General features: G+C 38.0%; 4 protein-coding genes, 2 long non-coding RNA genes and 1 pseudogene across 12 annotated transcripts; 4 read left to right on the forward strand and 3 right to left on the reverse strand.

Annotated features, from left to right (window-relative positions):
* The first annotated feature begins 27,142 nt into the window (after positions 1-27,142).
* PSMD11 (proteasome 26S subunit, non-ATPase 11) lies at positions 27,143-65,006 on the forward strand. Of its 4 annotated transcripts, XM_051992402.1 has the most exons (15): positions 27,143-27,354; positions 28,707-28,865; positions 30,785-30,886; positions 34,863-34,987; positions 40,630-40,701; positions 41,221-41,278; positions 43,544-43,738; positions 45,133-45,277; positions 46,282-46,342; positions 48,310-48,372; positions 49,788-49,913; positions 50,656-50,691; positions 50,911-50,962; positions 52,240-52,382; positions 52,507-54,172. In XM_051992402.1, exons 1-14 carry the CDS (start codon positions 27,342-27,344, stop codon positions 52,380-52,382), a joined length of 1,350 nt encoding a protein of 449 aa, XP_051848362.1. In that variant the 5' UTR covers positions 27,143-27,341; the 3' UTR covers positions 52,507-54,172. The 4 variants fall into 4 exon arrangements, with proteins under 4 accessions (XP_051848362.1, XP_051848363.1, XP_051848361.1 ...); XM_051992403.1 differs by lacking the exon at positions 28,707-28,865 and having other exon boundaries at positions 27,154-27,354; XM_051992401.1 differs by lacking the exons at positions 27,143-27,354; positions 52,507-54,172 and adding an exon at positions 64,764-65,006 and having other exon boundaries at positions 27,368-28,865.
* On the reverse strand, positions 53,866-57,143 carry LOC127558979 (uncharacterized). The gene is made up of 3 exons (XR_007953046.1): positions 55,648-57,143; positions 54,724-54,839; positions 53,866-54,517 (listed from the first exon to the last, which is right to left on the reverse strand). It is a non-coding gene; the product is annotated as an uncharacterized LOC127558979 (long non-coding RNA).
* Positions 57,601-63,332, forward strand: CDK5R1 (cyclin dependent kinase 5 regulatory subunit 1). Of its 2 annotated transcripts, none has more exons than XM_051992406.1 (2): positions 57,601-57,770; positions 59,102-63,332. In XM_051992406.1, the coding sequence occupies exon 2, from the start codon at positions 59,261-59,263 to the stop codon at positions 60,179-60,181; it is 921 nt and encodes a 306-aa protein (XP_051848366.1). In that variant the 5' UTR covers positions 57,601-57,770; positions 59,102-59,260; the 3' UTR covers positions 60,182-63,332. The 2 variants fall into 2 exon arrangements, with proteins under 2 accessions (XP_051848366.1, XP_051848365.1); XM_051992405.1 differs by lacking the exon at positions 57,601-57,770 and adding an exon at positions 58,582-58,726.
* A 363-nt stretch (positions 65,007-65,369) lies between the features above and the next one.
* Positions 65,370-461,530, reverse strand: MYO1D (myosin ID). Of its 3 annotated transcripts, none has more exons than XM_051992392.1 (22): positions 461,157-461,530; positions 338,590-338,798; positions 331,245-331,338; positions 329,825-329,990; positions 328,197-328,250; positions 322,695-322,790; positions 322,057-322,173; positions 319,762-319,965; positions 314,549-314,694; positions 314,354-314,468; positions 308,641-308,811; positions 300,064-300,134; positions 297,061-297,135; positions 293,482-293,614; positions 281,445-281,611; positions 268,867-269,074; positions 227,288-227,511; positions 220,194-220,338; positions 218,851-218,955; positions 207,142-207,255; positions 183,311-183,465; positions 65,370-68,122 (listed from the first exon to the last, which is right to left on the reverse strand). In XM_051992392.1, exons 1-22 carry the CDS (start codon positions 461,249-461,251, stop codon positions 67,966-67,968), a joined length of 3,021 nt encoding a protein of 1,006 aa, XP_051848352.1. In that variant the 5' UTR covers positions 461,252-461,530; the 3' UTR covers positions 65,370-67,965. The 3 variants fall into 3 exon arrangements, with proteins under 3 accessions (XP_051848352.1, XP_051848351.1, XP_051848350.1); XM_051992391.1 differs by lacking the exon at positions 322,695-322,790 and adding an exon at positions 325,190-325,285; XM_051992390.1 differs by lacking the exons at positions 322,057-322,173; positions 322,695-322,790 and adding exons at positions 324,552-324,668; positions 325,190-325,285.
* On the reverse strand, positions 135,343-135,904 carry LOC127558980 (uncharacterized). Its single transcript, XR_007953047.1, has 2 exons — positions 135,582-135,904; positions 135,343-135,517 (listed from the first exon to the last, which is right to left on the reverse strand). It is a non-coding gene; the product is annotated as an uncharacterized LOC127558980 (long non-coding RNA).
* LOC127558977 (SAGA-associated factor 29-like) lies at positions 407,971-408,985 on the forward strand (annotated as a pseudogene).
* A 30,416-nt stretch (positions 461,531-491,946) lies between the features above and the next one.
* Positions 491,947-495,162, forward strand: LOC127562008 (histone H2A.N). Its single transcript, XM_051997406.1, has 3 exons — positions 491,947-492,457; positions 493,222-493,364; positions 494,890-495,162. The coding sequence occupies exons 1-3, from the start codon at positions 492,451-492,453 to the stop codon at positions 495,070-495,072; spliced, it is 333 nt and encodes a 110-aa protein (XP_051853366.1). The 5' UTR covers positions 491,947-492,450; the 3' UTR covers positions 495,073-495,162.
* The last annotated feature ends 11,975 nt before the right edge of the window (positions 495,163-507,137 follow it).

Genomic DNA, 507,137 nt, shown 5'->3' on the forward strand with positions numbered 1-507,137 from the left:
TAAAAATATTTTCATCTTAAGACATTTAAAATGTAAAGCAGAATTTTTTTTTTTTTTTTTTTTAAACAGAGGCTTTGTAAAAGCATTGAAACCCTGTATAGGTTCACTTGGTCGGCCACATTTATCTGCTCAACTATTTAGTCACTTTTTTATTGAAAACTTTATCGTCATTTATTTGCAAATAGTCCTATCAAATATATTGGCTTAGCCTGGGGAAACAGGGATATGTATCTGTTGCTGGTAGTATGCTGAGCCTGACTAATCTCTTTTGTACTATGCTGAGCTTACTGATACTCACCTGCTAGTACCACTCTGAGGGATGATAATAGTATATAACAGGAGCGCTTTGTTTGGAGTTAGTCTGGCTTCAGATTCCTAGTCTGCCACTGAAGAAATTGTTTAGCATCTGTGAAATGAAGTTTTCTCATCTGAGGGGATCGGGGCTTCTAATTCCTAAGAATCCTTTCCTACTCTGAATCTATGCTTCTGTTAAACTCTTGGTCAGGTTCTGAAAATCCTAATTAAATGATATTTCTAAAGAACATTGTAAACTTAGTATGAGGACATAAGCTTTATATTTAAACTAAGTGACTTATTTAGAGATAAATTTGCTTATTTTTGAGTCATTTCAGTTATGTCCAACTTTTTGGGATCCCATTTGGGTTTTGGTTTGTTTTTTTTGCAAAGATAGTGGAGTGCATTGTCATTTCCTCCAGCTCATTTTACAGATAAAGAAATTGAGACAAACAGGTTTAAAAGACTTTCCCAGAATCACAGAGCTAGTATCTAAGACCAGATTTGAACTCAAATCTTTCTGATTCCCGGCCCTGTTCTCTATATGACAAATGATCACTTCCTAGTATAGAATTCTTAGAGCCCAGAGAGAAAGGGAAGATATTAATTCCCAATACTGAATATGAAAGATCTGGATGAATCACTATGGCGTACTGTTAAACGGCACTAATTTAAACATTTTAGTGACAAGGGAGAATCCATTTCTTTGGTTATGTAGAGAGTAATTTGGAACACTTTAGGAAAGTTAAAAATAAAGTAGATAGGAACATTGTTAAATTGTTCTTCCTATAATATATTGCACAGTATAATATTACATCATCTGTATTTTATATGTAATATAAATGTGTGTATGCACATTTTATATGTATATCTTTGTACTTATTTGACATAATAGCATCACTATACAACTGTAATACCATAAGCATGCATATTCCCTCCAAAGATGAAGACTACAACTCATTTACATTGGTCCATTCTGAGCATCTATTGTCTAGGATCAGTCTGGGGTCTTTCCTTAACATTTTATCTAACAAGGATACTACTGGAGCAAGGATAATAATCATCTGTCCATTTATTTTGTCTGTCATTACTATATTATCAATTCATATAGTTATACTGTAGTATAACCTCTTCATTGCATAAAACCTGACTTTTTATATTGAAAAGTATGAAGAAAATGGATGAACTGATCATAAAGTAATGACAAGCATAATATAATGTGTGTATGTGAGAGAGAAGTCCACAAAAGGTGCAGACTAAAATTAAATGATCAGAAGCATAATTTAATAAGCAATTTGGAAGTATTCCAAACAGAATTTTTTTTTTTTTTTTGGCTGAAGCAGTTGGGTTCATACAGTTAAGTGTTTGAAACCAGATTTGAACTCGGGTCCTCCTGACTTTAGACCACTCTATTTACTGCACCTCAAATTCAATTTTTAAAGTGCCTGCTATCTGCAAGATTAGAAATTGAGTAGATGTATTTATTGTATCGATTATATCCATTCATTGATCTGGATGTAAAAAATGTGTTCAGGGTTCTAATAAAAGTTATTTAAAAACAAATCTCAATCAGGTAGTTTAAGAAGGATACCAGATTCAGATATTTATTTGGGTGCTAATGTAAATTGTGGATTTAGAGCTTCTTCCCTTTAAGATATTTTTTGAGGAAGGTGAATGAGTTTTAGGTACCAATGGGTATTTATTACTGTTATTTTGTTTCACTTAAAACAGATATAAAGAAAACTTAAGACTTCCCAGTAATCGTTGGTTTATTCTCCTATTGTAAGCCTTTGATTACAAATCCTGGAATTTCTTGAGGGCTGCATCTCAGTAAATTAGTGTCTTTAAAGTGCTTTTGTAAAATTTAAAAACCTGTAGAAATAGGAGTCATTATTGATCCAATTGGATTGGATCCAATTAACAATAGTTAATCCAATTGATCCAATTGATTGGAAAGTCAGTGAATCTAGATTCAACTCTTTCTTCTGAATCAACATGTGACAAGTCTTTAAATCTTTCTGGGCCTCAATTTCCTCATCTCTAAAAAGGGGATTTGACTGGATAAAGTCCTTTCAGTTCTATATCTGTGGTTTTATTAAACATAATATCCTTACCAGAATCATTGTGCAGTAAATTTTATTTTAAAAAATTGTCATTGTAAGTAGTGTCCTAGGCTTCCAGAATATTTTAAATATTCGTATCAGTCTTAATGTTTTTAAAGAAATGGGCAGCATGTTCTCCAGTTGTTAGTAAGAAGAAATATTTTCTCCCTGATATTGGTTGATATGGGAGGAATTATTGTATTATCTCAGACTCTTGAGTAACCTTAAGAATGTGAGTTCATCAGGTAAGTCAGTTTAATGTGAACAACATTGTCAGTATTTTGAAGTGTTTTGTCATGGTCGATGCTTCTCCCTCCCCCCAATACAGACTAATGCTCCTCCATTGGCTCACTGTTTAACCTTGGAAGTGGTGCTTATCTTCATCTGCAGGTGACTTGGACTAGATTTGTAAGGTCCTATCTGCTTTAGCATCCCGGATTTCTACATTAGAACTCAGCTGCTTTTTATCTAGGTTTAAATTTGTAGTTGGTCACATTTTCCAGGCAGTAAAATGAATATGGTTAAACAATTAGATCCAATAAATCAATATAGTTAGCTACTGAATAAATTTAGTAGTTCATGTTTATAAGGTGGACCTTTCCAGGTAATGCAGATCTTGTACTGAAGCTCTTTTTTTTGGGGGGGGGGGGGAGGGAAAGCATTTAAGGTATCTGATTTTCAGTCAGCACACTGAGATTTGAATCCAGTCCCTGCTAACTCACTTGTTTTATCTCTGGAAAACAATTCAGAAACCTATCAGATTTTAGAAGGAATTATGATTGTGGAAAGATTATGGTATGGAATTGTATTTGGAACTGGAGAACTTGGATTTGAATCATGTGTTTTCTATCTAATAAGATTTATCACCTTGTAGAATACTTAATGATTTTTGGTAAGTACAAGAATGTGCAAGGTTCTAACCAAATCTGAGTCGCCTGAGAGACACCTTAGCAAAGATGAGAAAGAACATGGAAGATCAAAGATTCAACACAACAAAACAGATAGGACATTAAGCTCCATCTGTTCCAGATTTGCATAAAACTGTTCTGCAGAGTTTTCATCTGAGTTTTCCAGGGTGTCCAAAGTTAACAGGGTCTTGAATTTCATCCTAGCAAAGGCACAGCAGAAGACTAAGCCAGCTCCCAGATAGTTGTGTGAGGAATTGGAGAAGCTAAGGCACCTAGGAAGCACCCACCTTGGACACCCCCAGGAGCCTCAAGCCAACAATGATCCCTGATAAGTTTTATCTCAAGGATAGAGGTCATGTCCAGTGACTCTACCTGAAAGAAATGGAGGTGGGCTCAGCTTGGTGCTCGTATTGAACCACCAAGAGGTAAAGGGGGAAGACTATGATTAATGCAGAAAAATGGAGCCTAATCTAAGGACGCTATCCTAAGTCAGGGTGAGATAAGGGAACGAAACAGGTACTTAACACACCATCCAGATAGTCCTGGTCTTGACTCACAGTCCAAATCCAAGAACTAAGGCTGGAGATAGATGTTAGCAAATAGGAAAAAAAAAAAAAAAACAAATACAAAGAACAAGTACTGTAGGTTAAGAGAAGCTCAAGAAATAAACACAAAATAGAGTGACTCCATATTATATAAAAGTAGACTTTTTGAAAGAATGGATTAGCTTTTTAAAAGTAACTTTTTTTGTTAATTTATCCCTCCCATTTCCTGTCTCCTTACTAATATTGAAAAAAAGTAATTTTTTGAAAGCCCCAAATAGTGAAACAGATACTCACTACATATCTGCATAATTCAGCAAAATATATTTCTATATGTCTATTCTAATAGTATATTTGCATTTTAAGTTAATCACATCTCTTTAAGGAGATGAATGGTATATTCTTTTTTCCTCACTGTGTTGACCAGAGTTCTAAAGTTATTCAAAATTGTTTTTATTCCCTATGATATTACTAGGTAAATTTTAATTGTTCTAGTTCTGTTCACTTTGCTCAGCATTGATTTGTAAAAATCTTTCTAGTTAACTCCATATTATCATTTGATAATGATACTATATCATGTGGTACAATATTCCATTGCAAAATATACCATACTTTGTTTTAGCTAATTCCCCCATCTGGAGGATATCCCTTTAGTTCTGATTTTTTTACTTCTGTGGTAAGAGCTACTATAAAAATGTATGTAGAGCTTTTTTTTTTTTTTTTTTTTTTTAACCTTTGGAGTATAGGCTTGATAATTCAAAGAGTATGCAGAGTTTTCTAGTGTTCTGGAAGAGGTTCCAAGTTGCTTTCTATAATGACTACCAATTCATATCTCCATTATCAGTGTACTGAGCAAACCTATTTTCACATAGCCCTTTCAATATTTGTCATTTTCCTCTTTTGTAATCATCATCAGGTATGAGCTAAAGTTATTTTAATTGCATTTTCTAGTTATTAGTAATTTATTACATTTTTCCATATGATTGTTTTGGGTTTTTCCTTTTTTTGAAAAGACTCTCCAAAGAGTGGATGGGAGAAATTGAGTAAGATAAAGAAATTGGAGCTGTTGAGGAACAAAAATGGATAGCTTAGAAAATCTTAATCAAGTAATGTTCCCTGAAAAATAGAATGGAACAAATAGAATTTGATAATTTTGTGTGATAAGAAATATTGGAATACAGTAAAAAAAAAAAATAGAATGTGTAAAAAACCTGTCAAAAAAACAAACACAAAACTTGACCTGAAAAAAACCAGATGAAACTATTTACTTTGTTTACATGATTAATCAAAAAACCCTATGTTTCATGTTTCAAAAAATTATAAATGAAAACTGCTCAGAACTATGACAAGAGGAAAAAGTAAAATCATTCTACTGGTAGACATAAAAAAAAAAAAGTTAAAAATACAATATCCAGAGCTTGCAGGGGGAAAAATATTACAGGCATCTAGAAACAATTAAGATAGCAAAATCACACAAGACTGAACTACAATTATGATAAAAGAAAGAAAAGCTTGTAATATATACCAAAGCAAGAGAAGAGTCTTGTAATCAAGAAGTACAATATATAAACTATAATTCTACAGGCAAAAAAATTAGATCTTTATAGAATTGGCAGACTTAGATTTCTGATGAAAAGTCCAAGACTAGATAGATATTTTGAAATGCAAACATTAGAAATGAGGAATCTAGAAATATAAATATATTTGATTGAAAGGGACTAAATAATGGTTTAGTGCTTTTTTACCTCAGTCTTTGAACATTGTTAGTAAAGGATTGATTGTAATTAAATACAAAGTGCTTTTTAAAAAATAGAACAAACAAGCAGGGATTTGAGGAGATAGCACCTAAACTGTGTTTTGTGGGAAGCTAGAGAGTCTGAATAAGGAGAGAATGTATAGTCCAGTTATATAAAGACACGAAGAAGAGATATGGAACACTCTTTGGTCAGTTTGACTGAGAATTCCCAGAGATTTAAAAATTTTTATCTTGGGCTGGTAGGTGGCGCAGTGGACACCACCAGCCCTGAAGTCAGGAGGACCTGAGTTCAAATTTTACCTCAGACACGTAACACTCCCTAGCTGTGTGACCCTGGGCAAGTCACTTAACCCCAATTTTCTCAGGGGAAAAATTTATTTTAGAGGCAATAAGGGACCACTCTGATGTGATTGGATCTGTTTTTTAGGAACATAATTTTGGCGATTGTATAATAGGACAAAAACTGGAAAGTAAGGAGAATAATTTAGGGAGGTGATGGCTGTGTGAATGAAGAGGAGGAAAGATGCAAGCAGTATTGGAGAGATGAAGTTGATGAGATTTGGCAATTGATTAGATAAGTGAGGGAGAGAGAGGAAAAAGTGATTGTGTTTGAAGCCTTGTACCTGAGTTACTGGCAGCTAATTGGCACCATAGTATGTAGAGCACTGGTCCTGGAGTCAGGAAGATTAATCTTCCTGAGTTCAAACCTGACCTCAAGACACCTGGGCAAATCATTAACCTCATTTGCCTCAGTTTCCTCACCCATCAAATGAGCTAGAGAAAGAAATGGCAAATGGAGTCATAAGCGTTGCATGTGACAGACCAACACAAGCTCCATGAAGAGAGACTGTTAATTTCATTTCTGTACTTTATTAGCAAAATCATTGCCAGCTGTATGATACAGGGGATTGAATCTGACCTGGAATTGGAGAGGTCTGTGTTACAATCTAGATATAGATGCTTACTAGCTGTGTAATCATGGTCAAGTCACCTGACTCCTATCTGTTTCAATATCCTCATCTACAATACTATTATTAGGGTAGAGTAAAAACAATTATTAAATGCTATCTATACTGTTTATTGAATAAACATTTTTGTAAAAACTTTTGTAAAAATATTTTGTAAAAAAATTTTTTGTAAAAACTGTAGTCAAAGGTATTATCCATCCAACCTACCTAAAAGCCCAGGTTTTGTAATGCTAAATACAGTGAGATTTATGTAACTTTTTTTTTTTTGCATTAACTACTAAAATGCCGTAAAATAAGTTCATTTTTCAATTGCCCTAACTTGTAGGTGTCCAATGTGCCGTTTTCTGTTTTTTTAAACAAATTTTTATTCATCTTGTTTTTAAATACACCATTGTTAAATTTTGCATTCTTCTATGCATTTTTCAATCTATGTAATCTAGGCATAAATCAAGTATAATGTGGTGGATAAAGAAAGGGGTATGATGAAGTAGAAAGAATAATGCATTTGGAATCAGAAGATTGAGAATTATTAAATCCTAGCTCTTTCAGTAAGACTTGAGCTTTCTGACTACGGATAAGCTACTAATCTCCGAGCTTTTTTCCATAATTTTTGCCTAATAATTTTTTTATTAAAGCTTTTTATTTTTCAAAACATATGCATGGACAATGCTTTAACATTAGCCCTTGCAAAACCTTATGTTCCAATTTTCCTTCCCTTCCCCTACACCCTCCCTTAGATGGCAAGTAGTCCAATGTATGTTAAACATGGTAGAAATCTATATTAAATCCAACATATGCATACATATTTATACAATTAGTGTGCTGCTCAAGAAAAATCAAATCAAACCAGTAAAAGAATAAAATGTTAGCAAGTAACTATGAAAAGAGTGAAAATGCTATGTTGTGATCCACACTCAGTTTCCATAGTCCTTTTTCTGGATGTAGATGGCTCTCATCATCACAAGAATGTTGGAACTGGCCTGAATCATTTCATTGTTGAAAAGAGCCACGTCCATCAGAATTGATCCTCATATAATATTATTGTTGCCATGTACAATATTATACAATATGTACAATAAGTCTCTCCAGGCCTCTCTGAAATCATCCTGCTGGTCGTTTATTATAGAACAATAATATTCCATAATATCCATAAACCACAACTTATTCAGCCATTCCCCAAATGATGGGCAGACACTCAATTTCCAATTCCTTGCCACTACAAAGGGAGCTGCCACAAACATTTTTGCACATGTGGGTCCCTTTCCCTTCTTTAAAATCTCTTTGGGATATAAGCCCAGTAGTAACACTGCTGGATCAAAGGGTATGCACAGTTTGATAACTTTTTGAGCATAGTTCCAAATTGCTCTCTAGAATGGCTGGATCCATTCACAATTCCATCAACAATGTCCCAGTTTTCCCACATGCCCTTCAAAATTGTCATCTTTTCCTGTCATCTTAGCCAATCTGAAAGGTGTATAGTGGTATCAAAGAGTTGTCTTAATTTGTATTTCTCTGATCAATAGAGATTTGGAGCACCTTTTCATATGACTAGAAATAGTTTCAATTTCTTCATCATTTGTTCATAACTTTTGACTATTAATTGGATAATTTACCTAATTCTCTAATACGGTTGTATGACCCAGTATTTTTTTTTTGATAAATAGCATTTTTTCCAACTTAAATGTACAGATAATTTTCAACATTTTTTATAAGATTTTGAGTTACAAATTTTTCTTCCTTCTCCTTCCCCCAAGAAGGCATAGTGCAATCATGGAAACATTTCCACATTAGTCATGTTATGAAAGAAGAAACAGGAAAAGAGAAAATCCATGAAAAAAAAATGAAAAGAATACACTTCAATCTGCATTCAGACTTCATAGCTCTTTCTCTGGAATTGGACAGCATTTTGCCTCATGAACCATTTTGGATCGTTGTATTGCTGAGAAGAGCTAAGTTTATCCTAGTTGATCATCAAACAGTGTTGCTGTCACTAAATAAAGAAGTGGTCTGGTTCTGTTCATTCAGCGTCAGATCATGAAAGTACATCTTTTTCTGAAATTTGCTCATTTCTTAAAACATGGTATTCCATTACATATATCACAGGTTCAGCCATTCTTCACTTTGATGGACATTCCCTCAATTTCTAATTATTTGCCATTACAAAAAAAGGTGTTATAAATATTTTTGTACATGTAGGTCCTTTTCCCTTTTTTAAATGATCTCTGGGATAGAGACCTGGTAATAATATTACTGGATCAAAAGGTAAGCACAGTTTGCCCTTTGTGACTCAATATATCTATATTTTAAATTTCAATTGTAATTTTTCTGAAGACATGTAAAGATAATTTTCAACATTCATTTTTGTAAGACTTTATGTTCCAAATTTTTCTTCCTCTCTCCCTCCCCTCCTCAAGACAACAAGCAATCTAAATTAAGTGTGTGCAGTTCTTTTAAATATATTTCTGTATTTGTCATGTTGTGCAAGAAAAACCATATCAAAAGGGAAAAAAAAAACATAAGGAAGGGGAAAAGACAAGGTAAAAATCCTATGCTTTGATCCCATTAAGTTTCTATAATTCTGTCTGGATGCAGATGGCATTTTCCATCCCAATCTACTGGAATTACTTTTGAATCATTGCATTGTTGAGAAAAGCCAAGTCCATCACATGATCATTACATAATCTTGTTACTGTATGCAGTGTTCTCTTATGTTCATTTCATTCAACATTAGTTCATGTAAATCTGTTAAGGCTTTTCTGAAATTAGTCTGCTCATTTCTTATAGAACAATGATATTCCATTACATTCATAAATCATAACTTATTAGCCATTCCCCAACAGATGAACATTTAATTTCCAGTTCCTTGCCAACAAAAAGGGCTGCTACAAACATTTTTGCACATTTTCTCTCTTTTATGACAGTTATGGATACTACAGTGAAAGTGCTAGACCAAAGGGTATGTACAGTTTTAATAGCTCTTTAGGCTAGTTCCAAATTGCTCTCTAGAATGGTTGGATCCTTTCACAATTCTACCAATGATACGTTTTCCAATATCCCCTTCAACATTTATCATCTTGTCATTTTAGCCAATCGGAAAAGTATGAAGTAGAACTTCAGAGTTGTCTTAATTTACATTTCTCTAATAGTGATTTAGAACATTTTTTTCATATGGCTAGAAAAGGCTTTAATTTCTACATCTGAAAATTATTCATATCCTTTGACCATTTATCAATTGGTGACCCAATATTTCTTATAAAATATATTACCAATACTACATATTATTAGTATCATTCACCAAAACATTTACACATTTATTGTAGGCCCTGGCAAAAAAAAAAAAAAAATCCCTGTCCTCAGAGTAGCTTATACTCCAAAAAGGCAACAAATACATTTGTAAGTATTGCATATATGAAAGAAGTGGCATGCAAGCTCACTGTGTGTGTGAGACAGAACATCACTGAAATGCATTTGACCAGTATAGAAATTCATAAGTTGGCCTAAATAATTGCTAGGGTTCCTTCCAACTCTTATGTTCTGTGATCTTTATCAGGTTGACCTTTAGAAGCATAACTGTTGAACAATTTTTTGTATGTGTGTGGTGGGAGGAGGGAGATTACAACAATGATTCTTATGTAGAAGGACCTTAGCTTTGGGGTTTCAGCCATTGGTTGTATGTGGGTCAAAATGAAATTTTTTTCTCCTGACACTTTTATTGTCAATATTTTTGTAGGAGTCACATGTGTGATCTGTATCACCAGCTCCACCAGCTCAAGTTATTTAAGAAATCATTTAGAAGATGTTATAGTAGAGCCTTGGACCTTAGTTCAAATCCACCCTCAGATATTTTAACATTTCCTAGCTGTGTGACTCTGGGCAAGTCATTTAACTCCAATTGTGTGTCGGTCTCTCACACACACACATAAGAGAAATAAGTTATGGGGTTCTATCAGTTCCCCAGTCCATATGTCAAGATCCAGGCATTATCCATCATATTAGCTTTCATTCATCTTAAGAGTTGTTTAAATATAGATAACATGAGGTAATAATAAAGTTTTTGGTTTTATCAACTTTAAACTACTAAAGTATTTTCAGTTCCAAATTCTCTTTCTCTCGCTACATCCTCCCCCACCCATTGAGAAAGCAAGAAATGTCATTTGTTATTATCTTTTGGCAGGGGAAAAGGTTCTGCTAGCTTAACCAGGGTGTTCTTTATCATGTTATATTTATGTGAAATGTTTAGGGTAATTATTATGCAATAATAATGATCCACCAGCAAACAAGGCAGAAGCTTAAATAGCAAAGCATTTAATTGGGGCAGAATAGCAAAGTATGAAACAAAATCAAGAGAACCATTTGACTCCCTCTCCCAAGCACCATATACAAAGGGGTGCAGATATGCTAGTAGGGAAGGGAATTTGCTTTTTTGAGGAAGATTGGTATTTTTTGAAACATTTTTCAGAGGCCAGAAGAGATTTACATGAACTGCTGCTAAGTGAAGTGAGTAGAACCAAGGAAATATTGTACACAGTAACAATAAAATTATGTGATGATCAACTGTGATGGACATGACTCTTTTAAACAATGATATGATTTGGGCCAATTCCAATAGATTTGTGATGGAGAGAGCCATCTGCACTTAGAGAAAGGATGGTGGGAACTGAATGTGGATCACAACATAGTTTTTTCACCTTTGTTGTTTCCTTGCTTTTTTCCCATTTTTCTTTTTTGATCTGATTTTTCTTGTGCAGAATGATAATTGTGGAAAGAATTGCATGTGTTTAACATGTGTTAGATTGCTGTCTGGGTGGGGAAGAGGAGAAAATTTTGGAACACAAGATTTTGCAAGGGTGAATGTTGACATTATCTTTGCATGTATTTTGAACAAAAGAAGGTGCTATTAAAAAAAAAAATCCTCAAACCCTCCCAAACCAAAGAAGAAAATGAAAAAAAAACATTTTTCAGGATTCTGTTTTCTGGCAGTCCACTATGCCTTGCTGCCCTTCCAATCTGTTTCTATTGCTACCTACTGATATACCAAGCTGCTATGATAGAAACTTGTTTGTTAAGGTTAACATGTGATAACATTTTAAGGACAACATGCCATCTGTGAAGCTGTAATCTTTTATCAGAGCAAGAAAATATTATTTCTTTTTTGTGGAACCACTCAGGCTAACATGTCTGAGGGTATTACTCAATCACCTTTTATTTAAAAGGTTTCATCTTACCTAGCTGATATACAGCTAGCTAGGTTATCAAAACTTTTTTCTCCCATCCCAGCCCACTCTCCAGTAGAAATTTTCCCAACCATCTGTTTGAGTTCATATGAGTGAATCTCTTTTCATTCGTATCAGTCTTGTCCCTAGCCTCAGCTATATAATTTACTTTAAAATTTCAGTTAAACCTTAAGAATGACTTATAAGATTGGTTACCATTGCCCTACATACTGACAAAGATGCCCCTTTTAGAGCATTTCTCCACCTGTGAAATGGTTCTAAGATTTAGTGGGTTCTTTGTAAGTCACAGTAACCAAAAGCTTATATAGTTCGGGGGTGTTTTTTCTTTAAAAATTTAAATTTTTTGTATTAATCTATTTTCTTTCCTCCTACCCTTTCTCGTAGCCAATTGGAAAGCAAAAACAAGACCTTTGTAACAAATATGCATCATCAAACAAAATAAATTCCTTCATTGATTGACAATGTCCAATTTCTTTCTATATCTTGAATCCATTACTCCTCTCTCAGGAGAGTGTGGATAACATTGGCCATCTTTCCTCTAGAATAGATTCTGTTGTGCTGTTGATTCTAGTTCTTAAGTCTTCCAAAGTTGTCTTTTTAATGCTATTGTACAAATTGTCTTTTTGATTCTGCTTACTTTACTCTGCATCAGTCATGTAAATCATGATAATTTTTGCTGAGGATATAATAAATCATTTCCCCACAAAGTCATGGTATAAGTTCAGGTGTGTATAATTTATCTTGTATGAAGCAGTTGGGCTTAAGTGACTTGCCCAGCTCACACAGCTAGGAAGTGTTGTCTGAGGCCAGATTTAAACTCAGGTCTTCCTGATTCCAAGGCCAATGTGGTATTCACCATCTAGGTGCCCTGGTCATTATAATTTTTGAGGGAAACCATTTTTTCTTTTTAAAAGGACATCTTTACATGGATTTAAGTGTATGATCTCATCTCCGTGTCCTAGAAGTGAAGTAGAATGGTTTTATCTTCATCTGAAGACGGGGTTGCTCAAATGCTGCTTGCTTGGAGGCATATAGTAAGAGTAAAAGTTATATTATAGCTGGGATTCACCAGTCTATTTCTGTTCCCAAAGGTGGGGAATATACTTCAATATAGGTATGTGACTAGTTAAGGCTGAATCATCACTGTGTATATGCAAAATGCAAATATTTAAAATGTACTATGTAAACTTTAAAGCATGCATAAATACTAACTAACAAATTGCTATTTTCAGTAAACATAGAAAAAGTGAAGTTGGTGATTTTGTGCAGCTCACCCTCACTTAAATCCAATTTTTTTGCATGTCATGACATCATCTCCCTGATGGCCTGGTCTTCTTTGAGAGAGAAGGACAAAGAGCAACAGCAAACAACATTTAGGTTGGCAATACCTAATGCTATTTCAAGGAATCTCATTCAAGTTATAACCTGCCCCGTTATCCCAATAGGTTCCATAAATACTCATTCTAGGAAAAAATCACAGTTGAGCTTTGTTCTAAGATGTTAGGGACCAGAATTCATGTGTTGTTCAGGATCTTGTACCACGTGGTTGTCCTTTCTCTTTCTTTGTTTCTCTCTGCCTCTGTCTCTCTCTTTCTCACACACACACAATATCTCACCGCCTTCTTTAAAGGCAGCATTTTCAGAAAGGCTTGTAGTTTTGAAAGCTTTGGTGGTACTCAAAATCTACTTCCCAAGCCCACTCAGCACAAGTAGGCATTCCAGTTTCAGGAGGATTTTAGATTTAGGGTTATTTGAACAAAGAAAGCTATGGACAAGTAAGTGTAACCCATTCACTTCTTCCCCAAGACAGTCATTAAGAATTACCTGGAGGTGACTGCATGTACAGACTTCACTTCTCCCTTTCTTCCAACACAGTTCTACTTTATTGCCCTCCAGTTTGTCTTTTGAAGAATGAAGGTAAAGAGAAATCAAGAAAAGGGGACAAAAACATTCTTTTATTATAATCTGTCAGCAAGAAAAGGGTGATTTGTACTACAGGTCTGTTCTCATGAGTTCTTGCTAGCTATTTTGGGGACAGCTCCAGTTGTTGGAAACCGATCAAGATCTCAGTAAAGAAAATCAGTCAGGGATTGTCAGTGGTCCTCTTATCAAAGTTCCAATGTGTTTGTCCACACTTTGGAGAAGTTCACTCAGACTGGGATGTGAAATAGAAATGAGAATCGCTTTCATCAAATTTCATAATATTGCTGTGAATAGCTCTGAAACTTGTGTGTATTTTTAATGGCATATTAACCTTGAATTATAGAAATAATGGAATTATCCTTTCTCTTCCTCCAGTGAATAGAACATTGGACCTAGAGTCAGGAGGACCTAGCTTTAAATTTGGCCTCCTACCTGTGTAATTGTAGGCAAATCACTTAATGGTTCTCTGCCTCAGTTTCCTCACTATAAAATGTAGATAACAATAGCACCTGTCTCACAGGGCGGTTGTGAGAATCAAATGAGACAAGACTGGAGAGGGTTTTTTTTTAACAAATTAAAGTGTTGTGTAAATGTTCTTTTCCTTCTTCATTATGGAAGAGGAGAGTTCCCCTTCAATAGAAGTGACAGTTGGAAACCATTCTAGTTTTAGGTATAACATTAGATGACATAGAGCATTTTAAGGTTAATAAAGCACTTTCCATATATTATTTAGTTTGTGCCTCGTGGGAATTTAGGTAGTGGTTTCCCCATTTTGCAGTTGATGAGGCTGCAGATACCTGATCAGATTTAGCCCAGAACTCACTAGCTCAAGTGATCCATCAAGTCTTCTGGAAGAAGAGATTATAAAGCTGTTTCACTATTCCTGGTCACAGAAAAGAGTATCACAGAGAAGTCCAATTGCTGTTTTATTTGCCTACTCAACCATTCTCAAAAGCCTCTAAGGCATTTAAAACCCTTTACAAACATACTCTGCCTCACCTCTACAAGTTTATGAGGTGTTCCTCTGCGCCACAACTGCATTCCAGCCATAATGGACTTCTGGCTGTTCTTAGTAGTAAGTGTTCTTTGCTCTGTGCCTTTGCAGAGGCTGTTTCCTATAGTGGGATGGCATTCATTCCTCCTCTGCACTTCATGGAAACCCTGGTTTCCTTTGAAGCTCAAAGTGATACCTTCTGTACAAGGATCTTCCATTTGATAGTGTTCTTCCCACTTCCCATGAACCTACTTTGTAGTTGCTTCATATATATATTGTATTTTTTTTTGTGTGTGTACGTGTTCTCTCTTCTCCTCTCTATCCTCAGTAGAATGTGAACCACTCATAGGAAACTTATTTTTGTTTTTGTAACTATAGGCTCTTGTTTTCTTACCTAATTGATCAATTAAATAATGAAGATACAGACAGCAAGCATTCAATAAATGATAATTGAATTGAATTTTGTAATCCTTGATTCTACCATTTACCATAAGCTTTCTGCTCCTGATTTTTGTCAATTTGAAAGTTTCCATTGGTTTCAAGAATCCATTTTGGGCCATTGTAAAAAGCATCTTTTTGGCACCCTAGGCCTAGACCATCTAGTCCCTGCTGTTTGAGTAACTAAAATGAAGAAGTGAGGAATATGATCTGCAATCAAAAACTCTCCTTTTAAAGGATAATGGGAGCTAGAAGATGAAGTCATTATTAATCACTTGAGGAATGGAGTCTTTCAGGAGTCAATCCTCTCAATAAGCATTTGTCAGTCGATTAAAGCTAAAGAGAGTTGGTGCTGGAGATGGCATAGAGTGGGTACGATGAGCTGCCACAGCTTTTTCATTGTTTTCTTCTTGAGCATGCTCAGGGAGTCAAAGATGGTAACTAGGCTTTCTGGTGGGAGAAGAAAGGTTTGGGATAGGACAAGTAGACTAAGGTGGGGGCCAAAGGAAGAACTGATTACCCTTTCTTTTTGCTCATCACCTTAAAACTCTAAGCTCTGTAACACACTAGCACCAAGTGGTTAGGTTTCTATCCTAGTACAGTTCCTGGCAGGTCACAGGCATTTAATCAATGTTTGCTGTTGAATGTAAAAAGTAAATGACTTAAAATACATGTTTTTGTTTTATTTCCAATTCTTCTTGACACCATTTGTAGTTTTCTTAGCAAACTTACCAAAGTGGTTTGTCATTTCCTGTTCCAGATCATTTTGCAGATGAGGAACTGAGGCAAACAAGGTTAAGTGATTTGCCCAGAGTCTCACAGTTCTGATGTGATCAGATTTGTACTAATGAAGAATTTTCCTGTACCCAAGCCCAGTGCTCTATCCATTGTCTCATTTAGCTGCTTCCCAAAAATCCATGTATTACCACACTTTAAATGTCTAGCATATTGTCTTTTTTTTTTTTTTTTAAATTGAATTGTGATTTTTTTCAAGAGAACTCATAATGCAGTCCATCTGCTTTAGACCTTATAGTTTTAGAGAATTTTCTGGAATTGAGAAGTAAAGTCACTTGCCCAAGGTCAGTTTAGTTCAGCAAACATTTGCTAAGCCCTGGGTAAATGTTGGAGACAGAATTTGCACCCAGGTCTTTTGGTTCATTGGCCACTATATTATCTCTCCACATGTTACTAATTATAAAAATGTTACAAAACAACATCCTTTTTCTCTTAGAATATTAGATCTGCATTTGGAGGTTTGCATTTAGAGAATATAGTTTTATCTTAGTTGCTCACCCTAATTTCAGAAGTTTAAATGAATGATTTTCAAAATGTAAGTGTACAAGTTTTGTGCCCTAGAGGCATTGTGGTATCCTGAGAAGCTAGTCTGTCCTTTCACTTAGTATAAAACTTATCAGGTAACAGTGTGGGAAATGCTCAAGTCACCAAAAGTTGGAAGCTATTGCTGAAATGTATATGTATACATGTGGATAGGATCTGTCTAGGCTTACAGCTGCCAAGACGGTGGCCATGTGTGTTTGTGAGAGGGGGAACCCAAATACTCACCCATCACAAAATGATGCTGTCTCCAGCACATAATGTTCTTGGTGGTTTTCTGAAGGTCTTGGAGCAGCCTTTGTTTCAGTAGAGTAATGACCACAAGAATAACCAAGTCCAAATCCTTTATTATCTCCTTCACAATCTAGTTTCCTTGCCTGAGGCCTGGGCTAGCTTTCTAGAAAGCCTTTCAGACAGACCTTGGTCTCAATAGGGGAAGTACAGGAGGTTAGCCCCCATGGTGGTGTGAGATGAAGTGAATGAATCTGGCTCTGAATCTGAGTCCCTTCCGAGTCTGTGTCTGGCCCTTCTGAGTCTGTCTCTGGTTGAATTTATCTCAGCTTTATATGCTCTATTTTGAGTATAAATCAATCATATCACTAGGACACCATTGTAAGATTAAATCAATCATACTGAATTTTTAAATTTTATTTTAAATAAGAAGAGGCATTGTGGCTATAGTAGAGAGCTGGCCTCTAGGTCAGAAAAATTTTTTAAAGTCATTTTAGTCATGTGTGGTCCTCTGTGACCGCGTTTGGGGTTTCCTTGGCAAAGATACTGAAGTGGTTTGCCATTTTCTTCAGCTTTTATACAGATGAGGAAGCTGAGGCAAATAAGGTTATATGACTTGTTCAGGGTCACACAACTAAGTGTTTGAGATTCGATTTGAACTCAGATCTTTCTGACTCCAGGGTCACTGTGCCACCTAGCTGCCCTAAGCCAGTAGTACTTGGGTTTAAATTCCTCCTCTGATGACACATACTGACTACATGACCTTGAAGAAATTGGCCTCTTAGTGCCGCAGGCTGTTCTCCAAATTATTTTGCAGAGAAGAAGCTGGGCTGTGTTGATAGAAGGAATCACAAGTTTGCAACCACAAAAAATAAACAAAATGATACAGAACGCTTGCTGGCCCTACTGCTTGATTATATTTGATATGGGGCACATTTGCCCTCTATGACAGTGTCCTCATTCATGCAGGTGGTTGGACCAGAAGATCTTGAAGGCCTCGTCTATTTTTAAATCTTATTACCTCAGTTGAGGGGGAGAAATGTGCCATATTCTCTTTCAGTAATAGTCATACTTAGTGACACCTGGTGGCAGTTGTTTAGACTGCAAATTTAGAGGTACTTTTACCAGAATATCCACATATTCTTTTCAGTAAATATTACTTGACTTCTGATGCTTGATTTCCACTCAAGCAACAACCATTTTATTTCAGGTTCTCATCACCAGCCTCCAAGATTTTACAACAGCTTCCCTTGGTCTCTGTGCCTCAAATCTCTCTTCAGGCATCTTCCACTTTGGGACTAATATAATTTTCCTTTAGCACAGAGGCTTCCTGTTGCCTTTTGGATAAAATACAGACCAGTATACTATGACTTCAACCTACTTTTATAATCTCCTGTCTCCATTCTAAGATCCAGACAAACTGGCCTCCTTCCCTTTCCTTATACACTCCCTGTCATTTTGTAGTCCACCGACCTTTCGTCTAGGCTCCCTGAACATTAAGACGGTCCCCACTTATCCTGATCCTGGACCTTCCTTTGAGTGTCTCATTCCTTCTGTTCCCCTCTCATGGGGCAGATAGCTTTTTGCACTACCACCCTGCCATGTACCTCCTGCCTCTCCCCAACTCCTCCCTCCTGAGGGTTGGGGATCCCGGTTATGGATCATATAGTGTCTGAAGCTGGATTGGAACTCATTGGATTGACTCTAGCCCAGCTCTCTTATCTACTGAGCCATTTAGTTATCTCAATGTAAGCAACAGCATGATGCAATAGGAATACTAGGCAGTTTCTTGCCTTGAAAGCAGAAAGTCCTGGCTTTAAGTTTTATCTGACACATTTTGGCTATGTGACTCTGGGCAAGTCACATTAACCTCAGTGCTGTGGGCAACTCTCCTAGATTATAAGTGACAGAACATGTCTTCTGTCTTGGGAGTTGGAATTCCATCATCTAGGAGTTCTCAGTTTCAGTGAAACTAAAGTCTAGTTCCTATCCTATGTATGTCACATAGTATTAGGTCTTCAAGCCTATATCAACCAATCAGTCACTCCATAAACTAAGTGTTGACCATTTGCCAGGCACTATACTGATTGCTGCAAATACAAAAAGAGGTGACAGTTCCTGCCCAAGGAGCTTATATTCTAATTTAGGGAGGAGACATCATGCAATACACAAACTATGTGTTGGATCAATATGAAGTAATTAATGGGGAGGCACTAGAATTAAGAGAGGCTGGGGAAGGCTTCCAGTAAATGAATGAATTCTAATTGGGACTTAGAGATATCCAGGAAGGTGAGTAGAGTAAGAGAGAGCATTTGAGTCATGCAGAATTTAGGGACAGTGCTCACAGCCAAGAGATGGAGTGTTTTGTTCATGGAACTGCCAAAAGGCCAGTGTCACTGAATCAAAGAATGTGTTGGAGAGTAAGTTGGAAGAAGCTTGAAAAAAAGTTGAGAGGCTAAGCACTTTGAATGCCAAACAATTACAACAATAAAATATGGACCTGTCCATAAAAAGCTTTTGGTTTAATGTAACTACACAAGAATTAGGATAAGAGTGGCTCACTATTATTTCCCTTAAATTCTAAGACAAAATTGTTGAAGTTAAGTGAAATGGGCATGGAACAAGCTCAGCTTTGTCCCTTCTGGTGGTGGTCAATCACCTGGAAGCTTTGGGACTTCTTCCAGCTGTATGGTGACCCATTGTCGAAAGGATCTGTTATTTCAGAATGATGTAGCAAATACTAAGTATTTGCTTTCCTCACCCTGTGGCAATAGCAAGGGATGAGATGATGGTCTAGCTCACTCTCTTGATTTTGACTCACCTACATGACAAATATCTAGTATGCAGGAAGGCAGGGGGCAAGTTGTGTTCTTCCCTTTTCTCCTACCCACCATCTGAAGCTTGGACTCAACTGGAGCCTTTTCTGTTTCCTATTTCCTTGCTTGAGTGGGATGCTTTGTGAACTCAAAAAAGGTTCAGAAGTCTGTGTGTTGGCAGCAGAATCTGCCAATTTGGAGATGGTATTATTCACTAGAGCATTTGAATGTGGCAGCAGCAGGTGTAGGGCTGTGGAAGCAGCTGAATTTAAAATTCAGAGGAGGATCAGGTTGACAGTGGATAGTATGGAAACTAGGTAGAATGTGAAATGCCTAATTAGCAGATGTGCAAACTGCTTTATATTCTGATGAAGTTAAACATTTGCTTTCTAATGTATATGGTAGTTATAGTTATTTACATGGTAGTTATAAGTTGCTGAATTCTGTTCAAATAATTCTGTTAATGCATACTTGGATTTTTTTATGCTTTTCATTCTTTTTGTGTGCGCAACTAAATTAGCTCTCTCCTACCCTGATTCATATTGCTTATTGAGTATCTTTTTCATTCTTCCCTGTGAGGAAACCCAGACAGCAGCCATAATAGAAATATTAAGTAATTTCCCCGTGTGGTACTGGGATAGATAACTTAATGAGTTGAGAAGTATAAAAGAGAGACTAATTTCCTCAATAGAAGCAGGTTCTCCTGGAACTGAACCCCACCAGAAATTGTATGGCTGATTACAGAATAGGGAAGGACAAATTGCCACAGCCCTCAACCCCAGACCCAGAGTACTAGGTAAGAATACATGAAAATTTATTTTGCTTGACTATATTTTTTACAAATGAGAGTTTACAGGGGGATTTCAGGGACGAGAAGCTAGTGATAATAATTCCAAAAAATAAGGGGAAAAAGTGCATCAGTGAAGAATTTTAAGTTTAAAAAGGAATAGAGCAGAACAGGTGTTTCATATGCCTTGTGATTTCATATGATTTATTTTACTGTAACTTGTATGTGAAAATATTTATGTTTATTGGTGTTTATCAAGTTCAGAATAGCAAAATATATATATAAAGCCTTATGAAATTCTCTGCTTTCATTGTAATGAGAATCTGGTTCATAGAAGATTGAATAATAAATATTTGAGGTTTCCTGTCAATATTATAACTATCATCTCCATATCTGTTTTGAGACTATCATCAGGAAAGTATTGTACATATTCTCTGTCTAGGCAGTTTGTTGTATATGTCTACAATGTTTTGTTTCTTTATCATGTCTCATTAAAGTATTTTCCATGTTTGCCCCTTCATTAGCAAGGCAGCACATATATTTGTAACACACATTGCTATTCTTTCTCCTACCACTGTTTCTTTTGAATAAGAACCCCTTCCACTGCTGCATTCTCATTATGAATCCTATCCTGAGACTTATTCTTATATTTGCCACTTTGTATTAAAATCTCAAGTTAATTTACTTTGAACAATGTTACTAATAATATCTTCCCTGGGATCTGTGCTGATTAATGTTATTATTTTTATTATTTTTTGGCGAGGCAATTGGGGTTAAATTGGGTTGCACAGCAAAAAGTGTTAAATGTCTAAAGCTGGATTTGAATTCAGGTCCTCCTGACTCTAGGTTAGGTTCTCTATCCACTGTGCTGTGTTTAATATCATCAAAGGCTTAGATGAAGACATTGATGAATACTTACCCTGTTAAGTAGGGAGGACAAATTGTACATTGTAAAAGTCAAGAAAATGATACTCTGACATTTGTACTTGCCCATAGACAGTTAGTACATAATAAAACTGGAATTTGACCATGACTTCTAACTTCCAGATGCTTGTTTTCTTTGTATCACCTCTCTGTCAATTGGTATGTAAACCTGTGAATTCATAAGTATTTTTCTTTCCCAAATTATCTCTTTCTGTGAATTACTGGGAAGTTTTGCAACTATTTTTCATCCTATGTATGTCTTGATTTCGTTCCTCATTCATGGTATCTAGTTTTATAGTGTCAGCTAAATATATCTTTCATCTTAAGTTAATTTCATTAGTTGTGGACTCTACTGATTTTTCTACTAAAGGTGATACTTGGTAGCAATCAATCAGTCAGAATTTATTAAATGTCAACTTGGTGAAATACAAAAGTGAGACAATCTCTGCCCTCAGGGAGCTTACAATTTACTGGACAAGACACACCATGTTCACAGATAAATAAATAGAGGATATATACCCCAAAAATGCAGGGATTATTGAATGAATGATTTGGAAGAAAGGCATAATTAAACTTAGAATCATCAAGAAGGTCTGTCAAGCACTGAGGGTGTGAAAGTTGCAACCAGGAAAACCCTATTATCTAAACACACACACACACACACACACACACACACACACACACACCCTCCCTCGCATTTTGTGAGTCTCATTTTTCAAGTTTGTATTTTTATAGTAAAATTTACTTGCTACAGATTTTCCCAAGCTTCCCATAATCCCAAGTTTCCTGAGGAACTAAAACCCCATCTATTTATTTTAGTTACTTTTAGTTGATCAATAAAAAAGATAACAAAAGTTCATTTTGATTAAGGATTGAATAAATGATTGCCTTAAAAAAATAAAAACTCATTGAGATATGCTATGCATGTTTGTGATTGTTCCTGTGACTTAAATAAATTTTTAAAAAAGCCATGCCAGACTTGGTTCCTTTCCCTTTTTGACAAAGTTACTAAACTGACAGATTAGGGCAATATTATTTACATATTGTACCTAGATTTTTGCACAAATTTTCTGAATCTTTTATGCTATTTTTAAGCATTAGATGAAGAAATGCAGGTTATTTCATGGAGGTAAGGTGGATTCAGAGCTGGTTAAAAGATGAGACTGAAAGAATAATCATTAACGGATGAATGTCAGTTGAGAGTAATATCTCAGAGTGTTGTATGATCTATCCTTGGATTTGAGCCATTTAATATTTTCATCAATGACTTGGATTAAGAAAAGAAATGGTATGCTAATTGAATTCAACAAATATTTAAGTATGTGCTATGAGCAAGGCACTGTGCTAAGTGTTGGAGATCTAAAAACAAAAATAAAAGTCCTTGATGTTGGAATCCTTACAAAGTGTTAAGAACAGGTTTATTGTCCCAAGGTGAAAGTTGGAATAATCTGTCTTGCGTCTGAGAGAGGCCTTCTGGCTCTTCCAGAGTGCTCTGTGTCTGTCCCAGAGTGCTCTCTGGCCCTAAGAGCTTCTTGCTTATATGAGCTCTCTAAAGGTGTGAACACAAGCATTGTTTCTATCAATTCTACTTAGTACTTTTTTTCAAGTTCTGGCCCATAACATCTCCTTGTAAGATCAGATCAATCATACTGAACCATGCTAAATTAGATAATTATTGTCTCTATCAATTCTAATGACTTAACAGCTTGTAAGGATTCTAACACTTGTGTTTGGGGAGTTAACATTCTTCTGGAGGGGTAGTGGTGCTGATGGTGGTGATAGAACCAACATCTATTCAGATAAAAAAATACAAAATAGTTTGAGAAGAGGGAGAATATTGACAATTGGCGAGCCAGATGAAGAAAGGTTTCTTGGATGAGGTTGAATTGGACATGATCCTTAGATTTGCAGGTGATGAAGATGGGAGGGATAACTGATTGAGAAGCCAGGATTCCTGAAAGTATATTAAAACAAGGAGCCAAGTGGAATAAGAGGGCATTTAATAGGGATAAAGAAAAAGCTCTGCATTTGGATTAAAATAATCGGCTTTGCAAAAACAAGATGGGACCAGATACCACTAGATCTTTCTCAGTGACTTTATTGCTTGCTAGAGTCGGGTTAGGGTTAGAGTTGGGAGGTGCGAATTTAGGGTTAGGATTAGTGGGCTTCAACATTATAGAAGCATATAGCACCGAGGCTCCTTTCTTTTTCACACCTTTCCTGATCAGAATGTCTTTGAACTGGATTGTTTCTGTCTTCCAAGAAGTTTTGAATAATTTTTGATGTGTGGCAGAGAGACACTTTGTTATAAAAGAGCCTTTCAATGTTTTTTGTCCCTAATCAATTTCTCATAATTAACAAACGAACGTTAAACCCAATGGATTTACATAGTCTCCATCTTTCAGTCAATTACAAAATAGTCAAGATTCAGTCCATTATTGAATATTGTTTTCAAAAGCCAAAAATGTTCTCATTGTGATGTAAGGGATTCAGCACACAGATTGCAAATTTAAGGTTTCTTTGTGACTGTTGATGTTTTGGAGATGCTACTGTTTGTTGGTAAATCCCTGGAATGTTGCAGAATCTCTTGGAAGAGATATGCAACTACTCAAAAGAGTTTGGCCTCTTCACCCATGGAGGAAAAATGGATGATAAATATCTGTTACTAAGATTATGACAGGTATTTGGATGGAATAACTGTAAAGCTCTCTATCAACATGTCTAAGAACGGTAGACTGTAGATTGTAGAGCAATGTTAGTCCTGGATTTGAACAATAGAACAAGAGTGGGCTGAATTGCCTTTAGGAAACTACCAAAGGCTGTTATAATCCCAAGCTTCCTGAGGAACTAAAAGCCCATCTATTTAATACCAGTGTTCTACCAGCATTTCTATATAGTGGCAAGGTATGGAAATATGTGATTGAAAAATTAAGAATGAATATCACACAGAAGGCAGTGGAGAAGCATATGGTGGGTGTGACCAGGTTGAGATACATAACATGGACCTTTGAAGAAAAAAGATGTCATCCTTACATGAGCTGAATGCTAAACGAAGTGAGCAGAACCAGAAGATCATTGTACCTGGCAATAACAAGATTATATGATGACAATGATGAGAAGATTCAGACCAGTTCCAATGGTCTTGTGATGATGAGAGCCATCTGCACCTAGAGAGAAAACTGTGGGAACTGAGTGTGGATCACAACATAGTATTTTCACTCTTTTTGCTGTTTACTTGCATTTTGTTTTCTCATTTTTTCTTTTTTTGATCTGATTTTTCTTGTGCGGTATGATAACTATAGAAATATGTATAGAAGAATTGCACATATTTAACATATATTGGATTACTAGCCATCTAGGGGAGGGAATAGGAGGAAAGGGGGGAATTTGGAACACATGGCTTTGCAAGAATCAATGTTGAAAAATTATCCATATATATATTTTGAAAATAAAAAGCTTCAATAAAAAATAGATGTCATCAAAGAAGTATATGATGGGAAGAGAAGATAGACTGGTTATGTGGTGTGTAAGGGATAACAGGTGGACAACTAAAATGTTCCTCTCACTGGGGCCTTGGATGTCAGGGGAAAGTAAAGTTTCTACCACTTAAGGCATGTCTCCACTGATGAACAGATAGGCAAGAGTTACACCGCATGGATGGGATAGATCTGCAATGTTTTAGGAAACATATTGATAAAGTCATAGATTTATTTGAGTATCTGGGGATTTCCTCGTAAGAAATTATTTCCCCATTAAACCTACTCTTCTTCCAACCATTCCTATTTCTATTGAGGAGACTGTCATTCTTCTAGTCATCTATTTTGTAAATTTGGAGTTACCCATGACTATTCCCTTTTTCTCACTCCTGAAGTCAGATTCATTGGCAAATGTAATTAATTCAATCTCTTGTACTTCTCCATTTCTCTCACTCATATGGCCCTCACTCGAGTTGAAGCTTCCGGTCTGCACTATTGTAATCAAATCTTTTATTTTTTTTTTTTTTGCTGAGGCAATTCAGGTCAAGTGAGTTGCCTAGGGTCACACAGTTAGGAAATGTTAAGTGTCTGAGGTCACATTTGAATGCGGGTCTTCCTGACTTCAGGGCTGGTGCTCTATCCACCGCGCCACCTAGTTGCCCCAGTTGTAATCAAATCTTAATTGGTCATCTTACTTCTAGTCTTTCTTCACTCAGCTGCCAAAATAGACTTCTACGGCTCAAATTTGACCCTGTGACTCCCTTGCTTAAAAATCTTTCCCACTGGCTATAGGGTAAAATACAAACCCTTTCCCCGCCTCCCTTTCCAGCCTCATTCCATACTATTGTTCACCTTTGCACATTCAGTATTCCAGCCAATGTGGAATACTGGGTGTACTTTGACCATGACACTCTTATTTTCATGTAGTCACACAAACAGTTTCCAGGCCTAGAGGACATTCATTCAACCATTTCTCTAAAAATCCTTCTCTTCCTTTAAATCTCAGCTCAGGTTGTCTAGAAAGCTTTCTCTGCTTCCTCTTCCATTTTTCTTGCATTTATTGGGATATGTAGTTGATGAAATAACAATTCTGTTATTAAAATACGAACAAAACTTACATGTACATAGGTCGTTTCCTCCTTTAATTTAAACTTTGTGAGCAAGGACTGTTTCCCACTTTATCGTTCAATCTCCAATCCCTGGCATGGAGCAGATCTTTAATAAAGGTTTTCTGAAATGTTTTGTTGACTTGAGAAGCTGAAAGGAATTCAGAGGGCAGTTCAAGTAGATGGTAAGTATTCTGGAGACCGAGCCACATGAGAATCTTGTTGAGAAACCTGGCAGATTCATCCTGGAGAAGAAAAGATGGAGGAAGAAGTCAGAAGAGGGCATTAATAGTTTGAAGAGCTGTTATTTTGAAAAGGGAACTTATTAATAAGATCCTGAATTAAAAGCTGGAAGGGACCTTGGAGGTCAACCCTCAGTTTACAGATGTTCCAGGCACAGTGCTAAACAATATTATCTCCTTTGGTCCTCACTACAACCCTGAGAAGTAGATACTATTATTTCCCCCATTTCACACATTTGACAACTCAGACATATAGAGTGTGGCTTGCCCAGGTCACACAGCTAGTAAGAGTCTCAGACTTCATTTGATCTATTTGATCTCAGTATTTTGTGCTTTGTGGCACCTATGATGCCTCGAAACTAAGTCCAAGAGAGGCTGTCTTGGAAGAGTTTACTCAATTGGCTAGTAAGCATTGTGAGCAGGATTTAAACTTGAATAGATAGAACATTTAAATGCTTCCTCTGTACCCTCAGTGCTGGTGATACAAATAAAAGCAATCAAGACTGTAGAGCCTGCCTCAAGTTATTAATAATCTAATAGAGTATGATAGTTTTATTATATTGCTTTTTAATCAATCAACAAATATTAACTGTGCTGAGAGTACAAAGAATGGCAAATCCAGCCCCTGTTCTAATGGAGGAAGCAGCACATAGAAGTCTGTACCTACAAGATACAGATGGTACAAATGGAAGGTAATGTCAAAGGGCAGGCAGTAAAAGGTGAGGTGAGCAGAAAGCTGGGATTTGAGCTGAGTCTTCAAGGAGACCTGAGAAGTCAGGAAGCAGAGATGAGAAAGGAGAGTATCCTAGGAAGGGAAAAGACAAGGGATGAAGGGTCATGTGTGAGGAACAGCAAAAGGACCAGAAAGTCAAGGGTGGTTGATTCACAGTCTATGGAGGGAAGTAAAGTGTAAGAAGACAAAGTTGTTGAAGGACTTTTAAAAGATAAAAGGGGATTTGATTTGATCTTGAAGGTTAAAATAGGGAGCCACTGGAGTTTAGTGCATATGTATGTGTGAGGAGTGCTGTGAGCCTTATTTGGTCAGATATGGGCTTTAAGATCACTTGGGCAGCTAGGTGACAGATGGACTGGAGTGGTAAGAGACTAGAAGGCTGAAGCAATGGTGTAGGCAGCTGGGAAGTGATAAGGGCTGGCCTTAGGGTGGTGGCTAAGTGATCAGAGATAAGGGGGCTTCTAGGGAAATTGTGAAGGCAGCAAAGGCAAGAGATTGGGTATGTGGTGTGAGTGCCGTTGAGTCCACAAGGATGACCCTAAATTGTGAGTTTGGGTGACCCTGGACAGTAAAAAGGGGGGTTGGGGTAGTGGAATCAGTTCAGCTTTGGACACAAGAGAGTTTGAGCTGTGTCTAGGATATCCACCAAGAGGTAATGGGAGGTATATTGGGCAGAGATCTGGGCCCAGTATTAAGAATGGGAAAGTCATCTGTATGGGTGATACAAATTGTGAGTTAACCAAAAGAGAGGGAGCAGGATCCAGGACAGCCATGACGGGGAGATCTACCATTAGTGGGCATGACCTGGAGGAAGGTCTAGCCAAGGAGAGAGTTCATTACAGGAATGCAAAAGGCCGAGCATCTAGAAAGGACTGTGGGGGAGACAATGGTGGGGACGGGAAACTGGAGAGAAGGCAGTTTCAGTGGCGCGAGGACGAACGAAGAAGAAAATAAGGGGGAGGAGAAAGTTCAGTTTAGTGTTTGGTGCTGGGTGCCGGGATAGATTTCCTCAAACTTGGGGGGCAAACATAGATCTTCGTGTTCACTGGCTTTTAGCACTTCCTTTAATTATGGTTTTTAAAAAGCTACCATAGTCTTCATCAGACTGAGATGAGTGGGGAGGAGGAGGGACAAGACACAGAAAAGACAAAGAAGATAGGAAGTCGGCTGCCCCTAAAATTAATGAGCTTCCCGTTAATGGAGGGGATGTTGTCCAAGGGAACTCCTGGAAGGCAGAGACGGCCCTTTGGGATTCTTTCCAACTTGGCGGGTGTTGGGGAAGTTCCTCCTCTGGGACGCGCCAGTGGCTGGCCATCCTAGTGAACTGCTCCAGTTGCCCAGCGCTGAGTTGCCGTAGCTCTAGAAGCGCACTTGGCTCCCTCGCTCTATTTCGCGCGCTCTTCCCCCCTTCCTCGCGCAGTCCTTTGCCCCGCCCCCTTTCCCCTCCCTCGCGCTCCTCCTCCCCGTACCTCTTCCCTCTCTCGTTAGCGTTCCCCTCCCTAACACTTCCTCCCTCTCCCTCGCCCCTCCCTCTCTCCCTCGCTCTCGCAGCCCCCTCCTTCCCTCCGTCCTCCCCCTCGCCCCGCCCCCTTTCTTTCCTCTCTCTTGTTCACGTTCCCCCTCCCCGGCACCTCCTCCTTCCTTCCCGTCTCCCGAAACGCGCCCTCCCTCGCCCCGCCCCCCAACCCTACTCGCTCGGTCCTACGTCGTTCTAGCGCCCCCTCCCCCTCTTACTAAAGCCTCGTCCCCTCCCTCTTTCTCGCTGGTCCTCGCGCCGTCCCTCGCTCCGCCCCGCCTCCTTCCTCCCCAAGTCCTTTCCACTCTCTCCCGCCCTCCCGGCCGGACAGACGTCTGCCCGGCGGAAGGACTACAACTTCCATGATGCTTGGGGAGGCAGGGGGCGGGCCGGCCGCGCTGGTGTTTCCGGCGGCGGCGGCGGCGGCCGGGGACGGTGTGAGAGGTGGTAAGATGGCGGCGGCGGCGGTGGAGTTCCAGAGAGCCCAGTCCCTGCTCAGCACCGACCGGGAGGCCTCCATCGACATCCTGCACTCCATCGGTAAGCGACCGCTCCTCGCCCGGATCGCCGCCGCTGCCTGGGCGCGCGGGCCAGGGCCGGGGCCGGGGCTGGGCCGGGGGCTCCGGGCGCCGCTGCTGACTCACGGTGTGTGAGGGGGCCGGGCTCGGCCGGGCCGGGGCACAGGCCGCGCCGCCGCCGCCGCTGCCCGGAGGGAGGGAAGGACGGGTGGAAGAACGGGCGCACTGAGGCCCCGGCGCCGCCGCCGCTGCTGACTCACTCCAGGTCCCCGCCGAGGCCGGCGGCGGGACGGACCCTGGCACGGACTCTGGCGCGGACGGACGGACGGACGCACGCGCGCTCTCGAGGGCCTCCCCCGCGCGCGCCCGCCGTGACTTTGGCCGCTTCGGGGGCCCCCTTCTCCCGAGTCGTCCAGGTCACCCGGGCCCGGGTGCCCCGCGATCTGGGGAAGCCGCCAGGGATGCCCCGTGCCCGAGATCAAAGGATCCCGATTGATGGTGCAACAAGTAGCCCGGCGACTGCGGAGCCTCAGCGTGGTCACCTTCGGTGGCCCGAGGACAAAGGTGCCCCCGACCTAGTGTGGGGTGCAGAGCACGGTCCTAAGGCTGGATGGGGGGGGGGGGAGTGAGCAGCCGATGAGGCGCACCGCCCCCTCTTAGGATAGCTCTGGAGCTGGAGCAGCAAGCCAGCCCACCCCCTCATTTGACCCAGGAGTAAACTGAGGTCCCAGTAGGCCGGGAGCCGTGTCCAAGGTTACATAGTAGTGAGCATCCGAGGCGGGATTCGAACTGAGATCCTCCCGATTCAAGATCATTCTCAGCTGTTTTGGAAGTTTTGCGTCCTGCCTTCGGAGTGTGGCAGGAACAGGCTCAGCAGTTTCAGGTGTATTGTCTGGGCTTCATCCTGTATTCACCAGAGACCCAGTTTGGGAGGGATTGTGGTGACAACACTGTAGTTATGGGTCCTGGGCTCCGGTCCTAGGGAAGAAGGTTGACTGAAAAACGTCTCTGAATAGAGTAAACTTGAGACCCAGTAGTGACACTCAGCTGCACTCCTGCTCCATCATGGTGCATCTACTCTTGGTTTTGTCAAGTCATGGTAGCCTCTAAATCAATGGTAACTTAGTGGTAATAATTATTCACTGATTGATAGTTAGGGAATAATACTTTTTCTTTATCACTTGCTGGACTTTTTGTTCTGCTCTGATAAAGAAAGCACTAAGTTGTTTTTAGCACAGTCTGAATCTTTTACGGAAAAGCCCTGCTCAGTAAATGTTGTGTAGGTCGGACACAGAATCTTGCTCTACAGGCTGACTTGTTTTTGTTTTGTTTTGATGAAGTGCTTGTATTATACATACAGGACTTTTAGCTTTCCTCTTACCTGGCCAGCATTTTTTATGTTAAAGCTCTTTAGTACTCTTAGTATTTAGCACCTTACGCATTTTGATTATAGTTTGGTGTCTGCTGAGATGTTAATTATATTGAGCATATTTTGTAGTATTATGTTGTAGGAAATAGTTTTTTATTATCCTGCCTTGATCAACTTAAATCTGTGGCTGGCATTCCTATGGTGGAGGGGGCGGGGGAAGAGGGAAGAAAAGGGACTTCCATTTGAAACAGAAAGAAAGTTGGTGTTTTTTTTTTTTTTTTTTAAACAGGTTTCCAGAGTTAAACTTTGTATCCAACCTCTTATCTTTAAATAGATTGAACCTGAATTATCTAACAATCTAGTTTAGAATTTACATTGTTTTACTTTTGTAATTTAAAATTTTTCACTTAATCCTGGGATAGTATATTTCATTAAGTTTTTCTTTAAATTAATTTGTACCTTACTCATTTTGTTAGGTAGTTAAGAGTGAAGCGAACAAGAGCTGAGTTTGCTGAGTGTTGGGTCTCAGTCTTCAGTCAACATTTCAAGGGAGTTTTGCATTTCTCTTTTAGTGAAGCGTGATATTCAGGAAAATGATGAAGAGGCAGTTCAGGTCAAAGAGCAGAGCATCCTGGAGCTGGGGTCGCTTTTGGCCAAGACCGGACAGGCCGCAGGTAAGTGAGACAAACTCCAGTGACTTATCTTGGTCTAGGAAAGCATTATACATATTCTGTTTAATATCAATGTACATAGAAGAGTATATACAACTCAGCTCTGTGGTCACATGGTATGTTTTATGAACTCTTTAGCAGGAATTACGTAGGCACTTAACTCATGTAGACAGTAAACTTAGGTCAGAGTTTTGTTCCGGGGTCCAGAAGTTCTTACAGTCACAATTGTTAAGTTACCATTTTGCGTTTGGTGTGATTCATAACTTTTTTTCAGTGTCTTTCCTATTCTGGGACTTCATATACTGATCACGATCTCAAGAAACAGTGTTAGTATGTTGTATGATGGGCTTTCGGACCTTTAGCCTTGACTGTAAAATAGCTGGGATTTCGAATTTCTGTGTGACTCATCATCCTTACTGGTACAAAATGAGTAAGCTTCTAGTTGGACAAAGCTTTCCTGAAACTTCTACATTGGGACTCAGTGCTCCTCTGACACTGCTCTTGGAGTTAGCTCATTGGCCTATGAGAATGACTTCGGGTTCATTGAGAGATGTTGCAGGCACTGGTCCTGGGGTGCTCTGGAGCTCAGAGAGTGGTGCTGCTCCTTTTTTCAGATAGAGACATTCCTGAAGTTTGAAAAGTCCTGCTCAATTCTTAGTGAGGAGTTAGAGATAGGACAGCTAAATCAGGTAAGTGCTGCTAACTTTAAAGGAAGTTTGGCACCTCTTTAAAAAAATAAGTGCAAAAAAGTAACTTCAAAAAAGTAACTTCGTTAGTGATTTACTCAAGATCATAATTCAGTGTTTAAAAGTTGATCCTGTAAATTGTCACTTTCCCTTGATTTTGATACTTTGAATTGTAGTAGAACGGAACTCACTTCATACAAATGGGTTCTGTTGGTAGCTATAAGACAAAATAATCTACAAGGTACATTTTTGTGAAATTTGCTTCTTATTCTGCATGCGACTTAACTGTGCTTGTGTAGTCAGTTTTCAGTTACAAGAATTGTTAGAAAATTTTAATCTCAAATCAGCTTGTTTCTGCTTTTGAGCCACTTCTCACTGTATTCAGTTGATTTTAAAGAATAAAAACTGATATGAGTATTTGTAAAATTAAACCATAATTAAAATAACAATGTCTGTTTTGAGTTACTGCCATCTGTTAACCTGAATAATGAAGAATTAATAGTATAAGACATACTATTGTCAAACACTTTTCAATAAAAAGGATTGTAACTGATCCTTAAAGTTTTTTGTTCCTTCTATTCTCTCATCTGTCCCATTCACTCTCACTTAACACTGAGACCTGTGAAGTTGGGAATGGTGAAAAGAATAAGGGTTGCTAGAAAGTTTGCTGTTTCTGGGGTCATAGTTTGGCCAATATGACTAATATTAGTATATATTCTTGTGATGAATCTTATTTCATTGTTGTGTGTGCAGCTAGATATATTCACAACTTGTTTCTTTTTATTCTAAACTTTTTGTAGGTATGGTAAGAACCATATTTTTCTATCAATGATTCATCAAATACTTAGGAGATTCTATATGCCTGCTACTATATGAAGTACACATGACGTGACACATTCCATACCTACAAAGATTTTAGAGTCTATTTTGGGGACTACAAGCATCTGTGAATCCATCAGTGAACAAGGCAGTGTTTTATGTGTCTGCTTTACATACTACCAACTTTGTCCCAGAAGGTATAAGCAGCAAGAGGAAAGCAGCTACTTAGGATTTAATTCTGAACAACAAAATTTGATGATCTGGAAGTGATAGAATCTTGGGGGAAAGTGACTGTGCCATTTGGGAGGTCAAAATTTCTAAGGAAGGAACAAGTAGAGTGAGAGGCATCTGGGAGATTGTCATGCGAGGCGGGAGGGCTGAAGGTATTGTAACCCAGCATAGAGAAGTGACTTCAAGGAAGTTATATTTTTGAAAAATGAGGCATGATTTCTTACTAGGGAATATAAAAAGAAATATGGTTTGGAATGGTTGAGAGATACTAAACCATAATAGCTGGTCTTTATTAGCTCCTCTGTCCCTGAAAACACACTGGTGAAGCGGATACTACAAGTGATACTGTTTTACAGATGAAGAAGTGGCTGAGCAACTTTAAGTGACTTGCCCTGGTCACACATCTTGGGTTGATTTAGACCCAATTCATTCTTGATTTCACTTTCAACACTACATTATTTCTTGTAGGAAGTGGGAGGAGAGAGAGCTATACATCAGATGAAGGTAATCAGAATCTTCTTTGGCTGAAATGTAAATTTTAAGCCAATATATTTAAGTAAAATAATTCAGTCAATGTGGAAAAAACTGTTTAGTAGTTTGTGTGAAAAAGACATTGGCTAAATATGAGCTAGTGCAATTTTGGGGTATAGGAATACACATTTTAAGTGTGTGAAAAGAAATTCACCTCAAGGGAGGTTTACTTCTATTGTACTCTGTGCTAGTCAGATACCTGGAGTCATGTATCTTTTGAATATTACACATGAAAGTGGACTGGTAAGGACCTGGAGAATTCAGAGAATGGTGGCCAGTGGAGTGAGAGGGATCTGGGAGATTGTCATGTGAGGGAAGGGCTGAAGGAATTGTTACCCAGCGTGGAGAAGTGAGAGAAAAATTTCATAAGTGCCTTCAAATAGTGAAGATCTGTTATTTGGAAGAAAATAGTAGCTTAGTCTTTAAGGTAACAAATTTAAGGACAAATTGTGGAGAAGCTTTAAGTATGCAAATTTTTGATTAAGTATAAAGAACCTTCTAACAATTAAAACTGTCTAGTGAGCCAATCTAGTGAATTCCCAGGCCCTGGAAATATTCAGAGACTGACTGTCAGGAAAAGGATTTCTATGTTGGGTGAAAAGCTACTTTTGAGGTCCTTTCCAATTCAAGGAGTGGGTTACTCTGTAATAAAGCACTGAATTGTGTAGTTTCGACAATAAATAAAAAAGGTGTTTGGAATGATCATCAAGAAAGACCTCAGGGGAGGCAGGAACTAAAGCAAGTCATCAGATTTTCAGGTGGGAGGAACATTGTAAACAAAAATGTGAAGAAGGACCTTTTAGGAGGCAGACCTTCCTGAGAGCAAAGCCGGTTGGGCACTTGGAAGAATCAGACTCTCGTTCTTTGTTTGCCAAGTCTCTGTAGTACCTAATAAACTACCGTACAATATGTTTTTGTGATACACTACTAATACAATTTGTAAATAGCTAGCATATGCTAGCTATTTAAGTCTTGACTAATGAGGACCCCAAGGACCTAGTGGTAAGAATAGAACTTGTCCCTGAACTGGAAGGATAAGGTTTTTCTTGATCTGCAGAGAGAAACATTAAATTGAAGACTCATTATTTGAGCTCTGGATCCCCTGGATTATGAATCAAGGTGGTGTTAGTTTGTAGTCTAGGTTTCTGTAGACTCTTTCATTGAAGTGAAAGATCATTATTCTTGAGGTTTTTGGCCGAACCAATTTCGAAGTTTTATACTTTTTATAAGCAAAACTCTTGCTTTGACCTATTTTTTTTAAATAAAAACTTTGTAACTGATAATACTGATCATTGTTTAAGAAGGCTTGTGTTTGACATTTTAAATGGAAAGTTTTGAAAGAATGTCATAGCTGTTTAAAGGTTGACAAGCAGGAAGATAACTAAGAAAAGAAGTGGTATTCCCCAAAGAGGAAGAGAGTCAAGAAATTTCAGAGGTAGAAACGATAGAGGCTGACCAGCCAGCCCGACCCATCCCTGAAAAAAAAAAATATCTTTACTATTGTAGGGTATGCTGCAGCTGAAAAAACTTCATAATAAAAATGAGAGACTTAAAGATGACAAGTCACCTACTTAGCTCTCATTTCCAGGTTGTGGGGAGATCAAGTTAGAAGAGATTAGAAGGAAGAGGTGGGGCCTTCTGGACAGTTTGGTATTTGCATTACACCTTGAATGACTGACAGTTTTCTTTTTTCTCATTTGCCTTATGTACAGAGCTTGGGGGGCTCCTGAAGTATGTACGACCCTTCTTGAACTCCATCAGCAAGGCGAAGGCGGCTCGTCTGGTCCGATCCCTGCTGGACCTCTTCCTTGACATGGAAGCAGCCACAGGGCAGGAGGTGAGCCACATTGATTGCAGGGAATAAAGAAAGAGAGAACCTGTTTGGTTGAAGCTGTTTGCTTTGGCTGTGGTGCCGTTATAGAAGCGACAACTGGAAAGGCAGACTGGGGACTGATCACATCAGTATCCCTTTGTTACAGGGTATTTGATACTTTGGGTCTGTTCCATGCTTGGCTTTGTAAGTGGAGATTGCCAGTGGTCCCTAGAATCCTCATTACATCAGGGTCAAAACCAGATTCTTGTCTTTGAGGTATTGTATTTTGCTGTGCCTTTGTAGTGTTTTCTGCTTCTGTGGAACCTTTCATCATCTGTCACAAAGCTTCTTGGGAACACTAATTAACTCTTGCCTTGTATCTTTTTGGAATATTTCTCACCTTGGCTCTGCCTTTTACTGGGCATCAAGCATCTTTCTGTGTGGATCTCTACAGGAGTGATTCTTGTCCATGAAATTAGTCTAAGGGCTGTAATGAAATTAGACTTTTGGAGGCCAGTGATCCTGTTTTCACACTTCCAAAGGTGACTGCCAGTTTTTTTGTTTTGTTTTGTTTTGCTTTGTATTTTCATTTCAGAAAGAAAGAAGTGAACAATTACAAAGTCACAAAGCAAAAATCATGCTGCAGGCGCTTATGGGTTCATTTTGGCTGCTAGTTTCTTTTTGTAGACCTGATGCCATTGGAGTCTGTTGTAGAGGTAGAGCTGATTAGTGGTCTTGGGTTGTGGAGATAAATTGTAATTAGTTTCTCTGTGGCATAGGAGAGAAAGGAAAAGTCTCATTTATTTATAGGGCCATAGTTTTGAAGTTCTAATGGTGAAAGATTTGTAGAAAAGTTTAAACCAGCAGGACCTCATCTTGAACTCCCAACTTAAAAAAAAAATGAAACAAAACGATTTCTTGTTGTGACAGCTCACTGAAGTCTAATTAATATGTCAGGTACTCAGAAGAAATTAATTTTAGAATAATTAGTTGCCAAATTCAATTATATTGTTTTTGGCAGGGTCATATTGTGTAGTAAGCCATTTTGTTTACAGAACTTCTTAAATGCTTATTTTTTGGATGAAAGTATAAAAATGTATTTTGATTAATTTCAAATAAAAATAGCATTGTTAGAAATAATCATATGTTCATTGACTTCCAGTGACCCTCTCTTATTCTTTTTTCGTTAATTAAATGGTGTCATTTACTTGGAATATCAAAACTTAATATAGGCCGATGGACTTACTAAATGCAGTGTTAATTTTGACCCTGCATAGCAGAATTACACAAACTCATAGAAGGTTTTTTGCCATTGCTAAGTGTTTTCTTAGAATCTTTGACTTTCTTTTCTTAGCATTGAGCTGACTCATTGGAAGGCATAGTAGCATTTGTTGAATGAATTGTAAGAATTCTCATGCCAGTTTTGATGAGAGATTTCTTACCTGAGTTATAACTTGGATTTTTCCTGTGTCATTCATTCATTCAGTCAACGAGTAGGCATTTATTAAGCACCACATTCCAGGCATTGTACAAAGTGCTGGAGAGTAAAAGAAAGGCAAAAATCAATTCATGCTTCAATGAATGGATAATCTCATGAAGAAAAAAGTAAACAACTGTGTACAAACATAATTTATACAGGATAAAGTGGGCTTAGTTTTGAGGAAGGTACAAAGAGTAAGGACTGGAAAAAACTTGGAGAAAGTGAGGCTTCAACTGAAACTTGAAGGAAACTAGGAGGTAGAGATGAGGAAGGAAAGTATTCCAGGTATGAAGATGGTCTGTGAAAATGCTGGAGTTGGGAGATGAAGGAGTATCATATAAGAAACTGCAAGGAGGCCAGCATGTTCAAAGAATCTGTGAAGGGATGAGAGATAGAAGAAAGCAAAAGGGAGTGAGGGCCCAGGTTGTAAAGGTAGGAAGGAGCCATTGGAAATTATTGAATGGAAAAGTAAGAGTCAGATTTGTGCCTTAAGAAAATCAATTTGACAGCTAAGTGACCACTGTAGTGGGGAGAGGCTAGCAGACCAACCAGCAGTATATTTTAAGTCTTGTTAAACTTGTTAAACAGTTAGCTTGTGTGGTAATGAGGGTGGAGAACATACCAGAGATAATCGGGAAGGTAGAATTGATAGGACTTGGCAACCATTTGGATATAGGAATGGGGAGGGAGAGAAAGAAGCTGAAGAGACCGACATCTAGATTGAGAACCTCAATGACCTTGACAGTGAGAGGAAAGTTAGCAAGTAGAAAAGCTTTAGGGGAAAGAATAGCAATTGTTTTGCACATGATAAGTTTAAGATGTCTGGGACTTTTGATAGGCAGCTAGAGATGTGATTCTGGATGTCAGGAGAGAGTGTCGATAATGTTTGAGAATCATCTGTTTGGAGATGATAATTGAATCCATAGTACTTATTAGATTGTCATATAAACGAGTATTGCTGGAAGAAAAAAGAAGGTCCAAGACAGGTTTGGGAGACATCCACCATTAGTGGGTACAACCTAGATGAAAAGGAGCAAAAGGAGACTTAGAAAGAGCAAGTGGATAGGAAGGAGGAAAAACAGGAGAGAGCAGAGAGTATCCAAGGAAAGAGAAAAATCAGTTTTGTCAGAGGCTACTGAGAAGATTAAGAAGATGAAGATTGAGAAAATGACATTAGATTGAAAAATTAAGCGAACATTAGAACTGTAGAGGCAACTGTTAAATTATGAAGTTGCAACCCAGATTGCAGTAAGAGAGTGAGAAGAAAGGAAGTGGTCAGAAAATTTAGCTGTAAAAGAAAGGAGACACAAAAGACGATAATCAGTGGGGATCGATGGATCAAATGAGAACTCATTTCTTTTTTGGATGGGCTGAGGGGGACACGAACAGGTTTGTGAACAGGAGGGAAGCAGCCAGAAGACGGAACAGGTTGAATAGAAGGGAGAAGATGGTGTGGAATGCAATCGTGAGTGTGTAGAGGGTTTTTCCTTGGTCTTCATGTGAGACAGAGGGAAAGAGAAGGTGGGAGTATCTAGGTGAAGGTGTGAACTGAGGAAGAGAAGGGGAGAAGCCACGGGTTTCAGTGTTTTCATTGAACTCTGAGGCAGAGTAGGTATTGGAGCTTTGGCAGGTTTGAGGAGGGTTGAAAAGGTGTGGAAGAGCCACTGTGGTGCTTGAGAAAGTGATTTAGTTAGGGAGGTATAAAAGGATTGCATTGTTGTGGTGAGGGCCCCATTGAGATTATGTCACATGAATTTGTAGTGGATTCCTTCAGTACAGTTCCCTGATCTTCTCTGGTTTCTGTAGGCATGAGCAGAGACAGAGTAGTAATAATCCAGGTTTGGAGTTTGGTGGGTCAAGATCTTCAGTAAGATAAAGGGGCCCAGGGACTTGAGAGAGGAGGAGGAGGACATTATGGACTTGAACTGGGCCACTAGGGTAACATTGGGGAAGAAGAAAATGTAGGGTGATGGTTTGGGAATGAACTAAGAAGTGAAGGGATTGGAGATTATATTGAGAATGAAGAAAAGGTCAGAGTTGCAAAGCAGAGAGAAAGGTGGAATGATAACAAATTATGAGATAAAAGAATTTAAGAGTTCATGAATGTGGAAGTGGAATACATGGGTTATTAAGTGTCTTGTTGGCCATCTTTTTGTGTAGCTGAAGTGAGGGGAGCAGCTAGTCATGGGAAATCAATAAGCTGAGGAATTGGAAAGTTAGGGTGTTTGAGAGAGTCTCTGTATATGTTGAACTCCCCTTGTCTAAAGGCAGGAGTGAAAGTGTAACTAAGTTTCTGAATCAAAACACCTTTCTGTTTAGAAAAAAAAATTTCTACTTAATAGGTTTTTTCCCCCAATTACATGTAAAGACATGCAATTTTGAGCTCCGAATTTTTCTCCTTCCCTCCCTTTCTTGCCTCCTTCCCAAGATAGCAAGCAATATGATATAGGTTATACAGATATAGTCCTATTAATCACATTTCCACATTAGTCATGTTGTGTAAGAAGACTCAGAACGAAAGGGAGAAATCATAAGAAAGAAAAAAACAAACAAAAAAATTGAAACTCATATGCTTTGATCTGCATTTAGATTCCAAAGTTCTTTCTCTGGATGTGGTCAGCATTTTCTGTCACTTGAGTCCCTTGAAATTGCCTTGAGTCATTGCATTGCTAAGAAGAGTTAAGTCTATCATAGTTGATCATTGCACAATGTTGCTATTACTCAACACCTTTCTGTTTTGATAGTTATTTGGAGTGGTGGTTTTAGAAAATCAGGATTAAGTAGCTTCTGAAAAAGCTACTTCAAGTTTTTGTCAGTTTAAAGCAGTGACCAAAAGGTATCCCTAATAAAGAATTAGAGCTAATTGATCTCATCTTGCTGGAGAAGTACTGTGGTATTGGGTACTTTCAAAATGTCACAGTTATTTGCTAAGTTTAGTTTTTTGCCTGTGATTTAATGACCAATGAGCAGTCTCATGGAATAAGGACTTATTTTTTTAGCCTCTCTCCTTCTAGTGGTTCTTCTGGAATCCCCAAATGTGGTGAGAAATTATTGTATTAGATAAGACTAACCTTTTGATATATCTGGAATTATGTGATGGTTCCTAATTAAGAGTCGTGATACATTATACAGAATCAAAGTGATGAATGTTTTTGTTCTTAATGCTGGAATAAATTTGAAAAAGTTAATGCTAACAGTAGAGCCAACAGCAAAACCATTAACCCTCTTTTTGATCCTGTTTCTGTTTGAAGTTTAAGAGTCTGTGTTTGTGGTAAAATCCAATGATCTGTATCTTTTTCCTCTGGTTCTAAAGCTCATTCTGCCTCTTGAGTCTTTCCTCTGTCCTATAAGTTCAGCTGCAGTAGTTCTTCAAATGCCAAAATTTATATCACATATCTGCTTCTTAGAGATTGGTTAAAAAGTAGTTAATCTCCAACGTTGCCTCAGTGTTTTTTCTTTTGCGAGGTCATTGACATTTCTTTGCCTGGGCAATTGATGCAACAGGAAATGCAGATGACTTTTAAATAAAACTTGGAAAAGCTTTTTTGGGGTAAATTTATTAGAAAATTTTAAAAATCTATTTAAGAAACAGCTAAGTTTGGTATGTCCACAAGAGTGCCTATGAATTGGCTAGTTGTTCTGTCCAGAATATGAAGGGGAAATTGCCCAGCTGGGCCTTTTGAGTCTTAGAAGCAGCTGTTGGAAACAAAAGTCTTTATGTTAGAGCTGTGACTCTCTGCTCTTTACTCATAGTGTATGGACATTTGGAGGAGAACATTTTTACTTTAGGTATTCATTGCAAATTTCTAAGACTTGCCAACTCTGGAAAGGTTCCTCAGAACTACTTCTAGATCCTTTCATACTGTTTGTGCTAAAAGGATCTCAGCAGGAAAGGGAAGTGGATTGGTAGGGTGCTAGAGCTGCCCATTTACAAAAGACTACTATTTAATCAAAATAACTTTTAATAGTTAGAAAACAAAAACAGCATAGTAGGACCCCATTGTAACATAGCTTGTTACATGGCTTGAATATCGTATGTAGTGAAAATCTGGGACAGAAACTAGAAAGCATACACATAGTGTGTAGTGATGGGGTTTGGTCCTACCCCTCATATTAGTTTTATGAGTCAATTGTACTATACAATGGGACTTAGGATTGTTGCATATGTTTTTTCTTCCCACTGTAGGTTGAGTTATGCTTAGAGTGCATTGAGTGGGCCAAATCTGAGAAGAGGACTTTCTTACGTCAGGCTCTGGAGGTATGTGCCAAATGGACTGTAAATTAAAAGCCTGTAAGTGAGACATTGGCCTCAAATGTACTCAATGTATTAAGTTGATTTCATAGTTAATCTTTCTTGAATATTCAAAAGAAATTTAACCTTTTTTTTTTTTTTTACAATCCAGATCTCCTTTATTTGGGAAAATTATAGATTCTAACAGGATGTTCTGCTGTGAGGAATGCTTGAGTGATTAACTTGTCAGGCACTATACTGCTTTTGGAATTAGCATGATAAACATTTTACCTTTCCTCCTTAGAAGTTCAAGAAGTTCAGTTCAAGTGTTGAACCAGTTTCACTGTTGGGTCCAGATTTGGTAGCACTCTAGTTGCCTCGGGTACTGAGTCTTCCTCACCTTCTGAGTTGCTGCTGTTAATCCTATCACTTGTTAGGTTGAAATTGAATGTCCTCAGCAGGAGTTACATACTCATTATTAGCACTCTCTGGTTCCTTTCTCCAGCTTTGCCCTCCCTCAAATCAGTCCTATTTTTCTTTTTTCAGGCGAGGTTGGTATCTTTGTACTTTGATACGAAGAGGTACCAAGAAGCATTACAGTTGGGTAAGTGATTTTGCAGAAAGCAACAGGATTTGTATTAGTTCAACATGTAACATGTAAAACCCTTGGAAGAAACTCCCTCTCCCCTTAACTTTTTAATTTAGGGATCTCAATGATTAGCATCCTGATGAACCCAAGTTTAGAGAAGCAAAGACTGATTCTTTCATTAAAATTTTTCCTGAATGTAGATCTTTAATTTGCACATTTGCCTCATCTCTGACTCTAAAGGAATAATGACATCTTTTTCCACATTTGTGTTTTTAAAAATCCTACAGACTTGGGACAAGGAAATCAACAAGGTTTAATGGATCTCTGCTCATTGCTTTGTATGGAGCTGCTTCCTTCCTTCCTTGTGCAGTCAGTTACTGTTGAGTCCATGAAGCCTTCATGCACTCTAAGCCTTAGCATTACGTGCTTTTGATTCTGGATGGTTTTGAGCTGTGTGACTTGTCACGGGAGAGACTTTGATGATGGCAGTGGAAACATTGTTGGGTTTGAGATCAGACGACCCAGGTCTGAGTAATACCTCTGCCATTTACAGTTTGTCTGATCTTGAGCCACGTCACTTAATAACTTCTCTGGGCATTAGGTTCAACTATAAAGTGAGTAGATGGAGGAAATTGCCCTTCAGGTCTTTTTTAGCTCCAGAGCTATGATCCTATGATCCAGATAGAAAAGAATGTTTTCTATAATTCTGTGGCCTCTTGCAAAGGCAGATGGGAGTAGCTGTTCTGGAAAGCATCGTTATTTGTGGGTTTATAGTTAGTTCAAATGATTGTTGGGGAAAATGAACAGGGATTGTGGGGAGAAAAAGATTGGTTGTGATGTCTCCTTATTTCTGTGTCAGTATGGCCTAGTTATCACTGATGGCCTGGTTAACTGATTGTATGAGAATTAGAGCAAACACTTTAGCCAGTCAGTATAATGTAAAGTGATTTATTACTTACCATCTGGAGAACTAGCAAACTACACCTCGTGGAGGCTCCCAATGAGTCCTGATTTCTTGGCAAACTATGGAGTCCCAGCCATCCCTCATTCTGATAATGTAGGCTCATAGCTACTATATTCATACAGTGCTTTTAAGTGTGCAAAACACTTATATTTTCTCATTTGATCCTCACAACAGCCCTAGGAGGTAAGTGCCAATATCTCTGTTCTACAGATGAGGAAACCAAGGCTGAGAAAGTTTAAGTTACTTGCCCAGGATCACACAACTAGTAAGCGTTTGAAACAAGGCTTTTAACTCAGGCATTCCTGTTTTTAAGTATAGTCCACTTTGCACTGTGCTACCTCATTGGGATTTCTATGTACATCACCTTCCTCTTACTTCTGAACTCATTTTGAATATTTTATTTTTTATTACTTCCATAGCTGTTAAGGCCAAAAAGATTTTAGGCCCCAGAATTGCCTATTTGGATCTGGTTTCCTTAGATGGAGAGGAAGTGTTCTTTGGAGGGACAGTAAGCACCTGGAAAATTTCCCTGTCGTCTCAGCCTTTGGTTCATTGTTTTCTCATGTTTTCTCATCCAAAGATGGGGGGTGCCAAGTGAAATTAGGGGGTTCTCACAGGTGAAATTAGGGGGTTCTCACTATCTTTAAATCCTAGGATGGGCCTGTTAATGAGTTTAGGTTGTCATTAGAAAATACAGGGTACTCTCAAGAGCATAGATTCATTAGGAAGCTCATCCTTTTTCTCAGCAATGTCTCCTTACATGCTGCTTGTTGCTTATGGGCCTTATAGTTCTGTTTTGGGGTCCAGGCAAGACCTTGTCTTAATCCTTTTTGTTTTCCCTGCCTTCCTTAGAGTAGTGTCTTGTACGTACTGAATCATCAGTCACCAAACATTTATTAATGTGTGCTAGGCCCTGTGTTGAGGAGATATAGAGTTTAAAAGGGACCTGGTAGGAAAATCAGAGAAGGATAGCCAGAGAAAGACATTCTGAGGTCTGGAGGCTATGGCCCCAGCCTCCTAGCTAAGAAGCAGAGGGCAGTGAAGAGGTGTAGTCCCAGGGCTGTAGGGTTTTAGAAGGATGATGAGGTTTTCCTAATGAACTTCCTGGGTCCTGGGGAAGAAATCCGAAGGCCTATTAGTGACCAAACAAATGAATGTATAAAGATGGGGGTGTGGAACTCCTTTTGTGTTTTGGTCAGGCCTGAGCCTGAAAAGGAATTTTCTTTGGGAGGAAGAGAAGCAGCACTTAATCAGTATTTAATAAGTGATTGTTTGAAAGGAATCTAATAGATGGTTATGCATCTTTTACCTGCTAGGTTCTCAGTTGCTGAGAGAGTTAAAAAAAATGGATGACAAGGCCCTTCTGGTGGAAGTGCAGCTCTTGGAGAGTAAAACATACCATGCCCTGAGCAATCTTCCCAAAGCGCGAGCCGCCTTAACGTCTGCTCGAACCACAGCAAATGCCATCTACTGCCCTCCTAAGTTGCAGGCTACCTTGGACATGCAGTCAGGTAAAAGCCTCTCACCTTTCTTGGGGAGCCATTGTCTTGGATTTTCAGTGATGCAATTCTAACTCACTTCTTTTTGATGATTTCTCACTCTTTCCATTACAGGAGAGGGGAAGGGAGGAGAGAGAAACTCTTTGCCATTTTGCCTTATTGGTTTACTTTGTTTTACTATTATGAGTTGGAGAAGAGGGACCAATTAATTTGACTATTTGAGGAGTACTAGCATTTTGCAATTCAGTTCAAATTAAAAAAACCCAAACCATTTCTTAAGCACTTAGTATGTGTGGAACATATTATTGCACCATTCCTAACTACCTGCGAGGTATCTACTACCTCCTCTTACCTGACCAATGTAATTTGAGCTCTCATAAGTGATTGGCCAAGGAGCTTCATGTTTAGAGGAAGAAACTAGAAATTAGATCCCAGAATTCTAGCTTTGGTTAAGCTTTCTATCTCAGAATCATTTAACTCACATTAATGATCGTTTTGAGACCATTTGAAAGATGTCTTTTGCCCAGCACAGACCTAAGCCCTGCCACCTTGTTGTACGGAACTAAAGGACTGAAGATGGTGGGCAGCTGCCAGATATGGGGAGTGGGGAATGTGACAGTGTTTAGAGATCCTGGGAGGGAGTAGCATGAGCAGTCTTGCTTGCTGTTTGGCCTGTGGTGACCAACTGAAGGCTTGGCTGGCCCTGCTTGAGCAGGGTCCTGTGGATGTCACAGACCAGTGAGATTTCTTTGCGGGGCACGTTGTGTAAGGCAAATGTCTTCTTAAATGGGGAAATATGAAGTTGAAGGCTTTCAATTTTCACTCAAAATTCCTAAGTTATCCAATAAAAATGCAAGTTTCAGAAATAAATTTATTTTAAATGAATTTACAGGAGCTGTATCTCAAGGAAATCACAAAAGGACCCACATGTGCAAAAATGTTTGTAGCAACTCAGGGTGGCAAAGAATTGGAAAATGGGTAGATGCCCATCATTTGGGGAATGGCTGAATAAAGTTGTGGTAAATGAAGATAATGGAATATTATTGTTCTATGAAAAATGATGAACAAGCTGAGTCACCTTGTCTACAGATAAAATAAAAACATTATCAGAGATTCTGAAGGCTAACCAAAAGTTACTGTGATCCTATAATTTCTCTCCAGCTTGACCCGTGTTTACCCATGACCCGAAAAAGTCTCACTGACCAGTTCTGGAAGTCACATTCTATATCTTTAATTAAATTTGACTAAATTAAAATGTACTAACTTCTTTTTTAGCTCTCTCTTTTCTGTCTTTGGCTGTGAGAGTGAGACAATATCAGTTTGTCTTACTGATATAACTTTTATTGTAAGATCCTGTGTAAAAGCTGAGTGAGCTCCTTTTGATCCGAGTCTTCCTTTGTGCCTAGGTATCATCCATGCGGCAGAAGAGAAGGACTGGAAAACAGCATATTCTTATTTCTATGAGGCATTTGAGGGCTATGACTCCATCGATAGCCCCAAGGCCATCACAGCACTGAAATATATGCTGCTTTGCAAAATCATGCTCAACACGTAGGTGATCGAACAGATGAGATGTGGGAACGACTGTATGTGGGGAAAGAGGGGGCAGGCAGGGCAAGAGGAGAAGGTTAACATGCTCTCCCAGCCTCCATTGTTGCTTAGGGCATGCCTCTCTGGTGGGCAGTGTCCAAAACTGTTACCGAAACCTGTGCTGCACAATTTTTCTTATATGGTAGATATCTTGTGCTGAACATTGGGTAAAAAATTGCACTGAAGATTGAGTCTGAGAGTTGGGATTCAAGTGTTAGTTCTTCCCCATTCTGAGTCTTTCTCCTAAATAAAATGGGGGGGGAGAGAGGAGGAGAGGGTAGCTTGGTTTAGATCACACTTTGTGATCACAGGATTCCTTTACATCAGTAACAATTATTGAGCATCTCCCCAATATGAGAGACATTATCATAGTAGAAATTAAATGTCTTTCTATTATGAAAAGAGTTTTGACTCCATGGATTCCCGGAAAGAGACTTGGATACCCTTAGAGGCCTTCAGATCATACTTTGAGAATGTCTGGTGGAGATTCCAGCTTGGAATTCTGTCGAAGTTAGCTGAGGCCTGCTTGCTTGGGATTATTTTCCAGAAGCCCTGGGCTCATACTGCTTGGAATGAAGATAAGGAGAATTTATAGCAGAATTAATTATGATAGCTGATCAAAAAGCATTGCTAAAAAGCTCCCAAATGCTTACTCTACTGAAATTAAAATTGTTATAAAAATTGAAATAACTACATTTCATTTTATAATGGTTTTGTTGTCATCTGATTGACCTGTTAACTCTTGTATTGTCCAAAACTTCTTTCTTCAGTGCTGAGAGAAGTCATAAAAATTCAGGGGCTCATTTGCATTTGTAATGAACAAATTAGATTGAGAGTCTGAGGCTGGCAAGTCTAGTCTTGCAACTAGGACTCAGGGGGAATCACACTTCAGATAAGATCAGTGCTTTGAATGTTCAATAAGGTAAGTGACCCATTAAAAGGATGTCTCCTTTTTTTTCCTTCAGGCCAGAAGATGTTCAAGCCTTAGTGAGTGGGAAGCTCGCACTGCGGTACGCAGGAAGGCAGGTAGGGAAGACCTATTATGTTCTTGGTGAGCCCCCTATTGGTGAGGCTCAGAGCTCAATTAACTTAGACACATTTGGAAAGGCTAAAAAATTTGGGCAGTGCCATGTTCTTTCATTCCCTCAGCAACTCTTTCCTTTTCCCTCCTCCCCAAACTCAAGCTATTGTGACTTTCTCTGATTCTTGTCCAGCGTCTCGTGTTCTTAAGAAAGTGGCCCTGGTCTGTTGTGATTATAAGTTTGAGTAAGTACTGGGATCACAAAACAGGCCCATATATGATGAGCATTTGCCCCAGGTCAGGCCAGCCCAGTCACTTTTATCCAAACCTTCATCCTTAATGGCTTGGTCATGGTAGCTCTATGTGTTCAGCCTGTGAAATCGTGGATGAGCCCATGGTGATCCAGCGTGCTGTAGAGACCTCACTGATGCTACTCTGACCCCATGATCTGGTGCATTAGGGTTACTGTACGTGCAGCTCCCCAGAAATATTGCTGCTGCTGGTGCCACTTGGGGAGCTGTCCCTCCCAACTTAGTCTGTACCTTTTGGCTGGGTGTGATTAAAAAAGAAAGGTGACACTGATTGTTCTTGTGTACAATAGCTAAATCCTGGAATTGGTATGAATCGTTTTCTTGGAAAAGTGATATCTTAATTCTTGTTAAAATTGTGTTCTCATGTCTGCTTCTGTGCATATCTCCCCATTTCCATCTCTGATTTGAAGAACCCTCTTGGTCCTTTTGGACTCCAAAGTCAGATGAGAGAGCTGAAGGTGATCTGTTGAAGGGATCACTTTGCTCTCTAGGGAAGCACAGATGGCATAATCAAGAATTTTTCCTCTTCTCCACATAGAACTTTAATTGACTTTTGATCAGGAACACTTTAAGAGATGCTTCTAATGTCAGCCACAACCGCACTCTTTATTAGAGTGGTGAGAGCCTCACCACATTTAAATGTTTATTGGCAGTAAATCACCCAGATTCAGTATAATGGACTGGACATGTTCTCTTCTCTTTTCTCTAGCTCTTCTCTCTTCTCCTCTTCCTTTTCTCCTCTCACACATACCCACACTCAAAAAAGATGGTTAGAGATGGATAGAGTGACTTTCTGGGTGGGTCAGGAGGAGACTCCTTCTGTATGATTCTTTATTCTAGGTGATTTGACTTTAGGGCAAAAAAAAAAGGTCATTTTTAACTTTTTCCTGAAAAATAACTTTCCTTGTCTTCTTATATCAGCTTTCTGCTGAGAACAAAATACATTCTGACTTGCATTGTGGTTGGGTAGGTGGCTTTAACACCTAACAAACAACCTTGTAAGATTTTCTATAATCTGAACATAATGCTGTTAGCCCAGATATAAAATAAATATTCACTTGGAGTAAAGAGTGATCATCATCCCAGTGTGGGTAAACTTGTTAGCACTGGATCTTGTCAAGAGCTAATTTCTTGGTTGTGACAGCTTATCCTAAGTCAGCCCTCCAGTAGCTTTTCTAGCAAGTAGAATAGCACCAGTAACGTTCCTGACCTTGGATTAAACCCAGAATTCACTCTATCCCCTAGAGATTATGTAGTATAAATCTAAAAGACACAGATAGAATGAAGGTAGATTTGAGGGAGTAGCCTGGCTTTGCCATCCCTGCTGCTGGTCTTTGGTTGATTGGGGAATAAATTGCTTACTCTGCTAAAAGAATTATTCCTATTTTTAGCTCTTATCTATTCCTAAATCACCTGAGATTATTGATTTTAGGGAATAGTGGGCATGTCATTTGTGTTTTTACTTTCACTGAGGTCGTGTCAAATTTCTCTTATTGTGTCCAGGTTTGGAAAACCAGATTGAATGTTCTGTCTTTGTAGTCAAAATTTTTATAGAAATCACACTGCCAAGAAAAAAGAGAAGAGGGAAACCCAAGAGATTTGTGTTTGGATGAGTATGTGAATGTGCAGAAAGATCACCTTGACTCTCTCCTTCTTTGCAGACAGAAGCATTAAAATGTGTGGCTCAGGCTAGCAAGAATCGATCGCTGGCAGACTTTGAAAAGGTGAGCTAATGGGTAGTACCAGACTGGGTGGGCATGGACTTTTGAATAGTGAGGTAACGCAGTAGCTAGGTGCTGGCTCAGGAGTCAGAGGATCTGAGATCAAATCCTACCTCAGATATGTAATAGTTTTGTGACCCCAAGTGAATCACTTAATCCTGTTTGCCTCAGTTTCCTCATCTGCAAAATGAGCTGGAGAGGATATTAAATGGCAAACCCACTCTCACATCTTTGTCAAGAACACTCTTTATGGGGTCATGAAAACTGAACGGTTAGACATGACTGAAAAACAAAATGGATTTGAAAGATTGCAGCAGAAAAGAAAGTTAAAACTGTGGTTTGATAATTATGAGTAAATTGGCATCTGCTTCTAGGTTTGCCTTACTGAAAGAAGCCTTGGTGGTACTATTATGGTGCCAATACATTTTCATAATCCACAATTCAACATTGCTCTTTCCCAGAGCAAATAATGATTTAAATGGAAGTGATTTTTTTTTCAAAGAATAAATACTTAAAAGATTTTTTAGAAGTTAAGCTTTTTCATGAAAAATCTGTTGGAATAAAGAGTGACTCAGGCATAGGCTAAACTTTCCTGTTCCATTTCCTTTGGCCTCAGGAATTATCTTCATCTCTTGTGATCCCTGTTAGGTATCTTAGCTCCAGAAAATGATTGACCTATTCCTTAATAAAAGAAGAAATTTTGAAGAGTAGACAAAGGCAGAAAAGCTTTGAGCCTCAGAGTGAAATCCAATGCATCCTGAATGCACGTTAGATAGCATGGTGTAGACAGCGAGCCTTTGAGCCACAAAGACTTGGGTTCAAGAGCTACCCTTCCTTTTCACCCAAGTTGAATACTGACTGTGTGGCCCTGGGCAATCACCTACTTTCTTGTGCTCTGGGAAAGGCTCTAAGATGCAGAGAAGTGCTGGCTGACCTGCCTTGGTGGAGGACTTTTCCTCTCTTGGAAGTTCCTTAAGCCAGTGTAGTCAGAGAATCAGAGCCTTAGCCACATAATGTGTTGTTATGTAAAAGAGCTTCCATGTCATAAGGGATTGCAGTTATTGGCCCTGAAAAGTTGATTGGGACCCGTGAGCTCATTTCACTTTTATTTAAGCACTTAACCAAATGCTTGCTGTTTGCCACTATGTCCTGGGAATACAAAAACAAAAATGAAACAATCTTGCCCTCAGAGGGCTTACATTCAGTTAGAGTGGGAGATGCCGTGTCCATGTTAAGACAGAGTACATCGATACAAGAGACATTGTTGGGAGGACCGCACCCAGCCGTTCTGAGGGGTCTTTGGTCAGTGTCTTTGGACTGGAAGCCGTTTCTCCTCCTGGGGGATGAGAGATCCAGACTGAGTGGGAGTCAGTGGTGACTTTCATTGTCATTCTGTGTTTGTGGTGTTTCTCCCGTAGGCACTGACGGATTACCGGGTAGAACTCCGGGATGACCCTATTATCAACACTCACCTGGCCAAGCTGTATGATAACTTATTGGAACAGAATCTGATCCGGGTTATTGAACCCTTTTCCAGAGTCCAGGTAAAACTCTCCTAAAGACAACAAGCAGTTGAGGGACCAGGTGGGTGGAAGTTACATGCGGTCAGATGGCATGGAAGACAGACCTGGACAGTCAGGTCTCCAACCGCTCCCAGGGCTCACCCATTCTCCAAGCCACTGGTGGTAGCTTTTGGACTAACACTGGTTGGTATGCCCTCTGGAATGAAGGACTCTGATGGTTCAAGATGGTTCCTTGGCTGGATCATTGGGAAAAAAAAGGAGGGGGGCGGGCGCGGGAAAGGGCACTGTGCAGCCAAACTGTTTCAGAAAGATAGGGAGGCTGCTGCAGAGTCAGACCTGGGGCTGTCTGAGTACTTGGGGGCTAACATTGTAAGGGAGAAATGTTTCACATCTTAGAGGGTGATAAACATGCACCTAGACAAGACAATTGGAGGCTCAGTGAGAAAGAACAGTGCCCAAGGCCTTCTCTCTTTGTTCTGAAGTGAGCAGTTTGACTCCTGGGGGCTCCTCTCCATGTAGGCAGTCTCCTGGGGCAACTTGAAACTTCCAGTGTTAATCACTAAGTTCAGAAGGTAAGGGAGGCCCAAGTGGGTCCAAAACCATCCGAGGACAATATGATTCTAGGTCGGCCTCGGAGGATGAAGCTGTAGAGAGCCACTGAGTCAGTGCTGCCCTGCTTTTCCCTCTGTCCCCTTTGGCTGCCTGCTTCTGGTTTTGGCATAAATTTCTACTTCAGAATTGATGCCGTTCCCTTTCTTTTTAGATTGAACATATATCCAGTCTCATCAAACTCTCTAAGGTAAGTCAGCGACGCGGAAGACTTCTGAAGCCCCCTTGGGAGAGGGTTTGGGAGTGGGAGGAACAGGTGCCATTTGTGCCTGCTTGGGCCTTCCCGCTTCTCTCTGCTGCTGCTGAGGCCTGCAGTTGCCTTTGGCCCTTTCTATCAGTTGTGCACAAACCTGGGTTGTCTGGTTAGTGTCTGCAGACCTGTCTCCTTAATCCTGTGCTTTGATTTTAGGCCGACGTGGAAAGGAAACTGTCACAGATGATTCTTGACAAGAAATTTCATGGTGAGTGAATGAAATGGGGCCAGGGCACTCCTCCTCCTTTTCCTCCTCCTCCTCCTCCTCCTCCTCCTTCTCCTCCTTCTCATAATAATAATAATAATAATAATAATAATAATAATAATAATAATAATAATAGCAGCAGCTGACATTTATAAAGTGCCTGAAAGTTTCGAAAGCCCTGTACATAAGATTACCTCATTGGGTCCTCACAACAACCTTATGAGGTAGAGGCTATTATTACTTAGCAGGTTTTCCCTATGCTTTTTTAAAGGTATATATCCCTCATCCTCCTCTGAGTAGCAACAGCTCTGGTGTATCGAATGTTGGATTTCCCCCTTCACTCCCCTCACATAGTAATTTGTAAGGCAACTCACATTCTGTTTGGCTCTCTGGTAGCGAGGCCTTGTTTTCTTGACCAGATCTCTCTTGAGTGTTGACAAGAAAGGGCCAGGGCAGTGTTGGTCTTTAGGCAGAATGTATATGAAAGAAGTATTTGTAAGCTGGATGGTGGTTGGGGCGATGTCTGAGGCAGAGAGATACAAATTTAGCTGCTGGAGTTTGATATAAAAAGCCAGACTCTTAGCTCTGGCCACTCCGTGAGTGTATACAGCATCACCTGTGCTCTTGGTGAGGCGACGTGGCATTGAAGCCAGGAAGATCTGGGTTGAATATCAGACTGAGGCACATAGGCCCTGGGACTCTGGGCAAGTAGCCCTTTTAGTCCCCCCAAGAGGCAGATCATATATGACAGTGAAGGTGCTTGAGAAGGGGAGTCACAGGCATAGTCCTTAAGGAGTGGAAAGTGTCAGGTTCCAGTCTTCGTTGGAGAAAAGGTTTGAGGGGAATGAGTGTCCCATAGGTGTATCACAGTAAGCACACCTCTCATCCTAAGATGTTCTACACCCTGAACACTCAGGAGTGGTTTAGGCTAATTGTAGATGAGAAATCTGGGATGCTTTAGCGAAAGAGGAGGAGATTACCACAGTGTTATCTGTGCTGTCCACACCATGACAAAGCCATGGACACTTTCAGTAATGAATTGAATGGGCTTTAGAGTTTGGCTTGGTCCTCTCATTTTTTTTTTTTTTTTTTGGCTGATTTTATAAGATATAGAATGTGGGTATGCTTGATCGGTAAATATGTCAGGAAGTCCAGTGTGAATGGGATACCTGTGTGTGTCCATTTCTGGAGAAAGTAGTGGTAACTAATTTGCTGATGTGGAAATCTCCCATAATGGACCGTGTTTCTTACCTTAGATACTTTTGTTGTCTTTCCTGTAGGGATCCTGGACCAGGGGGAGGGAGTCCTGATTATTTTTGATGAACCTCCAGTAGATAAAACTTACGAAGCCGCTCTGGAGACGATTCAGAATATGAGTAAAGTAGTGGATTCACTCTACAACAAAGCCAAGAAACTGACATAGGTGAGTGCTGGCTCCGGGACCAGGGCTAGCGACAGTGTCCTGTCTTCTGCCTGTCGAGACCAAATGCCTCCTCCTTATGCCCCTGCGGCTTCCCCGATTGACACTGCTCTGTCTTCTCTTGCAGAGTTGGATTTGGTAGCTGTCGTTTGGAGAGTGTGTGTGGCAGGAGAGTGAAACCTTTGGGGAAAATGCTAGGAGATTTTTTTTCTTTTTGTTCTACTTTTCGCTCGGAAAGTTTTTAAATTTCCTCATTCGGTGCATCTGTATTCCAGCCGATAGGTGTGCCAGTTTCCATGTAATCTTTACTGGCCCAACTTGGGAGTGGGGAATATTGTTTAAAAAAAAAAAAAGAAAAAAAAGAGGTTATTCTAAATAAAAAGAAAAAGGCTTACACTACCTAATAGCTGTGCTCTCTGCCTCCTGGGAGAGGGCCACAAAGGCGGCATCGTGGCCACCCACCAGGGTACAGGCTCCATCCGCTGGGCTGTCTCTCTCCTCCTCTTGTCAATTGGATATTTGCCGACCGTCCAAAGCAGCCAACTTTATATTCTGTTTGTACTGAACCAAAACAAGCGACGGTGTGTAGACTGCTCTTTTCTTTTCTATCGGAAACGAGGCATCTCGATGTTCTTTCCCCCTGCTGTGCTTCCCCACCCCGTGGTCCCCCAAGAACGCCGCTCCAGCACCCTGTCCTGAAGGGCCTGGCAGCTCCAGGTTGCGGGGCTTGGAGCCGGCCTCCGGCACGGCCACTCGAGGGATCATTGCAGGCCCTCCAGCCCCCTGGGGCCTGCTGTGCATGTGGCTCTTATTCTTTTTAAAACTCGAACAGAAAAACTAGACTAGACTTCAGTGTTTTAACGGCCCCCTCTGCCCCGGCACACCCCACGCCTCAGTCAGTAGTGGAGGCCGTCTGATGTCTCCTTCCTCCCCTCCTTTCTCCCGGCAGTCTCTGCGTGGTGGAGAGAGGCTATTCTGAAATCGACCGGCTTCTCTCCGTCTCTTCTACTCCCCTTTCTCCTGCTGTCAAATGGATTTATTCCTTTTTTAAAACAATGAACATTGGAAATGAGACTGTGGGGGTGTCTTTAGGGTTTTTCCTTTTTCTTTCTTTTTTTTTTTTTTGTAACCATTTTTTGGGGGTGGGGTGGGAATGGGGTTTCAAATAACCTCATGTCACCCTCCCAGGGAGCTTATTTATTTACCTCTTAAAAATCAAATTGGTGGGAGGCGGAGCACTGTATTCCAGCATGTTTTGTTTTATGATGAGATTACTCAGCAAGGTTTTAATGCCATTTGGGCAGTGTAAGCTTCTGCATCTTTGTTGTGCTGAATTCTCTTATTCTTCCTCATCTTTCTCACCTGTGCCCATTTTCTCTCTCTGGTCTAATCTCTTCTCATCTCTTCTGCCTCCTCCTCTCCCCTTCTCTCTTTCCTTCTTTCTCCTACTCTCTGGCCCTTTTTCTCACCCAGATTTTCTTAATAAATTTATATTTTGTAAAAGGATTTTGTTGTACCCAGTTTTGCATCTTCACTTAATCTCTGACTGGCTATATTCCTTTTATCTTCCCGTCGTTCCCCTCCCTGCCCCTTCTCCCCTTCCTTTTCTCCCCAGAATCATTTCTTTTTGTTCTTACCGTCACCTTTATCCTTTCCTTATCAGTCCCTATCATGTCCAGTCACTGTTTTGGTTTTGGCACCATCAATATCAAATGTACAAACGGTTCTTGCTAACCAACACCAGGTATATCTGATGTTCAGATGAGTTCCAATAAAAAGAATTTTTTTTTCAACCAGTGTCATTTCTTGAGTATTGGCAACCCAGAGTGCCTGCTGGGCATTCGGAAACCCTGACATGTCTGGATGTGAATCTTGAGTCCTTGGTGTATTTCTGATCAGAAAAAAAAAAAGATGTAATTCTGTTAATAGGACAGTGGATGACGAAGGGTTCATGGTGAGATCAGTGAGCCCAAACCAGGGTATGGGAAGAAGCTTTTAAACTGAAAATCCCCGATGGTGAGCAATCTTTTCATCGAGACTCCTGGAAAGCATTATTTTCCAACCTCATTTAGCCACAGAATCCTCTTGGGCTTGATGGAAACTTGTACATTTTGAATCCAGGAGTATTGGGGTCGGGTCTAAAAAATGGAAGAAATGAAGCATATTTTCATACTAAAAAATTGACATGTCAAAAACCGTTTTTGATACATAATTGCATGTTAGAAATAATTTAGATGGGAAATATATATCAGAATTTCTCATATAACTCCCATTCATGTTTTGAACATACTCTAAAGGGAATCTCTGGGGAGGGTGTGAGATGTTAAGTCAGTCGAATTCTCACCAAGTATCAGGTATCTTCCGGACTTGTCTTAGGTTTCCCCTCTCCTTATTCAAGTCCCTAGCCTTCTTCATTCTTTGTTCCTCTGTGGGAATTTGTCCGGAAGACCTATAAGTTAGCTGGGGAGCAAAATTAAACTTTTGTATCCAGTTCAATACAACAGGTCTTGAATTGTGAGGTCTGGGAGATTGGGACCAGACTAATCTGTAATTCCGCTTTATTGTGAAGGGCAGGCTGATGAGGCACTCCATTGGGTATAAACCACAGGATGCTCTGAGGGGAACAGGGTGCTGTCAGGGAGAAGTGGCCAAGCCGTGTGGCTCATGGGATGGATACATGTGGCATTTCCGTGGCGAGTGCTCCAAAGAGCCACTAGATGGCGTCCTAGGATCCCAGTAGGAACAGTGCTCTGGAGGTGTGGCTGGGAGGGGTAAGGGAAGCAAGGAATGGTGAAGGGCTTCATTTCTTTCCTGATTTATGGAGATGGGCCTCAGGGAGCTTAATGTCCTGTACTCTCGAGAGAGGCTAGGGAAGACAAAAGCAGGCCCAATAGACAGTTTTGCCCTGGGGTCTTTGATTCAGACATTTCTGGCTGCATTGTAACTTGTGTTACTTTTTCTAGATCGTGTGTGTGTGTGTGTGTGTGGTACGTATGTGTTTTCACAAGAAGCTGTTGTGAAGAGTGGGCTCAATTCCACCGAGGCGATACTAGGAGAAATCAATTAGAGTTGTTTAAGGGGCATAAAAGCCAAGGTTGGATTTTAACAGGAGAGTGGATAGTTTTTTGGACAAAGTGGTGGCGTGCTGACTAACTCTTGTTCCTCTGCAGGCAGGTAGATATAGAATGTGGAAAGACTTCTGGAATTTGAATCCGAATCTGGGAAGACCCGGGGTTTGTTGGAATTTGGGTTTTACTACTTGATTCACCTTTGGGAACTTGGGGAAATCACTCCACTCTTGGGATCTCATTTTCTTCCTCTATGCAATGACTGGACAAGATTATATTTCCAGCTCTTGATTCCTATGAACCTCTGAGGCAGTTAATCCAGTTTCTTCCAAAGGTGCCAAATCTTTTAATAGCTTAGAAAACAACACAAGACTTTGGGAGCACCCTATAGAATTTAGAGGACAGAATAGGTTATTTTTTATTTACTTTTTTTTGGGGGGTGGGGTGGGGATAGATCGTGAAGGATGCCTATTTGGAGAAAGCACAGATTCAGCCTAGGAATGTCTCATTCTTCTAGGTCAGGATGTTATGGGATTTGAAAATGTCACAAAAACAATCCTGATGTGCTTAGGGGCATGTGAAAAAGGAACCCTTTCCCAAGGTGCCTTGTGAGAAGATTTGGAGGGGAAAAGGGAGGGTATTTTATTTCAGAGTGTAGAAATTCATTCTCTCTTGCCATTGAATTGAAAGCAAACTCAAGCTTGTAGAGCAGTGAATTCTAATGTAGCTGAATTTCATGGCAAAATCAATAAACTTTGCATATTTCATCATACCTCTTTCCTAATTTTGACCCCCTTAGATTAAAGGGACAGACCTGACACTAGGAAAGTAGCATAGAAAGGGGTCTGAGGCATAAAAGTCAAGAGACCCCGAGTTCTAGGCCTAGTTTGGCCCCTTCTAGCTTCTCATTGGGTCTTAGTTTCATTATTGCTAAAATGAGTTTGGACCAGGTTACTTTTAAGGTATTTTTTGGTTCGGTTCACATATTATTTTTTAAAAAAATTAATAAATTCATTTGTGATTTTAAAGAGAGGCAGTAGGGTCTGGTTTTTGTGAAATAAAGAGGAACAGACTATTGTCTGTTGCTAGTTGAAAAAGATGGTGATTAGGAGCTGGACTTATTTCATTAGTCTTGGGAACCTCCCTCTACCAATACAATCAATTTAATGGTCTTAATTAAGAGTTACTTAGAGCAAGCTAAGTGAAATGATTTTTTGATTCACACCTCCATACCTCTCAGAGTACTTGAACTCAAGGCTCTTCTCCAGACTAGGCTGGCTCTCATACCACACACTGCCTCTGGACAGCAGCATAGAAACACCACGTGAGCTCAAGGCCTTAAGACTCCTGTATTAGAAACCTCCGATTTCACGTTCACATGGGAGGCTCAGGGTTATTAGCTTCTTTGCAAACATGGTACACATTCACTCGGATTTTAATTTCTGGGTGCCAAGGCTTGGGCCTATTCTAGTATATGCTATAGAAAATCTAGATTTGTACCTGAATTCTTTATGAACTGTTCCTCAAACTACATTTAGCCTCCTCTGACTGGGTGGAGGCCCTGTCCTATTGTGAGTGACAAGGGATGCTCTAAAGAGATGGGGAAGATGGTGCTTTATTTGCAGGGTCATTGATATAGGGGTGGAAAGGACCTTAAATGTGTTCAGTATTATGTGAGGAGCATCTTGCCAGCTGCTGTGAGATTGTGTGTGTGTGTGTGTGTGTGTGTGTGTGTGTGTGTGTGTGTGTGTTTGAGAGAGAGGGAGGGAAGAAAGGAGAGAGAATGAGGGAGAGGCGAAGGGGAGAGAGAGAGAGAGAGACAGGGAGGAGAGGAAAGAAGAGAGAGAGACAGGGACAGAGAGAGAGAGACAGGGACAGAGACAGAGACAGATTGATTGCTGGCCCAGGGTCGGTCTATTGTCTCAAGCCCAGCCTGCCCAAATTCTGAGAAGCTCGTAGCCAGGGAGCCCCACCTCGGCTCTTGCCTCTCGATTGCAGAGGGATCATCGATCCCGAGCTGGAGGAAGCTCACCCATTATCTGACTTAGCCCCCTTATTTTAAGGAGGAACGCTAAGCCCCGAGAGAGCGGGAGGCTCCCGGGCGCTCTAGAATCCCTCCAGCGCTCTTTACGGACGCATAGGTTTCGTCTCGGAGATATCGTAAAGGCTGGAAGTAGGGAAGGGGTTTTCCTTTTGTTTTTGGAGAGCTTATGAGCCAGGAGAGCCCAGTACAAAAGACTCCAGCGCCCGTAGCCCGGGCCAGATGTTCTTCTTCGCTAACCCTTAACGATCGCCGGCCCGGCTGGCCCGAGAGGCTCTGGAGGTGACAAGGGCGGGGAGGGGTGACTTGGAGGGGAGAGGGAGCCCGGCGGCCCGGGCTGGCGGGGCTGCTGCGGGGAAGGAAGCCCCCAAAGCCGGCCGAGGGGACTGCGCCGGGGGCTGGGCCCCCCTAGCTCGCTCGGTCCGGTCCCTCGGGCTCCGCCTCGGGTGGGAACAAAGGCGGCACGTGCGTGGGCGGGGCGGGGCGGGGCGGGGTCTCCTCGGTCGCCGCCGGGGACCCCTGGCCCATGCGGCAGCTGCTGCGGGAGCTGCGCCGGCGGCCAGGGGCGGAGAGGAGGCGGAGCCGGGGGGCGGGGCCGGGGCGGGGCCGGGGCCGCGTGCTGCTGCTGTCACCGCCTCCTCCGCCGCCGCCGCCGCCGCCGCGGGTGTCTCGGGATTCTGAAATGGAACGCGGACACTAGAGGCGCCTCCTCCGGCTCTGGCTCCGGCTCCGGCTCCCGCCCCGGCCTCCGAGCGGCGGCTGCGAGCCCTGACAGCGGCCACGGCCACGGCCACGGCAGCGGCTTCCCCGGCGGAACGAGGCAGGCCCGGGAGCTGGCCGGCCGGCGCGTGGGCAGGGCGCGCGGCCCCGACGGGTCGCTGGGCTCCGGGAGCGCGGCGGCGGCGGCGGCGGCGGCGGCGGCGGCGGGGGGCTGCGGGGGACGGCGGGGCACGGCGGGGGGCGGGGCCGGAGCCGTCGGCTGCAGAACCTTGGACAGAAGCTTGAGCCCGAGCCGGGAGCCCCGCGCGCCTCCGCGGCCCCGCGCGCCTCTCCGCGGCCCCGCGCGCCCCTCCGCACTGCCGCCGCCGCCGCCCCGGCCGTTGCCCCTGCCTCTGCCGCCCCTGCGGGCTGGCACAGAGGGAGCGGCTCCGGGTGCGCACTGCGGAGGGCGGGAGCCGAGCCAGCTCCGAGCAGGAGCCGCGCTGCGCTGTGCTGCAGCTGCGGGGGCTGCTCTCTCGGTAAGCTAAGCTCCGCCCGAGCCTCCCTGGGGGGGGGGGGGTCTGAGGAAGGGGAGTCCGGGGTGGGAGAGGGAGCGGCGCCGGGGCCCCCCGGAGCGTTTCCCGGATGGATGGAGGGATGCAGCCAGGGATGCAGGGAGGGAGGAGGGAGGGAAGATGCTGCAGTCAGTGGAGGCCAGACAGAGATGCTGCGCCCGAGAGGGCTGCGGGCAGGGCTCAGAGGCTGGCAGGGGGCCCCCAGGAGCTGGGGAGGGGAAACCGGCCTCCGGTTGCGCCCCAGTCTCGTCTCCCAGTGCTTCCCTGTGGAGCAGGGTGGGCGCGGAGCGGCCCCAGCCTTCCCGGTGCTAAGAGAAACCATCTTGTTTTTCTCTGCAGATCTGAAGGGGGCCGCAGCCCCTCCCTGAGTCCCAACCCCCAATCCAGGGGCACCTAAGGAGTGGGTGTTCTTGAACGGGGTTCCGGCCCTGGCAGGCAGGGAACCCAGGTGGACTGTCCCTGCCTCGGAGCCTCCGGTTGTGCTTCCCACCTGACACCATGGGCACCGTCCTGTCCCTGTCCCCCAGCTACCGGAAGGCCACGATCTTTGAGGATGGCTCAGCCACAGTGGGCCATTACACTGCTGTGCAAAACAGTAAAAACGCCAAGGACAAGAGCTTAAAAAGGCACTCCATCATCTCTGTCTTGCCCTGGAAGAGGATTGTAGCTGTGTCAGCCAAGAAGAAAAACTCCAAGAAGGTCCAGCCCAACAGCAGCTACCAGAACAACATCACCCACCTGAACAATGAGAACCTGAAGAAGTCTCTCTCCTGTGCCAACCTGTCCACTTTCGCCCAGCCCCAGCCCGCCCAGCCTCCGGCCCCCAGCGCCAACCAGCTTTCTGGTTCTCAGACTGCTGTGTCCTCCGTCAAGAAGGCCCCCCACCCCAACTCCACTGCTCCTGGGACGCCCAAGCGGGTCATCGTCCAGGCCTCCACCAGCGAACTCCTGCGGTGCTTGGGGGAGTTCCTGTGTCGGAGATGCTACCGCCTGAAGCACCTGTCCCCCACGGACCCAGTGCTCTGGTTGCGAAGCGTGGACCGTTCGCTGCTCCTGCAAGGCTGGCAGGACCAGGGTTTCATCACACCGGCCAACGTGGTCTTCCTGTACATGCTCTGCAGGGACGTCATTTCCTCCGAGGTCGCCACAGACCATGAGCTCCAGGCTGTCCTGTTGACCTGCCTGTACCTCTCCTATTCCTACATGGGCAATGAGATCTCCTACCCATTGAAGCCCTTCCTGGTGGAGAGCTGTAAGGAGGCATTTTGGGACCGCTGCCTCTCCATTATCAATCTCATGAGCCCCAAGATGCTCCAGATTAATGCTGACCCCCACTACTTCACTCAGGTGTTTGCTGACCTGAAGAATGAGTGCAGTCAGGAGGACAAGAATCGGCTCCTTATCGGGCTCGACCGGTGAATTCCACTCACGCGTATGCGGCTTACGGGAACAGTACATTTTTTAATTTATTATTAAACACACAGTTTTGTGAACATATGTGTCTAGCAAAGCCACCGAAGGGCCTCCCTGTTCTGGGCCTCCCCCACCCCTGGTTTAGTCCAGCCCTGGTCCTTAATTTCTGACTGCTCTGGGGAGCGTTTTTGTCTGGGAACCTTTGCAAAGTTTAGGGGCTGATTTCCCAGTTGTTTTCTGGCCACTGGAAGCTTGCTCTCCATAACTTTGAAGGATTGACTATTCTTGCCCCTCATTACACCCCTTTTGTCCCCCTCCCTTTTACCTGGTCTTGGGAATAGGGTGAGATGAAGAGATGTTGAACTTTGAGATGGAGAGGCCTTAGCTTATCCCATAGAGACCCCTTGTCCTAGAAATGGACTCTTCCTGCCTGAAGTCCCCCTACTCACCCAGCTCTACCCTTACCCCTCCCAATCCCAGGGAAGGGGAAGAATTCATTTCCCCAAGTGGCAGCTGTGTCAGGAATGACCAGGGGACTTCTCCCAAGGATACCATCCTGGGCCTAATTAATACATTGAGCTGGAACCTCTCAGTTCTTGGCTGCCCTGGAATCAACTTGTAGCCCACATCACTCTAATGTAACAGAAAATGGCTGATAGAGGGAGGAAAATCAGTCTTGAAAAATTTTTTTAACCGTATGTTATTGCTGGGTGTTTTTTTTTTTTGGGGGGGGGAGGGGAGGGTGGATTTCTCAGAGTAGGAAAAGGGAAAGCCTGTAATTTAGAATTCCATTCTCCCTATCTTGCTTCTTATTTATTTCAGGTCCTAGGTATTCATTCCTGGCTAGTGAAGCCAGCCCAGCTCATTAGGCTCTCTGGATTATGATAGTAGTTTTGTGAGTCCCAGTGAAAGGGGTGGGACTGTGCTTAAGGACACTTGTCTTTTTATTGTTTTTTTTTTTTCTTGCTGAATAATTTATCTGAATATTTCCACTTAGTCACCTGGTGTGTCACACCTGGGGATGGGAGATACCGCTTTAGCTGCCTGGCAGCAGCCTGGCTCCCTTGTGGGAAGGCCCAGTGGACTCTTGAGTTAGTGCTGAGCTCAGGACTGGTGCCACTTGCAGGTCTACATGGCACAGAGTCTACAGAGCTCAAGCAGCTGGTTCAGTTGATCTGGGCCGGCCCTGGAGTCAAGGTGCCCTGCTTCCCTCCTCGCCCCTGCCAATTTCAAGTTGTTTCCAAACAGCTTGTGCGAAGCCCCCACGGGTCCCAGGATGGGAGTTGGATCTTGTAGACAATTATGAAATCTGGACTCACACCCTGATGGCTCCTGGAGCCTGTGTGTTGACAGTGTGTCATCTAAAAGCACTGGTTCTCCTCTTCTCCGGTGGCTGCCATGGACACCAGTTTGTGACATTGTCGATGCTCGGCTCTCTGTTTAGTAGTTTGGGACTTTGGGGACGACGGAGAGGAGGGAGCAAGTCTGTTTCAGTAACCCCTGCCATGGCTGGGGAGAACAAAGGTGGCTAACACTACAAAAGATTCTTCTCTTTGGCCTGGCAACCCTGGGGAAACTTCACCCTGTTGGTGCTGGATTCTTACAGAATAGGAGATAAAAGGTCTTTTTGCTTAGGGTCAAATAGAACACTAATTAGATGGCTGCTGGGGTCAGCAGCAGGCACTCCTGGATTGAAAAGTCAAAATGTATTTTTTTTTTAACAAAAAGAAAAAAAGAAGAGAAAGCTGTGAAATTGAGGCCTTTGGCTTATGATGTCTGGAGCAGGCAGCCAACTTGAGTCAAACTGTGGCGTCCGGAGGGATGTAGGCGAGGGTGTCCGGATTACACAGGTAAGGAAGGAGAGTGTCTGCCCAGCCTCAGCGTCGAGGCCTAAACTGAGCCATTAACGTGGATTGTAAGATACTTTTTGGACGTGGAACTGGAAGAAGAAGGAGTTTCTGCAAAGTGACCAGCATGACGCTTGGCTGCACAGTTGGAGTCTCTCCTTTGATGGACTCTTCCTGGGGCTTGTTCCCTTTCTGCTCCCACATCATTGGTGTGGGACCCGGACTCCCCCTCACGTGGCACAAAAGGAGGGAGCTTTGGGTGCCGAGGAACTGAAAGAGGAATGAGGGTGACTTGTTTCAATCCTAAGTCCAGCTAGCAGAGCCTGGACTGAGACTCTCTGGTTGAGCTCCTTTGATTGGATTTCAGTTTTGGGTCTGCTTCCTTCTCTTTCCCTGTATTTATTTATTTTTTTTCCCCTAGGGAAGGAGGAGGTGGAGGTGCAAATTTCAAAGGTAGTTGGGGGGCCTAAAGGAAAAGAAATCAACCATGTAGTTAAATCATTGTAAAGTATATTTCTTGCCCCTCTCCTTCCCTGCACCAATCACCAGTGTTGTGTAAAGGACCAACTGATATACTTGAGTGTGCAAGCAATGAACACAACTGACATGCTGCTATGAAGAATACTTTTAGAACAAAAAGAAAAAAAAGAGAAAAAAAGAAACTAACCAACAAAAAAAAAAAAAAAACAACAAAAAAACCCCTTTCTTCTTTGTTGCTTTTACAGTGATCTTGTGCATGCAAACAGGCGCATTCTGTGTCTTCAGAAAATAATCTTAGAACAGATGGTTGTGAACATTTACACCCATGCACAAACCAAGTCAGAGGAATCTTTCTCAGTATCTGGTTTCTCTCCTTTTTCCCCCTTCTTCTTCCCATCAGCCCTGGGGGGGGGATCGATGGATTTCTTAACCATGCAGTTTTTAGGGTATAGTTTGGTTCCAGAAGTTGTTAAACTTGCAATGAAAAAAAAATGTGCCATTTCCCCCCTTCTTCCTCTTCTCCCCCTACTTGAAATGATCCACAGCTGTATATTTGAAACTGCTAATTACCCATGTGCGTGCGGTGTATGTTGGGTTTTTCTTTTTTTAGTGCAATTTCCTCTGTAGATCTCCTTTGACCAAATTGTGGGTGTTGTTAATATTAATTTATATTCGTCTCATTTTGTATGTATGTGTAGCGTGTTTGTAAGTATGTGTGGTTTATAATCTGACAAAGTCATGAAGCTCAGTCTGGCTGTAATTTAATTCCTTCCCCTTATTTTTATTTATTTTTGTACCGTGCTGATTAAATAAAATGCACTGACCATCCATTATGCAGCTGCAGGTCCCTCTCTGTGGTTGGTTATTCAGGGTATGTGTATGGGTGGGGGAGAGTGGGGAATTGATTCCCTCAGCCTTGATCTAGGGAAAGGGAGGGAGTCCCAGGGAAAGGAGGGGACGCAGCTTCAGTCCCCTGGGCTTTGATATCTGAGGCAAGAAGGCCCGGATGGAGACATGGGATCTCCAAATGGACAGGAAAGAAGGAAGGGAGGTATTTCCGAGCCATTTGACCTGGAGCCAAGTGGGAGTGAGGGGCTACCCCCATGGCTGAGCAGCTGTTAAGGAGGTTTAAGGGCTGGCTCCACTCAGCCTGATGGGAGGGAGGGTGACACTTGTGTCTGTCTCCCATTCTGAGACTTGGGTCTGACCGCTCCAGGTGCTGCTTGCTTCCCCGCACTGTTGGCTCTTGCCATTTCCTTCTTCCCAGGGGATTCTCTGTCTGAATCGGATTTGAGTCTCTTTGATATGACCCTCCTGGGTCTGTCAGTTCAGTTCTAGCCATCCCTGAGAGATAAGCTAAAATCTAGGTCTAGGAGTCTCACTATGGCTCCATAACCTGGAGGTTAAAGGACCCGTGATTGTGGCCACATTTCCAATCCTGAAAGCAAAAATGGGGATAAGGAAAAGCCCTTGTCTTCCCCAGTTCTGATAGCCATCATTTACTCAAAGTCCTTAAAACATTTCAATGAAACCATCTGCCTGCCCCTCTAGGAGAAGCACCAAGGTAGAATTAAGCTCCTGCTCATCTTTTTTTTTTTTTTTTTTTTCCCTAAGACTCAGCTTCCCCTGGGCTGGTGGGTAAGAGCAGTGCATGAGGAGCTCCCCCTCAGCCCCTCCCTGCCCTCAGCATCCCCACTCTAGGCGCCAACACAGCTGGATGGCACTGATGCCCACATCTGAGAGCCGCAGGAGAAGGCAGGGAGCTGGTCTTTGTCTGAGAGGTACCAGGCTTTCCCAGGGCAATCCTCATTACGAGGTAACTGAGGGAGGGAGGGAATAGCAGATCCAGCCTTTCCACCTTCTTGCCCCCAGTTTCCCCTCTTTTCAACCTCATAAAATCAGGTTTATTTGCTTTTCCTCCTTTCCCTTTGTGCCCACTTTGCCTTGATGGGGGGCTGCAAGGTAACGGCTTGGATTTCCTCCAAAGCTTTCCCTGGTGTGTTCTGGGAGGAATTGGAAGCAATTTGGGCCCATCCTTTTAGTGTGAGAAGATCCTCCATCCTTCAAATGGGTTGTTGTCATAAAGGGATTGGAAAAAGGGACTCTTCAGAGGAGAGACCTCAGCAAAGTGGAAGAAAGAAAGCTGCTGAATTTAGCACTGTCTTTATTACCTAACTTTATTCTTTCATTTAATCTTTTTGCTGGAAAACCTCAGACAAACTTAATTCTCCATTTTGTGTAACCTGCCTTCTGTCTTTCAGATGACTGGGAGCTGGCCAGCTCCTTGAGGGCCAGTCTGGATCCTGTCATTCTTTGTTTTTGTAACCCCAATGCCTGGTACACAGTAGGTACCTAGTAAGTATTTGTTGATCTGTAACCCCCAGCCCCATTTAAAAATGACACACAACTGGAACAACCTTAAAAGTATAAGATTCAGTGCTTTATTGATTGCTTTTTGTGGTGAATCAAAATGGGCTTTGGAAATAAAGTTAATTCAATGAAAATATTTGTTGATCTATAAGACACCGCCACTCCCATTTAAAGATGACACATAAGCGGACAGAGGATCAGCCCTGAAGTCAGGAGGACCTGAGTTTAAATCCAGCCACTTCCTGGCTGTGAGAAGTCACTTAACCCCAATTGACCCAGCGAAAAAAAACAAACCAAAAAACCACGCATCTCCACCCCCATTTAAAAATGACACATAATGGGAACAACCTTAAAAATAAGAATTCAATGTGCTATTGCTTTTCATGGTGAATTAAAATGGGCTTTGGAAATAGTTAATTTAATGAACTTATTTGTTGATTTATAAGACACCCCCACCCCCATTTAAAAATGACACACAACTGGAACAACCTTAAAAATAAGATTCAATGCTTTATTGCTCTTTGTGGTGAATCAAAATAGGCTTTGGAAATAAAGTTAATTTAATGAAAATAGGAATATATGCACCACCAACAAAAAAAAACAACTGCATTTAATTTAATCAGAGAAACACTTCATTACATACAATCAATCACCATATAGATCCCTCTCCTCTCCTTCCTCTTCCTCCCTCCACCACTGTCCAGATGCAAAGGCATGATCAGAGCTTGCCCTTTGGTCACAGTTCCCTGTGACCCCATCAGAAGCCAGAGCTCATCTGAAAGCCAGGTGCTTTCCAGCCCCGATTGCTGCGTCCCAGATTGGGGACTCTGGCGCTGGGCTGCAGAACCAAAATGGATCTGCAGAAGGGCCGGCCTCCCTTTGTTTTGTTTGTCAGGAAGAATTAAAAATAAAAAATCCGAAAGGCCTCCTTCACACTGGCCTAGAAGAGGATGGCTCGTTTTAACAAATTTGGGGAGCACTTTAACAAATAGGTAATTCAAAGCAAGATACTTGGGTGAATATATGGAAAAGAGAAAGTTTCCCATTGGTCTCTTCTACAATTGGCACCACTAAGAGTTGCTAAACTTTGGCCTAGCAGGCACTGGCTATTAAAGCAGAGGTGAGAGGTTTGCCTCTATTTGCTAATGGTTGATATGGCTTCTTTAATAAGAATTAAAAAAAAAAAAAGACAAGAAGAATGCCAATGGGATTCCTTATTGGGGAATCCCATGCAGTGCAAATGTGGGTGGTCACCTCTGGGGTTGCTCCCGTGCAAGGGTGACGAGTTTAGGGTCAGGGGGCCAGCAGGTATTGGGGCTGGGCTGCCCAGAGGCACTTGTGGGACAGAAGGAATGCTGGGGGTGGGGAAAGGATCTAGAGGAACCCGGGTAAATGGGGAAAGAAGACTTTGTTTTTCCGCCCCACTCCCTATCATCCAAGCTCCCAGGGCCTGGTGACTTAGTCCTGTTCCCAGATGCAGAATCCTGTTTTTTCCTTCTTTTTGGGATGCTAATGAGCCATCCCTCCTCCCTTAGCACTGTCTTGTATGGTGGCATCTGAGAGCCCCGTCCCAGGTTTAATGATGGCAGGTTTGTGCCACTCCCAGGGTTGTTTCAGAAAATAAGACACTTGGGAGCCTTGGAGGGCCGTCCCGCCTGCTTGGGTCTGAAAGGTGCGTACTCGTGGCTGGGCACGGGATGGCAAAACGGTGGCATTTCTCTGGGACAATCTCTCTTTGCCTGGTTTTGTATTATCAGGCTTTGTGCAGCATGAAGGGTGGGAGTCCTGGCCTGGCCAGCAGTGCCGGGATCCATCACTAATCTCGAATTATTAATGAATTACTTATTAATCTCTCCCCTTTCCATAATCCCATAATGCTACTTCCCTCCTACCCCATTCAGAGATTTCAAAATAAGCCCCAAACCCAATTAGAGCTCCCAGCCCCATCCCTTCTGCTCCCCCCAGCTCACGCCTCTCATCAGGACTCCAGACCAAAAGGGTTTTACAGGAAAGGCACGTGATGGAGAAACCCTCGCACCAGAAAAGGCTGAGACGGTTACATGGGAAGGAAAGAGAATGGTTCTTAGCAGCGCCCACTCGTGCTGTCGGACAGGTGGGCGAGAAGGCCTCTGGGGGAGGGCAGCCAGCCTGCTGTGAGCTTCGTGGGCAGGTGCTGCAAAGTGCAGAATCTCCAAAGTGGGCCCTCGGCCCTGTCTGCGCTGGGGAAGATTCAGAGCGGGGCTTTAGGTTCTGAACACAATGGCTTGGAGCTGCTTCTTGCCAGTGAGAGGCAAAGCTCCAGGTATGGCTTTCAGTTTCCCATCGAGCCTGTGGGTCCCGAGCCACATCTCCCAGGTGGGGATTCCTGCCACCTGGACATCCTGGCAGGGGACGGGAGGCTCAGAGGCCCCAGCTAGGTGGGCAGCCTTCAGTTTCAAGGCTGAGCTGGGGGGAGGGGGACAGCTTCCATTTCTTTGATCGACTCTCTAAAGAGCATCTTTTGAGATTTAGGGAATCCTTCTGCCCATCCTTTTCTAGGGTCACCGGTTAGAAACAGCAATCTGTCTCCATGCAAGGGCAGGCTTAGGGAACTCCCGTCACCTTTAAGTGGCTCCTAAGCCGCCATTGTGCTTTGGGGGTTAGCCCCGATTTGCTTTGGGTGAGCTTTCCCCTCCTTCCCCTCCCCCCAGCTCTTTGGTTTCTCAAGTGGGGTGACAGAAGCTTGGGAAAGGGGAAGTTGGGGATAAGGGAAAGGCAGGAGGAGAAAAGTTCCCTCTCAGGAGTGGTCCTGGGTTGTCGGGAGGAGGGGGGGGAGGGAAGAGGAAGTGCAGCCCTAGAGCGCTCCCCCTCCCCGAAAGCCCATTCAGAGCTAATTTCTAGTCAGGTTGCCTGAGCTACATTAGCAGGCGATTCAGCAGATTAGATTGGACTCTATTATGCTTAGCAAGGACAAAAAGCTTCCTGGGAGTCTGCTCCCTAACTTGCAGGCTAGACTGAGGCAGGCGCTGGGCACGGGGGCTCCCGGGGCCCCCGCCGCTCCCCCTCCCCGCCCCTCCCTCCCTGTCCAAATCTCCAGGCGGCGGGGGCGGCCAGCTAGTTCCCCGGCACGCTGAGGGTGAAGCCCGAGCGGCTCTTGGTGAAGTCGGGCTCCGGCTGGTTGATGCGCGTTTCCACGGAGACCGTGCACTTCTTGCCGTGCAGGCTGCACTGCACCGGGTTGTTGACAGTGACTTGTAAATGGCGCTTCTCGCTGAAAGAACAAACAACGACAACAAGTGAGCCCCCGAACCCACGGACCAGACCGGCAGCTTTTCAGGGCAACGCCCCCTCCCCGTCCCCAGCCCGGCGAGTTTCCGCCAGCCGCGCTGGGGAGGGGGAGACTGAGGGAGGCAGGGGGGCTCCCAGCGGGCCCCGGGGGAGGCGAGGTCAGCCCTCTCCGGGGGTCGCGGACAGAGAGCCGCCGGCTGGCCCACAGCGAGGCTCTAGGAAACGTCCAGGGGCTGGCCCGGGCTGCGGGGGCCGGAGAGCGCCCAGCCCGGCCGATGGAGCAGGAGGCGGCCTCCGACAGGGCGTTCCGGGCTGAGCCGCCACATGGGCCTCCCATCTGACGGGGAGCAGCCTGGGGGGGCAGAGCCCTGCGGGGAGCCAGATGGCTTCTCTCCGGAGAGGGAGGGGGCCCGGGCGGGGCTCGCTCCCGCCGCTCGCACGCTCGCAGCAGTAGCGTTTGGGCCTTTTTAGCCAAACCGTCCCGTCTCTTCCACCTCCTCCCAATTGTTTGGGCCGGCTCTGCGGCCGAGAGCCCGAACAAGGGCACGGCCCCTTTGTCCCGCTGGAGCCGGCCGCCGCCGCGGCCACAGACACGCAGAAAGAGCGGGCGGCGGGGACCGAGGGCCCGCTCTGCTCCCCGGCCTAAGGCCTGCGGAAGGAGCCCTCCTTTCCCCTCCTCGATCCCGCCGAGCAGCTGTGCCCGGAGTCAGACCTATTTTTTGTCTATGGCGGAGGCCCTGGTGATGTCAAATTGTCGCCTCAGTCAAGCTTCTCTCAGCCGCTGGAATCTCGGGTTAGGCTTGAGGGGAAAGCGCTGAGAAAGGCCGCCCTTCTCGGGGTACAGAGAGGGACCCCCCATCACTGAATATACTTAAGCAGCTTTGGAACAAGACAAAGAAACTTGTCAAAATGGGCTGAGACCTGAGGCCTTCGGTCAGAACGCGGGTGGGGGCTCGGTGGGGCTTTAGTTTGCAGCGTAGAACCTTCTTGTGTGTGAGAAGGCCACTGGGGTCGGGACTGGTCCAGGTCCCGCAGCTAGAGAGTGTCCGGGGTGGTATTTGAACTCAGGTCCTCCTGTGACTCCAGTGCTGATGCTCAACCCGCCTGGTATGGGACACGGATCTCCCCGCTCTAATGTCTCTAATTATTTGCAGATGTATGAATGTATGTGTGTGTGTATGAGAGAGAGAGAGACAGAGACAGAGAGACAGAGAGACACAGAGAGGGAGACAGAGACAGAGAGACAGAGACACAGAGAGGGAGACAGAGACAAAGAGAGAGACAGAGACATAGACAAAGAGACAGAGACAGAGAAACACAGAGAGGGAGACAGAGACAGAGAGACACAGAAAGGGAGACAGAGACAAAGAGACAGAGAGAGACAGAGAGGGAGACAGAGACAGAGAGACAGAGACACAGAGAGGGAGACAGAGACAGAGAGACACAGAGAGGGAGACAGAGACAGAGAGACAGAGACACAGAGAGGGAGACAGAGACAAAGAGAGAGACAGAGACATAGACAAAGAGACAGAGACACAGAGAGGAGACAGAGACAGAGAGACAGAGACACAGAGAGGGAGACAGAGACAAAGAGAGAGACAGAGACATAGACAAAGAGACAGAGACAGAGAAACACAGAGAGGGAGACAGAGACAGAGAGACACAGAAAGGGAGACAGAGACAAAGAGACAGACACAGAGACACAGAGAGGGAGACAGAGACAGAGAGACACAGAGAGGGAGACAGAGACAAAGAGACAGAGAGAGACAGAGAGACACAGAGAGGGGGACAGAGAGGAAGAGAGAGAGGGAGACGGAGACAGAGATCCAAGCCAGGTCTTCCTCTGGGTGTTCACCTGGATTCCCTGAACTGCACAGAGCTTTGTACCAATGTATTACAGCTCTGGGGAACCTGGGTTTTAGCTGGAGTCAGGGACTCTACTTTCTATCAGTTGACAGATACAAAACCTCTTAGCAGAAAACAAATTTCAATCATAGAACCTTAGAGGAAGAAGGGACTTCCAAGGAACTTGTAATCCGCCCTGTATCTGTTCTGAACAAGAATCCTTTCTACAGTATCAACCAATTCATCAATAAGCATTTATTAAGCACCTAATGTAAGATAGATACAGGCAGAACACCAGGGCTAAAAGTGCAAAGAAGGAAACAATCCCTACTTACAGTGGGCTTCCTTAATGAGTTAACAAATGGTCACCATCTTGGGTCTCACCCCGCCTTTGCTTGCAGAACTCTGCCATGACAGGGAGCCTCCCACCTCCCAAAGCTCTAAATATTAGTCTTTCCTTTTGTGCAATGTGCCATCTGCTACTTCTACCCCATCTTGCTTCTAGCGCCAAAGTGAATACATTGAATCGTTTTTCCCACGTGACATCTCTTCAGATACTCAAGTACCGCCTTCATGGTTCCTTGAAGACGGCTTGTAGCTGGCCTAAACAGTCCTGATACTTTCAGTTGATCACCTGAGGCCATCCTCTTACCAGCCCATCCCAGTTGTCCCATCTTCTGTATGTTCCCTAGCTTGTCAAGTCCTTCCTAAAACATGGTGCCCAGAATTGAGCAAAGTGTTCCAATTGTGGTCAGATTAGGGCAGAGTGCACTTTTTTCATCCTAAACACTTTTGGGGGGATAGCTTGGTACTCAGGAAGACCTGAGTTCAAATATGGCCTCAGACATTCATTATCTGAGTAACTCTGGGCGTGGGAAAATCTTCTTCTTCTTTCTTTTTTGTTTAAAAACATTTTTGAATATTAAATTTTATTTTCCTGGAAAATAGATCCAGGACAGATAATATAAAAACTACTAGTCTACCTATTTTCCTTAATTAGTGAAAATCAACCTTCTTTTCTTTCCCCTTCCCCCACTGAAAAAAGAAATAAGAACAAAACTCTTATAACAGATATGGATCATTGAGAAAAGCAAATTTCTGGGCAAGTCATTTAACCCCTGCCTGCCTCAGTTTCCTCATCTGTAAAATGTGGATAATAATATCTACCTCCCAGTGGGCACTGAATAATATTTGTAAAATTCTTTGTAAGCTTTAAAGCACTATATAAATGCTAGCTATAACTATCATTATTATTAAGGCAGCACTCCTATTACTTGTTGTTAACATTTGTATAGCACTTTAAGGCTGGCAAAACAGATCATTTCATGTGATCAGTTAAAACAGGCTAACTCCTGAGCACTTATACCAGGTGAGATGCTGGGCTGGTATCCTTGGTACCCACCTCGGGGGAGACAGTGGTTATAAATTAGACCTAGTGTCTGCCCTCATCAGGCTCCTGGTCCAGTAGCTTTCAGTATCACTCTAGGTCATCTTGACCACTGAGCTGGAGAGTTTGGGTCTGAAATCCTCAATGGCCACTTCTGCTGTAGCAATAACAGGCCCATCACAAAGGGCTGACCGGTCAGGGAGCTCTCCCGGCGAGTGGAAGGCCCTGCAAATGGCAGCAGCTCTCCACATCCTCTCCGACGGTTCCGTTGGGTCTCACTGAGAACAAAGGGTCTGGAAGGTGACCAGCTCCCCAAACCTGGAGCCGGTTTTCTCTCAGTGCTCCGCGGGCGTGCCGATCAACCGGGATGGCAAGAGAAGCCTGGGAACCGTAGGGTGCGTTCATCTCCCTCACTGTGTGTGCCGTGGGGGCAGAGGCCAGGCCATAAAAAGACATGTGGTTCTCACATTGATGGGATGCCAGGTATTTAATACCGAATGAGTTCTTGCTTCAGTCAGCTGCAGCTAAAATCTTGGCTTAGGGAGTTATTTTTAGCCAAGCCTGGCCACAAAAATAGCAAAGCCCATCAAAGGCAGTGACTCAGGCATTTTTCCATTAGAGCTTGGAATGGGGGCCACCTGCCTCTAGACAGGTAGACTCGGGAGGGCTCTAGCCTCCCCCGCTCAGCCATCAGCTGCCAAGCCGGCCACTGGCACCGGCCACAGAAGGCAAGCAATGCCTGGGGACCCTCCTGGGTCCAAGACAGGCCCCACCCAGTAACCAGAGCACAGGCCGCCATGACCCCTCCAGCCCCGCCAACCTGGTCTCCTGGTCCAAGCCCAGGCAAGCAACGGTCATTCTACAATGTAGTTCATTTACACCTGGGTTTTCTCAGCTTCAATTCAGGGCAATCGCTTCCTTCATGATGCTCCTCTAGCTCACATTTTTTAAGAACTTCACTTCAGCTTTTATGGCATCATCCCGGGATCCTAGATGGAGAACTGGAAGGGCCCTCTGAGGTCACCTGATCCAACCTTCTCATTCTCTTCTTCAAGAGGAACAGGTCAGAAAAGCCGTCATGTCCATAATCACACGGGTAAGAAGTGTCTGATGGAGGCTAGAATCCGGGCCCCTAATTCTGAATCTGGTCTCTTCCAGGGAACCAAGCTGGGGTCAATGGCTTATATATTACTTGGAAAGAACCATGACTTCATAATTATGTATTAATGATCAGCATCCTTTCCATCCAGCCCTGGTATAAGGGATTGTCACAAATGACTAATTTGCTGTTCCTCCTTCTCCACCTAATTTTCTGTGTCATAGTCCTAGCTATGTCTTAGAAAGATGAATTGAGTTGTGTGGAAAATGGACTAGAGAGGGGAGAGGCTGGAAGCAGAGGAAACAATCAGGAGGCTGTTGAAATAGTCCAAAGGAGAGGTGATGAGAGCCTCTATTGTAGCAACGTAAAGAAGAGGATGTCATAATTACATATTTTAATGCTCAGCATCCTTTCTATCCAGCCCTGGCATAAGGGATTGTCACAACTGGCCAGTTTGCTTGGATAGGTGAAAGATCCGTGAGTGGATTGGCTTTGGCGGTGAGGGAAAGAGTTGTTAATAATAACGATGGCTAGCATTTATGTGCCTACTAAGTGCTAAACACCTGGTTTAGCCCGTCTGCCAAGATGGCTTAGTGGGTGTGACCACGTTTCTTGGAGCCCCAAGTGAAAGTTGCATGAAGCAACAAGAAGAGTAGGTGATGATCCACTGCAACGGACTTGGCTCTTCTCAACAATGAGGTGATTCGAGGCAATTCCAACAGACTCGGGATGGAAGGAGCCGAACTATCTTTGCATGTATTTTGAAAAATAAAAAGCTATTATTATTATTAATGAAATAAAACTGGACGAAGGTGGACACCAGAGGTGAACGGACAGCTCTTTGGCAGGAAGGACCAGTAGCTCTGGGGTGAGGGTTTGCTAAACCTTTCTAGGGCTGCTCATCCAGGTGGGAGAAGGATTAATTATTCAACAAAAGAGATTGAGACCAAGGGTGAGCTCTGTTCCGCAGCTGCCCTTGAGGAGCGGCCCATTGTCCTGTTGGATGTTTGCCCTTTCTGGGCTCCATGTTCTGGAGGATCTGGAAGCAGACCCCCCCCCTTTTTTTTAGCAGAGTCTCAGAACAGGTTAGTTGCGAACGGGAAGTATTCTGCCTCGGCTGCTTCCCGCCACAGGCATCTCAAACGGGTCAGGCCGCTTGTCATCCTCACAACCTGGATCCTTCAATCACAGGACACTTGCCCAGCAGTTTGCTTTCCACAGTCCTGCACAATTATGTTCTTCACCCGGAGAGACTTCGCTGCCAGCTTATACAGGGAAACCGATGCGCGCGTCCAGTTGGCAACCAGGAGACGGAGTGGCGAAGGCCAAAAGCCGAGCGGAAGGCTGACAGACAAGTCCGTCGTTTGGATTGATCGTCTTTTGCTGAGTGGATTTACCAGGCAGGGCCCATGGAGAGGATTTCTGGGCCCCCTGAGGAAGCCTGTACCCTCACCAAGTGGGAAGAGAAGGGGCAGTTCAGAAACCAGGAAAACTACTCTAGAAACGGGAGCCCCCTCACTTCCCAACTGTAAGGTGGGAAGAGGGGTGCAGCAGGCACCAAGGCAGCCTGGGGCTCCTAGAGCTCTACAGGGCTGATCTGCAGGTCTTCCTCCCCACACCATCCTCCCGGCTTATCATTAGGAGGCAAAAAGTTGGCTTGGCTGGGACTGAGAAGAAGGGCAAGTTGGTGCCTCCTCTCCTTAAACCCTTCAAAATGAGACGAAGGAGTTACTCGTGTCTCTGCTGGGGACTGGGCAGAGGCTGGTCGGCAGGCAGGAAATGGCCACACCAGGAAGGGGACTTCAGGTCCCTCTCCCTCCAGTGTCCTCATAATAGCATCGACCAGGTGTTTCTTTAGAGCTTTTTCATGGGGAAAAAAGGTTTTAGGGGATTTGGGGGAGAGGCCTGTTTCTCAACTCAGAGAGAAAGACAGAGACAAAGAGAGAGAGGGAGAGATGGAGACACACAGAGAGAGGAACAGACAGAGATGGAGCTGAGGGAGAGAAAAGAGGAGGAAGAGGGAAGGAGAAAGGAAGACAAGAAGAGATGGAGAGGGGCGAGAGGAGGAGAAGGACCGTGGTTTCCTTTAGTAACTTGGAAAAGCAAGTGACAATAATTGATTGATGATTATGTTTGTGTTCCCTCACTTTTACTTGTTCCTAATAACTTCAAGAATCTGCTCTAAACTACGGTGGCCAATTTGTCCAATTCCCTGCCCCTTCTTTTTGGAGGGACGCCTTTGCTCCATGTTTGACAGGACTCCAAGGGTCAACCCTGCATTTCTTTACACTTTCATATAATGTGTTAAGCCTAAACGTGTTTCGACACTTGTGGTGTGTCTGTGTGCGATAGCAGACAGAGCAGAGAAGGGGAAGTGCCGGGTGTGTGTGGAAATGGCCCTAAGATAAGGAGCTGGAGGACCTTAGGCACTGGCTTCTCCCTAGGTGGGGAGTCTCAAGTGGTCAGAAGTTCTGTAGAAAGGAGCCTGTGGCTCTGGACCTCCAGCCCCGGAGCAAACAGGAGCCTCACAGACCCTTACCCAAGGTTCTTGGAATTTCTACATGGGATGGACTCCTTTGGGAGTAGTCTGCAGAACCAGGGGGGCCCTTCTTGGAATTATATTCTTAAAGGTATAAAATAAAATACACAAGATTACAAAGGAAGCCCATTATATTAAAACGTAGTCCTCAAAATCCCTTCCCCTCACCAGATCATGAATCCCAGGGTTAAGAATCCTTGATCTAGTCCAACCTGTACATGAACAGGAATCTCCTTCAACAGCAACAGTTTTCAAAGTGTGGTTTGGGGACTCCTGGGGTTTCCCAGGATTCTTTCAGGAGCCCATTAGGATGAAATTTATTTTCATAATAACACATCTTAATTTTTAATACAATAAGTATTGACGGATTTAACCTATAAAAGCAAAAGCAAGTTCCCTGCATTTTCTCTGGCTGTCTCCCATATCTGGAATGCTCTCCCTCCTGTGCTGAACTCCCCGGTTACCTTTCAGCTCCAGCTAAAATCTCATCTTTCCAAAAGAAGCCTTTCCTAATCCCTTTAAGTTCTAATGCTATTTCCTATTTATTTTGAATAAAGCTGACATTGTATATGCTTGTTTGCATCTTGTCTCCTGGTTAGGTGGAAAACAGGGACTGCCCTTTGCTCTTTTATTTGTATCTCCAGAGCTTAGCACAAAGCCTGGCTTGTAGACAGCTCTTTAAATTTTTTTTTTTTTAATTAAAGCTTTTTATTTTCTAAAACGCATGCGTGAACAATTCTTCAACATTAACCCTCGCAAAACCTCGTGTTCCAGTTTCCCCCCCTTGTCCAACCCCCTCCTCTAGATGGCAAGTAGTTCAATATGTGTTAAACATGGTAGAAACGTATATTAAATCCAACAGATGCATACATATGTATACAATTCTTTTGCTGCACAAGAAAAATCAAATCAAATTGGAAAAAAATGAGAAAGAAAATAAAATGCCACCAAACAACAACAAAAAGAGTGAGAATGCTATGTTGTGATCCACATTCAATTCCTACACTCCCCTCTCTGGGTGTAGATGGCTCTCTCCATGACAAGATCATTGGAACTGGTCTGAATGTAGACAGCTCTTAATAAATGTTGTCCATTTTATTATTAACATTATTCAAATGCTTAATAATAATGTTTATAATAAATGTTGATTGGTTAAAAGTGTTTTTATTATTAACATTATTCAAATGCTTATTAATAATGTTTATAATAAATTTGATTGGTCAAGTGTTTTTATTATTAACATTATTCAAATGTCTATTAATAATGTTTATAATAAATGTTGATTGATTAAGTGTTAAGAGTCCTGATGAGGAGGTCCTGGGTTACCAGGAGGTTGGTAGAGAAAGCCTGGAGAACAAGAAAGAAGAAAGCCTGAAGAAGAAGAAAATGATACTCCCTGAGGCAAGCAAGGAAGGACACTGATGGGGATCAACTCAGCCTTACAGTCCCACCCCTGTGGAAGTCTTGGGTAACCCTACCTTACTGTTCCCAATCAGAAAGCCAAGTACGTCAAATTCCCCTATAAATCTGTCTATAGCCCACATCATCTTTGCTGAATACCCTGCTGTAGCATTTTGGTATCTTTCTCTATCTTATAGTTAACTAACTCTTTTAGGATTCTCAACTCCTCTATGGATTCAGCCTGCCAGTCAATACCATATTCTCACCTGATGGAATATTTCCTTTTTCCTGGCTAATTGTGAATTCCACTAGGGAACTTGTCTTTTCCATTGTTGATTGTTAACACGCTCCCAGATCTATTCCATATTTACCATTCCTGGTGTCTACTATGTCTCTTCATTTTGTCTATGGGCTCTTATCCTAAATAAATGTCCCTTTTGGCGAAGAGAATGGTCATTATGAATTTGTCACATGTTTATTTTGAATAAGGGGTTGTTGCTACCCTGACCTCATCCCCGAGACCAACAGTTTTAAGCACCATTGGACTACAACGTCCTAGATCAGTGGCCATCTAGCCTTGAAGATCTCTAGGTATTACTTCTCACAGCAGCCTTTTCCACTGTTGGAGTTGGAATTTCCCCTCCAATTATTAAGCAGAAAATAGCTTTGATGCGCTTCTCCCCTTTCCATTGTTCCTAGTTTTTCCTGCAGGGGCCAAGTAAAGGAAACCTAATCCCCTTTTCACAAGATGGCCCTTCCTGTTCCCTGAAGACTCTCTTTGACTTAATATTCCTAGTTGTTCCTAGTATAATATTTCTGAAAGCCCATGGGTTTTGCCAACTAAGTTAGCTCCTCTAAAATTGCTTTTGGGTAAGTCCCATGACTATATCATGTTCCCTCTTCTTGAGACACACAACAGCTTGTCCATGTCCCTTCTAAAATATGGTGTCCAGATCGACATGATATTAGCAAGATGGGTCAAGGGTCAAGATTGGAAATTCATCAAAATCCCTTATTCTGGTCAGTCTGCTTTTGTCACAGTAGCTGAAGATTCCATCCTTCTTTGGGCTACCATTTTTAAGTCCTCAACCCTGCAGCATCTCTCCAGCACCCTGAGTCACATTCTAAATGGAGTTCAGGAATCAAGTGGCAAAGATCTTTGGAGATCCTGGCATGCAATTACTGAGGCTTGGTGACAAATTTCAGCTGGCAACTAAGGTGCTCTCTCATCCTCTTCCGAATGAAACTTGGGTGCCAATTTTCTATTAATCGTTTGATCCATAGCTTCTAATAGAGATCATTTTTCTTGTTAGACTAAACTGCAATCATTTTTCTTTCTCTTTATCGTCCCAAGCTTTCTTTGATTTTTTTTCTCTCCCTAAGATAGCAGAAACAAATAGACAAACCCCTATACCTGTTTTCCTCTTTCCCTTAGCATACTTCACAAATATCACTTCATTCGAGCTTTGCGCCTCCTGAGGGTCACACGGAGGGATGTCTCACCCTTTTTGAGACATTTTTAGTTGTCTACCAAGCAAAAGGCAAAACTACTTTTTGTTTACCAAATCAACATTTCTGTTGTCCCTTTTACTGAAAGACTAGAGAATACATTTTCTGCATATGTTTTCTCAAACTCCAGTACATCCTGAGCCTTCCTCGGGAAACGGCCCACACAAAAACTCAGCAGTTTCTTTGCTCTGCTGGCGCCTCCAAATCTGAGCTAATATCCTCACTGACAACATTTAATAATAATAATAGGAAAACTCTTTAGTTTGCCTCAGTTTCCTCATCTGTAACATGGGGATCCTTATAACACCCATTTCCCAAGGTGGTTGTGAGATCAAATGCAATAATAAATGTGAAATGTTTAGCATAGTGCCAAGGACCAGAGAAAGTGCTATATAAATATTAGCTATTATACTTATTATTGGCTCTTGCTTAGGGGCAAATGAAAATCAGACCAGCTTACATGTGTTAGAAGAAAAGACATAAAGAAACTCTAATAAACTCAAATTCCTTCCTTCCTTATGTCCTCCCTCCTACTCCTTCTCTCTCTCTTTTCTTTCCTCCCTCTCTCCCTCCTCTTTCTTTTTCTCCCTCTTTCCCGCCATCTCTCTCTCCTCTTCCTTTTTCTCTCTTTCCTTTCTTCCTTCCTTCCCTTTCTTCCCTTCTTTCCCTCCATCTCTCTCTTTTTTTCCTTTATTTTTCTTCTTTCCTCCTTCCTTCTTTCTCTCCATCTCTCTCCTCTTCCTCTCTCTCTTTCCCCTTTCCTCCCACCCTTCCTTTCTTTCCCTCCATCTTTCTCTCTTTTCTCTTCCTTTCTTTCTCTCTCCTTTCCTCCTTTCTTCCCTTCCTTTCTTTCCCTCCATCTCTCTCTTTTCTCTTCCTTTCTTTCTCTCTCCTTTCCTCCTTTCTTCCCTTCCTTTCTTTCCCTCCATCCCTCTCTCTCTTTCATTTCATTCTCCTTTTCATTTTCTCCTCCTCCTTTTTTTTCCTCCTTTCCCTTTTTCTCTTTCTTTCTTGGCATTTCCCATAAACTCTTATCTTAAGGTGAGAAGCTGTGTGTGAGTCAGGAAAGGCACTGATTAGCAAGTCTGGGAGGGCCAATGCAAATCTCATTGACTGGTGAACGTTGGGGGAATCCAGGGGGCTTTTCTGTTTGTTGCAAGATGAGTACAGTGTTTTTTCCTGTTCGGCTACAACCGTTGCAGTGAAATGTCCAACCTGGCACCAAGTACGGGCAGGTGCTTAAATAAATGCTTTTGGAAACGATGACGCTAGCAAACACATTTCCTTACAAACCCTGGATTTATAATTTAGAAGCTTTTCTCCCCCTCTCCCCCCATGACGGTGTCAGTGAGAGGAAATCTACTCCTTGTTGTTCCCTCCAATGACAAAGAGCTCTTGATATTGACTTCTGCCCACTTCTGTATCCCACTTCCTTTTAAAAAGTGCACCAAAAGGCCCCGATGTTGATGTCAAACCACAGAGAGCATCTCTTTCAACACCCGGCCTTAAGGAAGTCTATTTTGGTATTTTCTCAGCATCAGTGAGAATGTTTTTAAACTGTTAAATTTTGAAACCAAAACTCCAGAGCTCACACAATTTTGAGAGTGATGGCTTTGCATCACCTGGTCCCCAGGAGCTCTTAAAAATCTGGTAAAGGGGAGTGGAAAAGAAACTTTTTATGCAGAAAAGGAAAGTTCCTACCCTCCTTAGCCCTGGAAGGGAGGAGGGAAGAGGAAGTGTATCTCATGTTTCCTGACCCTTAGCACATCCTGAGTCTTCAATAGTAAACATCCTTGGTCCAGATGACATATATCGGTAATGGGCTGAATGCTCTGTAAAGAACTGACTGGAGAAATGAGAGGATCTTCTCCAAAGGAGGGTCAACATGAGCTGGAACAATGAGTAGAGACCAAGGTCCCAAAATAGAAATAAGGCTATGCCTGAAAGAAACCAGGAAATTGGGACATACTGTACAGCTTTCCATATAAGGTGGAGTTCACTTTATACAATGAGTGCTTGTGAAAAGTTGTGTACAACAGAATCAGGTTTCAGGAAACCCATCATTTTAAGAAGCGTATTGTGAACCAGAATCTTTCTGTAGGGAAACAATCACTCTAATTTAGGAGCCTATTTTACAAAACCTAACTTTCAAAATGAAGGTAAGCCCATGTCCTATGTAGTCCTTAAATTCTGGACAGAGATAGGCCCTGGGCTTGTGTATCTTTCTATAGGGTAAATAATCACTCTAATTTACTACTTTATTTACAAAAATGAACTTTCACTGGATTTTGCTCAAAATCAAGGTAAGCTTATGTGCTGTGCAGTCCTTAAACGCTGGACAGAGATAGACCCTGGGCTTGTGAACCAGAATCTTTCTGTAGGGTAAATAATCACTCTAATTTAGTACCCTATTTTACAAAACCTAACTTTCAAAATGAAGGTAAGCCCATGTGCTGTGTAGTCCTTAAATGCTGGACAGAGATAGGCCCTGGGCTTGTGTATCTTTCTGTAGGGTAAATAATCACTCTAATTTACTACTTTATTTACAAAAATGAACTTTCACTGGATTTTGCTCAAAATCAAGGTAAGCTCATGTGCTGTGCAGTCCTTAAACGCTGGACAGAGATAGACCCTGGGCTTGTGAACCAGAATCTTTCTGTAGGGTAAATAATCACTCTAATTTAGTACCTTATTTTACAAAACCTAACTTTCAAAATGAAGGTAAGCCCATGTCCTATGTAGTCCTTAAATGTTGGACAGGGGATGGGCTCTGGGCTTGTGAACCAGGATCTTTCTGTAGGGTAAATAATCACTCTAATTTACTACGTTATTTACAAAAATTAACTTTCACTGGATCTTGCTCAAAATCAAGGTAAGCCCATGTGTTATGTAGTCTTTAAATGTTGGACAGGGGATGGGGCCTGGGTTTGTGATTTTCTTGATTTAGACCTTAGACTATGGAGAATTCTGGAGTGAGGAAATTCCCTTGACCAGTTTGGGATGGTGCTTTTGTTGCAACTCCTGCTCTTAAAAAATTACCCAGAGCTCTAAGAAGTGACCTGCCCAGTACCATACAGCCAGAAGCTAAAGCAGGCGGGAGTTTCTTCAGTGAGATTTGGGATGAACTACCTAATTTGAAGAATGTATAGCTCTGTCTGACAGCCTCTGATTTGATTGGCGTGGGTGACTCTCAGGAGAGAAATCCTCCCCTCTGCCAATGGGAATTGGTTCTACATTTGCAATTTATACTAAGAGTTGAGCAGATCACTTCTATATTAAGTGGGTTTCTAGGTCCACATTGCCAGTGTGGGTCAGAGGTGAGACTTGCACCCAGGACTCTCTGGCTTCCAGGTCACACTGCTGCGCTGGGTACCAGCTGGCCCCGGTTTCTGGAATCCTGACAAGGAGGGCTTCACAGCCAGCCCCAGGCAGACCTTCCAGAGGCATCTCGGATAGCCTCGGCCCAGGGTTTGCTTTCTAGTCCCAGCTGGCGTTCACTGCCTTGGGGGACTCTGCTCCCTCTGGGTTCTGGGAGGGTTGTTAGATAAGAGAGGAAGGAGTCACACCTGAGCTGGACCAGTCCCAGCAGGAGTTTTACCTGGAGGCAGCAGGATGTACAGGGTGACAAGTCACTGCGGGGGATACTGGCTTCTTGTCATTCACCACTAATGGTACTGGTCCCCTAGCAGCGGGGACCCCCTTACAGTATCTTGGTGGTTCCTCCTCACTTCTCCCATGAGAATTTTATGCCCAATTTGCAGATGAGAAGAGTGAGGCAGAGGAAGATGAAGTGACTGGCTCAAATTAACTTATTTTCTTCCCTACCATACCCCACTGCCTGTAAGGGCAAAGAATACTAAGGGTGGATGGATATAATTGTGACAAAGCTCATACCATATATTGAATTATTTGCCATTTAAGGGAGGGGGTGAGAGGAAGGGGAGGAAAATTGATACATCAGGGTTAATGTGAAAAATTATCCATGCATGTTTTGAAAATTAAAAAGCTTTAATAAAAAAAGTTATATTTATACAAACACATTTGGCCCCATGCAGTTCTCTTTTCCCAGGATCTGCCTTTTTTCAACCCTATTTCATTCTTTCTTTTTTTAAAAAAAAATTATTTTTATGAAAGTCTTTTAATTTTCAAAAGATATGCATGGATAACTTTTCAACACTAATCCTTGCAAAATCTTATGTTCCAATTCCCCCCCTTCTCCCCATCGCCTCTTCTAGACAGCAAATAATCCAATATATTCAAACCTATTTCTGATGCTTACCTGTCCTTAGGTTTCATCTAACCAAAGACTCTCTACGTAGCTTTGTAGGGAGAGGGCATTGATGGGTTTTGCAGACTGATTTCACTTCCTCATTTCTTTGACTGGCCTCCATCTTGTGTCTAGCTCTTGAAGGGATGCTGGCTTTTGAGGTCATGTCTCTATGGGAATAAGTGGCCTCTATCATGTTTTGGGATCCTGTTTTGGCAACTAATAGACCTCTACTTCCTCTGCACTTTAGACAACTCTAGTCTGGTGGTTCTTAACCTTTTTTGGGGTCATAGACTCCCTTTGGTACTCAAGTGAGGTTTATGGACCCTTTCTTTGAATAATGTTATTTAAAAAAAATTTTTTTAAACATTTTTGTTTTTATTTACTATTATTATTAAATAATGTTCTTAAATGCATAAAATTAATACATATATATATATTTACAATTACAAATTACAAAGGAAAGCTGTTATATTGAAATAAAGTTATTAAAATATTTTTTAAAAATAAAGAAGATCATTGCTCCTAGTTAAGCCTCCTGATCTAGAATGAGATGCTGAATGCAGAGCTGGGTGGCACCTTGGCATTCTCCCGCTTCGCTCTCCTGGGCCAAGCCACTCCCTCACCCTTACTGAATCACCCAACTTCAATGGAGGGCCTAGGAAAAAGCTGTTTAGCTTTTGTTGACTGGACTTCTCTCCCTCACTGGGACAGACAGTGATGACTACCATAACTGCCTCTATAAACTTTGGAATCTGAGCCTCCAAATATTAAAATTAATGATTTATAATATATAATTTATTCTTTAAATCATATTTTATTTTTCCCCAATTGTACACAAAAACAGTTTTTACAATTAAAAACTTATTTTGAGTTCTAAATTCTTTTCCTTCCTTCTTCGCTTTCCCTTAAATGGTAAACAATCATATAATTTATACAAAATTGATGCTTTGAAGAAACTTTGGGGAAATAATTTGAAAGGATAATTTCATTTCTTTAGACTAGGGAAAGAGCATCAGAATTCTAAATAGTTAGATTGCGGTGCAAGTATGACAAACCTTCAAGGCAACCTAGAGGCTTTCCGTAGGTCATAAAGATTCTAAATGAAATTGAAAAGAGAAGTCACTGAAGTATATAAGAATAATATGGCCAAAGGGTGGCATTTCTCAGAAAAGCTCAGGTAAATCCCTTTTTAGTTAAATTTCTTTTAGTTTGTTAGATTTAGGTTTGCCTGGGGATCTAGCCCGCCAAGATGAGCTATAGAGAGCAGTATTTTCTCTAGCGAGTGGGTTAATAGCTTGGAGAACGTAATCTCCGGGGTCAGCTTCTAACTCTGAAATTATGTGGCTTGAAGTGATAAAGACAAGCTGAATCATGGTGTGGTGAAAAGAACATTAGGTGAGGAGCCTCGGCTTACTGGCGGGTATCGGACCAGGCGACTCCCCCCCTTTGGACCTCAGTTTCTTAATCTGTGAATTAGGGTGATCTGGTCCCGATCCATTCCAGGGTCTCAAATCCCCAGCGCCGTTTTCTCTCGCTGCTTTCGCCCATTCTGTCACACACGCTTTAATCTGTCATAAAATGCTTTTCTTTTCCCTTTGTTGAGGCTCTTTCCTCCTTTGTTCTATTAGTGACATTTTAAATCTTGGTTATTTCCTGCCCACATTTCTACCTCCTTTCCCCCTCTCTCAGCCGTGGTGCTAACAGCACTTCCCGATTTAGCACCATCTGTGAACATTGCTAGCGTGTTATTTGCTTGCTGTTCACATCATTAATGTTCTTGCAGGCTGAATCGAACTCAGTCCCAACAGATCCTCCCTTCTCGCTTCTAACAGAAGGTGATTTGGAATGACTTATTAGGAACAACATTTTATATCATTGATTCTATTCCTTCTCATCAAACAGCATTTTGGGTTCATTCTCTTCCGGGGCTGGAAGAAGAAGATGTAGGAGAAGGAAAGGGACTAGTAGTTCATCATTTTTACCCTTAATAACTCAAAAAAGTTGATTATTTAAAGCAGATCACATCTAGACCCAATCCCTGAAAGGCTCCTAAACAGAGACAATATTTCCATAGGATTCTGGGCTTGGAAGGTAGGTAGGTGTTTGATCACTGTTGAAGGCTGAGGAACAGAATCTTGCCATGGAATTAGATCTTGTTGGAGACACAGACGTGACCGGGGGCTCCTGGAATCAGTGCCAGTGGAAAATACACTCTGAGAAATACTTGGAGCAGGAAAAGATTCCGGCGTGAGCCTGGGAAAAGCCTGTGACTGTTTTCTGAGGTCCAGCCTTGCCGACTCTGGAGAACTTATCCCCAGGGGCTTAGCCCGCAGGTAGTACAGGTGACCCCCAAATGCCTTCCTCTGACTCCCCGTACAATCCTGGCAGGTCACTTAAACTTGTTGGGATCTCAGTTTCCTCCTCTGAAAATAAATGAGTTGGACTAGATAGTCTATGAGTTTCCTTTCAATCTAAGTCAATGATCCTATGAATCTTTCTTCATCTGCAAAGAGATGGTGACAGAACGGGGCAGATGAGTGACTTTGATATGTGAGAGAATTGTGAAAACTATGGTGGAAAATAAGAAATTCGGGAGGTCAAAGTCTTGTAGGTTAACTCAGAGAAGTTTTATGCTTGTAAATTATGATTATATTCTTCAGAGAAAGAGTAGAAGGACATTGGATTTGACAAGCTCCGAATACTATTATCTAAGAAAAGGAGGTGACATTTTTATCAATGAATTGGACAAAGGTATAGATTGGTATATGTATCAAATGGGCAGATGACATGAGACTTTCACACTGGAAGGAAGAGTCAGGATTCAAAAGGATGTTGATAAACTAGAGCACTGAGTTGGAGCCAAAAAGATGTAAGTCAGTAGGAATAAATGAGTACTAAAATAAGCGAAAATGGACAGCATCAGGAAGATCTGAGTTCAAATGTGGCCTTAGGCATTTACTAGCTATGTGACTCAGGGAGAATCACTTAATTCTGTTTGCCTCAGTTTCTTCCTCTGTCAAATGAGCTGAAGAAGGAAGTGGCCAACCACTCTAGCATCTTTCCCAAGAAAACCCCATGTGGGATGATGAAGAAAAGAACACAACTGAAAATACTTGAACAACACCACATCTGGACTCTGCCCAGCTCAGCACCTAAGGTACGATGTGAGGAGCCTAAGAAGGGAAGAATCTGATTTGATTTACTCAGAAGAAAACTTTGAGGAGAAACAATCTGAGGCTTTTCTAGATGCTTTGAATAATGGGAGAATGTGAGAAAAGGAAAAGATCCCATAAGCTCTCTGAGGAGACTTTGCACCACAGCAGGTGCTCAGTTAGTGTTTGTGGAATTGAATTTAACTGATTTTTAGTCACTGCTTTTACAAAAAAGGAGGGTGAAGAGGGAGGAAGTAATCAAGAAGGTATTAGCAACTATTGACTTTTTCCCTTGCTATAAAATATTTATCAGAATAGTCTGTATACATTGAGGATGCCCTTGATAAAAACCTGAAAAGTGGATGGGAAGGTCTTCAAAGACATTTTTCTATTGCATTCCTTAGCTTTTCAGCTACTCAACTGACAGAGACATGGAGAATTTAAATCTTGGCTAACGGCTTCTTTTTTTAATAAGGGGAAAGCTTTTGACTCGATAGAACAGAATGTAGGCTTGTGGGCTCTCTACAAACAAGGTGTTTATCACCCATAGGTTAAAATTATGTAAGGTTGTAAAGATGTGGTTACAGAGACAACTTATAAAGAAAAGTAAATTGGGAGGGGGGTTATATATGTGATGTTAAGCTATGGAGTTTATAGTCTCATAAAGCTATACTTGGCAGAACGGAGCTAAATTACAAATTTCCTACTCAATGAGAGGGAAGTTCTCCAAATGGTCAGTGATTACCTTAATGTTATTCAGCTCTGAAATACTCCAAAGGCTCTACAGTGAAATCCATAGCAACGGAAAAGAGACAAAGAATTTTAGAGGATGATATACAGCTGGATGGCAGACCCACAGAAAAGATCCATCATGGGGGATGCAATCCCCCAAATTTTAGTATTGTTTTAAAATTTAGTAACATCTATAGTTTGGATGGGGTGATATGGATGGATCATAGCATCATGGATCTGGAGCTAGAAGGAAAATCATATCCCTTCCAGTTCAACTCCAACATTAAACATATGGAGTAACTGAGGTAGAGGGAGCTTATGACTTGCCCAAGCTCACACAGGTAACAATATTCAAAAGCAGGATTTGAACTTAGGTCCCCTGGACAAAGATCTAGGCTTGGAACTGTACAATAGAAAGAAACACGTCTGGAGTTATTTTAGGAAAATTCGTATTACTCCCAATGACCCCTCAACTATTAGTTATGGCAAAATCTCATTTCTAACACTCCTATTTTCCTGATGAAGCTATGTTGCTGTGAGTCAAATATTATCATCTTGGAAGAATCAAAATTACAAGTGACCCATTGGGCCAAGGAAAGACAGACATATGGCAGATTTCAATAGCCTGTGATGTCTTATTGGTGATGCTACATGATAGAAATAGCAACAAAGAAATCAATGGAGACAGGTACAAGCAGTAAAATAATTTGGGATGTTCATAAGGGAGGGAAAAATCAAGGCCACCTGTCTCAGGGCTACACAAAGGTCTCAGGGTGAGAAAAGTTTCAGAGGAGAGTTTCTTGAAGGATTTCCACAGAAATTTTATGACAGACTTGGCTAAGGGGAGAGGAAAGGAAAGCTCATTGTTAAGTGCCTACTGTGCTACATATTGTGCTTATCGGTGTCTTAGTAAGATACTATGATATCAAAACATTTCATTTGATAATTGATAAGAATCCGATAGGCTGAAAAGTCACAAATGGAATTATCTACTCTCGTGGATGATATCACAGAGACAAAGGAGAAAAGAATGCTTGTTTTCCCTTAAAAGGAAAAAGAAAAGGACCTGTAGATACAAAAATATTTACAGCAGTTCTTTTCTCAGAGCAATGAAACTGGAAACTGAGGGGATGCCCATCAATTGGGGAATAAATTGTTGATTATGATGGAATATTATTGTTCTATACAAAACAATGAGCAGGATGCTTTTAGAAAAACCTGGAGAGTCCTCCATGAGCTCATGGAAAGTGAAATGTACTGTGCATAAAGTAATAGCAATGTTGTGGGATGATCAGCTGTGAATGACTTTGCTATTCTCAGCAAAACAATGATCCAAGACTACTCTGAAGGACTTATGATGAAAAATGCTATCCATCCCCAGAGAAAGAGCTGATTGTGTCTGAACACAAATTGAAGTATGCTTTTTTTTTTTTTTTTTTTTTGGGGAGGGGGGAAATCTATGTTTTCTTTAGCAACATGACTTTTATGGAAATGTTTTGCATAACTTCATATGTGCATTCTCAGTGGGGGTGGGGAAGGAGGAAGGGAGAGAAAATCTGGAACTCAGAGTTTTAAAAACAAATGTAAAAAAAAATTATTTTCCATGTAACTGGGGAAAAAAATATTAAATAAAGACAATGCAGGCCAATTGTAAAGACCTTTAGTGTCACTGTAAGGTCCTATTACTTATGCAATTTCAATATATTTTAGCAGACTGTACTTTCCTTAACATTCTGAACTTTACATCTGAGGCAAATGTGTTTATATTTTGGTAATTTGAACTCATTGTATTCTTTGCAAAGAGTTAGATTGTAATAATAATTATCTTAATTCCACAGGATAACTCTTTTATCTTTTTTTAGAATGTCTTTGAGATGGTGGAGAAAAAAAACAGATGGTAAAGTTAAGTAATGAAATGTTGAACCTTTGCTTAAAAATAGAGATTCACTCCCAACTGAGTGCTGGGATCAGTGGCTACCTAAAATGGCGATGGTACAAAAACAATCAGAAAATAGAATGTATATGGTCACCATTAGGCTCCCAACTGAATAATAATAATAATTATAAACTCCATATGGTTAATTTTCTTATTAGGGACTTAGCTTATCAAAAGTGTTTGCCAAGCCTGGCAAAAGGCTGATCATCAATGAATATTTGTTAGACATTTTTGCAGTACAGTTATAAAACATGAAAGAGTAGGAAACCGCTTCAGAGACCATAGTAGCAGGAAAAAGACAAGACCTCTAAATTCTATAATTTCTAGGGATGATTCCCAAGAGAATCTGTGATTCTAAATTTGGTTAACTGAGAGTCACTCAGTTCTCACTATCTCAAGCCCCCTTTCCCCTATCCACAATTATATTCATCAACTGTCAAAGAAAATATCTTATTTCAAGACTGTTTTGAGGACTGAAGTCCCCATAGAGATTCCCGAGAACCCCTTTTTCCCCCTTTCTTTTGAGAGATTTGTAATGCTCTTTTTACTGACCAGAGACTCGGGTGAACTTATTTATATCACAGTTATAGCACTCCTCCCCTCAAACCTGACATCCTTCTACAAAATTCAACTCAGCTTTACTGTTGCTCAGCCTAGCAAATTACTCATCATCAGGAACATTTATTAGAAATAACTAGTATGAAGTGAAATGAGCAGAACCAGAAGATCATTATACTCTTCGACAACGATATTGTATGAGGACATATTCTGATGGAAGTGGATTTCTTCGATAAAGAAAAGATCTCACTCAGTTTCAATTGATCAAGGATGGACAGAAGCAGCTACACCCAAAGAAAGAACACTGGGAAATGAATGTAAACTATTTGCATTTTTGTTTTTCTTCCCGGGTTATTTCTACCTTCTGAATCCAATTCTCCCTGTGCAACAAGAAAACTGTTCAGTTCTGCACACATATATTGTATCTAGGATATATTGTAACCTATTTAACATGTATAGGACTGCTTGCCATCTAGGGGATGGAAGGAGGGAGAGGAAAAATCGGAACAGAAGTGAGTGCAAGGGATAATGCTGTAAAAAATTACCCTGGCATGGGTTCTGTCAATAAAAAGTTATTAAAAAAAAAAAGAAAAAAAAAGAAATAACTAGTATGATAAACTAAAGCTGTAGAGACATGCAAAAAAGAGAAATGATTGGTGAATTTGATACTATGGGGAATCAAGGAGTTTCCAAGTAATTTGCATCTTTTGGAATTAGGAGTTTATACCTGCTGTTCTGTTCACTTCAACTTTAACCCCAGCTCCAATTCTCTACCAAAACTACTCTTTCAAAGGCACCATCTTTCCTCATCACCAAATTTATTGTCATTTTTGCAGCCCTTATTCTCCCTGACCTTTCTATAACATTTAACAATGGTAACTACCCCATATTCACTCTTAGCTTTTGTGATCATTTCCTTTTAGTCTAATTACTTTATTAATTGTTTCTTCTCTCTTATTTTTTCCCATCTTTTTTCTGTCTCTTTTTTTTCTTTTTTTCCACCAAAGGTCTGTAATTATTCTTCTTCTTTCCCTCTCCCTATCCTAGGACTTTATAACTATCTCAAGTTTGGATCCTCCATTCCATTTCCATTCCACCAAGTCTGATTCAGGATTTTGCTGACTCTTGTCAAACTGGTTTTTTTTTTTTTTTTTTTTGGTCCCTGGGCTCTCCTCCCTTCAGTCCTTTTCATAAATAAGGGCAGCAGCCTAGAGTTGCCAAGCCATCTATCTCATCATCTGAATAAAAATCTCTTAAGTATATCTGAATGTCTGAAATGTGGTCATCCAGCTTTTGCTTGAATTAAAAATACCACGTGAGGGGGAACTCCACTACTGCTTAAGCTCATTATAATTTAAACTTACAATCACATCAATAATAAACTGTCATTGCTGGGAATCAAACTCAGGTCTTCAGGACTCAAGAACGCTGCTCCTTCTATTTTACCCTGCGGCCTCTTGTCCACCATATTATTTCTCCTCATTTGATCCTGAAACAAATCTGAATTTTTTAGTTTGGGTTTTAAGCCCTGTTATCTGACTGTAACCCACTTCTGTGGACATGTTGCATACAACTGCTTACTTCTCATCCACATCCTGTCAAACTGGACCATTTGGAATGCTACACCCTCATCTCATTCTTCCCCACCACCGTACTTTTGCTTACACTGTCCCCTACATCCAGTGTGCTTTTTTCTCACATTTTTCCTTATTGAAATTTTTTTAATCCTTCCAGGCCTAACTCATATGCCAGCAACCTTCTTGATGATCTCCCCCTATATCTTACTGAAACAATCTGTCCCCTCTCCTAGGGTTTTGTTGTGAGTTAAAAAAAAATGTTTTTATATTCTATTTTGTATTTATTTATGAACATTTCACATCTCCCTTGTTGTAAAGTTAAGAATCAATATTCAGTTGTTTTTTTTTAAAGATTGAGTCTTAAAAATCTTTTAGCACCTTGCATAGTATTTTGTACACAGCTGCTAAATATAATAGTTGAATTGTAGATAAACGAAAAGCAAATTTTTCTACCATCTAAAGCAGTTTGCTAAGAGAACAAGGTCCCAGGTACCCCTTTTCTTCACCTCGTTGCAGAATGTAAGCACTCTAGTTATATAGCTCTTTCCCCTGGGAAAGTATTAACCCTTTGTCTGTTCCTAATGGAAATTCCACCCCTCTCCCTTATGATGCTTTTCGAATGGACACAACATGCCATGGAGCTTTGATTTTCTTTTTCCTAGGCCAGGGCATCTATTTTGGGGCTAGAATGACAGACGTGCTAGTGGCTAGAATCCAACTCTTCTTGGAGGAGGATCCCACATCACAGGACCCTTCTTCCACACTGGCCTTTTAGCTGGTAGACACATCAAAGATACAGTGGGATTTGCTTTTTTTTCTTCCCCCAGAAGGAAGTTGTCTGGATCCAGCTTAGGGTGTGTGTGGCTGGAAACAAGGGTGTGTGTGCTCTCTTGCCACATCTGCACTTTTACTGCCTGTCTAAAGAGTTCTCCTTCTTTTCTTCATCATTGGTTTAAGAGCAATCTCTATTTTCCTCCTTCTACGTCCACCAGGAGACCGCAATCTGAAGGATTCCCAAGTACTTTCCTCTGAATTGGACCTGACCTTGAATATCTCTTTATTAAAAAGCCAATTGCTCTGGATATTTCTATGGGCAGTTCAGACAATTTTTCCTCTTGGGGCTGTTGATGGTTTTAGGGATTTCCAACATCGTCTTGGCTCCTGGTTCTAAGAGCACAATCCACCCATAGTGACCCAAATTTACTGGTCACATTTTCAAGTGATTTATCCTATAAACTTGGTTCAATGGGCTACAAGGTCAGAAGGGCCTTGGGTAGGACCCCATTCTACAGATGAGGACATAAAAGCTCCAGAAGTGGGGCAGAACTCTGCTGGAGTCTCCTGACTCCAAGTTTCCACCTTAGAATTCAGGTATCCAGAACCACTTCTCCTTGATCTTTGGCCTTCACTTATTTCATCTTATTTTGAGAAAAGTGCGTTCTCAATGACACACTGTTAAGGCTGATTGCCTATATAAGTGAGTTGATGAAAGAATCAATAAGTCAATGAAAACTCCACCCAAGCATTTATCAATAGAGAAGGCAACTGCTGTGCCCAGGAACGCTGGTACATCTGTATTGGCGTTTGACAGGTTTGTTCTCCTCCTGGCCTGGTAAATCAGAACCCTTACTTAATATTTAGGCCAGCACTGCACAGACCAGCCTGAAAAAAAGGCTTGTGCCCTGATTAGACAGTTTTGTGTTGGTTTTAAATGGCTGTCCTGGGAGAATACCTGGGGGATTTCAGGGCAAAGACAAGCTCTAGGAACAGAAGAGAAATGACAAAGTAAATAATACCCCCTGTGTTACTGATCAAAAGGGAATGACACATCTCATTTTTGCAAATGAAAAGCAAATGTAAATTTTATCTAAAGGTTTTGAGTAGGCCCATGACCTTTCCTCATTCATCCTCTTTTCACCTTTGTGGGTGTGTTGGGGAATGAAGATCATGAGGGAGTAAAAATGTCATCTTTACTTGGGATGAGCAAGAGGAGTGTTCTGTTCTTTGCCTCTGTCTACACAAATCTCTGCTCAAGAGGCCTTGAATTTTCATAACTTATAATAAGACTAAGAATAACATCATAGGGAGAATCCAAATTTTCAGAAACTTGAGAGTAAACCTTGTTGATGGTATACCAACATTTTCTCAACATGAGGGTCAAAACTCTGGTGGAAAATTGAGGAACCTGCAGATGTAGTTCATTTCTAAAAATATAGAAAAAAATGATTGATGCTTTTGGTTTTTGCATCACATTCATTTCTGAATACATCTTTTTTTTCCAATTTTTTTCAATCATATGAAAATTACTAAAACAACAATCAAAAAAATCCCCCAATCAACTAAAATACTATTAGTGCATCCACTAACAAATGCAATATTCTATATCCATAGTTTCCCCATTTCTCCAGGGAAAAGAAGACTGTTATGAATGTTTTCATCTCTTCTCAGGAACCAAAATTGGCTATTATTATTCCATAGAATTCATTTTAATTTTATTTTTCTTTTAATTATATTGCTGTTGTCATTACATGCATACACTGGATCTGTTTACTCTTTATCAGTTTATAAAAATATTCCCATGTTTCTCTGAATTTCTCATATTAATTTCTTTAAATTTTTTTTTGCTAATTTTTTTTCCACTGGGAAAAAAGGGGGAAGGGGGAACCAACCTTTTAACAAATATTCACAGTCGTGCAAAACAAATTCCTGCATTGGCCATATCTTATTCTGCATCTTGAGTCTGTCACTTCTACCTCAGGAAGTGGGAAACATGCATCCTACTCTCATTGGTCCCTCTGGAATTGAGGTTGGTCACTGTTGATCCGAGTTCCGAAGTCTTCAAAGTTACTCATTTTTACATAGTGGCTATAATATAAATTATTTTCATACTTCTGTTTACTTCATTCTGTAACAATTTATGCAAATTTTCCCAGGTTTCTCTGAAATTGGCTTTTTGGTCATTTCTTACAGCATGTTGTGAGTAAAATTCAAAAAGATCAACTGAAACATGATTCTCCTGGCATGATATTTCATTAATAGGGAGCTGCTGGCCAATAAAAGGGTCAGTGGCTTGCCTCCACTCCTGCCAAAGACCCCAAGCTGACTAGTTTTTTATAAGGTTAGAACAAAGAATAGAGACTCGGAGGCAGGGGGTGACATCATGAGATTGAGGACAGTATGATTAGCTGAAGTAAGGGGAATAATATGATTGGCTGGAAGTTGAGAATTGTTGGTCTAGCAAAATCCTCCTCCTCTCCTATGACTAAGAAATGTTCATTTTTTGAGTCTACCTACAAGATCAGAAACGGCGGACCAGAATTCTTGGGATAACAAACTAGATATCTTCAAAAACACCAGATCCAGCTCCCTACCATCCCTGTATCCCCCCAAAGAGCAGAATTTGAGGCAAGAATGGTTTGGTTTCTAAATTTAATCCATTACAGGCCAAATGAATTTCTGCACTCTACAGAGACAAAGAACCCTGACTTGAATAAATTTATAGGACAAAATCAGTTAATTGTGAATAGGATCAATTAAAAATGATAATCAATTTAATCTTCTCAACACAATACTATATATTCATTATTTCTTAAAACACAACAATAAATATTTCGTTACATTCATCTGCTATGATTTCTTGCCAATCGATGGGCATCCACTTTGTTCCTGGTCTTTACTATTATATGAAGGGCAGCTATGAATAGACCTTTTTGTCTTTGATTTCTTTAGACTAAAAGCCCAGTGGTAGGTCAGAAGATATCTTAGTTGTTTTCTTTTGATTTCATTCTCAATTATTTTCCAGAATAATCAGAATCAATTCACATCCACCAATGATGCATTAGAATGCCTGTCTTCCTGCAGCCCTTCCGTGGTTCAATATTAATTTCCATATTGAGTTATCTTTTGTCAGTTTTTTGAGTAAAAGTTAGGACTGCAGAGAGGTGCCAACTTTGCACATAGTTCATTAATACAATCTCGATTATCTTTGTCCTTTCCATCCCTTCTTCTGTCCATCTCTTTACTAGCTATTATTTCTTACTGAGAAGCAATAAAAGGACATGAAATATGATGGGATGAAAAAGTTGGTCAGTTACTGAATATAATCATCTACCTACTTGTTATGTGAATGACTGACACATAGTAGGTACTTAATAAATGTTTATTGAGTGACCAATGGATTAGTTTCCTAACTCTAGGAGCTTTTATTTCTTCATCTATGGATTGGGGTCCTACCCAATAAAAGGCCACTTTTATTGTTAGTTTCCTCCTTGCTTTAAATATCTGCCCTCGCCAAATTACACTCCACCTAACTGCCAAAAATGATATTCCTAAGGCGGCACGCTCTCTTCTCAAGGCTCCCTTTGCATCTGGGGCCATCTGCAAGCATCCTGATCTTTATTTTGCCACTGACCCAGATGGCTCTGGTGACAATCCTCCCTGACTTAAATCCAATTCCCTTGCAAGTCGTAACATCACGTCATAGCATCACTTCTGTGATGTCCTGGTCCCCTTGGATAACAAAGGACAAACACAACTACAACTACAAATTTGAGTGGCTCTCTAATCCTCCATGACCAATGGAAATTCCTTTGTTTGGTACTGAAGACCCTTTATAATGGAGACTCAGTTTACTTTTCCAACCTTTTTTTTTTTTTTTTTTTTAACCCATTACACACACCCTGTGGTCTAACATAGCTGGCCTTCTCACCGGTCCTCATATTTGGCATTTTTTTCCTGTCCCATGCATTTGCAGGGACTCTCTCCCATACTCAGAATTCCTTCCTCCCTTACCTCTGCCTTTGTGAGAATGTTTTGTCTCCTCCAAGTTCCCACCTTCTACGAGACCTTTTCTGAATTGTGTTTTCTCCCTTCCCTGCCACCTCCTAGTGTTTTTCCTCTAACGACTTTGTCCACTGTGCATTCACATATCCCTGCTGTCTCCTTTGAGGGCAGTGAATGTTTCATTTTGCTTTAGTATCTCCAGCTCCTGTCACACAGTAGGCACTTAAAAAATGCTTGTTGATTGGTTGATGAAATATGATTTTTTTTAAAGAATGTGGTGTGAAGAGATCACATTAATATTTATTCTTAGGGGCAGCTAGATGGTGCAGTGGATACAGTATCACCCCTGACGTCAGGAGGAAGGACCCGAGTTCAAATCTAGTCTCAGACACTTAACGCTTTCTGGCTGTGAGACCCTGGGCAAGTCACTTAACCCCAATTGCCTCAGGGGGGGAAAATTATCCTTAGATCACAGTGTGGACCCATGTCCTATGGTAACACTAAAAAGCACTAAACTTGGGAGTCAGAGCTGAGTTCCAATGTAGATCCTGCTGCTTATTAGCTTTCTAACTCTGGATGATTTATTTAACTCCCCTGAAGTTGTGTTTTCTCATATGTAAAATGGGTATAAACAACAGGCTATAAGAAAGTATTTTGTAAATCTTAAAGAGAGAACGACAATTCATTGTTTAGTGTCCCTGTGAGCAGATGGCACTATGGCTGAAGCCTTTTCTGTATGTCTTATCCTGGCCTGGGGGTGACCAGGCAAAGTTCTACCTGAGGAGTTCAAGCTGCAGGTGCTTCTCTCGTGATTCCCCCAAGGAACTGACCGCTGGCGGAGGAGCAAGCTGACTGGGCTGGAGAGACTTAGGATCAAGATCACTCACAGACCTGATGCCGATTTATTTTGGTTCCAACAATTCATGGCAACTGTCAACCGAGGGATAGAGGGGGCTGCAATCTGCCTACGTGGAAGGGACACAACATTGATGAAATAATGGATCCTGGATGCTAATGAAGGGGAGCAGAGCAGCCCCTTTGCTTAGGTAAGGAAAGAGCATCACGAGGAGGGGCTATTAGGCTCCCATAAATAGGAATCAGCTAGAAAATTTGAACCAGTGGTCCTCTGTTGCTCTTAGTGAAGGAATTATAAGGAGGATGGTGATTGGCTCCCATTGTTGGGAAGTCCCCTAATCTCTTTTGTTTACTCACAAAATGGCAATCCTGTGCTTGTCTGTTCCTGCTTTTGTTCTCTATCCTACACTCAGACCCCTGAAGGCTCCCCCTCCCCGACAGAGGCCCTTCATCTCCCGGATGGGAGCCCTGAGTCATGCCGGGACCGGTGACTGGGGTTAGGAGAGCCTTGGAGCAGTCGGCGGCGAGCTGGGATTGGAATTCTGCTCTCTTGCCTCCCACTCCTGTACCGAGAGGCTCTGGGCATCAGCAACACAGCTAGGAATAGAAGCCAGGAATAAAGGCTTTTCCTCCCCCTGCTCTCATCGGCACCATGTGACATCCACTCCCATTCAATGGGAAGAAGCGGAGGGGGAGCAGTAAATCTCCTCGGACCTTTTAATTGTTGGTTTTCATTCCTATGTGCCACATTTTACTGTCTGCAGGAAAACAGCGAGTGTTCGGCTGGGAAGGGCTGGAACGGGGCAAACCACGGGGGTAGGAACTGTCTGCTGCCACTGACACCTCTCTGAGCCCCACACACGGTTTCCTTAGGTAGCCATCTGCCTTTCCTGTCTACTTAAAATCTCCTCCACTGGCTGGATATCATAGAAAGAAACCCAGCCAAGTGAGATAGAAGGAAAGGGCAGGGGCAGTCTTGTGAACCCCATGGACCTGCTCAAAAAAGCGATTTTAAATCCATAAAACAAAATACTCAGGATTGAGAAGGAAACCAGTAATAGTGAAATAAAGATGTCATTTTTTTTCCCTTTCCAAGGTCACAGATCTCTGACCCATGAATCCATGGAGAGCTTGTGAATCTGTGGGCACAAGGCTATAGATCTATATCAAGAAAGGTTCTGATGGAACGAGATACATATTTCACGATAAGGGTTTCCATTTTTTATTGTTAAATTGGGGGAGCAGGGCAGTAACTGTGGATAATACATGCTGGCATAAATTTTATTTTATTTTGAAGAAGGGTCCAATTCAACAGATTCAATTCTAAGATGTGCAAAGCCCCACGGATGGGGCAGCATTTTGAAAAATAAACCATCTAGGAGAAAATCTGGGCTCCTGTTTGCAAGCCTGTAAGAAGAGGGGGAGTTTGAGGAGCAAAGTCCTCGGCGAGTCTGGGGGAGGGGAGAGGAGGAGGGGGGCATTCTGGGCAGTGGCAGCCTGCCCCCCCCAGCTAACCCGGGGGGGGGTCTCTAGTTTTTGTTTTGCCCACCCCAGTAGCACCCAGAAGTGCTGGCTCCCCTCCCGGGCCGTGCATTCTGGGTGTGTGAAATTGCTTCAGCCCCACGGACAGCTGTGGGGGTTCCTGCCGCTGCCTCCGTTGCATTCTGGACACATCCTGCTCGGGGGCGAGAGAATAGAGCCCGAGTGTTCAGTGGTGAGCTCTCTAACAACCTGGGAACATCTGCTGCCGCAGAAGCTTATTCAGCAGAGAGCATCCCTTGCACCGGAGGGCTCCCCCTCCCCCGCTCCTCCATTATCCCAAGTGTGCCACACGGCAAGACAGAGGGAGCCGGGAGGGGGGGAGGGAGTAGGGGTAGGGGGGAAGGGGGGGGGGGAAGAAGAAACAGACAGAGAACGCGAACGCGAGGTTGGCCGGGGTGGAGGGAGTTAAGCGGGGGAGGAGCTGAAGCTGCCGCTTTTAGCTCTATAGCTGCCTCGGTCACTATGGCAACCTGGACATTAACGATTCCATCTGACATTAGGATTCTGCCGCCTGACTGGAGGGGGGGGGTGCTGTGTACAGTGGGCAGAAACATGTGCGCTCCTGCGCACGCCCACGGAGGAGGCCCTGCAAGCGCTGGCTCATTTGAGTGTGTTGTTTTATGCCTCATTAATGGAGCCTCCGGAGCCGCCCCTCCTTCCGCTTGTTTTTGTTTATCTGCCTTTTCTGGGGAAGGTGATTGTCTGGGGCTTGGAACCAAGGGACGGGGCCAAGGGGAGGCTGTGGATTTGGCCAGAAGGAAAGCAGAATGCGCGTTCGGTGCAGTGCAGGGCTGGCTTAGAAGCGGGCGCGCGCGTACACACACACACACACACACACACACACACAATCTCTCTCTCTCACACACACACACAAAATCACACACACACAATCTCACACACACACAATCTCACACACCCGCCCCGCAGCAAGAGCAATGAAAAAATCCCCCAAGAAACGCATCCTCGAGGCAGGTCTCATTCAGGAGGAAGAGAAAGGGAAAGGGCCATCCCTCCAGTCCCTCACAATAGGATGATGGGGAGGGGTCGTAACCTCTCTATGGAACGGGATCCCTGTCTCGGGATGGCTGTGCGAGCTGAATAAGATATGTAGGATGACCGAGGGAACCAATGATCCTGACACAGTTTTCAAAAAACTATTTAAAAAAGTGCCCGGATGGATGGGGATCTTGAACAATATTGGCTCCCCGCCAGAGCCTCCCCTTGCCAGCCCCGCCCTGAGCCTTTCCAGGTCCCTTTTCTCAGCGAGGCTACTGGTCCCGGAGCCGAGGCGGGGGTCCGCCCGAGGCCACCCCCAGTTCCCCTCGGCCTTTGCCAGCATTGTCTCTCCACAAATGGGCGACGAGGCAGAGGGAGGCCCGGGGCCGGGACAAGGCTGGCGGGAGGGGGAGTCTGTCCCGGCGCATTGGGGAGAGTCAGCTCAGCGCCAAGCTCCGGGTGAGGGAAAGCCCAGGCCGGGGGCGTGGCCGCAGGTCTCCCAAACCGGCCCTCCAGGTTGTCAGCGTCCCGGAACTGGGGCAGGGGCCCCTCCCAGCAGGCGGCTGTGGCACAAGTTACTCCCGGCCCGGGAGTGTAGCGGCGACGGCCGGGCTGCAGACTGGGGAGGGGGACCCCGATGCCCCGGGACTCTTTTAGCTTAGATCTGGGGACGGACCCCAGAGACGTTACATCCTGTACCACCTCATAACCACGCCGCTTCCTCCAAGGGACCAGAGGCCGCTTTCCTTTCTTTATTCAGAAACCCAAACCCCTCTTAATCTCATGGCTTGGCCGCAGTAGTTCCCAGGCCTAGCCCCCTTGGTCAGTGCCTAAGTCCAGACTGACTCGGATTGGATGTAAATGGCAATATTTCTGCTTTGGCCCGAAACCCTAAGGGTCTCCCCCTCCCAGAGCTATGCGTTTATTTTTTAGACTAGGAGAAAAAGGAAATTCTTTGTCTCAATTAATAACTAATCACCGAAGGGGGGGCGGCCTCAGTCCGACTGCATCCCAAGCCATGGCCAGTCATCCCGATCTGGTCGCCGGAGGGGGCAGGTAACTGCACAGCCCCTCCCACTTAAATCCAATTCTCTCGCCTGCCCCGTTTTGGCCAGAAAGAGGAATTCCCCTTCCGGGACTGATCAGGTGAAAGAGGCCATCGTTGGCCTCCATCACTGAGCGACCACTCCCACTTCATCCGGATGGACATTCAAATCTGGCCTCAGACCCTTAACACACTAGCTGTAGGACCCTGGCAAGTCACTTAACCCAACTGTCTTGCAAGGAAAAAAAAAAGTCAATAAGCAAATGTTTATTTAAGCAGCTATTATGTGCCAGGTACTATGCTGAGACTGGGGGGGAGATATGAAAAGGGAAGACATCCCTTCCCTCAGGGAGCTTACATTCTATTAGGGGAAGACAACATATGAAAAAGGAGAGTGGCGGGGAGAAGGCACTTTTATACTCCCCATGTATTTTATGTATAGCCTTTGTGGATTTTATTTTATATATTTAAAAACATCATTCTGAGGATGGGTATAGACTTTAGCAGACTGCTGCCAAAAGGGTCCAGGACGCACAAAAAGGTGAAGATCCACGACTCTCTGTTAATAAGAGTCCAACAGACCCAAACGGTTCCTGGGTCATTTTGGAAGCGACTCAAACATTCTAGGGTAGAAGGTCTGGTGGTCGAGATACTGCTGCTGCGGGTAGAAGCAGAGTAGGAGCTTCCCACCATTTCCTGGAGGAATCCCCAATTGTTGTCCTCTTAAAATTCTGTTAGGTTTCCTTTCAAGTTATCTCCTAACTTTTTACGGTACTTAATGAATTGATTTGATATTATATCCAACCACCTGTAGAAAAAAGTCTCTGGGTCTCAAGTCTTTAAGGGTTGGCTAGAGCACTGAGGGAATTTGCCCAGATTCAGCTAGGAGGTATGAGAGGAAGGACTTTCTCCATCTGAGGTCGGTTCTCCACCCCCTGTACCAGACTGCCTCTGAATTCCTTCAATGATTAAATTACTTTTATTAAATGTATTTTTAAATTTAATTTAAAATTTAATACATTTACATTTATTAAATATGATCCTTAAATTTATTAAACACACTGTGTGAGATGCTAGAGGGAGAAAAGAGGTTTAGGGAAGGGAATCTTTGCTGTCATGGAACTTATGGTCTCTTCCCTTTGCAAATGAATCCTTAAGCTGGGTTGGGGAGGGATGGAAGATGGTCCTAAATAGAATAGCATCTCATTTCTTAAATCATTGAGGTTTTCTTTAGTATACTTATCTTTCTTCTCTCTTTGTGGTTTGCCTTCTGAACTCATCATTCAACTAAAAGTCCCCTCTCCAGACACCCATGATATAATTGCCCAATTTAATGGTCTCTTCTTGTCCTTTTAAACCTCTGTGCAATTTTCGATGGCTGTTCACCTTCTTTTTCATCCCACTCTTCTCTCTTGGGTTTTTTCCCTTTGGGGGGGAGGAGGGCACAATTTTCTCCTGTGTCTCCTCTGATCTGACCACTTTCCACTCTCCTTAGATGGATTTTCATTCAAGTTTTGACCATTAACTGAGAGTAACTGCAATTTACCTTGTGTATATCTTATATGTACAAAGTTATTTGCATGTTGTTTTCCCCATTAGACTAAAGGTTCTTGGGAATAGGGACTGTTTTTGTCCTTTTTTTGTATACCAACACAGCCCAGTTCCTGGTACATATTAATGTTATACAATTCTCTTTCTCTCCCTCTTCCTGCTTTTTCTTTTCCTTTTCCTTCTCCTCCATCATCATCATCATCATCATCATCATCATCATCATCATCATCATCATCATCATCATCACCATCTTCCACCACCATCACAACAACAAGCATTTGCACAGTGCTTGAAGGTTAACAAAGAGTTTTCATGAACATTATCTTAATGTATCCTCACAACAACTCTGAAAAGTGGGTGTTATTATTTTTCATATTTTACAAAGGAAGAAACTGAGGCAGACCTAGTGGGTCGAGTGACTTGCCCACGCAGCTAATGATCAGCACAACAAGTCTTCCTAACTCCAGGTCTGGCACTCTGCCCTCCATGGTTGTCATTCAGTTATGTCCCACTCTTTGTGACCCCAAAGATCATAGATGTCAATGCTGTTCATGGGTTTTTCTGGGAGATAGCGATCGCACAACAGCTGGTAGTTACCCTTTCTGGGACTTCACCATCCTGATGGTTAGAAGTTCTTCTAAACCATGACAACCCACCTACTCCTTAGAAACAAATCTAAGATAAGGCAAGAGAAGCCAAAAATACAGCCTTGGGGATCTGTATCCTAGAATGAGGTTTTTTTTAAAAATCCTGCTTAAGCACAGAAGCTTTTATGTCTGGTGTTTTCAGGTGATGGCCACATAAATCCTGCTTCCTTCCCGTAATCAGATATGGATTACCCATAAAGGGGGATTCTGAATGAAGTTAAATGAATTTCAAATGCTACTGAGCAGCTCTTGTTTTGGGGATCAAAGTGATAATAAAATTTATATCACAGTGAAAATAAAAAGGGGACCAATAATTTAGAAGGTCTTTACCAGAATGCCTTACAGATATTGATCAAATGTTTTACAAGATACAAAGAGTTTTTCAAATACTTGATCTCATTTAGAACTCAAAACCACCCATTGACGTCGGTAGGGTCAACATAGGAAATCCGATTCCCGTTTTGTAGTTAAGAAAATCCACAGGTCAGAGAGGTCAGGTCAATTGGCCACCACCGATTGCTCAGTTTGCTAGTGACAGAGGTAAGGGTCAGTTATACTTATTGTTCTCCAAGTGGAATAGAATTTGGAGAAAGCAAACTGCCTCGCCTAGGATGATATTGCAGCAGATTTCGACATTAGCAGCATCAGAGAAAATGTTTGTGATTTCTACTTTGTTCAAATGTCAACTTAGGCTATCTAGACTAAGGGCAAGCCCAAGCAGGCACAGCACATTCAAAAATCTATTTTTTTTTAAATAATGAAAAGTAGCTCCCAAGCCACCCAAATGCTAATTTTAATGAGATGCTTATTAATAGCTAGCATTTCCATCATGCCTTAAGGTTTGCGAAGCACTTAGAAGACTGCTTCATCTAGTTATTGTTGTTGGTCCTTGGTTCTCCAAAAGGACCATGACATCCTGGAGGCGACACCATGACATGCAAGTGGACTGGATTTAAGTGAGGGAGGCGTGCAAGTCACCTGCCTCACTTTCCCCTCCAGAGCCATCTGGGACCAGTGGCCAGATAGAGATCAGGATGATGGAGATGGCCCCGGATGCAGTGGGAGACCTTGGACTTTTTAAGCTTAGGTCTTCTACAGGTCTCAGTCTGACTGAGGTCATAATTGTTCAGTGATTAAGGCTAGGCAAAGAACGGCCTTCACCTAGTCAATCAATCAATCTGGAAGGGGAAACTCCTCAGGGTTTCTGGCCAAAACCAAAATGATTTTGTTGTTATTGTTTCTGTCTTTTTATCGCTAGGACTTAAAACAGTTAGTAGGTATGATTGTTTAATTAAAATTTTAAATTAGCTAGTGAATACATTATTGGGAACTAGCCTATCTGATAAACACTCCTTGTTGCCCAGCAGAGAGAAGAATCATACAAAAAGGACAGGAAGATTTTGGTTAGTGATGAGGGGGAAGAAAGTTTTGATCATAAGGTATACTTGCTCAGTCTAAGGGTCTCAGTCTGTGCTAGAAACACAAACAAGAGAAAAAAAAATGTTTTGTACTGACAGGTGTGTAAAATTGCAATGATTTTCCTAACATAAAGAAAAGCATCCCTTTGTTAACAAAAACTACTTCTGTCATCAATGGAGCATACTTCCTGCTGGGTCGGCTTACTTTCTGGCCCCTCATCCCATCTGGTAGAAAGTCTCAGTTTCAAAAGTGCAGAAGTCTTCCTTACAGTTAGAGTTGCAAATCTTTTGTGATAGAGCTGAAATGGCCTCAAGTCTGCCATTGACCCTACAACCAAACTGCTCATTTCACTATTTTTTCTTGGTACTTGTAGAAGTAGTAGTAATAATAATAATTCACATTTACTGAATATTATAATATATCTAAAGATCTTGCAAGTAGTCTGATAATCCTTACTACCCTATTAAAAGAATAAACTGTTGGTTTCTCATTTTTTCCCCCCTTTTTGATCTGATTTTTCTTGTGCAGCATGAAAAATGTGGAAATATGTTCAGAAGAATTGTACATGTTTTATCTATATTGGATTACTTGTTGTCTAGGGGAGAGGTGTGGGGGGGAAAGGAGGGAGAAAAATTTGGAGCACAAGGTTTTGCAAGGATGGATATTGAAAACTGTCTTTTCATGTGTTTTGAAAATAAAAGAGATATTAAAAATGTAAAAAAATAAAAAATTGAAAAAAAAAAAAAGGAAAACAAATGTAAACTGAGCCTTATGACTTGATCACAGAGCTGAGGAGAGATTTGAACCTCCGAATCTAGTGTTCTACTCTGCAGCCCAACAACTGGAGACAGATTAGCAAATAAACCCAGAATTCTGGATCTGAAAACTGTTTATTTGGGTGAGGACTTGTTCTTCCTTTCTGTTTTCTGGCTTCTTTCAAGTCCCAGCTAAAAGCTCTCTTTCTGTAAGAAAGAAGCCTTTCTGAATTCCCTTAATGCTAATTTCTTCATTCTTCTGATTATCTCTTATTTATCCTGTCTAGAGCTTGTTTGTGGATTGTTGTTTGCATGTTATTTCCCCATTAGACTGTGGGGTCTGTGAAGGCGGAAACAGCTTTTGCCTCTCTCTCTCTCTCTCTCTCTCTCTCTCTCTCTCTCTCTCTCTCTCTCTCTCTCTCAATTAGCACAATGCCTGGAACACATTAAGCACTTAATAAATGCTTATTAACCTTTGGGATAAATTTAACACCTATAAAACGGGGATTTATGATCATGTCATCTGTCCTTAGGAATGGTAGCAGAAGCTGAACCTCTTGCTCCAACCTCCTAAGTGGGGGGCTGTGGCCATCCCACCCAAAGGTGTTATTCTAGGCCCGGTTTTACATTTCCGTGTGTTTTTGGCCTCCGTGATTTTTCAGAGCCCGGTACAATGTGACATCCATCTCTGTGAGGAACTGCTTTATTCTTTATTTGGTGATTATTCTGCTCCTTTCAATTTCTCACTTTGTCTGAAATTCCTTTTTTACTGTTCACAAGATCTCAAAGATAATCCATTTTTTCCCTTTCTGGGTACAAGGAGTGATCATTCAATGTTCCTTTTTAGTAGAAATAAATATGGGGGGGGGGAGCAAATACCTGAAAACCGGCATTAACACTGTACATAGGCTAAACGTCTTTCTGTCAAAAACTGCATTTTCTCCTTCTGGAAGGGAGAGTCATCCCAACCTTTAGGATCCACACTCCTCAGTTCTGAAAAGAGCAGATCTTTTCCCTGACGCTGGCAGGGAGGACGTGGGCACCTGCTCAGTGGGTTGCTCACACACAGCTTAACAAATCCCTTTTGGCCCCTCTGGCTTCCCCAAGTGCTCCTAAAGGTGCTAAGCTGCTCTCCAGCCTGCACACCCCCAAACGGGAGAAAGACAATCCCGGGAAAGGGGACAGCTTGCAGGAATGGCCCGGCACGCCCCCATTTCGGCTCTGCTTTAGCTCTGCGCCAGTGACAGCAGTTAAAAAAAGCATTAGCAAGAAAAAAAATAAAAAAGCATTAGCTGAGGAGGAGAGGGGCCCACTGCTTCTCAATTAGGCAGAGCGGCCTAATTTTATACTTCCCTTTGTTTTTCCTTTTATGTGCACCTGCCTTTCTTTCTTAACCTCCCAAGATCCCTCCTTCATCAATACCCTACGTCCCTCTTTATGTCAATCAATTCATCAACAGGCCTTTGTTAGCCACCTACTACAAGTCAGGTACTGTGCTTATTCTTGGGGGGAAACCAGGGTACCTGCCCCCAAGGAGCTCACATCCAGGGGGGAGAGGGACAGACAACATGCAACATACTTATAAGATATGTATACAATGTAGTCCCAGAAGGAAGAGGCCATTGGTGTCGGGGATAAGAGAGAGGAAGAAAGACAGAAAGAGAGAGAGAAAGAGAGAGACAGAGAGACAGAGACAGAGAGAGAAAGAGAGAGAGAAGAGAGAAACAGAGAAAAAGAGAGAGAGAGAGAGAGAGAAACAGAGACAGAGAGAGACAGAGAGATGGAGAGAGAGAGGGAGGGAGGGAAGAAAGGAGAGAGGAGAGGGAGAAGGAAAGAGAGACAGAGACAGAGAAATACACACACAGAGACACACAGAGACAGAGAGAGACAGAGAGAGAGAGAGAGAGAAAGGAGAGGGAGAGAGAGAGAGAAATGGGGAGAGAGAGAGAGAGAAAGAGGAGGGAGAGAGGCAGGGAAGGAGGGAGGGAGAGAGGAGAGGGAGAAGAAGAAGAGGAGAGGGAAAAAGACACAGACAAAGACAGAGAAACACACACACACACAGACAGAGAGGGAAAGGGGGGGAGAGAAACAGAGAAAAAGAGAGACAGACACTCGGAGAAGAGGGGTAGGGGGAGAATGAAACACAGGAAAGGCTCCTTCATTTCTTTTCTCCCATTTGCTCCTTTCCAGAACCAAACATTAATTTAGCTAATTCCCTCTCAAGGCCCGGCGGCCCCTTTCCTCCCCACTATCACAATGTTGAGGCTTCTCCAAGTCACTGGGCAGTTTTGAGCTTAAACCCTTCCAGCCCCTCTGCAATCTCCAAAGGTTTGTTAACACAAACTAAGGGGTGGAGATCGCCTCCCTGAGTAAAATAGAGAAGAAAATGGGAAAAGATTCCGCTGGACAGTGTCTGGATAACTGGATCACTCGGACGGCTTCATTTAGGGATGTGGAATTGTACGGACAGGGCCTAGGAGAAGGCCGGATGTCCCCATTCTGAAGGTCGGGGTGTGCGAGCACATGTATGTACCCGTGACAGGAGGATGTCCGTGGTGCCCGTGTGGGGCACGTGTGTGTGTGTGTGTGTGTGTGTGTGTGTGTGCGCCCTCCTTTTCCTCCCCCTCAAACCCTCTGGCCCGGGTCAACCTCTTCTCTTTCCAAATGGATTTGTGAGAAAGGCTTGGGGGGCTGCCATTTGCATCCTGAGGATCTGTGCCCCACGCTGTGCACGAGCATTCACACACCTACTGCGGCCCAGGACTAGGTACTGTACAAGTATTGTCCCATGGGTATTTGTAAAGCAGGGGAGCATCGGAGGCTGGATTTTGCCCCAGGCGGGGGTTGTAGCCATTGGACTACCTGGCCACTCCCTAACTGTAAGAATCAAAGGAAATGGGGCAGCAGGTGGCTCAGTGGGGAGAGCACCAGCCCTGGAGTCAGCAGGACCTGAGTTCTAATCGGATCTCAGACACTTAATGCTTCCTACCTGTGTGACCCTGGGCGAGTCACTTAACCTCAGCAAAAAAAAAACAACAACAACAAACCAAAACAAACCAAAAACCAAACAGACAAAAAAAGGATCAAAGGAAATAAGAGATGTAAAATGCTCTGTGACCCTTAATGTACTTTATAAACATCAGCCAACTCTGGTGAGAGCCCCAGCCTGAGTTCCCTTACTCTACATCCCCCTCCACCTTCCCCAGGCCCCTCAGGGTAAGTTCCTGCACTTTCTCTTCTTGGTCCCCCTGAGGGGCCGTGGCTTCTGGCCCCCCCTGGTCTTAGCAGGGCTAAGGGGGGCCTACAAGGGGCCCCCTACTAGGCGGCCAACAGGAGAACACTATGGGCTTCCCGGAGGCCTGCGGGGACGCACCTTGGGCCGCTGCATCTGAAGAAAGTGTTCCCTGGAGCCCTGGTCCACGTGTGCCTGGGTGGGTGGTGGGAAGTGGGAGGAGCGCATGTGGCCTGTGATTCAGAGCTCCCGAGCGTTATATAAGGCAGGATGGACAGATCCGAACAGCCAACACTTAGCATTCATTTGTTTGAACACGGCGGTTCCTGCAGTGCCGGGATCAAAACCCCCAATTCAAACGCACAGCCTGACTCCTAATCAACAGCTCCCCTCCTCTGAACTGCCATCAGCCGTTCCCTTTTCTCACAGAGACGTACCAGAAAGAGAAGCTGTGAGCAGACAAAATTTGGCCTTATCCCACGTCCTGCTCTCTTAATCCCAGCTTCCTCAGGGTGGGCTCCTGGTGAGCATCAGGGACAAACGGTGGGAGGAAGAGGGAGGGGGCGTCAGGGAAAGGCAGATGGAAAGTCGGGAGCATTTTAGGAGGAACAATCACCTTTCCCTTGAAACCTAAGGTCTTCTCCTAAGGGTCCCAGCCATCCCCTAACTCGGGCATCCTGCACCCTGAAAAGTGAGGGGAGTGCGATATTGTATTTCTAGTTCTACCAAGGGTAGGGCTCAGGGCCTGTTGGGGTGGAGGTGGGAGGTGCCCTCAGAACTGATCCTGTGGCTTTTGGGGCTGGGTAGAAGTGGGGTATGTGGTATTTCCTTGGGAGGAACCCTTGGCACTGGAAAGCTAGAAAGGCGAGGGTGAGGTTCAGAGAAGGAAGTGGCCTTTTCTGGCTTCTTGAAATTTACCCTAAGAGACAGAAGCAAAGAGAACCTTCAATTTTCCTTCTAATTTGTCCAGCGGTATCCAGTCCAGTCAGTCAGTCAGTCAGCCGGCCTTTCCAGGTTCTCAGGTTAACCAGGATGTGGCCATTGTCAACATTCTCTGCATAAGTGATGTGAAAAAAAGCCTTGTGGATGTAGCCGAGCTCTCCCAGGAGCTCTCATTAATCGTGTCATCATTTGGCATCAAAACTAAAATTTTATGGTATGCACCAAGCACAAATAGCTATGAACAATCCAGCCAAGCCAGTCCACCAAAAATGGCTGAAAACACCAGAGAATGAGGGCATGTCGAAGGAACTGCAGCCCCCTCCAGGCATCCACCTCAGCAACGGATGGACAGCTCTCAGGGAGGTCATGGATCAGAGCCATCGGAGCCGTCGGCACTAATGGCCAACGGGAACATCAGAGAAAGTGATGCATTATTAAAATCTTGCAGAAACTCGTGCTCTCAAGAGGGATGCTCTTAGAAACACGTAGAGAGAGATTTGGATTGAGCTAAGGAGAATGCAGGACTAGTGGAAAGCCAAAATGAAGAGTTCTGGGCCATGCCGATCACCAAATGAAATATTCCATACAGCCTTTCTGGGGTGGATCCGTTCCTATTTCTATACCTACTCTTTAGGGTCAACCAGAATCTCCTTTTTCTAGCTTTTTTAGTTGTAAGCCCAGTTCATTGATCTTCTCTTTCTCTATCTTATGCAAGTAAGCATCTACAGAGATAAAATTTCCCCTAATAACCACTTTGGTGGCATCCCACACATTTTGGTATGTTGTCTCATTATTATCATTCTCTTGGATGAAGTTAGTGATTATGTCTATGATTTATTGTTTCACCCTTTCATTCTTTAGCATTAGATTATTTAATTTCCAATTAATTGTTCCACCAGGATCTCCTAATTCCTAAATCCACTGACCTTTCCTCTATTCTCATTCTCCAGTGTAGAAATGGAGATGGAGAAAGTGTTGGAGTCAGAAACTCTTGGGTTTCCATTTTAGACCCTTACTAGCTGGCTGACTCTCTTAAGCTCTTCGTATCTCAGATTTCTCATCTGTAGAATGATGACTTCTAAGTTTCCCTTTAGTTCTAGATCTGTGGCCATGGTAGCCATGGCCAACCATATGACATGATTGACTAATCCATATCTCTCTCTCTCTCTCTCTCTCTCATTCTCTCTTTCTGTCTCTCTCTCTTTTCCCTTCCTTTCCTTTCTCTCCTTCCCTTTCTCTCTGTCTCTCTCTCTCTTCCCCTTCTTCCCTCCCTTCTTTTCTCTCCTTCCCCAAACCCCCCTCTTTCTCTTTTGATGAGGCAGTTGAAGTTAAGTGACTGGCTCAAGTTTACACAGCTAGTGTCTGAGGCCAGTTTTGAATTCAGGAAAATGAGTCTTTCTGACTCCAGTTCTGGTGCTCTATCTACTGCACCACCTAGTTGCCCAAACTCTGAATGATTGTACCAGTCTCTCAGTCATCCAGCTCAAAATTTAGATGTCTTCAGACACCCCCCTTTCATTGTATACCTCTAATCAGTCACCAAGTTCTGTTGATTCTACCTCCAATGAATTCATTCCCATCACCACTATTCTAGTTCACACGTTCATTACCTTGTGAGGGAATAAAAAATAATCTAATTGATCACTTAAGCCTTTAATTTTTTCCTTCTCCAATGCATCCTATATAGTGTCATCAGAGGAACTCACCTAGTACATGGCCTGATCGTGTACCTCCCCTCTGCTCCAGACTCTCTAGGGATTCCCCTCTACTTACAAATAGAGTTCAACCATCATAGCTTAGAAACTGCTGATTGTATTGTTTCACAGCCTGATATTAAAGGTCCTCCACAATTTGGCTCTCTAGATTTTATGTTCCGGCCAAAATGAAATATTTATGACTCCCCAATGTCCTCCCACCTCTACGCTTTTACTTATAACCTCCCTTGTTTTGAGAAAAAGTTGGGGAAGAAAAAGGTAGATTCAGGATGACTTGTACCTGAGTAAGGAGATGATTGGAAGGGAAGAAAATACTGGGCTGCACTTCCACTTCTAATCCCTAATGAAATCCTTTCTGTGCCCTAAAAACAATCCCAAATGCTTCCTTAAGTTTTACATATGGAAAAATACCCTCATCCCCTCCAGTTTGAAGCGGTCTCCCCCTCCTTTGGATCACTGTAGCAATTTCTTTCTCTCTCACAGCATTTAAATTTCAGATTTCTTTTAGGTGGGTGACTCCTCCAATGACAGACCCAAATCCTTTGAGCATTAGCAGGCAGATCTCACGAGTGGTTGTGACTAAAATAGACCATCAGCTGGTGGCCAAGCTTATGGCCATGAGCCTCTATGATCTTAGCTGAGCCTGGGCTCTCAGACCAGAGACATGCAGTCAAGCTCTGGGGCTGGATACTTGAGCCATTTTTAGCCTGGGAGGTCCTATCAGAGCTTACAGTTCCTGAGGTAGCTTTTGAGAATTCAAGGTCACATGCCTGTCATGATAGGGCATCTGAGCAGGAATGTAGTGGAAGTTTGAGCACCAGATTTAGATCATGACCAATCCTGCCTTCCTCATCTTTTTTCTTAGTGCAGGGGCCAAAATAAGCAAAAGCATCATACTGAGTGGGAGGATGGGGGAGCAGGGAGTATACTTCAGTGGATGTAGTAGAGACAAAGATTTAGATAGAAGTATATAAAACAGATAAACTGTAATGGGCTGAGGCTTGAGTTGATGCACTGGGGTCCCAAGCACGTGAGGCTAAATAGTAATTGGACCATAATATGCTTGGAGAAAGAATGGCCCTGCCCAATCTTTGTGCAAGTCCTAATGTGTTGTATAGGAAATGACAATTTTGGTGAGTGGAGGCAGGAGAGTGGAGAGGGAAGCGGAAAGAGAGACTGCTGGCTGGTGTCTTGTCACAGCTGCTCACAATGCTATCGCGACTTCCCTTCACTTCCGATCCCCTTTTCAGCTGCAATCCCCCTTCACCTCTGCTGGCCGGCTTCCTGTCACAGCTGCCCATAGTGCTATCGCAATCCTTCTTCACCTCTACTGAGAATAAAGATTGAAGATTTTCCCCTTAACCTGAATTCCTGACTCCGGCTGATTTTAAATACATGGTCATCACATTTGATGCCCAACGTGGGGCTCGAACCCACGACCCTAAGATTAAGAGTCTCATGAGATGGACTTTTGAAGGCAAAACAGGAGTTTTTACTCCTTTTATAGTTGAAAAAATCCCCATCAATCTGTGGGGAAGAGAAGTTTTACAGCAATTAGGGTTAAAAATGAGTACTTCAGTTTTTTAAGCAGGGCTGCTGTTGAAGGCCTGTCAACACTTTCACTTGTTCCTATCCATTGGAAAATGGACACACCAGTGTGGATAGAACAGTGGCCCTTAGGTAGCAATAAAATTCAGGCCTTATTAGATATAGTACAGGAGCAGCTTGACCAAGGGCACTTAAAACCTTCTCTAAGTCCTTGGAATTCCCCAGTGTTCATTGTAAAAAAGAAATCTGGAAAATGGAGGATGCTCACTGATTTAAGAAAGGTGAATGAGCAGATGGACTCTTCAGCCTGGACTCCCATCTCCTACTCAATTGCCTAGAGAATAGCCTCTTTGGGTCATAGATATTAAGGATTGTTTCTATTCTATCCCTCTGGATAAGGAGGATGTGAAAAGATTTGCCTTTTCAGTGCCCAGCATTAACTTAGCTGAGCCTTATATAAGATATGAAAGGACAGTTTTGCCACAGGGAATGAAAAACAGCCCCACTATGTGTCAAATGTATGTTGCTGCTGCTCTTGCTCCAGTAAGAAAAGCATTTCCAAAAGTTATGCTATTACATTATATGGATGATATATTGGAATGTGCACCTGAGGAACAAATGTTAGAAGCATGTCTACAAAAGACCATAGAAACACTAAGGAATTACAAATTGTATATAGCTGAAGAAAAAATTCAAAGACATGCTCCTTTTCAATATTTAGGATACGAAGTATACCCTAAGATGCGTACAGTACAAAAACTGTCCTTAAGAACAGAGAAACTAAACACCTTAACTGATTTTCAGAAACTGATGCGACCAGTGTTAGGATTCACTATCTATCAATTACAACCATTATATGACATTTTAAGGGGAGACAGTGCTTTAAATTCACCACGCCAGCTTACAAAAGAAGCTCAAGAGGCTTTGAAAGAAGTTGAACTGGCTTTATCCAATGTGGTTGAAAGAGTCACTCAAAAACCTTTGGAAATATCAGTTTTTGCCACACAAGAGGCACCCACAGCAGTCCTTCATCAAGGAGAAAGTGTGATAGAGTGGGTGAACCTCCCGGCACAACCAGAACAGAGCCTTACTCCTTACCCAGTGCTTGTGGCTAGAATTTTATTAAAGGCCATTAAGCGAGCAGTACAATTATCTGGGACAAGACCTGACAAGATATACACCTTTTACACCAATACACAAATTAATGTGTGCTGTGAGACCAACCCAGAGTGGCAAATTTTATTAGCCATGGCTCCAAATTTTACATATGGGTCTCCATTAAAGATAACCAGACTTTTATATAATTGGCGATGGATTCTTGAAGAAAAAGTTTCTAAAGTTCCTCTTAAAGGACCAACTATCTTTACAGATGCATCCAAATATAATATTTGTGCTGTATACTCTCATTACTTAACTATAAAGAGAGTAGTCAGAACTCCTTTTCTGTCCACTCAGCAGAATAAACTGTATGCGATCATTCTAGCTCTTACTTATTATCCAGGAGACATAAATATAATATCTGATTTGACCTATCCAGTAGGTGTGGTACAAAGAATTGCCACAGCCCAAATAAAATTTGCAACTTCTAATATATATCAGCTTTTTAAAGAAACTTCAAGAGCAAGTGAGAACGCATTCAGGTAAGATTTATATTTTGCATGTCCACTCTCCTAGTGGACTTCCAGGTCCTATTTTTGATGGTAATTCAAAGGCAGATAGCCTTCTAACTATGTTGGTCAATACGCCTTTATTCCAAGAAGCCCAGGAATCTCATTATAAATATCAGCAGGCTGCTTGAGCTTTACATTTATAATTTGGAATAACAAGAGAGGAAGCTAGGAGCATAATAAAACCCTGAACGGCTTGCTTTCCTTTCCATTCTCCTACACTGCCTCCAGGGAAGAACCCTTGTGGTTTGAGACCCAATGAAATCTGGCAAATGGATGTGACCCATTATAAATCTTTTGGTCGTCTGTCTTTTATCCATATTGTGGTAGACACCTTTTCAGGATTCACTTTTGCAATACCAGCAGCAAAAGAGACAGCCCGAGTGGTCACTAAATTCCTCACACAAGCATTTTCCATTATGGGTGTGCCACAAGCAATAAAAACAGACAATGGTCCTGCATACACCTCCAAATATTTTGCACACTTTTGTGCACAGTATAAGATTTTACACACCACTGGCATACCCTCAGGCAACAGTAGAGAGGAGAAACAGAGACATTAAGATGCTGCTCCAAAAACAAAAGAAAGGGGAAGCCACAGGTAACCCTAGACAACTTCTAATTCTAACCTTTTATACTACTAACTTCTTGATTTTTGACAAAGATGCACTGGCTCCGGCAGACAGGTTTTATAACCCACCAGAAGGGCAGTGTCCAGTGCGAGCAGCTCCACTATCTTTAGATAATCACCCGGTGATGTGGAAAGACCCAGAAATAGGTAAATGGAAGGGACCAGATAGGCTAACTGCTTGGGGGAGAGGGTTTGCTTGTATCTCTACAGGTGGAGAAGGAATCAGATGGGTGCCAACGAGCCGTATTCGCGTTGTCCATCACAGAGAGACGGAGCAGACCTTTGAGACGAAGGAGAAGACCCAAGAAATATCGGGTGGGTCTGTTGCTGATTGTGCTCACCATTGAAAGAGCGTGGCAGTTATGGCGTTTGAGTCATGGACATAGAAGATCATTGGACTTCAAAATGCTCAGGAATCATTGGATTCCCTGAGATGTGATAAGATTGTTGTAGGACTTCAAAACCCTCAGGAATCATTGGATTCTCTGAGACATGATAAGATTGTTGTAGGACTTGAAAACCCTCAGGAATCATTGGATTCTTTGAGACATAAGACTTGAAAGCCCTCAGGAATCATTGGATTTTCTGAGAAATGATAAGACTGTTACAGGACTTCAAAATCTGCTGGAATCATTGGATTCCCTAACACATAAAAAGACTGTTGCAGGACTTTAAAAACTTGAGGGGATCATTGGATTCCCTGACATGTGAAGCAATGGACAATAGATTGGTTTTGGACTATCTTTTGGCTGCTGAAGAAGGCGTATGTGTGACTGCTGTTTACATACCCTCCTTCTAGGACTTCTGGCAATCTTTTATAACACCATGTTGATTTATATTGTTTGTTATACCGCTACTTGCGTGTACAATTCATGTTTGTTACGCCACATCGAGCTTGCACTGACTGAGGGGAGAGTCATCACTAATAGCCTCTGAGTTATTGCTCTGTGCTTGTGTAATACCTCCCATGCTGATGGGTTTGTGCATACCATTTCTAATAAGACCCTTCAGCCCAGAAACCCACTAGCAATGCCCACTTCCCTTTGTGTTTTTCACCTCTCTTCCTGAGATGTCAGGGGGGTCGTGATCACCTCCTTTTCGGTGCTTTAACCTCCTTTCCTGAGAAGTCAGGGAGGGTGTGATCACCTCCCCTTGGGGGCTCTGACCTCCCTGAGGAGTCAGGGATGGCATGACCAACTGTGTTCTAAAACAAAAGAAAGCGGGAGATGTAATGGGCTGAGGCTTGAGTTGATGCACTGAGGTCCCAAGCACGTGAGGCTAAATAGTAATTGGACCATACTCTATTACTATATATGCTTGGAGAAAGAATGGCCCCACCCACTCTTTGTGCAAGTCCTGATGTGTTGTATAGGAAATGATGATTTTGGTGGGTGGAGGCAAGGGAGTGGAAAGGGAAGTGGAAAGAGAGACTGCTGGCTGGTGTCTTGACACAGCTGCTCACATTGCTATCACGACCCCCCTTCACCTCCAATCCCCTTTTCACCTGCAATCCCCCTTCACCTCTGCTGGCTGGCTTCCTGTCGCAGCTGCCCATATTGCTATTGCAATCCTTCTTCACCTTCACACTTACTAGCTGTATGACCTCGGGCAAGTCACTTAACCCATTTGCCTCAGTTTACTCATCTGCCAAATGAGCTGAAGAAGGAAATGGTAAACCATTCCAATATCTTTTCCAAGAAAAATTGGAAAATCCCCCCCGCCCAAATCCCAAATGGGATTACAAAGAGTTGGACATGACTGAAAAATAACAACAAATGGGCTTTAAAATTTTAAGTATAATTAGAGTCCTATAAGTCTAGGGTCTTATGCCTGAATTTGAAATGAACAGACACTTTCCCCCTCTGAATACAGAGGTGACCAGCTTCTTCAAGGCTATTTTAGTAGAGGCCCATTGAACAGAAAGACTTTTAGGTGTGGAGCCCAGCGATATACTATTATTCTGAAAGTGAGAATCCCCAAACATCTTGAAAGAGGAGAATGTGGAACTGATTCTAAAACAATAAGACTGAACAATAATAAGCTTTCATTGAGACTAGAGAGGAAGCTCGGGGTCCCACTGTGTGACCATATGGTTATAGGAGTCTGTTTAGGAGAAGGAGTTTTTCTGTTGAGAGGTAAAAACATAGTTCTGGAACAAGCATTTAGTAAGTGACTATTGTGTACTAGGCAAGTACCAGGTGGTGGGATTAAAAACTGAGGTAGAGCTTACAACATAGCCAGGAGAGACATCTTGTACATATGATTTTGTTACTTTTTTTTTTTTCTTTTGGTATAGACCCCACTGGGGTTGCAAAGGAACCCAGTTATATTATCATTATTAAAATATCTAAAAAGGTGAAGTCATCGACCTCAGGTTAAGAATTCATAATACAGAAGAATATAAAAAGAAATATAAGATAAGGTATATAGCATCTGGAGGGACCAAGAAAGGCTTCATGTGGAAGGCAGCATTTAAGATGGATCACAGGGAACCCCTAGAATTTTTTGAGTAAGAGAGTGACATATTCAGACTCGTACTTTAGGAAAATCACTTTTGGGGCTATGGGGTGGGGTACCAGTGAGAAGGCTATTTAAGAGGCAAGGAGAGACTGGGGACCTGGCTAGAATGGCAGCTGTGTGTGTGGAGAGAAATAAGATGAGGCAAGTGACTGGACATGCTGGGTTAGGGAGAGCAAGGAGCAATGTCTTAGCAATATCTTAGAAGCCTGGGAAGGCAGGATGCAGTAAGATTCGGAAGGGCTTTCGACACTCCAAAGGGGAGTTTGTGTTTGATCAGAGAAATGACACATTTAGGTCTGTGCTTTAGGAAAACTCATCTGGCAGTTGAGTGGAGATGGAGGATTTATTAATAGCTTAGTAAGAGATGTTGTGGCAGAAGAAATCTGCCAATTGATTAGATTTGGGAGGTGAGGGGGAGTGAATGGTAAAGGATGATTCCAGCAGTGATTGAAAAATGACGGTGGCCTGGAAAGAAATGGGGAATTGGGAAGAGGGGAGAGCTTTGGAGAGAAGGACGGTGAATTCCGTTTGGGGCATGTTGAATTTAAAATGCTTATGAGATATCTAGTTGGAAATTTCCAAGAGAGAGTTGTTACTGGAGCTCAGAAGAGAAATGAGGTCTGGATATATAGATCTGGGAGTCATCTATGGAGAGATGACAAACCAATGGGAGCTGAAAAGTCCAAGAGGGAAGGTGGATAGGGAAAGCACAGAATCTTAGAGATCCCCCATATTTAGAAGCTAGGACACCATCAGCTCATATTTGGGCCAATCTTTTTTTTAACTTACTCTCTCCCCTAACAAAAAATATGGGTGAATATAGCGCATATTATAGGCCCAACTTCTTCTCAACTAGAATGGTGAAGTTTTGTTCCTCTGAGTAGACACCCCTGGGTAATGGGTGCCAGCCACTAGAAATAAAGTCAGAGTATCTGAAAGGAACAAAGATAATTTCCCAAATCTAAGACTTGACACCAAACCTCAGGTTGGAAAATATCATTTGAGTATTCAGATAATTCTGCCCAGATCTCATTAACACAAGCTTTCTTTTAAGCCTGCTTCTACTATAGAGCCCTTGAAAAAATTCTGAGAACCTGCAAACTTCTACTTCATATATTTTTATCTTTTTTTTTTTTTTTTTTATACCTGCTTATCTTTTTCATGTGTGTTCTGTCTTCCCTCTCCCATTTGACCTCTTTGGGGAGGAACTGTGACTCTTACTTCTTTGAATCTTTTTAAGTACCTTGAATGTTTAATTAGTGAGAAACACTTATTGAGTGACTTAGTTTTGAAAGTTTTCAGTATTACGTTCTCTTGTGTTTTTGGTCAAAAAGAAGTGCTGCCCTTGTATATTCCGTGCCCATGAAATTCCAGAGTAGGCTTTGCAGAACACCATGTTATTTATTTGGTCCAAGGTTGGGCTTATGGGTAGGCTGAGGATATTTTTGAATTTGAGGTACGCTGAAAATGTCCTTCAGCAGCACGTGTTCTTTTTAGATGGGTTCCTCGTGTCTAAAAAAAAACCCCACTCTTAGAGATTTCTTTCTTGAGTTAAATATTACCCTCTTTAAAATCTGCTTTTAAAAATGAAAATAAATGTTAAAAGAGTAAGGTACGAAATACTTAATACCTTAGGCGAATCAGTGTGTGCAAATCCTTTTTACCATGCTAGGAAGGGGATACTGGATATTTGGAAGAAAGGGAAAAATGGGAAGACTAAAGACTTCATAACATCTTTTAGGATCAGTCATCCTAAGTCATCCCTGCTGGAAGGAGAAAAATAAGGAATCAGTGTAAGAAAGATTGGATAGTATCCTAGGATCATGGAACCAGATTCCAACCTTGGAGGTTGAATTAAGTCCTTCCTTTTTAAAGATGAAAAAATGGAAGTTTGAAGGTGATTAAAACTTGTCTTGGGTAATGAGGCTCTTTCTGACTCAAAGAGCAGCACCCAACCCACCATATTGCCTAATTACTTGATTCTTTCTTTGTCTCTTACTACCCATGTGACCCCCAAGTCACATAACCCGCCTGGATTTTGGTTCTCTTTTCTGCAAAATAAAAGAGGGTGTGTGAGGTACAATTAATGGTCTCAAAGGTCCCTTTCAGCCCTAGATCTTGGAGGCTATAATCCCCATCCCGGGGGCAAGGTAAAATTAAGACCAGTGGTAGACCAGGTAACAGCAAGGGCTGCAGTTATTTTATGGGCAGTTGCAAGTCTCCTTAAAAGGTACGATCTCCTAAGTAATCCTGGAAAAGGGGACTGAAATGAAGTCACTGCATTATAACAGATGAGTGAAAAGTAAGAAACAGCTGAAAGGGACGGGAGGAGAGAAGGTTCTTGTCACTGCTCCGCTGACAAATGTTTAAGCTAATATTAATCTCTCATTTTTCAATAGGTGATATGTGTTTCTAAGCCCCAACAAATCCCTCTTCATTTCTCCCTTCCTTCTCTCCTTTTCCCAGCTCCTCCCTGCCCCCCATGATGTGTGCACATGCTTTGGGCATTATTGAACCAGCTGGAGAAAGAAATGGAGCTGAGAGAGCTCAGGGAAAAAAAGGAAAAGAAAGAGAGAAAGAAACCCACCCCCTAGTTAACTCTGAAGCCCCAGCTGCTGCTGCTGCAGTCAGCAGGGGACAGCAGGTGTCCTTTCATTCAATCTGTGCACGGACTTATAAATAGAGGCTAGGAATTTCAAATACAAAAGTTAGGCCCTCAGAAAAAGTGAAACCTCCTTCCTTGTCCGGCTAAAAGACCTAACCCATGAACAGCTGAAGAAAGTGGTCTTGGACACTGAAGCTGAAAGTCAGGCTCGTGGAGCCACTGGTTCTTATATATCAAAGTGGTAATTTTATGCCATAGGAAACCAGGTTTGCCCCATCTGCAATAAAGGTTCATTTCAGTCCTGATTAGAACAGGAGGCTATTAAGAGAATTTCAAGTGGTGCTCAAATGCCATTCGTTGCAATCTCTATAAAGAATAATCCATTCTTGCAGCTTACAGAAATATTTCTAACATTAAAAATATATCAATAAACAAAGTGTCCCCAAAGTCTCTTAAGCAGAAATCTTCTTGTACTGTGGATCGTGATCCAATACTGAATCATATAACTGAATGTGTGTGGGGGTCATGAAATTATGATTTATTATCAGGAAATGTTTGATTTGTTCACCTATTTTATATACCAGGAGTCACATAAAAATTTCTTGGGGGAAAAAGGTCGTGAGTGGAAAAAGTTTAAGAAGTCCTGATCTATACACACTTACTCATCCATCTGTAAATCAGATTTTATTTCTGCTTCAAAATATAGTAGACAGAACTTCCAGCTTTTTGCCTATGTACGGCGGAGGATGAAATGGACTTTTGGGAGCATTAACATGTTTCTGAGTAGAGGATGAAATAAGGCTCACATTAATTTGGTACTTACATGTATGTATATGTACATATATATGGAAAATAATGGCTGACATTTATATAGCATTTTAAGATTTGCAAAGTGCTTTACATTTATTGTCTGACTTGATTCTTACAACTCCCTGGGGAAGTGGGAATATTATTATTCTCATTTTACATATGGAGAAACTGAAGCAAAGAGAAGCATCTTTTATCTTGTAGTAAGAAAGTTAGAAAGCCTTTTTGATGTCACATCCAGAATTCTACTCACTATATGCCTGGATGTCTTTAATACAAAAGATCCTAAAGGTCTATGAATTTGGATTGGAAAAAAAATTAAATTATATCCTTATTAGAATATAATTGGTTTGCTTTGTAATCCTATGTACTTTATTTTATTCATTTAAATATATTATTTTGAGAAAGGTTTCATGGGCTTCCAAAGAGTCTCTGAAACAAAAGGGATTAATTAAAAACCTTTGCTCGAATAAATACATTTTTCTATTTCTTTGAGGACCTTACAACAGTAGGGCCTCAGTAATTGTGAAGAGACTAGCAAATAGAAGACCCCTATTTTAGGGCTATTTCCACAGATACAGAGAAAGTACAATTATGAGTTCAAAGTTACAAGTCTATGATTTACTTATGAGAAACGTCTTTCAGTTTCTTGTCTCTAAGCTTCCTCCCAGGCTGCTCCCTCTGGCTGGAATAAACACCAATCTCTATGCCCATCTTTGCCTGTTAAAATTCCACCCATCCTCAAAAGCCACTTCTATCATGAAGCTTCCTCGTCTGCTCTTTTGGAAGTCACTGTTTCTTCCTCTGGTCCAGGGGGTCACTTTTTTTTTTTTTTTTTTTGAGTTATGGATCCCTTGGTGATAGAGCCTGTATACCCTCTTCTCAGAACCATGTTTGAAAAGGCATGAAGTAAAGGAACTAATCATAGTGAAATACAGCTATGAAAATAGTAAAATCCCAAGTCCACAGCCCCCAGGTGAAGAATCCCTGCTAAGGTGAGAACTGGTGGCTCGTCTCAAATATGGCCAGACAGGTGGGGCCGCCAGGTAGCTCAGTGGGTAGAGTGGAGTCAGGAAGATTTTAATTTAAAACTAACCTCAAATAGTAGCTGTGACACCCTGGCCAAGACTTATTACCCCACTTGCCTCAGTTTCCTCATCTACAAAATGGGGATAATAAGTGCACCCACCTCCCAGGATTGTTGTGAAGATCAAACGCTTTATAATGTTTTCTCATTTCCTTTATCATCTCCTATCTTGTGGCTACTTATATATATGTTTCATTTCTTCCTATTAGAATGTAAGTTTTTTGGGGGGCAGGGACTATTTTATTCCTGTAACCTACATAGGAGTATGTGCTACAAATATTTATTGATCTGATTCTCTTACATTAGCATTTTTTTTTAAGTTGGAACATCTTACAGTATTCATCATTTCATTTAATTCTCAAGAAGCCTTGGAGCTAGATACTGAAAATGTCATTCTCTCTAGTGGAAGGATCATCAATACAAAGCTACAAGGGACATCAGAAACCATCTAGCCCAACTGTCTCCTTTTACAATCAAGGAAACTGAGGCGGGGAGAGATCACCCAGCTAGTAAGAATCTGAAAGTTGGGTTTAAGCTTTCCATTTTCTAAGTATGGCCCTTACCTAGGCTGCAAAGTTCCTTCAACGATTGTATAGGTGAAGAAACAAATTCTGAGATGTTAAGTGTCCATGACCTAACAAGAAGGAAGCAGCCAGACCAGGATCTGAACTCGGGACTTTTCACTAGAAATCAACAACAATCTCCTATTTCACATCACTTCATAATAAAAAAGAGCAGAGCTGGCTGGAAACTCCGCATCTTCTACTCTTATTGTGATTTCATGTTTGTTTGTTTTTTTTTTGTTCCTTCTCTCTCCCTTCCCACCATAGCTCTGGGGAAAAGAAATATGAGACCAGCATGAACTCACTTAGAAGCAATATCCTGGAGGAACAACAACAAAAATGCACCCATTAAGCATAAGGTCATTTTGTACCGAGTTGTCCTTTGTTATCACTGCTGTGTGAAGGAAGTGCCTTCTAACTGCTTCAGATCTCAAATTAAATGAATTCTAAAACTGCCTGGACTTGTTAATGATGAGTTTTACGGGCTGAGTTAATTTCCCAGAATCTCTGAGGGGTAATGCCAAAAGTAACCCTGATCGATCAGTTCCTCAGAATTTTGGATTTGGCTGGGAAATCAGACTTGGGGATGGAAGGGGGAAGGGACTGATGTCAGGAAACTGATAATTTTAATATGCACATTCTATCTTAGAATCTGACCCATGTCACAGTCATAGGAAATGAAACAATTCACTATGGTTCCCCCCTCCTCCAATCTTAAGTGTTGGGAATTTTCCAACAGCGATTATAGATTTTACTTTTAGATCTCATTATGCAAAACTTAGTTCTCATGAACTGGATTCTTTCACAATTAGAAGGCTGAAGGCTCACACTTCTTGTCAGCAGGATGTGGAGGTTGGGGGCCATCCTAATTTTGGATGAAAGGCCATCTTTAACCCAGAAAAAACGAAGTTGATTCAAGGGAATTTCTCTATTCCGTCTGACACGATTTACCCACGGGCCAGGGAAATGTGAGAGGGCAACTTCAGAAAGGGATTTCCCCTCCTGGGGCTCTGAGACAACTCATATTTCCTGTGTCTCAAGGATTCTGAGTTTACTCTTAATTGTCTTTGTCTACTAAAGCTTAAGAAGGGCCAAGATACAGCCAACTAGAGGACAAAATGAGGGTTTTAAAGTTGGTTACCAAAACTAGAGGTCAAAAACAGATTAATGTAAATATAGACTGCATTTTAGAATTTATAACAAAGACAGCCAATGTTTTAGACCTTTAGGTCTAATGGGCTGAACTGGATCAATAGATGTTATGAATTAATAATATCTCAAGTCAACCAGCATTTATTAAACACCCACAATATGCCAGGCACAGTGATGAGAACTAGAAATACAAAGAAAGGTAAAGCCAGTCCCTCTCCTAAAGGAGTTCACGATGTTATATCATACTTTATACCTACATAGTTTCCTCATCTATAAAATGAGGATAAGAACGCTTACACTGTTTGTTGTCAGAATTATTTTGAGGAAAAAGAATCAAAAACTATAAAGCACTTTATGAATAGAAGAATTTTTTTTTTTAGTTCTTTTTCAATTGTGTTCAACTATTTGTGTCCCCATTTGGGGGTCTGAAGGCAAGATAATGCTGTGGTTGGCCATTTCCTTCTCCAGCTCATTTTTACAGGAAACTGAGGCAAATAGGTTAAAGTGATTTGCCCAGAGTCACACACCTTTTAACTGCCTGAGGTTGGATTTGAACTCACAGAATCTTGTCTCTAGCCCTGGGGCTCTATGCACTATGGCGCCACCTAGCTGTCAAGGGAGAGTCCCCATCCAAAGTGTATCTATGTATACAGTGTTTAAAATTTATGAATAACGATAATTCTGATAGGTTTGTTATATAATAATATTAGCTAGCATTCACATAGTGCTTTAAGTTTGGCAAAGTGCTTTACATATGTTAACATATTTGATCCTCACAATGACCCTGAGCAGTAGGTGCTATTGTGGTCCCATTTTACAGATGAAGAAACAGAATTCTTGCTCAGAATCATACAGCTAATTAATGACTGAAGTCTTCCTGAATCTGGGTTCAGTGCTCTGAGCACTATGGCGCTACCCAACCATGAACAATGAACATCACTGTACCTAACGATACTCTGATAGGTAGAGAAGAACTATTATCGTTTCCTAGTTGAGAAAACTGTATCAATGGCTCAGAGACTGAGCTTGGAGTCGGGAAGTTCTGGGTTTCAGTCTACTTTTGTCACCTGCTACATGGGTGACCATTGTCAGTATGGGGCTAGCCACCACCTGCACAGAGCAGAAGAGCTCAGAAAGGTCCAGGTTTTCTACAACTCTCCCTTTTGCTCAATAAAACTGGGACCCGTTGGAAGACCAGGGGTACAGGATGAATTTAGATCTAGAGAGTGGAGTTTCTGATCAATGTTAAGGAGCTACTTAACATCTGAGAAACAATGCAATGTAAGAACCAGGGGAAGGGGAGAAGTTAGGGATGAAGATCTCAATTCCTGCCCATAGAAAGCAGGAGATGCCCAAAGGCAGAGAATCATTTTTGTTTAGGGATTTTTAAAAAAAAACCTGAACTTGTGATTTCACTGGTGTAGGGAGTTTTGGGTGAGGAAATACCCTTTTCCAAGGCTATTATTGATGCAAACAGTTTTCTGCATATTTAAATAGTGAAAGACAGTGACATGGGGGTCATCAATACTTTATGGGTAAATTCCCAAAGATTTGTGTGGTTCCTTCTGTAGCCTGTGGAATGGGGAAGAGTGGAGCCTAAAGGGAGGTTGGAAGGGACCTGACTCTCTTTCATTTATGATTTTTTTCTAGTCTCTTAATGATGACCCATGGGTCAGAAAATATACTTGGAAAAAAATGTCAATGAAAACAGATTGAGAGGTTACCTCATTTTAGAATCAATTTCATGGGAATCACTTATAATCACAATAGAATACAGATGATAGGATTTATACATGAACAAGAAACTTCTATTTTTATAAGTTTGAGATATAACACCTCTTTACATTAAAAAAAATACTGTCGATTGCAGTCAGTCATAATTATAGGACTCTATTATCAGCTATTAGACACTTCAAGTACCTTTTCTGTGAAGGAGTCAAGGTGTGAGATGGAATCAGACAAAAACTTGTTCATGAGGACTACAAAGAGGAGTCTCAAAGATGAAAAAGAGGAGGTGGGGGCGGCCCCCTAGAGCAGAGACTTTAGGAAATGGGGAGGGAGAAAGAGCAGAGAACATGGAAGGTCGAAGGGACCTCAGATGCCGACAAATCCATCCTCTTTCCGTTTTTGGATATCTCTAAAGGATCTTTTTCCTGCCATCAAACCTAAATTTGCCTCTCTGTAACTTCAGCCAGTTTATCACTTTCAGGACTTTTCTAAGAGAGGCAGTGTGGTATAGTGCACAGAGCACTGGCCATGGAGGTAGGAGGACTTGGATTCAAATCCTGACCTTGCCACTTGTTACTTGGCTGTTCACCTCGGTTTCCTTATCTATAAAATGGAGAGTTTGGGCCTACTGACTTCTGAGGGCTCATCAGACTCTCAAACGGAACCTATAATCAAAGGATGTTATTCACCAAACTGGAGTCTCAGGGGAATTGTTTGAAAGATCTCTGAAGATGGAATTCAGTTGGGTTTAGAACATTCTCCCTGCTTCATCCTCCCCCTCCCCACCCCCTACTCCAGGCCAGCTTTAGACCTTTTGGCAGTCAAGAATATTTGTTGGGCCTCCCACTGCATTGGCAGGCGTGTCAAGGATTGTAAATGGAGTGGTCATGCCCTCTGCTTCTCCCTCCTATCCCCAGGTCTAAGGGACAGCTATTTTTCTAGTAACATCTGATTGATGCTGATACCAATATGAACACAATGGTTACCGCCGGTGAAATATTCTTTAGACAGTTTCATTGAATGCAGAAGAAGCAGGAAAATACAACTTTTAAGTAAATAGCAGTACCTACTTCCTTCCCCACGTGTGGGGAATTCTGAGAATGCCCCAAGGATTCTCAATATGGTGATCTTGCTGTGATTTACTGTGCCACATTTTTAGGGGGAATTTATTGGAATTATTTTCTTAAGTTTTATTTTAGATCCTCAAAAGAGATAAAATAAAATCTCTGTCATAGGTCCCTAAGAAAGCTTTCACCATGTTGGACAAGTCACATCTTTTCTCCATTATACTTTAAAAAACATGTATATATATATATTTCTATTTACACATAATATATTTAACAAACACAATTTTAAATATATTTTTATACATATGTAAAATATATAAAAAATTAAAATATTTTATTAATTTCCCTATCCTTTTTTAAAACATTATAATCAATCATTTTTAGATTTCTTCCCATTCTACCTGATTCCACCCTGAATTAACAGATTTATTGAAACAAAAACAATTAAATAAAAACAAATAACATTAGGCAAAATATTCAACATTCTGTACTCTCCCTCTCAGTCCCCCATTTTCTTTTCTGTTAGGGGAGGGAGCTATCTGTATCTGTAATTATGGGGGCAGCCAGGTGCTACCATAGTGCACAGAGCACTGGGCTTAGAACCAGAAAGACTCATTTTCATGAGTTCAAATCTGTCCCAGACACTTAGCAGCTGTATGACTCTGGACAAGTCAATTAAGTCTGTCTGTCTCAATTTTCTCATCTGTACAATGAGCTGGAGAACGAAATGGCAAATCAGTCCAGTGTCTCTACCAAGAAAACCACAAATGGGGTCGTGAAGAGTCGGACACTTCTCAAAAACGACTTAACAACAATCTACAATCTTTATTACAGGATGTGCCTTTTCTTAATGCTCCTTATTTGCTAGAAGAAAATGTCAATTTGTTCCCTTTCTCTGGATGCATTTCTTTTTCACCATTTGGTCACCTTACTCAATGGTGCTTTGAAGTGGTGAGAGTTCCTAATTATTGTAGGACCCAGCTGGAAGTTGGGCTTCTATCGTGGGGAAAAAGATTTTCTAGGCAGTACAGTTCTAGAATCTAGTCTTATAGTCAGAGAAGAGTGAACTTTTAAAGAATCTTTAAAAAAAAAACCCATGATTTTAAATATCAGTAGACACTAATTTCAATATACAAAATCCAATGAATAATTTGGACAATGTGCGTTTAATGGGAAGGGGGCTACCTAAATCACAGTTTCTAATACATTTCCTTTTTAATAGATTGAGGCCCTCAGAACATTTATAATTTAAGCCGAAATGTCTATATGGGTCTTTCTGGGGGTAAAAGAATTAGAATACTGGGGGAGGCATGTTACCTAACAGCCTCAGTGTGTTTTCCTTGGGGGGGAAAGAGGGAGTCCAAACTACAGGATGATGCTAATATTCTGGGAGGATTGCATGTATCCCTGTGGAAAGTAGTACTCATTGAAATGTTAAGAACAGCCCTGTTGACTATCCCGAATTTGGTTTCCTTCCAAGATGAGTCCAATGTATGAGGTATTACTGAGTGCTGAGTATGTTACTATCCTGGTGGAAAATAGTACTTAGTAACAGATAGGACAATTGTACTGATTATAGGCTATTTTAAATCGTTATATATTTTCTGCATTAGTTAATTTGCTCCTATGAATTCAAAGCATTTTCTATATATTTTGTGTGTTACACTAAATGCACTGTTACCTTGAATGCTTGTATGAGATTTGGGGGGCTCTCTTGCCCACATCTGTGGAGACCTTGACATAGGCTGTATTTAGAGATTTTCCTCAGTGAGGGGGTTAGAGTGATCCAATTCTCACTTTTTTTTTTTTTAAATAAACCCAGATCAGATTCTCTCTGGAGTATAGTAGTAAGTTCCGGGGATCACGTTTTAGGACATTGACAAGTCAGAACATGTGCAGAAGAGGCGACTGGGTGGTAAGCAGCTTCAAGATCATGCAATATGAGAATAGGCCGAAGGAGCTGAGGTGCTTTAGTCTGAAAAGAAGACTTAGGAGAATATAATAGTAATCCTTAAATATTTAAAGAGCCGTCAGGGGAAAGACAGATTACACTTGTTCAGTTTGACCTTAAAGGGCAGAATGAGGAGCAAGGGGGATAAGTTGTAGAGAGACAGATTTCAGCTTGAGGTAAGGAAAAATTTCCTAACCATTTCCCCAAAGGGAAAGAGCTCTTTGGGAGTCAGTGGGTACCCTCTTTCTAGATGTCTTTAGGCCGAGGGATGTTGTCGAGTATCCATGAGCAAGTAAAGATTGGACCAGATAGTCTCTGAAGTCCCTTCCAACTCTGAAATTTTATGATTCTGCTTAAATTTAATTTGGCTTCAACAACCACAAAACCCAATCCCTTCAAGAAGAAGAAAATAAATCATGCTATTTCCGCTTCCCCCTGATTACAGAACTGTTCTGCCTCTTTCTCTGGGGCCAGGGAGTCTGGTGCTACTTGCTTTGTGGCTTCTCTTAATTGAATAGCACATGTTCAAACATGCTAGCCTGTTTGCTTTCCAAAGACTGTGACAGGATCCTGGGGTGCATCCCTTCTCTGCTAACACTGGCCAGGCAGTTAATTTCAATTTTGGCACAATAAGTCTATTCACATTTCAGTGAAAGAATATGGCTCCCATTTATAGAGCACTTTAGATGGTTTACTTCCTTTACCATTCTTGGAAGTAGTTTAATATAACAATCCCCATTTTATAGATGAGGAAACAGAGGCTCAAAGGGGTGCCCTAATCAAGGTATACAGTAAATCTCCTGACTGTTATCCCCTCCAACTGTCTCCTTATTCATACATGGCTAGACTTAGAGAAAGACTGTCTCTGCTTGTGATCTCTATTCTTCACCATAACAAACTCCTCAACTCCCTGAACTCTGGTTCTACTGCTCTTTCACCTTCAATTACAAACACATCTCTCCCTATCCTACTAGAGATCTATATTCTTTAAGAAAAAGGGGGAGGTCCAGAAAAATATCTAATGAGATTGAATGAAAATCAATACATGCTATGTTCACTTCTTTTTTTTTCTCTGTCCCATGGTTTTTCCCCTTTGCTCTGATTTTTCTCTACCAACGTGATTCATAAAGTAATGTGTATTGAAAATCAACAATAAAAAAAGAAAAGAAAAGAAAAAAGAAAAAGAGGGAAGAAAACAGTTCAGGGGAACTAATCAACATACTGTATCCAACAGTAAATGCAATATTCTGTGGTTCCCCACTTTTGCAAAGAATAAAAAAAAGATAAATTTTCTTTTTTAAAGATATATTTTCTCATCTCTACTTCAGAATCAAGCTTGGTCTTCATATTTATACAATGTTCAGTTTTTTCTTTTTATAGTTCTTCCCATTTTATACTGTTGTAGTTAATACATATATACACATATATTTTCCATTTCATTCATGCATTACAACTTACTTAACTATTTCATAACTAATGGAAATCTACTTTGTTTCCAGTTCCTGGCTACTACAAATGTCTTTACCCTTAATCTCCTTTAGGTATATGTATAACAGTAGAATTCCTGGGAGAAAGTATCATGACTTTCATTGTATAATTCCAAACTGCTTTGCAGAATGTTAGGACCAGTTCCCAGTCCCACCCACTGTTTGGTTATCTTTCCACAGCCTCATCAGCCCTGAACATGTCTGTCTTTTGTCATCTTTGCCACTTTGGAAGGTTTCGCCCTCAGAGTTGTTTTGATGTACATTTCTCTTATTAGTGATGTACAGCCATATTCAGTGTGGTCCCTAATAATTGGCAATTTTGAGAACTGTTTATTCACAAAGCATTTCTCTATTAGGAAACAGCTCTTTAATCACGCCTTCCTCTCTATAAATCTTCCTCCTTGATCTCTACAATATGATTTTATCTGAATTTTCCTTTTGCTACCTCTAGGAATGACTCAGGCTCTTTTGGAACTCTTAGGATGAAAATCCCTTGTTCTGCTGGTACCCTAGGCTTGTCCTGCCCAAACTGAACTAGCCATCTTTCCCCTTAAATTTGACCCTCTTCTCAATAACCCTATTTTTATCAATGACATCATAATGCTTCCTAGTTCTAAAACTTTGGCTAATTCTTTCCTTTCCCTCATTCCCATATTTAATCAGTAACCAACGTTGGTTCTTCCTCCTTATTCTCTATTATCTACTTCTTCCTGTCCACTCAAAGTGCTACCACTCAAGTTCAGACCCTCATCACTTCTATTGTAAAAGCCTCCTAACTAGTTTCCCTGATTCTAGCTCTCACCCTCTCTTTTAATTTAAGCTATGACCCAATTGCCAAAACAATTTTCTTAATGAATAGTTCTTGCCACGTTACTATTCTACTCAAAAACCTTCCATGCTTCCCTATTGTTTCTTGTAGGATAAACTATAAATTCCTAAGGGGGCGTATAAGACTTTCTAAAATCTCATTTTAACCTGTTCTTCCAACTTTATTTTTCACCGGTCTCCTTCACAGTATACGCTGCAGACTATTAATCTTTGCCCTCCTGTATTATGGCAAGCTGGATGATGCAACGAATAGAGGCTAGAGTTGGAATTAGGAAGGAGCTGAGTCCAAATTCCATTTCAGACACTGACTGTCTGTGTGATCCCGGTAAGCCACTCAATCTCTGTGTCCACCCCAGTTTCTTCATCTATAAGATAGGGATCATAATAGCACCTACTTCTCATTGTTATTGTGAGCAATAAACGAGATACTTGCATAGCCCTTTTCAAATCTTAAAGTGTTTTTATAAAATGTTATGATGATAAAGAGGATGTTCTTCTGCCTCTGTGCTTTCATACAGTCATTTACTCCAACATGTCTTTGTTTGTCCTGGGTCCCTGGCGGATCCCACAAAGCGCCCGGGTGTGTATTTAAAACCCAGATAATCAGCATAGGCTAGGCAATCAGTTGGTTCTGGATGGTCCAAGGCGGTTTTATGGTGAGATGAACAATGGGAGGCTGGCTTGGGGGCCAGAGACATCAAGATGAAATAAAAAAAATCCTGCTTTTCCCAATGACATTTGAGTCAAAGAAAAGGCACATTTGAGTTGGTCAGTATGATGTCTTTACGGCCGAGGGCTCTGTTCTTTGTATCCATATCATAGTTGGAGGCTATCTTTTATCTCCACTCTCTCTCACTGAGCTGGAGGAGAAAGGGAGGCTGGTGACTGCACAGCCTCCTTCACTTAAATCCAATTCACTTGTAAGTCACAGTAGCACCTTCCTATGTCCTGGTCCTCTTCAAGAAGGAAGGACAAATAAATGAACAAACGGGTGATTCTGCAAAGAGAAAAATTGCTGAGTCCGCCAAAGTAGCCTGCAAGCCTCCCAGATTTTAAACTCCTTGAGGACAGGGGTTCATAGTATGAAGGAACCACCTTACCCGCATTTTTCCTACAGAGAACACTTGAGATGGGAAGGACTTGGGTTAGTCATCTTTGGTAACAATAAATCATGGTCAACAAACTCTATTAAGCTTTTTTACTTGAGTTTCTTGCAGGTGCTATTGTTTTTTGAGATGGGGGAAAGAGAAAAGCAGGAAGTCCTGATGTGATCTCTCACACATTTTCATGCATAAAGACAAATGAGCCATGTATTTATATGCTTTTCCTACATAGGCCAATAGACAGGCAACTGATTCTATTTTTCTTTTTTAAGAAATAATAATCCTAAATCAATTTGACTTTACATTTCTGTGGATTCTGTAGTTTAAAATTTATATGCATATATATATATATGTAAATTTTAAAACTTTGAAAATGTTCATTGGGATTTAAAAAAAAAATCACTGCTTTATCAACCAACTCCATCCTAAGTACCAAGTAACCAGTACTAAATTGCTTTGGTGATCATTTCTTGGCAGTATAATTTGAGACATAAAGGTCACCTTCATTTCTACTTTTTTCATTATGTTCTTTAGATTTTCAACTTCAGTTTCTTCAAATTAAAAATCTTATTATTTTGTCTAGATCTATAAAATAACCCCTTGATTGTTTGATTGGTATGGTATAAATTAATTTACTTGTAAATTAATTCAGGTAATAGCATTTAAATTATATTAGCATAGTCCAAACAGAAGTAATTAATAGTTCTCCAGTTAAATGTCTTATTTCTTTTCTAAATAAAAAAAAAATCTTGTTAGTTTTATTCATATTTCCTGAGATTGTCTTGGAAGAGGAATAACCAGATATTTCATATATTCTCTACTTATTTTGAATGATGAGATATCTTTTTTCTCTCTTATTCCAATGAGCTTTAATAATGATTTTCAGATAGGCTATAGCTTTTTGTGGGTTTATTTTATATCTTATAACTTTATTAAAGTTATTGTTTCAATTAATTTTTTCATTGAATATCTAGAGTTTTCAAGTTAAGCATTATATCATCTGTAAATCTGATAATTTTGTTTTCTCTTTGTCCATGAATATTCTTCAAATTACTTTTTCCTGCTCTAAATAATAATGATGACAAGGGTGTATACTTGATCTTATCAGAGACACTTTTGTTATTTCCTATTCATCTGTTGCATCACAGATAATGCAAGTTCTTGATTTTTTAGAGGTATCCTTTGCCATTTTGAGGAAAGGTCCATTCCCTCCAATGTTTTCTAGTACAGACATATCTAGTTTTATTGTACTTTGATTTATTACACTTTGTAGATACTGCGTTTTTACATCAAACAAGTTTATCAGAATCATTTTTTCCAACAGCATCTGTTCATTTGTGTTTCTGTGCTATATTCTGGTAATTCTTACAATATTACAACTTTCCCCAACTATTATTATATCTATTATGGTGTTCTTTGGTCAGTGACCTTTGATGCTACTACTGTAATTGTTTTGGAATGCCATGAACCGTATCCATGTAAAATGGTGAATTTAATCAATAAATGTTGTGTGTGTTCTGATTGCTCCACCAACCAGCTGTTCCTTATCTCTTTCCCCATCTTTGGGCCTCCCCATTCCCTGAAACACAAAGATACTGAAATCAGGCCAATTAATAACCCTAAAATGGCCTCCAAGTATTCAGGTGAAAGAATGAGTTAACCAGTATGACCAACTTCAATTGTTGTCTCAGGTTAAGAAATCTACCATCCTAATCAGTCAACAGCCACCCATACTCAGGCAAAAGCCTCACCGACAAAAAGATTATGGCTTGCTGAAGGCTCAGAAGATGATGAGCAGAAACTTTTGCCTTGGGGTTCTGCTGTATAGACTGGGGACTGTTTCTTCCAGACCATTATCCTTAGTCACCTCCACTTCAGTCTTTACTCTCCAATTATTTATTCCACAGTTTTGTCAACCACCTTATTCGTTCCTCTCTGCTTCTAGAACCACAAACTACAATCAAATCAACTCTACCACTTTTCCTGATGAACTCTATCATTTACTCTTCTATGGCTCCACTTACCATCCCTGTAACTCTCATGACCAAAGTGGCCATGACTTTCCTTTGTGTATTGCTTCTTCCATTAAAATGCAAACTCCTTGAGGTCAGGGATTGTATTTGTATTTGTATTTGTATTATGATACAGTGCTTAGAATATGTGCTTTTCTGTTCATTCATTCAGTCATTCATGATGGGAAATCTTTTTTAATATGGTGTTCTAGTTTCTTTGGAAATGTTTTATTTAATATATTTGTATCTATTTATTAGCAATATTGAGCTATACTGTTCTTCTCTGCTATATTTCCCTGGTTTAGATACTGGGATAATATTCGTTTAATAGAAAAAATGGTTGGATACTTTTTCTATTTTTAGAAAAATTTGTCATTTTAGAATTAATTTTTAGTTGAATTAACTAGTAGATCCATTTGGGCCTATGGTTGTTGTTGTTATTGTCTGTTGTGGAGAGAGTTCATTTATAACTTGTCTAATTTCCCTTCTGAAACTCTATTTCTTGTTTTGTTAATCTGATTGTTTCATAATTGTATAAATATTCATCTATTTCATTTAGGTGATCATTTTGATGACATATAACTGGACAAAATAATTTTGAACAATTGTTTTTATTTCCTATTCATCTGTTGTGATTCTTTCCCCCTTAATGGTGATTTGGTTTTCCTTTAAAAAAATCAAATTTACTAATGCTTTCTTTCCTCAAATTGCCCTTACTGATTATAATTTTTATAACATTATGGTCAGTTTTGTTTATCAGTTTTTTGGGAAACCCTGGTACTTGCTTAATTTTGGTGAAACTGCCATGTATAAGTGAGAAATAAGTAAATTGATAATCCTCATACATTTATTATAGCTAACTTTTCTATTCAGATCTTTATTTAGCTTAACTTTTCAGACTTTTATCTTTTTTTTTTTTTAATATTGTTTATTTTCTGGCTAGCTTTTTCCATGCCTGAAAGGGCTGCATTAAGGTATTTGTTTGGAGGTGATGATGGTTCACTGGCTTCTGACCATATTTCCCTCCATATTTACTATCTTACAGGCTGTTCAACAGATGCTGGATAAACAATATACAAAATGGCAACAATTACAGAATTGCAGTTCTATTCAACATAATTATGGGCCAATTCCTCCACTCCCCCCTTTTCTTACTCGGTCTCATTGCTCGAAATCTGGAGCCCATCCCTCTCTTTAAAAGTTTTATGGCTACCATTTGCTTCATATCACATTCATTTCCTGCTATCTCTTCCCCCCCAGAGAGTTTTCTCTTTTTTCAAAGATTGCTCCCCATCCCAACAGCTCAGTTAAAACAGCTGCCATATTTATTTAATTTTAAAAGCCGTTTTCTCGGGACTAAGGGGTCTTGGAGACTCGGAGACCTGTGAAGGACCCCCACTGTGTGAGGGGAATATACTGCAAGGTATATTCCTGTGATCACCGTTCATTGGCTCTGCCCTCCGTCAAGCTAACAAGATAGTCTTCTGGCCGTGTACCCCTCCTAGCCCTGAATCTCCATCATATGATGCCTTCAGCGCCATATGGCTTCTGATGCACAGGGTGGGGATTACTGAATTTCCCCCTCTTAGATGCAAATGGTATATGGGAACCCTGCTGCTGTTAACCAGTTCAGATGGAGCCGACCCCCAGCACTGCCTTGCTTATAAATGCCTTCCTCCATATAGATTCTGGCTCTCTGAGGATTGAACAGTAGCTCATCTACTTTCATGTTTTCCTTTGGAATTCAGTAATGAACTCATTAAATCACCAACTTGTTGTGACAGAAAGTCATTCAGATGCTGATGCCATTGCCATGGAAACCCTTCCTCTAGCTCGGGAGATCTGTCTCTTCCTGAGGATGCTGGCTCCATCATTCTCAGCCCCCCAATAATACAGAGGTACCCCACGTGCGACTGCATGCGGATCCCGAGCACTTCCGTGGGGGGCTCTTCCTTCCCTCTCTCTTCTCCCTGCGCCTAAGTGGGAAGGGGGGAGCCCTTGCTCGGCGCGATCTGACGGTTAGCAAATAACTCCCATCGAGGGAGCCGGTTCACACCGCCAGCTGGTCCACACCGCCTTCCAATTTTCCAAGCTGTTTGCTAATGACGTTTGGACTTGCACCGAACAATTGCTTTGCTTGGTATCCGCTAGATCCTAGAAAGTCAGACAAAGGCTGTTCTTTTGGAAGCCTCTCGAGGCTGCTCTTATAAAGGGCACCGACTGCTTCCTTGTCTCTTTATGTCTTCGGAAGCCACAGAGGTGGTCCTGGTGGTGCTTCTTGATATTTCAGACACCAAACAAGCCACTGGGAAGAACAAATTCAACGGCCATTAACCAGCAATTGGGAAAATTGCAAAGTGGTGAGCACTAGTGCTTTCTCCACGCTGCTGTTGGCTCAACATGTCAGATTTAACTAAGGCTCCTCATTGCCCTTCCCACCTACCCATGGGGAGAAAAGATGGATAGAGGCAATCCTCTTTGGATCTCAAGCTATGGAGATGATATCTGCCTCCTGCCCCTCGTCATAGAAATATTGATGGCTAAAAGTCAAAAGTAGGTGAAATACTCTATATTAATGTTATGGCAGCTCCTAGACTTAGCTTGGCTTGTATTCCTTTATCTGATCCTGCTTTGGTAAGTTACACCCAGATTGATCATAACTAAATCCAAAGGTTAGTACTTTGGGTTCCAGAGACAATACAAGGATCAGTATTTTCACTCTTAAAATTCTTAATTGAAAGTCGATAAATTTGTGACCGAGAGGACAATCTCCTATGTCATTAAATACTGATTTAGTGAAGGGAGAGATCATGTCTTTTAATAAGGAAATAAAATGTAGTATGCATTTCCTCCATGTTTTTCCTGACTTTTACTTACTGAAATCCTTCCCTTTTTGCAGGATCCTGATTAAATTCTACCTTCTTTGTGAACTCTTTCCTGGTTTCTATAGCTGATGTGATCTTTCCCTTTTTAGACCCCTCTAGGGGACTCTCTTTGGCCCAATCACACCCAACCTTATGTTACTTTTATTTATATGGTGACCTTCTCTCCACTGTTAGATTTCAAGCACCTGGAGAATAGATACTATCCTTTTTTTTTTCCATCTTTAAATCTCAGAGACAAACATGTAGCACACCTGGAGAATAGATACTATCCTTTTTTTTCCATCTTTAAATCTCAGAGACAAACATGTAGCACACCTGGAGAGTAGATACTGTCCTTTTCCCTCCCATCTTTAATCTCAGAAACTAACATACAACAGACATTTGACAAATATTTGTGGAATTGAATTTAGTAAAACATAGACTTGAGAATATTATTCTTTTTTCATATAAATAATGCGAAATCCTGTTATTTAATGTAAACAATTACAAGTATAATGTGGTATATTTCTTGAAGCCAAGAAAGGGGCTCACTGAGACCCTCCCTCCCTCTAGCCTTAGCTTATTATCACTTGTAGAAATCCTTTTGGAACTGGGGCAAGATGCCAATCACATTATAGGGTGTGTGTGTGTGTGTGTGTGTGTGTGTGTGTGTGTGTGTGTGTGTTGTAAATTAGAGGGGGGAGGGGGAAAAGCATTAGGAAAAAGTCCAACTAGGGAAGTTTTGTTTTTTTCAGATTTTTGGATTAAGCAAAAAGACCTCCCGGAATTCCTGTTATATTCTCACTTTGACTACAAAAAAAGAAAAATTACTTCATCAAAGACTAGGGGAAGATTTCAAAATGATTTTCAGTTTTTATTATAAGTCACTGTCCAAATAACGGTATGGTCACTGTAATTAGGAACAAAAATATTCAGAGGCAGCCTACAGAATACTAGTGATCCCACAACATCCACTTAGCTTCTAATTTATAGTGTTCTGTTTCCTGGATTAAGTAGTCGTGTATTGGTACTACGTGAAACATTTTGAATACTTTCTCCCTGCTTATACTGGTAAGCTTCTTGAAGGCAAAAAATTGTATATAGCTATACACAAATTAATTGTATGACCTGATGGAGTGACAATATGTAAGCTAATATAGCTCAGTAAATGCACTTTGAAGTTGTATGCTTATGGCCCTTGTTGACTGAAAAGAGATACTCTTAACTTTCAGGACAAAAGGGAAGACATTATACTCAGTGAAATAGTGTGAGAAAACCCTAATATTCTGTAATTCTAAGCATCTATTAAACAGGAGATAGAGTTCCTAGATCTAGGAAGATTCATCTTCCTGAATTCAAATGTGAATTTTTACCACCTGTGTGATCCTAGGCAAGTCACCTTACTCTGTGTGCCTCAGTTTCTTCATCTGTCAAAGAGCTAGAGAAGGAAATGGCAAGCCACTCCAGGATCTTTGCCCAAAAAATCCCAAATGGGGTCACGAAAAATTGGACATGAATGAAATAATATAAATAACAACAGCAAACATACTTATCATTGCTTTAGGTTCTGTGGGGAATAACCAAAGTGGTTGAAGAGAGGAAGATTTAGGCTTGACATAAGGAAAAACTTAATTAAAAAGAGCAGTGGACAAGAGGAATGGGAGCTTCCACCCCCAATGAGCTTTATAATTCAGTGACAAGGGCCTCCTTGTTGTTCCTTTCACTGGACACTTCATCTTTAGACTGCGGACATTTTCACTGAATACTTTCCCTCTTAATCTTGATTTCTGGACTTCCCTCACTTCCGTGAATCCCATCTTCTATGATTTGCCAATAATAATTTTTACAGTATACAACCTGGTACATAATAGGTGTTTAATAAAAGCTTTTCCTCTTTGCTTTCCCCCTCAATCTAGATATAGATTGTCTTCCCTTTACTGATTATGCCTTTGTATGTTGTCTCTCCCATTAAACGAAGAGTTCTCTGAGGACAGAGACTACCATTTACTTTTCTTTTTATTCCCAGTGGTTTGGCACCCTGTTAGGCACCCAGTACACACTTAAATGCTTATGGACTGCCCAACCAAGAGGGAGGGAGTTTCACACCTCTAGAGAGCTTCAAGGAGTTTAGCCGGTGTCTTGTTGTGTACACGTGTGGGTTTGTGCCAGCTTGCTGTAAGCTGATTCTTATTTAAGTGTAAATTTGACTGGTTGGTCTCTGGAGTCCCTTCCAAATCTGATGTTTTGTGCAGAGGAGAAAAATTTAGATAAATCCAGAGCAGGTCTATATAATGCTCGGTACCTGGTCATTTCTGACAAACTCTCTATAAAACAACTTGATGAAAAATTCTGGGGGAATAATATCAACTCTGATCAAATCTAATTACCACAAATATAAAAAAAGGAATCTTTTCACTTCATTTAAAAATAATTTTCAGGCCCTATTTAAAACTAATGATAGCTAGAACTTAAATAGCATCTACTATGTGCTAGACATTGTGCAGAGAACTTTAAAAATATTACCTCATTTGATCCTCTCCACAATCTTGGAAGGCAGGAGCTGTTATTATCCCCATTTTATAGTTAAGGAAATTGAGGCAGACAGTGATAAAGTGACTTGGCCAAACACATACAGTGACTTATTGGCTAAGGCTGGATTTGAATTCAGGTCTTTAAAAGTTTATATACATACATACATGTTATATATGTATATAAATATATATTTAATAAACATGTATTTATAATATAGAATATAGAATAAATGTATTTATATTATACATTATACATGTGTGTATGTATAAAAATCTGTATATATATCATATAACGTGCAATAATATAATGAGGGCAGATCCTTGGTGTTTACTGGAGCAGGAGCAAACCTTTACCCAAAGGTACTATACTGCTTTTCGTAGTCTTAATTGGCAAGTCAGAGCGTAGCACTGAGATGCGACTACATCATTTTGGAGGAATGAACCCCAGTCCCAAGACAGCCCATTGTTTGCTTCTTTCAGATGTGTTTTGTGGGGAATTTTTTATCATCCCTTCGCTCTGTTCACTCAGCCTTCTCCCCTTGGAAGCCATCTGTCTGCAGAGATAATTTCCAAATGCGACTCTACATCTTCGGACATTGAAGACCTCATCCCACCATTTACATCATGCTCTAACTTCTGCAAAGCCCTTCACATTTAAGGTCATAGTTGATCTCCAAATTCACCCTACGAAGCTAGGAGGATGCCCATTTTACAGATGAGGAGACAAAGGCTTGTCAAACAGTGTGGACCCGAATCCTACACAGACTGGATGTCCGCCCTGTCGGACATTAGGGCAGCATTCCTCAGCTCTGCGAACACGCCTGGAACATATGTCTTATTGACATCCAGGCTCAGGCATCTGGATTAGGGAAACCGCACAAAAAGAGTGACTCACTCGCCAGAGACAGGAAAAGGGCTTTTTGGGCTCCCTGGTCCCTCAGACTTCACCAGGGCTGATTCAGCCTCGGCAGCCTTTCCATTTATCCTTAAAACACCACCTTGTCTGCTGCCAGGATATACGTTTCTGACACAGAGACTCAAGACGTAGCCAGTCGGCACTTGTTTATCCACTTCAGTGCAAGGGACGCTGACACAGAGAATCCCAAAATCCCCAGAAAATTCAAAAGCACATTTTTCTGTTTCTGTAGTAGTAGACTTCCTGAATTATCTTTCTTTTGGGCTGTGTTAAATATTAAAATTAATTTGCTTTCCCTGATCATACATCAGCTGATAGGATGGGGAATTGGAGAAAATACTGGATTTAGAATATTTTCATTCATTCTTTATTTATTTATTTAATTTAAGTAATTTTAATGCTGCCAATTACTAGCTATGTCACCTTTGCGGAGCCATTGACCCAACTGAGGCCTCAGTTTTTCCATCTACAAAATGGGGGTGACAGAAGTAGATGGACCTCTAACTTTATGATACTTTGTACTGACCCTGGGATGTCATGTGTGACATGATGAGAGAATCGGTTGGGGATTAAATATTTGCTTTAACTAGTATAAATAAGCAAGTAAGTCAAAAGTTTCCCATCGTTTCATTAGAAAAAAGAATGAGCAGTTTTTAGAGGAAAAAGAAAAACCTTTTTACTATATGTTTTTATAATTACAATGCTAGCAGTTAACCTTTTCCTAAATCTCGAGTTCCAAATCAAAAAACATAACAGGGTCTATTTTCTCCAATTCCCCATCGTATCAGCTGATGTATGATCAGGCAAAGCAAATTAATTTTAATATTTAACACAGTCCAAAGGAAACATAATATATGACAGAAAGAATGTGAAAAAGGTACTCCTAACTCTTTTTCTTTTGGGGGGTATACATGTCAGAGTCTGAAACCTAAATATCCTGAGCGACGAAATTTAGAGGTTCTTTCTGGAGAAATGTTCCCTTTCCTTTGTTTTATATTTTTCATTTCTAGAGATCCAAAAGTATCATCATCATCATCAACATCATCATTAAAATTAAGTAATTTGAGGGGAAAAATAAATGGCAATTTTAAAAGCTTACAACAGGCAATGAGTTGTAGAGTGAATTTTAAAACTGGATTGTAATCAGTACAATCACACAGATTGGAATGAAACTACTTTTCACTTTCTACTCTGTGGGTTGGGTCTCTGATAACGTAGTCATGTTGGAGAGCATTGAAAGAAATACCTGGCTGCTTTTCTTTAGTAGAGAAGCCATTCCCCAGGGAAAGGGTGTGGGGAGGTACCTGATGCTATCACAAATGCTCTGTTAAGATGGATGGACTTAGTTCATTTTATAATTTGTGCATTTCGGAGGAAGGGCTGGGGGATATAATATGTGAGACGGCAAAGCTCAGTTAAAGAAGAACTAGCACTTAGAGATGATACAGCAGGGCATTTGGCAGAGGCGTTCACAATATTTTTGTGGACTAGATGGAAAGACACGTTGAATGACTGAACCAGAGAGTAGTGATTACGGGATTCTTGTCTGGCTTCAACCGAGCCCATTGTTAAACATTCAGCGTGAACATGTACATCTCACAGATCGACAAACACTACCAAACACGGCTTAATTTATTGCTGGTTGGTTGCCTAGGTTCTAGGCTTAAGGAAGTGATGGAGAAAATATGAATAATGCAGGTTACTCTTAAAAGTGTGTCAGGCACATGGTTGCTTTTTTTTTTTTTTTTTTTTCCCTCCTGAAAAGCCAGTTGTTAGACATCTATTAGCAGACCCATGATCTGAAGGGGCTTCTCCAATAGCTTAACCTGCGTATCTAGACCCTTGGCCACGTTTTGGTGAACATTTTTGACTTTGAGCAGAGTTTTTTTTAAAAACTTATTTATTATTTTTTTAAGCAGGGGTTTTTAACCTGTCTGTTTTTTTTTATTGTTTTATGTTGTTGTTGTTATTTTAATTACTATATTTAATATGATTGAAATACATCTGGATGCCCACCTGATGCAGATCCCTGTAGGAGGAATTCCTGTGCCGGTGTGGGTAGGGAATAAGGCCCCCCTCATCACTGCCATTCTGGGGTCCTGGTGTCATTCATTTTCACATTGAAAGTTCCCCTTCCCCCCTAACTCCCACTTTGGATCATATTGTGGGATATGTGAGGGTGACTTTACAGAGAAATAAATGATCTTCCCGAAAACTCACAGCAAGCATAAACTAGAGCAGCAACTCAAATCCTAGGTGCAGACCCGGAGGGTCTTCCTCTGACAGTGTTACTTCATTTATATTACAAAATAATCATTAACACAGCAAGGGAGGCTGCATAGTAGAGTGGATTCTGGGTTCAAAGCTCACCTCTGATACATCCTGGCAAGTCACTACCCCACAGTGCTCTGGGCAATTCTCCCAGACATGTATCTATGGCAAAGGTTTTCATCTGCATTGACAGAAGTTCCTCAAATGGAAATTCCACATATTGGGTAGGTCTGGCTCCTAGCATTAAAAGGTTTACAGAGCATCTGGATGGCATATTGGAGAGGAAACCAGACCTGGAATTAGGGAGCTCTGAGTTCAAATCTGGCCTTAGATAGCTCTATGACTCTGCCTTAGTTTCCTTATCTGTAAAATGGGGATAATAATAGAACCGACTCCTTAGGACTATTGTGAGATAAAGCGAGATATGAACAAAGGAACTGGCAAACCTAAAAGCATTATATAAATGCTGGATGCTTGTATTCCCTCACCACTTTGTGAGGAAGGCAGAAATAAAATGATCCACGAGATCTTCATGCGCCATCTGGCTAAAAATGAACTACGATCCACAAATGGTTAACGTTTCTGCCAAAATACAACACAAAGGGAAGGTGCCTCTTGGGAGGAAGGATGGCTTTTTTCCTTCTTTTAAAGTCTGACTCAAAGAGCCTTCTCTCACCCTTTTAGGAAGCATATTATAGTAGCCCTTCTCCACCGAGAGCCAACAGAAGAGCAGGAGTGCTTGGCCATCGTCATGTGCTCATACCTGTGGTTTGAAACCAGCAAACAGATCTCTTCACATTCAAGGGTTTTTATTGTCAGACTCTCACAACTGCTGACAATCGAGAGCCCAGAAATAGCCGCGCTTTTCACAAGAGAAAGGCTTCTTGGCCAAACCCCACTGGTTGTGCTGTGGAATAAATGAATTCCCAGGGATATGAGAGGAAATACAGGTCGCTCAGAAGGTCACATGCTTCTGCCCCTTTTCATCTTCTCCTTCTAAGCTTGCTTCCTTTCTATTGGTTTGCTTAACTATTTCAGGACCTCTTTCCTGAATACCTGAACTTATCTTTCTGGGGCTACAGGGCCGTGGAAGATCTCAGACTTCCTGTTCTTTGTTGGGGAGGGAGACACTGCTTTCTCTAGAATGTTTGATTCCCTAGCTCTCAGTTGGGAAGTCTGAAGGGTGGGATTGCCCAGGTAATATCCATTATTTGACTGAAAGTCTAGATTCTGACATCATGCTCCTGAGGAAATCCAAATTTCCATTCTTATACCAGGCAAAAAATTACCCTCCTCCAATTTTTATTTATTTTATTTAACTATTATTTAAATTAAATTTATTTACTTTATTTATTAAACCCAATAAAAAAGGGCAGAGAACAATCTGTTTTCCTTTTTAGCTTTTTATAAGCGTTTTTCTTTCTGAGTTCTAGCCCATCAGGCACCTTGGGGTAGCTCCAGTCTCTGAGGCCCTTTCGAGAGCTCCTACATCATTTCAATGATGCACTAGTGGGTAGGGTCACATTCTACATGGTAAGAGGCTCTCCTGATCCCAAAGATCCACACTCATTAAATCCATCAGCAACTTCCCTGATCAATACCCCTTGCAATCACTTCATCTCCTAACTGGCTACACTACTTTGGATTTTATCATGCCCACAGGAACTTCATTGTCTTGTAAGATCAAATTAGTATTGTTATTCATATTTAATCAGAGTCCTCTTTCCTGGGAGCCTGATTAATGAAGGATGAAGCTGAGTGTCTCCCCAAATCTCCATTTAAGGATGACCCCCAGACCAATCATCCCTTCATTTCCTAACTGTCTGGGATATTGTAAGTGGTAGTTAGCCCATAAAGCCTCACTCATTCTATATTTGGAGTGCAGGACTCTAATACAATCTTTATATGGAATAAGATTTCTATGGGAAAGTGCTTTGGAAGACCAGACGTCTCCTTCTAGCTCCAAACCATGAATGATACATGGTCCAATGCATTGTGGGGCAGAGTCAGGAAGATTTGAGTTCAAATCTAACCTCAGACACTTTCTGGCTGTGTGATCCTGAGCAAGTCACTTAACACCTGTAAAATGGGGACATACTGGAGAAAGCAATGGCAAACCAATCCAGAATCTGTCAAGAAAACCCCATGGTTTATACAGAATCAGACACAACTATATAACTAAACATGAATAAACTTGTGCATTGGAGGAGGGAAAAGAGAGGTGGTTTAACTTGTCCATCTTCCCTTCTTGCTTGGACTCTTCCCTCTTCCTCAGCTCTGTGGTAGAGACAACAGAGCTCAGACCAACACAAAGTAGCAACCTAAGATGATCAATAGCTGTATAGATTGTCCCAGAAACCTCGGTGAGTATTACAGTATCACATCTCATTTTTTTGGGCTTGACTAGCTTCCCACTGGGCTGGAATCAGTATGAAACAGTAAAAGTAAAGAGATCATGAGAAGGAAGAAAATGACTATAATCTACTATACTTAGTGATGTCAAGGAAGAGTTTGAAAAGTTTTCTGGGTATAATTTTCTCCCAAGTAGGTGCAGAGGAGCTGTCATATAGATATAGTACATAGTTTCATAGGAATAAATGAAAATGAAAATGTTGGCTAGGGACAAAGAAGGCCAGTAATGTTGGTTTGTTCGAGTCAGTAATGAGTCCCATCCCATTAGGATTAATTGTCTACAGGCAGGAGGGTTAAGAAGGATGAGGTGGAAGATGCAGGCCCGTGTGACTATTCATTTGGAAATTCTGATTACTCAGAAAGTCTGAAAAAGAACTTGACTCATTATATTTTTCTATTCTCCCTTACAAAGTCATTTACATTTGGAAATCTAGGTCAACACGTGTGGTCATCCTTCTTTCTTAAGCTGACACCATGTGCTTACTAATGATGATTAATTGTTCTATCTTTTCATTTTGGTTGGATATTCTATATCCCACTAGGTATAGCAGACTTTCTTTTCCCCTAATAAGATCAATTCTGTGCAGGTCCATTCTAAGCCTAGAGCCTGACACAGTAGAAGAAAAGATCATCAATCAATTCTGAACCTCATCTTCTCCCTCTTCCCCCAAAGGGCCTAAATATATTAATTCTAGAAGACCAAATAAAAACCATTTTGGTTCCACAAATGTACAAATATGCCATCCTTCTAGGGAGAATCTTTCCGACTTTAAGCTAAAGAAAAAAAGACACAATTTGATTATCTCTTTTTAAGCGGTAGAGTTCCAGATTTATTTTGTTTTGTAGAAGACTTGTCATGAAGGATGTTTTTAAAAAATGTAATGACATAACAGGTATATTTGGGATGTTGTTAAAATGTAAACTTCTTAAGAAAAAGGATAGTTTCCTTTGCTATATTTATATAGTTCCTGGAATGTGGTAAATGCTTGGTTGAGCCCAGTGCCTCACATGAAATTAATTAATGCTTAGTTGCTTGATTAAATAGCCACCAGAGGCAGCAAGGTGAAGGCCAATCTGGACTCATGTCTACACTGATGGGTGATGACTCTGTGACTCTGGGCAAACCCTTAACCTCTCAATGCCCTAGAAAATGCTCTCAGATTATTATAAAGTAGCTGCTCATCTCCTATCCCCACCATTGTTCTACTCAGGTAGGATTCTGGGGAGACTAGATCTAAAGCAAGGTTTTCTCATTGGTTGCTCCCTAAGGTGAATGAAATAGAAAATAATTTTTCAATGGAAAGGTTTGAAGATAGGAGAAAGAATGTGAGAGAGAAGATGGGGCAGAGATGTTCTGTCCAAAGCTGACCCTTCCACCTGAAGGCTTCCTCCCTTTCCCCTTTTTTCCCCCTCCAGAACCACCTTCTAACCACCCTCCTTTTCTCTTTTTTTTTTGTATCTTCAATCTTTCCTTTCACTCTGACCACTGAACTCTCTCCTCTCTGCTTACAAACTCCTGGTTTCCCTTTCTACTTTCCCTGTAACACTACTCCTCTTTCATTGAAAGTTCTCCCTTTCACTACCAAACATCTTAAAGCAGGCAATACTGATCACCAGCATTTTCTCACCACGTTCGTTTTTTCTATCTTTTGTTACCTGGCTTCCTTCCCCGACTTCCTATTGAATCCTCTGTCCAAGATGTCAACAGTGACCTAAATCCAAATCCAATGATCTTTTCTCAGTTTTATTTGAAACTGTTGATTTTTTTCCCTGACATTTTTTTTGGAGGAGGAATTTCATATTATCTTAATTCCTCTGATATATGGCTGATCCTACTGAGAAAAATGATTATTTTCTTACTACAATAATAACAGATTTGGGACCCAAAGAGTCTCTCTTTTTTTTTTTTACTCATTCAAAGCCCAAAGTCTGAACGAAACTTGTGACCTTGCCCCCAAATTCACCCCACTCAGATTATTTTAACTAGGTGAAATTCTTACTGTAACTCCACCATTGTTCTATTCAGGTAGGATTCTGTGAAGACTAGATCCTTTGGCATAGAATGCTGGCGGTGAAATAATCTGGTGGAGAGGACTCTCTTCGTCTTTGACAAAATCAGAGCCAGGTCCCCCCCAGCTCTTCATTAGAATAAGCCCACCTCTCATTATAATATTAATTCTCTCACTATTAATCACTCAGAATTGAATTTCAAACCTAGGGATACCCCTTTACAAGGGAGTTTAAACATTCAGCAGCCTCCATGTGGGGGTCTTTAGTTTCTGGGAAAACCATTGACCTCAATTTACTGATTATCAGCTAGCCTAACTGATAAACTGATCATTAATTACCCAGAAACTATGTTTCAGCTTTTCATTCTTCTCATTATTTTTTCTCTTTCAATGTTTCTTTTTCTTTTTCCCTTCCCCTTAATGCCCTCATGGCTTTCTTTGGCCTTTTACTTTCCATATATCAAGACTCAACTATTCTCCTGAGTTTTAAATCCACATCCCTAATGGTCTAATGGATATCACCACATGAATGTTCTATGGGCACTCATTGCATCCCTAGGCGACCTGATCTATATCTGGCCGCTGGATTCAGAGGCTCTGGAGGGGAAAGTACTATGTCATAACATCACTTCCCTGGACAACCAACCACAACAATTTCTAGCTTGAACTGCTGTAATAGTTCCTCAACTGCTATCATATGACTTCGTATGGCTGCCAGAATTACACTGTCCGAAAAACAGAATTATAGAATGTTGGAGATGGAAGCGAACATATAATAAATATTTATTGAATATTTAATTATATCACAATTGAAACTTGTCTCTTTGGGATTCTATTGCTAATGTACTCTCCCCATCGCAAGTGGTTTCAGATCATTCTCAAATATGTCTCATCGTTTTTGTAATCTCTTGGAGAGATAAAGAAGGAGGCCTGCAGGTAATTCGTATCATCTGCAGGAAGTGACCTGGTAGGTATAGAGAGCTGAGTCACAGCATTTTTCAACTTTGCAGGGATTTGTTGTTGTATTTTTTTTTTTTTTTAAGTGAATCAGATACTCCCATTACTAATCCCTGGCTAAGCTCACTTTCAGAATATGCTTGCCTTCCCAGATAACTGATAGCGAATTGTTTTTCCTTCTAATAGGTAATTTCCCCAAACAGGCTTCCTGGGTCCTTTTAAACAGTACATTGTGACATATATTGTGAAGAAGTAAAATGTATTTATGCCCGAAATATTTTCTCTTGCAGTGCTGATTAATATAGCAGCATGGAAACTTCAGTAGGATTTTCTAGACAGCACATATATAGGGAAAAAGAAATATCATATTTTTTTTCTCAGCAGTGATGATGTAAACGAGAAGATTTCTTTTTCTTCCTTCTTTCCTTTCCTTTCTCTTTCTTTCTTCCTTCCTTCTTTCCTTTTCCTTCCTTCCTTCCTTCTTTCCTTTCTTTTCCCTTTCTTTCTTCCTTCCTTCCTTCCTTTCCTTTCCTTTCCTTTCCTTTCCTTTCCTTCCTTTCCTTCCTTTCCTTTCCTTCCTTTCCTTTCCTTTCCTTCCTTCTTTCCTTCCTTCCTTCTTTCTTTCTCTTTCTTTCTCTTTCTCTTTCTTTCTTTCTTTCTTTCTTTCTTTCTTTCTTTCTTTCTTTCTTTCTTTCTTTCTTTCTTTCTTTCTTTCTTTCTTTCTTTCTCTTTCCTTCCTTCTTTCTTTCTTAATAGAGAATATGACCAGCATAGCTCCAGGCTAAAAAGCTGAATCAACTAAGTAGTGACTAATTTGGACATGTACCAAGAGTCTCTTGTATTCTGCTCACCTGGCTGTGAGATACTCAGATGTCAGTGACAAATTCTGATGCAACTTCTGGTTTTCCAGTAGCCTTGTTCTGTCCTTTCCTTACCTAACCAGTTTCTTATGATAGTGAACACCCAAGGACAGTGACGAATCACAGTCACATTCAAAAGTTCTGCCTCCCATTGAATGAGCAATAGATGAGTACACACCCAGGAGTGTCAAGTTCCTGTCTTAGTAATGTTTTTTTCCCTCCCAAAGCATTTCTATTGGAGTGATGAGCCAATATTATCTAGACAAGATCTGAATTTCTCGCTCCTCTGTAGAGAAGGGGGAGTAAAAAGTCAATTAAGCAAATGTGGTCACCTTTCCCGGATCACTGCCTTGCTGTGGTGGAGAAGCTTGGGTAACTCAATGAAACTATAAGCTACGCCATGCAGAGTTACCCCAAGATGGATGGATCATAATGGGGAGTTATGACAAAAAGTGATCCATTGGAGAAGGAAATGGCAAACCAGTCCAGTATGTTACTCTAGAAAAAATATGACAATTTTTTGGGGGTTATATTTTATGACACAAAATATGTCCAGAAGATGAGCCCCTCAGATGGGAACGTGTTCACCATGATACGGGGAAGGAGCAGAGAACAACTACAAGGAGCTGGCTGGGCTAAAGCCAGAAGGAAACTCAGCTGAGCTGAGGATGTGTTGGTGATGAAAGGAAAGTCTGATGTTGTTAAAGATCAATACTGGATAGGAACCTGGGATGTAAGATCTATAAACCAATGTAATCTGGAAGTGGTCAAACAGGAGACAGAATGATTAAACTTTGTATCCTGGGTGTCAGTGAGCTTAAATGGCTGGGAAAGGATGAACCTGATTTAGGTGCCCACAGATAGTACTGTGGGCAAGAATCCCTTACAAGAAATGGAGTAGCCCATATAATTAAAAGAAGGGTGAGAAAGGCGGTACTGAGACATAATCTCCAAAATGATACCTCTTCAAACTGTTTCACATCACGATAATACAAGTCTATGCTCCAACCACTGATAAAAAAGGGGCCAAAGTCAGTCAGTTTTGTGAAGACCTACATCTTCTAGAAATAACATTGGAAAAAATATCAGATTCATCAGAGGAGGTTAGGATGCTCAAGTAGGAAATCAAAAGATAACTTGGAATAACAGGCAAGTTTGGTTTTGGAGCAAAATGAAGCACTGCAGAAACTAACAGAGTTTTGTCAAGGTAACATTCTGGCCTGAGACCAACACGCTTTTTCAACAATTCAAAAGATGATTCTATACAGATGAATGATAGCAAAATCATATTGATTATATACTTTGCAGCTAAAGGTGGAGAAAAGTTCTATACGGTCAGTTAAAACAAGACCTGGAGGGGCAGTGGATAGAGCACCAGCCCTGAAGTCAGGAAGATCTGAGTTCAAATCTGAACTCAGACACGCAACACTTCCTAGCTGTGGTGGAGAAGCTTGGGTAACTCAATGAAACTATAAGCTACGCCATGCAGAGTTACCCCAAGATGGATGGATCATAATGGGGAGTTATGACAAAAAGTGATCCATTGGAGAAGGAAATGGCAAACCAGTCCAGTATGTTACTCTAGAAAAAATATGACAATTTTTTGGGGGTTATATTTTATGACACAAAATATGTCCAGAAGATGAGCCCCTCAGATGGGAACGTGTTCACCATGATACGGGGAAGGAGCAGAGAACAACTACAAGGAGCTGGCTGGGCTAAAGCCAGAAGGAAACTCAGCTGAGCTGAGGATGTGTTGGTGATGAAAGGAAAGTCTGATGTTGTTAAAGATCAATACTGGATAGGAACCTGGGATGTAAGATCTATAAACCAATGTAATCTGGAAGTGGTCAAACAGGAGACAGAATGATTAAACTTTGTATCCTGGGTGTCAGTGAGCTTAAATGGCTGGGAAAGGATGAACCTGATTTAGGTGCCCACAGATAGTACTGTGGGCAAGAATCCCTTACAAGAAATGGAGTAGCCCATATAATTAAAAGAAGGGTGAGAAAGGCGGTACTGAGACATAATCTCCAAAATGATACCTCTTCAAACTGTTTCACATCACGATAATACAAGTCTATGCTCCAACCACTGATAAAAAAGGGGCCAAAGTCAGTCAGTTTTGTGAAGACCTACATCTTCTAGAAATAACATTGGAAAAAATATCAGATTCATCAGAGGAGGTTAGGATGTTCAAGTAGGAAATCAAAAGATAACTTGGAATAACAGGCAAGTTTGGTTTTGGAGCAAAATGAAGCACTGCAGAAACTAACAGAGTTTTGTCAAGGTAACATTCTGGCCTGAGACCAACACGCTTTTTCAACAATTCAAAAGATGATTCTATACAGATGAATGATAGCAAAATCATATTGATTATATACTTTGCAGCTAAAGGTGGAGAAAAGTTCTATACGGTCAGTTAAAACAAGACCTGGAGGGGCAGTGGATAGAGCACCAGCCCTGAAGTCAGGAGGATCTGAGTTCAAATCTGAACTCAGACACTCAATACGTCCTAGCTGTGTGACCCTGGGCAAGTCACTTAACCCCAATTGAGTCAAAAAAAAAAAAAAAAAAAAGACCAGAAAATGACTGTGGCTCAGATTATAATCTTGTTATTGAAAATTCATCCTTAATTGGAAGAAAGTAAGGAAAACCATCACACCATATAGATATGACCCAAATAACAGCCCTTATGAATATAAAGTAGAGATGGTGTATAGATTTAAGGGACTAGATCTGGTAGACAGACACCTGAAGAATGATGGACAGAAGTTTACAATATTGTATGAGGCAGCAACAAAAAAAATTCCAAAGAAAAAGAAGTGCAAGAAAATAAAACAGTTGTTTTATGAGGCTTTATATTGAGGTTGAAGAAAGAAGGAAAACAAATGGAAAGTAAAAGGGAAAGAGCTATTGAACAGAATGTGGAATAGCAGAGAACATCAAGGAGAGAGAAGGTTTTCTTAAGTGAACGATGCAAAGAAGAAAACAATAGAAAAGGAAAGACAAGAGATCTCTTCAAAGAAATCAGAGATATCAAGGGAAAGGACTTTCATGAAGTTTCATGAAAAAGTCAGCATGTTAAAAGACAAAAATAGGAGGAACTTAACAGAAACAGAAGAGATTAAGAAGAGGTGGCAAGAATATATAGAAAAACTATCCAAGATTTTAACATCATCAAGATGGTGCAGTTACTGATGAAGAGCTAGACATCCTGGAGAATGAAGTCAAGTGGGCTTTAGTGTTAAAAATAAAGCCAGTGGGATGATGAATTCCAGCTCAGCCATTTAAAGATAATGCCATTAAAGTGCTGGACGACAGCAAATTTAGCAAACTCGATAGTGGTCTAGAAAAGACCAGTTTACACCCCAATTTTAAAGAAGGGCAATGTCAAGGAATATTCAAATTACTGAACTATTTCACACGGCAGCAAGGTTGCGTTTACGATTCTTCAAACGAGGTTTTAGCAATATGTGAACCGAGAACTACAAGAAGAGCAGGCTGACTTGAAAAGGCAGAGGAAGTAGAGACCAAATTGCCAAACTTCTACAGTGCTTCAAGGGGTACAAAGGAACTTTCCTTACAACCACTAAGGATCACATAGTAAGTGTTAGAGGTGGTTTTCAAAGGCTCCTGACTTTAAATTCTGTATTTGTTTTGCTTCAACATTCTCTCCTCCCTAGCCAACCTGCAAAGTCTCCCATCTCCACGATTGTACAATGATAGATTCAAAGATGGAAGGGATCTGAAGGAGTGCCATTTTCCAGATGAGGAATCTAAAGCCCAAGAAGATAAGCTTATCAAGTCTCATAGATCATATGGCAGTGACTGAGTGAGAATTTGAATCCAGGATCCCGGATCTCAAATGCTACTCAGTGTTTATTGTACCATATTGACTCTTCATCCTATTTCAAAAAATCAGAAAATCAAAAGTCAGAAGGGATCCCAATATATAATCTATCTTAGTTCCCTACAGCAGACAGATCAATCTATAAACCATGTGGATGTTTTTCTTCCCTACTGTTAATTATCTTTAAAGACAAAAATCTTAACAACCTTTTTCTGTAGCCTATTCACATTTAATTAGCCTGATAGTCACAAATGTTCTTTAATGCGACAGTGACAGTGTGCAACTTTTTGGATGATATCCTTATAAGACTAGTAATATTAATAGTTAACATTTATATAGCACCTATTATGTGCCAGTGCTATGTGCTTAATAATTATTATTTTATTTGATCCTCACGACAACCCTTCAGGTAGGGCTATTATTATCCTTATTTTACAGATTAGGAAACAGAGGCAAATAGCAGGTAAGTGACTTGCCTGGGATAGCTAGCAAGTATGCTATTGTTTAGTTGTTTCAAATGTGTCTGACTCTTCATGAACCCAGTTAGGGTTTTTGTGAAAGATACTGGAGTGGTTTGGCATTTCCTTCTTCAGACCATTTGGCAGATGAGGAAACTGAGGCAAATACTCACTAAGCTAGTAAGTGTGTGAGGCTGGATTTGAACTCATGAAGATAAGTCTTTTTGATTCTAAGCTTAGTGCTTTATCCACTGTACCACCCAGCTGTCACATGGAATTCCAGAAACCAATGAGAAATATGAGAGAGAGAGAGAGAGACAGAGAAAGATACAAAGAGACAAAGAAAGAAAGACAGAGAGAAGAGAAGGAGGAGGGAGAGGAAGAGGAGGAAGAAGAGAAAGAAAATATAAGTAAAGGAAAATGGGGCGATATGGGTGAGAGATCAGAGAAAGTGAGTCAGCAGGTGAAAGAACAATTAATTGAATGCAAAAATCTTGTAAGTATAAATGATTACTATACCACATAGCACCTTCAAAATAAATTATTATTTATTAAGTGTATATCTAGAACTAAATTATTTGTTGGATTCCGCTATCATACTCCAAAGTCTCTGCAAGTCCACCATTATAGCTTTTTATTTTCCTCTTCTTTAAGTCCCTTAATGGTTTAGATAAATGAGAGCTTTAAATAGGGTGTGTGTGTGTGTGTGTGTGTGTGTGTGTGTGTGTGTGTGTGTGTAATATTAGAGATTCCAGGATCTTTGCATTTGACACCAGTTTCCTTGTTTTGGATCAGGGCCATTAGACACAGAGAGTAAACCTCATTAGAAACACTGAACATGTTTTTCATAAAGAAAGTCGCAGACAGCCAGCCTTTTCATTGTGCCGTGGATGGCACACTTCCACGTTCCAAAGTATTGTACACCTGGAATTGCTTGGCATCTTTTGAAGAAATTAGCTTTTTAAACTTAAAAGGATTTAAAAAAATCTACATGGGCTGTCCTCCCTCCTCCCAATAATAAGAAAGAATCACATTTATTTAGCTCTTAGAACAATCTGTTACTGTCAAGGAAATGCCTTTTTAAGAAAAATGATCCCCCAATACACTTTTTAAAATGTTATAGCCTAATGCTAATACTTGGACCCAAAGCCCAATTCTGGAAGTCTTGACACTAATGAATAGAGAATTGATGTGCACAATAACCCCTCTAAGCATCAACTTAAGCAAGGAGGCTCTTTTTATCTCTAAATTTGGGTGTCAATCTCTCACATCACTTAGGGACTAAGAAGGTGAGAAAATGTGTTGGCTTTAAAGGTTTTTCCAGGTAATTGCCTCAAGAGTAGCTTCTCACAGATTTACAGAGCAGCCGAGGTGGGACAAGTGCCATAACTTGTCTTGACTAAAATTGTGAACATCAATTGAGGTACAAAGACGATCCTGATAAAGCTCACTAATTTGGGTTAATTAGTGGGGAAAGCAGTCTGAATTATAGAATATTAAAATGACAAATTTATCATTATCGCCTTAAAATATATGCAGCTACTACAATTAGTTGCTTTAAAAAAATGCCTCCAACTAGATGTTCTGCCCAGTTTGCTTTAATGAATAGGTAAGACTCTTTTGTAATTAGCACATTAATTATTTGTACTATCCATTCATATGCAAAATTCTTGCCACCTTAACTCTACTTTGTTTTATTGCTGCTATTAATTTGTACAAATAAACCTTTCTTCATAGACAAAAGAAAAGTACGACTTCTAGTTCGGGTCAAAAATTACCCAAATTCCAAAGCTGTAGAATTTAAATCAATGAGCTCTGACTATATGTAAATTAAATATACAGAAATGTGAAAAATCCGTAGAAATGATGTAATTGTCAGGTTGATTTCTTAGGTGGCGTGCGTGTGTGTGTGACCATTATTTTGCAATCATGTACTAAATATGTTCTCTATTGTCCAATCTGCCTTGAAGACCTTTCCTCACATGGAGTCAATCATCTGGTACTTATAATCTCTCTTCTTTGTACATGTCCCTTCCTGGCCTGGCCAGCATCTTTTTCGGCTGCTACAAAAAACCCCATGTTTCTTTGGAGGTCGTTTGAGTCTTCCACTGGTTGGGATGCTCCCTGTGGTAGCTCTTGCATGGGCTACTCCCTCCCTCCCTCCCTTGCTAAACTAATTACCTAGCCAAGGTACCAAATCTAAAAGAACTAAACAAGATCCCAAACAGGAAAAGTGAAAGGCTTTGTTATGAAAAAGCTTCTGCCTGATTACCCAGTAAATATTGGGGGTAGAAAGTCTATTTTTGCCAGTACATGTAGTCCCAGGTGCTCAGGACTGGGTAAGGATGACTCTGGCCATGTGGTAGGTCAGCTGGAATGAATGGCCTAGGGATTTTTATTTTTATTTTTATTTTTTGCAAAATTTTGCAATAGGCTCCAAAATCTGTAGCATAATCATTTAACCATTTTGCTCTATAACTCCTAATGCTCATGAATCCCCCCAAAATATCTCATATTTGTTAGGGGCCGTAAAAGGTTCAAATTTCTATATGACATAAGAAAACCTTCAATGATATCTCCAACATTCTTTTCTTAAATACTTCCTTTCATGGTGATCCTCATTGTCTCATGAAACAATCTATTTCATTTTAGGACAATATTAAATGGTTTTATAGGTTATGGATGTATTCTTTTGCTTATAACCTCTACTGATGAGCAATGCAGTGGCCATGAGAGCAATTAAACAGGAAAGATTTGAAATGGGCAGATTATTCTGTTAAATCACCCCACAAATCAATGAAAGCTATGGAAGAAAAACAAATTTATAAGAGGCCTGAGCAGAGAGTCAATGAATCCAGATCATCCTGAGAATATTAAAGATGAGAAGAACAACAGGCTGATGAAAATGGAAAAGATCTGCAAAGATTTCTATAAGAGGTTCTTTTCTGCTTCCCATTACCCTCAATTAGAGTGAAACAACCACAACTAGACTAATAGGTTATATGAAAACATAAACATGGAAAGGAAAAATCTTTGACTCTATAAAACATAGAGAGAGGAAGTCCAAGCTGGAACTAGTTTAGTTTTGAGGGCAGTGATGCATCTGTTTCCAGATATATGGAGAAGGGGAGGATATTGAACTCTACTAAACAACATGGATTTTATTATCACCAAGATATGGTGACTTAGGAAATATCAGTAACTACTGACTTAAACACTCATTTTCCCACTTGAACAAAAGCTTTATGAGAATACTCTCTATATATGTTGTAGACCTTAGATGGAAATAAAAGGCAGGCTTTTGTAAATAATACAATAAGACATTATATCTTTATAGTCAGTATAATTGACTAAGGTATAGAATAAGTATCTCACTGCATTTACTATTTGTTGACTAAAAAAGCATTTAATTTGCTAGAACGAACTATCATCAATAATTTGTCTTTTATGCATATGTTAAAATAAGATGTGACAGACATAATTTTGTTGTGTATCCCTATGACTAATAATATGAAGACATAAAAAGGGAGAAATATGTTCATCAGAGGTGTTTGTTAGTGTCCTAGAGAATGTCTTCTAGGAAGCCCATATGGAAGGAGGATTCACTGTAGATGGTGAGGTTTTCCAAATATTCCTTTTTGCAGGTAACAGTGATCTGACAGTATCAAGCACTGAACAATACAGAGCTTCCTAATTAAAATCCATAACACCCAGAAAAGTTTGGTTGAACTATCTATACCAGGGGTCCTCAAACTACGGTCAGCGGGCCAGATGCAGCAGCTGAGGACGTTTATCCCCCTCTCCCAGGGCTATGAAATTTCTTTATTTAAAGGTCCATAAAACAAAGTTTTTGTTTTTACTATAGTCTGGCCCTCCAACAGTCTGAGAGAAAGTGAACTGGCCCCCTATTTAAAAAGTTTGAGGACCCCTGATCTACACAGACAAACCTCTCCCAATGATTAACAGTGCTTATTATGCAGCCTATTAAAACACTACCATTAACATATATATTATATTTTATTATTATATTATATATATGTCATATATAATATAATATATATGTTATATATAATGTCATAAGAAGTCACAGAGTTGGTCCATCAGTATTGGTCTGTCTACCTATTTATCTATCCATCTATACACGCACATATGTACTTAATGGAAGTGTGTGTACTGAATATGATAGAAAATGAAATGTTTTTATATTTTTACCATGTTTAAGATACACTAGATTATTTGCTATCTAGGGGAGAAAGTGGGAAGAAGGGGAAAAATTGGAGCACAAGGTTTTTCAAGGATTAATATTGAAAAATTATACATGTATAACTTTTGAAAATTAAAAAGCTTTAATAAAAAATTTAAAAAGAAAATGAAATGTTTTTAGAATTGACTAGGAGAAAATAAATGGGTTAGATTGCCTTTGAAGAGCTATTCAAAGGCAATCAGAATTCTCCTTGAAAGAAAGGCTCATTAAAAAAAAAAGGCTTTGACATCCTAGTGATGTCTTATGGCCTAGAAGTAGTCTAAGACCAATGAAGAGAGGCAGGGAAAGTGATATAAATCAGAGATGAGTGATCAATAAAGGAAGGTAGCGGGTCATATAGTGAGCTCATGGAACTCTCAATATCTACTGCTATTCCCAAGACAAAAAGATCTATAGAAGCCCTATTCCCTCACGTCCTTTAAAGATGATCCTCCAGGATGTATGGAAGGAGAGTCACAAAGGCTGAGAAGACATGGATGGTTGGGAACTGCACTGCTGGAGAGCTCACGGATCTGATGGGGTCCAAGGCATTAAGTAGCCTCCTCTTTCCAATCTATTGGAAAGGGAAGATGGGTTTAGAGTGAGAGAGAGTCACGCTACATCCCTAAAACCTGCCGCCGGCAGAAGTCGGCAACTCTTTCTGGAGAAGCTTCTGTCTGTCCCACTGCATACAGGCGAGACAAGGAATTGTCTAAATAATACAAAACCTCCGCTGAGAATTTTGAAACCTCATTGAATGGAACAGGAATGAATAATGCAGTGGTCATAATTTTACAACCTAATCGGCCTTGGAGTAAGGACTTCCTTTCTTTGAAAAAAAGAGTAAGTGATTTGGAACTGAGATAATACAGCACATCTAAGCATTAATCACAGCCTGTCAGTGGCTCAGGGGTTTTCCTGGCAGGTTTCCATTAGCTGAAGATACGGTTTCAGGATTGGGTTTTGCTCCTGCAAGCAAGATGTGTATCATGCTAACTAACAACACTGAGTTTATTTACCATGTGGTGAGTTCACTCAGGCTCTGTCAGGAGAGGGCTGCTGGAGGCAACTCCAATAGTTGGAACACTTGGAAAAAGTCTTCAACCAGTATGTTTGAGGGGATTCTTGAACTTTAAAAACAGAATTTAACAGGTTGAATTGGAGTTCCGTTACCCAACTATGAATTTTTTTTTGGGGGAAAAAGACTGTTCACAAGAAGAATGATATTTAATTCCGAGACATTAAATAAAAAAGCTTTAAAAAAATTAATATATTTTCTTTAATAATATATTTATATATATTTAATATATAATTATATATAATATATATGACAGGATTTGTATCTATGTTACTTGGTTTCTTCATTCAATCAATCAACGAAAGTTTAAATGTGTATTAAGTTCTGCAAGATGGTAGATACCAAGAAAAGTAGAGGATTTCTATTCCCAAGGACTTTATGTTCAAATGAGGGAGACAATATCTGCATAACATTTAAACTTCAACAGCTTAAAACTCCACCAAAACAGGATGTTTTGGGACACGCTGTATAATAAGCACATGTAGTGCAAAAATAGATCCAAGGTAACCTGGTGACAGGTGGGAGGAGGCTTTGCACCTGGGGGGGACCAGGAAAAGTATCCCACAGAAGGTGATGGGCTTGAAGGAAAACAGGAGTTCCAAAGAGTTAAGATGAGACAGTGTATTCCATTCACTGATACGGACAATAAAAAGGTATGGGAGTGAGAAGAGTAGGAACAAGTATTTATTAAGTGCCTACCAGGGGGTAGCCAGATAGCACAGTAGATTGAGCACTTATACTGGAGTTAGGAGAGCCTGAATTCAAATCCAGCTTCAGATCCTTGCTTGCTGTATGACCCTGGGCACGTCACTTAACCCTGTTTGCCTCAGTTCTTTCTCTGTAAAATGGGCTGGAGAAAGAAACCCCAAGTCGGGGGGAGGGAGTTCATGGCAAAGACGGAGTTATGGCAAATGAGGTTATGAAGAATCAGACATTACTGAACTGCAGAACTGTGGGCCAGGAACTGAACACTTGATGAATATTATCTCACAGCACGAGTAGGAGGAATACTAAGAAGGCTGGTTATATGAAGAAGGGAGTAATGTGTAATAAAAATGGAAAGTTAGGGCAGAGCTCTCTTCTTAAAACAAAAAATTAATTACACACACACACACACACACACATATATATATACACGTATGTGCATATGAAATGCCTATGAAGTCCGTAAGCCTTTTTTATTTCTTAAGTTTGTGTGACAAAAATTAAATGGGAATTTATTGATAGGGACAGCTGCTGAGAGGCAGTTCTCTTATCCCAAGAAAACACAATTTTTATCATATGTTTGCCATCTTATTTATTTAGATTTTTTTTTGGACTAGGCCAAAAAGGAGATTTTTTGCCTCCATTTCTACCTATTCTTAATCAGTGAATGGGTGCTGCCTCAGTCAAACTGAGACTAGTTGAAGATCTTAATTTAAAAAGGCCAAAGTTTCCCATTTCATTCAGGGCCATCTCTAGTCATCTTGATCTACATCTGGCCACGGGATCCATTTAGCTCTGGAGGAGAAAGTGAGGCAGGTGGCCTTGCCCAGCCCTTCCTCACTTCAATCCAATTCACCTGCACGTCATGGTCTTCCCTCCTTGATATCATAGTTCTCTTTGGGAACGAAGGGCAAACAAGAATAACCACCTGTGGCCATCTTTGTACTGAAGTTACAGAATGCTAAATTATATTTTAAATAAATAATATGGAAAATAACACACTTAACATAGTACTTTAAAGTTTATAGCACATTTTCTTCCTAACAACAAACCTTTGAAACTGGAAGTGTAAGTATTTTTACCTCCCTTTTACAAATGAAGGTATTGAAGATTAAAGCAGCTGAGTGACTTGCCTAAGATCACACATATTGCGTGTCAGAGCCAGGAATTAGATAAAGGATTTTTCTTTACTGGTAGGTCTCATGACTACGTGGTAAGACAACTTTAGAACTGGCTCTACTGCCGTTACTTCTTTGAGACAGCAAGTCACGTCATCCTGTGGAACAGGCAAAATTTAGCTGAGATATTAAGCTTGAGTTCAGGTGAGTGACAGGAGAATTTTTGGTTCATCTTTCTACCTCTATTTACTTAAGATGAATATTTCCTGTCACCAGCTATACCTCTGGTGTGGATGGTTAGTCTGCAAATTCCAGCTTTATTTCTGCTATTTACTGACCAGTTTATAATTTTACCTGATTATAGATCTTCCCCTTCAGTTAGCTGTTCTTTGATATGTAAATCATGACCTTCTCATTCTGACCTTTGTAAAATTCCACTATATCAATTCTGTTCATGTAGCTAAAACCTATATAAGGCTCCTGAAAATTGCTGCTCAGGTTTTATATACCCTAAGTCTATGCTGAGCATATAATTAACGAGTTATTCTAATCTCTCTCTCTGCATGCTGAGAAGTATGATTGACAGCAGTACTTATCACTGAATCTTTGGAAAAATTTTATATGAATTTATATTATATCTTGTAATTTAAAACTGGGTGAAAAGAGATGTCAGCCTTTTTCATGGTCCAGCTTTCTAGCCATCAGCAAAACTCCCAAGTGATGACTCTATTAGATCAAAATGTAATTGGAGGGAAGGGCAGTGGATAAAAGCAGGGATTCTCCAAATTCCCATCCAAACATTGTTAAAAATAATACATCAAATGAATTTTGAAGAGGCAGAATTTTCGAAGAAGCCACAGGTGGGTGAAACAACTTTCCAGTCTAAGACAAATTAGGAGGCAGAAAAAATCTGATTCATTGATACGAGAACAGATTTTTTTCTCTTTAGATCATACTACCTTGAAAGAATGAAAGCTTACAGACTCCCCAGAACCAGCTCTGAAAATAGCTGTACAAAATATCGAAATATGGAATAATGCCTTCTCCAGCCTGGGAGCAGAGCCCAACTTTAACATAAAGTTGAAAGTTAAAACAAAGACTAGAAAAATGAGCAAACAACAGCAAAAGAACCTGACCATAGAAAGTTACTAAGGTGACAGGGAGATGAAAACACAAATTCAGAAGACAACAATGTCCAACAGTTACATGTAAAATCTAAAAAACAGTGAATTTGTTTCAGGCCCCCAAAGAATTTCTGGAAGAGCTGAAAAAGGACTTTAAAAAATCAAATAAGAGAGGTAGAGGAAAACTGGAAAAAGAAATGAGAATGATGAAAGAAAATAATGAAAAAAAAGTCAACAGCTTGGTAAAGGAAGTACCAAAAATACTGATGAAAATAATACTTAAAAAAAAACAGAGTAGATCAAATAATAAAAGAGGCACAAAAAACTACCAAAAAAAAAAAAAGAAAGAAAAGAAAAAGAGCTTAGACATTGTTTTTCAGGAAATTAGCAGGGAAGGAATGGCTCAACAAACTGTGATATGTGTTTGTGATGGAATATTATTTGTCCTATGGGAAAGGATGAACAGAATACTCTCAGGGAAAAAAAAAACCTGGAATGTCCTCCATAAACTCAAGCAAAGTGAAAAGTACTGTATACAAAGTAATAGCAATGTTCTGGAATGACCAGCTATAAATGTCTTCCCTATTCTCAGTAATACAATCATCTACAATTACTCTTATGTAAAACTTATGATGAAAAATTGCTCATACTCAAAGAAAGAACTGACTGTTTCTGAATACAGATTAAAGCATTTTCTCTTTCTCTCTCTCTTTTTCACTTAATTTTTCTTGAGGATTTTTATTTTCATTAGGATGGGAGATCTATGTTTTCTTTCACAACTTGAGTTTTATGGAAATGTTTTACACAGCTTCACATGTGATTTCTTAATTGTGGATGGGGATAAGAGAGAGAACCTAGAACTCAAACATTTTAAAAACAAATGTAAATTTTTTTGTTGTTTTGAATATAACTGGGGAAAATATTAAATAAATGAAATTAAAAAAGGAGAAATTAACAAGGAAAACCATCTTGATATTTTAGAACCAAAAGGTAAAATAGAAGCTGACAAAATCTATTGATCGCCCCCTGAAAGAGAGGCAAAAAATGAAAACCCCAGGAATATCATAGTTAAATTCTAGAGTTTCTAAGTCAAAGAGAAAATATTGCAAGTGACCAGAAAGAAACAATTTAAATATCATGGAGTAAACAGTCAGAACATACGATATTCAACAGTTTCTTCACTAAAGGATCAGAGGGCTTGGAATATGATATTCTAGAAAGCAAAGAAGTTAGGATTACAACCAAGAATTGCCTATCCAGCAAAACTAAGTACAATCCTTCAGGGGAAACATGGATTTTTAATGAAACAGGGGATTTTTAAGTATTTTTAGTGAAGAGACCAGAACTAAACAGAAAATCTGACTTTCAAATACAAGATACATGAGAAGCATAAAAAGGTAAACACAAAAGAGAATTCATAAAATATTCAGTAAGGTAAAACTGTTTACATTCTAACATGGGAAAATAATACTTATAACTCCTAAGAATTGTATCATTATTAGGGCAGTTAAAAGCAGTAAACATAGGCAGAGGACATGGGTGTGAATTGATTATAATAGGATGATATTAAAAAAAAATCAAAGTATGGGATGAAAAAGAGGAATGAACAGAAAAAAAAACATAAAAACGACAATTGGGAAATATTTAAGAAAATAAATAAAAATACAAATTTTTGTTGGTTTTCTAAGCCAATAGGCAGCAACAGAAATACTTTCTATTTGAGTTTGAGACCACTGTGGTAGAATCCATTAGAGACCATCTAGTTCAATCTCCTCAAAACTATGACCATAGAGAAGGTTCATCTATAACTTGTTCAAAGTCACATGATTAGTTAGGGTAAAGTTGGAATACAAACTCTTTCCTCTTGGTGCAGAGCTATTTATACTAGACCAATTAATTCAATTCATATTCTAAAGGGAGAAGCTCAAGAATATTGTGTATATTAAAGAAAGCACAGTTCTGGAAAAGTACTTTATCCAAGAGTTGCCAATTCAGAATGGAATGTTTCCACCGATTTTTGCTTAGTTTGTTTTGCTTGTGTATATTAGCTTGCAAAGACCTTCCTAGAATAAATGGTTCTTTAACCTTTTGTTGACAAGAATTCTTTGTTGCTTGGTTACTCTTTTCAGGTTTATATATAACTCTCTCCTCTCTTCATACTTTACGCCAAGATTCCTAGCGTCATGATATTTCTGGTCTTATGTTCTTTTCTTTTTAACATATTGCAAACACTAGTTTTTCTTCAAAATTCTCTTGTCTTAATATCTATTCTATGCTCCTTTCTTCTACTCCAGTTAAAAATACTCTCTCATCTCTCCTTCCATTAAGATCTTCTGATTCTAAGGACCCTTGCCAACCAGGTCCTGCTGATTATTTTGAGTTAAGGAAAGGAAATTTCTAAAATGAATTTCCATATAATTTTAAGCCAAATAAGAAAGGTATATTTCCACATTAAAAAGAAGATCTCAAAAAGGAAACTTTTAAATGGCAAAACCAGAAAACATATCCTTTAGAAGAGAAAAATACTATAGTTGTTGGATGATTATGGTAGTGAAACTCTTTTTCGATTTCATCTTTTAATGTTCACATGAAGAAATGGAGGCTTAAGGCAGTCTTCTTCAGATGGTAAAGGAAGTTCAAGTGAAGAAACTGTTAGCTTTTTAGGGAAGGTCAGAAAAGGGGCTTTAAATACAACAAAAGCTTCACCTTTTAAAAGAAAAGCCTTTTTATCCCTGAAGGGCCTTTTTTTGGAAGGATAATGCTATGAAGAGAGCTGAGAAAAATAGAAGCAGCTGCCTTTCTATATATTTTTTTCAAAAACAGATTTTTCAAAGTAAAAAGTGTGAAGTTAATAATTTGAAAAATATTTTCTTATGTGTAATTTAAAGGGGGAAAATTTTCAGTTATTTTGGATCAAATTTACTTAGCTTCTCTGTAATAAATTTTTTCATAATTCTGATTATCTAAAGGGGATGGATCCTTAGAGGCCATGTAGTACAATCTCATTCCTGATGCAGAATTCTCTAGTATAATCTAAAAGATGGTCATTCAATCTCTGATTAAAAAAAAAACAAAACCTTTCAGTGTGGGAAAACTCAACAAGGCATTATATTAAAGCATAGTGATCAGAATAAGAATGTCCTTTAATTTTTAAAAAAAATTTTTTATATCAGTATTTATTATTGAAAGTAGTTTATAATTCTTTAATTTCTCTCTCCTTGTTTGGGTACCAGATCCATATTTTAAAACAGCATGAGTTTAGTAGAATCTTTCCTTCCTCATTATTATAATTATAATTTTTTTTTTGGCTGAGGCAATTGGAGTTAAAATGGCTTACTCAAGGTCATACAGCTAAGAAGTATTAAATGTCTGAAAGCATATTTGAACTCAGGTCCTCCAGACTTCAGGATCAATGATCTATCCACTGCACCATCTAACTGCCCCTTCTTCCTTTTTGGATGTTCATTTATGAGATGTAAAATTCCCTTTTCTGAAGTTATGTTGTTTATGATGGTTATTTCTTCTTTTGTTAATGTGGATATTTTGTTGATAATTATCTTGTCTTAATATCTATTCTATGCTCCTTTCTTCTACTCCAGTTAAAAATACTCTCTCATCTCTCCTTCCATTAAGATCTTCTGATTCTAAGGACCCTTGCCAACCAGGTCCTGCTGATTATTTTGAGTTAAGGAAAGGAAATTTCTAAAATGAATTTCCATATAATTTTAAGCCAAATAAGAAAGGTATATTTCCACATTAAAAAGAAGATCTCAAAAAGGAAACTTTTAAATGGCAAAACCAGAAAACATATCCTTTAGAAGAGAAAAATACTATAGTTGTTGGATGATTATGGTAGTGAAACTCTTTTTCGATTTCATCTTTTAATGTTCACATGAAGAAATGGAGGCTTAAGGCAGTCTTCTTCAGATGGTAAAGGAAGTTCAAGTGAAGAAACTGTTAGCTTTTTAGGGAAGGTCAGAAAAGGGGCTTTAAATACAACAAAAGCTTCACCTTTTAAAAGAAAAGCCTTTTTATCCCTGAAGGGCCTTTTTTTGGAAGGATAATGCTATGAAGAGAGCTGAGAAAAATAGAAGCAGCTGCCTTTCTATATATTTTTTTCAAAAACAGATTTTTCAAAGTAAAAAGTGTGAAGTTAATAATTTGAAAAATATTTTCTTATGTGTAATTTAAAGGGGGAAAATTTTCAGTTATTTTGGATCAAATTTACTTAGCTTCTCTGTAATAAATTTTTTCATAATTCTGATTATCTAAAGGGGATGGATCCTTAGAGGCCATGTAGTACAATCTCATTCCTGATGCAGAATTCTCTAGTATAATCTAAAAGATGGTCATTCAATCTCTGATTAAAAAAAAAAAAAACCTTTCAGTGTGGGAAAACTCAACAAGGCATTATATTAAAGCATAGTGATCAGAATAAGAATGTCCTTTAATTTTTTAAAAAAATTTTTATATCAGTATTTATTATTGAAAGTAGTTTATAATTCTTTAATTTCTCTCTCCTTGTTTGGGTACCAGATCCATATTTTAAAACAGCATGAGTTTAGTAGAATCTTTCCTTCCTCATTATTATAATTATAATTTTTTTTGGCTGAGGCAATTGGAGTTAAAATGGCTTACTCAAGGTCATATAGCTAAGAAGTATTAAATGTCTGAAAGCACATTTGAACTCAGGTCCTCCAGACTTCAGGATCAATGCTCTATCCACTGCACCATCTAACTGCCCCTTCTTCCTTTTTGGATGTTCATTTATGAAATGTAAAATTCCCTTTTCTGAAGTTATGTTGTTTATGATGGTTATTTCTTCTTTTGTTAATGTGGATATTTTGTTGATAATTATCCATTTCTTTTAAATTTTCACTCAGTTTTCCTAGTACCTAATTGGATATATTAATATTTGGCAATTCTTTTTCTTCTCTCTCTATTCACTGTAACTTTGCCTTTTTATTGTTTTGGTAATTTGATTTTCTTTCTTTTTTTAAAAATCAGGTTAACTAATAATAAATCAATTTTGTTAGAATCTTGTAAACTCAGTTCTTTAGTCTTAAATGGTCATTTTTATTTATTTTCCATTTAATTTTAAGATTTCTTATTTTATACTCATTTTGAAATGAATTTGTAGATATTTCTGTTTTCAAATTGTATACTGAATTTATTAGCGTTTTCTTTTTTCTTTTGACATTTTCAGAAATAAAATTTTCCTTTGAGAATTCCTTTTATTGTGTAACACAAATTTTGGTATGAAATGTTATTGTTATTCTTTTCAACATAGTTATTTATGCTCTTAGTTTTTATTCAAATTTCTTTTTCTCATGATTTGTCATTTTTATTACATTATGGTTGATAAAAGAAGTGTTTAATATTTCTGCCTCTTTATACCCATGAGTTCTTTATGGTGTATCATATTATAATAATTTTTTGTCTGGACCTATGATTTCATAGAGTTCTTGGTGAATAAAGGCCTTCTACTAATGCAGACTGGCAACTGTTCTGGGATTTATACTCTCAGAAAATTGTTTGAGACACTGAAAGGTTCAGTGAAATTACTAATCTACCAACGACAGCCAATACGCATCAGAAATGGGCTTTGGATGCAGGTGGTCCTGACACTAATGCGTGCCCATTCCATCCACTACTTCATATGCATCTCCACATGATCAATTTTTGTTAAGGCAAAGTGAAGATAATGGTGACCTTGGACATCCAAATGTTAGAGAATGGCAGGGAAGATTTTGAGGCATGTGCTTAGTTGGGTATATTTAGAAAATGGGAGAGAAAGAGATAAATTAAAGAGAAAGAAAATAGCAATGTAAGCAAATTTAATGAACTTGAGAAAGAGTAAGTTATTTGGAAATCAATACCGAAGAAAGAAAAGGAAATCACATACCTAATAATCATAACCTTAAAAGTAAATGGATTAAGTAAGCTAATAAAATGAGAAGCAGAATGGATCACAAAATGTAATAATTTCCCATCTATTAAGAAATGCATTTTTCTTTTAAAAAGGTACATCCTGACTGGGAAAAAAAAGGAAAAGTAGATTGGGTAGTCTTAAAAAACACTAAATATTCATCAAGGCTAGAGGAAAAGAGGAAAATATAAGGAATGACAAAGAGGGTCTTTGAAATGTGGATCAGGAGAGAAGTGGGAGCTTATGACAGATGGTCTCTTTTCTCAGGAACATAGGAGGGTTAAGTCCTCTGAGAGACACAGGAACCGATTAAGGAGATTTGAGGAGGATGTGGTAGAGAATCAGGGAAGAATAAAAGAATTTCTGAGCAGCAATGAAGGTCCAGTTGAGATTAGCTGGCATGACTATGTGGACTTCTAGCAGTGTTTAGCCATACCTGAGTAAGTATGGAGAAGACTGATAGTGAGAAGGGTGGGTAATCCAGAGCTGGGATTTTTTGGTGATAAAACAAATGGTTAAGGGATTCAAGTGTAGGTGATGTTTAAAGTAGTTAAGACTATAAGAGGAACAAACAAATGCATGGTAAGGATGAGGAATAGGTTTTGGAGGAGTAAGGAAGAGATATGGACAAGCAGAAGGTTGTAATCAGCAAGGATTTTGGAATTCTGGATCAGAGGGATGGACCACTTAGGAGGGATGCTCAGATAAAGGGGCTATGGCTTGCGGGTAGTAAAGATGAAGGCTGTCATTATGTAGCAAGTTAAGGATTGGGAGGGCTTTGCAAGACATTGACTCCAAGTCACAGGAATGAAGTAAACAGAAGCTGGGAATTCTCAGTTACTAATCATCATCTTTTAGTTTGGTGCAAACAAAGAGAAAACTGAAGCAATCTTGGCTGATTATGAAATATAACACCTTTCAGCTTTTTACAAGCATTGTTTCACAATCAGAGAAATTCAGTGAGACAAGCTACATGCCCTCACAACACTGACTAGACTATCTATGGAGAAGTCTGATTCCAGTTTTAATGTTACCATGAATTGTGGACCTGCTATAGGGACCATGTTGCCCATCTGTCTTGTTGCCTCTTCTGATGATGTCTCTGATTTGATTTTGATTATGAGAGAGCATCAGCAAACAGGTCCCAGGGCAGGCAGTCTGCCGGGCTGGGGGAGCTTGGACAATGAGAACATGAGGATAGCAGGTTATGTGAGGAGATGCTATATATCAGGGTTGATGAATGGGAGAGAGGGGGACCTGCAGCAGAAGAAATAAAACTCACATAGAAGTACAAGTTAACAAACACTTTTTATTCTTTTTGTCTGTCTGTCTGTCTCTCTATCAGAAATTGGGGTTAAATGACTTGCCCAGGGTCATATAACTAATAAGTATTGGAGGCTGGATTTGAACTCAGGTCCTCCTGACTCTAGAGTTTGTGCTCTATTCACTGCCAGCTTTGTTCTTTTAAGAGAACAGTTGTTGAAACAAAGGAGTAAAAAGATGAGATTATGGTCCAAGTTCTCTGTCTTTGGGAAAGTTATTTAAATTTGATTCTCCACTTGCAAAGGAGGAGTGAGGGTGGGAATAGATTAGAAATTGTTAATTTAAACAATAATGTTATTTAAAAAAGGGTTTCATTGACTTCATCTGACTGCTGCCAAAGGAGTCTAGGGCACAAAAAAAGTTAAAGAGGGTTTATAACTCTTTTTGTTTTTGAAAAAAAAAATTTTTATGGCTATCTTTTGTTTCAACATCATCTACATTTCTTCCTATATCCCTTCCCTTCCAGAAATCCATCATTTTTAACAAAAACATTTTTAAAAAGAGAAAGAGGAAAAAAATTCAGCAAAATTGATCAATATATTGAAAAAAATCTGTATTATATGCAGATATGAGGAATGATAAAGAAGGTCTTTGAAATGTGGATCAGGAGAGAAGTGGGAGCTTCTGCGGATCCTCTTTCTATTTTCCCACCTCTGCAAAGGAGGGGGAAGAGAATTCTTCTCAGAGCTCTTCCTTGGGACAACTTTATTCTTTATAAATTTGAGACATTTTTTTTTGGTGGCAGTTTTTTGGGGTTTGCATTGTGCAGTTATTCTGTATATTGTTTTTCTGACTCTGCTTACTTCATTTTGTCTTATTTCTTATAATTTTCCTTGCTTACACACATCCATTATGCTTATCATTTCTTCTACTACAGCAATATTTCACTATATTCATGTGCTATAACTTCTCCATAGGCTTTATTTCTTTCTAGTTCTTTGCTATCACAAAGTGCTGTTATAAATGTTTGGATAAATATCGAGCCTTTCTTTTTGTCAAATACATCTTTGAAGTATATGCCCAGCGGTGTAATCTCTGAGTCAAAGATTATGGATATTTATTCACATAATTCCCAGTTGATTTTCAGAATGTAAATACAAATTTACAACTAGTATTAGCATGAATACGATGTATTTTCAAAACACTTTATTTCAATTTGTTTCTCTCTATAACATAAGCACTCTGTGAGAAAAGTAGGACAGGTTAAATTTAGGGTTGCAAATAAGAAAACCGAGTTGCACATTCAAATCAATATGCATTTATTAAGAAGTTACTCTGTGGCAGGCACTATGTTAAGCAATATGCATACAAAAAAAGGCAAAAAGCAGTTCTCAATAACATGCAAACAACTGTGTACAGCAGATACGTATGTATGTAGCCACAAAATAAACTGTAGATAATCACACTATCATATAGGAGATCAGGAAAGATAGAGAGGCTGTGCGGTGGAGGGGGGGCTAGACTTGACTCAGGAAGACCTGAGTTCAAATCTGATCTCACATATTTGCTAGTTGTATGATCTCTGGGAAATCATTTAATCCTGGTCTGCCTCAGTTTCTTCAACTTCAACAAGGGGATAATAATGGCATCCATGTCAATGCATCTACATCAAAGGGTTGTTGCGGGGATCAAATGAGAGAATATTTGTAAAGCACTTAGCACAATGCCAGGCACATAGTAGGTGCTTTAAAAATGCACACTTTATTCCCTTCTCTTTTTGTAGAAGTTGGAATTTGAAGGAAATTAGGAGGCAGAGATGAGGAAAGAGAAAATTTCAAGTATAGCGGACAGCCAATGAAAACACTTGGAATTGGGAGGTGGAGAATCTTATTTAAGGAGGAGTAGAGGTTAGTATCACTGTGTGTGTGTGTATATGTGTGTGTGTGTGTGTGTGTGTGTGTGTGTAAGAGTTTAGAGAATTAAAGTATAAAAAGAATGGAAAAAACAGGTTATAAAAGATAGAAACAACAGATTTTCTATTTGGTTCTGGATGTATCTGAAACCACCAATGATCTTGAAGGACAATGAAAATGTCTCCTGAATAGAATGGCTCTTTGTTGTGTATATTCTATTTTTTTGGCTCTTATACACAAATGAATTTAGGAGAAGGAAAAATTAGTTCAAATACAGGGCTCAGATTTTAGTGAGAGAAATCACTAGTGGAAGGGGGAGAGAGGAACATTTTGAAGAGGAATCGGCACAGATACTTATGGTTTCCAAATCATGAAGTAGCTTGGAAGAGGGAGAAGGGCTGAGAACATGAGACTTGAGATTTAGTCCCAGCTATCACCAGGTGTGTGATCTAGAAAAAGTCACTCGATCGTATCATATCTCATGATGATAATCAATCAGCGAATGAGCATTTATTAATAAGTACCTAACAACGCTAGGCATTGGGGATCCAAAGACAGAAATGAAGTTTGCAATCCAGGCAGAGGAGACACTGTGTATATGTGTACATACATAGGGATGTACAAAACAGAGTTGCTATGGGGATCAAATAGAATAATGCATATACCATGCTTTCTAAATGGAAATGTGATGCAAATGCATTACTAATAATACATTAGGTAACAGCTCTCCTTTTCTGGAATATCTGCAAGAGCTATCCTTTAAAAAGTTCTATATCTATTTAAAAAATAGCTTTTTATTTTCAAAACACATGCAAAGATAGTTTTCAACAATCACCCTTGCAAAATCTTGTGTTCCAAATTTTTCTCCTTCCTTTTCCCCTCTTCTGGCCCCTAGACAGCAAATAACTAGATCTAATTTTTTTTTTTTTTAATGTGAACAAATCGACTCTGTTGGTCTAAAAATATTGTACTTTCACTCAAGAAAAAAAAAAAATGACAAAAACTCCAAACGCAGCTCATGACACCTTCTAAAGCACAGAGACAGAGTAACTTGCTTGTGATTTTGATAACACCTCTTAAACAAGGTAGTAAGCAAGATTTCTACAAGGATGTTAAGCTGAATATGCAAAAGAAAAGCCTTTATTTAACACTTCCTCTACAGGGAAAAGTATTTTCAAAGAGAAATAAACAAGGGTGGGAATGTGATTGTTTAGTGAAGACATACCGTGAACCCCCAACCAGGTGACTTCCCTTTTAAAAAATGCCATTATTAAGTCTGGAGCCAAGCCATTCTGTTATTATTGTTTTGTTTTTTTGTTTTGTTTTGTTTTTTGTTTTTTGTTTTTGTTTTTTAAGTAATCCATTTTTTTAGGCTCCACGTTTCTGTTGGTAAGAAGCTCTGAAAAAGTCAGTGATTACAAATTGTTCTAACCTGAGGGCTACAAAGCCATATACAGAACATATATTTGCGCTGCATGAAAGTCATTATGAAAAAAAGTGAAAATTTTTTTATGATTATGTATAAGTCGTTGTCCTTTGAGTAATGTTGGGGGGGCATTTTACATTGTTGTATAAGGGAAATGGCCAGTCAAGTGTTGGTTTATATGATATAACATTTGTTGTTATATGGTATATCTGACTCTCTGTGACCCCATTTGGGGTTTTCTTGACAAAGATACCAGAAGAGTTGACCATTTTCTTCTCCAGCTCATTTTGTAGGTAAGGAAACTAAGGTAAACAGGATTAAGTGCCCAGGATCACACAATTGGTAATCAGAGGCTGGATTTAAACTCATGAAGGTGAGTGTTCTTGATTCCACACCTGGCACTCTTATCTACTGCACCACCTATCTGCCCTGTGGTACACTATTTTTGATTATTTAAATTTGTTTGATTTAACTATTGCGAATATTTTTTTTTGGGGGGTCATCTTTACCAGTCTCATGGATATGAGGTGGAACCTTAGAACTGTTTAAATGTGAATTTTCTCTAATTGTTAGTTGGAATATTTTTAAAAATTAATTTTATTTTTTCAATCAGCAAAAAGCCATTTTTTTCTTTCTCTCATTTCTACTTCCATCTGATAATGAAAGAAAAACAATACCCCCACTACAAGCATGTGCAGTTAATTTCTGTAGGCTATGTTGAAAAGGAAAAAAAAAAGAAAAATATGCATGTATATATGTATGTATGTGTGTCTCATTCTGTATTCTGAATTACCTCTCTGCCAGGAAGTAGTTAACATGTTTCATCATCAATTTCCTAGAATTGTGGTTGGTCATTTCATTAAACTGAATTCCTAAGCTGTTGGTCTTTGTAATATTGTTGTCATTATGTCAATTGTTCTCCTGATTCTGTTCCTTTCACTTTTTATCGGATCATAAAAATCTCCCCAGGTTTCTCTGATATCAACCTCTTCATCATTTCTTAGAACACAATAATATTCCATCATATTTATATATATCATAATTTATTTAGTCACTACCTAACTGAGCACTATCATCTCAAATTTCTATTCTTTGCCACCCCCCAAAGAGCTATAAATAATTTTGTACATTCTTAACCAGAGGTTTTGCTTTTTTTTTTTTTTTTACTTTGCTCCAATATCTCACTTAATTTATTCTCCCTAGAATTCTCCTTTCTCATCTTTCCCCCCTATTTTCCTGTTGGGTGAAATGTATTTCTGTACCAAATTATGAATGCATATTCTCTCCTCTGACCAGTTCAGCTGAGAGAGAGGTTCCAGCTTCAGCTGCTTCCACCCTTCTTTCTTATTAATATATATTTTAAATCCACATTTATATAAAGTGATTTTACTTAACCTTCCTTTCCCTTCTCTTCTTGCTCTAGCCCCAGTATATATATTTTTTCTCTTTTTCTTTAAAGACCATCAAGGCTTTCTGTCAAATTATACTCCCTCTATGACCTTTTATGATGATAGGATTCAGAGAGGACACAAATAACATCTTTCTATATTAAAATGAAAGTAGTTTATCTTTATTTAGTCCCTTATGATTAATCATCCATATGTTTTCCTTTTTATATTTTTTAATTTCTATTTTCATCCTTATTTCTCCATAGCTCTGGTCTCTTCATCAGTAATACTGAAAGTCCTTAATTCATTCATTAGTCCATATGATTACGCTTAGTTTTGCTGGATAAACTATTGCTACGTTTATCTTCCCCTGAAATGTCATATTCCAAGCTCTCTGCTCTTTCACAGTGGTGGCTGCTAAGTTGTACATGATCCTGATTGTGGTTTTTTTTGTGCTTGAATTCTTTCTGGATGTTTGCAATATAGATATATATTTTTGCCTGGAGGCTTTGGATTGGCTATAAAATATTCTTGGGAATTTCCATTATGGAATTTCTTTCAAGGGGTGAACAATTTTCTATTTTGCTTTCTGGTTTGACTGAGTATTTATTAAGCATTTATTGTGTCAGGGATAGTGCCAAGCATAAATGCTGTACAATCAAGAAGACAGTCCCTCAAGAAGCTTCTAATAGAGAAAGAAAACAAAATAGGAGGCTGGAAAATGGTGAGGTAAGGTATGTGCATGCAGGGGCATTATGGAAAACACTGAGAAGAAGCTTGGAATTCTCTGGGATAAATAAAGGGAAGGTTTTCTTATGAGAGCTGACATCCTGACTGCAGATTGCAATGGGGATGAAGGTGGGGAATGGGAAGGATGCATAGTATAGAGATGGCTGGGAAGCAACATGAAGGCCTGGTCCCAGGTAATTTGTGTCTTTGTGAACTTTTAATATGCAATAGGTGACATGCTGTATCAACTGTGGTATTATCATCATTTAGTGGGCACATATTGTCCATGATTATAATACTAAGGCTAGGTTAGTATCAGTGGTCATTCTTGAGTGGTTAGAGATAGGTCTGAGTATATACCTATGAATTGGACAAAAGTAGGAAGCTGAAACCTGATAGAGCCATAGCTCCCATTGTCCTGGAATAGAGATATAACTTGCTAGCTAGATGGAAGAAAAACATGGGGCTGTTGCTCAGGACAAAGCTAAGAATGAAATAAAACCTAAGGAAACTGTCTTAGATTCTGGAAATAAGAATTGGTCGTTTAGTTGGTAGGCAGATACTTTGTTAATATTTTAAAAAATCATCTATGTTATATATGAATTTGCTCTTTCCCTATGAGTAAAACCCCTGCTTAAATACCATACTGGTTCAAATCTATGATCAGGGTTGGGATAGAGATTCCCAGGGCATACTGGTGGAGGGGAGTGCTAGGAAAGGGGCCAAAAATGGGATTGGAGAAGAAAGACATAGGACTTCAGGACCAAGGCTAGTCAAAATATTTGTCCTAGGAGTGACAGACTGCTAGGATTGGACCTCGGCTGTATCATTATGCCATATATTATGGAATTGGATTGAGTTCCAGCTAACAGTTTATTGCAAATTGACATTGTTTTTTAATTTAAAATTGTAATCTCTTGAGAACAGAGACAATGTTTGTAATTATTATTATTTTTTTAATGCACCAGGCTAGTCATAGTGTGAATACTCAAAAAATACTTGCTGAATTAAATTTCCTCAGCTGTCTGTGCCATCAAAGCAGAATTCTCAGAGCCTAAGTGTTTTACAAAGATCTACCTTTTTGGCATAAATTTACCATTCAAGAACATGAAAGAGCATTAGAGATTGCTTAGTCTGAGCCTCTCATTTTGTAAATGAGGAACCCCCTCAGAAGGAGTTGGGGGAGCAGTGGTTAAGTGACTTCCTTGAGATCACATAATAAGTACTGGAATCACAACTGGATTCTGGGTTTTCTGACTCTTAAGTACCTTGCTTTCCACTAGCTTTCATCATTCAGAGGTAATGACATTTATATGAACAACAGCACTCTTCCAAAGTCTGATGTCATTTCCACTTATTTTAACTGATGCTACATAATTTATAATATATGTAATATATATTAATTATAATTTTGACTAGATAAAAGAGGCCTTTTCTTCCTCGTTCATTATAGAACCTTAATCATGGAGGCCTGTTGAAGACCTTAGCTTAAAAAGGCTAAGGTTTCCCATTGTATCCGAGGCCATCTTCAATCATCCTCATTTGACTCTGGAGGAGAAAGTGATGGAGGTGACTCTGTACAGCCCTCCCTCACTTAAATCCAATCCCTTTGCATGCCATGGCTCCATCTCCCTGACATCATGGCCCTCTTTCAGAACAAGGGACAAACAACCAGACCAAGGTTACAACTTTAAATGGTCTCTACAAGTGACCCACAAATGATCCCTGCATTGAGGTACCGAGCCATAGGCTAATCTGCTCTCAACTCATATGATTTTACCATAGGGAGAACGCTTAACAGTGGGCTATCAGAGCAGCTCCATATGGGGGGCTGAAATGACCGACTGGAGGGAAGGGCCCTGAAACGCTTTAAGAAAGAACAGCTTCCCACCACGTGGCGCGGCTGGGGGCTTTGATCCCCCGCCGCCTGTGACACTCATCAGTCCTCCGTATTGTCATGTAACAATCTGTGTCTTTCTGCTTCAGCTCCTCAATGAAGCTGTAAATTTCTTGGGGGCAGAGACCAATTCTTATTAATCTCTACATATCACACGGGACCTAGTAGAAGGTCTTACCTCCGCTTGACAATCACTGCATTGACAGAATCAGGAATTGGGTGGTTGTTATTAGTAATGGTTTGGGGTTAATTACCATTGCAAGAAGTAAAATTAAAATCATGAACGGAGTCTGTCAGCAGCAGCTGTGGCCACAAATCAGAGAACAACGTGCACGTGTGCATTTTAACACCCACCAAATGCATCACACTGGGGCGCCAGGGGATGAAAATAGGTGGGAACAAGTTCATGTGCTTTCCTCCCTTGACCCAGGGACAGCCGGGATTCATACAGGTAAATTCTCTTCAGGAGAATAAGAATACCAGCTCGTCAAGGATTGTGTATGTGTGTGTGTGTGGTGTCTAAATCTGCATGTAAATGTACAATGTTTTAAAGTTTTTTGTTTGTTTTTTTGGTTTTGGTTTACACAATATTTTGCAAGTGTATCATCAAGATCTGGGGAATCCAGTGCAGTTGGGAAGTCAGACTAAGGCAGTCTGCAAGTTGTGAAGGGTTGGGGCTACAAGATCAGGTTGCCCTTGGGACAAGGGTCTTGATAAACTTTTCCTTCCTTCCTCCTGTGTTTTTCTCTGTCTCTGTCTGTCTCTGTCTCTTTCTCTCTGTTTCTCTCTTTCTCTGTGTCTTTGTCTGTCTCTGTCTCTTTCTTTTTCTCTGTCTCTATCTTTCTTTCTTTCTTCCTTCTCCTTCCCTCTCTCTCCCCTCCTCCTCCCCCTCCTCATCTCTGCTTTCCTTTCTCTTCATTCTTCCTGTCAATTCTCTCTTTATCCTTCTTGGCGCCAGCATAGCCTGAGAGACTGGTGTGATGAATCTTTGTCTGATTCTGTCCCTCTTTTTATAGGAGATCTTAAAAAGCCCACAAGCAAAGTGATCCCTAAGCTCAAGAAGCCAATGATAGAGAAATAGGTCAGATTTCCAGCCTAAATTCAGCGACTGTACTCTTCCCTCCTCCTTTAATTAAGCAAATATTAAAGATATTGAATGTGAAAAACAAGAGGCAGATGGCATTGACTTCCTGGCTCCCTTCCATGAAAGTAGAAGAGGAAAAATAAGAAATTTCTATGCTTGAGATGGGTGTGATGCTGAGATTCCCGGCATATAGACAGGCAAATGCCTGGACAGCTGCTTAAGGCAGATGGGTCCTTTGAGAGCTTAATATTTGCCGAGTTGATGGTGAATCCATAGTCAGGGCAGCCAACTTGAGACCATCTGTTTACTAGTGGGCAGAAAGACTTCTAAACAGCAGGTAGCTGCTGCTCAGGGTGAGAAACCAACCAAGAGCTAAATCAGCAGTATTTATAACCTCTGTAAAGCAAATACATGCAGCAAACAGCTGGCACACGGGCCAGAGAAAGGCAGCCTCATCTTGTGTTTATGCCATACCCGGCAGGGTACCTGCCATGTGCCCCAAGATTTCAAGAGATTACACATCACAGCACTCAGATCTTACTTAAGGATGCTCTTTGACCTTTCCTAACTGGAAAAAGATAATCACCAATATCATCATACCTTTTATTTACACAACAATTTCAAAATCAGGAGCCGGGTGTTGCAAGTGTAATTAGCAGAAAGGCAGAGCCCTCCAGGAAGACGAGATTTATGAAGATACAGAAATATCAGCATTGATGAAGGCACCTTCCAAAATGTGATGATTTTTCGGGAGCCTTTGATCATAATCAGAGGGAGAAATAATGTAAGAGGAATAAAGCTGCACAGCGGGGTGATGAAGAGAGATTATTATATTAAAAATATCAAACATGAACTGAAATAGTAACAAATGTGCCAGGAGACATGAAAGCTGCAGCTGAGATTCCTTGGGGGCAGGAGCAATGGATGGGAGACACTGGGGAAAGATAGAAAAGGGGCATCTGTGTGTGAAAGGTCCTGGGGAGGGGGGATTTTTGCTATAGGATGGATGCTAGATGCTGGAAAATGATGGACAGGTTAAAGGGTTCATCTTTATCATCATCATCATCATCATCATCTCCATGGACTATGACTTTTAGGAAGAAGAGGTTTTCTGTTTAGGACAGAGGGGAGGGAGGGAAAAGTGAGCCAACCATGGTGCTCAGTGGGACTTCACAGCCATCTCCTGTTTCCCTCAAACAGTTAATTGCTGACATTTGCAATTCCAGTTTCATCAAGAAAAAGGAAATGGGAAAAGCCTTTTCTACCATAGCTCCTGATAAAAAGCTTACCAGGGAAAAGGCAAGTGAAACTTGAGTGAGAATGAGTTTCTCTGGAGTGTTAAATTCTCACCAGTCAGTCCATCAACAAATAGAAATGACTGGTTCCTAAATCCTTTCTGGTTCTAAGGAAAGACAGTGAATGGAATGGCACTGGGCTCCTGGAAGCCTCTGAGAGGCTTAAGAAGAACAGAATGATTGAACTGGGAACAGAGCAGCTTCAAAAAGGGCCAGGTCTAAACTTGTGATGGATTTAAACAGAAACTTCTCACTGAAGTATTTCTGTCACACAATGGCAAGCAGTCTGTATTCCATCATTTATGAAACATTTATTTCTCTCTTCTTCTTTCCTTCTTTTTCTTTCTTTCCTCTTTCCTTCTCTTCTTTTCTTTTCCCTCCTTCCTTCTTTTTTCTTTCTTTTCTCTTTCTTCCTTCCCTTCCTCCCTTCTCCTTCTTTCTTTCCCCCACTTTTATCTTCTCTCATTTATCTCTCTTCCTGTCTCCCTCCCTCCCTCTTTTCTCCTCTTTCAACACAGCTGATTTTGCATAAAAGAGATTAATTCCCAGGGAATTTACTATTTGAAGCACCACAGTACTGGGGCCTGTCAATGGGAGATAAAGCATGCTAGAAACAGCAGTTTCCAAGCATTATCATTCTTAGGGGAGAGGGGCAGGAAGGGTGGGCAATGCCTTTTTTTAAAAAAATAAACACCACACCCCCTTTTCATCCTCTTTTCTTTCTTCTATAACTCTGCTAAGAATTGCCTATTTCCACTCCTAATTTGTCCTTAAGACTGCACATACTTATTTCCTTGAGATTGCGACCCTTGGTCTATCTCCAGTCAAATTATTTTGACTCTGCACCTCATGTCATCCTTGGCCAATGAACCATAACCTTCTCATTGGGAAGGTGATCGGGAAGATAGAGCACTTCTCTAGAGGGAGGGAAATATAGGAGGGCTCCTGTCAGCCCTCCTATAGAATGATTTCTGTGTCTACAGGAGTAATCTTGTTTCTTTGGTCTTCAATTTTCCATTAGTTAAAAGAAGACAAATGAAATAATCCATCTTATAGAACCAAGTGAAAACACTTCATAGGCAAATATCATATGTTTGTCCTTCATTCTCAAAGAGGAGCAGGACATCAGGGAAGTGATACCATGACATGCAAGTGAACTGGATTTAAGTGGGGGAGGGCTATGCAGGTCACCTGCCTCACCTTCCCCTCCAGAGTTATCTGGGTCCGGTGGCCAGATATAGATCAGTAGAATGAAATGGGAGACCTAGGGGCTTCAACAGGTCTCATACAGCAAATAACCTGGAGGCCCTCTCTCCCTCAGTGGAGAAACTTGCAGGTACACAAATCTAACTGGAGCCCAGTATTTCTATTTCTGAAATAAGCAAATAAATAAACAAATTGGGTTATGTAATGTAGATTTAATCTAAAACATCTTTCCTCTTGACATCTTTCTTCTAAAATATGATGAAAACTACCTGATTTCTATCCTCTACAATCAGGGATACTTCCAAATCTATGAATTTAAAAATTTTCAAACACGTCCTGTTATGCCAAAATTCCCTTTTAATGTCACGACCCAGTTTCTCCAATTGTCCTATTTAGTCATTCTGCCTCAGATTATAACCTTTCCCTCTTAATGTTTGAGATGAAGGTTTTATAGACAATCCTCCTTAATGTTTGACAAGATAAAAGTTTATCCATTTTAGATGTCATTAGAATATCAGTAACCTCCCTCCTTTAGGTTATCCCCACCTAGGTACCTCCATTATGTCATTGTTCTTGTTATTCTATAAAAAGCTTGCTGTCCCAACACTCTTGGGGCTAGGCAATTTGAGATGATAGTCTGGTCTAGTCCTGGGATCAACATGAATCCATCGTCCCAGTATTTCTCTCCATTTAATAAACTTTTGAATTGATCTCTAATCTCTGTCTTGCTCAGTTTCTTCGGCATTACAGTCCAAGGGAGTCAGTGGGGATCTAAGTTTCCTTCCCAGAGAGAACACCTTCATTAGTCCTGGAAACAGAGAGACTTGTATACCTGTGATTTTGAAGCTATTTGACAAAGGCTGGATTTGGCAAACTTGGGGCTTCTTGTTTGAACTTTGTAAAATAAAAATGGTAGATCTCTCTGTATCACTTGAGCCACTTTGAAAAGAAACACTGACTCCTTTGGACATGTTTGAAAATTCTTACAGCCCTCAGAGCTAACTTTTGGTCCTCACTCTTATACTGCCTTCCCAGGACTCGGCAAAGGAGCAGCTTTGCCAAGGCTTACAGTTCATCACAAGGAGCTACTATTCGGGATCCTGGGGATATTTTCCTTAAGGATCCTTGGGTACAATAAGTAACCTTTCCTTGTTTTCAACACTTATCCTGGCTAGGGGAGAAGTAATATTTCAATGGTCTACTCACTTTTTCCCTTATAGTTATAACCTATTCTTTGCCTTTGCTAAATAACCAGTTAAGTGTTGATACAGCTAGATGGTATCAGTAAAGAGAGTTCTGGGTTTGGAATGAGGGAGACCTGAATTTAAATCCTATCTCAGGTACTTCCTAGTTGTGTGACCTTAGGCAAGTCACTTAAACTCTGTTTCTGTTTTCTCAAGGATAAAATGAGGGAGTTAGACTTAATGGTTCTAAGGTCCTCCCCAGCTCTGACTCTGTGATCTTATGACTGTCTGGCTTAAAATACATCTGATCGCATGAAAATGACAAACAAATTACAAGGCACTGAATTTTAAAGTTATAGCTTATACAGTGACTCAAGTGACTTCCATCTATAAACATTTATATAGGAAAATGAACAAAGCTGAATTAGGCAGTACCTGGCTCCAAACAAATGACATCTGACTCAACTTTTTATTGAAAAATTCAAGTTAATGAGGACATCATAAAATAGTCACATAATATTCTTAATGATTCAGGAAAATTATTTAGCAAGAAGAAGAAATTGACTACTTGTCTAATTTTTCTCCTCCCCTCCTTTTTTAGACTGTACCTGAGATTTCAATGGTGCAGGAAACTTCTATCCTTGGGCATCACTCTGTAGCTCACACGCTTAGCAACTTGTTATGGGGATTGAGAGGCTAAATGACTTGCTTAGGAATAATAATATTATAGCTGTTATTTTATTATTAATAATTATGATATTCATATGTAATCATAAAAACATTTATATATAATGTCTTGTGCTATGCACTTTACAAATATTATCACACTTGATCTTGACAACAATCCTGAGAGGTAGGGTGCTATTATTATCTCCACTTTACAGTTGAGTAAACTGAGGCAAACACAAGTTAAATGACTTGCCCAGTTAGGAAGTATCTGAGGCCAATTTTGGACTCAGGTCTTCTTGATTCAAGTCTATCCATTGTGCCACTTTAGCTGTCCAAGCCAGTATGCTTCAACCCAGATGCTCCTGACTCAAATATTAGTTCGCTATCCATTATTCCACAGTAATCCTCTACTTAACTGATTTCCTTGCAACTCAGTTTTAATATGAAGTTTCCTTAGACCAAAAAAATTCAGTTGGAAGCACAGACAGAATCTGACAACTTAAGAAAACCCCTTCCAAAGTACATACTGGGAAGAAAAATGGTATGATGGGTTAAGAATTGTGATTTCATGGTGAAGTTCTGAATTCTCAACTTTTTTTTTTAAACAAAAACATCTTTTAAAATCCTCACCTGGACAGGTTTATTTAATTTTTAAAAGATAATAATGACTGACAAAAGAATAGGGATAGATTTGAGGATTAACATGTCTCAAGAATAATATTTGATGACAGATAAGTATAATTACATAGTACAATGGGAAAGAATGAAGACTCTTAACCCTTTTACATAAATGAATGGAATCCATGAATCTAATCCAATCCTTTAGATTCAAAGATGATACTTAACATGTATATTTGCTGTACTAGATTTTTTTTTAGTGTCCGTAAAATTTAGGTTTGAAAGATTTTTGTGATTATGATATGTTGTTACTATTCAGTTATTTTAGTCGCGTTTAACTCTTTGTGACCAATTCTTCAAGACCCCATTTGGGATGTTCTTGGCAAAGATACTGAAGTGGTTTCCCATTTCCTTCTCCAGCTCATTTTACAGATGGGGCAACTGAAGCAAACAGATAAGTGATTTGCCTAGGATCACATAGCTAGTATATAAGTGTCTCAGGCTAGATCTGAACTCAGGAAGATGAGTCTTTTTGACTTCAGGTTAGATACTCTATCCACTGTACTGCCATCTTGTGGCATATATTTCTCTTAATTTTTTTTTTAAATAATAGCTTTTTAATTTCAAAATATATGCAAGGAAATTTTTTATCACTCACCCTTGCAAAACCTTGTGTTTCAATTTTTTCTCCTTTCCTTTCCCCCACCTTCCTCCTGTATATGTTAAACAAGTGTAATTCTTCTATACATATTTCCACATTTATTATGGCATGAATCTCCCTAAAAAATTGTTACTAACTAAATCCCAACTTGTGGATCAGTTGTATAAGAATAAATGACCTTAAAAAAAACTTTGGCCTTTAAAAAAAAACTTTAAAAAAAATAATATTTTAAAGCTGTTCTGATAATGATTTTTCATCTATTTATTCAACTATTCTAATTAGTGGTCCCTAATCTGGGATGTGTGAATTTATAAAAAAATACATTGACAACTATATTACAATATAATTGATATCCTTTGTATTTTATTTTATGCTTTTAAAACCATTCTTCTGAGAAATGGTTCAGACCGCCAGAGTGGGGGAGGTTCGTGACAACCAAAATGAAGACTTACTGATCTTAGGTGTGTCCCTAAGATCAAGCAATTTACTTCCTAGCTAGGCTTTGAATTTTGCCTCTGTTCCCACATGTACACAAGAAATTAATGAATAGATGTAAGAAATCAATATTTGATATCTGTTGCAATTAAAAAGAAAGTGGGTTCATTCCATGGCTATAAAATGAAATTCCTCTTGGGCTTCTTCCCTAGCAACGCTGAGATTCTTTTGCACTGCTGGGTGTTAGCTCCATTCATCCTAACAACTGTGGGATTTTTTTAGGCTACATTATATAACAATCTTATGTAACGTAGGATCTGTTGTCTACATTAGGTTTTCCTTCTTTTCCCCCTCCAGATCTCTCATTTTTTTACTCCAGTCCCCCCCCTTTTTTTTTTTACCCTCTCAGACCCTAAAATGCAAGACTACTGTGAATAAATCAAAGTCACAAATTTATAGCTGACATTTAAATTTCCCAAGCAGCCTGAGAAATGGAGAATATTGTCAGCTACAATGAGGATGAGGTCAGTTATTCAGAACTTTGAGCTAGCAGCCCCTTGGACATTGTCTAGTCTATTATTGGCAATCTCCATTCTGTCCTTCAGGACCGTGGCATTCTGCAGGATGTGAATGGGAGTTCCAAGAAAAGATGGCCATCAATATAATCCTGGAGTTTTCTACATCATTGAAATTTCTAAATCATTACATCACTGACCCAGGCCCTACTCCATATTATCCTTATGCATATTTAAAACACGTTTAAAACATAGGATCTTCTTTCCTATATCCTTCCACAGCCATCATCAGGGAAACATCTCTTAGCGACTTGCCCAGGGTCACACAGCTAGTAAGTGGCAGAGGCTGTATTTGAACTCATGGAGATAATTCTTACTTGCTTCAAGCCAGGCACTCTATTCACCTAGCTGCAACCTTATGGTATATATTTCCTAAACAAAGTTGTTAAGTTCCTACTTCAGGATCCCTTGCATAATTTTTCCTCCACAGTCTTTTTGTCAGATTCATTCCCTCCCACCTTTTTTTCACAATCACTACCCCACTCCGGTCCTTTTTCACCTCTCACTTGGATAACTATAACAGCCGTCACTTTTTTCTCCCTTTTAATGTCAGAACAATCTTCCTTAAATACAGACTTCACATATACCTCCAGCAGTGACTGTGCAGTGATTATTTATGGCTTTTTCTACCACAACCAAATTCCTCAGGCTCTTTGCCAAAAGGGCTCCTTCTTTCATGTAACTCTTTACCAAAGCTACTCCATTCCACCCAAGACAATTTGCTGACCCTGCCTTAATCTGATTTCCATTCCCTACCTCATCCTTTAGATATTAAAGTTATACTACATTACATTCTTTTTACTTAAAACAAAACAAAATTCATAAGTTGTTTTAAATTTGTAGTTTCTAACAGTAGACAGAGACAGTATACCCTAATTCTTTGGTACCTAGAGACACCAACTGATTATTAGAGAAGAGCTGGCTTGATTAGATTTTAATAGAAGAATTCTCAAGTATTTTTGCTTTCTGAGAGATTTCATTATACGTGGATTAATAGGAAAGAGATTTTACCTTAAGCATGATATTTCATTATTAGTTATACTGGCGGAGGGAAGATCTGGGAAAGATTCCTCATGTCGAAACCAAACCAAGCTTTGACCAAAATATTTTATATAGAACTTTCCTACATTAAATAGTCTCTCTTTAGGGAAGAAAATGATTGGACAAAATTAAAATGGCATAACGTAAGTTCACCAATAACTGCAATGAACAATTTCAGCTTCCTTAGCTTGAATTTGGGAATGAAGTTGAAACTCACCTCTTGAAATGATTTGCCAGAACCCCAACAAGTTCCCCAATTCGATTCTCATTGGTTGGCTGTTTGCTGAAAAGGCAGACAATGAGGTCTTTGTTGTCTTTTGTATGGAAAACTACAAGCTGGTCCTTTCCATTGGAGACGCTCAACCCAGTCAACTGCAAAGAGAGTTAAAAAAATATTACAAGGCTCGTTTTCAAACACACGATCAACGTACTTAGATTTGGTGGTTCTTCTGTCTATATGTAATTAGAAGCAACCCAGCAATCTTTTCTAGAAGAGGACCTTTTGTTGCTCTATGCTGAAACTCTTCCATTAAAACATACATCTTCTGCTTCTATCTTCACAACCACATACTTCAATCCCTTCCATTGTAAATATAAATACTTACAATAAACAAGATGAAGATTCATGTGCAGAAGCTAGATAACAACAAAAGTTCTCTAGTAAATTTACTACTATTCTCTTCTTCATTTTTGAAGATTATCACTCAGAATTTATTATCATGAAGGTATCACAAGTAACAATAGGCTTTCAAAAACTAGGTTCAATTGCGGGGTTCACTATTAACAATAATCTATGGAGAATCCCTGGAGGACTGAGAAAAATGAGAATAATTAAAACACTGGGAAGTCATATTCATGAAAAGCTAATAGAATGTGACTTATTTAGTCTGAAGAAAAAAAAAAGGATTCTAACAAACTTTACAGAATGCACAAAGATTTGTTATTTGTGGTGGTAAACGTGGCCTCATTTTCAGAAAGATGAACTTAAATCGGAGTAGATTCTAATGTAAATCAGGAGATTTATATCAGATTTTAGAAAGTACTTCTTACATATGAGTGTTTAGAATAGTGAAATTTGTGAATTCTTCTTTGGACAATTTAAAGAATGTATTGAGCTTCCTGTCTGTAAGCAATGACTGAAAAATTTTGTTGCTGTGGGTGATTTCTATTTGGGGTTTTCTTGAGAGAGATAATGGAGTGTTTGCCATTTCTTTCTCCAACTCATTTTATAGATGAGGAAACTGAGGCAAACAGGTTTAAGTGACTTGCTCAGGATCACAGAGGAGTAAGTGTCTGTTAAGATGAGTTTTCCTGATCCCAAGTCCAGTGCTCTATCCGCTATGATACTTTGCTACTCACTGGAAAAATACTTCTCTTCTTCTGGTTACTTAGTTTTTTTCCATAAAATAAAACAGGCTTGCAGAGCCCTCTCCAACTATGTCTTCCTTGTCTACTGCAGAGATACTGAAGTATCATCTTCTGGTCATTTTGGTGAGTCAATGATGGATTCTCTGGGGTCTATAAAATGTAAATTCCAGGGTGTATGTGTGTGTGTAAATCACCCTTTTGGAAGTCTATGGACCCCTTCTCAGAAAAAATGTTTTAAAATGAAAAAAATAAAATATGTAGGATTACAAAGGAAATCAATTCTATTATAGACACGTTTAAGGGCCCTGGATTAAAATTGCCAGATAATCTGGAAGAAAAGCCTTTAAGAAGTTTATAATTCAGGAAGTGAATGAACCATACTTTCCCTAGCTGCAAAAACACAACATTAGCAGAGAGAATCACTGCATGAAGATGAAACCATCTCATCATTTTTCAGGTGAGAATCAGTTTCATTTGGGTTTTGAACCCCGATCAGCTCATTCCAAGTTCAGTGCCTTTTCTACTATCCCATGCTATGAACACTGAGAAAAGTAATTAAAAACTGGGCGCAAGGGAATGCAACAATGAAGAGATGGCTCCCCAAAGCAAATGAGGTTTTGGCTGCTTTTAAAAAAGGAGTAAGAAGAGGAAAAAAGGAATAAATTTTTTATCTCCCCCCACCAAAAAACAAACAAACAAACAAAAAAACCCCCAAAAACTGGGGTCTTTGGGTTTGTCAAACACTAGATTATTAAAATTATAGCTGTTTTGTCCTTTGAACCTAATCTATTCCATTGTCAACGCGTCTATTTCTTAGTCAATACCAAATGGTTTTGGTAACTACTGCTTTATGATATAATTTTAGATCTGGCACAGCTAGGCCAAAAAGGAATAAAATTTTTAAAAAGTACACAGCAGAGAACAAAAGAACAACCTACAAGGATATTTGTGAACATAATTTCTTTTACTACTATATGTCTTTTCTGGAACTGTTAATTTATTGTTTATATCTATCTATATTTCGAATATATTTTGAATCCTCCTGCTCTTCTGCTGGGCACCCGACGTGAACATGTGTTCAAGGAGAGGTGGGGGATGGATATTCCATGAGAAGAGAAGGACTCTGTAAACCTAGGAATTTATGTCTTATTTCTACTTTACCAGACTGCCACAATATAATGTAAATTGGTCGCCCATATCACCTCATTAGGGGTAGCCAGGTGGCGCAGTGCTGGGCCTAGAGTCGGTTGGATGATGACATTAGACTTAACTTGGACAAGTTTGCCTCAGTCCCTTACCTGGAGAAGGAAATGGCAAATCCCTCCAGGATAGCCTGAGGGACAGATTTTATTGCCAGATCACATTCTCCAGGCTCCAGCTTTCTCCAAACTCCGTCTCTCTGCTAGCCTGCACTCTAGTAGAAGGCTCTCTGAATACAGGTGCTTAATAATTGTTGAAAAGCAGGGTCTAGCATTCAAGTAGTTTGAAACACTGTGCTACTGTCTATTAAGTTCAGGGCCTGGGCTCTCTGCTCTCACCTGATGATGTATATACACATACACACCTAATTTGTACTTAAGTTCTAGGTAGCCTCCAAGGTGACTGAAATAGCTTACATTTGCAATGAATGTTGGTGTGAAACAATATCGGTCTTTGTGCTCTCCAGTGCTTAGTACATGCCTGAAACAGAGCGGGTATTTCATAAATATGACGTCAGAAACTGAGCTCATTAAAAAAAATTCACTAAAATGTTTGATGAAAATCCAATAAAACGGAACTCCAAGCTCGGAAGCCTCGGATTTTTGGCTCCGTGATCGTTAAATGCAGAATTACAGATGGAGAAATCTGGTCAAGGAGCAAGGCTGGAGTCTTCCAAAAACTGCTCCAAAGAATAACTGAACCAAATCGATCCATCCAATACATGAATATGTGCAAAACGCTCAGGGAAGGGAAGGGCACGAGGTCAAGTTCAGAAATAAATGATATGAAATATAATAAGGGTACATAAGGGATACGAAGAATTATCTACATTAGCTCCAAAGAGGCGGTGATTGCTTCCAAATGGAGGGAATCAGATAACCCTTCGTGGAAGAAATGGCATCTGAGCTAAGCCCCAACAGATGGGTAGGATTTGAGTAGCAGAGTCACTGGAGGAGGGGGAGGGAAGGAGACAGGAAGGGAGAAGGGAAGACATTCCAGGCACATTTATATTGGGCCTCAGAGCTTTTCATACATGTCATTTCATCTGATCCTCATTGGGGGAAAAAAATTCAAATATTATTTATTATCCCTATTTAAGAGAGGAGGAAACAAAAGCTCAGGAAGCTTAAGTGAATCCCAGCACTTGTTTTTGACTCCAAGTTTATTATTTCTACTCTCTCATATTGCCTGAATATAAGGTGGCTGCTAATATTATCTCGTTGGTGATGCTATGGATAGAGCCGTCAGGCCTGGAGTCAGGAAAACTCCTTCCGAGTTCAAATCCTGCATCAGATATTTTCCAGCTACACGACCCAGGGCAAGTCACCTAATCCTGATTTCCTCTATTTCCTCAACTATAAAAGTGAACGGAAGAAGGAAATGGTGAACTATTCCAGTATCTTTGCCAAGAAAACCTGACATATGGTCACAAAAAGACACAAGAGAACAGCAAATTACCTTGTTAAACATATTTAATATAATATATTAAGTAATATATATACTATATAAGTAATATATAATATATATTAAGTAAAGTATAATCCTATACATAGGGATTAAATAAACAAACTATATATATACATATACACACATATACATTTAATTTGTATATATGTTATATGTAATCTCTAAAGTGACTGAAATAGCTTACATTTGCAATGAATGTTGATATAAAACAATATCGGTCTTTGAATCTCCCTCCAATGCTTACTTAGTACAATCTCTGAAACACAGTAGGTATTTAATAAATATTGATTGATTGATTGACTTTCTGTTTGTTGAATTGAAAATAGAAAAATGGTGAAAATGAATTAAATGTATTATTTATCTAAATTTCTGAGGATTGAGGTAAAATTAAGAGCCTGAAGAGAACTAAGAACTTTCAAAGGCTTTAGTGAGTGCTGAACTCCATTGTATATAAAGGAGCTGGAAGCTAGGGATCTAACAAAAAGCCGCAAGACTTTACAAGAATAGCCTCAGGACCGAAACCCAGTGTGAGTGGAGACTTTCCATCTGTTCTAAAGACAGCAAAAAAAAAAAAAAAAAAAAAAAGAAAGAAAGAAAGAAAAAGAAAAAAAAAGGATCTTTTAAGAATCTGAGTTGGAGCAAGAAGAAAGTCAAGGACAAGAAATGTTTGATATTCAGGGAAGACGGGACAATAATAATAGACAATGTTGAGAAGATAGAACTACTCAATTCCTCGTTTGCTTCTGTTTTCTCTACTAAAGGGAATTATCTTCAAAATGGTAAGAACAGAACAAAAATAGCCATCTGGTAATTGCAAACAAAGGTTAATAGCTACATCTGGTCCAAACTGTGAGTGACCTGCAAGCATATTGAAAAAAGTGGGTGTGATTACTGAGCCACTATCTTTGATGTTTAAGGAAATGGAGCATTAGGTAGGTGGTTTATGGAATTAGAGATATGGAAAATGTCTCAATCATTAAAAAAAAAACCCAAAAGTAATTGACTTTGATACTCAATAATAATTCTAGAATATATAAAAACTCTACCAGTTTCGGGGCACTTTGAAAGGGAAGAAGTAACCATAATGAGATACCAATGGTTCATTAAGAACAAGTCATTCAAAACTAAGAGAAGCACAAGTTATTTCTCCAAAGGATTCATGATGAAAAATGCTATCCATTTCCAGAGGGAGAAATGATGAACTCTGTGAGTGCAGACTGGATCATACATTTTTTTCTTTTGCTTTATTTATTTTTTGCAACAGAGCTAATGTGGAAATAGGTTTTGCATGACTTCATATGGATAATAGGCATAGCATTTCTTGTCTTCTCAATGAATAAGGAAGGTGGAAAGAAGGAAAGAATTTGGAACTGAAAATAAAGATGAAAATAAATAAAAAAGAACAAATAATTTCTTTCATGGAAATATCTTTGACACACTACAGCCAACCATAGTGAAGGATCTCACTAAAGTCTTTGGCAAAGCTTTGCATATTTGTTTGGGTGAACAAGATGGATTATAGAATACTTTGGAGAGTTTAATGGCAATGATTGATGAGTTGATATCAACCTGAAAGGAAGTCTTTAGTGGAGTGAGGCAGGACTCAGTTTTTAGACTTATTTAACATTAAAATGCTAAAAGAAGGCACAGGAAGGCATCATTATAAAATCCTTTCATCACACAATCTAGAAGAGAGATACTTGGGATCTTGAAAGATCTCAACAGGCCAGAAGATAGGCTGAGCAATGAGATGAAATTTGATAGGAATAAATGTAAAGATCTGCATGTGGGTTCAAAAAGTTTATAAGTGCCCAAATATAGGATGGAACAAACATAGCTGACAAGCAGTTCATGTGAAAAGAACTGGATCTTTTAGTGAATTGCAAATTTAAGATAAAGCAGCAACATTATGTGGCAGCCAGAAAAGTTATTGTGATCTTTTAATAGAAACACAAAGACTAAAGTGAGTGAGGTGAGAGATCTGTTCCACCTTGTCCTGGTAGGGGAGACAGCAGTGACTCTGAAGTCCTTTTGACCTAAGAGTGCTCTTGTCTGTCAATAATTGTAAAATGTCATAATATTTCTTCCCTTAGGTTTTAGAGAAGACATATTAATAATCCTTAAGCCCTCTGACCTTGTTCTAACACTCTATCTGTCAATGATTTCAAAGTCTTCTGGCTTTAGAAGAGTCCTACAAGCATTACTGACTGTCAGATAGATAATTTGTTGATCAGTAATGACCAAGTTTCTGAGACCACCCCTCAAACCTACCAGAAAGCCATAAAATTAGCAAATAAATAATATGAATCTTCAATCCAATTTTGTAAAAATCTATCCTCTTCTCTCGGATCCCTTGCTAATTTCTTTGAGAACTTAGCCCGTTTGTAATAGCATTACAATTACAAATAAACTTGACCAAGAAATGGATTCAAGCCTGCAAATTCTTTTGAGACACCTCGTGACATCAGTCTATGACCCTCAATTTTTGGGTCCCCTTTCCCAACCTCAACAGTAGGACCAGGCCAAGAGTAATGTGTTTAGTTCCAGGTATAATGTACAGAAAGAATATTGACAAGCTAGAACAGGTTCAGGAGGAGCAATCAGGAATGTGAGGGAATTTGAAATTATGCTATATAATAATCAGTTGCATAAATTAAGGAGGTTTAGCCCAGGTAAGGCAAAACTTGAATATAGGAGGATATAAAAGTTTTCAAATATTTGAAAGGTTGTATCATGGAAGAGGGATTAGATTAAATTTGTTTGGCTTTTAAGGGAAGAACTGTGCCTAATGAACCCTTATGAGAAGGTAGACTTTGGTCAACATAGGGAAAAATTTCCTACCATTTTGAACTGTCCAGAAATTAGCTAGTGAGTTCCCTATTCTTAGAGATCTACAAGCAGAGTCTGGAAGATTATTTGGAAGGCATAATATAGTTGGTATCCATAATTTGGTGAAGATTTGGATTAAACAGTTCCTAAAGTCCTTTCCAACTTTAAGATCTCATGATTCAATGGGAAATTCTTTAGTATGTAATTTCATTTCAAAATTTACTTTATTCCTTTTATTTTTCTGGCTACAGGTGTATCACCAGCAACATTTTTCTTATTAGATATGATTATGATCATTTTGGGGCCTATTAATGAGACAAGAGTAAGAGGGAGAGAAAGAAATAATTTTTTTTAACTGGATAAGAATTGAAAAAGACCAAAAAGAATGAGATAAAATAAGATATACATATTCATAAAAGTAAGATTGTCTGAGATAAAATTAACCGTGCTATGAATTTGAAAGGTGGGGAAAGATGGAGGAAAAGAGAATAAAGTTCATGGGAGATCTTTAAAGAGGGAAGAAAGGAGGTGGTGGAGAAGAGATGTTGGATCAGATGATTCTTTAAAACACTGGCCACCAGATGGTACTGTTTGCCCAGGGCAGCTTCCTTGCTTTATGGAATGGTATTGATGGGTGGAGAAAGGAGAAGCAATGGACAACTGGTCATTTATACCAACAGAGCTTTAGCAAGTAAGATATTTATAACTTGGTTGGTTTGCATTCTTTTCTCTAATTTTTCAAGTTATTTAGGAAGGAGTAGCCTCTTTTGAACTTCTACTTTCTTCCCACCTTTTCACCAACTCTGTAATCTGGTTTTATGAAGTACTTTAACTATTCTTTTAAATGTCATCAAGTACTTAAAAAACTCTCCAAATCCATAGTTTTTTCTCCATTATTATCCTCCTTAATTCTCTATAGCATGACACTATTGATCAACTTCTTTATTGACACTGGATTGTCACATTTCTTCTAAAATGCCATGCTCTCCCTATTTATCCTTTTATCTTTCTGACCATTCCTTTTCTTCCTTTGCTGGTTTCATTTTCCAAATCCTGGAGGTGGATATTCCTCAATTTTTTTTTTACCATTCAATTCATCTTTCTCTTAGCTTTGTCTGGGAAAAGCTGCTCCCACAGTTTTAACTATCATCTTCATATGAAAGACTCAGTTTTATATCCAACTTTGACCCTTCTCTTGAGATCCAGTCCACTTCCTATTGGACATTTCCATCTGAAAGTCCAGTGCCACTCAGAAATCAATTTGTCCAGAATTGAACTCCTGTCATTAATTCAATCTTTAGTTTTGTAAAGAGCTTTTTCATGATCCATAACTGTGAGAAGTGTCTCTACTTTTCTAAGGTATTTATGATATGACCTAGGTTACATATCAATTTGGAACTTATTGTGGTATATGGTATGAGATGCTGGTTTGAATTTTAAACCTTATTTCTGCCAGATTCCTTTCCAATTTTCCAACCGGTTTTTGCCTTGTTTATCCCAATAGTTTACCCCAATCCGTTTTATAACATTATTCTAAAATATTTGATTCTAATATACTTGTTCCACTCATCAATTTAAAAATATTTTTTAAAAGTAGCATCAAATAGTTTTTGATGATTTTTGCATTATGTCACAGTTTGAGGAAAGGGATTGATAGATCCTTTTTCTTATCACTTAGTTCCTTTGAGGGTCTTCAACTTTTCATTTCTGTAGATGAATTTTGCTATGGTTTTGTCTTGTTCAATTTTATTTACTTGGTGGCCATTTTTTCCTCAATACTATCTTATTTTTCCATATATATATAAAGATAGCTTTCAACATTCATTTTTGTAAGACTTTGTGTTCATTCCTTCCTTTACATCATCTTATGGAATCTCTAACTTCCTTCAGAACATAGCTAAAGAAGAACCTTTCTTACTTTGAATGCATTTCCTGATTCCCTCAACTGCTAGTGCCCTTCTCCCAAGTTACTTTATATTTAACTACCATATATTTATTTTTATATGTATTTTTTGTACTTAATTATATATGTCCATATTGTTGATTAGAGGGCTAGAGGGTGGAGTACCAAACCCTTCCCAATGCCTTCCTCTGTAGAAGACAGAAAGAGAATTTTCTGGCGCCCTCCATTCTGCATCTGTTACCCTGCCTGGTTTCAGCTCCAAGTTATGGCTGAGTTCCCCATGTTGTTCCTCCCCAAAATAGACCAAAATCCTTGAGGGCGGGGGTTGTCTTTGACTTTATTAATTGCATCCGTAATGATTAGCACAGTGCTTAGTACACAGTAGGCGCTTGATAAATGTTTACTGAACTACATTTTTTCCTGGATAGAATATAATTTCCTTGAGAGTAAGGATAGTTTCCTACTTTCTTTTCTATCTCTTTGCATCTCTAGTGCTTAGTGTCTGGCAAGTTGTTGGTGTTTTAATAAATACTTATTGACTAACGGTATCACCTAAATGAGAAGTATCCTATGTTTATAAGAATATCCCAGATTGCCCCTGGGTGGCCTCAGGTGGACTTGGTTTTGACTGGAGTGATCCAGGGACCAGCAGGACTTTTAACCTTCAAATTACTTGAACATTCAGTCATGAGCACTTTCCTAATCCCTTATCATTTGCCAGACATTTTACTAAATGTATGGGTATGGAGAAAGTAAAAAGGATAATTCAGCTCAAAATTTAAAGAGGGAGACAGTTAAGTTATCCCTTCTACATGGTGACTTTCCCCATTGTAGTTTCTGTATATGGTGGGTTGACATAAGGAATTAAAAAGGAATTTGGGAGGAGGCATTTATGAAAGCCACATACAACACATGAGAATCAGCAGATATCACAGAGCCATGGACCAAATACTTAACCCACATTTTACAATAAAGTTCTGCAAAAATTCCCCCCAAAGGGAAAAAAAAAAACACTTAGATTTCTTCTCTGGTATAAAGGGAAGGTAAAAAATACTTGAATTTTCCAGTTTGAGGGAACGCCTCATCGCCACCCCTGATATCAAAGGGAAAGCTATATAAATATTCTTGCACACACATACAATGACTTCTTGGTACACACTGAGAAATATTACAATTAATATACTGCATATTTATAAGTGCTGATGAGACTCAACAGTAGACAAAGGTGGAATTCACTAAGAAGGGATTCCTGGATCCAGATGAGTTTCCAGATGATATAATGGTTTATTTCAACAAAACAGATTTATATTGCAAGTTATTTATATTGGTAACACTTATATTCATGTAAATCACTAAAATAATGCGGCAGCAATTTATAAATAGTTATATTACTAGGCACTCAAGAACATGATAAAAATTACTAACTTTTCCTACTCTTCTGTTATGTTGCTCATGCGTTCATAGGTTATTGTGTGTATGTGTGTGTGTATTCTGGCTAAATTTCTCAAGGGCAGGATGTCCTCATTTCTTTACACGTGTTGGATTTATAACCTCTCTGCCATATGTCACAGACAGTTGTAGACACACACACACACATACACACAGATTTGTTTGACAAAGAAATGAACTCGGGCTCTCTCAGCATATTTTCCTTAGGTATCCATGTAGTTTGAGTGACTGGCCTGACTTTAATATTCAGAATCTCAAATTCAACTACTTTGTATAACTAAAATATTTATGCCCCTCTGCTCTCATTGAAGAGACTTTTTACTGTTCAACAATGAAGCACATTGTTTTCCATTGAGAAACTCAGAAGGTGAAGGCTCCCACATTTTGTAGGTTGCCTGGGGCAAATAAAACCTTAGCTATGTAGAATCCATGAAGACAGACTCATTCTAGAGATGGGTGCTGCATATGTGGGGATTACCGTCTTAATCAACAAAATTCTTTATCTCAGCCATGTTGGATGGAAGCCTTCCGAAAATTCATCACATGATTCTCTGCCTTCTTTTAAACACAATTTACTGGACATAATTTGGTTCTCTGTTGACAACTAAGGATCACCCTTATGAAGATAAATTACTGTATGGCGCTGTAATACAATAGGGTCCTAAAGGTCTATTGAGTAATGTAGGGTGATCTGCCTTTATATTAAATGTCTTTTATGTGTACAGACTTTATGGCATCTTTTTTTTTTCTTTTTTTTTGACTGCTCAAAAGCCTTTTATGTTTGCTTCTTAATTCTCAATTATATTCTAGATCAGTGGCCTACAAAACATTTTGGATTATCCATCCTTATCAATAAAGTAATTTTCAGCCACACTCCAATACATTTACAATTGTATATATTACATGTTTTAAGGTATGTACAACAGAGAAATAAAAATGAGATAAAGATGAAATAAACATTTAAAATATTTAAAAGTGAATCCTTTTTGCTCCTGATAAAAATAGAATTATTACTTGTTAAATTATTATTAGAATATTTTAGTGAAAGTAATGATCAATTAAGTTTCATCTTTTTGAAAATCTTTGTTTAATACTTTAATATACAGTGCTTGAAACATCTGGTTATAATTTTAGTTTATTTCAATATTGGTTTAATAGCTGATGTAGCTGACACCATCCAAAGATATGTAGATTTAAATGGAAGAAATACATCATTGGCTGTGCTAACTAAATCATGACACTTATTTTTCAATCCCTCCCATCAGCGCCATAAAATTTTTTTGTTGAATTTCAACAGTAAATATGATTCTTCCCTGAGGTCAATCAATTGTTCCTGGAGATTATTTGGAATATGTAGCATTATTATTATTATTTTCTGTCAAGAGTTCAAATCCCATTGGAATTCTTCATTTGGAAGATTTTAAAAACAGGCTAGAATTCTATTTTCAGGCTAAATGAGCAGATAGGGGAGTTTTTATTGGTGATATACTTAGGTAATTCTTGGCAACAAAAGCTTAGCTTTTGTATATCTTGATAATTATGATGACTTTATACTGTTTATGGCCAACTGTCTCAAGGAACAACATACATTTAGAGCAAGGTTCATCATTTATAATAGTTGACATAAAGCAGTCATTAGAATAACCCTGATCATTTAAAATATTTTTGGCTGGGATCTTGCTAGCTCTGATTAAATTAAAATTGTTTTTGCCTCATAATGTGGCTGATGATGAACTCTTAGGAAGATGGGTATTGTCCCCTCTGCCATTTTCTCATTGTTCACTTGTGCTCACATTATTAGTCTTATAGTCAATCCATGATTTCTTTGCAAGAAACTTTAAAAGATAATTATTTCTCTCTTTTTAAAAAGAATTAATTTATTTTAAACTACATAATGTAATGTAATCCATTAACTCACTTAACCAACTACACATAAATTATATTCTACTGCAGATATTATTGTCATCCCCAACACATTGTACTCCCATTCTTTCTTCTGGATATCATCAGTGACTGTCTGAGATACAGAGTTAAGGAGGGAACCATAGTGGTTTAATTTATTAAATAATAATAAATACTTAATTTAAAAAAGATACAATAAATGTAAATTGGAGTTAGAATATTTTCTTCCCACTCCTTCAAGGAATTAATCTTGCGCACTCCATTTTGGAGATTGTTATTCTAGATTATAAGATATCTGGATAAGTAAATTCTAGAAAAGGGAAATATTATTGTAATAAAATTGCAATAATTGGTTAGAATACCAAGTTATTTATTTTTACTTTTGAAAGTAGGTAAACTTATGAATATACCCAAAGATTTAAAAAGCAGAAATAAAGGTGCCATATATACTAAAACATAACCAGTATCAATTTCTATGGTAGCAAAGAACTGGAAACAAAGTAGATGCTCATTGACTGGGGAACGATTAAACAAACTGTATGTTGTATATTATTATACTGTAGGAAATGATGAATATGAAAAATTCAGAGAAGAATGAGTAGATGTACATGAACTGATAAAAAGCAGATTAATCTGAACCAGGAAAACAATATACACAATGACTACAACATTGTAAAAGGAAAATAAATAAAACACCACCAATCCCTGAAATTCAAGACTATAATTTTTACCACTAAGCCAAATATCAGTTTGGAGAGGAAATGGGAAAAAAATGCAACTCCCTCCTTTCTTTCCAAAAGGAAGGAACAATGTCTGTGCATTATGAGACATTGTTGATGCTAGAAAACTTTTGCTGATCTCACCTTTCTCTTTTTAATTTTTTTTTTTTTTAATAAAGAATGGCTCACTGGGTAGGGAAGGAAGGTCAGATATATTCAGAAATGAAAGCAAAAGAGGTTGATATAAATTCAAGATGGATAAAACATCCTCCCAAAGCTTCAAGTAAGTTGCTTTTGACTCATCCACTTGCACTTCTGAATTTATTTCCTCTAAAATGCCCTTCTTTCTTTTCTCTGACGAACCATTCCCTTCTTCTACTTCAAAACATGAAGTATGCCTCCTGTATGATGCTTTCTCAAGTTTACCTTATTCTAATTAATTCAGTTACTCTTGGAAACTTCTGTGAGATTTGTGCTACCAGTAAAATACTCGTTTCTCTTAAGCTTTTTGTTGTTGTTATAATGTGTAGGCCATCTTTGCATTCTATTATCAACTCCTTTGTAAATCACATCTGTTTTGTTAGGTTAGGTGGTACATAGTTTACTGGACTTGGAATCTTTCCAATCTGAGTTTGCATCCTTCCTCAGATACTTCTGGCTGTGTGAGCTTGGATCGTCTGAAAAATGGAGATAATAAAAGTACCTACCCATCTTATAGTTTGTTGGAAGGTTCAATATGAATAAAGCACTTTGCAAATCTTAAAATGCACATAAATATTTAGAATTTGTTACTATTAGAAATCATTACCAATTGATAGTACTGTTTATTATTAGTATTATTATTATTATTACTATTACTACAATATTTTCTCACAATTCCTTCTATGGCATAGCACATCACAGAGTAAGCATTCAGTAATAGCTCTTCAAACATAATTTATTTTGAATTATTCAAAATAAATATTCAAATATAATTTATTTTAAAGTCAGTCCGTCAACTAGCATTTATTAAGCATCTATTACAGGCCAGGTTCGGACCAAAGTTTGCCACAATCCTCTAGAGCTGTTATTAGCAGAACAATATATCTCTGAAGAATCCACCAAAGATCCAATCAAGTCCCACAATGATCTACCATGAGACAAGCCATACACATGTCATAAAATAGCAATTTTGCTATTTTAGCAAATAGCAGATTTGGGTCCCAATTTCCTCATGAATAGCGAGGAAAAATATAGGGTTGGCCTTTGAGGTTCTTTAAGGATCCTTAAAATTCTAAGCCTCTGACCCCATGATTATGCTCACCATGCAAAATGTTTAGGTTAAATTTCTTTCCAACTCGAAGTATCTTTTAAAATCTTGAACATTTTACTAATAGTAATTAAATTCTAATGTGAGGCTGCTTTCAAAGCTTCTAACACTGATGTTAGAATAATTCAAAAGCACACATGGATCTTCTTCTCTGCCAAATTGTACCATCCTTTAAAATGAATTTGCATACATAAGTATCAATCTAGGTTTACAATAGGATTCCACAGATTAGTACTATCTGGCTTTAAGTGTGCATCCATTGTAGGAGAAAAATGAATAAATTGTTCCCTGAATTCATAAAACCTTATTTAAAAACTGATGATTAGCTGAACCATGAGAGATAGCTAATATTTCCTAGAGCCAAGTATTTCTTTTTTATGTCTGCTCTTGAAATATAACTGAACCGGACACAGAGGCTCTGAATATAAGTACAATTTATAAGCCTCTTCAGGAATTACACATGGAATATCATTATAATTAAAAAGAATTTCCCATAGAAAACTAAAATATGTGGCAAACTTCCAAGTTAAATGGAAGGCTTTGTCTTGCTTTAAACAAAAGATCCAATATATAGAAATTTAAACTTATAAGGAAGACAATTTAGGGATCCTTACAAAAGGATTTGTTTTTTGCTTTATAGTCATTGTAGGAATCCTTTAATTAGCTATGCTGTAATTAAAAAATGATCTGACTGCAAAAGAACCCCATTTGTTTGCAAAGAGCGAGATACAGGCACATCGAGGTACAAGCCCAATTTTTCCCTCTGACAGAAACCACTTAGCCCATTCGGAAAGATTTCCCCTGTGACTCAACAAATAAGGCCAAAAATATGGCTTAGATACTGCTTTTGTCACAAGGTCTTCTGGAGAAAAGAGCCCACTTAAATACTAAAATCACAAAAGACATCTTAAAAATAATCCTAAGTGCGGAGGAGGGGAATTTTATAATTCTTCTCACCCATACTAGCAAAAAGACAGGAAAAAAAAAATCTGGAGAAAAAGATTCTAAAAACCTACCAATTGCAGCACCCTTATAAATTTCTCATGTTTCATTTTTATTAGCTCTGCTCTAAGCAAAAATAGCACCTTCCCTAAGAATACAGTTTTTCAAATGTCTGGTGTTTCTAAGGAAGTACCTTTGTTATAGCAGACAAAATATCAACACCTACAAAAAAGATTAAAACCATTTCTAGGACCTGCAGAGTATTAATTGGTCTGACATTAAAGGATTATCTACTTCCTAATAAAGAAGAGTAATAGGGGAAAAGGGGACCAAAAGCTCCCAATGCTCAGGATGCTCTTTTTAAACACACACAAGCCAAGGCAGTACCAGACATCAGCTGACAGCCTCCATTGAGATTACTATGGAAACAGCATCCCTTGGGATGTTGCCATGTGGGTAGGGTGCTTTAGAAATGGTGATGGTGAATATTGCTGGCAGGCAGATGAATTTCAGCAGGGTTCACTCCTGTACACATTACAAGGGCAATCCATCTTTCAAACGAAAACATATCTTTCTAGTGAGGCACATCAAATGGAGTAATAAAGCGCCGAGGCTGGTGTAATTACAATCCATTTACCTCTACAAAACAGTCACATCAGTCCAGATAATTGTCTCCTTCCTCTTCCCTGCCTGGCCCCCTTTCTCTAAGAACTAAAAGATGTTATTTGTGTAATTAATTGGCGACTTCCTCCGCCATTGTGCACATATGGGTACAAAAAGGGACCGAACCAGAACCCCTATTAATGGGCAGATTTCAAACATTCTTCAGAAAATCACCCCAATTTACCAACAGAAAACGAGTGGGAGGAATTTAAGCCCAGGTGAGGGTCGGTGTTTGAGTTCAAGTCATCCAGTCAGAAAGAAAAACACTGAAGCGATTTTATATTTATGCAAATTCAATTCAATCCTGGCAGCAAGGTTCAAATGGACCCACGTCCACAGTAAATCAGCGGCATAGAAGTGCTATTAGTCAAGGAGCATGCCTTAGCTCTGCCATGCCATCTCTCGCATCCATTTTCTAGTACTCCCCAGGGCAATTCATAGTGTTCCAAAGGCCCTGCCAGCTCAGGGAACTGTGCAAACAACCAGCCAGATTCACTACTTTCTCCTCGCTTCTGTTCACAAAAAAAGCTTTTACCACAGCGAGAAGGCAGGAGCTTCCGTCTCCCAGCTTTGCAGAACACTCAAATTCTGACCTCCATGCCCTAAAACTTCCCAGCCATCCTGACAACTCCATCGGAACTGGGGCTTTTAAGGGTCACAAAAAGAGAGCCCTGAGACGACAGAGCTGGAAGGAGTCCATCAGTTAGCTAGTCCACTTCATTTTACACAGGAAGAAACCGACACACATGGTGACTGACTGGCAGCCCGATGGCATGGAGACAGCTCGGGAATCTGGGTCTCCTGTTCCTTTTCTGCCACTCACTCCTGTCCGTTTTACCAGAAACTGATTTGCTGCCCAGCTGAAACCTTGCAATGAGGGGTAGCTGAATGAATCCTGTCTGTGAAGGACGGGAATCTCTTGCCCTTTCCCCAGCCATCGTCACACGAGGGGAAACCAAGGGTTTGTACTAAATACAGAGAGATGCACTCATGGATTAATGAGGGTGAGCTAGCCCTGGGTGAAAATCAACCGATTCACCTGAGAGACCTTGAAGAAGTGTTACTTTCCTGGGACTCAGTTTCTTCATCTGTAAAATGAATGGGGTAGAATTAAATGACATCTGATGTCACTTCCAGCTCAATCATCTAACTCAGGCTGTCCAAAAGTCCAAATATCATTTTCTTTTTTTTTATCATTAATTTTTTTATTTTCAGCAAATTTTTTTTATAAAACTTTTTATTTTCAAAACATATGCACAGACAATTTGACAACATTGATCCCTTCACAGCCCTGCACTTCAGATTTCCTCTTCTTTCCTCCCATCCTCTCCCTCCCCTAAATGGCAAGCAATTCAATATATGTTAAACATGTTAAAAATATATTAAATCCAATATGTGTAAATATATTTATACAATTCTCTTGCTGTAAATGCCATTTTCTGATATTAAAAGCTTAAAGCTACACTAACACTTTGGAACAGTCATATCTATATCTATACACACATCCACATACAATTGTAATACAAGTTAAAAAATAATTAAATTCATAGGAGAGGCAAGTTCCTTCATTAGCAGTCTTTAATTGTTCCTCAATGTCTATTGAATAAAACAAAAACTCCTTTTTTATTTGTGTACTTAGAAACCTAGAGTCTACCTCCAATGTACATTTTCAACTCTTAACTTTACAATACTTTTCCCTGCTTCAATAATGAATTCCTTGTTGCTCCTAATTTTAATCCAATAGTGTGGTTTTTTTTTTTTGTCATAATGATATCCCCTGCCACACTCTACCTATAAAATCTTTCTTCACAAAAAAAGTATGGCTTTGGGAACATCAGAGAACAAATTTAGAGGGGCTAGAATAGCGTAATGGAGAGAGAAGAGAGAGGAAGGTATCAGGGAACCTGTACGTGTCTCATGAAGCAGAAGGTGACAGCTGGAGTACAAAGTAAAAGGGAGGAGATGTGGGGTCCAGTTTGGGCTGCACCCACTTACCCAGCTGCGTGACACTGGACAAATTATTTCATCTCCCCAAGGATATTTTTTTATCTATAAAATGTGGTTGGACTTTCTTGCTCTAAAATGATGTGACTTTGAGTTGGGATGGTAGATGGTTGTGATGATCTCACTTTGTGATTTCCAGATGGCAATACTTGAGAACAACTAGAGCTAGAAGTTTTAGGGGGTCTACCAGACTGATAGCCAGACTGTCATTAAAAATGAATCCAATCAATTCTGATGGACAATGAGATGATCCAGGCCAGTCCCAATGATCTTGTAATGGAGAGAGCCATCTGTACCCAGAGAGAGAGAGAGAGCTATGGGAACTGAATGTGGATCAATTATAATATTTTCATCTTTTTTACTGTTATTTGCTTGCATTTTGTTTCTCATTTTTCCCCTTTTTAAATCTGGCTTTTCTTGTGCAGCACAATAACTGTATAAATATGTATACATATATTGGATTTAACATATATATTTTTTAACATGTTTAGCATATGGTGGATTACTTGACATCTAGGGGAGAGAGCAGGGGAAGGGGAGGGAAATTTGGAATGCAAGGTTTTGCAAGGGTCAATGCTGAAAAATTATCCATGCCTATGTTTTGAAAATAAAAAGCTTTAATAAAAAATATTCAAAATGATAAAGAAAACAGATAAAATCAACTGTGGATAAGTTATTGGGAACAACCACACAAAAGCCACTTTATGTGAGTAAGTACTTCTGCAACAATATTTACTTTATTCTTCTTTTAAGACTTGACATTACTTCAGGACATGAAATAAGAAATGAAGGTAGGGACAAAGTTCCAATTCTCATGCAAAGGAAATAGGGGACAGATTCATTTTCAAGAAGATGGAGGACAGGAATTAATAAATAACACAAATGATCAATATCTACCTAAGTAGTTTGCTGCAAAGAAATGGAGACAACTGGAGAAAGTAGAACATTAGCACCTACACCGTACTTCCATTCATAGACATTGGTGTATCCCCAGATCCTGATGACAATCCACTGAGGTAGGTAAAGAGGGATATTGGTGTTCTCATTGCTCTAATGAAGATGGGGAAGTTTGGACATGTAAAGAGTCATTTTCAAGGTTTTCAGAAGATTTGAAGCTAGAAAGGGGGCCTTAGAGATTCATGTGGGCCAAGAAGTCTTAATTTTTTCTCTTTCCTGGAGGCCTTTGGAAGTCAGGTGAAACTTATAAATCCATTCTTAGAATGATGTTGGTAAATGCGTAAAACAAAATATGTAAGATTACAAAGAAAACTGATGAATTTGAAATATGATTATCAAAGTAATAATTAAAAAAAAATAACCATCAAGTTCCTGAACCCTAGGTGAAGAACCTCTGATTTAGGCTAAATCCTCTGTTTTGTAGATAAAGAATCTTAAGCTAAGATTCCTTAGGTGACATCTCCAAGGACACAGGTACACATCACACCCCTCATTCCAGAGCTTCTTCCCTTATCACGTTCTATCCATTATCATGCATTGCTTCTCATTCTCAATGGGGATAAAGGAGAATTGTGATAATTCCACATTGCGTAATTAAGAAAAAATAGGTTTTTAATTGGATTTGATATCAATCTGAATTTTGTACTTTTCTCTAAAGCCCAGAACAAAAAAGAAACATTAGCTTTAAGTAAATTTTTTTTTTTTTGAAGTTTTACTTTGAAAGTATGTTTGCTAAGAAAATCAGTCTGAGCTCAACAGAATAAACTATTCAGCATTCCACTGACAAAGTCTTTTTGGACAACTACGAGATTATGCCAGCACAGAACAATGTAAGTTGTAGAAAACATTCCTGCAACAGCTCTATAAATGTCAAAGATGTAGACAAAGCAAAGATGTCTAATGTTATAAATAGAAGAATCAGTAATTGAACTAAAATTCTGAGGCAAAGCGCAGGATTTTTGTTCTTCTTCTTTTGGAGCTGGTTTTTCATGCAAGGTCACAGAAAGAACCAGATGACCAATGACTACCTGAAATTTTGTTCAAATGCCTCAGAAAAATGTATTCAAAACACTGCTCAGATTGCAGTCACACACTCGCTACATTAGTAACAATAGTTAAATACTAACTACAATAAGATTCAATGAAAGTGGGAAGGTGAAAGAACCATATTTTCTGATGGAACTCTGAATGAATGATGTGGGACTTTTTGGAGAAGTTTCTAACCATATAAAATTAGAGCTCCCACCTGTTCATATCCTTTGGCTTGGTAAACCCTTTATCAGAACTATAACTGAAGTATATGAAGTTTAAAAATGACTGTGTATAAAAATATTTTTATTTAAAATAGCCAAATGGAGCTCTTAACTGGGTGATATGGGTAGTATGGCTTAATGGCTAGAGCAGGACTTGAAATCAAGAAGAACTAGGTATTGGGGCTGTCTTTGACACATATTGATTATACGATCCTGGGCAAGTCATAATATCTCAGTGCCCCAGGTGGGTCCCTGAGATCAGAAGTGGGGAAAGAGGACAAGCATTAAAAAAAAAAAACAAACAAAAAAAAACCCAACTACTATGTGTTAGATACTGTCAAGCGTTTTCCTAATTTTATCTCATTTGATCCCTATAACAGCCTTGAAAGGGGGGTGCTATTATCATCCCCATTTTGCAGATGAGGAGACTGAGCCAGACAGAGGTGTCTCTCTCTCTCAGGGACACACACCTAGGTTAAGTGTCTCCTGCCGGATTAGAACTTGGGCCATCCTTATGCTAGCTCCATTGCTCTACCCACTACACTTTTGCTCTTTGTTGTTCGGTCATTTCTGTTCCATCTAACTTTTCGTGACCTCATTTGGGGCTTTCTTGGCAAAGACAATGGAGTGATTTGCCATTTCCTTCTCCAGCTCATTTTACAGATGAGGAAACTGAGGCAAACTGGATGAAGTGACTTGTCCAGGATCACACAGCTGGTACATATCTGAGGTCAAATTTGAACTCAGAACAGGTTTCCTAACTCCAAGCCACTTGGTCCCTGATCCACTGGTAGAGAGAATTTCCTTATGAGGAACTCTTCTTACCAATGAAATCAGGAGACTGGACAGTTCTCTCACATCCTGCAGCCTGTCCACCCAGGAGAAGAACCTGGGTCACTCTGGTCCATGGCATCTAGAGAGTCTGTTTCCAGGCCAACAGATGGGAGCCATCCTTGAGCTCTGCTCCCACTCCAAGATCACAAAAGCAGCAGCCCGGGGATCCCCATTCTCTCTGCTCATCAGCCCATCGCCGTGTCCCCTTAGACATCTCTTTGGTGCCGTTTTCCCAGCATCCCTTTGTAAGCCTTGCTTGCAATGAACTGCTCCTCCTCTGACTGGGTGCCTCAGCCTTTGACTCATCCCACCCACACTCACTCGCACCCAGATCTTGGACTGAAAGATGGCACCCAAGTTCTGCATTGGGTTTGTTGCCTGTTGGAGCTAAAACAAAACACTGGGCTCTGCAAAGCCAAATGCTGCCGTCAATAAAGCAAAATATGGCGCCTTTCAGTGTGTCTCTCTCTCCTCTGTGTACAATTTGGTTTTCTCCAGTGCTTTTGCCTTCTGTGTTCCCTTAGGCAGCTAGAAGGTGCCCTTCAGAGAGCACAGGGTCTGAAGCCCCAAAGACCAAATTCAAATCTAACTTACTAGCGATGTGACCCTGGATAAATTACTTGAATTCTATTTCCTCACCTATAAAATAGGGATAAATAACAGCACCTACTTCAAAGGGTTGTTGTGAGGATCAAATAAGGGGCTTGGAATAGTGCCTGGTATATAGTAGGTGCTTAATAAATTCTCATTCCTTGATGTCCTTTCTACCTTTTCCAAAAGTGATAGCCTGAGTGTCCTACTGTCATTCTCATGGAGGGATGTATGTCATAGGAGATTTAGAGCCAATCCCCAGCATGCTGGGTGGCCCCTCTTGTGGTAATCTTATAGGAGGTCACATGCAACATTTGCCCAGGAGGGGCAGTCAGGGATGGGAAGGGAATAAAGCCACACTGGTGACATCATAGATCCATATCAGTGTTTTGGTTAATAAACTCTTAAATCTGTGTAAATAATGCCATAGACTCCTTGAGAGCTATTCAGTTTCTATTTTTTTTATCTCCAAAACTGAGTACATAGTAGGTATATAATAAGTCCTTATTGACTTTAATTCAATTTTTTTCATTCAATTATTTTTGCATATTTATGTTGTCAGTTATGAAATCTGAAATTTTTCTTTCTTTCTTTCTTTTTTTTTTTTTTTGCTGAGGCAATTGGGGTTAAGTGACTTGTCCAAGATTACACAGGTAGGACGTGTTAAGTGTCTCTCAGGTCCTCCTGACTTCAGGGCTGGTGCTCTCTCTACTGCCCCGAAATTTGAAAATTTTAATATTCAGAAATTCCTAAACATTAAGAGCATCCTCTTCAACAATGAGTTGATTCAAACCAGTTCCATTGTCCAGTAATGAAGAAAGCCATTTACACCCAGAGAGAGACTGTGGGAACTGAGTGTGAACCACAAGAGAGCATTCTCACTCTTTCTGTTGTTTGCTTGCATTTTTGTTTTCCTTCTCAGTTTTTTTTCCTTTTGAGATCCAATTTTTCTTGTGCAGCAAGATAATTGTATAAATATGTATACATAGATTGTATTTAACATATACTTTAACATATTTAACATGTATTGGACTACCTGCCATCTGGGGGAGAGGAAGGAGGGGAAAATTTGCAACAGAAGGTTTTTCAAGGGTCAGTGCTGAAAAATTACCCATCCACATGTTTTGGAAATAAAAAGATATAATTTTAAAAAAGAAATAATTATCAAAAAAAAAAAAAAAAAAAGATAAGAGCATCCAGAGTATGGTATAAAAGGGTACTGGGTTACTCATCAGAGGACATGGATTCAAACACAAACTCTTGACTTTCAAGCTAACAGGCAAGTGCCATTTAATCTCTCTGAATTTTGACTTATTCATCTTATAAAAGGAGGAGGATGGATTGGAAGGATGTGTTAATAAAGCATTTACTATGTGCCAGCACTGGCGATACATGTGGAAACAATGGCATGGTGCTTTGTTTAGGGAGCTTGTTTTCTCGTGGGGCAAGACAGGGCAGTTTTGGAATGGGGAGTCCCTCTTTCCTTTCCATGACTTCTCTTTCTCTGGGATTTCAGCAACTCTCACGGATTCAACTATTACCTCTATGCAGATGACTTCCAAGTTTATGTACCTAGCCCTTAGCTTTCTCCTGAGCTCCAGTGTTTGCTGGACAGTTCTACTGGAAGTCTATTTGATATCCCAAGCTCAATATGTCAAAAACTGAAGTTGTTTCTCCCCCTCTAAACCATTTCTCCCTTTAAACATCCCTGTTTCTGTCAAAGGCATCACCTTTTTCCCAGGTTCAAAACTTGGGCGCCATATTTGCTTCTCCTTTCTCCCTCATCCCAGGTATCCAATCAGTTGTCAAAACCAATAGATTCTAGTTGTTTTTTTCTCACATCAATACCCTTCTGTCCACTCACACTACCCAATTCGGACCCTCTTTGGACCCACAGGGCTTTTCCCGATGTACTAAATTGCTGCCGCCTTAGTACTGTATCATGATGGAGAGCTAGGTTTGATAGCATCAGGAATATCTGGGTTCAAATCACAAGTGTGACACTTCCTAGTGGAATGAGCCCCAAACAATTCATAACCTCTCTGAACCCTAGATTTCTAACCTATAAAATGATGATTAAAAATACTCACAGTCTCTACCTCCCAGGGTTGTTGTGAAGCTCAGATGAGATGATCATGCAGGGTTAGCATTTTGAAAACCTCAAAACACTATGTTAATGTCATCCATGAGTATTATTCCTATAAATTATTTATCAAAATGGATGAAAGCTTCAAAACCAGAGTTTCTATTTATATAGCAAGATCTCAGGGAAGGAGGCAGTTAAAGTAAAATGAATAAAAAAAGGCTGGTAAGGAAATACAAAATAATTTGCTTCTCTAATTAGACATTGACCAATTGGCTGTGGATTCCCAAGATAAAAAACCAAAACTGTCATAAGGCTTTTGCCATAAGCAACAAGCATATATGTGAATAGGTTCCCAATGGAAAAAAGATTAGTGAACTATGGGAACCCTATGATGATAATAGGATGATATGGATTCCCAATATCACTTCCTAAGAGACCCTCACTTTACCTCTTCTCCCTACAAATTCAAATATGAACACAAAATCAGAAAAGAGCATTATAATATCCCTATCACTGGACATGGCAATAAGGTCAGCGATAGAGAAGGACCACAGAGCCTGGTCAGTACTTACATTATAGAGGGGAATTGTCTTCATCACTTTATACTGCTTGGTGGGGTCCATCTTGTACAGGTGGCGATCCGTAACAAAAATTGCTCTATCTTCCACTTTACTAAATCGATTTACCTAGGAGAAAACCAAATCAGAGAATCCCCTTAGACAGGAAGAAATATATCTTAGAAAACATCTGGAAATTGGGAGAAGTGGGTTTTGAGACCCTAGGACTGGATAGTCAGCAGAATTAACTGATTTACGTCTATGATGTTCAAAAGACTCTGTGAGGAGCCTTGAGATGAAAGAGACAGTTTCTATATTCAAGGGATTTTACATTCTAATAGGTCAAATACAAAGAGCAGCAAAAAAAAAAAAAAAAATAGCAGCATAATGAATAATTATACAGGTTATCCTAAAAATCTTAGTGCAATCATTAAGTTCATCTTTAATGATAGTAGTGATATCATGACTCAATGATAGTAATATTAAAGATAAACTTTAATGGCCTAAAATTGCACTACTTTTGTATTAAGAAAAATCACCTCCTTGTCATCCCCAGGAATCCCTCCTTGTTTCTGCCTAATGAGATCTCAGAAGATTCTAGCATTAATCTCATCTCTGAATTGTTCGGTTCTGCAAACATATATTGTATCTAGGATATACTGCAACATATCTGACATATATAGGACTGCTTGCCATCTAGGGGAGGGGGTGGAGGGAGGGAGGGGAAAAATCGGAACAGAAGTGAGTGCAAGGGATAATGTTGTAAAAAAAAATTACCCTGGCATGGGTTCTGTCAATATAAAGTTATTATAAAATAAAATAAAATATATAATAAAAAATAAATATGTAAAAAAATGCAAAAAAAAAATCTCACCTCTGATTGATTATAACACCTGATTACTTCTCATCCTAAAGATTCTCTCTCCTATTCATTCCATGCCATTGTCTGTATTAATCTTCTTGAACTAGTTTTTTTTTTGGTGTTGGTTATAAAATTGTATGAATATGGGAAGAAGGAAGAAAAAGAGGGAGGTCTCAGTGACTGGCTCTGATATGTAATATAAAAATTATACAATCTTCTTGAACTAGTTTTTTGTTGGTTATAAAATTGTATGAATATGGGAAGAGGGGAGAAAAAGAGGGAGGTCTCAGTGACTGGCTTAGATATGTAATATAAAAATTACATAATCTTGAACTACTGTTTTTTTGTGTTGGTTATAAAACTATGAATATGGGAAGAAGGGAGAAAAAGAGGGAGGTCTCAGTGACTGGATTTGATATGTAATATGAAAATTACATGATCTTCTTGAACTACTATTTTTTGTGTTGGTTATAAAATTGTATGAATATGGGAAGAAGGGAGAAAAAGAGGGAGGTCTCGGTGACTGGCTTTGATATGTAATATGAAAATTACATAATCTTCTTGAACTACTGTTTTTTTGTGTTGGTTATAAAATTGTATGAATATGGGAAGAGGGGAGAAAAAGGGGGAGGTCTCAGTGACTGGCTTAGATATGTAATATAAAAATTACATAATCTTCTTGAACTACAGTTTTTTTGTGTTGGTTATAAAATTGTATGAATATGGGAAGAGGGGAGAAAAAGAGGGAGGTCTCAGTGACTGGCTTTGATATGTAATATAAAAATTACATAATCTTGAACTACTGTTTTTTTGTGTTGGTTATAAAATTGTATGAATATGGGAAGAGGGGAGAAAAAGGGGGAGGTCTCAGTGACTGGCTTTGATATGTAATATAAAAATTACATAATCTTCTTGAACTACAGTTTTTTGTGTTGGTTATAAAGTTGTATAAATATGGGAAAAGGGGAGAAAAAGAGGGAGGTCTCGGTGACTGGCTTTGATATGTAATATGAAAATTACATAATCTTCTTGAACTACAGTTTTTTGTGTTGGTTATAAAGTTGTATGTATAAGAGAAGAGGGAAGAAAAAGAGGGAGGTCTCGGTGACTGGCTTTGATATGTAATATAAAAATTACACAATGAATATGTAATATAAGAACAAATATCACATATAATATATGTGATTTCATATATAATTATACATCATAACATATAATATGACAGACCTTTAAATAATGGAGTTTAGTTAGCCATACCTTGACGTTTACAATAAATATGTAATATAAGAACAAATATCACATATAATATACGTGATTTCATATATAATTATACATCATAACATATAATATGACAGACCTTTAAATAATGGAGTTTAGTTAACCATACCTTGACGTTTTAAAACTCCCCTGCATAAAGGCTAAACCTCTCCATAATTTCCTCAGTTAACCTAACTCAGGAGTCAGGAGGTTGGGTCTTGCCTCATTAGGCTATATTTTTCTCATTTCTCTTTTCTCTTTTCCTAGGGAAGTCAGACGAGGTGAGCTTTCAGATCTATTTCCAGCTCTGTGATTTTTAACCTCATTTCCAGCTTCTTACCCACACACTCCTGTCCCTGGATGCACAATCCTCAGCCTAAGGATGCCTGAGATGTTGTCTCAGCCTCTTTTGCTAATAATCTCAAGCCCCATCTCCTCTCCCAAGATCTCCCCAACGCCTCGAGAGTCACACTTTAGCGCTCCTTCCTGAACTCAGCTGCCACTTAGAAGCGGCACAGCACTTTGTCCTTGATTGCCTTGAATTGCTTCCCCTACGCCCGCCTTCTTCCCCAGCTCTTTGAGGGCAGTGAAAGGGAATCCAACGCTCTTGAATGGATGGAGTACTGGTACTCCACCAAGAGCTGTTGACTGGTTCTACCATCATGTCTCTCCTCCCACCCTGTGGGTTTTCGGGAACTCCTGTTTCCCCCCTCCAGTCCTGGGTGACCTCAGGCTGATTCAGGATGCTGGGGAAGGTTCCCCAAGGGCCCGAGAGAAGAGCCCTCAGGTGGTAATTTCTGAAGTCCTCTGAGTTCGGCTTGGTCTCAGACCAGAGCTTCACCTTTGAATTAATAGAAGGGAACAGTGGATGGGTAGCTTTTAATTAGTAATGCTACAGCTCCACTTTATTACTGTAGCTAATTGAGATATGAGCATACAGCTGTTCACAAGTGGCCTGGGAGTTGGTAGAGAGTGATTTATTTATTTAGCCCTCCCCTATCCCCCGGGAGTTGGAAGTTATTTGTATTAATTTATTTCAACATACATTTATTAGCTTCCTCCTGTGAATGGAAGACTGGGCTAGGTGCTGAGTGCCGTTAGCAGCTAGGTGCTGAAGGAGAAGAAGAGATTAGATATCTTTTTTTCCCTTTTCTTTCTTTTTTTTTTTTGGCAAGGCAATTGGGGTTAAGTGACTTGCCCAGGGTCACACAGCTAGTAAAATGGATTTGAACTCAGGTTCTGACTCCAGGGTCAGTGCTCTATCCACTGTACCACCCTGCTGCCCCAAGGTTAGATATCTTCATCCAGGGGCTTGCCTTCAAGGACCTTACAGTCTATTAGGGAGCTAATAACAGCTTCTTAATAATGGAGTAATTGCTGCCTGCTAGGTGATGTACTGGATGGAACACCAAGCCTGCAGTCAGGAAAACCTGAGCTCAAACCTGGCATTAAATGCTTACTAGCTGTGTGATCCTGGGCAAGCCACTTAAGCCTGTTTGCCTCAGTTTCCTCCTTTGTAAAATTATCTGGAGAAAGAAATGGCAAACCACACCAGTATCTTTGCCAAGAAAACCCAAAATGGGGTGAAAAAAAGTAAACAACAATATCTGAAAAGAAGTCAAGGCAAATTTGATATAACAGTTTTAAAAATCTTGAAAGAGACACACAGATAAAGATAGAAAGAGAGAGGAGGACCGAGAGGGAGAGAAAGTGAGAGAAAGAGGAGAGAGACAGAGAGAAAAAGAGAGAGAGAGAGAGAGAGAGAGAGGAGAGAGAGAGAGCGCCAGCGAAAGCGCATTTCGCAGGATCAATATTTGCTTCAGTAATACTGCTGTTTGCTCAAGTATAAAATGACCCCTGAATTTACCTGGCCCAACCATGACCTCCTCCAGACAAGCTTGCTGTGAGAAAACCCCAACAGAGTACTATGCTTGTCAGGATGATGGAGTTTCTGGAAAGACTGAGACCTTTATCCAAACTCCCAAGACATTTTTTTTTTTTTTTAGCTTTAAAGAACTCGATGCTCAGATACCTGTAAGGATTGTTCTGTTTACAAAAGGTAACTACATTCTCTCTTTAAGGAGAACCCATTTCCATTTCAGAAAACAAGATTTTTTTTTTCCTCTTATTCCAAATCAGTGGTTCTGATTGTTTTTTTTTTTAATTTCTCTAAACTTCATTTCCCTTTTTTCATCTGTAAAATGAGAAGGTTTCCTAGAACCTTCCTACTTGAAATTTCATAAGTCCAAGCGGCCATTGAGGGGAGGGAATGGGGGGAAGGAGGGGAAAAGTTAGAACAGTAGGTTTTGCAAGGGTCAGTGGTGAAAAATTACCCATGCAAATGTTGCATATGTTTTATAAATAAAAATTCCATAAATCCAGAAAAGAAGGATTCAAGGAGGGAAAGGGGACCACTGTGGCCCAGAAGAAAGAATTCTGGATTTGGGATGGAAGGACTTGACTTTGGAGTCTAGCTCTAACATTTGTTGTCCATGCTATTTTGGGTCAGTCAGAGACCTACTTTAGACCTTAGGCAGAGGTCCTCAAACTTTTTAAATAGGGGGCCAGTTCACTGTCCCTCATTCTGTTGGAGGACCGTACTAGAGTAAAAGCAAAAACTTTGTTTTGTGGGCCTTTGAATAAAGAAACTTCATAGCCCTGCGTGAAGGGGATAAACGTCCTCAGCTGCTGCATCTGGCCCGCGGGTGTAGTTTGAGGACCTCTGCTTTAGGGTTACAGATACAGACAGGACTGGATCAAGTCTTAAAGGACATCGGATCCAATTTCTTCATCTTGAAGATCACAGAAATTAAGTATGCCCAAGGTCAAACAACACCAAGTGGAAGATTTGAATCTTGATCCACTAACTCCCAATTTAGTGCTTTTTAGGGGAATCATCTTAGTTTCCTCATTTATAAAATAAGGTGTTTCACGACATAATATCAAAGGTCCCTTTCAGAACTGACAAGGAGAATTTGATGGCTCTCTGGAGCATCCACCTTCTTTACATGGAACAAGTATAGAGTAGGGACAATTATGGGGTGGGAGAGAGGGATGTTTAGAGGAGAGAGAGAGGTCACTCTGGCAAGTTTGATCAAAGACACGGAGGACCACAATATGTGGATATCACGGATGGGGATTCAGTCAAACCAGGCCAGATCATACAGAGATGCTGCTGGGTAGCATCCCTAAAATGGGCAAAGAAGTGGTTCCGATTCTTTATGGTCACGAGGGTTAGCCTGTGAATGTGACCTGGAGGGAGGAAAGGGCCAGCATGGGGTGTTTTTGAATAGAGGATTGACATGCTTAAACTGTTGTAATGAAGACTTATTTGACAGTAAGGAAAGTAAGAAGATGTCAGAAAATCTAAATAGTGGAAAAACCATTAAGAGGATGTCAAAGTGATCTTCTTAAAGAGCAGATCCGATGACCTTGATACTCCACTAAATATAAAATCCTTTGTTTGACATGGAAGGCCCTTCATCAACTGGCCAATTCTTAAACTTTCTTGTCTTCCTAAGCCTCTCTCTCCTATACTTTGTGATCCACTGCCACTGGCTCCCTTGGTGTTCCTTGAACTTCTATTTCCCAGTTCTGTGTATTTTCAATGGTTGCCCCTCTTGTCTGGAATTCTCTGCCTCTTCATCTCCACTTTCTGGCTTTTCTTGTTTTCTTTGAGTCCCTGCTAAAATCTGAGTGTTCTACAAACCAAAAAAGTGTTCTACTAAAAAACCTTTCCTAAGCCCTTTAATGCCAGGGTCTTCCTTCTTTTCACTATCTCCAATTTATTCTAATTCTATTTGTAGCTCATTTATACCTTGTTTTTTGCTTTCTATCTTTCCCATTTAGACTGAGCTTGGGAACAGAGACTTCCCCCTTTCCCTCTTTTATCCCTAATTCTTAGAGCAGGGTCTGGCACATAGTAGCCAAACACTTAAAATGCTTTTTACCTTGACAAAGCATTTCTTTTCAAAATAAATTATAATTTAAAAAAATGAATGCCTATTTTGGTTTCTGAAGTTTTGTCCCTATTTTATTACATCTTTCAACTAAAATCAAACCTATATTATTAGGAATTATTAATAGCCTTGATTACTAAGAATCATTATTATTAATTTCACCGAATAAACTATTATATTTTATTAATGGGTGACTTTTTTATGCCCCCTTCTTCCTACCTACACACTATAATAATTAGGAAAATATGGTTTTCAAATAATTGATATCCACTTTAAGGTATATTTTCCATGATGACATACATGTAAATCAAAGATTTAGATCCATAAACATTGCTTAGACTGTAGCAAAAACTTACTGGAGAACTAATCCATAGCAAACAATCGCCAATTTGGTAGATCTGACTTAAAGAAACTGTTTATCTTCAATGATGAATCAGAAAATCTAGTATCTGATACATAGTTTTATGAAGTGATGTTGGTAAACTTGAATTTGAAGTCTTTTCTAAGGAAACCATTAAAATTCTGCAACTGAGAGTTTTAAAGTAGTACATTCTAAAGCCACATCCTAACTTAGAATTCTGCAAGATCAAAAAATTCACATATCAAGGGATCTTTGAAATCATAAAGAAGCCTTGTTCCTAGGAGACGGAAATAGCTACAAGGCATTTTATAATTCATTAGGTACTTGCTGGTTTGGATGATACAATCATGTATTTGGGGAATTTTTTTTAGCTAAGGCAATTAGCCTCCAAAACTTCAAACTACTTCCATAGAATGTTTTTCAGATGAGACAAATCAGTATTTGAGGGAAAAAGGGGAAGAGATGGAAAAAACTAGAAATACCCACAATAAGGAGAAAAAGAAGCACATGCAATTGTTCAAGTTGTAATAAGAGAAATAAATCTTACTAAGAACAAATAATTGCTGGCTTTCTAATTTTGGCTACACTGTTTTGGTTTGTGCAAAACTTTTTAAATTTAATGCAATCAAAACACCAAAAGGAATTAAAAGGCTAATGATTCATTCATAGTTAATGTAGAAACTCTCAAATTCACATATAAAATGGACTCAGAAAGAGTATTGCTTCCAATAACTTTTGGTATGAGGGTGACAAAAAGTGATACGAAATCTCCATTTAGAGTACTTTGCTGAATGTTTAGTACCAAGGCATGAGAGAAAATTTGAGACCTGAATTTTAGAAACTATTTAGTCTAGGAGATCATTTTTGGTCTTGGACTCCTTTTGGTAGTATGGCAATGCCTATGTGCCCCTTCTCAGAATCATGTTTTTAAATGCATAAAATACATAGGATTACAATGGAAATTAATTATGCTGAAACAGAGTTATCAAAATAATTATAATTTAAAAAACCCTATGGTTAAGAAACTCTGATCAAGTCCAAACTCCTTATACTGTAGATGAGAAAATTGAGGTTAACTAACCTGCTTTAAAGTCACATAAGAAATAGAAGCAAGATTTGAATCCAGATTCTTACTCCAATATAGTACTTTTTTTTTTTTAAAGAAATCAACATTCATTTTTATATTTTGAGTTCTAAAATCTCTTTCCATCCCACTCATTGAGAAAGCAAATAATATAATACCAATTATACATGTGAATTCACACAAAATCTATTCCTATATTAGATGTGTTTGTGAAAAAAAAAGGCAAGCAAAATAAGGAAAGTGGAACATAATGTGCACTGAGAGTTCATAAGTTCTCTCTCTGGAGGTATATTGTATTTTTCATTATGAATCTTTTGGAATTGTAGTGGATCACGGTATTGATCAGAATAGCTAAGTCTCAAATTGATAATCATTTCAATATTGCTATTACTATGAACAGTGATCTTCTGGTTCTGCTAACTTCACTTTGCATCAGGTCATTTAAATCTTCTTAGTATTTTTCTGAAAATATTTCCCATGTCATTTCTTATAACACATATTTATCACAGTTTGTTCAGTCATTTGCCAACTGAGGAGCATCCCTTCATTTATAATTTTTTGCACTACAAAAAGAGTTGCCACAAATTTTTTTTGTTCATATAGATTCTTTCCCTTTTTCTGTATCTCTTTGGGATGCAGCTTTAGAAGTGGTATCGTTGGGTCAAAGGGCATGCAGTTTTATAGCCCTTTGGATATAGTTGCAAATTATTCTTCTGAATGGCTGGATCAGTTTACAACTCCCCCAACAGTACATTAAGGTATCTATTTTTCCACATCTCCAGCATTTGTCATTTTCTTTTGTCATGTCAGCCAATCTCATAAGTGTGAGATGGTAGTTGTGTCTTAATTTACATTCCTCTATTTATTAGTGATTTAGAATCTTTCCCCCTCATGATTATTTATAATTTTGATTCTTCTGAAAACTGCTTGCTCATATCCTTTGACCATTTATCAAGTGAGGAATGGTTCTTATTTTTATTAAGTTGGTTTAGTCTTCTATAAATTTGAGAAATGAAGCCTTTATCAAAGAAGTGATGTAAAACATATTCCCCTTCCCCACCTCCTGCTTTATTTCTAATTTTGGCTATATTGTTTTGGTTTGTACAAAACTTTTAAAATTTAATGTAATCAAAATTAAGCATTTTACCTCCCAGGATCTCTTCTATCTCTTGTTTTGGTCATAAACTCTTCTCCTATCAATAGATCTAAAAGGTAATTTCTCTTTCTTTCTTTTCTTTCTTGCTTTCTCTTTCTTTCTTTCTTTCTTTCTTTCGAAGCAATTGGGATTAAGTGACTTACCCAGGAAGTGTTAAATGTCTGAGAACAGATTTGAACTGAGGTCTAATGCTCTATCCACTGTGCCACCCAGCTGCCCCAAGGTAAATTTTTCCATGCTCTTTTAATATCTTTATGATATCACTCTTTTAAGGCTAAATCACATATCCATTTTGACCTTATATTGGTATATAGTCTGCAATGATGGTCTAGCCTTAGTTTCTGTCAGAATTCTATCCAGTTTTCTTTGAAATTTTTATCAAATAGTGAGATCTTGCCCCCAAATCTTGAATCTCTAGGTTTATCAAACATTAGATTACTATGGCCATTTAACACTGTGTATGGTATACCTAATCTATTCCACTGATCCACCCTTTTATTTCTTAGCCAGTACCAGATTGCTTTGATGATTACCTCTTTGTAATATAGTTTGAAATTAGATGCTGCTAAATTATCTTTCTTCATAGTTTTTTCCCATTGACTCCCTTCCTATTCTTGATCTTTTTTTTTCAAGATAAATTTTGTGATTATTTTTTCCAGCTATATAAAATGATTTTTGGAAGTTTGTTATGGCATTGAATAAGCATATTGACTGAGGTAGAATTTTCATTTTTTTATTATATTGGCTTGGCCTATCCATGAGCAATTAATAGTTCTTGAATATTTCTGTAATTGTATTCATATAACTCCTAGTTGTGTTTTGGCAAATAAATGCAGAAGTATTTTATACTATTTGAAGTTGTTTTAACTTGAGTTTCTCTTTCTATTTCTTCCTCTTGGTTTTTATTGGTAATATATAGAAATGTTGATGTGTGTAGGTTTATTTTATATCTTATAACTTTGCTAAAGTTGTTAATTGTTTCAACTAGTTTTTTAGTGGATTCTCTAGGGTTCTTTTACTATATCATTATATAATTTTTAAAGAGTGATAGTTTTGTTTTTTCATTGCCTGTTCTTATTCTTGCAATTTCTTTTTATTCCTTTAGTGCTATAGCTAGCTTTTCTACTAAAATATTAAATAGTAATGGTGATAATGAACATCCTTGCTTCACCCTTGATCTGACTAGAAAGGCTTCTGGTCTACATCCATTAAGGATAATGCTTAGTCTTGGTTTTTAGATATACTACTTGTCATTTAAAGAAAAACTCCATTTATTACTATGCTTTCTAGTGTTTTTAATAGAAATGATGTTGTATTTTCTTAAAAACCTTTTCTGTACATATTGATTTAATCATGTGACTTTTGTTCTTTTTGTTATTGATATGGTCAATTATGCTTGTAATTTTCCTAATACTGAAATAGCCCTGCATTCATAGTATGAATTCCACCTGGTCATAGAGTATAATCTTTGTAATATAATCACTGTAACCTACTTGTTAGCATTTTATTGAACTTTCTTTTGTATCAATATTCATTAGAGAAGTTGTATGGTCTACAGTTTTCTTTGTTTTTGCTTTCTCTGGTTTAGATGTCAAAACTCAAATATAGTACCCTTTCAAGAGCACAAGGAAGTCCTCATTATATTTGAGGACTAAAGAAAATTTTCAAGAAGAGTAATAAAGACTTGCAATTAATAGTAATGAAGCAATTTTGTTGCTTGATAAAAACTTTAAAAAAAGCAAAAATGTGTATAATATAGCTTAATTAAATCTAGTACAAAGTACCCAACATATATATTTTGAACTCTCATTCTTTGGTCTGCTTCTAAGTAAAATAGTAATAGGATAGGAAGACCCATTTTTTCTTCACTTAGCTTCTAAGGCAATTGAAGTATTAAATCATGTGAGAGCTAAAAGGCACATTCAAAGTTATTTAATCCAAGCTCCCACCTGATGTAGGTATCATCTTCTATGACAAATCTACCATTTTTGTCAATCCCCAAACACTTCCAGTGATGGGTAAAGTAAACGACTTCTACCTACAGCACATTCTACTCATGACTAGTGGTAATAAACTGAATATTGCTACTTATATTGAGCTTAAATTTAATCCACAGAACTTCTGCCTCCTTGGTACTGTAAAACTCGTCAACTGAAGAAACTGATAGGTTTTACTAATGAACTTGGCGTTGGATAAGATGCATGGCCATATAGTTTGCTGCTTGATCCTGAGGAACACTGAACCTCTCCATCACGTATGTCTCTTGGAATGTTCTAAGGAGAGCAAGGACTGCTTTGTCTTCCTGTTCGCCCCCAAGGGATAGTATTTTACAGACAGGTAAGTGACGCTCATTCATTTGTTCAATTATGCTCAGACGCCCAGGATGCTTCTTATCACCTTCTAAGATGGCCTGGTCTCTTTCTCTCTAGGCTCCTGATAATTTTATTTCTCATCTTTTGTCTTTCCAGATGGTAAGACTTGGGCTCAGCTTACCGCTGTCCCCTCTCCCCACAATCACTTCCTCCATCTGCTGAGAAATGAAACTGTCCACAGGACAGATCAAGGGGTAGTTGAAGTCTCCCATCGATGCTCTATCATTTGTCTTTGGCCCAGATTTCTGTATTTGGAATTCATCATCAGATTGTTCCGTTTTAGTGGGTAGTCAATAATATATTTCGAGAACAATAATACTTCTCTTTTCCCCATTTTTCCTATGGTTCTCCTGTCAAGTTTGTGGATTTTCACAAAAACATATAACAAATGGCACTTTTGTTATTGACTAGGACATCTTAATTTAGGGTCTTTAGAACAGTAATACAACCTTTTCTGTATTGCAGATTTCTTTGGCAATCTAGTGAAGCCTAAAGATCCCTTTTCAGAATATTTTTAAACGCATAAAGTAAAATACATAAGATTATAAAGAAAGCCAATGCTATGGAAATATAATTACGAAAATATTGTTTCAAATGAAAATTTTTATGGAACTATAGTTAAGCTTAGTCCTGTTTTAAGGTAACCAAATCAGCAAGCTCTATTTTTTCTTACCTTACGCACATGGCAGGAAAACAGAACGTTCATGTATTTGTCCTTCCGCTTTAGTTCATTGGCAACAGGAACAAAAGTGCCTGTGGTCTGGGGAGTGTCTGGCTTCTGAAAAGGAACATGAAGAAGAATAAGCTGAACCGGAGAGGGATGAGAGAAAAAGTAGAGATAGCTGAGTATAAGATGCCTGGTGTGTGTGTGTGTGTGTGTGTGTGTGTGTATGTAAGTGCTATATATATATACATACATGCACACATACACACATATAAAAATAAATATTTATGTACATACATATATATGTAAGTGCCTCATAAATATTCACCAATATTAACATTTATCACCAATAAAATGATGACTCCTATTCGTAATGATATTCATGATGCTTCATAAATGTGTTTTTGGATTTCTCATGTAGACTCCAAATCCTGCAAAAGTTGGTACAAGTTGAAGATGAGAAAAATCTCCACAGGTTTTTAACCCTCTTTGTGTCGTCCCTTTGGCAGTGTGGCCAAAGCTATGGAGCCCTTCTCAGAACTGTGTTTTTTTTAAATTCAAAATTAAAGGGAATACTAATTTTTAGTTGTAGTTAGTGAAGATCAATATGTAAATTTTTTTCTATACAAGTTTATGGACTCTATGAAATCTCTCCACAGACTCTAAGCCAAGAAACCTTGTTTTAGTCCAGAAAACTGGACTAGGGAGAGGATCAGAAGTTATAAGTGTAGACATGTATTGGGGGAATATTCTATATATAAGTAATAGTTGAAAGAGACAGAACAGATATCCCTAAGGAAGTAAACAAAGAGGAAGAAGAGTAAGGAGTCATTGATGGCTCTGAAAAGTATCACTGAATAGTCATGTGTCACATGATCAATTTTTTTTCCAAAGGTGGTGAACCCCTGAAAGTACAGTAGATAGACTGCTAGATCTGAAGTCAGGAGGACCTGAGTTCCACTGTGCCCTCAGAAACTTCCCAGTTGTGTGACTCTGGACAAGTCATTTCACCCTGTTTGTCTCAGTTTCCTCATCTGTAATGAGCTAGAGAAAGAAATGGCAAATACCTCCAGTATCTCTGCCAAGAAAACCCCCAAACAGGACTCAAGAATGATAAAGTGAAACCTGAAATCAGGAAACCTGAAGGATTCACTCAACACAAAAGATTTGGATTTATGTTAATTTTGCAATTTTTCATTTTAAGGAAAATCTGTCAAATTACTTATTTTTATTGCAATAATTGCTCAGAGAAAAATTGTGTGTGTGTGTGTGTGTGTGTGTGTGTGTGTGTGTGTGTGTGTGTGTGCATGTGCAGAAAAGGGGCAGATTTCCATTTCCATCCCTGTACTCACTGCTGCCAGGTAGTTCCCCTCCCAGGCTCTCTGGAGGCCAAGGTCAGCTCTGTGACCTTTTAGCATCTCCATGGCAGCAACCTTTGCCCTGACCTGCGGCAAGTCTGCAGGGGGGATGCTCCGGATAAGCTGGGCTGCTCTCCATCTACAAGAAAACCAGAAAAGATGGAACATTTGTCAGAATGATATTCCTGTGGCCTTTGGCAAGATCTCGCCATCCTCAGAACAATTACATTTCACATTACGCAGGTGAGACAAAGATGCCCTTGTTCTTCTTATCCTGCAAAGGGAATGCAGACGCCCCCTTGAAACTTATGGCACCTTTGACCAAACAGGCAGTTGGAGCCTACTGAGTTCAAGATATCTAAATATATGCAAGTTGTAATGAAAAAAAAAAAGGACAAGAAGAGGGTCAAATGGAGACTCATGAGACTGGGAGAGGGAAGGATCTCGCGTAACTGGTGACAGCAGGAGAAATTTCACAGTAGGAATGGCAAAGCTAGTTCTCCAAAGCAGAGAAGGACTTCAACAGGCAGAGGCAGAAGGGATTCTCTGCAGAGGTGGGGGAAGGATGCAGGAAGGTACAGAAGCAACAAGGACTATTCAATGGAGGGAAATAACTCATAATCCAGTGGCTAGGTGACAGAGTGCACGATGAGGTAGAGTGGGAAAAGAGGCCAGAAAATCCTGACTATCAGAGAAAGGCGTCTGGGTTAAGTCTGTGGGCAGTGGGCAAACATGGAAGGTTTTGGATCGTGAGTGATGTGATCAGGCACGCGTTAGGAATATTACTTTGGCAATGAGCATTGTGAGGGACAGCAAGAGAGGGCTGGGGCAGGGAGGGCCGCGAGAAAGCTGATGGAACAGTCTGTGTGAGAGCAAAGAAGGAGTGATTCAGAGGGGAGTAATCAGGACAGAGAGCCAGGGAAGGATGGGAACAAACTAAGGGCTACGGGAGTGAAAATGAGCAAGAGATTACAAGGATGGATGTTCATGGGAAAATGGTCTGTTGCTTAAGGTTTGAATGGTTTAGAATAGAACCCGCATTTGGCCAGAAATATAGGGCCTCTAACAGTATTTAAGATGGAAGGAAGGATAGATTGAGAAGGGGCCTTAAAGGATCCTGAATCCAACTGAGGTATAGAGCCTCTAACAGTATTTATGATGGAAGGAAGCATAGATTGAGAAGGGGCCTTAAAGGATCCTGAATCTAATAGTAGTATAGGGCCTCTAACAGTATTTATGATGGAAGGAAGGATAGATTGAGAAGGGGCCTTAAAGGATCCTGAATCCAACACTAGTATAGGGCCTCTAACAGTATTTATGATGGAAGGAAGGATAGATTGAGAAGGGGCCTTAAAGGATCCTGAATCTAACAGTAGTATAGGGCCTCTAACAGTATTTATAATGGAAGGAAGGATAGATTGAAAAGGGACCTTAAAGGACCTGAATCTAACAGTAGTATAGGGCCTCTAACAGTATTTATGATGGAAGGAAGCATAGATTGAAAAGGGACCTTAAAGGACCTGAATCTAACAGTAGTATAGGGCCTCTAACAGTATTTATGATGGAAGGAAGGATAGATTGAGAAGGGATCTTAAAGAATCCTGAATCTAACTGAAGTATAGGGCCTCTAACAGTATTTATGATGGAAGGAAGGATAGATTGAGAAGGGGCCTTAAAGGATCCTGAATCTAACAGTAGTATAGGGCCTCTAACAGTATTTATGATGGAAGGAAGGATAGATTGAGAAGGGGCCTTAAAGGACCTGAATCTAACAGTAGTATAGGGCCTCTAACAGTATTTATGATGGAAGGAAGGATAGATTGAGAAGGGGCCTTAAAGGATCCTGAATCTAACAGTAGTATAGGGCCTCTAACAATATTTATAATGGAAGGAAGGATAGATTGAAAAGGGACCTTAAAGGACCTGAATCTAACAGTAGTATAGGGCCTCTAACAGTATTTATAATGGAAGGAAGGATAGATTGAGAAGGGGCCTTAAAGAACCTGAATCTAACAGTAGTATAGGGCTTCTAACAGTATTTATAATGGAAGGAAGGATAGATTGAAAAGGGACCTTAAAGGACCTGAATCTAACAGTAGTATAGGGCCTCTAACAGTATTTATAATGGAAGGAAGGATATATTGAAAAGGGACCTTAAAGGACCTGAATCTAACAGTAGTATAGGGCCTCTAACAGTATTTATGATGGAAGGAAGGATAGATTGAGAAGGGGCCTTAAAGGATCCTGAATCCAACAGTAGTATAGGGCCTCTAACAGTATTTATAATGGAAGGAAGGATAGATTGAAAAGGGACCTTAAAGGACCTGAATCTAACAGTAGTATAGGGCCTCTAACAGTATTTATGATGGAAGGAAGGATAGATTGAGAAGGGGCCTTAAAGGACCTGAATCCAATTCCCTCATTTTGTAGGGAAGCAAACTGAGGTTTGAGGATAAGTGGCTCGTCTAAGATTCCATGTCTTGTAAGTCTGTGGCAGGAAATGACTATTCTGGATCATCAGTCTATCCACTGAATCCCCAAGCCATCTGCCTTGCTCAGTGCACAGAAACTCTGGACATACTTAAGTTATGTATGTGTATATGTATGACTAGTCGATCTGGAAAACCGGCAGTAAGAGCTGTTTCTCTCACAAGGGGAAACATCTCCAGAAGAACTAGTTAGTTCTTAATTCTGTTCCCGCGCTTTCATCAAGTGTCGTTTTGTTGGGTACTCTAAATGTGGACAGTTTACATTCAGCGGATTCCTCAAGTATGACGCCAGTTGTTTTCGTTGCCCCAAGAGCATCCTGTGACTCCATGACACAATGGATGCATTCAGGAGGGAGCTTTCATACTCTGCTATTCCACTGTAAGACTCTTTGGTGACTATCAGAAGTGGAGCTAAGCTAGGTCTTGGTTCCCCTCTTCCCAAGAGCACTCCTCTGACACATCTATAACACCAGTGACAGATTTGGATCACAGTTGCCAAAATATCAGAGGATGAATCTGAAAGTTGACTTTTGCATCAGAGGAGAGTGGGAGCAAATTCATGCTCTGTGTTGGGATCCAGACTTCGGGTGAAAGATTCTATAGAGAAAAGAGATTAAGGGAGCTAATAGGTAATAGTCACATTCTCAAAGTAACAGATTAGAAACCCCTAACAGATTAAAAATCAATCTTTGGGTTTTTTGGAGGTTAGCTTGTACTTTGTACCTCCTATAATATAGCACTATATTCTTTTTACTTTCTAAAAAAACAAAGATATATTTTGATATTTATGGTTAACACCCATCTCTTTGAAGAACAATATTCTATACTTGTTAAATTAATTAATTGGAGTTCATGACAGAAATATGCAAGAATTGTCCTGTGTGAGAATATTTTGCTTGATTGAGCTTATGTGATACAGAGGACTCCCTCCTTTCTCTCTCTATTTTTCCCTCCCTCTTTGCTTCTGTCCCAGTACCTAGAGAGAGGCGAGAGGGGAGAAAAATGAATGCTTGATCAATGTAAAATAATAAGCTAAAAAAGACATGTATGAACAACAGGAATATAATATAGCATTTTCCCAACAATATGAGAGAGGTAGGGCAAGCATTATTTCCATTTTTCGTCAATGGAGAAACTGAAGGTTAGAAATATTAAATGACTTGCTCCAAGTGATACAACTAACAAGTGTTGGGAACTGTACTCAAGCCTGTCTCTTTCTACCATATTACATCATAAATATCTAAGGCTTTATACTGGACATTAAGTGAATTAGGTCGTAAAGGGTTGCTTAGTCCTAATGTAGTTCTGATGGACTCAGTTCAAATCTGCTTTCTATTTTAAACAACTGTGTTTAAATGTTATGGTTTATGTTGTCCTTTTCTGTTTAATGTCAATGGTCCCTTTAACATGTATCTGGGTATTTTGTATGTCAAGTTTTCAAATATTTCAAATTTTATATTTCAAAATAAAAGACCATTAGAGGCATAAATAATTATTATATGTAAATAAAATTCAACCTGAGTAGCAGCTTGCATGAAAAAAAATTAAAGAGAAAAATCCAAAAAAGAATAAAATGAAAAGATTTCAGGCTGAGGCAGAATAGTCCCAGGGATTGTCATATTCTCAGTGGTACCATACCAGCACTTAGCTCTCTGCCTTCTCTTTCTTCTGCTTCCACATGTTTAATTCAATTTTTTCCAATTCAACAAATATTTTCAATTGTCTATTCTGTGTAAAGCATTGTGACAGTAAGAGCTCAGGGAGCAGGGAGGCTAAAAGGCAAACTATGGTCCTTCCTATGATGGGCTCCAACACATTAAGCTCCACCAATAGACCGCTCCTGGCTAAAACTGAGATAAGCAATTCCAGGGCACCCTTAAATTAAATGTGAAGGCTGAGGACGAACCTCCAGAAAGGATTTCCGATCTGAAGCTAAAATTCACAGTAATCTGATAAAGTTAAAGATTAGTGAGAAAGGTACCAAATTGTACTTACAAATTCATCTCTTTAAAAAGCTTGTGCTAAAAAGAAATTGCTCTCTCTCTCTCTTTTTTTTTTTTTCTTTTCCTTCAAGTAATTTCAATTTATTTATTTCAGGCAAGGGTTTGAAGTCAGCTAACAAACAAAAGCACATCCATCAACCTTCTCTTACCTGGATACAAATGGCACCTGATGCACATGGCAATCCATTGCCACCTGGTGGCAGGATACTTGAATTCCAGGTATAGTTATTTTGAGAAATAAGTAGATTTATTAAATTATCAAATACATTTATTAAGTTCCTACTATATATACTATGTGGCATGCCATATTTCATATATGATACATAATATTTATATTTAATTTGCACATACACACATATGTGTGAACACACAGACACATGTATGTTTGTGTGTGTAAAATGGTTTGTGTGTGTATTTATATTTGTACACACGCACACATACAGAGTACTGGGAGATGCAGGAGTTATCAAGATAAAATGGAGAGTGTTCCTGCCAACAAGGAATCTGACAGACTTCCATGAAGTGACAGTCAACCATGCCTTATTAAGTATTGATGTTATCCTAGATGCTGGGAATATGAAGACAAAAATCAAGCAATTTGGGGGAGATGTGTCTACACGAATACAAAATATAGATGAAGAAGACCAGAAGTAATTTCAAAGTTACCAAACAGGGACCAGCAGCTTGGGGATCAGGGAAGTCCTCATGAATGAGACAGCGATTGAAGGAAGCTTGAGATTCCAAGGGGTGGAGGTGGAAAGCAGTACGTTCCCAGACATGGAGAGAGAGCGTGTTCTCTCTTAGGAGACAGAATGTTGAGTGTGAGGAAACAGCAAGAAAGGCCATTTGGTTGGACTAGAGAGAGCGTGAAAGGAAGTAATGAAGAGTAAGTATGAAAAGGTAGACTGACCAGATTGTAAAGAGTTTTGAATTACAAACAGGGGAGTTGAACTATTATCCTAGAGGCAATTGGAAGTGGTTGGAGTTTCCTGAGAAACTTATTTTAGAAATACCACTTGAGCAGCTCTGCCCAAGATGTATTGGAAACAAGATAAAATGGAGTCATGGATGCCATTAGAAGATTATTTCAGTATCAAGGCAGGAAGGGACGAAAGTCTAAACCAGAATGTGGCTGTGTGAGTAACTAGGAGGTGATAAATGGAAGCCAAATAGAAAAGACTTGAAGAATAAGAAATAGAGGATGAGTCTGAGCCTGTAAACATTGAGTATTTGAAAAGATGAAGGTTCCTCAATAGAAACAAAAGAGTTTGGAAGTAGGGAATACTATTTTTTTGGTGGGGGAGAAGATAAAGTATGCCATTTTAGATAAATACTGAATTTTCAATGCTCACAAGTTAGCAGATGGGAAATGATTCCAGCAGAGGAGACTGAGAGAAATATCAAGAAATAATAATGTCACAAAAACCTGGAGAAGTTCAAGTACCCAATGAAAAAAAAAGGCAAATAGTGTAAAATGCTGCTGAGAACTCAAAAAGTATGAAGGCTAAGTGTTAGATGATTTTAGGTCTAAGTTTAGCTAAGGAAAAAAAAAAAAAAAACTCAACCAAAAATGATCCAATGACATTTGAGTTGGCAATAAGGGGATCATAATTCTGTGGAGAAAAATTTTTGTGACCAAAAAAAAAGTTATGACAAAGCCAGAAACTAGATTGTAAGGGGCTTAGAAGTCAATGAGGAGAGAAAGGAGAATCAAATGTAGCTCTTTGTTAGGAACTTGGGTATGAAAGGGAGGAGAGAAAAAGGGCAATAGCTTGAGGGAAGAATGAGATAAAATGTGTGTGTGTTTTTTAAAGAATGGAAAAGATTTGGGGATGTTTTTAGACTTTGGGAAAACGCACAATAGATAGAGAACAAAGATTTGAAAGACTAAAGCTTTAATTGTGAACTTTATCTGTTAGAAGAGATGAGATCAAGAATAAAGGGATTGGTCTTGGTAAAAGAAGGGCCATCTTTTTATCTAAATTTGGAATAAGAGAAGAGAGAATGGGAAAATGATGCTAAGAGTTTTTGAGATTTAGAGGATGGAAGAAGAGAATGATACAAAAATATCTTTTTTTTTCAATAAATTATAAAGTGAATTCTCTACTGGGGGAGGGAGAAGGTAGGATGATATGGTACAGCAAGTTCAAGAACAGAATAGATTTGGAACAGCTCTAGTGGGGAATGTGATGTCGAGTCATTTAGAGAGAATTAAAAAGACTTGTTTGCTATAGGGAGTATCCAGTTAAGATTAGGTTCCAAATCTGTTCAGTAGACCCAGTTAGCATAATTGCATGATTTCTTTCATTTCATTCATCAGTATTGAGTAAAAATGAAATAGCTAGTAGACTTTGAGGGCAATGCAGATATAGAGTTTGGCAAGGGTCTCACATGAACAGAAGACATAGATAAGAGGAACTGGTTTGTTCAATAAAACATTTCAGACCCACACCAATTTTATTATTTATCTTTTGTGAAATATACTCTGTATCATCACCACTTTGGCCTACTATAGGACACAAAGCAGAGATAACTTTTTTTGCTTTAAAAAATAAGAACTGGGTTGATGTAATAAACTGTATCAGTATGTTCCCACCTCTGATAAATTGTCTTGAGGGCCTCTTCAAAACGGTGCAGAACTTTAGGAGGAGTTGGCCACTTCACATGCTTCCCATAATCCTTCATGTTCCTGACCCCCTGCAAGCGTTTGTGGACCTCCTGGATGTACGCCTTGACCTTGTAGCGCCGATGGTACCTGATGATGGTCAGAGCAGCCTTTGTCCTCTTGTATTTCATTCGGGCTATGGTGCCCCTCCACACCTGTATAAATAATAGAAAGAAAAGTGGAAAAGAAGAAAATTGTCCATTAGCTGTGGCTAGCTTTGAAGTTAAACATATCATAATAGAATATTACTCAACTGTTATTTGACATAGGACTTAGCTTTGAGAAATAGAAATTTAAGAAGTTCAATCAACTCTCAATCAGTCATATAAATAAATCATGGTGGAGGGAGAAGGGGAAGACTTGTGCCAAAATAAATTTGTATTTTTGTTTGGAATATCTTCTAACATTTGAATGAATGCATCTGATTTCCTAAGATTTTGTAATATGTATTTTAAACAGAATAATGAGATTATGCTGTGGACAAGGAAGCTTTTCCAATATACCCCCTAGTTGATTCAGCTAATCAATCAACCAGCAAACATTAAGTGCCACTGTGTGCCAGACATTTTGCTAGTATATACAAAGATGAAAATACAATAGTCCCTGTTTCAAGAAGCTCATTTACTGATGAAGATAATATGAACATATACAAATAAAGATATAAAAAAAATTGAAATAATTCCCCCCCCCCTTTTTTTGCAGGGGAGGAGGCAATAGTTTCTGGGGTTAAAGGCTTCATGTAGGAGGTGACCTCTCCATATTTCTCATTTCATTGTGAGGAAAGATGACATCAAATTTCAGATTATTTATTTGCTTTTCCTTCTGGGAAGTTTGCTTCCCAGTTTATAGCTCTGAGCAGGATAAGAAAGTTAGACAGGAAAAGTTTAAAGGAAAGAATTTTGAGCTTCCAAAAGAGAGATGCTAATAATAACCACCAAATAGAGATACCATTTTTGCACTTTTGCTACTCTTTAAATGTTTTTCTTTTTGATTATTAACCTAAAAATATCAACAAATGGGATTTTTCCTCATGTAAGTGACAGAAAAAGATAGCTTATATGACACTGTGCATCAACTATATTTGTACATTTGTATATAAAAGCATAAAATTTAAAAAAGCATGATTCATCTAGTCATTTCATTCATTCTATGTTGATTCATAAAAACCTGTCAAGGTTTCTCTGAGTCAATCTTTTGTAATTTCTTAGTAAAAAATATTTTATTTTGATCAAAATTTGACCCTGTCTCCCTTGCTATTTAGCAATTCTCCAGTTAAAAGGCACTTCCTTAGTTTCTAGTTCTTAGTTACAAAAAAGTACTGCTATAAATATATTTTTGTCCATCTATATCCTTTCCTTCTTTCTTTGATATCTCTCTCTGTGAAGGGCTAAAGGCACCCTGATCTTAATAGAAAGTGGGATCATTTATAAAAACTTATCCAGAGGACTGATATGGTTCAAAAGAAAATAAAAAGGGATGCTGGTGGATATGATCCCATTTATTTCTTGTTACTTTTCCTGTTTCTCAGTAGTCGATATAATAATATCATCAAACCAAAGTAAATTCACAGCTTAGTGACTTTTCAGTAAAATTTCAAATTGCTTTCAAGAATGAAGGGACCACTACACAAGTGTTTCTATAGTCCCAAACTTTCTCCAACAAATAACTTTCTTCTCTATAATTTTTGTCATTCTGATGTGTGTGTGAAGCAGAACTTTAAGAATTTTTTAAATTTGGATTTCTATTATTAATGATTTACATCATTTTCTCATGTAATTGCTCATAATTTGAAATTTTTTCCTTGAGAATTGCCTGCTCATATTCTTTGATCATTTATTTGGTGGGGAATGAATAATCTTGTTTAAGTATACATCCATTATATGTCTTGGGCATCAGAAACTTATCAGAAAAAGTTGCTACAAAATTTTTTTTCTAGTTAACTGTTTACCTTTCAGTTCTGTGTTAATTAGTTATGCAAAACCTTTTCAATTTTATATAATCAAAACCATCAATTTTATCTCTTCAGGTTCTTAAGTTAATAAAGAATATTCCTCCTATTAACAATTGTGAAAAGATTACCTTTCTTTTCCCTAACTTGTTTATACCGTGACTTTTTAGATTAGGTCACATATCCATTTGGAATTTATTGTATCATAAAATATGGTATCATCTATTGGTCTAAAACCAATTTCTGCTAGATTGTACACTAGTATGTCCAACAATTTTTTGTTGAAGAATACATTCTCAACAGTTAAGGTCATTGGCTTTATCAAGTATTATATGAATATGTCATATTGCTTCTGGAGCTTATATATCAAAGCAGTTTCACTGATCAAGTTTTCTATATTTTAACTCTTATCAACTGGTTTTGATGATTATTCCTTTGTAGTCCAGTTTGAGATCATTTACTATCAGGTCCCCTTACTTCCCACTTTTTCATCATTTTCTTTGAGATTTTTAATTTTTTTTCCTTCAAATCAATTTTTAAATTTTTTTTTTCTAGTTCTATAACCAATTTGTAGTTTGACTGTTATGTTACTAAATCTGTAAATTAAGTATTTTTATTTTTTTTCTTTTGGTATAATGCAAGTGAGCAATTGCTTAGTTTTATAGTAAATTGTAAAGTGTTTTATAGTTGTATTCCTGTAATTTCTGCATGTGTTTTGGTAAGCAGACTCCCAGATATTTTACAGAATTTTACAGAAATGAAATTCTGAATTAAATTTCCTTTTTTCTCTCTTCTTATTGGGTTTGTTGGTAATATAGAGAAAATTTGTGTAAGTTTATTTTATGTCCTACTACTTTATTAAATTATTGTTTCAATTAAGTTTTGGTTGAATTTAGAGATCTATTGTCTGCTAACATGCTTCCTTTTTACCCTTTCTTAGTCTTTCAATGTCCTTTTCTTGTCTTATTGCCATAGCTTGGATTTCTAGTACTATGTTAAACCATAGTGTTTACATTGGACATCTTTGATTTATTTAAGATATTAGAAGACTTCTGGTGTTTTCTCTTTAAACATATGCTAGCTCTTGGTTATAGATAGATATTTATTTTGTTAAGGAATGGTATAGATTAAAATGTCATTTAAATTTTTAAAAATGTTTTAATATTTTCATTTTTCTCAGTTACCTTTTTTAGATGTAAAGAAGTATTGTTTTGTCAAAAACTTTTTTGTTGTCACCTATTTTTATTAATTATTAATACGTCACATTATTTTGACAGATTTCCTCCTATTGAAACTACTCTGAATTTCTTGAATAAATGTAACTTAGTTATAGAATATAAATAAATATAATTGTATAAGAAAACTCTGAGGTAGCACTTCACATCTCTCAGACTGGCTAAGATGATAGGAAAAGATAATGACAAATGTCGGCGAGGATGTGGGAAAACTGGGACACTAATACATTGTTGGTGGAGTTGTGTACTGATCTAACCATTCTAGAGAGCAATTTGGAACTATGCCCAAAGGACTATAAAATTGTGTATACCCTTTGATCCAGCAGTATCTCTCCTGGGCCTGTATGCCAAAGAAATCATAAAAAAGGGAAAAGGACTCATGTGTGCAGAAATTTTTGTAGCAGCCCTTTTAGTAGTGGCAAGAAAATGGAAATTGAATGAATGCCCATCAGTCGGGGAATGGCTGAATAAGTTATGGCATATGAATGTAATGAAATATTAATGGAATAATAATATTCAACACAACAAGATCGTGTGATGATCGATTATAATAAACTTGGCTCTTTTCAACAATGTGGTGATTCAAGGCAATTCCAATAGACTTATGATAGAAAGAACCATCTGCAAACAGAGAGAGAACTATAGAGACTGAATATGAATAAAAGCATAGTATTTTCACTTTTTTTTGGTGGTGGTGTTTGTTTGCTTATTTTTCTTTCTCATGTTCTTTTTCCCCCTTTTGATCTAATTTTTCTTTTTTCTTTTTTTTAAAAATTTTATTTAATAATAACTTTATATTGACAGAATCCATGCCAAGGTAATTTTTTTTACAACATTATCCCTTGCTCTCATTTCTGTTCCGATTTTTCCCCTCCCTCCCTCCACCCCCTCCCCAAGATGGCAAGCAGTCCTTTACATGTTGAATAGGTTACAGTATATCCTGGATACAATATATGTTTGCAGAACCGAACAGTTCTCTTGTTGCACAGGGAGAATTGGATTCAGAAGGTAAAAATAACCCGGGAAGAAAAACAAAGATGCAGATAGTTCACATTCATTTCCCGGTGTTCTTTCTTTGGGTGTAGCTGCTTCTGTCCATCATTTGTCAATTGAAACTCAATTAGGTCTCTTTGTCAAAGAAATCCACTTCCATCAGAATATGTCCTCATACAATATCGTTGTTGAAGTGTATAATGATCTCCTGGTTCTGCTCATCTCACTTAGCATCAGTTCATGTAAGTCTTGCCAAGCCTCTCTGTATTCATCCTGCTGGTCATTTCTTACAGAACAATAATATTCCATAACATTCATATACCACAATTTACCCAGCCATTCTCCAATTGATGGGCATCCATTCAATTTCCAGTTTCTAGCCACTACAAACAGGGCTGCCACAAACATTTTGGCACATACAGGTCTCTTTCCCTTCTTTAGTATTTCTTTGGGATATTGATCTAATTTTTCTTGTGCAGCATAATATGGAAATGTGTTCAGAATAATTACACATGTTTAACCTATAGTGGATTGCTTGCTGCCTGGAGGAGGGGAAGGGAGAAGAAAAAACTGGAACACAAGACTTTGCAAAAGTGAATGATGAAAATTATTTTGCATGTATTTGGAAAAATAATAAGCTATTATAAAAAACATATACAATTGTCATCTCTTGGAAAAATATTAGCTATCAATATTCATTAGTTTTAATATGCTATCATTCTCTTTCTCTGTTTAATCTCTCCCTGGTTTTGTTAATAGGGAACATATGTCATGTAGAAAATGTTTATTTTTGCTTACAATCTGTGTGATGTTAGAATTGTTTTTGTATGAGAGAATTAATTTGAAATCCACATGACTGTGGGATTTTTCCTTTGGGAATTTCTTTATGTTATTTTCAAATTATTTTCCTGTGTTGAGCTATTTAAAGTCTCTATTTCTTGTTTGGTTAACCTGAGTATTTCATATGTAAACACTCATTCATTTTAGCAATTTTGTTGGGATATATGTGAGCAAAATAGTTTCTAATAGTTTTCCTAACTTTCCCTTCATTTGTTGTAATTCTTTTTCATTCTTATAGGCACATAGGTGGTACAATGAACAGAGCACTGGATCTGGAGTTTGGAAAATCTGAATTAAAATTTGGTTTCAGACACTTACTAGATATAACCCTGGGCAAGCTACTTAACTTTTGTCTAAATTTTCTAATATAGAAAATAGGAATAATTGTATCATCTAACTTCCAGAATGGTTGTTAGAATAAAACAAGATATTTATAAAACATTTTGCAAGTCTAAAAGTACCATAAAAATGCTAATGGTGCTGTTCAATGACACTGGCACTTTAAAATAACAAATTAGAGCTTTATATATTTTATTTTTTAAAGAGGTCCTACACTTTACTAGTTCAATGGCTTTTTTGTTTTCAATTTTGTCTATCTCTTCGGGGTTTTAAAAATTGTTAATTTCCTAGTTATTCTTTTTAGTTGCAGGCCCAGTTAATCAACATGTTCTTTCTTTCACTGATGAAATTAAGAATTATATATTTCCCTCTAAGAATTGCTTTGGCTGAGTCTTAAGTTTCATCTTTTTGAGGTTCCTTTTTTTGGATGAAAATATTTAGGTAATTTATTCTTTGACCTACATATTCTTTAATATTAAATTATTTAATATCTCTTCAAATTTGAATCCATTCTTCAAATGCCCCTCATTGATAATAGTCTTTATCATGTTCTGGTTTCCAAAGAATGATTTTAATTATGTCCTTTTCCTCCTTCCTATTTGACTATGAGATTTTTATACCATAGCAAGTGGTCATTTTTTGGTAAGGGTCACAGCTCTTTTGAATAATATACATATTTCCTTTCTGTTCCCATTGACTAATTACAAGAGAAGTATCTTATTTGGCTTTTTGAAAATCCTCTTGAGGCATACAAATTTCTTTCTTGCCTATTTTTGTTACATTTATCTGGGTTTGAAAGGGGTCCATAGAAATTCATACTTATTAAGAGTTTTTTTGTTTCTATCTGTAATTGGATCAACTTTTTCTTTTTGTATTTAGATTCTATGAATTTGAGATATATGCATATGTGTATTAAATATTGATACTTCATTACCTGTAGTACATTTTAAAAAAAATGTGGTCTCACCTTTTATCTCTTTTAATTATGTTTTTTTATTTCTATCTTATCTAGAAATTGCAACTCAAAAATGATGGAAATCATTTTACTTTTGTTACCTTTGGATAACTGATCATTGACTGGACTCCAGTGTTTTTGTTCTATTTGTAATAGCTTTCTTGATAAATCCACTTCTCCAGTTCCCTTCTTTCATTATAGGAATAAATTCTAAGTCACAATAAGTCTTGAGAAAGCAATATTAGCCTCATCAACACTCCCCAACTGCTACTCTGCTCTTCTGTCTTTCATCAAGTTTTTATAAAAGGTCATCTATAGCTATTTATTTGTGAAGGTTCTCTCAGTTGATTTGTTTCTGAATCATCAACAATTTATTTCTTAAACTCATCATTCTGCAGAGCATGATACTAATCTTGGTTCCATATTCAATGAGTTCTTTATCATCTTAATCCTCCTTTTTTGACAACTATTAACACCATAAACCATTACTCATTCATCAGTAGTCTCCCTGACCTCAACATCTAAGAGACAGTCTCCATTTGCTTTGCCTTTTATACATGTGGTCATTTCTACTGTGTTATAATTAGAGGTCATTCATCAAAATCACCCATTGGCTATGTGGTTCACCCAGGACTTGGCCACTTATTCTAAACAGGACCTTAAACAATATTATCTGTTAGAGATTCAGTTACAATGTAAATGCAGGTGTCACATGAAACTATTTATGGATGACTAAACTTTCCCTTTCACATTTTTGGGGAGATATAAGACATTTCTACTTAGATATCACATTACTAATGTCAACTTAATTTTGTTAAAGCTGCAATTACTTATCATCTATTGTCAGATCCTTTTTTGGACCAGTACTTCTATTTTTTCTAAACCCTCAAGAAAATAATGTTGGAATTACCTTTATAACTTTTTGAAAAAGAATTTATCTTGAATCAAGTCATTTGGACTCATTTCTCACTTTCTGTCTTTTAGATTTCTGACTTCCTTGAGAGCTCATCTTTAATTCTACAGCTCGACCCTCAGCTAGGGCCAGCACCCCAAATTACCTTGAATATACTTTCTATGTGTACTTTGTATGTAATTAGCTCAATCTGTCAGTCAATAAGCATTTATTAAGCACCTACCATGTGCTAAGCACTGTGCTAAATGCTAGGGATACAAAGAAAGGGAAAAAAAAGCCCCCAATCTTAGGTAGTTTTGTTGATTGTTTTCCTCGATAGAATATGTTTCTTGAGGACAGATGCTTTTTCATTTTTGTCTTCATATGTTCAGCATATAGTAAGCACTTAATTAAAAAAAAATCTGGCAATTAGATGACCCAGAAGATAGAGTATTGATCCTGGAGTCAGGAGAACTTGAACTCAAATCCAGCTCCTGACATTTATTATCTCTGTGACTCTGATAAAGTCATGTAATCTTTCTTTGCCTCAGTTTCCTTATCTGAAAAATGGGGATAATAATAGCATCTATCTCGAGGGGTTGTTGTGAGGATAAAATGAGATAATAGTTGTAAAACACTTATAATAGTGGCTGGTACATATTAGACACTACATAAAGACTTACTCCTTTTCCTTTCCCTTCCATTCTCCACTTCTGTACTTTACTTCCTTTTAGATAAACTTGTTCAATTTCTTCTTCAGTCAACATTTTATCCTTGCTTCAAACTTTTTCTCAAATGAATGCTACCATATGACTCTTATGTCTTTCCTATGCCTTCAGAATACTTCACTGCAAAGCTAAGGCAGTTTTTGATTTTTTATTTTTTCATGCTAGTTTCCAGAGAGCCATCACACAAACTGATTAAGAGAGGGAAGGTCCAAAGAGTCCAGGGAAAAGAGAATACACACATACACACACACACACACACACACATATATTAAGCATACCATTTTTAGTTATTTTATGAAGAATTGCCACTAAAGAAACAATGCACATCAGAATAATAGTATTTCATGTGACTTGAACAAGCCAACTAGCCATTTCTTTTTTTTTTTAAATAATAGTTTTTTATTTTCAAAATACATGCAAAGATAGTTTTCAACATTCATCCCCACAAAACCTTATGTTCCAATATCTCTCTTTCTCTTCCCCTAATTTCTCCCCCAGTAGCAGGCAATTCAACATATGTTAAATATGTACAATTCTTTCATAAACATTTCCACGTTTATCATACTGCTCAAGAAAAATCAGATTAAAAAGGAAAAAAAAAGCAAGAAAAAAAAACAAAAAGCAAGTAAACAACAATAAAAAAGGTGAAAAAAAGCTATGTTGTGATCCACATTCAGTCCCAACAGCCCTTTTTCTGGATACAGATGGCTCTTTCTATCACAAGTCTATTGGAATTGTCTTAAATCACTTCATTGCTGAAAATAGCCATATTCATCAGAATTAATTATCACATAATCTTGTTGTTTTCTTGAACAATGTTCTCTTGGTTTTATTCACTTCACTTAGCATTAGTTCATGTAAATCTCTCCAGGCTTTTCTGAAATCATTTTGCTGATCATTTCTTATAGAAATATAATATTCATAACATTCATAATTTATATAACTTATTCAGCCATTCCCCAACTGATGGGTACCCACTCAATTTCCAGTTCCTTACTACTACAAAAAGAGCTGCTACAAACATTTTTGCACAGGTAGGTCCTTTTCCCTTTTTTATGGATTCTTTGTGATATAGGTCCAGGAGAGACACTATTGGATCAAAGGGTATTCAGTTTGATAGCTCTTTAGACATAGTTTCAAACTGCTCTCCAGAATGGTTGGATCAATTCACAATCCACAAACAATATATTAGTGTCCCAGTCTTCCCATATCCCTTTCCAACATTTATCATCTTTTCCTATTATCTTAGCCAATCTGAGATATGTGTAGAGATACCTCAGAGTTGTCCTAATTTGCATTTCTCTGATCAATAGTGATTTTAGAGCATTTTTTTCATATGACTAGAAATGGTTTAAATTTCTTCATCTGAAAATTGTCTGTTCATATCCTTTGACCATTTATTAATTGGAGAATGGATTTTATTCTTACAAATTTGAGTCAATTTTCTATATATTTTAGAAATGAGACCTTTATCAGAATCCTTGGATGTAAAGACTTTCCCCCAGTTTTCTGCTTCCTTTCTAATCTTGTCTGCAATTGTTTTGTTTGCACAAAACCTTTTAAATTTAATATAATCAAAATTATCTATTTTTTAATTTCATATTGTACTCTAGTTCTTCTTTGGCCATAAATCCCTTCCTTCTCCACAGATTTGAGAGCCAACCAGCCATTTCTAGGCAACAGTTATTTTCATTTCCCATCTAGCCCAATATGCTGTGCAGATGGCTTGTCACGCCTCCACCCAAGTGCCAGCATGAAGGTCTTTCCTTCATTGTTCTTTGAAAACCAAAGGGATGAAATTATAGGGTGGAAGTTCACAGTGATTCAGTTACCTAACCAAAATGCAAATGCATTTTAAGTTCCAAGGTTATTTTTTATTGTTGTTGTTTGTTTGTTTCAAGGAGAGTGGAAAGATAGGAAGAAAGGGAAAAAAATTAAATTCTATAGAATAAAAAACTACATAGGAAAACATTTTAATTGAAACAATTTGTTATTCCTTTAGAATGCTTTTTAATTTAATTAAAAGCTTTACTTAGTATCAGTTACTAAACTTACCAATTTTTGGGAAAAAATCAGCTTTCTGAAAAATACTATTTTCTTTCATTTAGTGTATATCATTAATGCTATTCAAGAAGGTACTCTCTTGATTATTCACCATTTTTCAGTTTCTTTAGATTATAACCCAAGGATGAATGGAAACCCCCCAAAACAGCTCCCTGGTTCTAGAAACAACAAAGTATGTGTAAAAACCAAAGTTTAGTGAATAGCACCTGAAAAAAAATGCAGATATCAGAAACTAGTCAGAATTACATGATCAGCTTATCAAAGTGTCCTATTATATCTAAAGACTGATTGAGATTTTGCATATCATATGTCAGATCAGACAGGCAATGAGCAAAGGGGAAAACCTGTAGAAACACATCAAGAATATGTGGAAGAGAACCTCATTCTCTATGATCAAAATAGACTGTTTTATTTTTTCAAGTGGGTTGATTAGTCAGACACATGATATATTCATGTAATCTCTCCTACCAGGAGAGATTTGGATTGATGGAACACTTGAACCCAGGAATCGGAGCTGCAGTAGGGTTAAAGCCGATTTGGGGTTTACACAAGGTCCAGTACCAATATGATGGACCTGTGGGAAGGGGGAACATCATCAGGGAAACAAAGCAGGTAAAAGCCCCTATGTAGAGCGGTGATGGGGACGTGCAATGGATAGCCTTGTATTTTCAGTGTGGGAGAGATAGGGAATTGTTGACTTGTTTCTGTGATTTCCCGCTCTTCTTGGAGTGATGTGGGGCTTTCTTGGCAAAGATGTTAGAGTGGATTGCATTTCCTTCTCCAGCTCATTTTACAAATAAGGGCACCAAGGCACAGCTAGAAAGTGTCTGGGGCTGGAAAAAGAGACTTCCTGACTTTGGGCTCTGCACTCTATCCACTGTACCATGTAGCTGCCAGGGTGCCCTCATTGGGAGAGAACCACCAGAAAATCTGGTGGATTTTCACATGCCTATAACCACTTATCTTATTTTACAAGTGAGGAAACTGAGCAAGAGCCCAGGCAACTCACAGAAATGGTTAAATGTCAGAGGCAGGATTTGGAGGCAGATCTACAGACCCCAGAACCAGTTTCCAGTTTGCTGGATTTAACTCCACAGCTGAGAGAGAACAGCTTTGCATTTTAGGTGCAAACCTTCCAACCCTGTAGCCTCTTTTGATACTTAACCTTAATAATCCTCACCTTCTTAAAAAAGAAAATGGCTTGTATGGCTACCTCAGTGATGGTAACATAATAGCTGAGCTTGCTGTTGGACTTGGGGTACACGGAGCACTTGACATACTTGGCACATTGGAGCTTCCCAACAATCCCCTGGAGGGGACTGTCAGGATATTGTTCTTCCTAGCTTAATGTATGAAAGAACTGGGGGTCGGAAAGACCCACAGTTCTGCCCTTGGCTCTTCTGACACTAAGCCCAGCACAGCTGTCTCCCTATATCAGCGAGTCACATTGAGCAAAATGACCCCAAGTAGCCTCTCGGGAAGTGCATGAACATTCTCCCTGGATCTGTCCAAATTGCAGCAAGTACATTTTATTGGCCTTTGAAACAATAGTTTAAATGTTTCTTTAGAAATACTAAATTATACACTAGTATCTAGTACGTGTATATATGTATATAATCATGTAGGTTTATATAAAACATACTTCATAGCTCCAAGGAAGTAATAAGACTAATAGTAGCAGCTTGAAAGAAAGTGGGAACAAAGGCAAACACAGCCCCACTATTTGGTTTAAGGAACAAATATATCTATTCTAACAAAAATATACTGGCTTTTGCTCATTTAGTTTTCATTTTGTAGTCTTGGATAATAGGCAAATGAGAAAGTCCATGGATAACAGGTTAAGAACCCTTGATCTCAAGGAAATAGTTTCCTTTACTGTATGTATATTACAAAATGAAATTTTAAAATAAATTATAAGAAAATTTACAATTATACAATATGCATTTTATATATTTATTATAAATTATAAAATGAAATCATTTAGTATGCATATAATTAATACCCAGTCCTCAGCAAAATACTAAAACCCTGGGTAAGAAAGGGAAATGATCATAATCAAAGCAGATTTGCTTTAGGATAATGGGTAGCTAACTACACATGACAAATAATTTCATTAAATATATTACAGTTTAGCTGAATGGCACTTTTTTGTGCTTCTCATAGATATAAAATGAATATATGCCATACTTTCTTACATATATAATCAAAGTAATAAAAGAAAACTTATAGGTTCTCCTAAGGCAAATCTGATTTGATTATGGAATTTTTTTTGCCTCATTGTTTTAAATATTTATAACATTATACATTTAGAAATTGCAGTAACCTTAAAAGTCATTTAGTCCATCTTCTCATCTTATATATGAGGGAACTATGGCTCAGAGGTTTGCCCCAAGTCATACAAGTATTACGGGGCAGAAGCAGGATGGAAGCCCAGGTTCTTGGACATCAACTCTAGAGTGTTTTCTACATAATGAGCTCAATTATCTTCCTCGTCACCAACAAGGTACAAACAACCGTCTGATGGCATGAAGGAGATTCTGACTGGGCTGTGGAGTTCAGGTAAGTTAAAAAAACCACATTTTGGAGTGTGAATTTGGGTTTACTGTCCCATTAGGAAGCTTGATTAATCTCATGTGTGTTATCTATACAAGATAATACACATAAATATAATGGCAAAAAATAGGCCGGTATTCTAGGAATGTAACATACTGTTTATCATTTTGATAAGGATAGGTGCGTTCAGTTGGCCATTTCTCATGAAAGAAGGGGGCTGGAATTCCACAGAGAATTTTCTATTCCCAGGTGGATGATGAGAATATTTTGGGAAGTCACATAAAAAAAATAAAATGCCACTCAGGGAAAATTTGAGGATATGGATCATTTAAACCTCAGTCATGGGAATTAGCATGAAAAATCACAGCTGACCCTGTGAGTCAATCCAATTTTGTGAGGAACATCACATGGAGGTTAAAAAAAAAAGACTCAAGCAGGGGAAAATCCTGGCACAAAGCTTAGATAACATCAGTAGCACAGTTGCAGCAGGACACCTGAGATTGGCTTAAAGGCCCTATTTTTAGACTGCTCTAAATATCCACCCAGCTGATAGTTCAGGAGTCTATCCATATGTAGGCAAACTCCATTAGCTTCAGAAAAAAAGGCAATATTTTTGTCTTTTCTCTTTCTTGGGTGGAACCACCACATCGCTGCTCGCCTTTCTGAAATTTTAAGTGATAAGAACTTTCACAGTATGATTTAATCTTTTATTATTATTATTATTGTTTTTGGTGTAACTTTTAAACAAGCAATCCCCAATATTTGTTGAACACTAAAAGTACTGTATTCAGGGCTACAAAAAATATAAGTTGTTATACTTAGACTCAAACATGTTTATAATCTACATGAAGTCATATATATGAACATTAAGAAGTACAATTATATATATATATATATATATATATATATAATATATATATATATATATATATATATATATATATATATATATATATATGTGCTGAAGGACTTGAGAGAAGAATCCTTTGACTTTATGGTAGCCCAGAAGGCCTTAATGAAGAAGGAACTTGAGCAAGGTATTAAAAGGATTGATATGATTTGTATATATAGAAAAGGAGTAAGGTGTGAGACATCCCAGAACAAGAATATAAAGCAAAACAAAGCCAAGAATACAAATTTAGGGCCAATAAACTATATTAGAATAAAGTAAAGAATTCATATTAGCAAGCCCTAAGAGACTATGGTAGGAAAGTACTGGTGTCAGAATGAGTTGAATCTCATAGGCTAAATGAATATGGATTAGAAAGTTCAGGTGAAGACATTCAAGTTGTTAATAGCCATGTGAAAATATTCTCCAAATCATTAATAGAGAATGTCATTCTAAGATTCTTATTTCACACCCATTAGATTAACAAAGTTGAAAAAAGGCAGACAAATGTCAAAGGTTCTATATTCTCATAGTGACTTTGTGATGTTATGGTTTGGGACTGCTATTTTGCAAACTACATTAAATTTTGCATATGCAATTTTGCATATTTTTTGACCCAGAAATCTACTATTTAGTCTATACTTGAAGAGGAAAAGGACCAAAAGTTCAAAAATATTTAGCAGCAGTTTTTTTTTTTTTGTTTTGTTTTTTTGATGGTCAATGAAAACTAGTAACTGAGGAAGTACCTATCAATTGGGGAATGGCTGAACAAAGTAAAGTGCCCACGTGTGATGGAATACTTCTGTCAGAAGAAATAATGAAAGTGATGTTTTCAGAAAAACCTGGGAGGTCTTCTACAAAGTGATGTTGGGGAGGGGAGCAGAACTAGGAGAACCATTTTTTCAATGAATACAACATGCAAAGATAAATAGCTCTGAAAGACTTAATAACTGATCAAATGACCCACAGTGCTTAGCATTGTGTTTGGAACATAAGAGGCATTTAATAAATGTTGATTGATTGAGTATGCAGACCAGGTGATGGGAATAGCCATTTAACATCCTAATTATATAAAGGCCAGAGACAAGACTAGCTAAAAGAGACAAATTGGTGATTCCTAAGAATCCAAAGGATGGATTTTAGGTGTAAAGATGGTGGTCTTAGAGCTCAAGAAGTCATGTATTAATCTTCAAAAATAAACTCTGTCTAGCTAATACTTACATTAATTTTTGTTTAAGCTATAGGTTACTAAGAAATCTCCACCTTTAACGCCCAGAAGTTATTTAATGTTACATTCTGGTTAAAACAAAGGTAGAGGCATATTTCACATGTTTTCTTCTACATTTTCTTCTATATTTACAGTGTGTGTGTGTATATATATATATGTATATATATTTTTTACCACAACACATTTTTATACACATCCAATAAAATTTGATTAATTTTTTATCGATTCCCTCCTACCCTCCTTGAGAAGGGTTGAAATTTGCCTTTGCACTATACAAAAAAGTGCTCATTGAACAAATTTTTAATTTACATAGGACTGTGAGGACACATTTAACATATATGAAAGAATAAACTTTTCAAGTACTCATTTTCTGATAAGAAAATGCCAAAGATTTTCATCTATTTATTCTAGAATAAAATGACCTCTCCTTGGCCACTAGATATTAATTATTAGCTTGCCTTAATGTATTTTTCTGAAAGTAATGCTAAATTTATTTCTTTTAAAATTCTTATTATTTTTGGAATAATTTTTCCATATTTTTCCCATGAAGGTTTTACTGTAATAATTATATTTTTATCCAGAGTTTTTTGTTTGCTGATTTATTCAGTAAAGACTTACTGAATGCTTAGTATGTATAATGTACTGTTCTAATTTCTGTGGGGGATTCTTTAGTTTGTTGATGTGGGTAGGTACACTCTTTCCATTAATACAGAATGGAACATCTTATACTGAGTTAATCTTATCAAGTGTACTCCTTGAAATCTTTGGAGATGGGGAGGCTATTGCATCTCAAGAAGCCTGATATTGCAGTGAGTACCAAGGGAGCACAAAGACTGTCTTTTAGTCATCCTCATTCTTGCTCTATGACTAGACTACCTCCTTTCTTAGTCCTCTTCTCACTTTTGATTTTATTATATTGCTATTATTATATATTATATAATTGGAAGGAAAAGCAGTATAATAATATTATTATACTGCTTTTCCTTCCAATTATCTATTGGTGATAGTTTTTTAAAATAGGTTTTTAATGAAATGTTTATTAATGTTCTTTTATAAAAATACCACCTACTTTTCCCAATTCCCTTCTTCTTTCCTACTTTATTCCCCTTCCCAGAGAGCCATCTCATATAACAAATTGTTGGCAATATTTTGAAGCTTATTCATTTCCCCCATGCATTTCTTTATCATCCTGTGGGTGATTAGAAACTTAATTTTTTCAGAGACTTTGGTATTCTATGACTTACAGATATTAATCAATAAATCAAAATTTATTAAGTGCTTATTATGTTCACTGCATTAAGTGCTAAAGATACAAAAAGTGGCAAAAAACAGTCCCTACTCCCAAATATATACAAAGAAAATATTTACAGAGGATAAATAGGAAATAATAAAAGGAAGGAAAACATTGAAATTGAGAAGTTGGGGAAGACTTCCTATAAAAGGTGGAATTTTAGTTGGGATTTAAAGGAAGCCAGGGAAATCAATAGGCAAAGCAAAGGAGGGAGAGTATTTTAACTAAGAAGGACAGCCAGAAAAAAATGTCCATAACCTGGAGTGTCTTATTTGTGAAAAAGCAGAGAGGAACCACATATCAAGTGTGGTAAGATATAAGAAGTCCAGAAAGGTGGGAGGGAGTTAGGTTATAAAGGGCTTTGAATACCAGAGTGTTTTTATATTTGATCTTGGAGGTGATAAGAAGTCAGTGGAGTTCATTAAGAAGGGGAGGGACATGGTTGGAACTGTGCTTTAGGAAAATCACTTTGGTGGTTGAACGGAAGATGGCCATATAAATAGCATCATTGGAAGGATATTGTTAAAAGAAATTAGCAAGAAGGATCTTTATTTCAGAAAGGAGTTCTGGACCATTTAAAACACAACTAAATATCTGACTATGAAGCAAACACATATCCCAAGAAAGTTAAAGGTAGAAAATAAGGTCCTATAGTCCCCAAAATTTTTATAGCAGCATTTCATACTTTTGCATATAATTGTAATGGGGTTATTATTATCACACTCTAACAATTGGGCAAAATGAGGAAGTCAGAGAACTCATGTAGCACTAAACAAGAACAATATCTACAATCACTACAACAATGTAAACAAAAACAATGAAAGAAGCTAAACTCATTCATTACAATTGCAGATCTTGGGTTCCCTGAGAACACAAGATGAACACAATTCCTCTTGTCTATAGAGAGGTAGGAGATTGTGAGCACAGAATGCTTCATACATTGGCACTGTTGCTTTGTTGATTAATATTACTTAACTGTTCCTTTGTTACAAGGCAGTATTTAACAGTGCTGGGGTATATTGGGAAATGACTGGTCTAAAAATAAGCATCAACAACACTTAAAATGCATAGTGAAGGAGGACACGAAGAAAAATGTTAATCCACATTTACATAGTACTTTTGCAAAGTCCTTTCCGCACTGAAAACCAGTTTCTGGCATTATAGGAATTGGTTATTATGGTCTCCATTTTACAGGTGAGGGAACTGATAAAAACCTTAGATGATTTGTGCAAGGTTCCATAACTAGGAAGTTTCAGAGCTGTTATTGAAGCCAGATCTCGCCTGATTTCCAATGCTTTTTTCTCATATAGTACCTTTTCTCCTAGGAAACAGAGATGTGTACTGTGAAATTCTTAATTTCTTTCTTTTTAAGGTGGGACTAGACTTGAGATTTCATTGGTACAGGGAAATCCTACTTTGAAAACTGACTTTGCTAATGTATACCAGCACCTGTTCTGCAACTTAAGAGTTGCAAGTGGATACTGAGAAATAAAGAGACTTTCTCAGCATCACAGTGGGGATGTATCAGAGTGCTGACTCTGAGATTAGCTCTCAAATATATACAAAAAAGTATTTACAGAGGATAGATATCTCTATCTATATTGTACCTGCTTCTTTTTCCTATGAAATTTATTCTCTGGGAATATCAAGCATAAACATTAATACCATCATCATTAATAGCAACTACATATTTATAATTATATAGGATTTAAGGAAGACTATCTCACTTGATCCTGATTAACAGCTCTCTGAACTAGATAATACAGATATTATTCCTATTTTATAAATGACAAAGATGGACAATTAAAGAATTGTTCTTTAGTGAAGTGATGCAGTAGAAAGAATATTGGTTGGGTTTTGGGAGACCTAGATTACAATCTTAATTCTTGACACTCATGAACTGTTTATAATGGATTTTAGTTTTCTCATCTATAAAAGGTACAGTTGATATAAAATTTGTAGGTGGTTTTTAAGATTCTTTTCAATGCTAATATTTTATAGTTCTAAAAAATCAAATAGTTTGAACAAGTTGTTGATGCTCAAAAGAAGGAAAAGGATAAAGGAAATGACTAATTAGAAAAATTTTATACAGAAATTAAACAATGAAAATCAACTGCTATAATGAGAACAAAACAGCAATCTGATCTAGAAAATACTTGATTTCTTTACCAAAAAAAAAAAAAAAGGAAATTAAAAGGCAATACCAGCTTAGAAAAGAAACTTGTTTGTAAAATATAATAAGACTGGGAATCTGAGAAGTACTGTCTCATACAATAGTAAGAAGAAGTAAAAGAAAAAGATTAAAGTAAAACTAATTTAATTATTATAGATAATATATCAAATTTGTATTATAATTCTCGATTTAAAATGGGCAGAGAACTCATACAATTGATCTCCTCCCAACTAGATAGAGTACTGGACCTTTATTCTCTTCTGTTAATATTTCCTCCAATAGACTGAATTATCCCCATAATCATTTCCTCTTATCTCTGTATTCAATCTTTGCTCAATCTCTACTGCCTACAAAAATATTTTTTTAAAATCCTCCTTTAATACTTCCATCTTCTTTCTCTCTTCTCTTTCAAACCTCTAGGAAAAATTGTCTGCACTTATTGTCTCCACCCCAGAGCTTTGTCCTGCGGATTCTTCTCCACTTATATTTTTCTCTATTGGGAATCTCGTTGGGAATTATCATCATCTCTATGTACATGACTTTCCCTCCCTCCCTTTTCTCCTTTCTCCCCATCTCCATTTCCATATCACCAAATGTCTATTAGGCATTTTGACCTGGATTTACCAATGGGCATTTTAAATTCAATATGTCAAAAAGAAAAAGAAAGAACTCATCATCTTTCTTCTACAAACTTCTCTTCTGAACTTCCCTATTTCTGCACCATCCTTCCAATCACTCTGGTACAGAACCTTAGTACCATCCTCAATTATTCTCTCCCACCTCACAAATATGTTGCCACATTTTAATTAATTTTTCCTCCATGACATTCTTCTAATGTCCCCTTCTTTCTCTCATCCTAGTTTAGACTTTCATCACCTCTCACGTGAAATGCTATAGTAATTTCCTAATTCACATCCTTGACTCAGGTCCCTACAGCTCCAATCTGTATTCCACATAACTGCCAAATTGACATTTTTAGGATATGGATCTAACCACATCTTTCCCTCAATAAAACACAGAAGGCTCAGGACAAAAGGCATTTAATGTCCTCCAAAATCTTATTAAAACCTCCCTTTTCAGCTTTACTTACTTACACTTTACAAATTCTATACTAGAGCCAAACGAACTTTGATGATCCTTCTAACATTCCATCTGCTTCTGGATCTTCGCAGTGGTGGTCCCCTAGTCTTTGAATACCCTCCTTCTTCACTTTTCCCTCTTGTGATTTCGAGCTTCCTTTTAAGTTCACTTTCTCCTTTTAGGCCTTTTCTGATTCTTCCACTAACTAGATAGACCCTCTTCCAAACCCATGAAAATTAGCTTGAATTCTTATGAATAAATGTTGTCTCCCCTGACAAAATATAAGCTCTTTGAAGACAAGGATAATATCACTTCTGTCACAGTACTGGACAACAGGTACTGAATAAATATTTGTTAAGTGATTAATTGGCTTGGAGGCAGCAAGACTTTGGCTGAAATCCCAACACTGACATTAGCCTTGGCACTGAGGGTAAGTTAATTTACTTCTCTGAATGTCCAATTTCTTCACCCATTAAATAGAGATAACACCTCTAAGTGCCCACCTGGGCAGATTGCTGAAGTTCAAATTATCTATCTATCTATCTTTGTAAACTTGATAATCCTATATAAGGTCCACCAATGTTTTTTATTATTTTGCATATTTCTGCTCTCTACTTCTACCAAGCCCTTAGATTCAATCTGCATTTTGCAAGCTATTGCAATATGATAGTTTGCTTACTGTAAATCCATCTTAACAGAAACTGTAAAGTAGGGAATAAATTAGCTACATATTCTTGCAAATAATGGATTTATGCTGGCAGACGCACAGCTTTGGGGATTTTTTACCCATATCATTAGTCAGTGGTCCACATCTCATCGCCATGGTGATCAGCACAAAGTTTCTGCTTCCCTTTCCCTTTCTAGTAGCCTAATTCTGTTGGTCCTGTGATTTCATATAAGACAAGTTTCACATAATAGCTTGCATGAATATAAATAATGCTTTTCAATTTACAAAGCATTTTCCTCACAACAATTCTGTGAGGTGGAACTTGGGTCTATTGTTATTATTCTCATTTTCTTTTCTTTTTCAAAGCAAAAGCATTTACTAAAATGGCACAGCAAGATCAGTAACTGCAAAATATCCCTCCTCCATCATGTAATTTTGTGCCACATTCTCACACGCACATGCCTACCACCAGCAGAAAGAATGTGCATGACCTTAGAATATACTGGTAGGAAAAAACATCTGACTGGGTTATAGTGTCACACTTTTGGCATTCAAAGCCCCAGTGATCCTTCTCTTCTAGTTCTTCCTTTTTCTATTTCCTCTCAAGTTCAGCCACTTGGCTGAGTAGTTGCTCATTTTGGGTTTCTGAGTCTGTTCCTCTCTAAACCTTGGCTGTTGATTGCCAAGACTAGCTCTATTTGGAGTTATCTAGTTATACCTCTTCTTTGTGGGCAAAATTCACACTCCTTGAAGCTCATTCCTGCCACCCGCTCTCTGTCTGTGTGTCCTAGAAGGCAAGGAGTTTTAACAAAAGGCACCATATCCTGCTACCAAATTTAAATGTTTTTGTATCCTTTGGAAGATGTAGTTAAACTAGAGGATTCTATAAGTAAAGAAGGGAGAGATGCTTCCTTTCATGTTCTCTTACAGATAAGATTATTGAAATGCTGAGAGTTTGCTTTGTTTGTATTTACATAACTAGCAAATGACCCCTAGAACTCCAAATTGGTCTTGCTTTTTGGACTTGAAAGTCCAGCATCTTTTCTACTATACTGCTTTACAGAATACAGGCTTTTGTTCAGAATAAGAATTTTTCCCATAAGGACACTATTGGGCTTTGTGGCAAACACTGAATATTTCCACTCTTCTCTTATGCTTGCCTTATGCTGTAAAGTCACTAGGCCATGAATATCAGAATATGGAAATATACCTCCTTAAGTGAAAATAGGATTCACTTGACAATCAACTTTTCTGAGATACCTACCTTTCTTAAACTGAAAGCTTACTGAGAGAAACAAACCATGTATCTCCCTTATAAAAGGACCACAGGTTTTTTTTTTTTTTTTTTTTTTTTGGTGTGTGTGTTCACTTTTTATGCAAGGCATAATCACAGGACTGCATCTTTCACAGTGATTTACACGTAAGAAAGAAATAGATAAATTTTTGTTGACATTCTCCAGTAAAGCAGCAAACTCCTTGGAAGATAAGCATCTGAATTTACTTGATGGATCTGAGATGAGATGTCACATATTGGTCAGATCTTGTGATAGCACTGAATCAAACTAGCATAGACTGAGAAGGAGTAGGTATCTTTGCATGATGTGACAATGCAAGGGAAGCATTTCTACTCTGAATCTACCAGGGCTTCCCCTTTGGGATAGTTCAATGGATAGCCGATTATTAAGAAGTACATGAATGATCCAGGTCTTGGGGATGCCAAAGGGATTTCTACTGTAGTGCAAAGTGGATGAAACTGTCTTTGGGTCTCTTCCAATTTTAAGAATATATGAATAACTTTTCTATGATCATTTTTTAAAAATTTTTAAAAAAAGTTTACAGTTAGCTAAAAAAGAGAAGAGTTTAAGGGTTTTGAAGACACAAACCTTCAAAAAGATACAGTACTATATTCAGGTTATATCTAATTTAGAAAATTACATTAGTACCAAAATCAGGAACCATTCTCTAAAGAGTATCAATAAGTGTTTAATAACTGGTTCTCTAACCTGAATTACTAACATTTTATCCATCACTTGCTTATGTCTAGACAACCAATAAAACAATAAGTCAAGCACTGATTTGTGGTGTTTGCTGATGTCCAAGTTTGAGTTAACTATATAGTACATCTCTACAGATAGCCCATGCTGGTACAGGTTTATTTGCAACACTCCTATAAGGCAGGAGTTATATCTGATTTTTTTTTTTTTAGCATGGCACCTAGCACAACATTCCAGCAAAATAGGTTCTTATGATAACAAAGAATGGAGCTAATTCACATGGTGAGTATAAACTATTACCGTTTTGAAATATGCACCTTTTGTTTCGAAAGTGAATGAGCATTTTATAGAAAGGGGAAAACACAAGCCAGGTTAAATCTCTTCATCCTGAATAAGCTGATGAGTGAGAGGTATGCTACATGCACACAGGGGTACTTAACACAATCAACCTGCATTATAGCTGCATTATAAACTGAACTATTACCAAAATGTAGCTTAGCATATTCAAAATACCCATGAATCAGGCTATACCTGTGGATAAACCTGTTAGAATATGCATAAACAAAGCACTTTAATCTTTATGGCATTATTTTGCTTTCTAACAATAAAGACCTGCTAACAAAAGCATTTTTCTTGAATTTTCTTAAGAGAATTGAAGTGAATTCAAGGCCTGAACACCCCATGGCCCCATGTCTTGGGTCCAAAAGCTATAGTCTAAAAAAGAATGGATTGTGCTATTCTATTAAATACATTTCACGTTGTCAGCAAGCACATTTTTAGTTCAGAAATCAGCTCGCTACCTCTTTCAGAAGAACGCCACGCCATGCTGCCTGAGGAATACTTCATGTGTGTGAACTTGGTAATATTTTATGCTCATTGAAATCTACCCCTTCTGTTACTTGCCGTGACTGTTCTGATCAATATTTCATGGAACCTGTACATGGTTGCCCTCCAGGGTCCTTCACAGAGCACTGTCAACTAAATTCCTCCTAGGAAATTACAAATGTGAACCTGGCCACACAATACCAAAAGAATCTCCAATGGGAATTGCAAAAATAAAAAATATATGGCCATAGCACAGTCCTTGTTTAGAATGCCTTCCAAATGTTGCATGATCATTCTATAGGATTGCAAGAATTAAACATCCTTCTTATGTGTTTTAAACAATTATTCCTCATGCAAAAAAGGGCACTAAGTAGTACTGACATCCAAGAAGAGCCCAGCAATCCAAAGAGTTATACATTATACCCATTTATACAAAAAAAAAAATTATAGATGCTTCTGCCGTACTTACATGGGAATAGATCAAATAGGATTTAAAAGTATGTTAGAAACACAAAGCATTCGATAGCTGTCACATTTTTCTAAAATCTTAGTGTATTTTAAAATAAATTGAAGTTCAAGGGAGACAGTTCTCCTACATCATACCATTAATACACATCCACTGGAAATGTTGTTGATTTACTGATGTGCAAATGAATGCGTGAAAAGTGGCCTGTGCTTCAGTAAATATTCCTCTTGCATAGAAAAAATATTTCACTAAAAGCAAAAAAAATCTGCATAATAAATAAGAAGCTTCTGTTTTAGTAATGAAGGCAAGCTGCACTGTATTTTGAGTGTGAAACATGACAACGTGGGCATCCTAATTTTAGTTTCTGTTTCCCAGTTAATTAAAGCTACAGTATTTTTCTGTTTTTTTAGTATTTATGAGGATTTAGATATTCTGCTCCTCACCAATATTCTGTACCAATCTAAGTGACCAAGAGAATACTAATATCCCCCTGGAAGTTCGATGTAGCCTTGTGAGTCTTTTCTCCAATTGGCTGGTTCCCTCCAGAACCTCCAATTTAAGGAAAGTGCCCACATGAGCCTCTTCTTAATTCTCCTGGGGACTCCAGCCCTCACGCTCTGCACTTTCTCCACTGTGTTTCCCCATCCTATTTGGCTTTTCAGCTCTCTTTCATGTGTTGCCTTTCTTCATTAGATTATAAGTTCCCTAAGGGCAAGCACTATTGAACATCTAGCTGGTATTTGTATTCTCAGCACTTAGCGTGATCCCTGGCACATCCTAATTGCTTAATAAATATTTATTGATGTGATTTGAGTAAAGTAAATGATTTTCCCTCTGGTTTCAGGGGACTCCAGAGAGATCACATCAAGTTATACGGCTCTGGATCCTGAGAATATGATAGGACTCTTCTTAAACATTCCTGGCATCTGTGTGGAAAGAGAAAAATTCGGATGGAAAATCCACTCTGAATGTCTCCTGCGTCATGTTAGCCTTGAGTTAAGAGCAGTCACTTCGTACTTAACATAAAAAGGCACTACTCTGCCTGGACATGTTGGTTAGATTAGCCAAGAGGAAGACGTACCCAGCTCCAGCACCAATGATAGGATGACAAGAGCCTGGGGACCCCTGAGGCTGCAGTGGCAACTTTCTGTCATGCCAGTTAGAGTCTTCTCTAATTCCCTTCCAAAGCTTCCTGCTTAGAGTAACTCATCTCAGCTTTATGAGATGAGAATCATGTTTTCTCGATTAGTCTCACAGTTGCGATTGCAAGAAAATGTCTTCACAATTGGAGCTCCTGGAATGGGACCTGCAGGTCTCACATCCAGGTGTATACTTGGACCATGGCTACAGGAAACCTTCAACTATTGACCAAGAAAGACGAGAAAAAAAATTTTTTTTAAATTAGTCCTAGCCCTGAATTTATTTCCTTCAAAGTCTATCCTACCATGCCATTCCTTCTCTATAGTTAGATCTAGAGAAATTAGGGGAATATAATTAACAATCCAATTAGCTAATTCTCAGCAGAAAACAACACGGATGGTAATAATACTGAATCTGATTAACTGGCGGGATTCTGTGGCATTATACTCTAGTAATGTGGAACTGCTCACCAGAGAGTTGACCTTGGCCTTGACACCTGCCAGCATGTTAGGAACCATAAGATTTCACTTCAAGCTGAAGATACCTCCTGTATCATCCAATTTTCAATTGTTTTTTCATTGATATTTTTAGGGTGCTTCCTCCAAATACATAGCTCTTGAATACTGATATACAGAGAGCAATCAATAGAATCAATAATTCCCAAATGACAGTAGTAAATTATTAGCCTCCTTTTGGCCTATCATATCTTCAATCAATCATTTAACAGTAATATCAGCTCATGTTTATGGATAGCACTTAATTTGCAAAATTTTTAAGTTTTAGTAGCTTAAAACTGTAAAACTTGGTGTCCCAACATTTTTGGGACACTGTATAAATAAAATTTTCAACATATTGTAGTAAAAAAAAAAGAAAAGAAGAAAGAAAGAAAGAAGGAAGGAAGGAAGGAAAGAAGGAAAGAAGGTCCCTCTCTTCTATTCTCTCTCCTCCATCCTTTCTAACAGAGTAAAGCAAGCATTGCTGTAGGCTTACTTAGTGATTGAGGGGCATATGGCATATCTGTGCTTCTATTTTTATTGTGTTTATTCTCTCCTAATTTTACATTAACTACCAGGAATAAATCACTAACAATCCCCACTGGCACCCAGTAGCAACAGAAGCCAAGTCCGGTGAGAAGCCAGCCCTGAGGAGGGATCTGGTGGTCCCATGTAGCCAAGGGATCAGCTTGCAAAGATCTACTTCAAAGGACAGCATGCTAGCAAGGGAGTAATTAGTCTGTTGTCTATGATACATCAAGAAATAAACTAGTTCTGAAGTTCTGAAGGGAGTGCTTTAAGTTTGAGCCCAGTCTCCCTGGGACTGAGTGCATGTGTGAAAAATGCTCCCTGGCTCAAAGGAGGAGTTGTCACGCTTTGGTCCATGCCGTACCATCTCAACAAATATCCTTTTGTAAAGGCAAATTGATGTTAAGAGGTTCATTTAGATCACTGGTTCTCAAAGTCTGGTCCAGAGCATCTTGGGAATCTCTGAAATCCTTTCAGAGAGTCTACAAATTCATAATTAGTTTTTATTTTTAATGTGATCAATATCTATAACTATAAACCACATAAACAAAAACTCTTTGGACAGATCCTCAATCATTTTTAATAGGATAAAGATATTGAGAACAAAAGTTTGAGGACCCCTGATTTAGATCATGGAGATGTTTATTAGGTGAATGAAATTGGGGAAAACATATCCAAGAGAGAGTCTTGCGAGTGAAAGGTTCCTAAGAGGAGAAGTAGTAACTGATTCTGGAGACCTGATCAATGGCGGTGGGACAGGCTACCATAAGAGACTTTGTTACATCTGGATAAACCGGTATTTAGAAGGAGGTACCGTTCTATGAACATGATAGACTTTTCATCCTCATGTAGATTATTGGTATTATCACTCTGAGGACATCTTTGTGAATGGTGACCTGCCAATGTGGATATCCTTGCTAAGTGTTGAAGTGTTTATTTGCATTTTGTGAAAGTGGATAAAATAACAGCCCAAACCAACAAACTGACTCACTGACTCAATCTCTCCAAATCTTCCCCGAACATGCCCTGAAACAACCAGTCAAGCTGGCATGGAAACAGTGCAATCAGAATAAAGCTTGGTGGACTTAAAGAATAGGATTTAAATTTTAACTCTGAAACAACAGCTGTAAGTCCAGGGGAAATCACTTGATTGATGAGTCTCACTTTTCTCATATATAAAATTGGAATTAAGTGATTTGTAGTACCTAAAGCAGCAAGAGTTAGTGTATGGAGAGTACTTTGCAAGTCTTGGAAGGCTACAGAAATGTGTATTATTATAGAGCAGGAGGAATAAAGGAGGACAGATCACAGTGAGACCAGGAAAGAGGGCTATCTCTCAAGTCAAAGGAGGAGAAAGAATTGAGAAGGAAGTGGTAAACACCACAGAGAGACTGGGCAGGATGAGAAGTGAAAAAAACCTCCAGTGGACACTGACTTCAGGGAGTCATTAGTAACCTTTGAGAAAGCAGGATCAATAGAATGGTAGAAATGGAAATGGAAATGGAAAGCAGATTGCATGAGTAAATGGAAAGGAAGGAGATGCAAAGAGAAGGAAAGATGCTCTCTCTAGAAGCTTAATAGTGAAGAAGATTGAGTATGGTAGATTAAAGAGGTAGCAAGGTCAAGGGAAAAGTGTTTTTTTTCCTTTTAATGTTTCTTTGTAAGGATTGGAGTGGGAAGGATTAGTTCATGTTTGTCCATAAAAATAGAAGGATCCAGGAGACAGGAAGATATCAGAGATGGTGGGTGTGTGTGGGATAATTGATGGAACAAGACCACTGAGTAAAATGGAAGGGAGGGAATGAGAGATTTCAAGACCATAGAAAGAGGGGTTGATCTCTCTTCTGAAATCAGAGGGAAGGAAGAAAAAATGGTGGAGAACAGACACAGAGATGGAGGTGGAGTGAGTTCATACTGGATAGCCCCAATTTTCTCCATAAAGTAAGAAACTACATTATTTGCTGAAAGTGAGGGAGAGGGGAACAATGACTGAAATAGGGACCTTTTGATTGAAAAAAGATACTTTTAGGAATGTGAGAGGAAATCAATAAGGGATTTAAAAAAATTATTTTTGTGGTGAGGAAATTGCAATTAAGTGACTTTCCCAGAGTCACATAGCTAGGAAGTGTTAAGTGTCTGAGGCCAGATTTGAAGTCAGGTCCTTCTGAATCAGGACTGTTGATTTATTCATTGAGTCTTCTAGCTGTCCCCTCCTCCTTTCCCAAATCGCATCTCAGCATCCAGTAATTCTTTCCATTACTTCCAGTCTTCTCTACTCAAAAATCATTAGGCACAGATGATGGATGGTAACGCTTTTTTTCTGTCTTTTTCTGTGCAGACATTCATAGAGGGTTTCTCTTAGTCTCATACTTCCTCCACATCTCTCTTTCAGTCTAACTTTCTTCTGATTCCTACTTCTTACTCATATCTCTGGAGAATCTCCTTTCCTACTTTGCCTCAGCAACAATTCCAATTCCTACCATTTTCTCCTCCAATTCCTACCATTTTCATGGCTTTTCAAACACAGGGGTTACTGATATGTAGGTGCCAGGAAAAAAATGTCCTAAGCTCTAAAATAAAATCTTCTTAGCAATCACAACCACCACCTCTTAGGGTATTTGAAAATACAAGGAAGTATCTTTTAGAATCACTACAAGCATGTACCTTCTCATTTTCTTATAGCAGGCAGATTGTTTCTCCTCTGAGATATAAAAGTTCTTTGCAGATAAAATGCACTTTACTCAGTCTGAAATTTGTCTCTTTTCTAGGAAAGAAAGAATTAGGAGCATCTACAAATGGCCAAGCCATTCACATGGTACTACAATTGGCTAAAATCCCAAATATACAACTCTCTGCCAAGCTTAAAGCTTTTGAGCTAACTGGAATATTTAGTGACCCAAGCACGCTTTGCTTTGGATGAAAATAATACTCTTGGGTGAAGAGAATGATAAAATGTTTCCCAGACTCAAAATGATCTTATTCTCACTATCTATTGACCGTGTATTTTCCACACTTGCACAGCATGCATTTTCCATCCAGGTACTCCTCATAAACTTCTCTTTGTGGATTGAAAGGTTGTCCTGTCTTTCATTTGGGTCATAAACTGTAGCTCTCAGTGGAATACCAAAGGATTCTGCAATTTAATGCAAAAATCCCTTCTTTGTATCAGACGTTGGTCATTGATCTTTCATTGGTTAAAATTCCTTATGAATAAATCCTAATAGTTTCCAGGACTAAAGAAAGGAAGCAAGGTGAACTATTATATTATGAGAATTTTGCCAAGAGCTTTTTTTCTCTTTTCTTTATACCACCCACAAAGGCTACAGAGTTACCATGGAAACAACAGCTGCTAAGTTATGAGTGACAGGTCTCCAGAGAGAAGTCTCTGGGAATAAGAACTCCTGAATTTAAAAAAAAAAAAAGGTGGGAGGCAAAAATAGGTATGATATAATACAAGCTGTTTTTTTTTTTTTAACCAAGCACAGGAAGGCTCATTTGAAAGTTACATTTTAGCCAGCCAGGCGACAATGTTAATCAGTTTATTCCATTTTATATCTAATCTTAGAACACATCTCTTTGGAAGACCAAGCTTACATTAGGAAAAGTTTTAAGTATATGTATATACCTTGGAATAATTTCACTTCAAAACTGGGAGTCATACTGATACAGCAAATTGGTTGCCTTGGAGATGAGCTGTCACCAGGGCAACAAAACCACTGCTGTTTCTGAGAGAGCAAATCATCTGTCTTCCAACTTGTGGGGGAATGAATTGGAAGAAAAACTTATTGGCAAAATCTGACAGGAAAGACATGAGAAAAAATTTTTCACCATTGTTTTTGCTAGTGTGTTTTTCTGTGGTATTTTTGGAGGAGAAAAGAAAAAAGAGGCAGGAGAAAAAATAGAAGGGTTTTATTATTCATATGCTTAATTTTTACTGTAGCATTTAAAAATTGTTCTTCCACACCTTTTCTATTTAAGCAGTGTTTAATAAACGAATGGTATTAACATTCTACCTACATCTTCACTACATCTTTATGAGATTATGAGAATCAACTAATTGTGCACATGAAAAGTAAACTAAAACAATGCTATGTAATAATATAAAGGCAAAATCTCCATGTCCAATAATTAATGCTTGCTGGATATACATCTAGCACAACTACAGAGGAGAAAACAGCCAAATGATATTGAAATCAGTTGCTGTGAGTTAGCTGCACTACCATTCCTTTATTTGCTGATGTGAGAATACTGTAGAATTTAACTAGAATCAAAAAGGCCTAAGTTTCCCATTATCTCAACAGATTTAATGGCCAATATGGAAGAACCAAAAGTTCAGCAAAATGTCAACAGCTGACAATTATACGTCTCTCCCAAAATGAGCTCCAAATGGATATATAACCCAGGTATAAAAGGTCACAGTATAAACAAATGAGAAGACCAAGGAAAGAAATATCTTTCACAATTATAATTAGGAAAAAAGTCTATGATCCAGAAAAGGGTAGAAAAAACCACAGGAGACAAATTTGATCTAATAAGATTAAAAAGATTTTGCAGAGAAAATCAATGTAGTTAAAATGAGAAGGGAAACATAATCTTCACAGCAAATTTCTCTAATTTTTAAAAGTCTGATAATACAAATATGTAAAGAATGAGTTTAAATACACATGAATAAGAACCATTCTCCAATAGACAAATAATCAAAGAACATGAATAGGTAGTTCTCAAAGGAAGACATCCATGCTATCACTGACCATAGGGGGAAAAATAATCACTGTAATGTAAAACTACTCTAAGATTCTGCCTTGCACTCGCCAGACTGGCAAAAGGAAAAGGAAAAGGACTGGTAATGGAGGGGCTGTGAAAAAAGACACATTAATTTACAGGCTTAGTGGGAAAATTCTGTTTTGGACATGCTGAGGCAATGAAACTGAGTCACAAAGGAAGTATATGACTTTTCTGTCAGCTGGAAACCAATTTGGAACAATGCCCCAAAAGTCACTAACTTATATATATTCCTTTTTACCTTATGATATCACAATGAGGCCCATAATCCAAGGAGATGAAAAAAAAAAACACATACAGAAAAATATTTACAATGGCTTTTTTTTTTTTTTTTGGAGTAAAGAACTGGAAACAAAGGTACATCTCATCAATTAGGGAAGAATCAAACAAATCACATTATATGAATGTAATGAAATATTATAGTGTAAGAAATGATAAAAGAGATTATTTCAGAGAATTTTGGGAAGATTTATATGAACATTGATACAGAGTGAAGTGAACAGAATCATAACAATAATTTATCTAAGAGCATGTTAGTTAGATAAACAATGTGGAAAAACTTGGGAACTATGATCCACTGATCATGACTAACAGCAGATCCAGAGGACGGATGATGAAGCAAGCTGCAAACTGACAGAAAGGTTATGGACTCATGCATTTTTGAACATCACAGTGTGTGATTGTTTTGCTTGATTATTATTTATTACAAAGATTCTCATTTTTCAATTTGGGTAGAGATCTGGAAAAAGAGTATAATGATAGTATTGCAAAAATAAAAGAAAGTCAGTAAACATTTAAAAGAAAATAGGAAGAAGAAAATAGAAGGAAATCCAAGGAGAAAGAGACAAGCAGTAAAGCTGTGAAAGTAACATGGTAAATAGTTGTTTAAAAAGCAACCTGTACATAATATAGATTCATGGTTTTATACGTAAACAACTTTTTCTGATCAGCTTTGGAAAATGCTATTTTTGATGTTGAAGTGAAGAAAATATGTAACTAAATGGAAAAGAGCCTTAAAGTTTTTTTCTGCTCCCTAATTTTGAAAAATTCACACATTTCCTCTATGGTACCTTAATGCTTGCAATATTAAATGTCCCCTTCTCCCAATTTCCCCTCTGGTGTGAATGATATCACTAACCTCTGTTACTCCAAACCTCAGAATTGCTATCTCTACTTTCTCTTTTATGCTTGGTCCATCCAAACAGCTTCTAAGTCTTAAATTTTACTTCTAACAATTTATTTCAAATCCATCTCTTACTTTGCACTCATACTACCATCCTAGTTCAAGCTCTCATCACTTGCCTGAACAAATATAACCAGTTAACTGGTCCCCTGTCGCAAGTCTTCCCGTCCATCCAGTTCAATCTTCTACAGAATGACCAATAATCTTCCCAACACAAAAATCTGACCTTGATATTTTCCTTTCAAAAAACACAAAAGGATCCCTAATTTCCCACAGGATAAATTGTTAACCCCTCAGATTAGCAATGAAAGTTCTTCACTTTACTTAAAAAGAATGCCTTTCAGACATATTCTTGTTCCTACTAAGTCAAATTTACAAAACATTCCCTAGAAGTCAACATATCTTCTCACTTTAGTCCTCAGGGTTCTCCATGTCCAGAATATATTTTCTCCTCATCTTTACCTTTTAAAATCCATCTTTTTCTTCAAGGTTCAGTTCAGGTACAAATTTCTTCATGAAAGGAAATTCCTGATCACACCTGCCTCTGACTCATTGTGTTCTCTCATCAATTTTTTTTTAAAGAACAAACTGACTAAGCTTTTCCTTACTTTCCAACATACTCTACTTTTTGTGCTTTTCTTTGTTTATGTAATGCCTATAAATTTCCTATCCCGGGTAGAATGTAAATTTCTCAAAGATAGGAACTATGTCATATTTTAATATTGTATCTTTAGCACTTGGTATAATACCTTGCATAGATCAGGGCTTAATAAATGTTTAACAACATGTAATTGGATCCTGCTTTTTAATATGGTTTGTTCCCCTCCCCCATTTTATAGATGAGTTTTCCCTGTTCTCATTCATGATTAAAAATGGCTAATTATGGTTTTTTTTTTAACTGTCATAGTCTTTCCTTACTCTTTGTTCTACTTCATTACAAAGAAGAAAAAAAGTGATGGAAGAGAAGGATTATGTTCAGTATCTATTGAAACAAGGTGCTCCCCATTTAAGTTTCCCTTTCACCCAGTTGTTACATTTTCTTTCTTTACTTTTAATCCTCCTCTTTACAATTTATCCTTAGAAACTGAATAAGAGATAAAGATCATAAAGGAAAACACTTGCTCTCTATATAACCTTCCACTAAAATCTAATTTTATAGTTTCCTACAGCAGGTTCTTAAAAACAAAGAGAGCCGCATATTTTCTATATCTGCCCAAGCTGGAAAGAGTTGAGTATGGCCCAGGTCAGAGATTATGTGCCTGCCATTTGAAGGACAAGTTAGCTAAGTTTTAAGAGCCTCACTATCAGAAGGATGACATGATCAGTACACTGAATCAATGAAATCACAGATTATTGAAGGATAATACACACTAAGATTTCATTTGTTTAAAGAATCAGACCAATATTGATGAAATAAAAATTTCCACTGTGAAAATGAATTGTATATTCATTGTAGGATTGTTTTTTCTGTTAAGCAATTAAAAAATTCACTTGTTCTGATTAAGTATCTCCATAGTTGAGTATCTAGTAGTAACAATAGTAATATATCTATTTACAATTTAGAAAGGATTGTTAAAGATAGGAAGATTTAGCGTTTTCTTCATTTGTGCTTAACACAAAGGGGAACTGTGTTTTAAGGTGCTGCTTCAAGTCAATTAGAGATCTCATGCCTTCCACCACACTATGAAATGATAAGGCAGATAGGATTTCAAAAATGGAGTGCAACTGGAAGCTGGCCAGCTTTTGAATCCCTCCTGAGTCACACTTTCAAAATGTAGCATCATTATTTCCTTTGAAGAGTCAAAAACTTCTTTTTGAGGTTAACAAATGCATTTAGTACAGTGTTGGGCAAACTAATTAAATAAATACATGTTCAGAAAAATGATTCAAAAAAAAAAGGTCCACAACCTACTAGGAGGTAGTAGAATTCCCTCTTCTTGAGGTCTTTAAGTAAGGGCTGGAAATGAGCATAGTAATTTCATATCTGATAAACCCAAAGGCCCAACTACTGGGGTAAGAACTCACTTATGACGAAAGCTGTAGGGAAAATTATTAAGTTATTTAGTAGAAGCTAGGTATAGCTAAATTCTTACTCTATATAGTAAGATAAACTCAGAATGGCTACATAATATAGACATGCAGAATGAGATAACAGGCAAATCAGGGAAACATGGAAGAAATTACCCATCAGACTTGTGGACAGGGAAAAGTTCATGACCAAACAAAAGACAAAAAAATTCACAGGAAGTACTATGTACAATTTTGAATACATAAAACTAAAAGAGTTTTACGCAAACAAAAACAATGCAGCTAAAATTGGGAGAAAAACATGAACTGGAAAAAAATCTTTGCTGGAAATTTCTCATTTCTAAGATGTATAGGGAACCAAGTCAAATTTATAAGAATAAAAACCTTTCTCCAATGGATAGGTAGTCAAAAAATGTGAATAAGCAGTTTTCAAAGGAAGAAATAAAAGCTATTAATAGCCATATGAAAAACTGCTCTAAATTACCAATAATTAGAGAAGTTAAAATTAAAACAATTCTGAGGGGACTACCTTATATCTCATCAGACTGAGTAAGATAACAAAATAGAGAAAGGACAGAAGTTGGAGCAGAAAATAGGTAAACTACTGCATTGTTGTTGGAGTTGTGGATTGGTCCAGTCATTCTGGAAAACATTGGGAAATATCCTTAAAAAATTGTTTTATTTTTTAAATAAAAATATGTATTTTTTTGTATCATTGTATCCTTTGACCCAGCCATACTGCTACCAGATCTATACCCCAAAAAGATCAAATAAAGAGGAAAAGAACTTATATGTACAAAAGGATCATAATAGCTTTTTTTTTAGTAGTAGCAAAGAATTAAAAACTGTGGGAATGCCTATAAGTTAAGGAATGAATGGAAAAATTATGATATGAATGTGATGGAATACTAGTATATTATAAGAAATGGTGAAGGGGATTATTTCAGAAAAACTTGGGAAGACTTGTAAGAACAATGAAAAGTGAAATGAGCAGAAACAGGATAAAAATTTATAAAGTATCATTAATATCATAAAGATAATAAATTTTGAAAAATTTAGTAACTGATCAACACAATGACCAATCACAATGCCAAAGGACTCAGGATGAAACATACTATTCATCTCTGGAAAAAAAAAAACTGATGAACTCAGAGTGCAGAGTGAAGTATATTTTCTTCTCTCTCTCTCTCTCTCTCTCTTTTTTTTTTTTTTGGACAGGGCTTATGCAGAAGTTGTTTTTACAATTATATATCTTTTTAATGAGTTTTATTTTCTTGCCTTCTCAATAGGTAAGGGAGAGGGAGGTAAGAGGAACAGAATTTAGAACTGAAAATAAAACTGAATAAAGAAAACTAAAGGTTGGATGATGATTTGTCAGGTAAATAAAATTCTTGTTCAGAGCAATGGTTCTCAAAGTGTTGTGCACAGTCCTCTAGGTTTTTTTTTTTTTTTCCTTTTGAGGGGCTGTAAGGCCACAACTATTTTAATAACTATACTAGGATATTATTTGCTTATTAAAATACTTTTCCCTTTTCCAAGTACATATCTGTGTGAGGCTGGATTTTTTTTTTCATATTCTTCCATCAAAACAGCAGATCATAATAGATGGAATGCAGAAAGAGATATGAAGATCTACATTAAGCCAAGCATTTTAGAGATTTGGGAAAAAACAACAACATGTCAAACAATGCCATTCTTCTCACTAAATGTTTTTGTTTTAGATAGGTTTTTTTCCCATAAAATATGTTATTTGTGTAACTAATAGCAGGTTCACTATTATTTGAAAAATTCATATTTTAATTTCTAATTTCATAAATATGGATAGATATACCTTACATAATAAATAAAAGCTCTCTGAGGTCCTTAATACTTTTTTAAAGTATAAAAGAATCTTCAGTAATTTTTAAGAATGTAAAAAAGATCCAGAGACCAGAAAATTTAAGAAAATTGATATAGAGATTAGATATAATGGCTTCTCTGGTGTCTTCCTACTCAGATTCTTTGATTCTTCTGAGTTACTAAAAAAATAAATTTAAGGTATTTTGCTTTTCTTAGCTGTCATACCAATAAATTTACTTTCTAATTGATGATCAGATAATTATATTCTTAGGTCAAAAGGAGAAAGATCCCTATTCAATCCTGAGAAGTAGAGTAGTGTAGTCTATGATCATTCCCCTACACAATCTGAATTTTTTTTTCCTCTTCTTTCTATTTCCTCCCTTTCTCCCCCATCACAGTTTTGAAAATTGCCCTCAAACTGTTGAGTCTGAGCAATTAAGCTAGTATTTTTCTTTAATTAGGAAGATGGGCAGGGAAGAATGGGGCCACCAGGCCCCTGGAGTCTTGTGTGAATGAAGATTTGTAAGATGACAATTATAGCATTTTCTATTTGAACATGGCCACGTTTTCATAGTTACCACAAAAGAAAGACTGTCCATTAGATGTTAAAGATTCCTGTTTAATTCTGGACTCATCCACTCAGCTTATGGTTGCTATAGGTGCTATAGTAGGCTTATAACTAGACTGGAAGGTAAGCTGTGAAGTCCTTGTTGATAGCCTCAGGGAGCTTACAACATGGTGGTAAAGCAAGAAGGACAGAGTTGACACGTCTTGGCTTTTTCACAAGTTGGACACATTATTCACAAATATTATTGTTTAGGCAGCTAGGTGGTACAATGGGTAGAATGCAGGATCTGGAGTTATAAAGATTCAGCTTCCTGAATTCAAATCCAGCCTCAGACACTCATTAGCTGGGTAATTTCATCCTATTTGCCTCAGTTTCCTCATCTGTCAAATGAGCTGGAGAAGGAAAAGACAAACCTTCTGTATCTCTGCCAAGGAACCCCAAATAGGGTCATGAAAAGTCCCACACAATAGAACAACAACAATAACCCATCTGAAATCTGAGAGATGGAAAGCTGATACCTGCAATTTTGGGACAAGCCTAACAATTGTACAATATGTCTCATAAACTTTTCCTACATCCAGGTAAGCTACAGGCCAGTAGCTCACTTCTGCCATGGACTAGCAGGTGAGCAACAAGCATTTCCAAATACTGGGGACAAAAATGCAAGCAAAAAGACAGTTCCTGTCCTCAAGGAGATTACATTTTTTCTTTCTTTCTTTCTTTTTTTTTTAATTATAGCTTTTTATTTCCAAAATATACACATGGGTAATTTTCGACATTCACCCCTACAAAACCCTATGTTCTAATTTTTCCCCCTCCTTTTCCCCCTTCCTTCCCTAGTCAGCAAATGATCCAATATATGTTAAACACATGTAATTCCTCTATATGTATTTCCACAAATAGGAGATTACATTTTAAAAAAATTAATTATAGATTTTTATTGACAGAACATATGCATGAGAAATTTTTCAACATTGTCCCTTGCACTTCTGTTCCAACTTTTCCCTTCCCTCTCTCCACCCCGTCTCCTAGATGATAGGCAGTCTCATATATGTTAAATATGTTAAAGTATAAGGAGATTACATTTTAAAAGGAGCAGCCAACATTTTATAAAAAGGGAGCTGAAAAGTAGTTGAAAAGGCAAAGTATAGGGGAATGGTGGCCAAGTCTAAAGAGGCAGAAGCATAGCCAAAAGGGGGGATGAATCATGGCTGATCTAAACCCATTCCCCAAATGGAAACCCCCCTAAAGGAACTCATCAAATAAGAAAGTGGGTCACGGCATAAGGAAGGATGTTTCAGAGTTAGAAGGCAGCTGAGTTGTAGTAACAAAATCTGGAGAATCAAAAGCACAGCCAGGAGGGGAAATGATTCTGGGTACATAGGTGACTAAATTGTGGAAAATACTTCAGCAAAGGGTTGTATTTTCAAAATAAAAAACATAATATTTAAAAACAAAATCTTGCTTTTTAAGTGACTGGATAAAAGCTTCTTCAGGGTTATTGATCCTATTCTAAACTTGCTACTGATAAGAACTCAAACAAAAATCTGTTGGTTGCCAGGTTCTTTTTGCATTTCCCCTATATGACCCTTCTGTATCACTAAATTCAAAACTTAATGGACATATAGTTCAACAATTGTTAGGTATAAAGCATTGGTTTAGATGCAGAGTATATACAAAGTTGGAAGATACATAGCTCCTGCTTTCAGGGAACTTGCAATGCAGAAAATTGTTTCAATTCTTACCCAGCCCTTAGTCATTGGATGGGTGTTGCCTCAGACAAACCTTAATTTAAAAAGTTATCCACAGCATCCTGGGCCAATGCCAGTCATATTGACCTTTTCTTGCCACTGGAATCTGAGGACTCTGGAGAAGAGCTAGACTGGCAGCTTTGTGCTTTTCTGCTTCCTTAAATCCAAGTCTCACAAATGAAGACATCATGTTTGTGATGTCATTGATTTTCTTCAAGAATGAGGGATGAACAACAACCCAGAAGGGATATTATGATACAAATACCAACAACTCTGATATGAAATAATATATATGCTGATGTACATTTGGTAAGTACAAAGGAGATATTAAGAGCATTTTCTTTTAAGGATCAGCCTTCTTTCAATGCTAAGTAAGCAAAATCACAAATTTCCCAGTGGCAAACTCATGAGAAAGATATTCTGTTCCCTTTTTTGAAATAAATAAATAATGAAGCTAAGAGAGCAGTAGAGAAAAAGAATTATTCAGTCCAATACCCAATTTGAACATGCACTACATACAGGGCACTTGATTTCTCTGAGGAAATCTTCTCAATGAGATTAAAAGTTCTAGAAGGGGGAAAAACTGTTTTGTTTTTCTCTGTAGTGCTTTGAATAAACCATGTAAATGTGGGAAGTTAAAGGAAGGGAAGAGAGAAAAGGGCTTAGAGTCGGGAAGGGAAGGAATGGAGTGAATAGAAAGGGAGAGAAGAAGTGAATGGAGAAGACAAGGGTAGATAAAGAAGAGGGGGGAATCAGTGGAAAGGGATAGGGAAGGGAAGGAGGGAAAAGGAAGAAGAGGGACAGGGAATAGAAGGTAGTAAAGGGGAGGAGCAGGAAGGAATGAGAGGAAGGAGAAATGGGAAGGAAGGAGGGGAAAAGAGTAAAGTAAGGAAAAAAAACCCTACATAAGTGATAACAAAAGGTCTAAAAATACCCAAAAAATAGGACTGAAGAAAGAGAAGACAAAACCAAATCAAGGACTTGCTAGACATGCTTGCTTCACAGGACATTTAATTATATACTGTATAAATATCACCAGAGCACCTGATCCTTTTGCCACCAAATTGACAAAGGCAGTTTATTGATCTAGTAATCCCTTTCTTTTTGAGTCATAATCCCCGTCATCAAAGAGCTCCTTCAGAACAGCCTGTGCTCCCATTTCCTGTATCTCTCAGAGTCATACTTAACAAACCCAAGAGAACAAACTAAGAGGGGTAATGGATGAGAATGAATCAGTGTAGGTTCTGAAAGTTAGAAGGCAAGAACTTTATTATCTTGATGACTGCATTGATTTCTCTTCTTTAAGTCTTTGCCACAAAGATTTGCCAAAGATTTATGTGTTTTATTTTTTTTTAATAGGAGTTCAGTTGACAACTCTCAAGAAAATATTTAGGATGGTAGAAGATTAGGCAAAAGTCCAAGTAAGTTCGTTCTTCAAATATATAAGTGGGAGGTTTTATTGGTCAAATTATTTGACTCTTTAAAAGCATGACATCATAAAAAACAAAGAGCATTTTGCTGTGAGCTAATCTGGTTAAGGCAAACAGGAAATCCTTATTTCTTTCACTTGCTAATAATGAATTCTATGATTATTTCGGAACTTCTGACTTAGGTGCAGAATTCTGACACCGCAGGAAGAACCAAGACATGCCCTATATACCAATAATAAAGCCAGTTACTTTGGAACGCAAAAGGCTCCCAAATTAGACTTAGCTTTGCAGTAAGCCTCTAAGAAAAAGTCAATTGTATAAACCAGGAAGAAAAGCTAAATTACCCTAATTAGAACAAAATGAGCACAGTTACAGACGCTCAGCAGAGCTCACAGCTGCTGCTCCCTTGACTCTGCACCCCTTACATCTAACAAGTTGCCACTGGCTAACTGATGCTACAAAACCACTAACTGCTTTTTGTTTTTTAATGCACAAGTTGGAAGGAGACAAAGAAGGCCAGGGTCTCCCATCATTTTTTCTAATGAACCCAACTTGCACTTTCAAAAATGACTAGGTTTTCAATGAAGGGAATTGATAGACAAAAAGGAGGGATAGTGTGTAGACCCCAGTGCCACTTTCATTTCCCCTTATTATATCCACATAACTCTATAAAGGAAGTTAAGCAACAGTACCCTCATACCTACAGCTGCTCAAGAAAGAAGCACCTCCCTGAGAAAAGGCTAAATAATAAGAAAATTTGGGCAAGCTTCCTAATTTTTTTTGCCCTGTATTATTATCCTGAGTCTTTCTTCCTTTTCTTCTCCTTTCCCTTCCCTTCCCTTCCCTCCCCTCACTCTCCCCCTCCTTCCTTCCTTCCTTTTTTCCTCCCTCTCTTTCTTTCTTCCTTCCTTCCTTTCTTCCTTCCTTCCTTCCTTCCTTCCTTCCTTCTTCCTTCCTTCCTTCCTTCCTTCCTTCCTCCCTCCCTTCCTTCTTTTTTCCTTTTTTTCTTTCATTTGTTGGGGGATAAAGGGGAATCTAAACCTGTGATTCATTTCTTATAGAGATTTCCTGGCATGGAGACTCTTTCTACTGGCAGAGAGGAAACTCATTCATAACTTTATAGTCTTACATGATTGTCTGGGACATGGAGACCTCAAGTCATTTGTCCTGGCAGGCAGTACACACCTGAATCAGGATTTGAACTCTGGTCTTCCTGCCTTCAAGGTTTGCCCTTTCTCCCACTGAGAGCTTGCAGTCTCCCAGAAGCTGTAAAGGCCTATTTATTTAGTTATGGCAGTCTTCCAAAAAAATACAGGAAAAAGTATATTTTCTTAGGAATACATAAAGATTTGTTTTGTAACAAAAAGAAAGTCAAGCAGGGTCCCTTGCTAGAGAGAGCCAGGGACTTATGCTGCCTGTCCTGCTTGATTTTCCAGCCACAAAAAAACACTTTTAACTTTGTTGGATTGGTGATTTAAAAAGGTGTGTGTGTGTGTGTGTGTGTGTGTGTGTGTGTGTGTGTGTGTGTGTGTGTTTTTCCTTTTACACTTTCTTATTCTGTGTGATTCGTAAAACTAAGGGGTACTCAGACAATTGGATAGAGGGACTTTTGAGAGAAAATGCTTAAACATGACCAAATCTTTGAAGGATAAGAGCTGCTTTTATACATATTCTAAAAGACTGACTGGTTTTACCTCCCATTTGGAAAGAAAAAAATTCAGGGAATAAATCACAAAGAAATAGCAAAAATCAAAATTTACAGTTTAATTTAATGCAATTAAATTTAATAACTTAATGTAGTTCTCAAGGATGTGGCTGCTTTAAGCAACCAATAAGCAAAAACTTACTAAGTGTATATTCTGTGCTAGGCTTTATGCTAGGTGCTAGAAATAGAAATACAAAAATCAACAAATAAACCTTTGTTAGGTACCTACTATATGCTAGGCACTGTGCTGGTGATAAAAACATAAATGTGAAAACAGTGCCTGCTCTCAAGGAGATTTTAATCAACCTAGGCCAGGATCAGAAAGACTTGAGTCTTTAATCACTTCTAAGCTGTGTAGTATAGGCAAATAACTTAAGCTCTGTTTACCTCAATTTTCTCAAATGTAAAATGGGAATATTAATAGCATCTACTTTTGAAGGTTGTTCCAAGGAGCTGATGAAATAATTGTAAAACATGTAGCACAATGCCTGGCACATAGTAAAGACTATATAAATGTTTGCTATTTTTATTGTTTTTATTTGTTAAATATACAGAAAAGGAAGATACAAAGAAATGGAACAAGCTGACTTTGGGAAAAGATGCTAGGAACTTACTCTAGCACTTAGCACTTTATAAGGTTCACAGATAGTACTTGATAAATGCTTCTTATTTGACATTAGAAGAGGAAAGGATCAGAGAATTTCCAAATGGAAGAGACCATGGAATTCATTTAATACAGCTCCTTCATCTGGTAATTGAGGAAAATGGAGTTGGGGAGGGCGGGGTCATTTGGAAGTTTCTCAGAATTCATCTAAATAATCAATAATTTAGAAAGAGAATTCCCACACATTGTTATGGATATGAAAATTGGTATTCTGTTTAAATGGAGAAGGCACAATTACCTTTTGCAGAAAGAGGACAATCCTTACAAGCATCTGAGCATGGAGTTCTTCCAAGGTGAAAAGTGTTCTGGGAGTTCGGATAAAAATTTTGGTCTTTCCATAAGCCACGTCATCCTGGAAACCACAGCCTTCAATCAGTTTTTTCACAGCTTGTTTGTCTGAAGGGAGGTCATGGTTGGGCCAGGTAAATTCAGAGATCATCTTGTACCTAGGTAAACCACAAGCGTTTATGTTACTGGAGAATCTCTTGACTCTATAAAATCTGGAAGAGTTTAAAAATGTTATTCATTTCAAAATCTGTTGTGAAAATTAGCATGGAACCCAGAGAGAGGACTGTGGGGACTTAGTGTGGATCACAACACAGTATTTTCACTTTTTTGTTGTTGTTTACTTGCATTTTGTTTTCTTTCTCATTTTTCCCCCTTTCGATCTGATTTTTCTTGTGCAACGTAATTGTGGAAATATGTACATGAGAAAAATCAGATCATTCCAAGAATGGGGGATAGTCAGAGAAGAGCAAGGATGCCAGAGATGACATTCCTTGTAAGAATAACAAAGTCATTTTGGAATAGATTAAAGAGTGGGAGATGAAGTGATGTACAACAAGGCTGGAAACAGGTTTTGACCAAGTTGTAAAAGGCTTTTTACAAGCCAAAGAGAAGAATCTGTATTTTATTTTAGAAGCAACAGGAATTTACTAAGCTTAACATTTATCAGAGGAAGGCTATATAGCTTTCTATAGCTTACTAATTGAATAATTAGTCTGTAGAGAAAGCTTTGCAGAAAAATAACATCTTTGTGCTCTCATAAGACTTCCAAAAGAATCTTCTATGAAGCTTAATGTATTTCACTCCAGTGATTTTAAATCAGAAAGCCCGGGGATTTTATATGATCCTGAGAAGTTTAAAGGAACTCCAGGGCATAGATGCTGGGAAGACATGGGGGAAAAGTGTATCTATATATGAATTTATATAGATTTTAATTAAATAGATAGCTTTACTATCTAAGAGTGCAAAGAAAGAAAAGGCAGCATGAGGTAATGGTAAGAGAGCAGGATAAGGAGTGAAGGGAACCTAAATTCAAATCCTCCTTTTCTACTTATGTGCCTTCAGTAAGGAACCTCATCTATGGATCAAATGATCCCTAAAGTCCCTTTTAGCTCTAAATCCTATGAATAATCTAGTTACAAAGGTTTATTGAATCATACAATTTTATAAATTGGGAGATGCTTCAAACATCAACCAGTTCAATTCCTGGCCAAAACATGAATACCCCAGTCATCTGGAATTTATACCACAGTTTCCACAGATAAAGAACTCATTATCTACTGTCCACTTATGGACAATTCTAATTTTTTTTTCTTCTAACATGGAGTCAAAATCTTACCGTTTCTATCCATTACTCCTAGTTTAAACTTCCAAGTCCAAGCAGAAGATAAAATAAATTCTATTTTCTTAGGATAAACTTTCAAATATTATCTATATATCAGGACAACTTAAGTTCTTTCTTCTTCAGTTTAAGCATCTCTTGTTCCTCCAACTCTTGTACTTATGTTATATTTTCTAAACTCCTCAAAATTCTGGTCATTGTGCTCTAGAATAACTCCAATTAGTCAACAGCCCTTTTAAGATATAGTGCTCAGGAAGAAACACTACATTGCAAATGTGATCAGGGTGATGGAATGAATACCTTACAATACCACTAATACTTGACCCTTTTGACTATTCCCTCTTTAGTGATATTCTAACATCTAGTGATAAGTTAGTGATTTCTATGGTGCAGTTCTCCCTGGCTTCTCTTTTCTTCCTGAATGCTTTCTCCATCTTCTTAAATGGTCCACCTTTTCCTCTCATCCTCCAAGTACAAATATGCCCCAAGGCTCTCTCATTTTTTGTCCTTCTACTCTGTTTTTGACATTAGTGATCTCATCTGTTCCCGCGATTATGATAATCAGCTCTATGCAAAAAAAAAAAAAAATCCCAGACATTAATATGAATAAGAAATTGATAATACAAATACTTTCTGTTTTCTCTTCTAAATGTCAATCTAGCATATCCAGTAGATATTAAACATTTCCATATTGAGATTACATGAGTAACTCCCAGTCAACATCTCTAAAATTAATCCTTTCATTTTACCCTCTCCTCCTCTCCCAACCTGTCCCTTTCCCCATCTTTGCCTAGTCATTCAGATTCAAAAGTTTGGAGTCTGGAAACTGAATGTTAAATCAATATGTACTATATTCACTTTTTTTCCTTCTGTTTTTTTTCTCTTATGGTTTTCCCCTTTTGTTCTGATTTTTCTCTCCCAACATGATTCAAAAAGAAACGTGTATTAAAAATTAATGTACATGTATAACCAGGAAAAAGAAAACAATAAAAAGGGAAAAATATAATAATAAAAAAGTTTAGAGTTATCGCTGATCCTTCCATTTTTTTTCACACCTCTCCCCACCTTCCCTCTATCTAGAGTTGCCAAATTCTGTTCAAATACCTGTATAATGTGTCTCACACTCATTTTCTCCCTTTCATTAAGACTGTCCCTACTTCAGCTCAGGCCCTCATTACCTCTCCATCAGATGACTGAAAGTGCCTCTTAATCAGTCTATCTGCAACCAAATTCTACCCTCCTGACTCCATCCTTCACACAGCTGCCAAATTAATTTCTTTAATGCAAATCAATCTCTCTCTCTCTCTCTCTCTCTCTCTCTCTCTCTCTCTCTCTCTCTCTCTCTCTCTCTCTCTCTCTCTCTCTCTCTCTCTCTCTCTCTCTCTCTCTCTCTCTCTCAAAGTTTACTGATCTCCTACTGCTGTCAGGATGAAATCCAACCTCCTTACCTTAACACTTAAGACCTTCTGAGATTTGTCTTTAATCTAACATTGAAGCCTGCCTTCCTCTTCCACCCTATACTGCTTAGCTCCATTCCAAATAAAACTGAATTACTTGTTTCCATTTCAAAAAAACTAAATTACCGGTTTCCTAATATCATTCTGCCTTTTTTTACTTTCCCATGTTCATACAAAGCATCCCTCTGAAGCTTTGGATTTATTTCATCTGCATCTCTGATTGTTGAAATCCTTTTTCCTTAAGGGCCAGCTTGGACTCTCCTTTCTGTACAGAGTCTACTCCCTTTCCCGCACTGAACTAATCTCTTTCTCTTCAAATTTTCTGGTCTACCTGAATCATTATTTTCCCTACTGTAAGTCCTACAATAATACTGATAGTAGCTAACACTCATGGAGCATTTACTATGTGCCAAGTCACTAAACTAAGCACTTTATAATTATTTTCTCATTGAATCCTTACAATAACCCTGGAAGGTAGGTGCTATTATTATCCCCATCTCACAGATGAGGAGCTAAGGTAAAAAAGGTAAACATGACATGCCCAGGATCACAAAGCCAGTAAGTGTCTGAGGCCAAATTTGAACTTGGATCTTCCTGTCTCCAGACCCATATCCATTTGTACCACCTAGTACTCTTGTATCATACTTGTGCACATGTCTTATACCACCTCAATCCTCTTCCAGATGGAAAATTCCTTGAAAAGAGGGGCAATGATAATTTTAATTGTTATTCTTATCTCCAACACCAGACTCTTTTGCCCTGTAGAAATTTACTATTTTTTCAATCAAACTGATGAAATTATCCTAGTGTCTGGCAATCCCTACATTGATGAAATCACAAGTCTAATCTTCTCCTTTTTCCCCTCAAGAAAAATTTCCTTTATCTTTTTTGTTTGCCGTGTCATATCATGGAATCACCTTAAGTTGTGGTTTGTTAAAACTTGCAGGGCTTTTGCACATCAATGATTATGGTCTAATGCCATTACTGCCATGTATAGAATCCTGATTTTAGAAGGGATCCCAGAGACAGATCTCCTGACCCAATCTGCATCTAAACAAGGAGGAACTGAAGTGTTCTGCTTCTTCCCAACCTCTCACTCTGCCCATCCTGCCAGAACGCTTTCTCTTTCTTCTTTAGGTGTCCACACTCATCATTTAAGTGATCTTTTTAGTAATGGATTCTAGAATTTATCCATGAATAAAAGTCAAGCTTGTTGGATTGTGGTTTGCCAACTTTGTTCTCTTCTATTTTCTAAAATCTAAGAATATTTGCTCTTCTCTTGACTTGTATTGCTGCCCACTGTCCTCCATGAACTCTTCTGGTCCACAAATAGTGACTCCACAGTTATAACCAGTAATATCTTCAATATCTTGGTATGAGCTTTGTCTGGCTCTGAACTCATACTTATCAGGAGCATCTAAGTGTTTTCTTACTAACACCTCCTAATTCAAATTGAGGAGCAGGACCACCTTTTCCTCATGGTTATGAGGAACAAGTCTTCTTTCCTCCTGGATAGCTTAGGCCCTTTAGTTTTTCTTGCTTTTCCCAAGAATCTCAATTCACTGAGATCTCTAGCCATTCTCTCCAAACATTGTCCTTAGAGAACCATGTCAAACTTTTGCACTCATCCTCCATTATCTGCTGCCAACTGCATCTTCCATGTGTCTTTTTAATATCTAATCTGGTCATCGAGATCTCTGGATATTTACATCTCTCCTCATATGTTTGTGTCTGAATTTCATTCTTGAGTAATTGTCAGACTTGGATCTCCATTTTTCCTAAAATAAATCCGACCTACTCTACTCCCCATGGTTAGATTTTTACATTTTTTGTAGGCAATTATCTCTTCTCTCTTCATATCTTTGTGTCTGAATTTCATCCTCAAATCATCATCAGACCTCGATCTCCATTTCCTCTAATATAAGTCCTATCTACTTTGTTCCTCATCTTTCCAGGCTTGGATATTCACATTTTTTAATAGGCAATTATTCCTTCTCTTTTCATGTCTTTGTGTCTGAATTTTATCTTCAAGTAATCATCAGACAGGGATCTCTGTTTTCCTTAATCTAAGTCCTACATACTCTGCTCCCCACCTTTCTAGGGTTCTTACATTTTACACTTCCTCTTCCCTCTGTTCCCATCCCTGCCCCTGCCACATAGTCCTGAAGGACACTGGACTCTTAACTTTTTCACGAACAGACACTCCATCTCCAGACCAGGTACTTTCATTGGATGTCTCTCATCTCTGCTTCCAGCAATTCTAATTCCAGTAACCTTCTTCTATTGATCATGCTCTATTTGTACTCTTGTTATGACCCAGATGCTCATAGTTATCACTCCCATTGGACTGTATGCTTCTTGAAAGCAGGGACTATCACTTGCCTTCTTTGTCCCTCCAGTATTTAGCACAGTGATGGGCACACAATAAAAATATAATAAATGTTTACTGAGTGACTTTCTCAGCTCAAAGTTACCCATGTATGTTTCTTATTCTACTTCAATTCTCCTCCATTAGATTGTAGGATGGATTCTGAGATGTTAGTCCCATTTCTATGACTAATAGCTGGAATTTACATAGCACTTTTGAGATTTACGAAGCAGTTTACATTCGTGATTCTCATTTGAACTTTATGACTAGATGTTGGTATTACAGAGGGATGGAGGCATTATAGGTAATAATGCATTGGGGAACGCAGAGGGAACACATTGGGGAACACAGAACACTGTATGTGATAATCCTTCCACTTATCCAGGTCTGTAATGTAAAGTGTTAAGGAACTGCCTAGTACACTGAGGAATTAAATAAAGTTCAAGGTCATGCAGCCATTATATATAAGAGGCAGGGCTTTGCAACCCTTTCTGGCTCCCAAAGCCATCTCCCTGTCTGCCATGTTGCCTCTCATAACACAAATCAGACTACCAAGAACTTGCATGTAAAATAAGTTTCTGTAAAGGCAATCATTTAAAATTTTGTATTCTAAGTTATTTTGTAAAATAAAGTTTTCTTTTATAATGCAAATAATAATATTTCATAGTCAGTGAGCCAATAAGCATTTATTAAGCACTTCCTCTGTGCCAGATACTGTGCTAAATGTGGAGATGTAAAGAAAAAGTCAAAAAAGCTTCTGGTCTCAATAAGTTTACAGTTTAATAGAGGAGTTGTAAATAAATAGGTATGGACAAGATACATCCAGCATAGACAGAAGAACATGAAAGAAGAAAGTAATGGGGAAAAGCCTCCTAGAGAAGGTGAGTTTGAATTGAGTCTTGAAGGAAGCCAAGAAAGCTAGCCAGCAGAAGTGAGGAGGAAGGGCATTCCAGTGAAGAGGAGAGCAATCATTAAGGCAGAGAGCAGAGATGAAGGGTTTAGTGTGAGAAATAGTAAGAACACCTGGGTTATCAAACTGTCAAGTTTGTGTCAAGGGTAAGAACAATGGAAAAAAGGAAAGGTTGAGGTTGTGAAGGGATTTAAATGCTAACACAGAAGACTTTCTAGTTGATCATGGAAGTTACACGGACCTGTTGGAGTTTTTTTAAATAGAGGAATGATATGGTCAGATGTCGACCTAGGAAAATCACTTTGACAGCTGAATAGAAAATGAAATGGAGTGGTGACAGACTTCAAGCAGAGAGGGAGCCCAATTAGAAGGTTACTGCAATAGTTCAGGTAGGAGGTAATGAGGTCCTGGACTAAGGCGATGGCTGAGGGAATCGAGAGAAAGGGATGAATAGAAGCGACACATTCAATTTTCTTGAAACAGGGCATATTGACCAGTATCAGGAAAGAATACCTTAAAACAAATACCTCTCTATCTAAAACAAGTGCCTTTCTATGCTCTTTAACCTTTATCCCTATCTTTTTGCTGTTGTTCAGTCATTTTTTTAATCGTGTCCAACTCATTGTGATCCCATTTGGGGTTTTCTTGGCAGAGATACTGTCATTTCCTTTTCCAGCTCATTTTACAGATGAGGAAACTGAGGTAAACAGAAGTAAGTGACTGTGATCAGATTTGAATTAACATTTTTCTATCTCCCAGCCCTGTATTCTATTCACTGCACTGTCTAGCTGCCCCAACTATAATCTTAAAAGAAAGAATAGATAGATAGGATCACAGAGACAAACCAAATCTTAGGAAATCTAGTCTGAACTACTTCAAAGAGAAAAAGAATGGGGAAAAAAAGCCAAGCAGAAAGAGCACTAGACAGGGATCAAAAGCCTTGAATTCTAATTCTGACCGTCGATTATCAGCTGACATGTGTTCAGGACTCAACTTTCTATAAACCAGGGTAAATACTTTGCTGACCTCACAGGATTGTTGTGAAGATGAAACAAAATTAATTCATGTGAAAGTACTTAAATTGATAGTTGAAAGATGTTATTCTGCAAAATTTTCCCCTTATGTGCTTCTGGGGAGCCATCCAATTGTTTTGTTTATTTTCTGGCATCTTTACTAAAGGCAGCTGCAGGTAACATATTAGTCAGAATTGTTTTTAAGACTCCCTAGATATAATGCTAAGAATTTCAATGGTCTATAAAATAAGCCAATTCTGAATTTTTCTTCTGATCAATTAAAAAAAACCCAACAAGATATGGAAAGAAAAAAAATGAATAACAGCTTCAGATCACTTAAGAAGATTTCTTTTAAAATATCTGCTATATTTGAGAATTAGTGAATGGGTGGATCAGAGGATTATGCATTTTAAGACAAAACAATTTAATGTCTGTAATTTCACCACGACTTAATTATCAAAATTGTTTTATGATGAAAGAAAGGTAAGCAGTTAAACTCCATCCATTTTAAAATTCACAATATTAAAAAGTTAGGTTTAATTCTCCAGGAAAAGAATAAAGCTATGTGAACAAATAATAAAAAAAGGTAACTCCATTTTTTTTAAAAGGGAAAAAAACCCTAATTTATTATAAAAGACTAAATTCCATTTCACCACAAATAAAAGGATGTAGACATTTATAAAAACTGATGATGTCTTTAATATCTTCCTTGCCTATCTGTTAACATGTCTCCCCCTTCTAAAAAATGGACAACTTCCTCAGAAACCTGCTCCATTTCTTCCTCATTTCAAGCTCCATTTCTTCCTCATTTTCCCACTCATTTTTTTAGGCTTATGATGTATTTTGGTTTCTGTTGAAACTTCTCTAGGATCAATAATTAAACCCATTTCCTCTCCTTGTCCTTGACCTGTCTGTAACATTTGACAGTGATAATCACAACTTTATGAGGTTCTTTTTTTGGGTTCTATAACTGTAAATTCATGGTTTCCTACCTCTATAAAAGATAATAGTTCCCTCAGTGGGAACATGAAAATTTAGAATATTAGGTGGTATTTATTTAGTATTTTTAAGGTCTGTATAGCACTTTACAAATAGTATCCCTTTTCAATCCATCATTAAACACTTATTAAACACCTACTATGTGCCAGGCACTGGCGGGGATACAAAGAAAAGTAAGAACCAGTCTCTGCCCTGGAGGAACTTACAATCGAATGAGGAAACAATACACAAATATATACAAAGCAAGCTATATAACAGGATACACAGGAAATCATTACAAGTGAGCAAGGACTAGAGTTAAGAAGAATTGAGAAAGGGTGATAGAAAAAGATGGGGTTTTAGTTGGGATTTTAAAGAAAGTCAGTAGGCAGAGTTGAGAAGAGAGAGTGCTGTTGGAATGGGGGATGGCCAAAAAAAAAATGCCCAGAGATAAAGAGATAGGATGCTTTGTGTGTGGAATAGCCAAAAGGCTGCTGTCACTGGACTGAAGAATATGTTGTGGGGAGTAAGGTATAAGAAGCTGGAGAGGTAGGAGGAGGCTAGGGTATGAAGGGCTTTGACAAACAGAATTTGGTATTGGATCTTGGAGACAATAGAGAGCCAGTAGAGTTTATCGAGAAGGTCTGGAGGTACCATTGAGGAAATTATCTTGTGGCTGAATCGAGGAAAGACTAGACTGGGGAGAGAGGGGAGGGAGGTGGATCCACTAGTAGATTATTAAAATAGTCCAGGGGTGAGATGGTGAGGGTCTGTACCAGGGGTTGCCAGCATCACAGGAGAGGAGGAGGTATTTTCTAGAGATGTTTCAAAGATTAGCAACAGATTGGATATGGGTGTGGGGGGGGAAAGTGCTGAGAAAGAATGAGGGGTCAAGAATGACTGATCCTCCCATTCTCACTCAGCCACTATTATTATGTCTATTTTACAGATATTTAAACTGAGGCAAACAGAAGTTACATCACTTGCCAGGGTTACACAGCAAATAAGTGCTTAAAACTGGATTTGAATTCAGGTCTTCATAACTCCAGGTTTAACACTTTATTCAATGTGACAGGGAAAGACTGTGATTTCTGTTTTGGACAGGCTGAAACTGAGATGTCTATGGGACATTCAATTTGAGATTAATGTGGTTGGCGTGCAAGACTGTAGCCCATGAGGATACATAGCGCATTGTAGCCTATAAAGCTGGATACATAGATGTGGGATACATTTGCATAGAGATGATAACGGAACCCATTAGGGTTGATAAGATCACTGAGAGAAGGTAAAAAGCAGGGATTCTTAACCTTTTTTGCTAATGGCAGTTCCACAAAGCCTGTGGACCCCTTCTCAGAATGGTATTTTTAAATGCATAAAATAAAATACATAGGATTGTGGGAAACAAGTACATTAAAACATTTAAAAAAATATTCGTGTACCCCAGATCAAGAATGTATGTTTAGAGAATTGAATGTATGTAACATCAATTGAGTAATGAGATCAAAAGCCAGATTACAAGAGCTTGAAAAGGGAATGAGAGTAAAAGAAGTGGGGGCAATGAGGACAGAAAGCTTTTTTCCTAGAAGTTTATCAGTAAAAAGAAGGAGAGACATGAAATGACAGGGGATAGCAGGTGATTGAGGTGAGAGTCGGATTTGGTGAGAAGGAGAGCTCATAACTAATCTGGGATAGAGCAATTTCTTTAGTGGTGATGGGAAATGGAAGACAGATTCCAAATGGCTGGAGTGTATGTGGGTGATGAAAGACAGCAGCGAATGCAAAGATGCAAAGGTCTGGCATGCATGAGAGCATATCAGCAAATGGGATTCTAGCAGCCTGGATTTATATTGCACGTCTCCTTCAAGGGGCTCAATTACAGTGAAACAAGCATGTTCTCAGACTACACATGTTCCCACAATCCTACGGGGATGAACCCCTTAACCAAAAGAGAATCTGATACACAGAGTAGTTAAAACGGACCTTCTGGAATCTACAGCTGCATAAAAATAGAAGCAAAACGCATCCTGTTCCCTTGGCTTAGTAATAAGCAGTATGTTAATGGGTTTGTTACTTTCAAAGTTGGTTATGGTGAAAGGTCCCGTTTCTGGAAATGCTACCGTTAATGTTAAATTTAATATCCGAGGGCACATTCCTTAAAAAAAAAAAGCAATCCTATTATAAAAATACAGTAACAAAAATAAAATCCTCAGCTAAAATAATTTCATTCACAAGGATAAGAAATTGAAAAACTATACATGGTGAAAAAAATCCATGAGGATAGAGAAGAGACTAGATGACACAGTTAGAAATGGGAAACAAATAAGACCCACAAAATAAAGAGATGGACAAACTAAACAATGATACATTAAGAAAGGATAAGGGCAACCAGAAAATTAAAAAACAACAACAACCCAAAAAACTAAGTAAGAAGAAGTGTCAATATTTGAATAACATTATAGGTAAAAATGGTCCAAACAAGTTGGAAATATTTGCAGACATACTGTAAAAACTGGGTATGATGACATTGCTATATCACTCTTAAAGGTTTTCCATTATCTAACAAATCAATGCAAAGTCGCTCTTCTCTCCTTCCCTAAGGCAAAGAGCGTGACCCTGGTACCTTAGCAAATCACATCCTGAATGGTCCTGCTAATTATAAAGCTGAACTCAGAATAAATCTGCCATTTGACAGCATCTTTTCCTCCCCCAAAGACCTCCAAAGCTTTCAAGGTCATTGGTACATTAAAAATCCCTATCTGTCTCTCTCTATAAAAGACATGAAGATAAAGGAAAGTGACAGGTAGAAATCTGGGTTTAAACTGATAATCCTTAATAAAAGCCTGCACAACTTGAGCCAAGTCTTGAGCCAAGAAATCATTGTAAAATACTCATTTGAGCAAAGAGAAACATAGTCCTCTCAGCACCACAGTCTGCTAGTCTGATGGAGCTCTAGCTCCCATTCCACTTCCCACTTTCAATTAAAGTATATGACTCTGAATGAATATGGGATTGCAATAGAAAAACACTGAAGGACATAATGAATCAGTAATGCAATTGATTTCCATTTCATGTGTGGCTTGAGGAATTCATCCTGTTACTTTATAGTGACATGAAATTTAAAACAGAAACTGGACTCATCTGAGATAGGAAGCTGGAGTTTTCCAGAAGCATATTTTTTATCTAAAATAATGGTTTTCAGGGCAGCTGGGTGGCACAGTGAATATAGCACCAATCCTGGAATTAGGAGAACCTAAATTCAAATCTGACCCCAGACATGAGCTATGTGACCCCACACAAGTCATTTAACCCCAATTGTTTCAAAAAAAGAAAAAGGGATGACTTTTGTGGGATAGGTTACATAGTAAAATACTGAATCAAAATGCTTCTTTAAATAAATGATATAGGGATTGCTTTTTGACTTTTCCAATTTCATACTTACTGATGGGGTCCCACTAAGCCCATTTTCTAACTTATTTCTCTACCAATAAAAGAACTAGAGTTCATTTTCTTTTGAATATAGTAGCAAATCTAAAGTTTGAGGGCAGAGGGAAGCCAAAGATATAAAAAAGGTTGACTGAATACAATTTATATAGTTTGTAATTCATCATTAACAGCCTTGCTCTTTATTTCTGTCTCTCTTACTTTTCCCATCTGTCCTCTCAGAGACTGAGCCTCACATCATACCATTCTAATCACACTCCAGTTTGGTCCAGAGACTGCTTCCATCTATTCCCCAACTCAGCTTGTGTACTATTTAACCTCCATTCATTTTCTACAAGTTACAGTTAGAACATATAAATAAACATCTCTGCATTGGTTATGGAGAATTGCTGTAAATCTTATCATTATAAGTTCTTGTGTTTGCAAGACAATGCAAGTAGATCACTTTTGCTAGAAACTATCAAGAAAGCCAAACTAAAATTACCTTTAAAAGTTAAGTTGTAATTTCAACCAGGAAAACTGACAATTTAGGGAGCAGTTAGATGGCACAGTGGATAGAATACTGGCCTTGAATCAGGAGGATCTGCGTTCAAATCTGGTCACAATACTTAATGTTTCCTAGCTTGTGATTCTTGGCAAGTCATTTAATCACAATTGCCTCAAAAAGTTAAAAAAAAATCTTGGTTTTGCATAAGGTTTATGTTTTATTTAGTTCAAGAATCCTCATTTAATGATGTTATACTTTAAATATCATTTAAATATTTTAAAATTAAATGTTTTAAAATATTCTTGAACTTCTTAAAGAATCTCTGTCCCTCTGCTTTCCCCTAAATTGAACTGAATTTTAAAGACCTCATCTCCTTTCTCCAAGAGAGGATGCATTATTTCCCAAGATCATTCATGCCAACAGATGAGGAACATCTTTTACCAGTTCTAGGATTTATTCTTTGTTACTATCATTTGAAATGTGAACATTAGGAAGACTATCTTATTCATAAGATACTTTGAAGAACCCTGCTCACCTGTGAAGAAACTTCTCGTAGGTCTGACGGTAAGCAAATCCTGCCCGCCGCACTCTCACATTTTCCAGTAGCCCGAGATATTCTACCTGATGCCGGCAACGCTCTTCATCAAACAGCTGGGGGGATTTTTTGTCATTTGGCTTAATGCAACGTACATAATATGGTTCCTAAGGACATAAAAATTGCATATGATAAGTTTTATTTGAGAATGTTCAGACTAAGGTAGTCCTAGTTATTTTATGTTCCTTTTACAAAACAGAAACTAATTATGATATTAAAAATAACTTGAAAGGCTCAGGGGAAAATACAACTCTTTACATTAGTGCCTGGTACATCCATGACTTTTCTCTCATTCATTTGCCACATGTGACTAAGTCATAACCACAAACAGAAGACAAAACAATCAGCATAAGATATGTTCCCTGTTATCATGAGACCTATGGTCTATTATATATGTATTTGTAATCTGTTTAAACTGTGGGAGATCTTGGCCCTTGAGTCAGATGTTTTCCTCCTTTACCTATATTTTCTTCATCTGGTTTTTCAAAATGCTTTAATCCACCCTTCTGAGACCATTGTATACAAATACAGGCCCAGTAAAAAGTCTAAAAATGTTTTCACCACAGAATGACTGTAACAGAATAACTCTAATGAGGATTTGTAAACACATCCCCTGTAAGACTTTTGATTAAATAGAATTCACTGGAAACAGATTAAGAAAGCATTTTATAAAGAGTTTAAAAAGCTGAGGTTAAAATGTAATTCTATATGTAATTACTGAATACTACTGCTTGAGCTGGGGAATCCTGTTAGTCACCGATGGTCATCCTGCATTAAGAAGCAGAAGCTCTTTCATGCTTTTTGGGAAAGGCATTGTAAAACACATAAAATATAAGATGCTTGATTAAAACACTTTCCATTTAACCAATTTCCTGTCCATTTATGTTTGTTTAAAAAATCTTTTGCTTTAGAAATGATTTAGAAAGTCTGATTGAGCTTAATATGCTAAAAAATTCTACCTATTGTGGTCAATAATAAATGTTAAACAGAAGCTATAGTAATATTTTTTTTTGAAAAAAAAAAAACAAATTATGCAAGCTTGCCCTTATCTTATCCTCTTTAAAAGTTATCTCAAGTCAGTCAGTCGCAAGATTTACTAAACACCAACTACATGCCAGGCACTGTGCTAAATTCTGTGGGACTTCCCAATCTAATGGGAAAGAAAATATACAAACAATTCTATAAAAACAAGAGAGAGAAAGGATCACTTGAAAAAAAAAAAAACCCAGTGGTGGGAAGTCACTAAGATTAAAGGGGATTCAGAGAGACTTCCTGAACAAGGTGGGATTTTTGGCTGGCTTTTGAAGGAAGGTAGGAAACAGAGGAGAAGATGAAGAGAATTCTAGGTATGGGGGACAGACAAGGGAAAACGCTCCAGGCCAGGGATGGAGTGTCTTGTAGGAGGGAAAGCAGAGAGGCGATTTGTTGGATCACAGATTATATGGTTGCAAGTAAGACAAAGAAGATTGGAAAAGAACATCGGGGCCAGATTATAAATGGCTTTAAAAGCTAAACAGAGGGTTTTAGATTTGATCCTGGAGGCAACAGGAAACCACTGGAATTAATTGACTGTGGGGAAGAGTGACATGATCAGATCTGTGCTTTAGGAAGATCAACTTGACAACTGAAAGGAGAATAGACCTTGTGGGAAGAAAGACGAGGGAGGGAGACTGATTATTAGACTGTACAGGTGTCAGGTGATGATGGACATTACTAAGGCAGTGCCAGTGTACAGCTTGTGATGCCATAGTGCATAAAGCATCAGCCTGGAGCCAGGAAGACTCATCTTCATAAGTTCAAATCCAGCCTCCAACAGTGACCAGCTGTGTGATTCTGGGCAAGTCACTTAACCCTCTTTCCCTCAGTTTCCTCATCTGTAAAATGAGCTGGAGAAGGAAGTGGCAAACCTCTCCAATGTCTTTATTAAGAAAACCCCAAATGGGGTGACAGAGAGTCAGACGTGACTGAACAACAGTGCATGAAAAATGCATTCCAGTACACATAATTCATGTGAGGTTACAGGAAGCACACTAAGACCCTGGAGAATGGGAACTGCATCAATTTAATTTGAATAGCACCAAGGCACAGAGGCATGTGCAAATATCTATTTTCATTCTGTCAGTATTTATGGGATGCACAGCATCATAATAAGCATTTGAAGTAAGACCAGACAAATAAATCCATCTGTTATCTGCAATTTTATCAATAACCTTCCTACAATGGAGATGATATTTTGGGTGCAGTGATCAGGGGAGAGTATGATAGTACCATCATTTTCCTAAACCTAAACACTATGTGTCTTATAATATGATCTAAGACTGCAGAACCTTCTAAGAAAAAAGGAAATATATGAAGTTTTTTTTTTAATAAGTTGTATTGGGCAGTGTGATGGAGATGAAAAAAAGCCCTGACTCTAACTTAGAAGATGTAAGTTCAAATCCCACCACAGACCTGTTCTGCTGGTATGATTCTGGACAATTCATTTCATTTCCCTGGGCCTCGGTTCCTCATGTGTGAAGTGAATGATTTGGACTGCATTGTCTATACAGTTCTTTTCATCTCTATATCTATGATCTTATTATATGGTCCAAAATAACCAGGAAATATAATCCAGCAGAATATTTAGAATAATTAATGATTGTCCTGGAAGAAGGAATTTAATGAAAATATCTGGAACTGAATACTGAAGGACGGAATAACTCACATTTCACAGAATCATAGATTCTTAGACTTGAGGAAAGAATCTCAGTGGTTATTAAGTATAATCTGTATCCCAAAAGAAATCCCTCTTACAACACATCTCACCACTGGCAGAACCAGGCAGTTGGCAGAATCAAATGGGTAAAAATTACAAAGGGGGAAATGAAGATGATATTGGGAAAAATTTCCCCACAATTCTAGCTGTCCTGAAGGGAATTAGCTACCTCAAGAGAAGGTAGTTTCCCCCTCCTTGGAGGTCTTCAAGCAGGGGTCAGATGGTTCCTTGTTAAGTATGTGATAGGTGGTAGATATGTATATAGGTTGAACCAGATGGCTGCTGAGGCAGGTTCCTTCTGACACTTCCACTTTGTGATTCCTAGAACCCAAGAGAGCCTTATCGATGTGGTTTGACCAGGGGCTGCCATTTTCCTCATCATCTTAATGATCTTAATAGATCCGAATATCTCAGTCATTTTTTGTTTTTGACTGATGAATCCTACTGCTGACTCGAGTTTGCCATCCTTACCAATATCAAGCAGTTCCTCCCTCATCTTGTATTTAGGACTCGAAGTTTCATCATCATAGGTTTGATCCAAGGTTCAATTTGTTGAAATCTATGGTTTTCATCTTTGTCATGAATCTGTAAGTTTTTCTAGTCTTGGAGTACTCAGTATTTTGTAAATGTGTCATCTATAGTAAGTGCTATAAATGTCTATTCCCTTCTCCTTCCCCTTACACTTTCACCCAAGTCACTGAGGACACTCAACTAACTTCATCCTCCTACACTGGCATTAAAGTACTAATGGACACCCTAAGTTTGGTCATTTATTCAGTTCTAAATCTACCCACCTACCCTCCTGCCTAGCATATACCTCTACCTTGTTCACAAGGAGAGCATGGGAGACTTTGACAAGCACTTTGCAAACTAGCTTCATTTCCCTTTTTTTTTTTTTTTGGAGTGGGGGACAGAGTTATAAAGCTAAATAGATTAATACCATTTCTTTTACTTACTTAGTTAAATAAACTTGCCAAAAAGAAAGAGAAACGATAGAAGAAAAAAAGGAAGAAAAGAAGTAAAGAAAAAAAAAGTTTTCCTTTCCCCCCTATATAGAATATAGGTATACTATGTTATTTTTATAAAATATTCTGCAATTTTTTTGTCAGGAATTGATATAATGTTTTAAAATTTACAAAACAATTTCATTGTAAGAACCCTACTGGCACTATTTATATCTCTTTTTCAGAAGATTAGAGTTCATTATAGAATGGTAGACAGAGAGTTGCTCTGAAGCCAGAAAACCCTGGGTTCATATCTCACTTCTGACACACAATGAGCTGTATGATCCTGGCCAAGTTATTTAACTTCTTATTGCTGTGAGGTAAATCTATAAAATTCTAACTTACAAAGAAAATACAGATTTGCAATAGTAGAGGGAGCTGCCTTCACCAATGAAAGTCAAGGTGCAGTAGTAGAAACTAAAAAGTTATAATTGAAGGACAATATGGAAACTTGTTAAAAAGGAATGGAAAAGTTGGGTTGGGAAAGTAACAAGAAATGTGGTAGCCATATTAAAAAAAGACATGAATACCAAATGATTATCACCATCCCTCTCTCCCATATCATCCAAAGGCAATCGGGAATAGATTGCTACCAAAACAATAATAAGACATAAATTATATTTGAGAAATATTATCTTGCCAGCTATGTATTAAAGTAATATCCAAGAAAGAACAGGAGTTCTAATAGGCTTTTCTATAACTCAGGTGTGAGGTGAGGAGAGCCTGGATGAGGTGAATGTTGAAATGGAGAACAAATGTTATGCTGAGGAAGAATATTAAGAGAAAAACGTGGCTAATGGTGAGAGAGGGGAATCAAAGAAGAAGAATAAGTCTAAAATAATCTTTAGATTAGGAACCTGAGGAGCAGGAGGATGTTGATGGCAATGAGGCAAATGGAAAGGAACAGGGTCAATGACCTTGGAAATGAGAGAAAGAACAGTGGTTTTCTTCTTTAACTTTTCAAATGTTTTATTGATGCTTTTGTCTTATCTGTCACTGACCTCCCCCGCCAACCTGTAACCTCAAGTAGAAGTTTTTCCTTATAACAACAGGAACATTGGTTTTCAATAATAATATTCATGTTTTAGCAAGACCTTGAAGAGATGATGGCATAGAGACAGTGGAGAATTTATAACTGAAGAGGTAGTGAGTTTTACCTGGGTGATGAAGATTTAAAAACTAAAACTATGAAATGAGCTACTGAATTTCCTAGGGAAATGAGCACAAGGGAGTAGAAGGCTTTTGGGTAGGTTCAGGATAAGATGTTTTTATTTTAAATACTTAGTGATGCTTTTGTATAAAATTATACTTTCCCCTTTAATTTCCATTATGTTTAGGCAACAATGCAAAATGGTAAAGTGATTACTAAAGATGTGATGCTTTGATAAATGTAGAAATATGTTTAGAAGAATTGCACGTGTTTAGGGATGAAAAATAAGGGGAAAGGAAGAAGAAAAATTTAGAACACAAGGTTTTGCAAGGGTAAATGTTGAAAACTATCTTTGCATGTATTTTGGAAATAAAAAAGCTACTATTTTAAAAAGCCAGGAAAAGAACAAATTAACCCCTCCAAATTAAACACCAAATTTGAAATTCTGAAAATAAAAGGAGAGGTTACTAAAACAAAACAAAACATGATGCTTGTTTGTATTATGGGACACTAGACAAATGAAACCATTTGTAAGAATTCCTGTTATAATTAAACAATAAATAAAAAAAAATCTGTCTTGGCCCAGATGTTAAATTTATTCTTTAGCTCTATGAAGAATATTTTATAAAATAATACCAAAGCAATTAAAGTTAAATTAGATATCCCTCCATTTTGTTAACAATCAGTTAGCCATAACAGTGGGAAATGATATTTAGGATTGATCAGAATCACTGGTTTTGTTTAGTTAAAATATGATGCACAATGGAGTCATACTATTATTTAAGCATGCTTTTATATTTTAATTTCTCTTAGTACACCGTGGGAGGCAGTATGAATTGGGAGCCAGCCTCAAAACCAAGAAGATCTGGCTTCAAGGAACATACCTCTACACCTTTATTGACTGATAGGATCCCTGGCAAATCTGTTAATCTCTCAGTGCTCTATATACAATTTTGTAAGACTAAAAATCACAGAGATAGTGCCAATCTGCACTGGTAGAGGGACTTTTCTTATCCAGGAATTTCATACCAAGGAATTCACAGGTTGAGTCCCTATCCTTATTCATACAAAGAGGTAAAATACATTTTCAATCCTAAGTAAGCACTTATTTGTTTTTCATCTAGTAACTCTAGTTATGGCACTGACTATAGGGAAACCCAAATTTAAAATTTAATGGAACATAAGGGGGCAAAATAGTATTTTTATACAAAAACATTACAAATACTGAAAATGAAATCTCTCAAAACTATTCTCCTGGAGATACCCAAGACTTCTAATCTCCTTTCTTCCCTTCCCCTAAAAAAAACTTTCTATGCTTTGCATTCTTATGTCTTCATTGTCCAAGTATTTTTTGGAAGCCTAACTGTGCATGACAGTTAACTAGGCTCTTATAATGAAGACACATTAACATATACTAAGAAGTAAAAGATGGGACAACATCATAAAAAGGTAATTGATATAAAATTAATAGTGTAGTTTAACACAGGGGTCAAGGAGAAAGTTTGTAAGTAAAATTTTAATAATGAAAATTTCAAGTTTAGAAAGAACAAATCCAAAAGAGCCATCAGCTCTTCTTTTCATAAGTCCTGGAAATTTTCATGGAAAAACTAGATTTTCCAGAGATGTTTAAGTGATAGAAGAGGGGCAAGTTTGCAGTTATGGATGAGGGGAAGTAGAGTATGTTATATGAAGAAGGACATGCTGTGACTTGGGAAAGCCCTTGGTACCACAAGTAAAACACACTTAAAGGAAATTTTTGCAGCTTTGCTAAGGATGTACTAAGAAATCGGGCAAATTAAGGACTAATTAGGAAATCTCAAGTGTAGATTGTGTGCGTGGATTTTTAGATTTTGGAATACTTTATTTCATTTGCAGGTATAATCAGCTAATTCTATAGTCTTTTAGTGAGTTTTTAGAAGTATCTTTTTAGAAGCAGTGTGATATAATGAATAGAGTTGGCTTTAGCAACAGGAATATTTGAGTTCAGACCCGGTTTCTGCCCCATAATGGCTGTGTGATCTAGGCCACATCACTGACATTCTCAGTATTCTAGAAAACTCTTTAAAATTAGAAATTGCAAAGGGGATTCCAACCTGTATAGAGGGAATTTCTGCCCTCCTGCCCTTCCTCGAGAACTTTAACAAATCTTGTCTCTATCCCTAACCCAACTATCTTGAAAACTTAATAATTTGAACAGGAGGGTAACTTTCATTTGGTGATGGAGCATCATCTGTGTAACTGTTTTTGATTTGGTAAATTAGGTTTTTTTGGTTGATATATTTTCTTTGGCATTAGCCACATGTCTGTACAAATATTCAAACAAAGATCATCTAACTGTATTCATGGGAACCAGGAACACCTTTAATTCACCCTAATTTAGGGGCCTAAAGCAGTCTGTCACCACAGGGTGGTAGATTTTGTATAACTATTACCATGTTTGATAGTTAAAAAGAATTGTGGTCTCTAATGCAGTTTAGAGATTACAGTCTCTAAGTTCATATTATTATATTTGGGACATTAATTGGCAGGATCTAAAGAAAGTAAACAACTTTTAAGCCATTTATAGTGTAAGATTTTCCTATTCCATATATTTGAAAGGCTTCAGAAATGGCAGTGGTACAGAGGCCCAGTGACCTCCAACTGAAGGAAGAGGAGGTGTGCATTGTCAATTATGGCAGGGAAGGTAGTAAAGTAGTGAGTTTTTATACAAGGAACATATAAGTTGATCAAAATACACTCTACCTATATTATGAGCTAAGAAGCTAGAGAATAAGTGAGATTCAAAGATGACATATTATTGCCCTTTGTTTTAGAGGAAGTCATTGCTTATCAAGTATTTGTTTCTGCATTTGGAGATAAGGCTAAGAGATTATCTGTATGCTTAGCATTGTTTCCCACATTACATATACGTAAGAACTTTGTCATGGGGTTACAATAGCCACTGTGTACAAAGCCTGTCTCTATTCATGAATCTGGTCTTTTTTTTTTTCCATACTCAAACCTCAGTGAGTGCAGAACCATGGATGGAACCATCAGTTGTTCTTGCTTCCCAGAATTCCATAACCATCAACTGCAACCCTCAGGATTTTATATCTGCTAAGTATCCAACCCCTACATAACTTCTACATTGCCCATGGTTGCATTAATGTTTATTTTGAACTGATCTATTGGGGAACTTCCAAGACTCTATTGTGGGTCATTCTGCTGGTAATTTTGATCTTCACATAGCTTGAAAATAAGGATGATGATACAGATAATAAAGGTAATCCCTATTTTGAAGAATTATGGTTCCATCTGAAATCTGAAGGTATATTGATGCAACTCTGTCTGCTAGTCACATGGAATATTGGCTTTCTTTGTTGTCTGCCATTTTGTAATAGACTTAGTACTGTCCAAATTATGGGCTTTCACCTCTCTAGGAGTGCACAGGTGTGTATGTAGGGTTCAAACAGGGTTTCTCTAGTATAAATCATGTAACTTTATTTTTTTTTTTTCATTTTTAAATTCAATATATGGCTCTGCACAGACTCTAAAATCCATCCCTCAACTAAGAGGTCTTCTGGGCAGGATTTGTAGAGAGGTCAAAGAAGAACAGTCAAATTCTTTATTTATAAGCCCAAAGACCTCTAATGAATCATATCTTTTGGTTTAGAAGTATTCTGAAAAACTGGAAGTCTAGCCAACCAGCAGCTTTCTCATACTTTGTTAAATTCTCACAAGTTCCTATCATGCTTCTTCAGTTCAATGATGATAAGGAATGTACTGGACAAGACACTCAATTGTGACCTAAGTGGAAATACATGCTATGGAACATGCTAATGATTTAAATAATCTTTATTGATTAGTTAAAACTACTTATAAATACCTAGGCAGTTAAGTGGTGCAGTGGATAGTTTTGGGCATGGAGTCAGAAGACCTGGATATGAATTCTGCTTCAGACTTTTACATAATTGTATGATCCTGGTCATTTAGTCTTTTATTTAGCTGTTAAAATGGAGATAAAATAGCACTGACCTCCCAGGGTTCTTGTAAGAATCAAACGAAGTAACACATATAAAGTTCTTTGCAAACCTTAAAATATTACATAGATGCTAGCTAAGGCCAGGCAGAATACAGTTCTATAGTTGGTAACAAATGAATCTTGGCAGGCAAAGAAACTAAGTTGATGTGATGGACTTGGCTCTTCTCAACAATATGGTGATTCAAGGCAATTCCAACAGACTTTGGATGGAAAATGCCAATCACATCCAGAGAGAGAACTATGGAAACTGAATGAGGATTGAAGCATAGTTTTTTTATCTTTTTGTTTATTTTTCTTTCTTGTGATTTTTCCCCCTTTTGTTCTGATTTTTCTTGCACAACATGACAAATATGGAAATATGTTTAAAAGGATTGCACATTTAACCTATATCAGATTGTTTGCTGTCTTGGGGAGGGGGAAGGTAAGGAAGAGAGGGAGAACAATTTAGAACACAAAGTTTTACAAAAATAAATGTTGAGGAGCAGCTAGGTAGGATAGAGCTCCAGCCCTGAAGTCAGGAGGACCTAAGTTCAAATCTGGCCTCAGACACTTAACACTTCCTAGCTGTGTGACCCTGGGCAAGTCACTTAACCCCCATTGCTTCAGCAAAAAAAATGTTGAAAACTATCTTTACTTGTTTTTGGGAAATTAAAATACTATTGAAAAAATAACTTAAACAAAAAAAAGATTCAAAATAATTTAAAAAAGGAACTAAGTTGAGATGTTGATTTTTAATTTTGTTGGAATTTTAAAATTATGGTTACAAAGATCACGTCTTCAATATCATGTTTTGACCTCAAAAATATAAATGAGTTTCCTGTATGGGAGTTGGGCCAGAAAGACACTGAGCCAAGATCTTACTAGAAATGGCAATAAATGATATCCCATGCACTGATCAACCAATGATTAATAGTGACCATCTCCACTAGTCACCAATTTGATTTTTTTTTTGCAACAAAGTATCATAGTTTGAGTTTTCATTACACATCCAACAAATTGGCAAAGATGGTAAAAATATAAATATAGCCTTTGTTGGAGGGTTTATAGAAAAACAGGCACACCAACGCACTGTTGTTGAAGCTGTAAACAGGTTCAATTATTTTGGCAAGTTGGAATTATATTAAGAAAATGTCTAAAATATGCGAGCAAAACAGACTTCCTATTTTTGAAACCAGAAATTAAACAGAAAAGGTAATAATTGGAATCTAAGGAAGATTGGAATCAATATCCATAATCTTTGATCCATAGATCCCACAGTGAGGCATGTACTTCATGAAAGTTAACAATAGGAAGAAAAAGCAATATTCATAGCAAAGTTTTATGTAGTAGCAAAAGACAAGACAAAGTGGATGTCCACCCATTGGGAAATGGCCAAACTGAAGTAATGAAGTATCACTGTGATATAGTAATCAACAATGTACATAAATTCAGAAAAGGATAAAAATTGTATGAATATGAACTGATGCAAAGTCAAATAAGCAGAATCTGAAAAGCCACATATACAATGACTAACTGAATGTGAATGAGAAGAAAAGCAGTAACAAAAACTGGAACTAAATGCTAGAAAATTATATTGACTAAATTTGACCCCAAAGAAGAGATAGGAAAACATATCTTCTTTTCTGCTTTGCAAAGCTGAGAACTATAGATGTGGAACTTTACATATAATATCAGATTTAGACGATAATGTTAATTTTGCTGAATTTCTCGTCCCTTCCCCACCCTTTTTGGTTTGTTACAAAGGATGATTCTCTAAGGGGTGGGGGAGGGAAAGGGATATATTAGTAAATGATGCTGATGTAAAAACTAAAGATATAGGAAAAAAATTTTTTATAAAGGAACCATAAAATATTAGAGCTGCCAAAGACATTTGGAGATTAGTAGGATTCCCTTAGGTGAATGTTCCAATTTCCTCAATTCAGGGATGAGAAAACTAAAGTGAATGTCTCTTTCAAGGTCACAATGTAAGTTAGTGGCAAAGCTAGGATAAAAGCCAAATTGCCTGCCTTTGAGTCAATTTTCTCATTTCATTATCTTTCTCATTGAGAATCTCTTACTATGTACATTGTAGTAGGAGCCCTTAAGAGACCCAAGAGATATGTTTGAGTCATATGTCCGTTTTAACTCTGAAAGAATGACAAACATATTGCAGATGGAAATCAATTAATAATAATATAATAATAATAATAGCAGAGAAGAGATAGGAAGGGCATTTCAGAAGCACACAGGAGCTAAAACAGGCAAGAATTCTAGAATGCTTGATGCTTTATCAAAGCTGTCAGCAACAATGGTTAGAGTAAAGGCTTGATATTTTAGGACATAGGGGAAAAAAAGACAATAGACTTAGGTGATCAGTCAAGCAGGAGAAGCCCCCAAAAGAAACAATGGAAAGAGAAAGCATTTATCAGACTATGTATTGCAACAGCATAAATCAAAGCATGGCAGCACTTTAAAAAGAATAAAAAGATTCAACCTCTTCATGGAAACTCATACAATTTGTCTTGGATGAGTCTATTTCCAAAGATAATACAATGATCCCTTATAATCATGAACTATTTTTCATGGATATCTTTGGACCAGCATTAGGGAATTTCATTGTTAAACTGTTTTAGTGTTTCTTAGATTTAGAGCTCAGAGATCATTTTGTCCAATCCTCTTTTTTTCAGTTGAGGAAAATGAGATTGAAGAGGTTAAGTGACTTCAAGGTCACAAAATGACATTAAGGTCACAGAGGTACTAAGGATCACAGCACATATTTCAAGACTTTCTTTCTGACCATGACAGACATCAACTATCAAAGTAATTTGAAAAACCCAAGTAAATTTAAGAATAGCATTCAGCCTGGGCAGTACTGTACCACGATGCCAAAAATGATAATGGTGAGAACTGTATTATTCATAACATTCAGTTTGAATCAGTGAGCTTTAATTTGAAGAGTAAAACTAAATGTCATTGCCTAAAGAAGCAAACCAGACACACATTACATGAAAGGCACGTCAAGAGGAAATCAAATATTAAAATGGAAATTTAGGTCAGAAAATAATTACCTTTGATGCCAGGTTGTCTACTAAGGCAATCATGGAATTCTTAAACAAGGTAGCAGCTGTTAAAGGTCGTTTGGTAACCTCTGTAATGCTCAATTTGCCTTCAGGCCACATGTTCTTCAGCACAGGATTTGAACTAAGAGCCGTAGGAAAAGAAATTCAAATACATCAATTCCAATGAGTTCTTCCAGAAGGGATAAGCCATCCTGCTGAGCTACATCCTGAGCATCTTTATTTAGACTGCAGGAGGATCTCAAAAGAGCTCATTTTAAAAAGATAAAGTGACAACGAATCCATAAAGACAAGAAATACATGCTTAGCAAGACACCTAATTGAAATCACATTTTCCAAATTCTTTAGAACCCTAAACAGAGTAACTATTAGAAGTAGCATTTAATCATTATCTGCTAGAATATCCAAGTAGTGAACATGAGTCTCATAAAATAATATGAACTCAGCCTTTAAAAAGGAAATCAATATTTATCAGCGTAACTAGGATAAGGGGACACACCGTTGACAAGACAATGATCTCCAAAAAGCAGTTTTCCAAACTGGTGTAATGTTAACATAGATGCCAGAGGAAACTATTAAGTACCTATTGTGTACAATTGCTTCTGTTTGGTGTGGGAGGGAATAGGAAAGATACAGTCCTTCCCTTGAGGGAGTTCACAATATCATAAAGGGGCTTTTGAGTGCTAGAAATCACTTTGAAATTGCCTGATATTTTGCTCTTATATTTATAGAAAATATAGAATAAAAACTTCCTTAGGGTCAATGAGAAAAACTGCCTTTGGGCAAATTTTCTAACTGCAGAAGATCCTAGCTTGACTCCATTTTTTGACATTCATAGTTGTCCATTTGGCCACTAAAGTGATTTTTCTAAAACACAAAGCTAACCTTGTTACCCACTTATTCATCAAACTCCAGAGGTTCCCAATTACCTCCAGGAGCCAATACAAAATTATCTGTTCAGCTCTCAAAGCCCTTCATAACCTAGCCTCTTCTTACTCTTTTTGCTTTCTTGATTGTTGGTTATTGTCTTTTATGCTCAAAGAGGATCAAAATGATATCACTATATTAGAACCAAGTCACAGTGTGTCTGACTGTGGCTGATCAGACCAATATGAGCTTGGGATGCTCTGCCACCGGTTGGACACAAGTAGTACCTTATGAACATGTAGGGGTGGATTCTGTAAATTTGCACATCTCCCTTTTCTTCTGGGCTAATTCAATTCAGCTTCTTCTCTGATAAAAGTACGCCATGCTGGGTGGTCCCGTGCTAGTGTCTCCCCAATACATGTATCCCTAGCACTTAGCATGCTGCCTGGCACACAGCAGGTGTTTAATAAATGTTTATTGAGTGATTTGCATTGGTCTCAATTCTAATTTTTCCCTGGTCCACTTTGAGTATCTTTGATTTTATATGAATCAGATTGCAATATTCACCTGAACTATTTGTGCTTGACCTGTGGTAGAGCCTCTCAAGCTCATACTGGTCTGATCAGTCATAGTTGAACATGCTATATTTTGACTCCAAAACAATAAGTGTCTCTGAAAGCTCAAGGATAACCACCAACCAATTAGATTGTGAAAATGTTGCCAGCAACCTTCCCCTTTTTTATAATAATAAATTGATATTTTCCAAGGGGGAGAAAAAGAAGACAGTCTAGCTATTTTTTTTTTTTTTTAAGGTTTCTATTTACTTGGGCTGGGCCCTTTTGCCAGGGTCAGTTCCTTTGACATTATTTGGATACTCACTGCATATCATATGTATTTATATTGACAACATTGTTTATATGCATGAGACAAGTAACACATGCACATAAATTTGTATAATTTCTTCTACCTTTCAAAAAACCCTGGAATTTCGTTGCTGTTAGGATGAACACAACCTATCCATTGTTTCCTCATTTTTAAAAAAAATTCTCACTTTTGCTTTTTAAATTGTCTATTTGTTTTTGAATTTTTTTGAAACTCTTATCTATGTCCTGCCATAACAGGGCCTTGGGGGCAGGTAGGAATATTCAGCCAAAGTCCCGATGGCCTTGTTCTGTGTCTTGTGATATGATGTGGTATTAAGACAGCATGTTGTCTGTCTATCAATAATTCCATGCTATGGGTATGACATTGCCCCAGAGGATTTTCCGGTCACAGGTGTCTAATAATAATTTATATGCTGCTTTTGCTACATATCTTGTTTTTGGTAATCTGCCTGAGCCTATCTTTGCTCACCTCTGGATAGTTTTCCATGGATCTTTGTTTTTTTTGAGTTTTTTTGAGACTGTGATGTTGCATGATCCCTAGCCTTATCACATCACTGGAAGAACAGAGATATTTAAAAGATGGCCTTTTATTTTGGGAAGAAGCTTAAGACATTGAAAGTGCTATATAATTTCCAAATAGAAAACCAAATGCAATATATTACAAATATATATCACAATCATCCGCTTTCATTAAATACTTCATCATTAATTAAAATCTAATCGATCAAAACAAGAAACTTTGTTGAAAATCACTAATGCCATACAGAAAGTATTTATTTTCACATATATTTATAAAAAATGCATCTAAGGTTTCTTTGTTATCTGAATATCATTAAAAATAATAGATATCATTTATCAAACAACCACTGCGTGCCAGGTACTGTGTTAAATGCGATACAAATATTATCTCATTTCATCCTCACAATCACCCTGGGAGGTAGGCACTGTTATAATTCCCATTTTTCAGATGAGGAAAAAGACAAATAAAGCTTAAGTAGCTTCCCAGGATGTTGTAGTTAGTAAGCATTTGAGGTAGATTTTGAACTTGGGTCCTTCTTCCCCCATGCCCTTACCAAAGTTCCTGCAGCTACGAGACCTCTTTCTTTTGGCTTAGATCTGTGATTTCATTAGGAGAGAAAAACTCCTAGGTAGGAAATTGTCCCTAGCAATCCAGATGAGGAATTTTCCTGCAACTGACTTGATGAGGGTAACATAAGGAACCTGGATCTTCCTCTCTTCAAGGTCAGCTTTCTATCCGCAATAACATTATTTCATAAGTATCACAGGGAATAAAAACCACCAACCCATGGAAACTAGTGAACCGATCACTTGGAAAATAAAGTTCCCACTCAAACATCTTTCCTAACAACATTAGTGTCTCTCCCTTTCATTGTGTCAATAGTTTTGCCAGCCAGAAAGAGAATGATGTGAATGTTAAATAATTAATAAAAACTCCTAGAAAAGTTGATGGGATTGCCAAATATTTATTCAACAATGACCTTCTTCATTATCATTCTGCAAATGTTAAATGTTAAGTGAGGGATCATGTATTGTGTCAGAACTCAATTTTGAGAGAAAAATTATAACAAAAAAATCAACATTCGATTCATTCTTTATTCTAAAGATTACTTGAGTTGTAAGTAAAACCTAATTGTGTTAGATGAAAGACAAAAGGGCCCCAATTAGACCTCCCCCCATACTATTTACTCTGAAATTATTCTCCTCAGATTTAAGTGGTCTTTTCCCTATATCAGTTACCCTCAGAAACAATATATAACATCCTCTAGTAAATATTCACAAAACTGAACATTAAACCTACCTGTTGTACATGAGGCGTTTGAAATCTTGAAATAATGTGTCTTTGTTTTTGTCAATGAAGCCAATGACCGAATAGCTGATGAAGAGAAGAAATGAAAGTTACTGAGCAGACCTAGGGAAAGGTCACCTTCTGATTGGTCTACAAGTGGGCTAAGAACTTAAAGTCATCAATGAAACTTTTATTGTTGCTTATTTACAGGTTAAAGGAATTACCAAATTTGACCTTCATGACTTGACTTCTTTTTGTTCTTAAAGGGGAATGGAAAGGAAAAAGCATTGAAATGCCTACCATGTGCCAAATTCTGTGCTAAAAGCTTTATAAATATTCTATCATTTGATTTTAGTCCAAAGGAGTGAGAGAAGCAGAAGTGACATACTACATGGCTCCAGAAGTCAAGGGAAGAGTTTCTTTTTATTGTTGTTCAGTGAAAAACAAAATTTAAAATTTAATTTCAGAGAGCAAAAGATAGCCTTAAGGGCACTTTGCAGGCACGTGAGATGCTTCACATGAATATTTTAAAATCATAAAAGATTTCTGATAGATGCATCATCAGAGCTAAGCTCTAGAATATTAATATCAGGCAGAATATAAAACAAGAAGCCACATGCTTGCAGTGGCAACAGGAAGGATGCGCCACTAAAAGTCCAAATGGACAAAGGATTCTCTATAGAAAGTTAGCTCCAGATGCTCCCATTTGGGGATGACATTTTCCTGATAGCATCACTAAAGAGTGGAGAGTTTCAAGCAGTGTCAAAAACTGCAGATAGGTCAAAGAGAATGATGAAGAAAAAGAAAAGGCTTTGGACTGAGCAAGAACATAGACATAGATGACATTTCACACATTTAGCATTTATGGAAACCAAACTACACAGGGAGTTAAAGTGATGTCATGTTCAGATGCTCAGACCAAGCTAGGTTGGTTAGGAGAGACCAGATCTGGGAGCCCTAGCCATTAATCTAGACATCCTAAAAAAGGATGAAGGGGAATTTGGAGTTCAGAAACTAGAAATAAATCAAGGGTTCATATGGTTCAGACCAAAGACATAAGGTATGTAGTTAACATGGATTCAAGAGCAAGCAAGAAAATAAAGTTATGAGCGGTTAAGGATGACCCTAATGTCAAAATTGTGTCAACATTTTTGTCACCAAGAAAGAGAATGATGTGATGTTGGTGGAATTTGGTGATCTGTTTTTATACTTTTTCATATTCTTTCTCTCCTGAAGAAATGAATATGATGTGAAAAGAAAAAGGGATCAATAAGCATACTTCTTTCCCCACTACTTCTGTACCTGGATTCAAATCCTGGTCTGTCTGTCTGTCTCTCTCCCCTGAGACAATTGGGGATAAGTGACTTGTCTAGTTACAAAGCTAAGAAGTATTAAGTGTCTGAAGCCAGGATCAGGACTCTATCCTCTGCGCCATCTATCTGCCCCCGGTTCTATTTCTTACCTTGGGGACTTGGTCTCTCTGGGATTCCCTTTTTCCAGCTCTAAACAAAAGGGTGAACCTAGGTCAAAGGTGTAAAACTCATGGCCACCTGCAAGCAGGAGCTCTTTACCAGATTAAAATATAACTGGGAAATTTTAACAAAATAAATTAAAAATACAATGCAACATAGGTAATGTTTATTTATGTTTTTCTAAATCAATATGTGGTCTTCAGGGATCTGTTTCTACTTAAGTTTGATATTACTGGCTTTCATGATCTCAGAGGTCCCAACAGATCTAAATCTATGAATACATAGGCTTATAAATGACAAAAATATGGAGGGGAACTGATATGGAGACTTGAAAAAAGGCAAAGATGGCCATTCAAGTAGGCAGTAGACTGAAGTGAAGATTTTGAAAAAATGAGGGAGATTCAAATGTGCTTTGAGGCTGGGTGAAAAAAAAAAAACCCAACAAATGGAAAAGGATAGATTGAAAGATAAGTGTAGGAGGGAGGTCCTTTGGAAGTTATAAAAAAGTTAAATTCATTCAAAAACATTTGGTTTGCGTGTGTATGTAGAAATATGAAGAAATAAAGACAATTCCTGTCCTTAAAGGCCTTAAAATCTAGTTGAGGAAATATTTGGAAATAAGAAATGAAATAATCAATCAATCAAAAATATTAAGCACTCTCCATATTCCAGGGGCTTTGTTTGCACCAGGGCCAAGGGAAAGGTAGAAATGGCATCTACATTCAAGGAGCTCATGTTCAAATGGGGAAGACAATGAACAAAAGGCTTTGTACATGCAAAATATATTCAAAGGAAAATGAAGGTAATCTTAAAAAGCACTAGCAGTGTGTGCACACACACAGACATAAGTGTTGTGTTTGCACACATGTGGATGCATGTGTGTGTGGGTATGGGTGCATAGGAAAGGTGAAGCAAGTGGGATTTAAGTTGAGACTCGAAGAATACCAGAAAAATGAAGAGAAAGAGGCGAGTAAAGCATTCTACTCATGGGAATAGCTTGTGAAAGATGGGGAAGATGGAGTGTCTCGTGTGAACTATTATGTCATACCATGGAATGTGTGGAGGGGAGCCCTAAGATGATTGGAGAAGTAGGAAGGGGGCAGGTTATGAGGAACTTTAAATGTCAAACAGAAGATTGAACATTTGATCCTGGAGGCAATAGGAAGCCACTGAATTCTATGGCGTAGCTGGGGGTAACATACTCCAACTTGCTTTTTGGTAGTTGAGTGGAGGAAGGGTTACATTAGGGAGAGATTTGCAGCAGGGGCACCATCCAAAAGCCCATTGCCTCCAATCCTATGGCTTGATTTTCTGCAGATAACTCCCCAGATCTGTATCTCCAGACTGTATCTGCATATATAATGTTAACAACTAATTCAGACTAGAATAATAAAAAAAATGCAATTAAATCTAAAATGCAATTAAATTTTAAAAGAATGAGAAACTATAATGAATAAGTGAATAATTTAGAGCAGATTTCCTCTAGCTATATTTTCTATATCAAGTCATTAAAAAGATTGTTACAGAAATAAAATATACTCACACTACATCTCCAGCATAATGTCTAATTCGAAAATCTCGATCAAACTCTAGGGTTTTGTCTGTGGCACAGAGCTTTAAAAAAAAAAAAAAAAAGGTGGATATGGTTAAAAAAGAACACATTTCCATTTCTTTAAAAACCCAGGCTACCCTGACATTGAAATGATAAACATATCCCTCGTTCCTTATTTGTCTTACTTTTCTAGTCTATCAGTGCTAGGTTCCTCGTCTCCCCACGACCACTTTTATGTTCCTCTTGCATCCTAGAATCCCTCCCTCCTTGATCTATCACCTTACCTACCTTGCCAATAAGTCCTATTTCAGTGAGATACTTATTACCTACATATTGGTTCTCAGACTGCTGAAAACTAGAGAAGGGAATAAAATCTGTATTACTGAATTAATTATATCTGGATACTCAATGTCACTTAGTAATTCTTTTACTAATTTTTTAGCATTTCCCCATTACAGTCCTTGCAAATACATTTCTTAAACATTCTCTATTTTTCTTCTACCTCTAACTGCCTGTATCCTTCCAGAGATGATCTTACCTCCTACTTTACTGAGATCAATACCATTAACACTCTCAACTTCCCTTCATATCATAAAACCTCTCTGAGTCTTCAATAATACTTTCCTCCTTGCCAATATCTTCAAAGCATAGGTTTTCCTCCCTCTTCCTTGCTCCTTGATCTCCTTTCTTTCAATTCTTTCATCACCTATCCATGTAGGTCCACACACAAACACAATACATATACATAAGTACAAAAATACACACACATTCACTGAAAGATTTTTTTTTTCAAAATCAGACTCTAATATTGCTACATCTGGTAGCCCAAGGAGACAACTAGCTATGAGCCTCATGTCCATCCTCTATTTCCTACCATCTTCCCGGGGGCGGGGGGGAAGGGGCTTTGAGATTCGGTGGTCTCTCCTGAAATCTACAAATGTCTCCTACTGAAGGTGGGCAGAATAATCTCAGCCCAAGACAGAATCAGTCTCTATCAAGGGAGGAGTAGCAGCAATAGGGAAATAGCTGTCCTCTCTTCTTGTGGCCAAAGCTTTTTCTATGAAAAGGAGAAGGCTGGTGTATTCCAAGCCTCCATCCAAACAGTAGCAGAACAATTGCCCACTTGGAATTGTGTGAACTGAGACAACCATCTTCTTACTTTTCTATTCGTCCCCAGACCTCCATGTTCAGGCATTCCAATGATGATCTATCATTTTTTAAAAAAAATCATGAAGTACATCTTCTGACTAACTTGTATCCCTCGATGACTAAGAAATGCTTCCACCTGGAATCCTTCACTTTCAAGTTCATTATTTCTTCTATACCATGTACATCTCTGTATACACTAGACCTTTAAGCCATAAAATTTCTTGATGACATTCTTTATTCTTGCTTTTTAGAATTCTTTCTTGGTAATATGCTGAAGCTTGCTCATTCTCACCATGTATTTAAATGTGTTTTATGGATCATTAGACATTCCAAAACTTTGGACAACTCATTATTGAATGGCTTCATTTACTTGGTACTGGGACCAATGAAAAATCCATTTATCAATTCATCTAACAAGGCAAAACTGAACAAAGCTAGCAGAGATTTTTGTTCATACAACACCCATAATTCCTAAAAGTCTTTTGTTCAGAGGACTGAGAATTGGAAGAGACTCAGGCATCTCGCCAGACCATTTAAAGCATCCCAACCAATTTGAATGGATAAAGTTTTATTAAACAATCTGGAGTTTGGTTCTGTTCTTGGTTTGGGACAATAAATAACAGTTACATATTGTCAAATATTTAAAACTCCTAGCTATTCATTTCATAAATTACTGGTTCAACTGTGGTCATCTCCATGACAGCTCCATTGAACCAGAAACAAATGTTTGGAAGACAATATCTTAAAAAAAATTGTTCTTGACTCCAGCTAATTAGTAACTTAAAATATGTTATTGCTTGGCACAAACCAAAAAAGTTGTAGAATAATTCAACAGGAAGCTCATTCAAACATTATTTTAATACCAAATTATCTTTTTTGGGGCCCCAATCCCAGAAAACAGAACTTTGGAAACTCCTTTTTGCCTTCTTACTCTTCCATTCACCCTAGACCTCCATGTTTAGCCATTCTTATAATGTTCTATCACCCTATAATTATTTTTTAAACCATGAAATTATAAATCATCAACAAACAAATATTCTAACACACAAAGCTGAACAAGAAATTTCTATATGAAATATAAACCATCATCATTTCTGATTTGTTAAAGTAATTTAATAAGGTAGTAACAAAAATGCCATGTTTGTATATCCCAGATCTTTTAGCTATTTGACCTGATGCCATTTCCATATACTCATAATTCCCAAACTCCTCAATCTTCTTTTTCTAATTTTCTCTGTCTCTAGTATGCTAGAAAAGGGAAGAACTGATGGTTTTTGTTAATCATAAAATTTTGTTGACCATCTACATTTCCCCCTCTGCTGATTATTTCTGATTAACCTGTCTATATCTTGTCCCTACATAGTTGTTTGCATATTGTCTCTCCCATTAGACTGAATGAAAACCAGGATTGTTCTTTGCCTTTCTTTGTATTTCCAATGCTTAACATAGTGACTAGAACATAGTAGATACTCAATAAATACTTATTGACTGATTGGGCTTTTCACTGCTCTCTGGCAAGCTTTTTATTAATTTCATTATTCCCTATCTCATCACCCAAAGTTAACTGCCTGCTCTAAATTTTATGCTGAAGGTTTAAACCCTAACTTTTATTCCTAGGTAACTCTGATGTAGGGAACCCTGAAACTGTGTCTCTGACCTGGGGGGGAATGCTTGAGAAACTCCTTGAACCCTTGGAGAAGCTCTCCCCTGAGAGACCAGTCCCAGGGAATCTAGATAAGTGATTTCATTCTGTTATCTTGGTGGGACTAGTAGAGTCCAGGACCACTTCTACTTAGCTGGAGATCTAGATTTCTATCAATCTCTAAGAAACTGAAAATTGGCTCCAGTAAGCTCCCATTCTACTGGAAATCTAGGTCTGGGGACAGTAACCTCATTCAATTGAAATTTGTATTCAATTCACGAAGATTAGCCCCTAGCTAAAGTTTCAAATTATAAAAAGAGGCAACTTGGGGCATTTCCTTGCAGAAGGCCTAAAGTGGCTTGCTCAGTTGCTAGGACCCTCTGCCCCCTGAGAAGGCATTCTCTTTTCAGCATTAGTCCTTCTTTATCTATCTCACCTATTTCCCTAACAGGACCTCTTTACCTCTCTGCTGGGATTTCTCTGCTAGGAACTTTACCTTGCCTCTGAGGAGATCAGTCTTCTTAGCAAAGGTTGGCTTCTCAGTTCCAACTTTAAACCTCTTTTGCCAGTCTAACTTTTCAAATTTGTGAATTAATTTAAGAAGGACCTGTCCTGACCAGAAGGGGTTCTCACAACTCTCTGCCCTGCCCCGAACCTCATCAACTTCAACTCCTGTTTTATTTTTACTAAGATTGAGATCATTTGCTTCCTAAAATTTCTTTTCTCTTCATCTCAAAAAAATGATCTATTTTTACCCATCTTCTTTTGTCTTTCTCAGAGAAAGAGTGACTCTCCTAATCAAGGGCCACATGAACCCTCTTGTCTCATACTCTCCCATTTCTTTAGGAATCTAGTACCATCAATCAACTTACCTTCAATCTATCTCTTTAACTAACTATTTCTCCTTTTTTCTTAAATTATCCTAAAAGCTCAAACTTTAAAACTTTTCTTAATTTCACAGTGTCCCATCTCTTGTCTCTTTTTCATTTGCAAATGATAACCCAATCTACTCCCTCCATTACCAGACTTCTAGGCAGGTATATTTATATTTATATTGTACAATGTGTGTCACATAGGAAGAGTTTAATAAATTGTTGCTTGATTGCCATGGCCCTGACCATATGATACTCTCTCTACTCTGTCCCTCTTCAGCAACTGCAATGACTCCTTATTAACAATAATAATAACAACAGCAGCTCACATTTATATAGTGCTTTAAGATTTGCAAAATGTTTTATAGATGTTTTTTATTTGACCACAACAACCTTGAAAATTAGTTATTATTTTGATCCTCATTTCACAAATTAGGAAACTGAGGCAAGCAAAGGCTAAGTGATTTGCCCAAGATCATAAAGCCAGTATATGAGATTGGACTTGATCTCAGGTCTTTTTGACCGTTGGCTCCACCATACTAGTTAGCTGCCTCCCTATTATTTCTAGGATCAATTACTAAGTTCTCTTTTTGGCACTTAAACTTGTTAACGATTTGGGTCCTTTTGCTCTTTCCAGTCTTCTTACACATAATTGCCTTCTTTGCATTCTGTATTTCCCATATGCTGGATTTCTCATCTCTATATCCTGTATCCTCTATATCCTCTAAAAATCCTTGAATTTCTTCAAGACTCAATTTAAACACTGCTTTCTCCACGTCCCTCCCTACCTGCCTTCCCCACTAAGCTTCCCTTTGTATATAACCTATATGGAGCCATTTGGCTATACATTGTTTCCCCTATTGGAATATAAAGAGGATAAGGACTACTTTTATTTTTTCTTTATATCCCCTAGCACTTAGCATAGTGCCTAGCATACAGTATGTGCTTAATATATGCTTCTTTATTGATTGAAGAAAGGGCAATCTATACTCCTTCCTACTTTATCTCTCTCACCCCTCATCTGGAATTGCTCTTGCAAAAAGTCACTAATGATCACTGATTTTCAAATCCAATTTTTCTAAGCCCTTGTCCTTCTTGACCTCTCTGTAGAATTTCCAATCCAATCCAATGCAATTCAACAAGCATTTATTAAGCATCTACTATGGGTAAATCACTTAACCTCTCAGTGCCCCAGGCAGCTCTCTGAGCTGGCTGAAGAATAGCAGCTGATCTGATTAGAAGAGTTTTCTCATTCCGAGTTTCTTATACCAATGAAATCATAGATCTGAAATAACAACCCAAAAAGTGCAGGGCACTGTTCAAGGTGCTTGGGATACAAAGACATAACCAAAAAACCATCACCCAATCTGCTGAGGAGTGGGGCAAGACATGTTAACTATCTGTACATGATAAATGAAGAGGGAAAGAACTAACCAACAACTAATAGGGCCACAGTTGACTCTTGTGGGCTGCTCTCTTCTTGCAGATATTCTCCTTTCCCTTGTTTTTCATGATAGTGTCCTTTCTTGGTTATCTGGTCTCCTGAGGACCCTTATTCCTCCTACCTGCTCAATACAAGCATTCCCCATGATTCTGACTTTGGCCCCTTTCTCTTTGTTCTCTTATTCTCTCCTTTAATATTACCCATCCCCACCACTTTACCTATCTAATTTCTGAGGAGGATCATGAAACCTTTATCTCCTATCCTGAACTCTCCTGAATTCTTATTGAGGTTCAAAAGGAGACTCCAAAGAGGTTGGGGTGCAGACCAGTGTCACAAAAGAATTTGTAGGCTCGAACCCATTTCTGAGGTAAGGGGCAAAGTTTATGATAATTGTAATGCCAAACGAAGTGGGCTAAGTTCCAAAAGAAGTTAGCAAAGCATCAGAAGTAAGGAGATAAATTTATAGGAAAAAGTTAGACCAGGAGCTTTGTGTTACTTATTTGCTAGATTTATGGCTTATAGGTAGGTTTGAGGGGTGGTCTATTCACTATAGTCTCAGGAACTTTGTTATCACCGACCACCAGATTATCTATCTGGGATTCAGCAATGTTTGTAGTACTGTTCTAAGGCCAGGAGACTTTAGGATTATTGACAGATTATTAGAATAACAGCACTCCTAAAGTCAGGGGCTCAGGATTATTGTGACATTTTCCCTAGAAGCTGTCCCTCATCATTCTGAACTCAACATATCCAACAGGGTTAAATGTTATTTCTACCTGGATGTATGACTAAAAAAGTCTTTTTTCCCAGGAAAATTGCTTCTCTTCCTAATTTTTTTTTTTGGGGGGGAGGGGACTAGTGATAATAGCTAGTATTCATATAGCACTTTAGGATTTATAAAGCTCTATCAATATGATAACAGTTTGAAGAGGAGTCCTTGAAACTCTAAAAATCTTTGAAGGAGAAAATCTCCTTCAACCCTGCCTCAGTGAGAGACCACCCCACAAAATCAGATAAAGTGGTTTACCTAGGTGGGCTGGTTTGAGTCTTGAGCTAAAGAATTCCAACCCTATTCAAATGTAGATCTTCTATTCAAATTCAGCTCAAGAGCAAACCCAGCAATGAGCCAACTTGGGACTCTATCCACGAGTTCCTTCAGCTAAAGCTACCCTTATAAAAGAGCCAAACTAACACCTTCTCTTTGCAGAGATTCCAAACATGCCAGCTATGACATGCTTGCAATTCCAAGGAGCCTATGTCCACTGGAATATTCTTTTCCAGTGCCACTCTCTCTTTACCCTCACCAGACTTTATCTGTCAGAATTTCTAACCTTAGTTCCAATTCCCATAATAACCCTCTTTTATCAATCTAGGTTTTCGGGTCTGTAAATTCCTTTACAGAGAATCTCTGCGCCGCCAGAAGGGAGTCCCCCAAACTCCCTACCCTTGTGCAGAATCCCAAGGGGGTGCAGAGGAACCAAATCTCTCCATTTGCTTCCCTGAACCCCGAACCTGACATTAGACTTTATCATTTAACTCCCTGACCACCAGAAACCCTAATCTCATTTTGGTTCCCTAAATCTAGACCTTATCAAGTTGATCCTGATAATAATTCTGGGAGGTAGGTGCTATTATTAGCATTTTCCAGATGAGGAAACTGAGGCAAATAGAAGTTAAATGATTTCTTCAGGATCACACAACTTATGAGGCCAATTTGAATTCAGGTCTTTCTAACTCCAGGTCCAGTCTGCTATCTATTCAGCTAGCTAGATGCTCCTAGCTAATGGCATCCAAATCTTTCCAGTCATTTATCCTTGTAACCTCAGTCATTTTTAATCTCATTCTCTCTCTTCCTCCCCATATTCATTTAGTTACCATATTCTATCAACTCCATCTTTCAGATATCACTCACATCTATTTTCTCTTTGCCATTTTTATAGCCATTATTCAGGCCATTAATTTCTGTCACCAGGATTACCACTCTAGTCTCCCAAGTGATTTCCTAACTTCAAGTCTCCCCACTCACTTATGCATTATATATGATTATTAGATTTAGGAAGGAGGAAGAAAAGTTCAGTTTGGGGATTTTCTTAGTGTAGATAACTCAAAGGAAGAAAACTGCTTTCTACCAATGCAGATCTACAGTTTATAGTCTTAGAAGTGTTGTCTGGAGCAATGGTGCTCCATTGCTCCAGACAATGGTGTCAAACTCAGAGTCAGGGTCAATAAAATATACATAAAAGTACATATTGACTTAGAAAACCACATGTTAGCATTAACTATGTTTTATTGGATGTTTATTTATTTTGTTAAATATTACCCAATTATAATCTGATTTAGGCAAATTTTTTCCAGGGTCAACCATTAAGTACCTGACTTGAACCCTGGTTTTCCTGATTCTGAGGTTGTTACTCTGGAAGAGATTCAGGGACCTCAAGGGAGTGAAAAGAATCAAGGATGATTCTGAGGTATTTTGCATTATAGAATAGCAGAGTCAGTAACAAAAATAAGGAAGGCAAGAAAAGGAATGCTTTTTAGAGGAAAGAGAAGCACACAATGCTGCTCCAATTCAGTATTACTCTCTGTGTTACTTATCACACACAGCCCAAGACAGAAGAGAGCTTTTCTTGAACGCTTCCAACATTCCTCAGCATCACATGAAAAACACAAGAGGGAGCAGTGTGGTGGCAAAGTGGCTAGAGTACCAGCCCTGAAGGTAGGAGGATGCAAATCTGGCCTCAGATATTTGGCAAATAATTACTAGTTGTTTGCGCCTGGACAAATCACTTAACCTGGACTGGGCTGCCAAAAAAAAAAAAAAATAGAAAAAAAAAAAAGAAATATAACAGAATGGGGCTTGAGCTGGATTACACAATGCCACAAATTATAGAAGAGCAATCTGCCCACATAACAAAGTGTAAATGTGCAGAAAATGTACATAGAAGATGCTTCTCTTTTCTGTACTCAGGGAAGAAAAAGTCTTTTTCTCTTTGTAGGCAGCAGCTCTGTTTTCCAGAAAGAAAGGATTAACAGCTTTGAAAATCCAACCCATTTTGTAGCAGTTGGGACCAAACCTCACATCCCAGTAATACATCAAGGACAGATGCTATTTTCACCATCACTGCTATGGGATACAGGAGTGAAAAAAAAAAAAAAAAAACCCTTGTCACATGAGCAAGAAGTCGGCACCTATTGGTTATAAATTACATCATAATTTCTAAAGAACCCAGTTCACATTCCCGGATTCTGAGACACCGAGTAGGCAAGAGCTCCCTCTCCTGGCTTTTCTGATTATTAGTCCAGTAACAAATAAACTCAGAAAGAATTTCTGTATAGGATCAAGTCATACAGTAAATGTTTATAGACACCTTCCTTGTGAAGTATATCAAGCCATTTAACAGTCAGTTGCCAAGGCAAGCGTTGTAGATGAAAAGAAAGGAGAATCTCATGAAACATGTTACCTTGCGGCTGGAGAAATGTGCATGCTTGTTCAGTTTTGTGTTTAGGGCTTCCAGGAATATTTCATCGGTCACTTTGCCCACATTTACACAGGCATCGTCTAGTACGGCAATGATCCCTTTGTGCTGCTGTTCCACCAGATCAACGATGATTTGATTGTTAAAATAATCAATCTGTAGAATACAAAAGAGTAGAGAAGTTTATGGATCCTCCCTGGCTTGGAAGAATGAAAGAGGGAGAGAAAAGGGAAAGCTGAGGAGCCAAGAAACCACACACAAGCAAACAAATGGTGACGCAAAAGGAAAAGCCATTGGAGAGGTGGTCAAAGCGCCTGGGAATTCATTTACAAGAATTTGTGTTTATTTGAATAGGACAACAACAGAATCATCACCTCATTACCGAAGTCTGGTGTCCAAATGAACAGGCTAAAAAATATACTGCTAGAAATTATGCAGGTGTTATGGTACAGTAAAAAATGAGAGAAGAGCAAAGGGAACAAGCATTTATTAAGCACCTACTATGTGCCAGACATTGCTAAGTGCTTTATAGCTAGTCTCATTTGATCCTGGGAGGGAGGGGCTATTATTTTCCACATTTTACAGCTGAGGACATTGAGGCAGGTGACGTGTCACATAGCTCTCTACTGTCAGCTGCCTACTGCTGGATTTGGAGAGAGACAACTTGGATGCGCATCCTGATGACCCAAGTGACCCCAGGAAAGTCCTTGAATTTCTCCAGGATTAGGGACTTTTATATACAGTGAGATGTTTATTAAGATTCCTCCTAGTTCCAAATCTAGGATCCCACGTGTTTATCTGTGTGTGTGTTTGTATGTAAATGCAGAACTAGACTTCTCCAAATAAGTTGAGACCCAAAAAGATGGATCCATATGGTGACCTTCTCTGAAACCATGACTTGTTTCTTACCTATTCAGATGGGGCTCATTAAGACAGTTTGAAGTGAGAGAACTTTAAAATTGTTAGATCTATAACCTTCTCTCTGACGATTTAAAAGATTTTGTACAGTGAGAAGAGCCCTGGCTAGATGTCATAAGACTTGGCTTCTAGTCCACTGTCCTTGGAATAAATCACTCGGACCCTTCTTTCACACAAATGAAGATGGAAATGATGGTTAAGCATCTGGGAACTGCCACAGTACGCAAGGTCAGGAAAACCTGACCTCAGGACGCTGATTAGGTGTGTGATCCCAGGTATGTCACTTATCTGCCATCTGTCTCAATTTCCTCAACAATAAAATGGGGATAATAGTAGCATCTACTTTCCAGGACTGTTGTGATAGTTGTCCATGGTTATAAAACAACAACAACAATAATAATAGCTAACACTTATATAGTACATATGTCAGACACGATGTTTTATGGATATTATCATTTGGTCTTCACAACAAGTTTGGGAGGTGGGAAATATTATTTTCCCTATAATAACAGATAGAGAAATTGAGGGAAACAGGAGTTAAGCAATTTTTCCAAGGTCACATAGCTAGTGTAATCTGGAATTAGATTGCACCTAGAGACATGATAAAATATATAAAATATACATTTTTTTAAGCATGTAAAATATTTGTAAAGTGCTTTGTGATAAGAATAGCTGGCACTTTTAAAGCTATAAAAATCATTTAAAGGACTATATAAATGTCAGGTCTTCCTCCTCATCTTTTTCCTCTTTTTCCTGTTCTTCTTCTTCATCCTATTCTTCATCATCATGTTTTTCCTGTTCTTTTTCATTCAGTTCTTCACCATTATCACCTTCTTCCTGTTCTTCATTCAGTCCTTCATTATTATCATCTTTTTCATGTTCTTCTTCTTCCTGTCATATCATCATCATCATCATCATCATCATCACCTTTTTCTTTTTCTTCAGAGGATTGGGAGGAGGAATAATAGTAGTAATTAGTACTTGCTTTTTGTCATGAGATTTTTGTGAATCCAGCGAAATAATTGCTATCATGGAATTTTTGAAAACTGTAAAGCATTATACAAATATCAGATTTTTATTATTATTTTCTTTACTTAGCCCCTAACTTGACATTTGCTACCTCTATCTTAATAAAAGCCTGGGTACTCATAAGCATGCTGGTAAGGTGCATGCTTTGGGTTTTGTAAATTTAATATGAAGTCTAAAACCAAAAAATGGATTTCAGTTTACAAAAGAAAGTCCTATTTGTCCCACCTAAGTGATAATGGATCATTTTCATGGATAGATACATAATCAGGCTAAGTTTTAATCAAGTGCCCCCTAAATTATGTCTCCTGCAAAAATCTGCATCTTAAATTTTTCTCTTAACTAACTAGAAAGTAACTCCAGTGAGTCAGACTAGATTATGCAGGGAGGCCCATGGAGTGAAGAAGTGAAAAAAGAAACTTATTTAAATGGTGGCTTTGGCCCAAGTGACAAAGAACTAGGTAATTCTTTTAGGGGGATGGGGAGAGTGTGGGGCAGGGCAGGGAGACAGCCTGGGGTTTCTGGGCCAACTCCTGTCTTCCAGTCACTGGCTGTGCACTTAGGACAGCTCATTTCACCTCTCTCAGGTGGTGAACTTTTTTACCTGTAAATTGAGAAAGTTGGAGAAGATGACTTCCAATGATAAATCTATGATCATCAAGGACTTTGTAGTTGACTTAGCACTTTACATATGCAGCAAGGCAGGGGGAAGCTGAACTCCTGAGCAGCTGAGCCCTCTCTAACCTACTTGAGAAATCACAGATGAAAGAGGGAAGGACAGAGACAATGAGGTGTGAGTTTATTGGTGCCATTCTGGAGTAGGTGCATAATGGCTTGTGAAACCTCCAGTGGCTCCCACTCCCCCTGAGTAGCCTCTTCATACATGACAAAGTGTGCTCTCCTCTTGACTTTGATGGCTACTATAAACAGGAGCTCTTGGGTCTGTTGGACGGAATTAAAGGGCTGTTCACCAAAGGCAGGCAGGAGGATGGATCAGCCATGATCCTGATGGCATTTAAAAAGCAAAGACAAACTGAGAAAGGAGAGGGAAGTCAAGAAAGGAAGAGCCCAGCTCTTAAGGGGATAATAATTTGTCTTTTGCCTTGTGCTGTTTCAGAGTGCAATGGGGTTGAAGAAGGGGGGATTTCTCTCCCTACTACTCTCTCCTCTCATTGTAAATGGTACCTTGTAGCATAGCAGATGGCTCAGTAGAAGAGATCTTATTCAGGAGAGAAAAGGCTGAAAGTGTTGGTGAGATTTAGAAAAAAGAATGTCCAGGAATTCAATGGAGGGACCAGCAGAGATGTTGTATCCAGGGTTCCCCCCAAGTGAAGACGGCAGAAGGATTCAAATCAGAGTCACACCATGTCAAAGCTATGGGCTGCTTGGCCAAATGGGTTTCCTGTCCCAAATGTGTCCCGGGCTCATGGGAGGGATCTTGCGACTTTGGTTCATTCTACACCATTTCAGTGAATATCTTTGCCTTGAGTTAATTGTGTCCTGTGGCTCACTACTGAAGGTAAATACACTAATGGCGGCTTGTGAACTATAGTTTCAGAATTGTAGACCTACAAAGTACCTTGAATCTGGGATAAGTAGCTGATACCTTGAGAATCCAATCTGAGCGTGGGAGTTGTGATGATAGTTCCCAAAGGATACTCTATTATATGTGATCCTTAAAACAGTATTCTGAGACAGATATCACTCCTGTTACTAACGTTATGGATGAAGAAACTGAAAGAGAAGTTATTTGACTTGCCTTTGGGCACATAGCTAATAAGTATCAGGATGGTTTGAAATTCAAGGTAACAATGCTAAGTCCAGAGCTCTTCCCACTATGTTACACTGTCTTTTTGTACAATGAAAGACAAAAGCGGTACTCTGAATGGTTCATACTGGACATTACGTCAACTATATGTAGAGAACACTAGGTTGTTAGTCAACAACATTGATTAAATACCTAGCTGGGGATTTAATTCATCACCATAAAAATAATTTAAAAATTCTTCATATCAAACTACTACAAAGGGCTTTGCTTAAATATTATCCTGGAAAATAAAAACAAATCAACAAAAATAAAGAACATATGGACATGGTGGTACATGCCTGTTAACTCTGCCTCCAGGAAAAGCTAAGGCTGATGTATCTCTTGAGCTCAGAAGTTCTGAGCTGCAATGGCTCAACAACAAAACTTTAGTTTGGTGTTGATATGGTGAGCCCTTGGGGAAGGGTTGGGGTGCAGGGGGATTAGTTTGCTTAAAGACTAACTCATGTTACAACTGCAGCAGGTCCTAAGACAATCCAGGAGAGGTCAGGCCTAGGAATGGCTCCTGATGTTCCAATCTGGACAAGATACGGATACTCTGTCTTAAATATATATAAGACTATGAAGTGGCATAGTGGATATGATGCTGGACTCAAGAATAAGGGAGACCTAAGTTTAAATATAGCCTTAGACACTTACTAGCTATAGACCCTGAGCCAGTCACCTAAGTGCTAACTGCCTGTTTAATCCATAAAATCGAGATAATAATATTAGCTAGTTGTTGTGAAGTGAAGATAAAATAAGATAAAATCTTTGTAAGATACTTTGCAAACTTTAAAAGGCTGTAAAATTGTCATCTTTATCTTCATCATTATACCATATACAGAGAGTCTCAAAATTCTGAGTGCAGTTTATACATATACAATGACACACACATACCTATGCATACGTGTGTGTGTGTGTGTGTGAGAGAGAGAGAGAGAGAGAGATAAAGAGAGAGAGAGAAAGAGAAAGAGAGACAGACAGACAGACAGATAAACAGACAGACAGACACAGAGAGACTTCAAAAGTCTTGGTGCAATTTTAAGCTTAAGCTTCATTTCTAACCTAGATCAGTTCTTCCTTCCTCAGATAACTTATTTCTCCCCCCGTTTTTCTCCTTAAATCTAAGCAAAGGGGTGCAGGACAACTAAGCCCTCTGGAGATGAGGAAGGAGACCAAGAGAGGCCATTACAAAGGGAAAGTGATTGGTTACTTGCAGATTCAGGATTCAAACAAAGCTCAGCTAGATCCTGATGCTGCTTAGGAATCCTAACACATTCCCCCAAAGGGATTCTCCAATCTTAATTTGAAGAGATTCCCCAGTGACAAGGAGACATCTCCCAGATCTTCCATTCTGAGGTGTGGTAGAGCCAGCTGGAACATGCTTACCAGAGCTGATAATTAAATGTTCAGGGACAGCATTATAACCAGGAAATACAGCAAATCTATAAATCTGGGCTTGATTTATTGTTTTAAACATTTGCCCTCTATATGGATGCCAAACTTGGAATAGACAGCTCAATATATCTCAGGATTTCTGAGCCCCAACTTAAGTAAAACTGCACCAAGACTTTTGGAACACCATGTATATATGTGTATGTATAATATTTATTTAATGATATTGACAAAATAAAATTCCATTCTAATTAATTTGATGATGAATTATGTTTAGATACTGTAGGTAGGGGGGACAATCAAAGAGCAAATCTATGTCTTCAAGGGCATGGTTGTAGTTTTAGATTATGTAATAATTTATATAATTAAGTCTCCAAATGGGGCACAGAACACTCATCAATCAGGAGAAAGCAAGGACAGCCTCCCTAGCTGGATCCCTCCATTGCAGGTGTATTTTGGCCCTTATCTTTGGCAGGGTCTGTCTGTTTCCTGGATGGGAATGACTGGATGGCCACAGATCAACAAGAAGCAGTTTCTGTGCCGCTCACTCACGTGCTTCCAAGGAATCCCTTCTCGCTGATATTCCTCCTGCTCTTGCTTCAGAACCAGCTGAATGAAGAGCTGTTGCAGCTTCTCGTTACAGTAATTGATGCAAAACTGCTCAAAACTGCAAGAGGGAGACCACAAGTTACCTTCCATGGCACCAAACATTCGACGCACAATCTAATGTCTCCTCCCCCGACTCACCTGTTGTTGTCAAAGATCTCAAAACCATAGATGTCCAAGACCCCGATGACAGTGTTTTTCCCGTGAATAATGGTGTCATAGTTCTTCACCTCAATCACATCATTGAGGCGGGTGACAATCCAGCAGAAAAGACGCTCGTACATTGCCTGGCAGAAAAGGAAAATGATCTGTTTGCATCTGATTCCGGACTGTTGTCTTTGCATCATAAATGGCAACATTCAACCTTAGCCACAATCCTATGTAGCTCGGTTGTGCTTCTGAGTGTAAATGAGTGTACACAGTTTTTAAAGCTCTTTACAACCTGGCTCCTAATTTCCTTATAGTTTTCTTCTCTCCACATTCTCCCTGTGCCTTCCTGCTGTCTATTTGAGGTGACACGAAACACTCTTATGTCCCTCATGCTTGGAGTACCTTCCCTCTGAGAGGACTGGATACATTTGTATCATAGAATTGTTTGCCATGTTGTCTCCTTAATTAGAAGTTCCTCTAAGGCAGGAAACGTTTTTGTTTCTTTGTAGCCACAATGTTTAGCACATTGCTTAACATTTAGTAGTAATGTAATAAATCCTTGATCATATTTCAGTCATTTCAGTTGGTAGTTTTGGAGTTTTCTTAGCAGAGATATTGGAGTGGTTTGCCATTTCCTTCTCCACCTCATTTTACAGATGAGGAAACTGAGGCAAACAGTGTTAAGTGACTTGCCTTAACAAGTCATACAACTGACTAAGGGCAGATTTGAACTCAGGTCCTCCTAACTCCAGGGCCAGTTCTCTATCTACTGCACTACCTTAACACACACACACACACACACACACACGAACTGCACATGTGCATTTTAGGAGTTAAGTCTTATTTCTGACACATGCTTACCATGTGGCTCTTGGTAGATTTGTTAATCTTTCTGAACCTCAGTTTCCTTATTTATGAAATGAGATATTGGATTTGATAGCCACTAATTCTAGATCTCATGAACTCCCTGATAAGAAAATTCCCTCCACCAATTTGGGCCATTAACCTCTTTATTATTTTTAGGCTTAGAGAATTTCCCAGAGGTAAAGTGACTTGCCTACAGTCATACAGAAAGGTCTTTTCAATACATCTATCTCTTTGCCTCTTTTCTTGGATTGGGCAAATTGAGGGAGGTGGGTATATGACTTCGGATTTGTTGGAACTAAGCAAAGAAGTTAGATGTAGAAGCTAAATTACTAATTGGTGATAAGTTGCTAAGGTCTTAACAAGATGTTTAGGAATAACATATAAGCACTCACCAACAGTTCTTAAAAGGGCTTAAAGTCAGGGTATATGTACCAAATTAAAAAAAAAAAAAAAAGGGAAAAGAGCAGCATTTGAAAACTATAGACTACTGAACTTGGCTTTGATTTCTAGGAGATTTCTAGAATAGACCATAAAAGAGATGGATCATAAACATCTAGAAAAAGCTGTTAGGATTACAAAAAATGAGCATGTCTTCACCAAGAACAGGTCACATCTGACTAATCTTACTTCCTTTTCTGGGGGTGGTGGTGGTGGTGGAGGTTAGTATACTAGTAGATCAGGCAAATACAACAGAGTTTATTTAGGTTGTTAGTAATGCATTTGATAAAGCATACCATGTAATTCTCTTGGGCAAAGAACTAGATGATAACACAATTAACTAGCTAGATTTGGAACTGGATGACTGGTCAAATTAAAGAATAGTCATCAATAGTTCAATGTTAACTTGGCAGGAAGTCTCCAGTGGAATGCCTCAGGGATCTCTGCTGGGTCTTGGGTTGTTTAACATATTTATTAGTAATTTGGATAATGGTAAAGTCAATATGATGCTTAAATTTCCAGATGACATATGGAAAGGGATAGTTAATACCTTGGAGGAAAAGATTCTGACACAAATGGTTCAAGTTTAGATGACAACCAAGAAGAAGTGAAAGTCCTAATGCAGGAAGAAATGATTGCAGAGGTATTTCTAAGGTTTGGTGGGATGTAATCCATTGTTGAAATATGAGTCTAGATGGATATTCCTTATTTTTTTAAAAAAGGTTATGTAGCCATCCATACTTATATTTTAGCCATGGGTTACATGCCACCAAATATCAGAAATACTTGTGTAATAAATTTGGGGGAAGATGGAGCTTGTCATCAGCCACTTAATTTAGCCAACATATTCATTAAATTGAATCTATTAAGATGAAATTCAAGAGGGATAAATGTAAAGTCACACATACTTGGATTCAAACAATCACTTTCACAAGCAGGGGAGGCACAGTGACTTTCTGGAGTTTTAATGAACCACAAACTCAAAACCAGTTAGCAGTGTAATGGGGCAACCAATCTTTAAAGCTAATTTGATCTTGGGTTCTATTTAGAGAGTTTTAACTTCTAAAGGAACATAATAGTCTTTCTGTACTTGCTCCTTGGGAGACCACATTTGAAGTGCTGTGTTCAGTTCAGGACATCAAAGTTTGAGAAGGGCACTGACAAAATAGAAAGTATCCAGACAAGAACAACCAAGATGGTGTCAGGTCTTGAGTTAATTTCAAATGAGGATTATTTGATGGCGGTAGAGATGTTTAATGTGAAGAAGAGAATATGAATTTGAAATGGATCACTTTGAAATGTGGTCCAATATTTGAAGGGCTAGCATATAGAAGCAGGATTTGATTTGTAAATAGATAGGAGTTTCATAATCTAAATTAGGTTTGATAGCAGGGGAAAAAAAAACTTCTTACCAATGAGAACTATTTAAAAATGAAATGAATTTTCTTTCACTGGAGGCTTTCAAGTAACACATTAGGTGACCTGTAGTCAGGTATGTTATGATACCTGCCTGTACAAACTGACTTGTACTAGATGGATCCTGATGTTCCCTCAGCTCAAATCCAGCAAATTCAGTATCAAATAGAGGACTTGAACACTGATTCTGAGACCAACCCATGATCTACAACTTCATGACAGAATCTCTGTTTTAATGAAACAATTAATTAGTCATCAAGTATTTATTAAGCACCTACTACAAGCTCAAGCACTGTGCTAAGCTCTGAGCACCCAAGACTCAGAAAAGTAGAGAAGACATTCTAATGGAGAAAACAAGATGGATAAAGGGAATAAAAACAAATGTATACAAAATAGTTAAATAGAAGGGCTTTTCAGAGGGAAGTCCACAGCAGTTGGGGGGATTAGAAAAGGTTTGCATGCAGAAGATGGCTCTTGACTCCTCTGAAGGAAGAGAGGGACTCTATGAGCTGTAGGTAAGTTTGGAAGGCCTACATCACAGGCACGTGGGACAGCCAGACAGACATGTGGGATGTGGGAGTGCCATTTGTGAGGGTCAAAGAGAAGACCAGTTTGAATTGTAGAATTCAGGTGGTAATGTCCAATGAAGCTGGAAAAGATGGGATGACTTCAGGCTGTGGAAGGCTTTACAAGTTAAGTAGCAGAGTTTATATTAGAACCTATGAAGAAGAAGCAGCCTTTGGAATGGTGCCTAAAGAGGAGAACTACACTGTCAGACCTGTAATTAAGGGAAATTACTTTGGCAGCAGTCTGTAAGGCTGGGGAGAGACTTAAGGCAGGGAAGCCAATGAGGAGGCTGCTGCAATAATCAAGGTGAGAGGTGAAGAGGAGCTGAACTAAAATGGCAGCTGTGTAAGAAGGGAGAAGAAGTGGAGGGAGGAGGGTCACTATTTTTGTCCTTCATTCCTTATTAAGCATAGGTCATGTTATTTATATGTGCATATTAATATGAATCGCATATTACAACACACCTATGTGCATATACACTATATGTGCATATCTAGATTATGTGTACATATTAATATGCATTTGTCACATGTACATACATTTGCATGTATGTTATATTGCATTATGTATTATATGCACATATATGTGCATTTAATTATATATCGATAGTATATGTGCATGCATTATGCACTACACACATGTGTACATTTATAAGTATATTAATGAATTATGCATTACATATACATGTGTGCATTCCTATTATACATACATATTTATATTACATGTGCATATTAATAGGCATATGTATCACATAAATGTACGTTTATAATATATGTACATTTTAATGTACATTATGTATTGCATATACATATGTGTACATTTATATTATATATGAAGAGGGATGTTTTATACACACACACATATATTATATGTCCCCATGCCATGCTTTCTCTGAGACAGAGCTGACCTTGAAACAAAAGATCTAGGATCCTTTGACATCTAGCTTAGGTAATCTTGAGCAAGCCATGACTTATGGGAGCTAATGTCAAGGATAATGTCAATAAAGGAATTTTTTAAAAATGCAATTAGGTTGTGCAAGTAAAATTCTCTTTTAATACAGGGAATATATATATTTTAAATTCTAGCAGAATTTTTGTTATAAGTCCATGGCTTTAATAATTCCTTGCACCACAATTTGTCACTTGCCATTTGTGCATTTGGAATTTTTATGTTATCAGCCAGACGTTGGGATGACAGGGACTGTATTTAGCTATACTTTTGGCTCCTCATTATTAAACACAGTGCTCTGTACATAGCAGGGTCTTATAAACATTTCCTGAATTAACAATCATACATTCTTAATATATAGAAATTGAACCTTAATTTAAGAAATTAATGGAGTTCTTTAAATTAGAGAAAGAAAGAAATATGATAATGTGCCTTTAATTATATCCATTTTTTTTCCTTCCAAATTCCTGAACTTTCCTAGGAACTATATTGTGATTTTTTTTTTTTAGTGGTATGCTTGTTTTTGTTTGTTTGTTTGTTTTTTTTTTTTTTTTGGTAGGGAGTGATGTATTTAAACTAGGGAGAAGTGATGGGATCCGAAGGATAATTGCTGATTTAGGACTTAGCTCTCCTCTCCCTTTTTATAGTCTCAATGCAATAGCAAATACTTCTATTATAAGAAACATTGTTACAGAGCTGGAAAAAGCAATTGCTTTGCTCAATTGCTCAATGTGGAAAATAAATTGTCATCTTATTGGCAAGGCGCTTTTACGATAAGGGCATCTGCTGTTGCATGGAAATGATGGGCTTACCTGGAATACCTTTCACAGTAGTGCAATTTTCCCAACACAAGGGGGCCGGGGAAGTAGCAGCACAATCTCCTCTCCAGGATGCCTGAATCACTTCCAGAGAAAAACTCACTAATGGGAACTAACGAAAGTTAACACAAAGGAGGCAACTGGAATTACCTTTGCAAAGGCATCTCGGCCATAGCAGGCTTCCTGTTCAGTGTGCTGCTTGTCGATGATATCACGTCCTGTCGCCACGGTCCGGTAAAGCAGGGCTTTCTCAACCATATCAGACTTAGTAGAGAGCAATTCAGCGATGATGGAGACAACTTTGCCATTTTCAATCAGAGTTACATCACCATCCATTATAAATTTTAAATTACCCTATGGGAGAACGGTATGCACAATATCTTGAAAGAGACAACTGGCATTGTTTTGGGAACTGATCTGTCATTTTTAAATTTTAAACTTAATTGATTGTCTTATGGTATATATACATATATACACACACATATACATATACTTTATATTGGTCTATATATTTTTGTTCAGTCACTTTGCAGTCATGTCTGATCCCATTTGGAATTTTCTTGGCAAAGGTACTGCAGTAGTTTGCTATTCCCTTTTCCAACTCATTTTACAAATGAGGTACTGGGGCAAACAGGGTTAAATGACTTGGTCACACAACTATTAAGTCTCTGAGGCCATATTAACTCAAGAAGATGAGCCTTCCTTACTGCAGCACTCTATCCATTGCATCATCTAGTTGCCTTATCTAGATATAGGATATTCTTACATATAAAAATATCATGTTCCAGTCCACTTAGCCCCCAATTTGATTTCTGTTCTTCCAGATTATAGGCCCAGTGACTCATTATATATGTTATCACTAAATATATACACACATATAGTGACACTCTCTATATAAAACATGTCATATATATTACATATAGTGACACTATATATGTACACATATAGTGACACTATATTATATATCATACATTGTGATAAAATATGTAATATACTATATATATATATATACACACACATAGAGAGAGAGTGCCAGAGCCAGAGAGAGAGAGAGAGAAAGAAACAGAGAGAGAGAGAGACAAGACAGAGAGAGAGCCAGTGAGAGAGAGAGAGAAGACAGAGAGAAGGGGGGGAGAAGAGAGAGAGAGAACAATTAAGTTCTTACTGAGAGAGACAGAGAAAGAAACACACATATACATACATAGAAAGAGAGAGAGAGAGAAAGAGAGAGAGAGAGGGAGAAGAGAAGGAGAGAGAAAGAGAGAGAAAGAGAGAGAGGAGAGTGAAGAGAAGGGGAAAGAGAGAGAGACAGAGAGAGAAGCCGCTAGGAGTTCAAATATAGTTACTAGTTATATACCTAGGCAAGTCATTTAACCTCTGTTCGCCCTAATCTACTGGTGAAGGAAAGGGCAAACCACGCCAGTATCTTTGCCAAGAAAAGCGCATGGACAGCACTGGTATGTCACGCTCCATGGGTTACAAAGAGCCAACTAGGACTGAACAATAACTCCCCTATTTCCTTCTTTGTCATCACACTGTAATTTTCAGTGTAACCACTAGATGGCAGGATGAATCAGGCATGGAGACCAAGCCAACCAGTGATGGGGGGTAAGAGATGATGGGAAATAATTAAAGCAGGGATGGAGTTCAGGCACTGGGGATAGGAAGGAGCGTGGATGCTTGGAGAAAGGCAGAAGAGAACTGATGCCTAATGAGGTTTTTCACTGACAATGCAACATTATGAACGATCAAACTCTTTAATCAGCTAAAGATACGGCAGTATAAAAGTTTTCTGGATGTCACACAAAGCCATAATGAAGATGTGGCCATATTACCTTAAAAATGTGAAGGGCAGGGAGAGATACGTCCAACTCTGGAAGCAACTGACTATATTCAAAGGCTTTGTTACAAGTAAAACTCTGTTTTGCATTTAGAAAATGATTAATAAAGACAAAGTATGTGGATTGTCATCGCGTAGCAACATTGTAAGGAATAAAGAACTCCTAATTTTATGTGCTATCAAAAAAAGAACTGCTCAAAATCATGAGGAAATACATGCCACTTAGAACTTACAATCTAATCAAGTTTGAAAAAAGTCACATCTTTCTTATTTTCATCTTTCCCAGAATTAACATAGTACAAAATCATGTGAATTTCAGCATAGTATAAAATCATGTGAAATTATAAAATTTTAAAAAAGGATAAAAATCACGGCTTCTAATCTTTAGGCCTGGGGAACAGCCAAAGTCACAGTATGTATTTCATTGTGGAAATTTTAATGGAAACAACACGATCGTGGAGAAGACAACAGGCACTTTTGTTTCTTCAAAAATCTGACAAAGTCAATTTTTCCAAGTCAAATTACTTTGGATTTCTATCCAGTACAGCTAAGACTTCTCAACATGTTGCGCTGTGGGAACATGCTAGGGGAAGTGTCCTACTCACCAAATGGAGTATAGTAGCCAGAATTTTATAAACGGTTTGAATCTCCTCCGGCTTGAAGCCAATCACTTTCATGGCTTCTGCTACACCTTTGAAATCTGCAGCATCATTGATGGAAGACTAAGAACAAAAACCCAAGGCACAAGTCAGGCAGGTTTGTAATTCAAGGATCCAAACACCCTGGACATAAACCTGAATCCAAAGCTCATCCCATGTCTTAGCCCTTGAGGTAAATGATGGGAGGGGCAGATTTCTATCTCAATGGGGAGAACACTCAGAAAATCAAATAGAAATGAAAAGGAATAGGAATTAACTTGAAGAGGAGAAGGCTACAGGTTGGCCTGATTGCAGGCTTGCAGTTCTTCATTGTTTTTATAAAACAGAAAAGCACATGTGCTTAACGTAAGAGATATTTCAAGTGGGTGAAGAAAAAAACTATTGATCAACTTAGTGATCAAACAGTATAATAGGTTAAGAAAAAAGTTATGGGATCTCTTTCCATGGAGGTTTTAAAAAAATCAAATAGGCAAGCATCTCTCTTGAATGGTTATGCATTCTTCAGCATGAAGTTTGGAGGGTGGACCAAAGAGTATTTTAACTTAGTTTCTCTTCTAAAACAATCTCAATCGGTAAAATCTCACCTTTAGCTGAGCTCCTCCACGGATATAGTTATAAGACGAGAGGCCCTTCTGGAGATGTAGAGAACGCAGCAACTGCTCAGAACTCCCTTGAAGCAACTGGCAAAGATTTAAATGCAAATTAATATCAAAAACTAAAATGAAGCTGGAGACAAGCAAGTCACTGGTTTGGTGCTGTTTTTCTTTGCAGTCATTTCTTGGGCTTCATGCATTCTAGATAATACGGCAATTTTGCAATTCTGCCTTGATGGCCGAGTCCAAATTCACCTACATCATTTCACAGCTGACCTCAGAACATGGTTCACATCTGGCCCAGTCATCTGCCCTTCTGCTGATCCTCTTCTCCCTACATGGCACAGTCCCTTGTAGATCAGACTTCTATGGAATGTAATCTTTTCCCTAGGGGAATTCTAGTTTTCATATTTGGAATCCTCTACTGGGCCTGACCTGTTGACTGGTGAGTGAGTGAATCCAAACTTGATTAACCTACTATATATAGTCATCTTATCTAGCCATTCATTCAGAACATCTTGCCATTTATCCATATCTGTAATATTTCCTCACTTCCAACCTCTGCTCAGAGAAAAGGAATTGAATCATTCAGTCAGTCAATCAGTCAACAACTATTTAAATATTAAGCACTTATTATGGACCTGGCACTGAGCTAAGTGCTGAGGATTCAAAAACAACAACAACAACAAAAAGACAAAAACATCATGATCTCTGCCCTCAGGAAGCTTCCATTTGAAAAGTTTCTACCACTGCTCACTCAAATCCTGAATGTCACATACTGGAAAAAATCCTCCCATCCCATCCCTACCCTTTGATGGGCTGATTCCTCCCAGAAACTCCACGAGGCAGGAGGACAGCCTCCTCTCCAGATCTTCTCTACCACTTTTTTGGGTCAAGCATCTTCAATCTCTCCCCTATTTCCTTCTTTGTCATCACATTGTAATTTTCAGTGTAACCACTAGATGGCAGGATGAATCAGGCATGGAGACCAAGCCAACCAGTGATGGGGGGTAAGAGATGATGGGAAATAATTAAAGCAGGGATGGAGTTCAGGCACTGGGGATAGGAAGGAGCGTGGATGCTTGGAGAAAGGCAGAAGAGAACTGATGCCTAATGAGGTTTTTCACTGACAATGCAACATTATGAACGATCAAACTCTTTAATCAGCTAAAGATACGGCAGTATAAAAGTTTTCTGGATGCCACACAAAGCCATAATGAAGATGTGGCCCATATTACCTTAAAAATGTGAAGGGCAGGGAGAGATACGTCCAACTCTGGAAGCAACTGACTATATTCAAAGGCTTTGTTACAAGTAAAACTCTGTTTTGCATTTAGAAAATGATTAATAAAGACAAAGTATGTGGATTGTCATCGCATAGCAACATTGTAAGGAATAAAGAACTCCTAATTTTATGTGCTATCAAAAAAAGAACTGCTCAAAATCATGAGGAAATACATGCCACTTAGAACTTACAATCTAATCAAGTTTGAAAAAAGTCACATCTTTCTTATTTTCATCTTTCCAAGAATTAACACAGTACAAAATCATGTGAATTTCAGCATAGTATAAAATCATGTGAAATTATCAAGTTTTAAAAAAGGATAAAAATCACGGCTTCTAATCTTTAGGCCTGGGGAATAGCCAAAGTCACAGTATGTATTTCATTGTGGAAATTTTAATGGAAACAACACGACCGTGGAGAAGACAACAGGCACTTTTGTTTCTTCAAAAATCTGACAAAGTCAATTTTTCCAAGTCAAATTACTTTGGATTTCTATCCAGTACAACTAAGACTTTTCAACATGTTGCACTGCGGGAACATGCTGGGGAAAGTGTCCTACTCACCAAATGGAGTATAGTAGCCAGAATTTTATAAACGGTTTGAATCTCCTCCGGCTTGAAGCCAATCACTTTCATGGCTTCTGCTACACCTTTGAAATCTGCAGCATCATTGATGGAAGACTAAGAACAAAAACCCAAGGCACAAGTCAGGCAGGTTTGTAATTCAAGGATCCAAACACCCTGGACATAAACCTGAATCCAAAGCTCATCCCATGTCTTAGCCCTTGAGGTAAATGATGGGAAGGGCAGATTTCTATCTCAATGGGGAGAACACTCAGAAAATCAAATAGAAATGAAAAGGAATAAGAATTAACTTGAAGAGGAGAAGGCTACAGGTTGGCCTGATTGCAGGCTTGCAGTTCTTCATTGTTTTTATAAAACAGAAGAGCACATGTGCTTAATGTAAGAGATATTTCAAGTGGGTGAAGAAAAAAACTATTGATCAACTTAGTGATCAAACAGTATAATAGGTTAAGAAAAAAGTTATGGGATCTCTTTCTATGGAGGTTTTAAAAAAATCAAATAGGCAAGCATCTCTCTTGAATGGTTATGCATTCTTCAGCATGAAGTTTGGAGGGTGGACCAAAGAGTATTTTAACTTAGTTTCTCTTCTAAAACAATCTCAATCGGTAAAATCTCACCTTTAGCTGAGCTCCTCCACGGATATAGTTATAAGACGAGAGGCCCTTCTGGAGATGTAGAGAACGCAGCAACTGCTCAGAACTCCCTTGAAGCAACTGGAAAAGATTTAAATGCAAATTAATATCAAAAACTAAAATGAAGCTGGAGACAAGCAAGTCACTGGTTTGGTGCTGTTTTTCTTTGCAGTCATTTCTTGGGCTTCATGCATTCTAGATAATATGGCAATTTTGCAATTCTGCCTTGATGGCCGAGTCCAAATTCACCTACATCTTTTCACAGCTGACCTCAGAACATGGTTCACATCTGGCCCAGTCATCTGCCCTTCTGCTGATCCTCTTCTCCCTACATGGCACAGTCCCTTGTAGATCAGACTTCTATGGAATGTAATCTTTTCCCTAGGGGAATTCTAGTTTTCATTTTTGGAATCCTCTACTGGGCCTGACCTGTTGACTGGTGAGTGAGTGAATCCAAACTTGATTAACCTACTATATATAGTCATCTCATCTAGCCATTCATTCAGGACATCTTGCCATTTATCCATATCTGTAATATTTCCTCACTTCCAACCTCTGCTCAGAGAAAAGGAATTGAATCATTCAGTCAGTCAATCAGTCAACAACTATTTAAATATTAAGCACTTATTATGGACCTGGCACTGAGCTAAGTGCTGAGGATGCAAAAACAACAACAACAACAAAAAAAGACAAAAACATCATGATCTCTGCCCTCAGGAAGCTTCCATTTGAAAAGTTTCTACCACTGCTCACTCAAATCCTGAATGTCACATACTGGAAAAAATCCTCCCATCCCATCCCTGCCCTTTGATGGGCTGATTCCTCCCAGAAACTCCACGAGGCAGGAGGACAGCCTCCTCTCCAGATCTTCTCTACCACTTTTTTGGGTCAAGCATCTTCAATCTCTCCCCGTCCTGGCTCTTTTCAGTTCCCCTTTATGAGATATTTTCCCTATTAGAATGTAAGCTCCTTGAGGGCAGGGCGTGTCTTTCTGCTTCTATTTGTATTTGCAGCACTTGGTACCTGCCTGGCTCATATGAAATTCTTAACAAATGACTGCTGAAAAATAACTGTATGGATATGTATACATATAGTGTATTTAACATATACTTTAACATATTTATCATGCATTGGTCTATCTACCATCTAGAGGAGGGGAGAGGAGGAAGGAGGGGAAAAGTTGGAACAGAAGTGTTTGCTGAGAAATTATCCGTGCATATATCTTGTAAATAAAAAGCTATAGTAATTTTAAAAAAATCCTTAATTTGAAAAAGAAATAAATGATTACTGATTTAGTTGATTATTCTTCTGGGTTTTTTTTTCAATAGTCATTCCAAATATTGTATAATGCATTTTTATAGACAGTCACTTGCCGCTATTTAGACTGTCCTGCTCTAAAAGAGGAGCTAATTCTTCTCAACACGACAGTGATCTAAGGCAATTCCAATAGACTTGGGATGGAAAATGCCATCCCCACCCAGAAAAAGACTATGGAGGCTGAATGTGGATCTAAACACACAATTTCCACCTTTTATTTTTCTTTCTTGTGGTTTTTCCATTTTGTTCTGATTTTTTTCACAACATGAATCACAACATGAAATATGTTTAAAATAATTATACATGTATAACAACCTATATCAGATTACTTGCTATCTTGTATGGGAAGGGATGGAAGGAGAAAAAAAATTTTGGAACGCAAAAATAAATGTTGAAAACTATCTTTACATGTAATTAAAAATATTATTAAGTAACAAAAAAATTACAAAAGAGCTAATTTTATCTATATCTATACATATACATATATATATATATCCATACATACTTCCATATACATTCACACAGATATATACTTATATATCTGTGTGAATGTATATGAAAATGTATATGAAATACAAAATGTCCATCTCAAGCAAATAGATCTAAGTACCATGTAACTTTCAGCTATCGCTGCTGCTGTTGTTATTAGGGCTGGCAGGTGTCACAGTGGATTAAGGCTCAAGGCCTAGAGTCAGGGAGATCCACATTCAAGTTTGAACGCAGATACTTCTTAGCTGTGTGACCTTGGGCTAGTCACTTTACATTTGTCTGCCTCAGTTTCCTTATCTGCAAAATGGGGATGATACAGTACCTACCTGCCAGGGTTATTGCAAGGATCAAATGAGATAATACCTGTACAATGCCGGGCATATAGTAACTGCTATATAAATGTTATTATTGTTGTTGTTATTCTTGGAAAGAAAAAAATTATATTGTTTTTTCTACAAAGAACTTACATTTTATGCTCTTTCCCAGGCCTTCTCAACTAGTTCATACTTTCTCCTTTCAGACTTTCTTCATCTACCTCATATATATCTTATATATCTCCCTCATTAGAATGTATACACCTTGAGGGCAGGGGCTGGCTTTTATTTTGTTATTTTACTTTTGGCCTTTTTTTGTATCCTTAACACTTAGCACAGTGCCAGGCACTATACCAGGTACTTTAAAAAATATTTTTTTAATGATAAGATGTACATAATGGTACTTTATTTAAAGAAAGATATTTTTATATAGACAGATCATATACATCTATAGAACTACTAGAGTTTTACTAATTTAATCGCTGTTTCTAGATGCTTCAATTACTGTGACTGCTGTCTCTCCCAATAGCAGTAACTAGTCATTTTATGAATTACAAATTTAAATATGCTAAATTGTTTGTTTTATAAATTCTCTAATAATAAAATTCTTGAGTTTCCAGGAAACAAAATCTGTAAGCCCTTTATTTTATATTATAATGAAAATCATTGGTTTTACCCTTCAAGTCTTTAAATTATATTGGTTGTACTGCTCATGGCAATGAGATATGGAATGTTTATCCATGTGGAGCAATGCCTCTGGTTAAATACTCACAAGGTTACCCCCTCAGTTCTGGGGAAGCAGGAAAGAACATATTTTTTTCTTACATAACAAAATAAACAATTACCTATTTGTTCAACAAGGAAAAACTAACCTGGTAGAAGGAATGAAAGCTTCTTTCTCCGGGCTGCTGCACAATCACTCGAGACTAAGAAAAACACACATATTCTCAGAAATGTCAAAATGGTTATTTTCTGAGTGTCAACTTCTAGTAGGACAGAGGATGAAAAAAAAAAGAAAACAACATTGCTCTGAAAATCCTATTTGTGTTACTGTCAAATACCCACAAGGCTTTCTTGTGAATTATCCATTTGAGATTTGATCCTTCCTTAGGATAAGTAGTAATCTGATCAATTTCTCACTACTTAAGGCAGAGGACCCTAAACTTTAGGGGATGCAAAACTACTGTGTTCCTTAACCAAAGTCTTAAGATTATCTTAGGAAATGGGATAAGAAGGGCACTTACAGGCCTTAAGTGGAAAGAGATCTTATCCAGGCACGGCTCAAAGGTAATACTACCACATGCCCATCCCCACACCCTGTATTTCAAGTAACATTTCAAGTCGCTGGCCTAGAATCAAGCTATTATCTACAAATGATCTGAGTGGATCAAAATGAAAACATAATTTTCTAAAGAAGTGATGACCAGAATATGGCTTTAAACAAATGTTTCTTCAGAAGGATTTTCTATTTTTATTGCATATATAAGGCCAATTGGAGAAGCTAGGAAACCCTTTGGAAAATACGATGATAATACTCAGCCTTTTATGTCCTTCTCAAGGGATTCTGATAATGCAGCTGTGCCCCATCTGGCAGAGATTCAATCTAGACAAAATGGCGATTATGCTACTATGGAGTGAAGCAGGAAACTTCTAAGGGAATGTGCTGGGGGATCATTTTCCACCCCAATCTGAAAGAAGACATCAGGAATGCTAGGACCTTACCTTCCTATTCCTTGTCACTTTTATTTCACAGCATAATTCAATGCAGTCAGATAGGTCTATAAAGTGTTATTTGATCTATAAAATCAGGGTATTAGAGTATATGATTTTCGGGCTGAATGATATCTTTTTTTCCTGGTAATCATGACTGACTTAGTTACTCTGGCTAACAATTTTCCCCAAAGGGAGGACATGCACAGTCTTTTGAAAATTTGGCCTTACAGTCACATGGATGGAGTAGGATAAAACATATTTGCAATTTTTATTAAATACAAAACAATGTCAGGACTAAGATTTCTTTTTCAATAAGTCTACAGCAAACAATAGTGAGTAAATGGAAAGCAGGCAAAGAAAATAATAAGGTTCCAAAAGTATTAAATAAAAACATGGGAAATGGTGGTTTGCAATCATTAGAAAGATTATGACATTTTTGTATATAACCTCTCAATGTGATCACTTGCACCTTACCCAAAATGCAGGTCACAAGTCTGAAAGCATGAAGAATAAGTGGAAAAGAGAATATTTATCTCTGTAACATGTCAGCATCTTCAAACTTGATATTATACAATAAAAAAGCTAATTTTTAAAATGCAGGAGAGAAAAGAGTCTTCTGCCATGAAGGAAAGCATTAACTAGCGGGAAGGAAAGGAAGGAAAGAAGATAGTATAAGAAACTACTTTTAAGCAGTAAAAGAAACATATTATGTTAGGAAAATGACATTAGTGGAGATTAAACATGAATTTGAAATAACATTGCTGTCAGAAATTTGGTACATTTTTACCTTCTCTAGTAAGTAATTATTTATGTGTCCTCCTATGGGATCCCCTTTGAAATCAAAGTTGATATCCATATACTTTCCAAACCTGCTGGAGTTGTCATTACGGTTGGTTTTAGCATTTCCAAAGGCCTCCAGTACACAATTGGATTTCAGTAACATATTCTTCACCCTTTAGCACGCAGGAATGAAAAGACATAGAGATAGCTTAGATATGTGTTTATTAAAAAAGCCAAACCTAGACACTGCCTCTTAAAAAAGTCTGTTTGTTCAGTCTTTTCCGCTGTGTCCGACTCTTTGTGACCCCATTTGGGTTTTTTTTGGGCAGATATGGGAGTGGTTTGTCAATTCCTTCTCCAGTTAATCTCCCAGATGAGGAATTTGAAGCAAACAGGATAAAGTGACTTGTCCAGGATCACACAGCTATTAGGTGCCTAAGGCCAGAGTTGAATTCAGGAAGATGAAACTTCCCAATTTCTGGTTTAGCATTCTATCCGCTGAGAATAATAGCCTAGAAAAGAAGTGATATGGTGTGCTATTCAGATCGAACTCTGTGTATGTCTGGTTATTAATTAATTGATTGATTATTAATTAATTGCTAATTAAATGCACTGACTTCCAAATTTATGTTAATTTTACTCCCCTAAATAAAATCCCTCCTCAAAGGGCAAAGATTTGCTACAGCTGGGGATATTCAAAAGAATATTCTAAAAATCTCTACAGGGAATTTTCTAAAAACATTCTGAGTATTAGCAGCATGTAGGAATGTCTATAGCCTCCCGAGATAGCTAATTGGAAAGGAAAGCTTAAGTAGAAATTTTCATCCTGTTTATTTACCCCCAAAATGAGTAGCTTTCTTCCAATGAACTCTTCTGAGTGATGTCCAAAAGGCACAGAAAAGAGCCTGGGGTCTCAAAGCCTATGTTAACACATCTCAGACTCCATCAGCTCCTTCCAAGCCGTAAAAGCTTTGAGGACCTTTCCAGCAATAAACTGTATGTCTGTCATCTCAGGACCAGCCATGCTAAGTTTTGAGAAGTGCATTACAAGTTGGCAGTGTAGTGGGATGAATAGAAAGAGTCGGTACATCTGGATTGCTTTGCCTCTGACATAATTCTGTCTTAGAGATTTCAGGAAAGTTGTTTAAGCTTTAAATACCCACTTTGTAGATGAGGAAAACAGAAATGCAGAGAAGTTTGGAAACTTGATTCAGAATCCACAGTTAAATAATAGACCAAAGATTTGAACATAGTAATAGAAGATACCACCCAATAAGACTGAAGTGGCTTGGTTGTCAACAGATAATTATTGAATGTCTGAACAAAATTTAAAGATATAAGGTTAGACCAAAAAATATAGGTGTATGATTGCTTGAAAAGTGAAAGACCATGTGTGCTTGATACTAATGTACTGAATATACCCTTACCTTTCAACCTCTGCTCTCTGGCTGGGATTCGTGATGGCGGCAATATACTGCATTATATATTTACTGGCTTCAGTTTTCCCAGCACCACTTTCACCTAAAATAAACCCATAAACATGAATTATACAATACATCATCATTCAAGCTCAAAGCAGTAACTAAAATATTATAATATATATTTTAAAAAACACTCTAACATTATCATTGATCACTTAAGATGACTGCCTTTCTCACTCATACTTAGGTGGGCTTTGAAATATTTTATTCCTTTGATATAATGTTTGATTTCCTATAGTTTTGGAAAGAATAAGTCATTATAAAAAATACAAAATTAAGATTTATAAGTTTTTTTGGTTCAAAACAACAAAAGGTCTGAAATAAGCTTTTTAGTTTGAAAGATGGTTAACTCTGACTGCCAATCAGGTGGAATAGAAACATTTTAAGGATTGAAAAGTCATTCACTGTTAAGATCACTAACTTAAAAGAGAATTTTAAACAGAAGGGAGGGAGGGAGGGAAAGAAGGAAGGAGGAAGGGAAGGAAGGAAGGAAGAAGGGAAGGTAGAAAAGAGGAAGGGAGGAAGAAGGGAGGGAAAAAAAGAAGAGGGAGACAATATGATTCTTTTAGATAATAAAGGGGAAGAATAACATTCAGTAGTTTCAGGAAAGAAAGAGTTGAGATGTTAGGGAGTTATAACTAGGAGTGTGTAATTAAAAAAATACTGAATTAGGAATCTGAAGATGTGGGACCTGATTTGGGCACACTGACCTCACCCAGCTGTTTGTCTGACCTTGAAGGAGATGACACATTCTTTCTAAGCTTTAGTTTCCTCAAAATCAGGATAATAATAACTGCCCTACCTTCTTTCCATGGTTGTCTTGACAACCAAATGAGATAACAGATGTGAAACCACTTTTAAAAGCATGAAATGCTCCATCGATATATAATGTTATTACTATTAAAAGCAATTTTCAGTTTGTAGAAGATTCATAGGTATCCTATGAATATAGGAATCCCAGAGTGTTATACTGTACCCAAAGGAACAACTGTTCCAAATACAAAATGCCTACTTTTGCCTACTTTTGATTCAAAGCTTCTCTTTTCAACATATGTACATATGTATGCGTATATATATATTCTCAATTCTTTAATTACATCTGTGTACAAAGCCTCTAGTAAATGGAGACCTCCCTTTTTAGTACCATATAGCTTCAGACCACAGGCATCCCCTGCTTGATGGTGGTATAACCAAAAACACATTGTCAGAGGAAATGATGTGATGGGAAACAAGTCATAGAAACCATATTATAAAACAATGACCAGTTAAGCAATATTACACTGGAATAGTGCGACTTTATGGTAAGAGTTAGTTATAATATTGCGGTTCATCCTTCATTTCCCAAGAGGATCAAAGATATCACAGTTGATGAGTGACACATGAATTATTTTTAAGCAAGGCAGAGTTGCACAAAGTCATCAGCCTCCCTTTTCCAGTGGCAGGACAGAAGTCAAGATGAGTGGGGAATCCCCAGGATTCAGGGGATGACCTTGGCGTTTTTGCTGGCTAACCAATCCTAAGCACACTACAGAAACCTGTTCTAGCCACCTTCACGGCCACTGGACACACTGTTCTCATTTGCCCGTCCTGCCAGAGGAAGTCTTCACATGGTCGAGTAGACATCTCCCTACCTCAGCAAGAAGTCTGGGGCTTGTTGGTTATCCTTGACTTGATTTACCCTTTTAGCCTAAACATTTTTGCCAGGATGGAGCCACTGTGCAGGCTGAAACTTCTTGGAGCCACAAGTAAGAGTTGGGAGAAAGATGGACACCAAAGGTGACCTGAAAAAGCTCAGCAAATCTTCATACCAAAGATTCTAATCATCTCCAACACTATTATAATGTATTGATGACATTATTGCGAGATACTGTTTGTCAGGGAAGCCTTATGGCATATATTCATACGTTGCTAACCAGTATGTCTCCACTTCCTACAAGGGAAGGCCAATAACTCCCCATTTTTAGCTTATCTCCCAACAAGGGAAAACCTATCCATTCACAAGAAAAGGGAATTAACTCCACTGCTATAATTCCTGAAAATTTCTAATGGTAAATCCTGGAGTAAGAAGGGTTTCCTATCTGAGACTATGAATATAAAGGAAAGGAAACCTTGGACACAATGAAGGCAGGAGAAGTAGAAAGACATCAGTAAGTTGCTGGGGAAAATCTTAGTTTAACAGAAAAATCCATACTTGTATAACCTTACCTCAATATGACCATTTCTTGACTCCTCTCATCACATATATGAAATTGATGATTTTTATTATTTTTTACATGATAGATGAAAGTTAGAAAATCAAAAGTTAGGAGAAGAGAGGAAGAAATAGAGTAGGATAAAAATGACATGATGGGCAAGTCCCATTAAGGTAGTCAGACTTCCAGGTTTTGTTGGGACAATCCATTTTAAGGACTTACATGACACAAGTATCCTAGAAAATGACCTGGGCTTAGATAGATTTCCCTGGGGCTTTTATCTGGACACAAATTGTGATATGCTACAGATTTATTAAACTTATCACATCAAAACCTTAAGCTGGAATAGGGTAATTCACAAATGGTTCACAAATAAAGAATGTTGGGTCCTGAGAAAAGGAATTCCTTTTTAGTTTTTAGTTTAATCACTTTGCTTTAAGAAAGTACAGGCTTTGCATCTAATATTTTTCTCTCTATGTAGATATATCTAATATTTCTGATAAACAAGTATATATAATTAAGAATCATTTCCCAATATATGGTCAGAGGATATGAACAAACAGTTCTAAAATGACAAAATATCAATAATCATGGGAGATTGCTTCAAATTGCTCATAATTAGACAAATGCAAATTAAAATAACTCTGAGATTTTACCTCATACTCAAAAAATCAGCTTTATTATTAAAGGGGATGTGAAATGACAGGCAAACTAACATACTATTGGTGTAACTGTGAATCTGTCTACCTATTCTGAAAAGCAATTTGGAATTAGGCTTAAAAGAAATGACTGAAATGTCAATACTCTTGTATTACAAATATATTTTCTAAGCATATGTCACAAAGAGATCAAGGACTGAAAGAAGGGATCTATATAGACCAAAATATTGAAGCATTATTTTTTGTGAAATCAAAAAGTGGAAAACAAAATGGAAAGCTAGAAATTGAGGAATGAATGAACAAATGTTTACATATCAATATAATATAGATTATTAATGTGCTGTAAGAAAAGACTTAAGTGAAGAAGAACTCAGAGGGGCGGGGGATTAAAATGGGTTGATTGTGAGTGAAGCAAGGAGCATCAGAAAAGTAATATACACAATGACAATAATGTAAATGGAAAGAATAAAAAGCTGAAATTAAAAAAAAAAAACACACCATGTAATGATAATGACCAAACTTAGATTCAGGAGAAGAGGTAAGAAAATTAATCTCTGTCCCCTTCATTGCAAAAGTTAGAGATGATGGGCATAGAACCAACCTAATCAATTGATCAGTCAATAAGCATTTATTAACCACCTGTTATTCTAGTGGTTCTCAAAGTATGGTCTAGAGAATCCTGGGGATCTCTGAAATCCTTTTAGAGGGTCTACAAATTCAAAAATAGTTTTTATTTCCAATATGGTAGATGTTTATAAATATAACCCGGATAAACAAAACCGCTTTGGAGAGATCCTCAATAATTTTTAATAGGATAAAGATACTGAAAACAAAAGTCTGAGAACCACTGTGCTATTCATTTAGTATTTTGCCAGATGCTACAGATACAAAGATAGAAATGAAATGGTTTCTGGGCTCAAGACAAGATTATATATAGCATATAGATAGAATGAATGCAAGATAATTTGAGGAGAAAAGAAACTAGTAACTGGGGGCTAGAAGGGGCCTAATATAGGAATTATCACTTGAGCTGAGTTTTGAAGAAGCTTAATGATTTTACGTGAGGTGGGTGCTGGTTCAAAGGCTGAAACAGCAGGAAGGCTAGTTTAGTTGATTCAGAGTGTTTAAGGAGAATAGTATGTGATAAGAAATGAAGTCTCAAGTCAGTCTGTAACATGCTTTCTACCAGACAGAGGAACTTGTACTGGATACTAAAGTAAGGCAGAGTCAGTGGAATTTAGCAGGGAAGTTAGTGACAAGATCAGAACTGTGCTTTAGGAAAATTACCTTGGTACCTGGGGGAAGATGGGTTAGGGGAAAAACTTGAGATAGACAGATACACCGGGAGAGTACTGCACTCAAACAAGTGAGATGTGATAAGAGTCTGAACTAAGATCTTAATGTAAATAGAGATATGAGAATAGATTTTGAAAAAAATATTATGGAGGTAGAGTCAACAAGATTTGGTAACTTTATTTCTTCTTTACTATCAAGGTCACCATTATCTTTCCAATCATCAGATTTGCAGACAAGGAATCATCCTCCACTAGTCATTCTTTTTTACCCCACATTATCTAATCAGTCACCAAATCTTGTTGAGTCTACCTCAGTAACAGAAATTTTTTGAAAAAGAAGAATATGTGGAGATGAGTTTTGTTTTGACTATGTTGCCTTGGAGGTATCTATAAAATATCCTGTTGGGAATATCTAATAAGCAGTTGGCTACATGGGATCTGAGATCTCAGGAGAGAGGTTGGGGCTGGATATGTAGAGGTGAGAGTCATTTCCATAGATATGATAGTTAAATCCATGGAATTTGATGTCACTATATGAGAAAGTATATGTGGAGAAAAGGACTAAGGACAGGGCCTTGGGGAACATGTCTCATTAGGAGGAATGGTAGAAATGACAATACAGCAAAGGAAACTGAGAAGTGGACAGTTTAATAAGAGACCCAAGAGAAAGAAATGACAGGAAGATCCAGAGAGAACAGGCTTCCAGGAAGAAAGGGTAGTAAGTGGCATTAAATGCGGAGAAGTCAAGGAGTATAAAGATTAAGAAAAGAGCACGAGATTTGACAATTAAAAGAACATGACTTCAGACAGAATATTTCAATTGAGTAATGAGGTAAAAAAGTTATAGGTTGAGAAGTTGAAAAGAGAAAAAAAAGTGGAACAGAAAGCTTTTTCTAGGAGTTTGTATGTAAAAGAACAGGTAGATCTAAGATGATAGCTTGAAAGGATGGAAGTGTCAAATAAGAATTCAAAAAAAAAAAAAAAAAGATGGGGGAGATTTGAACATGTGGAATGTAGCCCAGAGAAAGCAAAAAGTTAAAGGTGGGCCAGAGAGGTGGTGACAATATAAAGGAAATGGGAAGGGATGGGGTAAAGGATGTATGTATGTGTCTGTGCATGATGGTCTCTTTGAGTATCTTGGAGTGAAGAAATAGACAGAGGGCTGAGGAAATAGAGGGACCTGAAGATTAAGGGAACATCCCCAGAAATGCTTCAGGTTTCTGGTAGAAAGGCAGGTAGAAAGGGATGGAAATGAAAACTGAGCTTGGGAGTGAACTCTGGGAGAAAGGAAGTAGAGTGACGTGGGTTCCCAGATGCAACTGGGTCAGATGCAGCTGATAGGTTCATTGACTTTGTTGAACTATATTTTTTATATATAAACTTCCCTCTTTAAAGTAAATCTTTACTTTACTTTACTTTACAATTTACAATAGAGATGGTCTATTAGGCTAAAGTGAGAGACAAGGAATATATTTGAAAATATATGTGACATAACAACAAAATGTATTTATATGGGAACAAAGAACTTCAAAGACCAGGATTCTCTGGTGTTCCTTCCCTGTAATCAAAGCTCTTCTTAGGACTATAGTAATGGGGGAAAGAGGGTGGCACAGAATACCAGATCTAGAGTCAGGAAGATTCATCTACCTGAGTTCAAATCTGACTTCAGACACTTACTAGTGGGGAGATAATGCTCAAATCATTTAACCCTGTTTGCCTCAGTTTCCCCATCTGTAAAATAAGCAGGAGAAGGAAAAGGCAAACCATGTCAGTATCTCTGCCAAGAAAATCCAAAATAGGGTCAGGAAGAATCAGGCATGACTGAAAATGACAAATGGGAAAAGTTTAAGCTTTTCTTTGAAACTGTGTATTTCCCCAGTGGCAACAGCCATGTGGCTCAATCTGGAGGTTTATGAAGAAGGCAAAAACTTCTTCCATCTTACTTCACTGCCTTTCTGGTCCCAAATTGGTTAATCAAAAATATGGCAACTTCATATGAGTGAGATGCCACAGAAGTGAGAACACACAGAAAAGGATTAGTGCTGGACTTTCTTTATTATTCCAGAGAAGCAAGCATATGTCTAGACAAGCATCAGCTAAAAGTAGGCAGCCATTACTGAATGACAACAAATATGACTATTAAAAATGTTTTGGGTTTACTTAGTTTATACAGTAATATTTTCCTTCGTCCAGGTCCATCTCCTTAATAGAAAGTTATTGAGATGGCAGGAAAATAATCAATAAACCACAAAATAAATTTTGTGCCTGGATAATAATTTATATATTTATTGACAGCCTTCCAATTGGAAACATTCAGATTTAACCAATTCTTCTATATATGGTTCTTATATTTTTTAAAAAAGTTTTATTGGTGCTCTCTTTCTACATTTCATTTATTTTCTGACATACCCTTACTCTAGTCTTCCATCCAGTGAGAAGCAAAAACACAAAACAAATAAAGAATAGTTCAGTAAAATCAATCCATTAACTAAACTTGATGGCATTCCATACCCATAGTCCCCCACTTCACTAATAAAGGGATGGATAGATGTACATCTCCTCATTTTTTCTCAGTTTTGTTTCCTTATTCTGTTTAATTTGTTACAGATGTTATTTATACACACATATGTATATATGTCTATATATGGAAATGTGTGTATGGTGGTTGTTTCTCAATCTCAAAGAAAACCAAAATGACAGAGAAAAAGAGAGAGGGGGAAGAGAGAGAGGGAGAATAGTAGGGAGGAAGGGAGATAGAAAGGGAGGAGAGAGAGAATGAATGGCTATGATCTACAAATAACAAAACAGTAGATATCATCAATAGAAATTATAAGTATGTAGATATAAATGTTTTTGTGAAATAAGACTTCTTTACCTTTTGGGTATATCATGGATCCCTTCTGATGAAGCTCACAGACCCTTCTCAGAATGTTTTTAATGTATCAGACAAAATACATAGAATTATAAAGGAAACTGAAATAAATATCAAAATTGTCACAGACCTTAAGTTAAGACCTCTTAGTGTATAATAATATGGTATTAAAAACCATAAAATAAAATGGAACCGACACGGATTGTACTTGTGTAAACATGTATGGGATAAACACAAAGAAATACGAGAGGCAAGCCCTCTTCCCCAGTGTACCTGATATCACAATACAAGTGTCTTTTGATCGCCTCTTCATTGCTTTGTAAGCAGCGTCAGCAATGGCAAAGAGATGAGGCGGCCTTTCATAGAGCTCACGTCCTTTATATTGTTCAATTGTGTCTCTTCCATAGATGTTCAAGGATTTATATGGGTTCATAGAAACGACGACTTCTCCAATAAATGTGTAGATGCGTCCTTTTTCAAACCTGCAGTAAAGATGTCAAAGAAAAAGGAAGCGTTAGCTGTAATGGATGCCTTTTCTTTCATATATGACTATTTCTCTCATCTTGTCCTACCCAGGGATACCAGGAACTAGCTCTTGGCTGGTCCCTCTCGCCTGCGCTACAGTCCCTGTCTCCAACTCTCTGTTGGACAGTTCGGCCGGGATATCTTTCAGGCATGTCAGACTCAACATACCCCAAAGAGAATTCATTATCTTGCTCATCAAAAAACTTGCCCCTCCTCTTAACCATTATTTCTTTTGTGAAAACCAGGATTTTGTTTTTTTCTTTCCTTGATGATATGAAATACTTTGGTACCAGCCTGAGCCCCTTGTTAGAATATATATTTTTAAAATTCATTTTTGAAGAAAATGCTAATTATTAGTTAGATGTTAGTGCAAATATAGATAGAAATTTTTCCCATTCAAATTCATGAACAATTTGAATTCTCTCCATGGACCCCAGGATAAGAATTATTCTAACCTTATTAGAATATTATTCTAATCATTCAGGTTTGCAAAGTAGCTGGAATCCTTGGCTCTCACTGCCCTTTATATCCAGTTGCTAAGTATTATTGATTCACCATCACAACATCTCTCTTCTTCCCAAATCCTGGCATCATGCAGCTCTTGTCTAGACTATCGCTTCTGCTTCCTGATCAGTCTCCCTTGTTTTGCTCTCTCCTTTCCAATCCATCCTCCACAATCACCCAATTAATACAGCTGAAGCAACATCTGACTCTATTACTTCCTTGCTGATAAAACTTCCATGGTTCTCTATCCTTCCAGGCCAAAACAAATGTCTGTGATCAGTAATAAAAAATATAACAACAACAACAAAGCAGGTATTTACAAAGTGTTTTCACATATATTATTTCATTTGATCCTTACAACAGCCTCGGGAGGTGGGTACTTATTATTATCCCCATTGGATGGGGACAGTGAAGCTAGGAGTTATGGAACATAATCTTCTTGATTATAAGGTCAATATTCTGTCCACTGTGGCATCTGTTACTTAAAATTCTTTACAATTTGGCCCCGGGAAGATTACATATCACAGTTCCTCGCACATACGGAGTATCAAACATACAAGCCTACTTGCTATAGACCATTCAGGACACTGGTCTCCAAGCCTCTGCATAGGCCATCCCTCATGTGTGGAATGCTCTCTATCCTCAACCTCTGCTTCTTCGGTCCCTTAGCTCCCTTCAAAACTTACTCAGAATCAAGAACATTGAATCTTTCCTGATCCTTCGCTTACCCTTGCTGTGCCCCATCTGCCCAAATTGTATTTGTTTGCATATTATTTAGTTATCTCTATTCCTGGTGTCTCTCCTTAGTAAGCTCCCTGAGGCAGGAATTGTTTGATTTCCATCTTTGCATTTCTAGTGGCAAGCATCTTGCCTAGCACAGAGTATAATATGCTTAAAAATAAGTGCATAAATATAAACACATTAAATAAACAAATGTAAAATATATGCACAAACTGTATGAAACTAACAAAGTCAAATTTAAAAATCTGTTGAAATGAATTTATATTTCAATTGACTCAGAACATCCTTTGAGAATCAGTGGTTGCTCTTTCTCGTCACACAAAATTAGGGAGCAAAGTCAGTAGAGTGTAAATAAGACAGAAGAGGAAGGTGACCAATCATTTGGAAGATAGGGAATTCCTATTCCTAAAACAGAAGGGAGAAGTCACGAGAGAAAGAATAAATTCTCTCAAGTAAAGAAACCATAGTGGAGAAGTTAAACGACTTCTGGAAAGGAAGGTTACAGGAATTAAAGTTAGCTTGGAAATTTATTCCAGAAATCACTGGGGACAGTGAGGTGGCAAAGTGGATAAACTACCCGTTCTACAGGAGGACCAGAGTGCAAATCTGACCTCAGACATTTACTAGCTGTGTGACCCTGTACAAGTCATTTGTCACTGATTGCCTCAAAAAAAAAGAAAGGAAGGAAAAAAAAGAAAAGAAAAAAGAAAAAAGAGAAGAAAAAAGAGAAGGAAGGGAAGGGGAAGGGAAGAAAAATGGGAAAGGGAAGGGGAAGGGGAATGGAAGGGATATTAATGATATTAGTGATTTGCTTCTGGCTACACAGGGAATGGCAGAAGGATTTTTGAACACAGGTCCTTCCACTGCAGAGCCATTGCTCTGGAATACTCCTCTTATTCCTACACTCATTCCACACCAAACAGATATAAGTTCTTACCTACAGATGTACGTACCAAGCCCCATACTAATAAAGAAGTACGCCCATGTGAAGAAATATCTAGGAAAAACCCCATAACTTTCAATCACCCATACCCCTCCCACATTGACATGTACTCCTACATACACATACAAATTGCTACACAGTCCACATGCACCCACACACACACACTCATAGGAGAACTTGGGGTTGCCACATCCTCCTCACAGCATGAACCTCTGTCGAGACTCCCCTATAAACTCCCTTGCTGTCTGGTCCGTACCTCTCTTTCAGGGATATCAGTGGTAATTAATCATTTTAGATTAAAAGTAGGGAACCTCAAACCTCCTTTCAGCTCTTCCTGAGCCTCAGGTTACAGGATCTAATTTAGAATAAGAGTAAACAGAGATGGTGAGAATGTCAACTAAGAAATTAGAATCAAGATTTTCATCCACTGATATAGTCAGTCCACCTCTAGGTAATCAAAATCATTAGCTACCTATTTATATTCATTTGCAAATGTCATTTCTCCCCACATACTGTTCTGTTTCCTTAATTAAGATCAGAATTCCTTTATAACTTTTTCTTGCCACTTTCCTTCTCTCCCCATCCAAAAAGGCTTCTAATAAATGCTGTTCTAGCTACTTAAATGTCAGCACTACAAACACATCTTCACTATTGTGTTTATGCCATGAATTTATGATAATTCAGGCTTTTGAGGTGAGGTGATAGTTATTCAGCTTCCTTACTTGGTAACCAACTCAAAAATAGGAACTTAAAAAAACTCCTCTCTTCAAAGGAAACATAGCGAATGAGAATAATGAAATAAACTTGATTCACTTTCTATATTTCCTTCTATCAGACGATAAGTGGTCTTAAAATAGGAGCAATAAAGAATTGATAACTTGAGCATCTTGAAATCTATTACCCAGATGGGAAGAAAGACTAGCCCTGTGATTCCATTGATATAGAGAACTCCCTCCATCAATGCAGGTGGGCGGTTTAGAGCATGTGAGCTAGTGCACACAGTCAGGCTGTGACTTGTCCAGAGCCAGAGTCAGTGTGTGACAGAGGTAGGATGGGAATGCAGTTCTTAGTGGCTCCCAGACCAGTTCTCCATCTATCTGCTACACCAGTGACTCTCCAAATTTGGTCCAGGGATCCCTGGGGGTCCCCAAAGCCCTTTTAGGGGGTCCAGGAGGTCAAAACTATTTTCATAATAATAAGATGTTTGACTTTCTAATACATTAATAGATGTTGCTCATATAAACAGAAGCTCTTTGAGGTCTTTGATAATTGTCCTTGATAAATGTCCAAATGGCCTAAGCCCACAAAGTCCGAGAACCATTGCATTGTGTACACCAGGCTGCTTCCATGACCCAGATATTAGGGGGAAAATGCAAGAGCCAGTTCTTCAAATGAGGGAACAAGACACTCCACTTCACACACACAAGACTTGGAGTTAAATAGGGGTTCCGGTTCCAACTCTGCCATTAATTAGCGATCGGACCAATATCGGATCACTTCCCCTCTCTGGGCTCAGCTTCCTTGTTCGCAGCTGGAGAGGGAGGGATGGTGGGGGATCGGATGACAGTTAAGTTCTTTCCAGCTCTAATAGTCTCCAAACCTAGGAGGAGCTCCTGGGGAATCAGTATCTATAGGACATATGTAAATATAATACACAGATATGCTGTATGCACAGGGCTGCCCTCTGGATGTCCTCTACAATGACCCAGCAACTATCCTGGAAACAGATGCCAGCCCACCCCATGGCCTCTTCCTCTGACTGGACGGCCCTTCCAGAACCTCTATTCCCGGCCATCCCCGACACCCACATCTCATTCCTTGCCAGGCTGCCTTCACTGCCCTGGACTTGTTTCTTCCTCTCTTTCCCCATTTCAACTTTCATTCCCCCTCTTCATCTACTAGAAAGTAAGCTGGAGGATAGGGATGGTCTTTCTTTCTGCAGCACTTGGAAACGGCACCTTTCTATCACATTAAAAAGTACTTAATACCTGCTTGTTATTGATCACCTGCAGACCTGAATTTAAGCCAGAGCCACAGAGGGAAATAGATATCAAATTAACTACACCGTGCTATAGAGTGCCGAGTCTGAAGTCATGGAGACTCAGCTTCCTGAGTTCAAATCCAGCCTCAGACACTTTCTAGCTGAGTGACCCTGGCCAGGTCACTTAGCCCCGTTGCCTCAATTTCCCCATCTGTAAATGAGCTGGAGAAGAAATGGCAAATCGCTCCAATGCTAAGAAAACAAGTGGGGTCATAGTTGGACTGGATTAAAAATGGCTAGCCCCCAACCCTACCAAAACAACAACAAAAAGCACATTATAGAGAAATAGCAATCGTCTCCTAAGCACCCATTTTATTCCTAAATTAAAACTATATTAAGTACCCTTAGATGTTGCTACAATTATTATCACCACCACCATTAGAACCCAAGCATTAACAGATTAAATAAGATCACAAAGAGGATGTTATCAGTAAGGAAAATGTCCCAAATTCTCAATGTCTTTAAAACTTTAAAAACGCTTGGAATTGATTTTCCTGAAATTCTGGAAATGTTTTTAATGCACTCCCAACTAAGGTTAGCATTAGAACTGCCACTAGATGGTGCCCAGGTACACTTTATAAGAATATAACTTTATTTATTCACTTGCATTTTGATAGCTTTAGGGTCAAATATCATCTCTCGCTGAGCAGCTATTTTGTCATCAGATAGTAGAGTATCCAAGCCAGCAGGAGCACACAGCAAGGATGGCTGCCCTCCCCAGGGGCTTATTAAGGAAAGTTCTTTCCACAAACTCTCTCAGTAATTCCTTTGTGCTATAAACCCTGAAGCAAATATAACTCCAAAGAGTTAAGGTTAGTTCAATTGTGATTAACATAACAATTAAACTAAAGCTTCTCTATAAACATTTTATGCAGTTAAAGTTGCTTTGAAAAAAAAAAAAACACCCCCCAAATGCCAGCTTATTAGGCAAGTAGATTTCTCTACAACTATAAAAATGTGACATCAAATGAAATATATGGTTATTTAATGGTGAGGGGAACATCCAGACATCCTTTTACAATGAGCTCTTATTAGGTTCACCTCTGATATTCTCATTTATTCTCTGGATTCAGTTCAATTAAACAAACATTTAGTGCCCACTTTGTGCAATGGATTGTTCCGGCCTGTTTTTATGACTGAATTCCAGTATCTTCAATGCTCCTGAATTAGTTAGGTCAGTTATAAAGTGATCATTCAGTATTAAGAAAATTGGTCCATGTTAGGAAACTTGGATTCAAAGCCTGGTTACTGTGGGCAGGTCTCTTCATTGCTCTGATCTAGAGAGTGGAGATGTTGGACTCCTAAGATGTCCATCCCAACCACACTATGGTAGGATATAATCATCCCAAAGAGTTCTTTCTCTCAATAACACCTCAGGCGGCTAGAGAGTTCACTAAGACTCAAGAAATGTTTCTTAGGTAAGTACTCTGGATGAAGACTCTATGCAGGGCAATGAAGTTAGAAACCCAGCTCTGTCAAATGACAATGAACAAACTGATTATGGTCAATGATCTAATGATATCTTTGTACTGAGGACAAAAGGGAAATAAATAGTAGTTGGCTTTGAAGGGCAAACATTTGATGGAGGAAACTCTAATCAAGTAAATAAAAGTACATACATACGTACAAAGTTTATAATATAATTTTGTTTTTAAAAACAGGCAATACCTACTTGACAAGTATAAGATTTATTGTTGTTGAGAGGCAATGGGGTTAAATGACGGTGTCATAAATCAAGTGTCTGAGGATGGATTTGAACTCAAGTCCTCCTTGTGCCTCAAATATAAGATTTTAAAAAGCATTTTCATCTCAACAATCTCAGAGAGTAGGGAGGTCAAATAGCATTTCATCTTCATTTAATGGGAGAACATCCTGAGGCTCGAAGGAGTGATTTGTGGACAGGTGGAGTTGGCGCTGTGATTCAAACCCAGGAATCTCTTGGCTATATATCCAGTGACTCTCTCGTTAATATAATGAAATGAGCTACTGAAATGTCAGATAAGACAAGTGCTGTTCTCAAGATATTAAGCAATATAACAGAGGTGGGAGATAGACACATTCACAAATAACAAAGCAAGCCAGCATGTTTTAAAAGCCTACTGTATCCCAGATACTAGAGATACAGCAAAACAGACCCAAAACTCAATCAGCTTACAGATGAATTACAGTAGAGGGCACAAAATATATGTATATAAAAAACCGGATACTGGAGATAAAAAAAGCCAAACAGACCCAAAACTCAACCAGCTCAGAGAAGAGGGCATAAAATATATGTATATGGGTATATAAAAACATGTAAAGCAGATATCAGATGAGCTTCAAGGGGAAAGCCTGACTGCAGAGGGGCCCAGGAAGTGCCTCAGGCCAAAGATGGCCCAGTGGAGTCTGGAAGGAGACAGGAGGTAGACCTGAGGAGGAAGGGCCAGGAGAGGGGGTCAGAACAAAGGCATAGGGATGTCATACTACGTTAACAGCAGTTAGTACCCGTGTGGCTGGACCACAGTGTACATAGAGGAAGGTGTGGAAAGTTTCAAAGGTTGAGTAGGGCTAAGTTTAAAGAGTTTCCTAGAGGAAAGAGGGAACCATTGGAATATGTGAAGGAGGGTAAATTTTAGGTGACACAATCAGAGCTATACATCACAAAAATCCCTTTGTTGGTTGTGTGGATGATGGATCGGAGGGAGGAGAGACTAGAAGCAGAGAGCCCAATTAGGAGACTATTATTATAGTTCAAGGAAGAGGTAATGAAAGCGTCTGGAGAAAAAAGGAGAGAAGGAAAGAGGAGATATGTGAGAAATTTGTAAATGCAGAAATCACAAGACTTGGAAAATGATTGGGTATATGGGGTCTCAAATCTGGATGACCAGAAAAATAACGGTGTTCTTCAGGGTTTTAAGGAAGTTCAGAAGATGAGTGGATATCGAAAGATAATGAGTTGTGTATTAGACATGCTGATGGGCATCTTTATCAGCCATGAAGTTTGAAATGTCCAAAAGGCAGTTAGTAAGTTAGTGCTATGAGGCTGGAGCTCAGTGGCTGTCTGTCTGTCTCTGTCTTTTTCTCTTCTGTTTCTGTTTCTTTTCCCCTGGCAGCTGAAGCATTGAGGCGAAGTCCAGAAAGCAAAAGTGCAGCAAGGAAGATGATGAAAAAGTATGTAGATATGCTGGATAACTTGCCATCTAGAGGAGGGAAGAGGGGAAGGGAAGAAAAAATTTGGAACACAAGGTTTGCAAGGGTTAATGTTGAAAAATTATTCATGCATATATTTTGAAAATAAAAGGCTTTAATTAGAAAAAAATGTAGAGAAAAAAAGAGCAAAGACAATGTCATAAGACTCAGGGATCCTCAAACTATGGCCCACGGGCCAGATGCAGCAAAAACTGAGGACGTTTATCCCCCTAACCCAGGGCTATGAAGTTTCTTTATTTAAAGGCCCACAAAGCAAAGTTTTTGTTTTTACTATAGCTGAGGGACAGTGAACTGGCCCCCTATTTAAAAAGTTTGAGGACCTCTGTGACTTAAGTGATATCCACAAGGAGTGGCCATGACTTGGGTGAAGATCCAACCCAGAAGATTGAGAAGGAGCAATGAGACAGGTGGGAGGAAGACCAAAAGGCAGCAGTGTTGTGATAACCCAGAGAGAGCATCTGGGAGGAGAAGGTTGCTCAAATGCTGTAGAAAACTCAAAGAAGGATGAAATCTAAAAAAAGATGATGAGAGATCACTGGTAAATTTGGAGAAAACATTTCAGTTGAAGGATGAAGTTAAAAGCCAGATCACTGAGGGTTTAGAAAAGAGTAAAAGGAGAGGGACTGAAGACAAGGCAATGAAGACAGCTTTTCTGAGGAATTTGGCTGACAAAGGAAGGAGAGATGTAGGATGATAGCTGGCCAGAGAGAGCTATAACACAAGGGAGAGTGAGATAACTGTAAAAGACTGGTCCAAGCCAAGAAGCCTGAGAAATTAGAGGAGAGAGAGATTGTTTTCATATGGGAGAATCAGAGGTGGCTACAGAGAGGAAGCACCTGATCTGTGTCTTGGAAAAATAATAATAGCGTTTATGTAGCACTTGAAGGTTTTCATGTTACACAAGTTATCTTATTTTATCCTCACAACTCTGTGCAGTAGGGGCTATTACTATTTCCATTTTACAAATGAGAAAACTTAGTTTGAGAAGTTAAATGACTTCCCCCGACTCACACAGGTAGTAAATGTCAGAGCAGTTTTGAACTCGGGTCTCCTACATTTATCAAGCACTCATCCATGGTGCTATCTAGCTGTCTAGAACAGGGAAAAGGATGAGAGTGACTTCAAGAGGTGTGTAGGACCTGGAAGAAATAGAGCAGCTGCAGGAAGGACCTGCCATGTTGGGGAGATGAAGCAAGAAGGACTCTGGGGGAAAAAAAAAGATGGAACTAGAAGGGAGTTTTGTGTTCCCTTGGATTACCACAATACCTCACACAGTAAGGTTGGAGATCAGAGGAAAAAAAAGCAAAAAGTCCATTAGCAAGATTATTTTGCTAAAGCTGGACTAGAAAAGCTCATAGCCTTAAAGGTTTACAACTAGAAGGGAGCTTGGAAGTCACCAGCAGCTTACTGCTTTAAAGATGGAACATGGATTTTAAAAATCTAACTAGAGAAGGCAGTGTATATACATACATACACACATATTTATCTATGTATGTATATATGTGTGTATTTAAAATAGTTAAATTTTGTTGTAAAAATTGTAAGCAATATAGAAACTTTTAATAAGGAAGGGTCTGGAGTAACCAGATTTGGAGCTGAAGCTGAAATTTGAAATGGGAAGAGAAGAGAAGGAACTCCATTTTACATAAATAATCTGATTTTAGGGATAGGAGGGGACCTGAGCAAAGATGCTGTGTAGGTCAGTGAGGAGCCCTCCTTCCCTATAGCGGAGTTTTTGTTGGGGAACTACAGATGAAAGGGTATGGTCTTAATACTAGCCATTCCGTTTCCTAAGCCTTGCCCAGGGAGAGATGGAGAAGTTTAGCAGCAGTAGCCTGGGCTCTACTTGGTGATGAATTTGTTGGCCATGACAATTCATGAATCAAAATAAAACAAAACCAAAATCACATAAAGAAATGAATACATTCCCCCCCTTCCCCCCCCCCCCCATCTCTTTAGTCCTGGAATCAGGAGTAGGGTGGGGATAGGGTGGAGAAGATTTGTTCCCAAAGTGATGATGGCAGAGAAAGCCAAGTGTTGAAGACTATCAATGTTAAATGTTGGTTGCTGAAACCCCAGATTGGTGCCCTTTGAGTTGACATAGCCCTGGAGGAGCTGAATCATACTAATCTTGACATTCTCACAATGAATGAGGATATGACATGAAAGCAAATTTCAGCAAAATAAGATGACTCAGCTTCTCCTTGCAAAGGCAAATAAAGGAGTTGGTGTTGCTTGCAATAGACTTCAGCATGCCTTCGGATAGTTTAAAAGGGTATGAGATCTGAAGGAAGTAAAGGAAGAGGTAGGGAAAATCTACTAAAAACTAACTAAAAAGGACTAAAAAATGAACTGAATTCCTATCCTGCCTCCGACACTATGTAATTCTGAGCAAGTCACTTAACTCCTTTCTATTTCAGTTTCCCTTCCACATCTAATGGAGAAATGGAAAAAGCCAAAGGCTCTTGTAAAACTACTCAGGAGGCTCAAAACCACTTAAATATTTTCGACAATTTGCAAATAGGGAGGTGAGAACCAAACAGAAAATTGGAATTGACTATCTATGACAGATAAGAAACAATTGGTTACTGACCACAGCATTTCCAGGATTAAATAGAAACTCTTTTATTGGTATTTAAGATCTTTTATGGCCCAGATTACTTTTCCAGGTTTAGTGAATGTGCCTTCCTTTCATAAATTCTACAAGGAGGGAAAGATCCTTCTTGCTGCTGCTTATGATCAATATTTCATTTCCCACTCACTTCTGATTCACTTATACTTTTTAGACTCTCTAATTCAAAACTCAGTTCAAGTGCCACCTTCTATGCAAAGTTTTCTCTGATTCCTTTAGCTTCTCAGCCCCACTACTCATATAAGAAATTCTTTGTATTCATTTCTCTGTATACCTGTTGCTTTTGATAGAATATCAGCTCCCCGACATGGGGTTCCTTTCTTTTCTGTGGTCCCAGCACGATGTTTGGCACAAAGTAAGTCCATAATAAATGCATTTTGACTGACTAAAGCAGGAGTTATTTCAGACTGAGCTGTCTTGTGTAATGAGACCATTGACTTATTAAGATAAAGATCAAAATCAATACCAAATTACAAGAAAGAAGATGTGAAGATATTGCATGCAAGTAAAACAGGTAACTCTAGCCTAGTTTATAAATAAGCTATTAATGCTGAAAAATGGGAAACAGATAAAGAATATTTATCAGTTATTCAGTTTAATTGATGTAAATCAATCACCTCAACATGGCTGCCAAGGTACCACTAAACAAATAGCTGATTTCTTTGCAAATGGAGAGATGGAGCAGTGAAGGACTAAATTGCTATTTAGAATATAAATTCATATGTAAAATCCTATGGAAGGAGGATCTTAGAGCAATATCACCTCATAAAACCGTGAGAAGCAGGGAGGTGAAAACAAGGTTATAGATAGACCCAATAAGTCACAGAACTCTAACAGCATCTAACTTCTAACTTTCTACATTCAGTCCTCCTCTCTCTCTTGAGTTCTAGTCCTATATCTCCAGATACCTTTTGAACATCTTTATTAAATAATTCACTAAATAAACATTTATTAAACACAATGCCAGTCACTGTTAGGCAATGAAGAAACAAACAAACAAACAAACAAAAAAGGCAAAAGTCAGTCCCTGCTTACAATCTCATGGGAGAGATAACATGCAAACAAATATATAAAAAGCAAGGGATAGACTGGATAAATAGGAAACAATTGAAAAAGAGAAAGAACTAGAACTCAGAAGTGTTGGGGAAAAATTCTCATTCCATAGGCATTAAAAACTCAGCATGGCCCCAGAGGTCATCCCTAGTCCAGTCCTTAAACTTGACAGATGATCTATACTGAAAGCTATTAAATGAAATTAGATTGTTATTTATTATTTTTTAAAATTTCGCTTGCAGCTCCTCTTAAAATCTAGCCCAATGTTCTACACACAGAACATTTAATCAATGCTTTATCAATGAATTCACCTCCCAATAGATAATCTAAACATAGTCTCATTCTCTAGACAGTACTGGAATAATCTCCAGGAAATAAAATTTGGGTAAATTATATATATGTGACTAGAATCTCCTTAAGGATTGGAAACTGGTCAAGGAGGAAGAAACATGGGAGGTAAGGGCTTAGTCTGAAAGAACAGAGATGAGCCATGATTGTGACAAGGTCAGCACCCTAATAATAAGTCAATCCCGGTGATAACCTGTGGACCTCTGAGAGACAAGGGCTCTTTGGTGACCAGATTGGGAGCTGTCTAATCCAGGCATTATTAGCTTAGGTGATAACTGGGCTTAGGTGATAACTGGGTCTGAAACTGGAACTCCACCAAAAGATCTAGTCACATTACTACAGAAGGAAATAAAAGAAAGAACAGAAATTGCAGTTAACTTATTGGAGGTCATTTGGGATATGAATAATAGGCTCTAAGTACATAAGGAACAAATTTAGAGGAAGGCATTGGTCACTGGATGCAGGACTGGTTAAAAGCCCAAGTTATCTGAGAGACTAAGATATTAAAACAGACCTTGAAAGAACATATATCCAAAAGGAGTCTAATCACACAGAATATTATGGTATATAACCCTAGACTAGAACAAAACTCAAACACACTATTTTCAAATTGCAATGAGTGCCATACAATGAATTTTGCTTTGAGGGCTCTTTTCTTTATTTCTTACCTACCCTTAATCACTGAATGGGTGTTGCCTCAGACACACTGACACCTGGGAGAAATATTACTTAATAAGACCAAGTTCTCCCCTGCACCTTGGGCCATCTCTGGTCCTCTTAGTTTATATGTGACCCAGAAGACTCTGGAGCAGAGAGGGAGGCTGGTGACCTTGCCCAGCCCTCCCTCACTTAATCCAATTCACTCACAAGCCATGACATCCCCTTCCTGATGATGTCATGGTTCTTTTAGAAGGACAAACAAGGAATGAATGAGGAGATTGGTAAGCTTAATAAATGGGAAAAGATGACTGCTTATTCAACCACTCATATTTCCCATTCCTTGTTTTATCATCTCCCTTCCTGCCCCTCCCTGAATTTTAAATAATGAAAAAGAACAGACTGAGCTACTAACACAACCCAATTTAGGTTGATCTCTACTATGTCAATGGCACCATTTGTTCAATATCTTAGAATGCCCAACTATTCCACCTCCCTGTTACTAAGCATAATGCATGGGAATAAAGAAGTCCAGGAGATTTGTTACTTATATTAATTCACTAACTTGATTTTGGTTTCAACTGGTCAGGGGGATGATGTGTGTTAAGTGAGGGACGTAGGGGTGGGCAAGGCAGGAGGAATTTGAAAACTAGTTATCTGAGCACCAAATACAGAATTTAATGTCACTGATATATGGAGGAACTCAGATCTTTTATCTTTATTTGATAGATCTAAGGAAAGGAATCGAGAAATGTGTACTCAGATAGAAAAAAGGAAGGACAGAAATACAATCACAGGGACAGCAAGATGGTACAATGGACAGATTAAAGAGCCTAGTGGTGGTAAGACTTATCTTTGTGAATTTAAATCTGAGCTCAGATACTTGGTAGTGTGTGACTCTAGGTGAGTCACTTATCTCTGTTTGCCTCAGTTTCCTCATCTGTCAAATAAGCTAGAGAAGGAAACGGCAAACCTCTCCATTATCTTGCCAAGAACATGACAAATGGGATCATGAAGGGTCCCCTAAGAAAACCCCAAATGGAGTCATGAAGAATCAAATTTGAATGCAAAGGTGCAACAATAACATAAGAAACACTAGAGAGTATTTACTCAACTGAGATCCTAGCAAGCCTTTCCCAAGGTCACCCAGCAAGAAAGTGGCAGAGCTGGAATTCCAGCTTCAGCTTCAAAGCCCCTCGTTCTGCCCTTTGCTGCCTCCATTCCAACTTGTTCAGCAATCACTCTTTTATCATTAATAATTCCTACCTCTTTTGAAAACAGAAAGAGGGAATTCACCCAAATTTTCAAGTAAGCCCCTTGAAAGAGCTGCTGAAAAACACTAAATAGGAATATCATAAAAGGAATAGCACCTCTATCTCCTTGTCTCTAGGGAAGTTGTGCTTTCTTAGGCTTTTCAGAGAAGTGGAGTTAGTCATTTTTATTCCCAGAGCAAAGGGAACTACCATCATTGCCCATCCCACTAGCTGGATGGTTTTTCTTCCATGTCCAACCCGCTACTGCTTTGCTCCTTCATTCATCATGGCCATGGAGTACACGAGGTCCTTGAACCCCTAACTCCTCCCAGCCAGGCTTCTGACTCGCAGGTTCAGATTTTCTAAACTTGGCAAGTTCTCTTCTAGATGCTCTCTCCCCGCAGTGGAATGTAAGCTTCTTGTTTCTTTCCCTTTGAATCCGTATGCCCAGGCTAGTAAGTGCTTAATAAATGTTTTTTGCCCACCTGGCTGCCTGAATACCAAGCACCCCCCTCAGCCTTTATTCCAGCTCTCCTTCTTCCTCAAGCTATCTAGACCTTTGGGCCCTTTGCTATACCATTTTAGGTCATCCTGAGATAGTGGATAGAGTTCTGTATATAAACTAAGGAAGATCTGGTTCAAGTCCTGCACAATCGGATCCTTCCTAGCTCTGTGATTTACAGGTCATCAACTGTCTTTGAGTCATAGACAACTTTGTAAGACTGATCTATTATAAAAGGGGATGAGGCTGATTCTCATAAGGTGTTTGCTCCCTCGGAAGTTCCAAGAGCCTTAATTCAATATAACAGTCCGGGCATTTCCTTTCTTTGTGTCCCCAGTGCTTTGCACAGTGCCTGCCACATAGTAGGCCCTTAATAAATGCTTACTAACTTGACTTAAAGAATAGTTTAAGAAGTTATGTGAGAGTTGAAAAATTAGCCTATTTCAAAAGGACAGTCTCAAAACAGGTTTAATGTTTGAGGACCCAAGACTTTGACCCTTTCCTTCCTGGCTACATCATTGTGCAACTTTCAAAGCTGGACTCTACTTTTAACTCAGGTTCAACTCAACATCCCCTTATCACTAAATTTACTTCCTACATACCTCACACATTTTTGAACTATTTGAAGATATGCTTAAGTCTATTACAAGCACAACATTTAAGCTCCATATTAACCAGTAAACTGTAATTAGTCTTAAAAACTGCCCCAGGGTTAAGGATAGATAGTTAATACAAACAGAAATAAAATTACTACAGTTATGACCACTGTATGAGTCACTTGAACAGAAATTATTTTCACTCTTAGCTCTGAAAGTTGGTTATAAAAATAGGAAATGTTAGGTGACTACCGAGTGGGGTAGGTGCCAGAAGGAGTAAGCAATGCCCTGGGCAAAACAGTAGATCTGTAGCTTGAGCAGAGTAAGAAAACAAAGACAAAAACATAGGGAAGGGATGAGGAAGGAGCAAAAAGTTAGGAGGAAGAAAAGAGGAAAGCAAGAGAAAGTTAAATAATCAATATCAACCAACAGGATGGTTTCAGGTGGTGGTCCACAGAACTCTTTGTATGTACCTGGATCTATTAAAAATTAAATTACATTTTTTCAATTAACAAAAATATAATTTTTCACCTACCTCCTTCTTCGTACCACTGAGAAAGAGAAAAAAGGAAAAACAAGTGGTCTTCAAGAGTTTTTGTGGCCTAACTATTCCTCTAGTCTGCAGCCAACCTGGCAAGTAACCTCTGCATTTAATTATACTGATCCTCAGACAACAGTCTGATGCATGGATATCATGGGGCTTCATCCAATATGTTAAGACTTGAGAAAACTTGAACATTGTTGGCCTGGCTTTCAAAACTCCAAAGAACCATATATCAGAAAGAGGCAGTGGAAAAGAGCTCTAGTACAGTTTATGCCCATTCAGAACTCATAAGTCATGAAGCTCTACTTGTTATTCTTAATAATATTATTGAGTAAATAGAGGGTATCTAGTATACAGGGAGAAGAGTGATGAATTCAAAATGATGTCAAGAGAAATGGATATAAAGGAACTGAGAAATCTTTACCCAGAAGGGAGGAGATCTGAGAGGGACAAATGCTAGGGACACATATGTTTCAAGGACTGTCAGGGGTAAATATATTAGGTTTATTTTTATGTAATTGTAGAGGGTAGTAGAACTAGGACCAGTGAGTGGAAGTTAGGACAAATTTGGATTCCAGAAGACAGAACTCTTATGATTGGAAATAACCAACAATAGAATGGACTACCCTAGAAAAATCGGGCATTGAAAGTTTTAGGGAAAAAAAAAAACAACAACAAGATGATTGTCTGTAAGGAATGCTGTAAGAAAATCTGTGCAGTGGGTAAGAGACTGCATTAAGTTTTCCTGATTATTATTATTGCTAATAATAGTAATAACAACAACTAGTATATATAGCCCTTTAATGTTGACAAAGTGTTTTACCTATGTTATTTCATTGGATCCTAAATCATCTCCATCTTTCAGATGAGGAAACAGGCTGACAGAGGTGAAGTGAGGTAGGAAATGACTACCTTGGCAGGATTTGAAATCAAGTCTTCCTAACTACAAATCAAATACTCTATTCATTGTACCATTTAGCAACCTTGTATGAGCAGGTATAAATGGAGGAGGAGAAGGAGGTCTGTATTATTTGAGGATGTTTTAATATGACATTGGATAGGAAAGAAGTCAGAAGAAAGGTTACTAGGTCATAGTGTCATAAAAGTGGTGGTCTAGGCTGATGGTTTATTTTTTAAAGAAGATGTCATCATTGTCTTATATTACATATATGGAGAGAAAGTATGCTGTATTATTCAGTAACATTAATACTTCAGACAGACTTTTGGTCCAAGAACTAGTGTGAACCATTTGGGTTAAGATTTCTTTTCTATCACCAGGGAATGGGAAGAAAATGAGCATTTCTTCTCTGTGCCAGGCACTGTGCTAAGAGATTTTACAAACATTATCTCACTTGATCCTCACAACAATCCTATAAGGGAGGTATATTATTATCCTCATTTTAAAATTAAGGAAACTGAGGCAGGCGTTAAGTAACTTGCCCAGTGTGTGTAGTTGGAAGGCAAAAGGCTATTTTCATTAATAATGGTCTGTAATTTGTAATCTGTATCACCATTAAAAAATACCTATACAGACTATACACTACTTTGGGATATCATTCCTAGCTCTCAGTATTATGAGTATATCAATGATCTGGCAAAGATGGCAACATGAAGGATGCTAGTCCTGGCTTCCTGAGAGCAAAGGATTAAAAGGGTATTAAAGGAAAATATGATCCACAAAACCAAAGGAAAACACCATTAAGACCAGTTTTGCCCAGGAAGACCACTGGAAGCATGAAGGTCCTCCGAGCAGACTACACCCAGGGGCCGAAGCGCTGACCAACCTGTACTAAGTAAGTTAGGATCTCAGTCCTGGCCCTTTTGTGCCTCAGAGAGAATAGTGCCCTATCCCTGCAGGAGCCCCAGCACAGGAGAGAAGCAGCTCCTGGGAGGGAGCAGTGCACGGGTATCCGGCATACTGGCCCAGAGCCAAGGTGATCTCCTATATCTGATTGTGACCTGGCAGGACAACATCAGGAGAGGAAAGTCCTGGCTGGAGATTGTGCAAGAAGGAGACCTAGATGAGCAAAGTTTGGGCTCAGAACCCTGAGACAAAAGCTAGACATTGTGATAGAGAGTGGGAACTGGAGAGACCACAATATCAATACTAAAGAAAGGACAGGACCAGGCAAGGGGTGTCCATCCCATCTAAGAGGACAGGGAAGGAAGGAACCTAGCCTTTATGCAAAACCCAAATCCAAGGCACGAGTAAGCAACATTCTAAATGCCATGAAGAAACATTAAGGGTTCAAAGAAACCCAAGAAGCAAACCCCAGAGAAAAGAGTAATTCTACAACAAGAACAAATGCAACTTCAGAGGATAGAATAGTGTGGCTACCAGGATTCCAAGAGAGGGGCTGTAAGAAATGAAGCAAGAGGTAAAAATGAAATTGAGGAAAATTTTGTAAAAAAAAGTTTAGGGGGAAAAATGAAATAATAATTACCTTACAGATTACAAATTACAGACCATTATTAATGAAGATAACCTTTTGCCTTCCAACTACACACACTGGGCAAGTTACTTAACCCCTGCCTCAGTTTCCTCAACTTTAAAATGAGGATAATTACCTTTAGTGATAAGGGGATGTTGAGCTGAACCTGAGTTAAAGGTAGAGTCCAGCTTCTGAAAGTTGCACAATGATGTAGCCAGGAAGGAAAGGGTCAAAGTCTTGGGTCCCCAAACATTAAGGCATGTAGGGTACCTTTCTAATGAAAGTAGAAAATGTGATTCAAGTAATCAATACTTTGAAAAATAGGATGGAACAAATAGAATTAGTGATTTCATAATGCAAGAAAAAAGAGAGGGGGAAAAGGAAGAAAAGAAGAAAGTCACAAGAGAGAAAAATTTGAAAAATATATAGTGTCTTCTATGAAAAACAACTGACCTGGCAAACAAGTTAAGAGTTTAAGGTTCCTCTGAAAACCATAAGTAAATAAAAACCCTTGAATACTATATTTTAAGAAAGCATAAAAGAAAATTACCTGGATTTATTAGGACCAAAACAAACCAAAACAACAACAAAAAACTCAACCCCCAAAACTTTACAATTAGCCTCCTGAAATTCCAAATTGAAAACACCAAGGAATATCATAGTCAATATCCAAAACTTCCTGTTTAAACACACACACACACACACACACACACACACACACACACACACACATTGCAAGAAAAAAAAAGGGTTCAAATGCCAATGCACCGCATTCAGGAAAAATATTATGCAATAACTATTATAAAGGAGAAGAAATTGTGGAATATAATATTCCAAAAGGCAAAAGAAGGTCTATTCCTTTTTTATTTAAAAATTAAAAAAATTTTTTTCCAATTACATGTAAAAACAATTTCAAACATTTGCTTTAAAAATTTTTAATTCTAAATTCTTTTTCTCGTTCTTCCCTTACCCCTCCTTGAGAAGGCAAAGAATATGATATAGACAAAAAAAGAGGCAAAAAACAAGTGTGCTTCAATCTGCATTTAGACTTTATTACTTCCTCTGTAAGTGGACAATATTTCCATTTTTCTCCCCCATCATTAGTCCATCAGAACTGACTTGGATCATTGTATTGTTGAGAATTGTAAATCATTCCCAATTAATCAACATTACAATGTTGCCATTGCGGTGTAAAATGTTCTCTTGGTTCTGCTTACTTTACTTTGCATCAGTTCATGAAGTCTCTCCAGGTTTAAGAAGGCTTATTCCAAGAGCTGTAGAATTGGTCTCTATATCTCACGTTTCTCCTCAGTTCAATCCATCCTCCATTCTGTTACCCATCCCCTTCCAACCTTCCCAGACTTCTAATATTTAATCACCTTCCACAAACTTTATAATCCAACTGCACCAGCTTATTTGCTATTCCTTGAAGACATTCCATCTTCTTTCTCTGCATCTTTGAGCTATCTCTACAATGAACCTCATTATCTCCATCTCCAAGTTTCCTCTTTTTTTTTTCTTTTTAAACATGAAATTCAAACCCCAAGCTTCTGCAGGAGATCTTTCTACCAGTACCTCATGGCTTTCTTTTTTTATATTACCTCTACTACTATTATCTATTCAGTTTAAGCGGGACAGTAAGGTGGTACAATGGATAGAGCACAGAATTTGAAGCCTTAATTCAAATCCTCCCGCACATATATATTAGCTATGTGACACTGTAAGTAACTTTTCTCTCAAAGTCTCTGTTTCCTCAATTACAAAAATGGGAATAATAATAGCAACTATCTCCCAATGTTGTTATGAGGATCAATGACTTAGTATACTTATAGAAATGATGGCTATTATTTTTATTACATATTTTATAGGTACTTAATTAAATGTTTACTGCCTATTTAGACTGTGACCTCCTAGAAGGCAAAGACTATTTCTATCTTTCTTTGTATCCCCAGTGTTTAGCCTATTGCCTGTACATAGAATTGGTCTCTATATCTCTTAAGTATGTATCTCTTGATACATACTTAAAATTGTCCTTTCTTTTCATATTTTAATTTATTATGTATTTTTGGCATTCTTTTCTTTTCAAAACAAGAGTTCCAAATTCTCTCCCTCCCTCTTTCCCATTTAGAATGCTATTATTATACTGATAAATGTTTTTTACCTGATTGAGGCTTCAAAATGAGATCTTCAACTTCTCTAAAGAATTCAGTCTCACAAACTACGCAAGAAAAACAAATGGACTAAGAATGATTGCTGTCCAGATGAAGACATACAGTTGAATGGATGTTCAATTAAGCTCAATGTAAGTTTTTCATTATATATATTTTGGTCTGACAAGAAAGAAGGATACTAGCCGAGCCCAGAGTTGGACAGCACTTGAAAAACGGTGTTGTTCGGTCTTGTCCAGCTCTTTGTGAACCCACGGATCATAGCATACCAGCCCCCTTTATCCTCCACTCTTTCTTAGTCTGAGAAACTGCACCATGCTTTTAAATTATGCTGAAATAAAAACTCATTTTTTAACATCAATAGCTTTTTTCCAATTATACAACATGGCTATAAATCACAGAGCATCATAATCTCTCAAGCATATTACCAATGATTACTGGCACGGATAAAGTGGAGTAGAAGATATAACTTAGGAGATGAATGATCAGAAAAAGAGAGATGATTATGAATTTCAGGGGAGGAATATCACATGGGATCAACCACATAATGTCAAGGGAGTAGAGTGAAGCCGTGAGCATGTAGAGAACTCCTCCAAAGGAACTAAAGGACATGGACAAGTTTTATTAAATAGGAAGAAGCGTCTAACTCTTTACTTTCCATCAGCAGGTCTGTTTGGATTCCAAGGAACACAATGCTCCACCCAGGATAAACTGATCCCTTGAAATCTTACCACCACTGATAGAGAGAGCTTTTGATACTCAACACCTCAGTTCCCTCACTGGAGGCTTAGAGAGTAGAGCACTAAAGTCCTTTCAGAGCTTTCCTTTATAGAAGGCTGCGATCCAGATACCTTCAATCAGCATCTCTGCTTGGTTTGGATCTGAGGAACATGGTGTCCCCAAACTGGTTCCCATGTTCTAGCTTCTTCTTCTTCTTCTTCTTCTTTTTTTTTTTTTTTTTTGTATTGTCTTCCCCTATTAAATTGTAAGACTCTCGAGAGGAGATACTGTCTCTTATTTGCATCTCCAGTCCTCAGCACAGTGTTTGGAACAGAGTAGGTGCTTAATAAATGTTTCTTGAATTGAATAAATAGGTTAGAATTTTCTTAATTGGAGGGAGGATCCATGCTAATGAAGTCATGGATCTACTTCTCCAGGAGTCTGTTCATTCCATCCTTCCTTCACCTTCCTGGGCTTAATGTCAGAATGGCCCGACTTCATATCCTGCTTAGATACTAAATGAATGACATTGGGAAAATCACTGAATCTTTTTCTCTGTGCCTCAGTTTCCTCACTTGTAAAATGAGGGGGTGGATTGATGTCCTCTAAGGTCCCCTTCTAGCTGTGACTCAGATCCAATGATACTCTGAAATTAGGAGACTGGACTATGGAACTCAAACTTTGTTGTTTTCCAGACTAGCCCCTCTCTTTCTGATCCTCTCCCCTATTCAGGATAATGTTTTTAAATAAATAAAAGAAAATAAAAGATTATAATAAAGAACATAGAATTACAAAGAAAATTAAAGGTTAGTGAAACAATGTAAAGTTGTTTTTTTTTTTCCCATTTAAGTTCACCTTGAAAATCAATCCATGAATCCCCCTTTACCTTCCTGAGCGCTCTGGGCAGGGTAGTCTCTAAAATCCCTGGCAGTTCAAACATTCTGTGATTCTGAAGAATGAAGCATAGAAATGGAGTTGTGTAATGGGATCAATAATTAACCATTACATGTGTAGTGCAATGGATAGAGTGCCAGGCTTGGAGTCAGGAGGGCCTCAGACAGTAGTAAGTCACTGAACCCTGTTTGCCTCAGTTTCCTCATCTGTAAAATGAGCTGGAGAAGGAAATGGCAAATCACTCTGGCACACAGACTGGAATGACTCAACAAAAGTGTTATGAATATGAAAACTTTCTTCCCACTCAAACACTTCTAAAGCATTGAATAAGAACAGAATAGACTTTGCTATCCTAAAATTTTCATCCCAATTGCCAGTTTCATTTTAAATTATTGATATAATAAACCAACAACAGACTAGGAGATAATGCTAACAACTGTCGATTCCTTTGCCTCTTCCCTGTTCATACTTTCCTTTCATCATGCAAAATGTCTTGGCACTATAAGTCTAAGAAAAAAGGCAACAATTGTTTTCCTAACCTCATTTATTGAGACTTTTTTTTCTTTTAAAAAAAAGCTACCATCAGATCAGTGTTTTCCTAGAATGCTTGTGATTCAGGACTAATTGGGACAAGACTACATTGAAAACACTCAGAGATAGGCTCAGACACTCATGTACACACCCACACTGATTCAGGGATAACACAAACATTAGTGGAAGTGGTAGGGTGGAACTGGCAGGCAGATTACAGGCGGCCCCAGGAATGGCAAAATCCAGCATTTCTAAGTGAGCTCCATTTATCCACATGAGAAACCCCCGGCCTGCCTATCACAAAATTATTATTTTCTCTACTGTTTCCAGAGACAGATAATGAATTTGTTGCTGCTGGGATCGCTACGTAACTCAGTGTGTTAGAGCATTGGCTTGCACTCAGGAAGATTCATTTTCATGAGTTCAAATCCACCTTCAAACACTTACTAGTTGGATAACCGTGAATAAGTCACTTAACCTTATTTGCCTCAATCTCCTCATTGGTAAAATAAGCTGGAAAAGGGGGCAGCTAGATAGTGCAGTGGATAGAGCACTGGCCCTGAAGTCAGGAGGACTTGAGTTCAAATCCAGAATCAGACACTTTACACTTCCTAGTTGTGTGACCCTGGGCAAGTCACTTATCCCCTATTGCCTCAGCCAAAAAAAAAGAAAGAAAGAAAAAAAAAAGCTGGAAAGAGAAATGACAAACCAAGAAAACTCCCAACAGGATGACAGAGAGTTGGTCATGACTGAAAAATTACTTAACAACAATAGGATCATAGATTTATAGCTAAAAGGGACATCCGAGGCCTCCGACATTCTCAGGATTTTAGAGATGAGAAAACTAAGGCACAAAGGAGAGATGATTTGCCACACAGGTAGTAAAGGTAGTAAAGTTTCCTAACTCCCAAGCCCAGGGCTCTATCCATTGTTCTGCCTGATTGTCCAAAGGAAGCAGCAAAACCCAGTTCTAAAGCCAAAGAATCCAAACAACCTGGGTGACCAGGGGCTGGTCTCAATTAAATTCTGCTTCCTCCCCTGAAAAGTGGGGAGGAGGCGGGGTTAGTTTAGAAGGCCTTGAAATCCCTTCAAGCTGTGGCTCTGTGAACCATGAAGGTAAATAGTATCAGCGTTTATGGGGGACAATGAATTGCAGGGTGGGGCAGAATGACCCGAAGGTGGATTTCAGCTCTAAATTTATGATTCTAAGAAAGTATAATCAAAGGCAAGAGATCAGGCTAACAGAGAAAAGCTGGCGCTGGTCTTCAGGCTTTTCCATGTCAGAGAGACACGGGCTTTATATATGCCTTTATGTTTGTCTGAGTAAACTATAAAGAAATCTGTTTTTCTGGAAAGAGTCCTCAGGCTTGCCGGAAAACACTGAAAAGTGTAGAAATTGTGTGTGTATATATGATTGTGTAAGTGTATGTGACTGTGTATATGTGATTGTATGACTGTGTGTGTGAGTGTATGTGATTGTGTGTATAAGTACATGAGCGTACATGTGTAGACGAGTAAATTCACCAATCTGCTGCATTTGAACAGGTCCTTGTCCAGAAGACCCATGGTTTTGCCATCTGATTTAAAATAATGACCCTTGATTCTCAGAGGCTCTAGAGTCTAATGAACAGAATTCTGGGCTTGGAGTCAGGAGGACCCAAGTACAAAGCTTGCCACACATACTTATTGGCTTTGTGTGGGCTTTTCACAGAAATACAAATCCCTCAAAGAGCCCCATTATTGTGATCGACAGTTATGTTCACTGTCCACACATGTGGCTTTTGATCTTTTATATCCAGACTTTACAAAAAAAAAAAGTTTATTTTTTATTATCATCATGTGACTCAATTCAATAAAACAGCATTAACAGATTCACGTGGGGGAAAAATGGAACCCATGTGCCTCAGCTTCTGCATTTGTAAAACAGGGAAGTCAGACCCAACGGCCTTAAAACCCCACTCTAACTTTAACCCTATGATCTTTAAAGACCCCTCAAATCCATTCCCAAAGGTTATTGTGTGGAGGCGGTCCTTCTGAAGAGGATTTCCACAGTTCACTTTTGAAAGGAGGTAAAGAAGGCTGTTTTCTGAAATGATTGATTTTGAAGAGACAGTCATGATTTGAAGAGAAAGAGCAAAAGTGACAAAGGCTGCAACCAGTCAAACTCCTCCTGGGCACTGCTGGAGCCAGAGGCTTCCATTTCTATTTGAATTTAATGTCACCATGCAGGAGAATATTGATTTGTTATATATTTACATCAAGAACAGACGCTTCTATATTGCTGATAGGTTCTGGGAAAAAATGGTTTAAAGGTTTCATTTTGTTTAAATGTAGGCACTGAGCTCAGGTGTGCACACATTTCATCAGAGGAGATGTATTCTTACAGGCACTTCAAGCAGCCTCTGCACAGACTTATAGAGGTAACAGGAAGAATGGTTATGACTTCTTTAAGAGTACTGGTTGGTGGTACTTTTTAATGCTCATTGTCATTTACTGCTTTATACAAAGCGCCCTAGAAAGGTGAAAATGAACTGTTACCTGGAGTAATAGTCTTGTAAAAATAGCCTAAGTGAATGTTAAAAGGAAAAAACAAAACAAACACCTAAATGGAAAAGTAAAGCTAGTAGACATTTATATCCCCAGTGCCTGACTTAGAAACAAGAGGATCTGAGTTCAAATATGACCACAGATTCTTATTGGCTGAGTGATCCTGGACTATTTATAGAAACATATGACTCAAAAAACACCATTAAATTACTTAATCCTATTTGTCTCCAGTTCCTCATCTGCAAAATGGGTATATCAATAGCCCCACCTCCCAGAATTATTGTGAGGATCAAATAAGGTAATATTTGTAATACTTAGCACAATGCTTGTCACATAATAGCTACTATATAAATGATACCTATTATTATTATTAGTCTTTGAAACATTGTGCTGGTCCTTCCTTCTCTCTGCTTACCACATATGAAGGAACTTCTTTAGTATTCCAGGTGGTCTGTTCTTAGTCCGGAAAAGGTAGTAAAGTGTTGAATTTATAAGGTCAGTTTGGAAAGTACTCAGTTCATTATAAAACAATTTCATTAGTTTGAAGAGAAATCCTCCAAAACTATACACACATCACCAAAATACTCCTCATCTCTTGCCCTGAATTTTCACGGGTGATCTTGCCCCATCCCTGTGATTCTCTCTTGTGGTCTCTGCTTCCTGGCTCCCTCAAGTTTCTGCTTAAATCCCAGCTCCTCCAAGAAACCTTTCCCAGTCTCCCTTAATGCTCCTTCTCGGAGATCATCTTCAGTGTATCCAGTACACAACTTTATGCACACAGGTGTTTGTTTGTTGTCTCCCCCATTTGTTGTCATCTTAAAAACAAGGGCTGATTTTGTCTTTCTTGATACGTCCAGGGTTTAGCACAGTGACTGCCACCTAACTGGTACTTAATAAATACTTGTTGAGTTGACACATATTCAAATTAAGATTAGGATGGAGCATGGACCTGTGATTTTATTGGTATAATGAGCTGAAAAATGAGGGAATTCCCTTCTTCAAAACAGGTTGCCATAATTTCTATAATTTACAGTCTTAGGAAGGAGATCTTCCTGATTCTAAGATTCACTCTCTAGCTACAATGCTATGCTAACTAGCATCTCAAATTAGAATTATTTAAATGAATGTTCCAAAGGCAAATACAGACGGGATCATACAGACTTAGCTGCCTTCTATCAGTGTGAAGAATTACAAATTTGCTGTACATTTTGAAATAGCAGAAGGCAAACTGGGGAAATTAGAACATAGAGAACAAGAAAAAAAACTGGGGCAGTGGAGGGGAACCTCAGCATTGTCAGGAATGAAGTGAATTCTAACTGAGCCCGCTCTGTTCCCACTGTCGACCTTATCACAAAGCTTACCAGGCCTCATACACACAAGAGATTTCATTAAATATCTTTCACTTGTTTTCCTTTTTTATCCTCCTCAAGTTTAAATTCATTCTGGTATCTATACAAGTCATTAGAAATCATTTCTAATACAATAGCTTCTCACTAATCACATTCCTTGGTCATGCAAGATGATCAAAAGAAACCTGGCAAATTTATAAATTAAGAAATTCAACAGAGAAGCAGAGAAAGGGTGAACTTGTTGCTCTTGCCTGTGGCACTACTGTAGGCTGTGCCTTTGTAAAATCTTCCCTTCTCTGTGAGGGGAAAGGTGATACACATCCTCATACCCCAAGGCAAACTGCCCTAAAAAGCAAAAAATTATCTAGATAAGAATTTTACTTCAAAATCACAATCATTTTTATCTATTATGGCACTTAACTAGCAAGAGCAAAAGGGGATTGGAATAAGAAGAGAGCCCAGAGAGGGATGCTTCACCAGCAGCCTGGGACATTGGAAAGAATAACGAGGCTTGCAGGGGTCCTCAGACTTTTAAAATAGAGGGCCAGTTCACTGTCCCTCAGACTGTTGGAGGGCTGGACTACAGTAAAAACAAAAACTTTGTTTTGTGGGCCTTTAAATAAAGAAACTTCATAGCCCTGGGTGAGGGGGATAAACGTCCTCAGCTGCCGCATCTGGCCCACAGGCCGTAGTTTGAGGACCCCTGCTTTAGACAGTGGATACAGCACCAGTTAACCAAAGACTGATGTCTTTCTCTTCCAGGAAGTATCAATTGCCCATATAAATTTAAGACATGTATTTAAATAAATACTAATTTAGAATTTTGATATATTAATATATTTTAATAGATTGTGTTTATATATTTATATTACATAAAATAAATTGATTATAATATAATGTATTATGTGTCTATATTTTAATGTTTATATTAACATGTAACATGTAATTAAAATTACATGTTAAAACCATTTAAAATAATATATATTTTTAAAAATTTAGTCTCCCAAATTTGGAATTATGAATAAAGGGCTATCAAACTGTGCATATTCTTTGACCCAGAGGGGTCTCTACTGGATCTGTATCCCAAAGAGGTCATAAAAAAGGGAAAAGGACCCATATGTGCAGAAATGTAGATAGCAGCCCTTTTTGTAGTAGGAAGAATTAGAAACTGAATGGATGGCCATCAGTTGGGGAAGGGCTGAATAAGTTATGCTACATGAATGTAATAGAATTTTGTTATTCTTTAAGAAATGATGAACAGTCTGATTTTAGAAAGGTCAGGAGAGACTTACATGAACTGATGCTAAGTGAAATGAGTAGAATCAAGAGAACAAGAGGAAGGAAGGGAGGGAGGGAGAGGAGGAAGGAAAAAATGAAGGAGGGAAGAAAAGAAGGAAAGACATTTTGAGACTGGGAATACATGTATTTTATTTTGAGCAATGGATAGTCAAGCAGCTATAGGAATACTGACAGATACTTTTATATTTTTCAAACATATCCAGATATTCATGCTAGCAAAGAATTTTGATAGTAATATTATTCTTACTGAGGAAATGTTGTAATCTGAAAGGCAATCAAATAAAAAGGAAAATAGATTCTAAATTCCCACAACATTTATAGAGTGGACACTGTAGGGCAGCTCAGAAGTAGGTTTCAAGTCTCCAGTTCAAGTATAGTGATTATGAGAGAATTTGTAATGTTTAAGGAGAACAAAGAACAAGAGTTCCTTCTGCATTAAAGGTAAGACTGTTAATGAGATTTGCTTAGTGAAAGCATTATTTACAAGGCAATAGTACTACTCAGTATGTTTGATGGGTCTATGATCTCACCAGTTTGGATCCTCCTTCCTTCTAGGCCTTCTCATCTCATGCAATTTTTGTTCATGACTTTCGGTAGAAATGGAAGGCAACAATTATCATTTAGCTCTTTTGAAATTTTGTGGCTACATGTGTAGCTCTGTAAAGCTAGCTATCTATTATCCTTCACTGAAGATGTGACATTTTAGCCTTCCTCTTTTGGTTATACCTGTCACTGAGGTCTATTTAACTATAGTTATCCTTACCCCATTGTGGTTTCAATATGTTGCAGGTCTACATAAGAAATAAAATGAGAATTTAAGGGACATTTTGCAGAAACCACACTTGAAGGCCAGCAGATGACACAGAGCCTATGAGCAAATACTTAACCTAAATTTTACAAGGTGGACCTTAAACATCCCATAAAATAAAAAGAAAAAAATTCAGATTTCTTTTCTACCATAAAGGTAACACCAAAAATTTAGATGCAGATTTTCCAGATCATGGGGCTGTGGTACCCAAACATCCAGTGTACTATTTATACAGAAATGATAACTGGTGATATTCAGTGGTCTACTTGAACCCACTACAATCTATTGTCCTTTATGCTATCTGCAATTCTTCTGTGATCATACTGTTCCACAATTATTAAAGCACACAGGATCACCAAGAGAACACTGTTGTTATAAGTAGGATTTTCCAGCAGCATCCAACTTTGGATCATGAAAAGCAATACGGAATTTCCTAAAACCCATCGAACCTACCTTCCTGAGAGCACCATTTAATGATGCCATTCATTCACAATCTCTACTTATACAGGTTTGTGTAGTAAAACAGCCCAGACTCACCTCTTGATGGATTCAAAGTTTTTTACTGACAATATCCCACTCATGGGAGTGGGGAGATGCTAAATGAATCACAAGATTGTATGTAATGCTATTAAATGGTGACCAACCAGAAAAGAGGTTTTGGAAGATTCTAAAAAGGAATTTAAAAAGCAATAAAAGAGATCAATGAAAAATTAGGAAAAAACCAAAAGCAATCCAAGAAAATTATGAAAAGGAAGTTAACCAGTGGTGACCAAGAAGATATGAACACCAACTAACTTATATATATATCCTTTGTCATATGAGACCCAAATGAGACAATATTTGTAAAGAGTTATGCAGTCCTTAAAATATGTTGAGTTGCAGCTATAAATGTGAATTATAGCTATAAAATCTTTATGAAAATAGTCTCTGTGTGTATGGAAGGCATCCTTGGTGAAAATAAAACAATGGAATAGGGAGACTTTTACAAGCATTTTTTATTCATATTACTGTGTTTAAAGTTATTTTGGGACACACAGTGCATTTAAGCTAGTGGGATACAGGGGATAACATGCAAAGACTTCAGGGATCAACAGTTATGAAACAGATTACATTTTTCCTTTTATATCCTACTCATTCTTCAGGTCACTACTCAAATTCCACCTTTTCTATAAAGTCTTCAGGAAACCATTCCAGCCCAAAGTGAGCTCTCCCTTTCTAACCTCCTTATGTGGTTATTTCCTGAATTATTTACTTGGTAATTAATCATGTACTACCTTAAACTGTCTCTTCTGTTGTTTTGTATTGCTGTGTAAATCTGTCATTGCAACTTAACTTTTTCTGCTTTTCTGTCTACACAGAGTTACTTGACACAGTTTCTATTTCTCTGTATCTTTCTATAGATCTTTCTTCTAATACAGTTTTGTACTGTACACAATAAGAATTCATTAATTTGATTTCTGAGCTCTTTCACTAGAATTTCTTTAATATGAATTTGCTAATCCCCATTAGAACATTATTTTCAGTGGAAGATGAAAAGAAGTTTCCCATTCTTGAATAAAAATGTGCATTCTTTAGATGGAGAAAGAAGAAGGTAGGGTGAGGAAGTGTGGTCTTTATGCCTATAAATAAAACAGTAGTTACCTAAGTATACTTTAGAAAAAATCTTTTATATATATGGAGAACTACAGATGTTTCCCTGAAGGAAAAATTGTGTGTGTGTGTGTGTGTGTGTGTGTGTGTGTGTGTGTGAGAGAGAGAGAGAGAGAGAGAGAGAGAGAGAGAGAGAGAGAGAAAGAGAGAGAGAGAGAGAGAGAGACAGAAAGACAGACAGGGAGAGATTTTAAAACAATTTGAAAGCATATTTTCTCAAGAATAGTAAAGAGTAAGAAATGTATTTTTTAAAAGAATGACTACTAAGGCACATGGGATAGTATGGTAGAATGATTTAATAATTAAATCAAAACCAAATTTAATATTTCTAATGTTATGTGTAATTCCTAGACAATTCTTTTAGCATAATTCTTCTGGGGCTGCTTGAAGGCAGATCTTGGGAATATTTCTAATCTAACCTCTTTTCCAAAGGCCCTTCCAAAACACAGAGTTAATGGCTAAATTGTTCAAGATTTGCTTTTCAGAAATTGAAAAGTCTTTTCACCTGTATATTGTCAGCTTTTGTTACTGCTTTAGTGAGATAAGAATGTTCTTTTACAAGCTTCAGATTGTGTGTGCAATGAATATTGAAAGTGAACAGAGGTTATAAAAAGACAGAATGATCTTCCCAGTTTCACCTGTTCAAAGAAATCCAAGTGAAAATCTTGTGTACCCATCCTGTTTTCAATTCTTGCCTTATTTGATGCAAAAAGATTTATAATAGCCATGATTTTGGGGAAGGAAGATGGGAAGGAAGGAAGGTGGGAAGGAAAGAAAGAGGGAAGGAAAGAAGGAAGGGAAGGAAGGAGGGAAGGAAGGAGGGAGAGAAAGAAGGAAGTAGGGAAGGAAGGAAAGATGAAAGGAAGGAAAGGAGGGAAGAAAAGAAAGGAGGAAGGGAGGGAGGGAAGAAAAGAAAAGAGGAAGGGAGGGAGGGTGGGAAGGAAGGGAAGGAAGTTAAGGAAGGAAAGGAAGGAAGAAAGGAAAATCCAGCTCTTAATCTCAGAATATAATACTAATGATACTAGAAAGCAATTAATCCATTTGAGTTAAAAATTTACTAATACATATGAAATCTCATTCCAGTTCTATTCTCTGCCAATTTTGTACTTTTTTTCCAAAACTCATGGAGACTGTCAGAGGGACAGTTGCCATTTTGGACATGGCATTACATAGTTAATATGATGCAATTCAGAATTATTTAAAAGTCCCTAAAAACTACTGATACCCTAAATAAAAATAAACTAGAATTATTCAAGAAAAGTTACTAAATAAGCAGAATCAAGAAAACACTGTATATAGTAACAGCAATATATTTTTTTATTATAGCTTTTTATTTAGAAGTTATATGCATGGGTAATTTTATAGCATTGGCAATTGCCAAACCTTTTGTTCCAATTTTTCCCCTCCTTCTTCCCACCCCCTTCCCCCGATGGCAGGTTGACCAATACATGTTAAATATGTTAAAGTATAAATTAAATACAAAATAAGTATACATATCCAAACAGTTATTTTGCTGTACAAAAAGAATCGGACTCTGAAATAGTGTACAATTAGCCTGTGAAGGAAATCAAAAATGCAGGCGGACAAAAATAGAGGGATTGGGAATTCTATGTAATGGTTCTTAGTCATCTCCTAGAGTTCTTTCGCTGGGTGTAGCTGGTTCAATTCATTCTTGCTCCATTGGAACTGATTTAGTTCATCTCAAGCAAAATTGTTTTAAGAACAGTTTTGAGCAAATAATTCATATTGACCATTATAAATATCCAAATTAATTACAAAGGACACTTGTATCCAGAGAAAAAACTGATAAATAGATGTATGTATAGAATGACATAACATGTATGTATATGTATGTGTGTGTACACATATATTTGTATGTCTAGTAGCCATCTCTATGGTAGGACAGGGGAGAGGGAAGAAAAAAAAAGGGAACAATTTACATAATTTTATTGTATGCTTAAAAGAAATAGCAAAATGAACATAATAGATTTACAATTTCATGTGCAATTTTTTTCTTATTATTTTCTTATATTCTTCTTATTATTTTATTATACTGTTATGGAAATTCTTGTTTTATTCTAGAAATTAAAACATTTTAAAAATTCACTAAAAATCATTGTTAATGTCCTAATCCTAGGTAAACATTCTAAAGATATCAAAATCAGAAACTAAAGCCTAACATAGACCTGAATATTCATAGTAAAACTTTTTGTGTTTTGTGTTTTATACAAAAAAAAAGATGTCTCTTGATTGGAAATTTGGTTGATTAAAAAGGGGCAACTGAGTGGCACGGTGGATAGAATATTGGACTTAAAATCAGGAAGACTCATCTTCATGAGTTCATGATTGCCATGACACCGTTTGGGATTTTCTTGGCAAAGATAACTGGAGTGGATCGTCACTTTCTTCTCCAGCTCATTTTATAGATGAGGAAACTGAGGTCAACAGAGTTAAATGACTTGCTGATGGTCACAAAGGAAGTGTTTGAGGTCACATTTGAACTCACTGACTTTAAGATTGGCACTCTTTCCATTTACACCACTTAGCTGCCTAGTAGAAAGGCTGCTGTCATGGTAAAGTTGAATAATATTAACAAGTTGTCAAGGTTTGCAAAAAAGAGGAAGAGAATGGGAATTAGTGGTACATGTTGGGGAGAGGGTTGGCAGAACACTCCTCAAAAAAAATTCCATTTATTTATTTATTTTGTTGTGCTTTAAGTTCCAAGTTTTCTGGCACTATTGCATTTTTAAATGAAGACATTCATCCAAGTAACAACTTGTCCAGAGAGAGAATGAAGAGAAACATTTATTGTTTTTAAATGAATTTATGTGGAAAAATAGAATAATTTTAAATGCTTAAGGAGTCTGGAATGAGAGAAAAGTACCATGGTCTCAGACTAAGAATTTGAAGCATTTATAGATTACAAAGTTGCCCTAACCACCTTTTCTGAAAAATATACTAAGTATAGATCCCCTACAAAGGCTCTAAAAGCCACATTATTATCAAGGATAGTCTGACCCCAGTGAAGAGAGTGTGTACAGTTCATGGAGTTCAGACTTGGACTGTCTTAAAAGAAGCATTTAGCTATGGGACTTCTTTCTGCAGTAAGACTCTCTTCCTTGATTTCAGAGCTTCCTTCTACCAAAAGCTAATGAAATTATCATATTTTTAGATCCATAATAGGGATTCCCCCTTTCCTCTTTATGGCAGATCTTTTTAACCTGGAATCCATGAACAACTTCTTCTTCTTCTTCTTTTTGATAAATGCATTCCAATGTAATCAGTTTCCTTTTATAAGCCTATAATTTTTTATGGTTTAGAAAACTATTAAGGACAAGGAGTCCACAGGTTTCTCCAGATTGATGGCCAAATAACACAATGAGATGAAGAACCCTCTGCTTGAAGACAAGATTCTGGGTTCTCAGTTAATAAACTCTTTTCATTTTTAATTATGGGAGAAGTGAAGGTAAAATTAGGAGGTGGATTTTTAGTAGTTATGGAATGGTAAAATAGGGCCAGATTTATTGTTTAATTTCTCTTAGAAGCATGTTTTTAAAAACATTGGTGTCTTAGGACTTCTTTACTTCTGCCACATAATTCCTATATGCTCATATTACGAACCAATGTTAGTTCTGTTGAAAGGAGGAATTGGCCTTGAAACCAGAACCCTTAAAATCTTAAATATCTAAAGAACTGGGTGACTTTCAAAATTGTACCCCAAGAGTGAAGATTATGTCATCTGTTAGGATAGTTTGGGTGTTTTTTTTTCATGTTTGTCTTTTAAAAAACACTCTACCCAATTCTTTACTCGTTCACTATGAGAGCTGCAGATGAATGAATTACTTATTCCTTTCCCAACCCTGTTTAGTTCCAGCACATACAGGAAAGGAGTGGTGCAGAGAAAGTGGTGAATGGCATTTCCTATTTTAGAAAACTGGCAACATATAAAACTAAACTAACAGGGCAGTACAAGCATAGGCTTATTGGGTTCCCCTCCCTAAAGATCTATATACAAAGCTAACAGTAGGAATTCTATAAAGTTATTAAATTTAAACCTGAGCTAAGAGTTCAAAATATAGTTTTGCCCTAAATGAAAACCCAAAACTATTAATTTGGAGCATAAGACGTCAATTTCATTTGAATATAAAGCTTGAAAGAGCCAAAGATATTAATGTTTTCCTCAAATACAAGCTTTTAATGAGCAAAAATTCCTTTACCCAGAGGAAAGACAGGGCTCAGTATACCCAGGCTTGTCTCTACAATCTGTGTCACACAGTTCTGACAATCACTTCATCAGTCTTATGATATGAATCCAGAAGGGGCAATGTGCCAACTTATAGGGATAGGGTCTCTATGATTTCATTAATATGAAGAACATTGGATGAGAGGGGAAGGGAGAAGAGGGAAAGAACAAGCATTTATTAAGCACTTACTATATTCTAGGAACCATGCTAAACATGGTTTACAAATTTTATCTTATTTTCACAATACACCTTGAGAGGTAGGTGTATCATGATCTCCATTTTACAGTTAAAGAAACTGAGGTAAAAAGAGGTTTAACTGACTTGGGCCAGATTTGAACTTCGGTCTGCCTGATTCAAAGGCGAATGCTCTATTCATTGCACCACCTGGCCACCTCTGAGCAGCTTAATACCAAGGAAGGCTAGTATCTTCTTGGCAACAGAATTCCAGAACAGAGATCTTTATTTTTTAAGGTTGAGTTTTGGTTTTAAACTCTCTCCTTCTACCCATTTCCCCCAATCCATTGAGAAGGCAAGAAATACAATACCCATTATCCATATGAAGTCATGTAAAACATATTTCCATATAAGCCATGTAAGAATAGAATTCCCATTTTTCCTGTAAGTCTTGAGCACTTCCTGTATGTACGTGAAATTGGGGCAACTCCCAATCATCCCTTAGCTCTAAAAGGTTTTAAGATTCTGAATAAGAGATTTCTGATTAAGATGGTGATGAGAAAGGTCTTAAAGAAGCCTGGTTCTCTCACATACATTCCAAGTAAGATTTAAATAGAATACTGGATCTAATACCAATCAAAAAGAAACAACAGCAACTACTTTCATTTAGCCTGGGACCACACAAATAAAATATTTTTTAAAAGTTAATAGAAGAAAATAGAAAGTTCAGAGGAAGATATACATAAGCAAAAGAACACTGGAACAAATATGTTGAATTTATAATATACATTTTTAAAGCTATACATAAAGAAAACAAAGAAAGAAAAAGCTGTACATTAACAGAGATTCACAATATGCAATTCTTTTTCTGTTCTTTATATATGTAGTTTGTTGAGATTATCAAGTTCAGAATTAAAAAAAAAACTTATAAAAAACTATCCAAACCTCTTTAACCTATAATCTTATTGCACTTCCTTCTAAAGCATGCTGCCAGGTAGAAGGACCAAATGGGATTGTTCAATTCAGCGAGTATTTTCTGAGAGGCTCGTTTTTATGAGGGAACCCAGGCCTACATATGTGAAACAACCAGAAAAAAATATGGTGATAAATTTAATGTAATCAGATGGGCTTTCAAATGCTCCTACTAAGATCTGGCTGGGGATAGGGAAAAGGTCAAAGAGCATGAACAAAGATAGGATTGAGTAAGGCATGAGCAGGCCTAGGATGCAGAATAGCCTGGTTGGGAAAGAAGTTCTGTGTCAGAGAATAATGAGAAATGAGTGAGCTAAGTAAGGTGGGTGTCAGTTCAGGAAACATAAACAGTGGCAGCTTGTGGTTGTAGGACAGGGGCCAGGATCAGGAGAGAAGAAGATAGTGGACTAGAGTCAGTATCTTTAATGAAGTGGGGAAGTGAGTTGGCCAGGTACCCAATGAACTATCCAGACTAGGGTATATCCAGGTGGAAAAACTGGGCAAAGAAGGCAAATGTGAATAGTGAGAGTGAAAATACACACTAGGATGATAATTCAGGTAATTAAGGAATGCTAAAGGAAGGATTCTGAACTATTTTTTTGAAAATAAAAATATCAGGCAAATATCAAGTCAAGACAGGTAAAAAGATTCAAAACATAAAAAGGCAATTGCATCAGTAGGGACCTGGCCAAGAGAAGGCAGAAACCAGGCAATAAATCTAAATGAGAAGTAAGGAACATTGGTAGTAAGCAGAGAGAACCAACTCTTGACTCGGCCTTTCTCCCAGTTAGGAAGCATATTTTAAAAAAAATCTCAGTTCAGGTAAATTTCCAATCATCAGCATTTATACACCTGCAGGAAACTGCATGAAGGAACACCTGTCTAGAATGAGAAGCAATTGAGGGGTAAGAAAAGGGTGATACAGGAAGACTCCAACATCAGCTGGGAAAGCTCCTTGATGGTTTGCATAAAAAGTTCAGGCTCGCTTTGATAGATAAGTGAGGAGCCACTTGTGAGATTTGGAGTCTGGGAAGGACATGATAACTGCAGTGTCTCAGAATGAATTTGTCTAAAAGCATTGAGAACAACTAGAGTGAAGACACAGTGGAGGTAAGGAAAATGGGTTAGGAGCTACTGCGGGAATAAAGTGAGGAAGGCTTGGACTTGGGAGAGGGGGAGGAAGGATGGCATTGGGAATAGACAAAAAAATGGTCAATTCTTCAGATAAGGAGAAAAGAAAAGGCAAATGGAACTGCAGACTAAAGGAAGTAACTATGGTACGGACCAAAGAGATCTGGTTTTAACCAGGTTTGAATTCCAACTTTGCCACTTACTGTTTGGGCCACTTTGGGCTCACCTCATTTCTCTTTGTTAGTTTTACACAGATCCAGCCACGACCTTCCTTCCTCAAAATCCAACCCATTCCTATTGCCTGTAGCATCAGATAAGAGTCCTTGGTTTGGCATTAAACCTCTTCACAAGTTGCCTCTTTCTGTCTTTCCAGTCTTTTTATACACTACTCCCTTTCACACTCTGAAGACCAGTCACTAAGTGGGCTTAGTATTTTTCACATTTTCTTTGCCTTTGCAAGGCTCACACCTGGGACATTCCCCCTTCTTGGTTCTGTTTTTTGGAATCCCAAGCTTCCTCTAAGATTCCACTCAAGCCCCATTTTCTGTTCTGTGGGGTGTGTGTGTGTGTGTGTAGCGATAAAGACTGACCCATACACACACATTCCATCACTCCACCAGAGCGTAAGCTTCTTGAGAGCAGAGACAGTTTTTCCTTTTTCTTTATATTCCCAGTGTTTACCTCAGTGCCTGACACACACTTGCTAACTGACTGAAATAATCAGTAATAGAATGGAAATACCTAGTTCTTGCAGAATCCACTTTAGAAGTTGACATGAGAATCAAATGGAATAACAGGTTTAACCATTTGTACGTTTTGTACATACAAATGTTAGGTAGAGAATAAATGCTTGTTCAAGTTACTGAGGGACTCAATGGACAACCTGTTCCATTGCATGTCAGAATCTAGACAATAACCCTTACCTATTTGGATTTTCTTAATGTCTATTAAGCCAATCTAAGAAGACAGAAATGAACTAGATTTCACTTGGGAAATGGCACAACATTTTCAAGAAGCTCAAGCTGCTTCATCATTAAACAACAATCTCTGAAAAATCAAAATTACCTAATTACACATATTCAGAGTGCCAAGAGCTTAGAATAGAATAGAAGTAGTCCTGGAAATGGACAGGAAAGGATGAATTCTGTAGATGACAGGTTCTTAAAGTGAACTCCATAGATAAGGACTTCTTTTTTGGGGGAGAGAGGGGAAATTGTCCATGGATTTATATAGGGGGGAAATTAGGAGGACCAAAGAGCAGTGGAGAGATACCCGAGGGGCTTAAGTGGGCTTCAGGAAATTTATGGTATCTTATTTTTTTTTTAAATTTTTATTTAATAATTACTTTATATTGACAGAATCCATGCCAGGGTAATTTTTTTTTTTTTACAACATTATCCTTTGCACTCATTTCTGTTCCAATTTTTTTCCCCTCTCTCCCTCCACCCCCTCCCCTAGATGGCAAGCAGTCCTTTATATGTTGGATATGTTGCAGTATATCCTAGATACAATATATGTTTGCAGAACCGAACAGTTCTCTTGTTGCATAGGGAGAATTTGATTCAGAAGGTATAAATAACCCGGGAAGAAAAACAAAAATGCAGATAGTTCACATTCGTTTCCCAGTGTTCTTTCTTTGGGTGTAGCTGCTTTTGTCCGTCATTTATCAATTGAAACTCAGTTAGGTCTCTTTGTCAAAGAAATCCACTTCCATCAAAATATGTCCTCATACAATATCGTTGTCGAAGTGTATAATGATCTCCTGGTTCTGCTCATTTCACTCAGCATCAGTTCATGTAAGTCTCGCCAGTCCTCTCTGTATTCATCCTGCTGGTCATTTCTTACAGAACAATAATATTCTTTATGGTATCTTATATGTAAGAAATAGTATCAAGAGATGGTCCAGGAGATATATTGTCAGAAAAGAAAGGCCAGTCATAGAGTGAGAGTAAGGGATTGCACAGATGACTGGCTGAAGTGTTACACATGGGAATCCATGTGATATTCATAGGAAGAAAGGAAGATATTGAGAAGGTTGGACAGGTTCTTCATAGAGGAGTGGTAGGAGGTAAGACCTGAGGTGGGATGAAAAAGAAATGTGTGTGTATGGTTGAGAAAGAAAGACAGGAAAAGGAAGAGGGAGAGATCTGATCAAGTGGAAGGAGCATCCACCTATCAATGAAACTATAATTCTATTCAGTAATGAAGCATGGTTTATAGTAAGAACATTGAACTTTTGAAAATCATTAGACCTAGATTTAAAATCTTACTTCATTACTTGGTTTAAGAAGCAAAATAAGTTCATCGACTCAAAATAAAAGAATTTCAGGGCTGCAAAGAAAAGATTGTTTGGTTCAAACCTTAATGAAAAAAGAATCTCAAACAAATGAGGGAATTTCTAGAGCAGTAGTTCTTAACCTCCCCCCCCCTTTTTTTTTTTTTTTTTTGCACCATGGACTTCCTCATGCAATCTACTGACACCGTAGATTCCTTCTCCAAATAATGTCTTTAAATGCATAAAATAGGATGATGAGGGAAACAAGCTGTATTGAAATAAAGATATAATTTTCCCCCATATAAATCCATGGATAATTTCTCCTCTTTCCCCCCAAAAAAATCCTTATCTGTGGAGTCCACTTTAAGAATCTGTCATCTACAGAATTCGTCCTTTCCTGTCCATTTCCAGTGCTACTATTCTAAGCTCTTGACACATCTGAATAACTGGCAGTCTTCTAATTGCTCGCCCTTTTCCTGTGTCTCTTCTTAAAACTCTGCTTTCGTGTCTTTTCCTAATTTGAAAACCTACATGTTTTTGCTTTCTGGTAATGACTATTCCAGTTCACTAAAACCTTGCCATTCACTGAATTCCTACATTCATAGGCTCTGAAATGCAATCTAGATTTTTACTGTTACTGGGGTCTTTTTTGGGGAATTCAGAATTCAGAAGAAGAGGAAGAACTAATCGGTGCTGAAATTAGTAGGCCCTTTTATTTGTGATGTTTCAAGGAAGGCTCATGGTATAAACAAAGATACCCATGAATGTACAGAAAGGGAGGCATAAGAAATAAGGGAAGGGTTCTGAGGCTCGTGTGGAGGTGGAGGATGATGCCTCCCAACTGGTAGAGGGAAGGATGCAATTAGTTCTTTTACCAGAGAGCCTTTGGCCCAAGTTCTTTGGGAATTGGCAAGAAGACATAGCTCATGTTCGTTTTGGGGGAAACTGACTCTCAGACTTGTTATTTCTTTTTCTAAGCTCTCACCATTTTGATAATTGGATGGTCTAGGACTCAGGAGTCCTCAAACTATGGCCCACGGGCCAGATGCGGCAGCTGAGGACGATTATCCCCCTCACCCAGAGCTATGAAGTTTCTTTATTTAAAGGCCCACAAAACAAAGTTTTTGTTTTTACTATAGTCCGGCCCTCCAGCAGTCTGAGGGAAAGTGAACTGGCCCCCTATTTAAAAAGTTTGAGGACCCCTGGAGGTGCATCTTAGTTCTGAGTTAAGGCAGCCCATGAATCAGGATTGCTTGGGGAAACTGAAGTCAGGTGTTTATAAGGAAGCAATTATTATTACCTGGTTTCCTTGCTTCTAATGTCATAGTTAAGAGCTTTCCTACCGGAAAGCTGAAAAGTTTCAGTCTGGAAGGTTTCAGGCTTACAAGATTCTAGGCAGATGAGTTTTCTGCAAGGACTAGGTAGGGGGCAGGGCATCCCAGGCAGGAAAAGCATGGTTAAGAGGAAGGCAACTTATCTATCAGCCATAGAAAAGGCTAGATCTCCCCAAAAAGAATGTTCCTAGGCTGTGACAGGTATGTCATCTATTATTTTCCATTGTTTCATATAAACAAATTTTACCACCTAAGTAAGCTGTAAGTTCCTCAAAAATTATGAAATTTGTTTCTTTTGTACCATTCTTAATAGCTGGCAGCAATGGTTAGATGGTGTTATTTTTCCTGACATGGAGACATAATGGTTATCAAATATATCCCAGGGATTGGAAAGGATCTCAAGGGTCATTTAGTCCAACCACTTCGTTTTTATAGATAAGGAAACAGAAGTTCAGGGCATTTTAAACGACTAGTCCAAAGACATGAAAATTAACTAATGCACCTTTGCCAAATGACAAATGATGGCATTTTTGGATTGAAATAATAATAGACAAATAACATCATGTAAGATGGAGGACAGAAGAAAATCAGTAGCTACCCAGTTGAGCTTGAGATAATGGGCAAGTCATTTGAGAAATAATGAACTGCTGAATGAGGAATGGGATGGGATGGGATGGGGAAGGGTGGTTAAAAAGAATGACTTGAGAAGAGAAGAAGAATCCTCAGAGCACATTAAAAGGAAGTGAGGTCTGTAATAAGAACATTTTAATGTCTTTTTGTATAGAAGCCAATTTCAAAATGAAATGGGGCTGCTAAATGACATAAAGATCCGTGAGGGTCACATGCTGACTTAGTTTTAAAAAGTCACATTAATTACATTAAAAAAAAAAAACAAAACTTATTAGCTATTTCCCAAATACATTGTAATCCGGTTCAGTCAGCACTCGGGAGTGTTGTGTGTCACATGGACCGTGTGGTTGACACCCCTGGCTTAGTGGGTACAAAATAATTGCTGGGTGAACCCAGGTAAGTGGCTTAACCTCTCACTATACCATGGCTTCTTTTATTGGGCACGAGGGAGGAGGGGGTAAACATTTAGAGTAATAATTTCCCAAATGACTAATGACAATTAGACTTTCTACACAGGCTCCTTTGGTGTGTCAGGTAATTGTACACACCTCATCCTTATTCTCAGAGCACTCACTGTCAAATGTTTCTGCACAAAAATCTGCATTTTAGACCTGCAGGCACAATGGCCCTTGATCAAGCCCCCTTTCTTGAAATTAGAGGTACGCCTTGACAAGGTATTGAAAAGGTTAGCGTAATATATCATTGTGGTCTTTTCCTGGGATTTTGTTTTTAGTAGTTTCCATCTAAGTAAAGGTCACATTTGACCATGCTCCACTGTTAAATCTGATCCATGTACAGCAAGGGAGGCAATGAATTTATTGGGGAGGGAGGATCAATAGAGTTTTGGAAGGGAGAAAATGCTGCTCTGGAAGGGCAAGCTTATCATATGCCCTTAAATAACAACTATACTAACAGCTAGCAGCTACCTAATACTTTGAAGTTTGCGAAGTTCTTTACATGTGCTCATCTCCTCTGAAAGCACTACACACTTTGAACAGTACAATCACTGTTTTAGTCATCTTTCTAAATGTCATTAAAGAAAATGGTATTTTTAAAACATCCTTTTTATTAACTACTATTAACCATTTCAATTTGAGATATCATGTGGTGATCTTGCTTTTATTTTCTAGTAATCTTATTTTGATTTATTTTCTGGATTGAGATGGAAGTCTTCAAGGCCTTCATTTGATAAAAATATATATTCTGAACATAAAAGTAATCTCCTTTCAAGAATTATATTCTAAGCCAATAGGTCAAGAGTTCCTCTCTTAATTACAAAAATCCAAACCACCAAATCAGGAGAATTCTTACTTTATAACACTACCTTTGAATTGACAGTGAAGAACATCATGAACTTGGAAAAGTCTGCAGATAGTATGAGCCTGACAGTTCCCAGGTTTAGGGATCTGTGATTTCATCAATGTGAACATTTATTCCAGAAATACAGATGGTCATCTTTGTCTTAGTGGGCAGTCTAAAGACCTATGGGGCTAAGATGGGGAGAAAAACATCTAAGCACATGTGGGCCAATCCCCTACTCTGAATTTCTCCATACTAAGCTAGTCTGGCCATTGGAAGTCATACTGTACTCTAACAGTGGTTCTCAAAGTAAAGTCCAGAGATTCCTGGGGGTCTCTGAAACCCTTTCAAAAGGTCTGCAAATTCAAAATTAGTTTTTTCTAACATGGTAAATATCTATCAATATAACCCACATAAACAAAAGTTCTTCAGACAGATCCGCAATAGTTTTTTCAATAGTATAAAGATAGTGAGAACAAAAGTTTGAAGACCACTGCTGTAAACCTCTCCAATCTGGCAGACTCTATCACATCTAAACCATTCTGGTTTCAAAAATCCCAGGATGTGTTCCCTACTATAAAATAGCATTGGAGTAAGCCTGTAGCAGGGGAAAAGTCTGACATAAAATCTCCATTTTAACTACAGGATCTCCCTGGCTTTCTCTATGTCTCAACTAAAAGCTCATCTTCTATAGGAAGCCTTCTCCATCTCCTCTTAATTCCAATGCTTTTGCCCCAATTAGTTTTTTATCATATATATGGTTTGTTTTGTCTATATTTGTTTGCATACTATCTCCCTCATTATCTAATGCTTCTGTAATATAATGCTTCTCCTTGAAGACAAGAGATTCTTATGCCCACTTTTGTACCCCCAGAACTTAGCATAGTGTCCTGGCACATAGTAGGTATTTTAAAATGTTGATTGATTTGATATAATTGGTCACATGCACATTGTGTTTTCTTTCTATTTATTTTATAATAACTTTTTATTGACAGAACCCATGCCAGCGTAATTTTTTACATTGTCCCTTGCACTCACTTCTGTTCTGATTTTTCCCCTCCTTTCTTCTACTCCCTCCCCTAGATGGCAAGCAGTCCTATATATGTTAAATAGTACATTGTGTTTTCAAAGCTTGAGGCAACTGTACTGTAGTGAGTTAGCCTCAGAGCCAGGCAGTCCAGGATTCCAACCTCTCTGATATATACTGGTTGTGTGACCATATCACCTAAGGTGTCTCTCAAAGACTATAAATGACAGAGAAAGTACTGACTTGTGTCAATGAAATCCGGGAGCCAATCCTATTTTTTTTTTAAGTTTACTATGCACTCTCCTCATAACAATCCTGTAAGATGGATACAATAGAGATATGATTAGGTCCATTTATCATATGAAGAAATGGAGGCTCAGGGAGATCAATGAATAGATCATTTAATGACTAAATTGATGTCAATTGTTGGCTGTCAAGTGCTCTACCCTTTACAAAGAGAAGAATTCTTCTCTCACCCTTCTTGGAGTGTCATGGTGCACCAATGGTAAATTTTCTTCCCATGTTAATTTGGAATATTTTTATATACCGAATTAGAACAGGAGAATGAGGTTATCATTATCAAAACAGATACCTTTTTCATAAGTGGAGTAGGTGGTGTTTTTATTAAATCACACCTACCCAATATAAACAAAAGGATAACATTCACTTTTGATGCTGTCAGTAATGGCAATGATCTAACTTGGCTATAATCACATGGATTATAAATAAAGGAGCTTAGATTAGACATCGGGTCTTTTGATTACCAGTCATGTGCCATTCACTAGACTATTTAGTCTCTGTAATATGGTTACATTCTAAGGAAGACAATAGTTCCCTCACCCAAACTAATATTAGAATGAAGTTCTAGGTCACATAAAGAATCACTTCTGGATTTCTCTGACCCTCACCCTCCAGCCTGTTCCATTACAACTGATACTATGGAGAAAAACAATTGCCAGAGGAGACTTGAAGAGGTGTGAGCTCTTTCCCAATCTGCCCAGCAAGGATAAACACACGATGAATGGAACGTGGGAGTTTGTTCCAAGCCCTGAGAATAATATAAGTGGAGTCATAAAGTCTATAATGCCTCATTAATACATGAAGGTGACTCTGGGTTCTCAGAAACAATGCTAATAGCAAAAAATCTGTCAGGTCCTACTAAGGAGAAGCTGTAGGTTTGTGTCCAGTGTGTCCAACTAGTGCAGAAAAGTTGTCACTGGGCGGTTGAAAGGTAAGGATTTCTGGGTATGGAGACCATCAAAGACTGTGATGAGTTATATGAATGAATGAAGCATTTATTAAGTACTTTCTGAACATCCTGCTAAATATTGGAGATACAAATAGGAAAGTTAAGTCAGTACTTGCTTTGCAGGAGCTCCTTGTCTAGCAAGGAAGGAAAGTTTCAGGTATTAAGTCAGATGGAAACATCCCATAGTCCTTAGGATATAGCATCAAAGCAGATGGTGATAGCTTTTTGAATGTCATTATCTCTGACCAAATGATGTCCATTTCTCCTGTCCTTTGGTAACAAGAGCTTTATTTTTTAGTCTTCAGAAGCTGTGGTTACAGAACCTGAAGGAAGAGTTGCTAGGCTGAATCTCCGCAGCTGTGGCTTCCCAGGATGATGGTTGAAGACAGTGGATTGGAAGCATTGTTATTTCTCAAAGGTTCTGAGGTCCAGAATCCATCAGAATCTGAGGGAAGATTGTGGCCAAGGTGGTAATGGTGGTTTGATTTGTTTGGCATGTGCTTCCTCCAGTTTCTCCCTCAGGGGGTCTCGATGATTCACATAGGCTGACTTGCCTATCCTATGGATATGTCAATCGATTGGCAATAGGTGAAGATGGTGGGCTGCTTCTCCATAGGAGCTGCTTTCCCAAATGAAAGCTGTGAGAATTGAACTGGAAATAAGACCAGTGAAATGGAGAGTAGTACACTCCCTTTCCAGAGAATGGGTGGGAGGTGAAATGGATGGAGCACTTGGAATCCGGAAAGATTCATGTTACTGAGTTCAAATTCAACCTCAAACACTAGCTGCACGTCACTTGACTTTGTTTGCTTCAGTTTGTCATCTATGAAATGAGCTGGAAAAGGAAATGGCAAACTACTCCAGTTCCTTTGTCCAAAAAAAAAAAAAAATCCAAGTGGGGTCATGAAGAGTTGGGATATAACCAAAATGACTCAACACCATCACCACTACTCCAGTACGCCTGTGTCCTTCTGTCTATTGGTGGTAGGTGGTCAGTAGTTGTTGCTGGTAGTAATGAGGAATATGGGCTCCCACTCCACAACACTTTTTCTTCTCATTGATAGCTCTACAAAAGCTGAGATGAAAAGAGGAGCAGTGGTCTGGGAAGTACCACCAGAGCTGAAACCCCTGGGCCTGGGTCCCAGGGTGTCTCCATCACTGTCCAAGAGAAGATGGTGGCTAAGGTGGTGGTGACTGTCTGATCCGACTGGCACAGGCTCACTTCCATCTCTCCCTCGGGGTACTCCACTAGGAGTAGCTAGGCTGGCTTTTCTGTCCCATGAGTCAGAGTGGCTGGCAGTTGGTGGGAATGACCAATCCCCTTTCCATAGGAGTTGTTTCCCCAGATAATAGCTGGGAATGCTGGGCTGGAAAAAGGACCAGCAGGACAGGTGATGCTGACACTTCCAGGGTTTTTGGAACCCTCATGAAGGAGCTGTGGGATCTTTATTAGTGATGAACATCGACGCCAATGAAATCACAAACTCGTGAAGTGCCAGAGTAAGTAAAAATGTGAAGAGAAGAGATGGTGCCCTCTCTCCTCATCTCTCGATTCCAAGAATCCTCCCTTCCATCAAGGCTCAACTTGGGTGTCATTTAGTCTCTTCTGATCCAATCATCAGTCAATCGACTATGATTAAGTGCCTACTACCTGACAGGCTCCATGCTACGGTAGTGACAATACAAAGAAAGGCAAAAAACCAGTCTCGGATCTCAATGAGCTCATAGCCTAATGGAGGAGATAGCATGCAAACAATTATATAAGCACACAAGATAAAAAGGACATAAACTGGAGATAATCAGCAGAGGGGCTGCAATAACATTTATTAGGCAATTCATGGGTTTCAGGAACTGCACTAGGTGCTGGCAATAGAAAAACTAAAGACAGCCCTTGCCCTTGGGAGCTTACCTAGCCAGGAGAGATAATAAGAACATATGTAACTACATCCAAAGTAGATACAAGGTTATTTGTGGGGAAGAGACACTATAAACAAGGGGAACTTCATGAAGAAGGTGGTGATTGAGTTGTGTGATGAAACCAGAAAGGTAAACTGAGACCACATAAATTAAGTTCCAAATACCAAACTGAAGAGTTTGTCTGACTCTAGACATAACAGGGAGCTAATGAAGTTTGAGTAGGAGATTAACAGTCAGATTTTCATTTTAGGGAAGTCATTTTGGTAATCATGTGGAGGATGGACTGAAACAGGGAGAAATACGAATAAGGGAAACTAATCAGGAGGCAACTTTTGTAGCATAAACAAGAAGTAATGAGGGCCTAAACTATAGTGATAGTTATTTGAGTGGAGAGAAGAGGATGGATGTGAGAGATATGGAGGTAGAAATTATGACAGCTGGTAAATGATGAGATGTGTGTGGGTGAAAATGATGAATAAGAGTGACAAAGAAGCTGTAAACTTGGATGATGGAAAGATGGTAGTACACTTGACAAATAGGGAGGTTCAGAAATGATGGATTTGGGGTAATGTGCTTTGATATAACACACACATACACACACACACACACACACACACACACAGGAATAGCTTTTGGATGTTGGTCAACTTCTCAGGATAATCAAATTTATTTCCTTCCAAGGCCCAGATCTATTTATAACAGCAAATATTTTTATAAGGTTCCCTGATTTCATCTAAATCCCAACTCAAGTTCATTTTCTACAGGAAGGCTTTTCCAACCTTTCTGAATTCTGGAGACTTCTCTTGAGTCATTCTTTTTAATCTTGTATATAGCTTGTCTGTACATATTTGTTTGCTTGTCATTTCCCCTCATTAGATTGTAAACTTTTTAAGGGCCGAGACTGTCTTGCCTTTTTATGTCCCCAGATGACACATGGGAGATAAGCAACATTGAAATTTTGATCCTATTACTTTTATTTTACTCATGATCTTAATAATAGCACTTTACATTTATATAAGTCTTTATAGTTCTACATATTTCTTGGATTTGTAAATATCAAGCAGCACCTTCTCTAAAACTTACAGATTCTAGACAGTTTATTTGAACAGAGCACTAACTCGGGGTCACAAAGTGAATATCAAAAGCAGGGCTTCAACTTGGCTTATCTTGGCTGTAAGGCTAGCTCCTGTTTTTAAAAAATGTTATATTGTAAGAAATGATAAAGAGAATGGTTTCAGAGAAACCTGGAAAGATTTGTATGAAGTGATACAGAAGAAATGGAGCAGAAGCAGGAAATCAATTTATATAATAATGACAATACTGTAAAGGCTAACAACTTTGAAAGACTTAGGAACTTTGATCAATAAAATAACTAGAAGATTAATGATGAAACAAACTAATCACCTCATGATAGAGAGATAGACTCAAAGCACATACTGATATAATTTCCCCCCCAAAAAAACAGTCAATGTGGGAATTTGTACATGATTGTAATAGGATTACTCCCCCCCCACCTTTTTTTCCCCTTCAAATATTTGTGAAGGGGAGAAAAAATAAGAGGGGGAAAAAAAAGAAAAAAATTTTGTTCATTAAAAAAATAAAATTTAATTAAAAATAAAAATAAAAGGAAATTTTATTGGAACTGAGTACAATACAAATAAGATGTATAGATTAAAAAATCTATATGTAGAGTGAGGTAAATTAATGAAAAAACCTAATTTAAAGGAGAATTAAATTATAATTTATAAGTTATAATTAAATTATAATGTATTATTTCATGAAAATAAAGGGATCTTATGTTAAAGCTCATGTATGTGATTTAATTACCATATACAGAATTAAGTCCCAATTGCTAAAAAATCAAAAGCTTAATTTTTTAGAAAGTTTGATTTTCACTTAGTTATGCCTTTACTATGAGGAAAACTCAAATTTAGAAAGATTTTATTTTAAACTTTTTTCTAAACAAAAATCACAAATATTGTTCCTAAATTATGTCAAATATAAATTCAAAGATTTCTGTATTTCACTAATCAGTCTTATATTTGTGAAGCTTCTTTAGTCAGAAATTTAGCTTAATTCTAAGCTAATTTTGGCATTAGTCTTTTACATATCACTTAAAAGGGCTTTTACACTCCATTTTGGTCATTCTTAGAACTGATCATCTCTCCTCATTTCCCCTCACTATGGCACTATCAAAACTGAATTTTGAATTACTTTAAACTTGACTAAAACTTTGGGAACAAACTCGCCAGGCCTAAACAAATAGTACATATCCTAAGACAATTTTTCTTTGTAGATATTTGTAATCTCTATTTATAGTCAGAGAATCACAATTTACTGATGTGCAAGCCGAATCATTGTTCTGGTAAATGGCCTCCATTTGTTAACTGCATGCAATACAGTTCAGAAACAGCCACTGCTGAAAATTTCTGAATATAACACTATTGTAAGGCATGGCGGCATGGTGTAGTAACAAGAGTGTTAGACTTTGAATTAGGACCCAGGAATCCATGATCCCCATTAGCTGTAGCGTCGTAGACAAATTAATTTCACCAGATCGATCTGTTTCCTTTCTTGTAAAAAGGTGTCACTTATTTCCAAACTATGAGTATATTTTATTGAAGTAGACAAAAATAACAACAAAAATCATTTAATAGAACAACAGGTATAATTTTAAAGAGAATAATGAAAAAGAATAAGATTGAAGAAGGAATAGCACATACAGTCTTTAAAACATACTCTAAAGTAATCACCCACAGATGAGTGTAATAAAGAATGGATGTAAATAAGAATCAAACAGGTGAAATCAATACACCAATATTAGAGGAACCTGGAAACAAAGTTGCTCAGAAAAGAAATCCCTATGGACAAGAATTGCTGGGGAAAGGAGGGAAGCAGTTCAGCAGAAATGAGATTCAAATCAAAATCTTATGCCATATTCAAATGCAAACAATTCTGAAGTTTCACCTGAAACTTAGCAAGCTATCAAAGACAAAAGATGAAAACCATCAATATTGGAAGGGCTGAGGGAAGAAAGTTACCTTAATGTACTCTTGATATAGTTGCAAATCAGTCCAATCTTTCTGGGAAGCAATTTGCAACTATGCTTTAAAAAAAAAAAATTGGCTCAAGTGATCCATAACCTTTGACTGAGACACAATGGTTAGAAAGGTAACATTTACACCAAAAGATTTATAGCAGTGCTCTTTGTACTTGTAAAGAACTGGAAGCAAAATCAAAGAATAGATAATCTGCACTATGTTAATGTAATTGAATATTACTGCAGAGAGGAGATGGATATGAAAATGTAGAGAAACAGGAATGTTCTATGAACTAGGAAAAAAAAGTGAAGCAGAATCAGGAAATAATACATTGAAGAACTACAATGTAAAGAGAAAGAACAATCAAAACTAGACACTAAGAAATAATAATCAACTAAGGATTAGGATCAATTAAGTTTTGAGAATCTTCTTCCTTTTTTTTTTTTTTTAAAGGAAAGGGGTTCTATGTTGTAAATTATTTTATTGATTTCCCCCCTCCTTTTTACTCTTTTAAAAGTAAGGGATAACTATGGAAAGGAAGGAGGATTTGTTGGAAAATATCAGTTATGAAAAAAATCAATACAAATTAAAACAAAAATTAAGTGAATGAATTCTTAAGCATTTAGGGGATATTTCAGTTCCATGTTGCTCTGTAATAATATAAAATAATATATGATGCATTTTCATAATATTTGCATTTCAATGCTTGTTTTAACAATGCAAAATTAGGGGCATGATCATGGTACAAGAATGACTATATGATAGTAGAAGATTAGTGGGTATTCAGAATGATTAGACCCACCTAGTTCCTGCCATTTAATGGCTAACTCCACATCAAGGACTTCTGTCCAATAATGAATTTTGAATGGAATAAACTGAGAAACATTTGGATCCATACAGTCAAGCCATTGGAGAGATATGGTAGGTTTTTGAACAGAGAAAAGGGAGAATAGTTTAAAAAGAGAAAGGCAGTCAATAGTGGACAAGCAACCAAGGGAAATTAAAAGCCTATGTAATTTACTTTCTGCCTCTAAGACTGAAATCCTGCACTGCAGTCTTAGAGCCTTCAACACTTGGATTATTTTATTTTTAAAACTATACCCAGCCTGTGATATATATCTTCACCAATTCTAACACTCTTTAATGTAATTACAATGAGAAAAGATGTACTTTTAACTCCAGAACTTTGGTCACGATACTTCTCTTGACAGGTATAAAATGAGACAGATATTTTATGGACATGACCAATGTGGGAATTTATTTTGCTTGATTATGCATATTTGTTATGAAGATTGGGAGAAAGGAAGAAAAATAGATTTTTATTAGTTGAAAGAATTAAATTAAAAGCTATGTTGTGGACTTAAAGTAATGAGAGAGACAATGTACCCCTTTTCTCTGCCATAAAGTAGCCAGTGAATCTGAAGAAGTTACTTCACTTTCATTTTAGGGCCCCACATACATACAATGTCAGAATGTATAAGGTCTGAGATCTCTTCTAGAATTACCTTTCTGCAATTCTATGGTTTAGAATAACCAAAAAAAAATGATGACAGGTAAATAAAATGGAATTCCAGTGACAGTCTAGATATTACCTTTATCATTGCTTTCTGCTGTTAGCAGAACTATTTTAAAAAAGAAAAACCAAACAGAAGAGTGTGCCTAGAAAAATGCCCAGTTAGCCGCCCCCTTTTCCAAGAAAAAATTAAGTTGTCTTTCCAACAGTAAATGCAGCTGGTTATTCACTTTATTCTCCATTGGTCATAGAGTCATTCTTCCGAAATAGCTTCATACCACAGTTTCAAAGCAATCTGGGCTGGCAAAGCAATGAGTCTCCGTCATAAGGAAGTTTGTTTCCCTGCTGTGCTTCTGTCTGATTATAACGAGGACAAGAATTTAAGTACTGGAGACATAACTCCCAGCACAAAATTTAAAATAAAAAAACAAAAAAACCAACTGCCACCCAGTGAAGCTCAAGGCTAAAGATTACTGGTTCAACATCTAAGTTTGTTATGGCTACCATGAAAGGAAAAACTGCTAAAAATACTTTAGCTGAGGAGAAAATCTGATCTGATTGGGAACACTGAAGCTTGAAACCTCAAGCTTCAAACAGCTCACATGAACCTGTGGGACTTTATGACATCATTTACCTGCTCTATCATTATTATCATCATTGACAATACGATTAACAAATGTTTATATAGAACCACTGATATTCTTGAATGAAAGGAGGCATTCCAGTACAGTTAATCTTGGTATGGTTTGATAATATCCATAAGGCAAATGGAGATGTTATTTCTCTTTACAGAATGAATAAGAATTCTGCCTCAGACTTTGACCAATCAAGCCTTTTAACTTCTCTGTGCCTTAATTTCCCTATTTGTAAAATGGGGATAATAATAGCACCCACCTTCAAGAGTTGTGAAGAGTAAACTGGTCTCAAGTGCTATACAGCACTCATCAAGTAGAAGTTAGTATTATTATTATTCCAAGAGCTTGAAGGGAACTCAGGAAATGAAGCAGTTTTGGCATTTCCTCCATTTTACAGATGAGGCAACTGAGTCTAATAGAGATTACATCATTTGCCTGCCCAAGCTAACACAAGTATTAAATATCAGAGTATTTACACCAAGACTCCTTTTTGGTAAAATAATACCATGAGTTATACCATAGGCTCTTTTAAATACTTTTTTGTATATCCTCTATTGTCTGGCACTGTCTTCTGTGTCCAAAGGTTGCTCAATAAGTGTTTATAGAATTGAATTCTTTCCAACAGTAGGGTTAATATGGAGGCGAACTTTAGCAGCCCAAACTTCCAGGCCCTAGCTAAATGTCATGTCAAAAGCTGTTCTACCATTTATGGCAAAAAAAGAGATATAGCCTTGGGTATGAATAAGACTGAGGAAAAAGGTACAATTTTCTGCTAAACTGAATTCTGATACCGCTCCAGTTGGAAAAGTGCAGCTTTATAAAAAGTAATGTTTTGTAGCCTTCTCTGCAAACCCTACAGGAAAGACTTCATTACAGAAGAGCTCTATCCTTTTGCTGAGTCCAAACCTTTGATCTTTTAGACCATCTCACACCAAAGCAAAGAAAGGAAAGAGATGAGATGGAGTTTTATAGACCCAACTCCCTATAATCCAATCCCACAAAACAGATGGTCAGTGGCTATGTGTAATAGGAATGGCTTGTTTTTTGTGCCAAAGAAACAACCATGAGACTAAAAATATTTTGCTCAAGCTGACAAACTTAAAAAAAATCTCTCTTAGAATTTGAACAAAAGAGCAAAAATGTTATATTTAAGTTCATTAGAAAAGCTTTACTGAAATAATAAAAAAGAAAGACATGATATTAGAAATCATCACAGAATTATCACAACAATTTCTATACCCCAGACAGAATCACATGATTGGCCAAAGCACATACTCTCTGACCACTAAATAACAAGAGAAATGATTTGAAGAGAACCATCTTTGTTCTCTTTTTTTTGTTTGTTTGTTTGTTTGTTTGTTATGAAGGAGGCTGGAAGCACAAGTACCAACTGTATTTCATCAAAGGTAGCGGGGCTGATGGCTAAGGATGTACCAAAATCATTGGTAAGCAGTATAAATGACATACTGCTTCATAGAATGGCTCAATTTAAATTTAATTTTTTTTGCATTAAATAAAATAATTTTCTCATTGTTATTCTTCTAGCCTTCAAAATTAGAATTTAAAATGGTAAAAATGTACCAAAAAATGGACCACCTCCCTAAAAGGTAGGTCTAAGAAGTATCAATGATATCATAACCTATTGTGATGGTATTATTTGCTCTGGAGTCACTCTATCATAAAAAAATAAGGTTGATATATTGCTAACCACTGGAAATAGTGTCTTCTCAGAGTACTACTACTACTACTACTACTACTACTAATAAACTGATAAGCATTTGTTCAACATCTACTTATGTTCCAGGCATTGATGGAATGAAAGCCAATCCAGTGCCTATGTCCAAGTACCAAAGATATCAATACAAAAGATGAAATGGTCCTTAATTCCATTTGAATAGAAAAATTAACATAAAAAATATAAAAGAAAAAATACAATAAGAAAGATAAAATTAGAAAAATTAGAAATGGAAGCCAAAAAAGTCTCCCAAGAAATTATTCAATAACATTTCATGTGAGATCTTGAAATTGTAACAATCACACAGGAAAGATCTTGAACAAATAATGACGACTCATCCAGCATTAGCTTTTAGATGTGGAAAATGAGGGAATTAACAGGATCATTTTAAAAGTCCCTCCCAACTCTAAGTATTTTGAAGAATTCAATGGGGGATGAAATAGGGAAAATGGTTGACTTATAGCTGCTCCTAAGACTTGGCTCTTTCTGTCTGTTTTGTCCTAGAATAACAGAAACATATGTGTGCACCCAAATATTTTGTATCTATCTCTCCATTAGGATAATATTACATTCCAAAAAGGGAAAACAAACAATTGTTCTTCCTTTTTCTTTATCTATATTTTGGATGGTTCTCATCTCTGATCTACCGCCTTTAAATAAAATGTTTGAGTCTATTGGTATCTAAACAAAAAAGAAAGAAAGAAAAGAAAGACTCATTTCCCACCTTTTTAGAATTTTTTTAAAAAATGAAGACATGAAGGGTAAATGCATATGCACATATATGGACCTGGTATGTATGCATGTATATGTGTGGATCTGTGGGTGAGTCTAAATACATATATACATATATACACCCCCCCACACACATACACATACATATACGCATTTATATGTATATGTATGTGTGTATAAGTATATCTTGCTTAACTGTAGCCTGCTTGGAGAAGTTGGGGAGAGAGATGAAAGGGGAAAGAATAGAGTAAAAAATATTCATCAGAGAACAAAAGAACCTACAAAGAACCTACAAGAAAGCAAAGAAAAGATGGACACTCACGAATATAATGTCTTCTATTATTATATATGCTTTCTTGAAATGGAAATTTATTGTTACATATTTTGAATCCTCTCTGTTATTCTACTGGGCACATGACAATGTTTTGTTTTGTTTTATTTTGTTTTATTTTGTTTTTTCTTTTTCTTTCTTCTATTCAGTTTTTTATTTTAAACAAATCCCTAAGAATAAATAAATGAATAAATAAAGACTTGAATAATCGCATAGATTAGCAGGAGCATTATTTCTTTTACCATGTTGCTACTCCAATGCCTCTTAACAGTTTGTAGAGGAGCTGTGACAATATGGCAATAGAGATGAAGGTCTTGGATGTTTTAAGTATGACACAAGATCATCCAAAGACCAGTTAGAGTCTTTATTTTTGATTTTACTTGTATCCCTGGCGTGTTCAATTGTTTTTCATTTGTGTCTGACTCTTTGTGACCCCATTTTAGGTTTTCTTGCCAGAAATGCTGGAGTGGTTTATCATTTTCTTTTCCTGCTCGTTTGACAGATGAGAAATTAAGGCAAATAGGGTTAAGTGACTTGCCCAGAGTCATTTAGCTAGTGTTTGAAGCCAGATTTGAACTCCAGAAGATGAATTTTCCTGACTCCAGGCCAGGCACTCTATCCACTGTGTCATGTAGCTGTTCTACCTGGCTCATAGCAAATACTTAATAAATGATGGTGCCTTCTTGCTATGTAAAGCTCTTTGGCCCTATACCAAGTGATCCTAGATTGTGCTATTCTTTGGGTTGTCAGTTTTCTCATAGTACTTTAAATGAGCTGATGTAGTAAGTAATCAAATGAGATATTATATGGACGTCTTTATTTCCTCTCATTTCTTGGGCATGTTCTAGATAATGGAGGTTGTTGGATAAAAGACCTCAAAATAAATGAGATGGTAAGTGATTATTGTGACCTTTGTTTCTGACTGAACCATAAGTAAGAGGGCTAGATCCTCTGAGAATCAAAACATCTGGTGTGGTGTTGATCAATAGCATAAGAAGGAGACAGCCAGACAGCAGAAAAAGCCAAGTGCATGATTAATATAGCAATTGTAAAAACAGCTCCTGAATAAATAAATAGTTGACTGGAATGCAGTGTTAAGAAACTCACATAAAGCATTAATAGAATATAGTCCTAGAAGCATTTTCGACATGTTTAGTCTTCAGATAATAAAAAAAAAACATCAAACTCCTCTTTTATGAAAATCCTTTTATATTTCTTATGTCTTCTCCATTGCAAGGAGGATATCCAAAATGGAAAGGGAAGAACAAATAGTTGAGATGTTGCTGGTGAGGAGTTAGACAGCACCTGACTGCTTTAAATAAATTCCAGTCTACAGTTCAGAATTATATCCAAAGATTATGAAAGAATTTTGAACCACAAGTCTGCAGATGGGCAAATAGTGTCCTGACCATAAAAAAAGAGGGAAAGAAGTAAATTCTGGAAATTATAAAGCAGTAAAAATTGTCATCAGTCTCTAATAAATTCTCAGATTATTACATAGATAATTTATAAAAATGTGAGGGGTGAGTAGAGCACTGGATCTAAAATTTTAAAGACTTGAGTTCAAAACCAGTCTCAGATATTAATTAGCTGTATGATCCTAGGCAAGTTACCACTTGCTTTGCTTCAGTTTTTTAAACTCTAAAAGGTTATAACAACATCTACCTCTCAGTGTTGTAGTAAGGACAAAAATGAGATAATATTTTTAAATGGCTTAGCCTGGTACATAAAAGGCACTTAATAAGTGCTCATTTCCTTCCTTTTTTCCTTCCTAAAAAAGGAATTAAGTTAAAAGTCAGAATGATTTTTACTAAAAACATCATGCCAAATTCACCTCATTTCTCTTTTGATAGGATTTAGTTATTTATATGGCTTAAAATAATCACTTCCTTACAAATGTCCTCCTAGATTAGCAATAATAAATGCCATTATCTCTATTTCAGGAAAAAAAAAAGAATCTGTGGCTCAGAGAGACTCATGGTTATAGAGATAGTTAAATGCTGAAGGAGAACTAAAATTCATGCTTCTGAATTCAATTCCACAATTCTTACATTTGGCAATGTCACAACACACTTATGGAAAAGATAAAGACATGGAGGCTGCTTTATAACAGGTTAGGAGGCCCATTGAAACATGGTTCCAAAGAAGAGGATATAATTCCAGATTGCTCTTCAAAACAGTTGGATCGTTTCCTCAATAATGAATTAATGGCCCAATTTTTCCACACCCACTCCAACATTTGTCACTTTCCTCTTCAATCATTATAGCCAAAGGAGAGGAATAAAGAACGGAAGATGAGTGTTTTGGAAACATTAAAGCTCAATACAAATGTCTATTATTATACTAATTAACAGATGCTAGTCTGGATGCTTACAAGGCATGCTTTCTCTTTCTTAACAGCTGCCAATATCGTATTAATAGCCATTATATGAGTAATAAACCTTTGGTAAAGAATTAATCTAAAATCACCAGTTTAAAAGATCTGGAAATTAACCTTTTTTATATATTTGAATTCTGTTTCTTATGAAAATTAATACCCTAAGTATTTTATAATTTGGGATTTTTCTATGTTGGATTATTTTGAATTCATCAATCAAGAACCATTTTTAAACATATATCATTAGCAAGTATTGTGAAAAACACTATAGATAAAAGGAGTCCACTGTCCCTCCTTTCAAGAGTTTATATTCTAACAATATGCTTGTGTCTCAAATCAAATAAAAGAGGATAAATTGGAAATAAATGAGGAAAGTTGAGAAACTGGAAGGAATCAAGGGCTTTCTATAAAAGCTGTTACTTGAGCAGATCTGAATCTGAAGCAAAGAAGAGATTCTAAAAGGTGGAAGGCAGTGGAGAGTCTGTTCCAGAAATGGGGCACAAATGGAAAGGCTCAAGGAGATGGTAAATAGCCTGCCATGTGTGCCTGGATCATAGAATTCAAGAAAGGTAGTAATATGTAATGAGACTAGAAAAGTAGGTTGGGAGCAGCTTGTGAATAACTTAAAAAGTCAAACCAGAGGAATTTAAGAGTTGATTCTCAAGGTAATAGAGAACTATTGAGATTCCGTGAGTAGGAGAATGAAATGATCAAAGCTTTAGGAAAATCACTGAAAGCTAGGGGGAGGGCAGATTGCCCAGGGGGAAAGCTTGAGGCAGGGAGACAAATGAGGAGGCTATCATAGAAATCCAGGTGAGTCGTCAAGGGCTTAAACTAGACCAATGAAGGGGATAGATGAGAGAGATTGTGGAGGTAGAAATGACAAGGTTTGGCAGCTGGTAGGCTATGTGGGTGAAGAAGAGTGAGGAGTCACAGAAGTCAATGACGGTGTGAACCTGAGTGACTGGAAAGGTGATGGATCCTTCTGCAGAAATTTAGGAAAGGGCAGAAGGCAGGGGAGATATGGGAGGAGCAAAGTAGCTAGGTTAGTTTTAGGATATGTTTCCTTTGTATGCAGGACCCATGCTCAAGAGAAATATTAGGTCTACTTATACAAACCTGGAAATAAGTGAACCCTTAGCAGCTGATGAGGTCAACAAATGGATGAGTACAGAGTGAAAACAGAAGGGAGCCCATGACAGAGCATCGGAGTCTACCCAGCATTAAGGGTATGGAAAATGGAAGATGAATTGGCAAAAATAAATAAATAAATAAAAATGGAGGTTTATAATAAGAATGATAGTAGCAATAATGGCTCACATGATGAGAGCTTTGGAAACATGAAAGCTCAATACAAATGTCTATTATTATACTAATTAACAGATGCCAGTCTGGATGCTTAAAAAGTTTGTTTTCTCTTTCTTAACAGCTGCCAGTATTGTATTGATAACTATTATATGAGTAACAATATGGTAAAGGATTAATCTAAAAATCACTAGTTTAGGACCTGCCAAATTCTTTACAAATATGTTTATCTTATAACAACTCAGGGAAGTAGATGATATTATCATTTCCATTTTACAGGTGAGGAAACTGAGGTTCAGGGAGGAGTCTAAGAGTTCCACCTTCCAAAGCCAGCAATTCTATTTGCCTTACCTACCATTTAATCTAACAATGCAAATCATCCTGGGGCAAGAAAGTCTGGTTAGGACAAAGAGTTTGCGGACTTGTGAATTCTGGGACTTTTTGGTGAGGTCATACTGTCACATTCTGAACAATCAGTCTTAAATAGCCAATTTTAAACAATGGTGTTCTCCGCCACTTTTGTTGGAGTGCCCTATAGGTACTCACATACTCAGATAAATTAATTGTTCTCTTTACATTAATGTCAGTGCTCCAGGTCACTCTCTGAAACTAAAAATGTCAGAGCAGTTGCTGAGCTGCATTTGTGAGCAAGCTCCTTAGGCCAATTTAATCATAGATCTGTCCCCCAAATAGACAGATACTACACAATAAGTTTCAGTTCTTTAGACTCTTTACCATATTACTCAGAGTGAAATTAACATCTGAGGGTTTTTTCTTTTTCTTTCTTTTTCTTATTAAAAATGACTATTCCCCTCAAGGATTTCAAGAAATAGTATGGGACCTCTAATACGGCTTTCTTTCTCCAAAGTGACCAGATAATTTTATCCAGAAAAGAGGCACAATATATACAGTTTATACCTGTACAGGTGTTTTTGTGGTTCACACGGATGGGCAGGTGAGCAGGCAGACTAGGTTCTTACAGAGAAGAACCCAAAGCTCAGTGAGACCAAGTGACTTGACCAAATTCATGAAAATAAGTGGCAAAGTGAGGACATGAACCCAAGTTTTTTTGATATATACTATAGAGTAGCAAATATTTATTCTATAAGGGCAGCTGTGGAGTGTGGTGGATAGATCTTGGAACTAGGAAAATTCATCTTCCCAAGTCCAAACCTAGTTGTGTGACTCCGACCAAGCTTCTAGTCCAATGCTTTCCTTGCATGTACGATGATAGTTCTAGCAGTCCCCAATTATTTTACTACAGGTTGTAATGACACAATGCCCTGAGTGCACATATTATTATTTCTATTTTACAGATGAAGAAACCCATGTTTAAGCAAGTCTTGCCTCAATTACCTGAATAAGAAAATATTCAAGAGGTGTCCCAACCCAGCTCCTTTTATTCCATGTCCTATACTCTACCCTTCCCTACTACCCCGCCCAGAAGTACTGCACAGCGCTTGGCACAGAGTAAGTACTTAATAAACACTTTTTGAATGGACTTCAAGAAAAAGAAAACAACAAATCAAAGACAATTCTCTTGATTTAAATATGTGTAACCATATCAGTAGATGATAAACAAATCATGGAGAAATCACATCTTGGATTAAAAAAAAAAAAAAAAGGGTGTGGAACCAGTGTCTGATTTCAAAAAAGAAACTAAAATAAATAGAATCCAAAGGAGAAATTCTCTCCATTCAAGGTCTTGGTCCTAGCAAATGACAGAGACAGACAGACACAGAGAATGGGACAGACAGATACAGGGACTGATTCAGACAGGCGGAGGAGAATGTGTTTACTAAATGACTACATTTTTTCTAAACAAGCACTATCCACTTGGAGGAAATAAAAAGAGTGTTTTGATATTTCCTGTTGGCTAACTTATACCAGGCCGCGTCTTTCACTGCAGGATGTGTGAGAATGGAATGTTAACTTTCTTCTCTCTCTGATTTTCCCTTTACTAAAAAGGATTGGTTCAGTCCTGAGTGAAATATGAAGCATTTTCTCCTGCTAGTCAATGTAAACATCTACAACACCATGTGCAGATAAGCAATGAGTGATGTTTTGATGATTAGATATGTTGATATCACATTCAGACATCTAGCTTTTGAAGGAAGGACATCCTAAGGGGACGTCCAGTATTTAACTCACAAGTATTTACATTGTTTTTTGACTTTCCTGGTCTCACTGATGTGGTGGGGACCAGATAGGGTTGACACTCTGTCTTAAAGGCGGCAGCAGCCAGTGACACAATGGCAGCCCTTGATCTCAGGAGAAGGGAGGGTTTAGTAGCCCTTCTACATAGGGAGTGTGGCAGTGGAGGAGGTCCTGGCAAAGGTGGCAGAAGGGACGAGGTCAGGGGATCTCTTTAATTGCTGTAATCTGGAACAGATAAGACCCCCTCCACATTCCTGTCAATCCAGCACTCAATCATCAATGAATCCTATGATTTCCCACCTTTACCTTCCCAAGGAAGATATAGAAAGGATAGAGTCTGTAGAAGAAATCTTGCTTTCCAAGAAAAGGGAGAAGGATGTAAAAATCATGTTTGCATAATTACCCTGGGAAGAAGGGGGAAGTCATTCATCAGTCTTCTAAAGGGGGAAAGATTTCTTACCCTCCCCTAGTTGAGGGGAAATCCAGGGAGGGCGAGGTCTTGGCTGATGAGATGAAATACTGAGTTGGGTGGTGGAACAGAACAAGGCTTGGTATTGATTCTAGCACCAGGAAAGGTTATAGGGCAGAGTTTGTGGACTTGTGAATTTTAACTACACTGCTATTAACGACTCAACCCAATAAGAGGAATAATGATTGCACCCAAGGTGTCATCATCTGCACAAGGGCCTGATTCTGCAGTCATGCTTCTGATCATTATCAGCATTCTTCACTGGGAGACTCAGGTGGTATGGAAGTGGTCCACACCTTTGGACCAAGTCATTAAACTTTTACTTGAAAACCTTCCCTGAAGAGAAATCCATTTCCCCCCAAGGGAGTCCATTCTATTTTGACACAGTTCTAATTGACAGGCCATTATGCCTTACAAGAAGCCTGATTTTCCCATTTCAAGTTTATAAATCCCAAGTACTAAAATGTGGAAATCAATAATTCATTTTTCTCAGACAGGAGTCACTACTTCTCAATCCCTTCCCACAGTTCCAGGTCCCAGTACCTGCTGTACTTTCCACATTTATATCTTACCTCAAGATAAATTAAGCTTCCTGCTACTTAACTTGTCAAGCCAAAAGAGTTCTCCTACCTCTTTAAATTCATGGGGAAAGACTTCACTCTCTGTTGCCCCTACACAATGTTGGAAGTACATTTTAGAACCAACTGGCTTCTGGCCAAAGGAACTTTGTCCACAGAACTTCACACCTGAGTGGACTCAGGTAGGATCCCTGCTCTCAAAGCTATGAGGTCGCATTTTCCAATAAGTACCATTGTTTATGATGGACAGGAACTACTGGCAGAGAAACTGGAAGAGTTCAAGACTGAACTTGAGCAGACAGTGGAGAAATGCAGGCTGCCTTAGACCATTAACTCAGCAGCTCTAACAAGAGAGGGACTTGGTGCCCTACTCAGTTTCTGAGCTATAAGAACTCAATGTACCAGTTCTTGGAGGGGCTGGCCAGCATCATTCAGGATTATACTGCCACATGGGAGTGGAGCTGTCTTTGTCAACACTCATCTCTCTCTGAAATTTTTCTAGTCATCATTTCTTATGAAGCAATAATTACATTCTATTACATTCACATGACCATGCTTTGTTCAATTTTTATTCAGTCAACGGGAACCCTCTTTGCTTCCAGTTCCTTCCCAACACCACAAAAAGTGTTCCTATCAATATTTTGGTACACATAGATCTTTACTTTCTGCCTGGATCTTTAGGGAGCAATTATAGAAGTGATGTCACTAGTCAAAGATCCTATGGTTTCCCACCTTTATTCTCTATTATCTCTATATCTAGAACATCTTCCTTATTTCTTCTACCTGCTAAATTCTCACCCATTCTTCAAAATCCAATTTGAATGGCATCTCATAGCATTTCCACAAATATTCTGATCAATAACAGCTTTCTCCTTTTCATCATTCTGATGCAACCATCACATAGAGTACTAAATCTGTTTTTGGATGTATCAAGCCCATAAGATGACAAAGTCCATGAGGATGGGAAGCAGTGACTTAGTAAACTTTCTATCTCAATCAGTATCTAACACAAATCTGGACAGACTGTCCTCAATGTTTGCTGAACTGAAATAAAACTGATGGAAGGATCAAACTATGGATAATCTAAAAGAGAAAAAAAATCTAAAAATTATATATATATATAATTCTGCAATATCATATTTTTTTTCCCACAACCTACTTAAGCTGTTGAATACATTCTATTGGGGCCCTTATCAAAATTACTTAGCATTACTGAGAATCCCCAAGGTGAGGTACAGAACCACAATAGTGTGCTTTGAGAGGAATCAAGCTTCAGATCAAAATTGAACAAAAATTCAGAAAAATTGGTAAAATTGTTCACATCAATTTTGAAAACTTGATACATATTTTAAAACATAATTCTAAAGAGTGGTTTTTTTGGGAAACACTAAAAATATGAAAATTATCTGATGCTCAAATCAAATTTTCAAGAGTAATTGTTTTTCAGCACAAGTTTTAACTTATACCCAACTTGTATTGTAGTATATTCTACAGTAATCCTCTGGGAGGTACAAAATGTATTTGTGCCTACAGCACAACAATCTTACAATTATCTCAAGAAATTTTTTTTTTTAGTGTTTTTGAAGAAGTACTAAGTATTATGTCATTTAAACTTCAGGTGTTTAAATTGTGAGTCATGTTTATGTTAAGTAAATGTCCCTCAGAATTCATTTCTTTAAAAACTCATGTCTAATAAAATTCGGCATCTTATCAGGCCTGACAAAGACTAATAGCTAAGTGCTGGAGAAAACAAAACCTGTGCTAGTGATCTCTATTAGAATCAACAAACTGGCTTGTTGAAGTTTGGAAAGTAAGGGAAGGATCTCCTATCCACATTCTATTCATTCTCTCCATCTCCTCCCCTAAAGTTATTGTGAATTGTGGGGCATTCACACATATCAGGAGCCAAAGTTTTGATGTTAAAATATAAAGTATTTTATAAGTAAAAACAAAAGTAAGCAAGAACATGAATTGAGGTAGAATAAAGAAGAACTAAGAAAACAATATACATGGGGACTACAACAACAGAAAGGGAAAGCATAATAACATATCAAAATATTAAAAGTAAATTTAAGAAAATTATAAAAAGAAAGCAGGATTTGAAAGAAGAGAGAAGAGGAGATACCTCCAAACTGCCCTTTCATGTTGGAGGGGAGTCCACACCTTGCAAGCATTTTCAAACTTTTCTATGTATTGATCAGTTGTGCTGATTTTTATTTTTCCTTTAAAAAATATCACTTGACATATGAATTGTTTTCTGGGAGGGGAAGAGAAGCTGAGGATAACTATGGGGATAGGAAAAAAAAACAGAAAATCTCAATAAAAACTTAGAAGAGAAAAATAAAAGATGTCTTTCCCAGGGCCAAGCAGGAATTGCCTTGAATACATAAGGGTGTATTGTCAATCTCTGAAAGTAATACACCTCCCATACAATCATGGATTTGGGGTTGGGTGAGATAGGTCACTCAGACCTATCACCTCACTTAATAGATGAAGAAACTGAAGTCTTGAATAGTAATATGGCTTGTTCAAGATCACACAGGTAATAAATTGCCTATAGTTTTTTTCAGGTCCAATGATCTTCACCTTTCTTCCACTTTAGTGACCCTTTGCAGTGGTTCTCAAACTTTTGTTTTCAGTATCTTTATCCTATTAAAAATTATTGAGGATCTCTCCAAAGCATTTTTGTTTATCTGGGTTATATTTGTAGACATTTACCACATTGGAAATAAAAACTATTTTTGAATTTGTAGACCCTTTAAAAGGGTTTCAGAGAGCCCCAGGATTCTCTAGACCATACTTTGAGAACCACTGCTTTAGGGCAACTACTCTTGAGGCCTTATCACCATTCAGAATTGCTCAGTCTCTTATTCTTGAATTCAAATTTAAATCTCTGAACACAAATTCCTCCAACTCCCCCCTCCACTTATCTGCCATCCTATTATTCCTCCTATGGCAGTTTTGTTTAACTTCTAAACCCTTGATTCTTCCCTGTTTTCTAAGTCTTTCAAAACAATGCTGATTCCCTTGGTCCTTTCCTGTTTTCTAAGTCTTTTAAAACAATATTGATTAAAAAAAGTTTCTGAACACATCTCCCAGAAGCTAGTGCATTATCTCAGCAGCTTTCTGTATGCTCAGTGTATAAGTGGCTGAATATTAGGATATTAAAGACAAAAAGAGAGAGAAGAAAATGGTGGCCACATTTATCTCACGCTGGTGCTAGTGTCCCTCAGAGAAAATAGTAGTAGAAGACATTTAGTCATTATATAGCTATTCACTCTGGATACTGAGGCATTAGCACATGTGCCATGGAAAAAATATAGAATCCTTCCCTCTTCTCTAGGATGCAAGATGGTACTGCAGAACAACACAGGAAACAGAGGCAAGAGAATCCATGGTCTCTTGTCTTTGAGAGTTTGAGAGATGACATTTTGGGAGAAAGAATGGGTGAGTATTTGCTTTACCTTGTCTTATGACTTCAGTGAATATCCTTTTATTTGCTGTAATTTCATCTGTTACATTCTGGATTAGTAGGGAAGTTTCAATGGAAATGGGGGCTCATAAGCTATACACCAAGATAGACAATGATCATTTCAGCACCATGGACCTGGGACAAGTCAAAAATTGGGAAGTCCTATTACAGTGTTAATATCTACAATCTTCTATAATTACCTTATTTAAATTTCCACTTTTGTCAAAACTTTCAGAATCTGCTTTTTACTCTCTATATTATTTCTGGAAAACATCTAACAAACGAACTGACAGAGTCCTCTACAAATTTATACTATTCAGCCTCATCCAGGCCCTCATTTTCTGATGCTCAACAATTGTTTTTAAGTTACCTTTTACTCTCATTCTCTAAAGCAGATATTCCAAACCTTCCAAATTTTCTCTTAGCAGATGACCTTGTCTATTTGATTTGGATTAATGTAAACTTCTTCTAATCACTTTCTGAACACTTCCAAACCTCTGCATCTTCTATTAAACTTCTAGCACTTAACCATAACTTGGTTTAATGCCTCACAAAAAATGGGAAGGGGAAGAAGAGAAGTCTAAAATTCCACTAGTATAAAAGTCTATCTTCCAATTCTGTCTTTGTATTGGATGTCCCCATACCTGAAATGACCTCTTCCTCCTTACATCTACATTTTATCTTCACTGGGTCACTTCAAGACTCAAATCAAATCCCACTTTTTGCAGATCTTCTCCATTATTTTCCCATTTTCCCCATTTCCCCAATGCCTTCCCTCTGAGATTGTGTTCTATTTACTCTGTATGTATCATATATATGACTAATTATATTCAGGTTGACTTCACATGTGAATAAGAGCCCCTTTGGGACATGGAAAGAGGGTTTTTTTTTAAAAACTTTCTTGTGTATCTCTCCAGCATCTAGCAGTTTCTGGCTGGCAAATAGTAAGCACTTAACAAATTCTTGTTTACTGACAACTGCAGACTGGTCACTCACTTCAGGAGTCATTGATGCATTCTTCAGAAATACAGCCCTTAAGTGAAAAAAGCAGAATCAGAAGAATGGATTATGCAAAAACTATAATTACCTCATAGGAAAAAGAAAGAAGAATGTACAAGGAATCTTAATGGGGACCTTAAAGCAAATGAAAAATTGTTATGGTACTTTGTGTGTTGAAAAGAACTAATTAAAATGTAAATAAATATTAAGCATGTTTGGTTGGTTATATTGATGGTCAGTCTTAGGTTGTTAAAACTTTAATCAAGTAAATCAAATTTGAAACAAAGAATTAAAATGAATGTGCAAAACTTGCCCATAAGGGCAAGCTACTATAACACTGCATATTTCTTTTTTAAAAAAGGAGAAAAAGTGAAAAATTTATGATTTTTAGCCATTTTGAAAATGCTTGGTTGTTATTTTCCTATATGTAATGAATGAAAAAAAAGTAACTACAAAGAGTTCAGCTCTCAAGGAGCTCATATATATTGGTAGGGAAAACATATATGAGTCCATCTGTAGGGTGAATGGAAAGGCCCAGGAGTGTTAAACTTTCAGTCGCATAGAAGACAATAAACAGAAAATTAGGCTCAAATAAAAATCTAAAAGTAATCCACCTAGACCACATAGTTTCCTTCCTCTATTTTCATCTAATATGACTTCTTTTTATGAAAACATATGTATGTACTAAAGGCTTCTATTCTAATGCAAAATTAAATCATCATATTAAATATTCTACTTTTCAATGTGGAATAGTAGGACACTAATGTGTTCAAAAGTCTGTAATGGTTGCCACTTCAATAAGATTCAAATGTCACCCAAGGTGCTTTAGATTCATCTATCACATTGTTCTTTCTCTATGTAACTTCTCTCATTTGTAATTCTTCTACTCAAGACATACCATGACATGGTAGAACTCCTGATCTATTGATCATTATGCTTGAAAACTGAATATACTTACAAGTTTTATCTAAGCTGGAAAGGTTTCTTTTACCAGTCTGGTAACAATGATGCTGGGGCTGGATTAAGTTTAGAGAAGCACATTAACAGAAGATCAACATCTAGGAGACAGGCAGGTATTCCTGGCCAAAACAAGTCCCAAAAGCTATCTCTGAAAGTACAAAGGGACTGATCTTTATCAGTATACAGAATGCTTGCAAGGTGAAATCACAAATCTTTGAAGCATTACTCATGAATTCCCGAAGACATTCTATATCAGTTATGAAAACTTGCATTCCTTTCCCAAAATATATTATGCTTGTAAGAACCAGAAAAATTCTGACAACAGGATTACTTACCTTACCTCTTCTATCAAGAACATACTTAAAATTTTTTTCCATAGAATATAATTTCTGATCTTACTCTCAAACTTTATTCCTCTATTGCTTCAAAACTCTGTAAGAATTTCTTTCTTGTAGCCTTTAAGGATTCCAAACAACTTTAGTTGCCATTGTCTCAAAAATCCTCCCAGTTCCTATTTTTCTACATCCAATTCAATTTCACAAACTATACCCAATAAATACACACACAACACACACACACACACACACACACACACACACACACACACACACACAGAGACAATTTTAAAACTTCATTTAAAACTTCATTTTCAAAAGGTTTACACTCAATTTGCTAAGAGGGACATATAAAACATCCATATAGTTAAGAGAGAGAAAGTGATGAAAACAGAGAAATCTAGAGAAAAAACTCAGTAAATTTGAACAGAGAAAAAAAAACATTAATTTTAAATAATTCATGATTCATGCCAACATAATAAAAATGGAAATTCAATCTAAATTAATTTCCATATTCAGTGCCACACCAACTAAAATACCAAAGATTTTCTTAAGAAAACTAGAAAAAATAATAAATTTCATCTAGCACAAAGCTTCTTAACCTGGAGTTAAAGAAGTTCTTGAACTCATAAGGGGAAAAAAATTAGATATCTTTATTACTAACATCTAACTAAAATTTGGGTGGCTAAATGGCTCAGTAGACAGAGTACTTGACCTAGAGTCAAGAAGGCTTATCTTCCCGAGTTCAAATCTGGCCTCATATACTTACTAGCTTTATGACCTTGAGTAACTTACTTAACCCTGTTTGCTTCAGTTTCCTTAACTGTCAAATGAACAGGAGAAGGAAATGGCAAGACACTCCAGTATTTCTGCCTAGAAAACCTCAAATGAAGTGACAAAGAATCGTCCATGACTGAAAAACAACCAATTTCCCTTCAAATATTTAAAAATATTATTCTAAGAAAGTCTATGAGCTTTATCAGACTGCTAAAAGAATCTATGGTGCAAAAAAAAAAAAAAAAGAACCCCTGCCTTAGAAGAATAAAAAAATCAAGAATTTCAAGAGAAATAATGGACAAAATAGTGGACAGTCAAGCAATACCAAATCGCAAATTAATATTATCCAGCTGTAATCATTTAAGATCTTTGATACTGGTTAAAAAAATTTATAAATTGATTGGTGGACAGAGTATATACATAAGATCTAGAAATATTTGAATATAGCAGAAAAGTATTTGTTAAACCCCAACATTCCAAGTAGTAGGACAAGTGCTCAGTTTTCAACAACTGCTAAGAAAATTAGGAAAGAATATTCCATAAATTAGGTTTAGACAAACAAACTACAATAAGCTACAAATGGATGCATGACTTAGATATAAAATGCTAAATCATGAACAAATTGGAGGCACAAGGAGAGACTTTCCTAACTCTAAATAGTGGAAGAATTCTTGACCAAAAAAAGAATGGAGAAGATTACAGAAGATAAAAGAGAATTTTGATTAAATAAAGCTGAAAGGATTTTTGTTTGAATAGAATTAACTCAGTTAAAATTAGAAGGAAAAAAGTTAAATGGGAAAAATTCTTTGTAATATATTTCTGATAAATCCAAATATATATCCAAAATGTATAGTCATGGTGAAAGATTATGAACAAGTAGTTCTCAAAAGAAGAAAGTCAAACTATCAACAATCCTATGAAAAATATCCCAAATCCTTAGGAGGCAGTATTTTACTTTATGATTTCATTGGTATAAGGAATGCCTAAATGTGGAAACTTCTTCTACCAGGAAGATCAGCATTTTCTCTGAAACTTAGACTGTTAGAGAGTTACATATATCACTGGGAGATCTAATAATTTGTCCAGTGTTACATAGTCTGAACCAAGACTTCAATCTATTTTTTCCCAAGATTGTCCTTCTGTCTACTACAATACATTGCATCTCCAATAATAGGAGTTTTCATTTGAATTTTCATCTTATATCTATCATATTGGCAAATATGATAGAAATGGAAAATGATCATTATTTGAGAAGATGTTATGTACTATTAGTAGAGCTACAAGTGGATCCAACAATTCTAAAAAACAATTTGGAATTATGCTTCAAAAGGGTTTAAATTATTAATTCCTTTTGACCCAGTGACACCAATGGAGTGAAAGGAGTGTTTAGGGAGGACTAGTGCCTCTGATATGAGGACTTATTGAGTGAATTTTACAGAGGTGCTCAACCACTTTTGGTATCTACCTGACATTCAAGTTTCACCTGTGGCTCCAAGAAATTATAGTATGCTTAGCGGTCACAACCCTGTAAACCATCTTGGCAGATGGGTTAAACCTGGTTGAGAGTAACCAAGAGGGCTCTAACCTGGTTGGTGAGTTAGAGGGCTGTTTCTAGTCAGTGAGGTGGGTGTCTACCCCAAGTATGTGAAGATTTCTCCTGGTGGAATGGGTGGATGAGAACAATTTTTCCAATGGCCATGAAGATGGATGGAACAGATCAGACATCAAGGATACTAAAGCTATCTATTGCAGCCAGTCATCCCGATTTTGGTCTTACCACTGGACTTTGATGACTATGATAGTTAATCTGATGACTTTGTGCAACTCTGCCTTATTTAACCCAATTCACACTCAAGTCAAGACATTATCCCATGATGTCCTTGGTCTTCTTCAAAAATGAAGAACAAGTGTAAGAGGAGAAGTGACTGGTGAAGAACAAACCATGGCTTTTGATGAGTATTTCTCCCAAGATCAACTATAGTGATTGTAGCAGATGTTTAGAAAGCCCCTTAGAGCATTCCTTATTTCAGTGTCATGAGAAAATCGTCTTTATCACAGCCATGGCATTAGTGTCAGCACACTTCAGAATAGCTGAATTACTCACAGAGCTTTATCAACTGATGAAGCGAACTCAGTACAAATGCTTCTGAGGTGAATGTAGCCTGAGCAATATTCAGAAGACACATGAGAGAATTCAGACAGAAAATAAAATCTCTCCTTATTACTGGACAAAGCTTCGAGGTCTGTATACCATGACCAAGGTAGATGCAGAGGAAGAATGCAATATAATGTACAGAACTCTGAATAAGATTGCTGAGATTAAGACTTCGCTGGAAGAAAAGTGAATTGAGGTTAAAATTGCAGGTTTGTATGATGATTCAGAATCTCCACAGAAAATTATGTGCCTAGGGGTACTGATGACTCTATTGAAACAATCAGTCATGACATTGCCTCTGTGGATTGGGAAACTTAGAGACAAGCTTTCACCCCTGTGTGGGGCTAATCTAGCTTCAGGGGACTATGTAGCTAAACTATGTAGCTAAACCAGGTGATAAGGTGGCTATTTGAGTGAACACTGTGGATGGGAATGAGCAGTGGATTCCGTCAAAAGTGGTCAGTTAAGTCATGTCACCAATAAATATGAAGTGGATGACATTGATGAGGAGGTAAAGAGAGACACACCTTGAGCCAAAGGCTCATCCCACTACCACAATGGAAGGCCAATCCTGAGACAAACCCTGAAGCTTTATTCCAGCTTGTGCTGGCATTTATCCCCAAATCCCCACATCTCCAGGGCTTTGATTCATACTCCCCCATAATGGCCCCAGGAAGATTACTCTGTCCTGGCTGAAGATATTTCCCATGCAGATGGCCATTCTTCTCTCAATGTAACCCACAGGTACGTTGTGCAAGGAATTTAAGAAGAGGTGGGGTTAAGTTTGGCTGAATCACAGACTTCTTTTACCTTGCTTCTGTTTACCTGACTTCGGCCACGCCCCTTGAAGGAGGGAATTCATGTATCCTCTGTAGACAAATAAATACACATCCCTGCCCCCTTAAAAAAAAAAAAAGAACAAAAAACTACCACCACTGAAGAACATACTCCAGATAACAGTGAGAGCAAGAGGGCACATGTACAAAAATATTAGGAGAAGCACTTTTTGGTTATAACTAAGAACTGGAAAAAATCAGATACAAACCATTTAGGGAATGAACACATCCTAATAAATGAAAAGTAATGCTATGGAGAAATGACACAAAGGACTGATTCAGAGAAATCTGAGAGGGATTATATGACATGATATAGACTGAAGTGAGCAGAACCAGGAGAAAAATTGATATAGTAAAGACAATACTGTAAAGGAAAATAACTGTGAAGACTTACGATCTGTGATTGACTCAGTGACCATTTACAACTTCAAACGATGCAAGATGCAAATCACCTAAACTGAGTCTGGAATGAAGCACTGAAAGAACAAAAAAATCTCTCAATCTCTCTATCTCAATCTCACTTTTGCTCTCACTCTCACATTCCTTTCTTCCTTTCTAACTACAGGCAACAAGGAACCATTGAAAGTATTTGAGCAGATCAGCAATAATCAGAATGGCAGATTAGGTCAACATCATTTAGAGAGGAGTGCTTAGAGGCAGGAAGACCAATTAGGAGGTTCAGTAGAGAAGTCATGAAAACTTTAATTTTTATAGTGGCAGTGTGAATGGACAGAAAGGAATATATGTGAGAAATCATGGAAGTAAAATTGACATTGACAACTGGAGGACAGGAGAGCAAAAGATTTAAGATTCAGATCTTCATTAACTGTGATAACATCAAGAAACAGATAAGTTTGCAATTTTCTTCTTTATGAAGAAATATGATGTATTACATACAACCACTATATTAACTTTCCTTTATATTGTTATTCTCTCAACATTTCCACTTTGTATACATGTGTGTTTGTCTCTTTTGCCATATCAGGGTTGAGCTCCTTAAAGACAGGGATTTTTCTCACAATTTGCTTTAGCCATTTGGCAATATATTTAATAATTAGCCTATAATAGAATCTTTGAAAATGATCTTATAAAAGCCAATAAACATTTGTTATCTATTAAGTTGACAGAAATAAATTGGTTACCCCTTGGAGAACAAATCACTCAAAGTCTATAACCATAATTTGGGGAATGACTAAACAAATTATGGCACATGAATATAACAGAATATCACTGTATTATAATAAACAATGAATATAAAGAAACATGGGAAGAATTCTACGAAATGATGCAAAATGAAATAAACAGAACCAAGAAGACAATGCACTAAATGACTTACGGAAATGTAAGCAGAAAGAACAATCCCAAAACAACTGAAACTGAATATTGCAGAATTACAAAGAACAAACATAACTCCAAAGGAAAAAAAGGAAGGTGATACCACTCCCACCTCCTTTGCAATGGGGCGGTGAAGCTCATTAGTGTGAAACATTTCATAAATTTTCAGACTCTTGATTAATGAATTAGTTTGCTGACTTTTTCCACTTATTTTTTCTTTAAACATATTATTTGTAATATAGGATGGCTCTATGGAAGGAAAGAAGAATAGGAATAGTGAAAGAAAGGCAATATGAAAGCAAAAGATAGAAATAATTTTTAAAAACGAGAACAATGTACTCTACCAAATGGTAAATAAATTAATATTGGGAAATGAGTCAATGTGCTAATATATTTTATTCAACATTTCCTTGCCAAACCAAAAATAGAATGTGGAATGAAATGGAATGCAGAATACGCACTACTAGTCTTGTGCTTTTTAATCACTAGATTTTTATCTCTCTCTAATATTCCAGGGAAAATCAACATCTCAGTGCTTTAAAAGAATAATGGCAAGAAGGAAAGGTTGTGAAGAGGGACAAAATAACCTATAAATTCTAGCTATCAGCAATTTCTAGCAAGATAGGAAAGTGAAAAGTTGTATTTAAGTCCACTTCCCTTGGATCAGAATAAAACAATTAAAAACACACCAGAAACCTAAAATAACAATGACTAAATGAAAGCAGCAGGGGGAGAAGAAAAAAAAGCAGACTGAGAAAATGATCAAGAAAGGAAAAGATCTTAATAATCAAGAAACATTGTGAGTTAATAGAATGCCAAAAGAAATATCCAGAAGAGAATAATTATGCAATAAATACAATTACAAAGCCCAGAAAATAGAAGGGAATTGGACAAAAAAAGCCTCAAAAGCAATTGCAAGACAATAAAAGAATAAAGAGGATATAAAGTTAAACTAAAGTTCTTACCAAAAAACTTGAAAGAAGAGCCAATGGCTTAGCAATGAAGCCAGAAAGTCTTAGCAAAGCAATAGATACGTCCCCAAAATAAAATTTAAAATGGAACATCTGGAACTCAAAAATTTAATAATATAATAATCATAAGAAGCAATGTCAGAAAACAAAAATTGGAAGAACATGTGAATGGCTCAAAATTTATAAGAATAAAGTAAAAAAAATTTAAAAGAAAATGTGAAGACTGATCTGAAATAAATGGCTTCAAGAGAGAACTTTGAAATGAATTGTCTTCCCAAAAAAAACATTATTATTAACTCCTGTTCAGTCACTTTCATGTTTTTTTTTCCATGACCCCATTTCCTTCTTCAATTCATAGATGAAAAATTCAATTCATAGATGAAAATATTGAGGTAGACAGGGTTAAGTGACTTGCTTAGGGTCACACAGTTAGTAAATGTTTGAGGCCAGATTTGAAATCAAGAAAATGTGTCTTCCTGACTCCAGACCCAATGCTCTTTCTACAACACCCGGTTTTCCTCCAGGAAAATACAATGAGACCAAAAAATAAAATAAAATAAAAACTCTGTCTACCAAATTTTAGGAAGTTTTCAAAGAAAATTGCCCAGAAGTATTGGAGCTACAAGGTAAAGAACAGATTAATGAAATCCATAGGACACCACCAAAAAGGAACTCTAGGGTTAATTCACTCAGAAATGTGCTTATAAGGTTTGAGATCTACCAAATTAAGGAGAAAACCTTGTATCAACCAAGAAGAAACTGTACCTGAGCATGCAGACAGAAACTTCAATCAGAATCACTCAGGATTACTTATCATTAATGAAGTAGGAAAGGCTAGATTATGACATAGTATAAGGGAAAAAATAGCTTGAACCCAAGAATAATGTGCAATAATGTATAATTGAACACAGTTTTCTAGGAAGAAGGAGTGAGCAGGAGACTTTACAAGACTTGTTTATGTCTAAGCATCTTTATTAGAAAAATTAGAGTTGGATATTTTTGAAATGCAAACATAAGAGAAGAGAATATAAACATCAACAAGTCTGAATTGCTTAAAAGGACTAGGTGACATTGCAATGTTTACATATTGAAAGGAAGATAATATTCTGTTGTCCCATAGGAATCTTACCTCACCTAAGGGTTTACTGGGAAAAGCAAAAGAGAATCTCTTGATTTGGAGTTTCCAAACTATTAAACAAGTGTGTGGGAAAAGTTTCATGCTAACAAGAGAAATACAAATTAAAAGAAATCTGAGTTTCTACTTCACATCTTCAGATTGACAAAAGTGACAAAAATGTAAAACAACAATTGTTGAATAGTGTCTATAGGAAGACAGGCAAAGCTTGTTTGTGGACAAATTGCAAGCCAATTCAACCATTCTGGGAAGTGATTTGAAACCCTATCATCAAATTCACTATATTGTTCATAACTTTTAGCCCAGGGAAACCATTACTGAAGCCTATATCCTCAAAAAATCAAAGTTAGAATGAAAGAATATATATGTACAAAAATATTTGTAGAAGTGTTGTTGTTGTGGCAAAGAGCTGAAAACAAAAAAAGGCATCGAGGAATGTCAACTGGGGAACGTCTAAAGACATTACAACATCTGAAAGTGCCATATTACTTGTACCATAAAAATGACAAAAAATTATTCAAAGAAACCTAGGAGGACTTATTTGCAATGAACTCTATAGAACAAGAAGACTAATTTACCCAGTAAATTCGATGATGCAAATTAAAAAAAAAAGCTGGGAAAGACTTCAAGATCTATAACTGTTCATGACTATAGAAGACTAATAAAATAATGCATATAATAAAAACAATAAAATAATGAAAGCATATTTCCAACCTTTTGACAAATAGATGATGGACTAAGGACACAGAAGCAGACATATATTTTTGGACACTGCAAATGTATGTGTATGTTTTGTTTGATTACACTTACTGTCATTAGGAAGCGATGTGTGTGTGTGTGTGTGTGTGTGTGTGTGTGTGTGTGTGTGTATGTGGAAATTATGGAAGGAGCATAGGAGATAGTGGTTAAAAAAACAAAGAAAAGGAAAAAAAGAACATCAAGGAAACATTTTAAAATATACAGAAGAGAGGTGAAAGAATTTCAGAAGGGGAAACACAAATAGCAGTATTGGAATTTCCTAGCCAAATATATCTCATACTCTAAAAAAAAACAAAAAAAAAGCTATATACAATAGATGCAAGATTCCATATACAATGTATTCTTTCTGTTCTCTTTTTATATGGAAATATTCATATATGTCAAGTTCTTAATTTTTGAAAGATAAACATTTTTAAATAATAAAATTTAAAATAAGGGTTAGTGGCAAAATCTGTGATCTAGATATGGAATTTGTTTAGAGTAAAAATGGACCTTGGAGATCATCTTGTCCAACCATGCCATATGATATGTGAGAAACTGTGACTTGGCTAATGTCACAGAGTTAAGCTGAAACAAACCAATTCTTCTGGTTCAAGGTCTATTTCTATCTTTGTTCAATTGATTCCTTTAAGAAAATAAATATGCCAAATTTCAAGCTGTGGTAATGGGTCAGGGTTAGTATAGATGAGGAAAATCCACAGAAGGAAAAAAAAAACCTCATTTTAACCAAAAGCTTCAATTTCTTCATTCACCAAACCAAATAACAAAAAGTGAGCATGACTGTTTAGTTTTTTCTCCTCTTCCATCCCTCTTTTTGTTGGCTCACCATTAACAAAACTGCTAAAAGAAGCTGGCAGCAACAGGAAGGGGAAGGAAAGAAAAATAAGAAGCCGACATATTCAGAAAATTGAGAAAGAAAAGCACCATGAGGCATCAGAAAATGACACTTGCAAAAGTTTTCTAGCTTAGCCTATTCACACTTTTCACTGGAGTTCTCAGGAAAATTTAATCATGGACCAAAAACATCATATACCAAAAACAGACCTATGCTACTTTTTTAATGATGAATATAAAGATTTTAGTCAGGCCTCTCCCACTCTCTCCCAACAAACTGAAATGATTATGCAGTCACTGTTAATTCTTACCTCATAGAAGAGAAAGTTATTAAAACCATGATTCAGGTCATATTATCAACAAAAAAAAAATCACATTTGGTCCTTCTGGAACATCACAAATATGTGAGATTTCCTAACTTTATAAGATAGATCAATTTCCCCAAATATGTATATAGATCAAATGTCTATTTGATCCCAAGGATCCATTCTTATTTTGTTTCTTTTCCTATCTCACTTCATTGTCTTCTCTGTTTCTCTCTTTTTGTCTCTGCTCTCTCTTTCTTTTCCTCGCTGTGTCTGTGACTCTGTATCTCTTTGCCTTTGTCTCTCTGTCTCTCTCTTACACACTTACACACACACACACACACCTCATATACACACTGATAACCTTAGGAACTGATTGATTATCTTGTTGCATTTTAGTGCTTTCCTTTAATAAAGTAGGAAACCCCCCTCTCAGAGCCAGTTACCACCCTGACAAGTAGTCACAAACCCATGCTTGAAATTTTCCAATGAAAACTCTACTTGTATTTTAGGAAGTAGCCCATTCTATTTTTATGTGCTCTAATTACTAACAAGTTATTTCCTATATTGAATAAAAATCTACCCCCAAAGAACAGTGAATATTATGCATTTTCCATGACATTTTTTCCAGTTTCCAGATTCCATGAATCTTTCATGTTCTCTCTAAATAGTTTCTCTCTCAGATTAAAATCTCCAGTTATTTTTAATTTTTAAAAATATTTCATCTGATTTTGATGGCATGGACATACCTCAGGTTGTCTTAAAATTCAGAAGTGAGTTTTTGGATGTCATCTGACCAATGGAGGGCACAGTAATATTACTTCTCTGGTTCTGGGCAATATAGTTCTTTTATCTTGCCTAAGATTTTAATTCTCATTTCAATAAAATCTTTATGAGAAGTATGTGCAAATACTGATTAAAATATGAGAATGGAATATGGAAGGTTTCACAAAATAATATTCCACAGCCAATATTTGTTTAGCTACACAAGTGACTAAAAGGTACAGAAAATTTAAGATTCCATTATGTTTACTGCTTGTTGACTATATATTTTTTTACTTGACAGCACAAAACATAGCCTTAAAAGCTCTTTTCCAAGGTGCCTCCTGTGTCTAAATCAGGATCATACAAGAATCAATAATCAGAAATTATTTTATTCATGCCACTGTCATTGGGGATATCTTGCACAGGATCCAAATGGAAGAGGGCTTTCTTATAGATCATTAGGTCTTCCTAATTCTCCTGTTTTCAAGTGATGTGCTAATTGCACTATGCTTTATAATACTGCAAAGCATTCTAAATGAGACCCACACAAGTTCAGCCTAACAATAACATGCGTGGGAAGAACTAAGTGGATAATAAATTCTAAACTGTGATATATAGTTGAATGAATAGTCAAATGAATTGGTCTATATTTTGAACAGGAAAATTAATGATCAATAAACTGTATCAGAGTTAAATAGGTGAAAGAGAGCAGATTGAGTTCATTTGGGAAGTTGCTCTTTTCATCTTTTTAGTACTAGTTGTTTTTTCTTCCTCCTCCTCCTCCTTTTTTTAGTGATAAAATGATCTCCAAAGTATCAAAACTGTACTTCATCCATTAGGCAATGGAGAGACATTTTTTGCATCCAAAAGGCTGCAACATCTTGTCAAGTATGCCTTACATATACAAGAAATAGTATAAATGAGGTCAACCAAAAATGAGTTTAAAAATGAGTACTTTTTTTTTTTTTAAAAGAAGGTCAGATGGTCATATAGTGAGAATGAGTTACAATCTATGTATCACATTGGGTACCATTAAAACACAAAGGAAGACCCTCAGCATGTTGATGAATATCATATGGGAGAACATGGCTATATGGGAGAGAGAAGGCCCAGATGGGTTATGATCTAAAGTATAGTGGAGAGTGCCTACAGTAGAAAGACCACAAGAATGGAGTTAAATAGTTTTATTTTCTCAGTTATCTGTCAACACTATATTATCTGACCCAATAATGAATTTTGCACTTTCCTTATTTTTCTTACAAAACATCTTTAAAAATTCTCCCCTTCTCTGCTTCCTATCTCCACCCCAGAGCTCACTCTGGGTTTCAAGATTCTTGACACTATTCTTATAAGGTCCTGATCTCCTTTTTGGTTTGTTGTTATATGTCTTCTCTCCTGTTTCTCTCCTCCATCTTTTGTATATACTTATTGATCCTGAGCTCACTAGAGGGTATCCTCTGAAGATATCTTTGTCTCCTCCTCTCTTAGAAAGAGAGTTTTGAGATTGTCTAGTCAAAATTTCTTTTTTTGAAAGCTTCCCATTCTATTTGAACTACCTTCCCTTTTGGAATCTTGGATTATGAAATTATACCTGTCATTTCTTTGAACTTTTTGAAATCTTTCTTGAAGGACAAAGTCCAAGCCCTTCCAAGCATTCCCTTCTTTTGGTCTCACTAACATTCAAAGGGCACTTCATTCTCCAAAGATCTATTTCCCCATCCTTTATTAGGCAGAAGGGCATCCCATGCATGGAATTTTCCTCTTTGTTTTCTTTCTACCTTATAAAATAAAATTGTTAATAAGTTAAGAATTTGTCTGATATTTGGGCTTTTAGCAGACAATTTCCTTTCTAGCAGATTCGTGCTCCTCCAATTACTCTTATACTTTTATTTCTTTTCCATGAAAGTATTTACCACATGCTTCCAGAGTTGGTCAATCCAGCATCATCATTTCTGTTTATTTCTTCTTTTATCCTCATATCATACCAGGAGATAGAGCAATGGGACCCTGGAATTAGGAGAACCTGAGTCCAAATTCAACCTCACATACTTACTAGTTGTGTGATCCTAGACAAGACATTTAACCTCTGTCTGCCTCAGTTTCTTCATCTGTACAATAGCAATGATTTTAGTACCTACCTTTTTGGATTGTTATGAGGATCAAAAGAGATGATATTCATAAAGAGCTTAAAAAACTTTAAAGCACTTTATATTCTAGGTGTTATTATATATTTAGCTTCACAGATTTCTATACAGATATACCTTCTCAATATGCAGCTCTATTCCTTTGTCTCTTCTATCAGATTTATTTCTTTTTTTTTCCTCTTGAGGCAATTGGGGTTAAGTGACTTATCCAGGTCATTTAACACTTAGGAAGTATTAATGCTGGTCCTCTTGCTGGTCCAGTGTTTTATCCAATGCACCATCTAGTTGCCCCCCAGATTTATTTCAATTAAATTAATAGTTAGGAATTCCATCCTCCCAAATCTTACTGATCCATTTAAAGCCACAATTATTTCCTAGTGTTAAGATTTCAAACTTGCTTTATTTCCTGTATATAGATTAATTGGGGCAAAACATTTTCATCCTCTTCCATCCTCTCTCCAGTTATTTCTTCATATGAATTCCAGTGAAAACTGTTATTTGAAATCCTTCCACAAGCCATATCTAATGACCTTCACAGGTTCTAGTTTGTGATATAAGTGTTTTTGAACCTCACTCGTCATTTTTAATTTCTTTTCTTCTTGATGGGATTATTAAGTCTTCTTCAGCAAACATTCTCTTTCTACCCTTTATAGAATGAAAACCCCCAGTATTTTAAACCACGATGTAGAAAAATAAGGCCCCCAAGTAGGCAGAAGTCGAATTAGTAAAAACAAAGGTAAAAAGAGCTAAGGAGTTTTCTTTTTCTGAAAGAAGAGAATGGAAGCCAGAACCAGACTCCAAAAATGAACAATGACAGTTTATGTTAATTTCTGATTGATTTTCAAAGAGCGTGGACCTTAGCAGAATGTATGCAACATAAGAGAATCATATCTCTGGGTGAGGAATCCTCACATTTAAACTTAAAAGGTAACTTTGCTGTCTAACTCAGGCACAAGGAAATAAGGGTCTGAAGAGAAGTGATTTGCTCACCAACACATAGGTAAGTAAGAAAGCCATGATCCCAACAGTCTCACTTCCCATCTGGCTCGCCTTCTGACATACCAAATTGCCTTGCAGGCATCTGCCAGCAAAGGAATAAGAAATCTAAAACAATCACTGTAGCTTTAGATCTGACATCTCTTGTCAAATTGCCCAGTGTCTAATGGTCATGAAAATATTTTTTCAGAAGTATTTTCATTTTGAGATGAACATTAGGGAAAAGTTTTCTAAAGGGAACCATAACTCCCTATTTTACCCATTTCCTATTTTGGTTTTCTTAAAGTGAAGCACACTCTTGCTATACATCACTGTCTTGATGTGGCTACAAACTAGTCAAAACCTCTGGCTACCCATGGGACCAAAACAGATGGCCCCAGAACCAGAACAGCCCACATTTCTCAATCTGAACAAACTTATTTCTTTAATTTATCATTCACCTGTAATGACTTTCATTAGGCTTCACTGGAAAGTTTATTTTTTTTGCTTTTACTGCTTTCTCAAACCACAAATCAGATTAAGAATTCCAAGGAATCAAATGCAAAAGAGATCTTTATAGCACTTGGAGAATCCCTTCATTAATTTGTCCCCTTTCAGATGTGGTACTTCATTCTCCCCCAGCACCCAGCTATATAATTTTCTCCAGTCATCTACCATCATTCTGCATCAGAAAAGAACACTAGTAAAGGTTCCCAGTAGGCATGGAATGGGAATAAATCCCACTAGTAACACTAGTGAAATTAGCTATGTTCTTTTATCTATTAAACAAGGATTCTCCAAGTACAATTGTTATCAATGAAGAAAAAGAAATCTTGAACAAGAACTTCCTTCAATTCTCTTTTTAATACCCTGAGGTGAAAGAGGACAATAAGTCATCATTTCAATAGCTCCCCTATTATTTCATTGACACAAATTCCTTCTTTAATAAACTCAATCTATCTCAGTAGCTTTATTCTAAGACCCATTTAAACTCCCAGCTAAAAGGGTAATTTGACAGTTATCTCTATTTTAGCTTACATAAACTTCATTTCTTTGTCATTACACCTACACAATTACTTAGATGAACATTGTAAATGGGTTTTCTATCACTAATTCTCAGTTGTTCCTTAACTGCTAGCTCTTTTACTACCTACAAACATGCCCACTTCTCCCCATCCACATAAGATTCTCACTTGACCCTTCCAATTTTCTACAAAGGCTAACCTCCTTGAAAAGATGTCAACAATAGATGCTTCCACTTTCTCTTCTTTCTGTTCTTAATGTTTTATAATCTGACTTCCCATATCATCCTTCCATTGAAAACTGCTCTCTCCAAAGTGGCCAATGAACTCTTGTCAAATCTGATGTTTTTTTTCCTCAATTCTCATTCTTTTTTAATCTTTCTGCAGCCTTTGACACTGCCAATCACTTTCTCCTGCTTAAATATGCCCTTATGTTTTCAGGACATCACTCTCTCCTCATTATCTGATTATTCTTTTGAATTCTCATCTAGATCATGCCCTCTAGACATAGGTATCTATCTTAGGCCCCCTTCTCATATTCCTTTATGCTCTTTCCTCCCTGTCCTGCTCTAACCTCTCTATTGACCTCCAGTCTTACAACTTCAGCTGCCTTTCAGTCATCTGAAAATGGATGTCCACAAGACATACTCAACATACCCCAAACTGAACTCATCTTTCCCTTAACACCTTTCCTAATGTGCAGGTCTATATCACTTTTCAATTCAATAAACTCTAGTAATTTCCTGTTTCTTAACAAGTTTGTTTCAAAATCAAAAATATTTGGAACATGGACAGTTGTCCTATGGAGATGAGGAAGAAGCAATGGGAGAAAGGTAAAGATTGAAGCTAAAGGCTACCACATCATGACAAGTCTTTTTAAGAAAAAATGTATTTAAAGTTTTCAGTTTCAAATTCTTACCTTCCCTCCCTAAGATAGTAAACAATCAGATGTATATAGGATCACAATTACAGATGACACAATTAGTCATTTTGTACAAAAAGACTTGACTCAAAGTAAAAATAAGAGAATGAAAAATACCATGTTTCAGTTTCTATTCAAACAATATCAGTTCTTTTCTGGAGGTTGATAGGATGCTTTATTAGTCCTTTCAGATTGTTCTGGATCATTGTATTGCTGGGAAAACCTAAGTCCTTCACAATTCTTCATCAAACAATATTGCAGTTGTTGTGTACAATGTTCTTCTGGTGAAGTTTTTCTGAAATCATCCCATATACAATTTCTTATAGTACAGTAGTATTGCATTACAATCTTGCCACAATTTGTGCAGCCATTCCCCAGTTGATGGGCACCCTTTCGATTTCCAATTCTTAACCACCACAAAAAGAGCTGCTATAAATATTTGTGTAAAAAATAGTCCTTTCGGGAAAGGGACCCACGTATACAAAAAATGTTTGTGGCAACCCTTTTTGTAGTGGCTAGAAACTGGAAACTGAGTGGATGCCCATCAATTGGAGAATGGCTGAATAAATTATGATATATGAAGGTTATGGAATATTACTGCTCTATAAGAAACGACCAACAGGAGGATTTCAGAAAGGTCTGGAGAGACTTACATGAACTGATGCTGAGGGAAATGAGCAGAACCAGGAAATCATTGGCAACAATAAGACTATATGATGATCAATTCTGATGGACGTGGCTCTCTTCAACATTAAGTTAAAGCAGTTCCAATTGTCCAGTAATGAAGAGCACCATCTACACCCAGAGAGAGGACTATGGGATGAGTGTGGACCACAACATAGCATTTTCACTCTTTCTGTTATTGTTTGCTTATATTTTCATTTTCCTTCTCAGGTTTTTTTTCTTTCTAGATCCAATTTTTCTTGTACAACAGGATAACTGTATAAATATGTATACATATATTGGATTTAACATGTACTGGACCACCTGCCATCTAGGGAAGGGGCTGAGGGAAGAAGGAAAATTTTGGAACAGAAAGTTTTGCAAGGGTCAGTGTTGAAAAGTTACCCATGAATATATTTTATAAATAAAAAAATAAAAATACATTAAGTCCATTCCTCCTTTTTTGGATGCATGGCAATTCCTGAGGAACATTTATTAAAGTGTAGGAATTCTATGTCCTGCAGCGGTAGAGGAAGTATTTACAAATCTGAAATTATAAATCCTTTAAGGACTGAAATGTGGATACTTTGAACCTGAGCTTGTCCAGCAACTTTCAGAAGATTAAAGGATATTTCTACAGCTTGAAGAAGATATTTTTAGGACAAATAAAAGGAAGTAGCATTTTCTCTTTATATTTAGGTTAATAGACATATGACTATATTACCTATCCAAAAAAGGTTCTATACCAGCCACAAGCACAAATAGGTTTCAAGAAGGATTCAGGAAAACAGATTACAGATTTGTACATTAAAGGGGAATTAAGAGTGTTATAGCCATAATATGAGAGGCTATTATGGAAAGCACCTAGGATACACTGAAAAAAAAATGCCCTTTGGTACCAAAGGACTACATGGCCTATTGAGTGACATAGCATGTCAGCCTGGTTTCATAGTTACTGAGCACTTAGATCTCCTAAATTCAAATCCAGCCTCGGATATACAGAAAGTGTATGACCCTGGGGAAGTCACTTAATCCATTGCCCATCTCAGTTTCCTCATCTGTAAAACAAGGATAATAACACCTATTTCCCAGCGTTGTTGTGAAGATAAAGTAAGACAATATTTGTAAAGTGTTTTGCAAACCTTAAATCATTATTTATTATTATTGTTGTTATTATTATAGATAGGAAAATGAGAAAAAACTAAAATTATCAAAATAGAAATCATTTTCATATTCAAACATTACAATTAATTCCTTATGAATTAATTTTTCATTCCGTTGAGTTTAAACATATTTAAGATATACAGAACATATTAAATAAAGGATGAAATGATACAAATTTATAGTTGCTAATTTTTGTAAATGTATCTCAGCTATATATATATATATTTAAAAAGCAAACTAACTGAAAACATGTTTGAATTTTTTTTCTCCAAATCTCATTGAGTTGGTCACTTGAATCCTGAAAATCCTTAACTTATTTTTATTTCTCAAGTTACTTTATCACTAAAGTATTAGTTTGAGGGCTTTTTTTTTTTTTTGCATTTCTTTCAATTGCTAAAATTAGACAGATTTATTATATCCTTTCAGTTACCAAATTTATCTTTGCAAATTGCAACACTTCAGTAAATTGCAAAAACAAAAAAGTCAAATCACAAAGATTTAGAGCTGGAAGAGAACTGAGAAGCCATCTAATTCCTCATTAAGAGATTTTCTCAGTATTCCCCCCAAAGTCAAGAGAGAGAGAGAGACAGTTTCAGAGTTCCCCACATCAATTTAAACAATGAATAAAAATTCACATATATTACATTTGGAAAGCTTAGTAACTGTAAGTCCCTTTCCAAATTTCTCTGCAGAAGAATCGTTCAAGATTGCAGGAAAAGTGAATTTACTAAAGGAATACAACATTATACATTGAAATTGCTTATTTACAAGTATATTCCTCTGGGAGAAAAGTGAGATTGAGGTCAGTATCTTCAACCACATTCTGTGTTTTGATTCATGAATCTTTTCATTATATTCTTTATGGAGATCTCATAAAATCTCCATTTATTGTCGATGATTAAAAAAAAACTTTGCATAAAAGAAACATCAGGCAGATTTGCCTATGATTGTAACTTGTTTCCCCCCAGGAAGTATTGGGGTGTGTGTGTGTGTGTGTGTGTGTGTGTGTGTGTGTGTGTAATGTAACCTTAAAGAAAATCCCTCCTTTGTATTTACAAGGCCATGTAACTATCTGTTAAGTGCAAACTTAGATTTCTATCAATTTAAAGCATTCATGGAATTAAATGCTGTCTTTTAAGTTCAAAAAAAAAAAAAAGAGAGAGAGATTTGCTCAGACTTATATGTAGTTTTTTTGACTCCCAATCTAGGACTCTTCCCACTGTACCTAGCTTTCTATTCCAGAATTCTTCAGAATGAGTAACTATTTGGTTCTTCCTGCCACCAAAAGAGCTTCATATTCTGAATTCTGGAGCAGCACAAATTAAGAAGATTGGGAAATGCTGAAGGTCTAATGAAGGACAGGTTATGTAAAGAGACGAAATTGAGAGATTGCTTTGAAGCATGAGGAGCATTTTGTGGTAAAGTGGATTAAGGGATACACAAATGAGAAATGGAAGCAAAAATTAAGGTTTTGAGCCTTGTAGAATGGGTCAGGAAGAGTATTGTTGACAGAGAGAAGAAAAATGGAAATATCACCTGTGTGCTTGTAGATTAAGTAGGGTAGGATGACGGCAAGAAAGCTAGACCAAGAGTCAGAACCAGTACAATAGTGAGAAAAGCCAGGTTCTCGTCCCAGTTTCTTCATTCATAAACTGAGCAACTTATCTGGCCATCAAATAACTTTTAAGTGTAGGATTAGATAATACAAACTTTCTAAGGGGATGGCAAATGATGATGAGTTAAAGGAGTGTGCAGAGAATGGTTGGACTCAATATAGTTGGAAGAGCTCTCAAGCTGGATCATGAACATTATGGCTTTTCTGCTCTGGCCAAGCCAGTCAGACATCAGCCGGGTCTCCTAATTCTCACCTCTACATGATTGCTCAAGAAGCCAAATATGAATCTGTATTAAGTTCAAGGCTCAGAGCTATCCAAAATACTGCCCACTCCCTCCCACCAACTGCTGTTCTGTTGACTTTCAGTTTGGTCTGGTGAAAGTTTGATGCAATGTCCCCACATTCTGCCTGTTGACCCCCTGAAGGACACACTGGTTCTTAGGCCGATTTTTAAAAAAAGTCTCTCAACTTACCATTGATTGCTATGTTAGCAATTAACAGAACTGAAATGTTTCTGTCAAGGTGCTGAAATCTTTAAACTTTTTAACTCCATGTAAAATTTCCTTGGGCCAAACAATCTGAACATCTCCCTAATTCATGTTTTCAGTACCTTTTCCTCCCTCATACATCCTTGAATATGTTTATCAAGAGAATGGGCACCAAACCAAGGTTCTGCTGATTTCTCAGCAACTTGGGTTCCTGGTGAACTGAATGCTAAACTTGGACCTGGATTCAAGTCTCAGGTGTGAGGCTTAATCGTATGACCTGGGCAGGTCACAACTTTTTTTCTGTCTCAATTTCCTCATCTGTTAAATACCTGAACTTTTTACCTGTGAAGGATACAGTATAAATGACAGAAAGTTACAGAAATGTGAATACTCTTTAATAAGACAAAAAACAGTAGTCACAGCAAGATACACTGTGCCATGGAGTACACAATATGGTTAGGCAGTCCCTTAATTGTGTTCATGTCACAGTTGTAAACGTGGCTCCATTAAGCAGTTTAATTTTTTTTTTAAACAACAGAGACAAAGCATCCAGAGGAAAATAAGCTTTCCTATCAAGGCATGTCATCCACAAATGATATGTCTAACTCTTGAGCTTATTTTAGACAGTCTCCTCACTAATTTGCCTGTGTTTTTGAATTGTAAGTAATATGTTTCCAATTTTGAGAGGTTAGATGGAAATTTCTGTGGTCAAAACTGGCCTTTCATTTGCATAGAAACTTTCAGCCTTAGAGAAATACTTTGGGGAATAACATTTTTTTTTCCATGAGTAGACTGACAAACTTTAATAGCTACTGTTTCAAGGAATGATTGTTTCTCTCTACTGAGAATTGATGGTATTTGTTGCCCAAAAAGGAAAAGAAAAGATAAGGGAAGCAAGACTTGTTTGTTACCTTTAAAAAATTAAAAAATAATGTTTGACTTGGGAGAAAGGGTCAATAATATTTCAATGTAAATTTTAGAGAAGATAATTGTTCATGTACCAGATTCAATATATATTACACAGAATATTCTTGTTAGAAGTCATCTAATTTTTCTATAATTCTATTATTCAAAAGATGTAAATACTTTAATTCAAAAAGAAAAGATAATTAGTCAACTTAAAAATTCTTTAACTTAAAAAAAAATCATGCCAGTAGAGTTTAATAGATCACTATTTGCCTTCTTGTCTTGTATCACATGATAAGTTAAAATGCTTTAAAGATATTTGTTATTTCTGAAGTAAAAACCTGGTGGCATCGCATCTAAAACAAAATTTAAAAAAGATATCTCAGCTTTTTTTCCTTTAATGGTGTGGTAGAAAAAAATATGGAATTTTAAGTGAAAGTGCTTACATTTAAAATCTCATTTCTGGTACTTATGATCTGTGATGATCTTGGCCAAGTCAATTTATCTCCATGGATCTTAGCTGCCCTTTTTTTGTACAATGAGAAGATTAGATAGAAGTTTCTTAGAGTCTGCAAATTAAAAAAAAAAACCACAATAGCTAGTTCCATACAATTGGTTTCCTTTTAATTCCATATACTTTACTTTATATATTTAAAAACAATATTTTGGGAAAGAGTCTACAGTCTTTGTAAGATTGCCAAAGAGGTCTGTTACATATGAAAGGTCAAGAATTCCCATACGATTCAATGATCTCTAAGGTCCAAGAACCAGATTCATTGAAACATCACTATAATGACCACACCATGATGAACCCTCTGACCACCACAAAGCCTGAAAACTTGAAAACCTAGTGAAAGTGAGTGAGGTTGTGATTTACATTAAAGTCAGTTTTTGCACTGGAAAACTTTCTAGATTTGGAGTTTAAAGATTTGGGTTCAAATCCTAGTTGCCTTATTCTACCTGTATGACCTCAAGTAAGTCATTTGCTTTTCTGAACCCTAGTATCCTCATCTGTAAAATAAGAGAAAGAACTTGAAAGCATCTGAGGCCCTTTTCAGGAGGGCCTAAATTTATTATTTTCTATCCAACCCTTCCATTAACTCAACAAATATTGAACAAATGTTTATATACAGGACATTAGGCTAGATATGGTAAGAAAAAGGCAAAAATCAAGCTTATATTCTAGAGGAGGCAAAGAAAAGTTGTACAACATATACCCCAAAGAGAAAATACAAAATAATTTCAAGGGGGAAACTGCCAATAACTGAAAGACTAGGATCCTTAAGGTATTAAAGAACCCGGGAAGTTGTCAGAGGGTGAGCTGTTGCAAACTCAACTGGTCAATTAATCATGGATGACTTACAGGACATTTGTGATGCTTTCTACTAATATAAGATAATTAAATGGTTTTATTTAATCTAAAAAAGCTAAAAGCTGACTTTACAAATAGTAGACATTTAATAAGTATTTACTGAATTTGATTTATTCTGGATATCTTTCTGCAAGAATAAAACATTTTGACATATTAAAAACATAAAATATAGTTTATAATAAAAATCTGGGTCAACATGGGATAAAATACAGACAACTATCATCAACTTTTCCTTCCTTTTGTTTAGTAGGCTAGAAAAGAAAGACAATTTTTTTTCTTGCTTGTTTTTGTTGATCCCAAATGCTCTTGCTTACAAGAAATTAGTTTAAAAAGGAGGGAAAGATTGCCAGATTTGCATAGGTGTAAGTATTATCACTTGAACAAATGCTGATAGGTCCAATGAATGAATAAAAAAAGGCCTTAATAAGTACCTTATTATTAATATGGCAGACACTTTGCCAAGAACTAGGGATATAAATAAAGATAGAAGACATACCCTGCCTCAAGAAGCTTACATTCAAATGGTGAAAGTGGTGGCCATAGAAGGGAGGTTTTTTTATGGATACTCATAAGCAATTGACATTTAGTAATTAACAGTTTCCTTCCATACCAAAAACTGTTTTATAGTTACTTATATGCATTGTTTTCTAGAAACAATGGTAGTATTATTGAGTTTTGATTACTGTGCCTAGGATAATGTGTGTGTGTGTGTGTGTGTGTGTGTGTGTGTGTGTGTGTGTGTGTGTGTGTGTGTGTGTAAGAGAGAGGAGATAAGGGGAGAGAAGGAGGAAGGGGAAAGAGACAGAGGAGAGAGAAGGTGAATAGATATAAAACATGGTTTGGTCTGTGGGTGTCTAGACGTGTTCTTGGGACAAGTTGCCATCTTCCCTGAAAGATGCTTTCCCCTTGTCTCAACACTGGTTTGAAATAGCAAGAAAGACTCTTGGACAATAGTTTATTCCAGTTGCCTGCAACATCCCATACCAATATATCTTCTAAGAAGTGTCCAAGTGTTCCTGCTCCTCTGAGAAAAAAAGAACAACAACCTTGAATGTCACAGATTCCTGGTCAGCCTTGTTAAGACCTCTTGTCAAGAGATCAAATCTCTACTCCTGAATGGTTGATTTTCTTGGGGAAGGAAAGAATCCTCAGAAGTCTGCATTTTAGTTGGCCCAGATCAGGAGGAACTCTGGTTGTAACAAAATTTAACCATTTCATTAATAAGATTTTTTTAAAAAAATCCACTTCAGATTCAAACTTATTCCTTAAATGTCTGACTCTGACCAGTAAAATTTTATTATAGTTAGCAATAAAAGTTAAAATTGAATGATTTTAACAACTAGAAACGAGTGAAATTTATATTATTGTAAGCTTTCCAAAATAATATTATTTAATTTAAAATCCTTTATATAGTCAAAGAGTAAAGGTTCTGATTCTTTAAGACTACTTGAAAGTTACCTTGTTAGGAAAAAAAAAGGAAACACATCTAACAAGAAAAAAAATGTGAAATGTAATACTGATTTCAAAATAATCATGATACCTATATCAAGGCCTTTTGTGATCTAGAATTCAAGTGTAGTTATAAATGTAATGTATCAAATATAGAAATAAAATATTCTCAGTTGGAAAGACTGACTTACTACTAACAGAATTGCTAATAGTAATTTTTATTGTCATAACCAACAGAAACAGGAGTAAGGCAAGCTAATAACATTTATTATAGCCAGAAATATCTTGCTAGTTAAGTCAAACTAAAATCCATCAGGGAAACAGTTTCAATTTACTTAAAAATTCATTTCTAAGATTAATACATTTGAGATAGAATCACTTTGGTAGAATTTTATTTATTTATTTATTTATTTTTAAAATAATTATAACTTTTTATCGACAGAACCCATGCCTGGGTAATTTTTTACAACATTATCCCTTGCACTCACTTCTGTTCTGACTTTTCCCCTCTCTCCCTCCACCCCCTCCCCCAGATGGCAAGCAGTCCTATACGTGTTAAATATGTCACAGTATATGTGTGCAGAACCGAACAATTCTCTTGTTGCACAGGAAGAGTTGGATTCAGAAGGTAAAAATAACCTGGGAAGAAAAACAAAAATGCAAATAGTTTACATTCATTTTCCAGTGTTCTTTCTTTGGGTGTAGCTGCTTCTGTCCATCATTGATCAATTGAAACTGAATTGGATCTTCTCTTTGTCAAAGAAATCCACTTCCATCAGAATATATCCTCATATAGTATCGTTGTTGAAGTATATAATGTTCTCCTGGTTCTGCTCATTTCACTTAGCATCAGTTCATGTAAGTCTCTCCAAGCTTCTCTGTATTTAACCCACTGGTCATTTCTTATAAAACAATACTATTGCATAACATTCATATACCACAATTTATCCAACCATTCTCCAATTGATGGGCATCCATTCATTTTCCAGTTTCTAGCCACTACAAACAGGGCTGCGACAAACATTTTGGCACATAGAGGTCCCTTTCCCTTCTTTAGTATCTCTTTGGGATATAAGCCCAGTAGTAGCACTGCTGGACCAAAGGGGATGCATAATTTGATAACTTTTTGGGCATAATTCCAGATTGTTCTCCAGAATGGTTGGATTTGTTTACAACTCCAACTTTGGTTTTTTTTTTTTTCTTTTTAAAAGAAAATTCCCAAAGATCTTGAAAAGAACTTGAGGAAAGTATGGCTAAGTCAAATTTTCAGAATTCCATAAAAATAACTAGTTTTCTAGATATGTTATAGTAATATTAAAAGATGTATAATTGTGCAGAAAATAACTTTGAGGCTTCCCTCAAAAATGTTCTTATATAAATAACTGACAAAGAAAAGAATCACCCCTATAAATAATGAATATTCACAAGGAAAAAGAAAAGGCATCAAGGAGCTGTATGGCACATATATAAAAATATTTCTGAATAACCACAAGGTAATCTTGAACAAAGAAGCAAAAGAACAAAGAAGCAAATCACAAACAAATAATAATAAAACCTGGGTTTTATTTCTTATTTCTATTTGGCTATTCAATTACATTCATCCATAGAAGTTTCATGTATAGTTTTAGATCTATCTATCTATCTAGACTCACAGAGGAGAAACAGAGCAAGAGGGGGAGAGAAGAGAAATACTGTTTTTTAAATGAAGCACAAAGGGAATCATAAATACTAATTCCACAAAAATGATTTTTCTTAAAAAAAAACGATATACATTTCTATCATGTTTAACATATGTCGGACTACTTGCCACCTAGGGAAGGGGTGGGAAAAGGGGATGGAATTGGAACACAAGGTTTTGCAAGGGTTAACATTGAAGAATTATGCATGCATATGTTTTGGAAAAAAAGCTTTGAAAAAGCTTTAATTAAAAAAATATGATATTTGCCTCATAAGGACAATAGAAGAATCTGAGTGAATTAGACATAAAATCTTCATCTTGCAATCTTTTAAGTTACATTTAAAAATATAATACTATTGATTAAAAGTTGCCTTTAAAAAACAGAACATATTTTAAAGCCATTAATTCACAACTACTAATTTCAAAAATAGGTGAGCATTATCTATTTCCTCTGAATGAAAAGTCAAGGCTTTTGAAACTCATCTTAATAATAATTTTTAAAACTTCCTTAAATTCACTACCAAGATCAAACTAGAAGCAGTCCAATGTAAAAAAATCAAATTTTTATTTGATAAGGAATTTTCATTCCATTCATTCCAGACACAAGCAAAAGATGCCCTTTTGACATTTGAATTATTTAGTAGAATCATTAAGATCTCCACCTCCTTACATAAGTAGTTATGTGGGAGTGAGAATTTTATTCCAACAGAAGCAACTGCCAGGGAACATCTATGCAGCTATAAAAAAAACAAATCATTTCCTCTCTAAATTGTTCAAAATTCCTTAAGAGTTAGTCATGTTACTCCAAGAAAAAGAAAAAAAAAAGAAATCACCTCAACCTGAGAGTGAAGAAATTCTTGCTTACCCAATATTATCAAATGGATCTATGACACCAAAGATTTGGTCACTTTCTCCAACAAAGGATATTGTACTTCTTCCATAGCTATCTATCTTGAATGAAGCCCTGTAGTTTCACTAAGTTCTCCAAAGTGAATCCATCTACCATGCTAGGAGCCTCCTTTGGTCTGCTCATAACAAGATAGTACCATCAGAGTCATGTATCTGTTACTTCTTGCTCTTGTCATGTGACTATCTCATCTTCTTTTTCAATCATATGGTTTCCTTTTATTTTTTTTTACTCCAGTTCTATAGAATTCTTTATTTTACATTTTGCATCTTTCTCAGACCCACCATATTTTCCCATATAAACATCAGTGTAAAAATTATTTAATTTCTTCAGATATGATAGAGTTCTATAATTCATAGATGTAAAATGCCACTGGTACATAACTGATATTAAAAAGATGGATCCTTGTTTCTTGGAGAAGTTTGTGGCCACTAAAGGACTCAATTTCCTGAAGGCAATCTAGCCCACTCTCCCACTTCCTGTTTAATTCTGGATCCAACTTATTATCCATTTGTTCTAAATACATACACTGACAAACATGCTCAGTGTAAAAAAAAAAAAAGGACATATTTATATTAAGACTTTAAAAAATCATGTTTACGAGTTCAAACTAGTGGCCTATCAAAGAGTTCAGTAATGAGTTAAAAGAAAGAGTCCTGCCATTACTTTTCTGAATCATTCATTTGCCACCGGAATAGCAGTACAACGTGGCATATAAAATGGCAGCATGCCCTGATGGCAATCCTATAGACCATCTTCCTAAGTAGACTGCAAGCTTCTTGATGCCATATTGACAGGATCACTGATTTAGAATTGAAAGGAATGTGAGAGGCCATTGAGTTCAATCTTCATTTTACAGATGAGGAAACCAAACCTGAAAGAGGTTACATGATTTTCCAGAGTCACACAACCAGTTCAGTGTCTAAGGAAGGATTCAAATTTAGGTCTTCCTGATTCCAAATCCACTGATCTATCCACTGCAGCATCAAACTATCAGCTTGTCTCTAGAGCATATTACTAAGCTTTGCACTTAAAGGGCATTATATAAATAGTTCTCACCCATTTCTTAAAAATAGAACTCAACTTTATCCAATAGTAAATTAGGTAACAATCATTTTAAAACAGACTTGAACTACACATCATGACAAGAAGGGAAACAAAAAAGAAAGAAAAAAAAAACACAAGGAGGAGGGGAGAAGAGAGGTAAAGAAAACAAAGACAAAATAGAAAAAGAAGAGAGAAAACTTTTCAACAATAAGTTGTCATCACATATAAATGAGAACTCCATCATAGCACCATCCTGCTTGAAAGGTAGTGTGTACTTGATGATTATTGTATCAAGCAAACAGCAGGGGCTTGCTCAGGTAAAGGAACAGGAGTTGTCAAGGTCTGAGCCTGAAAATGTTGTGAGTGGAGGGTTTTCCCATCCTTTCATGACTTCAGAATATATATAGGATACCCCCAAAGCCTTAGGGAAGTATTAACAACTTAAAACAGCACTATAAACTGAGACACTCTATTTTTTTTCAGTTGAAACAAAAAGAAAATTCATGCAAACCATATATTGTAACGTATATATAAATAATATACTGTAATTATATATTAATTAACCATAGACTATATGTGTAAATGAACTATATACTATAATTACATATTACATACCATATTAAACCATGTACTGTAATTTACCATATTAAAAATTAAAACATATTATACTGTGCTAAATATAGTTATGCTATAGATGCTTATATACATAAAAAATTCTGTACTAAAAATCTATGAAATATGGTCTGCAGTCCCTAGATAAAATAGCTTAAAACTCTTGAATTTCCCTCCCATGTTGAGCAGATGGGGAGTTTTGATGTCCCTTTTGGACCCAAGTGGTACAGTGGAAAGAATAATTGCTAATAATAATAATAGCAATGATAGCTACTTTAAGGTTTGCAGAGTGTTTCACAAATATCTCATTTTGATCCTGAGAGGTGGATGCTTTATTAGCATCCTCATTTTACAGGTTAGGAAACAGGGACAGACAGGCTTAGGTGACTCATTGAGAGTCACTATTTAGGAAGTTGGGAATTCAGCTAACCAGATCCAGAGATCTACTGCAGCCCAGCTGTCTCAAGGCAACAAGGAACTTAGAAACGGTAGGGAAATCTAGGATTGAACTTGGCCTCAAAGCTGCTCATAGTTTACTTATGTCTCTGAACCTGTTTCTGAAAACTCTCCAATAAGAACATGGCTTCTTAGAGTCCTAGATTTTTAATTAGAAACCCCTAGAAGGGGCTCACAGATCACCAGCCCAGCAGTTCTCAAGTTTATTGGTCTCAGGATCCCTTTACACTCTTAAAATTACTGAGCACCTGAAAGAGCTTTTAGTTATGTGGATATATCTGTCAAAAATTTACTACATTAAAATAGTATCTAGAAATAATTTTGATTTCACTTACCCCATGATAAGGTTTTAGGGGTGCCCAGAGGATCCCCAAACACACTTTGAGAACTATGGAAGAAGTTCAACACTTCCATTTTATCCATGAGAAAAATGAGACCCATAGAGGATACTGATATGGTCAACAAATCCAATGCAGATTCTGACACCAAATTCAGCACTCTTTCCCACTGTACTTTGTGGTTACTATTTACATCTCTATGGATGCTGGGAGGAAGGTGTTTATAGATAAACTATAACAATATGATTATGTAGCATTATATATTATTATATTCTATTATGTCATACCCTATTTTTGGCACAACTTCAAGCTGAGGCCCAAAGCTTTCATAAGTTGGGTATCAAGTTTCTTATGTAATTGCAGGGTCACATACAGGATCTACCAAACATTACTGAATCACTAATAAGATCCAGGAACGTAAACACTGATATATTTTTTCTACTGAAAATGTTTACTTTAACTTCTCTGGATTCTATATCAGAGAGCATTACTTCATTATAGCAGAATATGAGAAGTTATGTTTATAATAATGGTCACACACATCATCAATGACCAATAATGGTCATCAACAAACACACACACACATATGTTTGTAGATATGGATATAAATTTATATGTCTCTCCTTCCCTCTTCCTCTCTCTCTCTCCACTTCCCTTCACTCCTTTCTTTTTTCTTTCCCCCTTCTTCCACAGATTGTACTGGAACAACCACAAGGAGAAAGGAGATCAGGCTCTGTTTAAATTTAAGGATTCAATAAAGTAAAAAGCATGACCAAAATATGTTTTTGATGTCTGCCAAAATTTAAACATCTAAATAAGTGACAGATCTTAAGAGAAAAATTGAATAGGGAGAAAAAGGAATATACCTTTTTTCAATAGCATATGATACCTACACAAAAAATGACCATGAATCTGGGCATCACAACCTCATATTCAAATGTAGAGAAAGAGCAGAAATAGTAAATGCAACATTTTCAGATCAGATCATGGTGCAATAAAAATTATGTGTAGCAAAGGGCTGTGAATATATAGACCAAAAATTAATTGGAAACTAAATAATCTAACCCCTGAGAATGAGTGGTTCAAAAAACAAATCATAGAAACTATTGATAAATTCAAACAAAGAATGACAGTAATGAGATAACATACCAAAACTTATGGGATGCAGCCAAAACAGAACATATCCCATTTCCAAATGACAGATTCTTTACCAATTTCACATCTCCACATCTGCACTCTTCTAAAGCCCCTGTCCATGATTTATATCAGTAATGAGACTACCACATATATTCCAAAGGTCTTCAGTTTCTTGCCCAAGACTTTAATCATCTTTACCAATGCTATCTAAATTCCATTTGTACTCTCATTTGTGTCCATATGAATCACCAGAAGTGGGCAGTAGTTATCTGGTCTGACAAGTCTTGGGAGGCTCTCTGTGACATCTTAAATACACACCTTAACTAGGTAGAACTCCTTATTGTTGTTATGGTATCAATACATAGCCACCTTAATATTCATTAGCAGGGAGCAAACCACCACCAATAATCTCATCTTTATCTGAACCTAACTGGATGACTCCTTAATTTGACAGTCCCAAAGGATCACCACCATCTTTTCTTGGACGACTAGAAAATGCTTCCTCCTTGGAGAGTCCAGCATTTTCTTCTTCAAGAACACTTCAAACCTATTATTTAACTCTAGTGGTCCTTTTTTCTTTCTTTTCTCCATCAGTCACATTCTATGTAACTTGACACATTTTTACAACCCCTCAAGAATACCCAATGGATAACATAATCAAAACTGTGTTTTGGTATAAACTATAAGTCAGGAGAGCATTCTTTGTTACTAGTATCATAGAAAAAAAAGTAGTAGAATTACTGGTTAATTTTTTTTAGAATGCCAGTAACAGATTTTTCTCCTTGAGATAATATCATAGGCTACTTGCCCTTAAACTCTGAACAGTTCATTGCTATTTTCTCCCTTTTGGAAGATAAATTGTACCTTCCCTAAAGATAAAAATTTTTCATTTTGTGTCTTTTTCAAAAGAGAAAAGATAAACAACAGCTTTCCTTTCACAAAATGTAGTTACAGTGATTGAAGTGTTAGGTTCTACAAATATTACTTAATAAAAGAAAGCCTCCAAAAGACATTTTATCATGGTCACAGAAAATGGAATTTTTATAGTAGGAGACTTTTGAACTTTGAAGATTTATTCTAAAGTTTATGGAACATACAAAAGTATCCATCAGTAATCACAACAACTTGGTTACAAGATAAATCAAAGCACAACATCCAGGACATAAATCTTTTTTTAAAAAGCATAATTAAAATCAATTTCTTAGGTTTGAGGAGTAATTAAGATAACTCAATTTTTAAAGCTTCTCTTTTCTTTGAAAATGATTTTTTTTGGCTTTATTTTGAACACTATCTTTTAAAATATTATATCTTTTTATTTACAAAACATATGCATGTGAAATTTTGTCAACATTGAATGAACACAGTATTTTAATTACAAGAAGTCAGAATCTTCACCACCATATTCTTACAGACAATACTCTAGAGTATAGCTAGGTGGTGAAGTGGATAGAGCAATCAACTTGGGGTCAGGAAGACATGAGTTCAAATATGGACTAAGATTCTTACTAGTTGTATTTCTTTGGGCAAGTCACTTAACTTTTCTGCCTTAGTTTCCTTGTTTTTTTTAACGTGAATAATAATAATGATGATGATGGTAAATAATAACACATACCTTACAGGGTTGTTGTGAGAATCAAGTAAGATAGTAAGATCTTAGCACAGTGGTCAACTCATAAGAGTCGACGTAATACATGCTTGTTTTCTTCCTTTTTTCTTTCCTTTCTTCCTTTTTTCAAGTTACTCAAAGCATACTTTGTGGCGAAGAAAAAAAGATTTATTACACTTAATAAATGTTTTATCACTTTAGATTATAAGATTTATTCATTTCAATTTTGATAGGAGCCTTGTAATAATAACAGCTTGCCTTTTAGTTCCTACTAAAAATGGGATTTTGTGAACAGAAAAAAAGGCAAGAAGTATGGTTATGGCCTTTGGTAAAAGTTTTATTTAATTCAGAAGATTTTTCTTTTTCTTTTTAAGGAACACAAAAGTGTCTTGAATCTTAAAAAGAAGATAAGAAAACACATACACATGTAAAAAGTTTCATGGATGTTAAAACTTTAAATTCATTAAATTGATATTTAAATAATTTTACTTAAATAATTATGTTCTAAAAATTTGTTTTAAAATGAGATACTCAGAAACTAGAACACAATTCCTCTCCTCTCTGCCCCTTCCTGCCAAAAGTGGGTAATCACTGAGTTCCCAAGGTAGTAAACAAAAACTTGTTTAATCCACAAAAATAATTACAATCCTGGTTTGATTTTCTAGGGGTCAAAAAACCATAAAATGTTGAAGGAAGGAAAGAGAAGAGGATTCAGATTCAGCCTTACATAACAGGTGAAAATAGACAAAGCATATATTTGACTTTTTACCTTTCTTCTTTGTATCCCTTTATTACCAGTTAGTAGCTCTCTCCAAGTTCACCATTACTTCATGTTGTTCTAAACAGCTCCACTTTAAGAAATTTGTGACCAAAGATGAACTAGAGACCATTACTGATCACAAAATAGAAAATTTTGATTACATCAAATTAAAAAGCCTTTGTACAAACAAAACTAATATAAACAAGATTAGAAGGGAAGCAACAAACTGGGAAAATGTCTTCACAGTTAAAGGTTCTGATAAAGGCCTCATTTCCAAAATATATAGAGAATTGACTCTAATTTATAAGAAATCGAGCCATTCTCCAATTGATAAATGGTCAAAGGATATGAACCGACAATTTTCAGATGATGAAATTGAAACTATTTCCACTCATATGAAAGAGTGTTCCAAATCACTATTGATCAGAGAAATGAAAATTAAGACAACTCTGAGATACCACTACACACCTGTCAGATTGGCTAAGACGACAGGAAAAAATAATGATGAATTTTGGAAGGGATGCAGGAAAACTGGGACACTGATGCATTGTTGGTAGAGTTGGGAATGAATCCAACCATTCTGGAGAGCAATCTGGAATTATGCCCAAAAAGTTATCAAACTGTGCATACCCTTTGACCCAGCAGTGCTACTACGGGGCTTATACCCCAAAGAGATACTAAAGAAGGGAAAGGAACCTCGATGTGCCAAAATGTTTGTGGCAGCCCTGTTTGTAGTGGCTAGAAGCTGGAAAATGAATGGATACCCATCAATTAGAGAATGATTGGGTAAATTGTGGTATATGAATGTTATAGAACATTATTGTTCTATAAGAAATACCCAGCAGGATGAATACAGGGAGGTTTGTAGAGACTTACATGAACTGATACTAAGTGAAATGAGCAGAACCAGGAGATCATTATACACTTCAACAACGATACTATATGAGGAGATGTATTCTGATGGAAGTGGATTTCTTTGACAAAGAGAAGATCTAACTCGGTTTCAATTGATCAATGATGGACAGAAGCAGCTACACCCAAAGAAAGAACACTGGGAAATGAATGTAAACTGTTTGCATTTTTCTTTTTCTTCCTGGGTTATTTCTACCTTCGGAATCCAATTCTTCCTGTGCAACAAGAGAACTGTTTGGTTCTGTACACATATAGTGTATCTAGGATATACTGTGACATATTTAACATGTATAGGACTGCTTGCCATCTGGGGGAGAGGGTGGAGGGAGGGAGGGGAAAAATCGGAACAGAAATGAGTGTAAGGGATAATGTTGTAAAAAATTACCCAGGCATGGGTTCTGTCAATAAAAAGTTATTAAAAAAAAACTCCACTTTACTTGCCAAAGTACTTCAACATTCAAGATTATTTACATACCTCCCCTCAAGTAAAATTCCTTCCTGTTCCTTCCATGCAGCTGACCCCAGATATGTAATAAAAAGCAATCAGGTAAATGAATTAATCTGTACCATTTGTGAGTAACTGAAAGTCTTTAGCTCTCAGAGCTATTTGCCCTTCTAAAAGAAGAGTCTTTCTAACCTGATGAGTCTCTAATTGGTGGTGCTAGTAACAGGACAACATAATTCAATGGAATTTCAAGAAGTATAATAGAGACAAGTAAAAAATAAAAAGCAACTAGTGTAAAGTAAGACATGATATACCAGAAAAATGACCAGATTCAAGTTAGGGAAGCAAGAAAAAGAAGATACAAGAAGTTAAGATGATTAATTCTAGAGAATCTGTTCTCTAGGACAAGTTCTCCAAGTACATGGTCAAGCAGAAGAAATAAATTCCCTCTTTGCCTATGTCCAAAAAATGTGCCTCACCCTGGATCTTTCCCATGTCCAAAAAAATGTGCCTCATTCTGCATTCTGGGTCTATCATCTCTCGGTTATGAGGTGGTTAACAGGTTTTGTTGGTGCATCCATCTCTAGTTGAATCCATGATTGGTCTGGTCTTAAAAGTCATCAAAATTATTTGTGTTGTCATTAGAATAGAAATTGTTTTCCTGGTTCTGTTCACTTCACTTAGCTTTAATTTCTATGAATCTTCCCATGTTTGTCTGAAACTACCCATTTCATTATCAGCTATCTTTTAAAGGTAGCTAGTTTAGTGGACAGTCAAGTACTATTCTATTTTAAATTCTTTCAAATTTGGTTTATCTGTACATAATGAAGCCCCTTAATTCCTAACAAAAGGGAAAACTCCTCACCCTGATCATTCAAAGCTCTCCAAATTACAGTCCTAACCAGTCATTCCAATATTACCTCCATTACTCTCCTATGCATACCTTCTGTTTTGGCTAGACTGCTTAACTCCTTGGCCCTCTTCTTCAAGGGTTTGGCTGGCTGAGGGGAATATCCTCCATCTCTAATCCAAGTCATTTGCAGTCTGTGAAATGCAGATGAACTCTCACCTGCTTTCCAAAGAGTTCCCTGAGCACTTGATCTCAATGATTTCATAATCTATAAAGGCTGAGGCCATGTGTTATGGATTTTGATTTTTTATTTTGTATTCCACAGAGGGATTCAGAGTCAAAAGACCAGGGTTCAAATCCCAGACTCTGCCACTTAAGATCGTTATATCCTAGAATTGGTCATTTGACCTCCTCTGGTCCCTGTTTCCTTATCTTTAAGCTAGTGGGTTGTATTACATAATGTCTAAGGCCCTTCCCAACTCAAAATCTATGATACTATTAAGTATGGGCTGAAATATTTTATTAAGTGAATTGCTTATGCAAAAAAAAAAAGATAAGTGAGAGGTTTACATGATCCTAGGAGGTGATAGAAAGTCTTACTTAGGCTAGGTTTACTCAGAAATACACATGTGCAAGCTCCCAGCTGCAAGCCTAGATCCCAGCTTCTTAAATTGTGGTTCACAACCCCATATGAGGTCTCATAACTGAATATGGGGGTTATGAAATAATTTGTTATCAGTAAATGTTTGATTTGTATGCCTTTTTATATATATATGTACATACCTGGGGTCATATAAAAATTTCTTGGGAGAAAAGGGATTGGAAATGGAAAAAAATTTAAGAAGTCCTGCTCTAGACAACTCATTAATAAAGTAAATTGCAGAGAAGGTTTCAATCTGTTTTGATAGAAGGGAATTCTTCACCCAGGACTTCCTATACCAGCAAAGTCACAGGTCCAAACCCTATTCATTCTCTATGACACCAGGGACATATTAATATCTGGCTGACCTAAATTTCAGGAAAGGAGCTGACCAAGTGTCTCCTCCTATTCTTGCTGATAAGACAGAGAGACTTGTAGGCTAGAATCACAATTAAGTGGATTCAGGATTGACTGCCTGACTTTTGGTACTAGCAAAGAACTGGAAAGAGTCAGTACTAATCACTGATTAGAGAATTGTGGTACAAAAATTTAATGAAACATTACTGCAGGGCAAGAAATAAATATAAGGAATTTATAAAAATACTGGGAAGACTTACATGATCTGATGCAAAGTGAAATAAGTACAACCAGGAAAACAATAGACATGGTGCTGACAACAGAAAAATCAAATGCTGTGTAATTCCAATAAGTAGGGTTGCCCAAGAGAAGAGTTAAGTAAATATATCCCCCTCCCTTCAATACAAATGTGGGGAACCATAGTATGGAAATTGCATATACTGTGAGAAATAGTCCATATATTTAGTTGGTTTTGCTGAGAGAACTTTTTTCTTTCTTTTTTTGTTTTTGTTACAAAGGAGCATTCTCTAAGAGGAATTAAGAAAAATATTCAGAAATATATGTGATATAAAAATGAGATATTAATGCTTTTAAAAAAGAAACTCTTGTCATATGACTAGACCCAAAGATTCTCATTAAGATTCAATATCAATATGGAAAGAAGTGTCTATCCCCAGAAGATTTCTTTTTATCCTGTGCTTTTTAAACATTTTTAAAAATCAATAACTTGGATGATGGAGAGATAACAAGCTTATCAAATTTGCAGACTGAGAAGAACTAATCATGAATGGCAGCATACAAAAATATTAATAGGCCAAGAGGTTGACTTGTATCTAATAAAATGAAATTTAATCATAATAAAGTTTCAGACTTGAGGTCCAATAATCAACTTCACAAATACAATAAAGGGAGCAATTCATCTGTGAATAACAGCTATGACAACCTAAAACCTAAAGATTCTGATGAACACAAATTCAATACAAGTCAATGATGTAAAAGCTAATGTGATATTAGTTTGCATTAAGAAAGGCATCATATCCAAAACATGAAAAAGGACAGTTTCACTGGAATCTACGTTTATTGACTACATATGATTATTATATTCAGTTCTGGGAATCCTAATTTAGGGAAAACATTTGTTTAGCTAGAAAAGATTCAGAGGTAGTGACCAAGATGGCAAGGAACCTTAAGATAATGTCAAAGATGCATTGAATGAAGTAGGGATGTTTAGAAGACAATGATTTTTTTTTTTTAAGAAGCAACTGGATTTGTACTGCTTGGTCTCAGAAAGCAGAACTTAAAGAAATGGGAAAAAATTATGCAACATAAAATTTGAGCTCAAAGTAAGGAAAAATTTCCTGCCATTAATGGCTGTTCACAATGAAGAATGTGATATTTCTGGAGGTCTTGGGTTCCCCATTACTTGAAACTTTTATTGAAGAGACAGAATGAACATTTATGGGGAATGATGTAGAGGGGATTCTCAGTAAGAGAAGGGTTGGGCTAGATAGCATCTGAAGTCTTTCCTCTCTGGAGTTCTGAGGAGGTCCCTACATTCTTGATAAGTCAATATTTTCTATGATTTCAGCTTCTCAGAAATTCTTTATGATCATTCCCATTGGTTTTTGCAAAAAAAAAAAAAAAAAAGACCCAAAGAACAGAAATATAGATGTATGCATGTATATATGTATGTATGTATCCATCCTCTCGAACTAGAAAGCTCTATCATTGTAATCTCACAGAGAGGCATTATTTAATAGCATATCTTCTGAGACACCTGGAACACAGAGAATGAGATTGAGATAATCTCTTCCTTGCAAACACTCAGTTAATTTCCTGGCATGAGGTAACATACAAAATGACCACTTAGCTCCAATTCTATAAAATATTTTATTTCCCAGTGGCCTGGTTCTGTGATTTCATTGGTATAAGGAATTCTCAGGTGATTAAATTAATGCAGATTGGCAATAGTTTTGCAGAGTCTTAGAACAAGGACTTGGACTCTGTGGATTTTAAATACATAAATACGTATTTTTGAGAACTGATTTTTATTAATTGAATTTCTTTGTAATCCTATATATTTTATTTTATGTATTTATAAACATTCTTCTGATGAGGAGACCATAGCTTTCACAAAACTGCCAGATGGGTCCATGACACAAAAATGTTAGGAATCCTTGATAGAGAATTATGTAGGGGGAACTGAAATTCCAATGATTTGGCCAAAGTCGAATGGCCAGAATGTGTCAAAAACAGGACTTGAACCCAGCTCTTTCTGTTTACAAGGCTAGCTCTCTATCCAGTACAGAAATATTTCCCATTGTATACCTATACACGTCATTCCTGATGTTAATTAAATATCCCAGTATTAACAATTAATCTTCAAATTATAAATTACAAAATATGTAATTTTTTTCCTAATCATTGAACAAGTAAAATAAAGATTAAAAAAACCCATAAAAACACACCACACTTTATATATGACCTACTCATCCTTTATGTTTACTTAACCTCTAGAGTTCTCACATTGGAAGTATCCAATTTCACCTGGTAGTCTCTCCCTCTGGTTGGTTGGTTTCTTCCACTGCCTCCATTTTATTTTTTTATTTATTTAATATTTACCCCCAGTTACATTCAAAACAATTTTTTAAATAACTTTTTAAGATTTTTGAGTTCTAGGTTCTCTCCCTTATCCTCACCCACAATTAAGAAATCACATGTGAAATTATGTAAAACATTTTCATAAAAGTCAAATTATGAAAGAAAATATAGATCTCCCACCCTAATGAAAATAAAAATCCTTAAGAAAAATTAAGTTTAAAAGAAAGAGAGAGAGAAATAGAGAATGCTTCAATTTGTATTCAGACACAATCAGTCCCTTCTCTGGCTTTGGATAGGATTTTTCATCATAAGTCCTTCACAGTAATTGTGGATGATTGTACTATTGAGAATAACAAAGTCATTTACAGCTGGTCATCCCAGAACATTGCTATGACTTTGTATACAATATATTTCACTTTGTTCATAGAGGACTTTCCATGTTTTCTTCCCCGAGAGCATCCTGATCATCATTTCCTAGAGAACAATAATATTCCATCACAAAAACATATCACAGTTTATTGAGCCTTTCCCAATTGATGGTCATTCCTTCAAATCCTAATTTTTTTTGTCCTGAGAAGAGAACTGCTATGAATTTTTTTGTATATGTCATTTTCCTTCCCCCCCTTAAATTTCTTTTGATATTCTTGCCTGGTAGTGGTGTTGGGAGGTGAAAGGATCAACATGAATTTGCACCCCTTTGGACACAAGTCATATTTTTTGATCATTTATCAATTAGAGCAATATGGCCTCCATTTTAAAGAGGATATTCAGGTCAGCCATATCTTCATTCCTCTCCAGGTTTTACACTCTTGACTCTTGGAAAATTTTCTTACCTGTCACCCCTCCCTCCCTCTCTTCTGTTCTCTTTCACAGGTTGTCTTCCTTCTATAGAGTGTAAACTGCTTGAGAGACTTGTTTTTCTTGTGCTTTTATTTGTATTCCCAGCACTCAGCACATTGCCTTTCACATAACAAGCATTAAATAAATGCTTGTTGGTTTAACTTGAATAAAATCACAACTAATATGTTCAATAGTCTTTTTAAAAAAATGTATTTGAAGACAACAGAAAATTATAAACAAAAATGAATTAAAAAATATATCCGAGGGCAAAAGCCACAAAAAAGGGGAAAAATGGATTTAGACATGACTCTTCAGTGAGTCAGAGCAGAGTCAAAAATAGACCTAAAATTCAGACCACCTGCTGTCTAGCTTAGTGCCTGACTGTTACCGCATGATGCAAACTTTCCTGCACATCTGAAAAATCTTCTGAAAGAAAAAGGAATAGCACATATAATGCCTTAAAAATATTCCTGGGGAAAAAACCTGATTCACACATGAACAATCTTAATAAACAGGTGCATCCCACTTCACAGATAACCATTACACAACAATCACACTTAAAGGAAAAATAAATCAAGTTACTTCCTTTTATTAAATTAGCCAACTTCCTCTCTAATGTGATTGTGACCCATTATGTTTATTTGCCTTTCCCAAGACAATACTGCTCCATCTCAGAGATTTATCTTCTGCAAAAGTATTAGCAAGTATATAAATTTCTCCCAATTTTTCGCAAAGGGACCTCCAACAATATCGCTTCTTCTTCTAATATTCAGTAATCATTAATTAGAGGCAAAAGAGAGTGTTTGCTACAAATGAATCCTCAGAAAAAGGTGTGCTAAAGAAAAATTTCTCTAGAGGAAAGCCTCTATCTATGAATCTTAAAATTTTTTGGTAGATTTTGAGCCATAAGATTCTAGTATTATTTCTTTGGGTCAATCTGCTGCCAATTGGGTCAATTTTGACTGCTAAAAGATGGAAGAGTAGTTGCCATCTTCTTGATAAATAAGGAGTCAGAGTGCCCAGTTTTATGAGAAAGTTACCAGAATCACAAAAATTTAGATTGGAAGGAACTTTAGTGGGCATCTAATCCAACACATTCTTGAAAAAGAATCCTTTCTACAACATAATCAGGAAATGATCTACCTTGAAGACAATTTAACAAAAACATATTTAGAAAGGAAATCCCCTAAAATTAAATACATTATAGCACCAAATATGTGTTTTAATTACCTGATAATTAAAATTTTTTCTAGGCATGCTCTTTGGGTAAAAATGAATAAACAGTAATAAAAGAAAATATACCCACTACACATTATCACTTTTTCCTTTATTCCAACTTCTTTTATTGGAATAGAATAGATTTTCAATAGCTGTTTTAAAATATTGCATTATTAAATCACTATTTGGTCTTCTCTTCTCCAAAACAGATAATCCCCCTTTCAAAATGTGGCTCTTATGAAAGTCTAACAATGTTTCTTAAAAAATGAAAACAATCAACACATATTTGTTGAGTGTAAAACAAACCAACCAACTCCTAAACCCATATGACCAAAAACCCATATGGACCCATATGTCCACAAGAAGCTGAGATGAGGACATAAAAAATCGATGATTTTTATTGATCAGATTTGCATAACATACAGATCCAGAGTAAAGAGCTTAACTAAATTCAGAGTTGACTGACTTAAATTTGAAAGTTTCCAAGAAAGGTTATTTATCCCAGAAACTCCTTTGATGTTTTACTTTTACTCAAATTCTCTTCTATTATCATGGGATTTTATAAAATCCAGTACTTGCCAACCTCTTTAGAAGAGTTATCCATCTTGTGGAAGGCTGCTAAATAATGACAAAGTTCTTCCCTAATCCTACTTGGCTTCCCAGGCATGATAATATCCCCTCTTCTTCCTCCTACTTTCTATTCTTTGCTAGCTTCTTTTCTTGATCCCTTACTATAGGTTTTCATTAAGGCCCTTGACTTCTTTATCTTAAAAGTCTTGACTTAAAGATGACTTAAAAGTCATCTTCTGGGACAACTAGATGGCTCAGTGAATAGATCACTGGCCACGGAAACAGGAGAACCTGAATTCAAACTTAGTGTGACCTCAAATGCTTAACACTTCCTAGCTATGTGACTCTGGGCAAGTTATTTAATCTCAATTGCCTGCAAAAAAGAAAATGGCGGGGAGGGAGAGAAGGTAAGAAAAGGAAAAAATATCTTCTTTCCTGATTCAAGGTATACTTTGATGCTAAGAACTCTTACATTTCTGTTATTATTCACTTGTTTCCAGTCATGTGTGACTCTTCATGACCCCATTTAAGGTTTTCTTAACAAAGATACCAGACTAGTTTGCTATTTCCTTCCTTAGCTCATCGAGGTCAAATGGCAGTGGTGGAAGGAGTAAAGAAACATGGTTGCTCTGTCTGTGTATGTTGCTGGAGGGTGAAAGCTATGGATATGAGTAGGCTACTCAATATATTGGAGATGCATATACTCTCTTCACTTTCTCCCGTAGGAGTCAAATATTTCTGAAGCTTAAAACTTATACAAAGGTATACTGCTTTCCCCAAATAGCTTAACCAGTAGTTAAGCAGAAGTAACCTTCTCTTTGGAAGTAAAACTCGACATAAAGGAAGCAATAGGCTCATAGATTTAGAGCTGACGGAGTCCTTGGGGGCCACCAAATCTAACTCCCTCATTTTACAGAAGAGGAAACAGGCTGGAGAATAAATACTCTTCCCATTCAAAGCTAGTAAATGTTTGAGTAAGGATTTGATCTTCTCTCTGCCTCCAAGCCCAGAATGTTATATCCATTATGCCACCTAGCTGCCCAATACATATTCATCTTATTCACTAATAAAAAGATTTATAACATGGCAACAAGTCTATTGCTAATACCTATTTATGAACACAGCTGATATTTGATGGCCCATGACCAAAAAGGCAAACATTGGATCATCTACCTGGTAGAACTGGTACTAACATTACTGGGTTTATATCCCAAGGAAATCATAAGGAAGGAAAAGGACCCACAGGTGCAAAAATAATTGTAGTAGTTTGTGCAAAAATGTGGTAGCAAAGAATTGAAAAATGAGTAGATGCCCATCAACTGGGGAATGGCTGAACAAGTTGTGGTATATGAAGATAATGGAATATTATTGTTCTATAAAATATGATGAACAAGCTGATTTTAGAAAGGCCTGGAAATATTTACATGAACTAATGCTGAGTGAAACAAGCAGAACCAGGAATACATTGTACACCAAAATAGCAAGAATGTTTGATGATCAACTATGAAAGACTTGGTTCTTCTCAGTGGTTCAGTAATCTAAAGCAATTTCGATAGGCTTTGGACAGAAAATGCCATCTGTAACCAGAAAAGAATTAAGGAGACTGAATTAAATCAACACATGTAATGTTCACTTCTTTTTTCTGTTTTTTTAATCTCTCCCATGGTTTTTCTCTTTTGCTCTGATTTTTCTCTCTCAACATGGTTCATAAAGTAATGTGTATTAAAAACAAATACATTTATTGAAAAAAATTAATAAAGAAATATAGTAGAATTGGTACTAAAGCCTCCTTCTTACAAACAATAAGATTTCTTTCCTCTTTGCCCAGATGGTGGAAATCCTAGATAAAAGATATAGCCAGGGACCAAAGGCACCACACAACATCTGGGTAGGAGGGAATTGCTATGGGCAATGGTGCCACTCCTTATGGGAGGACTTCCTTTTGATAGGTTAAAACAATACAGAAAATTATGGGCACTAGCTATATAAGAGATCATTTACAATGCAAATGTATTTTCATTCCCACAGGATTAAGTATTTTTCTTCTAAAGTTTAAGCACAATGACAAAACTTCTTTTATTTCCACTAGAAGCAGATATTGTAGAAAGCTGTAGTGAAACCAGTAGCCCTGTCTAAGAGTCCCCATTCCACCCACATCTGGCTCTATTTAAAGCTAAATTCAGCAGAATTCTCCAGGGTCAACAAATGACCCTGAGTAAAAATAGCTTTGCAAATCTATCATGGAAAGGAAAGGGGAACAGGGGGGCGGGATGATTCACTCCAAATGGAAGTTCTAAAACCAAATTCTCATTTTAGACCAATATGAAACCAATGTGCAAACCAGGCACAGGATAAATCATCCCTTTGAAAATACCTCTGTATTGAGTGGCCAAGCAGAAATGATGATACTCAACTTAGTCTCAGTGAAAGAGTTCCACTTACCAAGAGACACAAATTGATAAATACTCTTCTCTAGACAAGAGGGAAACCACAAAAAGTGCACATAGTCTTCTATGTATTAATTTCATAACTGAAAGAGTAACATGTCAAAAATATCATTGGATGCTTAAAAAAATAACTTTTTAATCCCTGAAATTAGTTCCACAAAAACATAATGTTAGGGAAACAGCATTGCTGGGGCTGGCTAGTCCCAAAGGAACAAGACATAATGATATTAAAATAGGGGACTGCCATGGTCAGACTTTGTTTTTAACATATTGACAATTTCATTGTGAAATGTTATAAAATATCAGTCCATGAATTATGAACACTATACCTGTATTTCATTTAGTCTTACATTTTATCCATTTTTAACACGTTACTTTGTTCTTCAATAAATAGCATAGATATGTTACTTTGTTGGGTTTCAGTTGGGCTTCATGATTTATGCCTGTTTGCCTTTCTTGAAATACTGTTAGAGAGAAAAATCAATGGATAGTGGAGAGAAAGAGGTTCTATGCCAGGCTTGGCAACTCAAAGCTAGGTAGTTCCTGCTCACATATCAGGGAAAAAAAAGTAACCTAGGAAACTGGATCTACAAGTCATTAAAAGATATATTTCTTTCATTTAATCAAATACGTATTGTATACTAATTATGTTTGAAGTACTCTGGTAGGTAGGGGAGAAGAGATACAAAAAAGTAAATCAGAGTTTCTTGGCCTCAGGAAGCTTACTGTCTAGAAAGGGAGAGAGATGTACACAAATACAGTGGTACCTTGGAACTTGTCATCATTTAGTTGTAGAAGGCACAATGAGTGTGAAAACTATGAGTACTGAATGAATTTTTCCCATGAGGAATACATCTCCTGTCAGCAATCTAATCATCCCTCCCCATCAATTCCCCAAAAGGGCAAGTGGGCTTCCAGCTGCAGAGAAACAAGCTAGCTTAGCTTAGCTCAGCCCAGCCCAGCCCAGCCCAGCCGAACTCCTACTCACTTACTGAGAGGAACCCTGACCTTTATACTCTCTCCACTCCTTCCCCTTTCCCCATGTTGTCCAAGTTTCCTTGATGGGGGGCTGGATGTGGAGGCAGAAGCTATGGTCCTGTGCTTTCTATTGTCCAAGACTCTGGCTGCAGCCTAGGGCTCTGGGTTGCCCAGAATCCTGGATTTATATATCCATGTTTATCTATATCATCTACATGTATCATCTATTTATCTGTCTCACACGGCTGTCTGCTATATTGTTTCCCTAATTAGCATGTAAGGTCCTTGAAATCAGGGACTATGTTTTTGCCTTTCTTGGTATGCCCAGCATTTATCACAGTTCCTGGCATATAGTAAGTACTTAAATACTTGTTGACAATGATGATGCTTGATTTCAGGAGGTAGAATTAGGGGAAATGTGTGGAAGTCATAGAGACATTTCCCAACAATTAGAATTACCCCAACTATAGAGGTACTAAAGGGCTACAAGCAAAGGCCAAATAAATGTTTGTTAGATATACTATAGGGGTAATCCTTGTTCTGATACAGTTTTGACTAAAAGGTGGGATCCTTCACGGGTCTGAGATGCTGTGATTTACTTGTCACCTTGTTTTATCTATCTTAATATAATCTTACTTCCACTAGAGTCCACTTCCACTGATGCCTCCCTTATAGCAGGGAGGTGATACTGGAACCTCAAAAGTTCTGCCAGCTGAACATCAGCATCAGAAAGTCCTAGCAGGCTGGAAAGGCTTCCAGGTAGAGCACACTGGGGCAGACTGTATGCCTGTTGTTCAAAAGACAATCTGGCTAAGTGTAGGGGCTCACAAATAGAAGTTATAGCTTTATCTGTTTTTGGCCACAAAATATCCAAGACCATCACCAATCTCCTTCAGGGACATGAGTATCAGCACTGAAAGCAAAATCAAAGACTCCTGAAGTATTTAAATATCAGATCATAAGCTCCAGCTGGGCAAAGATCCATTTTACTGCCTTTGGATCCCAAGCAAGGTATGTTTTACACACCAAAAGGTGCTCAATAATGGTTACAGTAAAAGTGATAATGTAATAAAAAGTACAAAGGGCTATGTGAGTTCACTATTATCTTGAAAGAGATGGCCCTTAAGCTAAGCTTGGAATAATGCCAAAGATTAGAGTGGAGCAAGTGAAGATTGGGGAAAGAAGCGCGGAAGAAGAAAGGAAGAATAATTTCAGGCAGAACCGTGTCACCCTAAGTAAGGTAAAATCTACCTCCTATAGCAAAGCTTCCACCTAGACCACACTAACAGGGGAACCAAATATCTTGGTTTCTACTGTGAAACAAACTTTCCTCTATAACTTCAAGGCAACAGCTTTACTTGGAACCTAGGGAGAAAGGAGCCAGAAGAGAAGAGAAGAGAGAGCAATATGAAAAGGTAAGGGGGGAGACATGGGTCTATCCATTTACATTTAATGGTTTAAAGAAGGGCCTCAGTTTATTGTGGACCTTAAAAATTTGTCCTAGAAAGGCCGCTGAGAAACACTGCCTTAAGGAACACAAAAATTCATAATCCCCTCTTTTTCATTGGCTAATGCTTTAGCTCATCAGCTTCTCATTACCCTCTCACCCTCTATATGTGGCTCCTGGCACCTCCATCTAATGGCAGCACCAGCAGCCTTCTCTTCCCCTTATCCCAGCCCTTTGATTTATCCTGTACTGTTCACTTAGCACAGTGTCAAAAGCCAGAATTTCAGAAAGCTCTGATGGGCATAGGACCCATGTTAAACTCAATACAGGAAATTTCATTCCACCAGAAAATGCCCAAGAATGGAGTGAAGAGGGAAGGAAGGAAGGAGTTAAGAGGATAGAAGTCACATAAGATGCCAGCTGAAGTTTCATTAATCACTGCTGGGGTGGGAGGCAGAGGGAAATCTCAATTTTCAGAGCATCAGCTCTATACTGTACCTATACCTGTATAGACAAATGGAAAATGGTAAAAGGAACTTCTTTTTCCTTCTCTCCCCCACCTTTCTCTCCCTCTCTCACCTTCCCTCTCCTTCTCTGTTTTGGTTTCTATCTGTCTCTCTCCCTTCTCCCACACTTCCTTCTCCCTCTCCCTGTTTCTTTTTCCCTGTCTCTTTCTCCCCCTCCCTCCCTCTCTTTTCCTCTTCCTCCTTCTATCTTTCTCTCTCTCTGTCTCCTTCCCTGTCTCTCTGTCTCTCCTTTCCTCCATCTCTATGTCTATGTCTCTCTGTGTCTCATCTAAACCTGTCAAAAGCAGAAAAACAGGCCCAACTTCCCCCAAAAAGGGCACAATACCACAGAACTATTAATTAACCAGACCTGGAGTAAAAAGATCTAGTTTTAGATCCTAACTCTTCCCTTACTGTTTTGCCTCATCCTGGATAAGTAATTTAACATCTCTGGACCTTAGTTTCCTGATTTGTAAAAATAAGGGAGAATGGACTAGAAGGCTTCCAGGGTGCCTCCCATCTCCAACTTTCTGATTCTATGAAAAAAGAGTCATTAAGTGGCTTTATACCATTTACAGCAAATTTATATATATATATATATATAATAACAACATATATATATGCTGTGTTTATATATATATATATATGTATGTATATACATACATACATACATACATACAGGAGCGATATACCAAATGGAATCTTCATGGAAAGATTCAGGCAGACTCACACTCAAACAGAAAGTTGCTCTGATCAAAGTAGTTAACAGGAGAAAGATTCTGACCCAATTCAACAAACATTCATATATACATAACTAGAAATATTCAGATAATAAGAGCCAGGAGAGACTTTAGAATCCACAAAACCCAGCGTTTTAGCACTGTGCAATGTTGGGCCCTTGGCTACCCTCTCCAGCACGTTTCTAATGCTGTGGGTTCTCTCTCTCTTTTTTTAAAAAAAAACTTTTTATTGATAGAACTCATGCCAGGGTAATTTTTTACATTATCCCTTGCATTCACTTCTGTTCCGATTTTTCTCCTCCCTCCCTCCCTCCACTTCCCCCCCCCCCCCCCCCATGGCAAGCAGTCCTTTACATGTTGAATAGGTTACAGTATATCCTGGATACAATATACGTGTGCAGAACCGAACAGTTTTCTTGTTGCACAGGGAGAATTGAATTTAGGAGGTATAAATGATCCGGGAAGAAAAACAAAAATGCAAGCAGTTTATATTCATCTCCCAGTGTTCTTTCTTTGGGTGTAGCTGCTTCTGCCCATCTTTGATCAAATGAAACTGAATTAGCTCTCTTTATCAAAGAGATGCTGTGGGTTCTCTGTAGCATTGCTGCATACCTCCAAACTCCAGGACAGCTTTAGGAGGCTCCCCTCTAATCACATAGCTTAGGGAGCCACAGGAACCTGAAATTCTCAAAGAGATCCCTCCCTCTCTGCACTTCTGCTCTCAGGGACTCCAAACTATGTTTGCTGAGGGTTGTAACTGGACCATGTTCTTCTTAGCTATGAGAACCTCTCCAAGTCTGTTAGTTGATTATCTGTATATGTCTATTAAACATCCCTCCAAAATTTTTTTAAAATAGAACACACACATATACACTTAATGTGAAATAAGACAGCACATGATTTGGCAAGTATATGAGAGAAGGAGAAAGTGGGCACAGATGACAGAAACGGGAGTGAGGGAAAGAGTGGGATTAGGAAGATCTGGGCTTGCTTAAATCCTGCTTTAGGTACTTCCTAGCTCTGAGACACTCAACAAGTTTCTTAACCTTTCTTAGCCTCAGTTTCCCCATCTACGAAATGACGATAATACTACTACTTATCTCATAGGGTTGTCATGAAGGCCGAATGCACTAATATCTGTAGAGTGCTTTTCACACTTCAAATTGTCAAAAAATATGCCAGGAGGGGCAACTAAATATCCCAGGAGTGGATAGAGCACCAGCCCTGAAGTCAGGAGGACCTGAGTGCAAATCTAGTTTCAGAAACTTAACATTACTAGCTGTGTGACCGTGGGCAGGTCACTTAACCCCAATTGTCTCAGCAAAAAGCAAATGAAGAATGAATGAACAAACAAATAAATAAATAAAAATTAATTTTAAAAAAATATCCCAAACATTTTTTGAAGGTGAAAAGAAGCAAGCATATGGGAGGAAAGCATGCATTCTAACATATCTTGATCTGCCATTAAATTAATGTATGATCTTGGGAATATAATTTTACTTTGGAGTCTTAATTTTCTTATCTATAAAACAGGGAGGGTGAATAGCTCTAAAAATTTTATGAGTTAAACATTCCTGAACATTCTCATCTCCACTAGTTGTTCTTTTTCTAAAATACTGCATTTAATGACTGAACTAGTCTATCACTTAGCTCCATTCTGCCTTATATGGTCTCTAATTGTTTCACTGTGCTAATCTTATGTGCCCAATTAAACTATAAGCTCTTTTTTATGCTCCATAGCAGTCACTAGATAAATATAGAGTGGAATTGCAACATTTATGAATGAGCTCACTATGGTTAAATAAGCTTTGCTTATCCCAGTATACATTTGGTTCATGAATGCTCCCCAATTTTAAGATTTTGCAACCATTCAATATTCACTGAACATATATTTGTAAAGCACTTACTATGTGCAAGGCACTGTGATGAAAAACAATTCTTGTACTCTGGGAGATTGCATTCTCCTGGGAAAGGGTGGGTCAGGGAGAATGACTATGCTGAAATGTAAATACAAGATAATTAGAGGTGGATGGGTACACTAACAACACGGCGGTGGTGGGGAATCAGGAAAGCCATCATGTGGGTGATGTAAGAGCCTGCCTCCCAAGGATGTTGAAATGATAAAATGTAAACTTTGGAAACTTTAAAGATCTATAGAAATGCTAGGTATTTTTCACCACCAGCACCATTATGCCACCATTTTCACTATCATTATCATCACTATTATTACCACCAGCACGATCAATATTACCACCAGCACCATCACCCCACCTCCATTATTAAAAGAAACAGAATTAAAGGCATCTAGGTGACGCAGTAGAGCATCAGCCCTGAAGTCAGGAGGACCTGAGTTCAAATCTGGTCTCAGACATTAATTAACACTTCCTGGGCAAGTCCCATAACTCAATTGCCTTTGGGGGAGGAGGGGAGAGGGGGGAGACAGGAAAAAAAAAATCCTAAAGAGGAGAAAAAGAGAGAGTTCCAGCAATGAGGAACAGCAGTTTGTGTGAAGGCACAGACAGGCAATGGAATGCCAAATAAGTAGATCAATTTTGCTGAAATGCACTGTTCATGAAAGTGAGGAATATGTGATGAGTCTGAAAAGAGTAGTTGGAGTAAGATTGTTAAGGGATGCAAATACCAGGCTGAAAAGTTTGTTATATCTTAGAGGCCACTCTTCTTTCCCTTTTAAATCTTATTTATTATATATATTAAAAAAAAAAAAAACTATTGAAGACTCGTGAGCAGGGAATTAGCTTTAGGAAGCTTGAGAGACAACATAATAATACATTGGGTAGGACACTGGACTTGGAGATAGGAAAACTTAGGTTTTTTGATACTTTTTAGCATCAAGTAATATTTCTCTTCTCTATACCTCATTGCCTCATCTAGAAGGAGGGGTTGAACTCAGCCTTTAAGGATTTTTCTACGTCTAAAAACATATGATCTTAGCTTTTGGTCGGCTGAATAGAGGCAGGATTGGAAAGGGGAGGAGGGAAGCAGAGGCCAGGAGGTTAATTAGGAGTCCAGGTGAGAGACAATGAGAGCAGTTTTTACTACTACTATGAGAACAGGAGTGAGCAGCTTAAGTAGAGAGAAGGGGGCAATGAAATGTAATAAATGTTCATATAAGTTATGTGAGAACCTAGAAAAACAATCCCAAGACCTATATATGCCCCCACAACAGTTATGTTGCAAATGGAAACCAAAGGAAATTTAATTTCATTGCAGCTGAGCAATTGTACCTAGCTAGTGTAGCAAATATTGGAACTCTCAGTACATCCATTCCAACATTTTGCAAACTCAACATACCAGTGAACACAAACCAGATCATACCAATGGACAATGTTTCCAAATTCATCATTAATACTTTATAACCAAATTCTACTGAAACTCTGTTTGAGTTCAATGGAGCATCCACTTCTAACATTGTTTCTATGAACTAAATGCCCTGTGTAATACTGTTTCATCTAACAGCATCCTTTATCAAGGAGAGAAAGGACAGTATAAGACATAGCTGGTGTCGGATCACGCTTCCAGTCCTAACTCTGCTATTCCATGTGATCCCAAGCAAGTCATCACACCTCTTTGAATCTGAGCTGAAACAGGAAGGATTTGGACCAGCTGAGCTCTAATGTCCCTCCTATAGATAAATCCACAAGTACTACTCAACACCAGTCATCGTCCAGGAAACCGAGGATACAAGTACAGAAAACAAAATGATTCTCACTCAGATGAGACTTCTAGCTCTAGATCCCATAAAATTAACAAAATGTCAAGATAGGCATGACTTTCAATACTTAACGCACAGGTAATAATTTCATTAATGCCATGTTTTGACTGAAATTAAAAGAAAACTCAATGTCTCAATCTTTTGAGACAGTATCACAACAGACTTTCATATGAGATCATGCATTTTGTAGTCTCAAAGAGATTAAACTATACAGGCAATCCCTAACTTGCACTGGGTGGGACTCCTGTGTTATTACTTTGTAATACAACAGGCAATGAGTGAGTTACAGCATTTTTTGCTTCCCCCAGAAGCTCAGCCCTATTCCCTCGGGTCTGTGCCTGAGGTAGCCTTCTGCTATCCTAAATGTGTGTGTGTGTGTGTGTGTGTGTGTGTGTGTGCTGCTTTCCTGTGTCTTGTATTTCTTCTCACTGATCTACAGAGCTCTCTTCTTGTTTCTCCCTCACCTACCCACTGAAAAACAAAATAAAACAAATAACCCATTAAATTATGTATTTTATTATTACCTGATATATACACACATACATACGTGCATAACAAATATTGGTATTTCTATCCACCGACTTAACTCATGTCCACTCAATGCTTTTGTTAATTGTCTTCATGAGCTCATAGAAAGAACTTAAATAAGTGCTTCTTGATAAATGCCATTTTAAAGAGGAGTTACAATAATAATAATTCATTTATAATAATGTTATAAATGAATGACCCTCTGAACACCAAAAAAGGTCACAAGTCTTTAGTCCTGATGTATTAATGATGGAAACGTTGTTCATTGAGATGATGTTATGTGGAGTTTGCAAAATGCCAGAATGGGTGTACTGGGGGCATAACCCAACTCGGCAGGGCAACTCGGTAATGGGCTTCTCTGAACTCAGATGAGTTATCATCACTACTCCATCAGTGGATCCAGAATCAATGACATTTCAGCTTGAAGGCTTCCTCTTCCTTAGTTGATCTTCAATTAGAGGTCACTATGAGATATTGAGGCCTCCTTTAGTTATGGTTTAAACTAGCTGAACTCTAAGGTATCTTTTAACTCTCAAAATCGGTGACCTGGCTTAGAATAGAATGGATGAAGCATTTATTAAGCACTTAATATGTACCAGGCACTGTGCTAAGTTCTTTACAAAAATTATTTCATTTGATCCTTACAACAACTCTTGAGGTAAATGTTATTACTATTCCCATTTTACAAAAAAGGAAACTGAGTCCAATGATCTTGTGATGAAGAGAGCCATGTGGATCACAACATAACATTCTCAGTCTTTTTTTATGTTATTCGCTTGCATTTTGCTTTCTTAATCATTTTCTTTCCTTTTTTGATCTGATTTTTCTTGTGCAACAAGAGAATTGTTTAAATATGCTTACATATATTGGATTTAACATATATTTTAACATGTATAACATATATAGGATTGCTTGCCATCTAGGGGAGAAGGTAGGGGGAAGAGGGGAAAATATGAAACACAAGGCTATGCAAGGGTCAATGTTGAAAAATTATCTGTGCATATGTTTTGAAAATAAAAAAGCTTTTAAAAAAAGGAAACTGAGGCAGAAAGAGATTAAATGATGGATTCAGTGTCAATTCAGTGTCACCCAGCTGGTAAATGTCTGAGATTGGATTCCATAGGCTCAGTACTCTATCTGCTATACTAGCTAGATGCCAGGACTCCTTTCTAGTAGATTCTTCAAAAAAAAAATCCAGAGTCATTTTGAAGACAAGATGAGGTAACTGATTTAGAGATTCTTTGGAAAGCTTTATAATGCATGGTATGGACTTCAGTAGATTAGATCTCATTAACTTCCTGTCTAACAATGGTGGCCCAGTCAACATGTTGGGAAAGATGTTGTTCTGTTTTTGTTTTTGTTTTTGAATGTTCTTAGTTTGGGTACCAGTTCAGTTTCTCAATGGATGATAAGATCTCAGTTCCTTTCCATCCATATTCTAGAGGTTAAATTTTATACCACTTTTTTCGCCACTGAAATGATGCTGCACCTTGAGCATGCCCACCATTCACTTCTCCGTTACCATTTGGGTCATCTGTAATTCTGATTTTTCAGATACTATGAGCATTCCATGATTCCCAGAATCCTCAAAGATAAAATATTGAGAGGGGTTGCTAAGGGAAAAGCTTTAGCTTGCTACAATCAGTACAACCCAGCCTACTCTGTTATCTCATGAAGAGAAGCTTTCCTAAGTCTTCCCTTCTCAGGGATAAGCATACCCATATTGACTCACCTTATCCATCTATCTCATGATCTTGAGAATCTTCATCCTCCTCTGAACAAACAGAGGAGTTTGCAGTTTACCAGCAGCTTTAAAAGGAGGTACTGTGTACTAAACACAATACTCTAAACATAGTTCAATCACTATAGACCCATTGCCTCTCTACCTTTGAACACTATACTTTTCTTAAGACATTTCAAAATTTACATTAACTTTTTGTGACTGTTGTGTTAAAAAGCTGGTACATATTGAGCTTGCAATCCACTGAAATCCAGATCTTTTTCAAATGGACTAGTTAGCTCTATTTCCCCACTTTATACTTTCAAAGCTGATTTTTAAAAAGTATAAGACTTAAATTTTTCCCTTATTCCATCCTCTTAGATTCTGTCAACCAATGTGTCAGTTAATCTTTCCAACTTTGGATAAGATGCCAATTTGATAAGCATATCATTTGTGCCTATATACAGATTATGAATAGTAACAGCTGACTTTGATAAAAATGTTAAACACCACTGGCAGGGCCAAGCACAGATCCCTGGGGGAATTTTGTTAACGACTTCCTTCCAAGTTTACAGATGATCACAGAAACACAGATTGAGAACCAGAAAGGACTTGAGAGGTTACTGAGTCCAACTTCATCAATTTCAGATGCATAAGCAAGCCACCTAACCTCTGGGAACCTGCTTTCTCATCTGTATAAAATCAGTGTGATAATAAAATTTTAGTACATGCCTCACAGAGTTGTTAGATTAGTAACATGCATCAAGTGTTTGGAAAACACTAAGGCATCATCTCAATGTTGGTTACTATTGTTATACTATCTTAGAGGGAATCCTTTTTCCATTTGGACTCTCAGCTGGTCCTCCTCCAGGATGGTGGCAGATACTATAGCCGAGGATATGACTATCTGTCTCCTGAATTTATTTATTCTTTGATATTTATAATAGTTAGCAACTAGATAATATGTTAAGGTACACTGAACGCTTTCATGTTATTTTATTTGAACCCTGACAACAAGGCTGAGAGGGAAGCATTACTACGATTCTCATTTTACTGATGAGGAAACTGAGACAGAGAGATTGGATGACTAATCCAGGATCATATAGCTAGTAAATATCTGAGCAGGATCTGAATTGAGTTCTTCCTGATCCCAAGTCTAGCACTCAATGCACTAATGAATCTAGCAGCCTTGATAAGTTTGAACAGAGCCATCTCTTTTGTTATAGCTTTCAAAGAATATGATGTGATTGTAAACACATATATGTAACACACATGCACAAAAGTGTAATATACCCACCGGTGAGTATTACATCTGTACACACACATGTACTTTGTATGTGCATGCACAGTGCATATAAACATGTATGTGCACTGGACAGTTGAATGACACAGTAGATAGAATTCCGAGTCCAGAGTCAGGAAAACAAATTTAAATCTGACCTCCAACATTTGCTAGCTTGTGATCCTGGACAAGTCATTTCTACTTGCCTCAATTTAAAATTGGGATGATAATAATAGCACTTACTTCCCAGGGTTGTTGAGATAATAATTAAAAAGTGCTTAGAATAGCACCAAAGCACATAAGCACTCTATAAAGGTCAAGTTATTATTATCATTATCACTATTATATACATATATATGAACACATATGCACATATAACACATATATATGTGTATTACATAGAAATATATCACATATTATGTAGATCTATACATATCCATATATAAATATACACATCTTATTGCAGAAAAATCTTTAAGAATCAAAGACTTCTTTATAAACAAAGTATGCACTTGTGAACATTTTATACCTTTGTGATTGTAAAGATTAATTCTTCTGGAGAATGTGAAAGCCTGCCTCTAGGTTTTCATATTCTATATATATGGAGAGAACACTCTCAAGGTTTTATGGAGATGAGAAAGTAGTCAAGTATGAATAGTTACTTTTGGAGTACAGCTTGTGGTTCTTGAGAGGTTAAATAATTTGTCCAAAGTGACAGGGTAAACTGAGGTCTTTTTTACTCTAGTGCTAACCTTCTACTCTATCTCTTTCATATGGTTATATAGTTTATGATTTATTAAATGTGATATGTATGTTCATTTTATTAAAAATAAATTGAGCATCAGGCCTATACCAGGACAGCCTCCTACTATAATCTCCTCTATAAGAGAAGGCAGCATAATATGATGAATAAACAGATTCAAAGTAGTTCCTTTTGAGGATCCATGAAGCCCTAAGTAAGTCACTTAATTTCTCATTGATAAAGTATGGACCTGTGCTGGAAGAAGAGGTTTCTTATTTCCTTGAAAACAAGTATGGTGGGAAAGAAAGAGGAAGAGGGATAGGAAGATTCGATTTGCATCATTTTAACATATAACCTCTTTCTAGGAAGATAACCTTCAATAAATAGAAAGGTGCTAATATTTTGAATCACAGAATTTTAGATACAATAAGGATAAGAGCTTACATATAAATAATACTTTATGGTTTCTATACCAGTATCTCAGCTCATTATCAAAACAACTTTCTGACAAATGCAGGACAAATATTCCATTTTTTCAAATGGGAAAACTGAGGTTAAGGGTCTGAACCAAGTCCACAATGCAGTAATTAGAGAACTAGAAGCCAGGTATTCAGACTTCCAGGAAATACTAAGTTTTTATCTCATCATGTTACCTCCCAACCTTGAGTACAATTCCTAAAGAATCCTTAAATTTAACATTTTAGAAAGATGGAATGTTTAAAGCCTCAGCTGTTATGCTAACAATTGTTACCAAAAAGGAAAGTATTAACAATTTTTTTCCAGCACATTACAAAAAAGTGAAATTTCCAGTCACAAATCAAAAGTGAAGAGTTCAAGATCTCTTTGGGCCTCAGTTTCCTCATCTGTAAAAAAAATAAGGGGTTGGACCTGATTATCTCTGGGAACCCTTCCAACTCTAAAGTCTATAATTCTAACTGAGCAAACTTGGATCTTGACCTACACTTCATAATTTTATGGACTGTCATTACTTGCTGCAGGCTATAAAACTTTGGAGGAATGAAAGTATCCAGAAACTATAAAAACTAGAATTCAGATACATAGAAATTCCACTTAGAGAAACATAAAAATCAAGTCTCAAGCCATTTCAATGCTCTGTATCTCCATTCAGCACTAATTCTATTATTTAAAATTTCATTCAAAAGAAAATTTCAGTATACTTCCTTAAAAAAAAATATGATGTATGGAAAAAGAATGCTGAATTTGGAGTCAGGATGCCTCAGCGGGAATTCTGGCTCTGATATTTAAATGTTGTATATCTTTGGTTGTCACTTGACTTCTCTAAAGGCTCAGCTTTCTCATCTGTAAAAAAGAGGAAAACTTTCTGTTCCGAGCGGTAAGAGGGCAACAGGGAATAGAACACCTGCCTTGGAGACAGAAAGATCAAAGAATCATAGATTTGGAGTTGGACAGGACCTGGAAATTCATTGAGTTCAACTTCCTCTTTAACCCATTTTGCAGATGAGGAAGCTGAGGTACAAGCTAAGGGCTGTAGGAACAACTAGTCAGTGTCAGAGGCAGGATGTGAACCCAGAGCTGTTGACTCCAGTTTCACTGCCCTATCCATTACACGACTTGAACAAACTTGGCATGGATTCCACGTCCTGCCTCTGACAAATACCAGGACCCTGGCCAGATCACCTAACCTTTCAATATCCCCCCACCCCCACCCCCCGTAACTCTAATAGTTGCAAAAGCGCTTTGTAAACCTACAAGTGTTTGTTATACATGCTCGCTACTATTAATGGTACTGGGAACTCTTGGCTGAAGGAACTTTAGCTACCAACGCAAACTGGCACCATCTTTGTAACTTAGAATCTCAAGGAGAGAATAGCCTGGAGTACCGAGACACAGGGACAATCGGAGATTCGATCAGTCAGTAAGAAGGGAACCCGAAGAAATCACCTTAAAACCTGGAACACTGGAAGAGCCCAAGTTAAAACCAAACAAAAATCGCTACACTTGGATAGGTGCTCTCGGCATCCGCAAGTACGTGAAGCATTCCTTGTAACCTCGGGGACTTTGTCCACTTTAGTTTAAAGCAACTTCGAAAACGGACAACGCCCCGGAAAACAGCGCGCTGGGAACCCTAGCCTCCCAGCCGGAATGACGCGAGGGGGCAACTGCAGGGAGGCAATTTGAACTTGGGGGATGCCCGCGACGGAGCCGCTCAGTCCCCTCCCCGGCTGGGGCAGCCGGAGCCGCGTCCGGCCCCCTCCCTCTGCCCCCGCCCCGCCTCGGCCCGCGCTAGGCGCAGAGCATCCTGCCCTCGCAGGGGGTCGTTCTCCCCCTCCCCCCACCCCCGTCCCCGCCTACCTGAGCCTGAGGTTGGCCATGAACTCGGACATGGAGACCGAGTCCATGAGCACGAAGTCCGCCTTGCCGAACTCGAGGCTCTCCTGCTCCGCCATGGCGCGGGTTGCACAGGTGGGATCCCGGCGGCCGAGGATGGAGGCGCGGGCCGGTCTGGGCCGGGCCGGACTGGCTAGGCTTGGGGGGATCTGAGGCCCCCTGAGGGCAGCGAGGCTGGCAGCGGCCCGGACTGAGGCGGGCAGGGCCGGGGATGCGCTGGCAGAGCGGCACGGTTCGTGGCGGAGGCGTCTCGAAGAAAGCCCAGACCCGGCAGTTTCCGCTCCTCCCGCTGCGGCTGCCCGGGCGCTGTGGGAGACGGGAGACCGAGACGGAGACAGCGGCGGCTGGTCCCGCCCTGGTCCGGCCCGGCCCCGCCCCTGCCTGGCCCTCTTCTCCCCTTCCTCCCCCTCCTCTTCACCTCCTCCCTCTGAGGGGGCCGCCCCAGCTGGGCCAGCAGCCTCCGCCTCCTCCTCCTCCGCCCCCCTCCTTCTGCTCCACACCTGGGCCGCGCGCACGCAGCAGCGCGACCCCGCCGGGGTCGGGGATGCGCGCGCGCCCGCGCTCTGGGCTGTCCCCGCTAGCGCGCGCCCGCCTGCCCACCCACTCGAGCTCGTGAGCCGGCTTCCCCGAAGCGGCTGCGCCCTCTGTGGGCCGGCCACGCGTCTGGGCTTGGGTGGAGGTGGAGCGTCGGCTGGGAGATTTCCAGTTTTTACTCTACTAGGGAATGTTGGGAGAGCCCTCGGGAATCAGAAGAGCGTAGTTTTAAAGTTGCAGGGGACCGCAGAGACCACATTTTACAGATAAGGAAACTGAGGTCCAGAAAGTCATGTAACTTTCCCAGTGTCGCACAGAGGTAGTTGGCAAAGGCAGGAGAACGATTCCATCTCATAACCTCCTGGAAAGAATGCTGTTCTCAGCTAAGAAAACATGGGTCCAACTCTCATTTTCTCCTCTCCATCCCTTACACTGACTTTGTGACTCTGATCGAGTCATTTGAATGCATCAGGTAACTCTCTAAAAGATCTTCCTTGGTAGAAGGAGGTTCCTGGTCCAGGAATTCCCTCTATCAATGAAATTCCAGGTTCACTTCCCCATCCCTCAGATGAAAACTAGTTTTTTGCCTGCCTCTTTTATCACGTTGCTCTTGCCCCAGCTGCCCAATAACAGAAGCTGAAGCAATGAGGAAGATTAATTCCTTCTCCTACACTGTTAGGGTTAAAAAGAGCTTCACCTACAGCCACTCTGTAAGGCAGTGCATTTTGAAACCCATTTTTACAGAGGAAGAGACAAAAGTTCAGACGACTTAAATCATTTACTTGGGATTACATAGTAAATAACTGATTCAGGTTCCCAACTGGTTCCAAGAATATGGCCTCTTCCTAATGACCTCCTTCCAGCCAAATTTTGCCTTGCTAGGTTGTATTCCTCACCAGAGGTACATACAACCCACCAGGGTGTCCTCTGAATTTGCTCCAAATCATATTGATCTCTCTTGTTAGTAACTTTCACTATCACTTTTGTCTAGGTTGTGCATCTAATAATATCTTGCTAATAATAACACCATTATTTGACCTCTGCCTGTCTCATCTCTTTCACATAGAGGGGAGGAGGAAAACGTCAGCTAAACTACATATATATATGTCAAGAACTCAAAAGAGCAAAGATTTAGAGTTTGTAAGTCTTAAAAGTTTTGCTTTTTAAAAACCATCTGTTCCAACCTTCTCATTTTCCAGGTAAGAAAACTGAAAAACAGAGGTTAAGTGTCCAAGGTCTTACACAACTTTCTAAGGAATAGATCTGTGCTACTCAAGTCCTCAGTTCTTCCCACTGAACCCCAATTACTCTCAAACCCTAGTTTATTTTCCTATGTCCCCACTGCCAGAGCCTTGAACAAAGCTGGGTGCATAAACACTGAATAAATGATCAATGCATAGAATTAAATAAATTATGTGATTATATATTATAAGATCACATAGGCTCATAGCTCTTGAGATGGACGGGTCTCTGTCTAACTCCTTCTTTATAGAGGAACAAACTGAGATGATACATTGATTGGTCTAAGGTCACATAATTATTAACAGAGGCAGAATTTGAATCCAGATCCTCTGTGTTCCCAAGATGAATAGTAAATTGTCTATCTGGAGCTCTGTCTGAGGTAATAGATAGAACACTGGACTGGAATCAAGAAGATCTGAGCTCTAATCCAAACTAGCTGTGTAACCTTGGACAAGTAACTTCATCCTGTTTATTTAGGTTTCCTTACCTGCAAAATGAGCTGAAAAAGAAAATGGCAAACTACTCCAGTATCTTTGTCAACCCCCCCAAACCCAAAGAAACAAAAAAACAGCCCCAAATGGAGTCACAAAGAATTGGACATAATTGAATAGCACATTGTTGTAAATATAATCCCGAGTTTAGAATCAAGAAAACAGAAGTGCAAATTCTCAGAGCTTTTACTATATGATCATGAACAAGTCATATAAGACAGATTATCAGAGTATCAATTATTCACCTACAAAATGAGGAATAATAATATTTTTACTACCTACTTTGCAGGGTTATAGTGAGATATAGGAAAAGTGGTCTGCAAATCTGACTCTGCTCTTACTTCCATTAATGGGAACATATTCCAGTGACTTTTGTCCATAGATGCTCCACCAAGGGGAGACCCCATTTTAAATAGGCTTTTGTGGACTAGCTTATGAAGCCAATCATTATTGTAAGGTTACCTTATAAATATGTTACTGCCTGTGTGACCCTGAGCCTCAATTTCCTCAGTTGTAAAATGGAGGAATCAGACTAGATCTTCTCTAAGATACATTTTGGATTTAAAGCTATGTTCTTACACTATTGATCTTTATCTCTATCTGTTGAAATGCATCTCTCTTCAATGGTCAGACCTATGGTATATTGGATAGATGATTGAACAGAGTCAGGAAGGTGTAGATTGAATTTCTGCTCCTGACACTTCCTAACTATTCCTTACTATGTGACCATGAGTAGGTCACTTAATGTCTCTCTTTATTTGAAAAAAATAAAAGTGTATGTATTGGGGGAAGGTTGAACTATATGATCTTTAGGATCATTTCTAGCTCTAAATCTAGGCTCTTATCATCGTACATCCTTAAGTGATCTTGTCCTCCAATTTTTATAATTTTTTCCGTATCTTTTTTATAACTTTTTCTGTATCTCTCTTCCTTACATGTACAACATATTTACTAGTATACGTGTCTTGGACAACTCGTGATATACAGGGGCATACCTCATTTTACTGTATTTTGCTTTGTTGTGCTTCACAGATACTGAGTTTATAAGTTGAAGATTTGTGTCAACCCTGCCTAGAACCAGTCTACTGGTGCCATTTTTCCAACAGCATGTACTCCTAATATGTTTCCGAATCATATTTAGGTAATTCTTGTAACATTTCAAACTTTTTCATATTATATCTGGTATAGTGATCTGTGATTGATAATCTTTGATATTACCATTATAATTGTTTTGAGGCTCCATGAACCTTACCCTCATAAAATGGCAAACTTAAATAAATGTATGTGTGTTCTGACTGCTCCATTGACCGACCATCCCCCCAGCTATCTCTCTCTTTTGAAATTAAGCCAGTTAATAACCCTACAATGGCCTCTAAGTGTTCAAGTGAAAAGAAAAGTCGAGTGAAGTTGCAAACTTGTTATCTTATTTTAAGAAACTGTCATAGCCACATCAACCTTCATCAACCACCACCTTGATCAGTCAGCAGCCATCAACATTGAGAAAAGACCCCCCCCACCAGCAAAAAGATTATGACTTACTTGAAGTCTCAGATTGTTTTTAGCAATAAAGTATTTTTAATTAAAGTATGTAAATTGTTTTGTTTATTACATACTTAATAGACTGCAGTATAGTGTAAGCATAACTTTTATATGCACTGGGAAACCAAACATTCATGACTCACTTTATTGCAATATTCACTTTATTGTGGTAGTCTGGAACTGAACCCATGATATCTCTGAGGTATGCTTGCATTTAAGGTCCTTGATGGCAACACAGAATAAGTCCTTAATAAAATGTTGGTTTCACTGAAACTCACTGCATCGAAAAGCCAAGAAAACAATATACATAATGACTACATCATTCGTGGAAAGAACAACCACAAAGAAAATTAAAAATGAATGTTGCAAAAAGAATAAACATGGCATGAAAAAAGAAATATAGGCATATACTCCCACTGACCCTTTCAAGAAGGAAGGACCCACTTGTATTGGCCATATCTTCAGACTTTTTCAATATATTAATTGGTTAGGCTTACTTTTCCCTCTTCTTCTCTCCTTTATTTCTTTAAAAAAAATGCTATTTACTCTATGGGATGGCTCTCTCAGGGAGAAAGGGAAGGGATATTGGGGAAATGATAGAAAGAATGGTAAAAAAAAAAAATACTCAGGTAGAATATGGACTCAAGTCTTCCTGATTCCAAGTTCAGCTTTCCACAGAAGGTCCCTAATGTAAAGAATGCCTTTCTATCTTGGTCTTAAGAAATATAACTTTACACTATTTTGAGCTGGAACGGACTTCAAGCTCACATTCATCAAGCTAAGGAGTTCTTAATCTTTTGTGTGTTATGGACCCCTTGGGCAATCTGGTGAAGCTTATAGATCCTTTTTAGACTAATAGTTTTCACTGTGTAAAATAAAATACAGAGGAAACTATCTTGAAATACAGTTGTCTTCATTATTACTTTTTCTACCTAATAGCAAATCAAAATATTTTTTAAAACCCTAAGTTTATCAGTCTCACATTAAGAACTTCTGATCTAGTCCAATCTTTTCACTTTACAATCAAGGAAATTGAGGGCTGGCAAGGTTAAAGGACTGTTTAAGGTAGCCCAACTGGAATCTGAAGTACAAAATTGATCAGAATATAAGTACTTTAAAACCAGGGATTTTGTCTTTGTATCTTCAAAACTTAGGACATAGTGGGTGTGTAATAAACACTTGATTCATTAATTTAACCCAGGTTCTTTGACCACAAATTTGGAGCTCTTTAAATCATTCCTTTTTCATGCCATTTTTTAAGAGGTAGGGGAAGACAAAGTGTAGGAGCCTCCATCCCTAGAACAACGTGATGATCAAGTACAAATGATCAGGTACAAGGAAGGGAGTGGTGTCCACCCAAAATGGGCTTCTATAGACTGCATTGGGTCCCTAACATCTTTTAAAAGAATTCCTTATGAATTAAGCCATTTGAACAGTTCACAGAGGTCCAGCAGCCAACCTGTCAACAAACATTTGGGATGGACCTTCTATGTGACACGCTCTGTGCTAAGTGGTGGGGCTGAAAGGCAAAAACAACAACAAAAAGAGGCAAGAAAACAGTCCCAATTCTCAGGATGCTCACAGTCTTAATGGGGTAGGCAACATGTGTGTGGTGAAGGATGGGAGTGTTGGCTATACCAGATATACAAAGACTGAATATCTTCCTCAGGAGGAAGATCAGGATTGGGGATGGAGGAATAGAAAAGCTCCCTGCAGAAGATAGGATTTGAGCTGAATCTTGAAGAAATTCAAGAGATAGAAGGGAGGACATTCTGGGCAAGGAGTCAATATGCAATCTTGTGTTGGAAGAAAAGCAAGAAGGTTAGTATCTCTGGTCCTGGAATACTTGGAGGGGATAAAGCTTAAGAAGACCAGAAAGTGGAAAAGAACAGATTGGAAAAGGCTTTGAATGCCAAAAGGGGGATTTTATTTTTCGATCCTGGAGATTATAGGCAGCTAATGGAGTTTATTAAATGTATGTGAACTGTTCATACCTGTGCTTTTAGGAAGATCACTTTCATAGCTGAGGAGAAGAAAGATTGAATTGAGGAGTGATTCGGGGCAAGGAGATCAACTAGAAGGCTGTCCCTCGCACACATCCTGAGGCAATCAGGGTTAAGTGACTTGTCCAGGGTCACACTATTAGTAAGTGTCTGAGATTCCATTTGAACTCAGGTATTCCTGACTCCACTGTGCTATCTAGTTGCCCAGAAGACTATTTCAGTGGTTCTCCCCTTTTAGTTTCCCTGGCTTCCTTTAAGTCCCAGCTGAAATTCCACTTTCTATAGGAAGCTTTTTCTGCTCCTTCTTAATTCTAGTGCCTTCTCTTTCTTTATTATGTCCTATTTCTCCTATATAGTTTGTTCGTACATAGTTGCTTGCATGTTATTTCTCATCACTCTTTCTTTCCTTTCTTGTCTTTCTTACCACAGCGCCTTGTACTGTTATTTGTTGACTGATTGAATAGTCTAAGTGAGAACACTGAACTTCAGAGGGGAAGCTGAAAAACATGCTTTAAAAAAACCAAACCAAAAAACACAGCCCATTGTCTATTTCTATTGCAAACATCCACAAGACTGTGTGCACTAGAGCACATTTTCATCGACTGGATGATTTGGGCAGTGATTTTCTTTTTCCCTCGAAGGTCCTTTCCAGACAACAATCACTACATAAAATAAACTCTTTATTACCCACAAGTGGATTATCTATGGCAGAAGTTTAATAACAGTTTAGTTTCCCATTCTGGGCACCTGCCCCTTTCTGTCAGTTGGTGTGTATTCTAGGAAGATAAACTCATTTCAATATTATCTAAGCAAAACTTAAGCAGTGAGGCAAATCCCTGGCTGCAAAAGAAGCCCATAATGTATTCAAAAGCCTAATGTAAATGATTTGAGCGCTGTCTGCTGCTCTGAGATTGTACCAGACACTCCCTCTGCTTGTAAATTCAGAGAACTGAGAATTGATTCTGGGCAAGTATTACTGGTAACATTTACTTCTCTACAACCTTCACACATATGAGAGATGTCTCAAAGAAAAGGTCTCTTGGCCAATAGAGCTGTGAAACCCCCAGGTCAGGAAAGGTTATTTCTTCAGCAGACAAACAAGATTCATCAGTCAATCAACAAGCATTTATTAGAAGCTTGCAACATGTCAGGCACTGTGCTAAATTTTCGGGATACAAAGAAAGGCAAAAGACAGTATTTGCCTTTAAGGAACTAATAGACTCATGGGGAAAGACATTATTTACATTTTTAAAAGACATTGTTTACATTTTAAAAAGCATATTGTGAAGAATTTCAAATGCCAAGCAGGATTTTATATTTGATCTTCGAGATAGAAGGAAGACACTGGAATTTATTGAATAGGAGATGTGGCTTAGTCAGATCCACGTTAGGACAATCAATTTGACTGGGGAGACCAACCTGGCCACCTGGGGCAGAACCTCAAAACCATGACAAAATAAACCAAGAGTTCTTATTAAACCTACTATGAGCCAGGCACTATAGTAGATAAAAGGACAAGAAGAAATAGTCCTTAATTATAAGGAGTTTCACTGGAAGAAAATGACTTCTGAGAGTTTGTGATGTTTGAAACTATCCTTCCTAATTTCACTTTGAACAATTGATATTATTAAGAAAGCTTAATTGATAAGTGACTTTTACCAGCTAGTCCTACTTCTGCCCGGTGGAACCAAAAAGAATGAAGGAAGGCAGTATGACCGAAGAGAATAGATTCCTACACTTGGAATCTTGAAGATCTGGATCCCAATTCTTCCTCATATATTTGTGTGATTTTGAGCAAGCAAGCACAATTTCTCTGAGATTCATTTTCCTTTTCTATAAAATGAAGTGTAAACTGGAGGACCTCTACATCTCCTCCTACTTCTAAATCAATGATCCAATAAATCTAATTCTTCCCATATGAAAATCTTTCATATACCAAAGACTGCTATTATAAATCCTCTGAGTCTTCTACCATCTAAGCTAAGCATCCTCAATTTCTTCAACTCCCTTTCCTATAGCTTGGTTACAAAATCCTTCCACTATTCAGGTAAATCTCTTCTGGCTGTGAGTGAACATAGACATGTCCAGACACTTTGAAATATCCAGGATCCTTCTCACAACATCACTGAATCTTTCAATTGGTATGTCTTGCCCTTTTCTCTTTTCCATACTTCCTCAATTAGTATGATTCTTATTTATGTATTTTCAGAAATCTAACATAGATCTGCCCAATTCATTAAAAAAGCTAGCATTTATATATTATTTTAAACTTTGCAAAGCATCTCACATATGATATTTCACTGATCTTTATACCAGTCCTGATAAGGAAAATGCTACTATTATTTCCAGTTAACAAATGAAGAAACTGGGGCAGACAGAATTTAAGTGACTTACCCAGAACCATTCAATTGCTAAGTATCAGAGAATCCAGGCATTCCTGACTCCAGGTTCAGTGTTCCACTTAGCTGAAAGACTTCCTCTGAATTTATAAATTTTTTCCTAGGTCCCAGAGAAACATTCAGCTGTCCAGCTGTCCATTTGTTATTCCCCACTGTTGCTGCTTGATCAGCCTACTATTTTTTCCTAGCAAAGTGCCTTCTCAATAATGTCTTTTCTATTACTTTGTTGCACAAGACATTATTGGTAGGATACTACAGATTGCTTGGAATTATCAAAATCTTTTCATTGCTCTAAACATTACCCTTAATTTTTATTCTTCTGAGATCATGATATTCCATGGTTTACAGGTATATGGCATTACTGGGAGACTGTAATATGCACTTTGGGTTCACTGAACACCCTACTTACTCCTCCTTCAGGTACTATTCTCATGAAGTTTTTTTTTACTATTTACTTCTGTGTCCAGTCCGTAGTTCATCTACAGCACGTTTCTCCATATGATATGAGAAGCAATGTGGTATAGTGGATAGAGACAGCCTTTTTCCCAAAGCTGGGAAGTTCAAGTCCTGTCAGTGACATATACTGGCTGTATAATCCTGGGTAGACTATGTAACCTTTTGTGTTCTAGGCAACTCTTCAATATAAGTTGCAGAGAAGTATTGTATTGGTAGGGTACAAGAAGAAGTTGTATTGGTAGAGGAAGTTTCCTCATTCAGTAGTACTCCATACCACTGAAATCACAAGTTCTATTCCTATGTCCCATCTATGTCTGTATATTTCAATGGGCTCACTAACCAAAATTTTTCATTTTCTAATCTGTGTAATATGTACTTCTCATTCACTTGTTTTTTTTTCCAATGTGGTTAGTTAGATTTGTTAGACTTAACTGACAATGGATTTTACTGAGAAAATTTTGTGTTGTTTTGAGGTTTGATGCAATCAAGACAATGGCATCTATAAAAGAGAGCATAATGTTAGGGTAGGAGGCAGGTAGATAGAATGCTGAACCTGGAATCTGGAAAATCTGAGTTCAAATGTGACCTCAGATACTTACTAACAGTATAACCCTGGGCAGGTCATTAAACCCTGTTCGACTTAACCCACTGGAGAAGGAAATGGCAAACCACTCCAGTATGTTTGGCAAGAAAAAATGGACAACAGGGTCACAGTTTCCTGATCCATGAAGAGGAAAATAGCAATGTTACCCACCTTCCAGGGTTGTTGTGAGAATCAAATGATGGTGGACTATTGTCCTTCATTCTCGAAAAAGACCAAATAATACCTCTGTTGGAGTTGAGGTACAGTATGTCCACTTTGGTTGATCAAACCAATAGAAGCTCAGAAGGCTCTACCCAGGTCAAGTAGATTGGACCTTTTGGTCCAAGAACATTTGGATTAGAGATGTCTCTAAATTTGTACTTCTCATGTTTCTTTTGAACTGTTATTCTGCTGAGCTCCCAGATTACAATACCTTCTTTGATGAATGCTGGACAGTTTTTTTGCTGGTGTCTCACAATTGTTCCAAAGTTCTTCATAGAGACCTTGAACATGTCCTTGAATCACTTCTTCTGACTTCCATGTGAATGTTTGTCTTATGTGAGTTCTTTGCAAAAAAGTCTTTTAAGCAAACCCACAATTGCTATGTGAAAAATATAGCCAGACCATTGGAGAGCCCAGCTGTCTGCCATAGGTTTGAAAGCTTGACAGGTCAGTTTAGAAAGAATCTCAGTGTCCAGTTCCTTATCCTGTCCAGTGATCTTCAGATTATCCTTAAGAAAGACAATTCATATTCTATAAGAAATGATCAGCAGGGTGATTTCAGAGAGGCCTGGAGAGACTTACATGAACTGATCTAAGGGAAGTGAGCAAAACCAGAAGAACATTGTACATGACAATAGCAAGATTATACAATGATCAATTCTGATGGACGTGGTTCTATTTGTTGGAGTACAGGGTCAACTTGAGCCTACATTTCCTGCTGAGTAAGGGGAGTATGAGGCCCTTGGGACAGGCATGTGACACGCACACACTTCCTAATGTTAAGACACATAGTCTTTAAAATCTATATACAGCCATAAAAGGCAAAACCCTGCATTTAACTTTTGATTGGAGCTCGCCATTGCTTAAAGAGTATATAAGTTGAAATATTCCCTGATTGTATGGCCTGCCACACCTTTTCTGCACCATGTAACCGACCCTGAATAAAGCACCGATTGACTCCATGGCAGTTCGACTCAGTGCAGTTCTTCCCTGTTGGGAGCCGGCGGTACCCCGAGGACCCCAGATAGGTGGGTAAGTAGAGGGCAGATACTCCTCCCACAGCAGAAGCACGCCAGGGACCCAACATCTATTCAACAATGAGATGATTCAAACCAGTTCTAATTGTTGAGTGATGAAGAAAGCCATCTACACACAGAGCGAGGACTGTGGGGATTGAATGTGGATCACAACTTAATATTTTCATTCTTTTTGTTGTTGTTTGCTTGCATTTTGTTTTCTTTCTCATTTTTTTTCCCTTTTTGATCTGATATTTTTTGTGCAACATGATATTTTTAGAAGGAAATATGTATAGAGGAATTGCACACGATTAACATATATTGGATCACTTATCAAATGAAGGAGGTGGTAGAGGGAAGAGAGGGAAAAAAATTAGAACACAGGATTTTGTAGAGGTGAATGTCAAAAATTATCCATGTATATATTTTGAAGATAAAAAGTTATAATTAAAAAAATAAAGACAGTTCAAATGAAAGTGATTCAGTTTCCTGGCATAGCACTGGAAGACTGTTCAGGTTTCACAGGCATACAACAATGAGGTCAGCACAATGACTCTGTAGGCCTTGAGTTTGTTAGGCAGCTCAATATCGCTTCTCCCACGGTTTTCTTCAAAGCCTCCTAAACACTGAACTAGTTCTGGCAATGCATGTGTCAACCTTATTAACTATGTGGATATTCCTGGAAAGTATACTGCCACGGTAAGTGAACTAATCCATAGCTTTCAAAATCTCTGCATGTGCTGTAACCAGTGGTTCAATATATGAATAATATGGGGCTGGATAGAGGAGAACCTCTGTTTCTTTGGTATTAATTGTTAGGCCAAAATTAGCACAAGCAGCAGAGACTCTATCCATATTTTGTTGTATCTCAGCCTCAGAGACTGCACTGAATACATAATCATCTATGAACAAAAAAGTCACATACCAATTCTCCCTCAACTTTAATCTTTTCAAATTAAATAATTTGTCATCAGTGAGATAGCTGACCTTGATATTATTATTATTATTATTATTATTATTATTTTGCTGAGGCAATTGGGATTAAGTGATTTGCCCAGGGTCACACAGCTAGGAAGTATTAAGTATCTGAGATAAGATTTGAACTCAGGTCCTCCTGACTTCAGGACTGGTGCTCTATCCACTGAGCCACCTAGCTGCCCTTCTTGACATTATTTTTGTCCTTGTTGAAGGCATCTGACGCCACTGAAAATATCATGCATGGGAACAAGCACACAGTCTTGCTTCACTTCTTTGGTAACTGGGAAAATACAAGAGCACTGTCCCTTATTCATAACTCAGGCAAAAATGCCATCATGAAACTGGAATACAATGATGAATCTCTCTGGGCAACCAAATTTTGCCATGATCTTCCACAGGCCCTCACAATGACAGTATCAAAACCTTGGTCAGATTGATGAACATTGTATACAGACCTCTCTTTTGCTCTTGACACTTCTCCTGGAGCTGTCAGGCAGCAAACACCTTATCGACCCTTCCTCTGTCCTTTCTGAAGCCATATTGTCTCTCAGACAAATGACCATCTTCCAATTGAAAGATTAGACTTTTAAGGAAGGCTCTGGTAGGAATCTTCCCAGAAATTACTAAGAGAAAAACCCTGCTGTGATTTTTGCAGGATAATCTATTTCATTTTCCTTTATTAAGATGGACAATGGAAGCATCCTTGAACTCCTGAGGGACAGCTCTTTTTGGTATATAATCTGGAAGATTTCAATCAGCATTTGCATGAGCAATGGACACCTCCCCCCATATACTACTAGTTTGGAATTAACACCAAGTTCTTTGCCATAGGGCAGAAGCTGAATGGCATTCAAGTTTGACCAGAGAGGGATTGACCTCAACCTGAGATATACAGTTAATGTCTTAGCATTGGTCAATGATGATCTGTTGAAAATAGTATGGAAGTGTTTAGCTCATCTCTCCAGGATAATATCCTTATCACTAAGCAATGTGCTGAGAATTCTCATGGCTAAGTGTAGGTTTGCTTAAAAGACTTTTTTGCAAAGAACTCACATAAAACAAACACTCACATGGAAGTCAAAAGAAGTGATAAATATATATATATATACACACATATATATATATATATATACACATATACGTATATATATACATATATATGTGTATATATACATATATACATATATATGTATATATACGTATATATATACACATATATAGAGAGAGAGCTTTCAGGGCATCATGATAAAAACACTGAATTGTGACTCTTTGTGTAACATTGAATTTCATCTGTCTCTTCAAGTTTTTGATAGAGTTAAATGCTACTTTCTTAGAGACAGTTATACTATCCTGATGGTAAACCCTGTACAGTTTTTGCTTTTCATTTAGCAGCTTCTGAATTTCCCCATCATTTTCATCAAATCAGTCATGATGTTTGTGAATGTTCAGGCCCAGATGAGTAAATGCAGTACTGTATACTAAATTTCTGAAAATGCCCATTCCTTTTGTGCTCCACTGTTGCTGACCAAGTGTTGGCTCAGCTTTCCCTCCAAGTTAACAACAAACTTTTTTTTACTAGGAAAAATGCTCTAATTGGTTGACATTAAATCTTCCGGTCTTTGGGGCAGGCATTTTTGTTAATTGCTTGACGAGGATAAGTCTGATTAGTGCAGCACTCTGAGCCACATGTCACCTTTGTTGCTCTCACATTCTCTACCTCTTCTCTTTACAATGATGTAGTCTATTAAATGCCTGTATTTGCTGTGAGGGAGCATTTCATGAAGTTTTATTGCATTTAGATAAATTGAAGATGGTGTTATTGAGGAGAAGGTCATGAGATGTACAAGTCTTCAGAAGTGACTGTTGTTATTGCTGTTTACGACTCCATTCCTCCCAAGGATTCTCTGAGACATGTCTCACAATCTGTGTGCCTATTATTGCCTTAAAGTTACAATTACAAGCTTGTCTCTTTTGGCACATCAATGATGAGAGTCTCCAGGTCTTCATAAAATTTTCTTTTGACCACAGGAGGATTCTTCATGCAGCATAAGTATTGATGATGGTGGTTTAGTATTGTCTTGCAAATGGTCATCACTTTGTCATGAGCTTGTCATTCAGTCCTTTTGGAGGCTTGTTGAATAGTTTAGTTTTGATTGTAAGACCTATGCTAGCTGCATGGTACTTCAGAAAACTCCAGGAAAAAACATGTATCCAGCTCTGAATTCAGCAAGCTGGCCTTCATTTGCCAACCTTGTTTTTCTCAGCGCTCCTAGTTGTTTTTTGCAACAAGATCTGTTTGTCTTTCAAGTCTACTGGATTTTGTGTTGTTCATAAACATGATCCCATTCCATGCATCAATAGTAAGTGGAATCATCTTTGCAAAAGTTTTTTTGAACATTGTTTTGACCTCAGGATAAGATCATTGCCTGCCTCTGTAAGTAGACTAGAGTTAAGGTTTTTAAGGCATATTTTCTAGCCCTTTCCTCATGCCAGGATGTGAGAAATGGCTGCTTAGACAGCCATGGGACTACTGAATCCTACTGCTGCCTCAGTCCAGTGAGAATGATCCAGTGGTCTGTGTGAAGTTTGTGACTATCTGTGTATCTTTACCTGCTGTTTTGTCACTTATCTGTCACCACAGGCCTTTGAGGTAGCTAAAAATGGTAAAATGGTATGGGGAATGTCTTTTGATTCACTCATAAGTTGAATTTAAATGAGGCAGGGTTACTGAAATTATTGTCCTTACTCTTTCTTTTAGAATCATTGAAATGCAATGGTAAGACAAAAGTCAAGATGACTGATAATAGTGATGAGGTTCTGAGAAGCTGGATGTGGTTGGCAGAGAAAGACTGAAGCATTGATAGAATTGCTCCTTGGGGCAAGTAGAGAAGGGCACTGATAAGGATCGATTTAGCCTCATAGTTCTACCCTCTGTGGAAGTCATCCAGTCAGAAATGCAAGTCAGCCCTGAGGTTAAATTTCCTCTATAAATCCATCCATGGCTCACATCATTTTTGCCAAACCGTTTTGGATCAGTTTGCTATGACATTCTGCCTCATGGTGTTTTTCCTCTTCCCTTTCCCCGATACCATGTAGTATCTCTCCTCTTACCTCTCATTATGCCTCATGGTGTCTTTCTCCTTATAGATAATTAACTATATTAAGGTGCTAGACTTCTCTATGGATTTAGCCTGCCATCTAAAGGTATGCTCCAACCTCATAGGATATTCCTTTCTTCTGGTTAATTGTGAATTCCATTAGGGAGTTTGCCTTTTCTATTATTAATTATTACCGCCTTCCCTCCCCCCCCCCCCCCCTTTCCTTGAACTCTATTTCACATTTAACATTCTTAGAATCTTTTTCTCTTTTTTGCAAATTTTATTTATAAAAAAAATTTTAAACAGTATTTTATTTTTCTAAATTCATGCAAAGATCGTTTCCAACATTCACCTGGTGTCTGTTGTATCCCTTCATTTTGACTGTAACCTTTTCTAACTAAACTGACCTTTTGTCAGAGAGAATGGCCATTGTGAATTCTTCACATTTGGTGCCTCAACATTTGATGCTGAATCCTAAATCACATCACTTGGGACTTGGGCCTGGAATTGTTCTCCTAAATCCCATCAGTAACTCACTTTCCAGCTCCCGTTTTTGCTGCCTTCATGATCCATTGGAACAAATTGTTCACATCTGCCCATTCTCCTGAGAAAAGTTTTCACAGGTTTGGGATAGACATTCCACTAACTCAACAATGGATTTGAGGACCCTTAACTTGGTTAGCCCATCTGCAGAGAAATGGTTTACTTTGTGTATGTAATGTGTAATTGCTGTGCATGCTATAATTTCTTATGGCCATAAGGAGTTGTTTGGCAAATAGACACCAAATGTGGAAAGTAGCCTTCAAACCAGAGGTACTCATCTTCTCTGGTCTGCTGAAATGCTTAACACAGTGATTGGCATATGGTAAGCACTATATAAATGTTGACTATTATTGATGGGGTGAATAAGATCCCAACAAAACCAGGTTCTTGTTAGCTAAGTAAGCCATCGAGAGGAGCATTAAAGGAGGGGACCAGAATTACTGTATAATATCTGGAGCCAAATTATTCTCTGAGACAAGCAGGGAGGAGTACTTCTCCTAAAGTGGGACTCTGTTAACTTCCTTGTGGAATTTCTTACATTGGCAAAATTATCATGACCCCACAGTTACTGTAACCAATCTGAAGGTCAATCTATAGCTGCCTACCCCTGAGGTTATTTTTCTTCTATAAAAGAACCTACTGGTATCTCTGTTCTTTATTAACTCCATTTAGGAACCTAGGTCACTTACTAATCATCACAATAGCTAGTTCACTAAGAATTTAACCCACCTCATGATATCAGATTATTCCCATCTTTCCCCTTGTTCTTGACAAATTTTTGAGGAGCTTTGCCCACTTATTAAGCCATCACAATGGCTAGTTCATTAGGTAGGAATTTAGCCTGCCTTATGGCATCTTTCGCCTTTTTAATGGCAAGTTCCACTTTGTTTTTCTCCTTGTTAATCACTAACTCCATTTTGAAACTTAGCCTGCCAGTCAATAGCTTAATAATAAAATTTTTGCCTCTTGATTTGGAGATAGCCTAAGCCTACAAATTCTTCTGAGATACTTCATAACACAGCCATCATAACATCTTCTCTTTCATTCTGCTCAGGACATTCATTCTTCATGATACTGGAAAATAATATCTCCGTGATCACAGTTATTTCTGAATTCCCTTTTGATTTACCACCGTTATGCATTTTTTGAATTAGCAAACAACAGAATTGTGATTTTATGCAATACATTTCTAAGTGATTGTATGGTCATTGTCAAATTGAAAATTGATTTTAATTCTATTTTAAACACTTCATCAAGCTGGCATAAGTTTTCATACTTTTTCATATCCTGATGAGTTCAAATACCTTACCTTTTAATTTCACTCTTCACCTAAATTCTGTAGAAACTTACCTGTAGGTCAAGATTTTGTTTTATAATCATTTCCATTCTTTATTCTGGTAGCTTCTAGTCATTTGAATCTCAATTCTATTATTTTAGTTTGTATCTCCACCCTGATATTATCCATCTTTGTAATCTCACCACTCACTTAACTCAAATGCAAATTGATTCAAACAAAGCCTTTATAGACTACACCCTTGTCTGCAGACTAATCCTGCCATCTGAGAATTATTCCTATCTCCCAAAGAGGAAGTAATGGGAGGGGTTGAGGTGACTCTTAATTCACCACCTCATTAAAATGCCTACCAACCAGAATTGTTTTACCTTTGCCAAGGAAGGTCCAAATAATGTACTATCATACCAATCAGAAGCAAGATATACCTAAGTTTAAAAGACCCTGTCAACCCTCACGCAGGATCTTTTGTAATTGAGAGAGGTCATTAACACTAGCAAATTGATCTCAGTTTAATTTTAATTTTCAAATTAAATTATTGTCTGTTATTGAATACAAACTACCTTCTCATGTTTTCATTAAGAAAAATTTCAGTGAACATGTGGACTATTGTCACAAAGACTTTCTATAAATGAGAAATTTGGAATAGCAACTAGTAGTTGCTGATGTCTTTACAATCATGCCTCTCCCCATTTTTTCTGGTAAATGTAACCAAGATTTATACATTTATAATTCAATTTTAGTCTCTCTTTGACATCCTGTTTCTCTGGATTTGGATATATCAAAAACAGAACTCATCTATTCCTGCAAATACTTCCTTCTTCCAAATATTCCTATTGCTATTAATATCACTATTCTCTCAGTCACCATGGCTCTCAGGCCCAATACTCTCTACTCACTGTCACTTATCTCACATATCCAAATCGATACCAAATCTTACCATTTCTGTCTTCATAATGTTGAGGTATGAGAGATGAGGATTGAGAAGATCCCCTGACAACAATGGGATCCCCCTAGCCAGTCTGCAGGCTTTGCAAAAGAATGTGCAAACCTGAATGGAAGAGGCAAAAGATTTGTGACAAAAAAGTGGGTTTATTACACTGAGTTATTATGTTGAGAAAATAACTCAATAGCAAAATCCTGTTAGGACTTTTGCAAAGGTCTGGGTACACAGTGTTTGATTTTTATTGAGTTTCTTTGTCCCAGAGCTGGGGACCTTTTAATAGAAGGTGTTGGTTATGCTCCTAAGATCGCCAATTGAATTGTAGGAGGAGACTACTTATCTGGGAGTTTCTCTTAGAAACAGGAGGAGGAGGCCCTTTCCAAAGGCTGGGAGGGTTTGTGTAATGGGCTGAGGCTTGAGTTGATGCACTGAGGTCCCAAGCACATGAGGCTAAATAGTAATTGGACCATACTCTATTAATATATAAGCTTGGAGAAAGAATGGCCCCCGCCCACTCTTTGGGCAAGTCCTGATGTGTTGTATAGGAAATGATGATTCTGGTGGGTGGAGGCAGGGGAGTAAAAAAGGAAGGGGAGGAGAGCTCAGGCCCCACTTTCTCTGCTAGCTGGCTTCCTGTCACAGCTGCCCATATTGCTATCGCAATCCTTCTTGCCCATATTACTATCACAATCTTTTTTCACCTCTTCACTTCAATAAAGACTGAAGATTTTTCCCTTAACCTGAGTTCCTGACTCCAGCTGATTTTAAATACACGATCATTACAAACAGTGTGATAGAGTGGGTGAACTTCCTGGCACAACCAGAACAAAACCTTACTCCTTATCCAGTGCTTGTGGCTAGAATTTTGTTAAAGGCCATTAAGTGAGCAGTACAATTATCTGGGGCAAGACCTGATAAGATATACACCTTTTACACTAATACACAAATTAATGTGTGTTGTGAAACCATCCCAGAGTGGCAAATTTTATTAGCCATGGCTCCAAATTTTACGCATGGGTCTCCATTAAAGATAACTAGACTTTTACATAATTGGCGATGGATTCTTGAAGAAAAAGTTTCTAAAGTTCCTCTTAAAGGACCAACTATCTTTACAGATGCGTCCAAACACAATATTTGTGCTGTATACTCTCATGACTTAACGATAAAGAGAGTAGTCAGAACTCCTTTTCAATCCACTCAGCAGAATGAATTATATGCGATCATGTTAGCTCTCACTTATTACCCAGGAGACATAAATATAATATCTGATTCAGCCTATTCAGTAGGTGTGGTACAAAGAATTGCCACAGCCCAAATAAAATTTGCAGCTTCTAATATATATCAGCTCTTTAAGGAACTTCAGGAGCAAGTGAGAAAACATCTGGGTAAAATTTATATCTTGCATGTCCACTCACATAGTGGACTCCCAGGTCCTATTTTTGATGGGAATTCAAAGGCAGATAGCCTTTTAACTATGTTAGCCAGTACGCCTTTATTTCAGGAGGCCCAGGAATCCCATTCTAAATACCATCAGGCTGCTCGAGCTTTGCATTTACAATTTGGGATTACAAAAGAGGAAGCTAGGAGCATAGTAAAAAGCTGTACAACTTGCCTTCCTTTCCATGCTCCTACACTGCCTCCAGGGAAGAACCCTCGTGGTTTGAGACCCAATGAAATCTGGCAAATGGATGTGACCCATTATAAATCTTTCGGTCGTCTGTCTTTTATCCATGTTGTGGTAGACACCTTTTCAGGATTCACTTTTGCCATACCAGCAGCAAAAGAGACAGCCCGAGTGGTCACTGAATTCCTCAAGCAAGCGTTTGCCATTATGGGAATGCCACAAGCAATAAAAACAGACCATGGTCCTGCATACACCTCCAAACATTTTGCACACTTTTGTGCACAGTATAAGATTTTACACACCACTGGCATACCCTTTAATCCTCAAGGACAGGCAATAGTAGAGAGGAGAAACAGAGATATTAAGATGCTGCTCCAAAAACAAAAGAAAGGGGGAGCCACAGATAACCCTAGAGAGCTTCTAAATCTAGCTCTTTATACTATTAACTTCTTGATTTTTGACAAAGATGCACTGGCTCCGGCAGACAGGTTTTATAACCCACCAGAAGGGCAGTGTCCAGTGCGAGCAGCTCCACTATCTTTAGATAATCGCCAGGATGTGGAGAGACTCAGAAAGTGGTGAATGGAAGGGACCAGATAGGCTAACTGCTTGGGGGAGAGGGTTTGCTTGTATCTCTACAGGTGGAGAAGGAATCAGATGGGTGCCAATGGGCTGTATTCACCTTGTCCATCGCAGAGAGACAGAGCAGACCCTTGAAACAAAGGAGAAGACCCAAGAAACATCGGGTGGTTCTGTTGCTGATTGTGCTCACCATTGAAAGAGTGTGGCAATTATGGTGTTTGACTCATGGACATAGAAAATCATTGGACTTCAAAACCCTCAGAAATCATTGGATTTCTGAAAGCTCTCAGGAATCATTGGATTTTCTTAGAAATGATAAGACTGTCACAGGACTTCAAAATCTGCTGGAATCATTGGATTCCCTAAGACATAAAAAGACTTTTGCTGGACTTCAAAAACTTGGGGGGAATCATTGGATTCCCTGACATGTGAAGCAATGGACAATAGATTGGTTTTGGACTATCTCTTGGCTGCTGAAGAAGGTGTATGTGTGACTGCTGTTTACATACTCTCCTTCTAGGACTTCTGGCAATCTTTTACAACACAATGTTGATTTATATTGGTTGTTATACCGTTAATTGGGTGAATAATTCATGTTTGTTACACCACATCAAGCCTGCACTGACTGTGGGGAGAGTCATCACTAATAGCCTCTGCGTTGTTGCTATGTGCTTGTGTAATACTTCCCATGCTGATGGGTTTGTGCATAATAAGACCCTTGAGCCCAGAAACCTGCTAGCAACCCCCACTTCCCTTTGGTACTTTTCATCTCCCTTCCTGAGGTGTCAGGGAGGGCGTGATTATCTCCTTTTTAGTGCTTTCACCTCCCTTCCTGAGAAGTCAGGGGGGTCATGATCACCTCCTTTTCGGTGCTTTCACCTCCTTTCCTGAGAAGTCAGGGAGGATGTGATCACCTCCCCTTGGGGGCTCTGACCTCCCTGAGGAGTCAGGGATGGCATGATCACCTGTGTTCTAAAACAAAAGAAAGCGGGAGATGTAATGGGCTGAGGCTTGAGTTGATGCACTGAGGTCCCAAGCACATGAGGCTAAATAGTAATTGGACCATACTCTATTAATATATAAGCTTGGAAAAAGAATGGCCCCCGCCCACTCTTTGTGCAAGTCCTGATGTGTTGTATAGGAAATGACGATTCTGGTGGGTGGAGGCAGGGGAGTGAAAAAGGAAGGGGAAGAGAGCTCAGGCCCCACTTTCTCTGCTAGCTGGCTTCCTGTCACAGCTGCCCATATTGCTATCGCAATTTTTTTTCACCTCTTCACTTCAATAAAGACTGAAGATTTTTCCCTTAACCTGAGTTCCTGACTCCGGCTGATTTTAAATACGCGATCATTACAGGTTTGAGACCCAGGATCATTCTTCCCTCAAATATAAAAATTAAAAAAAAAAAAACAGTTTATATTAAGGCCTTTCCAATCCTTTCCCCCCAAAGATCAGGGGGTTTACATCATTCTCCCTTCAAGCAGTCACCTCAAATTCATTTGGAGTAAAGGGAAGAAGGTCTCATCTTCTATAGCTGCTTCAAACTGAAAAGGGTCATAGAGTTATTCTTATGTTCAATGGGTATTGAGGCCAGGAGGGGAATTGTGATCTGAAGGTGGCAGCTAGGGGATGTTGAGTGTCCAAGTCAGTTGTCCCATGATTTTTAGACTGAATGAGTAGTTGGAAGTTCATACCTTGGAGCCTGGAGGAAACAAATCTCACAAGCAGATTAAAAGTAGGGAGTCATCCAGGGTGGAGATGGTGACATTTGGGAATGGGGCCTTTGCAAATAATGCATCAGGTCCCACCTGTGGGTTGCCATAGAATGACGTCAGGAAAAGTAGGAGAGAAAATGCTAGGAGCAAAGTTCTCATCCTTGGAGTGAGAAAGAGTTAGGAAGAAGAGTGAGCATGAGAGAAAGAAGGATACAGACAATTTCCCCAATACACACACACACACACACACACACACACACACACACACACACATACACACACACACATATGTATGTATGTACACCTCCTCTCTACTTACACAATCACTAACTCAGTTCATGCCTTCATTCCCTCTTGTCTGGATTATCACAATAGCCCTCTAATTGATTTTACAGCTTTAAATATCTAAGCTTTCTGTTTCATATTGTACTCAGCTATACAAGTGATTTTTTTTTTTCCAAAAGCGAATTCTGGCCATGAGATTCTTTTACTCAATAAATTCTAATTGCTTCCTGTTACCTTCAAAGCCAAATATAAAATCTGTTGTCATTTAAAACTTTTCATAACCTGATCTTTTTTTTTTTTAAACTTTTCCAATATTCTTGAAATTTACCCCACTCCACATTCTCTATGAATCAGAGATATTGGCTTTTTAGTGTTCCTTCAATGCAAAACTCCATCTCCCAACTCTTGTGTCTTTTCATTGGCTGAATGAATTCCTGAATGCTTTCCCTCCTGATTTCAGCCTTTTGAATTATTTTAAATCTTAGCTTAAATTTCACCATCTACAGCAAGCCTTTCACTCCTCTCCTTCTCTTCCCCCAACCAGTGCCTTCCATCTAAAATTACTTCATATTTATGGCATAAGTGTATCCAAGAAAGATAAATACTTCTGGTGTGAGGGCTTGCTGAGTCCTTTTCATTTTGGTATCTACAACTCTTATTGTGGCTCCAAAAAGCTGTATTATGAATAGTGGCCTATCTGGTAAATTATCTCAGCAGATGGACTAAACAAGGTTGAAGGTAACCAACAGGACCTCAAACCCACTGGTGAAATAAGAGGTGTCTAGCTCAAACATGTGAAGATTTTCCTGTCAGAATGGGCAGATGAGAACAAGATAGTTCCTAAGGACTCATGCTGTAAAAATGCCATCCATTTTCAGAACTCTGAGTGCAAATTGAAATACAATTTTTTCACTTTATTTTTTGCTTTTAAAAAATATAGCTAATATGGAAATGTTTTGTATATTCAAATGTATTATTGATATCATATTTCTTGCTTTCTCAGTAGGGATGGGAGAGGTTGAAGGAGGGACCCAATTTGGAACTCAAATTTTATTTATTTATTGCTGAGGCAGTTGGGGTTAAGTGACTTGCCCAGGGTCACATAGCTAGGAAGTGTTAAGTGTCTAAGATCAGATTTGAACTCAGGTCCTCTTGACTTCAGGGCTTGTACTCTATCCAATGTGCCACCTAGCTGCCCTGGAACTCAAAATTTAAAAGGAAAAGGATGCTGAAAATAAACATTAAGTTGAAATGTTAAAAAAAAAAAAGTCCTTCTGAGAAAGAAAGCAGGTTCAGAGTGTTGGACAACATAGATCCATGTCATATAATTATCCACATTGAAATGACAAGGAACGAATTCTAAAATGAAGTTTTATCAGCCCTGAGGATCACTTGACTTGAGTGACATTCTGTGCTACAAGTCATTAAAAATATTATTTTATTGATACATTTTCTTATATATTAATGCCATTTTCTAGTGACCCTCTCTTAGTTATTACCTTCTCTCCATATTCAAGAAAGACAATTGAGTAAACCATCCAATATGTTAGCTATGTCCAATAATGCATATACTGATATTCCTCTACCTCTCTGTCAAGGGTAAATAAGTACATTTCCCGAGAGGATGCCCATCAGTTGGAGAATGGCTGAATAAGTTATGATATATGAATGTTATGGGATATTATTGTTCTGTAAGAAACAATCAGAAGAATGATTTCAGAGAGACCTAGAGAGATTCACATGAACTGATGCTAAATGAAGTGAGCAGAACCAGGAGATCATCATACATGACAACAACAAGATTAAGTGATGATCAACTCTGATGGATGTGGCTCTTTTCAACAGTGAGGTGATTCGGGCCAGTTCCAATGGACTTGTGATGGAGAGAGCTATCTCCACACAGAAAGAAGATGTAGGGATTGAAATGTGGAACACAACATGATATTTGCACCTTTTTTTTTTCTTGTTTGCTTCCTTTTTTTCTCTATTTTTTTCCTTTTTTGATCTGATTTTTCTTGTACAGCAGATAAATGTGGAAATATGTCTAGAAGAATAGCAAATGTTCAACATATACTGGATTGCTTGCTGTCTAGGGGAAAGAAGGGGAAAAAGGCAGGCAGAAAAACTTGGAACACATGGTATTGCAAGGGTGAATGTTGAAAATTATCTTTCCATATATTTTGGAAATTAAAAGCTATTGTTAAAAATAAAATAAAATTAAAAAAATATGTTTTTGCAATTGACTAATAGTGATGGCAGGATAACGGTGGAAAGAATATTGGAGGACCTGAATTTTTATCCTTCTTGTGTGGATTATCATCTATATGACCCTGAAAAAGTCACTTTGACCTTCTGAGTCTATTTCCTAATCCTTAAAATGAAGGGATTATACCAGATGGATTCTAAGATATATTCAAACTCTAAATCTGTGGTATGATTTTATAAGGCAATTGTATTGCTCAAAATGATGTTGCTTTCTTTTCAATTTTTGTAGTCATTGACAAAATTGTTGCTAATCTGCTCACTTTGGTCTGCATTAGTTCATCCAAAACCTCCCATTGTCCTCTGATTCTTGAAGTCATCATTTCTAATTATATTCCATTATATTTTGGTCTAAGCTTTCATCATTAAAGTGAGCATCTATATAGATGTGCTTTAGATGCTCCAGCAATGTGTTTGCTTGGTGGTTGTTAGGGAAAAAAAGGGTCATGAAGAGATGGAAGAGCAGAGAAAGCACTCAGCTGAGCTACCCCAATATTTTTCTCCAAACAGCTTTAAGATAATGCCTCAAATTGAACTCTGCAGTAGCAGAGGTAACCAAAAGTCAGTGAAAAAAATTTTTCCATTCCAAGACAAGATAAAAGGTCAGAAAGAGAAATTTATGACATGAGGAAGGAGATTAATCTGGAGCCTTAGAGGATGAAACACCTTATGCTGTGGTTTGTGATTATGTGGTGGTAACAATCATCATCAGCAGTTTCAGGAGTCTCTCAAGCCGGAGAGAGTAAGGTAACATGGCAAAAGAGGAGAGAAAATTAAAGAATTTTTGGACTACCTAAAAATCATGCTCAAAGAAAGAACCTGGACATTATATTTCAAGAAATTATCGAGGAAGACTGCTAATATCCTAGAACAAAGGGACAAAATAGAAATTGAAAGACTTTACTAATCACTAAAACAAAAATAGATAAATCATTGGTTAATTTTGATTTTTAAAAAATAAAGGATAAAACCAAATTACTATTATCAAAAATGAAAAGATGTATCACCAATGAATTTGAAATTAAAACAACTATCTGCCAGTAAAACTGACACTCTAAATGAAATGGATGAGTATTTACAAAATAAAAACTGACCAGATTAACACGCAAAAAAAATAGAATGCTTAAATAACCCTATCTTAGAAAAAGATTTTGAACAAGCCATCAATGAGCTAGCTCTCTAAGAAAAAATCTCCAGGATTAGATAGATTCATAAATCAATACCATTAAATATTTAAGGAACAATTAATCTGTGGTATATAAACTATTTGGGAAAAAAAGGAAAAGAATCCTACTAAAATCTTTTTATGAATCAAATATGAATTTGATAACTCAACCAGGAAAAGCAAAAAATAGAAAAAAATTACAGATCACTATTCTTAATATTTATGTAAAACTTTAAAATAAAATACTAGTAAGGAGATTGCTGCAATGTGTCACAAAGATCATGTACTGGGATGAAGATCATATACTATGACACTATGGGATTTATATCAAGAATGCAAAGCTAGTTCAATATTAGGAAAACTATCAGTATAATTGACCATATCAATAACATATCAATATCAATATCATATCAATAACAACAAAAATTGTGTAATTATATTAATAGATACAAAAAAAGCTTTTGACAAAATATACTATCTGTTTCTATTAAAAACAGTAGAAAGCAAAGAAATCAATTGACCCTTTTTTGTATGTATATGAGGCAGTTGGGTTAAGTGACTTGCCTAGAGTCCTATAACTAGTAAGTGTTAAGTCTCTGAAGCCAGATTTTACCTCAGGTTCTTCTGATTCCAGGGTCAGTATTCTATCTACTGTGCCACCTAACTGCTCCAAGCTATTCTTAAAATGATAAATAGTATCCATCTAAAACCAAGAGCAAACATTGTTCATAATGGAGATAAACTTGAAACTTTTCTAATAAGACTAGTAGTGAAACAAGGATGTCCATTATCACTAATATTATTCCACATCATACTAGAAATTATAGCTACATCAATAAGAAAAGTAAAAGAAACTGAAGGAATAAAAGTTAGGCAACAAGGAAACAGGAATATCATTTTTTTGCAGATGATTTGATGATATATAGAGAATCCTACAGAATCAACTAAAAAACTAGTTGAAACAATTAGCAACTTTGACAAAGCTGCAGGATATAAAATAATCCCATGTAAAAATCATTAGCAATTCTATATATTGCCAACAAAATCCAGTAGGAAGAGATAGAAAAAAATCTATTTAAAATAATTGCAGACAATGTAAAATACTTGAAAGTCTGCTTTCCAAGACAAACCCAAGGATCACATGAACACAATTATAAAATATCTTTCAAACAATTAAAGACAGATTCAAACAACTGGAGAATGAATAATTGCTTATGGGTAGGCTGAGCATTGGTTTCTGGGAAGAATAGAAAGTCAAGATTTTCAAGGGAATCAATGAAAAAATAATGTTAAGGAAGGTGACCTAATAGTTCCAGATTTCAAATGATATTACAGAGTAGTAATCACTGAAACAAAGTAGTAATTATTAAAATAAAATTATAAAATAAAACTGCCTAAGAAATAAGAGTTATGGATCACTGAAGTAGATTAGGTATATGATATTGATATTCAGTTATTTGATATCAGTCATGACTGATTCTTTAGGAGCCCATTTGGGGTTTTCTTGGCAAAGATACCAGAGTAGTTTGCTATTTCCTTCTCCAGATCATTTTACTAATGAGGAAACTGATACAAACAGTTAAGATTCTTGTTCAGTATCACACAGTAAGTATCTGAGGTCACATTTGAACTCAGGTCTTCCTGACTCCAGTCCCATCTTTAACCCCACCTTTATCCACTGGGTCATCTAGTAGGACTCAAATTGACTTAGGACACCATATATTAGTATTATCTACATTCTATCATATTTTCATTTGTTGTTAAATATTTCCCAATTACATTTTAATTTGGCCACAATTGGGAGTGCTGAAGGCTAATGTGTACTTTGACATCTGTGATGTGGATGACCTCTAAGATCCTGTTTAACTTTAAATCTGCACTTTCCCTCAGGGTCCATGATATCTACTTTCTAATCTGAGAAATGAATCAGAACCTGTATTAACAAGACTGGGGCTAAACAATAACTCAGGTGCACTATAATTGTGGCCTCCAGGAGACATTGAAGATTATCTCTCCTTTTGCCATTCTACACACTCATAAGCTCACTTGCCTTCCTATTTTCATTCTCTTCTCTTCTCCCACTTTTTCCTATAGTGATCAGGTCATACTGATACACTGCTCAAAAATTATTCCCAACTGAATACAATTTTGCCTGACATTGTTCGCCTCCACAGCTTCAAAAGACCCTATTTCTCCTGTATCTCCAGCTGTAGCTCATGCTGTCCTCCTCTATGTTGTCCATGCTCTAGTCAACCTGGAAGACTTGTGATCCTTTAAAAGACCAGCCATCATCCAACTATTCCCAAGGTTAAGAATGTTCTTCCTCTTTGCTTTACCCTAAACTGCTTTTGCAGACCAACTCAAATATCATCCCCTCTCTGAGCTGTCCAAGAAGTAATAGCCTTTCTGCCCTTTTTATAGTGCTCATATAGAATTATTTTTTACCCTTCTATTACATTTATTGTATATTATTTTTTGTATAACAATTATCTACATAGATGACATATCCCCATGCTAAATCACAAGTGTCACAGAGGCAGGAATGTTATATTTAAGAGATGATGTGCTAATGAAAAAGAGGCTAGAAGAATATTCTCGGGGCAGCTGAGTGGCAGATGAATTCATACTATGCTGGGAATAGAGTCAGGAACACTCATATTCCTGAATTCAAATCTGGTTTCAGATATTTACTAGATGTGAGCAAGTAACTTAACCCATTTTGCCTCAGTTTCCTCATCTGGAAAATGAGCTAAAGAAAGAAATTGCAAATCACTCCAGTGTCTCTGCCAAGAAAACGCCAAATAAGGTCCCGAAGAATCATATAGAAAACAACTGTCATACAGAAAACAATTGAACAAAAAGAACAGCACAATCAATATGTCTTCCTCTGTAATCCTTTTCACATAATTTAGTGACCTTTGTTTCTATTTGAATTTGATGCTACTGGTCTAGACCAGCCCCTTCATTTTATAGATGAGAAATCTAAATTCCTGAGAAAGCAAGTGAGTAGTCTAAGATCACACAGATAATAAGAAGCTGAATTGGGCTTTGAACCCAGATCATCCAGAGAGAAAAAGAGAGAAAGAAACAGAAAAGAACCAGAGAGACAGAATCAGATAAAGAGAGAGAAAAAAAAAAGAGAAAAAGTCAGTGACAGGGGTGGGGGTGGGATGGGGATGGGGTGAAACTGTGTCCCCTTTAATCTGCAAAATAATCACTCTGCCCCTTTGATTCCTGGTCTCCCAGGCTCCATAGACTCTGAAAGAGAGCATATTTTCCAGTCTTGGCTTTTCTGAGGCAAATCACCCCCCACTGATTTTTTGGGGATGTTAACCCTTTTTAGGAAATTCCTAATTCCTTCAAAGTGATCCTCATTCAAATGGAGATCTGGGCCTGATACTGAGTCACTGAAACTCCAAGATGAGTACCATACTTTCTCAGGTAAGATTCAGGTATAACTATGGCATAAGGAAACAACAAGTTTTGGGGGTAGACCAGGGTCTCCTGGCAAGATAAGGCATGTCTAATAAGACTGACCTTTGAGAGGGGTGGGGATCATAAGCATGGGTTCCTCCTCCTCCTCCTCCTTCTCCTTCTCCTTCTCCTCCTCCTTCTCCTCCTCCTCCATATTTCCACATTTATCACGCTGCACAGGAAAAATCAGATCAAAAAGGAAAAAAAAAAGAAAGAAAACAAAATGCAAGCAAACAACAATAAAAAAAGTGAAACTATGTTGTGATCCACACTCAGTTCCCACACTCCTCTCTCTGGATGCAGATGGCTCTCTCCATCACAAGTCTATTGCAACTGGCCTGAATCACTTCATTGTGGAAAAGACCCAAGTTTATCACAGTTGATCATCACAAGTTGATCTTGTTGTTACTGTATACAATATTCTTTTGGTTCCACTCACTTCACTTAGCATCAGTTCCTATAAATCTTTTCAGGTCTCTCTGAAATTATCTTGCTGATCGTTTCTTATAGAAAAATAATATTCTATAATATTAATAAACCATAACTTGTTCAGCCATTGCCCAACTGTTGGGCATTCACTCAATTTCTGTTTCTTGCTGTCACAAAAAGGGCTGCTTTTTTGCACATGTGGTACTTGCTAGTTTACGACCACTTCCATCCCCAATTCACCAGGCACAGTACACTTTTGGAATTTCACTTTTTAGGGAAGTGGAAGCAATTCTCTACTTAGGATGTGGCAGAATTTCATTTTTGGTCCAAATCTGTGATTTCCTTGGTATAGGGAGCTGCTGCTGTATGAACTCTCTATACTTCTATAAATCAGTAAGATCATCGGGCAACTAGGTGTCTGGATGATCAGGTCAAGAAGACCTGATTTTAGACCTAGCCTCAGATACTTAAAACTATATGATCCTGGACAAGTCACTTAACCGCTGCTTGCCTCAGTTTCCTTATCTGCAAAATTGGGGGTGGAAGTTGAACTACATGACTCCTTTTCAGCTCTAAATCTAGAATCTTTGACCTCATAGTAATAGAAGTCATAACATGTCCCTGCTCCTAAGAAACTCACAATCTAGTTGAGAAAGCAATCCATAAACTTCATTTTGGAACACATGTACACAAACATGCACACACATGCATATATGTTTATCTAGCTATGCATACACACATATGTGTATCTATCTACATATACATACACATGTGCATTTATATACACACATGTATGTTTATATACATACACACATGCATATATACACATATGCATATGCCTAAATATGAATATATACACATGAAATCATTCATACAGACATACCCACACACTCACAAATGTACACAATGAACATTCACAACCACAGGTACGTGTTTTAAGAATAGAGTCAAGAAGTCGACTATCTCTGCCAACTGAGCCCTTTAGGGCCAAACAGATGTCAAATCAAATGGTGAGCAGTTTGGCAGGATAAATCAGGAAAGGCTTCCTACTGGAGGTGGTTTCTGAATTGGATTTAGGAGCCAATGAAAGGAGAACACAGGGATAGAGTGGTGTGGAGTTTCAAATTTGGGTTTGAATTCGAGTTCTACGGCTAGTTAGCATCAGAGGTCTAGGTTTCGGAGAGCCCTCAGAGGTGGCCCTAATTCAACCCCCTCATTTTGTAGAAGTGGAATGAGGTCCAGAGGCATTAGTGCTTTGCCCAAGTTTACACAGGTAGCGTGGTAAGGGAAGAGGTAGTTCCTAAAGTGAACAGGATTAAAAAGGATCCTAGAATTCTTGCTAGAACAGACCTTAGAAATCATCTTGTTTAACCTCTTCATTTTACAGATGAGGAAACTGAGGCCCAATTATGTGACACTGGGCAATCTCTTAGTGCACCCATACCTCTACACTCTACCATACATTCTAATGCTATACACTGCAGATCAGTTGTGGTGATGGAAAGTTCCCCACATCTATGGAAATGCCCCATACCTATGAAATCACAGTTCTTGATTAAAAAAGAATACACATACACAACTATACATATATATACATACATACACATAAATACACTCACATGTGTGTGTATACCCAAATCTCCCTCTCTCTTTCTTCCCCTCCTTTTCTCTCCCTTTCCCTCTTCTTTTTTCTTTTTCTTTTCCTTCCTTCCTTCCTTCCTTCCTTCCTTCCTTCCTTCCTTCCTTCCTTCCTTCCTCTTTCTTTCTCTCTCTTTTTTCTTTTTCTCTCTCTTTCTTTCTCTCTCTCTTCCTCTCTGTCTCTTTCTTCCTTTCTTTCTCTCTCTCTTTCTTCCTCTCTGTCTCTCTCTTCTTTTCTTCCTCCCCTTCTTCTCCTTCCCCTTCTCTCTTTTCCTCTTTTCTTCTTTTTGTCCCTCTTTCTCTCCCTCTCCTTCTCCCTCTCTTTCTCCCTTGCCCTCCTTTCCCCAGATCCAGGAAAGGAGGAAGGTAGGTGATCAAGTACTTTAACCACTTGGGATTCAAGTAGAGTGATAAGAAGGGAGGGGTGGGGTAGGGTGAGGAAATATTGTTTGTCATTGTCCAAGGACTTTGATAGCTCTCTTGGGTTTGATATGAATGATAACAGGGCACACTTTCTCCACCTGATATTAATTTAGAATCTTGGACAAGGTGGGGAGCAGCTGCAGTCAATGATGACCTAATTAGAGGTCCCCCCACTTAATGATTTACCTCATATAAACCTGGGATTATCTTTTCTCAGGCACAAACATTTTCAGGTCGGTGTTTGAGCTGATCTTGTGTTGGAGTTTTTTTTTTTTTTTTCTTTTTTTTTTTTTTTTTTTTCTTTTTGAGTAAAGGCTTTTTTATCATGGAGGGTAATTATTATTTTTGTTTCCCTCTAACCCTCTATCCTCTTGATGTTGTTTTCAGTTCTCTGGGAAATGGGATGATTTATTTGGTGACTGAGAGAGAAGAGAATAGATGAGAAAAGATCAAATGGATACTGGGAAGAATAGTTGTCAATAGAGACTAGTCCAGGTAAAGCGGCTGCTCCATCAACTCCTGTGCTGTTTCCAAATGTGGAGTTTGACTTGCTTTGAGGATTAAAAGGGATTCCCATTTCTGGGACTAATATTTTTCAGAGATGCTGGGTTTACAACAATGGGATTTTCAGAAGTAGATACTCCCAGTCCAAGAGAGGTGAAATGACTCCTGGGCAATCATATATGTAGTTAAACACTCAGTCTGGTGCTCTTTTCCATCCAGACTGTAACCTCAGAACTAACAGCTATTTAATGATTACTTCAAAACCTCACCAGGAGGTTTTGCTTCTCTTACACCATCTGGCTCTTATGATTTGTAGCTGGGTAATAATAGCAGCATTCCCAACCCCTTCTATAGGTATTGCTTCCTTCCCTCCATCCCATCACCCTCAAACTTGACTTTTTTTTTTCTTTCTTCTTCTTCTTCTTTTTTTTTTTTGGCTGAGGCAATTGGGATTAAGTGACTTGCCCAGGGTCACAGCTAGGAAGTGTTAAGTGTCTGAGAGTAGATTTGAACTCCGGTCTTCCTGACTTAAGGTCTGGTGCTCTATCTACTTTGCCACCTCACTGCCGCTCAAACTTGACTTTCTTAATAGGAACGGTGGTGAAAATTCCGAGGATAGCAGCTACAGTTAAGAGAGGCTTCATCAGTGCTGAGAAAAGACATGCCTGTGTGAAGACAGTCCCTCCGAAGAAGAAGGAGTTCTATTCCAGTTACATTGCTAAAATCCTAAAGCAAGTGAGTTGGGGCCCCTTGGGCTGGAAGGGAAGTTTGAAAGATAAATGGGAGCTCAATGGATTGGAATCCCTTTTCTTGAAAGTGACTAATTCCTAGATGCAAAAATTTCTCAGTATTTTTCCTCCGAATCATCTTGAAAAATAATGTGCAAAGATTTTGGAAACGAAATCCTATTTTTTTTTCCTATTTGACTTAATTGGAATTAGGGATGGGGATAGTATTTATATAAAATCTACTATGAGTCAGGGACTATGCTAAGTGCTTTACAAAATTTATTTAATTTTACAAATATTATCTCATTTGATCTTTCCAATAACCTTAGGATGTAAATGCTATAATTGTGCCCATTTTATGCAGTAAGAAACCGAGGCAAATGGAATTTGACTTGGCTAGGTCTTATAGACTGAGGCTATATTTGACTTCGGGCTACCTACTGTCTCTGATGAATCAAGGGATTATAATTATAGAGAGGCAAGGGATTTAAGAGGCAATTCTAATCCATTTCCCTTCCCCTATTCTTATTTTGCAGAGGAGGAAACTGAGATTCATAGAGAAGTGACTTATCCAAGGTCACACATAGAATGATAGCATTAGAGCTCTAAGTGACCTCGAAGGCCATCTAGTCCAATCCCCCATATAACAGAGGAGGAAACTAAAGCCAGAAAAAACAAAATGATTAAAAAAAAAATTTATTCATAATGCTTGGGCCTTTTCTCTCTTCTCCATAACATTTTTCCCTAGCAATCAGCAAAAAGTTTGAATATGTCCCCCTCCCCCAAGGCAACTGGGGGTAAGTGGCTTGCCCAGGATCATACAGCAAGGAAGTGTTAAGTGAATGAGGCTAGATTTGAACTCGAGTCCTCCTGACTTCAGAGCTGGTGCTATCTAGCTACCCCAGTTCAAATATTCTAATAGATCTTTGTTGGGAGGGAAATGAAGGATTTATGTCTTTAATTGCTTTTAATTTGCTTTCTTCTTTCCTCTCCCACTTTAATTTCTATGCTTCCTTCAAGACAGGGTAACTTGATACAACCAGGGTTGTATTTATTTTTCCTTTTTATTATCATCATAATTTTTTGATGAGGCAATTGGGGTTAAGTGACTTGCCCACAGTTACATATTTAGTATTTGAAGTAAGATTCAAACTGGGGTCCTCTTGACTTCAGGACTGGTCCTCTATCCACTGCACCAAGTCATAGCAACCCTTGAAGACTTTCTACTAAGACCTAGAGATTGGGAGGTATAGTAGAGTACAAAGAACACTGGCCAAGCCCGGATTGTGAGGAGTTGGGTTCATGTCTTGCCTATGGCACTGCCTGTGTGATCTTGGGCGAGTCACAACCTCATACCTCAGTTTCCTCATCAGTAAAATAAGTGAATTGTTCTAGATGGCCTCTGGGTTCCTTTTGCCTGTAGATCTCGGGTCCAATGATCCCACAGACTATATTTCTGGAAGCAAACAAAAATCAAGATTCCTTAAATCGACAAACTTGGCCTGAGGGTTCCATCTTGATTTTCTTCACAGGTTCATCAAGATTTCAGTGGTTACAGCTGGGTGCTGGAAGTCCTGTGGTCACTGGATAATTGGCTGTTTGATCAGGCCATCTTGGAGGCAGTCAGGTTGTCCTTCTTTAACCACAGGCAAGTCATCACCATCAGAGAAGTGATCGAGGCATTGAGGCTGATGCTCTCGGAGGGATGTACATAAGGCTTCTGCTCTAACAGCTAGCTGGAAATGGAATTGCATCACTTTGGATAAAGTTATCAATAAAGTATTTATAAAAACAAACAAAAAAAATCCCAGCAATGACTTGATGATATTACGTAGCCAGTCACTGTATATGACCTTGGGCCCTAGTTTCTCCAGTTGTAAAATGAAGGGAATGTAAAATGACCTCTTCTGGCTATGACATTCTTGGGATCTCTTCTGAATAGATGTTGAGATGCTTTATTCTACCCAGGCTCTTAGCTATGAAATATAATGAACAGAACCAGAATCTAAAGTTTGAAGGATGTGAGTTTAAATTTTGTTGGACCTTTTCTTTTTTGATCTTTTTGGGGTTTAGATGTCATGGTGTATAGCTGGGTTAAATGACATGGATAGTTGTTATCTTTGGGGGATATTATTATACTTTGCTTCCTAGAATGGCCACACTAATAGTACATCAAATATGTCTGTTTTTCCCCCACAGCACCATCCAATATTTGTCACTTTCTCTTTAAAAAATCTGTTTTTACCAATATGATCAGAAGCCTCAGAGTTGCTTTAATTTGCATTTCTCTAGTAATTAGTGGGATATTTAGGTGGCACAGAGGATAGATCCCTGAAACTGAAGTCAGGAAGAATCATCTTTGGATTCAAATCTGGTCTCAGCAATGTGACCTTGGGCAGGTCTCTCACCCCCTGTCTTTTAACAGTTTCCTCATCTGTAAAAATGAGCTGGAGAAGGAAATGGCAAAACACTTCAATCTTTGTCAAGAAAACCCCTAATGGGGTCACAGATAGACATGATTGAAACAACTGAAGAACAATAACAATAATAGTGATCTGGAGATTTTTGGAGACTAAGGGGATGCTTATTGTTTGGGGAATGGATGAACAAACTGTTATATACATGTGACAATAGTATTGAACTGTAAGAAATAATGAGGAAGTCAGTTTTAGAGAAATCTGGGTAGACTTAATTTTTTTAGCTTTAATTTTTTTAAATTAAAATTTTAAATTAAAAAAATAAATTAAAATATACATGGGTAAATTTATATATTCACCCTTACTAAAATCTGTGTTCTGATTTTTTTCCCTTCCTTCTCACCATCCGTTGACAAGTGATCCAATGTGTTAAACATGTACAATTCCTCTATACATATTTCTACAAATATTATGCTGTCCAAGAAAAATCAGATCAAAAAAAGGAAAAAATTGAGAGAAAACAAAAAGAGTGAAATTGCTATATTGTGGTCCACAGTCAGTTCCCAATGTCCTCTCTTTGGGTATGGATGGCTCTCCATCACAAGATCATTGGAACTGGTCTGAATCATCTCATTGTTGAAGAGAATTGTCCATCAAACTTGATCATCATATAATCTTCCTGTAGCTATGTATAATGATCTCTTGGTTCTGCTCATTTCACTTAGCATTAGTTCATTTAAGTCTCTCCAGGCCTCTCTGAAATCATCCTGCTGATCGTTTCTTATAGAACAATAATATTCTATAACATTCATTTCCCACAACTTATTCAACCATTCTCCAACTGATGGGCATCCGCTCAGTTTCTGTTTCTTGCCACTACAAACAGGGCCGCCACAAACATTTTTGCACATTATGAGTCCCTTTCCTTCCTTTAAGATCTCTTTAGGATACAAGCCCAGTAGAAACACTGCTGGATCAGAGGGTATGCACAGTATGATAGCCCTTTGGGCATAATTCCAAATTGTTCTCCAGAATAGTTGAATGGAATTCATAATTCCACCAACAATGTATCAGTGGACTGGTTTTCCCACACCCCCTCCAACATTCATCATCTTTTCCTGTCATTTTAACCAATCTGAGAGGTATGTAGTGGTATCTTAGAGTTGTCTTAATTTGTATTTCTTTGATCAATTATGGAAATCTGGGTAGAGATTAAAAAACTGATGCAGAGTGAAGTGAACAAAACCATGAGAACCATTTATACTACAATACTGATATTATAGACAATGAACAACTCTGAAATACTTAATAACTCCGATTAACCATGCTTCCAAATGACTAATAAAGAAGAATGTTGTCCAACTTGTAAAAGAGATGATGGATGATTTTTTTTGGTCGACTATATAGACATGCACGTGTGAATGTATATACACATATAAATAGTATGATACAGGGGTTCTCTATTTTACTTTGTCTCAATATCTGCCTAACCTCTGTCTTTCTGAGTGTGGGAGGGATTTAAAAAAGAAAAGCTTGATAATTGGGGGGAAAAATAGAAGAAAGATTAAATCCCAAAGGAAATGGCCTGAGCTTTGAGTTGATGAGTTTTCTGTCATATGAGGTTTTCAAGCAGTGAATAAATGACCATTTGTCAAGTGTGTTATAAACGCAGATTCCTTTTGGGTATGGGTTAGAGTAGAGAGCCTCTGAGGTCCCTTTCACCTCTCAAAATTCTCTATATATTTTTTGTGATTTGCTTGAAATCTCATGGTGCTGTATCACTAATTAGTAAGAGTAATTTGGCAAATTCAACAATTGATAGATTACTTAGTTTTTCGTTTGATATATAGTCTACCCTAATTATTATGTGATGGGACTGCCTAAGGAGAGCAAAGATAGGATCTAATATAGGGAAGGACCACAGTGATCATCCAGCCCAACATTTTTATTTTACAGAAGAGAGGCTAAAGATTTGTGCAGATCCATATAAATTTTAAGTGCTAAAGATGGGATTTGATTCCAGGACCCTTGCTCTGAGCAGCTAAGTGACACCGTGGATAGAGAGGTGAATCTAGAGACTTATCTTCCTGAGTTTAAATCTGGCCTCAGATATTTAGCTGTGTGAATTTGGGCAAATCACTTAACCCTGTCTGCCTCAGTTTCCTCATTTGTAAAATGAACTGGGGAAGGAAAAGGCAAACCATTCCAGTGTCTCTGCTAAGAATACCCTAAATGGAGCCACAGAAAGTCAAACGTTGTTCAGTCACGTTGTTCAGTGACTGAACAACAACCATCTCTGGCTGCAGAGCCAGTGTTCTTTCTGTTGTACCAGCTGTCCCCAGAGGTGGAACCCCAAAATGCTACAGAATGGAAATGTAAATGCTGTCCCTTTCTCAAGTGTACCCACAAAGGCACAGTATCTTAAAACAAATGATTAGTTTTTAGAATACATATCTGATCCATAAGAATCTGAAAACTTTATTACTATGGAGTTTGCTCTTTGGGGCCCCTAATGAAGTGAATAGGACCCTTCCCCTAAAAAGTGCTACTGACATCTAGTGGCCACTTCTAGAAATTCACTTTGCCTGAGCTGGTGTGATGTGGGTAGAATTCAGAATGGCCCTAAGATGCTTCCAGAGCTCCCTCCATGGAATTCCCCAGAAATTAACCATTTGATGGCACCTTTTTGAGAGAAATTATTGTAGTTATAGATTTATAAACAGAAGGACCTCAGAATTAGAGGGCCTAGGATTAAATGTTATTTTCTATCTGTCATCTTTGGCAACTTGCTTCACTCTCTGAGTCTCAGTATCCCCACTGTAAAATGGAGGGAGGAGCTGGATTACATGAATTCTAAGGTCCCTTCCAGGACCTGATTTATGAGACTATATGTGATCTTGGGACATTACTTTACCTTTCTGGGTTTGTTTTTCTATTCCAAAATGAAGGGATTGACTTAAATTCCAGCTTTTTGGACTATGGTTTGCAAACCCATATAGGGTCTGAATGTGGAGGTCATGAAATTATAATTTGTTATCAGTAATTTAATTATATTTTATAATTTATTATCAGCAAATGTTTGATTTAGATACCTATTTCATATATCTCTATAACCGAGGTCAAGTAAAAATTTCTCTGGGTGAAAAGGGGTTGCCAGTAGAAAATGTTTAAGAATCTCTGGATTACTAGTTTACTTCCCTTTGGGCAATATGCCCTTTTGGGCAAAAATAAACTATTAGTTTATTTCCCTTTCAGCACTAAAATTCCATCATTTCACAGTAAGGAAACTGAGGCTGAGAGAGAGGAAGTGGATTTTCTAAGATTGGATATATATGTACAAAGTAGCAGAGTTAGGAATGGAACAGATTCTTTAACTTCAAATCAATCCATTTTTCTCTATACTAATCCCTTTCCCTACTTCTTACCCATTAAAGTAGAGCAAATAGCCTAGAATTAATGGCTGCAGGGAAGTTCTTTTGTTGGAACAAGTACAATAGAATGCATTTTTTAAAAAGGAGAAGAAATGTGAATTGATCATAACCACTCCCTACTTCAAGGTGGACTATAGTCACTTTTGTGGGTAGATAGAGATGTATAAAATAGACTTGAGGCAGGTAAAATGTTAGGTGCCTTTTTGGTAACTACTTGGTGTGTGTGTGTGTGTGTGTGAGAGAGAGAGAGACAGAGAGAGAGAGAGACAGAGAGAGAGACAGAGAGAGAGACACAGAGAGAGAGAAACAGAGAGAGAGAGAGAGAAACAGAGAGACAGAGACATAGAGAGAGAAAGAGAGAGAGAAGAGAGAGAGAAGAGAGAGAGAGAGAGAAACAGAGAGACAGAGACATAGAGAGAGACAGAGAGAAAGAAGAGAGAGAGAGAGTATTTAGACAAGAGTGGGTTTATTGTTGAGAGTAAGATTATTCTAGTAGTGACTAACTACTCTCTTCTTCTATCCTTTTCCCTCTTTAATCCCTATTCCACACATCTGCTGTTGTGATATTCCTAAAGCATTTCTGATTATATCACTCTTCTGCTTATGAAACTCCAGTGGAATTATAATTTATATAATGGTTAGTAAGCTCCAATCCCATCATACTCTTTTCATCCCAATAATTCTCAATCCTTGGATGACATTTTTTAAACTCTCATTTTGTATCTTTCCACTGACTATCTCTTTATTCCTACCCCTTTTAAATCTCCCCACTGCTCCAATGTTCTGTCTTAAAATTACCCACTTCTGAGTTCTGGAATGCCTTATCCACAGGCAACAAACAAGATTTCATCTTGTCCAAAAGGTTGACTCTGTTATGATCCCACTCCTTCACCTTTCTGCAATGTCTCTCTACTGGCAGCTTCCTGACGGCTTACAAACATGCTTACATTTCTTCATGCTCAAAAACCTTCATTAGACCAGCCCTTCTCAGGAGATATTTCTGCACATCTACTCCTTTCATGGCTAAACTCCTCCAGAAGGCCATTTACAATTCTTCTTCTCTCCTGTCTTAGTTATGGCTTTCAAGTGAATTTGCTCCCTTTGGTTACCAATGGTCTATTCTGTGAAGTCTCGGTTAGCACCCTGGATACCTTAGAATCAGCCGGAGTCAGGATAAGCAAAAGTCTTTAGTCTTTATTCTTGGTCTTTAGAGGTAGGATTGAATTGGATGGAAGCAGAATCTCTGCGACCTCTCCTCTTCATCTCCTGCCCAGAAGTGACTCTGGCTAGTCTTACTCCACCCCCTAGTCCCTCCTACAATTTTCTGTATACACCAATTATTGAGCCAGCACAGGATAGTGGGAAGGGCCATTTTCCAAGCATATGCTAATAGAGTATTGTCCAATCAGTAATTAGCCATAAGTGCTCGGTTGTCCGACCTCAGTGTATGAACTCAAGAGTTTCAGATCTTTATACTACTCTTTGCCAAATCTAATGGCCTTTCCTCAATCCTCATCCCTCATAATGTCTCAGCAATTTTTGGCATTGTTGATTACCATCTTCCAGATGAAGAAATGGATTTAATAGATTAAGTCATGTGGTCAGATCTCGTAGTTAGCAAATGTAGGATTCAAACCCAGGACTTGCTGGATTCAAAAATAATGCTCGATCCACCATGACATCCTGCCTCAGCCCATTAATGCTGCCATATGACCTGTAGGTGACAAAATGGCCCTCAGAGAATAACTAGACTTTGTGTCAGAGCCATTACAGGAACCACATCATGGATTTTGCATAAAATATTGCGCCTATTGGCCCTTCTACAACTGAATAATGTGCTATCACTCATGATCTTCCTACTGCATCCCTTGGGGACTAGAAAACCAGCCATCCTGCCAGTTAGACAACAGAGAGCAGGGGTGCAGAAAGAATAGGCATTTGAGAACGGGGATTCTTTATCAAACTTAACATTGCTTTGTTAGTTATTTAGTATCTATGTCCTGTTACATAATTATTAAAACCATATTTTCCGCATACCATTCTTTCCAGTTTGGTCTTAATGTAACCATAAAGTATACTTAAGGAGGGGGAGCCCTGAAGTTTGTCTTGGTATGAACTATTGTATTCAGCAGGTTCCCAAGTTCCAGCAAGTTGACCATACTCATGATTAGCTTTGCTTGAATTGGCTTTATTTAAAGATATATGGGTGATGAAGTTTGCTGTCTCAAGACAACCCAAAGTTGCTGCACTGCTCTCTCGGGTTCCCCTCACCTCACAGGAATATCCCAAATCCAGTCCCAAATTTTGAAGAAATAATGACCTCTTCTGGGGATTGTTCAAACAAAGGTTTACCCATTAGAAATTAGGAATTAATAGCTTTGGGTTAAGTATAATGGCTTACATAAGGGCTCTAGACTACTGATTATGTTTGAAGGGATATTGACTTGAAGGAACTCAGCCTGGTCTAGGTGTTTACCTCACTGAGAATTCCTTTGATCTGGTTTCAAGTGACATTATCTATCTACCTACCTACCTACCTAGCTAGCTAGCTACCTACCTACCTACCTATCAATCTTTTAAAAAATTTTCTTATTTAATATTTTCCCCAGTTACATTTAAGACATTTTTACATTTAAAAATTTTTTTGTGTTCCATATTCTCTCCCTTATCCCTATCTCCAGCTCCCATTAAGAAACCACATGTGAAATTATGCAAAACCACTTCCATAAAAGTCAGATTATGAAAGAAACTATAGATCTTTCACCCCAATTTAAAAAGTTAAGAAAAATAAAGTTAAAAAAAGAGTATTATTCAATTTGTATTCAGATACAATCAGTTTCTTCTCTGAGTATAGATAGGATTTTTCATCACAAGTCCTTTAGAACAGTAGTAGATCATTGTATTGCTGAGAATAGCAAAGTGACTTATAGCTGGTCATCCCAGAACATTGCTCTGACTTTGTATACAGTACATTTCACTTTGCTTGTGTTCATGGAGGAGTTCCAGGTTTTTTTTTTTTTTCCCCAACCGCATCTTGCTTATCAAGTGATATATTTAAAGTATCAGAAGTTGGTATGATTCTCCACTTGCATATACCTTCAGAAAAGAACTATAACTTGTGTATGGCCACAGGTTCAACTGGAGAATATCTCTTTCATTTTTGCCCCCCATGCAAGGGAGCTTCCTTTGGGAACATTAGATTTTTTTTCCCCTACATTTTCCCCAAATGCCTCCCTATGCAAGTACTCAGACTAACTGCAAATAGAACATAACACAGTAGAAAACATTGAGCACTCATACCCATGTCTCTAAATTGTCTTTATGTCTTGATTCTCAGTTAGTTTCATCCACTCCCTGGGACACATAGAATTATTCCAATGATGGGATCACTTTCTTGTCAAAGATACCCTCCATTCCCACCTTCAAATGAAAAAGAACCTGAACTTGTTAGAGAATTATTCGTCCCTCCTCTCTGGGGAGTTCCACTTTCATTCAAGAGCTAGATAATCTACAGAAATCTCAGTACTAGCAAAGGATAGATTCAGATTATTCCCCCACATCATAGCTCCTACTCTTTGGATCTTCCCTCTTGTACATGGACACATAAATGTGTTTTCTTGGGTCTGAATGACATTGGGCTTCTCTATCTCTTCCAACTTTAGAAAAGACATTGTCTCTCTTTTGAGCCTCATCAACAATAACTCTTCCCCTGGGAGGCTGTGTGGATTCATGGACCCCCCTCCAAGTCCTAGGATATGTACTTCTGAATTCAGCTCCCCATTGGTTTGGGTGTTTCTGATGGGTCCCCAACTCTTATCCTCAGAATTTCCTCTCCCCAAAAAAGAGAAAGGGGGGAGATGAAAGGTCAAAGCTGAGGGTCTATTCAAAACTGCAAAATCCAGCTGAGGAATGTGGAGCAATAAAACATCTTATCTATTATTGCTTATTTGTCCTCTCCAAAAAAAATCTTGTCTTAATCCTTCAGTACCTTGCTAAAAGATATCCTCTCTCCTAACCTGGATAAAAAGACATTCTGACTCCTTCTTATCTCTTTTTTATAATTTACAATCTTATAGGCTCTTAGCCTGCTAGCTAAGCCCCAAATTTTCAGTATATAAAGCTTTCCCTGAGCTATTTCTAATTTTAGACTAGAGGTTAGCCCATCAGCAATGGCATAAATAAACTCTTTTGTGACTTTAAGAGAATCTCTTCAAATTCTTTCTATGTACCATGACTCTCATACAATTCACTTCCAAATAGGTAGAGAAAGACCTAACATCCTAACGCAGGCTCTAACCACCAAAATTCAGGCACCAACTTTAAGTCAGTCATAGAATAGTAGATAATGGATAAAGGAGGAAAGAGTGATTTGGAATCAGAAAGATGACCCAAGTCCAAATCTTGGCAGACACTTTTATGACGTGGGTCACTCTGGGAAAATCATTTAAACACAGTGGGACTCAGTTGCTACATCTGTAAAATGAACTGAACTAGCATTTCTAACTCTAAAATCAATAATTCAATGACAACCCTTTCAGTTTAGGAATTCACTCAAACTGGTCATCTATGGCCTTTCATCTTTTTACTCCTTTTTATTGCTAGCAGTCTGGGACACAGTGCAATGGAAACGTGCATGTGTGTGTGTATGTGTGTGTGTGTGTGTGTGTGTGTGTGTGTGTGTATGTGTGTATGTATAAGCATGCAAGCACTTGTACATTTTGTAGATTGCAATTCATTGGATACCCTACTTATTGATTGCTGAATGCCATATGACAGTCTGGGATACAGAGTTTGCCCTCTGCTTGCTAGACTATTAATGCCTTGACTCAGAGATTTCCCTGCCTGGACCAGATTAAAATGTAATTGAGAAATATTAACAATGAATGCACCTTCTGTGCTGACTTCTACCTCATTAGAACTCCCCACAAGAGTTCCTTTGATTGGAAAATCTCAAAAAGTTTGCTTGTGGGTGGTGATGGTGATGATGAAATGAATCCTGGGCTCTAAGAGCAGAAATCCAAAGGATTTTTTTTTTTTTCTGACCATGGAAATCCTTGTAGCATCCCTATTGGAATCAGAGTCAGAAAAAAACAAGTCTAAATCCTGACTCAGACACATAATTATCTATTATCTCAGATACATTGGACAAATCACTTAAACTCAGCCTCAGTTTCCTCATCTGTAAAATGAGGATAATTAGAAGTAAAATATATAATAGAATGTAGATAATGTTAATATGTGCTTTTCTAAGTAAATATGCAACCAGTAAAGATCTTTATTTTATAGGTTAGTGGCCCTTCATTTTTATGTGCATTTGATACTGCCTTGACCCATATCTTGAAACTTAAATTGCTTAGGGAATCTCAAATGTTCTCTTGGAGAAGGACTACAATCATGTCTTGGTTAATGATTAGAACCAGAGATCTGATAGACTCCCAAATAGATTGGTTTTTGTCTTCTTGCGTCTAGGGTGAAGACTCTAGAGCACTTGGATTGAACTGGGCTTCTCCAGATTCATTTGGTAGCTTAAGAATGAGAATTTTGGAAGTACTCTGGACTAGAAGTTGGCTCATTTTGGGGAGAATCTCGGAGGTTTCTTTTCAAATTCTGCCAAACATTTTAAGGACTGGACTTGGCTTTGGGACCAGGAAATGAAGTTTTCTTTTGAATAGAAGCTCCTTGCAGGAAGTTAAGTTACCTAGACTGCATCTGTTAAATATCTGTTATCTAGAGCTGCTGTTTACAATCGCCCTTTAAGAAGTCAGTGAGTTCTGTGTCAAAGTTCAAGTATAGCATGGCTGAATGGGTTATGGAGTGTTAGTCTGGGAAATATCAAACTGGGGTGGGGCTGGTGAGAGAACTAAAGCTGAGTTCTTATAACTTCATGAAGAGCCCTGGTTTCCCCAATCCTCTCTGCTTCATTGTGATGGGCTTGAAATTGGACAACAGGGTCTTGGACGGCATATAAGGGGTTAGGGATATACGAGGAACAAAGTGTATATATCCTCTTCCCTTCTCTTTTGGACCTGCCTACAGGAGCACTGATGGGAAAGTCTTAAGGATCCTGCTTGTGGGTGGTGGTGGAGGTAGTGAAATAAATCTTATGGGTGGGGCTCTAAGCTAAAACTCAAAGGATTTTTCTGTATTTTGATCATAGAAATGCTTCTGGTAGCAGGAATCAGATAACATTTTGCAGCTTGGTGAAGTAGATAGAGGTGCTAGCATTGAAGGGAGAATAACCTAGATTTATATCTTGACTTGGACACTTAAATTACTATCTTCTGCCTCAGAAAACCTGGACAAGTCCCATAATATCTGAGTCTACTGTGCTCATTGGTGAAAAAAGAATAATAGCCATTATAGAACTGTAGGTTTTGAGGAAGAATCAAACAAAGTTATGCATATAATGTGCTTTACAAGTTTTAAAAGACTTTTATTATTTTAATAATAATAATTATTCTCTTTACTCTGTTTATAATCTCCTAAGTGAGAAATTCTAACTTGGGGTACACAGATGCTCAAGAGAGCTGTAGTTTTCCTCCTTCCCCCTCCCCATCTTGGGGGGGGGGTTGGTGTAAGTCTGTGAACTTGGACAGAAAATAATTTCATCTTATTTTCACTAATAGTTAATAGTTCTTTTTCTTTGTAATATTGCATATTTTATTTTATGCAATTAAAAAGAATATTCTTTGAATGGAACCTTAGGTGTCACTGGATTTTTCAAAGAAATTTATTGTAACCAGAAAGTTGAGTCCCTGTTCTGAGTTCCTAACTTAAAACAAGAGATTCCTGTTGGTTTTAAAGACTTTACCTAGCAGGTTTTATACACCATGATAATAGCCAACATTCAGTAATTTTAAGGGCTGCAAAGAGCTCCACACCCTTTCTCTCTTTAGAACTCTACAAAAACAATGTGATGTATCATAGGATTAGAGATAGAGAGCTGGAAAAATCTCAGAACTCAAGTTGGCCCACATCTTCCCCCATTTTAGAGATGAAAAAATAAGATCCAGAGAAATTATTTGTTCAACAAGAGACACAAAAAGTTGGGTTCTTTTCCTTTTTTGGGGGGAGGGATATGTAGCCTAAACATGAAGCCCATGGGCCAAATGTGGCCCATAACACTTCTGAATGTACCTAAAACCAGATTAAAATGTAATTGGGAAGTTGTTAACAAAATAAATGAAAATAGAATAAAATATAGATAATATTACATTTCTAAATTTTTGTTATTTAGTCATTTTTCAGTTGCATCTGACTCTTTGTGGCCCTTTTGGGGTTTTCTTGGCAAAGATAGTAGAATGGTTTGCCATATCCTCCTCTGGCTGATATGACAGAGTGAAGTGACTTGCTCAGGGTCACATAGCTAGTAAATCTTTGAGGCAGAATTTGAATTCAGGTTTTCCCTATCCACTCTATCCACTGCACTACTTCAATATATAGTCTATAGGGATTCTTATGTATGATTTTTATTTGAATTTGATACTTCTGTTATAGCAAACTTAGTGTAAAAACTTCCTCCCTCCTCAAATGCAGATCAGCTTTCCACTGTTGATTATTTCCAATTTATCTTGTTTGTACATAACTATTTGCTTGTTTGTTTTCCCAATTAGATTGTAAACTCCTTGAGGGCATAGATTGTCTTTTTCTTCTTTTTGTACTTTCAGCACTTATTATAGTGGCACTTAATAGAGATTTATGGATTGACTTTATTGACCAACTAAGTGATTTAATCTCTGGGCATTGCTTGGGGGATACTGAGATTCTGAGTGAATGGCCAATGGTTGTAAAGTTACATGAGACCATAGGACTAGAATTGCAAGTAACCTTAGAGGCTGCTGAGTCCAACTTCATATTACAGATGCAAAAACTGAGGCCTAGGGAGCTTAAATAACTTCTCTATGGTCACACAGCCAATACATGAGATGGAAT

Source organism: Antechinus flavipes, chromosome 4, assembly GCF_016432865.1.
Source record: "Antechinus flavipes isolate AdamAnt ecotype Samford, QLD, Australia chromosome 4, AdamAnt_v2, whole genome shotgun sequence".
Lineage (NCBI taxonomy): Eukaryota > Metazoa > Chordata > Mammalia > Dasyuromorphia > Dasyuridae > Antechinus > Antechinus flavipes.

What these genes read in the sequence shown, in the direction of transcription:
- CDK5R1 (XM_051992406.1), top strand. Translation starts at nt 59,261, where the DNA reads ATGGGCACCGTCCTGTCCCTGTCCCCCAGCTACCGGAAGGCCACGATC.
- LOC127562008 (XM_051997406.1), top strand. An exon ending in TTGCTAAAATCCTAAAGCAA is followed by an intron (nt 493,365 to 494,889) that starts GTGAGTTGGGGC and finishes TTTTCTTCACAG; the next exon opens with GTTCATCAAGATTTCAGTGG.
- MYO1D (XM_051992392.1), bottom strand. Translation starts at nt 461,251, where the DNA reads ATGGCGGAGCAGGAGAGCCTCGAGTTCGGCAAGGCGGACTTCGTGCTC. An exon ending in CACATTTCTCCAGCCGCAAG is followed by an intron (nt 300,135 to 308,640) that starts GTAACATGTTTC and finishes TTTTTTTTAAAG; the next exon opens with CTCTGTGCCACAGACAAAAC. An exon ending in TTGTCCTCTTTCTGCAAAAG is followed by an intron (nt 227,512 to 268,866) that starts GTAATTGTGCCT and finishes TTATTTATACAG; the next exon opens with GTGTGGAGGGGCACCATAGC.
- PSMD11 (XM_051992401.1), top strand. Translation starts at nt 28,688, where the DNA reads ATGATGCTTGGGGAGGCAGGGGGCGGGCCGGCCGCGCTGGTGTTTCCG. An exon ending in CGACATCCTGCACTCCATCG is followed by an intron (nt 28,866 to 30,784) that starts GTAAGCGACCGC and finishes TTTCTCTTTTAG; the next exon opens with TGAAGCGTGATATTCAGGAA. An exon ending in AACCCTTTTCCAGAGTCCAG is followed by an intron (nt 49,914 to 50,655) that starts GTAAAACTCTCC and finishes CTTTCTTTTTAG; the next exon opens with ATTGAACATATATCCAGTCT.